Source organism: Heterodontus francisci, chromosome 23 (assembly GCF_036365525.1).
Source record: "Heterodontus francisci isolate sHetFra1 chromosome 23, sHetFra1.hap1, whole genome shotgun sequence".
Classification (NCBI taxonomy): domain Eukaryota; kingdom Metazoa; phylum Chordata; class Chondrichthyes; order Heterodontiformes; family Heterodontidae; genus Heterodontus; species Heterodontus francisci.
In genome coordinates, this window is record NC_090393.1 from 15,799,711 (window position 1) to 16,376,426 (window position 576,716).

The window sequence follows — 576,716 nt, forward strand, 5'->3', positions numbered from 1 at the left end:
TTTGGGATTAGATGAGCTAATTTTAACAATTCTGTACCCAGCCCTGAATTACGCTCCCCCATATTGGCCATGCTTTCACTGGGGTTACTCTGTCACCCCCTAGTTAACTCAAGCCACTTCAACTCTCTCTCTTTGCATTCCTTCCAGAATATTCTTCCTCTCTCCCTCTCCTCAAATTTAAGATTTCCCTGTTCCAATTGTATCTTTGCTAACAATACCCTGTCGAAGTCTGCTTCTAACCCTGTTTCTGCTTCTTCAGATTCAAGGGAAAAATGGTTGGCCACTAGTCTTAGGAGTTCAGACATTCTAGCCTTGCCATACAGTGATCCCACACTCCTCAGCCATTTTTCTCAGCTCCTCCATAGACAGTGCTTTTAACTTATCCCAAGTTACTTCACCCTGGCTTGGGGAGCTACTCGCTTCAGTTGCAGACATGTTAGTATTCAAGCACACACAACCTCAAGAAAACCTATATTGAAATCTTGCTCTTTTGATTGGGAACAATTTGGCTTCCCACTTCCAATTTCTCTCGTTTGTCTGTGGGTAAAAATCCAGATGCTAGCACCCAGATTTCTGTTATGACCAGGTGAGAAAGAGGTCTAGGATTCCCTTTCAGCCTTCATCTGGTCTTACTGTAACAGGGTTTAATTTTAAACACATCGGTTTTTTTAGCTCCCCCTTGGTGAATCTTTGTTCACCGATTTCCAATTATAAGGCAAAGAAAGCAACACAAACAGGTTTTCTCAGGTTTAAAGAAGAAAAGTTGAAATTTATTAAACTTAAACTTAAACTCTAATTCAGTTAACGCCTACGGCTACATGACACACTCACGCTAGCATGCATACGCGATACATGTAAATAGAGACAGAAAAGAGCAGAAGAAAAATAAAGTGGAAAAGTTTGAGGCAATATCTGAAGAGTTTTTGTTACGGTTCTTTGAGCTCACTGAAGAGTCCTTGATTGTAGGTAGATCTTGCTTTTCGTTGGGGCCCAGTATTCTTCTTAAACCTTGTTTGCTGTAGGAGACTTTTCTCTCTTGGGGTTCATGTGTCTTCAGTGGATTCAGAGGCTTGTGAGAAAGAGATGGGAGCAGGCAGACAGGAGAGGCTGTGGCGAGCCAGCCAGGAGGGATCATCTCAGTCCAGGAACTTTCTGCTTTCTGCCCAAACTGTTTGTACAAATTCAAAAATTCAGGTTGCCCAGCAGGTTAGTCATGTGACTAGCTGGTTTGATCATGTCCGTTTGTGTAATTGGCCATCTTAGCAGTCAACCTGGAATGCGAGCTCCCCCACCTTCAATGTCTGGTGATCAAAAGTCCATTGTGGGTTGAATGTCAGGGAACGGCTGCTTTGTCCTTCCAAAGACTGTCTGTTAATATGCAAATGTATTTTTCCAGCCACGGCTGATCTGTTTAACAAGTCCTCCCCTCACTCCAGTAACAGTTTAAAATCAATGTTCATGACAAAATTAATGTGCCTCATTCTTGGCCTTTGGGGGCCTAGCATGACACTTTGAAAAGAGGCGCAAGCTGTGTTATATGGAAGAACAGAGGAATTTGGGAGTTCAGGTTCACAAGGCATTAAAAGCAGCATTGCAGATGGATTTGACCACAAGAATATAGAACATATAGAACATAGAAAATACAGCACAGAACAGGCCCTTCGGCCCACGATGTTGTGCCGATCCTTTGTCCTCTGTCAAGGACAATTTAATCTATACCCCATCATTCTCCTTTATCCATATACCTATCGAAAAGCCGTTTGAAAGTCCCTAAAGTTTCTGACTCAACAACTTCCCCAGGCAAGGCATTCCATGCCCCGACCACTCTCTGGGTAAAGAACCTTCCCCTGACATCTCCCCTATATCTCCCACCCTTCACCTTAAATTTATGACCCCTTGTAACGCTTTGCTCCACCCGGGGAAAAAGTTTCTGACTGTCTACCCTATCTATTCCCCTGATCATCTTATAAACCTCTATCATGTCACCCCTCATCCTTCTCCGTTCTAACGAGAAGAGGCCTAGAATGTTCAGCCTTTCCTCGTAAGACTTATTCTCCATTCCAGGCAACATCCTGGTAAATCTCCTCTGCACCCTCTCCAAGGCTTCCACATCCTTCCTAAAATGAGGCGACCAGAACTGCACACAGTACTCCAAATGAGGCCTTACCAAGGTCCTGTACAGCTGCATCATCACCTCACGGCTCTTAAATTCAATCCCTCTGCCAATGAACGCTAACACCCCATATGCCTTCTTCACAGCCCTATCCACTTGAGTTGCAACTTTCAACGATCTATGCACATAAACCCCAAGGTCTCTCTGCTCCTCCACATGCCCAAGAACCCTACCGTTAACCCAGTATTTTGCATTCGTGTTTGTCCTTCCAAAATGGACGACCTCACACTTTTCAGGGTTAAACTCCATCTGCCACTTTTCAGCCCAGCGCTGCAACCTATCCAAGTCCCTTTGCAGACGACAATAGCCCTCCTCGGTATCCACAACTCCACCAACCTTTGTATCATCTGCAAATTTACTGACCCACCCTTCGACTTCCTCATCCAAGTCGTTAATAAAAATCACAAACAGGAGAGGACCCAGAACTGATCCCTGTGGCACGCCACTGGTAACTGGGCTCCAGGCTGAGTATTTACCATCTAAGACCACTCTCTGCCTTCTATCAGTTAGCCAATTCTTAATCCAACTGGCCACATTCCCCACTATCCCATGCTGGGTCTTCTGCCAAAAAATATAGAATATAAGTCAATATTTCATGGTGAATCCATATAAGACCTTAATAAAAGCACAGTTGGAGGACTGTGTACAGTTTTGGGCTCTACAATAACACAAGGATGTTGAGACAATAGAGAGGGTACAGTGTATATTCATTATGGCAGGTGGAAATACATGTACAAAGAAAAACTTTAAAAATTAGGGGTGTTTTCAATAGCACATGGGGGATTAAGGGGTGATTTGATGGAAGTGTTTTAAATTATGAAGGGATGGGACAGAGGAGAGTGAAAAATATTGTTTCCAATAGTTGAGAGGTCTAGAACAAGGAGACATAAATTATAGGATTAAATGTAAAAGATTTTGGACAGAGAGGAGGAGAAGTATTTTTACACAGAGGGCTGTAAGGTTATAGAATGGGTTTTGGGAGTTAGTGATTGAAACAGAGAACATGTCAACATTGCATCGAATTACATTGATTATAAAGCACGGAAACAGGTCATTTGGCCCAACTAGTCTGTGCAGGTGTTTATACTCCACAGGATCTCCTTCCACTCCATTGGCCTCATCTTAGCCTTTCAGCATATCTTTCTATTCCTTTTTCTCTCATATACTTGCCTAGTTTCCCTTTGAAGGCATTTAAGGAATTTGCCTGAACCACTGAAGGAGAGCGGAACAAAGGGATATGGAAACAGAGCAGGCACATGGATTACCCATGTGTGGATGATAAATACCAAAATGAGCTGGTTGGACCATACAGCCTGGATCAATATAATAATTTCTATGTAATTCTATAGAACCAACAAATAAAAACTTGCATTTATATAGTGCCTTACACAACCACACAACATCCCAAAGCACTTTATAGCCAATGAAGTAGTTTTGAAGTGTACTCACTGTTGCAATGTAGGAAATGCAGCAACCAATTTGCATTCAACTTTTCAAAACCAACAGTGCTCATAAAGAAAAGGGGTGTTAGTACTGGGGGCAACAAGGGTTGCCCCACTTGGCACTGTAGAGCATTTATTTCAGAGAACAGCAGTCCTCCTCTCAACAGTCTTTCAATGCATGGCTGTCATCTGCTATGCCATGTACTCTTGCACACCCTAGCAGCCAGGAACTGTTCTCTAATCTGTTAAGAGAGAAGAGGCACTCTTCTGCTACCTTGCCAGCAATCAGATCGATGTCCTGGAGTTTAAAGGGACAGCCTTGCCTCATTTGGCAATGTTCAGACAGGTACAGTTCCAACAATATCCTGTTCACTGCCATTCCACCATATTTATCTTCAGTGACCGTTTGTGTTGTGGCAGACACCACATCTATCAATGCTAATGTTTACAAAACATTCCTAGAGGGTGGGGTTTTTGTCTTATTTGTTCATGGGGTGTGGGCATCGCTGGCTAGGCCAGCATTTGTTGCCCAACTCTAATTGCCCTTGAGAAGGTGGTGGTGCGCTGCCTTCTTGAACCGCTGCAGTCCTTGGGGTGTAGGTACACCAACAGTGCTGTTAGGAAGCGAGTTCCAGGATTTTGACCCAGCGACAGTGAAGGAACAGTGATATAGTTCCAAGTCAGGATGGTGTGTGACTTGGAGGGGAACTTGCAGGTGGTGGTGTTCCCATGCATTTCCTTCTAGTTGGTAGAGGTCATGGATTTGGAAGGTGCTGTCTAAGGAGCCTTGATGCATTGCTGCAGTGCATCTTGTAGATGGTACACACTGCTGCCACTGTGCGTCGGTGGTGGAGGGAGTGAATGTTTGTAGATGGGGTGCCAATCAAGCGGGCTGCTTTGTCCTGGATGTTGTCGAGCTTCTTGAGTGCTATTGGAACTGCACCCATCCAGGCAAGTGGAGAGTATTCCATCACTGACTTGTGCCTTGCAGATGGTGGACAGGCATTGGGGAGACAGGAGGTGAGTTCTGAATTCCCAGCCTCTGACCTGCTCTTGTAGCCACAGTATTTATATGTCTGGTCTAGTTAAGTTTCTGGTCAATGGTAACCTCCCAGGATATTGATGGTGGGGGATTCAGCGATCGTAATGCCATTTAATGCCAAGGGAAGATGGCTAGATTCGCTCTTGTTGGAGATTGTCATTGCCTGGCACTTGAGTGGCACCAATGTAACTTGCCACATATCTGTGCCACTTGCATATTCCAGGGCCCAACAGCAACAGGATAAATAAACTCATCCATGGTACTCAAAGGGTTAATACTATGTTGTCAGCTGTGATTCACCACCCATCACTGGTCACACCATTGTGAGCACTATGTTTCCATATCTAGTGAAATATCTTGTCAGGCAAGTTCCCACATTTGTTCAGATGCTTGTATCTATATTATTCTGGGTTATTTGCTGATTTGTTAATTCCCATTATAACTACAACAACCTGCATTTTTATAGCACCTTTAACATAGGAAAACATCCCAAGAAGCTTCACAGGAATGTTATCAAGCAAAAATTGACCCTGATCCAAAGCAGACAATAAGATGGGTGACTAAACGCTTGGTTAAAGAGGTAGATTTTAAGGAGTACCTTAAAGGAGGAAAGAGAGGTGGAGAGGCGGAGACATTTAGGGAGACAATTTCAGAGTTTAGGGCCTCAATATCAGAAGGCATGGCCATCAATGGTGGGATGAAGGAAGTGAGGGATGCATAAGAGGCCAGAGCTGGAAGGAACTCAAAGTTCTCAAAGGGTTCTAGGGATGGAGGAGGTCACAGAGATAGGGTAGGGCAAGGGAGTGGAGGGACTTGAACACAAGGATGAGAATTTTAACATCAAGGCGTTGGTGGACCAGAAGCTGATGTAGGTAAGTGAGCACAGTGGTGACTCGAGGGAAAGGAGTTTTGGGTAAAATTGAGTTTCTGAAGGGTGTGAGATGGAAAATCAACGAGGATAGCAATGGAATAGTCACATTACCTCATGATGGAACTATCCCATCAGAGAGGCCGGATGGGTATGGCCCAATGGCTCAGTTAGCAAAGGCACTGCCCCATGGTGGAGATGATCCATCAGGGCCAGAAAAGCTCAAGACCGATCCCTGCGCTGTGCTTAGTTAACTAATCTCAGCCTGCAGGGTGATGGGTATACTGCAACTGTCTGCTGGGCTAGGATGGGGAAAAGAAATCAACTTCCAATCCAGTAGCACCTATTTAAAAGTTTGTGTGTGGCTGTTGATCAAGGACAGGAACAGACTCAAGTGTCGATTCTCCAGAGTTAGTTTCCATACCCCTTAATAGGAGTCGGAGAAAAGGATCCGCCTTGGTTCACACTTCTGATTACTTTCCACTAACCTGTGCTGGAAATTGTGTGCATACAATTTGGATAAGGATATGATCGCATTCAACTGTAGGGCCCCCTACAGTGGAATAGCTGGTGTTACTCATTGGCTAGACCCAAATTAAAAGGACAGTAACTTGACTGAGATATTAGCATCTTTTGAACCTTACCACACCGAGGCGTGGAGGGAGGGCATAGAAAGGACTGAATTCCATTAGTGATTGTACTCACCGGACTGTTACAGGGTATTTTGAGAACTAGAAACCAACCCCCCCACTAACCCCGTGATGGCTTCTGGCCAAGGACCTAAGGAGAATTTCCTGGATTCAGTTTCCCTTACTGATAATCTGCGGCCAAATTAAACAAAGAGCCACTACAACATGATAACGAAAACCCAAATTCCATCCCGAGAGGAGGAAGGTCGGAAGCTAAACCCAAAGCCAAGAAGATTGAATTGTAGTTTATTTCTGAGCAAGATGCTGTCCTTTCCTGAGTAGCTTTGAAAGGACAACACTGTCACAAAAATAAACCTCTGACTGATTTGGAATGCCAGTTAGATCTGGTCCACTTGTGGCTCAACACCAAGGAAAGGATGCTGCCATCTCAGTCACTGGCTAAATATCATTGAATAAGTGGTGGTCACAGGGCAATGCAATGGAGAATCAGTGTGCTGCACCCCAGCATGATGAGACCCTGAGTTAATTTATCGAAAGAAAGACAAACTTGCACTTATATAGTGCCTTTCACAACCTCACCCAAAGCACCTTACACCCAATACAATAGTTTTGAAGTCACTGTTGTAATGTAGGAAATGTGGCAGCCAATTTGCACACAGCAAGCTCCCACAAACCGCAATGATATAATGGACAGATAATGGTCAGGATTTTACAGTGCACCCAACGTTGGGCTCTCTGGCGAAGGGGGGAGGGGGGGTTGGTGAGGAGGGTCAGACGATCGTTCCGGCCAATGCCCACTGGCGTCAGGCTGGGCCCGATCCTCCTGGCGGCAGCGAGGCTCCCGGCCGACCCCCCCCACTGGGTGACAGGACCCTTTTTACCATATGTAAATTAATTAAATGAATAAATTTAAATAAACGTAGCTGCAATCTTACAGCAGGGCCACGATCTCCTGTGCGGCAGCTGGCACTCACATGCCTTCACTTTCCCGTCTGGGGAAAGCAGGTGCCGCAGTGGGTGGGAAGGGGGAACTTAAGATTTTAGTGTGGTGGGCGGGGAGGGGGGGGGGGGTGGCGTGGTGATGGGGTCAAATGGTATAGGGATGGTGGGAAGGGGTGGCCTGTGCACTTTGTTCAGTTGTGGGGTGGAAAGGTCATGTTTGAAAGGTAAGTGTTTTGGGGCGGGGGAGGTGGGGGAAGGGCAAATACTTCATTTTATTGTTATTGAGGGTTGGGAAAGGGGCAGCAGATTTATCATCAGTACAATGCAGGGGGGGGGGCTATGACTTTAAAACTCTAAATTAGCCAGCTGCCCTTTAAAAATGGCACCAGCCCCTCCGCACAGGCAGCTGACACCATTGGCGGCGTCGGAGAGCCCGCCCCCTCCACGTGATTGGGAGAAGGGCAGGCTGATTGGGTTATTAAAATGGGCCGCCACAAGGAAGGTCGTGGTGGCTTGCGCGGGCTGCCATTTTTTTTCCGCCCGCTGCCAAAATCCAGCCCAGTGTTTTTTAGTGATGTTAGTTGAGGGCTAAATATTGGCCAGGACACCAGGGAAGGACACCAGGGAGAACTCCCCAGCTTTTCTTCAACTAGTGCCATGGAATCTTTTATCTGAGAGAGCAGATAGCTCTTCAGAAAGTCGGCACCTCTGAAAGTGCTGCACTGCCTGCACTAGAGTGGCAGCCCGGAATTGAGCTGAAGTCCCTGCAGTGAGCCCTAAACCCACAACCTTCTGACTCAGAGGCAAGAATGCTGCCCAGTGAGCCACGGTTGACATTGGAGATGAAGAATTAGAGGACTGCTCTCCTCAGACCAATCTCACACTGCCCAGTGACAGCTACAACACGGACTTGGCAGACTCTTGTGGGAGGATCAGCCATTGTTCTCCATAATTGCTAATGTGAGGATTGGGGGCAGGTGACTCAATGCAAGGAAACGAAGAGCATTATCAAATAAAATTTGACACCAAGCCATCTCAGGAGAAATTACGGCCAATGACCAAAAGCTTGGTCCAAGAGGTAGGCTTTAGGTAGCATATACGTCTATTATTTATAAAATTATTGCAGGTAGGGATAAAAGGCTGTTTGACTGACAGTCAAGATTCCAATTGGATAATGATGAGTCCGTTTGCATTCAAATGGCATAGCAAGACAGGGTGAAGCAAGGACGGACGTGTCAGACAACCAATAGCAGGAATGGTTGGCGGCGGGAGGTCATGTGATGAAACCTTCAGGAATACGTCCAGCATTAGTTGGTGACCCTAGGTGGATGTGAAAGTACAAAGGGTGTCCAGGTGTTCTGAACCATAGAGGCGGGGCAAGTCAAAACAACTGTGGCGGGGAAATGTGAGGAGCTCCAGAAACCACGCCCAAAGACTTCATCCTGTGGCTCATTGGAAACTGGTCTTCAAGCCTCACTGGCATAAAACTGGTGAACTGTGGACACCAGTTGGGCATCCTGATGCATCTCGCCAGTCTGGTCCTCAGGAAATTCGAGTGGCTTGGATACCAAGCCAGCCAGCAGGTAGGCCCTGGGTGGAGGCAGTGAAGGGAGGCAAACCAGAGAGGGGTGATAAAGCCAGGTCAGCAGCAACCTACAGTATTTTGGTGCAGCCAGGAGCAGTACACCTGTTTCTCCTGGTTGCACAGTAAAGAAAGCATTAAATATTGACTTACCTTTTCATGGGTGGCCTGCCATGGTCCCTTTAAGAACCACTGGTTAGTGGTCCCTTTAAGAATCACTGGCTCTGGGATTTTTAAATGTAAGCCCCATTCGTTTCTGTTCTCTTTTGTTCTTTTAGCTTTGGAGATTGTAGGAAAAGCAAATACACAAGTTAAGGATACTTTTTAGGCCAATGAGAGTTTTATTTTTGTGGATCCCTGGTCAGAATGTCAGCATGTGTATTGTACGCGGCGCTACCTAACTACGACTGCACTTCAAAGCCGTTCATTGTGCGTGACGCACTTTGGGGGCTTTCTGAGAGGTGTGATAAGGTGCTATATAAATGCAAGCTCCTTCCTTGCCCTGGCACCTCGACTAGTCACATACTTGACTTTCAGTTTGGAAGGTCAGGAGTTTCATGAATCTAAGCTTTCACTGCTCAGACTCTCTGGTTTTATTCCAGATTTCCAGCATTTTTTTCCCTCTCCATTTTACTTGTCTTTTCCTAGTACTTCATTTGTCCAACTGCGCAGGATGGGGACAGTGCAGTTAGTTGTGCGGAAATTTAAGACATGTAGATAGGGCTGTGAAGATTCTTCTAAAATAGAACTTTATTTCAGTTGCACAGTGCTATTTCTACCACTAGAGGAAGCTGCTTCAAACATACATACAAAGCACACACTCAAACATAGGCATACACACACACACAAACACACAAACACACAAACATGCATGCGTACATATATGACTCTATTCACATGAAGTTACTGTTTTTCCAAAGTTGGGAATAAAATTGACATTCCAGCCTTTACATAGAGGTAACTTTTTGGTGATTAGTTTGATGTTTTCGAAAGATTCCTTGACAATGTCAAAAGATGTTAGGATTTTCTAATTTTTCTGAGGACAGAGACCTATTGCTTGATCTCAGCTGCGAGCACAATATGCAGATAGCAGAGTGATTTCTACAACTTGATGTCACATAAATGCTAGCAGCACAATTTGTTTGAGGAGTATTTGCATGAGTACTTTGAAAAATTGCTTGTCTAAAAATATAAGGGCACAATTCAGCAAGGCCATTCAGCCCATTATGGCCAGCTCCATCCACATACCCATCTGATCCATTTAACCTCCTGGGGAAAGGTTCTGCTAGGTTTCCCCTTATTGTCAAATGCAAATCAAGTAAAAGTCCAGACTGCTGATTGGGTGAGATGATGTAAAGTGGGAATGTGAACACCAGCACATAGACCATTGGACCCAATGGCCTGCTTCTGTACTCTAAATTCTACGTAAAGAATGCCTACTTAATCTTACATCCTATATTATACATCATTGATCAGCTCTCTGGCTTGGTGTTACATTTCCACACTCCCAGCAACTTAAGAACCATCATATTTCATACATCCTTCGATCATTTCTAACTGTACTTATCTTTACATAGAGTTACACACACCCAATTTTACAGCCCCACAAGAGGTCATTTGGCCCAATTGGTCTATGCCAGTGGTCATGCTCCCCAGAAGCCTTCTCCCACCTTACGTCATCTCACCTTATTAACTTATCCTTATTGCCCTTTTCCTACCCAGATACTTATGCACTTTTTAAAAATGATTATCTGCTTTAGCCAGGATTCTATTCCAGATATATCTGGAGGGGAAGCAGGGAGGAATCCTCCTAATGCCAAATTTTGCTTGAAATTTATCAATGCTGTGATCACAATCCAAAATAAATGGCCTGCTTTTATCTGCTACTCTCAGCATTGTAAAGACATGCATCATGACTTCACTCAATCCCCTTTTTTATGCTACAAACAGGATCAGCTCTGTCGCTCTCTCTTTGTAATTTAAAACACTATTTTTATGATCAAAGTGCTGGGTTTCTTCTGCTGTTCTTCTCTGAACCCCCTCCAAAGTATGAATAACATTTATATATTGCATAAATTTGTGCCCCTTCCAATGATTTATAGCAGACTAGATTTTACCGTCTAATGCCTTGGAGATGCTTCCCTGTGCACGGTTAATTGTGTTTAGAACAGCTTCACATCGACTGAATACTTTCCGTTATTGACCTTGAAAGCATTCCAGTTTTCTTCTGTTGTTTGACTGAACAGTTAGAAAACCACCCATTGCCACTGCATTGTGTCCTAGAGTAAACAGGTCATTAAGACAGCAAAACTAGTCAACAGCAAACTTGTCTGCACAATGACTTCCTATAAAGATCAGTGTCAGTCTTGGCTCAGTAGTAATGCTCTTCCATACCTGAGTTAGAAGATTGTGAATTCAAACCCCACTCCAGAGAGTTGTGACAATAATCTAGACTGGCACTTGAGGGAGTGCTGCACTGTTGGAGGGTTGGCCTTTTGGATGAGATGTTTAAACTGAGGCTGTCTGCCCTCTTGGGTGGATGTAAAAGATCCCACAGTGCTATTTCAAAGAGCAGGGGAGTTCTCCCTGGTGTCCTGGCCAATATTCACCTCTGTTTCGCTCTCCATAGATGCTGCTGGATATTCCTATGTTTTTACCTCAAAAGTATTTTATTGGCTGTACAATCTCAGGTTGTGAACGACATCAAGGAAATGTAAATTCTTTCTTAAAGACGCTGATAAAACGAGACAGGAGGGAAGCCTCTTTGAGTTGAGAATTCTGCTGAACATTTTCAAATGTGTCTGGTCTCACTTTGCTAGTATTGGGAGATACTCAACCATGTTGGTTTACAAATGTACCCCATTTTGGTCTATCTCAATCCTAAAAATAAGCAGAGTTTTCATATTTTACCTGGTGTTTTATTTAATTTTCTTTAAACCTTCTCCTTTCCTGCCAATATCCTTTCCTCTCTGCAGGCACTGCCACATGAAGGAACAGCCCCGTCTTCACGTGTGGGCCTAGACAATGAGGATTCCACCCATTGAGAACTGAGTCTGATCTGGGCTGCTATAACATACGGTGATTCCCAGCAGGGATCACTGGATAGTGATCAGGAGCAGGAACACGGTCTGATTTTCATCTCCATAGCCGCCTCTGTTGACATCCAGCAATGCTTGATGCATACATGATGGAGAAAGTAAGGGAGGGATATGGGGAAGGGGAACAAGGTGGGAAGAGGTAATTAGAGTGGAAGGAGGCACCTATCGAGCACAAACACCAGTATAGACCTGTTGGGGCGAAAGGCTTGTATGCATGCTGTGAGATTCTATGTCACACCCTGCTTTTTTTTATTTCACTAATTATAAATTTCTAATAAAGGTGAAGAAAAGCAAAGTTTAAAAAAAAAAATCACACTAGAAATAACAATCAGAGCAATTGTTCTGTTTTGGTTCACTGAATCTCTACGCTAGGAAACAGCAGCAAAGGGGTTAATTTAAAGCTCAGAACGTCTGAGGAAATTTAAGCCGAACTATCAGTTTTGCCCTTAAAAGCTTTGAATATAAAAGCAGAATAATGATTATAAATCCTTTTCGCCTTTGTGAGAAAACTTTCAGACTGTCAATGGGCCTTTTTCACAGGCCTTCCTTTAGAGTAATGCTGGTTTTGTCAACAGTTGCTCTGATTCTGTATTTTATATTTAAAGCCTTGTGTTCAAAATCCTTTGAACCAAACAGCCTCAAAAGGCCTTCAGCTGTCAAAGTAAAACTTGTATGGATAATTGAGAAAAGCTCAGCATTTTTCGCATAAAATAAAAGTTCCACAGTGCAACAATCCACTACAAATATATTTCAAAATTTGCTTTGAATATATATTCATTAGAAAGCATTTAATGTCAGACTGCATTTCACACTGGCTAGTTTCAACACCCCTCCTCACAATGGAAGGGCTCTTTTCCTTTTTATAAGCCACTGAAGACCCACTTCTAATCTGAGAGGCTCAGAATGAGGCGGGGTCTGCTCCAGACAACAGACAGGCTGGACGTGCAGTTAACGGTCAGAGCCCCCCTACCCACTTAGACCCTCATTTAAAAGCTGAGAGGAACAATGGGGGCTTGTTCTCAGGGCCTCCCTGCCTCGTCATGAGGTTGACGTTGATCGGGCCAGTCGCCACAATGGGAAAGGAGGGAACTGCTCTCTCCACCTGCCAGGCATGTAACTGCGCACCCCCCCCCCCCTCAATCCCCGCCCTTCTTGCCTCCCCTCCCCTTCCCCCACCCAACCCTTCCACAAGTCAGTCTGCCCTCACTTTAACCAAATGAGACAGGTAAACAATATTATTAAAGCAGCACCATTACAAATGTCAGGTCTAATATCACAATTGTCTATCACAGCCCAGCGCTGACTAAGGCTGAGTTTCCACAGCATTACAAGGAACCTCTGTTCCAGGACTGGGATTTCCTGCACCTCAAGAAGCCCTTAAGAAAGAATTGAAGTTATTAGAAGATGGGAGAACAGGGAGGGGGGCTGTCCAGCCAATCCTCACCTCCCCCCTCCTTTTCCCCACATTTTTGCAAAACAGCAAACTAAAGTGACTGAAGGTGTTGCAAATGGCTTCATGAATCTATTCACTAATTATACACCGCGTTTCATTTGCAGTTTTTCACTCTTACTCACACTGCTGAGCCCAATACATTTGTAAACATTAATTAAAGAACAAGGATCCTCTATTGAATTCTAAAAAGCAGAGAAATGCATCACAGACTCATTCATTTAGAGTTACAGCTAACAATCTGCTATTGAGACACTATGGCAAGGTTTGCATGGTCCTATTTAGCAGGCTATCCCGATCAAGCAAGTCAGGAAATATTGATTTAAATATATTTTAGTTCACATTAATAAACTCCAATATTCCAGAACTCTTTTCCATTCATTGTTGTACAGAATTCCTTGTCTGGTCCTTCAATCCATATTTCCTCCTCCACAGCCACAATAGTTTGCTTTACTCTGCCAAAGGATTCAGGCCAGAGTCAAACTCTATCGGGTAGAAATTGCCATGTGTCTCGCATGTTTTCAGGGTCCAAAATGGGCGACATTAAATTAAATTCAGCAGCACGACATTTTGCGCAGGAAGTGCGCACGATGCCATATTGGTGCCCCAACTGCTGCCCTCAGTAAATGCAGTGATTACTTAAATAAGTGAATAGGGGTCCTGCATCAGATTTAGGGGGCTTTTGTGAAGTTGGTGTCCGTCCATGCCTGAAATGTCACTGAACCTGCCCAGGAAGTCATGACAGGAGCAATGAGCAAAGCATCTTTCACAAGCAGCTGCATTGGTGTGTGACAGTGGGACAGTGGGACTGCATTGGTGTGTGACAGTGAGACAGTGGGACTGCATTGGTGTGTGACAGTGAGACAGTGGGAAACCCAGTGGGGGGGGAAAATAACTTGAAAAAGGGGGGTGGAATTTTTGCCTTTAAGTTGTCTCCATTAGGAGAGGTGGTGGCCTAGTGGTAGTGTCACTGGACTAGTAATACAACATGGGTTCAAATCCCAGCACATCAGATGGTGAAATTTGAATTCAATTAATAAAATCTGGAATTTAAATTAAAAAAAGCTAGTCTAATGGTGAGCATGAAACTGTTGTTAAAAATCTCTCTGGTTCACCAATGTCCTTTAGGGAAGGAAATCCACTGTCCTTATCTGGTCTGGCCTACACATGACTCCAGACCCACAGCAATGTGGTTAACTCTTAACTGCCCTCTGAAATGGTCTGGCAAGTAAAGGCTGGCAACCCAACAACATGGGTTGAGTCAGGTTGCACTTCCAGGCTCGGCTTGGGCCAGGTGAGACACACTCTATCACAGGTAAGCGACTCCAATGTTAATTTAATTTTTGGACTAGAAAGTTGGTTTTGTTACAGTTATTTTAAGCTTGTGCAGATCAGCAACAAAGTGTAAAACGGAAGGTAAGTTAACTGATGGTCGGGTCGGGTCGGGAAAAAATGGAATGACTCAAGCCGGGTCGGGCTCGGCTTGGATGTGGTTCTCTTGGGCTCGGGTTGGGTTTTGTTTTGCAGACCCGAGCAGGCCTTTACTAGCAATTGTAAAGGGCAATTAGGGCTGGCTTTGCCAGCGACACCTGCATCCAATGAAAGAATTTAAAAAAAGGTAAGTCCCTGGTTAGTTGTTTCAGGCAGTCAGGGTGTTTCTGGCTGTTTCGCAAGTGTTCGTCTGTTTAATATTTCTGCAGCATGAGTTTGTGGAACACAAGACCTGTTTCACAGTATTTGCTCGTACTGAATTAGTGAACATGGGAATGCTACTGAGCTCCCCATTGAGGCTCCCAAATCAGCAGCAAAGAGCAGCACAGGCTGCAAGAAGAGGGTGAAGGAATGATGTGGACTTCTGGAATAAGCTGCTTCACTGTCAAATAACTGGACAACACTCAATGTTAAGGCCACACGTGAGGTACTGGAGAGTTGCTGGAACTCTCAGAACTAAACACCAGGCAAAATGGAGAGAGGAGAGGAGAAAAAAATTGGAAAAAAAGAATGAGTAACTGCTGGAAGACTGTTATAGAAGAGCATTGGCAGGGTATTTGCCCAGAATGTCTATCTGGCATTTAATATAATAATGTAATAAAACATCCAAAGGCACATCACAGGAGCATTATAAAACAAAATTTGGCACAGAAGGAGATATTAGGGCAGATGAATAAAAGTTTGATTAAAGAAGTAGGCTTTAAAGAGTGTCTTAGAGGAGGAAAGTGAGGTAGAGAGGTTCTAGGGGAATTCCAGAGCTTAGGACCTAGGCAGCTGAAGGCAAATCTGCCTCTATTCTATCTAGTGTCACCATTTGAGCTGGTGGCTGCGAGTGTGAAATCAAGATCTGTGCCTTCATCATCACTCTCTTCTTGGTGTCTTCCACTGCCTGGCCAGATTGATCCTCTTGGGTATCTGAAAGGAAAAAGCCTCAAGGATGAAGTTGTGGTGAGGGGAGGCAGGAAATATAAGACATGCATGCTTGCATTATCTGAAGCTTGTAAATCAGAAGAGACTGTTGGATGAGGGGGAAGAGGGATGTGGAAAGGAGGATTCGATATGAGGATCCCGTCATCTTCAATGGTTTCAGCCTCACCGCTGACCAAGGCCTCAGTAGTGGATGTTTAGATATTGGTGAGCACCATCTCCTCCATACGGGTAGGGAGATGCAGGTGCACCTGACTCTCTGGATAGCTCCTGCTGCCTCCTGTTGTGTGCCACCTTCTTCTGCAGGAGAGAAGGAAGTGTGTCGGTGGGTATGCTACAATCTGTTTGGGTGATGTGGCTGTCATGGTTGAATAGCTGGCAGTGTGTGCAGCCGGTGAGATGTGGATGTGAGGCTTGCAGCAGTGCTGTGTGTGTGAGATGAGGTGAAGATATGACTATTAAGCAGGAGTTCTGATTGATAGAGATTGTTCGTAGGTGAGTGATGAGGGTGTGACGATTTGAGCAGTGTCTGAGGCTAGCGGTGCAATTGGTGGGATATGGCATTTGAAGATTCATTCACTGACCTTGACCCTTGTGAGATCATTGAACTTCTTACAGCACTGCATCCAAGACCTTGGGGCTTGACTCCTGTCATTGACTTCCATGGCTCTCTGCTCCTACTGCCTTTTGATCATGTGTCTGGAGTATCTCCTGGCCCCCCCCCGTGAATACAAGACTGTATTCTTTTCACTTCCAGCACCAAGACCTCCAGTGCAGCGTCTGAAAACCTTGGAGCCAGTCTCTTCCCCGTTGTGCCTTTCCTCACTCTTTCCCAGGTCAGATTCTCGTCAACCACAACTCCCAGCATCTTCTCCAGCCATGATGCAGCTCTCCTTTAAGAGGTGCAGGCTAGCTTTAAGTAGCGCTAGCCACTCACGGCATTGACTCCCTGCTGCTATGTCCAGCCAACGAGCAGTGGGGTTAGCACTGGCTGGACGCAGGGATCATTCAAATGAGCAGGGAGCACAAAATTGGCGAGCTGTCTGCATAGTACTCAATGGGTTAATCATGCATTAATCAAGAGCAGTCCAATTTAGCCTCAAACTCTCTACTGTAGACAAAGTCTAACTCAGGCCATCCAAAATCACGACATTCCACGTCCAAATTTGAAACTTCCTGAGACTACCTATTTACCATTGTAAATACAATACTGTGGGCCTTCAGGGGTGTGATTATACATTCACTGCACAGCTAAACATTAATCTTTGATGTTTTCACAACTGGATAAATGCCTAAACAATAAATTTCAATAAATCGCTGATGAAAATTTCCATATAAGAAATATTTTAAGTGACCTACCTTGAGGAATCATGCCCTGTCACTGTTACCAGTCATTTATTGAAAACCCCAAAATTTTTGGCAGAGCAGGAAAAAAAGTTTCAATTTTTTTTAAAAAAGGGTCTGGTCCTCAAATGCAGACCCCCAGATCCAAACCCGACTGAACTGGACCAGATCCAGATTGATGAAAAAAAAACATTCAGATCCAGTTGGAAAGCTTCTGCCAACCCTAATGCATGTCTCTTCATCATAAAACTTTTCAGGGATGCGATTAAAAATTAGCAGCCCAATCTACTATCCTGCATCCAAATTTATAGAGAACAGCTCAGTCCGATGCATCCATCCGCATAGGATCATCCTGAGATACAACTTTTTTTGTAAGGGGGTGGAGAAATAACATTTGTGATGCCAAGGTGCTTACCCCCGAAAAAATGTTAAAACTTTCTGTCGACTCTCGATTTCCACCGCTCCTAGATTATTTCCCCTCTGACACACTGTGGCTTCTTACTGTGTGAGGAGTTAACTTCCCTCAGAGCCAGTGTCTCATTAGGGTTAGTGGACTGCACCAGATACAGCTACTGAGAACCCATTTAAACATTCATGACGTCAGGTACATTTCGTGTCTCTTCATTTTAGCTGGCACGAGGAAATGTACAAACTGTTACCTTACACTTTCCAAATCCAACAGATGTACTTTATAACAAAATATATGGATGGCTGCCCCTACTTTGATTCTACCGGATATTACCTTCAATAAAATTCATCTGTACCACTCCCCCAACATCCACCCACCCCAAAGTCAATAACTTAAATACAGACACACGAACTGCAAATAACCCTCTTTGCCCAAATTTACAATGTAATACAACACCTCTCTTAAAGGGACTGTATTTTTGCTAATATTTTCAACCACAAATATTCCTTTACAGTGAAAGAACTCATCGCACTTTAAATGATTAATTTGTCTCACTTCAGCAATTTATATCTTTTAAAATATATCGAAAAGAGTACCTGCATTGTGAATATATAAGGTCTTCTGTTCAATTATTCGCATGTAAATGAGTAAAAGATCCTAGTTCCCAAATCTAGCATTGCATACCACTGCTAGACAAGACACATCAGTGAGTTACCTGGCATGACAGGGAGTGATTAAAAATTCAGGAGCTGAAGTAATGTGTCCGAGAGGTACCTACACGGCAGGAACACATTCATCCTCTATCTCAAAATCTCTCTGTAACGTAACCATCGGAAATGATCTCTCTGCGCATTCTGCTTCCAATAACGTTTGCCCTGCTTTTCTTTGGCTTAATTTTCTTTATTTACTTTGCTCCCCAATATTCTTCTCTCCTCTCTAAGATGATGACTCCCTCTGGCATTTGGTTCCACAGGTGCAGACAGGCCAGTCGTAGTGGCCATTCTTCACGTGCCCAAATGCCACTTGACATCCATACACATGCACCATCCAATTGCGATCAGCGGCTAACAATTCGGAACAGATTTTCCCACTTTAGCCTTTGGGTACTGATGCTAATTGTTGCGTCCCTTCTGATGCCTGGGCCATGGTCAGTGAGCAAATGGATTTTCCTGTGTAATTCATTGCAGTGCAGTTGGGAGCAGCATTATCACCAATCAATGTATTGCTGAGGACTGCAGGTTTAGAATGTTAACAATTAGAAAATTCTATTTGCCTCATGTTGTGGATTTAGGATGCTTATGCTATGATCTTTGAATGAATTTTGAAAAGAAAAATCATTCCAATATTTCAAATGTGGTAAGTTATGTAATCACCATAAGACATGATAATATTTAATGGAACTGGTACCACCATGTGGAGTGAGACAGGTCTCTACATTTCATCCAGTTTCAGGCATTCTTTCCTCAATATTTCCGGCACTCCCTATCTCTTGTGGGGATCCATGTGGCGGACCTGGGGTGGGGAAGGGATGGGAAGGTCCTGAGATAGGGAAAGGATTTCCTGCAAGGTTTCCTAATGGCCATAACATAACTTACATTCAAATGTTTCCTGTAAATGAGAACACAACAAAGCTTTAGATACCAAAAAAAATGTGTTGCACAAGAAAATTCTGATCATGATGTTAACACAGTTCCTTCTGGCTAAACAGCACTTGCTGGGAAACGGAGCGGACTACTGTCCTTTATATGATAGTAATTGATAATATATTAGTTACAGCTTATAGTTGTAGAAAAGTAAGGGAAATAATAGTGTCATTCTCATCTTACATTGGTTATAAATTAATGATGAGTGGATTGGAATAATCCAACCTTCAATGAATCTTAGATGGTAGGCTGGGGCTTCAGAGTGAATTAAAGCCACAATAAGCCTCTGTATAAAAAAAATTCTTATACAAGATATAACATAAGGCTAATTTCTCCAGACATTATTATTCCTTATTTAGTGTCTTTCTAACCCAACGAGTTCATCCTCCTTCTCGGAGAAGTGAAGTAATGAATGTTCTAGTAAATCCATCATGTCTTGTACGCTGCCTGGGGAATGGAGCTCGGATGAGTGAGAACATGCATTAACATTCTGCTTGACTAGTGCCCAAACAGAAAAAGTAACAACTTTGACAGGAAAGCAAGAAAAGTGTTTCAACTGCTCTTCCCCATGCTGCCCTCCGGCTGATGTCAAGTCCTTCTGTAGTTTCCCTCCAATCTCCCGACATGCCCTCTCCAAGTACATCTTGTCCGTGAGACCCACATCCTGCTACCCTTCAGCCCATTTTCAAGATACTGCAGTGCTGTCAGTGCCTACAGAATCATTAGCCAGCACTTTTGGGCAGAATGAGAGGCAAAAATAAATTTAGGAAACGGTTTTTAAGATACTGAGACAGGAATGTGTGGAAGTATGCAAGGATCGCCCTGAAAAGAAAACACAAAACAATTGATTGACCTTAGATTTAAAGTGACTTTTCTAAAGGAGCAATGAATGTTTTGAGACTTCATTAGGCCCTGCATGTATCCATCTTTAAGAAATACTACCAAGAACTCGGATCTGAAACCTTAATGATACAACACATGGGGCAATCTAAGTTCATCTAATTTGAGGCGACTTCTTGGAACTGCCTACCATTTGTACTGGAAATCACTGAAGCAGGAAAATGAGCTGGGAAGAATCCAATATGAAGCCTGATACACACACACACAAAAGAAAATAAACCAGATGCTTTTCAGAATTTTCTCTGAGCCAGCCTGATTTCCCATGTCCTCTTTAAACAGGCCAAACTCCCCCTCCCCCGCTCCACACCTAACCTCAGCTAAAAATAAGTTTGACTATTTTAGTCTTAGCTGAGGGAGAGATATGTCACCACAGTGACCCAGATACAGAGTAAAGCTCGGAGCTGCTTAGAATTTCAAAGGCATTGGTTCTGATTGCAGTATCAGAAAAATTGTTAACTCCTTTACTCCAAACCAACAGGCTATCACTTTTAGTGGTGCATTGTAAGAGCTTGAATGCACTGATGGCAAATTAAAGAAGCCATTTGCCCAGAATCTTTCATCTAGTTTATAGTATTTTTTTTTTTAAATGTTCGATAGAGCTCACTTTTTCAAACAAGGGCAACCTTTTAGAAAAACCTTGATGCACGTCTGATAGCTGAGGTAAGTACTGCAGGCAACAGTTGAGCCACACAGACAAGGAAGGCACTAGATTTGACCCCCTGACATACTGTGTTAGCTGTCTCGGCTGGACCTGCAGTCTGGGCACTACAATTGGACTCAGCATCCCAGGGTTTGGAAGGCAGAAAAATCAGCAAGGCTTCTGTCTCCCAACACTATCCAGTAACGACTGATGGAAAGTGTTCACATGTAGATATAGGTTTGCCAACTCTTGTTGCACATGTTCCTGGAGGATTCAGCACACGACCTCCTACAGCCAAGTGCCCCATTGCCATGCTTCTTCCAGTGACTGCCCATCCTTGTGATGCACCACCTTCCCATGCCAATCGGAAAGTGAGCAGACTCTTTGGGCTGAACTTTTACCCCAATATGGGGGGCGAGAATGATGGAGGGTGGGCATGCAATTTCACACCATCGGCCAGCATGGCAGTTTGCTGGCACTATCCTCCCCTGAGCTGCTTCTTGGAAGTGGGGTCGACGGTGGAAGGGTTACCCGCCCACAAGCAGCAGGTAACCAAATAAGGTAAGTTTAAAGCCAATTATCAGAGGCCGACCGGAATTTTCCAGTCAGCCTGTAGGACCCTCGCTCTGTCAGAAACAGGCCAGCTGCCTGGAGGTAGCCTCCCTGTGGACCAGGGAGCCTGCACTCCAGACAGGCTTTGAGGCCCTCCCCGCCTACCAGGTCACAACTGTGGCCACAGGCCGCCCTGTGGAGGGGCTCCCCCTCCATAATGGTAGGCCAGCAGCAGTGCCCATTTTTTATTTTCATTTCTTTACAGTTGCTGAGCGGGTGCCACCATCTCTCTCCCTTACCTGCAACAGAAGGCTGTAGCTCCTTCCGTGCTGTAGGGCCTCCTATTGGCCTACCAGCTTAGAGACCCCACCTTCAATTGGACAGTGAGCATACCCTTTGGCCACTAATTGGCCAATTCAAGGAAAATCACTGCCGGATGACCAGTCCCGACACATTGCGGGGTCAGGACCCCCGATTGACCCCAACATCGGGGTCCCAACCCAAAACCCCAAAATCCTGGCCTTTCTCACCTGATTGGATGGTTTTTGACTGTCACTCAAGGAGCTTTTCGTTTTCACCATCTCCAATATTTTTATAAACAAAAACTAAAGTGTTCAAAGAAAATTAAAAACAAGCACTTTTTATAATGTTTATAAAATGTTTCTCTAAGGTTGCTTGCAGCATTGTCCTGGAGATAACTCTTTAATCCCTGGAGACTCCGCAACAATTCTGGAGGGTCGGAAACGCTATGTAGTTGTTGGGGGAGGATAGACTCAGGTTTTGATCCATCAGGTATAATAGAGACAATGACAACTGAAGACATCCCATATTCATAGTAATACTGCTCATAGATGGTGAGAAAGAAATAAGAAATGTGTGAGTAAAAGATTAGCCCAGAAGGACAGGTTAGGGTATGTGGCCCAAATAAGCATTCTTTATACAAATGCACCAAGTATAAGGAACAAGTTGAATGAATTGCATGGTTCCAGGGATGGGGAACTTCAGTTACGAAGACAGATTGGAGAAGTTGGGACTGTTTTCCTTGGAGAAGAGAAGGCTGAGAGGTGATTTGATAGAGATATTCTAAACCATGAGGGGTCTGGACAGAGTAGATGGAGAGAAACTGTTCCCACTTGTGAAAGGATCAAGAACGAGAGGACACAGATTTAAAGTATTTGGTAAGAGAAGCAAAAGTCACACGAGGAAAAACTTTTTCAAGCAGCGAGTGGTTAAGGTCTGGAATGCACTGCCTGAGAGTGTGGTGGAGGCAGGTTCAAATGATGCATTCAAAAGGAAATTAGACAGTTATATGAAAAGGAAGAATGTGCAGGGTTATGGGGAGAAGGTGAGGGATTGGCACTAGGTGAATTGCTCTTCTGGAGAGCCGGTGCAGACACGATGGGCTGAATGGCCTCCTTCTGCACTGTAACAATTCTGTGATTCTGTGCAGGCACAAATTCAAGTTGGAGCGTACGACAAGGCAGCCATTTCTGAGACATGGCTGCAATACGGTCAGGACTGAGAACTAAACATACCAGATTGTAAGGTGCACAGGAAAGATAGGGAAACCGGTAGAGATTAAAGATGAAATCACTTCAAAGGTAAGAGAGTATATAACAAGACATGGAGGGCAACAGAGAATTCATGGATAGAATTAATGAATAGAAAAGAATGAAGACTGTAGTGGGAGTTGTGTACAGGCACCCTAGTAGCAGCTGCAAAGTGGTAGAATGTATGAATGTAGAGATTAGACAAGCCTGTAGTAAAGGTGGAGCGGTTTTGAACAAGAACAAAGAACAAAGAAAATTACAGCACAGGAACAGGCCCTTCGGCCCTCCAAGCCTACGCCGATCCAGATCCTCTATCTAAACATGTCGCCTATTTTCTAAGGGTCTGTATCTCTTTGCTTCCTGTATCTGTCTAGATACATCTTAAAAGACGCTATCATGCCCGCGTCTACCACCTCCGCTGGCAACGCGTTCCAGGCACCCACCACCCTCTGCGTAAAGAACTTTCCACGCATATCCCCCCTAAACTTTTCCCCTCTCACTTTGAACTCGTGACCCCTAGTAATTGAATCCCCCACTCTGGGAAAAAGCTTCTTGCTATCCACCCTGTCTATACCTCTCATGATTTTGTACACCTAAAGGAGGGATTTTAACTTTCATATAGATTGGGATACGCATGTCAGAAAGGTCATGAATTTCTTGAGTGTGTCCGGGTTAGTTTTCTGCAACAGTATTCCTGGACCCAGCAAGTGGGATGGCGGGGGGGGGGGGCGGGGGGGTGATGGTGGTGGTGGTGTGGTGTGGGGGGACCATATTTGATTTAGTAATGAGTAAATGAGCCAGATTTAGTTAGCAAGCTAATGGGTGTAAACATTTAGCTAATATCAATGGTAATATGACCGAGTTTAACTATGTTTGAAAGGGAGAAATGCAAAGCAGCTATTCAGGTTCTAGATTTAGGTAAGGCTAACTTCAATGCAATGAAACAGAACCTGTCCACAGTAAACTGGGCAATGATTAAAAAGGCAGAAACTCAGAGAGAGGTGTTCAAAAAAAATTTAACGTGATACTAAACCACTTTATACCCCTAAAGGGCAAGAGTTTGACTTTCCAAAAAACAGGCATTGACAACTAAAGAGGTAAGGGGCAAAATAAAACTGAAAGAGTAAGCATATAAAAATACAAAAACTAGCACGGATTCTGACAAGTAGGAGAGATAGAAAGAACAGCAAAGCGCGACAAAACAGATTGGAAAACTACAGAAAAAGAGTTTGAAAAGAAACTTGCAAGGGATACCAAAAGCACAGAATTTTTTTACTATTATATTAGGAAGAAAAGGATGGTCAGGAGCAGTTTGGACCCTTTGAAAACTGATAACAGTAATATTGTCAATGAAAATAAGGAAATGGCAGATATGTTGAATAATTACTTTGCATCAGTGTTTACAGTTGAGGAAAAGGTCAATATGCCTGACATCACAAGGAAACTAATATTGAATCAGCGACAGGGACTCGCCAAAATTAATGTAAGCAAAACAACAGTAATGAAGAAAATAATGGTACTAAAGAGAGAAAAAATCCCCAGGAGCAGATGCTTTCCAACCCAGGGTTTTCTAGTAAGTAGGTGAGAACACTGAAGTTGCTCCAACACTGAGGTTTCAAAGTTTTCTCGATTCAGGAACAATCCTTTTAGATTGGAAAAGTGCATGTCATTCGGGTATTTAAGAAAGATGAGAGAGGGAAACCAAGGAATTATAGACCAGTTAACCTAACATATGTTGTTGAGAAATTACTAGAGTCTATAATTAAGGATAGGGTGACTGAACACCTTGAAAATTTCCAGCTGATCAGAGAGAGACAGCATGGATTTGTAAAGGGTAGATCATGCCTGATTAATCTGATTTAATTTTTGACGAGGTGACTAAAGCAGTGGACAGAGGAATGTCTATGGATCTTATTTATATGGACTTACAGAAGGCATTTGATAAAGTCCCTCATAACAGATTGCTGGCTAAACTTGAAGCTCGGGGAATTGAGGGCAAATTATTGACCTGGTTTGGGAATTGGCTGAGAGGCAGGAGAGAGAGAGAGTAGAGATAATGGGCAGGTACTCTAATTGGCAGGATGTGACTAGTGTTGTCCCACAAGGATCTGTGTTGGGACCTCAGCTAATCACCGTATTTAATAACAACTTAGATGATGAGATAGAAAGCCACATATTCAAATCTGCCAATGTCAAAAAGATGGGCAGCATTGTAAAGAATGTAGATGGAAGCATAAAATTACAAAGAGATGTCAATAGATTAAGTGAATGGGCAAAACCGTAGAAAATGGATTTTAACAAAGGCAAACGTGAGGTCATTCACTTTGGACCTAAGGAGGATAGAATAGGATATTTTCTAAATGGTGAAAATATAGAAACAGTCCAAAGCAACTTGAAGGTCCAGGTTCACAGATCATTAAAAAATCATGGACTGGTACAGAAAATATTCAAAGAGGCTAATGGAATGCTGCCCTTTATATCTAGAGGATTTTCTTCTTTCAGGCACCCAAGAACTGCCCAGCCACAGCAGGCTCAGGGTAAGGGCAAAAGCAATACCACACCACTGATGAAGAAAGACCATAACTTGATCTGACAATCATAGCCACCAGCTCAAATACTGGCGCTACACAAACTTTAGAGACTAGTATAGAGTCAGGCTCTCCACGTGGTGAGTCACTGGGCATGAGTGGGCTGCAGCCAGGCTGGATGGAAAGGACAGTTTGTGTGCCAGCTCACCAGAGGGTGAGGTCACAGATGAGTTCTGCTACAGGGAACTGAGATGAGGACTTTGATGGGGCAGCATACTGGAGAATGCTGATGAGCATACACAACGAGGTTTGGTGCATTGGCAGTGCTGCCAGACAGCCTGTTGTCACTGTCAAGGAGCATGGAGGTGTCCAGCTCCAACTTAGCACAGATCTTCGAGCAGAGCTTGGAGTCCATTCTTTCCAGTGTGGAAGTGGTGGCCAGTTCCATGACAGTACTCATGGACCCAGCTGTGCTGGAGAGTCTGGTGGCCGCTATCTCAGCTTCCACTGCAGCACAGACAGAAACCACCCAATGACTCAGTGCTGCAGTGGATGCACAGGCAGCGGTCATGAGATCCATGATTACTGCCATGCAGACTCTGTCTGCTGCTGTTGCGGCTGCGGATCTCAGTGCTCAGAGGAGTTTGCAGGCTCTCACAGCAGTCCAGAAATCTGTCCTCCAACAGATTACTAGGATCACTGATGCACCGACTGGGGGGAGAGGCTGTGGCTCTGTGGGGGTGCACAAACCTGCTGTCTTCTCTCAGACTCAGGATGACAGCATTTGTGCTCCCACACTGCCACTTCACCAGTGCCCTTACTGGTGCCTTTCAGCTAGTCCAGACTGCTGCTGCCTATGTCGAGGTGGTACAGTCCAAAGCCGGCCTCTCAAGGTCCAGAGCTGCTCGAGGGTGTCCGACAAAACCATATGCATCTCCCCCAGTGAAAGTCAGTAGCCTGTCACCACCATGCTGCAGCCACTGGGGTAGCACTGTATAGGAGCACCAGGACAGGCAAAGACACCTGCAAGACAGGCATGGAATGTATAAGGATGAGTAGTTCAGTTCTGTTTGTATAATTGGATGTGTTGTTGGAAAAAGACATTAAGGGTTTCTGTTGGTGGCTTTTATTGCTGGATCTTGGCTAAGAGGAAGGGTGATGGGGCATCCCAGATGAACGGGAAGGTGGGGTATAGTGAAGCTATGGTGGTAAAGGGATGATCTCCTGAGGGAAGCAGAGTCTGTGTAGATGCTCACGGACAGTGCATGCAGAGTGAAGGTGTCCTGGATACCTCCTCCCTGCCTCCTCCTCCTCCTGAGGTAGCCTCCGGATGCCTGGTGGCAATGGCTGCACCCTCATAATAGTGATGTTGTGGAGGACACAACAAACCACCTCAAACTTTGATACACACTCCAGAGAATATTGTAGGGCTCCCCTGCCCTGAGCTGTTCAGGCAGTTAAGCCATTGCACCAGCACGCTGATGGTCTGTTCCACTATGTTTCTGATGGCAGCATAGATTTCATCATACACCCAATATCCAAGACGCATGTCATCATTGTGATGGAACACTCTCCACTTGACTGTGGAGGAGTGTGGCTGCAACAACATTCAGGAAGCTTGGCACCATCCAGGACAAAACAGCCTGCTTGATTGGCACCCCATTCACCACCTTAAGCACTCCCTCTACCACCAGTGCACAGTGGCAGCAAAGTGTACGATCTAAAGATGCACTGCAGCAACTCACCAAACCTCCTTTGACAGCATCTTCCAAACCAGCAAACTCTGGAAGGATGAGGGCAGAAGATACAATGGAACAGCAACAACTGCTACTTTCCCTCCAAACCACACACCATCCTGACTTGGAAATATATCGCCGTTCCTTCACTGTCACTGGATCAAAATCCTGGAACTCCCTTCCTAATAGCACTGTCAATGTACCTGCACCAGATGAACTGCAGCAGTTCAAGAAGACAGTTCACCACAACCTTCCCAAGGGCATTGGGATGGGCAACAAATGCTGGCCTTGCCAGCAATGCACACACCCCATGAAACAAATAGAAAAAAACCAACTGCACATTAATAGAGTGGAACACTTTGCAGTTTCTGTACCTCTCCCTGTTGATGTATGGGGCCTACAGAGCCACTTGTATGCAATTGATAGCTTCCTGCACCCCTCGGGATCCTCCTAGCCTGGCCAAGTCACATGTCCATTCATCCTGCTTCTCTATCCTTAGAGAGAAAGCAATGAAATCGCCTCAGCTTGCATACAGGGCTTCTGTCACCTCTTGGACACAGTGATGGACGATGTACTGGGATATGTTTGCTATGTTACCTGCTCCCATCTGAAAGGATCCAATTGCATAGAATTTTAAAGTGACAGTGACCTTGACAGCCACTGGCAGTGCCATCCTTGCTCTGCTGTGAGATGCAGGTCCTGTTGACAAAGGTGGCACAATTCTGTGATCACCTCCTTGGTGAATCTCAGGTAACTCAGGCATTGTTCATTCATTGAGATGGAGGTAGGAGAACTGCTCCCTGAAAACCCGTGGTGAGCAAAGTCTTCTGGGTAGAGCCCCACCTCCTGCTCCCTCTGTGCAAAGCTTGCCCTCTCCGCTCCATTTGTCTGTCATGTTGCAGACCCAGAGGCACTGCAACTAAAGCCCTCATTCCTGTTGCAGACTTGGAGTGGACAGGTCACCAAATCCTCTGCCCTCCTTGTACAGAAGCACCAACTCACCACAACACCTTCAAAAACAATCCACAGTAATTCCACAAACTTTGCAATAGTGGAAGTCAAAAACACTTCACCTGAAAATTGGAAGCTGGCCCTTTAAATGCACTTGTTTGTGGGGTTGGGGGCTTCCTTTATGCACTGAATAAATGTTCAGATGTGAGTGATTAGCACAGGCGTTCACTGGCCCTGCACGTTCCACGGTTCAAAAATGTGCGTCAAATCAGCAGGAACGCCCTTCTCTGCGTGGGGTACTGCGCGAGCCACGCCGGATGTGACCAGACACGCTGTGGGTGGCATTTTCTGCCTTTCGGTCTTCTGTATCATCTCCATCAGCGTTGCTACGGAGCCCAATTCCACAGCCATGTGTGCTTGTAATCTTGGCTGTGTTGATAGGGAAAGATGTTTGGGTAAATTTCCACGCAGCCAATCAGTCGAGCGCGCCTAAGCCAAGAATGAAGGGGCCGGAGCCATTTCACTGTTAAACTGAGGCCCCACCTGCCCTCTGAGGTGGATATAAAGGAACCCATGGCCCTACTTAAAAGGAGAGCAGGGGAGTTCTCCCCAGTGTCCTGGCTAATATTTATTTCCCTGTCAGCATCACATAAACAGATGATCTGGTCATTATCACTTTGCTGTTTGTGGGAGCTTGCTGTGTGCACATTGGCTGCCACGTTGCCTACATTACAACACTTCAAAGGTACATCATTAACGGTAAAACGCTTTGCGGCATCCTGAGGCTATGAAAGGGCGCTATAGAAATGCAAGTTCTTTCTTTCTGTCTTTCTTTCCCCCTCCCAAAATGGCAATTTTGCTGCTATTTACATCCTAAGACCCTGAATTGCATATTACAAGTATCTACTGCCTGAACAAGGAGGTTGTTTCAGCTCCCCAACAGTAGACCGCTTTAAAAATGGCTGCGACTGGAGCATTGCCTTTAATGGGACGGTAAGTTGACTGACCCCATCTTGACACCATTACTGCCTTGTTAAGATCAATTTGGCCAAGTAAAAATCGACCTCGTTGAATGGGAAAAATCTTCCAAAGCGAGAGGGCGGCACAGTAGCACAGTGGTTAGCACCACAGCCTCACAGCTCCAGTGACCAGCATTCGGTTCAGGGTACTACCTGTGCGGAGTTTGCAAGTTCTCCCTGTGACTGCGTGGATTTCCGCCGGGTGCTCAGGTTTCCTCCCACAGCCAAAGACTTGCAGGTTGATAGGTAAATTGGCCATTGTAAATTGCCCCTAGTGTAGGTAGGTGGTAGGAGAATGGTGGGGATGTGGTAGGGAATATGGGGTTAATGTAGGATTAGTATAAATGGGTGGTTGTTGGTCAGCACAGACTCGGTGAGCCAAAGGGCCTGTTTCAGTGCTGTATCTCTCTATGACTCTATGAGAGAGGTGTTACAGATAGAATTGCGAGAGAACTGAAACCCCAGTTCTTTTCCCTTTACTGTCCGTAATTGGTGTGTTTTTAACAAGGAAGATGTGTGTGTTTCTTAACCCCTGAGGGTCTGGCCAATGTGAATGACCAGCAGCACACTTTTCATGGGCTTAAATAAAGAGGGTTATTTTAATCACACATTCACCCCGAAAGTCGAACGCTACGTCACTCACTCACCACTCACACACACACGCTTGAGAAAGAAAGCCGTTAAAAAGTATAGTGCACTTTTACAAATTACAAGCAAAAGAATAGTTTGTAAGTGGGTTGTCTTGGGGAAAAGGCATGCGTTGTGGGCCTGGTGAAGAAGGAGTGTTCACTCCTGAAGTGTAACTAGGTGCAGTCGTATATCGAAGTCAGTGCAGGATTCTCTCAAAGAGAGTGAATTCTCAGCAGGTCATGAGTTAGTTGCTTGTAGTCTTATCACTAGGAGGTTGATTTTCTGTACTGGTGGACTTGAAAAGGAACAGGCTTGGAGACCATAAGATGTTACAGCCTCCAGTTCTTTCAAGGCTTGATGGTACTGGCTTGTCTGCTTGCTGTTTTTTCTGCAGTCTGTATTTTAAAGATTTTTAAAAGGAGACAAATGTGGTTGCCCTACCATGTGACTTCTCACAGTTCCTTTTCCAAATATGTTGGGGATCTGGGTTGATTAGCCCCATCCTGGTTTATTGTTATAAGTCATTCATCTTGAGGAGGGTTAAGGCAACCACCTTCTTTGTTTCAGGAGAAACCCATTCAATTCAGGAATGTCTCCTGATGGTTTCAGGATGGGCGTTGATGACACCTCTTAGTCTGGAAGGTATCTTTTGTCCTTTCAGAGAGTGAGTCAGTTTTTGAATACACAGGTCAGGTCAGCTGACCTTTTGGTGGCCATCTTTGTAGCCCATGTCCACTTTCAATGTCCATTGTGGTTCATTTAAAACAAAAGGAAAATTCAGTTTCATAAGATTCTATGCTGCACACAGTCCATGTTTAAAGTTTTGAATGGGACTTACTGTTACTGGGCACGACAGAGGGAAAATCAGAAGGCAAGTGAACCTGGGTTGTTCTTGAACACCTCTAGTGGCTGGTTTCAATGAGACACAGGCAGGGTTATCAGAGCACTAACAACCGTGCATGTAGCCTGGAGGGGGAGTGGTGGAACTTAAAAGACAGGGAAAAAAATGTCAAATATCATAATGTGTGTGGCAAGGGAGTGGAGGGGAATGGTACTTGAATGGGGTGAACAGTTTTGTGCAACATGACATCCTACAATACATTCCGCAAACTTTTCAGTGCTTACTGCGGTCACAGAGGGATTTTCTGGCCAAGTAGAACAATTTTGTGTTGCAAGCCCCGGAGGCAGTGATAATGCCAATTTCTGAGCAATAACAAATCACTTTGCCCTTTCCTTGACCTACTTAGATCGCTCGTCATGCTTGCTGCTTATGTCACCGCAAGAGACGGTGGCGGATGAACTACACCAATGAAGTACCTGATTTCAGAGCTGGGGAAGGGAGTGGCTGATACCTGACACCAAACCCACAGTGAGGTGAGCCGCAGGTTATAAAGTTCCGAGGCTATTAATTAGGCACCAATGAATGAAAGGCTATGCACTGAACTTGATGATTCAGCTCACCAGAGGAGTTTGTGGCAGGAGGCAGATAAACTGGATCTCAGGACTGGCAAAACTCAGAAATTCATGAGTCTGAATCACTAGGGCAGCTGGGTCTTATTTTGTTAAGCGTTTTTCTCTATGTTCTGTTACCCATCTGTGATTCACTTCAGCAGTGGAGGGAATCCATTAAGTTAGCAATGAGATGTGCAGTTCAGGAGGAGTAGGACGTAACCACGTCAGTGGTTATGCTAACACTCAGCGCACTTTATAGGAAAGGTCCACTGTAGGGTTTATTGGTGGTTTAACACACTAAGCCATGCAATGCCAAAACTCTGCTCTTTTTACCGAACAGTGGAATTTTCACATGAAAAACAATAAATCAAATGAATTAGCAGTGAAGTAACTCACTTGACTCTGAGCTTCAGAATCACCCTGATTGTTCTTTAGGCTGCTATAGACAGTGTAGGTATATTAGGGAGGGTGCATTAATGGGCAACCCTATTTTTCAGCATTTTCAAATAATGACGATTTTGATTTGGGTTGCTTAATGATGCCATTCTTCTCACCCACTACTGTCTTCAGCAGATGAAAGCAGTACAGGTGATCTGATATTTGATCTGATGCTCAAATTGATCTTAATTAGATACACCAAAAGTGGGTTCTATCTTGGCTACAATAATTAATCTGGTACAATAATGGCTCCCACCTCATACCCAGCTCTATCTCTCATTTATTAATTTTGTGAAAGTTCTTCTTTAAAGATGGTGTAATTGCACAATGGCTCAATGGTGCTCTGGCATGATGTAACAGGTGGCATAATTGGCAAAGTGCTGTATCATTACACTGGGTGACAATGGGGCGTAATGCAGGGTTCCTCACTCCTTCATCTGGTTATTCGCCCACACAGGACTGAATTTAACAGCCCCCCCTCCTGACGTCGGGGTACGTGGCGTGGGGAGCTGGAAAATGCCTCCGAGAGAGGGCTGCCACTCACCCTGACGCTGGGAGGGCCTGGCCCGATATTGCTGGCAGCGGCGAGGCCTCGTGGCGGCCCCCCCCCCGCCGCTCGGTGACAGGACCGCCATTTGCATAGTTAAATAAATGTAAATGAGTGCATTCATTAGACTTACATTCCCACCATTTGTCCCGGTGTGATCTTTCCGCTGCTAGCCTGCATTCCCGGGCCTTCAGATCCCCGTCCAGGGAAACGAGAGGGAACACTGTGAGGCAGGGGGAGGAGGTAAGTTTCTCAGTGCGGGATGGGGGAAGGTGGTAGCAGGTTCCAAGAAACATCATTGGTGTAGGGGATGGTGGGAAGGGTCTTAGGTTAAAGTTTCTGCACTTCGTGGGGGTCGGTGGGGGGGGCAGGGGGGGAAGTCAGGTGGACAAGGTAAGTGTTTTGTAGGGGAGAGGGCAAGTAATTCATTTTATGATTATTGGGGGAGGTGGGAGAGGGGGAAAATAAATATATTAATTTTTTTTCACTCATTGATTCTTTAAATATTTAAATATAACGGTAGGACTCAAAGCCCTTTAATAATGGCACCATTGCCGGGGATGGTCAGCCCGCCCCCTCCACATGATCGGGGGGGAGGGTGGGGCAGGCCACCCCGGCTATTTAAATGAGCTGCCACGCTTAGGATCATGGTGTCTCCGCGACATGTGGCCTGCACAGGCAGGCCACCATTGTTTTCGCCCATTGCCAATTTCAGCGGCGCGGGTATAAATTTCAGCCCAGAATCCAAAATATTAGCCATTTTCAATGGAAGTGCCAAGTGAAAATGGGAGCCTTTGGCAGCAGCAACTCTTAACAACCACCTCAAGAGTCACAGAGAGCAATGTATCAGACTGATTTTTACTTTCTTGATAAACATCCTGTTAAAATTAATTCATTGTTACTTTGTAATCCAAATTATGATGACTTTGGGATTGATGTTCCTTTTGGTGGTTGGGGCAGGAATTTCGATGCTTGGGTCTTCTGCTCTTTCTGTGATTTTGTTTGTTTATTTATTTTTATTTATTTAGAGTTACAGCACTGAAACAGGCCCTTCGGCCCACGAGTCTGTACCGACCATCGACCACCCATTTATACTAATCCCATATTCCTACCACATTCCCACCTTTCCTATATTCCCCTACCACCTACCTATATTAGGGGCAATTTATAATGGCCAATTTACCTATCAACCTGCAAGTCTTTGGCTGTGGGAGGAAACTGGAGCACCCGGAGAAAACCCACGCGGTCACACTTGCAAACTCCGCACAGGCAGTACCCAGAATTGAACCCGGGTCGCTGGAGCTGTGAGGCTGCGGTGCTAACCACTGCGCCACTGCGCCGCCCCTTTCTTTGCTGTTTTTGTGTGTTTCTTATTGCTTTGCTTTCCCTAGATTTTTTTTTCGCTTTTCCCCATCCCCCCTTTTGTCCCTGAGATAATGAAGGTGCATTGTTGCAACAAAAATAGGGACTGAGATTCTGAATGATTATAAACAAGACGGTGTAATATCCCAGAGAATCGCTGGATTTCTGCAGAGCAAAGGAATACAGTTGGTTTTCTAGAAGAATATCTCTGTAAAAGATGCACTAATGGGGGTTAATATTCCTGCAAATAGGCTGGAACAGTGAGTACTGATCTCTCCTTGCTATAATAGTGGCATTGTCGCATGTTCAACCTACTCACACTGGGAAACATTCCACTGCTCTTCAAACTAGAGCCATAGGATCTTTTGCATCCACCTGAGAGGGAAGACAGGGCCTTGATTTAATGTCTCATTTGAAAGACAGCACCTCTGACAGTGCAGCTCTCCCTCAGCACTGCACTGGAGCATCATCCTAGATTTTGTACTCCAGTCTCTGGAGTGGGACTGGAACCCACAACCCTGTGCCTCACAAAGGCTAATAAAAACCATGAACAAGCAGCAAATAGAACAAAATAAAGGAAAAACAATGGTACAGAAATAGCCTTAAATTAATCTTCTCACTTTAAATCTATTGTCGCATACAGCTCATCACTCAGCAACTCCGGTTGTTCATTATATATGCACAAAATTTGCACCTGACTCTAACCCAGAGCAATGGTTGGAAAATTAAATAGAAGGTAAAGTTGCATCATTTCTGTATCATTATATGAGGAAGCATCTGCTTGCTCAGGTGGAAACTTCCTGAATTCATTCCTCCAGCCTCCTGGAAATGCTTCAAAGGAGGCTTCAACTCACCTCTACCGGTCTCTGCCTCTTCCCTGTGTTGTTACACCCCATGCATGAACTGTAGCATAACACAAGTTGCCAAGACTGAGAAAGACAAATAGGCAGAAGGAAATAGGGAAATGCAGAGAGGCAAAAAAAGGGAGGATGAGAAAGAGAGAAATAAACAGAGTGAGAAAGGAAGAGAGACAGGGAGAAGGTTGAAGAGAGTACAATAAATGCTATGTAGAGGCAAGTTGCTTTCAATTTGGGAGGGATGTACTTCTTAGGAAGAAGCAGCTGCAGTCATACACACATTCTGCCAACTACTCAGGAGCAACATTGACAGGGGACTTCAGGCAAGTGTGACGTCATCCATTATGGACCCAAGAAAGATAAATTGGATCATTTCCTAAATGGTGAGAAACTAGGGACTGTTCAGCAGCAAAGAGGTTTAGGAATCCAAGTACGCAAATCATTAAAGGCTAGGGGATGGGTAAAAAAGAATCGAAAAGGCAAGTAGAATGCTAGCCTTTAACTCAAGGGGAAGGGGCTGGAATACAAATGAGAGGATGTTATGCTTTAGTTGTATAGAGTCTTGGTCAGACCCCATTTACAATACTGCATTCAGCACCACACCTCAGGAAGGAGATATTGTCCTTGGAGTGGGTGCAGCATAGATCCACCAGAATGATACCAGGGCTTAGAGGTTATGAATACAGGTTGTATAAACTTGGCTAGTATTCCCTTCAGTACAGGAGATGGAGGGGGTGATCTGATCGAGGTGTTTGAATTGTTAAAAGCATGAGGGTAGATAATGGAGAAATTATTTCCTCTGATGGGGAAATCGAGTGCAAGTGGACATAATCTTAAAGGAAGCACTTTTTCACACAAACAGTAGAAATTTGGAATTCTCTCCCCCAAAAGGCTCTGGATGCTGGGACAATTGGAGTTTTCAAGACTGGGATGGATAGATTTTTGTGAGGTATGGGTATCAAAGGATATGGAGCAAAGGTGGGGGTAAATGGAATTGAGATGCAGAGCAGCCATGACCTGGCTGAATGACTGAGCAGGGGATGAATGTTCTACTCCTGTTACTGTGTTCCTACAACTGGCTTCAGTTAGGTGGGTGCAGGCAGAACCTGAGGGAAGGGAGAATTCACTAAAAATAAAACCAACATTTATTGAAATGTATGTACAAACAACGGTGTTGTTTTTACATCAATGAGAAACTATAAAATGATATTTATAACTGTAGTTCCTGGTTATAATAACACACTTTAGAGATATCCTATATAATGAAAAAGCAGCTCAGAAAGTCAGAGCGATCCTACCCAAGAGGCTATGGGCCATTGTTATGCCTCCCCATCCCATCTGCAACCCAGGACCAAGACCATAATCAAAAGAATTGTCTCAACACTCCAAAATGTATAGTTCCCAGTGCAGGCGCAGTCACACCAAGAAACCGCAGGTATCAAAGTACATCTCCTGAAAATTACCATGCAACAAAGTGTACAATGGCTTCACAAAATGTGAACCCTTGTGTTCACACCATAAAATCAATTAAGAACAGGAGGAAAAACAGAGTTGTTCCACATTTCGCAAAGCTTGGCACTCAAACCTGTGATGATTGAAAATGTCTTGGTTGAACATTTAGCCAACTATTATGCACCAGGTCATTGTTGCCCTTAATCCACCTAGTTGTGGGAATCCTCTCCAGCTTTCGAACAGAAGTGGAATAAATGGGGTCGTTGCATCACATTTATATCTGGACAGTTTCTGAGACAGCAAAAGATTCCCATTGTATCTAAATCAATGTTAATGGATTCTCCTAATTCAGGTCAGTCTTAATAAAAAAGGAACCAGATCCTTTCATTATATGTGTCCTGATTAACAAGTCTCTTGACTCATTTTGGTTTCCATCTCAAAATATTTACAAATTCGGCTGTAGATTTTTAACATTAAATATTGAAATGTAACATCAAAGAAATTAATGACGTTACAGTATTTCTCTTTACCCACATTCTCCTGTCAATAAACTAAGAGCAAATATTATTCTCTCTTTGAATATTTAAATTAGAGGGTTAATAGAGTTCTTTGCTTTGTAACTCTGCAACTCATATCCCAAAATGTTCTCATTTAATGATTTATTGATTAATTACTGGTAGAAAGCAACATTTATATCATCAAAGACATAAAAGGTTTCTTTTTAAATGAAAGTCAAACTGTATTTTTACCTTGATCTCCATATTTAACTTCTCCCATTGAAATGTGTTTTATTCTGTCTGTTCCTGGAGTCCTGGAGACTTGTCTGTTCCCAATTCCTTTGGCTTTAGGTATGGGATTGGTCCTAATTGATGGTTTTGGAGCCTTTAGCTATCAGCATTAACAACTGCAGAAATGAAAGAGGTGGGAAACCAAGTTGCCCTACATATCAAATCCCTCCTCTCTTTACTTCATATCGGAGCACAGACGAGAATGAAGCAAAAGAAAAGCAAGTCAATGTGCTTTTCGTCTCAGAAATAGTACAACCTCAAATCTGTCGGGTCATTATTCAATAGGACTGAGACTGGCTGTCCTGCTTAAGCAGTGTAAACTACTTCTGAAATAAAAACTGCATTGTTTAATATGTTTAAATCATTTGCATTCTAATTGCTTTTTTTTTGCGGCTGATAATTCTTGCTCACAAGCTGCAACTTACCCCCTCAACATCTGATTGGTAACATGGATGATAAATGAAAGGTGGGGTTTGCTATATTTTTCAACATTTTTGTACTTTTAATTATTACAGAACGGTTCTATTTGGAGGATTGGGTGCGACGGTGGGTTCACACAGTGGGGTAGGTTTTGCACTTTGTTTTGCCTGGGGATCACTCAATTCTTAGGCACAGAAAAGAGGAAATAATGGCAAAGACACACTGCGCCAAGTGTGCACCTTTACTGCCATAGGGTTCCTCAGCTTACATCAGTGGGCCTGCACCATGAGTAGGCACAGGCCTAGTAGAAGAAATACAACAAGGCCTTCCACCTCAGTTGCCTCTACAATGGACCATTAAATGACCAGGCAGAGAGGAGCTTGAAGAAACCTGCTACTGAATCTTGTGACAGGACCCTGAGGCTGGAGGGTCTGCAGGTATCCCAGGGCAAGTCAAAATATTTAAAAAGGCAGGGAGTTATTGCAAGATTTTCAATTAGCTCCCCTGCCAGCAGTCTTTGGGTCTTGGTGCTAACTATCTGTTGTTCTCCAGCAACAACTAAAGGCCCTGATGTCAGTTGTCAGGAACTAAGGATCCTGTTGCCAACCAAAATCCTGTGTAAGGCTCACCCTGGAGTAAGTTGCTGCTGGGAGTGAGCCTCCACTGGGAGTGAGTCTCTGCGTGGAGTGAGTTTCCACCAGGAGTGAGCCTCCACTGGGAGTGAGCCTCCACTGGGAGTGAGCCTCCACAGGGAGTGAGCCTCCACTGGGAGTGAGCCTTCACTGGGAGTGAGTCTCTGCGTGGAGTGAGTTTCCACCAGGAGTGAGCCTCCACTGGGAGTGAGCCTTCACTGGGAGTGAGTCTCCACTGGGAGTGAGCCTTCACTGGGAGTGAGTTTCCACCGGGAGTGAGCCTCCACTGGGAGTGAGTCTCTGCGTGGAGTGAGCCTCCACTGGGAGTGAGTCTCTGAGTGGAGTGAGCCTCCACTAGGAGTGAGTCCCTGCTGAGAGTGCACCCGGGCCAATCATATAACTTGGGATAAGAAAATGTTGTGCTCCTCTCCACTCAGGATAAAATGTGGACGGTGAGTTAAAGTAGGTTTGGAGCCGCGAGAAGATGCTTGTGAGGACTATCTGCCCATGTAACCTTTCACCTCTGTGGCTGGGGTTGAATCCAGCCCAGACTGATTGGCTTAATGTCTCTTTTTTTTCCAAAAATATACTTTATTCATAAAAATCTGTAAAAAATACATTACGAAACAGTTCAAAACAGTTCCAAGTTGACATTCCAGAAAATGCAAAAGAAATCAGTTTTCTTCAAAAAGAGTGTGAGTTGCCTCACAACCCTTCCATTCCATTTTACATGCAATGTACATTTACATTACACAGCAAAACCATATTTTGGTGTATATAGCCAGAGCGGTTTTACACAGGTTCCAACCTTTCGGTTCACGATGGCGGGAGGACCTTACACAGTGGCCTTCCCCCATTGAGCCTTTGTGGCGTCTGCCCCTTTAGTGCGTCCCTCAGCACATAGTCCTGGACCATGGAATGTGCCAGTCTGCAACACTCGGTCGTGGACAACTCTTTGCACTGGAAGACCAGCAGGTTTCGGGCAGACCAAAGAGCGTCTTTCACCAAGTTGATAGTCCTCCAGCAGCAGTTGATGTTTGTCTCGGTGTGCGTCCCTGGGAACAGCCCGTAGAGCACAGACTCTTGTGTTTCAGAGCTGCTCGGGATGAACCTTGACAAAAACCACTGCATCTCTTTCCACACTTGCTTTGCATAGACACATTCCAGAAGGAGGTGGGCAACCATCTCTTCCCCACCACAGCCACCACGAGGGCAGCATGCGGAGGCAGTGAGATTCCAAGCGTGTAGGAAGGATCTGACGGGGAGGGCTCTTCTCACCACCAGCCAAGCTATGTCTTGGTGCTTGTTTGAAAGTTCTGGTGATGAGGCATTCCGCCAAATGACTTTGGCAGTCTGCTTGGGGAACTATCGAACAGGATCCACCATCTCCTTTTCCCGTAGGGCCTTGAGGACATTCCATGCAGACCACTGCCTGATGGATCGGTGGTCAAAGGTGTTCCTCTGCACAAACTTTTCCACAAAGGATAGGTGGTACAGCACAGTCCAACTGAATGGAGCGTTCCGTGGCAAAGTGACCAGACCCATCCTTCACAACACCGGGGACAGATAGAACCTCAGCACGTAGTGACACTTGGTGTTTGCATACTGGGGCTCTACACACAGCTTGATGCAGCTGCACACGAAGGTGGTCATCAGATGAGGGTGACGTTGGGTACGTTTTTTCCCCCTTATCCAGAGGTTTGAACATTGTGTCCCTTTGGACACGGTCCATTTTAGATCTCCAGATAAAGCAGAAAATGGCTCGGGTGACCTCCATGGCGCAGGAGTGGGGTATGGGCCAAACCTGCGCCACATACAGCAACAACATGAGCGCCTCACACCTGATGACCCGGTTCCTACCCACAATGGAGAGAGATCGCTGCTCCCACATGTTCAGTTTACTGTGTACCCTGGCTACTCGCTCCCTCCAGGTTTTGGTGCACGCCCCGGCCCTTCCGAACCCTATCCCCAGCACCTTCAGGTAGTCTGACCTGACGGTGAAGGGGACAAAGGATCGGTCAGCCCAGTTCCCAAAGAACATGGCCTCGCTCTTGTCGCGATTTACTTTGGTTCCTGAGGCCAGTTCAAACTGTTGCAGATGCTCATCAGCCTGCAAACGGACAACAGATCCGAGCAGAAGATGGTGACGTCGTCTATGTATAGGGAGGCTGTGACCTGAGAGAGGACAGCCCTGTCTGACTCCAGATTGGATCGGGAAACTTTCTGATTCCCACCCATTGATTGAGATGACACTACTGATGTTTGTGTAGAGCAATTTGATCCAATTGCAGATTCCCTCCCCAAACCCCATTTTGGAAAGCACGTCCATCATGTACATGTGTGATATCCTGTCAAAAGCCTTCTCCTGGTCCAAGCTGACTGTATGGGTCCAGTGTGTAATACATTTGGGCAAACTCATCTCAGTCTCCCTAGTGGACACAGACCTACAATAAACTGCCTCTACTTCAGTGCAAATTAGCATTTAATTAGCCACAGATCTAACAGAGACCACGGTGTTCATTGGTGATGGTAGTTCATTAAAGGTGCCGCAATCTCGTAATGCGTGGAGCATCATGACTAGGCACTTCACAGGTCCCCAGCTGACCAGTGCTGTGATTGGTGAAATCAGGCACTAGAATTACCATATGTATTCCATTGGCATATTGAAGCAGTGTTTCAGGTGCCTGGATCAGACTAGTGGCAGAATGTTGTACAATCCAGCAAAGTTCTCAAGGACTGAGGTGATCTGTTGCCTCCTCATGAAGGACCCATGGAAGGCATCAGCCATAGGAGAAAGCAGCAGTAACCTGAAGAAGCTGCAAGAGGACAACACATTGCAAGATATCTTCGTGCCAAACTGACCTGAGAGACCTTCTCGTGCAAAGGGGGGGGGGGTTAAGTTTTAGAATTGAGAGACCCAGTGTAAAAGAGAGATTATAACGGAGAGCTTCACCTCCCAGTGTAAGTGAGAGGGTTTTGTGGAGAACTTATAATGACAGACAAACATGACAGGGAGTGTCGCAACTCAGAGATTTACAATCAGGGTAGGACCTGTAAAAGCGATAGTATGTGTATGATAGATTGTATCACTTAGAGCCTTATAGTGAAGGTTGAATATATTAAATAAAACTTTGATTTGTCTGGGAATACAGCATTCAGTTCTTAAAGCAAACATTCAAAGCACAAGAAAAATATTTACCCAAAGGAACAAGACTTGTTTGCTAAGTGTCAGAGTGCCTGTGTTAAAAAGTAATAAGAGTCAGTCATTGTTTTCCAGCACTTTCATTGAGGTGAATATAACGTGGCTGTACCCCTGGCCTCTGCCTCTCCCAGCTCTGATATTCCTCCACATTCTTGTGGTCACTGGAGAAGAAAGAGTCATGGCAATGCTGAGTGTCTTGCTGCGAGTGACGGTTGAACTAATTTGTTCACTCTAGGTTAAGCTGCTGGAGTTACTGCAAACTGTGTTCTTGAGTGTCCCATTCTATTGAAGCCCACTGTTCCTCCACACTGGAATGTGTGCTAATGATTGTTCTGCATGACAGCCTCTAAGAGATTACCTGAGTTCCCAGGCCTTGTTGAATATATTGCTGAGGCTGCCGTAAATTCAGACCTTCGCTGACGGAAGCTGCAGACAAGGTTTTCCACTGCATGGAGCTGATACAATGGCTCAGCCTCTCACTGTCTTAACCAGCTGAGGCATCAGAGAAGCATCAAGTCCTTTTCTAACAGTTTGCCCATTGTGAAAGTACAAGAGCTTTTGCCACTCAGACTTTTAAAAAAATTATGCAAATTAAACAAAAAGTCTTAACGCTAAAAGGCAGCATCAGGACCAAAAGGTCGTAGAACCTTTGCACAAACTCAGTAAGCCAAGGCTGAAGACGGAGTGGGGAAAAGAAGTAAAATACAAAGAGGAAAGCAATGTGAAGGCACAAAACCGAGGGAAGTGATCAAGAGAAACTCAAAATCCAACCTCCTGTGATACCCGATGATGGGAAGGTGCTACTGCATGAGGTAGTTACAAGAAGGATGTCATCGACTTGCCATTCAAGGGCACTAACATCATAGTTCATCATTGAAGCAAGATTGGGAGGCAATGGAGCTTTTGAAGGTCCAGTGTGAAGCAGACCGGGATTGGAGCAGTGTGAAGCAGGCCGGGATTGGAGCAGTGTGAAGCAGGCCGGGATCGGAGCAGTGTGAAACAGGCCGGGATCGGAGCAGTGTGAAACAGGCCGGGATCGGAGCAGTGTGAAGCAGGCCGGGATTGGAGCAGTGTGGAACAGGCCGGGAACGGAGCAGTGTGAAGCAGGCCAGGATCGGAGCAGTGTGAAGCAGGCCGGGATCGGAGCAGTGTGAAACAGGCCGGGATCGGAGCAGTGTGAAACAGGCCGGGATCGGAGCAGTGTGAAGCAGGCCGGGATCGGAGCAGTGTGAAACAGGCCGGGATCGGAGCAGTGTGAAGCAGGCCGGGATTGGAGCAGTGTGGAACAGGCCGGGAACGGAGCAGTGTGAAGCAGGCCAGGATCGGAGCAGTGTGAAGCAGGCCGGGATCGGAGCAGTGTGAAACAGGCTGGGATTGGAGCAGTGTGAAGCAGGCCGGGATTGGAGCAGTGTGAAGCAGGCCGGGATTGGAGCAGTGTGAAGCAGGCCGGGATCAGAGCACTGTGAAGCAGGCCGGGATTGGAGCAGTGTGAAGCAGGCCGGGATTGGAGCAGTGTGAAGCAGGCCGGGATCAGAGCACTGTGAAGCAGGCCGGGATTGGAGCAGTGTGAAGCAGGCCAGGAGCAGAGCAGTGTGAAGCAGGCCAGGATTGGAGCAGTGTGAAGCAGGCCGGGATTGGAGCAGTGTGAAGCAGGCCGGGATTGGAGCAGCGTGAAGCAGGCCGGGATTGGAGCAGTGTGAAACAGGCCGGGATCGGAGCAATGTGAAACAGGCCGGGATTGGAGCAATGTGAAGCAGACAGGATCGGAGCAGTGTGAAACAGGCCGGGATCGGAGCAGTGTGAAGCAGACAGGATCGGAGCAATGTGAAGCAGACAGGATTGGAGCAGTGTGAAGCAGGCCAGGATCGGAGCAGTGTGAAGCAGGCTGGGATTGGAGCAGTGTGAAGCAGGCTGGGATTGGAGCAGTGTGAAGTAGGCCGGGATTGGAGCAGTGTGAAGCAGGCCGGGATTGGAGCAGTGTGAAGCAGGCCGGGATTGAAGCAGTGTGAAGCAGGCCGGGATTGGAGCAGTGTGAAGCAGGCCGGGATTGGAGCAGTGTGAAGCAGGCCGGGATTGAAGCAGTGTGAAGCAGGCCGGGATTGGAGCAGTGTGAAGCAGGCTGGGATTGGAGCAGTGAGAAGCAGGCCGGGATTGGAGCAATGTGAAGCAGGCCGGGATTGGAGCAGTGTGAAGCAGACCGGGATTGGAGCAGTGTGAAACAGACAGGATTGGAGCAGTGTGAAACAGGCCGGGATCGGAGCAATGTGAAGCAGACAGGATCGGAGCAGTGTGAAACAGGCCGGGATCGGAGCAATGTGAAGCAGACAGGATCGGAGCAGTGTGAAACAGGCCGGGATTGGAGCAGTGTGAAGCAGACAGGATTGGAGCAATGTGAAGCAGACAGGATTGGAGCAATGTGAAGCAGGCCAGGATCGGAGCAATGTGAAGCAGGCCGGGATTGGAGCAGTGTGAAGCAGGCCGGGATTGGAGCAGTGTGAAGCAGGCCGGGATTGGAGCAGTGTGAAGCAGGCTGGGATTGGAGCAGTGTGAAGCAGGCCGGGATTGGAGCAGTGTGAAGCAGGCCGGGATTGGAACAGTGTGAAGCAGACCGGGATTGGAGCAGTGTGAAACAGGCCAGGAGCATAGCAGTGTGAAGCAGGCCAGGATTGGAGCAGTGTGAAGCAGGCCGTGATTGGAGCAGTGTGAAGCAGGCCGGGATTGGAGCAGTGTGAAGCAGGCCAGGATTGGAGCAGTGTGAAGCAGGCCGGGATTGGAGCAGTGTGAAGCAGGCCAGGAGCAGAGCAGTGTGAAGCAGCTGGGAGCGAAGCAGTGTGAAGCAGGTCAGGAGCAGAGCGGAGCAGCGTGAAGTAGGCCGGGATTGGTTAAGTGTGAAGCAGGCCGGGATTGGAGCAGCGTGAAGCAGGCCGGCATTGGAGCAGTGTGAAGCAGGCCGGGATTGGATCAGTGTGAAGCAGGCCGGGATTGGAGCAGTGTGACGCAGGCCTGGAGCAGAGCGGAGCAGCGTGAAGTAGGCCAGGATTGGTTAAGTGTGAAGCAGGCTGGGAATGGAGCAGTGTGAAGCAGACCGGGATTGGAGCAGTGTGACGCAGGCCTGGAGCAGAGCGGAGCAGCGTGAAGTAGGCCAGGATTGGTTAAGTGTGAAGCAGGCCGGGATTGGAGCAGTATGAAGCAGGCCGGGAACGGAGCAGTGTGAAGCAGGCCGGGAGGAGTGTGAAGCAGACCGGGTTTGGAGCAGTGTGAAGCAGGCCGGGAGGAGTGTGAAGCAGGCCGTGATCCGATTGGATTGGGATGTGAAGTGTGTATGAACCGAAGAGGAGGAAGAAGAATCACAGAGTGACATCACAGGACAATGAGTCATGTGGGGTTAGTTTTCTAATTTATAATTTAATCTAAACTAATCAAATAGAAAGTAAGACATGAGAAATTAATTAGTACATAAAATAAAAATTAGAGCCAGTTTGATAAATTATCTTATAATTATAATCAGTGCTTAATTGGTCGATCAGATCGAGGGGATAATATTAAAATTAAATAACAAGTGATAATAACAGCAAAGCAGTCTGATTTTTTTCAATAATTTAAAATCTAAGTTTTTTAGATAATGAGTTAAATAAAAGCTTTGAAGTTAAACTCCATATAAAATAAAGTGACATCAGCCTAGGAGAAGCAGTTGATTTGTGAGTTGCCAGTGAGTCTTTATTTTAGTAGGAAGTTTAATAGTCGAATAAATAGAGGCATGGCAGGGCAGCTCGGTCCTGTGGAGTCCGCATTCTGTTCCATGTGGGAACACCGAACACTGCTCCGATCCCGGCCTGTTTCACACTGCTCTGATCCCGGCCTGTTTCACATTGCTCTGATCCCAGCCTGTTTCACATTGCTCCGATCCCGGCCTGTTTCACATTGCTCCGATCCCGGCCTGCTTCACACTGCTCCGATCCCGGCCTGCTTCACACTGCTCCGATCCCGGCCTGCTTCACACTGCTCCGATCCCGGCCTGCTTCACACTGCTCCGATCCCGGCCTGCTTCACACTGCTCTGATCCCGGCCTGTTTCACACTGCTCTGATCCCGGCCTGTTTCACATTGCTCCGATCCCGGCCTGTTTCACATTGCTCCGATCCCGGCCTGTTTCACATTGCTCCGATCCCGGCCTGTTTCACACTGCTCCGATCCCGGCCTACTTCACACTGCTCCGATCCCGGCCTGCTTCACACTGCTCCGATCCTGGCCTACTTCACACTGCTCCGATCCCGGCCTGATTCACACTGCTCCGATCCCGGCCTGTTTCACACTGCTCCGATCCCGGCCTGCTTCACACTGCTCCGATCCCGGCCTGCTTCACACTGCTCCGCTCCCGGCCTGTTTCACACTGCTCCGATCCCGGCCTGCTTCACACTGCTCCGATCCCAGCCTGTTTCACACTGCTCCGATCCCGGCCTGTTTCACACTGCTCCGATCCCGGCCTGCTTCACACTGCTCCGATCCCGGCCTGCTTCACACTGCTCCGATTCCGGCCTGTTTCACACTGCTCCGATCCCGGCCTGTTTCACACTGCTCCGATCCCGGCCAGCTTCACACTGCTCCGAAACCGGCCTGCTTCACACTGCTCCGATCCCGGCCTGCTTCACACTGCTCCGATCCCGGCCTGCTTCTCACTGCTCCGATCCCGGCCTGTTTCACACTGCTCCGATCCCAGCCTATTTGACACTGCTCCGATCCCGGCCTGCTTCTCACTGCTCCGATCCCGGCCTGTTTCACACTGCTCCGATCCCGGCCTGTTTGACACTGCTCTGATCCCGGCCTGTTTGACACTGCTCCGATCCCGGCCTGCTTCTCACTGCTCCGATCCCGGCCTTTTTCACACTGCTCCGATCCCGGCCTGTTTCACACTGCTCCGATCCCGGCCTGTTTCACATTGCTCCAATCCCGGCCTGCTTCTCACTGCTCCGATCCCGGCCTGTTTCACACTGCTCCGATCCCGGCCTGTTTCACATTGCTCCGATCCAGGCCTGCTTCTCACTGCTCCGATCCCGGCCTGCTTCTCACTGCTCCGATCCCGGCCTGTTTCACACTGCTCCGATCCCGGCCTGTTTCACATTGCTCCGATCCCGGCCCGCTTCACACTGCTCCGATCCCAGCCTGCTTCACACTGCTCTGATCCCGGCCTGCTTCACACTGCTCCGATCCCGGCCTGTTTCACACTGCTCCGATCCAGGCCTGTTTCACATTGCTCCGATCCAGGCCTGCTTCACACTGCTCCGATCCCGGCCTGCTTCTCACTGCTCCGATCCCGGCCTGTTTCACATTGCTCCGATCCAGGCCTGCTTCACACTGCTCTGATCCCAGCCTGCTTCACACTGCTCCGATCCCGGCCTGTTTCACATTGCTCCGATCCAGGCCTGCTTCACATTGCTCCGATCCAGGCCTGCTTCACACTGCTCCGATCCCGGCCTGTTTCACACTGCTCCGATCCCAGCCTGCTTCACACTGCTCTGATCCAGGCCTGCTTCACATTGCTCCGATCCCGGCCCGCTTCACACTGCTCCGATCCCAGCCTGCTTCACACTGCTCTGATCCCGGCCTGCTTCACACTGCTCCGATCCCGGCCTGTTTCACACTGCTCCGATCCAGGCCTGTTTCACATTGCTCCGATCCAGGCCTGCTTCACACTGCTCCGATCCCGGCCTGCTTCTCACTGCTCCGATCCCGGCCTGTTTCACATTGCTCCGATCCAGGCCTGCTTCACACTGCTCTGATCCCAGCCTGCTTCACACTGCTCCGATCCCGGCCTGTTTCACATTGCTCCGATCCAGGCCTGCTTCACACTGCTCCGATCCCGGCCTGTTTCACACTGCTCCGATCCCAGCCTGCTTCACACTGCTCTGATCCAGGCCTGCTTCACATTGCTCTGATCCAGGCCTGCTTCACATTGCTCCGATCCCGGCCTGCTTCACACTGCTCCGATCCCAGCCTGCTTCACAATGCTCCGATCCCAGCCTGCTTCACAATGCTCCGATCCCGGCCTGTTTCACATTGCTCCGATCCCGGCCTGTTTCACACTGCTCCAATCCAGGCCTGTTTCACACTGCTCCGATCCTGGCCTGCTTCACACTGCTCCGATCCCGGCCTGTTTCACACTGCTCCGATCCCAGCCTGTTTCACACTGCTCCGATCCTGGCCTGCTTCACACTGCTCCGATCCAGGCCTGCTTCACACTGCTCCGATCCCAGCCTGCTTCACACTGCTCCGATCCCAGCCTGTTTCTCACTGCTCCGATCCCAGCCTGCTTCACACTGCTCCGATCCCAGCCTGTTTCACACTGCTCCGATCCCGGCCTGCTTCACACTGCTCCGATCCAGGCCTGCTTCACACTGCTCCGATCCAGGCCTGCTTCACACTGCTCTGATCCCAGCCTGCTTCACACTGCTCCGATCCTGGCTGCTTCACACTGCTCCGATCCCGGCCTGCTTCACACTGCTCCGATCCAGGCCTGCTTCACACTACTCCGATCCCAGCCTGCTTCACACTGCTCCGATCCAGGCCTGCTTCACACTGCTCCGATCTCAGCCTGCTTCACACTGCTCCGATCCAGGCCTGCTTCACACTGCTCCGATCCCGGCCTGCTTCACACTGCTCCGATCCCGGCCTGCTTCACACTGCTCCGATCCCAGCCTGCTTCACACTGCTCCGATCCAGGCCTGCTTCACACTGCTCCGATCTCAGCCTGCTTCACACTGCTCCGATCCAGGCCTGCTTCACACTGCTCCGATCCCGGCCTGCTTCACACTGCTCCGATCCCGGCCTGCTTCACACTGCTCCGATCCCGGCCTGCTTCACACTGCTCCGATCCCTCTGGGGAGTGTAGCCAGAGCCAAGTCCCTGGCACCACGGCTGGTTCAGTTGTAAAGGGGCAGGGAAGGAAGAAGATTGTGAAATCAATAGTGATGGGTGATCAATAGTTAGGAGAACAGACAGGCATCTCTGCAGTCGCCGACATGAATCCAGAATTGTGTGTACTTTCCCTGGTGCCAGGATCAAGGATGTCACTGAGCAGCTGCAGGAAATGCTGAGGGGGGAGGGTGAATAGTTAGCGGTCGTGGTCTATATCAGTAGCAGCAACATAGGTAGAAAGAGGGACGAGGTCATAGAGTCATACAGCACTGAAACAGGCCCTTCAGCCCACTCAGTCTGTGCTAACCAACAATCACCCAGTTGTACTTATCCTACATTAATCCCATATTCCCTACCACATCCCCACCAGTCTCCTACCACCAACCTACACTTGGGGCAATTTACAATGGCCAACTTACCTATCAACCAGCAAGTCTTTGGCTGTGGGAGGAAACCAGAGCACCCAGTGGAAACCCATGCAGTCACAGGGAGAACTTGCAAACTCCGCACAGGCAGTGCCCAGAACTGAACCCGGGTCACTGGAGCTATGAGGCTGCGGTGCTAGCCACTGCGCCACTCTGCCAGAGTTTAGGGAGCTAGGAAAGAAACTAGCAAGCAGGATCTCAAAGGTAGTAATCTCTGGATTACTCCCAGTGCCACAAATTAGTGAGTATAGAAATAGGAAGATGAATGCGTGGCTGGAGAGATGATGCAGGAGGGAGGTTTTTAGATTCCTGCGACATTGGGACATGTTCTGGAGGGCATGGAATCTGTACAGGCTGGACGAGTTACACTTTAACAAAGCAGGGACCAATGTCCTTGTGGGGCGATTTGCTAGTGCTAATGGGGAGGATTTATACCAACTTGGCAGGGTTGTGGGAACCAGAAGGTAACATTAGATTGGACAAACAAGGTGCACGATGAATTGGAAGAGACATATAGCAAGGTATTAGGTGGTGTCAGAGTAAGAGGGAATTAGGTTTACTGAGCATGTATGTGAATGCACAGTGTGTGGTAAATACGGTTGGTGAGCTGAAGCACAGAGAGCCATGTGAGATTATGATGTCATGGTGATAACGGAGACCTGGATCAAAAAAGGGCAGGAATGGGTACTAAGCTTCAAAGTGTTCAGGAAAGATAGGGAAGGAAAGAAAGGAGGAGGAGTAGCGGTATTGATTAAGGAAAACATTACAGTGCTGGAGAGAGAGGATGCTCTAGAGGGTCAAGGACAGAATCTATTTGGTTAGAGCTATGAAACAATAGAGGTACCATTACACTATTGGGTGTATTCTAAAGGCCACCAACGAGTGGGGAAGATATAGAGGAACAAATTTGCAAGGAAATTACAGAGAGGTGCAAGAATTATAGAGTAGTTATAATAGGGGACTTTAATTATCCTAATATAGACTGGGGATAGCAATAGTGTAAAGGGCAGAGAGGGGCAAGAGGTTGTGAAGAGTGTTCTGGAGAATTTTCTAGATCAGTATGTTTCTGGCCCAAGGAGGAAGGAGATGCTGCTGGATCTGGTTCTTGGGAATAAGGTGGGTCAAGAATGGATCAAGTATCAGTAGGGGAACATTTAGGGGACACTGATCATAGTATCATAAGACTTAGATTAACAATGGAAAAGTACAAAGAGCAATCCAGAGTAAAAATAATTAAGGGGAGAGGGGTGCAGCTTCAGTAGAGAGATTGGGTAGACAAAGCAAAGCCAGAGCTCCCTGGATGATGAAAGAGATAGAGAGGAAGATAAAGCAGAAAAAGGCTGCATATGGCAGATGTCAGGTTGACAAGTGAGAAGCAGGCAGAATATAGAAAGCTAAGAGGGGAAATGAACAAAGAAATAAGAGAAGCAAAGAGAATACACAGGGCCCTGTTCTTTGCAAACAGAAAGAACATGTACACATATCGCGCCTGTTTCAGCTAAATAAATTAAGTGACAGCCATCTGCTGGTTCATTCATCAGGGCAATGCCTTGATCAATCAGAGTCAAGTTGCCCCGTTTAAATTTCAAACAAAGATTGGCAGTTAACTGTCAGTCACCATAAATTTGTGCATTCTCCGTGGCAATGCCTCTACCAATCAGAGTCCACTTGTCAACCAATCAGCACTCTCTTCTCATACAGTATAAATTTGTTGCTTCCCCTTACATTGGTATTCTTGCAAATAGTCCTAATGAGTGCAAGTTGAAAAGCTTTGACAAAATGTTTCTATTTTCAGAAATACTCAAAGAGAAGTATGAGAAGAGACTGTCAGCTAACATAAAAGGGAATCCAAAAGTCTTCTATAGGCATATAAATAGTAAAAGGGTGGTAAAGGGAACAGAGAGGCCAATTAGGGACCAAAGAGGGGATTTATGCCTGGAGGCGGGGGGCATGGTTGAGGTACTAAATGAATACTTTGCATCTATCTTTACTAGGGAAGAAGATGCTGCTCAGGTGCCCAAGTCATAATGAAAGAGGAGGTAGATGAGATACTGGATGGGTTAAAAATTGATAAAGAGGAGGTATTAGAAAGGCTGTACTTAAAGTTGATAAGTCACCAGGACCAGATGAGATGCATCTGATGATCCTGAGGGAAGTAAGGGTGGAAATTGAGGAAGCTTTGACCATAATCTTCCAATCCTCCTTAAATTCAGGGGTGGTGCCAGAGGACTAGAGAATTGCAAATGTCATTCAAAAAAGGGTGTAAGGATCGGCCTGCAGTTGCTGGGCTTGTTAGTTTAACCTCGGTGGTGGGAAAGCTTTTAGAAATGATAATCCAGGACAAAATTAACAGTCACTTGGACAAATGCAGGTTAATTAAGGAAAGCCAGTATGGGTTTGCTAAGGGCAAATTGTGTTTAACTAACCTGATGAAGATTTTTGATGAGGTAATAGAGGGGGTTGATGAGGGTAATGTGGTTGATGTAGTGTACATGGACTTCCAAAAGGCGTTTATAAAGTGTGGCATAACAGACTTGTCAGCAAAGTTAAAGTCCATGGAATAAAAGGGACAGTAGCAGCATGGATACCAAGTTGTTTGAGTGACAAGAAACAGGGTAATGGTGAACTGTTGTTTTTCAGACTGGAGGAAGGTATACAGTGAGGTTCTCCAGGGGTCAGTGTTAGGACCACTGCTTTTCCTGATCTGTATTAATGACCTGGACTTGGGTGTACAGGGCACAATTTCAAAATTTGCAGATGACACAAAACCTGGAAGTATTGTGAACTGTGAGAAGGATAGTGATAGACTTCAAGAGGACATAGACAGGCCGGTGGAATGGGCAGACACATGGTAAATGAAATTTAATGTGGGGAGGTATGAAATGATTCATTTTGGTAAGAAGAATGAGAAGAGGCAATATAAAATAAAGGACACAATTCTAAAGGGGGTGCAGAAGCAGAGGGCCCTGGGGCTATATGTGTACAAATCATTGCAGGTAGCAGAGCATGTTGAGAAAGAGTCTAATAAATCATACGGGATCCTGTTTTTTTTAAAAATAGGAACATAGAGTACAAAAGTAAGGAAGTTATGATAAACCTGTATAAAACACTGGTTCGGCCTCAATTGGAGTGTTGTATCCAGTTCTGGGTGCCACACATTAGGATGGATGAGAAAGCATCAGAGAGGGTGCAGAAAAGATTCATAAGAATGCTTCCAGGGATGTGGAAGTTCAGTTTTGTGGATAGGTTGAAGAAGCTGGGGCTGTTCTCCTTGGAGAAGAGAAGATTAAGAGGAGATTTGATAGAGCTGTCCAAAATGGTGAGGGATCTGGACAGAGTAGATAAGGAGAAACAGTTCCCGTTTGTGGAAGGATCGAGAACCAGAGGAAACAGATTTAAGGTGATTGGCAAAAGAAGCAGCAGCGACATTAGGAAACACTCCTTTCCACAACCAGTGGTTAGGATCTGGAATGCACTGCCTAAGAGTGTGGTGGAGACAGATTCAATTGAGGCTTTCAAAAGAGAATTGGATAATTATCTGAGGAGAAACAATTTGCAAGGCTATGGGGAAAAGGCATGGGAGTGGGACTATTTGAGATGTTCTTGCAGAGAGCCATCACAGACACGACAGGCTGAATGGCCTCCTTCTGTGCTGTAACCATTCTATGATTCTACAGTTCAACCAGTCAAAGCTGCGACTGCCTTTTTTATGCATGTTAACTGCAGCAGCTGGCACAGTTTTACATCTGGCTCCAGACTGACCCAGACCCTCGAAAGCCATTTCCCCATGGTTATTATGAGGTGTGGTTAGTCATTGCCAGGAGTCAGGTTGGTTCTGTGGAAGCACGGTCACCACAGGGTCAGATTCCCAAACCCAACTCCACCTCCCCAACCACAGAAAATAACCCTTGAATTTTCCACGCTCACAAATTTTAGATCCGCTGCAAAATTGCATTTTTATGTACTTGCGTTTCTTCTTCCAGTATGAGTGATGTTGAATAAACCTCCAGGTGGTTACAAGCTGTTGTCCTGTGCTACATTCTCAGCATAACCCAATGGTCGGGCCTTTAGGTTTAGTTTCTCATAAGGCAAAAAAAAGGGGGGACAAGTCATGAAATATGATCCCAAAACACTTGTGAAAATAAAACAGAATTTAGCTTATTCTGTCACCGTAAAGCACTGGCTATGATCCAAGGCCTATATTCAGGGCTGTTTTTGATATGTTGGTTGGTTTAGGGGTTCTCAATATATTTGGGGGCTGTGTTAGTTTATTTGGAGAGTTCACGAGCTTTCGCACACCCTTGATATTCCGTCATCATAAAATTCCTTTTGTACCATCACTGAACATAGATGTTTTAATTTGGAGCTACTGTTGTTTCAGGAGCTCCCTGTAAGCCTCCAATTTAGGAACTCCATATGAAGTAGATGAGGAGGTATGAGTGAGGCTATCCACTTTAGTACATCAGTTCCCACATTGGGTATGTTCTTGTGCCAGTCCCCACTATACCACCCTGGATTTCCCCATTATTTTCAAGTTTCTGCCTCGTAATAGCAATAAAACGGTGGGTGAACCGAAAATCTAAAGCTGGAAGTGATGTGGCCTCAGATTTTCCTTTCTCATCTCTGCTCCCCTCATCTCCAATGAATTGGCCAGGTGAGGATCTGGCTGTAAACATATGTCCTATTGCTATGTGTGATACACAGAGTGCTGGAGCAAGTAATGTCTGCATGGTTTCATATTAATGGAAACAGTGGAGATGCAGTTCACAGAAACGTCCCAGGATCAGAAATATCTAGCAACCTTGAAGGTTGACTGCCATCTAAAATGTTTCAGCTCTCCCACCCACTAACTGCCCGCACACCACTGAGCTGTTTGGCATAAAGATTTGTTTGTATTCAACTGTCTGACAAAATGAGAACATTGAGTAACATTTCATTTGATCCATGCTGCACAATTTGTCCCTGATTGGACTACACTCATTTAGAATGAACTTTGAACAGCTTCAAACTATCGGCAAGTGTTTTCCTGAGGCAATGGATAGTAAGGCTTGAGGTGAGGAAATCAGAGGTTTCTCATTCTCTCACTCTGTGACAGTCTCTCTCTCCCTCTCTTTTTTGACCGTTATATCTCTGTGTGTAATCACTTCTTGTGCCTATTGTAAATACCCTGACCCACCATCTGTCTGGTATCTGCACAGTCCCAGAGGAAACCAGTACGTTGTAAAATCCTGATCCCTAAAGGATTAACCCACACTTCCACAATTTAACGACATATTTAACACAAAGAAATATATTAAAAGCTACAGTGTCTGAAGCATCCCAGGAAAAAACAAATTTCCATTAAACCGCAGTGAAAAAAAATCAGTTGATGGTCACAGAAGCAGAAAGCAACACCTAGCCCCTGAGAACCTGCATTAAACTGTTTTCAAACATAACCTGCAGGAAATTCATTAAAGCAGACTGTGCCCGTGCTATTTTCCATCTAGATTTGTTTTAAATGTCAGACTCCAAGATGCAAAACGTTCCAAAGTATTTATGGAAAAAAAAAATTCAACAGTAATATCAAGTTAACACTTGTAATAAAAGGAGCACCTGGTGTTACAAACATACGACATACAAATTAGGAGCAGGAGTAGGCCACTCGGCCCCTCAAAGTCCAGAATACTGCAGATAAACACTGGTTGATTTATGGACAGTTGATATGGAAAAATTGAATGGGAAATGTTGACAGAACAATTTACGACAATGAATGCACAAATGTACAAATGACCATATGAATTAGGAGCAAGAGTTGGCCACTCGGCCCCTCGAGCCTCCTCCGCCATTCAACAAGATCATGGCTGATCTGATTGTAACCTTAGCTCCATATTCCCGCCTACCCCCGATAACCTTTCACCCCCTTGCTTGTCAAGAATCTATCTAGCTCTGCCTGAAAAATATTCAAAGACACTGCTTCCACTGCCTTTTAAGGAAGAGAATTCCAAAGACTCACGACCCTCTGAGAGAAAAATATCTCCTCATCTCTGTCTAAATGGGCAACTCCTTATTTTTAAACAGCGACTCCTAGTTCTAGATTCTGCACAGGAGAAAACATCCTTTCCACATCCACCCTGTCAAGATCCCTCAGGATCTTATATGTTTCAATAAAGTCACCCCTTACTCTTCTAAACTCCAGCGGATACAGGTCTAGCCTGTCCAACCTTTCCTCATAAGACAACCCACCCATTCCAGGTATTAGTCTAGTAAACCTTCTCTGAACTGCTTCCAATGCATTTGCATCCTTCCTTAAATAAGGAGACCAATACTGTACACAGTACTCCAGATGTGATCTCACCAATGCCCTGTATAACTGAAGCATAACCTCCCTACTGTTCTATTTAATTCCCCTCGCAATCAATGATAACATTCTATTAGCTTTCCTAATTACTTGCTGCACCTGCATACTAATCTTTTGCAATTCTTGCACCAGAACACCCAGATCCCTCTGCATCTCAGAGCTCTGCAATCTCTCACCTTTTATATAATATTTTATTCTTCCTGCCAAAATGGACAATTTCACATTTTCCCACATTATATTCCATATCATGAAGACCCCCACCTGCCAAGAATAAGGCATATTAATTTCATCACATGAACATTAATTTTAAACTGTTGCTGGAGTAGACAGATGACTTGTTTACAGAGATCAGCAGTGACTGTAAAAAAAATTACATTCTAACAGACAGTTGCCTAGGAAGTGACAATGGAAAGTGCTCACTGATTCAATTAACAGAGATTGGTCTGGGCAATGGTGATCCACACCTTGTCGGTGTAAGAGACAGCACTACACCTCCCCCCCACCGAGAGTTTTGGAATCCACAAATGCAGCAGTTTGTTAAAAAAGCAAGTCACATGACTAACCTATTGGTCCAGGTCTGGTTTTGAACTGCTCACAGGACAGCTTGGGTCAGACTGCAGATTGCAACTGAACTTGGAAGAAGAGAGCCTCCCTCTCTCTCTCTCTCTCTCTGTCTCACTAATCTCCAGATCCACTGAAGTCACTTAAACCTCAAGAGACAAAAGAGTCCTACATCGAAACAAGTTTTAAAGCGTGCACTGGGCCCCAACTAAACGGCAAGACTTAGCGGCAACCAAAGACTCTACATTGAACTCAAAGGACTGTAAATAGATCCCAGCTATTGCCTCAAACATTTCCCCTTTATTCTTCCGAAGAAGGGTCACTGACCCGAAACGTTAACTCTGCTTCTCTTTCCACAGATGCTGCCAGACCTGCTGAGTGATTCCAGCATTTCTTGTTTTTGTTTCAGATTTCCAGCATCCGCAGTATTTTGCTTTTATTATCCCCTTTATTCTTTCTACTTCTGTCTCTATCTGCGTGTGTGTTTATTGCGTATGCATGCTAGCGTGGTTGCGTCGTGTATTCATAGTCATTACCCGAATTAGAGTTTAAGATGAATAAATTTCCACCTTTCTTGTTTAAATCTAAGAAAACCTGTCTGATTGATTTCTTTGCCTTGCAATTCGAGAGCAGTGAACAAGGATTCGCTGAAGGGGAGCTAAAAACAGTGTTTTAAAAATTAAACCCTGTTACAGTTAAACCAGGCAAAAGTTGAGAGGGAACCCCCAGACCCCTTTCTCACCTGGTCGTAACACTCCATTTGCCTGATCATTGTCCACTCACTTAACCTATCTATATCTATTTGTAGCCTCCTTATGTCCTCTTCACAACTTACTTTCCAATCTATCTTTGTGTCCTCAGCAAATTTAGCAACCATACCTTCGGTCCCTTCATCCAACTCATTGAAATAAATTATAAAGATTTGAGGCCCCAGCATTGATCCCTGTGGTACACCACTTGTTACATCTTGCCAACCAGAAAATTACCCATTTATGCCTACTTTTTGTTTCCTGTCAGCTGGCCAATCTTCTATCCATGCCAAAATGTTACCCCCCACATCATGAACTTTTATTTTCCACAATAATCTTTGATGTGGCACCTTATCAAATGCCTTCTGGAAATTTAAGTACAGTACATCCACTGGTTCCCCTTTATCCACAGCAAATGTTACTTCTTCAAAGAACTCCAATAAATTGGTTAGACATGATTTCCCTTTCACAAAACCATGTTAACTCTGCCTGATTACCTTGAATTTTTCGTAGTGCCCTGCTATAACATCTTTAATAATAGCTTCTAACATTTTCCCTATGACAGATGTGAAGCTAACTGGTCTGTGTTTTCCAACTTTCTGCCTCCCTCCCTTTTTGAATAAAGGAGTTACATTCACTATATTCCAATCGAATGGAACCTTCCCCGAATCTAGGAAAATTAAAACCAATGCATCAACTATTGCACTAGCCACTTCTTTTAAAACCTAGGATGAAACCCATCAGGACCTGGGGATTTGTCTGCCCACAGCTCTAACAATTTGCTCAGTATCACTTCCCTGGTGATTGTAATTGGCTTGAGTTCTTCCCTCTCTTCCATTTCCTGATTTACAGGTATTTATTTTATATTTATTTAGAGATACAGCATTGAAACAGGCCCTTCGGCCCACTGAGTCTGTGCTGACCAACAACCACCCATTTATACTCTTCTTCTTCTTTGGCCTCCTTGTCTCGGGAGACAATGGGAGGTGGTCAGTGGTTTGTGGAGCAGCGCCTGGAGTGTCTATAAAGGCCAATACTAGAGTGACAGACTCTTCCACAGGTGCTGCAGAAAAAATTGGTTGTCGGGGCTGTTACACAGTTGGCTCTCCCCTTGCGCTTCTGTCTTTTTTCCTGTCAACTGCGAAGTCTCTTCGACTCGCCACACATTAGCTCCGTCTTTATGGCTGCCCGCTAGCTCTGGCGATCGCTGGCAACTGACTCCCATCACTTGTGATCAATGTTACAGGACTTCATGTTGCGTTTGCAGACGTCTTTAAAGCGGAGACATGGACGGCCGGTAGGTCTGATACCAATGGCGAGCTCGCTGTACAATGTGTCCTTGGGGATCCTGCCATCTTCCATGCGGCTCACATGGCCAAGCCATCTCAAGCGCCGCTGATTCAGTAGTGTGTATAAGCTGGGGATGTTGGCCGCCTCGAGGACTTCTGTATTGGAGATGCGGTCCTGCCACCTGATGCCAAAGATTCTCCGGAGGCAACAAAGATGGAATGAATTGAGACGTCGCTCTTGGCTGACATATGTTGTCCAGGCCTCGCTGCCGTAGAGCAAGACCCATTTATACTAACCCTACATTAATCCCATATTCCCTACCACATCCCCACCATTCTCCGACCTACACGAGGGGCAATTTACAATGGTCAATTTACCTATCAACCTGCAAGTCTTTGGCTGTGGGAGGAAACTGGAGCACCCAGTGGAAACCCACGCAGTCACAGGGAGAACTTGCAAACTCCACGCAGACAGTACCCAGAACTGAACCCAGGTCACTGGAGCTGTGGTGCTAACCACTGCGCCCCTGTGGGATGTTACTTGTATCCTGTATGGAGAAGACTGATGCAAAATACCTTTTCCATTCATTTCTTTATTTTCCCTTATTAATTCCCCAGACTCACTTTCTATAGACCAGTGCTCACTTTGTTAACTCTTTTTAAAATATCTATAGAAACTCTCATTACCTGTTTTTATATTTCCAGCCCTTTTTATTAACCTTTTAGTCATTCTTTGCTTTTTCTTTTTAATATTCTGTCCAATCTTCTGACCTACCACCCATCTTTGTGCAATTATATGCTTTTTCTATGATTTTGGTACTATCTTTAACTTTTTTAGTTAACCACAGATGGTGGGTCCTCTCTTTGGAATTTTTCTTCCTCATTGGAATGTATCTATTCTATGTATTCTGAAATATCCCCTTAAATGTCTGCTACTGCATTTCTGTTGACCTATCCTTTAACCTAATTTGCCAGTTCACTCTGCTTTCATGCCCTCATAATTGCTCTTATTTAAGTTTAAAAAACTAGTCTTAGAACCACTCTTCTGTCCCTCAAACTGAATGTAAAATTCAATCATATTATGATCGCTGCTGCCTAAGGGTGCCTTCACTATGATAATTATAAATGTTCACAGCAAAATGTGACCAAAAATTCTGCCAACAGAAAGGGAAATTAGCAGACTGGAAGTTGTGGGCCCTATGCAAAATTTTTAATAATTATATTTGTAAAATATTAGTTGATATGCTGTGGCAATACACATGGGGAGTGAAAACCAAATGTAGTTTCAAGGTGAAAAGGAGTTAAGAGGATAGAGGGGGAATTTGGACCAGAATGGCAGATGTAGTTCAGTCCCTATTTTAAAGTCATACACATTCAAGTTCACTGATGACACAAAACTAGGTGGGAATGTGTGTTGTGAAGAAGATGCAAGGTGCCTTCAAGCGGATTTGGACAGGCTAAGGACAGGGCAAGAACATGGCAGATGGAATATAATGTGGAAAAATGTGAGGTTATCCACTTTGATAGGAGGAATAGATGTGCAGAGTATTACTTAAATGGTGAGAGATTAGAAAGTGTAGATGTACATAGGGACCTGGGTGTCCTCGTCAATAAGTCACTAAAAGCTAACATGCAGGTGCAGCAAGCAGTTAGGAAGACTAATGGTATGTTAACCTTTATCGCAAGAGGATTTGAGTACAGGAGGAATGAAGTCTTGCTTCAATTGTATAGAACCTTGGTTAGACTGCACCTGGAGTACTGTGTGCGGTTTTGGTCCCCTTACCTTAGGAAGGATATTATTGCCATAGAGGGAGTGCAATGAAGGTTCACCAGACTTGTTCCCGGGATAGTGGGACTGTCCCATGAAGAGAGGGGAGGTGGTGGCATAGTGGTATTATCACTGGATTAGTGACCCAGGGTATTGCTGTGGGGATATAGGTTCAATACCCACCACAGCAGAAGGTGGAATTTAAATTCAATTAATGAATCTGGAATTAAAAGCTTGTCCAATGATAACAATGAAACCATTGTCATAAAAGCCCATCTGGTTCACTAATGTCCTTTAGAGAAGGAAACCTGCTGTCCTTACATGGCTGGGGAGATGTAACAAGGAAGATGATAGAACATATAAGAGAATGGGGAGGGGTGACCAGAAAGCTTTATTTTAGATTTAATGTAATGAAAGAAGTTTAATTAGTCACATCTTTGAAATGCAAGTGCACATTCCATTTCCCCAGGAATAAATTTGTGTGAACACAGGAAACATTTTGAACCATATCTACGATAATCCTTAAATACTCCCTTTTTTAACTAAAAAAAATCTTTAGTGTGAATTTCATCTTTACACAGCTTCTTATGGCATACAAGCCTACAGATGTAATTTATGCCATCTAGCACTTAAATAATTGCTTTTTATTGAAATCTTTTATATACTTCATGCCAGCACCTTACCTGGGTGTCCTGATTTATGAGACAGTACATAACATATACTACCCAAAAATGTGAAATAATCAACTACCAGTTAATGCTGGATAAGCTTGCAATTGTAAGATCACAATTTATACCATATGATGCTCATGAAATGTTGCTTCTGATTGTGCTGGCAGTCATCAACTTAGAGAACATGCACCTAAATGCTGTAACCGGTAAGGCTCTGGACCAGGTGCTGGAAGGTGGGATTAGATTGGGCGGCTCGTCTAGTCTGCCCCCACGGACATGACGGGCTGAATGGCCTCTTTCTGTGCCGTAATTTTCCTATGGTTCTATTTCTATGGTCTACATGTGACTCCAGATCCACAGCAATGTGGTTGACTCTTAAATGCCTTCAGTGGGCAATTAGGGATGGGCAGCAAATGTTGGCCTAGCCAGCGATGCCCACATCCCAGGAACGAATTTTAAAAAAAAAAGACTGGGAAAACTGGGCCTGTATTCTCTCGAGTTTCGAAGAATGAGAGGTGATCTCATTGATACCTACAAAATACTTAAAGGGATAGACAGGGTAGATGCAGCTAAGATGTTTCCCCTGGTTGGGGAGTCTGGAACCCGTGGACACAATTTCAAAATAAGGGGGAAGCCACTTAGGACCGAGATGAGGAAAATTTTCTTTACTCAGAGGGTTGTGCATCTTTGGAATTCTCTACCCCAGAGGGCTGTGGAAGCTCAGTCATTGAGTATGTTTCAACCAGAGATTGACAGATTTCTAAATACCAGTGACATAAAGGGATATGGGGATAGTGTGGGAAAAAGGCATTGAAGTGGATGATCAACCATGATCATATTAAATGGTGGAGCAGGCTCGAGGGGCTGAATGGCCTACTCCTGTTCCTATGTTCCTACATTCTGTCTTTATTTTTAAATAATAATTTGTCAAGACTTATGTTAGATTGAGAAGCAGATCTGGTTGTAACATTGGTGATTTTCTGCAGTAGTGACTGAGGAGTTGAGAGAGGCAAGAGTGCGAGAGCATCACCATGGGGGCGGGGGGGGGGGGGCAGGCTTATAATTACAGCATGACAAATTTACATAAAGACTTGTATTTATATTCAAGTATATAAATATTTATATATGCACTGATGACGTCCGCGATCGCTCTGCGCATGCTCTGCGTTGTCAGGAGTCACTTTGTATTTATATAGTGCCTTTTACAACCTCATGACATTCTTTATAGCCAGTTAAATACTTTTGAAGTTTAGTCAATAGTGAAATGTTGAAAAGTTTCCACCATAAATGTGAACAGAGGAATTTATAATGCCATTCCTAATATATTATTTACATATATTTCTCTCCTTACTGTTCTGTAATACTACTACATCATTTTTTTAAATTCCTAGAGAAAACTTCCCCTTTGTTAATGGGCTGTGAGGCAGTTTGTAGAGTACAAAGGTTGACCCAATCATTATTCCCTCTTTCAGTTGGATACCACTTAATCCAAAGTCTCCTTTTCAGTCAACCAAATGCCTGAAAACTGACATTGCTACATCATGGATACAACCAGGCCCTTCTTCAATGCAGTCAATTGCACCAAACCTAAGTAGGCAGCAGCCAAATGAGAAAACTCATTGGGTTTCCTTAACTAAGTCCAACTGTGTTTGGATGTGTCAACATGTTTGTGGTGCCACAATAGTTAGTACATTGTTTTACAGACCTATCAACTTTCACTCATTTGGGTTTGAGAATGTAATCAGTTAGGATGTACCTCCTTCCAAATAAAGAAAGCTCCCTTTATTTAAATAGTTGCATTCTCAATAACTCTTTGTGATCATATAAATCTCACTCCTAACATTTCCTCAATATCAGCCAATCTGGTAAAAGATCTCATGATTTAAAGTTGTCTATAGTCTGTCTTATTTTACCATTAAGCTGATTGGGAAAAAATATCATTAAAGTTATAAACAAAAATGAAATCTTCATTCTTTGCAGAGTTGCTAACTCTCCAAGCAATGGACCACCACTATATTTTACTTTATAATTTATACTTCCGAATTAACCTGTAGATAAGTGACAGAGGCAGCAGTGAAATGTCAAGTTAATAGATCGGTGCGTGCAATGAGTTTTCGAACCTGACATCATGGCGAGAAGCCAAATGGAAGTAAATGTCCTCTGTCCTGGGAGACAGAGGAAGGTGTTCCAACCCAAGCCATCATGGTTAGTTGATATATCACAGTGACCAGCAGCGAAGCAGCAATGGCAGAGTTCGGTGACCTGCTCCATTGATAGGGAATCCTCTGGTTTAAATTGGGAAAGAACAATTTGCGAATTGGCCGTTCATTTTACACTTTGCCCGATTTTTTCCCCCATCAAAATCACCAGGTTTATACTTTCACTCCAGTACAGAACACATATACAACAACAAGGGGCATCCCTCTCTCTTTCTACCATCCTAAACAGATCCAAACAAATATAGATTCTGGTCCATCCAGAAGTTTGTACAGTCTATTTCCTTCATGGGCTGTGTCTGTGCTTCTGTACCAGATGTCAGTTTTTAATCGTAAAGGAAGGAGAGTGGCTTAGGGTTTTGTTGTATAATATTTCCCTATAATAGGAGTCTCATTCCATTCAACTTACAGTATGAAACTGGAACCAATGGTTCACTGTTTCCAAGGTACTGTAAGTATATTCTGCTTGATTGATTTAATTTATAAGAACCTTGTTAATCTAACAGTTTTTGACCATTCAAAAGGGTGAATTAAATTGAACATTTTTACCATGATCGACTTTCAAACTTTCTTGTTCTTTGCCAGATAAAGCACTGGATTGGTTAATTATACTCGGCGACAAAAAGACCTGTTGGTTGTTCACAGAATGGCATTGATGTTACTTGTGGAAGAGGCTGTGAGGGTGATAGATATCAATGCTGGTCCTAAGGAAGAAAAGTGGGAAGAATTAATTTAACAATATCAATATCAATGGGAAAATATAATGTGGGAATTTATTAACTTCTTTTTCTGACTTTTGAATAATTAAGGTCTGGTCACTAGCATATGTTCTGTGCAAGGCAGTGATTAAAATCCATTGTCTTTCTGAGAACACACAGTCCAGCCTGTGTGTAATGCTGCATGTAACATGTTTGCAGCCCTATATTCAACACTATATCATGTGTATTATCATGTATGTAACATTCCACTGTGTTCCCCTGTATGTAACATGCTACCATGTGTTATCGTGTAACAGGGCACAGTGGTGCAGTGGTTAGCACTGCAGCCTCACAGCTCCAGGGACCCGGGTTCAATTCTGGGTGCTGCCTGTGTGGAGTTTGCAAGTTCTCCCTGTGTCTGCGTGGGTTTTCTCCGGGTGCTCCGGTTTCCTCCCACATGCCAAAGACTTGCAGGTTGATAGGTTAATTGGCCATTATAAATTGCCCCTAGTATAGGTAGGTGGTAGGGAAATATAGGGACAGGTGGGGATGTGGTAGGAATATGGGATTAGTGTAGGATTAGTATAAATGGGTGGTTGATGGTCGGCACAGACTCGGTGGGCCGAAGGGCCTGTTTCAGTGCAGTGCTGTATCTCTAAACACCACCATATGTGTTCTCATGAATGTAACATGCCATGTGTGCTTTCATATATGTAACACACCACCATCTTTGTATTTTCCTACATGCCAGTCTCCACCCTATGTGCTATCAAAAGAACAAAGAACAGTACAGCACAGGAACAGACCATTCGGCCATCCAAACCTGCGCCGATCTTGATGCCTGCCGAAACTAACACCTTCTGCACTTCCGGGGCCCATATCCCTCTATTCCCTTCCTATTCATATATTTGTCAAGATGTCTCTTAAACGTCGCTATCGTATCTGCTTCCACCACCTCCCCTGGCAGCAAGTTCCAGGCACTCACCAGCCTCTGTGTAAAAAACTTGCCTCGCACATCCCCTCTAAACTTTGCCCCTCGCACCTTAAACCTATGTCCCCTAGTAACTGACTCTTCCACCCTGGGAAAAAGCTTCCGACTATCCACTCTGTCCATGCCGCTCATAACTTTATAAACCTCTATCATGTTGCCCCTCCACCTCCGTCGTTCCAGTGAAAACAATCCGAGTTTTTCCAACCTCTCCTCATAGCTAATGCCCTCCAGACCAGGCAACATCCTGGTAAACCTCTTCTGTACCTGCTCCAAAGCCTCCACGTCCTTCTGGTAGTGTGGCGACCAGAATTGCACGCAATATTCTAACTGTGGCCTAAGGTTCTGTACAGCTGCAACATGACTTGCCAATTTTTATACTCTATGCAAACCTCTATCCTGTGTGTAACACACTGAAGTCTGTGTGTTTTGCTAAATGCAGCCTCTCTGGGCCTTCACATTAGCCTATATATATAACACAAGGCTGATGTACTAATTTCAACACGTTGCAGCAGTCTGCATTCCCATCACTGGGTTCAGATGCTCTACAAACCTCCAATTTTTATTTTGGTTGTTGAATCCACTCTAAATTCAGCCTGCATGCGCATAATTGTCTTAAAGTCACAGCCTGTCGTTACTTAGCTGGTGGCTGTACCTTCCCCAATGGCTGGTGAAAGCTCTGTGAAAACCAATCTATGATTGTGAAACCACTGCACTGATGACGCAGCAGTTCAGATGCTGCGGCCACCAAAAAGCCAAGAGTGATTCCCAGTTCCAGCCAGGAAGCTCACATCATTGCTGCTGGAGGCTGCAGGGTTCCCAATCCCGATTGACCTCCAGTAATCCCCATGCTGTAAGCATGCCTCATATCGACATAGGTGTGCACAGAAATGTGGTCGGTTGTAATGCCATTCCTGGTCCAATGGCCTACCAACAAGTATTGTCAGAAATCACACAAAGCCACGTAGGTGGAGTCCACCTATACCCAAAGTTTAGAGGCGGATTTGGCCATGGTCGTGGACAACCTCAATAAATGTGTGCAATTTGTTATCTAAAATAAAGTCAATTGAAATACATTAAAAAAAGGAGAGATTTAATTCATTCAGAGCAGGAAGGGAGAGAACACAGAAGAGGGGGAATAAGAAACCCTTTGCATTTGTGTACAAAGCAATAACTTCAGGAAGGCATTTACTGAACCAACTCACATCTCAAAACACAACACAGAAACTTCAATTGGAGACGAAAGCTACGAATTCTGGAGCGAAAAAAGTCAAGAAATGTAATTTGTATTATCACTGAGACGCAATGATAACACGAGGTCCATATGCAAGCGCAAAATAATTTGGGAATCAAAGCGAAGTATGTTTAATTGATATAAATTGGCTTGATTTTGGGATTTTTTTGTTCACAGCTTGTTTCTGACCTGCTGTATCTGGTCATCATTTAAGAAACAGGTGCTGGAGTTACCGAGATGCATTGTTTCGGTTTAAAAGTTCCTTGTCGATGTTTTATTCCTGATTTAGTTCCCCCCCCCCCCCCGCCCTCTCCCTCTCCTTGCCCCTGTTATTGCACAAGAGACTGATGTTATTTCAGCCGCGCCACTCGGGCCGCCTTTCCCGCGAAGACACTGAGAGCCGGGAGGAGGCGCGGGTAGAGCGGCGGGGAAGAGAGTGGGAGAGGAGATGCAGCAAGAGGCGGACTCTGTGTGTGTGTGTCTGTTAAAAGTACAATCCCCACAGCAGCAGCCAACGGATTCATTCAATCAGCAGCACCAACTGTCATAAGAGAGAGAGAGAGAGAGTTCCAGGACCAGGGAGAGAGCAAACTCAAAGCAGCCTGAAAAAATTCCCAACAAAAACAGATCCCAGGAAAGGGGGGGGGGGGGGGGGGGATTTTGGAAGTATCTAGATTTACATTTTGATTGTAAACCAGCTTTTATTTTCAGGTGCAAGGCAGGCCGGGCCGTCCAGAGCCTCTGGCAGCCAGTCCGGTGAAGTTTGCAACTTGCAAAAGAAACTTTGAAAACTTTTTTTTTGTCGTGGTTTGGATTCGTTTAAGGCAAAAAAAGGATTCATCTGCATCTAAGTTTCTGTCTATAAAGAATCTAACCCTGCCGCAGGATCGACTCGGGATGGAATAGGAGGTGGAGAAAGCCATGGAATTGATCGTAAATCTCTGACCCCGATCCGACTAATCGATTTCTCTTCCTTACCCCTCCCCCCCACCAGCAGGCTGCGCGCATGCGCCAGGGAAGCTGCCTGCCAGCGCCGGGAAATTTAAAAACCGTTTGTGTGGATTCAAAAATTCAAAGAGGAGTTCGGAGCAATAGGAAAATCTCAGCAGGTACAGACATCTATTCAGTAACTTTCTGCCCCTCCAAAAAAAAAAGACAAATCTCTCGAGCTGCATTGCATTAAATAAGGAGGGGGTTTCAATTCTGATTTGCAGTTTTTCTAAATGCAATTTAAAACTTTTTTTTGGAGATATGTTTATGTGCAGTTTCGAACGAATAGTTAGAAAAACCCAGCAATGCCCAGCTAATGATTAAATGATTGCTGCTGTAAAAATTATTGCAATGATTCCCCACCCTTTTTTTTAATCGCTTTTAGTGCATTTTATGGACAGTTTAGACATTCCCACCTGTGCAATCGCTGTCTTTACAATATCTGGAAAATTAAGTATTTGCTAATCCAGACGAGTTTAATGATAGCCCCCATGTATTACTATCGCTGTTGCAACGACTGTGTTTGCTCCGTGGGGTTTGTTTCCCCTGTCTATGTGGTTTTTGGAGTGACATTGCTTTTCCTGAAATGCTGGATAGCTACAACTTAAAACTGATAGATGGTAACAAAAAAAATTGACATTTTTGCCCCCTGCCTGTGTGCACCGTTTAGTTTGTGGAAGGAGATGATAGAAACCGAGATCAGATCGGAAATGTCAGGGATATTAAAGACATCGGGACATAACAATTACTCAACCCAGGAATACAGGTAAGAAAGTTTGGGGTACGGGGGGTGGAGGCGCGGGGCGGGGGGGCAAATTAACGAAAATATTGACTAGGGGGAGGAACGAGTAGTTTTTCCTCCCTATGGTTTCACATTTAACACTGAATAACATATTTAACAATCTAAAAGCAAAATATTAAAAACAAACTTGTAAATTTAATTTAAATTTTTTTTAAAAATGGCATTGCCTGAAAAGATGGTGGAAGCAGATTCAATAGGAACTTTCAAAAGGAAATTGAATTTATACTTAATAATAGCAAAAAAAAAATTGCAGGGCTGTGGGAGAGTGGGATTGATTGGACAGCTCTTTCAGAGATAGCACAGGCACGATGGGCCGACTGGTCGCCTCTTGTGTTGTAACATTCTCAGGTTTTTTTTTTTCGAATTATGAACTTTGGAACCGAATGTTGTGACTTATTTTGATGATACCATCGTTCGAGAACTGAATGCAAAGTATATTTTTAAAGTCTGATGCAAACTTCCACTCTTTCCCCCCTCACCCCAAGCCCTCTTCCTGTTGTTGAGGTGGGGAAGTTATAAGTTATACCCACTGGGTTGACCTGTGCCTTCCAGGGGAGTGGACTCTTCAGAAAGTTTTTCTCTCTCTGTCTGGCCAAGATAAAGTAGGCGGAACATGCCGGAGCTCGTCTGTAATGTAATGGATTCGCGTGGGAAAGCATTGGCCGCGACTTTTGTTTGTTGGATGTTTTCGTTCTTATTTATCCGCCCCCCCCTGTGCGCAACCGGAGCCTTTGCGCCGATTAGAGACGATGCGGCTGTCAGACTGTATGAGTGTCAGTTTACCCGGCTCTCTGACCCTGTGCTCAATTTCGTTTGCAATGTGAAAACACCCCCCCCCCCCCCCCCGTGTGTCATTCGCCGTTCACGCTGCTTTTATGTGGTTAAAAATGTCTTTGGCTCCTTCCAGTGAAGGGGGGAATCTGGCAGGTGACAAGTCGGAGTGACACTGGAGGGGCAGGCTGTTCTCACTTTTACACTCCCTGCCCCTGGAGTTGGAATCAAGTTTGAGAAACTTCCCAAAACTGAAAACAAAACGTGTCCCACACAGTGGTCGCATATCCCTGTCTCCTCAAATTCATATATGGATGTTATCAGTGTGAATTCAAACATCAGAATGGTATTTCAGTATGGTTCAATCCTTGCTTTGGCTGGTGAGAAGGTTACAGGATTGATTCAGGTTTGAGCTGATATTCTAGCATGGTGTTCCAGTGGAGTACTGAAGGTCTGTCCTTTGGGTGAGACATTAAACCAAAGTTGTCAGTTATGCCATTCTTCAAAGAGCAAGGAGTTTTCCTGGTGCCCTAGCTGACATTACTCTCAACCAATATCGCCAAAAAGACAGGTTAGAATCAGACAGCACAGGAGGAGGCCATTTGGCCCGTCACACAGATGCTGGCTCTTGGAGCTATCCAATTAGTCCTTCTCCCCTGTTCTGTTCCCATAGCCCTGCAAATTGTTCACGAAGATTAATTGGTCATTAATCTCGCTGCTGTTTGTGAGTTGTTGCTGGTACAGAATGATTGTCCGATTTGCCGACTTCATTAATTGCACAAAGGGCTTTGAGTTGTCTTACAACGATAAGCCGATTTACAAATGAAGGTATTATATTTCATCTTATCGTTTCAAAATCTGCAATTATTTTATCTTAACCATTTCCTTTTACAGAGGTTCTGATTGTGGTGCAGTAATTCAGTGACAATGCACTTGGAGAGATAGCAGGCTGGGTGGGCTCCAGTGAAATTTAGCAGGTTTGGAAAGGCAGTTGTTCTGCACTAAATTACTTTCACAATGAGACTGGATTTTTGTTTCTGGTCTTAACACAGTTTTTACCCAGCCCTCAAAACTTACCTTATTTGATTGGATGACAGTTGGAAATATCTGTTGGATGCGTTCAAAATGGCGTAAAGCTGGTGTTGTTGAACTGCATAATCCATTTGCTAAACCGTGTACTGGTTCAGGGTAAATGAAGGAGCCTGTTGGCCAGGCTGCTGCAATATGGAGAACTCCGGTTATAACAATGCCACTGGGAAGCTTCGGTTTTGCAATATTGTCTCAAAGGGGCATCACAGGGAGTGTTAGTGAACATAAGCAACCACCTTTTCAGGATTATAAAGGAGTTACCTTAAATGAGCTTTTTGCCTTTATATAAATAAATGTTTGCTGAACCTTTTCTGTTGTGGCAGGCGAGGTGAAGAGCTGTGTGCCAAATTTGTGTGGCAATGATGTGTTTAAAAGTGATTTAATACCATTGTGTGTTTGTAAACAAAAGAAGAGAAAGGTTGATGAAGTGTCTTTCATACTAAACTCAGGTATCATTTAGTGCCTAAAGGCAGCTTTCCATTGGAGCACACCTTATCATGTATTTCCAAATACTGGAAGGTCTATTATGACAGAGGTTGTGATCGAATTCATAATGGCAGATGTGTTTTGGCTCTACAGTTCTATCTAATGACATGTATCATCCAGTTAAATCTAGCCACGGTCAAACATGTGACCTAGCTATCTCCTACAACATCAAGCTAGTACAAAGAATTATCATTAAGTTTAAGTCGCTTGTTGGCGGATAGTTCTATTGAAATGGTGATTGCTGTAGACAGTTTCAAAGGAATCAGATCAAAGAAGTGGTCATGTCCACAGTTTGTCAGGAAGCTGGATTAATGTGCTGATTGAAACACCTCGAGATATGATTGTAGCTCTACAAATGTCAGTTCAGGTCCTGCGTGCTGTCAGATTTGGCTACTCCTCTGGCCAGTCTTACTTTCCTGATGGGTTAATGGCACTCACCGCTCAAATAAAAATATTTTTTTCAAAAAACAGAAAAATCTTCTTAAAAACACTTTTGTTATATTCAATCATAATTCTTTGTGATTGCTGTCTTTAAATCTACCTAGATTTGACATCACCCATTTAAGTACTGAACTCTAAACTACTGGAGTCACAGAATTGGCCAAAGTTTGAACAAGATCTGGAAAATCCCTTAAATCTTTTTTTAATCACAAATTAAATAAATACAATAACATCTTTCTAGGTGTTCTTAAGTATAAGGAATCATAAGTTATTTCACATTTTGCTTTATTTGTGAATCCCACTGGATATGAATGTGGCCCCTGGAGAATATTTTAACAAGCTGTTACAGTCCTAAATCAAACTGGACCCTCAACATCACCCGCTGTCTTCCATTGGACCCTACTTTCTGCGCCCTCCCAAAAAAAAGGAAACCTGTGCCTTTTCATTGAAAATAATAAACATTTATTAAAGGAGCAATATAAAAAAATGTTTTTGGGTGTTTTTTCAAACTTCACTATCTCTACCCCCAGTTGGCCCCTCTTCCCTGCAGATCAGCTTGAGCGACAGGCATGATAGAGAGCCTATTGTACATATCACTGACACAGGCTGAAATAAGGTAAGATGGTGCAGTACATTGAGGGCTCAGTGTTATGGAGTGCTGGACTGCCAACCTGGATTGTGTTAATATATGAAGGTGCTGGGCAAAGTTTAGGTGATTTCCCGAAAGAACAAAAATCAATTAGGTTTTACTTATTGTTATGTTGGGCAAGTTGTTTTTTGCTCTGACAGCCACCAGTTATGTTGGCTGGTGATTGGAAAAGGGCAGAGAGGAGATTGGGTATGGCTGAAAATGAGCAGCTCCAAAGGGCTGAACCATCTGAGAACTGGGCACAACACATCGCAACACAACACAACACAAAAACAGTTCCCTGTTTTAAAGAAAGGGGCATTTTAGTTTTTCTGAAAATGGTGACTCTGCAGGATGCAACTGGGATGCTTGGAAACTGGTGGCTCATTGAACCACCAGCTCATGGCACCAAAGAGGGTTATGCAGCCATAATCCCATGTTTGCCAAGCTTTCAATCTCAGCCATGTTGCTTCAGGTGATGGTTGGGAAATTGTGGGGCAAAAGTGACCCAGGTCACTCCAATGGATGTCACAATGACTAATTTTGGAGCTCAGTGAACACAAGCTTCGCCATGGTGGAAGAACATGAAGGAAATTACTTTAAAAAGATTTGCATTTACATAGCACCAGTCCATTGCTTCTGGACAAACTCTGTTGCTTGTGTCAGGTAAACACCCCACCTGCCAAGATTGAGGCACACATGATTTCACCACATGAACATTAAAACTTAAAATTGCAAGCCCCTGACCGGAAAGACATTTTCATGGTAACCGACAGTGTTGGAACAAGGGACAAAGGGCCATGCCCTGACTCATTCAACCAACAATGAACTTTTGAGTACCAGGCCTCGAAGGTGGGGGCAGCTGGCAATCCAGAGATTGCTAGGGTACAATCCACAAACCTCAGGAAAGACTGTTCCATATAAGGAGCGAGTCACATGACTAAACTGCTGGGCAACCTGGGAGGTTTTTTTTGAATTTGAACGCCCAACAAAGGATTTGGAACAGAGAGAACGCCGCGTGCTCATGGACTGAGAACCTCTCCTCTCCTGTCTGCCTGTCTCCATCTCTTTCTCATGGAACTGAATCTTGTGAAGACACATAAACTCAAAGAGAGAACAGTCTCCTACGTGAACAAGGTTTAAGACGAATACTGGGCCCCAATGAAACGCAAGACCATATCTTCAATCAAGGACTACAGCCAGTTTGAGAAACAGTAACAAGATATTGCCTCAAACTGTTTGACTTATCTTTTCTTCTGCTCTTTTCTGTCCGTATTTGCATGTGTGTATCACGTGCATGTTTGGGTGGGCACATCATATATCCGTAGGCGTGAACCATATTAGAGATTAAGTTTTAAGTTTTAATAAAATTTCATCTTTAAACCACAGAAAGCCTGTTGGTTCTCATTTCTTTGGCTTATAATTGGAAAGTTGTGAACAAGGATTCACAAAGGGAGAGCTCAAAACACAGTGTGTTTAAAATTAAACCCTGTTCCGATAGACCAGGTGAAGATAAATAACAGACCCGTAGACACCTTTCGCACAGAATTGGGTGCTAACGTCTGGATTGTTACCCACAGACGAACGAGTGAAATTGGAAGTGGGGAGCCAAATTGTTTCCAATCAAAAAGAGCAAAATATCAATACAAGTTTTTCTTGTGGTTGTGTGTGATTGAATACTAACATGTCTGCAACTGAAGCGAATAGCTCCCCAAGCCAGGGTGAAGTATCTTGGGATAAGTTAAAATCATTGTCAATGGAGGAGTTGAGAAAAATGGCTGAGTAGTGTGAGATCACTGTATGTGGCATGGCTAGGATTTCTGAACTCCTAAGGCTAGTGGCCAACCATTTTCCCCGTGAATCTGAAGAAGTAGAAACAGGGTTAGAAGCAGACTCCGACAGGGTATTGCTAGCAAAGATACAATTGGAATAGAGGAAACTTGAATTTGAGGAAAGAGAGAGGGAGAAAGAGAGGGCCTTCCAAAAGGAACGTGAAGAAAATGAAAGGCAAGAGAGAGAGAGAGAGAAAGACTATTCCGGAAAGAATGCGAAGAACGAGAGTTGAAGCGGCTTGAGTTAACTAGGGGGCGACAGAGTAACCCTAGTGAATGCATGGCAAATATGGAGGAGCACAATTCAGGACTGGGTACAAGATTGTTAAGACATGCCCAACGAATTCCAAAATTCAATGAGGAAGATGTGGAAGTGTTTTTCTTGTCCTTCAAGAAACTGGCAAGGCAGCTAAAATGGCCAGCTGAGACCTGGTCTATTTTACTGCAAAGCAAACTAACTGGAAAGGCCCATGAGGTTTATTCCTTGCTGCCAGATGAGAGTTCATCAAATTATGAACTGACCAAAAGTGCTATCCTTGGGGCATATGAATTAGTACCCGAAACCTATCACCAAAAGTTTAGAACCCTCAAAAAGCAAGCTAATCAAACTTATCTGGAGTTCGGAAGAAGTAAGCAGCTGGCTTTTGACCAGTGGCTGAGGGCTTTAAAAATACAGCTCAGTTATGAGACTCTCAGAGAAGTAGTCCTGTTAGAGGAATTTAAAAATTCTCTCCCATTCTCAATAAAAACCCATGTAGAGGAGCAGTGGGTCCAGGGAGCCCGGCAAGCGGTCGTTCTGGCCGCTGAATTTGCTTTAATTTATAAGTCAGTTTCCCAGGGGAGAACCTTTCCTAATCACCCCCACAAATCTGAAAAGGACAAAGGGTGGGAAGGTGATCTCTGCCCAGTCAGTCCTGGGAGAGAAAGGAAAGCAGGAGACACAGGGGGACCTCCTCCAGCCAAAAAGGAAGGTGCTGTGAGCAAGAGTGAGACCCGGAGAGCTGTGTGCTTCCATTGTAATAACACAGGGCATTTAAAAGCTGACTGCTGGAAACTAAAAGGGGAAACCGGTAGGGGTAATCAGGGCACACCCACTCAGTGAAGACAAGGGCCTGATGGAAAACACGGAATGGGCTGTGGCTTTGACTGCAGTAAGAGTGCAACCCAGGAAGCTTACTACGCCAGTGCAGGAAAAGTTAATAGGATTCCTGAAGGTCACCAGGGTTTTGTATCTGAAGGGAAAGCAACCCCATACCCCTTGAATGGGGCAAGCAAGGCCCTAGTGATTCTCAGGGACACAGGGGCCACCAGATCCCTTTTACTGGGAAAAGGCCTGACCTTTCCCCCAGAGAGTGCAGTGAAGACCAGAATGATGGTGAATGGTAATCGAGGGCAATGTATGTCTGTACCTGTACTTCGGGTGCACCTGGAGTGCGACCTAGTTTCGGGACCGGTGACTGTAGGGATTGTCCTTAGTTTGCCTGTGGACGGGGTTGACCAGCTCCTAGGTAATGATCTGGCAGGGGTGTAGGTGGTAGCCACGCCCCCCCCACCGCCCCCAGTAGTGAAAGAAAGACCGCAGGAGGTCTGAGAGACAGGGCGGTGGCAGGACATGGTCCCCTGCAGTTTCCCTGAATGTGTAGTGGATCAAACCAGCTCCCCCGAGGAGATTGAATTGGCACTGCAGGCAAATGACCATGAGGTCTGCCTGTCCGAGAATTTCTTTGGAAAGTTAGGAGACCCAGGGAATGAATTAAATAGATTTTCCCTAGCTGAGGCTCAGAGAGCTGACCCAGTATTGCGAGAGTTAGCACAGGCTGCCCAGTCTGAAAGTGAAGCAGAGGGAGTCTCTGATTGCTACTATTTAAAGAATGAGATACTGATGAGGAAATGGAGTTCTCCTCACAGACCTGAGAGCAAGGAGTGAGCAGTAGTTCACCACTTAGTGGTGCCACAGAAGTACCGGAGAGAAATTTTAAGAAGGACCCACGAGACTACAGTAGTGTATCTGCTGGTATATGAAAGACCAAAGCCCGCATAGGACAGCAGTTTGACTGGCCAAAACTCCACAAAGATGTGGTGGAGTACTGCAGGAGTTGCCACATGTGCCAGGCTGAGGGGAAAACCCAACCTACAGTGAAACCTGCACCCCTAAGTCCTGTACCGGTGTTAGGAGGACCCTCCAGCAGAGGGCTGGTGAACTGTAAGGAACCCCCGCCAAGAACAAAAGGGGACAGGTAGGCACACGGCTGGCAAAAGTTTAGAAAGAGAAGGGGAATAAGTGACTAAGAGAGCAGGTTAAAGGAAGTCCGGGAAGAATCCTGGATGAAAACCCCTACTGTCTGGTCAGCCAACCCTGAAAAATGTGAAACGTTAGACCCCACGTCCTCCTCCTGCCAAGATTGAGGCACACCTGATTTAGCCACATGAACATTAAAACTTAAATTTACAAGCCCTGACCGGAAAGACATTTCCATGGTAACCGACAATGTTGGAACAAGGGACAAAGGGCCATGCCCTGACGCATTCAACCAATTTTGAGTACCAGGTCTTGAAGGTGGGGGCAGCTGGCATTCCAGAGACTGCTAAGGTACAATCCACAAACCTCACAGGAGAGACCATTCCATATATGGAGCTAGTCACATGACTAACCTGCTGAGGTTTTTTTTTGAATTTGATCGCCCAACAAAGGATTTGGAACAGAGAGAACGGCGTGTGCTCATGGACTGAGAACCTCTCCTCTCCTGTCTGCCTGTCTCCATCTCTTTCTCACGGAACTAAATCTTGTGAAGACATGTAAACTCAAAGAGAGAACAGTCTCCTACGTGAACAAGGTTTAAGACGAATACTGGGCCCCAACGAAATGAAAGACCATATCTTCAATCAAGGACTACAGCCAGTTTGAGAAACAGTAACAAGATATTGCCTCAAACTGTTTGACTTATCTTTTCTTCTGCTCTTTTCTGTCCGTATTTGCATGTGTGTATCATATGTGCATGTTTGGGTGGGCACGTCATATATCCGTAGGCGTGAACCGTATTAGAGTTTAAGTTTTAATAAAATTTCATCTTTCTTCTTTAAACCACAGAAAGCCTGTTTGTGCTCATTTCTTTGGCTTATAATTGGAAAGTTGTGAACAAGGATTCACAAAGGGAGAGCTCAAAACACAGTATGTTTAAAATTAAACCCTGTTCCGATAGACCAGGTGAAGATAAATAACAGACCCCTAGACACCTTTTGCACCTGGTCGTAACACTTGCATGAGAATTTTCAGTGTTCACCTTAATGACAGCAGTTGGATTGCAGCTTGAGACTGGGGATGAAACTTGCCACCCTTAGAATAGAGGATTTGTCCCTTAGTATCAAGAGCATCTGAAGAAAACGATTGAAAATCTCGTGCAAAGTGTGCTATTGTATGCTGAAGTAAAATTTAAATTAGCTTTTTTTGCCTATTACCTGAAAAGGCCATTGATACGAAGAATCTCCTCGGGGTGGGAGGGAGAGGGGTGGAGGAAGGTCTCCTAATCGGCTGGTGTAACTTTGGTAGAAGTCTCATTTACATGGTGTAAACAGGGTTTCCGGTAAACCTTCTGCCAAAGTGATAACAGCCAACGGTAACTGCCCACAGGGCTCATGCACAGGGTCCCAGACAAATATGGGCCCTCAGCCAAGGGTCCTGTGCAAATATATATTGTACCAAAGAGACCAAATCCATATCTACAAGTGTGATATATTCTGATATGATTTTCTTTATTATTAATGCAGTGTGTAAACATTGGGTCTATTTCCTTATGCATTTTACTCCACATTTTGTGTGGCGGGGCCCCAAACGTTCTTGGAGCTTAGAGCCCCAAGAATTCTGGTGAGTGGGAGATTCCTGGCAAACTAGTTTAAGAGGCAATAAAAGGGATTGGTGAGAAGACAAATAGGTGGGTTAATGTCCGTCAGAAACACACACAAACTGGTTGGGTCTACTGTTTTTCCCTTTTCTATAGAATCATAGAATGGTTACAGCACAGGAGGCCATTTGGCCCATCATGTCCGTGCCAGCGCTCTGCAAGAGCAACTCACCTAGTCCTGCTCCCCCGCTTTTTCTCATAGCCCTGCAAATTTTTTCTCTTCTGATAATTATGCAATTCGCTTTTGAAAGCCGTGATTTAATCTGCTTTCACCACACTCTCAGGCAGTTCATTCCAGATTCTCACAACTCACTGCATAGAAACGTGTTTCCTCATGTCGCTATTACTTCTTTTGTCAATCACCTTAAATCGGTGTCCACCGGTTCTGGATCCTTCCACCAACGGGAACAGTATCTCTCTATCTACTCTGTCCAGACCCCTCATGATTTTGAATACCTCTTTCAAATCTTAACCTTCTCTTTGCCAAGGAGAACAAACCCAGCTTCTCAAATTTATCCATGCAACTGAAGTTCCTCATCTCTGGAACCATTCTTGTGAATCTTTTCTGCACCCTCTCTAAAGTCTTCACATCCTTCCTAAAGTGTGGTGCCCAGAACTGGACACAATACTCCAGGTGAGGCTGAACCAGTGTTTTATACAGGGTAATCATAACTTCCTTGCTTTTGTACTTTGTGCCCCCATTTATAAATCACAGTTTTCCGTGTGCTTTATTAACCTCTTTCTCAACCTGCTCTGCCATCTTCAATGATTTGTGTACATATATCCCCAGGTCTTTCTGCTCCTGCACTCCCTTTAGAATTGTACCATTTATTTTATATTGCCTAGCCTTGTTCATTTTTTTTTCATTCATGGGATGTGGACATCGCTGGCCAGGCCAGCATTTATTGCCCATCCCTAATTGCCCTTGAGAAGTTGGTGGTGAGCTGCCTTCTTGAACCGCTGCAGTCCATGTGAGGTAGGTACACCCACAGTGCTGTTAGGAAGGGAGTTCCAGGATTTTGACCCAGCGGCAGTGAAGGAACGGCGATATAGTTCCAAGTCAGGATGATATGTGGCTTGGAGGGGAACTTGCAGGTGGCGGTGTTCTCATGTATTTCCTGCCCTTGTCCTTCTCGGTGGTAGAGTTCGCGGGTTTGGAAGGTGCTGCCAAATGAACCTTGGTGCGTTGCTGCAGCTCACCACCACCTTCTCAAGGGAAATTAGGGTTGAGCAATAAATGCTGGCCTGGCCAGCGACGCCCACATCCCATGAATGAATAAAAAAAGAAAAAAAAAAGAGCATCTTGTAGATGGTACAAACTGCTGCCACTGTGCACCAATGGTGGAGGGAGTGAATGTTTGTAGATGGGGTGCCAATCAAGCGGGCTGCTTTGTCCTGGATGGTGTCGAGCTTCTTGAGTGTTGTTGGAGCTGCACCCATCCAGGCAAGTGGAAAGTATTCCATCACACTCCTGACTTGTAGATGGTGGATAGGCTTTGGGGAGTAAGGAAGTGAGTTACTCACTGCAGGATTCCTAGCCTCTGACCTGCTCCTGTAGCCATGGTATTTATATTAGTACTCCAGTTTCTGGTCAATGGTAATCCCCAGGATGTTGATAGCGGGGGAATTCAGCGATGGTAATGCTGTTGAATGCCAAGGGGTGATGGTTAGATTTTCTCTTGTTTGAGATGGTCATTGCCTGGCACTTGTGTGGTGTGAATGTTACTTGCCACTTATCAGCCCAAGCCTGAATGTTGTCCAGGTCTTGCTGCATATGGACATGGACTGCTTCAGTATCTGAGGAGTTGTGATTGGTGCTGAACATAGTGAAATCATCAGTGAACATCCCCACTTCTGACCTTATGATAGAGGGATGGTCATTGATGAAGCAGCTGAAGATGGTTGGGCTTAGGACACTACCCTGAAGAACTCCTGCAGTGATGTCCTGGAGCTCAGATGATTGACCTCCAACAACCACAACCATCTTCCTTTGCGCTAGATATGACTCCAACCAGCAGAGAGTTTTCCCTCTGATTCCAGTTTTGCTAGGGCTCCTTGATGCCATGCTCAATCAATTGCTGCCTTGATGTCAAGGGCAGTCACTCTCACCTCACCTCTTGAGTTCAGCTCTTTTGTCTATGTTTGAACCAAGAATGTAATGATGTCAGGAGCTGAGTGGCCCTGGTGGAACCCAAACGGAGTGTCACTGAGCAAGTGCCACTTGATAGCACTGTCGATAACACCTTCCATCACTTTACTGATGATCGAGCGTAGACTGATGGGGCGGTAATTGGCTGGGTTGGACTTGTCCTGCTTTTTGTGTACAGGACATAACCCGGGCAATTTTCCACATTGCCGGGTAGATGCCCGTGCTTTAGCTGTACTGGAACAGTTTGGCTAGGGGCACGGCAAGTTCTGGTGCACAGGTCTTCAGTACCATTGCCGGAATGTTGTCAGGGCCCATAGGTTTTGCAGTATCCAGTGCCTTCAGTCGTTTCTTGATATCACGCGGAGTGAATCGAATTGGCTGAAGACTGGCATCTGTGATGCTGGGGACTTCAGGAGGAAGCCGAGATGGATCATCCACTTTTGACCGAAGATTGTTGCAAATGCTTCAGCCTTATCTTTTGCATTGATGTGCTGGGCTCCCCCATCATTGAGGATGGGGATATTTGTGGAGTCTCCTTCTCCTGTTAGTTGTTTAATTATCCACCACCATTCACGACTGGATGTGGCAGGACTGCAGAGCTTAGTTCTGATGCGTTAGTTGTGGGATCGCTTAGCTCTGTCTATTGCATGCTGCTTCTGCTGTTTGGCAAGCAAGTAGTCCTGTGTTGTAGCTTCACCAGGTTAACACCTCATTTTGAGGTACGCTGGCTACTGCTCCTGGCATGCCCTCCTGCACTCTTCATTGAAGCAGGGTTGATCCTGCAGCTTGATGATAATGGTAAAGTGGGGTCTGTGCCAGGCTGTGAGGTTGCAGATTGTGATTGAATACAATTCTTCTGCTGATGGGCCACAGCGCCTCATGGATGCCCAGTTTTGTGTTGCTTGATCTGTTCGAAATCTATCCCAGTGGTAGTGCCACACAACACGGTGGAGTATATCCTCAATGTGAGGATGGGACTTTATCTCCACAAGGATTGTGCAGTGGCGTCTCCTACCACTAGAGGCTTCCTACCTGACCCGAACCCGACGGGACCCGACAACATGTGTCGGGTTCAGGTCGGGTCGGGCCCATCATCCGGGGCCGGCTTAACGTGGTAAGTGCTCTGCCGGTAAGTACTGAAATTTAAAAAAACTTACCTGAGCTGGGAGTCCGGGACTACACTGAGTCTGCGCAGTGCGCAATGGTGTCACTGCACATGTGCTGCAGCTCGGTGGAGCTGCCCACTCGGAAGGTAAGTAAACGGATCATCAGGTCAGGTTCTTTTTCCCGACCTAAAGCAGCCCTCTACCTACCAATACTGTCATGGACAGATGCATCTGTGGCAGGCAGATTGGTGAGGACAAGGTCAAGTATATTTTTCCCTCACCCCACCACCTGTCACAGACCTTGTCTAGCAGCTTTATCCTTCAGACTTGGCCAGCAGTGGTGCGACCAAGCCAGTCTTGCCTCTGCTGGGTCAGGACATACCCAGGGATGGTGATGTCTGGGACATTGTGTCTAAGGTATGATTTCATGAGTATCACAATATCAAGCTGTGGGACAGCTCTCCCAACTTCGGCACAAGCCCCCAGATGTTAGTAAGGAGGACTTTGCAGGGTTGACAGGGCTGGGCTTGCTGTTGTCATTTCCAGTGCCTAGGTCAATACTAAGTGGTCCATCTGGTTTCATTCCTAATTGACTTTGTAGAGTTTTACACAACTGAGGGGCTTGCTAGACCATTTTAGAGTTAACTCTAGAGTTACATTTAGGCCAGACCAGGTAATTTCCTTCCCTAAAGGACATTAGTGAACCAGACTTTTACAACAATCAATTCATAGCCATCTTAGACTAGCTTTTAATTCCAGATTTATTAATTGAATTCAAATTCTACTGTGGTGTGATTCAAACCCATGTCCACAGAGCAATACCCTGGGTTATTCGTCCAGTGGCAATACTACTACACCAGTGCCTCCTCTACCAAAATGAATCACTTCACACTTCTCTGCATTAAATTTTATCTGCCAGTTGTCCGCACATTCCACCAGCCTATCTCTGTCCTTTTGAAGTTTATCACCAACCTCCTCACAGTTCACAATTCTTCTGAGTATATAAAATCATATTTTACGTTTGACTTATATCATACTTATTCTGAGACCTGAGCGAATACTGGAAGTGGTTACTGTACACAGGGAGTTGGGTTATTGCATATTCAGACTGTATGTGAAAAGGTTGTTACTGTATACTCACAATGTATACATGGGGAGGCATTTATTGTATACTTGCAGGATATACATGGTAAAGTTTGTGTTGTACACTTGTAGCATGTACACAGGTTGTATACTTACAGATTGTGCATGATCACAGAATAATACAGTGCAGAAGAGGCCCTTCGGCCCATTGAGTCTGCACCAATGCATTAAAGACACCTGACCTGTCTATCTAATCCCATTTGCCAGCACTTGGCCCATAGCCTTGAATGTTATGATGTGCCAAGTGCTCATCCAGGTACCTTTTAAAGGATGTGAGGCAACCCGCCTCTACCATCCTCCCAGGCAGGGCATTCCAGACTGTCACCACCCTCTGGGTAAAAAAGTGCTTCCTCAAATCCCCCTTAAACCTCCTGTCCCTCACCTTAAACTTGTGTCCCCTCAGAACTGACCCTTCAACTAAGGGGAACAGCTGCTCCCTATCCACCCTGTCCATGCCGCTCATAATCCTGAACACCACCTATGGGCGGCACAGTGACGCAGTGGTTAGCACCGCAGCCTCACAGCTCCAGCAACCTGGGTTCAATTCTGGGTACTGCCTGTGTGGAGTTTGCAAGTTCTCCCTGTGTCTGCGTGGGTTTTCTCCGGGTGCTCCGGTTTCCTCCCACAGCAAAAGATTTGCAGGTTGATAGGTAAATTGGCCATTATAAATTGCCCCTAGTATAGGTAGGTGGTAGGGAAATACAGGGACACGGTAGGAATATGGGATTAGTGTAGGATTAGTATAAATGGGTGGTTGATGGTCGGCACAGACTCGGTGGGCCGAAGGGCCTGTTTCAGTGCTGTATCTCTAAACTAAACTAAACTAAACCTCGATCAGATCACCCCTCAGTCTTCTCTGCTCCAGCGAAAACAACCCAAGCCTATCCAACCTCTCTTCATAGCTTAAATGTTCCATCCCAGGCAACGTGCTGGTGAATCACCTCTGCACCCCCTCCAGTGCAATCACATCCTTCCTATAATGTGGCAACCATAACTGCACACAGTACTCCAGCTGTGGCCTTACCAAAGTTCTATACAACTCCAACATGACCTCCATGCTTTTGTAATCTATGCCTCGATTGATAAAGGCAAGTGTCCCATATGCCTTTTTCACCACCCTATTAACCTGCCCTTCTGCCTTCAGAGATCTATGGACAAACATACCAAGGTCCCTTTGTTCCTCGGAACTTCCCAGTGTCAGGCCATTCATTGAATACTTCTGTGTCACATTACTCCTTCCAAAGTGTATCATCTCACACCTTTCAGGGTTAAATTCCATCTGCCACTTTTCTGCCCATTTGACCATCCCGTCTATATCTTCCTGTAACCCAAGACACTCAACCTCACTGTTAACCACTCGGCCAATCTTTGTGTCATCCGCGAACTTACTGATCCTACCCCCCACATAGTCATCTATGTCGTTTATATAAATGACAAACAATAGGGGACCCAGCACAGATCCCTGTGGTACACCACTGGACATTGGCTTCCAGTCACTAAAACAGCCGTCTGACATCACTCTCTGTCTCCTACAGCTAAACCAATTTTGAATCCACCTTATCAAGTTACCCTGTATCCCATGTGCATTTGCTTTCTTGATAAGTCTCCCATGTGGGACCTTGTTGAAGGCTTTGCTGAAATCCATGTAAACTACATCAACTGCACTACCCTCATCTACACACCTGGTCACATGCTCAAAAAATTCAATCAAATTTGTTAGGCATGACCTCCCTCTGACAAAGCCATGCTGACTATTCCTAATCAAATTTTGCCTCTCCAAGTGGAGATAGATTCTCTCCTTCAGAATTTTCTCCAATAGTTTCCCAACCACTGACGTGAGACTCACTGGTCTGTAGTTCCCTGGCTTATCTCTACAACCTTTCTTAAATAGTGGGACCACATTAGCTGTTCTCCAGTCCTCTGGCACCTCCTCTGTGGCCAGAGAGGAATTAAAATTTGGGTCAGAGCCCCTGCTCATGATGTTGGTTCCTCTGCCTTCATCTTTGATATGTTTAGTTATCCTGATGCTTTCTTATTCTGTAACTGATTCATTAAATGATGTTTTAATTTAGAGCATAAGAAAAGTCAAGAATGTGAAACAGCCATCCAGCTCATCAAAGGTTGTCCCTCTAACGTCCTCGTTCTCCAGCCTTATGTTGAATATTCCTCATGTTTTTGCCTGACAGATTGTTACAAATATTATTGAAACAGTAATATTGCCCATATATTAAATATTTTCAAGGGGCAGCTTCCTAGTGTCCAAACCACCAGGGTAGGAGAGACATGTTGTCAGATGCTGAACAATACACAGTAAGACTGTATGTTACTTTTGCTGTGTAGCCCAGGAGATTGAACATTCACTCAGAGTTGGTCAGCTATTGACTAACTACAATATCAATAGCATCTACACTCAGCACTGCTCACTCTCAAACTAATACTTGCATCAGAAAATGCTTCAAACCAGCACATGCTCATTTTGGTTGTGCTGCCTGCTGCTTTATGTATTTAAGTACTATTTTTCATCATGCAGTTTTTGAGTGCTAGGGAAGGAATCCAGTGTCAGTATCAAAAACTACTTTTTCTCCCCCTACCAATATATCTTAACCCAAACCTCCTACTTCACGAATGTGAAATTGTTCATCTCCCACATAGCCATGCTTGTGATCTTACTGAGACTATTAATTTAGTGCTGAACCCCCTCCCCCAGACTTCTTATCATTCAGGGTTGAAACAGCCCCAGATTCATTTCACTAGGACAGCAGAGACAGAAAACGATCACTCATGCAGGCTGGATTCAAAGCCAGGTCCAGGAGTGAAGGGACAGTCACTGCACTATCCAATCCCACTTCAGTTTCCTTTTGAGTTGTCAGTGTTTGTGGCTGAGTACCTGGGTCTATCAGTCTGGAAATCCAGCATCAGCAAAACTATGCCGTGCGGTCACTTCTGCTCTCTAGTAAATCAAGCCACTAGCAGCTTAATTATTGTTAGCGAAGGTTTTTTTGTGTGTTTTGAGTTTACTATACTGCGTATACATAACCTTCTGTTTAAATGGAGAATGCGGACATAATTCGATAAGCTGTTTTAAAGAAGCTGAAAGGCCTGAGAGAGCTGGCCAGGTACAAGCAGCTGGAGTGGCATAAATTGGTGATACACGCCTAGGTCATTCTACAGTTATTAATTCATCTCTGTCACATGGTCACACACGGCAAGTCCACCTGGGCAGAAATATCAAAGTAATAGAATGGAATGTATACCAAGTTGTTTTCACAAGTGTAATATTTAAAAGGAATCCTAGAGCTCCACTGTCTCATTTAGTAAGTGCACTATCCAGTGTGGAATTGAACCAAACAGGAGGCTTCCAGGCTCAGCCAATTGCCTCAATAACACTTTTCCCAATCCACTGCACGGACTGCAGCAGTTCAAGAAGGCGGCATTTAGGACTGGGCAGTAAATGCTGGCCTTGCCAGTGATTCCCACATCTTGTGAATGAATGAAACAAAAGATTAATAGTGTTGAGGTAACCAATTCTCAACTGGGGCAACAGTCAGCAATGCCTCGGTGTCCCGGACCTATCAAGGAGGAAAATCAGCTTGGCTATCATCACTCAGTGACCCCTGTTGGAAGGTGCCTGTGAGTGACACTGGGTGAGGTCAGCATCAAGCTCGGCAGTGATGCCCCTGTAGTCGAATAGTTTGCCAAAACCACAGTCCAAGCTGAGAAGGCAGATGGGACCAGTTCAGCATCTCATCCGAAGGACAATACCTCTAACTGGAGGGTCAGCCTAGGTTATGTGCTGAAGACTGTGGAGTGAGACTTGAACCCGTGGCCTTCTGGCTCAAAGGTAAGGGTACGACCTACCACTGAACCAAGGCCGGCAGGATGACAGAGCCAAGACTTAGGGATTCCTAAATGTGCTCAGGGTATTGCTGATGTTTAACTGACGGGGCCAAATACAAAACACTGATTAAACCTTCCTTGTTCAGCCAGGACCACCCTTACAGTGCGAAGAATCCCAGTCCCCAGTGATGGGTTGTCCTGTCAAGTTCCATTCATGAGCCAGACTGGCTGGTTAATGGTGGTATCCTGGAGAACTATGGGCCAATCTGGCTCCGATGCATTGATACCAAGTTTGCCAAAGAGGGTAGATACATTCTGAATTTAGAGAGTCACAGCACAGAAACAGGCCGTTTGGCCCAACGAGTCCACACCAACCATCAACTACCCATTTATGCTAATCCTACATTAATCCCATTTTCCCTCTCATATCCCCACCTTCCCTCAATTCTCCTACCTACACTAGGGGCAATTTTTTTTATTACAATGGCCAATTTACCTATCAACCCACAAGTCTTTGGCATGTGGGAGGAAACCCACGCGGTCACAGGGAGAACTTGCAAACTCTACACAGGCAGTACCCAGAACCGAACCCAGGTCACTGGAACTGTGAGGCTGCGGCGCTAGCCACTGCGCCACTCTAAACTTCTGAACTTGATACCAATGAGAAACTATTCGCCTCTTCAATCTCTTTCTTTTCTCTCCCTCCCACCACACAAGACACTTTTTTTTCATCAGACTACGGTCAAGTTTGGGTTTAAGCCTTCACTGGGTGGATAACAGGTACCAGGAGGTCCTCATGAGTGGCAACGTGAGCAGTATAACTCTGGCCACAGAATGGACACACATCATACTGTATCGGACACTGTTTCTACCAATTCAGTTTGAGTCACACCTGGGTTGTAGAAAGGCAACCATTTTGGCATCGAACAAATCTGCAAGTTTCAAAAGAGATTCAGAACCCAAAAGGTTTCAAGCAGCACTTACTCAGCAACGACCTGCTCACCGATGCTCAGTTTGGGTTCCGCCAAGGCCACTCAGCTGTCGACCTTTTTACACCCAAACATGGATAAAAGAGCTGAATTCCAGAGGTGAGGTGAGAGTGACTGCCCTTGACATCAAGGCAATATTTGACTGAGTATGGCATCAAGGAGCTCCAGCAAAACTGGAGTCAATGGGAATCAGCGGGAAACCCTCCATTAGTTGGAGTCATACCTAGCACAAAGGAAGATGGTTGTGGTTGTTGGAGATCAATCATATCAGCCCAAGGACATTGCTGCAGGAGTTACTCAGGGTAGTGTCAGCTGCTTCATCAATGACCTTCCTTCCATCACAAGGTCAGAAGTGGGGATGTTCACTGATGACTGCACAATGTTCAGCACCGTTCGCGACTCCTCAGATACTGAAGCAGTCTGTGTCCATATGCCGTAAGGCATGAACAACATTCAGGCTTGGGCTAATAAGTGGCAAGAAATATTTGCGCCACACAAGTACCAGGCAATGGACTATCTTCAACAAGAGAGAATCTAACCATCTCCCCTCAACATTCAACGGAATTACCATCGCTGAATCCCCCACTATCAACATCCAGGGGGTTACCATTGACCAGGAACTGAACTGGAGTAGCCATATAAATACCGTGGCTATTAGAGCAGATCAGAGGCTAGGAATTCTACGGCGAGTAACTCACCTCCTGACTCTGCAAAGCTTGTCCACATCTACAAGGCACAAGTCAGGAGCGTAATGGAATACTCTGCACTTGCCTGGAGGAGTTCAGCTCCAACAACACTCAAGAAGCTTGCCACCATCCAAGACCAAGCAGCCCGCTTGATCGGCACGTCATCTACCACCTTCAACATTCACTCCCTGCACCACTGGTGCACAGTAGCAGCAGTGTGTACCATCTACAAGATGCACTGCAGCAACACACCAAGGCTCCTTCAACAGCACCTGCCAAACCCACGACCTCTACCAGCTAGAAGGGCAAGGGTAACAGACGCATGGGAACACCATGGGGGATGGTGGCATAATGGTAATGTTACTAGACTAGTAATCCAAAGGTCCCAACTAATGCTCTGGGGGTCAAGGGTTCAAATCCCACCCGGCAACTGGTGGAACTTAAATTAAGGGGCGGCACAGTGGCGCACTGGTTAGCACCGCAGCCTCACAGCTCCAGCGACCTGGGTTCGGTTCTGGGTACTGCCTGTGCGGAGTTTGCAAGTTCTCCCTATGACAGCGTCGGCTTCCACCAGGTGCTCTGCTTTCCTCCCACAGCCAAAGACTTGCAGATTGATAGGTAAATTGGCTATTGTAAATTGCCCCTAGTGTAGGTAGGTGGTAGGAGAATGGTGGGGATGTGGTAGGGAATATGGGATTAAATGTAGGATTAGTATAAATGGGTGGTTGTTGGTCGGCACAGACTCGGTGGGCCAAAGGGCCTGTTTCAGTGCTGTATCTCTCTATGACTGTATGACCACCACCTGCAAGTTCCCCTTCAAGCCACACACCATCCTGACTTGGAAATATTTTGCTGTCGCTTCACTGTCACTGGGTCAAAATCCTGGAACTCACTTACTAACAGTATCCCTATCCCCCAAGGACTGCAGCAGTTCAGGAAGACAGCTCACCACAACCTCCTCAAGGGCAGTTAGGGATGGGAAGCAAATGCTGCCTTTACAGCAATGCCCACATTCCATGAAAGAATAACAAAGGGTTAATCTGTGGTGTTTCATTTCAGTGATGTATGCCAGGGCAAAGCATTTGCTTTGTGTTTTTTTATATTGCAGTTCACTGGTTCACTTAATCAGGTTAGGCATGTGACCCTGGATATACGAATGGATGATCTCACACCTGCACCTCCACATCCTCCAATAACACTTTCTAACATTTGTGTGTTAGCTATGGTTCAGTCGGTAGCTCTCTCCTCTCTGAGGCAGATAGTTGTGGGTTCAGGTCTGACTCTAGGACTTGAGTACAAAAAAAGGCTCATGCTCATTATTGCACTGTCGGAGGTAGAAGCCTGCTCAGGGCGGGAAAAAGGAACCCGACCGAACCACAGCAGACCCCGGCCCGAGTCCCTCCGATTTAGCCCTGGGCCTGACCCGAACCCGACCCCTGACCATCCCTTTACTTACCTTCCGACTCGGTACCTCCACGAAGCTGCAGCACATGCGTGATGATGTCACAGTGACATCTCTCACTCACTGCGCAGACTCAGTTTCGTCCCGGACTCCCAGCTCAGGTAATTTCAATATTTACCAGCAGAGCACTTACCGTGTGTGTCCGACCCGACCAGACCCGACCCGAGCCCGAAAGCCAGACCCTGCAGATGGACCCGACCCGACCTGAACCCGACACATGTTGTCGGAGGTGCTGCCTTTCAGGTGAGATGCCTAACTGAGGCTCCATCTGCCCTCTCAGGTGGATGTAAAAGATCCCATGGCACTGTTTTGAAGAAGTGCAGGAGAGTTCTCCCTGGTGTCCTGATCAATAGTTATCCCTCAACACAAAAACAGAATGGTTGGTCATTATCACATTGCTGTTTGTACAAATTCTTTGGCCTCCTTATCTCGAGAGACAATAGATTAGCGCCTGGAGGTGGTCAGTGGTTTGTGAAGCAGCACCTGGAGTGGCTATAAAGGCCAATTCTAGAGTGACAGGCTCTTCCACAGGTGCTGCAGAGAAGTTTGTTTGTCGGCGCTGTTGCACAGTTGGCTCTCCCCTTGCGCCTCTGTCTTTTTTCCTGCCAACTACTAAGTCTCTTCGACTCGCCACACTTTAGCCCCGCCTTTATGGCTGCCCGCCAGCTCTGGCGGACGCTGGCAACTGACTCCCACGACTTGTGATCAATGTCACGGGATTTCATGTCGCGTTTGCAGACGTCTTTAAAGCGGAGACATGGACGGCCGGTGGGTCTGATACCAGTGGCGAGCTCGCTGGACAATGTGTCTTTGGGGATCCTGCCATCTTCCATGCGGCTCACATGGCCAAGCCATCTCAAGCGCCGCTGACTCAGTAGTGTGTATAAGCTGGGGATGTTGGCCGCCTCAAGGACTTCTGTGTTGGAGATACGGTCCTGCCACCTGATGCCAAGTATTCTCCGGAGGCAGCTAAGATGGAATGAATTGAGACGTCGCTCTTGGCTGACATACGTTGTCCAGGCCTCGCTGCCATAGAGCAAGGTACTGAGGACACAGGCCTGATACTCTTGGACTTTTGTGTTCCGTGTCAGTGCGCCATTTTCCCACACTCTCTTGGCCAGTCTGGACATAGCAGTGGAAGCCTTTCCCCATGCGCTTATTGATTTCTGCATCTAGAGACAGGTTACTGGTGATAGTTGAGCATAGGTAGTGAACTCTTGAACCACTTCCAGAGCGTGGTCGCCAATATTGAAGGATGGAGCATTTCTGACGTCCTGCCCCATGATGTTCGTTTTCTTGAGGCTGATGGTTAGGCCAAATTCATTGCAGGCAGCCGCAAACCTGTCGATGAGGCTCTGCAGGCACTCTTTAGTGTGAGATGTTAAAGCAGCATCGTCAGCAAAGAGGAGTTCTCTGATGAGGACTTTCCGTACTTTGGACTTCGCTCTAAGACGGGCAAGGTTGAACAACCTGCCCCCTGATCTTGTGTGGAGGAAAATTCCTTCTTCTGAAGACTTGAATGCATGTGAAAGCAGCAGGGAGAAGAAAATCCCAAAAAGTGTGGGTGCGAGAACACAGCCCTGTTTCACACCACTCAGGATAGGAAAGGGCTCTGATGAGGAGCCACCATGTTGAATTGTGCCTTTCATATTGTACAAATTAGCTGCTGCATTTCCTACACTACAGCAATGACTACACTTCAGGAGTACTTCATTAACCGTAAAGTACTTTGGAATGTCCAGTGGTGATGCAAGGCGCTATATAACTGCAAACCTTTTTTTCAGCTGTCAACTCAGGGCTCAGAGTTTCTTCATGAACAATGGGCAGCTTTCTTCAGCTTGGTAGATGGTCCTAAACGGGGCAGTTTGCAACATTCCAGAAACATTGATGTTCTAGACATCCAAGTATGGTGCTGTGTGCCAGAGTACTTGAGACAAACTGTTTAATTCAGGTCTTTGTGTCACCCTAGCAGCATGGTACAAAGTCCAGCACGAATCAGCACCTTCGGAATGAGGGGGCGGGGGGCTGGTAAAGATCAGAGTGAGAAAGGGATTCTGATTGGGGAGACTTTCCCTTTATAAAAGTAAAAGCAGATGCATATGATTTCTAGGCAACTAAGACTTGGATATTTAGGGGCTTTATGGATACCTGAGGATCGCACTCAGCTCCTTAATCACTCCTTGTCTCTCTTCACTATCGTACTCTGGAATTTTGTTATTGCTTCTTGAACATATCACCTTATGTTTTGAAGACAGAATATCAAGCACCAGTTCATTTACTACACCAATTGCAGAGAGTTTGAGAGATGCTAGATGTTCACTGTCCTTATTATACATCTCTGACCAAGGGAATGCTTTCAAACAGCAGAGTGTTTTGTTAAAGGAGACCTATAGCGTCAGAACAAAGTACAACCCAGATGAGTTTTAGTTAATGAGGTTATTCAGGGAGGACGAAAAGTGAAGATTTGGTGTTGAAGTTATGAATTCACTCTACTGCCCTCTGTCACATTTCTTCCTAAGTAACGCAAGGCAAGTTTCTTGAAGTTGACAGTGTGGGCAAATTATTGCAAATCCAATGCTTCCCATCTGCTAGCAGCCAGGAGGTGCCTGACAGGGGCCTGATGATGGTGATTTCACTCTTAATGCTTGTGGAACCCTATCTGATGCCCATTCTAACAGGTTATCTGTAGAGTGGATGCACTAGAATGAAATAAGTAAATGGTAGTCCATGGGAGTGGGTCAAATATTCAGAGACTGGCAAAAGCTATAGTGGAGACTGGGCAGAATAAGCCTATGGTGGACTCGAAGATGTAAATAGGTGAACATGCTGAAAGGGGGGGGGTTTCATTCACCTGTATATTTCAAGAGTGTATGGAAGCAGTAAAATCTGTAAAGACCATAGGAGGACATTTTGCAGTGAGGATGGAATAGGATGAGTAAGTTGTCAGCTTTCAAAATATAAGTGATTCCCCATATTCTGCATGTTTGACTCAAGAACCAATCTATTTTTTCAGTAGTCGTTTCTTCAGTAACACATTTCTTGATATGGACAAGCTGTTCTAATATGATTTCCCAGCCACAGCCACTGATTTACAGTGACCTTCTTGGCTTTTACCTTGTCCCTTTTAATCTGTCATTAATAACCCACAGCCATCAAAAGATGACGGAAAATTTCAGACGTGAGAGTGGTACTAAGCTAATGTGAAATGTGGCCAAAGTTGTCAACATTGGGCAAATATTGCTGTGAGGTTTTAAATCGCTAACCTCATACCTGATTATTCCACTTGCACCAAAAATATGAATGTCTGAAATGTGTTTGTCACATGGGCTGCATGGATTGGCTGGGTATCATTAAAATATTATCTTCTATCTATCTAAGCGCTGGCGGTTCTCTTTTTAAAAAGGAGCTTGCTATGGAAGCAAGGTTATCCCAGCACTCATAGCCGTATCCATACGGAGAGCTCTCTCATAAACTGTCTAGCTCATAGTTTTAACAGGAACTTTCATGACCTTAATGAACGCTTCCATAGCTGCACCTGTCTCTTGCATCCTCCCCAGGAACAGAAGGTGCCAGGAATTAACAGCTCAGCCCATAACTCATTGGAGATTGGGTGGGAGATGCCGATTTTTCACATGATGCGCCAGCAAAATGTGCAACAGAACCTCCATGAATTTCCTGAGAGGGTTTCTGCTTTCCCATTCCAGTTTAGATTGTGCTCCTCTGGCCACAATCCCTATTTATTTTATTAGGGAGCAAAGCCCCGAATGGAGGATCTCACTACGGTTGAAAAGTGGGAGAGAAGGTGACATTAACCTGGAAGTAGTGGCACCAACTTTGTATTTAAAAATCCTCATGATTTTTAGGAGGGAGGGAAAATTGACAAAGTGGAAGAGTTTTGAGTTCCTGGTAAAGAATGAGCTGTTAGGAGATGGTGTGATGAGCCCTGATTTCGATAGATTGAGGATGGAAAGAGGAAGAAGAGTATTGGAAGAGTAGGAGGAATAAGTGAAGAATGTTTTAGAGCAGCAGTGACCGTGGTGGTGTTGATGAATGGAGGTAAATGAGAAATTTTATTTGTATCTGGCTGAAAGGTTTAATTCCAAGAATGCTTTTCCCCACTTTACCCTCCCAGAATTCAGTTTATCCCGGAATCTCGATGATAAACACATTTGAACACATTTACAATGTAATGCATATGTCGTCTATGGTCTGCATATATCTACATATATATATTCTCAATTCATGTGGTGACAGCATTAGGAAGCCAGGTCAACTTTGGAAAATTGATGTCTCCACATTTCTGTGTCATCATTGCAGTTAAAATGTGGGTTTCATCAGCATTACTGAGGTCACTCAGACTCTAAAGACCCTGTAACTGGCAGAACGGCTTAGGGACAGCCCTGCATTTTAATCCTATTTGATCCATGTCCCCATTTTATCCTGTTGTGTCCTGATTTTCATCATGCTCATTTTAAACTGCCTCAAGTACTGTAAGAAATGACTCTCCAATGCACAGATTTCTCCCTGTAATGATGAGTCCCTGTATTCTTAACCTCACCACTCCACACCAGCAACTACAGCCACAATGTCGGGCAGGCGAAAGCACATTTTTAGCTACCTCAGGAGCCCTGTGCCAATAGCCCAGGATGATCCATCCTAGTGATGTTCCCTACGCATCTAACCTCTTCTCGGTAGCACTGCGATCAACATCAGTAACTCAGTGAAATGGGGGAGGAGGGAGGAGATCAAACCATTGTCCCAATATTAGTTGCACAATGCACCGATTCTCCAACTCATTTACTTGCTCCCTCTCCTCCTGCTGAAAGTCTCCCTGTCCGCACAGTCCTGCCTCCTCGATCCTAGAATGATTATTTCAGTTCCCTAATAATTGTCAAACTCAGCAACTCCTGGGTCACTTGAAGCTGTTGGCATAAGTTCACAGTGTTTTGCTCTATTACAAAGTAGAGGGTTTATTCACCATGTGATTGGCAAGTTCAAAAGAGCTTGTCGGTGTCAAGTATAGAAAACATTAAAAAAAAAATTCTGGCCAACCTTTTTGTTCACAATATTGATAGGGCAGAAATTAAAGTGCTAAAAAAGTTGGAATGACAATTCGAAGGAATGACTTTTAAAAAGGCACTGTCTGATGGAGGCAGTCATATCTTAAATAACATGTGGATGTAAGGTATTTAAATTGATTTCTCATTAAAGAGTTAACATTGGAGGTGTGACAGGGCACAGAATGAACCTGCTGCTGAACGGATTTCTCCCCCCTTCCTTTAAATAACCAGGCACTCTTCCAGCAGGTTAAGAATTCCGTTTGGAATTGTGAGTGAACCGTGCTGTTTGAAGGAATGATGTCTGTGGATGATGAGCACATGAGGTTTATTTTATAGCAGGAGATGTGTGCGATCAGCTCTGACCTCAGTACCCGTACAACCTAACATTTCTGTTGGTGGTGGGATGGGGAGGGAGGGAGGGAGGGAGGGTGGGAGGCGGAGGGAGAGTTGAATTGTATGGGTGGATTGGCAGAGCCTCAAGCGGCAGATGGCATTCTGTGTCTGTTAAGTGCCTGCTGTCATTTCCCCCCTTCAGATTAATGTAAAGTTTAAAAAACACAATTAAGGGGATAGTGAGAGACACAATAGACCCACGTGCCTCTGGTGAGACAGCCGTTTCCAGAGACAATGAGGCCATCAGCTTATCATACAAGAGCCAACTGTTACCCACGATACAGACCTGCCTGGCTTTCAAATCATTTCTCATTCTCTCTTGTTTTCTTATGATTTTAGCCAATCACAAAACGGAACAATGGTCACTTGACAGCTTCCCACCCACACGCTTTTTTTGGAACTGCATGGTTTAAAACTAACTGCCTGGTTTCTGTCACTATGGCAACCCTAATTTTATTGTTCTTTAAGTAGTAGGTGCGTTATTAATCACCGGGTGGCTGTAATTGGCTTTCTTTTGAATATTCAAACCGCTTCTTTTTCTGGACTTTAAAGGGGCAGTTTGTGCATTTTTTTTTCCTTTGCCACCTTCCTTCGCATCCCCTCCCCCTGCTCAACATGACAAGCTTTAAGGGGAGGTTTGATAGAGGTGTTTAAAATCACGATGATTAAATAATGAGAAACTGTTTCCAGTGGCTGAAGGGCCCATAAACAGAGGACATAGATTTAAGGTGATTGGCAAAAGAACCAGGCATGACATGAGGAAGCATTTTTTTTCTTAAAAGAGACTGAATTATTGTAGAAACATAGAAACATAGAAAATAGGAACAGGAGTAGGCCATTCAGCCCTTCGAGCCTGCTCTGCCATTCATTATGATCATGGCTGATCATCCAACTCAGTAACTTGTTCCTACTTTCGCTCCATACCCTTTGATCCCTTTCACCCCAAGAGCTATATCTAATTCCTTCTTGAAAACATACAACGTTTTGGCCTCAACTGCTTTCTGTGGTAGCGAATTCCACAGGCTCACCACTCTCTGGGGGAAGAAATTTCTCCTCATCTCAGTCTTGAAAGGTTTACCCTGTATCCTTAGACTATGGCCCCTGGTTCTGGACTCCCCCCACCATCGGGAACACCCTTCCTGCATCTACCCTGTCAAGTCCTGTTAGAATTTTATAGGTAATCTAGATCTAGAATGTACTGCCTGAAAGGACGGTGAAAGCAGATTCAATGCTAACCTTCAATGAGAGAATTGGATAAGTAACATGTAAGGGAAAAAAATACAGGGCCATGGGGAAAGAACAGGGGAGTGGGATTATTTGGATATTTCCACCAAAGAGACATGCACAATGGGCTGAATGGCCCCCTTCAATGTTGTACCATTTTAATAATCCAGTGTCCTCGAGACTTACCAGAGTAACTTGCTATTAGGTTTTGGGTGATTTCCCCCCCCCCCCTGTTGTCAGTGGAACCCACTTCCTCTAGTCACAGTGTCCAGTGAATCAACATCAGAAACAAGAACAGGAAGGTTTCCACTGGCTGCTATGTCTATAGTGGAGTCATAAATATATTGAAATATACTCTTGGGATGTAACTGTGCATACTTGCCGGGGTTTTCCATACTGACTACACAAGACTTTTGTATTGTGGGGATCCCAATAAACAAGAACATGGTTTATAAAGTGCCTTTAATGCAGTACAAAAGTCCCAAGGTGCTTCACAGGAGCGATTATCAAATAATTGACACGTAGCCGTGTGAGGAGATATTAAAACAGGTGACCAAAAGCTTAGTCGAAGTACGCTTTGAGGAACATCATAAACAGGAAAGAGAGGTAGAGGGACACAGAGGTTTAAGGAGGGAATTTCACGGTTTAGGGCCTAGGCAGCTTTAAGGCATGGTTGCCAATGATGGTGCGATGAAAACTGGGAGCTAAGCAGAAATTAAGACTGTGTGCCAAATACAGCCATGAAAAGCATAACAACCTTGTAATTGTTGCAGTCTGTTTCCCGCGAGCCTCTCCCAGGTATGGCAAAGGGCCAGGAATCATTTAAATAAAAGAATGTACATTGTTGCTTTACACAAAAATTGTACTTTGAAAACCAAACGTGGGAATCATACATCTCCGAGATTCTGTTTTTGACTCAATGTCCAGTGTTGACTGGGTGGCACTGTACAGGAGACCAATAGAACATCCTCCACTTTCTGTGTGGCAACTTGATGATTTTGGGCTTGCAATCAAATTTTGGGCATTGGGTAACAGAATGGGCGGGGGCTGAGCAGAACCAGCGACATCCCCCACAGAGAAGGGGAATGAGGGAATATCATTTCAGGATTAAGAATCATTCTCTTGAGCAAAACTGGTGCAAGACACAGCTCAGAGCCACATCGTACACGTCCTCTCGAATGGTCCGTGATATAGTACAGGAGCTTAAAAATAATTAGTTTAGTTTAGAGATACAGCACTGAAACAGGCCCTTCGGCCCACCGAGTCTGTGCCGACCATCAACCACCCATTTATACTAATCCTACACTAATCCCATATTCCTACCACATCCCCACCTGTCCCTATATTTCCCTACCACCTACCTATACTAGGGGCAATTTATAATGGCCAATTTACCTACCAACCTGCAAGTCTTTTGGCTTGTGGGAGGAAACCGGAGCACCCGGAGAAAACCCACGCAGACACAGGGAGAACTTGCAAGCTCCACACAGGCAGTACCCAGAACTGAACCCGGGTCGCTGGAGCTGTGAGGCTGCGGTGCTAACCACTGCGCCACTGTGCCGCCCCCATTATGTTATCTTTCTAAAAATTGATCCAAAATTGTGATGTAGATAAATTAAGCCTTTTAATTTGGTGTGGTGGCACATTAAAGAGTCATAAAAAATATTCAATGAGTTTTTATGCCATTTGATCGTAAAACAGTGAAAAATCAAATTGCATGAAAATGTGGCTTTACTTCACTTGACATCAGTGGCAGCTTGTCTTCTCGCCAATCTTCCCCTTCCCTCCTTCCACAAATCTATAAGCTTAGGATGGGAATTGGGGTTGAAGGGGCTGAAGTAGGTGGTGACCTGTTCACAAGCACCATCTCAGATTCTGAAGTTGCATTATGCCTTGGCAGTACTGTACTCCCTGTCACTGGAATGTGAATTGACGTATCAACAGATGATGTCTTTTCTGATTACTTTTGTTCTGTTTCCTTCACCTTGATAAACCTGCAGCCTCCACTCCGTGCCTCCTGATAGTGACGCTACTGGAATGGGCAATTTGCCAGGTGGAGGGAATCGGCCAGTGTTCTGCTGCTGCCCAATGCAGCATCACTGAGCTTTTACATAATGCATCATGCTGCTGCTGCATTATCCCCGCGACTTACATTTTGCGTGGTGCTCCTGGTGTGAGGGACCAGCCTCGAAGCTTGACAGCTGGTGGACCAGGATCAGAAGAGAAAAGGAAGATGTGTTTGGGTGGGGCCAGAAGGCACGGTCAAAGAGGAGGGTTTTTAAAAGGGTTTTTCAAAAGAAGGGAGGAAAGCGACAAGTCAGTGGGAGCTCCACTGTGTTCCAAGGAACAGCTACTAATGGTGGCGTGGTTTCCACAGAAAATAACGAGTATCCAAGCAGTGGAGCGTGCTCGTAGGACCCTTATATTCGACCATTTGGTAGTAGACCAGTCTCTAAGGATGAGTGAGTGTGACCAGTATTTTAATATATCAAACTATGTTGATGTAAAGTGATAACTGATAGTCCCATGGGAGCACTGGCAGAATAAATAGGCCTTTGTGTGGTTTGATGCAACACACTGGCACACAGCAGTCAAAGGCAGCTTGTATCCTCACTAAAAGTCACATCTCTCTGCCTCCAGACCCAGCCTCTTGACCCCTGACCCTTCCCAGCTGAGCGAGGATGACCTCCCAAGTGACCTGCAGTCCTTGTCTTGGCTGACATCTGTTGATGTCCCCCGTTTACAACAGATGGCAACAGGTCGAATGGACTTTAACCTGAGCGCCCAGAATCCAACATTGACAACGCAAACAGGTAACGCTGAAGCAGCAACAACAACTTGTATTTATGTAGCATCTTTAACATAATAAAACATCCCAAGGTGCTGAGAAGCAGTTCTGGTTAGATGTATAACAAAGAGTCTGTTTCAGGTGGGGACAGAATCCAATGCTTTCGCTATATGTTTAATACAGTTAGAGATTGGAGAGAGACTTTACTTAACTGTTTTGTCAGCAGGTAAGTGAACTACCTCATGCAACACTGAGCCAGCTGGAGCAGAACGGTTCATGGCTTGATCGCTGGCCTGTGTGGGGTTTCCCCTCTCAGCCAGGGACTTGTGATTAGCCTGAGAACCCCTAGTTTCGCTTACAGAGGGAGAAATTAGTCAGAGTTCCCACTCTCATTTGCTATCCAGTGGCTGAATTTGGGTGGATATTGGACAAGGAGAGGATAGGGCTCAATCTTGATACCTCTTACAATAGTTTGCATTTAGGATGTGCCTTCAAAATGATAAGAGATTTGCAACCAGTCAACCATCTCTACTGAAACTATAATTCCCCCTCCTCCATCAGTTTCTGCTCCTCCAGAAGGTGTTCTCTGGCCGATAGGTTGACAACTAGATCTGTTTCCAGGTCTCTGTTGAGCCATGCCTTGTTCTGGCCACTTGGAGGGTATACAAAAGCAGTTTCAGATTTTTGTGCAAGCTATCTGGTGAAGAAGTGAGTAAAAGCTGGATATCTTTCCTCACTGCCAAAGCCAAGATTAGGAGGAGTGGCCTGTTCAATCCTTTAGCTTCACATGAGGTAATATAAAATTCACATACTCCTCTTGTTGTCAACTGCACTTGTACCAGTGTGCTGCTTGTCCCCTCTATCTGGTGCACATGAACTCTATGGTATGATTCCAGGTGCAGGAAGGTTCCTGGTATTGGGTGGGCTGTCATGGAAAATCACACCAAGACTGTCTGAGAAGCAGAGGGAAATGTTGCAATCCTCACCCACTGCACAGTGAGTTACTAGAGACAGTTATACAGAATTGGCAATAGGTTTCCTACCAGTTGTCTAAGGTGCAAGACAGTAGGGGTGTGAGTTGATGTGCAAGAGGACGACTAAAAGTCATGAGAAAAATGTTAGTAAAGTTTTAAATCTGGTGAAAATTCAGGTCTAATGGAAGCTGATATTATTGTGGATTGTTCTTGTGTTTCACCAATTTGAATTTCAGTCTCTGAGTAGATGGTTAGTTGTTTAACACCTCTCTTTGGTTCCCTAAGGCCTAGTTCTCCATGATATGTCTAACAATATGACTCCAACTTCAGTACAAGGGGCCATGATCCAGGTTCAAGCAACCATGCAGCATGGAATTATGGGAATGAACACCATGACAACCCATGGACAAAATGTAAGCTTATTCAATTTGTTCTTGTTCATGTTAAAATAACCACGCACAGCAATGATCAAATGGGTCGGTGAATTGTATTGACTTTTTTTTATATAAAAGGTGCGGCCAGACAAATATTATTCTCGGTGTAACAGTTTGACTTCAATTTCTTACTGAGGTGGAGGTCTAGACTTAGATGATGGTGCATGCTACAAATATAGTCTAACGATTCTTAAAAACATAAGAATTTTTAGCAACAGGAAAAGTATTTGGACCCAAAAAGGCAATTTTTTTGATAGATGTACAGCACTTGCCCATCTCCTCACTGAACACCTGATCCTTTCTTAAGAAAGACGTCTAATTGCCTATTTGAAATCAATTATACTGTCCACTGGTATTCCCAGATAACATACTTCACAGTCCTACTACTTTTAGAATGAAACTATTCCACCTGACTTCTCACTCCTAACCACAAACTTTAACTTGTATCTAATTATAAACTTATGGGAACACTGGGATATTTTCACTCAGGATTTCCCACAGGCAGAATCCATTGGCAACTTTACAAGTTGTGATTTTTTTAAACCTATAGGTTAGTGAGGTGCTACTATATGGGGACTGATTGGAGATTTCATCACATGACCTCTCAACTCCAACCTCCCTATTGAGGGAAACAGTTTTATTTCCCATCTCCAATATTTTTATAACTAATAAACATACATGTTTGAAGAAAATGCAAAAGCTACATAATTGGTTGTTAAATGTGGTTTTCTTTCCAACTGAAAGTTAGAAAGGAAAAGTTAACTATTTAGGAAGGGTCAAGGCCTCAAATCTGGTTTTCAGTCCCATTCTTGTGTTTTGAGGTAAATGGGTGTAGTTTTATGTACAATATTAACAAATTGCAATGCAACAAAATTGTTTCATCTGACAAAAAAATTCCCAGGAGTTTCAATAATTGGAAATGAACTTCATTAATGAGAACTTTTTCCCCATCTCTGCTTAGATTCCCCAGTACTCTGTGGCAGGACAGCATTCCTCTGGGTTTCAGACGCAACAGTCCCTGTACCAAGCTCACTCTCAGCAGCTGTACAGCCTATCACAACCTGGCCAGCAGGTACAATATTGTTTCTTGTTGCCCCTCACAATACAGTGAACCTTTATGAACTCTCAGAAATCGGTTATCTTACTTTGGGCCTAGTTATTACCCTAGCCCAGGGGTCTGCAACCTTTTTTACCTGAAGAGTCTTTAAAAAAAAATTGCCCCAAATAAAAACTATTGGGAACCGCAAGAAAAAAAAATTGGCATCGAAACTAAATACTTTGGCAAGTTGCCAAGTGTCTCTCGTAAAATGCATAATTTGCATATATAATAAAATACATGTTGAATTTATGTATCAATAGGAAAAAAATTAAAATTGACCGAACTGAATTATTGCGTTTTTTTCCCCTTTTTTTCCCTATATCGTCAGTAAAGTCATCTTTAAAACAAACTTTAACGTAAGATGTGTAGAATTAAGACAATTTTTTTGGCTATTGATTCTCCTGTTATAAATAAAGCTTCTAATAGCACATTCAGAATAATTTATCTTCTAAGCTATATTACAAACAATAATGGACACAATCAGAAAAGCTGTTTCTTGAAGCGCAAACATTATCTATAATCGGTGTAGCTATACCATGGTGTGTCCTCAGTACCTTGCTCTACGGCAGCGAGGCCTGAACAATGTATGTCAGCCAAGAGCGACATCTCAACGCTTTCTATCTTCGCTGTCTCTGGAGAATCCTTGGCATCAGGTGGCATGACCGTATCTCCAACGCAGAAGTCCTCAAGGCAGCCAACATCCCCAGCATATACACCCGACTGAGCCAGCGGTACTTGAGATGTGAGCCGCATGGAAGATGGCAGGATCCCCAAAGACACATTGTACAGCGAGCTTGTCACTGGTATCAGGCCCACCGGCCGTCCATGTCTCCGCTTTAAAGACATCTGCAAACATGACATGAGGTCCTGTGACATTGACCACAAGTCGTGGGAGTCATTTGCCACTGATCGCCAGAGCTGGTGGACAGCTATAAAGGCGGGGCTAAAGAGTGGTGAGTCGAAGAGACTTAGCAGTTGGCAGGAAAAGAGACAGAAGTGTAAGGAGAGAGCCAACTGTGTAACAGCCCCGACAACCAATTTTATCTGCAGCACCTGTGGAAGAGTCTGTCACTCCAGAATTGGCCTTTATAGCCACTCCAGGCGCTGCTTCACAATCCACTGACCACCTCTAGGCGCTTAACCATTGTCTCTCGAGACAAGGAGGCCAAAGAAGAAGAAGAAGCTCTACCACCCAAACAGGTTTATTTAGAGAATCATGATGTCTTTGGCTACAATAATCATTTGAAACCATAAAATGTAGCTTAATGATAATAAAATAACAATAAAAATACTGCTCTTACTTTTCCTGAATTAACTATTTTTAGGCTTTTTTCATGTTAGAGCGATCCAATTGGATAAAGATTGGGAGCCGCAAATGAAATGTTAAAGAGTTGCATGCGGCTTCGGAGCCGCAGGTTGCAGACCCCTGTCCTAACCTGTTGGATGTTGCCTCGAGGAGAAGTCAAGTAGATAAATTAAACGTGTGATGGGGAATATGATTGTACAGTTCAGCTCCTTTCCAATATTTTTTGCTCATGCTGAACGCATTAAGCTCGCTACCAAAGCTCGCAGACCCTATGAACTGAAATGTACTTGAAGTGTGTCAGATAACAGCCCAGAATGTCCTTGTTGCACCCTCCAGTGGCCTCTAGAGGGAGTTACACGTGTGTTTCCTGGGTCTGCTTATTTGCATTGTGTTGGTGCAGGCATTGATGTAAACCACTGAAATAAGCCTGGACCCAACTAACAACATGTGCAATTTACAACTAGTAAAGTACCAACTGATTGAAAGCAGGCTTGCAGCCAAGTTGATGTCACACACAGTATGCAGTGGTTTCACGCGGAGTCAGTGAGGATGTTATTTTTCTGCATTGTGCAATCTCCCATCGCACACAGACTTTTCAGGAACAGCTGTTTGTGTTGAAATCAGCTGCATGTTTCTGCTGCTGTCCATGCACAGGGAAAATCCAGTGAGAATTGTGCTGTGCTAAGCAGTATTTTTCAGGCTGAGCAGAGTAAACTGGAATTAAAAACTGCATTTGCTTAAAAAAGGACTTTTACAGTGAAGCCTGCTTGTCTTGTCTGTTTTCTGCAGTACAGTTCCCAAAATTCTATTCTTCCCCCCCCCCTTTTTAAAACAGTCTATATTATTTTAAATCATTAGCATGTAACACATCACTTCAAGCAGCACCTGGGCATGTGGCCAATGTGCAGGCTCTTGACTAATGCTGCCTGACCACTAAAAAGTGAGCAGAAAAGTAAGCCTGGCATTAGTTTGCCCTATTTCAAATCCACCCCCACCCCGCCTTTCTATACAGGCGGGAGAAGAAACTAATAAGCTGAAGTGTTACTGCCATATTTGATAGCTATTTTTCGTTTTTTCTGTAGTTTGACTTTGTCTATGTGCTCCCTTTCTCCAGTGTTCTCCTGGCAATATATACAGCCCATCTTACCACGCACAGTCTCAGTATGCACAGCCCCGACTTGCTCCCCACAATGACCAGGACCTCCAACCCAAGACCTACCCCAAACCCATCTATTCTTACAGGTATGTAATGTTGCCACATCGAACCCCACTTATGGTATAAGGATGAAAGCAAAATACTGCAGATGCTGGAAATCTGAAATAAAAACAAGAAATGTTCTGAAGAAGGGTCACTGACCTGAAACATTAACTCTGCTTCTCTCTCCACAGATGCTGCCAGACTTGCTGATTATTTCCAGCATTTCTTGTTTTTATATGGTATAAGGATGTTGCTTTTAATAAAATCAACAGATTTGTAATCGAAGATGATGAAAAAGCTCCTTTTAATTCATAGTAGTCACAGACCTGAGATAATCAAAAGTGATGTTTGCAACTACTAAATCTTCACCCCATTTGATAACTGAATACAGAAATGATAAGACTAATAGAATTAGAGTAACTGAACACCCTGATTTTCAGCTGATCAGAGAGAGCCAGTATGGATTTGTAAAGGGTAGGTCACGCTTGACAAACTTGATAAAATTTTTGGAAGAGATGACTGAAGTAATTGACAGAGGAATGTCTATGCAAGTTATTTTAATGGACTCCCAGAAAGCATTTGATAGAATCCCTTTTAAGAGACTGCTAGCTAAAGTTGAAGCCCATGGAATTGAAAGCAAATTATTGGCCTGGTTAAGGAGTTGGCTGAGTGGCAGGAGACAGTGGGTGAGATTTTTATTTAATTGAGAGGGTGGGATCGGAGTGGATGGTCACTTAAACCCACCCCTCAGGTCAGTGTGCTGTTTTCCCGATGCAAAATTGGCAGGCTCCAAGTTTAAATGGCTCCACTGAGAGCCGGAAGAGGCAACCTGAATGGCCAGTTAAGCCATTTAACGAGCTTGTTGTCAGCTTGTTAAGGGCCAGTTTTACATTTTTATTCAGAGGCACAGGATCCTTGCAGGGTATGAACCATGACAGGGAGGAGGAAGCACAAACAAAGTGGGAGGCCACTCAAAATCCTGGGACAACAACAAGAGGCACCATCAAAGAGGGAAGGTTCAGAAGAGGCCCTCAAGCACAGGCAACTAGCTCCACAGAGTCAGAATTATCTGCCTCATTTCCTCACTCTTGACAAGGGCATCTTGGGAGGGGGTGGCTTTAGCGAAGTTGGACAGGTCATTCTGATTAAGGGCCTCACGGGTTCATGCGACGGGGGGTTCAGTAAGACTGCACATTTCAATAGTAAGGAAGGAAGGTCATAAAAGAAATGAGATTAAGCTACTCCAAGATAGGGTCAACTAGCAATGAGAAGCAGCATCTCCAGGAGTAGAGACAGATTCATGGCATGGTATAGCATACAAGTTTACGGGCCAAATGCTGGAAAATGGGATTAGAATAGATAGGTGCTTCATGGCCGGCACAGACACAATGGGCCGAAGGGCCCTTTTCTGAGCTGTATAACTCTATACTCTAGATGGCACTAGGACCTAGGGGAGAACAATGCCTGGTGATACTCTCAATGGCTTTATGAAGGAGAACTGTATCGTTTTTTTTCTGTCCTTCTCCCCTTTCCATAAGTTGGGATGGGAAAGAAATAATAGGAAAGTGACAGTTTGAATGGCTCACAAAGATGACCAGCCTGAATTTCTTGCTATAAAAAGATACAAATGAGTATCATAGGGGTTAAATTTGCTGTCTTTTTATTTTCACCCCACCCAAATCACCAATCATCAGTGAGCCATTGGACCAGCAGGTCTAAACCATTGTTTCAACAGGGAAACATTCTGAGATGGCCACACAAAAGTAGACATGCTTCCTCTGGCATGACTTACATACAAAGAGATGACAATGGGGAAAATGAGAAACACAAAGATTGGAAGTCTGAGGTATAACGAGAAAATGATGCAGCATGTTAATGAGTGTCTGAATGCGAAGAGAGTGGTTAGCATTTCATATATAGACCTTCACTGGCAAGTCCAGAGTAATGTATCCAGTTTCAGATTGAGCAGAGCCAGTTGTGACTAAACAAGTTGTGATGAGATATACATATGGCTTCTTGGAAAGTAACAAAATCCACCCTGCTAGTCCCACCCCCAGAGACAGTGTGTCACCAGATAGCCAGGTCTGGAGTAGTACTGAGAGATCAGCTTACGTCATCTCTGCTGAAAGGAAGCAGAATGGAAGGTGGAGGAAACAGCTTGGTCCAAGCTGTTACCTAACCCGTCAAATCAAAAAGCAAGTTTAACCAATCTGCTCAGTAGGGTGACATATAAAGTGTTGGGTGAAACGGTGATGTAGCACACGGCTCCTTCACTTTCTGGACTTGAGTTTGGATTGGTTCAGATCAATTGGATGAAACATACCTCATTTTTTTCTAGTTGGAAGAGTCCTGTACAAAATGAATTTGGAGCTGTCTCAAATCAGTTTCCAGTGGCCCACTGCCCACATCACACAACTGGTCATAGTTTGACATGAGTTGGCAGTCTTTACTTAGAGAACTGACAAGGAGGACAGCTTTGGGAATTGAAAATGTGATACTGGTACAGCAGAGGATGCTCGAATGAGGTTAATGTGTTGGGGCAGAGTAGAGGGTGCCTTCCTCTGCATATAGCTGTGCTTTAGCTAACCTGGGAAAGATTGCTACTGATTTTGGGTGACCAGAATGATAAAGGGTCCTTGCAACAGCATCTGCAATAGGACAAAAATTCCGGGGAAAACCCACAAAGAACAAGACTTTAAAGTATTCCAAACTCAAATCCATTCTTGCATTTCTTTAACTGACAGCTGTCTGATTGCCATGGCACTGAAGAACAGCAAGACAGGCAGCCTCCCAGTGAGTGAGATCTACAGCTTCATGAAGGAACACTTCCCCTACTTCAAGGTAGGAGACTGGTGAAAGATACAGAATTGTCTCATATAGTTCAATAGGCCAGGAAAGTATTTGTCACAATTGTTAGCAGGCAATTTGGTATCTTTGGTCACAGAAGGTACACAAGATTATTCTGGGGTGACTGTTTTTTCCAGATTTTCTCTCCCTCACAGGAATCCATCTGACCTCTGCCTGAAATACCTGGCCAGGGAATTGCAACCAAGAACCTTGGTTCTGGCATTCCATGGCTCTATTCATTGGAATACCATCATGCACCAACCTGCTGCCTTTACAAAACGTGACCTTTAATCTGATGGCACCTGGCTTGAAATAGCACGGTTTCCCCTCCATCATAATCTTGCAGCTTTTGAGATTTCATGGTGGTCTGAGGCTGCTAGCAAAAGCGGCTTGAGTTAAACCAGAATACTGTATTACAAAGTATTGCTTTAACAGATCACGGAAGGGTATATCCTATCCAACAACAATAACTTGTATTTATATAGTGTCTTTAACATAATAAAATACCCCAAGGCATTTCACAGGAGCATCAAAAAACAAAATCTGACACTGAACCATATAAGGAGATACTGGGGCAGATGCTTGGTCAAAGGGTGACACAGTGACACAGTGGTTAGCACCACAGCCTCACAGCTCCAGCAACCCAGGTTCGGTTCTGGGTACTGCCTGTGCGGAGTTTGCAAGTTCTCCCTGTGACCTGCGTGGGTTTCCTCCCGCATGCCCAAGACTTGCGGGTTGATAGGTAAATTGGCAATTGTAAATTGCCCCTAGTGTAGGTAGGTTGTAGGAGAATTGAAGGAAGGTAGGGATGTGAGAGGGAAATGGGATGAATGTAGGATTAGTATAAATGGGTGGTTGATGGTCAGCACTGACTCAGTGGGCCGAAGGGCCTGTTTCAGTGCTGTATCTCTCTGTGACTATGTAGGTTTTAAGGAGTCCCTTAAAGGAGGAAAGAGAGGTTAAGGAGGAAATTTGAGAGTTTAGGGCTGAAGCAGTTGAAAGCATGGCCATCAATGGTAGAGAGATTAAAAACTGGGGATGTTCAAGAAGCCAGAACTGGAGGAGCACAGATATCTCAGAGGGTTGTGGGCTGGAGCAGGTTATAGCGATAGGGAGGGGCAAGGCCATGGAGGGATTTGAAAACCAGGATGAGAATTTTAAAATTGAGGCATTGCTTAACAGGGAGCCAATGTAGGTTGACGAGCACAGGAATGATGGGCCAACAGTGATGGATTGAGAGATGTGGCATTGAGGTAGAGCTGAGTGTCGTCAGTGTACATGTGGAAACTGACGTGTTTGCGAGTGGTGTCGCCGAGGGGCAGCATGTAGATGAGAAATAGGAGAGGACCAAGGATAGATTCTTGGGGGAATCCAGAGGTAATTGTTTAGGAGTGAAAAAAGAAACTATTGCAGATGATTCTTTGGCTAGGATTAGCTAGATAAGAATTGAACTAGATGAGTGCAGTCCCACCCAGCTGGACAACTGTGGCGAGGCATTGGAGGAGGCTGGTGCAGTCAACTGTGTCAAAGACTGCAAACAGGTTGAAATGGATGAGGAGGGATAGTTTAACTTTGTCATGGTCACTTAGGATGCAGTTTGTGACTTTGATAAGAGCTGTTTCAGTACTGTAGCAGGGATGGAAACCTAATTGGGCAGATTCAAACATGGAGTTCTGGGAAATACTGCATGGATTTGGGAAGCGACATGTTCAAGGGGACAGAAGAGAGATCTGTTAACAGTATCAGGTAACATGAGAGCCAGGAACGAAAGTTGGATGGTTCGCAGTTTAGTGGGAATAGGGTGGATAGATCATGAATGGGTCTCATGACAAGATGGAAAGGGCATGAGGGGAGATAGGAGAGAAACTAGTTTAGGGCTAGGGCTGGGGGGAGCCTTAGAGGAAGTTTGGCCCAGTGGGCTAGAGGAAGGGCGGGATCTGGAGGTGACAGCTGATCAGATGGTCTGAATCTGAGTGACAAAGAAGTCTGTGAGCTCCTTGCACTTGTTCGAGGTGAGGGTGGAGGAGACAAGGGAGAGGGGTTTGAGAAGATGGTTTGCAATGCTTCTTTGTCCTATCTCAAATGTTTTCACTTGGGAAGTCTGATTATTAATGAGTCACAAATACTGCAGGTGGAAGGAAAACCAACACCTTCAACTGCTGCTGTTACAAAGCTGAATTTCACCAGAAGAAAACAGAAGTCTATAGTGAGGAAAACAGGGCAGAGAATTCTGTTGATAAGTAGCCAACATCTATGGTCAATAGATTGGATAGAAAGTTCCCCTTTAAAGGAAGTAAGTATATTTCATTATTGATGTGGCACAGTAGTTTGGTAGAAGACAAATTTGCACCAATGCTTTCTCATATAGTGAGTTCTCAATCGCAGCAGTGCCATCAGGAACAGATGCAAAAGCAGAGCCTTCACAGAGGAGAAAGAGACTGGCAACAGAGTCATCTAAACTTGTTCTTCTGCACCTTCTGTTAAATGGAATATTGGCCTTACAGGCAGTCGCTTACTCATTCTCAAGGTCAAGGAATAGTGTGCACAATGGGAGGAGATTTACAGTGTTAGGGAAAATAAAAGTCAGTTTACAATGGTGGGAGAGAGACCTCTGGTATCTGGGTTGAATCCAGGCTAGACAGTTGGGATGAATGTTTTCTGCTTCTCTGCTGGTGGCAACAGTGGTCGAAACTCTACTCCTCATGAACATGGGTCTATACTCCCAACAATACCTTTAATGTGCCACCAAATTGGCAATTCACTCAGCAAGAAGACTTTTCATGGTTGGTGTTGAGGTGCGGAGTGAAGGGAGCTTTACAATGCATCTCACTGTGCCACATTGACCATGTGCTGACTGTGGTGGCTGAAACAGGAAGGATCTCATTCATTAGCCAACATTCTTCGCTTAATCAGCATGACCATTTATTAAAATTTAAAGATTTTGAGAAAGACTAAGAAAACTGGAAACACATTGATAACATAAACCCGGCACCATCCATGCCAACATAATTTGAGGTTTGGCTTTTGGTATGGAAAGGGGCCTTTAAGTTCTGAATTTCTTTTTTTTGAAAGGGCTTTGTATCTCTGTTTCAGACTGCTCCGGATGGCTGGAAGAACTCTGTTAGGCACAACCTCTCCCTGAACAAGTGCTTTGAGAAGGTGGAGAACAAACTGAGTGGTTCATCTCGGAAAGGGTGCCTTTGGGCTCTTAACCCAGCCAAGATCGAAAAGATGGAGGAGGAGATGCAGAAATGGAAGCGCAAGGATCTTGGCGCGATTCGAAGGAGCATGGCAAACCCAGGTAATGGTCAGTAGTATCGAATATAGAGGGAGATAACATTTCCTTAGCAAACCACTGCACCTCAAGCAGATATTGATGGTGCTGTGGCACCATATCCCAGCATATGTCAATACCTTCAGAAGATGTGAGGGATGATTATTAATAGCTGTCCATTTACTCAAGGTTCCCAGAAATTTAGACCTCACCATTACCTCTTTCTCATTACAGATGAACTGGACAAATTGATATCTGATCGGCCAGAAAACTGCAGGAGGCCGTCAAAATATTCTGAGAGAACAATCCACATGGCAACGCAGGTGACAACCACACAAGGAAGCATCTCGATGCCACATCTCCCCCATCAGTCTGTTGCCACCCTCTCCTTGCACCCCCTGCCTTTGCATCACCAGATCCAGCAGCAACAGCAGCAGGCGCGGATTACCCCCGACTCGCCAGCACCAGCTCAGACCCCGCCTCTCCACGCAATGCCGGATATTAGCCACAGTCCTTTGTCACACCACGGAGCCAGCAGGGCTGCTTCCGATCTATTCTGCGTGACAACAGATATGAGCACAGACGTCGATGCCCTGGACCCGACCATCATGGACTTTGCATTGCATGGTGAGTGACCACTGCAGAGAAAACAATGTGGTGAAGGATTGTGTAAATGCAAGTATGATATTTCCCCGTCACTGTCTCTCACCGGTAAAAATAAAGTTTGTAATTACACAAATGTCAAAGTACCACTTGCAGCACAGTGCTTCAATTAAATCATGAAGACAGTTAACAAATGGGAACAAACACCCTCTGTTCCATCTCCCGTTAAATCCTTTGGTGTTGATCACTGTACACTGGAAAATTGACTTTGCTGGGGAAGGGAATTTGCTTATCAAAGCAATGACTGTTGGTGCTAGGGGATAGATACTTCCTCATTTCAGGGAATCTACTTACATATCAGGAACAGGAGTCACCTTGCTCCAACATAATAGGGGCTCCCCTACTGTGCCATTTTCCACAACAGACATCCTGTGGGCCTGAGTGAGATTGCAAATCTAGTGCCCAATCAGAAATAGTTTTGTGCAGCGGCCTCACGCAGCAGAGGCTGACCAGACTCATTTTCAAAGCCTTTCATCCTCTCAGACAAGACTGCGTGAGGCCAAAGGTTGGCATGCACCATCCCCTCTTAATTTAGAAAAACATTTTGTATATGCATAGAGTAATAGTTTATTTGGGTATTGTCTTTCATATTTCTGAAATAAACTCTTATGCACTGTTGCTGGTATGACAATTGGCATTTTTTCCCACCACTTCACCGTGCAGGTGTGTGATTATAAAAACAGAACTACATACTTGAAATAGCACACATCTAGAATGAGGGATTTTTATTGTTGGGGAATTCCCACTCCAGGGGGGGTGGAATTATATGCTCTCCCCGCATCAGATTTGGAGGTGGGGAGAGCATATAATCAGGCGGGATGGTGGCGGGGGAAACCCCGCCTTCACCCAAATTAAGTCCAAGGCGGGAAGGCTTGTGAACGGCGTTCCAGCCCTCCCACCAATTGAGGTCCTTAAGTGGGCAATTAATGCCTATTTAAGAGCCTCATCCCACCACTACCTGAATTAGCCCAGTGGAGGGCGGGCCTGTCGCTGCATGGGGAGCACGTCAAGCAAACCCGTGTGGGCTACTTCCCAGCTCTGGTGGCAGAGGGGATCCCTTGTTAAAAGGCACAGTGCCTGAACGAGGGTCCCGGCATCAGGAACAGGGTTGGGGTTGGCAGGGCCCGCTGACAGCCACCACCCTGCCCTTGCTGCCGATGCCGACCTCCCTACACCCCCTCCACTGCGACCCCCAACCCTGCCTCTGATTGGCCGGCAGCTGTCAGCAGGCAGGCCATCCGCTGCTGGGGTCCTTGATCACAGGAAGGCCCGCTGCTGTCTACTTAAGTGCCTAATTGGCACGATCCAGTAGGCCTTCCCCAGAGGAGGTGTCGTGGGGCTCTGGCTGCCACTTTTGCTGATTTTCAAGACGAACACCCGGCCCAAGTCACACGCCACCCTGACCTGGAACCCACTGTTACTGGGTTAAAATCCTGGAACTCGCTCCCTAACAGCACCTGTGGATGTACCTACACCACATGGGCAATTAGGGATAGACAATAAATGCTGGCCTTGCCAGCGTCACTCAGATCCCACGAATGAATTAAAAAAAGTGCTGATGCCCGGCTATCAATATTACTCGAAATAGAAAATGGAGACCTTCTTAATCCCATTGGAGGCCTAGGCTTTCGTAGGTTTTGCCTGCTGACATTGAGGCTCCACTTAAACTAAGCTGAGCTGATTCTCTGTCTTTTAATCGCCAGTGGTGGATCTCAAGCCTCCATTGGGTGTTTGTTTAAAATGCTAAAAGGGGTAAATAGGGGAAAACAGCAGATAGTTTGAAGGTCTGTGTCACACTACACTCCCATTCGTGGGCAGAAGTCACATTTGCACCTCAATCAGTCCAATTTCAAATTCCTAAAACAGCAATTCTGTGAAGTGAGAAACGCCTATCAAAGAAAAACAGAAACTGAATTCATCAGATCGCTCATAATGATTAATCAAAAAATTACGTTTGCCATTTTTACTTTCGCGACTTAAACCAACATTCAAAACAAGGTTTCCTGATTATTAATCAAAACATGATTAAAGTTATGATAAAAATTTAACCTTTCCCTCTTTGAGTACTGTTCTCATTACAAGTACCTCCAGTCAGAAGCCTGGACTTGCAGTTGATATATTTCCCAGAGCTGTCACTCTCGAGAACTGAAAGGAGTTTATGCTCCAATTCCCAGGAAGCTGCAGTCTGAGCACCTGCTTTGTCATTTCTCAGCAAGCATTAGTGTGATCCTGTCAGTGTCCTCTGCAACAGAATTTGAGTTTGCTTTCATAATTGATTTTGTAAATGAACTGAAGGATGAATTTTGAAAAGATTGAACATTTGTTTATTTGCTCTTTCCTTCTGAAAAATGGGAACTTCATTCAAAAACAATAAGTATAATAATTGAAGTGTTAAGTCAAAGCTAAAACCTTTCACTTTCAACAAATCTTCTCTCCTTTAACAGGAAATCTGTGGGAAGAAATGAAAGATGAGAGTTTCAACCTGGACACACTTGGTGCGTTTAGCACATCCCCACTCCGTCTCTCGGACTCTCCTCTTGGAACAGTGGGCCTCACTCCTGTGTCCAGTGGAAGCGAGAATTCATTCTCTGACCTGCAGGTTACTGGTTTGTACACTACCTATGCCAGCCTGGAGAACGTTCCAGCACAATACCTGAACACGCAAGGGAATAAACCAATAGCACTGCAATAAGGAAAAGTTGCTCTGATCTGCCAGGAACTATTGATAAGGCACTGTTATGAACGTAAATGATATGTTAATGCACTGAGGACTAAATACATAACATCATAAGACTGAGTTCCCATGCTAATTCTTAAGACACGGGCATGTGTAACTCTCTCACAAGGCTGTATTTTTCAACGGACTCGGTTATCTTAACTCTTTCAGCCTTTGAAAAAGATCTTCCACTCCATGCTGTCTGGAAGATCCAGGAAACTAAATGCAGCCTATATGTGGAACAGGACTAAAAGTTGAATATGAAAACTGCATTACTTTTAATTGACACAACTTAAAAAGATCCAGACTCTTCTCATTATATAAAAAAAGTAGACTTTTGTAAATAAAAGAAAAGAATTGATTGACTGGAATGTAAAAGCACTGAGGTGAGACGGAAGAACAAAAAAAAATGTTTTTAAAAGAAACCTCCTATCAAGTTAAAATTGTAAATTGTTTGGATTTAGCATTGTTTCCCTCTCAATGACAGCATATTACTATTCAGCCTATAACAAAGCAATACTGTACTTGTCGGTGATGTCCAGTTTGGTTGAAGAATAATGCCCATACTGATAAACAGTCAATGTGCATATAAATCCACTTTAGCCTTTTGACCAAATTTAAAATCCAGAGGGTCCAAGCAGACTTAGGAAAGCGTCGAAACAGAAAAGATCCATCAAGCTGCTTATTCCATAGTCCATTTCAAAACTGAAGACATGGAGTACTGCCCAGCCTGTTAACATTCTGGATGATAATTTGCAACAGACCACAACACAAAACCTATTTTTTGATGAATTTTCATGGTCAAGTTTTGAATTACTTGGGCTAATAAAGATCTTGAAAAGATTCACAGCAAGATTTTGTCTCCTTGTGGAAGAACAAGCCCAGGGGAAGAGCAAAAGAAAGAACCCAAATGACAATTAGCATCCTTCCGTCAACTAGCGACCCAGTGAAATCTTGACCAATCAAATCTTTAGAATCATTAATGCGGATACTGGTTGTAGTAACATCACCTTTAATTTGCATACGTTGGACAACCATCCAGTCGATGTCCAAGCGTTGTGTTTTACCATTCCGAATTGGATATTCTACTGCAACAAAGTCCTACAAGGAACACGGGCACAAATTTTAAGAGACATGATTGCTTCTATAGTTGATTAACATATGTACTTTGGAGGAAGAGAACTGCTTACCCAGGACTCTGAATGGATGCAAAACAGAAACAAATTTGACTGCACATAATTGCAATTCATTAATGGCCTGAAACTCAACTTAAACAATTCTTAGTAGATCCTAGAAATGTGAATTTTTTTTGCTTTGTAAGTGTTCTGTGCATTGTGATAGCTCGGTACAGTGGAATGTGTTGGTGCTGTTGTGATAGGCAGTATTACTGTTTGTATATTTGTTTTATTTATATTTATTGTCTTAAGGATAAGTGAGAACCTGTTTCATTTGAACCAAGCACTGTTTACAAGAATATTTCTGAAAGATACAGTGTTTCCACTTGTTGGCTGGTTATTTTAAAAAGCTGTTTTTCTAAGGTTTAGATTGATCAATGTTATTTACTCAACCCTTGAAGCATCACTGGTGAGTCATTTACAACTCTGGCTGTATTGATAGAAACTTAAGTCTTTCTGTCTTTACATCAGATTGTTGCGATCAGGCTCAGTCCATTATTACATGGGCCACTGATCGAGGGAATTGACAATATTGAGAATCAGTGGGATGCTCAGTATGCGAGTTCCTTAAGGGGAAGGCACAGTTTAATGTCTTTTCACTAGGGCTCTGATAGACTATTGATTAGGGCTGCTATGGGAAACTTCAATCAGCATCAATACTTTGCATATGTGAAATATCTCTCTGAAGTAGCTTCATGAGGTACTCACAAGGAATGAATGCTACAATTCATCATCAAAATAATTGGCGGATAAATCGGAATGACTTAACGCTTCCAATGTAGGCAGATTTTAACTTGGCATGGGTATTTAATGAGGATATTCATGTTCTCTTTTTTTATTAAAAAAAAAGCTTCCCAGAAATAGACCACTCTAGTTAACTAAAATAATTTCCAAATTCAATCATGTTTATCAAACAAAATCAGATTTGCAAGCATGTGAAATACAAACTTCAGCAACTTGAATATCAGATTTGAATCATGTTTGTAGAAAGTATGAAGTGCACTGACGGGGAATCTCCACAATGCAGGAAGCACATAAAGAGGAGAGAGTATCTGCTTCATTTGTTAAAAAAAGGAAGTGAGTTACCAATGCTCTCCATACATACACCCATAATATTAGTCATCCCGAATTGTGTAATGTGGCTGGGAAGAGATGGAGCTAAATGTCACCTTTGAAGGATTCATTATAAATCTGACTTGTATGGTTTCAAAGTTCTTTTGAGAGCAGGAAAAGGGAAAGTTCTTGAAATAAAATATACTTACCACTGTTCTAAACCAGCATTTACAAATAATCTTGCCAGATACTTTGTAAGATATTTTGATACTGGCCAACAAGTGGGAGACTACAATTACAAGGTATGTTTAAAAATAAAATGTCATAACTTGATTAACCAGGCAGATAAATCATGAGATTTATCTCTGAGGGGAAGGAAATATTTGTTCAGACTTTTTCCCCTCATTTAGCTTCAAATCTTTTGGCATATCTTAACTAGGAAGTAATGAAATGTTTTACGTAAAATGTATTAGGTATATGAATAAATATTTAAATTAGAAATGGTCCTGTTGGATTTTTAAAAATTAAAACAAGACAATGCTTTACAAACCTCGTAAATCTGCAATGAAAACATCAAATCTCATCTGCTTTATCAGAATTTATGTATACCTCAGAGTAGATTGACATACCATAGTCTGAATATGAATTTTGAAATTTCTATTACTTCTCAAGCCTTTCTCTTCCCTCATGGCCTCTGAACATCATCCACCCAATGGGTGGTGCAATTTCAAGTTTGGTTGATCATCCTGCCACAAGATGGTATTTGAGAGTAGCAGGAAAGGATTTATCTTTTCCTTTAGAGGAACTGGTCAAGAACAGCAAATGTGGAGTGTTGGGAACCACCAAGTCTGAACATCCAATATAATTGGATTTTAATTGAGTTCAATATTTGCACTTTGGTGTGGGAAACCTGACTAAATTTAACTGGTGCACCCTCTTCATCTAGGATTGCTGACCCTCCAAGATTGTCCTGGAGACTCCTGGAGATTAATCCTCAATTCCTGGATATTGCTGCAAGCAATTCAGGAGAAAAATCATAGGGGCATTAAATAACATTGTGTTTATTTCTTTCATTTTCTTTGAATTCTTTGCTTTACTGGTTATAAAAATACTGGAGATAGGTAAAAAAGCTGTTTGTCTGGTAGTCAAGAAACATCCAATTAGGTAGAAAAGTGTTTCGCTATCCAATTGGCATCGGAAGACTGTGAGATTGGGCATGTTGGGTGACCAGTGGCAGGAGCATGGGGTGGGGTAGTTGGAAGCAGAGGGCCATTGGATGAAACCTCCAGGAGTACGTTTTACCAGTGTTGGTGACCCTTGATGGACTGTCCCACAAATTAAATCATCCTCCGTGGATCTCCTTCACATACCAAAGCCTATATTCATCACACATGTGGCCATGACCCTCAAGAATGCCCATCAACATTTGTGCAAGTTTTCTTTTGCGAGGGAAGAGAAATGGAGTGGCTAGCATGTTAGGCTTTTTCATGTTTGTGTTTTTTTTTTCTTAACGTGAAACAATCAAGGTATATACATGCAAATAAAACTGAAAATCTGAACACAATTAAAAATAATTAAGCCAACCACTTCACCCAGCTAATATGAAAAAGGCCCAATATACATTACAGTCACATTGACAAATTAAATTGAATATAAATTCGCAACTCCACAGATACTGAAGCAGTCCATGTCCAAATACAGCAAGACCTGGACAACATTCAGGCTTGGGCTGCTAAGTGGCAAGTAACATTCACACCACACAGGTGCCAGGCAATGATGATTCACTGAATCATAGAAACATAGAAAATAGGAGCAGGAGTAGGCCATTCGGCCCTTCGAGCCTGCACCACCATTCAATATGATCACGGCTGATCGTCCAAACTCAGTACCCTATTCCCGCTTTCTCCCCGTATCCCTTGATTCCTTTAGCCCTAAGAACTATATCTAACTCCTTGAATATATTTAATGATTTGGTCTCAACTGCTCTCAGTGGTAGAGTTTTCCACAGGTTCACCACTCTCTGGGTGAAGTAATTCCTCCTCATCTCAGTCCTAAATGGCTTACGCCTTATCTTTAGATTGTGACCTCTGGTCCTGGACTCCCCTGCCATCGGGAACATCCTTCCTGCATCTAGTCTGTCCAGTCCTGTTAGAAATTTGAAGGTTTCTATGAGATCCCCTCTCATTCTTCTGAACTCCAGCGAATACAAGCCTAATCGACCCAATCTCTCTTCATACGTCAGTCCTGCTATCCCAGGAATCAGTCTGGTGAATCTTCGCTGCACTCCCTCCATAGCAAGAACATTCTTCCTCAGATAAGGAGACCAAAACTGCACACAATACTCCAGATGTGGTCCAACCAAGGCCTTGTTTAATTGCAGCAAGACATCCTTGCTCCTGTACTCGAATCCTCTTGCTATGAAGGCCAACATACCATTTGCCTTCTTAACTGCCTGCTGCACCTGCATGCTTACTTTTAGCGACTGGTGCACAAGGACATCCAGGACTCGCTGGACCACCCCCTTTCCCAATCTACTGCCGTTCAGATAATAATCTACCTTTCTGTTTTTGCCACCAAAGTGGATAACCTCACATTTATCCACATTATACTGCATCTGCCATGTATTTGCCCACTCACTCAACCAATCCAAATCACACTGGAGCTTCTCTGCATCATCCTCACAGCTCCCACTCCCACCCAGCTTTGTGTTGTCTGCATGAATCACAGAATTATTACAGTGAAGAAGGAGGCCATTCCACCCATCGTGTCCGCACCGGCTCTCTGAAAGAGCAATCCATGCGGTCCCATTTCCCCGCCTTCTCCTCATAACCCTACATATTCTTCCTTTTCATATAACAGTCTCATTCCCTTTTGAATGCCTCAATTGAACCTGCCTCCACCACAACTAGTGAAGAATGAATGCAAAAACAAAGCATCTTCCACAATAAAGGCCATGTCTGGTTCACCTCAGTAAGCATCAAAGTATGCCTACCAAGAAGCACGCTATTACATTTAGCTCTCTCACTAGGCAAGTCTCAAGGAATGATGAAAATGTACAAATTTATAAAGCAGAAAAAAAAATTCCAATAAGAGAGATTCTAACCATCTCCCCTTGACATTCAACCGCATTACCATCACTGAATCCCCCACTATCAACATCCTGGAGGTTACCATGGATCAGAAAATGAACTGGAGCAGCCACATAAACACTGTGGCTACAAGAGCAGATCAGAGACTGGGAATTCTGCGGCGAGTAACCCAGCTCCTGACTCTCCAAAGCCTGTCCACCATCTACAAGGCAAAGGTCAGGAGTGTGATGGAATACTCTCCACTTGCCTGGATGAAGGCGGCTCAGACAACACTCAAGAAGCAAGACACCAGCCAGGACAAAGCAGCTTGCTTGATTGGCACCCCATCCACCACCTTCAACATTCACTCCCTCCACCACTGACGCACAGTGGCAACAGTGTGTACCATATAAAGATGCAGCTCACCATGCCTCCTTCAACAGCACCTACCAAACCTGCCACATCTTCCACCTAGCAGGACAAGGACAGCAGACGCATGGGAACACCACCACCTGCACATTCCTCTCCAAGCCACACACCATCCTGACTTGGAACTATATCGCCGTTCCTTCACTGTTGTTTGGTCAAAATCCAGGAATTCCCTCCCTTATAGCACTATGGTTGTACCCGTACCAGATGGACTGCAGCGGTTCAAGAAGGCAGCTCACTATCACCTTCTCAAGGGCAATTAGGGATGGGCAATAAATGCTGGTTTTGCCAGCAATGCCCACATCCCATGAAAGAATAAAACAAAATAGATTAATTCAGGTATAGGTTACCTCCATGAAGCTCACACCACTTTAGATTCACACTTGATGCAATATAACTGTAGCCCTCTCTTGGTCTGTGGAGCCAGCTGACCTCCAGTATCTCACTGAAGCATGAACATACTTAGTCACCTTCAAGAACACCAGAGACAAGCCAATCTTATCCTTAAATGTACTTTCCTGCAGGAGTCACTGAATAGCTAATGGGAATCCTCAAATTTGAATCTTGAATCTTCTGGATTATATGGTTCAATACAACTGTGCCTGATGCCCAAAATCTCTAAATGTATAGTATTTTATTAGAGAACCCCATTCATCAGAATGGAGCTGGTCAACTTTTATATACAAAACAAACAGAAAAACACAAGAATTACAGCTTATACTACCCAAACTTCTGAAATATGAATATTCATCCACTGAGCAGTTTTTTCTTCAAAATAAAGCAAAAGTTATAGAGTCATAGAATTATACAGCACGGAAACAGGCCCTTCGGCCCATCGTGTCTGTGCCGGCCATCCAGCACCCAACTATTCTAATCCCATATTCCTGCACTTGGCCCGTAGCCTTGTAGGCTATGGCGTTTCAAGTGCTCGTCTAAATACTTCTTAAATGTTGTGAGGGTTCCTGCCTCCACCACCTCGTCGGGCAGTGCATTCCAGATTCTAACCACCCTCTGGGTGAAAAATGTTTTCCTCAAATCCCCCCTAAACCTCCTGCTCCTTACCTTAAATCTAAGTCTAATTTTTTTAACAAACTTTAAATCTGCACCATATCAAGTCCAGGGCCGAAATTTTACTTTCGTTGGACGGGAGCCGTCCACCGACTGAAAAGTTGGTGGCAATCCCGCCTCCCCCTGGCTTGGGGATCCGGACCGCATTTTACAGTCCTCAGGCTCTTAATTGGTCTAAGGTGGGACTTTCACTTCATTGAGGCAGCAAGTCCTGCCTAATGGTGCTGCCGGCCAATCAGTGGGCCAGCAGCTCTTAGTACCAGCAGTGCCATCGGAAGCGTTGGCCACTGCTGGGACTGCAACCCAGCTGAAAACTGAAGAGGAAGGACAGCCCCGGGAGAAGGTAAGTTTTGGGGCCTCGGCGGAGGTGATAGGTCGAGCTCTGGTGAAGCAAGGCTGGCCAATTGGGTGGATGGGGGGGGGGGGCGGGGGGGTGCGTGTTGCGTGTTGGGGATGGTTGGGGCATCGGGGGCGGCCCTCCGTCAGGCACAGAGTGCCTGCCTGATCATGAGGTCCCCCCCACCCCGGGGTATCAGAAAGCTACCTGCTTTTGTCAGGTGGCTTTTCTCAAGCCTGGGCCGCCTGACCCGCCAAGGATAAAATCCCCATGGTGGCGGGCAGAGGCCCTTAAAGTAGCCATTAACTGGCCACATAAGGATTTTGATTGGCCTAGTGTGGGCGGGCTGGTTTTCGCTCCGCAGCCCCATTTAGAATGGCCCCCTGAGCCTCCCACTCCATTTTACACCCTCCTCCACCCCCTACTACAAGCCCGCTCTTTGGAGGGGGCGTAAAATTCCGGCCTAGGTTTGGCTCCCACTACTTTAATCCATGACAGACTTTATACATTGTTAGAAGCAATAAAGAGAAGTTTTATGTGCAACTTAACTGGAAATGTTAACTTATTTACAAAGAGTAGCTGTCCATTCTGATTTTTAAAAATTCATTCATGGGATGTGGGCATCGCTGGCTAGGCCAATATTTATTGCTCATCCCTAATTGCCCTTGAGAAGGTGGTGGTGAGCTGCATTCTTAAACTGCTGCAGTCTTTGGGGTGTAGGTACACTCACAGTGCTGTTAGTAAGGGAGTTCCAGGCTTTTGACCTAGCAACTGTGAAGGAATGGTGATATAGTTCCAAGTCAGGATGGTGTGAGACTTGGAGGGGAACTTGCAGGTGGTGGTGTGCCTATGCATCTGCTACCCTTGTCCTTCTGGGTGATAGAGGTCGCAGGTTTGGAAGGTGCTATTGAAGGAGGCTTGGTGAGTTGTTGCAGTGCATCTTGTAGATGGTACACACTGCTGCCACTGTGCAGAGGTGGTGAACGGAATGAATGTTGATGGGATGCCAATCAAGCGGGCTGCTTTGTCCTGGATGGTGTCAAGCTTCTTGAGTGTTGTTGGAGCTGCACCCATCCAGGCAAGTGGAGAGTATTCCATAACACTCCTGACTCGTGACTTGTAGATGGCGGACAGGCACTGGGGAGACAGGAGGTAAGTTACTCGCCACAGAATTCCCAGCCTCTTTCCTGCTCTTGATTTTAGCTTACTACCTCAGTGAGTCTTTGCTCACTGCTCTCTAATTGTAATTGCAAATGAACCAGACAGGTTTTCTTAGGTTTAAACAAGAAAGATGTACGTTTATTAGCCTTATCAATCTAACCCAGTTAAAATTACTAAAATATGCGATGCACCCATGCTCACATGCACACGTATAAACAGACACAAATAGATACAGTGGGGAAGAAAGAATTGGGGTGGGGTTTGAAGTAGAGTTGGCAATAAATGGAATTCAGTTACTGTCTTTTGTCTTTGATGTACTGCCCTTGATTGAAGTTAAGGTCTTGAAGTTCTCACTGGGGCCCAGTGCACAATTTTTAAGCTTGCTTCTCTGGTACCAGCAGGCCAAAGAGAGGTTTCAATTATCTTCTTGGTGGTTGCCTGCGAAATTCTGTAGTCTTGAGGCTGCTACCACAGTTTCTCTGGGACTTTGCTGGAGAGGGAGACAGGGAGAGAGGTGCTTTCTTCTTGGAGTTCAGTTTCAGTCTCTTATCTTTCTGTGAGGCACAATTCAAACAATCCCCAGTCTGGCCAGCAGGTATGTCATGTGACCATCTATTTGTGTGAAACAGCCACTTCTGGGAGGGTTGTTGATTTCTAAACCTTCCAGACACACTCGGTGGGGTGTGGAGTTCTGGCTCTTACACAAAGAATGTTGATTATCATGATTGCCCAGACCAATCTGTCTCTCAGAATGCAAATGTGCAACCATGTCTTCAGCTGGTCAGCTCTGTTGGTTTTTTTAAACAAGTTATGTGCAATGACCAGTAAAAAAAAGTTTCAGTAGTGTCCCATATGATGAAATTAATATGTTTCAATTGGCAGGTGTGATTTCCATCACACCTGCTTTTTGTGTACCGGATATACTTGGGCAATTGCCCACATTGACGGGTAGATGCCATTGTTGTAGCTATACTGAACAGCTTGGCCAGGGGCGCAGCTAATTCTGGAGCACAAGTCTTCAGTACTATTGACAGAATGTTGACAGGGCCTATAGCCTTTACAGTATCCAGTTTCTTCAGCCGTTTCTTGATATCACATGGAGTGAGTTGGGTTGAAGACTGGCATTTGTGATGCTGGGGACCTCAGGAGGAAGCTGAGATGCATCATCCATTCGGCACTTCTGGCTGAAGATGGATGCAAATGCTTCAGCCTTGTCTTCTGCACTGATGTTCTGGGCTCCCCCATCATTGAGGATGGGAATATTTGTGGAGCCTCCTCCTGTTAGTTATTTAATTGTCCACCACCATTCATGACTGGATCTGACAGACTGCAGAACTTAGATCTGATCCATTGGTTGTGGGATCACTTAGCCCTGTCTATTGCACGTTGCTTCCGCTGTTTGGCATGCAAGTAGTTGTGTGTTGTATCATCACCAGGCTGACACCTCATTTTTAGGTATGCCTGGTGCTGCTCCTGGCATGCCCTCCTGCAATCTTCATTGAAGCAGGGTTGATCCCCCGGCTGGATGGTAATGGTAGAGTGGGGTATATGCTGGGCCATGAGGTTACAGATTGTGGTTGAATACAATTCTGCTGCTGATGCTGCTGATGGCCCACAGTGCCTCATGCATGCCATTTTTGAGTTGCTAGATCTGTTCAAAATCTATCCCATTTAGCACAGTGGTAATGCCACACAACACGATGGTGGGTACCCTCAATGTGAAGACTGGAATTTGTCTCCACAAGGATTGTGCGATGGTCACTTCTACCAATACTGTCATGGATAAATGCATCTGCGACAGGCAGATTGGTGAGGACAAGGTCAAGTGGGTTTTCCCTCACCACCTGCCACAGAACCAGTCTAACAGCTATGTCCTTCAGGACTCTGCCAGCTTGGTCAGCAGTGGTGCTACCAAGCCACGCTTGGTGATTGTCATTGAAGTCCCCCACCCAGAGTATATTATGTGCCCTTGCTACCCTTAGTGATTCTTCCAATTGGTGCTCAATATGGAGAAGCACCGATTCATCAGCCGAGGGGAGAGGGGCGGTAGGTGATAATCAGCAGGTGGTTTCCTTGCCCATGTTTGACCTGATGCCATGAGATGTCAATTTCAAGGACTCCCTGGGCAAATACCTCCTGACTATTTACCACTGTGCTGCCACAGCTGGTGGGTCTGTTCTGATGGTGGTGTCAGGCAGATTGTCTGTAGGATACGATTTCATGAATATGACTATGTCAGGCTGTTACTGTCTGTAGGCCAGGTCGCCCAATTGTGGCCCAGATGTTAGTAAGGAGGACGTTGAAGGGTCGACAGGGCTGGGTTTGGCGTTGTCATTTCCAGTGCCTAGGTTGATGCCAGGTGGTCTGTCCGTTTTCACTCCTTTTCTTACACTTTGCAGCAGTTTTGGTACAACTGAGTGGTCTGCTAGGCCATTTTAGAGGCATTTTTAGAGTCAACCACATTGGTGTGGGTCTGGAGTCACAATCGATTCATGATCACCACTAGACCAGCTTTTAATTCCAGATTTATTAATTGAATTCAAATGTCACCATCTGCAGTGGTGGGATTCGAACCCATGTCCCCAGAGCATTAACCTAGGTCTCTGGATTACTAGTCTAGTGATATTACCACTACGCCACCACCTCTCCTGCATGATTCATGCATAACGGCATACATAGGGACAATGATTTGATCAAATTTTTGTTTATCAGGATAAAGGATATTCCTGATGGGGAATGGAACATTTCCCCACTTCAGACATCCAGTTTCAGCATCAAGCTTTCCCAGGCCAGATCTAACACAGTTAGATGCAGATACGACTACCTCAATTTTGCCAAACAGCTATGTTCCTTGGTCCTAACTTAAAGAGTGCACTTCCACTGCATCAATGGCACTTCTACTTTCCACACATCTTCCTTGCAATCTCTCTAATGATATTGCAGTTTTTAGAGGTAGTTTGTGCCCATGATTATGTTATGACCCAGTGAGAAAGGTGTCTCGGAGTCCCTCTCAGCCTTCACCTGGTCTTACTGTAACAGGGTTTAATTTTCAACACACCGTGTTTTTAGCATCACTCTTGGTGAATCCTTCTTCACTGCTTTCCAATTACAAGGCAAAGAAATCAGCACAAACAGGCATTCTTAGGTTTAAAGAAGAAAAGTTGAAATTTATTAAACTGGAACTTAAACTCTAATTCGGTTGACGTCTACGGATACACGGCCCACCCATGCTAGCACGCATTCGCGATACACACATGCAAATAGAGACAGAAAAGAACAGAAGAAAAATAAAGCAGACAAGTTTGAAGCAATATCTGAAGAGCTTTTGTAACAGTTCTTCGAGCTCACTGTAGAGTCCTTGATTGTAGGTAGATCTTGCTTTTCGTTGGGGCCCAGTATTCTTCTTAAACCTTGTTCACTGTAGGAGACTTTTCTCTCTTGGAATTCATGCGTCTTCAGTAGATCCAGAGGCTTATGAGAAAGAGATGGGAGCAGACAGGAGAGATCTTCCCAGTTCAGGAGCAAACAGACTTTCTGCCCAAACTGTTCGTACAAATTCAGAAACCTCAGGTTGCCCAGGTTAGTTATGTGACTAGCTGGTTTGACCATGTCTGTTTGTGTATTCAGCTATCTTAGCAATCAACCTGAAATCAGGGCTCTCCCATCTTCAATGTCTGGTGATCAAAAGTCCATTGTGTGTTGAATGTGTCAGGGAATGGCTGCTTTGTCCTTCCAGCACTGTCTGTTAATATGCAAATGTTTTTCCAGCCAAGGGTCCATTGTGGGTTGAATGTATCAGGGAATGACTGCTTTGTCCTTCCAAACGCTGTCTGTTAATATGCAAATGTCTTTCCAGCCAAAATCTGGCAATTTTTTAAAACAAGTCATTTCTTCACTTCAACAACAATTTGAAATTTAATATCCAGGTGGTGAAATTAATATGCCTCATACCTGGCAGGTGGGGGCCTGCATGACACTTCCACACTCAAAGGAATGAAATGCGATTTGAGAAAAGCGCATTTCATTAAAAAGGTCAAGAGAAAAATGTAAGATACAGAAAAAAACATGCATTTCTCTCATTCATTCCCATTCATTCATAAATCCTGAAACTTATTACAGCCTGTCTTCTCTTGGTGCCAGTTCTGCTTTAATTATCCCTTTTTGGCATCCCAATAAACGTGTTTTTTTCGGCAGTTTCTCTTCCATTTGCCCATTTCCATGGCTGCCTAGGATCTTTGTTCTTGTTGAGGTCTAAAAAGGAGGATCTGTGGTTCGCTTTTTTCTGATTCTGGGGGCCGATTCTTTGCTAATCTCCCTTTTGTCCCAGATAACACTCCTGCCTGCAGATATTTGCGCAGACTCTACTGCACTCCCCTGTGGCACTTCGACTCGGTGAGGCATCACCCTAACGGTTTCTCTGCCCCCTAGAGGTCTTTCTTTGTCTCTGCAGGTTCCTGTAAATGTTGTCAGCAACTCTGGTGGGGTGCTTCCAGTGACTGCATTTACGTAGGAGAATGTGGTGTCTAACTTTTCACATTTTTCGGGGTTGGCTGACCGGATAGTAGGGGTTTTCATCCGGAATTCCTCCCGGACTTCCTTTAACCTGCCCTCTTAGTTACTTTTTCCTCTTCCCTGTCTAACCTTTTGGCAGCCTTGTGCCTGCCTGTCCCTTTTTGTTCTCAGTGGGTGTCCCTTACAGTTCACCAGCCCTCTGCTGGAGGGTCCTCCTAACACCGGTACAGGATGTAGGGGTGCAAGTTTCATTGTAAGTTGTTGTTTCCCTTCAACCCGGCCCATGTGGCAACTCTTGCTGTACTCCACCACATCTTTGGGAGTTTTGGCCAGTCAAACTGCTGTCTTACGCGGCTTTGGTCTTTCGTATACCAGCAATTCGAGTCGAATTGTGGCGAGTCGAAGAGACTTAGTAGTTGGCAGGAAAAAAGACAGAGGCGCAAGGGGAGAGCCAACTGTGCAACAGCCCCAACAAACAAATTTCTCTGCAGCACCTGTGGAAGAGCCTGTCACTCCAGAATTGGCCTTTATAGCCACTCCAGGCGCTGCTTCACAAACCACTGACCACCTCCAGGCGCGTATCCATTGTCTCTCGAGATAAGGAGGCCCAAAAGAAAAAAGAATACCAGCATATACAGCTACTGTAGTCTCGTGGGCCCTTCTTAATATTTCTCTCTGGTACCTCTGTGGCACCACCAACTGGTGAACCACCGTCCACTCCTTGCTCTCAGGTCTGTGAGGAAAACTCCATTTCCCCGTCAGTACTTCATTCTTTAAATAGTAGTAATCAGGGACTCCCTCTACTTCAATTTCAGACTGGGCAGCCTGTGCTAACTCTCACAATACTGGGTCGGCTCGCTGAGCCTCAGCTAGGGAAAATCCATTTAATTCATTCACTGGGTCTCCTAACTTTCCAAAGAAAGTCTTGGACAGGCATACCTCATGGTCATTTGCCTGCAGTATATTAAACTTGAACTTAAAAGCTAATTCGGTTGATGCCTACGAATACACGACGTGCCCACGCTAGCATGCATACGCGATACACACATGCAAATGGAGACAGAAAAAAACAGAAGAAAAATAAAGTGGAAAAGTTTGAGGCAATATCTGAAGAGTTTTTGTTACGGTTCTTCGAACTCACTGTAGAGTCCTTGATTGTAGGTAGATCTTGCTTTTCGTTGGGGCCCAGTATTCTTCTTAAACTTTGTTCGCTGTAGGAGTCTTTTCTCTCTTGGGATTCATGTGTCTTCAGTGGATTCAGAGGCTTGTGAGAAAGAGATGGGAGCAGACAGAAAAGATCTCAGTTCAGGAGCAAAGAGACTTTCTGCCCAAACTGTTTGTACAAATTCAAAAAGCTCAGGATGCTCAGCAGGTTAGTCATGTGACTAGCTGGTTTGACTAAGTCTGTTTGTGTATTCGACCATCTTAGCAGTCGAATGCGAGCTCCCCCACCTTCAGGAATGGCTGCTTTGTCCTTCCAAACACTGTCTGTTAATATGCAAATGTCTTTCCAGCCAAGATCTGGCAATTTTTTAAAGTCCTTTCTTCATTTCAACAACAGTTTGAAATTTAATGTCCATGTGGCAAAATTAATATGCCTCATGCTTGGCAGGTGGGGGCCTGCATGACACCTAACAGGATCAAGCTGGAGTCTGCCTAAACTCATTTCACTAGGATCTTACATCCAGGATCCAATTGGTCTGGGCTTTGTAGGTTGAAAGTTTTGTAACATACTGTACCACCCTCCAATATATAAAAAAAATTAAACCAGTTGTTTCCTTAAAGTGAAGACTACTGATTAATTCTAGTAATTTATAATGTTTGATATTATGCAGATCGAGATCTCTGCAGAAAAAGTAAACACAAAGCAACTATGTCCAGGCTTCCCCTGCCACAATCTTATGAAATAAATATAAGACACTTATAAATGAACAGAAATTTTATTACAGAAATGTAATAAAAACCACCAATAATTAACACCCTCAGGACTTACTAGGTAGGCATTATTGATAGATGGTCTTTTTATTCAACAGCTTTTTAACCAATATCTTCCTTGATGGTCACTCTCAGCAACACAATGTACCAGAATGATGAAATGTGCGTTTCATCCGTGACTCTCAATACAATTACCATTCTTGATTACATGTTAGCAAGTGCAGAAAAAGAGCAGTGTAGGACCTGTAGTTGTACTTTACCTGCCGTGTGGAAGGTAAAGTAGCATTCCCTTGTAGAAAAGCAAAAGAAGACTAGAACAGTCTCCAGTTTGATCAACATTTCACTGGTGAATGGAAGCCCAGAGCTGGATTGGATAACTGAAGGCATCAAGTGAAGGAGAGGTGAGTCACAAATAACCCCAGGCTATGTATGGCTACTCAAATAGTACTCCAGTAGTAGTCACAATGGCTGGTTCATCTGTAAGACTGATTTTATTTGCAGCAGTTCAGAAGAGTAGAAGTTGTTAAACACATCAGTAGTTTTAAAACCAACTGATAGTGACAAAGATCATATTTATTGTGATGGGATTCATCAGTTACTGTGAATATGGATTTTATTAGCCTATTGGGAAATATGAGTATTAAACAGGATGTGGTCTCCACCATGTCTTACTTTGTAGTGCTTTGTTGTATAAGGTCAAAGATTATCAGCCAAGACTGCCTGAGCTTTATTACAGCCACAATTACTATTTATTGGCTTTTCAAAAGTGGTTTTTGTTTTGCTTCGCTTCTGTGAGATACATGATCTGTGAATTGCACTTCCCAGGCAATTCGAAGAAAAATCCAACAGATGTCGGCATGCTCCTGCAGAGTTCAGTGCCGAAATTAATGCCCCAGATGGCATTTAGGAGAGTATATTTCTGCAGATAGTTCAGCTGGCACAAATATTGCCAGTAATAAATGTACAATGCTGAGACTTGAAGGATCACACCCAAAAGTTTATACTTGGCTGGAGTTCATATTCACCCAGTGGAAATATCCTGGTGCACTAAATGTCAAAATCCCATGCCCAAAGTTAACGATGCTCCAAAGCAGTAGTTTATCAGCAGGGCCAGGAAGAAAAACAGCTTAGGCACTGGTATTGAAGACAGGTAACTGCAATTTCCACCATTATTTGTTCCAAGGGTCTTTTGGACAGCTTGCCAGCACACGACTGGGGAATGGCACAGGATTAATGTTCCTGAAGGCGTTCCTCCCCCCAACCCAGTTTATTATTTTTAATATCATGGTGAGGTGTGCATGTTGTTCAGATCTCCCTGAAGTAAAACATCCAGTGATCGATAGTGTTAGGTTTCATTCACTCATGGTTGTTAAAAGATGAGCGATCTGTGTACGCTGGGCTGGGGTGATTTGTTGCGTCATATGGATAATGCAGTCCATTGCAACCTCTGGGTTTGCCTGAACCAAGCTGAAAATAGTAACAAAAAATGTATGAACACATTAAGCTTCAGTTGGATTATCTCAGTTTCTTTTTCATCTGATCTGGTCATTAAGGGAAAAAATGGAGAAATAGAACTCAGTAAGCACATTGGCACTTGGGATAGGTACAGTGCAGGTCGAAATTTACCTTTTAATAGTTTGAACCTGTCTATTCTTACAATTTAAAGTAATGTTACAGATTTGCCTTTCCCATTCCCTTAAATACTTCCACATGATCACTTCTCAGAAGTCACCTTTACAAAAAGTGCAAGTCTCTCCAGTCTTTCCTCATAATCCAGACCCTGAAACTAGGGTTCAGCCTTGTGGCTCTTCTTTTCAACACCTGAATGGCCCCCTGGTGTGTTAATGACAAGTGAGGTTTGATCACTACTTCCTCTGAGTTACAATCCATTGGTTTGGGTATGTAGTTCTACCTTCCATTGTCATTGTCGATTGCTGCTCCCTCCACATTGGTTGGACATGTTGAGTGAGTCTACAAGGACTCCTCAAGTTTATTTCAGTTTCATCCTTAGCTATTTCAACACCATTCATGCAGCACACAGGCAGCCTATTTTTATGCCCTACACACAAAGCTTTACACTTGTCTGCATTAAATTTCTGCCCCAAGTACTCTGCCAAACACATTCTGTAATTTCTGAGCTGCCTCCTGCTCCTCCTAGTTTGGTGCCATCAGCAAATTTGAGAATAAGGCATTTATCTAAATTAGAAATAGTAACACTGAGCCCTGGAACACTCATTCAGTACTTCTCCCCACTCCTCGAACAAGTATTCATTTTCTACCCTTCAGCCAAATTTATAATCTCTGCCATAGATTATCCTGAATACTCACAGTTCTGAGTTTAACTAATAGCCTTTCTTGGATAACTCTGTCAAATGTATTTTGGAATCAAGTAGGATCTTACCCTTCTGAACCTATGCTGACTGCTGTTTATGAGGTAATAATTGTATAGATAATTCTCAAATCTATTCCTAACACTATAATTCCATGTAAAATAACAGAACTGATTAAGACTAATGGGTCTATAGGCACCCGTGGTTTTTTTTGCCAGTGGGCTGGATTTTGTGTAGGAGGCGGGGCTCCTTTTCCTGCCCCCCACAGACGATCCTCTGGTCTTTTTACAATTAAGTTCCATGAGCCGGGATCCCCATCTCTTTAAAGATTCGGAACCCGCCTCCAAGAGCTGCCAGCCAATCAGAGGGCCAGCCGCTCAGCAGTATCGGCAACTAGGAGCTGTGACCACTGTGGTATTGCAGAGGCCTTGGACGCAGGCCCAGCGCTGGAACCCTGGAACTCAGGTAAGTGAGGAGGGGTTGGCGCGGCCAGTCTGGAAGTCCCCAGCGAAGGGTGAGGGGGGGCGGGGGTAGCCATGCAATCTAGGGGGAGGGGGGGGTCCTGGGAGGGTGAAGAAGTGGTTCCCAGCAGGGTTCCTCTGTGGGCCACAGATTGCCCACAGAGGACTGACACCCCACCCCACCACCAAGCCCGCTTTACAAGGTGCAATCCCTGTGTGGTGGAGGCACCCCCACCCCCCCACCCCCCCACTCTCCCCCACTCACCAACAACTCCACCCCGCCGCTGGTAAGATCCCAGCAGCAGTGGGAAGAGGCCCTTAATTGGTCGTTAATGGGCCTTTTAAGGTCCTCAATTGGCCTCTGAGTGGGAAGGCTGTCATCAGCCTATCCCGCCCGCAGTAAGATCACTTGGTAATGCGGAGGCAACGTGTCCTCCGCCCTCGCCACCCGTCGCAATTCTCCGTGCCCCCCGCCTCCAGCCCCAACTCGGGGGGGCCCCATAAAATCCAGCCCAGTATTTCACCAGTATTGATGCAGGTTAATAAGGCTATATAAAACAAATAAGGCACAGGGGTTAATTACTAGAGGGATAGAATTGAGAATTAATGTTGAACTTGTATAGAACCTTGGTTAGACCACATCTGGACGACTGTAAACATTTCTGGTCTCCATATTATAAAAAGAATACAAAGACAAATTTGATTGCATCTTTCAAGGAGGTGACTAGGTGTGTAGATGAGGGTAAAGCAGTTGATGTAGTCTACATGGACTTCAGTAAGGCTTTTGATAAGGTCCCACATGGGAGATTGGTCAAGAAGGTAAGAGCCCATGGGATCCAGGGCAATTTGGCAAATTGGACCCAAAATTGGCTTAGTGGCAGGAGGCAGAGGGTGATGGTCGAGGGTTGTTTTTGCGATTGGAAGTCTGTGACCAGTGGTGTACCACAGGGATCCGTGCTGGGACCCTTGCTGTTTGTTGTATACATTAATGATTTAGACGTGAATATAGGAGGTATGATCAGTAAGTTCGCAGATGACACGAAAATTGGTGGTGTCGTAAATAGTGAGGAGGAAAGCCTTAGATTCCAGGACGATATAAACGGACTGGTAAGATGGGCAGAGCAGTGGAAAATGGAATTTAATCCTGAGAAGTGTGAGGTGGTACATTTTGGGAGGACTAACAAGGCAAGGGAATATACAATGGATGGTAGGACCATAGGAAGTACAGAGGATCAGAGGGACCTTGGTGTACTTGTCCAGAGATCATTGAAGGCAGCAGCACAGGTAGATAAGGTAGTTAGGAAGGCATATGGGATACCTGCCTTTATTAGCTGAGGCATAGAACATAAGAGGTTATGATGGAGCTGTACAAAATGCTAGTTAGGCCACAGCTGGAGTACTGTGTACAGTTCTGGTCGCCACACTATAGGAAGGATGTGATTGCACTGGAGAGGGTGCAGAGGAGATTCACCAGGATGTTGCCTGGGCTGGAGTATTTCAGCTATGAAGAGAGACTGGATAGGCTCGGGTTGTTTTCCTTAGAGCAGAGAAGGCTGAGGGGAGACCTGATTGAGGTATACAAAATTATGAGGGGAATAGATAAGGTTGATAGGAAGAAACTTTTTCCCTCAGCGGAGGTGTCAATAACCAGGGGGCATAGATTTAAGGTAAGGGGCAGGAGGCTTAGAAAGGATTTGAGGAAAAATGTTTTCACCCAGAGGGTGGTTGGAATCTAGAACACACTGCCTGAAGGGGTGGTAGAGGCAGGAATCCTCACGACATTTAGGAAGCGTTTAGATGAGCACTTGAAACGCCATAGCATACGAGGCTACGGGCCAAGTGCTGGAAAATAGGATTAGGATAGGTGCTTGACGGCCGGCATCGACACGGTGGGCCGAAGGGCCTGTTTCTATGCTGTATAACTCTATGACTCTATGACACTGGAGAAGCTGAAAAGAGTGTTACAGGTATGATGCCAAAACTGAGCTGTTATGCCTATTAGGTACGATTGAAAAGGATGGGACTCTATTCCCTGGAAAAGAGGCTGAGAGGTGACCTGATGGAGGTCTTTAGATTATGAAAGGGTTTGATAGGGTAGACATTGAGGAGATTTTTTCACTTGTGGGGGAGATCAAAACTAGGGACCATAAATATAAGACGAGCACTAATAAATCCAATAGGGAATTCAGAGCAACTTCTTTACTAGAGAGTGGCTAGAAAGTGGAACTCACTATCATACTGGAGTTTTTGAGACAAATAGCATAGATGCATTTAAGGAGGAGCTAAATAAACATGAGGGAGAAAGGAATAGGAAGTTATGCTCATAGTGTTAGATAATGAGGGGTGGGAAGATGCCTGTGTGAGCAGTTGGGCCAAATAGCCTCTTTCTGTGCTGTACATTCCATGCAATTCTATATATCCAGTGACTGCCTCTTAATGATCATGAAAACCTCACAAATCTCCTCCTTAATCTGTCTCAGTTCTCTGGGATACATGGAAGTTGGGTCACAAATGGGAGCTGATATTCATAGACATACACCACCAGACTTGAGATGGGAAACAAACTATACTGTTTTTACACAGCTCCCATGTGGCTGATGTACTAGGATCAGGATCGATGCAGTCACTTTTACACACACAAGTACAAAATCACTTTAAATTATACTGCCTGGCCTTCAACAGAAAGACAGTCCCCACAATCAACCACTTTCTCTGCTGTCCTAGCACACATAAATACACCTACCTGCGAATGTGTTTTAGTGCATAATCACGCTTCAGGTACTTAATGTTCGCTCGTATTACTGAGCGAGTGTCGCCCTCATCATTGAGGTGTTTCTCCAACCACTCCACTACTTTCTGGTTGTTGTCCCACAGGTATGCCTGCACAATATGAGCAAGGAGATCCAACAAAAATGGGATAAATAATGGCACTTGAAAGATCATAATACTGACATTGTTATTTTACTTCTGTATGAGCTGCTACTTAAGCCTGGGGACAGAGAATGGGATAATGGACTATCCAGTTGTGTAAATTGCCAGACTAAATTCAGACAAAACTAAGGGAACAGTTTCCTTTTGCATTATTAATCAGATAACACAGTGTGGTTCTCCTAAACCAGAGAATATAAAAAAGTCAAAGAACTACAATGTTTCTGCCCCTGCCCCCCTTTCCCAAATTAGGACTGCGATATATAATCTTTACACACAATGCCAAGGATTGCAAAGCCTGTATGATGTCTGGAATGCCCGAAAAAAATCTGCTTTGCCAACAGTTTATGAGGGAATTTGCTGTACTGATGGAACAAACATCAAAGAATCAGTTGAGTATTGAGATGAGTTTTCATAGGTTGGAAAGGAGAAGAGCAATTATGTTCTGCTGAAAGCACATTGACCAGAAATGTTAACTCTGTTTCTCTCTCCACAGACGCTGGCTGACCCGCTGAGTATCTCCAGCATTTCCTGTTTATTTCAGAGTTATTATGTGTAGCATTTGCAGAACGTGAGGGACATGAGGAAAAAGCTTCTTCATCCAGAGGGTGGTGGGTGTTTGGAATTCACTGCCAGGAGCAGTGGTGGAGGCAGAAACCTTCAACTCATTTAAAAGGTACCTGGACATGCATCTGAAGTGCTGTAACCTGCAAGGCTATGGACCAGGTGCTGGAAGGTGGGATTAGATTAGAGTTTAGATTAGATTAGGCAAGTTTGTTTGGTTGGCACAGACACGATGGGCTGAATGGCCTCCTTCTGTGCTGTATTTTTTCTATGTTTCTATGATCTTTGTACTTGAATCTGTTCCATGCGCATTAGCTATTTTCTAATACCTTATCAAAGTGGCAATTCTTTACACGGAATCAAGAGGGCATCACAACCAAACTTGATTAGGCCCTCAGTCAGGCCCATATACACATACACTTCCTAGCAGCACGGCTGCGCAGAAACCTGAAGCTGGGAGCCCAGCTTCATCTATAGCCACCTCCTTAACCCAGAAGTGTCAAAAGAAATTGTGGAATACCTACTAGTGCCCTGGCTGAGATGACCTGACTCAACTCCCTCTTACTGAGGGAGTCATTTTTCCCAAATCATTCCACAATGAGGTACTGTAATTAGCATATGCAAGAAAAATGAAGATGTTAAATTTACAACATTTATTGATCTGACTCTTATAGAACTAAATTTTCAAAACCTACCTTTTGCTCATTTCTGTGAGTGTACTTGACCTTTACAGCACAGAATGAGGCCATTTGGCCCATTGTGTATGTGTCAGCTATACACTAGAGCAATCACTCTCTCACCATAACCCATCATCTTTTGTTTCAATTATTGATCAAATTTTACCTTAAAACAAGCAGCCATTCCTCGTGGCAAAGCATTCCATACCCCAACAACCTGCTGTGCAAGAAAATTCTCCTAACCTCTTTCCTCACTCTCAGTGACTGTTTTAAATTGATGAGCCCTTGATACTGACTCCCTATCCAGAGGGGATGGCTTTTCCATATTCAATCCATCAAAACATTATAGAGGTGCTTAAATTACAAAGGGCTAAGGCTAGATAGAAAGAGACAGAGTACGTGGAGGGTGAAATTTTGTGCTGGTGGCAGGGGTTTCGACGTTGGGTGAAACCGACGCTGAGATCCCCGTGCTGGCTCTTGTACAGAAGGCCCGCTGAAATTAGTGCCGACCAGGCACTTAATTGGGCAGCGGCGGGCCCTCCGTATGATTTAGGATCTCGCTGCCAGATGTCCCGGCCTTGCAGAGCTGCTGTCACTGTGATGTCATCATGCAGGCGCTGCAGCTTCTGGCAGGTTCGGTGTCAAGAAGGTAAGTGAAGGGATGGTCGGGTCAGGTCAGGTCGGGCTTGGGGCAAAATTGGAGGGAGTCGGGCCGGATCGGGCTCAGGTAAACTGTGGTTCGGTTGGGTTCGGGTCGGGTTCTTTTTCCCAGCCTAAAGCAGGCCTCTACCCCCTGCCACCGTCCTACCCGATTTTATGCTCTCCCTGCCTCCAAACCCACCGCGGGGGAGAACATAAAATTCCACCCAGAGAGACTGTTTCCAGTGATTGATAAGTCTAGAACAACGAAACATAGATACAAGATTAAGCGTACAAGATTTAGGATAGACAGCAGGAGAAAATTTCAAAAATAAATTCTTTACACAGTGGGTTTTAAATCAGAAAGTTATGGGTTGCATTGATTGAAGCAGAGATTAGGTTATAAAAGCAAAATACTGCGGATGCTGGAAATCTGAAATAAAAACAAGAAATGCTGGAACCACTCAGCAGGTCTGGCAGCATCTGTGAAAAGAGAAGCAGAGTTAACGTTTCGGGTCAGTGACCCTTCTTCGGAACTGACAAATATTAGAAAAGTCAAAGGTTATAAGTAGGTGAGGTGGGGGTGGGGCAAGAGATAACAAAGGAGGTCGAGATTGGACCAGGCCACATAGCTGACCAAAAGGTCACGGAGCAAAGGCAAACAATATGTTAATGGTGTGTTGAAAGACAAAGCATTAGTACAGATTAGGTGTTAATACACTGAATATTGAACAGCAGCAAGTGCAAACCTGAAAAAAAAACAGTGGGTAAGCAAACTGAACAAACTAAGATGAAATGAAATAAATGCAAAAAAAAAGATTGTAAAAAATGTAAAAAAGAATGTAAAAAAAAGGAAGAAAAAATAACTAAAAATGAAAGTAAAATGGGGGGCTGTCATGCTCTGAAATTATTGAACTCAATGTTCAGTCCGGCAGGCTGTAGTGTGCCTAATCGGTAGATGAGATGCTGTTCCTCGAGCTTGCGTTGATGTTCACTGGAATACTGCAGCAATCCCAGGACAGAGATGTGAGCCTGAGAGCAGGGGGGAGTGTTGAAATGGCAAGCAACCGGAAGCTCAGGGTCCTGCTTGCGGACTGAGCGGAGATGTTCCGCAAAGCGGTCACTCAGTCTGCGCTTGGTCTCCCCAATGTAGAGGAGACCGCACTGTGAGCAGCGAATACAGTATACTACATTGAAAGAAGTACAAGTAAATCGCTGCTTCACCTGAAAGGAGTATTTGGGGCCTGGGATAGTGAGGAGAGAGGAGGTAAATGGGCAGGTATTACACCTCCTGTGATTGCAGGGGAAGGTGCCATGGGACGGGGACGAGGTGGTGGGGGTAATGGAGGAGTGGACCAGGGTGTCGCGGAGGAAACGATCCCTTCGGAATGCTGACAGGGGAAGGGAGGGGAAGATGCGACTGGTAGTGGCATCACGCTGGAGGTGGCGGAAATGGCGGAGGATGATCCTTTGGATATGGAGGCTGATGGGGTGAAAAGTGAGGACAAGGGGAACCCTGTCACGGTTCTGGGAGGGAGGGGAAGGGGTGAGGGTAGAGGTGCGGGGAATGAGCCGGACACGGTTGAGGGCCCTGTCAACCACAGTGGGGGGAAATCCTCGGTTGAGGAAAAAGGTCATATCAGAAGCACCGTCATGGAAGGTAGCATCATCAGAGCAGATGCGTCGGAGACGGAGAAACTGGGAGAATGGAATGGAGTCCTTGCAGGAGGTAGGGTGTGAAGAAGTGTAGTCGAGGTAGCTGTGGGAGTCGGTGGGCTTATAATGGATATTAGTAGACAACCTATCCCCAGAGATGGAGACAGAGAAGTCGAGGAAGGGAAGGGAAGTGTCAGAGATGGACCATGTAAAGGTGAGAGAAGGGTGGAAATTGGAAGCAAAGTTGATAAAGTTTTCCAGTTTGGGGCGGGAGCAGGAAACGGCACCGATACAGTCATCAATGTACCAGAAAAAGAGTTGGGGGAGGGGGCCTGAGTAGGACTGGAACAAAGAATGCTCGACATATCCCACAAAAAGACAGGCATAACTAGGACCCATGCGGGTACCCATAGCGACACCTTTTACTTGAAGGAAGTGCGTGGAGTTGAAGGAGAAGTTGTTCAATGTGAGAACAAGTTCAGCCAGGCGGAGGAGGGTGGTGGTGGATGGGGACTGGTCGGGCCTCTGTTCCAGGAAGAAGCGGAGAGCCCTCAAACCATCCTGGTGGGGGATGGAGGTGTAGAGTGTGACCGCTTTGCGGAACATCTCCGCTCAGTCCGCAAGCAGGACCCTGAGCTTCCGGTTGCTTGCCATTTCAACACTCCCCCCTGCTCTCATGCTCACATCTCTGTCCTGGGATTGCTGCAGTGTTCCAGTGAACATCAACGCAAGCTCGAGGAACAGCATCTCATCTACCGATTAGGCACACTACAGCCTGCCGGACTGAACATTGAGTTCAATAATTTCAGAGCATGACAGCCCCCCTTTTTACTTTCATTTTTAGTTATTTTTTCTTCCTTTTTTTTACATTCTTTTTTTACATTTTTTACAATCTTTTTTTTTGCATTTATTTCATTTCATCTTAGTTTGTTCAGTTTGCTTACCCACTATTTTTTTTCAGGTTTGCACTTGCTGCTGTTCAATATTCAGTGTATTAACACCTAATCTGTACTAATGCTTTGTCTTTCAACACACCATTAACATATTGTTTGCCTTTGCTCCGTGACCTTTTGGTCAGCTTTGTGGCCTGGTCCAATCTCGACCTCCTTTGTTATCTCTTGCCCCACCCCCACCTCACCTACTTATAACCTATGACTTTTCTAATATTTGTCAGTTCCGAAGAAGGGTCACTGACCCGAAACGTTAACTCTGCTTCTCTTTTCACAGATGCTGCCAGACCTGCTGAGTGGTTCCAGCATTTCTTGTTTTTATTATTAGAGATTAGGTTAGTTGGGTGGTTGAAGGAAAAGGGAAATAAAAGGATATGGCATCAGAGCAGGCATGTGGGATTAGGACTATTGCTTGTGTGGAGGATAAACACTTTCAATGTTGTAATTTCTATGCAATTCCACTGGCAGAAAACTATTCAATTTGCCAGTGCTGAAATCCCATCACCTTAGCACATTCAAAAATTTAACTAACAAATTTAGAAAGGCTGCACTGATTGATAACGCTTCTACATTATCAGTTCCATCTCTTCTCTACAGACCTTAACAGTTCCCTCGGTCTCCACAAACCACCTCCGCAACATGGACTGAATGTGGCCATCACTCAGCTCCTGGTTTGCTTTTATAATTTCTTGTTTCACCATTTCCTCCAGCAGCAGACGGCGGAGACGCCAGTAGAAAAATGAGCGCACATTCTTCCACTCGAGGATATCCTGAAACAGAAAGAATGGCCACATCGGGATTCAAGACAGCTTGATAGAAACATTGGGAAACAGCGCTACAAGAGGACATTCAGTGGCCACAACTCATTCCACAAGTGAAGGCGTAATAGTGAATGATAAAAATAAGGAGTAAGTTGTAGAGGTTACAGGGCACATCCTATTACTCCTTCTTTCTACCACCGCCACTACTCCAAGCTTCCTTTGAGCACCTCTTCCCCTGTCGCCAACCAGCATGGCAGAGACCTGAAATGCCTTTGGAACGATCAAGAACAATAATTGATCTTAGCTTAAAGTTTCCCATGGAAAAATGCAAAATGCATGACGTGCAGTGACAGATACTAACCTTCTTTAACATGAAATGAAAAAGCTTTGATTACATCAGTTGCATTATTAAGACATTGTAAATAACTCTTACCCAGCCAAGGCAATGTCACATTACAAAAGGCACAGAGTATCAAAACCACATGGATGGTGAAACTTCAGTATAATGGATCCCTGCATCAGGAAGACATTACTGCCTGCAACCTAGTGAAGGTTTTTAATGAGATCATTGAGGTTGTTTTCTTTCTTTCTGCTATAGTCTCTCTACAGTGTCTACCTTTCCTGGAAGAGTGAACGTGATGAAGATCCAAAGTTGTGGGCAGTCAGCTAAAGACCTGTATTTTTCACCACGGCCTCCACTTTTGCACAGTTAAGATCAGGATGTCACCCTACGGAGAACATCAGGTGCTAAATGCACCCCTCACCCCCTCCACCACCCTAAACCCCAACTTCCCTTTCCTGCAAGACAGTGTCCTGCAGTCATAAAATGCCTTACCAACAGGACAGCTGGGATCAGGACCACATAAGAGGAATCATGGCTATTAAACCACATTCTACACCACAGTACTGCTGACCCACTTTTCATCTAATGGCCCCATAAAAACTGAGAAGATGCAGGTGAATTCTCCTTAACTGTAATAACTCCTTTCTCCTGCATTCGGCCAGGTGTGTCATGTAAGTCAGCAAACTGGGCTGCCACTTGGTGGTAAATTGGAAACAGGAACTCTTCTCGCGCTTTCAATTTGGCTTCTAGTTCCTTACGGACTTTCTCAGACAGCTCTGGAGAACCTACAAGAATTACAAAAGCATAGGTCAGAGGATCCATTAATGGCACAAATGGGGAGGGGTTCCCATGTTTATAATTAAGATACTTTGACAACAGGGTAGCATTCTCCTTACCCAACTGATCAGCAAGGCCTGAATAAATGGTGTCTATTCTCCTCATTGTCTTCACCAAGTCTTTCCGCCTGAACTTGATCTCCACAGTGCCTTCAGGCTCAAGCACACCACCCCTGAGGCGTGAGGAAAGGAGGGAATTCTCTAGAATGTGTTTCATGTTTAATCACAGTTAAGAATCAATAAATTGCTAAGGTCAATTTGTAAAGCTGTTAGCAAGAACATCAAATATGTGTTTGTAGCAAAAAAAGTTAAAATGCCCTCTCTCCCTTTCGGGAAGAGTTTGAATTTTCTATCCCTCCTCCTCACCTTTTTAGGCTCTTGAGTACAAAATACTACCCCCTGGATAGCATCTGCTCCCAAACATCTGGCTTTATTTATTCATTTGTTCGCTCTGGTCAATTTCCTGCTCTCTTCTGCAAACACTAACTCTTCATTGGGATGTAGTTCCATAGTTAATGGAAATAAAAATGAGGAGCGATGCCAAATGGGTGCCAAATTGCCAACACCTGTTTTGCACTTTCCCACAATGTCAACATCTACCTCATTGTTGGGAAAATATTAGCCGCCAACTTGTATTACAATTCCATGGAATGGAGTGCCTGGGGAAACCAGCATACTTCACTGTTGTACCAGCTGAACTTTTCTCCCTGTTCTACATTGTGCAACAGTTAGCTTAGGAGAAGATGGCAATAATTTCAGTTGATATGGGCCCTGATGGGGGAGGAGTAAAATATCTAAAGTAGACTGAGCATCAGATTTTTTTGGGGGGGCCTTGTTACATTCACCTGACAATGGAATTTGAACATCCTTTTACCAGTACCTGCTTTCTCGGTCCGCGTAGAGCTCTATATAAAGTGGATTGATTGTTGGATCAATAACTGCCCATGAGCCACCTCGAAGTTCAGCCTGAGGCGGGATGTAAACTAGTACAGGCTGCTGGAACTCCCTCAAACTATCTACGATACTGGCACCAAACTTCAGAACTTGGTCGTACATATCTAACAGGAAAAGGCAAGAAAATGGATTCAGACAGTCCAAATTGGATTAATCATCAACTCAGAAGAAAGGCAGCCATACGAAGACTTTATCCTCAGCCTCTGTCAAGTTTCTGTTGCATTTTTGGAAGATGTAAAAATATTTAGAAGCATTTCAGATCATATCAAAGTAGGTCATGACAACCTCAAAGAACAGCTGTGCCCCTGTGAATAGATAACAGTGGAGCATCCACAATTTGATTATTTACTTTTCCAATTGCCCATCATAATCTTCACAGACAAAGCCATGTATAAAATTTCACCACATTGCATAGCTTCCAGTTTCCTTTCTTTTTTGTCTTTTATTTCCTTTTGTTGCTGATTAACCTACACGTTCCTTTTTGTTATTTGCATTGTACTTCTCAGAATTCACGCTCCTCGAGCATGATGTACCCATAGAACCATAGAAAAGTTATGGCACAGAAAGAGGCCATTCAGCCCAGCGTGTCTGCACCGGCTGAAAAAAATAGCTGCCCAATCTAATCCCACCTTCCAGCACCTGGTCCGTAGCCTTGCAGGTTACAGCATTTCAGGTGCAAGTCCAGGTCCCTTTTAAATGAGTTGAGGGTTTCTGCCTCCACCACCAATCCAGGCAGTGAATTCCAGACACTCACCACCCTCAGGGTGAAAAAGTTTTTCCTCATGCCCCCTCTAGGCCTTCTACCAATCACCTTATATCTGTGCCCTGTGGTAATTGACTTCTCCGCAAGGGGAAACAGATCCTTCCTGTCTACTCTATCTAGGCCCCTCATAATTTTGTACACCTCAATTAAGTCACCCCTCAGCCTCCTTTGTTCTATCCAACATGAAAGACCAAATTTTGGCAACTATCAATAATCCAGCAGGTAGATTCTTTCTGCAATGGAGGTTGAACTATATGTGTAAAACACATTTGGAACAGAATAAAAAGATTAACAAGGCCATCTGATTTTGGATTCTCGCTAAATATTTAATGGACTACAATTGAATAGCTGGATAAAGGAAAAAAGATTGAAGGTTTAGACGGGAACAGGGTGGATAAATTGACTAGAACTATTTGTTCACATGGTAGGTAAATGCCGACACAGACTCGTTAGGCCGAAAGGCCTGTTTCTGTGTTGTAACCTCTATGTATTTCTATGTATAAGTTCACTGTCTGGTGGGAGGAAAGGTATTAACAGCAAGTAATGCAGTTGAATTGAAAATTATGGTAACAATAAAGTAATTAAGAATGCTATTATCTTTTTAAAACAAGGATGCTTGCTGGCCACACAATGGCCAGTAGGGAATATGTCATTGAGTACATTACTGATAATCATGCAACAATCTCCATACAGCACACTAACATTAAAGAATCTTGTTATGCAGTTCAGGAGATAGCAATTTGTTTCTGTAAAACCACAAGCCTTACCTTTCATTCCACCAGAAAACCCTCGCCAGTTAGCAAACACAATAAGGGGAAGCCGCTCTCGTTTGAAGTCCTTAATGACCTGTGCAGTTTTAAAAGCAGAGTCTGGAAACCACACCTGTCCAGCTTGTTGAACAATCTGTTAAATAAAACAGAAACAGCCCATCAGCTGCATCAATTAAGAAAATTATGTAATTATTTGAGGGCTGCTGTAGCATACTACTCCTGCCAAAACAGGTCCCAAAATTTGCTGTCAAAATAACATTGAAGCTACCGCCACCCTCCGTTATTTATGCACAAAATTGCACAGCAGATTCAGGTAAGGAGAGATGCTCAATTAAATGTGAAAATCTGAAATCTCTGAGAGGTGCCTGTCTGTCATTAGCTTCATGAAAACCATATCTTGCTGTCAGACTCACTATTCAAATGGCGCAAAGTTCCTGTACTTGCACAGTAGATATGAACTAAACTTGCCACAGAAAGTTAGTACTGTCCATTTCAGTCCAAGTAACCTTTTAATGGCATGAATAGTGTTAATTACTAACAGTTAATCTCTCAGACACTGAAAATGAACTATTTTAAGTGTGGAGTCTCATTCTTTCAAGTTTTAATTTTTGTTGTGATTTTTTAAAAAAATGTAATTTTTAAAAACTTTTTCCTTCCCTCTCTTTATTTCTCTTTCTGTACCTGATTTGACATTGAATTCACCATTCAATGTTCAGATCTTGCACTGCTCACTCCACAATCGTTTAATCTGATTGTTTAAGAAGATACAGTTGCTTGCCCTAATATAAAATAAAAACAAGAAATGCTGGAACCACTCAGCAGGTCTGGCAGCATCTGTGAAAAGAGAAGCAGAGTTAACGTCTCGGGTCAGTGACCCTTCTTCGGAACTTGCCCTGTTCATTTAGATCCTAGATTCCCTGTAGAGGGTGTCACACCATTTCTATCTCGCACTTCCAGCAACGTGTGGTGCAAAATATCATAGAGATTAAATGGGCAAGGGCAAGTCTAACCAACAACAGGTGCTGATCATTAACCAGTTACAGAAAATTCTGGGCCATTAGTTTGTTTTCTGCTCCCTGATGTGCTGTGTGTTTGCGAATTTCATGGCAATTTGGAGAATTTGGATTTTAATTGTTTTCTCTCCTCTCCTGAAAAGGTGATAACTTGGGCTGAATTATCATTCCAGCAATCGTGACAGCCTTCTGGCTTCTTGCCAAATTGTCAGTTTTCATGTATGAGCCTAGGTAGAAAATGTCAACAGGCCATTTTACTAGCTCAAATGATCATTCTTCACATGTGAAGCTAGAAAGTTGGCAAGCTATTTGACCACAGAAGACACCACAGCCAAGGATGATCTTAACCACATCCAATGACTATATTACCATGCAGAATTTACCAGATTGTGAACAAGAGCAGACACACTTGGTGATTTTTCCCCCTCCTTAGCTCAGGTGTGCCAAATGCAGTACACCAATTATTGCCCAGCTAAGATCAACTATCTAAAGAGTTTTAGACAGAAACGCAAATCATTTCAGCCAAAGCAGTCTGCTTAAACTGATCTAATTAATAGGCAGCTTGCCCATCTCTATCAGAAAGGGCTGTCTTTCTTCTCATCTATTCTAAAACACTGCTTCTCCAAAGTGATTACCTACTCACTTTTGATTCTGATTCCAGATCAGCTGGATCCGCTGGGTTCGTCAATTCAACGGTCCGAGTCTCCACTGCAATAACTCCCACAGGGATCCCACCTAACCTGTGCAAGGTAATCAGACATTCAATTCACAATCAATCGAACTATATCTTATTTTCTTTTAAAGTAGCTGGTGGATCTTGCATAGCACTGCTCATAGTGTTTTAAGAGGTTATGCTGTCGCAAGTACACACACTGCTGAAAGGATTCAGAAAGAAATTGAAGAAAGATATTGTTACGACCAGGTGAGAAAGGGGTCTAGGGTTCCCTCTCAGCCTTCACCTGGTCTTACCGCAACAGGGTTTTATTTTTAATACACTTTTTTTTTTAGCTCCCAGTTAGTGAATCCTTGTTCACTAACTTCCAATTATAATGCAAAGAAACTAGCCAAACCGGTTTTCTTAGGTTTAAAGAAAAAAGGTTGAACTTTGTTAAACTTAAACTCTAATTCAATTAATGCCTATGGATATGCGACGCGCCCACGCTAGCATGCATATGCGATACACACATGCAGATGGAGCCAGAAAAGAACAGAAGAAATAAAGTGGAAAGGTTTGAGGCAATATCTGAAGATGTTTTTAGTTACTGTTCTTCGAGCTCGCTGTAAAGTCCTTGATTGTAGGTAGGTCTTGCTTTTCGTTGGCCCAGTATTCTTCTTAAACCTTGTTCAATGCAGGAGACTTTTCTCTCTTGAAGTTCATGTGTCCTCAGTGGGTCCAGAGGCTTGTGAGACAGAGAATGAAGCAGACAGGAGAGGTCGTCTCACTCCAGGAGCAAACAGTCTTTTTTCATTCAAACTCTTTGTACAATTCAGAAAAACCCAGGTTGCCAAGCAGGTTAGTCATGTGACTAGCTGGTCTGTCCATGTCGATTTGTGGATTCTCTTGTCTTAGCTGACCCTGGAATGTCTCTTCTTACACACAATACCTGGTGCTCAAAGTCCATTGTGAGTTAAATTGGAGCAGGGAATAGCCCCTTTGTCCCTCCAAGCACTGTCTGTTAGTATGCAAATGTTTTTTCCAGCCACAGCTGATCTGTTTAACAAGTCATTTCCTTGCTCCAGCAACAGTTTAAAATCAATGTTCATATGACAAAATTAATACGCTTCATTCTTGGCAGGTGGGGGGTCTGCATGACAGACGCGCCCAGTAAACTTTATTGCTTCAAATTTTTCAATAACCAATCAGGACACTTTTATGATGGATGTTTAGTATATACTCACTACATGCCAGATACATATATATTTTAAATACAGATTTTCCATCGTGTTGCTCATGGATGAAATTTTTATTCTAAAAAGAACATAAATAATGTTTTCCTTACCAAATACCAGGAGATAAAATATACACTTTAACCAAATAAATCACGTACCTTGCTGTAGCTTCAAATGTAAACAATTTTTACAACTTTCCTGTTGAAGTTATCTCTGATAAAGTTCAAAGTTGATACCTACTTGGGTTTGATTGTTTAATTTAAAAAAAATCAGTTACCTCAACAGCCCTAAAAGTGGCTTTTAGAGCCATCAGCTCTCAGACTGCCAATTATAAAAAAAATTCTGATGTGTTATGTAACCCCGTTCTTTCTCCTTCCCACTCCCCCAACAGGCTAAAATGCAGTGGTGTTATTAGACTCAAGGCTACAGGCAGTCCCAACATTGCAAAGTTACAGTAATTTATTTAGTGCCTTCAATATATGCTCTGATGATATATTTGTCTACATAAATCTTACTGTACTTCAAAGTATTTCATCGCGTGAAGACCTATGAGACATTATGATGTGATAAGCTGCTCTGTATGAGCAAGTAATGCAATGGACACTGTGGGCTGGATTCTATGTTGTCGCCGCTGAGTACAGCGGCGGCTGTAAAAGATGGCAGCCCGCAAGCACGGGTTTCACTCCGTGGAGCCGCCGTGATCTTAAAAGCAGCAGCTCATTAACATGGCTGGGGTGGACCGCCAACCCCGATGACGTGGAGGGGGCGGGCAAGCCATCCCCAGCAATGACATCTGGCGCCACTGCACAGGCACCATCTTTAAAGGGCTTCCAGCCCTTAAATTTACTTAAAATTTTTAAAGAGACATTACTTTAAAAGTTATTACAGATAATGAAATAAATGTTCACAGCCCCTCGCCCATCTCCCCAATAGATTTACATTTCATCCTTTGTCCTCTCCCCCCACAAAATACTCACCTTCTGTACCTGACCTTCCTCCCTCTTTGTCCTCTCCCCCTGCAAAATACTCACCTTCTGTACCTGACCTTCCTGTCCTCCCCTCATAGGTCAGAAACTTTTAATTTTATCCCTTCTCATCATCCCCTAGACCAATCAAGTAAGTTTGACCCCACTCCCCCCTGCCCTCCGCACTGATCCGGGGCAATCTTCATGCCACTCCCACCACAGATTCCGACATTGAGGTCCCTATAAAATTCAGCCCTATAAATGTGTCCCCCTTTTCAGCACTTCATATTCATCAACTGCACAATGAATTGGGTTCCATTAAAAGCATTTTGTGAGGAAACTGCATTTCCTAGCAAACAAGCCACAATGTTGAGTATTTTGAGAGTTCCAGTTCCCCTTGAGAAATACTTTGTTTATTCAATTTAATTTATTGAAGAAACTAGGTGAAGGTCCAAAGCCCAAAGTGCAGAAAGATTAAGTTAAAACTATATATTGAACAGATCAGTGTTGAGCTTGGTATATTGTAGGAAGAAGGAAAGGTTGAGGGATAGTATGAGTTAGAGTAGGAAATGGTGTAACAAAATGGTCTTGATTTCAACAGAGTGAAGATTCAAGGAGGAGGAAGGGCATGAAGTGCAGCACATTTGGAGTTTCTGAGCAGCACAAGGGAATGGGCTAAAAGCTGTAGTTTAAAAATTTTTTTATTTAAAGATACAGCACTGAAACAGGCCCTTCGGCCCACCAAATCTGTGCCGACCAACAACCACCCATTTATACTAATCCTACATTAATCCCATATTCCCTACTACATCCCCACCATTTTCCTACCACCTATCTACACTAGGGGCAATTTACAATGGTCAATTTACCTATCAACCTGCAAGTCTTTGGCTGTGGGAGGAAACCGGAGCACCCGACGGAAACCCACGCAGTCACAGGGAGAACTTGCAATCTCCGCACAGGCAGTACCCAGAACTGAACCCGGGTCGCTGGAGCTGTGAGGCTCCGGTGCTAACCACTGCGCCACTCCCTCTCCTAACCTTAGCCTCAAAACATTAAGCTGGATGGTAATTTACTGGTTCTTACCTTGCTCTTCCCACAACTACAGTCTGTGCCCAGGGTTTCATGATTTCACTGAAGGATCCATGGTCAAAGAAACCACTTTGCCAGGCACCTTTGATAGCTGCAGATTAAGAATAATCATATAAGAAACAAATTATTCTCCCAAACCAGTCACTAGGTAAACAGTCTTTTTAGTGCTTATTCTTTCCCCAACACCTTTCGCTAGACATTCCCCTTTGCATTACAATTATTCCACAAGTAGAGTGATGTAACCTTTGGCAGACTTACTCATGGGATAAATGTAAATAAATGGAGGAATTTCTAGACCCAATCCATATGCGCTAAATTGTAGCCATTCATTAAATCATCACTTATTCTCCAGAATAATGAAGTTCTTCTTACTTGGATGAGGTCTGCCAGCCAGCATCCAACGAGGATCATATGGGGCCTTGGTGGGAACAAAATCAATTTCCCTCTCAGGACAATCCTTTGGGGAGATCACAGGCACTGGACTTGTGTTGTTCTATAGCAACAGAATAAAACAAACATTCATGCCACATGTTAAAAGACATCGCAAAAGATAGTGTTATGAATGCTGGACTTTGCAGTATGGTTATGTTTTTAAAACTGTGATCTTTAATGCAGTGTAAAATGGATTTAGAGGAGACATGTGACCTCACACTAATTCTGCCCAGAGACAACCCAGGGGTCTTGGTTACCACGGAAAACAAGGAACCCAGATCAAAGGCCCTTTTGAAAGCAAGGTGCAAGGTTGTAACATGTGAAGTCAATGGCTTTTGCTCTCCAAGCCACTCAGATTGTAAACAGGGAGCCAGGAGCTCTAAAAATGCAAATTCAAGTTGCAATCTTCAACACTTGGAATCAAAGCAAGGCCCAGGTAGTTTTGCCATGGTTGGACTTATGGACTCTGAGAAATTGTAAAAGGCAAACATCTATTGACTTTTGTTCTGGATAAATTCAACAGGCTTTCCTAGGTTTGGCTGTACGGCTGAAAGGAAAACATGAAGACCAGCAACGGCAGCCTCAAAAGACAGAGAGAGAGAAAAAAAACAACTGCTCTCAGATCAGCAATACAGCAAAAGGCTGCTGAGACGTGAACCCAATTCAAAAGCTGAGATTTGCGGAGGAAAAAAGAGCAACAGGTTCACCAGAGATTGCTTTATTAATGGAAGTCCAGGTCGAATGTGCTCGGAAGAAGTGAGCGAAGAGGACATTGGCTTTTGAGAAGAATACTGGGAGATTTAACCCATTGCCAACTAGGAGGAGTCTGGGCCCTTTAACTGCAAAGATACCATATTGATGTGAACACTGTGTAATGTATAAATGTGGTGTGGGGTTTTCAAATGTTTTAATAAGTTCATGGGAAATACCTTTCTCTGTAATTTAGTGTATTAGCTACCTACTAAGTATTGCCTAATTAATGTTGATTTTTAGTTTAGTTACAGTAAAAGTCTTAAAACATGAAATGTTGTTGTGTAATCCTCTAATTGGTCTGGAGCGTTCATATCTCTTGGTCTCTACTGACGTCGTAAGAATAGCCTGATAGAAATTAATATTTAATCTGATCAGAGTTACTTCCTTTATAGAGGGGCAGGGAAAGCATGTGGGATATATATTTGGAACAATATATGAATATTGATATTAGTAAATGTATGAATCCTGTGCCATACTGTTGGATTATTGCACTCTGCCTTGTGTTGGTCATCCCAAGAATGTGTAGTTTTCTCAGGTAGTAAATGGGGTTTATGTTAGTTTTATTTAACAGGGTTTAATCCCTGTACCGGAGTCCTCCGATTTAAACTATTCTCCGATAGGGAGGTGCTGATCGGAGGCCACACTTTCCCCTGGGATAGAAAAAGAATAGAATGAAAAGTTACTTTAACATGCTTTACAACAGGAGGCTTGAAAGGACATTAGTTGAGGCCTGCGAGATCATCTCGCATCACACTTTTGACCACAGGTAATACATGGCCCAGAAAGACTACAGGACTGAGGAAGACGAGGAAAGGGAAGAAATTCATCCCCTTTCATCATAAGGAGAATAGCATTCAAGAACCTTTATTCCTTTTCTTTTTTCTACTTTGTTTCAACTAACCCTATAAACTGCTTCATTTACACTAGACAGACAACAATCGTGCTAGAAAAATTTGGTATAAGTAGAATAATCCACAATTGAGACTTTGACGGCTTAAACTAATGAAGCAACGTCCACTTTTTACTACAAGCTGTATTCATACTGAGCTATGCTGTAACCCTACACAGGCATACCTTAGGCATGTAGGAGAGCCACTGTAAGATGGTATAAACTCCTTCAAAATCATCAGGGACAGTGGTGTGTGATACTCCATTGCTGTGCATGATATGCACTCCACCCAGCTGGTTGTTGGATGTGTACACTTCACGGCCAAGAACCTGTTAGGAATGAACGACATAACATACTCAACAGGATGGGGTGAAAGAAAAGAAAAGCTATTTTCTTTGACTGTGACTATGGAAAACAGTGACTTGGATCAGAGATAATTCTACCTGTGCAGTTAGTTCACACTGTCAGAAACAAAATAATGTGAGTAAGTTAAATATCAGTCTGGCGAGGACAGAAAGCCAACTTCCATGTCAGTAAACATCAGGGTGAGCAACCTCATTTCTGGGGAACAGAACAGGTTTTGCTGTCAGTGACGATCAGCACTTACAGGTTAGATAATAACATTGTTCTATGTGGAGTAAAGCCCCCTCTATTCTTCTTCAAAACAAGCTGTAGCCTGTTACTGCATTTATCAGCCTTCTTTATGCCCTTGGAGGGAGTCTACCATTCAAATATTCAAATCAGTGGCAGCTTTGTTCTTTGGATCTTTTCTGCTCACTTACAAGTTGGCACAAGTTCCTGATTAATTTCCATTTGGATCCTTACAGCAGCAGATCCCAATGCTTCATCACATCATTCTTAACAGGATCTGGACACAGGTCCGAGAGATCAAAGCACAACACCCCAACTTAGTCTTTGGAAGCTTCATTTCTACGATTGATTCTCAATGTATGCACCATCTCTACTTTGGAAAACAGTGACCAGTGCATCCCCTACTTCCTGTTCTCTGCACAAGTGGATTGTATCCACCCTTGATGTTACACCTGCCCATTCCATCACGTCATCCTGTCATGGCAGTAGGAATGGGAATTTCAGTGATTCAAATCTAGCTCAAAAGGATCAATGGGCTTTTGGGTCTAATTTGGCAACATTTTGTCAGCTGTAATGGAAACCAAACACTTTATTCTGACCTTGTTCAGTGCACTGGCTCCAGTGAGAATGATATGAGAATTTTCCACTTGGATCACACGCCGTCCCAACCTCACCAAGTATGCTCCGATTCCAATTGCACGGCACGTCACCTGCAAAACACAAATGGAATATCTAAGTTTTTCTGGCCAGACATTTTCGCTAGCAGTTAACAGTTGAAGATGGTATTGATAGATACCTAAAAAGCCCTTGGGGGAGAAGTTCCTTTATACAGTATTTGTCACAAACTGGTTATCATGTTCAGGTGAAATTCTACGGTTTGCTATTTTAATGAAGTTTTTAACCCATTAAGAACAGGAACTGAGGAATTTCACCAAACATATCAACTAATCTATTACAACAGTGTGCAGGATAATTTTTACTCCATCATGTCTTACAAAGTTTTTTTTAGCTTTTGTTTATCATAGTGGAGTCCTCTCCAGCAACTCTCAAATGTGCAAGCCTATCTCTACTTTTTGTTTAATGCTTGGGATTATTTACTGTTTCAGACACACATCTGTTAACTACAATTTTCTCTCAAATTTCTCTCCTGAAGACAGTCAAATTGCAAAGGTTTTGAAAGCATTTTTAACTCACCATTCTTTAGGTGTAAGCTAGATCATTTATTTCTAAACTAGGCTCCAAGAAGAGATCTCCTCCTCCACAGACAGCTGTCTCTAATGTGATCATTTTCTTAGGGAGTGATCTAATGCGGCATTTTTAGCACTAATTCTATTGTAAAATTTCTGCTCCATTTTCTTTCCTTTTGCTTGTGACCTATTGAGCACTTTAGGTTCCAAATCAACTCCATTACAAAGGGATGAGTACAAAAGTTCCTTTTGACTGGAAACACTGATATTTATTTTACTGTTTCAATGCTCATTTAGATAATAGAAAAAAGGTCTTGACGCTAATTTACTCAATTTCATGATAACTTTCTTTCTCTAAACATCTACTACTTATTCCACCCATTCCCATGATTGTAATCAAGCTTCCCACTCTGTAAGACTGTTGCAGTTTAAAAGAAAACAAGAGCTCGTGTCCCACTTAAAACAATGATTAATGACTACTTTCTCTCCATTGACCAGTGATGTCAGCCACACACCCACGTTAGCCCTGTGTTCCTCAAAAACATTACAGAACTGAAAAACATGTCACAGTACTCATCTCTCTCCCATACAGCACCAATATTGAACGCATGAACAGCCAGACCACATCATTTCATTCCCAGCAAAACCTCAACAGCTATAAGCCTCCAGACCACATAAATACTTTGCCATTTACAATTTTACTTTAAATTTACTTTTAACTAAACCTCCCTTTATTATTAAACAGAAAATTATATGAAGACCACCGTATACAGAATTCCATCCAATTCTCTGTTCATTAATTTGTCATTTCTATGTGTATGCAACTAAATTTATCTTACATTTTTAACCATTTATTTTATTCCCAAATGCAAAATTATCATAACTGTATCATCTTCCTATTTTTATAAAACATCAGATCCTCCAACTTCCTGTGAGTAATGTCATGGATGATCCAGTTTTAGTTTTTGATTAAGAAGAATGATCTGACCTCCACCCTAAAACTTACAATTATTTTTCAATCTTCAGTGTTTATTAATTAAGCAGTTGACTTGAGCCTGTGTTTACTTTGTGACATTAAAGTGACACAGCTCCACCTAAGCAGCAGAACACCACATTGTGTATTACATGGTATAACTCTGATCCTTATAAAACATTCCATCATCTGACTTACTGTGAGCAATGCCATAGAAGATCCACTGGTAAATGTATAATTGTGGAGGCACACAAGTCTGTCACACTTACCAGACTGATTGTGATGATCTCATTGTAAGCGAGGGAGGATTCTCCAGCAATGGTTCCAGCTCCACGCAGGTTCTCCACCCCCAAGCCTTCCTCCTTGCCAATAATGTCAGTTATAACATATCTAGAAAACCAAACCATAGTTAGAAAGGTCAAAGAGCCTTTCCTACACAACTAATTTTGTTGAATAGGCCACGAATGATGCTGCAAATGATGTTTGGAACAAGAACTGTAAAAGTTTATAACATTTTCACTACTAACTGTAGCTTCCATAAAAAAGATATTATTTAACTAAAGTATAGAGGTACAGTCTTTTCTGAAGGCCCAGCATAGCAAACTGCCTCTGCTTCCACATTGCATATAGAAGAGGATTGATGATTACCATCACAGTCCACTCATTAGTCTTAGAACATTTTTTGGGCCCACACTATGGGATGAATTTTGTTCTGCTCCTGACATCCGGCTCCATGCGGGGGGAGCCGGAAGATCGGAACGGCAGCGGCCCACCACGGAAATCAACACCGGGACTGCCAGATCCGATGCTCCCGGCGGTGGGGAAGCTCCGTGGTGGGCCCTCCGCTGCTCTGCGACGGAACTACAATTTAAATATTGAAATTAACGCTCTGCATTCATTTAAATTGAACTACTCACGATCTTACCTTCAGTTCTGAATCTTCAGTGCGACAGGCGGCACACCCGCACCATCACTTTCCAGTCCAGGGAAAGCTGGCGCCGCCGAGATGGGGAAGGGTGGGGTTGGGGGGGGTACCCAGCATCTGTAGAGTAGTAGGTGGGGGGACAGTGTGATCTCTGCAATTTTAGTGTAGTGGGGGGGCTGGGCAAACAATTATTCCCAGTGTAGTGGAGGGGGACGGGGGCAACTCTGCATTCCCTACGCACGTCAGGGAGCCCTTTAAAAATGGCACCAGCGCATGCGCAGAGACAGTTGACACCATTCACGTGTCGCTGAGGCTGCCTCCGCCACATGATTGGGGGAGGGCAGCCGCCCTGCATATTCTAATGAGTCACCGGGCTCAAGATTGTGGCGCATGGCAGCATGCAGCCCGCACATCCCGGCCATTATTTTTTACACCCGCCGGGAAAACAAAATGAAGCCCTATTAGATGAAGCACCACCACTCCTGCACTGATAAACTTACCTCCTCCCCCCCTCCCCACCAGTGTCGCGCCTCGTTTCCCCAGACCGGGATCTGAAGACATGGGAGTGCCATCTGCCACATGGAAGATCACAGCGGGGCCTCAAGATTGCAGGTGAGTATATTTAAAGCAGCGGTGAGGGGGCCACCACGGAGCCTTGCCTCCGCTGGGTGGATCGGGCTGGGCCCTGCTGGCGTCGAGGTCCGTGGCGGGCCTCATCCGGAGCCATCTTCAGGATCCCACCCCCACCACCACAGATCACGACGTCCAGGGCTGCTTAAAATCCAGCTCCCTGTGTCCATCAATATGCCTTTAGGCAAGTGTTGGTTCTTACTTGGATTCGATTCTTTTTTTATCTGAGAAAGTGACTTGCCTCCACTCATCATCTCTTCCAGATTGCTTGGCTGAGTTTGCAGTATTTTGTTTTGACAGGGTGGGGTAAATAACAGCTAGAACCCACATCCTACTCCACTGCACTCCATTTTAGTGCAACAAAGTGCCACATCACTGGCATGGAGCGGAAGGGCCTTCCAGGGCTTTCACTATAAAAATGTTTAAATAGAGTTACAGAAATTAAGTGATATTAAGCTCATCATATGCAGCATTAATTTCTCAAATGCAAAAACAGAAAATATTGGAATTACGCTTTTATAATGCTTCATGGTTCCCATAGGAAAGCATCCTTGCTCCTTATGATTTAAAGTGTGATCTATTGAACAAAGTAATTTCGGACAGTGAGCCCCGGGTCAACGATAGATAGAACAAAGAACAGTACAGCACAGGAACAGGCCATTCGGCCCTCCAAGCCTGCGCCGATCTTGATGCCTGCTGAAACTAAAACCTTCTGCACTTCCGGGGACCATATCCCTCTATTCCCATCCTATTCATGTATTTGTCTAGATGCCTCTTAAACGTCGCTATCGTACCTGCTTCCACCACCTCTCCCGGCAGCAAGTTCCAGGCACTTGCCACCCTCTGTGTAAAGAACTTGCCTCGCACATCCCCGCTAAACTTTGCCCCTCTCACCTTAAACCTATGTCCCCTAGTAACCAACTCCTCCGCCCTGGGAAAAAGCTTCTGACTATCCACTCTGTCCATGCCGCTCATATCTTTGTAAACCTTTATGATGTCGCCCCTCCACCTCCATCGTTCCAGTGAAAACAATGCAAGTGGGCGGCACAGTGGCGCAGTGGTTAGCACCGCAGCCTCACAGCTCCAGGGACCCGGGTTCGATTCCGGGTACTGCCTGTGTGGAGTTTGCAAGTTCTCCCTGTGTCTGCGTGGGTTTTCTCCAGGTGCTCTGGTTTCCTCCCACAAGCCAAAAGACTTGCAGGTTGATAGGTAAATTTGCCATTATAAATTGTCACTAGTATAGGTAGGTGGTAGGGAAATATAGGGATAGGTGGGGATGTTTGGTAGGAATATGGGATTAGTGCAGGATAAGTATAAATGGGTGGTTGATGTTCGGCACAGACTCGGTGGGCCGAAGGGCCTGTTTCAGTGCTGTATCTCTAATCTAATCTAAAGTTTATCCAACCTCTCCTCATAGCCTATGCCTTCCAGACCAGGCAACATCCTGGTAAACCTCTTCTGTACCCTCTCCAAAGCCTCCACGTCCTTCTTGTAGTGTGGCGACCAGAATTGCACACAATATTCTAAGTGTGGCCTAACTAAAGTTCTGTACAGCTGCAGCATGACTTGCCAATTTTTATACTCTATGCCCAACCGATGAAGGCAAGCATGCCGTATGCCTTCCTGACTACCTTATCCACCTGAGTTGCCACTTTCAGTGACCTGTGGACCTGTACGCTCAGATCTCACTGCCTGTCAATACTCCTAAGGGTTCTGCCATTTACTGTATACTTCCCACCTGCATTCGACCTTCCAAAATGCATTACCTCACATTTGTCCAGATTAAACTCCATCTGCCATTTCTCCGCCCAAGTCTCCAACCGATCTATATCCTGCTGTATCCTCTGACAATCCTCATCACTATCCGCAACTCCATCAACCTTTGTGTCGTCCGCAAACTTACTAATCAGACCAGCTACACTTTCCTCCAAATCATTTATATATACTACAAACAGCAAAGGTCCCAGCACTGATCCCTGCGGAACACCACCAGTCACATCCCTCCATTCAGCAAAGCACCCTTCCACTGCTACCCTCTGTCTCCTATGACAGAGCCAGTTCTGTATCCAGCTTGCCAGCTCACCTCTGATCCCATGTGACTTCACTTTTCTATTTATTGTTTCAGGATTTATGCATAGGATTTTAAACTATGCATCCAAAATCTGAGGACAAGTATTAGTCATGCCAGACACTTTTGTATCAGATGGTATTAGCAAAATAGGTTTATTCATGGATTCAGTCATTCACAGCACAGCAACAGCAAAATGTAGCCATTGCAAAAAAAACAGCTCAAATAATAATAATGTTGAACCAGTTCATTAAGGAATTATATAGGCAAGCATCTGGTTGAATTTCTTTGGATCGCTTTTCTTTGCAGTTTGCAAGATGTTAGTCTCTCAATAGCTTAGTAGCACCCTAGTCTTATTCAAAATCTTACAGCTATTTTTATCTATGGCATTTGCATCTGGCCTCTGTATCCCTTGTGCTTCAATCAAAATTGTAATTAGCTAGAATATGACACGTGTCAGAAACTTTATACTTCTCACACTTCTTCTACAGTATCTTCCTTTCCATTGAGGTCTGCAGTGTGCATCAGAACTGGCAAAGGTTAGAAATGTAATAGGTTTTAAGCAAATAAAGCAGGGGGTGGGGCAAGAGATGGCAAAAGGGAAGGTGTTGATAGGACAGGATTACAGAGAATAACTGACCAGAAGGTCATGGAGCAAAGGCAAACGGTATGTTAATGGTGTGTTGAAAGACAAAGCATTAGTGCAAAGAGAGTGTTAATGGACAGAAAAATGAACAGCCCTGGTCTAAAGCACAAACATGAAAATAACAGTGGGCAGGCACATGGTAAGAAAAATGAATGATGAAACAAACCAAAATAAAAAGAAAAAAAAACTGAAAATAAAAAGTGGGGGTCTGTCATGGTCTGAAATTATTGAACTCAATGTTCAGTCCGGCAGGCTGTAGCGTGCCTAATCGGTAAATGAGATGCTGTTCCTCGAGCTTGCGTTGATATTCACTGGAACACTGCAGCAAGTCCAGGACAGAGATGTGGGCATGAGAGCAGGGATGGGTGTTGAAATGGCCAGCAACCGGAAGCTCGGAGTCTTCCACTCCCTTTGGAATGCTGACGGGAAGGGAGTGGAAGATGCGTTTGGTCATGGCATCACGCTGGACATGGCGGAAATGGCAGGGGATGATCCTTTGGATGTGGAGGCTGGTCGGGTGGAAAGTGAGGACAAGGGGAACCCTGTCCCAGTTCTGGGAAGGAGGGGAAGGGGTGAGAGTAGGGGTGCGGGAAATGGGCCGGACACAGTCGAGGGCCTGTCAACCACAGTTGGGGGGAGTCCTCAGTTGAGGAAAAGGGAAGACATATCAGAAGCGCTGTCGTGGAAGGTAGCATCATCAAAGCAGATGTGTTGGAAACAGAGAAACTGGGAGAATAGAATGGAGTCCTTACTGGAGGCAGGGTGTGAAGAAGTGTAGTCGAGGTAGCTGTGTGAGTCGTTGGGCTTATAATGAATATTAGCAGACAGCCTATCCCCAGAGATGGAGACAGAGAAGTCGAGGAAGGGGCGGGAAGTGTCGGAGATGGACTATGTAAAGGTAAGAGAATGTTGGAAATTGGAAGCAAAGTTGATAAAGTTTCCTCGTTCGGGGCAGGAGCAGGAAACGGAACCGATACAGTCATCAATGTACTGGAAAAAGAGTTGGGGGAGGGAGCCTGTTTAGGACTGGAACAAGGAATGTTCGACATATCCCACAAAAAGACAGGCATAACTAGGACCCATGCGGGTACCCATAGCGACCCATTTTACTTGAAGGAAGGGTGTGGAGTTGAAGGAGAAGTTGTTCAATGTGAGAACAAGTTCAGCCAAGCGGAGGAGGGTGGTGGTGGATGGGGACTGGTTGGGCAGTCCCCATCCACTGATGCAAGGAAGAAGCGACATGTCCTCAAACCATTCTGGTAGTGAATGGAGGTGTAGAGAGATTGGACGTCCATAGTGAAGAGGAGGCGGTTGGGGCCAGGAAACAGGAAACGGCATCAGAAGAGTCACGGATGTAGGTGGGAAGAGACTGGACCGGACAGAAAAGATAGAGTAAACATAGAGAAGATATTCTCTATCAAATCCTTTTGTAATTTTCAAGGCCTCTATGATGCCCAAACAAACATTTGTCCTAAGTAGATAATAAGGTTTATTAATTGGCTGATGATGCACATTGTGTGTTTCCAGCATGTGAGTCAATATTTTGCTCCAAGTCAGTTAGCAATCAGTAGCTTGACTGGCTTGTTTCTGATGTGCTTCAGGCAGGAATAGAGACACACAGCTAATTTCCTCGCATGCAGTTGTTTTGAGAATGGTGCCACTAGTGAAAGAAACTTTTAAAAGCTACATAACCAAGAACACTATCAAACCTATGCTCCACTTTTATCGCACTCTTCATCAGACATTTCAGATGCTGACTATAGTAATTTTAGATTTCCAAATTTGGCTGCTTGTGATACCCACCTGTACTCTCCATTCTCCTCCACGTGTTCACAGTGCACAGAATTAAAGGGGCTAATTCTGGTGTAGTCCTGAGGTGTCAAATACAGGTACCTGAAGCCCTGACAAATAAAATGGATATTAGGAAAAAAAAATTAACAAGTATCAATCCAGATTGGTCTATTTATATTTCAAAACTATAGAGTTAAAAGCCACAGATGAACCTATAATGAAATTATATTCTTGATCAGTTGAAGAATGGTCCTAATTGACAAAGCATATGCACCAAGTGATGCGATTTGCATTCTGAGGATAAAATGAGATTTATTTCAATTGTTCTGGCAGAAATACTGTACTGGAATATTACAAGCGTCACTTCCAAAATGGTAAAAGCTTCCTTCTATTACACTGTGTGCCCTGTCAGTGCCTATGGAGGTGTTGCACACCTCTTTAGTAAAACCACTTTCACTTACATGGCACTAATAGAATTAGTTGGACCTGTTTCTGGTTGTGCCAGACATCCTCTCTTACAAAAGGTAAGCACTCATGGAATTCAGAGCCAGAATGATCTGGACTAGTTTTGATGGCCCAGTGGGTCAGAGAGGAACCTTCCAGAATGTCCCTCCCCACAAATTGGCGTGGGTTTTTTCCCCATTTTTTCGCCTCTCCCAGGAGATCACATGGTTTTGAGCGGAGTGGGGAGTGCATACATGGTGATACATTAGGTATCAAAATTGCGTGGGACAGGCAGGATGTCTGTGAAGACAGACACAAAGTATTTGTTCAACGTCTCTGCCATTTTTTCATTCTCCAGAATAATTTCTCCTGTCTCTGCATCTCTAAGGGACCAACATTTACTTTAGCCACTCCATTTTACATACTTGTAATGCTCTTACAATCTGTTTTTATATTCCTGGCTAGTTTCCTCATATATTCTGTTTTTCCCTTTTTGTCATAGTTTTGGTCGCCCTTTGCTGGTTTCTAGATCACTCCCAATCCTCAGACTTACTATTATTCTTTGCAACATAATAAGTCTTTTTTTAATCTGATGCTATCCTTAACTTCCCTAGTAAGCCATGGATGGATCTTTCTTGCTGAGTTATTGCTTTTTAATGGAATGTATATTTGTTGAACATTTTGAATTGTTTCTTTAAATGTTTTACACTCTTTATTTACTGCCATACATTTAGGCTATTTACTCAATCAAACTTGGCCAGCTCTCCTCTCATACCTATGTAATTAGCTTTGTTTAAGTTTAAGATTCTAGTTTGGGACTGGAGTCTGTCGCTTTCAAACCTAATATGGAATTCAATTGTATTATGATCCCAGATTTTCCCAGAGGATCGTTTACTATGAGATTACTAATTAATCCTGCCTCATTTCACTAGATCTAAGATAGCTTTATCCATGGCTGGAAATTTACTCCCCCCCCCCCCACCCCCACTTGGGAACAGGCTGGAGGCAGGGGTGGAGTGCGTAAAATTGAGTGGGAGGCGGGGGGTGCCGTTCCCGACACCTTCCCACCCCCGGCCGTATATTTTGAGCAGCGGGGATGGTGACAAACGGCCTGCCCGTCTCAGGCCAATTAAGGCTCTTAAGTGGCCAATTATGTTCCACTTAAGGGCTTCCTCCCATCACTGCTGGTATTTTACCAGTGGCAGCCAGGAACTCCAGCACCTGAGGAGGCCGCCTGGCAACACCAGGCGAGCCTGGCAAGGCGGGGGGAATTGGTCAAGAGGGCGGCAGGAGGTGCTCCAGCGGGGATGGCTTGTGCTGCTGGGGGTGCCCTCCGTGGGGAACAGGCTGCGCTATCAGGAGGGACCACCACCCCCAGGCCCACAAAGAGACCGCCTGCACCTCTTCTGACCAAGATCTTTTCACACTGCTGTCCTTGTGTCACCCTTTACTATTAGGGCTACTCCTCCTTTTCCATTCTGTCTCTTTTTTTCAAAATATTGTGTACCCTGGAATATTTAATTCCCAACCATGGTCACCTTGTAACCATGTCTCTGAAATGGCAATTAGATCTAAATCGGTTATCTCTATTTGTGCCACTAGATCATCTATCTAATGATGGATGCTTCCTGCATTCAGATAAAGAGCCTTTTTTTTACTACTATTATTTGCTGAGGCATTATTACCATTAAACTCTCTGTCGCTTCCGGTTCCACTCTGCTTGCCTTTACACAAATCACCACACTACTCTATTGCCTCGCCTTCTCTTTAAATTTCTAGATCTCTTTGCACTTGACCACTCGACCCTACATCTCCTTATAGTTTAAAGTCCTATTCACAGCCCAGTTTATACTATTCGCCAGTACGCTGAACCAAGACCATCTCAATGGAACAGCTCCTTCCTTCCCCAGAACTGCTGCCAGTGCCCCAGGTGTCAGAACCTCTTCTTCCGACACCACTCTTTGAGCCACACATTTAATTCTCTAATCTGCTGGACCCTATTCCAATTGCAGCACGGTTCAGGTAACAATGCAGAGATTATCATCTTTGAGGTTCTGTATTTTAATTTGGAGCCTAATTCCTCAGACTCTTTCAGCAGAACATCATTCCCAATTCTACCTGTCATTGCTTCCTACATGGACCACGGCAACTGCATCCTCCCTCTCTCACTCTAAGTTCGTTTCCAGACATGAAGGGATGTCTTTAATCCTGGCACTGGGCAAACAACGCAACCACTGGAACTCCTGGTCGGGGTTGCAGAGAACAATATCTATCTCCCTGACTATACTGTTCACAATCACTACCACATTCCTTTTCATTCCCCCCATTTGAATGTCTTCCTGGTACCATGGTAAAGTTGCTCATGCACCCAGCAGTCCTTGTTTTCATCCACACAGGTAGCAATTACCTTGTATCTGCTGGTCAAAGTCAAGAGTCGAGGGTCCTCCATCAATGCATCACTAATGGAAGAATTAGGGACCCACATCCACAGTGAACTGGAATTGAGCAAGTATTAAGGCCAAGGGAGAAGCAGAAAAAGATTTACCTTGTATAGATCATCTGGATCTTCCCAGGCCACCTGGAACATGTGCCTTATCTCTTCAGCAAGCCCAATCCTGGCACCACTGTTAGCTGCTAGATAGATTCTCGGAATGCCTTCTGCTCTGGCTAGTTGAGAGGCCCGCAGGAACAGCAAATCCTCCTCAGGGCCAAATGAGCCAATTTTATAAGTGAGGTCATTACAAATGACAACAATATCACGTCCTTCAGGATATTCTGGAGTTTTTAAGTTCATTTTCCAGGCCACCATTCCTACCTGAGGGCAAGTCCAACACAACCATATTTAGTATGTGGAGGTATGCAACTGTGACTGATTGAAGATATATGATATATAGACATCACACTATCCTTACCAAAAGGCTTAGATATCAGGAAATAGGACAACAAACAGCTAAAAGTTGCCCCGGACATTATCAATAGTCATAACTGTACACAACATGAAAGTGACCTGCGAGAATAGAGTAATGAATCTAACAATAATATTTTTGAAGAGAACTAGAACTGTTCAAAAATATTAAAAGTGTAGTAATCTCAGCCAGAAATTCTTCAAGGAAATTGGTATCAGATTCTAAGCCCATTTTTATGAGCGAAAGGCATCTGTTATTCATCTCAACTCCTCCATGTGGTAGGGAGTTCCACATTTGAAACACTCTGAGTATGGAAGTTTCTCCTGAATTTCCTTTTGGATTTATTAGTGAATATCTTAATTTATGGTCCCTACTTTCATAGCAAAAAAATCTGGTCCACAGATGCGCACATGCCTTACCAGTGAAGTCAGCATACATGTTGCATGTTGCAGGCCCTTCACCCAGGTTGCTCAATAAAACAGAAAAAAAAAGTGAACTGTACATACCTCATTACCTCCAGGAATCCTGTTCATATGCACGAGGTGACCCTGAGAGTCCAGCACAAGTTCTGTGCACAGGAATGGTTCCTCAGGATACTTCACATCAGGTCCCCACAGCTTAAAGAGAGCCTGGAACACAAAAGGAAAAGAAAGGTAGAAACCGTTCAGATTAATTCTTTTATCAGAATTGTTGATACACAGAAGAACAAAGCTACATATCATGTTAAATAACCTCTGATCAAGGTTTAGTAAGTGTGTCAGTGTTGCTTATCAGATGTAGTGCATACATGTAAAAGTGGCCAATGAAAGTTCTTCAAACAGCTTAATGGGTAAACACAACATGTGCTATGGTATTGAGTTATATAGACCAAGAAGATCTCTCATCTGTGCTGAACTAGCTGACCTCAACTGAGAGAACACAATTGTCTTCAGTAGCTTGGAAAAGATGGGATTATCTAGCTTTCTCATTCCCCATCCTCATTCAGAAAGTGCTGCTGAAAAGTGGATATTGAGTGAGGACATGCTGTATTTGCCTGTGGTGACGATCAATGTGCCAGGAGGCAGCCAGTGGCCATGTAATTGTGCTCCATCTAAAGAGAGGGAGCAAATATTAGGAAGAAAGTGGAGACTGATGCAAATACTATCCAGAAAATGCTTGCTATTTACGTAACTGGTTTATCTCTATGGGATGTTTGAGGGAGCAACATCAGTTCATGGTTGAGGCAGGTGGAGGGTGGGGACAATCATTTCTCTAGTTTGTAATATACACAGATAGGAGTTAAGACATGCTGTACAAAGCCATACTGTGCCAGATGCAAGGGAACAACATTTTTTAAAAATCTTGTATGTGTTGCGGAATTATGAGGGTTTAAGTTATTTAGACACACGTTCTACATTTGGAAGGCAGCACCGCGGAGCAGGATCCAATGATGTGAAGAATGTATTACTTCAAATCATCTGGTGACTTTCTACATGTGATTAAAAAGGATTCTATTTACAGGTAAGTTAACAAGCAAATGTGCACCTCATTACCCTACACTATGACTGAATAGCCTCCTGTAACATAACTCAAACATGAATATGGGCTGGATTTTACCGGGCCCCTGACGCGGGCTCCATGGCAGAGCGGGGTGGGTGGGGGGAGGGAGCGCGCAAGGTGGTTCTGGATGAGGCCCACCATGGAGCTCGACGCCGGGAAGGCCTGGCCTGATCCTCCCGGGGGCAGCGAGACTCCAATGCGGCCTCCCCCCGCTGCTGGGGGACGGGACCTGCATCTACATAATTAAATCAATAAAATTAATACACTAACATAAACCTATCTTCAATCTTCCGAGCCTGCCACGATTTTCAGTGTGGCGGCCAGCACTCCCGCACCTTCACTTCCCCATCTGGGGAAAGCAGGCGTGACGCTGGTTGGGCGGGGGGGTGTGGAGAAGAGTAAAGATTTTTAGTATGTGGAGGGGGGTGGGGGAGAAACGGGGTCAAAAAGGATTCAACAAATTTGAGAAGGGGAAATTGCTAACGGAAGATGAAAAAAACAATCTTACCTGTTGAAACATTGCAGGAAAGTCATATACATAGGTCGTTCCTAAGGACTGTGCCTGGAATCGCTTTGCCTGGAGTAGGTCTTTGGTGACATAAGGTGTGTTCAATAGCATTCCATGGAGAGGCCCCTGCTTATCTCCATATGAAATGAACATGATCTAAATAGAAGTACAGAAAGCAAATTTCAAGTGTTACTATTTCTCAAAGGGAAATTCATCAGAATTAGCGTGCAATCCAGTGATCAAAGCACCCCAGGAATCTAGGTGGAGTTTATGTAGCTATACATGGGGCTTGAAGGAGCGAGTCACTGTAAAACTAATAGGGGAAAAAAAACTGGTTACAAACAATTGACATAAATAGACAACAAAGTTATTATAATTTTAACTTGGCCATAACTCTAAAGGAATTCTGCACGAAAGCAACATTCCTGGGCTTCACTATCTCTGGGGCTTTCCATTGACAACTATGATGACTCATACATCTACCTTGATTATGTTTCTTCCCACCCAGCTTCCTGTTAAAGGGCTTCATTCACTTATCTCAATCTGTCTATTGCCGTTTCATTTATTTTGATGATGCCACCTTCCACACAAGGGCTTCCAAAATATCTTCCATTTACTAAGCAAAGGATTCCCCTCCACCATGTTAGACAATACATTAAATTAGGTCCATCCCATTTCCCATGCTTCTACCCTCACCCCTTCCCTCTCTCTCAAGCATGGTAGGATTCCCACCTTCCAGCCACCAGACTCTGCATTCAACAGATCATCTTCCATCATTTCCACCACCTCCAACATTGGCATGAGACAAAAGAAAGCATAATGAAAGAAATTAAAGCCATTAGGAAACATAGGGAATGTTTGAATAGCTGAAGGAGCTTAGAGACGGAAATATTAAAATCAACATTAAAGTGAAGGAGCTGCAAAGGTGCAAAAGATGAAAGGTATACATCTGAAATATTTACTCCTCTGTTCCTTCTGCAGAGATAGCCTGATCTACAGAGGGCTTCAGCAAGCATATACCTGTCCAGTTCTGGCATTTGCCACCTCCTTGTACAGGCTCATATCCAAGTAATATCCAGATTCATTGGTGAGGAGCAAACGGATTGGGATTGCCTTTCCTGTGGGAGTTAAACGGATATTTATTTTGAGCTCTGCCTGCAGGACCCTAAGTTTCCACAGTCTGCTCCCGTATCTCATCACCATGTCATGGACGGACTTCTCAATCTGAAAATAAACATTGATAAAAAATATATAAATGTCAAATCTACGCAGTAAAAAGGCACAGATTTTGTAGTGGGGAGACGAGTCACACATCCTTTTAATTGCAACAATGGCACTTACAAGGGAAGCAATGATTTGCTTTAATGGTTTGGTAAATACTTTTGAATAATGACCTACATATTCAAGAAAGAAAAACAGAACAGTATTGTGCTGACAACAACGCTTAACTCACAGAAATTATGACCCCAATAAGTTTATGTTGTGATGTGCATTGCCTCAGGGAAACAAATATGAATTGTGTTCCTCAACCAACAAGTAAACACTCCAATAACTTATACAATATAGGTTGATGATGGGTGTGAGTCCTTTACACAAGCTCAGAATATTGACGAATGCAGAGATCATCTAACAAGATAGGGGCAGTGATCACAATACTTAGTCCCATGAGCAGGAGTGCAGTGGACAACTGACATTCCAACTGCAAACCATAGCAAAAGAAAGCTAATTTGGACAGCCCTTCATTATAATAAAATTAACCCTGATGTTCTGTCACTAGAGGCCACCAATACTTTATGCAAATGAATATAGCATAATTTTTGCATTAACCTTGGATTAAAAGTGAAAGCAAATTCTAGGAGGTAGGTACTGTGAATTTGAAGTAGCTACTTCTTTGACTAGTTTTAAACCATTCCTCTGCAGCTCCTGTAGGAGTTTGCCATTTTATACACAGGTCATGCATTAGTGATGTATACAATGGGAATTCCCCACTGTAAGTAAAAAGTAAGCTACTTGCATGCTAAAAACATTTTTCTTTGGTTTTAATGACAGTAAGTGAAAGGATGAGCAATTAAGAGATTAACATTCTTCAGCTAATAATTCAGACAATCACAAGAAATCTGCACTGTTCAAACCTTGGACGGGTCCATTATCACAGTTGGCACAAAGTTGAGGAAGATATGATTGCAGTCAGTGCGTACAGTCTGTTTGTTAAAAGCCACCTCCAGTTCATCCATGGCCTCAAGCAGCAGTCGTTCCCCCTCATTTTGCAGATATTCAAAAGAGGCTTCCTACAAAATGTAGAGCACACAAGATTGAAATCGAATAAATGGAGATTTGGAATAGTTTCTTTAATTTTGTTGTATTTTTTGAGGATCAGAATCTCCTTATTTTTACTCCTAATTCACCACTTGACAACTGCTCTGAGGCCTCTAAAAGTAGTAATCTAAGCTCATCTCAAAGAAGTGGGGTCTTGTCATGACTTTCTCTTCCCTGGCCAAAATGCTCCCTTGAGAGGGAGTTTTAAAAGTTTCTGATATTTCACCTAAGGAAAGTTCTTCCCAATTCATATACCTAAAGAATACTTTCTATTGGGTCCCCTAATGAATAATAATAATGAAGGAGAGGTCAGTGTTATCACTTCCATCCAGTTTTCACTTTGAAGAGTGACGCCTTGAATGCAAATTAGATAAACTAGGGATAGTATGCAAGGGAAAGAATACCTCTAGCCTAAAATTTACTGTAAGGATTCACTCTCATTCCAATGTTAATTTTGCTTCACAATATTAAGCCCAGTGTAACCTAATATTGCATGATTCCATTTCCCCTTCCACCTTTCTCACAGAAGACTTTCCACACTATCTCCATATCCCTTAGTATCCAAAAATCCAACAATTTCGGTCTTGAATGTTTTCAACAGCTGAGTATCCACAGCTCTCTGGGGTAGAGAATTCCAAAGATCCAGAATCCTTTGAGTGAAGAAATTTCTCTTCATCTCAGTCATAAATGGCCGACCCCTTATTCTGAGCTTGTGACTCCCAGTTCTAGACTCTCCAGCCAAGGGAACAACCTCCCAGTATCTATTAGCTTAAATATATGTTTTTAGAAATTCCACACATAAAGCAATGAAGCTTTGCTACCTGGGAATGGCTATAAAGGGAAATGATAAAATACTCCGGAGGACACCATTGTTCATGCGATGGGAAGTGTTGGCAACAATCCAAGGCTATAAGAACATAGGAAATAGGAGCAGGAGTAGGCCATTCGCCCCTCAAGTCAGCCCCACCATTCAATAAGATCATGGCTGATTTGTCCCAGGCCTCAAACTCCTCTTTCAGGCTTGTTCCGCCTAACCCTCGACTCCCCGAGATTTCAAAAATCTATCTACCTCCTCCTTAAATACATTTAGTGACCTAGCCTCCACAACTCTCTGAGGCAGAGAATTCCAGAGATTCACCACCCTCTGAGAGAAGAAATTCCTTCATATCTCAGTTTTAAATGTGTGCCCCCTTATTCTGTAATTATGCCCCCTAGTTCGAGATTCCCCCCACTAGTGGAAACATCTTCTCAACATCTATCCTGTCAAGCCCTCTTAAAATCTTATATGTTTCTACAAGATCACCTCTCATTCTTCTAAACTCCAAAGAATAAAAGCCTAACCTGTTTAGCCGTTCTTGATAAGACAACCTCTTCATCCCAGAAATCAGCCTAGTGAACCTTTTCTGAACTGCCTCCAATGCTAGTATATCCTTCTTTAAATACGGGGACCAAAACTGTATGCAGTACTCAAGGTGTGGCCTCACCAACACCCTGTACAGTTGTAACAAGACTTCCCTATTTTTAAACTCTAGCCCCCTAGCAATAAAGGCCAAAATTCCATTTGCCTTCCTAATTACTTGCTGTATCTGCATGCTAACCTTTTGGGTTTCATGCACAAGAACACCCAGATCCCTCTGTACTGCAGTATTTTGCAGTCTTTCTCCATTTAAATAATAATCTGCCTTTTAATTCTTCCTACCAAAGTGGATTACCTCACACTTTCCCACATTGAACACCATCTGCCAAGTTTTTGCCCACTCACTTAACTTATCTATATCCCTCTGCAGATTCTTTGTGTCCTCATCACAACATGCCTTCCCACCTATTTTTGTATCATCAGCAAATTTGGATATACTACACTCTGTCCCTTCCTCTAAGTCGTTAATATAGATAGTAAATAGTTGAGGCCCTAGGACCGACCCTTGTGGCACCCCACTAGTTACGGCTTTCCAACCTGAAAAAGATCCACTGATCCCGACTCTCTGCCTTCTGTGTGTTAGGCAATCTTCAATCCATGCCAACACATTACCCCCAATACCCTGAGCTCTTATTTTGTGCAATAACCTTTTATATGGCACCTTATCAAACGCCTTCTGAAAATCCCAAAACACTATATCTACTGGCTCCCCTCTATCCACTCTGCTTGTTATATCCTCTAAGAACTCTTAATAAATTTGTCAAACATGATTTCCCTTTCATAAAACCATCTTGACACTGTTTGATTGCATTATGTTTTTCTAAATGTCCTGCTATTTCTTCCTTAATTGGACTCTAACATTTTCCCAATGACTGATGTTAAGCTAACTAGAACAACAAAGAACAGTACAGCACAGGAACAGGCCATTCGGCCCTCCAAGCCTGCGCCGATCTTGATGCCTGCCGAAACTAACAGCTTCTGCACTTCCGGGGCCCATATCCCTCTATTCCCTTCCTATTCGTATATTTGTCAAGATGTCTCTTAAACGTCGCTATCGTATCTGCTTCCACCACCTCCCCTGGCAGCAAGTTCCAGGCACTCACCACCCTCTGTGTAAAAAAACTTGCCTCGCACATCCCCTCTAGACTTTGCCCCTCGCACCTTAAACCTATGTCCCCTAGTAACTGACTCTTCCACCCTGGGAAAAAGCTTCTGACTATCCACTCCGTCCATGCCGCTCATAACTTTATAAACCTCTATCATGTCACCCCTCCACCTCCGTCGTTCCAGTGAAAACAATCTAAGTTTATCCAATCTCTCCTCATAGCTAATGCCCTCCAGACCAGGCAACATCCTGGTAAACCTCCTCTGTACCCTCTCCAAAGCCTCCACGTCCTTCTGGTAGTGTGGCGACCAGAACTGCACGCAATATTCTAAGTGTGGCCTAACTAAGGTTCTGTACAGCTGCAATACGACTTGCCAATTTTTATACTCTATGCCCCGACCGATGAAGGCAAGCATGCCGTATGCCTTCTTGACTACCTTATCCACCTGCGTTGCCACTTTCAGTGACCTGTGGACCTGTACGCCCAGATCTCTCTGCCTGTCAATACTCCTAAGGGTTCTGCCATTTACTGTATACTTCCCACCTGCATTAGACCTTCCAAAATGCATTACCTCACATTTGTCCAGATTAAACTCCATCTGCCATTTCTCCGCCCAAGTCTCCAACCGATCTATATCCTGCTGTATCCTCTGACAATCCTCATCATTATCCGCAACTCCACCAACCTTTGTGTCGTCCGCAAACTTACTAATCAGACCAGCTACATTTTCCTCCAACTCATTTATATATACTACAAACAGCAAAGGTCCCAGCACTGATCCCTGCGGAACACCACTAGTCACATCCCTCCATTCAGAAAAACACCCATCCACTGTTACCCTCTGTCTTCTATGACGGAGCCAGTTCTGTATCCATCTTGCCAGCTCACCTCTGATCCCGTGTGACTTCACCTTTTGCACCAGTCTGCCATGCGGGACCTTGTCAAAGGCTTTACTAAAATCCATATAGACACCATCCACCACCCTTCCCTCATCAATCATCTTCGTCACTTCCTCAAAAAACTCAATCAAATTAGTAAGACACGACCTCCCCTTCACAAAACCATGCTGTCTCTCGCTAATAAGTCTGTTTGTTTCCAAATGGGAGTAAATCCTGTCCCGAAGAATCCTCTCTAATAGTTTCCCTACCACTGACGTAAGGTCCACCGGCCTATAATTTCCTGGATTATCCTTACCACCCTTCTTAAACAAAGGAACAACACTGGCTATTCTCCAGTCCTCTGGGACCTCACCTGTAGCCAATGAGGATGCAAAGATTTCTGTCAAGGCCCCAGCAATTTCTTCCCTTGCCTCCCTCAGTATTCTAGGGTAGATCCCATCAGGCCCTGGGGACTTATCTACCTTAATGCTTTGCAAGACACCCAACACCTCCTCCTTTTTGATAATGAGATGACTGAGACTATCTGCACTCCCTTCCCTAGGCTCATCATCCACCAAGTCCTTCTCCTTGGTGAATACTGATGCAAAGTACTCATTTAGCACCTCACCCATTTCCTCTGGCTCCACGCACAGATTCCCATCTCTGTCCTTGAGTGGGCCAACCCTTTCCCTGGTTACCCTCTTGCTCTTTATATATGTATAAAAGCCTTGGGATTTTCCTTAATCCTGTTTGCCAATGACTTTTCATGACCCCTTTTAGCCCTCCTAACTCCTTGCTTAAGTTCCTTCCTACTGTCTTTATATTCCTCAAGTGCTTCATTTGTTCCTAGCCTTCCAGCCCTTACAAATGCTTCCTTTTTCTGGTCAATAGTTTCCTGCTGTCTCCCTCCTTTCTTGAATAGGGGTGTCACATTAGCGGTTTTCCAATCCTACTGGAATCCAGTGAGATTTGGTATATTATGACCAATGCCTCCACTACCTCTGCAGCCACTTCTTTTAAAACCCTTGGATGCAGGCCATCAGGTCCTGGTGACATGTCTGCCTTTAGTCCCATCAGTTTGTCCAGCACCTTTTTCCTCGTAATAGAGATTGTTACAAGTTCCTCCCTCCCATTTACACCTTGCTCATCTATTACTGTTGGGATGTTTATAGTGTCCTCCACCGTTAAGACCGATGCAAAATATTGGTTTAAATTATCTGCCATTTCCCTGTTCCCTGTTATTAATTCCCCAGTCTCATCCTCGAAGGGTCTCGCACTTACTTTAGCTACTCTCTTCCTTTTAATATACCCGTAGAAGCTCTTACTGTTTGTTTTTATATTTCTTGCCAATTTACTCTCAATCAATTTTCTCCCTCTATTAGTTTTTTAGTCATCCGCTGCTGGTTTCTAAAAAATTCCCAATCCTCTGGCCTACCACTTGTTTTCGCCGCATTGTATGCCTTTGTTTTTGATTTGATACTCTCCTTAACTTCCTTTGTTATCCACGGGTGGTTCATCGTTCTCTTCGAGTCCTTCCTTCTGACTGGAATAAATGTGTTATGAAATATCTGCTTAAAAGTCTGCCACTGCTCATCTATTGACTTCCCCTGTAGTCTATCTTCCCAGCCCGCTTTAGACAACTCTTTCTTCATACCTCTGTAATTGCCCTTGTTTAAGCTGAAGACACTGGTTTGAGACCCGAGTTGCTCACCCTCAAACTGAATTTGAAATTCTACCATATTATGATCGCTTCCCCCCAAAGGATCCTTAACTACAAGATCCCTTATTAATCCTACCTCATTACACAACACCAAATCTAAAATAGCCTGTTCCCAGGTAGGTTCTGCAATGTATTGCTCTAAGCAACAATCCCTGAGGCACTCTACAAATTCGTCTTCCATGCTACCCTTGCCAATTTGATTTGTCCAGTCTATGTGCAGATTAGAATCACCCACGATAATTGCAGTGCCCTTCTTACACGCCTCCATTATTTACTGATTACTATCTTGTCCTACAGAGAGGCTGCTCTTCGGGGGCCTATAGACCACTCCCACCCGTGATTTCTTTCCCTTGCTATTCCTTATTTCCACCCAAACTGATTCTACATCACGATCTATTGCACCTATATCATTACTCACAACTGCACTTTATTAACAAAGCTACCCCACCTCCATTTCCTTTCTGCCTATTCTTCCGGAACATCAAATATCATTGAACATTAAGATTCCAGTCCTGGTCATCCTGCAACCATGTCTCAGTGATAGCTATCAAATCATATTCATTTATTTCTATCTGTGCCGTCATCTCATCTATCTTGTTAGAAATGCTACGTACATTCAGATAAAGAGCCTTAAGCTTTGACTTTTTACCATTTTTACTTACTCTGGTTCTAATTTCTGCTGTACTCATGCTTATATTCTCTGTCCCTTCCTGTCACTCTCTGATTAATGTAAGTTCCTGCACTACCCTGCACCTCTGCTCTCTCGTTACTTTTCGACTTTTTAAACTTCCTTTCAATTGAACCCTCCCCCCTACTATTTAGTTTAAAGCCTTATCTACAACCCTAGTTATACGATTCGACAGGACACTGGTCCCAGCATGGTTCAAGTGAAGCCCATCCCAACGGAACAGCTCTCTCTTTCCCCAGTACTGGTGCCAGTGTCCCATGAATCGGAACCCATTTCTCCTACACCAATCTTTGAGCCACACATTTACCTCTCTAATCTTATTTACCCTCTGCCAATTTGCACGTGGCTCAGGTAGTAATCCGGAGATTACCACCTTTGTGGTTCTGCTTTTTAATTTGGCCCCGAGCTGGGCATAGTCCCTCAGCAGAACCTCTTTCCTAGTCCTACCTATGTCGTTGGTACCTACGTGGACCATGACAACTGGATCTTTTCCCTCCCACTCCAAGTTCCTCTGCAGCCCAGAAGAGATGTCCTTAACCTTGGCACCAGGTAGGCAACAGAGCCTTCAACAATGAAGATGAGAGAATGGTTTAATATTTTTAGTTTTTCTGATGGTTTTTGGAAATCAGAGAGTGCATATACAAAACTTTCTCGCAGGGGATTAAATAGCTGAGGTAGAGTTCATGATAGGGTAGATTCTCCACATGGTCTTTGGAGGCAGCAAGTCAGATGGATCAAACAGCCTATTCTTATTTATGTTGCAATCACCTTCTTCCTCTTACCCCAAAATATGGCTGGGTTGGATTCAATTTGTGGTGCGAACAGTCCATCATGCTAGGTGTCAAAACAGTACTAGGGCTGAACCAAACTATGTGCTTAGTTGCAATCAAAAAGTTGGACGTAAATGTTCCATACTGCTCAGGACCCTCACCTTAGTGATGAGGTCAGGATGTCGTACTATTGCTCGGACAAAGAATCTATAGTCAGTGACCTCTGCTCCCTTCTTCACCTTGGCAGCACCTAGGTACAGGTGCATCTTGTGATTACCGCAGGGAACAGCAGTGAGGTCAAAGTTTCGCATTCGGTTGAATTCTAGCTGGAAGGCCAGTGCCGGGTCCAAATGTCGATAAATACGATCCTCTGCAAACTAGATAATGAGATTTTAAAGCAAAAACACATCATACACTTATAAATGTAAATGGAATAACTTCTCCCCATCGGCCCCGCACCTTTCTCTCCTAAAAATATAAATTTCTGCAGGGGTATAGTTCGACCAAGATAAATGTCCTTCCACTACATTACAAAAGTGTCAGTTCCTCAGGTCAATAATAATATGGACGGCACAGTGGCGCAGTGGTTAGCACTGCAGCCTCACAGCTCCAGCGACCCGGGTTCAATTCTGGGTACTGCCTGTGTGGAGTTTGCAAGTTGTGTCTGCGTGGGTTTCCTCCGGGTGCTCCGGTTTCCTCCCACATGCCAAAAGACTTGCAGGTTGATAGGTAAATTGGCCATTATAAATTGCCCCTAGTATAGGTAGATGGTAGGGAAATATAGGGACAGGTGGGGATGTGGTAGGAATATGGAATTAGTGTAGGATTAGTATAAATGGGTGGTTGATGGTCGGCACAGACTCGGTGGGCCGAAGGGCCTGTTTCAGTGCTGTATCTCTAAAACACAACAAAACAAAAAACAATATGCATCTTGGGTTGTTTAACCTTGTGGAGTGGGTATAAATCACAGAGAGCTTGATCGTCATATGACATCTGCAAATGCAGATTTTGCTGGAGAGAGATCAGGAGTGGGAACTCTGGCTAACTTTTCCCCTCACTATGCCAGGGGTGTTCAGGCCAGGGATAGCAATTCCAACATCATAGCTGAGATCAGCTAACACAGCATAAACTAGAGATGGAACTTGGTCTGTACAGCTCAGATCCACATTGTGCACTGTATTTGTCCACTGAGACAATTTTAGCACACATGTTTGTAGAGAGACTTGTTAAGGAAAAATAAATCCTTATTTAGAGACCTTTGATTAATGTTACACATCGTTGGTTTTTTAAAAAAGATATTTGGGCAGGATTTTACCACAAACTTCCGGACCCCGACATCAGGACCAAATGGTGATACTGAGCCTTTGTGAGAAGCCAGACCGAGGGAGCTATCTTCCCAGGGGTGGCCTCTTAATTGGCCACTTCCTGGCTCACTGTCCAATTAAGGATGGCTGACAGGATATAGATGCTGCTGGCTCAATCAGAGGGCTGACAGCTCTGTAGCTTCAGCAACCCCACCGAGTAAGGTGGGCACTGTTGAGGCAGGAAGGATCGAGAGGGTGCCTCAAAATGGAGGCATCCTCAAATAAGTAAGTGAAAAATTTAATCAGAGGAACCAGGCAGGCAGCCCCTCTGGATGGCCCATTGGAAGCAGTTTTCCCTGCTTGCGGCCTCCTCTTTGGGCACAGAGCCTTCAGCTCCAGCAGCTCCACAGATGGCTGCAGGAAGGCCAACTTCATGAAGCTGCTGGCCTCCCCATGCGGCAGTGGAGAGGGGGGAGGGGGGGTGGTGGTGGGAGCGGGATCTGTGAGCAAAATGCTGGCGGAACAGGAAAATTGCCTTTAATAGCACCTTTAATTATTTAAATTGCCTGCCTACCTGCCTCCATTCAGAGGGCAGCTAATCCGCGCCCACTCCTGCCACTGGGAAACATCCCAACAGCGGGACTGCCTCGGGAGCTTTCCCGATGTGGATCCGCCCCCATTTTCCCAGCCCCCCCACCTCACAGCCCACCAACCCGGGTCTGGGAAAACTCTACTCATTGTCTTTATGAAAATATGAAGAGGAAAATTTCTATTCATTTATTAAATACATAAAGTAAATCATGTCAAAATGCACTGTAAACAAAACATGCAAATTTTCTGAATCCCCTCCCAAAACAAAAGCCTATCTATAGAGACAAAGGCTGGGATTTTAAATGGCCTGGCGCTGGGGGGGGGGAGGCGGGACTGGAAGTGAGTGGCGCTGGCATTCTCGGAGAAAACGTTTGTCGGCCAGCCAATTAAGGGCTGGCAGGCGAGGCGGCAGACTATTCATCAGCTGGAGGCGGGAACTGAGGTGACGGCTGCATCGTCAACTGATGTAGTCGGGTGTGCTGGTGCCATCTTTAAAGGGCCACCAGCACCGGAATACTGTCTCAGACCTTCCTGTTCAGTAGCCTGTGACCACCTTTGTAACAGACTCAGAAGACATCTAGCCAGCAGTGTAGACCTGCCATTGGGAGAGGGCGAAGAGGTTACCGATGCAGCCTTCTGCCACTTCCCCATCCCAAGGTGTCCCTGCAGGTGGCCCTGAGGTTGCTGCTGACCAGATCCATGTGTCTGCACCTCCCTCCCTCTCAGGTTCTCCTCCTTGCTGGAGGACATACTTCCTGAATGGACGATACCCATGGCATTTGGGCACTGCCAGTCACAGGGGCCACTTGCCAGCCGCTTCCTCAACACTGCCCACCCCACCCCCCTCAAGTCCCCCTCTCGATTGACCCCCACGCCATGAGCTTGATGGCACAACTGAGGCTCCTGATTCCTGGCTCCTCAACTCCCCATCCTCCATGCTAAACACTCTGGCCACACTGCACCAGCCTGTGAAGGCAAACTCCCTGACCCCACAGCTGTTGAATGCAGAATGCAGCTGCCACTCCATTGCTGTCCTTAAATACCTATTGGGCTTTGAAGCCCCCTGGCTTCCGAGCGCACTTCGTAAAATCTGAATGGACACATAAAATTGATTCACCAGTGAAGAATATGCCCATGCTTGATATGGCACAGAGAAGTTCATCTGGACAACCTCTTCGAATGACAAGTTCAAATGCAATTAAATACAAAGATTTTGAAATCTTTGTTGTTCAACTCAGTGAAAGGAAATTGCCATTAGAAGACATTTTGAGTTGATCAAATTTTGCAGAGAGACGGAAGGAAAATCCTTCAGTCAAAAGTCTAAACTTTAAAAAATATGAAGAACCATCTTAAAACAGATACAAGTTATATTTATTACAACTGTTTTAAGTTTTTACTTTAGGGATAATACAGTAATGAAGCAAATTCTTATGTTTTATTAACTTCATTACTGTAATTTATTAACAGTCAACATTGCATTCCAGCAAGTTACAATGCAAAAACTTACAAGACCAGCATGAGAGGAAATTCCCTGAAGTTGTGTTAATTAAAATTTCAAATAAAAGACAGAGGACAATATCGAAGGAAACAAACTCTGAAAGTTTTAAATATTATTCAAGATTTTGAAAACATTAACAGACTCAACAATTACCACACAGATGTACCAGCTCTCAAATACTCTTCTTCCTGAACTCAAATGCTCATCTAAATTCAGAATATAAGCATTTGAGAACAGTACACTTTCAGCTATCAGTAACAGCATTAAGCAGTCTCTGGTACCAAATAGCAGACAGGTTTGTGTTTTTTTTTTATTCATTCATGGGATGTGGGCATCGCTGGCCAGGCCAGCATTCATTGCCCATCCCTAATTGCACTTGAGAAAGTGGTGGTGAGCTGCCTTCTTGAACCGCTGCAGTCCATGTGGGGTAGGTACACCCACAGTGCTGTTTTTATTGACTTCTTAGCAGTTAGATACAACTGAGTGGCTTGCTAGGCCATTTCAGAGGGCATGCAAGAGTCAACCACATCGCTGTGGGTCTGGAGTCACATGTAGGCCAGACCAGGTAAGGACAGCAGATTTCCTTCCCTAAAGGACATTAGTGACCCAGATGGGTTTTTACAACAATCGACAATGGTTTCATGGCCATCATTAGACTATCTTTTTAATTCCAGATTTATTAATTGAATTCAAATTCTACCTTCTGCTGTGGTGGGATTTGAAACCATGTCCCCAGAGAAATACCCTGGGTCTCTGGGTTATTAGGCCAGTGATAATACCACTATGCCACCGCCTCCCTAAAAGATTATGGGCTGAATTTAAAAAGTGCATCATAGTGCATGACGGTGCACTCTATTGGCGCCGTCCCTGAGCCCCTGCGATATTACGTGTGGGGGCTCATTAGAGGGGACAGAGCAGCTGCCCTGATGACGTAGAGGGGGCGGCTGCCGTGTCCCCAGCAACATGTCCGACGCCACTGCGCAGATGCCATTTTTAAAGAATTTAAAGCCCTTCAGTAAAATTTGAATATTTAAAGTTGTAGCATTGTGAAATTTTATTAAATAAAAAAAGTTTGTGATGGAGGCCCTTCCCCAAACCCCCAATGGTAATTTCAATGCCCGAAATGACCAACACATACCTTTTTCCCTATCCAAACTTTACCCCCCAAACTTCGAACATCAGGCCTATATCCCCTTTCCACCATCTTCACATCCAATAAAAATGTTATTTCCCCACTCCTCCACCCCTCCCAACCTGAAAATGTTATTCCTCCCCCCCTCCCCACCAGGGTCTCGCCTCGCAACTCCGTACGAGCTGCGGTTGGAGTCGGTAAAATTGGCGTGGGACGTCCGCTGCCTGCAGCTGAGTTTATTTGCATCTCATTTAGGTTCATTTCAACAGGCAGATGAAGGGCCTGCCGCCATGTGGCGGCAGGGTGGGGTCGCACCGATGTCCCCCCGCCGCCGGTAATACGTGGCGGGCCCTTCTTGATGTTGCAGGTCAAGGCGACCCTCTTCCCACAAAATTTTACCGTCCCCCGTGCCACGACCCATGGCATTGAGGGGCCGGTAAAGTTCAGCCCCATGTTAGCAGCAAGAGAATAGAGACTTTCTGGGATGGATTTACAAACTCAGATCCCAGAAATAATAGGACAGCCTGAAATGCAGTGGTAGACTTGGACTCCTCCTCTGTTCCAAAATCCATACAACCAAAACTCAAAGAGGTAATACTTATCGGTCTTGTATGAGTGGTAAATGGCTTCATGTACCTCAGTACCTGCTCTGAAGGTGAAGTACTTGGGGAATTCTCGCTGTAAAGAAAAGAGAGTTTGGGAAGAAAGTCTAAAATTCAGTGATCACATTGTGGATACCTATAATTGTAGCAAATAATCTTTGATGTAACAGTCTTCAAGTCTAATTAACCAATTTAGAAAAGCTTACCTTCTGTCCAACTAGAAAGGTAATTCGTCTGATTCCATAGTCGAAGAGAAGTGCTTTCTGTAAACACAAAGAAAAGGGAACAGCTGAAGCTTTTGATCAAATTACAAAACTAATATTTTCAAGAGTAGCCTGCTCTGGAATCTACCATGTTGGTTATTTGCATTAGTTACTATGTAAAATTTTCAATGAGCTTGGCTTTAATTCTTAAATGTATGCAAAAATTAGTAGCGATATTTTTATGCCATTGTTTTTTCTCCGAAAATACATTTTACTATTTTATAACTTTAATTAGTAAACAGTAAATTTGACCAGGTATTCAGAGAAACTGCTTGGAATAATCCTCCCAACCAGACAGTAAAAACAAAAACATTAGGCTAATTCAAAATGTAACCGGGAGTCAAGGTGGAAAAATTAGGGTACTTGAAGGTGAGTTTGAATTGCTTTTTATCATCCTTGACTTTTCGAATGTAATATGACCCTATTTTGATGACACTGTGCCTTAAAGGCATTTGTGGTGAATAGCAACAAAACTGTAATTGTCATGGGAAAAACTAGGACATTATCCACAGCACTCCTAGCTATAGTGAGAAAAGAGAAAGGGACTTGCATTTATGAGGGACCTTTCACCACCACTGGATGTCTCAAAGCACTTTACAGCCAATGAAGCACTTTTTTTAAAGTGTAGTCGCTGTTGTAATGTAGGAAACATGGCAGCCAATTTGCGCACAGCAAACTCCCACAAACAGCATTGTGATAATGGTCAGATAATCTCCTTCTGTGATGTTGATTGAGGGTTAAATTTTGGCCAGGACACCGGGGTATCTCCCGTGTTCTTCAAAATAGCGCTGTGGGATCTTTTACATACACCTTTGAGGGTGGACATGGTCTTGGTTTAATATCTCATCCAAAAGACAGCATCTCTTACAGTGCAGCACTTCCTTAGTATCAGTCTAGATTTTGTGCTCAAGTCCTAGAGTAGGTCTTGAACCCACAACCTTCTGACTCAGAAGCAACAGTGCTACCAACTGAGCCACAGCTGACATAAGGTGGTAATTGCTCACAGATCAAGTCTAAAAAGGCAGGTTGTATAGATACCTTTGATTGGCAGAATCTGCTGAAGATAGGCACCAGTTCATCATCCTGTTCGCAATCAACTTCTTTGAGGGCAACATTCAGAATATGAATAGGTTCCTCCTTCAAGCTCTATTTAAACAAATAACATTTTGAAAAGGCTTTTTATTTATAATTATTAATTGAATTACAGTTCATACAGGATAAGCAATAACCGTGTCTCGGATGTGTGTTCATTATAAATTCATATTTCCTGGGGCAGATGAACACTCCCCTCACTTCTAGCTGGTAAGCTACTTCATCCCCATTTTATTGATTCTGCTCTGGTTATTTTTTACTTAAATTTATGTCCAATAGTTACCAATTTATCAACTAATGATTGTTGCCCCCAAAACACCTCTTAAATCTCCTTCTTGGTTCCAGTGAAAAAAATCCCAGTTTTTAATTGGGCTGGAATTTATGGGCCCCCTGAGGTGGGGTCAGAGGCGGGTTTCGGGGCGAGGGTCCATATAATCGTGAAGGTGGGGACAGAAGGCGGAGGACCTTTTGCAGCCCCGTTGTTAAGCCCCCAACAATGGCCTTCCCGCCCAGAGGCCAATCGAGGTCCTTAATTGGCCTGTTAACGGATTTAACCAGGGGTGGGTTGGAGAGACTTCCACCACGCAGGAAGATGTCAACCACACGGGGATGGCGCCTTGTAAAACGAGGTGCTCTCCCTGCGGGCTTGCCAGGGTGTGGGGGGGGGGGGGTGGGGGTGGTCCCTTCTCCGTGGCTTATGGAGGACCTTGGCTGGGAAACAATGCACCTGCCAGCTACCCACCCCCTCCCCCTGGATTTTATGACCACTGTTTGGGATAGAAATGCAATACTGCACTAATGTGCCTCCTGGCTTGCCATAGTCATGTGACATCTACCATGAGGCACTCACTGCAGGCAGCAATCACAGAGTCAGTTCAATAAAGATGCAGTACAAGCAAGTTGTCCTGTGAGCTTGTAACATGGTGTCAGAGTGGAGTTGAGATTGAGCGTTGAAGAGCTGTATAGAAGCATAGCTACAGAAAGAAGAACACAGAAACGTTCAGACCTGCTTGAAGCCACAGAAAAGAAACAAAGAAACAGGACACAGCTGAAAGCACTGGGGTATGACACTATGGCTGCAAATTTTCCTCTGCCTGTGCCAGTCGAAATGAAAGGTGATGTGAAGCAGAACTGGCAGTTCTTCCCCTCGTAATGGCAAAATTACAAAATTGCAACAGATTTAATTAACAAACCAGAGCAGCTACGAGTAGCTACATTGTTATCACTGTTGGGGAGAGACTGTTACAAAATGTATACCACCCTAAATCTCTCCGAAGAACAAAAACAAAATCAGACAGCAGAAATTTTGAAAGCCTTGAAGGCGCGCTTTGAACCCCAACTGAACGTAACTTATGAACGGTATGTGTTCAATATTAGGGTCCAAGGTGAAGAAGAGTCCACTGATCAATATTTAACTGCATTAACACAGTTTGCAGAATCCTGTGAATTTGCGCAACTAAAAGATGATCTAATTGAAGACAGGATTGTATTAGGCGTAAGAGATCCTGAGTGAGAGCACGTCTACTGACAGAAAACAAACTTACTCTCAGAAAAGTGACTGACATGTGCAGAAGCACTGAGGTTGTAAATCAGCAGCTAGAGCCTATTAATGGCAGAACAGACCAGGCCTTGCAATATGCTGATAGACATTCCAGCCCAAAGGGCAGAAAAATCATGAACAAAGAGCAAGAAACAAATACTGCAGAGGACATCATGCGCAGGAAAAGAAGGCATGTCCAGCATGGGGAAAACAGGCAAGAAGCTGAATCATCCTGTACACAAGTGTTTGGCTAGAAGGAAGCACAACAAGCAGGTACAGATGGCCACTGGAAAGAGATCGGCTGAAGATTCTGACGAATCACTATACACCATACAACAGGTTCAGGCAGGTCGATAGGTGACAAATGGTTTGTCACTGTTGGAATGATGACTGCAGAAGGAGAATATCAAGGCAACTTAAAGTATCAGATAGGCACTGGTGCGTCATGCAACATTATGACCTTCACAGACCTGCGCGAATTGGCTCAACATGGCGACTCAAAAATGAAGCCCTCAAAAGTAAGATTGAGGCTATATGATGGCACCAAACAAGTGCTGAGAGAACAAATTTCTCTGAGAGCCCAATGTAACGACAAGAATGAAGATCTGGAGTTCCAGATCATGGACAGCAAATGAAAGCCACTCATCTCAGCCGAAGCAAGTTTGAAGCTTGGACTGGTAACCTCAACGTGCAAAAAGAGATTTGCAACATGTCACAGCACACTAAACCATTGACTGCGGAACAGATGCTAGAGGAGTACAATGTTTACAGGTTTAGGATGTCTTCCTGGAGAATATCATCCTGAAGTAGATGAGAAGGTAAGACCATTTTAGCATCTGCCGAGGAAAGTTCCAGCTGTCCTCAAGGCCAGCCTGAACGACAAGAGAGAAGAGCTGGAAAAGAAGGGAGTAATCAAGAAAGTGACAGCTCCCACAGAATGGATTAGCAGCATGGTAACAATGAAACACCCTGGAAAGCTGAGAGTATGCATCGACCCAAAGGATTTAAATAAAGCTCTGAAGAGATCTCAATACCCCATGCCAACCATCGAAGGAATATGGCCACAATTTGCAAAGGCAAAAATCTTCACTACCCTAGATGCGAAGGATGGTTACTGGCAAGTGAAGCTGGATGAAAGCAGCAGCTTTCTAACTACGATCTGGACACTGTTCGGGAGATACAGATGGTTACACAAGCCATTTGGCATTTCCATGGCTCCAGAGGAGTATCAGCGCAGACAGCATGAGATGGTTAGTGATCTTCCTGGAGTGGAAGCTATAGTGGATGATCTGCTAGTTTATGGATGTGGAGACACAATGGAAGAAGCTATTTCTGACCACAATCAAAATCTAGTGGGACTGCTAGACAGAGCTCGCCAGATGTACTTGAAGCTGAACAAGAAAAAATTGCAATTAAAGATGTCTGAATGCAAGTACACAGGTCACGTAGTGACAGCAAAAGTTCTTTGTCCAGATCCTGAAAAGGTGAGAGCGGTAGCAGCGATGCGGTGACTGACAAATGTAAAAGTAGTGCAGCGATTTGTGGATTTATCAACTACTTAGCAAAATTCTTGTCCAATTTGTCGTTGAAATGTGAACCATTACGCAACTCACCGCCAAGGACGTGCAGTGGTATTGGGGCAGAGAACAAAAAGCAGCATTCACTAATATCAAGTAACTAGTGACGCCAACGCCAGTGCTGAAATACTATGACATAAATGACGAAGTCACCCTGCAGCGTGACGCCAGCGAGACAGGACTTGGAGCAACTCTATTGCAGCAAGAACAACCAGTTGCATTTGCATCCAGGGAGTAAATGCAAACAGAATGACGCTATGCTGAGATCGAAAAAGAGTGCCTGGTCATTGTCTTCGCTTGTTAACATTTTTATCAATACCTACTTGGAAGAGACAAAATGACAGTCGAGTCTGATCACAAGCCACTTCAAAGCATTTTCCTCAAGCCACTACTATCTGCTCCACAGCATCTATGAAGAATATTACTCCGGTTACAGAGATACCATCTGGACATGACATACAAGCAAGGGAAACAGATGTACATTGCTGACATGCTATTGAGAGCAACACTCCTTATGAAGAAAGTAGAGGATGCTACGACAGAGTGTGAGATCTTCCAGATCCAACGTGAAGCTGCAGCTCGACGTGCTCTGGAAGTCATCAACCCAGCAGAGACTTGAATCTGATATACAAGCTCCTTGCTCAAATCACGCACACTACCCATCAAGATGCAACTCTCCAAGTGTTGCAAGAAGTAGTGATGAAAGGATGGCCTGAAAGCATCAAGGACACTCCTGTGGTCACAACAGCGTATTGGGCATATAGAGATGAATGGACAGCCCAAGTCATCATCCCTATTGGATTGAGAGGAGAGATGTTAAAGTACATCCATGCAAGCCACCAACGAATTGAGTCAAGTCTGAGGAAGGTAAGAGAAGTGCTCTACTGGCCAAACATGAGCAATGAAATTAAGGACAACATCAGCCAGTGCAGTGCCTATAATGATTACCAAGCTAAGCAAGTTAAAGAGCCGCTAATGACACATGACATCGCAAACAGACCATGGATGAAGCGGGAGTAGACCTCTTCACTATAACAGGAACTGAATATCTTGTCACCGTAGACTTCTATTCTGACTATTGGGAGATAGACCAGCTGACCTCAACAACTACCGGTGAGATTGCAGAATACCTGAAAGCACATTTCGGTCATTACAGCATTCCAGACATTGTGATGAGCGACAATGGCTCTCAGTTCACGAGTGAATAATTCAGCCACTTCATATGGGACTGGGAAATTCAACACTATACATCATCTCCGTACTATCCCCAGTGAGGCAGCAGTGAAAATCGCCAAAGGAATCATAAAGAAATTGAGCAAATCCGGCACAGATGTATACTAGGCATCCTCGGGTGGAGAAACAGACCTACTGAAAGCATGGAAAATAGTCCGGTACAAAGACTAATGGCACGCCACACCACACCCAAACTACTCTTCCAATAGCAAAAAAGCTACTGAAGCCAGAAGTAGTAACAGGTGTGAGTGACAAAAATCAAGGTGAAATGGCAGAAAGCCAAATTTCATTTTGACAAAACTGCCAAACCATTGCCAGAATGAGCATTGGAGAGCCAGTCAGGGTACAAACCTTCAGTGCTCACAAGAGTCAGCCCAAGTCACAACATGGGACCTGCGTAGAGCAGTTGTCACCTTGATCATATGTGGTGGAAGCGAACGACCAGATATACCATCGCAACCGCAGGCACATACGCACAACTGGAGAAACTGTTCAGTCATGGAAGGCGGACAATCAGGAAGATGTGAACTCACCATCTGCACAGACCACATTGCTGACATGCTAGAGGTCCACAGCACCTCAACAACGGAAATGGAACACAAAGGTTACCACGGCAACAAGTGACACGGGAACGACACCACACTGGAGAAGGAAAATCACCCAGATGAACAGCCAATGACAATGTGCATCTGCACCATTAAGAGACAAGCATGATTTAAAGACTGTATGTGCAATGCATGTGCAGAGACTGATAAGAACAATGAACTGTTAATGCATGAGAACAGTTGTGTGCATAGTGGGTAACTTGGGCAACTCAGTGTAAATGATAATGCATGCAAGTTTTATCTTACATGAAAGGGAGATGTTTGGGATAGAAATGCAATACTGTACTAATGTGCCTCCTGGCTTGCCATAGACACGTGACCTCTACCATGAGGCACTCACTGCAAGCAGCCAGCACAGAGTCAGTTCAATTAAGAAATAGTACAAGCAAGACTGTTAACCTCACAGCTCATAACAACCAGCCCCTCACCCCGGGACCTTCCGGCCTGGCCCCAGCGACCCAGCCTCATTTACCTGAGGTCCAGGGTTCCAGCACTGGGCCTAGGTCCAAGGCCGCTGCAGTACCGGCAGTGGCCACTGCTCCCGATGCCACTGCTGAGCTGCCATCCCTGGGATTGGCCAGCAGCTCTTGGAGGCAGGTCCCTGTCTTTAAAGGGATGGAGATCCCCACGCCGGAAACATTGCCTCAAAACAATGGAGGATCACGCCAGGGGCGCATAAAGACCGAGATGGGGTTCCCCCCACCTTTTTAGCCCAGTGCTGGGAGCACTGCCTCCTCCACAAAATCCAGCCATAGTCTGCCCTAAAGCCACACATCCTTGGTGTCATCTTATTGAATCTCTTATGCACCTTCTCCAGTATGTGGATATCCATCCTAAAGGTCACTTTACTAGGGACAATATACTATCTACATTGCCTTGCTCCTTTCTGCATCATCATCAAAGTCTCCTAATCCAATTCATTCTTTTCCAGGACCTCAAAATTCCTCATCTTGCCTGCCTCCTAAAATATGCAAGTTTTAAAATCCCAACCTTGGTATCCTCTAACCTTTCTCAATTAATCCACCCTCTTTCCCTCTGTTTTCAAGTTTTTCCTCCTGGATACCTTAATTTAAAAATGGAAAGTAAACCAAGTGCTACATTGAAAGTCTCCAACATCAGCTTGAGGAGGATGTAAGATATGTATTTACAGATCCGAAATTTCATATGTAAAACTAGGAGAACACAGCCCACCTTATTGTCCTCCTGATCAAAGAAGGTGGATCTAGTCTCAGAAAATAGTGGACTATCCAGAGATGGGTCAGCAAAGCAGGCAATCACTTCTTCAAAGTTTCTTTAAAAAGTACAAATATTCAAATTATTAACAGACTAATAACAGAAAGTATTAAATAGTTTATATTGTCAGTGTGAGCCCACAGGTTAGGCATACGCAGAATTTATTCTGTGTTTCATTGGTATTATTTATTTATTGCAGGAGCTATTTTTGTAGAACACAGAACCAAAAAGTGAAAAAGGTCCTGATATTCTCACTCAATTTTAATGGATTACCTTTAAAATGTATTCATGAAATATTTTCAGTGCTAATGGTGCCAATATAGATATATAAATTAGATATTCTAATAATTTAGTACACTAACTATATTAATTTAAAATATCAATGCATACATCCATTTAAAAAAATCTTCTTTGCATTCCTCCTCTTCTGAAACCAATGATGCATGCTGCCATATATTCCACAGATATCTTCAACACCTCAAACAAGCAGCTATTATTTACTTTTGAGCCTATATGACAAGTGTCGGCAGGCTCTGACTATTGATGGGCATCACCTGACATCCAAAACATACACTTTCAAACAGAAGTGCAAGGGAGGGAAGAGAGGATTTAAAAGGAACCCAAAGTTGGAAAAGCAAAAGATACAGGATAGAATACAGCATTGAAGCAAGTCACAGAGGTAGGTGGGGCAAGGACATGGAGGCAAAGGGGGTCAGTGAGGATAAGGGTGATGGGTGAGCAAGATGTAATATGAGGACAGGATACAAGTGGTGGAGTTTGGATGAGTTGGAATTTGTATAGAGAAGATCTCATTAAAGAGGTACTTGAGACATCAAATCATAAAGCAACAAAAAGAGAGTGTGGTTTCGTCAGCAATGGGGCTGAACTAACAGTGGAGCCAGGCAATCTTGTGGAGATGCAAGTAACGAGTCTAAGTGGTGAAACTTGAAGCTCAACTCAAACTCAGAGTCAAACAAAACACTAAGGCTGTACATCATCTGGTTCAGCCTTCGTGAGCAGCTGAAGTTGAGGACGCTCAGTTTGTTGCAGAAGGCTGCCATTGCTCCTCCTGATGGTCAGTTGTTGCAAATTCTAGTTCATCCACAAAGATATCAGGCAAGTAATCTGTTACACACAGATGGTTGTAGATTTAAGGGGGATGGTGATGAGGTAAAGTTTTGTGCCAGTGACAAACGTGTGAATGTTGACACAATAACCACAGATAATATCACAAAGGACAAATATGAACATGAGAAAAGGAAGTGGGCCAAGGCGTGGGACCTTGAGGTACACCCAGGGTGACCATGGAGGGGTGGAAGACAGGCTATTGCTGGAGGGGTGGAAGACAGGCTATTGCTGGAGGGGTGGAAGACAGGCTATTGCTGGAGAGGTGTTAGCTGTGCTGAAACAAGAATAAATGGAACCTGCAAAGGTGAAGCACAGAAGAGAGGCAGTGGAACAGTGGAACCATATAGAAAGGTCAAGGAGAGATCACATGCTAAGGTCACGGACACAAAGGAGTTCCTTAGTCACTTTAAACAGAACAGAAGCCAGACTATAAGGATTTAGGAGTTTCAAAGTTGTGCCAATTTTTTTGAAGCTGTTGGCCAGCATTTGCTCATGTCCAAAGTTGGCATATGTGCTAATGAAACTCACCAAGACAAAAGATAAATTACTGCTGGTATCCTGGCAAACATGATGTTCCTTCTAGTTTCGAAAGAAATTGAGCAAAAACTATAGCAATAACTCTTGCGCAGTCTTGGTTTAGGCAGTACTCACTTAACTAAATCTTCAAATGCCTCAAATGCAACCATGACTCCCATTCTCTGACACAAAGATGACTGCATGCTAGTTATGAAGAGGTCACTGCTCTGCCGATTCAGCTCATAGTGAACTGTGCTGGTTGGAATACACATCCTACAGATTAGAAAAGAAAGGACCAGTCAGGTACACAAAAATATATCCAAACAAGAAACTTCATCCCTGGCTTTAATGAACTGATCTGCATTGGAATCAGACTAGTGCAGATTCATTTGCAAAATGTTCTCAATTCCAGACTAACTAATGCCTTTCGCTGCTCATACTTTCCTTCCTGATCCTGTTTAATTATACTAGCATGTTGACAATAGCGGATATGAGCTATTGTGTTTGGGAAGAGGAAATAAGTGAACCAAATCAAAAAGTTTAGAACGTGGAACAGTGGCACTTATCTATAATTCTTAATAGAAAGGGGAGAAAACAGCAACCGTCAGTGGGGGAAAAGTGAGCATAGAGTGCTCTGAAAAGGAAAGCTATCTCAAGACAACCCCAGTAATTAAATGTGACAAAAAGTCAACAATGCAAAAGAATTGGTATAACAGAATATTTCGTACCCTGTGAACCACAGCCTAGCATACGATTGTAGTAGTAGTGTTTTTTTCCTATAAACTTCAACTGGAAAATATTTAAAGCATGTTACTCATTGCATTTTAATTTATTACTTTTCAGAAACCTCATACCCTTTAATACATATTATTATTTTCCTCTCTTCAATTTTATAATGGATATCAACCATACAAAATTAAGGATCATGGAGTATCACAGTGACTATATTTCACTTGATTATTGAAATGGTAGTTCAGAATCTAGAAATAGCATAAAAATGTAAGGTAGTGATCAGCCAGTTAAAAGCAAATCATTTTGTAGGATACGGAGTGTACTTGCAAATCTCCTGAATGCACAGTACTTGAGACATTCCAAAGTGCTAGAGCTAAATCCAGATGAATGTGAGTTGAGAACCCCCTTTACAGAAAAGTTTTGAGATGATTCTCTGATAGGGAAAGCCAGACACACATTTCTAGGCCAATGAAAAGAGGGGCCTTTATGCGAGATGGTTGTGATGATTTCTTGTATTTAACCAGTTTTCACCAGGTGGCTTCTGCACTAATACTATGATAGTCTGCAATGGTCAATCTACACTGAAGAAATCTAATAAAAATTAAAGAGGGTTACATTAATTATAAGTGCTCAGTTGACCAAACCAAAATACCTGGTGCTTGCGAACGACCCAGTTGTGGTTATTATACTCAAACATACCGGATCCAACAGTTGCCTTTGGCATTGCAACCCTTGTTTTAAAGGCGCTGGTTGAATTTCAGCTTTTCCATTTTATTCAGTAAATTTTAACAGGAGACTATTACTCCAATAGATTTTTGATGAGAGGGCAAATTGGAATTTTTTGATCTTATGTAAAAGAAAAAAAATCCATTCTGCCTTTCCTATCTTATTGTTGTATTTGGAGGTTATGAGGAACAAGAGCTTGCATTTATATAGCACCTTTAATGTAGTAAAATGGCCCACAGCACTTCACAGCAGCATTATCAAAAAAAATTGACAGCCAGCCACATAAGGAGATAATAGGACAGGTGACCAAAAGCTTGATTAAAGAGGTAGTTTTAAAGAACATCTTAAAGGAGGAGACAGAGGTAGAGAGGTAGAGAGCCGGAGAGGTTTAGGGCAGCAATTTCAGAGCTTACAGCACCCTAGATGTTCTTCTTCTTTCATCACTACTTAAATCAAACCTTAATGCACAGTCTCCAACTTTAATTTTCCCAGGATTTCAAAACTCCAGAATTTCTTACCTCCTACAGACTTTTAAAAATGAAAGCTTCTGTCACCTAACCACTACTTCTGGAATGATCTCCTTTTTCAACTTACTGTTTTCAGTGCTGGCTGCGTCATGTTCCAGTTAGTTTGATTTCTCAAAAAACCTAAAAGACATTAATCTCTGGCACAACCAAGTTGAAAACGAAAACTGCAATTCAAAAATTGTTGCAGCTGAGATCAATTTCAGGAAAGTTACTGTAAATGTCAGATGGCATGCACGTTTGAAATTTTGGCATGCATTATATGAAAGTTTCCAGATCAAACTTGTAATCTTTTGAGAGGTGAGGGGGGTTTGATCCAAACTGGGTTAAAATTTACCAAATTCTCATGTCACTTTGTGCCAGAAAACATATAATGTGAAGGACCTTTAACACTGGCAATATATAAAGCAGCAATAATCCATTTACTACCATGGATTAATAAGAGGTAATGGAGATGGAACAACAAATCTCAATGGAGGACTGAATACGGGTTGGATGCCAAGTGAAATTTCCCTGTCTACTGTCAAAAATGCGCCTCAGTATGAAAGAACTGGCAAATTATGGGCAGCTTTACTTTTCTTATCAGCACAAACAAAAACATAATTCATTTATTTTATTTACTTATTTTCATATTTGTTAAGAGAAAGTAATCCCATCACATTCCCTATAATTCAGATGTGGTCTGTTTGAATCTGCCCAATTCAACTTTGTTCGGGACTGGTAATAGTTATGCTTAGCAATGGCACAGTCAGTTCAGGCCTCAGTTTGCACACTCCCCTAATTTTTCACCAATTGGGTTAGTTATTCACTATTTGCAAGATAGCATTCTTTTCTTTTGATCCATGCAACAAATATATGAACTGTACTCTACCTGTACAGGGTAGGATTGCTTCCTCTGAAATTGAACATTTAACAAAAAAAGTTAAGCGGCTTGGTAACTATAGTTACATTCACTTCGCCCAATAATACACAATAAATATACCATATTGTAAATAAACATGCCATTCAGAGCATGAGCCAGTAAAACACTGAAGAATTTCTTTGTAAAATTTAGAACTGATTTGTGGCACTCCTGTACCTTCAAGGTTACCGTGCATTGTGTAGCGTTGAATGGCACCACAAAAGCCTCGAAGGTCAGTTCAATCATCAGTCTGTGTGGGGTTAGTTGATCTGGGACAGGGTAGTACTGGGGAAATGCTATAATTAACTTCAAATCCTGTGTGCTTTGGAGTGGGGGTGGAAATCAGTTACCATCCAATGCCTCCTGCTGGAAAGGTCATTTGTGTGGATATGAGACAAGGCCACAATCAGGCACGGTTGGAATGCCAACCACCAATGTCACAACCATTTCAGTTGAATGTCCTGTCTAGTCTCATACAAAAAAATAGTAGCTGATAGGACATATGAGAAAACACCTCATCATGACACAGTGCCAGGGGAGAAAAATTAAAGCATTCTGAAAATAAACTGATCTACAATAGGACAGGTACTGACATATCAGGTTTATAACTTTGAAATAATAAGTAATAATCAGCACAATATTGAACAGTGTAATTGCACATTGCTGTTCTCAAACACTGTGGGTGAGAAATTGAGTTTGTTAGCATTTGTTTTCTGAGCACTAGGAGTGTGCTTAGAGCTCCAGGATGGCATCGGTGATACATACACACACTTTTGGGTGAATCATGCCAGATGCCATATTGGTGAGGCCATTAGTGCACAAGCAGTGAATGGCTGCCAGAAGTATGCAGAACAGCACGATCATGACATCAATCAGCATGCAATGCTGATTTGACGCCAGTGGTGCCATTTTGGAGCTCTATGCATCTTGTGGCAGGCGCTGAAAGATTTTTTTACTGCACAAGGCTCCTGCACAAATCAGTTGCTCACAGACATGGGTGCACTAATAGGCATTCTCCTTGGAATACACCATGACCTGGAGAATGAACAGAGGCAGCACAGAGGACAAGATGATGCTGGAAGGTGGGGTGGTGGTGGTGGGAAGGGCTCTCGGCAGAGGCCATATTCACCCAGGGTGCTTAGGGAACAATTCGACTACCTGAACATCAGTGAGGAACAATGTAACAGAAGTCTGTGCTTCAGTATAAGGACATCCTCAGGTGAAATCTGCCAATTGCTGCAGCCACAATTGCAAGCTCAGAACAGGGCAAAGACTACATTGCCAACTGTGAAAGTGACAATAAATTTTTATGCTTCTGATTTCTTGAAAACATTTTCAGTCCACTGTTGCATAAAGTAGGCCACTCAGGCTCTCTATTCAATGACAGCCAACTACATTTTATTCTCTCTTGCTAAAGAGAAGCAAGCGAAGTGAACATATGGCTTCACTATGTTTGCAGGCTTCCCTATGGTGCAGGGGGCCATTGACATTGGCTAAGCATGTGAGTGTGAGGTGAGGAATAGGAATGTTAGGTATAAGTCCTGATTGATAAAGATTGTTGGTAGGTGAATGATGGGGGTATGGTGAATTGAGCAGTGTCTGAGGTTAGTGATGCAGTTGGTAGGATATGGCATCTGAAGTTGCATTCAGTGCTCTTAACCACTCATGTGAGGTTATTGAACTTATGAACATACAAATTAGGAGCAGAAGGCGGCCATTCCGCCTCTTGAGCCTGCTCTGCCATTCAATAAGATCATGGCTGATCTGTTTGTGTCTCGAATTCCACACTCCCATCTACTCCCCATAAGTTTTGATTTCCTTGCCTAACTAGAATCTATCTATCTCTGCCTTAAAAATATTCAATGACCCCGCCTCTACCACCTTTTTATAGCACTACGGAAAGGTTCTTAGCACTTGATGCCTGGCATTGACCTCCTTGGCTATCTGCCGCACTGCCTTCTGAACCTTGTCCCCTGTGGATATAGGATATCATTCCTACTTTCCACCTCCTGCCAAGTCCTCCAGTGCAGTATCTGACAACCTTGGAGCCCGTTCTCTCCCATGTTGTGCCATTATTCACTGTTTCCCATGTCAGACTCACTTCCTGCTAGTCTTCCAGCACCTGCTCCAGCCACAATGCACCTCTCCTTTAAGAGGTGCAAGCTAGCTTTAACCTCTGCAAAATTCTTCAACTTAAAAAGATTATACATTCTGATCAAGATCAGCAGAGAACTTGTCCACAATCTCCCATTTCTGAGCACTGCACTTGCAGCACACATTCAGGAAGATTACCAGTTGATTGTAGGCTGATCTATGGCGGCAGCAAGTTACAATTTTGGGGCCCCCTGCTGATGCATACAGTCAATGAACAGCGCAGTTAGCACTGGCTACAAGCAGCAATCATAGAAATGAGCAGGCAGCACTAAGTTGCCGTACTGCCTGCATTACATTGAATGTGCACGGTTTAATCAGGCAACGCAATCTCCGTGTCCATTTTCAGGGGCTCTCCAATTTAGCTCCCAAAGAAATCAATGCTCAAGAACAGGACATGGATAAAACACATATTCCCCAGTAACAGTTTGAGTGCAGTCAAAGTAGAGAAAACATTTTTGGTTCAAGTAAAGCTAAAGAATTCCAGAAAAAAACATTTGAAAAGGATTAGCAATGCACACACATGCACACCTTTTTATTATGCGGAGTTTAGTTTAAACCTGGCAGTACCTGTTTGGATGAGACGAGGGAAGCATGAACTGGAAATCCACCACACAAATGCCATTTTGCAGCTGATGGTGTTGTACACTGTTGAGTTCGTAGGCAATGTATGCTCTTCGCACATAGACCTTTAAAGAAAAGTATTTCTGTCATCTGGTAAGATGAAGGTTCAGCATCAAACCAAAGATCTCTGCAAGAGATACGACTGAAACAGAGTGTGAAGTCTCAAGAACAAAAAACCTTATGAATGACCAATTTGGAGGAAGCCATCAGCTCATCAGAGGGGTGAAATGAACTTAACATTGTCAACATAACGGAGAAAAAACAGATACTTTTGTAGTTTTCTCAAAACTGAGTTATCTTATTAAAGAGTGTTACTAGGGCTTTCCCATTGGATCAATGACCAGTCCTATATCAGGTCAGTTCTGAGTTATCTGATCACAGTCAGAATGACAGTGGTGCTGCTACAGTTGGTCTTAGCAACCAGAGACGAAGGAAAGTGAGATTGGTTTAGGGAGAGGGGCTGAGAAAAATATGAAGCTGTCCTTTCTAAACACTATCCAATATGTGGGTGAGGGCAGGATTAGACAGAGATGTAATACCCCCATGGTTGAATAGCCTACTTACAACCGTCATTTAGGAACTATAAGATATAGCCTAGAACGCCTATACATGCGTCAGGATATTGCGGCACTTGAATGACAAATACAAAAGTTAGGGGATCACAAGTGTTGGAATTTAGCCTATAATGTGGGAGCAACCCATGGTTGTTGAATGATCTCCATGTGCTTTGTAACAGAGCAAGTGATTGTATTCATTGTTTTAATTATCGTAGTATGTTGGCTTAAGTGTGTGATATGGTGAAAGTCATGGCAAATGCATAATTATGAATTAGCACCATTAAGTAATGAGGAATCAGAAATTGTTCTTCACCTGCAAGGTGAGAGACTGTAAGGATTTAGAAATTGGCATCTTTTGCTTGGAATCTATTACAGCACACAATGAAAACATTCACTTAAGTGAGATTCTAGACGTCCTGGAATCACACAACGGCAATAGTCACTGATCACAAGTGAAAAAAAGTGAAAGAAATAAAAACTCTTAGATTGCGTAAAAAGGGGATGAAAAGCAAAAGGAAATAAAATCCATAATTAATTCAATATCGCATCTGAACCATTAGCACATGTTCAATAAATAACGAATTTACCTCAAGAGCTGCCATCCGTACAACCTGGTTGACGTGATAGAAGAAACTGGGCAGGACATCAAAGATGGAGGTCTCTGAGAGGATCAATTTCTAAAGCCGAACAACAATAAAATCAGATTCTAGTCCACTAATCCCTGCTTGGCCCATCACAAAAACATACAAAACTTCAAATATTCAGAATTTTAAAAATAAATTGCATTCTTCATGCTCTAGGGGTCCCCCGTTTGTTTTAATTACATAATTAGTCATTCAGAACAGCATATATGCCCTAGTCACAAAAGAGATGGATAAGAAATTACAGAAATAATGCATCACAAAATGAAAGAATCCCCAACAGCAGGGTGCTAGGTAATAAGGTACAAAAACACTAGCTTCAGCCAATTGTCTGTCATGCCATCCCTTAAACAATATTGCAAGACTATAACCAATGCAGAAGGCCATTCAGGTCATCTTAAATTATCTATTCAGAGAGATCCTAACATCCCTTATTTGCAACATCTAATTGCATCTTAAATGATTCCAGGGTTTTTGGTCCACTCCTTTATTTGGAAGTTTAATCCCCACATGGATCACTCACTGTGACAACTGTGGCTCAGCTGGTAGCACTCTTGCCCCTGAGTCAGAAACATGAGCATAAAAGTCCAGAATGATCCTCCGATACTGAGGGAGTGCTGCATTGCTGAGGGTGCTCTCCCTTGGATGAGGTGTTAAACTGAGGCGGACATAAAAGGTCCCATAGCACTATTTCGAAGAACAGCAGGGAAGTTATCCCCATTCTCCTGCCCTACATTTATCCCTCAATCATTACAGAAAAAAAGCAGATTATCTGGTCATTATCACATTCCTATTTGTGGGAATTTGCTGTGCACAAATTGGCTACCGTATTTCAATTCAAAAGCACTTCATTGGCTGCGAAAAAGACTTGTATTTATATAGCACTTTTCATGACCACCGGACGTCCCAAAGTGCTTTATAGCCAATGAAGTACTTTTGAAGTGTAGCCACTGTTGTAACATAGGAAACATGGCTCCAATTTGCACACAGCAAGCTCCCACAAACAGCAATGTGATAATGGCCAAATAATTTGTTTTTGTGATGTTGATTGCTGGACAAATAGTGGCTCCAGGACACCAGGGATAACTCCCCTGCTCTTCTTTGAAATAGTGCCATGGGATCTTTTACGTTCACCTGAGAAGGCAGATGGGGACTTGGTTTAACATTTCATTCGAAAGACAGCATCTCTGACAGTACAGCACTCCCTCAGTACTGGACTAGAATGTCAACCTTGATTTTTGTGCTCAAGTCCTGGAGTGGGACGTCCTGAGGTTCTGAAAGGCATTATATAAATGTAAGTCTTTCTTTCTTTGTGTCCTTCTTCATATCAATAACTTCTTAATCTCTTTACATTAAAAACAGATTGTAAGAGCTTCTACATGTATATAAAAAGGAGAGTAGCTAAAGTAAAGGTTGGTCTTTTAGAGGCAGAGACAGGAGAAATTATCATGGGGAATGAGGAAATAGCAGAGACATTGAACAAATATTTTGTGTCTATCTTCACATTAGAAGACACAAATTACGTACCAGAAATAGAGGGGATCCAAGGGGCTAATAAGAGTGAGAAACATTAGGTAATTAATATCAGCTGAAAAAAAGTATTGAGAAACTTAAGGGACTAAAGGCTGACAAATCACCAGGACCTGATGTCCTACATCCTAATGTTCTAAAAGAGGTAGCTGCAGAGATAGTGGATGCAGTGGTCATGACTTTCCAAAATTTCCCAGATTCAAGAATGGTCCCTGCAGATTGGAAGTTAGCAAATGTAACATGTTATTCAAAAAAGGAGGGAGACAGGAAAAAGGGAACTATAGGCCAGTTAGCCTGACATCAGTTGTTGGGAAAATGCTGGAATCTATTATTAAGGAAGTCTTAAAAATGCACTTCGAAAATCATAGTATGATCATACAAAGTCAACATGGCTTTATGAGAGGGAAATCATGTTTGACAAAGTTATTAGAGTTTTTTGAGGATGTAACTAGTAGGGTAGATAAAGGAGAACCAGTCGATGTAGTAAACTTGGATTTCCAAAAGGCATTCGATAAGGTGCCACACAAAAGGTTAATAGGCAAGATAAGGGCTCATGGAGTTGGGGGTAGTATATTAGCATGGACAAAGGATTGGCTAACGGACAGGAAACAAAAAGTAGGGATAAATAAGGCATTTTCAAGTTGGTAGGCTGCAACTAGTGGAGTGCCACAAGGATCGGTGCTGGGGCCTCAGCTATTTACAATCTATATTAATGACTTAGATGAAGAGACCGAGTAACGTATCTAAGTTTGCTGATGATACTAAGCTATATGAGAATGTAAGCTGTGAGGAGGATACAAAGAGGCTGCAAAGAGATACAGACAGGTTAAGTGAGTGGGCAACAAGGTGGCAGTTGGAGTATAATGTGAGGAAGTGTGAAATTTGGTTGCAAGAAAAGAAAAGCAGAATTTTTTTTGAAAGATGTGTAACTTCTCAATGTTAATGTTCGTAGGAACTTGGGTGTATTCATACAAGGAATATAGAAAGTTAACATACAGGTATAGCAAGCAATTAGGAAGGCAAATGGCATGTTGGCCTTCATTGTAAAGGGATTTGAGTAGAAGAAAAGGAAGTCTTACTGCAATTGTACAAAACTGTGTGCAGTTTTGGTCTCCATAACTGAGGAAGGATACAGCTGCATTGGAGGCTGTATGGCAAAGGTTCACTAGATTGGTTCATAGGATGAGAGAGTTGTCCTATGATGAAAGGCTGAGTAAATTGGGCCTGTACTCTCTGGAGTTTAGAATAATCAGAGGTGATCTCATTGAAACATACCAGATTCTGAAGGGGCTTGACAGGGTAGACACAGAGGTTGTTTCCCCTGGCTGGGGGATCTAAAATACTTGGGCACAGTCTCAGGATAAGGAGCTGATCATAGAGGACTCAGATGAGGATAAATTTCTTCACTCAGTGTTGTGAATCTTTGGAATTCTCTACCCCATAGGGCTGTGGATGCTCCATCATTTAATATATTTAAGGCTGAAATAGACAGATTTTTGGTCTCTCAGGGAATCAAGGGACATGGTGAATGGCAAGAAAGTGGAGTTGAGGCAGAGGATCAGCCATGATCATACTGAATGGCGGAGCAGGCTTGAGGGGCCTTATGGTCCACTCCTGCTCCTATTTCTTATGTTCTTATAATCAATCCTAAAATTACCTTTTACTAATTTGAACACATTAATTTAGAGTAATATTTCAGGTTAATGATTACTCTATCCTTTGTTTATAGTAGTTTCCCCCCTCACCTTTTGGCTACTTTAGGCTACACATCATTCCTGACCAAGAGACCAGATGTAAAAGCACAGTACTCCCAGTCCTCTACGAATGCTGCTCTAACCATTAAGGCATGTAAAAGAGCAACCTTAGAATAACTATACAGCCTCTTGAGCTTGCTCTGCTATTCAATAAAATCATGGCTGAACTTCTACATCAAGTCATCTTATGTGATCTACACATTACTGAAAACGTCTTTTGGTTGCCTGAAAAAATGAATTATGCTGCGAAAGCAGCTTATTGACCAAATCGCAATAGAAACACAATACTAGAGTCATGAACACACCTTTAGATTGTCAGGACAGAACTGGTGCCCATACATATCGACAGCAGACAGGAAGAGGGACTCCACCTGATTATGCCGTAGTTCATAGGAGGGCAAGTGCGATGCAATCAAAACCTAAAAACATTAATGAGAAGTTATATCAGAAAGAAGCTGTGTAGATGGTTTCAGCCAAAGTCACAGTGAATACTACAATTCATCTAAGTACAGATGGCTGGGAAACTAGAATTCATCAAGTTTGGATGAGCTGGTGACAGAGATACAAAATGGCAAGGTTCACATGCTGAGGGCTATCCAGTAATCTCTGCTGAATGCTCATATGCGTGGATGTCAGACAAGAAGTTGTTCAGGTTTAAGTGTGATGGCCCAGATGACTGAATAATCTGCCTATGTTCACTGTCTGGGATCAACAATGCAAAATAGTTGCTTGGGTAGGATACACTTTGAACTTTACCGCTGCTGAGTCTTTGGCATCAGGAGAGGAATGTGAGTGAAGCACAAAAACAGTAACGGTTGAATTCTTCTATCCATGATCCAGAGAAAAATTACATTGAAACAAACCTTTTCCCCAACCATCTCTCTGCCACCAATAAAAAGCAATTAAAACAAAGCAAATTAGAACAGACTAAAAAAATCCTGCCATGACAACATATATTGCTTCCACATGGTGAACAGGGATATATCAAGGCTTGATGTTTGCCCTTCTCACATCATGATCCATGGTGTATCAATCAAAAAAGCAGGTGGATAGGAAGAGGAAATCAGAGCTAAGAAACACACCTGGGTAGTTTTTAGTATATTCTTTTTGCTTGTTACAGATAACACTGACATTAACCAGGGAAGGAACTGTGTACCCACCATCTTGGCAATGGAGGTTAAGATGGACAGACAAAAGAAAGGAATACAAATATAAAAGTGGAAACTTACTCAAGTCCACCCATTAAAAATAAGTAACTGAAAAACATAATTTTCTGTTTTGTCACAATGTTATTATTTTTAGAAGAGGATTTCAAAAACTTCTATTTTCTCTTCAAAACTTGCAGTTCTCCCACACCAGGCACTTCTTGCAGATGACCTGACCAGAGTCCTCTGACTGTGCGACAATGAACTGATCACTGAGAATCACATCACAATGTTCCAAAAATTAACTCCGATAGTCCCTCTCCACTTCCATGGGGAATTGTGTGGCCTTGGGCAGCCCTCTCTGAAAGTGTAGCTTAGATCAGTAAAATGGGAAATTGAACTGTCACCATGATATCAACACACTGATGTCTAACATCTGGTCTCATTTAATTCACATCTCTGGCATATATACAATGAACATGTGTGTGCATTAATATATATCATACATTAGAGACTCTTTGGCTGTTATTTTTAAAATTGATAACAAATGTCCCTCTTCTATTTCACTGGTTTTCTAAACTTTGAAGAATGACTCCTATATGCTACCAATTTCCATTTTTTGGGGGTACACTAATGGAGCCACGCTATCTGTTTTCCAGTTGTGCAAACTCTCACCTGCCTGGATCGTAGTGCCACCTTGGAGTTCTCTATTCTGCTGAGTTGTGTTAGTTCAGTTAAAATTACCATCAGCTCATCTGTCAGTGTGGGATCTCGCGAACAAAGCTGATCCTAAATCAACAAGTGAAATAAAATGGATCACATGCAATTGTTCTCCAACACAAAATAGGTACAAATCATGTTACTTTATGAACCAAGATATCATATAAACTCCCCCTCCACTATCAAAACATCAATATACCACAATTACAAATGTTCCACAAATTGTATGTAGTACCCTTGTTATTAACTGCTCAAACAACCAAGCTTAACAGCTTCAATGAGTCCTGCACTTTAAAGAGGACCCAAGTCGAACCCTGGTCTGTCCTGATCTAGCAGGTCTTAACTGGGACAGCAAATTGTCAATAATTCCCATGAGCTAAGGGGTTGGTGGAGGGAGCTAGATTTCCCCTTCCTGACTGCTTTTCAATAGCTTCTGCCAGGAAGTGTGCATGTCTGCACATCAGGTGAGGGCAGGACGGGCTTCAAAGGAGGTACCATAATGTGACGAGCACCAATGGGAGCATATCCCAATTAGAGTCACTTTCTTCAAAACAGCGAAAAAAATTGGAAACAACAAAAAAAAACATCTCTCTTAGGCAGGACATTCCATTACCAGTCCATTGACATATTACAATGATCCACTGAGATATTACAGAGAGTACATGATTCAGTACAAGTTGGACATCAGCATCCTCGAGGGGATGCAGCTTGGCATCACCAAACCAGAAATTTCCAATGTCCGGCATCATTGTGGAAGTGGTACTTAATTTCTTTATTCTGTAGCAAATGAAGTACGGCTTCATTTTTCCTGTTGATTTGACTTATATATGCACACACGGGAAGTACTGAATATAAGAAGGAAAAATACGTAATCTTCAAGGAAAGTCTAAATATCTGATCACTGGCAATACTAGCAAAGATGTCCAAAATTTCCATGGATTTTCAAGAATTGGTAAAAAAAAATTACTGGCTGTTAAATTGAAAACATTGGTCTGCAATATTTAGATAGATTTCACACCAGGATCCATCAAAATCTCTTGGTCAGGGAACTTGCACACAGAACAAAGGATATGGATAAAACAGTACTCAAGTTCTGCTCATTTTACAGTACTCACAATTAACATGATAACCAGGAGGTTCTTCTTGGCCACCTGTGCATGAGAGAAGATGCAGTCAAGTACCGGTGTCATGTCGGGTTTGTACTGTTCCCGCAAGTTGATCACACACTTGTCATAATGAGCTGGAAAATGGAGTATTTCAAAACTCTACATTACTGTTTAGTTAAATAAAATCAAGTTATATTGTTGAGAACAACATTTGGGGAAGGGAATGGGGAAAAGCTTTAACCCTAAAAGTGTTTCTCCAGCTCCCTTTTTTTTTGAGTTATGATTTCTCCTGCTAAAATAGTCCTAAATGTTTGGAGTGAGACAGCAGATGTTGGAGAACTGCCATGTTCAGACAGCATAAAAGTATTCCCCTACCCTTCCTGCCATTCTTCCCATAATGTCTGATGCATAGTTTTACTTACTGCCTTAAAACATCATCCTATTCATACTTTTATGAATACTTAATGATATAGTGTATTGCTGTACCAATGGGTTCATCCATGGATTAGTACAATTCAGGTTAGCATCTGATTCTTCACACATGTAGGAAAAGGAAGGAGAAACATGTGGGTAAAGCACCTATGGGACATTTGCCAATTATAATAAGTGATGTACAGATTCAGTCTGGAGTTAGGAAAGCTTTAGGAGGCAGAAGAACACCACCTGTTTATCAGGCATCCAGCTAAGACCCTGAAGCCAAAAGGAGTGTAAGGCCAGCCTTGGTTTTATTTTAGTTTTAAAAACCAACATTGTTTTACCTTGCTGGAACTGTGTTTCCACATTCAGATACCTCCTCAACAGGTCCAGGACTACTGATTTCATGTGTCCACGAATCCCACTTCGATAGCTGACAGAGAAAAGGAAACAAACTAATTTCATGTTTTTCATAGAGTTGGGAACCCAATGGAACTGCTGTGGGTCAGAGTCCTAGGCTACCCATTATAGAGCAGAAGATTTCTGGCCAGGAATCAGCCAAAGTTAGGTGCAAAATAAACACAGCTGGCCATTGAGTTACAAGCTGGAATCTAATAGCTGTGCACACTTGGCTAATTTAAGTGTCAATGTTCATGGTAATCTCATATCTCACAGACCAAAGAGCCAGCAATAAGTAATGACTGGATTTCATTTATTTACCTAGGGAAAATTTTCAGTGTGTTACTTTCTAAAGTTGCAATCATAAAATGAATTAAACCACCACAATATCATTTCAGACGTGTGATCTTTCAACAGATCAGTTCTGATGAAAGGTCATAGACCTGAAACATTAACTCTGTTACTCTCGACAGATGCTGCCAGACTTGCTAAGTATTTTCAGCAGTTTGTTTTTATTGCTTAAAGACAGATCAGGCTAGCAACTAAATGTTACACTGTGCACTTGACCTCAGACTACCTTATGAACAGAGATCACCTACCATAGAGTAATTAGAGAGATGTGGAAATAAGTTGCAGACTGGAATCTAATCAAAGGGTTCAGATGATATCTATGCAGAATACTACAAAACTGAAAGTAATTAATCTAAAAAAGTTCAGGCAGTGTCAAAATGTGATGTCAAATTCAAGCAGTTTATTAAGTTACTAAACCTTCACAAAATTATATTGAGCAGTGTTGTTATATAGAATTCGTTACTCACCGTTGCACCAACTGGACAATGCTTTGTGTGTTCATAAAGAAGACTTCTCTGTCTGCTTTCCGCTGAAGGGTGGCTGCATAGCTATCCAGGGTGTTTGCAATCTTAAATTAAGAAAAAGCATTGGTGAAGCCAGGAAGAAAAGTCACATACAATATCAAGGTGGTTGTGATATTGAACTAGTCACCCAACAATTGTAAGTTAAAATCGCACCACAGCAAGTTGTGTAACTGAAATCAATAAATCTAATAATAAGTGGGGTTAGCATGAGAAAATAAGCATGAAAGCTTCTAGGGTAAAAACCCAACTGGTTCAACTAAGATCCTTCAAAGAAGGGACCCTAGCACACATACCCAATCTGATCTATAAATGACTCCTGTCCCACAATATATGATTGATTTTTAATGCCCTCTATAGTGGCCTAGCAACATTCTTGGTCTGTAAACAACATTATAAAGTCCAATAATAAGAAAAACGTCATACAGACCTATCGGCAATGACCCAGGCACATAATTGGATAAGACAAAGCCAATCGCAGCCCAGTTGACCCTGCACAGATCTCCTCACTAACATTTGGGGGCTGGTGTCCAGGTTGGGAGAGATGTCCCACCCCATTACAGAAAGGATGTAATTGCACTAGAGAGGGTACAGAGGAGATTTACGAGGATATTGCCAGGACTGGAAAAATGCAGCTATGAGGAAAAATTGGATAGGCTGGGGATGTTCTCCTTGGAACAGAGAAGACTGAGGGGAGATCTGATTGAAATGTACAACGTTTTGAGGGGCCTGGATAGAGTGGATGTGAAGAGCCTATTTACCTTAACACTGAGGTCAGTGATGAGGGGGCATAGATTTAAAACGATTGGTAGAAAAATTAGAGGGGAGTTGAGGAAAAATATTTTCACCCAGAGGGTGGAACTCACTGCCTGAAAGGGTAGTTGAAGCAGAAATCCTCAACTCATTCAAAAGGAGTCTGGATATGCTCAAGTGCCGTAATCTGCAGGACTATGGACCAAATACTGGAAGGTGGGATTAGAATGGGTGGATTGTTTTTCAGCTGGCACAGACACAATGGGCCAAGTGGCCTCCTTCTGTGCCTTAAACTTTCTATGATTCTATGATTAGTTAAGCAACAGCCTAACAGTCCGACGCATAGAATTGAATCTAGCATTCCAAACTCCTATATTATCAGCCCTCAGTAGTCCTGTCCCACCAGCAGGATACCACCACCAGAACTGGGGGAATAAACATACAGTCACTCTGAGTGGGACTCCTCAACATTAACTCCAGACTCCATCAAGTCTCATGGCCTCAGGTCAAACAAGGTAAAGGATAATTCCTGGCGATTATCACCTACAACCCCTCTCCTCAAGTGACAAATCGGTACTCCTTTATATTGAGCATCACTTAGAGAAAGCTCTGACAGAAGCAGCATACAGAATGTACTCTGGGAGGGAGATTTCAATGTCCGCCACTGTGTACTCGGTCACCACCGGTAATGAGCCGGTATTGAGCCTGGATATGCCTGTGTTAAAATGGTGAAGGATCTAACTTATGGAAGTAACCTACTTGACCTTGTCCTCACCACTCACCATTCTATCTGTAACATGTACATCTGTCCAGGAGAGTACTGGTAGAGGTGACCACCACACAGTCCTTGCAAAGACAAGATATATCCATAGCGACAAAATCTTCCAATGTATGGTGAGGCACTACCGCCCTGCTAACTAGGGTTTAAAAGACTAAAGACTAGCAGCCTAAAACTAGGTGTCCATGAAGCACTGTGGGCCATTACCAGCAGCAGAATTTGATACCACCATAATCTGTAATCTCAGTCTGGCACGTCACTCATTCTTTGATCATCATCAACCCAGGAAACCAATCCTGGCTCAACTTGAAGTGCAGAAGGGTGTGCCAGCAGCAGGACCAGGCATACCTTGGAATGAGGTACGAACCTACTGAAGATATCTAGGAACTGGATTCCAGCTCATCCCCTTGGGGGAGGAAAGGTGCTCTCTCAGGGGCAAATGGGCCAATCCCTTCTTCTTTCAAAGTTCTTTTTGTTCCCAAAAATGACTTTGAGCATTAAAACAAATTGTAGTATGATATCTGCTCCCTTTAGCCTCTGTTCCTCTGACAACCTCACTGCACCTCGCAGTTTTCTCGTGGCCACACAAATCGCTCAGAATCTTGCACCTGGCTTACCTGCTGGCTGGGGAACTGACTGAGCACAGAAGTGATGTTACTCGCATACTGGGCTATCACTTTCCGAATGGCCCTCTCCACACTTGCAGGAATTCTGCCTGAGACGCTGGTCATAATATCTTGCAACTCAAGAAGGGGCAGCGAAGGGTCTCTGAGAGTTGTCATCAGCTTGGTGATCCACTTTTTAACCTATGATAGGCAAGGGAGAGGGAAATTGAAAGAGCCAAGTTAGCACAAGCATTCCTTGCAGTTGAAATAAGACAATAGGGTCAAACAACCATACATTTAAACTATATTGGCAATACCTTAGTACAAGGTAGTTTGGATGAGGGATGAGCTTATTTGCAAATGGTTAACAACTCTTGTCTTTAATATAAAGAAACATCCCAAGGCACTGCACAAATGGGGATGGAGGAATGAATGCCCATCCATGAAATGAGAGATAGGAAGGGTAACATGTTTCACAATCTTTTAAAAGGTGTACATAGAAGTGCAGAGGCAATGCAGTTTAGGAAGAAATTTCGTGGGGCCTTATCAAGAATTGGATCTCAGTAATACAATACTAAAAGGATAAAAAGTCCTGCAGGATTCTTTTTTATTGAAGGGTGCCAGGTGCAGTCATTCTATATTGCTCTTGAAACAGCATTAGTTGATACTCAAGAGTAGGTAAGTGCCCTGCTGTTTGATTGTTTTCCCTCCCTAATTAGAACTTGGAATTCCATGACAGATTACTGTGTGATTTGAATGCCCATACCATACATGATTATGCAAAAAATCAGCAGCGCAAAAAATGATGCACGTGCTTTCTGGGGAGGCACTTCGACAAAAAAGATAAATTCAAACAGGCTAGCTAAGTACCAGTTTGGCACAGTTCAACACAATATAAGGATGAAGGCAATCTAACATTTCAGGCTTTATTTGACGCTTATATCTACCTGCAAAACACAACAGGAAAAAAAAGTCTAATCCTTCCAATTAGTTAACAAGTGTGTGGATATTAAAAACTGACCACAAAAAGGTGAGAGGAACTGTTTCAACTCTACCACTTACCTTACTGCTGAAGTAGGGTTCAGGTAAGCAGAAACCATTCATGACATTGACCAAGTTCTCCAGCACACTGTGAAAGACCTGATGGAGTTTCTCACCAGCAATGGCTAGCGACTGCTGTGGCACAAAGACTCCAGTGTGCAAGTGGGCCTAGAGAATGAGATCCAGAAGAACAATGATGCGCTTGTCAATATTTTCTAAACCAATTTTTACAGTTAGCAATATGGGAGCTCCATATAGTTTGCCATTAGTGTGTTTTTCTGGGGTTCAGGTGGCTTCATCGACACCAGGCATGTCCAATCTTGTCGTGCAAAAGCACTGCAACATTGCTGGGCCCTTCCCATCAGTGATGTCACAAGAGCAGGGGTAAGGAAAGAAGGCAGGGAAAGAAGAATCAGAATGATAAGGGAAGAGAAAAAGAAAATGATGGACAAACTGCCACAGTCATTTTAGGTGGGAAAATTTTATTTGACTACAAGTCAAATTAACTTTTTCTTAATTCAACACTGTAAAAGCATTTTGACAAGAAACCTCTCTTCCCCAACCCCAGCCCATCCCTCCCTGACCTTCCTTCCTGTTTAGGAGACAATACAGTTAGGTGATCCAACCACACTTTCCAAAAACTAGCAGAAGGCCAATTTGAAAGAACGGTTGCATATCCCAGCATACTGTTTTCTCTAGCTTTACATTTCTGCGTTTAAAAAACTTTATCAAGTAAATCTTTAGCAATGAATTAAAGGAATAAACAATACAAAGCATAAATCAGCAGCGCACCAATTTGTGCAGATGGAAAAGAACTTACTGTATGAAGTTTCTTGGGATCATCTAATTTCATTTTAGCTACTGTACAGCCTTGCTCCAGACAGGCACCTGGTCTCTTTACATAATGTACACATCCTGAGTCCTCAACAGCCAAAGCCATCACCATCTTCATCACCTATGTGGAGGCAAGTCAAGCCAGACTTTACACGACTATGTGACTTTGTCATCAAATGCTGAAAAATTTACTATCATCCCTTTTTTAAATGAAGAGGTTCCCTGCTTTCTTTGTCTCACACAAAGGCCTCTTGCCAATGTGAAGTTACAAAACCTCAAAAGTGTTTTAAAACTGTTATTAAATTACTTCAAAAACCATTAACTGGTAGTCACATCAGGACCACCTCAATCAAAAATTTGAAAGTAAGGATCGTACAAAAAAACTGGAATATTTACATAATGTTGTAAATGGTGTTGGATTTACCAGAGGTTAAAAGGTGGGGCGTGAGAGTGGGCTTCAGTCTGTATTAAATGCACCCAATGTATGACTCCCTTGGTATTTGCACTACTGAACTATCATGTTCAATACCTGATCTGTACTGAATTAGCTCATCTCAACTAGGGCAGTGGTAGAGGCAGTTAGCTCACTTGAATCAGGAAAAGATAAAATTTTCTGGGGTTAATGTTCATCACTGTGCAGCACTCTTGTCTCAAACCGTGCAATTGTGGGCATCAGGTGAGGATAGGACTGCAATACTCCCTGATGACATTCAAGCTCCCATATGAACAGCTGGTGAGTGAGGGACTGAAGGGTCGGCATTCAATAGTCCTTCAATATGGATTTAAAATATTTTGAGAGAAAGAATAAATTGTAATGAAGCCTACATACCTCAATCTCCGCGTAGCAATGTCTTGCAAAGACATGGCCTCCATCTTCAACAAGGTACTGCAGAAGTTTGCCAGCAGAGGGAGACCTTAGCACAGTGGGGTCCTTCTCTTTCTCAAACACACATGTCTTGTTACCAATAGTGATCAGGTACCTGCCAGTGCAAATTATTTAAGTTAACAGGAACAGGAAACTTCAAACAGTTTGACAATTCTTGTTTAATGGCAGGGGATTTCTTACTTGTCTATCTCCTCTTTCATGTATGTAGTGTAACTGTTGCCGTCATAGGACAATAAGAGGCCTCCATCACTTAGCCGGTGAACGTCGACCTCAATGTGAGAATTGTTCATAATAACAACACAGAGGGTCAGTGACTGACGGGCCACCTGCACATTGGATGTGAAAATAAGAAAAACAAATTCTTACTGCAACAAATTGTTTCAAACTTATTGACTGACTATCAACACTAAAGCCAACAGAGAGGGTAAATATGATGGGTTAAATACAGGAAAGGGAATAGTCATCCTGGTAGGGCGTCCACCATTTATCAAGTCCAAAAATGAACAGTGACAAGGTATGGTAAAATAGTGAAATGACTAAGCTATATTGGCAAAGTTTGCAAACTGCTCACTTCAGGGAGCTGCATTCAAAACAGATCCTCAGACTGAAGGGTGAAGTCTCCTTTCTGAACCTGACAAAGGTCATGTATAATTTTTGTTTTTAGCACCTATAGCTTAGTTCCCACTGAACACCAGGCCACACTAAAAAGCTGGCTATAATTCAGAACTAAGTGAATGATTTTGAGAGATGAAAGTGACACATTTAACAACAACTAATTCAGCTCCCTTGTGTAGTTGGGTTCAGCAATTAATCCAATTACAATTATTCTTTAAACAAGAAATCAAAAGCAACTACATACATAAGCTCAGTAAAAGGATATAGTGAAAGGAAATCCAACAGAAAATTCTTTCACTAACTCACCTACCTGTAAGGAATATTTAGTTTCTTCATAAATAAGCTCCACATCCACTGTGTTTAACAGGCTGTTTGCTGGGAGAACCTGACCTCTATAGATGAGGGAAGGAACAAAAAGCTTTTTAAAGGAAACCTGTTCCTCAAATTAAAGTAACATACCTTTATAATAGTTTCCTAATGCCCGATTTCTTCCTTCCCAGCAAGGTCAAAAACAACAACAGAGAAAGACAAGGAGGCAGGATTCTCAGGAATACAGAAATCTTGACTTTTCAAAGGGGAAGAGTTTCAAAGAATCTGATCATCAGCAAGCACAGATGCAAATATAGATCCACTCTCAAAGTAGCTGAAGCATCTTGATGCCGATAAGACCAGCAGAAGGACTCAAGACAGATTTATTTCTCTCTTCAAGTCCAAAAATGTTAATACCAGTTAACCAGAATGTACCAGCGATCATAGAACAGTACAGTACAGGCCCTTCGGCCCACGATGTTGTGCCGAAACTTTAACCTACTCTAAGATCTAAGTAACTACCTACCCTTCATTCTACTATCATCCACGTACCTATCCAAGAGTCGCTTAAATGTCCCTAATGTATCTGCTTCTACTACCACCGCTGGCAGTGCATTCCATGCACCCACCACTCTCTGTGTAATGAACCTACCTCTGACATCTCCCCGAAACCTTCCTCCAATCACCCTAAAATTATGCCCCCTGGTGATTGCCCTTTCCACCCTGGGAAAAAAATCTCTGACTATCCACTCTATGCCTCTCACCATCTTGTACCCCTCCATCAAGTCACCTCTCATCCTTCTTCGCTCCAATGAGAAAATCCCTAGTTCCATCAATCTTTCTTTGTAGGACATGCCCTCCAGTCCAGGCAGCATCCCGGTAAACCTCCTCTGCACCCTCCCTCCCATAATGAGGCGACCAGAACTGAACACAATATTCCAAGTGTGTCCCGTGTACTTGAGATGACATCTAATTTAACAATTAACCGGAATATTATACACTGTGTATTAGTGATAACATCTAATTTAAGATTTAACCAGAATACTATCGCCTGTGTATTAGTGATGACATGTAATTTAACAATTAACCAGAATACTATCGCCTGTGTATTATTGATGACATCTAATTTAACAATTAACTGGAATATTATACCTTGTGTAAGAGTGATGACATCTAATTTAACAATTGTTGTAGGGTATTCCCAAGCGCAGAGGCACCTGCAGTAAATATCATACTGTTTAAATGTTATTTGAGTAAGTAGATTAATATAATCCTAGTGAACATATATACACTCATATACAAGTTGAAAGTATAGCCACATATTGTTACAAAATGGAGTATTTACTCAAGGCATTGTGGGACAAGTTAGTTAGCTCGCAGCTTTGAGCCTGGTACTGCTTAGCACAAACACCAAGCAGGGCCCCTCTTATCAGTGTAACTGCAGACAGCCCGAAGCAATCAGGAATGCAAGCTTGAATATGGTAAAAGGATTCATTGTGAAGACTCAGGGATAGTTGATAAGGGGGTCTGGGAACATCACAAGATGATCAGAGGGCTTGCACGAGCTGATCACGTAGCCACATGATGCCTAATGAGTAATCTAATTGGTAATATGTGTAATGTATGTAATCAATAACCGTTATGATTGGATCATGTCCAGCCAGGATGGGCTGAGTAACTGTTAAGTTGTTTGGAATTGAATGAGTGTGAAAAGTGATTGTTGAGTGTGTTCATTTCGATTTAAGATTGTGCACCCAGGAATGGGATATAAAATTGAATTATATTTTAAGTTAAAATTTTATTTTGAGTTTAAAAGTTGGTTTTGCAACTGTGAAAAGGCAATGAACAATTTTCTAAGAGATAAGCTTCAGCCTTGAAGGTCTGAAGATGTTTGGCAGAAATCCAATTTGAAGTTTACAACTCCTGCTTTAATTGGAGTTCCAGTTTAAAATCTGTTCTAGTTTTTTGGAGTTTAAATTAAAGACATGTTTTACTGACTGTTTTAAGTAGCAAATGTCAGGATTTGGATATTGGTTTTAAGGGAGAGAAGGATAAGCAAAGGAGATAATGGGAAAGATTAAAGTTTGTGTAAGGAGCTGGTGTTAAGTCTTTTGTTGTAAGAATGTTAAATAACTTTTTCTTTAGTTTTTGGTTTTATTACAGACATTTGAAAAAGCGCCTGAAGAACAAGGAAAATGACGTAATTTACCTATCTTTTAAAAAAGCACGTGCTATTCTGTTCTGTGTGTAGTTAATAAGTATTATAAGTTAATAAGTCAGAATTAAATTAATACTGTTAAGGTTAATTGACCTGTTAAATTGAAAAAAAAACTGGAAATGTCATTTGCAACCACAATGAACTTTCAAGTTTAGCATGTCGAGTTTTGGGGAGTCTTAAGTTCCGGACATAAGACTTACTCATATAATATCGGCAGTTCTGATTTTTAAATATTTATTGCAGTGAATTGGAATTTGGAACCATCTTTGTTTTATAAAAAAATCCTTGGACTAGAAATCTCTTACAAAAGATGCTAAAAGTTTGGAAACAATTGGAGTTTAATCTAAAATGCTGTATTTCCTGATGGAGATGGTTTCCTTTGAAGTTGATAATGTTACTAAAGATTTTGTTGTTTGAAAATCCTAAGACAAACTCTTCTTTAAAAAAAATAATTATCCCTTTGCTGCTCATTCAGCATCATACACCATTTCTGATGGAGAGGATAGACAGACAGCTCACTCCCACTGCCAGTCCAAGAACAAGTAGTAAGTGAGGGGGTCGAGATCAGGAGCTGGATTAGCCTCCTGTTGGCAAGTTTGTGGCAATGCTGCACTTCCACCCATCCATGTGACTGCCACTAACCAACGCAACACCAACCAGGAGCACATCTGAATTGGTGTTTTGCACCAGTTGAGTGGCAACAGATATCATTATCTCTCATAAGTGAATAGATGGGGCAGTGGGGAGGGCTATTTTACTCAATTTGTTAACTTTTATTTACTAAAAGCACATAACTACAGTTCCGGTTCCTTTCTCTGGGTGCAAGCTATTGGGTGTCTGGCTCCACCTCCTTTCCTTACTGTACATGTTCCTCTTGATGTAGAGGTGGAGAGACCTTCTCCATCTGCATCACCATTCCCTCGGCTTCAGGAAGAAGCAACCCATGTTCTATGGTGATATCAGGTAGGACACAGCAATTTACAGTAATTCTGGATAATGCAAAGCTTCACTAGATTACTCCAGGTATCTAAAACAAGATTTCAAAATGTCTATGATCTATGCTATTAAAATTCTTGTAACCCCAAGGACCTGTTTTCCCTTAACTGTGTGTGGATGCCTTACTAACCTTATTAGCCATGGTTGCAGGGGTATCTCTGATCACAAGACAACCCTCATGCTTCTATGTATCAAAATAAAAGCAAAATACTGTGGATGCTGGAAATCCGACCTGAAACGTTAACTCTGTTTCTCTCTCCACGGATGCTGCCATACCTGCTGAGTATTTCCAGCACTTTCTGTTTTTATTTCTGAGTCATCAAAGTTGGTACAGTGAATTGTTGCATGATAAAATGTCATGAGAGATTTCTGGATAGTGGCCATGTGCTTGATGTTATTTGCAATACACATCAGCTGGACATTAATTGAACAAAAGACTTTCCTACTAATTTAATTGAGGGGGCAGTTATATGGGGCTTTCAATGCTACATGCACTCAATCAATTGCTCCTCATATTTTCAGAATCATGCCAATCCATAGGATTGGAATACTTGCTATCTGAGTTTCATAGCTTCAGGGAGCAGGCCTGTCTAAATAGAATATCAGTGGCTTTGTCTATATAATGGTGCAATCCTACAAAGGAATCCCAAGGTTGCTTGGAAGGAACCAATGTCAAACATCCAAGGCAGTGGTCACTTTCACTGATACATACAATGATATGGTGACTAAGGCACTATATATGCACCTACCCATGACATTTACTTGAGGTGGGGCAGGATCGAGCTAGGCAGTTATGCAGATGTGGACTGACAATTTTTCATGAGTTCTGGTGAGCATTTTTTGGGATAAAATTGTGACAGTAAACCTCACAGCTCCATTCTATTACTTTTATCTCCAGAAAATGGTGCAGGTGTTTAGAAATATACCAACAAGTCACCATTCCCCACAGAATGGCACAGGACTGCAACAAGTGATAACTGTGGCTGGTGCCTAACCCTAACCTTTATGCATTCTGTGTGTGTGAGTGGTTTGGCTTTATTACTCAAAAAGGAACTTGCTATTGGTCTCAAATGATGTATTGTCTTTGGTTTCAGCTGGTTATTACAACACCTCTAGGAGAGGCTTCTAGAATCTGAAGAAAAAGACTTGTGCTTGTACAGCACCTTTCACGATCATAGGACACCTCAAAGTGCTTTACAGCCAATGAAATACTTTTAAAGTTTAGTCACTGCTGTATTGTAGGATATATACCAGCCAATTTGCGTACAGCAAGCTTCCACAATCAGCAATGTGATAGGATGTCGACTGAGGGATAAATATTGGCCAGGATACCAGGGATAACTTCCCTACTCTTCTTCAAAATACTGCCACAGGATATTTTGCGTGCACCTGCGAGAGCAGATGGGGTCTTGGTTTAACGATTCATCCAAAAGACGGCACATCTGACAGTGTTGCACTCCCTCAGTACTGCACAGGAGTGTCAACCTTAATTTTTGTGGTCCAGTCCTAGAGTGAGACCTGAACCCACAACCTTCTGATTTATGGGCACGAGTGATACTCACTGAGTCACAGTTGACAATAAAAATAAATAATGTCCCATTAATGGCGTAGTAGTATGATCACTGGACTAGTAACCCAGAGACCCAGGGTATTGATCTGGAGACATGGGTTCAAATCCCACCACAGCAGAAGGTGGAATTTGAATTTAATTAATAAAAATCTGGAATTAAAAGCTAGTCTAATGATGGCCATGAAACCATTGTCAATTGTTGTAAAAACCCATCTGGGTCACTAATGTCCTTTAGGGAAGGAAATCTGCTGTCCTTACCTGGTCTGGCCTACATGTGACTCCAGGCCCTCAGCAATGTGGTTAACTCTTACATGCCCTCTGAAGTGGCCGAGCAAGCCACTAAGTTGTACCTAACCGCTACAAAGTCAATAAAAAGGAATGAAACCGGACGGACCACCCGGCATCGACCTAGGCACCGGAAACGACAACGGCAAACCCAGCCCTGTCGATCCTGCAAAGTCCTCCTGACTAACAACTGGGGGCTTGTGCCAAAGTTGGGAGAGCTGTCCCGCAGATGAGTCAAGCAACAGCCTGACATAGTCATACTCACGGAATCATACCTTAACAACAATGTCCCAGACACTGCAATCACTATCCCTGGGTATGTTCAGTCCCACCGGCAGGACAGACCCAGCAGAGGTGGCGGGACAGTGGTCTACAGTAGGGAGGGAGTTGCCCTGGGAGTCATCAACATCAACTCCGGACCCCATGAAGTCTCATGGCATCAGGTCAAACATCGGCAAGGTAACCTCCTACTGATTACCACCTACCGCCCTCCCTCAGCTGATGAACACCACTTGGAGGAAGCACTGAGGGTGGCAAGGGCACAAAATGTACTCTGGGTGGGGGACTTCAATGTCCATCACCAAGAGTAGCTCAGTAGCACCACTACTGACCGAGCTGGCCGAGTACTAAAGGACATAGCTGCTAGACTGGGTCTGCGGCAGGTGGTGGGGGAACCAACACGAGGGAAAAACATACTTGACCTTGTCCTCACTAATCTGTCTGCCGCAGATGCTTCTGTCCATGACTGTATTGGTAGGAGTGACCACCACACAGTCCTTGTGGAGACTAAGTCCCGCCTTCACATTGAGGATACCGTCCATCGTGTTGTGTGGCACTATCACCGTGCTAAATGGGATAGATTTCGAACAGATCTAGCAATGCAAAACTGGGCATCCATGAGGCGCTGTGGGCCATCAGCAGCAGCAGAATTGTACTCAACCACAATCTGTAACCTCATGGCCCGGCATATCCCCCACTCTACCATTACCATCAAGCCAGGAGACCAACCCTGGTTCATTGAAGAGTGCAGGAGGGCATGCCAGGAGCAGCACCAGGCATACCTCAAAATGAGGTGTCAACCTGGTGAAGCTATAACACAGGACTACTTGCTTTCCAAACTGCATAAACAGCATGCAATAGACAGAGCTAAGCGATCCCATAACCAACAGATCAGATCTAAGCTCTGCAGTCTTGCCACATCCAGTCGTGAATGGTGGTGGACAATTTAACAACTAACTGGAGGAGGTGGCTCCACAAATATCCGCATTCCTCAATGAGGGGGGAGCCCAGCATATCAGTGCGAAAGATAAAGCCAGAAGTGCCGAGTTGATGATCCATCTCGGCCCCCTCCTGAAGCCCCCAGCATTACAGATGCCAGACTTCAGCCAATTCACCGCGTGATATCAAGAAATGACTGAAGGCACTGGATACCGCAAAGGCTATGGGCCCTGACAATATTCCGGCAATAGTACTGAAGACCTGTGCTCTAGAACTTGCTGCATCCCAAGCCAAGCTGTTCCAGTATAGCTACAACACTGGCATCTACCCGGCAATGTGGAAAATTGCCCAGGTATGTCCTATACACATAAAGCAGGAAAAGTCCAACCCAGCCAATTACAGCCCCATCAATCTACACTCAATCATCAGTAAAAAGTGATGGAAGGTGTCATCAACAGTGCCATCAAGCAGCACTTACTTAGCAATAACCTGCTCAGTGATGCTCAGTTTGGGTTCCGCCAGGGCCACTCAGCTCCTGACCTCATTACAGCCTTGGTTCAAACATGGACAAAAGAGCTTAACTCGAGGTGAGGTGAGAGTGACTGCCCTTGACATCAAGGCAGCATTTGACCAAGCATGGCATCAAGGAGCCCAATAAAACTGGAGTCAATGGGAATCAGGGGGAAAACTCTCTGCTCGTTGGAGTCATACCTAGCGCAAAGGAAGATGGCTGTGGTTGTTGAAGGTCAATCATCTGAGCTCCAGGACATCACTGCAGGAGTTCCTCAGGGTAGTGTCCTAGGCCCAACCATCTTCAGCTGCTTCATCAATGACCTTCCTTCTAGCATAAGGTCAGAAGTGGGGATGTTCGCTGATGATTGCACAATGTTCATCACCATTCGCGACTCCTCACATACTGAAGCAGTCCGTGCAGAAATGCAGCAAGACCTAGACAATATCCAGGCTTGGGCTGATAAGCGGCAAGTAACATTCACGCCACACAAGTGCCAGGCAATGACCATCTCCAACAAGAGAGAATTTAACCATCTCCCCTTGACATTCAATGGCATTACCATCGCTGAAGCCCCCACTATCAACATCTTAGGGGCTACCATTGACCAGAAACTGAACTGGAGTAGCCATATAAATACCGTGGCTATTAGAGCAGATCAGAGGCTAGGAATCCTGCGGCGAGTAACACACCTCCTGACTTCCCAAAGCCTGTCCACCATTTACAAGGCACAAGTCAGGGTGTGATAGAATACTCTCCACTTGCCTGGATGGGTGCAGCTCCAACAACACTCAAGAAGCTCAACACCATCCAGGACAAAGCAGCCGCTTGATTGGCACCCCATCCACAAACATTTACTCCCTCCATCACCGACGCACAGTGGCAGCAGTGTGCATCATCTACAAGACTGCAGCAACGCACCAAGGCTCCTTAGACAGCACCTTCCAAACCCGCGACCTCTACCACCTCGAAGGAGTCCAAGTCACACACCATCCTGACTTGCAACTATATCGCCGTTCCTTCACTGTCGCTGGGTCAGAATCCTGGAACTCCCTTCCTAACGGCAGTGTGGGTGTACCTACCTCACATGGACTGTAGCGGTTCAAGAAGGCAGCTCACCACCACCTTCTCAAGGGCATTTAGGGATGGGCAATAAATGCTGGCATAGCCAGTGACGCCCACATCCCATAAATGAATTTTTAAAAAATTCTTGAGCTATTATTTTGAAAAGCACTTTCTCTGTCATTCATTAAAAATTAGACAGTCTAGTCCTCAGAACATACATGGCATGTTGCGCCACATCAAGCAATACAGTTGCGAAAAATCCACAAATTGCTTGGGTCACCAGCACAAGTGTCGCAAAACAGCTTTCTGCAAGAACAAAGTAACATGCACAGATTGCCTGTCAATAGAAAAATAAAAACAAGAAATGCTGGAATCACTCAGCAGGTCTGGCATCTGTGGAAAGAGAAGCAGAGTTAACGTTTCGAGTCAGTGACCCTTCATCGGAACTCAATAGAAAGATAGTCAACTGAAAATAAAACCAATATTGAACTTCAACTGAGGTTATTGGATTTTCTTTTATTCCAATGCAACCTTTTGAATTATCATCAATGTTCACGGAATACCCTTAATTGAGGAATTTCTCCCCCTGGGCTGGCAATAACCCGTGTTAAAGTGTAAGATATTTCCACATTACTGTTCAAGCAACTTCCAATGACATATCCAATCACCTCCCCTGCATACACAACCTCTCACCTCACCAACACCCCATTAACAACTTGCCTTTCAAGAGAATGTAGGAAGTTAGTCATGCTTGTTTGAAAGGCTGAATCTCCCACATGTGAAGCACCGCACACCACTCCAAGCATTGTATCTGGCCTCTCTACCTAGAGGGAGAAAAACAGTAATTAACATAAATTATTTCCTTGGCAAAGTATTTTCAATAACATGCAGCTTTTGTTTTGTAACGGTGAATTGATATTTTTACTTGACAGGCATCATTATTGGGCACATTTTCACTTCTAGCACCTAGTGACAGCATCAAGCATATCACACAATATCATTACAGAGTGAACCTTCCCGGCTCTATTCAAAACATATTTTATTCCCAAGCTCAGAAGAGCAGTCCCTACTGCTCCATTCCCCTCACAAGGTACCTGAATTAGATGGCACTAAACCATCAGATTTGTATTGTGGACTGATGCTGTGAAATTTTATTTCAGAAAGACAGAAGGACATTTTGATCTCCCTCAATCTGGGTGGATTCTGAATCAATTCTGGAAGCAATTTTCTCTCAATCTGTAGACTGGGGTGGGTTGATGTGCTCTCAGATTTCTCCCACCTTTGTACCAGGATGGCTCTCATCCTTTGCTTAGCACCTCTTCTTGATGAGCAACCAAGATCAGGAACTCTGCATGCTGGGACTAGTGGAGATGAAATTAAATTCCACCACTCCATTATACAATGCAATTGTATACCAGCTAGGTCCATCTGTTTCACAGCTCATAGCACTGACCACCTACCTATAAATTATACAGCATACGAACACACAAGTTTGTTTGAAGCCTAGTAGCACTCTCATCTCTGAGTCAGAGGTTGTGTATTCTAGTCCCACTCCAGGACTTGAACACCAATATAAAAGTTGACACTCCTGGGCAGTACTGAGGGAGTCCTGCACTGGTCAGAGGTGCCATCTTTCAGATGAGACCCTAAACCAAGGCCCCAAGTGTTCTCTCAGGTGGATGTAAAGAGACACCACAGCACTATTTCGAAGAAGTGCAGGGGAGTTATCCTTGATGTCCTGGCCGATATTTATCCAGAAATAAACATCACAAAAACAAATCATCAGTCATTATCACATGGCTGTTTGTGGGGGCTGGCTGTGTGCAAATTGGCTGCCATCCTACCTACATTACAACAATGACTGCACTGCAAAACTACTTCATTGGCTGTAAAGTGCTTTGAGACATCCTGTTGTCGTGAAAGATGCAATATAAATGCAAGGTTTTCTTTACTAATTAGCCTGAACTGGCTTTAGAGTACAATATTTATAAAAACCCAATGGAAGCGGAGCCTTATTTAACTTTCACAGATTTCACTCTCACACTCACACCTACAATCAATACTATATCATTACCTGTACTTTGTCTGCAATGAGGTGGTCAAGCCAGCTAGTATCAATGGTGTTATCCTGAAAACTCTCTGTTTCCAGCAGCTTGATCAAGTACTCAACAGTTGTTCTAAAGTCACCTCGGATTGAGAGCTCCTTAAGTGCTAGAACCATATTCCTAAAAGAAATATTACAGTCAAATCTCATAATATCATAGCTTTCTATTGGTTTCTTTATAGCACATTATTGAAAATTTTTCTGAATCCTCAAAACAAAACCAATGATTTGTTAAGATTATGTATTATTTTTGGTCACAATTTTCCTTGTCCTAGTGACATGATCTCATTATATTTCCATGATATTGATCAAATTAGGATTCTAATAAGTGACTCAGTGCTATAGTAAATTGGCATAATGTTTTATCATCCCTGGGGACAAATCCAGCCTCCATTAATGGAGTGAAGTTCATTTTTCTGCCAATTGTAGGGTCCTACACCAAATGCTTGGAATAGTCTGAACCCAGTGCTTAACTTTCACTTATCTCTTTCATCCTATTCACATTATTATTCTTTTCCTTCCTTGTTCCTCACTGTGTATTTGTGAAGACACACTTTTACAACCATAGCTGTTTTCACAGCGCCTGAAATTTTGTTTCTTGGATCCACTGTGTTGTCGACACTCTTGTGATATTCAGTGCCCCCCTCACTGCTCTCAGTATTTCACGCAATCCATCCGCTCTATCATGCTCTGCAGAATGCATGATCTCAATCTCTCTGCAGTAGCATTGACTTCACCTACGTCATTGCTGCTCTGCCCAAGTCCTTTCCCTTAATACCTTTAACCTTGCAGTTTCCCAACCTCACATGGCCTGTTTCTACTTCCTCCCCAAGATACACAAATAAGACTGAATTGATAATTATTTCAGTCTTCTCTTCTCCCACCTGTTCTTTTCCCTAAATTTCCCTTCCCCCTATATTGTCCACTCTCTACACATCTATATCCATGACTCTTTTGATTATAGAAAATTTACGACATAGAAGGAGGCCATCGTGTTCGTGACAGTCGACTAAGAACTACCCAGCCTAATCCCACCTTCCTGCACTAGTTCCGTAGCTCTGCAGGTCACGGATCTTCAAGTCGACATCCAAGTACTTTTTAAATGTGGTGAGAGTTTCTGCCTTTATCATTCTTTCAGGCAGTGAGTTCCCTATCACCCTCTGGGTGAAAAAATGTTTCCTCATCTCCCCTCTAATCCTTCTACTAATTATTCTAAATCTATGCCCCGTGGTTTTTGAACCCTCTGCTAAGGTAAATAGGTCATCAGTATTTACTCTATCTAGGCCCTCATAATTTTCACACCTCAATTAATTTATCCCTTAGCCTCCTCTGTTCTAAGGAAAACAACCCCAGCCTATCCAATCTTTCCTCATAGCTAAAATATTCCAGTCCTGGCAACATCCTCATAAATCCCTGCACCCTCACATCTTTCCTATAATGTGGTGAACAGAACTGTATGCAGTACTCAAGCTGTGGTCTAACTAGTGTTGTATACAGTTCTAGCATATTCTATGCCTTGGCTAAAAAGGAGAACATGCCATATGCCTTCTTAACCAATGGATCCGACCTGTTTTGTTACCTTTAAGGATCTGTGGACATACACTCCAAGGTCCCTCTGTTCCTCCACACAACTCAGTATCATCCCCTTAACTGTGTATTTCCTTGCCTTGTTGCACCCTCAAAAATGTATTACCTCACACTTCTTTGGGTTGAATTCAATTTTTCACTTTTCTGCCCAACTGACTATATCTTCCTGCAGTCTAAAGCTGTCCACCTCACTGTCAACCACACAGCCAATTTTTGTATCATCTACAAACTTTTTTATCATACCCCCTACATTTGAGTCTAAATCATTAAGAGGGTAGCAGGGTCATTTGAGACCTCAGGGAGTGGTCGTCCCTGTTCTTTTACGAGTCACCCCAGGCCCAGGTAGGGGTCCCATGCTCAGGGTTGTGAGCCATGACCAACAGTGGAACCAGTGAATTTTTGGTGGTGATGGTGGAAGAGTTAGAACCTTGAGGGACAACAGCTGCTTACAGATGGAGGATTGTTCAGGAGGAGGACTTGTGTTTCTTTTAAAGCACATGAGGAAGGCAATGGGAAATCACCTCATGTACCTTTTTCTCTAGTACATTGCTCATTTCTCATGGAAGTTAAAAAAATGGGAGGTTCTTACAAGAAATGAAAGAGGAAAACACAGGACTGTGAGGTGTGGAGAAATGAGCAGAGGATCTGCCCTTGGGCAGATCACCGCTACTACATTAACATAAACTACAAAAATCAAGGGACCGATAACTGAGCCCTGTAGAACTTCCACCAGTAACAGCCTTCCAGACGCAAAAACAACTGTCAACCATTACCCTTTGCTTCCTGCTACTAAACCAATTTTGGATCCAATCTGTCACTCACCCAAAGGCTTTTACTTTTTTGAAGAGCCTGCGTGGGAACTTGTAAAAAGCCTTGCTAAAATCCATGTAGACCACATCTACTGCACTGCCCTCATCGACCCTACTTATCACCTCCTCAAAAAATTTAATCAAGTTAGTCAGACATGACCCTTCCTTAACAAATCCATGCTGACTTTCCTTGATTAGACCATGCCTTTCTAAATGAAGGTTTATACTGTCCCTCAGATTTGATTCCAATAATATTTGCCCACAACCGAGATTAAGCTAACCAGCCTATAATTACTCAGATTATCCCTTCCTCCCTTTTCAAACAACGCTACAATGTTGGCAGTCCTTCAATCCTCTGGCATCAGTCCTGTAGCCAGGAAAGATTGAAACATGAAGGTCAGAGCCTCTGCAATTCCTCCCTTTCTTACAACCTGGGATATTTTTCATCTGGGCCTGGCGATTTATAGGAGCAGGAGTAGGCCATTCAGCCCATCAAGCCTGCTCCGCCATTCAATACGATCAAGGCTGGTCATCCACTTCAATGCCTTTCTCCCCACACTATTCCCATATTCCTTTATGTCATTGGTATTTAGAAATCTGTCAATCTCTACTTTAAATATACTCAATGACTGAGCTTCCACTGCCCTCTGGGGTAGAGAATTCCAAAGATTCACAACCCTCTGAGCAAAGAAATTTCTCCTCAACTCTGTCCTAAGTGGCTTCCCCCTTATTTTGAAATTGTGTCCCCTTGTTCTAGACTCCCCAACCAGTTGAATGCCAATGATGCTCGCAGCCTCATTATTATACTTAAAGTTCCAACCCATCTCCTTGAAGCAGGTCAGTTGCCTGCCCACCTTCTGGCCTCAGTTAAAGCAGAAATGGGCAGGTTGGAAGCGAGTTTGGGTTGGAAAACAGGTTTTTCAGACTTTAACCCCATACCCGATCAAAACCAGCCAATTTTTTAGATTAAAATTCAACCCTAGGTGACTGCTTTTCAAAAGTCCATCAGTGTGATCCTCAGCTTCTTGGGTCTCACCATTAACTTGCTTTCCCACTCCCTCTCTGACCCCTCAACACAAGGAAACAAAAATAGGAGCAGGAATAGACCATACGGCCCATTTATCCTGCTCTGCCATTCAATACAATCATGGCTGATCTTAGGCTTCAACTCCACTTTCCCACCCACTCTCCATATCCCTTAATTACCTGACAGACCAAAAATCTGTCTATCCCAGCCTTAAATGTATTCAGTGATGGAGATCCACATCCCTCTGGGGTAGAGAATTCCAACTATTCACAACCCTTTGAGTGAAGTAACTTCTTCTCATCTCAGTCCTAAATGATCAGCTCTTTATCCTGAGATTGTGCCCATGTGTTTTAGATTTACTGACTAGCAGAAACAATCTCTCAGTGTCTACCCTACCCAGCTCCTTCTGAATCTTGTATGCTTCAATGAGATTGCCTCCCATTCTTCTAACCTCTAAAGAATATAGTTCCAATTTATGTAGTCTGTCATCAGAGCACAATCCCCTCACTCTAGGGACCAATTTAGTGAACCTTTGCTGTTCCGCCTCTACTGCAAATATATCCTTTCTTAAATGTGGAGAGCAAAACTGCACACGGTACTCCAGGTGTGATCTTACCAAAACCCTGCACAATTGTAGCAAGACTTCTTTATTCCTGTGCTCCAATCCCCTTGCAATAAAGACCAACATGCCATTTGGCTTCCTAATTGCTTGCTGTACCTGCATGCTAACTTTCTGTGAACCCACCCAAGTCTCTTTTAACATCAACACTTAAAAGTTTCACAGCTTTTTAAAAAATTCTGTTTTTATTTTCTTACAACCAAAGTGAATAATTTCACACTTCCCTACATTACACTCCAACTGCCATCTTGTTGCCCACTCACCTAACCTGCCTATATCTCCTTGCAGCCTCTCTGTGCCCACCCCACAGCTTACCTTTCCACCTACCTTTGTATCATCAGCAAATTTAGATACATTACTCTCTGTCGCTTCATCTAAGTCATTAATATAGATTGTAAATAACTGAGGCTCCAGCACTGATCCTTGCGGCACTCCACTATTCACTGCCTGCCAACTTGAAAATGCTCTGTTTATGCCCACTCTTTACTTCCAGGCCATTAACCAATCCTCGATCCATCTATATTAGCCCCAAATCCATGAGCCCTTATCTTGCCTATTAACCTTTTGTGTAGTACCTTATTGAACGCTTTTGGAAATCCAAGTTTACTACATTTAATGGTTCCCCTTTATCTAGTTATATTCTAAAAAAGCTCTAATATACTTGACAAACAGGATTTCCCTTTAGTAAATACTGTGCTGTTCTAAGTGCATCGTTAAGACTTCCTTAATAACAGATTCCAGCATTTTCTCAATGACTGATGTTAGGCCAACTGGCCTGTAGTTCACTGTTTTCTCTGTCCCTCCTTTCTTGAAAAGCAGCGTTACCATTTGCCAACTTCTAATCTAATGAGATCATTCCCTAATCCAAGGAATATTGGAAAATCATAGCCAATGCATCCACTATCCCTGCAGCTATCTCTTTTAGAACCTTAGGGTGTAGGCCATCAGGTCCTGGGGATGTCAGATTTTAGTCCCTTAAGTTTCTCCAATACTTTTTTAAAAATTTATTTAGAGATACAGCACTGAAACAGACCCTTCGGCCCACCGAGTCTGTGCCGACCATCAACCACCCATTTATACTAATCCTACACTAATCCCATATTCCTACCACATCCCCACCTATCCCTATATTCTCCTACCACCTACCTATACTAGGGGCAATTTATAATGGCCAATTTACCTATCAACCTGCAAGTCTTTTGGTGGTGGGAGGAAACCGGAGCACCCGGCGAAAACCCATGCAGACACAGGGAGTACTTGCAAACTCCACACAGGCAGTATCCAGAATTGAACCCGGGTCACTGGAGCTGTGAGACTGCAGTGCCAAGCACTGCGCCACTGTGCCGCCCTGATATTAATTTCCTCACTCTTTCAAGCCCCTAGGGTAATGTCTATTTCTGGTATGAAACTTGTGTCTTCTGCTGTGAAGACAGACGCAAAATATTTGTTCAATGCCTCTGCCATTTCCTCATTCCCTACGATAATTTCTCCTGCCTCTGGTTCTAAGGGATCAACGCTTACTTTAGCTACTCTCTTCCTTTTTATATACCTACCAAAGCTCTTACAAACTGTTTTTATATTACTGGCTAGTTTACTCTCATTCTATTTTTTCCTTTTAATCAACTTTTTAGTGGCCCTTTGCTGGTTTCTAAAACACTCCCGATCCTCAGACGTGCTACTCATCTTTTGTAACATTGTAAGCCTCTTCTTTTAATCTAATATTATCCTTAACTTCCTGAGTGAGCCACGGATGGGTCTTTCTTGCTGAGTTTTTGTTTTTCAATGGAATGCATTTTTGTTGAAGATTTTGAATTGTTTTTTCCCACTGTTCATTTACTGCCATAATTTTTAGTCTATTTACCCAATTTACCTTTGTCAATTCTCCCCTCATATCTATGTAAATGGCTTTAAGTTTAAGATTCTTGTTTGTGATTGGAGTATGTCACTTTAAAATTTAACATGGAATTCAATGGTATTATGATCACTATGTCCCAGTGGATCTTTTACTATGACATTACTAATTAACCTTGCTTCATGACACAATACTAGATCTAAGATAGCTTTATCCCTGGTTAATTCCACAATGTATTGCTCCAGGAAACTGTCTCGAAAACATTCTACAAAATCATCCTTTAGACCACTCTAGCCAATTTCATTGTCCCAGTCTATATGAATATGAAAGTCCCCCACAATTATTACATTGCCTTTGTTACAAGCTCCAACAATTTCTTGTTTAATGCTCTGTCCAATGGTATAACTACTGTTAGGGGGTCTATAAACTATTCCCACCAGTGTTTTCAGATTTTTGCTATTCCTTATGGGCGGCACAGTGGTTAGCACCACAGCTTCACAGCTCCAGCGACCCAGGTTCAATTCTGGGTACTGCCTGTGTGGAGTTTGCAAGTTCTCCCTGTGTCTGCGTGGGTTTCCTCCGGGTGCTCCGGTTTCCTCCCACATGCCAAAGACTTGCAGGTTGGTAGGTAAATTGGCCGTTATAAATTGCCCCTAGTATAGGTAGGTGGTAGGGAAATATAGGGACAGGTGGGGATGTGGTAGGAATATGGGATTAGTATAAATGGGTGGTTGATGGTCGGCACAGACTCGGTGGGCCGAAGGGCCTGTTTCAGTGCTGTATCTCTAAACTAAACTAAACTAAACTAATTTCCACCGATACTGATTCTACTTCATGATCTTCTAAGGCCAGATCCTTTCTCACTAATCTCCTTAAGTCATCCTTTACTATCAGGGTGACCCCTCCTCTTTTGTTATTCTGTCTGTCTTTCCGCAATATTGTGTACCCTGGAATATTTATTTCCCAACCTTGATCACCTTCTAACCATGTCTCTGTAATGACGATTAGATCTAAATCATTTACCTCTACTTGTGCCACTAGTTCATCTATCTTATTGCAGTTGCTTGGCACATTCAGATAAAGAACCTTTAATTTAATTTTTTTTTTACTTCTGTTCTCTGCAATGACCTTATTCACTGATGTACGATTTTTGTTAAACTCTCTGTCCCTTTCTGTCCAATTCTGCTCGTCTTTACCCACAATGCTACACTGTTCTGATGCCTCGACCTCTCTCTTTGGATTTCTAAATCACCGTTACCCAAACCCTACCCCCCACCCACTTTACTTCACAACCTCTAGCCTTATCTACTGGCATACTCTTAAGTTTGTACGCTTTGTCACTTCCTGCCAAACTGATTATCATTACCCTTATTGCTATCTTGACTTCCCCTCTTTAAATTATCACATCTTCCCTCACTTGATCCCTTGCCCCCACTATTTAGTTTAAAGCCCTCTCTATTGCCCTAGTTATACGACTCACCAGAAAACTGGGCCCAGCACAGTTCAGGTGAAGACTGTCCCAACGATACAGCTCCCACTTCCCCAAAACTGATGCCAGTGCCCCATAAATCAAAACCCATTTCTCCCACACCAATCTTTGAGCCATGCATTTAACTCTAATCTTTTTAACCCTACACCAATTTGCTCATGGCTAAGGTAATAACCCAGAGATTATTATCTTTGAGGTTCTGCTTTTTAATTTAGCCCCTAGCTGCTCATACTCCCTGCACAGAACCTCTTTCCCAGTCCTATCTATGTTGTTGGTACACACATGGACCACGACAACTGGATCCTCCCCCTCCCACTGCAAGTTCCTCTCCAGCCCTGAGCAGATGTCCTGATCCCTGGCACCGGGTAGGTAACACAGTCTTCTGGACTTTTGTTCTTGGCCGCAGAGAACTGTGTTGATCCCCCTGACTATACTGTCCCCTACTACCACTATATTCCTATTAACTCCCCCTGCTTGAATGGCTTCCTGTACCACGGTGCCATGGCCAGTCTGCCCAGCCACCCCATAAGCCCTCACTTTCATCTGTACAAACTCAAAAGACCTCAAACTTGTTGCAGAATTGCAAGGCCTAACACTCCTCCAATTCTGCCTTCTTGATCCGCTTACCTGCCTCACTCACAGTCACACCCACCTGTCCCTGACCACTGACCAAATCAGAAAATCCTAACCTAAGGGGTGTGACTGCCTTCTGGAACAAAATGTCCAGGTAAATTTCCTCCTCCCTGTTGGATCGCAGCATCTGTAGCTCGGCCTCCAGCTCATCAACTCTGAGCTGATGCTGTTCTCCTAGAAAAACCCAAGACAAGGTCCAGGAACAGTATCTTTTTTCTCATGAACAGACTACAACCCTTTGGCCTGAACACTGACTTTGCTAACTTGGGATTTTAGCTATGTATCCATTTTCTTTACAGCAAGGGCGACTGGTGATGGCATGGTGGGAGGATGGGGGTGGGTGATGAGTTAGTTTGTTGCTTCAATTCTTTGAACACCTCTCTGGCACGGGTGGGGGTGGGGGTGGGGGTGGAGGTGGAGGGGGGGGGGGGGAGGGCGTGGTTGTGGGGATGGTGGTCTGTGCCCAGATTTCATTTTAAACTTCCTTCCTTCCAATCCCATATCAAGCATGGCTCATTTTCTCACCTCTTTCATTGGTTAAGCTTTTCAGCAATTGCCTTAGTTTTTTTTTTGAAATCGAGTAACAATTTCCTCATTTCTGTTAAGCAAGTTTTAGTTATTCAACCCATTTATCACCAATGTGTGACTGGCACATCTTTTGCTAGCCCAATTTCAGAAAATGCTTGTTTACTCTTCAGTTTTCTGTTCTTAAGGGTTTTACCCAAAACATTAACAGGTCTTTTCTCTCTACTGATAATGACCAAACTGCTCTGTAGTTACTGCAGTTCTCTATACATCTACCTGTAGCATCACTAACACATGGAAGGAAATTCACTTTGTCCTGACATTCTGTGGACATTGCCACTGGTTGACACTAAATTGGTAGTCTCATTCTGATAGTCTATAAGATAGCTGGTGCAGGAAATGGAAAGATTACACTGGTGTATCAAGCAGTGATCTTCTGAGTTAGGACCTAGGACACATTGTTAGAAGAAGCTTTACTCTGCATCTAGCTATGATGAATGTGATCAGAGAGTGCTTAATGGTAAAACTGCAGCAAAGATTGGGGCAGGTTCCATTCACAGAACAGACACTCATCACCTTGATAAGCACAAAGAGTGACCACTAAAGGTGATAATGCAGGGTTGGGAAGAGTAGTCTTTTCTAGAAATACTATCATTGTGATCGGAAAAATAAGACAAGACACTCTTACTGAGCTGCAGTGTGTGGAAGAGGCATTGGAAAGGGATGGTGTGATCAAACTGTGTTGAAAGCTAGAGAGGCTAAGGAAGATGCATGTTACAACCTTCATTATTTGCAGTAATGGAGCCCCCACTCCCCAATCACATGGATAATGGAAATAGGTGAATAGTTGAATCCCCAAATTGTGGTCAATTGCTCATAACAGACATAGAAAATAATCACAAACAGCCAAGTTGCATTAACTTTTCTTGACCTCCAAGGTGACCAAGTCAGATAGCAGAAGGCTGGTTTTAGTGGACTGTTGTCATAAGTCCTGTACTGTAAAAGATAATTGAGAAGGTAGATTCCATGACAGCATAAGAAGGCTAACATGCACTTTAGTGTAGAATACACAATTTGCTCCCAGTCTTGAATGTTTCGCTAATAATTGCAGCATGTGAAAGTTATCTCAAACAACAATGGAATAGTTTGTATATTCAACACTAATTTATGCGCTGTCCTTACAGCAAAAATATCCTCGTGCAAGCTCTCAATGTGGCTAGATAACAAACAGTAAGACAGTGGACAATTTAATTGGTACTAACGAGATAGCCTCCTCCCGATTTTCTCCCCAGGAGAAACAGTGGCCAAACTGGGAATCAGCAAACTCATGCAGGCCGCCAGCAGCTGCCACACTGAAGTACCCCCAGACATTTTTGTTACTGCGGAAGTTCAACTCCTGGACCGTTCCTGAACTGGGCTTAAATCCCTGGGTGAGAAAAAAGAGGTAAAGAAATTAAGTCAACATTCTGGAGCACTACTTCAAGTTAAGCCAAGCCACTGGAACAAGGGGATACAGGCTAAAATTGGTACATGGGCAATTTGGGATTGACGTCAAGAAGAATTTCTTTTATGCACAGTAATCAATACTCGGAATGCTCTTCCAGGTATGGTAGCGGACATGAAACCCTAAGATTCACTTACGATACAGTTAGATAACACAATGTGTTGGGGAACTGGGAAAAATACAAGTTTTTTTAAATTCTGGATGGAGGAGCCAAGGTGGATCAAATGGCCTTCCTCGGTCTGCATTTAGTGAGCCTGTCATGGATCCCGGCGGCGGACCCAGAAATGGGCAGCGTTCCTGCTAGTCACGTGGGTGGCTGGCCTACCGCAATCACACGGCAGGTGGCTAATTGTAATAATGGAGGCACCGGCCAATCAGAGTCAGTCCAGTAGCACATATAGTCGCCAGCCGCCTTGAACAGGGCATCAGTCACCCCCTTGATGCAGCTGTGGCCTGCTGCCTGAGAGACCCCACACATGTTCCGGGTGAATCCTTGGAATGATCCAGACACGTAAAAGATAAGTGCCACGGTGATCTTCAAGGCCAAGGGCATAGGGTGATCCTCAAATCCCACAGGTCGCAACTTGTCTTGCAGCAGGGTGCATAAGTCGGTGACGGACTGCCTGGAGAGCTGTAGACTTTGCGGACAATGCTGCTCGGACATTTGGGGGTAGCTGATTCAAATCCAGTACACTCTCTGGCACTGGTGGGCCCTTCTTGGCATGGCAGGCTGCTGCTGTGGCACTTTTCATGGAGCTTCATGGGAAGGTGCAGCTGCCTTCTGGCCCTCCCTCCGTTGGAGGTGCTGCATCACACCACAGGGGCCCAAAAAGACAGGGTGTATTAGACCTATGCCAGCTGATCAGCAGGCCTCCAGAGCGGTCTCATTGCAGGGACAACCCCGCCTTTGCAGCTGTCCCTCTGCTATTTCTCCCGGAAGACTACCTGATGGCCCTCAGTGCCCACCCTTGCAGATAGCCAACCCTCTCAGCAAGCAGTATGGGCACACAACTCTCTTACCTCACAGTTTAGCCATCTGATACAGCCACCCAAAACCCAGCCCCCTGCAGACCACCCAAAACCAAGCCCTCCCCCTTGCAGACCACCCATGACCCAGCCCAACCATGCGGAGTGCACAGCACTGTAGGCAGGTAATGGCCTCTGTTTCCCCCTCTTCGCCCCTGCAGTGTTGGTCATGGCTGCCTACCTGTCGCAGCACCAAGGCCTTGCCTCGGTGCCGCCAGCTTTCAATGGCCAGTAATCCGGAGGCACATGAGGGCTGCCCGTCGTTCACATCATTCCAAGCCCTCCGTTGAATTGCTTATAATTAAATGCTAATGCACTATAACGCTATATTCTGCAATTGAAATTGCACTCCCCTCACGTTGGGGTGGCAAGGCTGCCTTGGTGCTTTCTTGCCACTGACTAATTCCTGAACAGACGTCACAATGCGTATTTCCGGGCAGACGCATCCAACGCTATTCTCTGGCCCATCATGCCTCATTCCCACTCCAAACAGCCACACTAAATTCAGTCCCTCATGTGCATTTTATTGTGGGTTCTCTCTCATTTTCTTTTTGCTTCTTTTCTTTTACCATCAGGCCTAAGACTTTTTTTTTTTAAAGAGACAGACTATAAAGGGCTCAGGAAAAAAAAACAGACCATAACGTGGGGAAAAAAAATTACATTTATGGATAAGAACCCACACTTAAGGTTAGATCTGAGTCATACCTCATCAGGGTTTTCACTCGTGATCCTGGCAGCAATAACATGACCTCTGGGCCTTGGAACATTTATTGGTTCCTCAAAGTTAATTGGTGAATCAGCCCAAGGACACTCGCCATACAGAACTCTGATATCTTTAATCCGGTGCAAGGGGATTCCCATGGCAATCTGCAGAGGTAACAAAAGAAGTCTCAGCAATCTATAACTGCACCTAATTCCAGACCAATACAGCATTCCAATTACTTCTGTATTATCTTTCAAACATGAATATTTAAACAGCAATAATTTAGTTTTAGGAAAGGATAAAATAGTGGAACTTCACCACCTTTTCCAAGATATAGCTTCAAATCCGGTTTGTGTCACCTGCCTGTTGCAAGTGAAACAAATTTAGGCCAGTCTCAACTTAGTTTCTATCAGACCACAATGTAAAACTGACCTCAATTCACCAAATAGGTAAATTGCAGTCAGACAGATCACATGAATATAGGAAAACAGGAAACAGCCATGGTTCAGTTGGGAGTACTGTCTGAGACTGAACCAGACTGTCCACAACCTCTGTGTCATATTTGACCACAAGATGAGCTTTTAATCACCTATCTGTGCTGTCACTAAGATCGCCTATTTCCACCTCCGTAACATCGCATGACTGCGCCTCTGTCTCTGCCTCAGCTCATCTGCTACTGAAACTCTCATCCATGCACCTGCAGACTTGACTATTCCAACTCACTCCTGGCTAGTCTCCCACATTCTACCCTCTGTAAACTTGAGGCCATCCAAAACTTTGCTGCCCGTGTTCTAACTTGCATCAAATCCCATTCACCTATTACTGCTTTGCTCGCTGACCTACACTGGCACCTGGTTAAGTAACAGCTCAATTTTAAAATTCTCATCCTTGTTTTCAAATCCCTCCATGGTCTTAACCCTCCCTGGCTCTGTAATTTCCTCTAGCCCCACAAACTTCCGAGATATCTGCGCTCTAACTCTGGCCTCTTGTGCAGCCTCAATTTTAACATTGGTGGCCATGTCTTCAGCTGCCTAGGTCCTAAACTCTAATTCCCTCCATAAACCTCTTCACCTATCTACCTTGCTTTTCTCCTATAAGTCAATCCTTGAAACCTACCTCTTTGACCAAGCTTTTAGTCATTTGCCTTAATATCTCAGTGTCCTATTTCATTTTATAATGTTCCTGTGAAGTGCCTTGGGACATTTTATTTCATTAAAGGTGCTATATAAATACAAGTTGTTGTTGTTGAAATCTTTCTTCAGAGTTGGGATGAAGGCACATTAGTGATGGGAAATCAGAATGCACTTTGCTTTTCATCTTGCCCACATTATACTTGATCTGGAAGTATTAGCACCGACACCAAATACAAAACTAATTGTGTACAATGCAAGTGTTATATTGCCTGGCACAGATATCTTCTCTAATATATAAAATAAATAAGGTTTTAAAAAAAAACTTAGGACTATATATTAGCAATTTGTAAAGCTATGGTTTTCAGATATTTTAGAGTCACTTGTTTTTTATTCATTTGTGGGATTTGGACATCACTGACTATGCCAGCATTTATTGCCCATCCCTATTTGCCCTTGAGAAGGTGGTGGTGAGCTGCCTTCTTGAACCGCTGCAGTCCATGTGGGGTAGGTACACCTAGGAAGGGAGTTCCAGGATTTTGACCCAGCAACAGTGAAGGAACGGCGATATAGTTCCAAGTCAGGATGGTGTATAGCTTGGCCGGGAACTTGCAGGTGGTGGTGTTCCCATGCAACTGCTGCCCTTGTCCTTCTAGGTGGTAGAGGCGTGAGTTTGGAAGGTGCTGTCTAAGGAGCCTTGGTGCATTGCTGCAGTACATCGTGTATATGGTACACACTGCTGCCATTGTGCATTGGTGGTGAAGGGAGTGAATGTTTGTGGATGGGGTGACAATCAAGCAGGCTGCTTTGTCCTGGATGGTGTCGAGCTTCTTGAGTGTTGTTGGAGCTGCACCCATCCAGGCAAGTGGAGAGTATTCTATCACACTCCTGACTTGTGCCTTGTAGATGGTGGACAGGGTTTGGGGAGGCAGGAGGTGAGTTACTCGCCGCAGGATTCCTAGCCTCACACCTGCACAATCATCAGCGAACATCCCCACTTCTGACCTTATGATTGAAGGAATGTCATTGATGAAGCAGCTGAAGATGGTTAGGCCTAGGACACTACCCTGAGAAACTCCTGCAGTGATGTCCTGGAGCTGAGATGATTGACCTCCAACAACCACAACCATCCTCCTTTGTGCTAGGTATGACTCCAACCAGCGGAGTGTTTTCCCCGATTCCCATTGACTCAAGTTTTGCTAGGGCTCCTTGATGGCATACTCAGTCAAATGCTGCCTTGATGTCAAGGGCAGTCACTCTCACATCAATTACAAGAAGTTTAAATTTTGCAGAAAATTTTTTAATTAAACTTATACAGAACAAACACAAGCACAGAGTCAAACTTCACCATATAACTTGGTCTACATTTTACCTGTAACTGGGCAGCAGGCAAGTTGACATCTGCGACCATTTCAGTGCAGGGATGCTCAACCTGCAGGCGTGGATTGAGTTCCAGGAAGTAGAAGCTGCCATCTGGGCTGTAGAGGTATTCTACAGTTCCTGCGCTAACATAAGCAACCATTTTGGCAATTCGCACTGCACACTGCAAAATAGCAAGATTATATATAAAATTAGCTGGTCTGCTCTTGTAGCCTCTAAACATTTCATAGAATCATAGAATAATACAGTGCAGAAGGATGCCTTCCCTCAAAACCTAGGATGTATCCCATCAAGACCAGGTGGCTTTTCTACTTTGAACACCGCCAACCTTTTAAGTACTTCCTCTTTATTTTTATCCTATCCAATTTCTTTACGGCTCCCCATTTACAGTCCCCTTGTGTGGCTCTATATCAAATTTGTTTGATAATGTTAGAGGTGCTTTATAAATGCAAGTTATTGTTGTTTAGTGAAGACAGATACAAAGTACTCATTTAGTCCCTCAGCATTGTCCTCTGCCTCCATAAGATCTCCTTTTTGGTCCCTAATTGGTCACCTTCCTTCGACTATCGTTTTACTATTTATATGTTTATAAAAGACTCTTGGGCTCCCTTTTATGTAATCTAACCCACCAATCTATTCTCATATATTCCCTTCGCCCCTCTTATTTCCTTTCTCAGTTCTGTATACAGTTTTAGATACTGTTGGGGGGGACGGCCTATCGGGGGCAGGCTGCAGTGACCGGGCCTCTGGCACGGGGTCCTGCACTGTGGCTCAGAAGGGAAGGAGGGAGAATGGGAGAGCACTAGTCATCGGGGACTCGATGGTGAGGAGTACGGACAGGCGGTTCTGTGGGCGCAGGCGAGACGCACGGATGGTTTGTTGCCTCCCTGGTGCCAGGGTCCGTGATGTTTGTGATCGCGTCTTCAGGATCCTTAAAGGGGAGGGGGAGCAGCCAGAGGTCGTGGTGCACATTGGCACCAACGACGTAGGAAGGAAGGGTGGCACAGATGTTAGAAGTGAGTTTAAGGAGTTAGGCTGGAAGCTGAAAGCTCGGACGGACAGAGTTGTTATCTCTGGTTTGTTGCCGGCGCCACGTGATAGTGAGGCTAGGAATAGGGAGAGAGCACAGCTGAACACGTGGCTGCAGGAATGGTGTAGGAGGGAGGGCTTCCAGTTCTTGGATAATTGGACTGCATTCTGGGGAAGATGGGACCTGTTCAAACAGGACGGGCTGCATCTGAACCAGAGGGGCACCAATATCCTGGGAGGGAGGTTTGCTAGTACTGTTCGGGAGGGTTTAAACTAGTTTGGGAGGGGGATGGGAACCGGACTTGTAATCCAGGGACCAGTGGGTCCACTCAGAAAGACAAAGAGTGTAGTGAGGTATTGGGGAAGGTAGCACTGTCACAGAGGACAGATGGGCACGGAGAAGGGTTAAAGTGCGTATACTTCAACGCAAGAAGCATCAGGAATAAGGTGAGTGAATTGAAGGCGTGGATGGGCACTTGGGACTACGATGTTGTGGCCATCACTGAAACGTGGATAGGTGAGGGGGAGGAATGGTTTTTGGAGGTACCTGGTTATAGATGTTTTCATAAGATTAGGAATGGTGGTAAAAGAGGTGGGGGGGTGGCATTGTTAGTTAGAAATAGTGTAACAACTGCTGAAAGAATTTTCGAGGAGGATCTGCCGACTGAGGCACTGTGGGTTGAGGTCAGGAACAGGAAAGGAGCAGTCACCTTGATGGGAGTTTTCTATAGGCCCCCCAATAGCAGCAGGGAGGTGGAAGAGCAGATTGGGAAACAGATTTTGGAAAGGAGCAGAAGTCACAGGGTAGTAATTATGGGGGATTTCAACTTCCCAAATATTGATTGGCAACTCTTTAGATCGAATAGTTTGGATGGGGTAGTGTTTGTGCAGTATGTCCAGGAAGCTTTTCTGACTCAGTATGTAGACTGCCCGACCAGAGGGGAGGCAATATTGGATTTGGTACTAGGTAATGAACCAGGGCAAGTGATAGAGCTGTTGGTGGGCGAGCACTTTGGAGATAGTGATCACAATTCTGTAGCATTCACTGTGGTAATGGAGAGGGATAGGTATGTGCAACAGGGCAAGGTTTACAATTGGGGGAAGGGTAGATATGATGCTGTCAGGCAGGAACTGAGGAGCATAAGTTGGGAGCATATGCTGGCAGGGAAGGGCACGGTCGAAATGTGGAACTTTTTCAAGGAGCAGATAGTAGGGGCCATTGATAAGCATGTCCCTGTCAGACAGGGAAGGGATGGTCATGTGAGGGAACCGTGGTTGACAAGAGAGGTTGAGAGTCTTGTTAGGAAGAAGAAGGATGCGTATATAAAGTTGAGGAAAAAGGGCACAGGCATAGCTCTGGAGGGATACAAGATGGCCAGGAAGGATCTGAAGAAAGGGATTAGGAGAGCTAAGAGAGGGCATGAAAAATGCTTGGCGGGTAGGATAAAAGAAAACCCCAAGGCCTTTTACGCGTATGTCAGAAATATGAGGATGACTAGGGGGACCGTAGGTCCGGTCAAGGACAATAGCGGGAGACTGTGTGTTGAGCCGGAAGAGATAAGTGAGGTTTTGAATGAGTACTTCTCTTCGGTATTTACGAATGAGAAGGGGTGTATTACTGAAGAGGACGGTGGGAAGCAGACTGGTAAGCTCGAGGAAGTGCTCGTTAGGAGGGAAGATGTGTTGGGGTTTTTGAATAACTTGAAGATAGACAAGTCTCCCGGGCCTGACGGGGTATATCCAAGGATGTTATGGGAAGCAAGGGATGAAATTGCAGAGCCGCTGGCAATGATCTTTTCATCTTCTCTGCTGACGGGGGTGGTACCAGGTGATTGGAGGGTGGCAAATGTTGTGCCCCTGTTCAAGAAAGGGAATAGGAACAACCCTGGGAATTACAGGCCAGTTAGTCTTACTTCAGTGGTAGGCAAGTTGATGGAAAAGGTGCTGAGGGATAGGATTTCTGAGCATCTGGAAAGACACTGCTTGATTCGGGACAGTCAGCACGGTTTTGTGAGGGGTAGGTCTTGCCTCACAAGCCTGATTGAATTCTTTGAGCAGGTGACCAAGCAAGTGGATGAGGGTAAACCAGTGGATGTGGTGTACATGGATTTTAGTAAGGCATTTGATAAGGTCCCCCATGGTAGACTTATGGAGAAAGTCAGGAGGCATGGGATAGTGGGGAATGTGGCCAATTGGATTAAGAATTGGCTAACTGATAGAAGGCAGAGAGTGGTCTTAGATGGTAAATACTCAGCCTGGAGCCCAGTTACCAGTGGCGTGCCGCAGGGATCAGTTCTGGGTCCTCTCCTGTTTGTGATTTTTATTAACGACTTGGATGAGGAAGTCGAAGGGTGGGTCAGTAAATTTGCAGATGATACAAAGGTTGGTGGAGTTGTGGATACCGAGGAGGGCTATTGTCGTCTGCAAAGGGACTTGGATAGGTTGCAGTGCTGGGCTGAAAAGTGGCAGATGGAGTTTAACCCTGAAAAGTGTGAGGTCGTCCATTTTGGAAGGACAAACATGAATGCAAAATACTGGGTTAACGGTAGGGTTCTTGGGCATGTGGAGGAGCAGAGAGACCTTGGGGTCTATGTGCATAGATCATTGAAAGTTGCAACTCAAGTGGATAGGGCTGTGAAGAAGGCATATGGGGTGTTAGCGTTCATTAGCAGAGGGATTGAATTTAAGAGCCGTGAGGTGATGATGCAGCTGTACAGGACCTTGGTAAGGCCTCATTTGGAGTACTGTGTGCAGTTCTGGTCGCCTCATTTTAGGAAGGATGTGGAAGCCTTGGAGAGGGTGCAGAGGAGATTTACCAGGATGTTGCCTGGAATGGAGAATAAGTCTTACGAGGAAAGGCTGAACATTCTAGGCCTCTTCTCATTAGAAAGGAGAAGGATGAGGGGTGACATGATAGAGGTTTATAAGATGATCAGGGGAATAGATAGGGTAGACAGTCAGAAACTTTTTCCCCGGGTGGAGCAAAGCGTTACAAGGGGTCATAAATTTAAGGTGAAGGGTGGGAGATATAAGGGGGATGTCAGGGGAAGGTTCTTTACCCAGAGAGTGGTCGAGGCATGGAATGCCTTGCCCGGGGAAGTTGTTGAGTCAGAAACTTTAGGGACTTTCAAAAGGCTTTTGGATAGGTATATGGATAAAGGAGAATGATGGGGTATAGATTAAATTGTCCTTGACAGAGGACAAAGGATCGGCACAACATCGTGGGCCGAAGGGCCTGTTCTGTGCTGTATTTTTCTATGTTCTATGTTCTATGTTCTCTCCTATAGTTTCTGTATTCGGCTTGGTTCTCTACTGAATTACGAACCAAAGTTTATCATAAACTTCCTTTTTCTGATTCATTTTAATCTCTATCTTCAGTCATCTAAAGAGCTCACACTTTGGATTTCCTTCCTTTCCCAGTCGCGGGAAATGTTTATTCTGTACCCGAACTCTCCTCTTTGAAGGCCTCCCATTGCTCATTTACTGTTTACCTGGCAATCTTTGATTCCAAATCCACTCAATGATTCCACTCAATGAAACTAGCCCTCCTCCCGTAGAACCATAGAAAAATTACGGCACAGAAGGAGGCCATTCAGCCCTTCATGTTTGTGCCGGCCGAACAAACTAGCTGCCCCATCTAATCCCACCTTCTAGCACCTGATCCATAGCCTTGCAGGTTATAGCACTTCAGGTGCATGTCCAGGTACCTTTTAAAAGAATTGAGGGTTTCTGCCTCCACCATCGTTCCTGGCAGTGAATTCCAGACATCCACCACCCTCTGGGTGAAAACGTTTTTCCTCATGTCCCCTCTAATATTATAATATATACTAATATATTCCCATTGAATAATTTTACATTTGATTTTACCTTGTCCTTTTCCATAACTCCCTAAATCGATATATTGTGATCATCGGTTCCCAAACACTCCCTCACTGAAACACGCTCCACCTGTCCCATTTAATTCCCCAGAACTAGATCCAGCACATACCGATCAAGAAAGTTCATCTATACACATTTTAAGACTTCTTCCCCATCTTTGGCTTTTACACTATTATGTTCCCAGTCTCTATGGCAGTAATTAAACACCCAACCACTCCCCCCCGCCCCCCCCATTATTACTAATCCAAAGTTCTTGCATCTTTCTGTAATTTGCTTCTCTAACTCATTGCCACTATTTCATGGCCTATAGTACACACCCAGCAGCATTATAGCTCCTCTATTGTTTCTTAATTCTAACCAAACAGATTATGTCTTTGAACCCTCAAGATCATTCTTTTTCAGAGCTGTAACAGTATCTTTGAATCCTGGCTTTACCCAACCATTGAAAAAGTCATGTTCCATGAGAAATTACAGCTATTGCTTAGAAATAGGGTCAACCTGAATCTCTGAATTCAAAGTATTATTAAGAAATCAAGGTGCTGGTGAACTCATCACTTCGTGAAATACCAGGTCATACAGACCGGGAAGGACAACGGAGTCAGGGCAGAAGGTAAGGCATGCAACAAAAACAAGAAATGCTGGATTCACTCAGCAGGTCTGGCAGCATCTGTGGAAAGAGAAGCAGAGTTAACGTTTCGGGTCAGTGACCCTTCTTCGGAATCGGTAAGGCATGCAGTTGGGCCAAGGATCCCTTGATTAGCCATGGGGGGGGGGGGGAGAAAGAGAAAAAAAAACAGGCACTTTTGATTACCACAAAATAACCTGCTAAAAAGCATCCATCTGTGAGGAAGCATCAGGTAAATAGCTTGCTAACACTCATTGTATAGGTTCACAAAAGAACGACCACCACTTAGAAAAAGTACCAACAGATGGTCAGCATCTGATGAACTGTACCACAAGATAAAACAGTGCCTTCTGGACAAGAGAGGAGAAAAATAAAATTCTGGCACATTAGGTGTGAGGAAAATTTGGAAATGCAGTTTCCTACACTGGTTTTACAGCTTAATTTTTAATGGTCCGGATTTAGTGGTAAAAAGGATATCAGGGCTCACCGTTCCTCAAGAGTAACTTTTTCTATCTCTCTTTCTTCTGTTTCTATCTTAAGCCCATCTTTCTTCCCCTCTCTTTATTTTGTTTTCTGTAAATGATTTGTCATCAAATTAACTATTCCAACTTACACTTTCTGCTTCAGACTCTGTGTGCCTTATTAAGAATTCTTCAATCTGACTGGCTAAGGAGAAACAGAGTTGCGTGCCCTGTTTACACAGATCCCACAACCCTTGTAGACAGATTAAATGGATTTCTAAGCACTACAAGTTCCAGTGCGAAAGTCTGTGGCCAAGTCTAAGCGTATTGAATAGCTGGAGCTGTTCCTAAGCCAGTGACTGCAAAATCCAGGCCACTGTTGAACTACATAAAATTACCAGAATACTCAGTGGTTCCATGACATTGAGAGTCTTACCCTGCTCTCATCAGTACACTGACCTGATAAGCTGTGTTGCAAGAATGTTTATCCAATGACAATGTCCCTGATAGACATAATTGTAAAACTTTGCCCATTGTAAAGTAACTGGTGCTTGGGCACAAAGTCCAACTCTCTCACCCAAAATAATACTCACTTGTTCCATATACTCAAGCACTGATTGAGTTGCTACTGTAGCAGGTGCTTCTTCAATAATCTTCTGGTGCCTGCGTTGAATGGAACAGTCACGCCCAAACAGTGAGATAGCATTTCCGTACTGATCTGCCAGGATTTGTACCTCAAGGTGTCGGGCATGTTGGGCCATTTGCATGATGAAAATTGGAGATCCAGGAACCTCAGTCTGAACCTGAAGAAGAAAACTATGGATATATTCCACCACAGGAATGTAAAAGTAACATTTTACTCATAGACTCAATCTCTGCTACAGTTTATGATATGCACACTAGCATGAATATTAATGCAAGCTGGTTATTTTTCGCTATTATACAACACTACTGCTACAAGGATTAGATCTGTTGGGTGGGTGTGAATATTCATTTTCTAAGTTCAGTCATTTAGGCCAGGCACCAAACGACTGCTACTTCCATAGAATAGAACCTCAAAAGATTTTGCACCTTATGGAGAGGAGGACAGAGCATCTGAAAAAGAAAATCACTATTGCGACAATTTGTACTGCAATGCAATTGGTTGTCATCTAACCACACTTGTGTGAGCAGCATTCGTGGGAGTTTTCCAATTTACGGTTTTTTTGGTATTTATGCTGGTATGATGGAAAATGATACCCTGCGGATGTTCCGATATGCAATGCTATAAATATACAGCATTAAAATACAGTGGTACACCAGTCATCCTGAAGGCTCCGTGGGGAAAAGTTGGCTGGACTGGTGGTAGACGAAATACATGTTTCCTTACCAACTGTAGGCTGGTAGGTGAAAAAAAAAGGTAGGGTTCTCATTTTTGATAGCTGCCCAATTACTCCTCCTGGAAAGGGACGAATCCAGCTGCAACAGCTGATTGACTTGCCAACACCCATAGTCTCGGTCGGTGGTTTCCAAACTGGAGTTCACGGACCCTTGGTGGTTAGCCAGTGGGTCTGCAAGATCACTGTGGTGCCAAGTCGCTGATTAACAATTTCATTCAAAGACAGGCCTTGGGAAAATTCTTCTGCACAGGCATGCAAATTTCCCACAAGCTGGGAGCACATATATATAAATATCTTTCTGGATGCCACAAGGCTGGCACTAGATCTAATGCAACGTCAAGCTGGTTGTGTGAACTTTGCCAACTTCTTTCTGTGCCCTCAGCATTTTGCCTGTGGGAGGACAGTTTGCCATGTTTGCAGAGGCTTCCCAGACATGTAGTAAATAATAAACAATAGAAACATTCATTTATATAGTATCTTTAACATAGAAAAACATCCAAAGAGCACTTGAGAGGCATAATCCTCCCCCAAAAATTGGATGAGCTGAAGACAGGGAAAAGGGAATATTAGGAGGATGACCAAAAGTTAAGTCTGAGATGGAATTTTAAAAGGGTTTCAAAAACAAGAGAGTGGTCAAAATTTCAGAGTGTGGGGCAAAGGCACCTGAAGATACTGCTGTCATAGGTAGGGTAAAGGGAGGTAGGATGCACAAGAGACCAGAGTAAGAAGAACAGGGAGGTCAGGGGAGGTGGGTGGTGGGGGGAGAGGGGTGAGGGAGTGGGGGTAGCAGAGGGCATGGAATAATTTAAATGCAAGGATGAAAATTTTACACTTGAGGTACTAAGGGACCAGGAGCCATTGTAGGTCATTAAGGACAAGGGTGATCGGTGGGCAGATGCGGCGGCACAGTTTTGGATGAGCTGAAGTTTATGAAGAAATGGAAAGAATTGGAGTCGTTGCATCTGGAGGTGATAAAGGCAATGACAGCTTCAACAGAAGATAAGCTGAGGTGGGATGGAGGAGGTTGACGTTACAGATATAGAAGTAGGTGGTCTTTGTGATGGAGAGGATGTTGTATCAGAAGCTCAGCTTAGGGTCAAAAAGGATACTGAGGTTGCAAAATGTCTGGTACACCCCAAGACGCTGGACTCATTAGCAAATGTACAGCTTGTAGCGAAGATCAAAGACAACAGCTTCGGTTTTTCAAAATGTTTAGATGGAAGAAATTACAGCTCATCTAAGACGGGACTTTGGACAAGCAGTCTGACAGCACAAAGGCAGTGGAGGGGTTGGAGCTGGGTATCATCAACACACATGTAGAAGTTGGCCCCTTATCTGTGGATGATGCAACTTTGAAAGCCAATGGTTCAGGCGTACACAAGAAGAATGGTTCATTTACAGGACAGTTTTAGGTATCCAAGGAACTACATCCCTGCCTGAGTCACTACCTTCAAAGAGGAGAACAAGGGAAGATAATTTGAAAATTAAAGAATGTGTTAGAAAGGTTCTTTTAGTTTTACCCTGTCAAAGCATTATGGATAGGATGGTAACATCATGTGTAGTGTTTGCTCTGTGGCTGTGGTAGTGAACCTTTAATAAAATTCAAAAATTAAAAAAAAATTAAAATTAGAAATCATTTAAAAGGTCTTTATGAAAAAGGTATTTAACAGGCCTATTTCCTGCTTTATCAAACAGCTGCAATGCAATGGTATAAAATCTTAATTGGATGACAAAACCATCTGTGATTTGGATTGCGGTGATGCCATGATAAAAGCCACATTCAGCTGTTCAAGTTCATCTTCCCCATTAAGATCAAAGAAACACCTCTGTCAGAGTATGAAGTCCCAGAATGATGTGCCTTTTAAATTCCCATTTCTGTTCATTTCAATTGTTGCAGGAAGCATGTTTTGCGGTTACATTTTCAAAACAGGAAAGCATGGTGTGGTGCAACTGTTGCATACAATTTACTTAGTGGCAATACATCCTACGATTAACTTACGTGTCTGAAGAGGTTAGGAAAATCATCTGAACTATCAACTTTACGAATCCCTTTTCCTCCACTACCTTCAGATGCTTTAATCATCACTGGATAACCAATCTTTTCTGCAGCCTAAATACAGATGAGAAAAAGATAGTCTTAACTCTGAGGAGGCTATCATTTTTCCAGTGCACAAAACTGCCTTTGTTCAGAAATAGTCCCAAAGCAAAGTGAGATCCACAGGCAGTCTATGGACCAACAATTTACCCAAGGATTTGGGTTGCTTCAAGCTGACACCAAAATACAAGCAAACAGAAATGTCTCACTCCGATCAAACATATTTGGGTACATTTTCTGATTATGGCACTATTGAGTCAGCACTGGAGTTAATGTTCACCAACTTCCCAACAGGCCTTTTCCAGGTTAGTCCTAACTTGAGCTCTTGGCCTAAAATGGGCCTGCCATTGGAAGTTTGCCATGAGAAGAAAGGGGGCAGAAAATACCATGGGTCACCAACCCTAAAAGAGCTGCTTAAATAAAGAGAGATGCACATACCTACACTAAAGGGGCCAAATAATTGGGGGCGGGAGTCATACAGGCAGATGGAAAACCATCCAGACCTCCACAGTGAGAGGCCCTTGAAATTTTAACTCACACGTCTCATCTGCATAAGCCTCATCAGTCACCCACCTGAAGTTGGCAGAAAACAGCAGCTGTCTGGCAGCAACAGAAACGGTCCCCTGAACTCAGGTAAGCAGTTGGGAAGTCCAGGGCAACGAATGTCTGAGGTTTCGACGTGGGGGAGCATTCCTGTTCCTCCTGGTCCACATGGAAACAACAAAAAAAACTTTCTCTTCTGGCTCCAGCTCCTCTTGCACCAGGTTGGTTAAAATGACAAACCAACTCTGATGACGTTATCTGCAATCTCCTACAAAGGACCTGTTGGACCAGGGGCATCATTTGCCAGTGGCTTTTTAAGTCACCAGCGTCCTTAACTTATTCACCATTGGTTCCTTTCAGTCTGCCACAGCCATCAGCTGCATCATCCAGTCTGCAGTAAACAGCTGCATTAAGTAGGTGTCAGACACATTGCGCTCGATTTTTCCGGCCTTTAGGGGACAGGCTGGGAGGCAGGAGGGGTTGGAATATCACGACAGAAGGAGTTGGGTGGGAAGTCCGACATCTTTACATCACAACCAAATATTCCAAAGGGCAGTCGGCATGAGGGGAGGACATGTGGCTCCAACACAGGAAGGCAATTGACCAGAAACTGAACTGAAGTAGTCATATAAATACCATGGCTACAAGAGCAGGTCAGAGACTAGGAATCCTGCGGCGAGAAACTCACCTCCTGACTCCCCAAAGCCTGTCCACCATCTACAAGGCACAAGTCAGGATTGTGATGGAATACTCTCCACTTGCCTGGATGGATGCAGCTCCAACAACACTCAAGAAGCTCGACACCATCCAGGACAAAGCAGCCCACTTGATTGTCACCCATCCACCACCTTCAACCTTCACCCCCTCCACCACCGGCACACAGTGTGTACCATCTCCAAGATGCACTGCAGCAACGCACCAAGACTCCTTAGACAGCACCTTCCAAACCCGCTACCTCTACCACCCAGAAAGACAAGGGCAGAAAATGCATGGGAACACCACCACCTGCAAGTTCCCCTCCAAGTCACACACCATCCTGACTTAGAACTATATCGCCGTTCCTTCACTGGCGCTGGGTCAAAATCCTGGAATTCCCTTCCTAACAGCACTGTGGGTGTACCTACCCCACATTGACAGCAGCGGTTGAAGAAGGCAGCTCACCACCACTTTCTCAAGGGCAATTAGGGATGGGCAATAAATGCTGGCCTAGTCAGCGATGCCCACATCCCATGAATGAATTAAAAAAGCCTATTAAACAGGCAACTAACTGCAATTTTACCAAGATTTTCAGATTTTCAAAAAGTGCATGGAACCACGGGCTTCAGAGCCTTGCCAAGTATAAACGAGGCGGTGAGCTAGAGGGAGGTCAGTGCAGGATCTAGATAGGAATCATCGTGAAAGCCAACATGGCTCGACAGGCAGGGTGGTGCAGTGCGGGCATTGGCAGTGTCAGTCGGGAGCAGGGAAAAAGCTGCCAGCAATGTGGGGGCATAATGACAGAGTGCCATATTGGAACTGGCACATGTGGCATGTGGATAACGCCGGGTTGGGGGGGTGGGGTTAAGTGGCCCTCGAAACGGAGTGCAGCTACCTGCCTTAGGTCTCATTCACTCAGGCTGCAGGAACCCAGTGAGATGCAGCATCAGAGAGGGAGAGAGCTGCAACCACAGGCAGCGGAACAGGAGCAGCCTCAGGGCCAACAAGAGCACCAGCCTCGGGGTGAGGACATAGGAGGAGGGCACAAGGTGCATGAAACAGCTTCCTTAGGTTACCCTCCAGAGAGAGGGTCTACTGTCTGAGGCTCAGCTACCTTCAAATGTTGCAGCAGCAGTGTTGCCGAGGACTGCACCTCTCCAGGGAGGCCATCACAGAGCTGTGTGCCAGAACAGAGGACGAGTTGATCCCCATGGGAAGTGTTGGCCACCCAATTGCAGTGGTGCTGTAGGTCATTTGGTGCTGAATTTCTATGCCTCTGGATCATTCCTGGGATCCACTGGAGATATGTGTAGGATCTCCCAGTCTGCAACTCATCGCTGCATCAAGATGGTCACCAATATCATAGAAACATAGAAAATAGGAGCAGGAGTAGACCATTTGGTCCTTCGAGCCTGCACCACCATTCAATACGATCATGGCTGATCATCCAAACTCAGTACCCTGTTCCCGCTTTCTCCCCGTATCCCTTGATCCCTTTAGCCCTAAGAACTATATCTAACTCTTCCTTGAATATATTTAATGATTTGGCCTCAACTGCTTTCTGTAGTAGAGAATTCCACAGGTTCACCACTCGCTGGGTGAAGAAATCTCTCCTCATCTCAGTCCTGAATGGCTTACCCCTTATCCTTAGACTGTGACCCCTGGTCCTGGACTCCCCCCTCCATCGGGAACATCCTTCCTGCATCTAGTCTGTCCAGTCCTGTTAGAATTTTGTAGGTTTCTACGAGATCCCCTCTCATTCCTCTAAACTCGAGCGAATACAAGCCTAATCGACCCAATCTCTCTTCATACGTCAGTCCTGCCATCCCAGGAATCAGTCTGGTGAACCTTCGCTGCACTCCCTCCATAGCAATAACATTCTTCCTCAGATAAGGAGACCAAAACTGCACACAATATTCCAGCTGTGGTCTCACCAAGGCCTTGTATAATTGCAGCAAGACATCCTTGCTCCTGTACTCGAATCCTCTTGCTATGAAGGCCAACATACCATTTGCCTTCTTAACTGCCTGCTGCACCTGCATGCTTACTTTCAGTGACTGGTGCACAAGGACACCCAGGTCTCGCTGCACCCCCCCTTTCCCAATCTATCGCCATTCAGCTAACAATCTGCCTTTCTGTTTTTTCCATCAAAGTGGATAACCTAACATTTATCCACATTATACTACATCTGCCATGTATTTGCCCACTCACTCAACCTGTCCAAATTACACTGGAGCTTCTCTGCATCCTCCTCACACCTCACACTCCCACCCAGCTTTGTGTCGTCTACAAACTTGGACATATTACATTTAATTCCGTCATCTATGTCATTAATATATATTGTGAATAGCTGGGGTCCTAGCACTGATCCCTGCGGTACCCCACTAGTCACTGCCTGCCACTCGGAAAAAGACCAGTTTATTCCTGCTCTTTGTTTCCCGTCCACCAACCAGTTCTCTATCCATGGCAGTACCTTACCCAGAATCCCATGTGCTTTAATTTTGCACACTAATCTCTTATGTGGGACCTTATCAAAAGCCTTTTGAAAGTCCAAATACACCACATCCACTGGTTCTCCCTTATCTATTCTACTAGTTACATCCTCAAAACAATTCCAGTAGATTTGTCAAGCATGATTTCCCTTTTGCAAATCCATGTTGACTTTGTCCGATCCTGTCATTGTTTTCCAAATGTTCTGTGATTACATCTTTTATAATGGACTCTAGCATTTTCCCCACTACTGATGTCAGGCTAACCGGTCTATAATTCCCTGCTTTCTCTCTACCTCCTTTTTTAAATAGTGGGGTTACATTAGCTACCCTCCAATCCGTTTGAACTGTTCCAAAGTCTAAAGAATTTTGAAAAATGACCAGCAATGCATCTGCTATTTCAAGGGCCACGTCCTTAAGCACTCTGGGATGTAGATTATCAGGCCCTGGGGATTTATCAGCCTTCAAGTCCATCAATTTCCCTAACACCATTTCCTTACTAATACTGATTTCATACAGTTCCTCCCTCTCACTGAACCCTATGTTCCCCAACATTTCTGGGAGGTAATTAGTGTCCTCCTTTGTGAAGACAGAACCAAAGTATGTATTTAATTGGTCTGTCATTTCTTTGTTCCCCATTATAAATTCCCCCATTTCTGACTGTAAGCGACCCACATTTATCTTCACTAATCTTTTTCTCTTCATATATCTATAGAAGCTTTTAGTCAGTTTTTGTGTTCTCTGCACGCTTACTCATATACTCCATTTTCTCCTTCTTAATCAATCCCTTTGTCATCTTCAAGAGGGCCAGCCAATACATGCACTTTCAAACTGATCCCAAAGGTCAAGGTGAGAGGGTCATAGGGTTGGGGCCATCACTGGGATCCCCCAGGGGCAGGGTGTGATCAACAGCATGCATGTGGCCATCAAGGTTCCCACAGACCAGGCAGCAGGCTTCATCAACAGGAAGGACTTCCAATCACTCAATGTCCAACTGGTCTGCGACCATCGCAAACGGATCCTTCAGGTGTGTGAACGGTTCCCAGGAAGCAGCCACGACGCCTACATACTAAAGCAGTCCCAAGTTCCAGAGCCGTCGCAGCTCTCCATGCGCCTTCAAGGACATATACTCGGTGAAAAGGTTTATCCACTGAAGACGTGGATACTGACACCTGTGAGGAACCCAAGCATTGATGCAGAGGAGAGGTATAAATCCTGCCAAAGGGCAAGTTCAGCAACCATTGAACAAGCTGTAGGCCGTCTGAAGTTGTGATTCAGGTTCAACCCAGTGGTGCCCTTCAGTATGTCCCAGCTGGATTCTCGGGTACTGTGGTGATGTGCTGTGCTCTGCACAACCTGGTACTACAAAGAGGAGAGGCATCGAACAATGAGAATATGGTGAAGCGCAATGCCTCCTCTGACAATGAGGACGTGGAGGAAGATGTTTACCAAGCACTGCATGAAGAACTACCCCAGGGACCATACAGCAAGGCACAATGAGATACGCACAAGGGAGGCTCGGGAAGCGCCAATACAGGCACGTTTCACATGACCCTTAATAACAGATCCATTCAATCCATTAAAGCGTCAATTTTCTGCAGCCCTGTTGCCACTTCCTTCATTGACCTGTACCCAGTAAGACATTAGACTGTGGAATGGAGAAGACGACGACTTCACGCAGTGCGGTCCCTCAAATCACACCCTTTGATGGAGCCAGGGTACTCCTGAAGTCCCAGCAGTTGGCAGGAAATGGAAGGATAACTGTTGCCTTGCCACATCATAGTTTTATTGGACAGCAAAATAAAATGCATGGCATCATGTTTTAACAAACAATTAACCCAGGAACCTTGAATGCAGCTTTGTGCTCTTCTTAAATCTCTTACTGTACTTCTACATTGTGCACCCCCTGCGTTGTCAGCTGAAGTGGAGGCAGTCTGCTGACCTTGGTTTGGATGACCTTGACTTAAACTTGATGCAGAGCTCGATATATACATAGGGAAAGCAGCTACCACCTTTGGCTGACTCACGAAATGCGCATGGGATAACACAAAGCTGACCCTTAGGACCAAGCTGATGGTTAATGAGGACTCTGTTTTCAGCACCTTGTTGTATGGCTGTGAAACATGGGCGACTTACAGCAACCAGGAAAAGAAGCTCAATAGTTTCCATCTTTGCTGTCTGCGGCGCTTTATGGGTATATCTGGGCAGGACAAAATCACAAATATGGCAGTCCCCTCACAGGGTAGAGCTCCCAAGTGTGTTGGCACTAATCAAACAGAGGCGATTTTGATGGATCAGACACATCTGTAGAATGACCTTGGCGGTTGTCCTCTGGCTGCCTGAAGCCTGGAGGGCCTCGTCCTATTGAGGGCCTCCTACCCTCCTCTGTCATCACGGCTAGGTGAGACATTGGTGTCACTGACAGAGGGGCTGAGGAGCCAGGAGCTCCCTGAGAGGAGGCCCAGATGCAGCAGGCAGGCGCATCTCCTCCCTTTCAAGGCACACTTGATGGGTCTGAGGACCTGGCAGTGAGTGCAGGCACCTCACCCTCTTCTCGCCCAGCCGCTGCTGCACAAAGCTCATGGGCGGGACAATGGCATACAGGTCTGCACGCATCTCCGGCATCCACTCAGTGGTCTGCTGGATATGGCTCTCCATTAGGATTGCTAATCTCTTGATGGAGGAAGCCAAGCATACACATAACAGGGACATGGTGGCATTCATGGCCTGGATGGACTCCTCCAATGCCCGCGCATAGTCTCTGGAAACTCTGCCAGACGTTCCCGCACTTCACGCTGTAGCTCCAGCATCTGCCACTTTGTTGATGGCTGCAGAGGCACGGCATCAGCCTGGTCACCCAAAGTCCTCAGAGTGTCAGCGGCCTCTCGTGTCACAGCTTCCGTCAATTGCTCGGGTGCATCTGTGCTGCAGGTGATCCTAAATCTACTTGCGAACAGATACCAGCAAGCATGAGAAAATCTGCGTTGGTGGAGGGTGTGGGGGAAATTATGTGACCGTGCACTGTCTGAGGTCTCCTCCTCCTCCTCAGAGGTGGCTGACTGTCCCCCAGTCACTGGGGCTGTCCAGTATTGTCCCTGACCTGCGTGAGAGAGATTAATTAGAGGGTACTGCACATTTCATCACATACTTTAAATTACTCCTAGGTTGGAGCTCCATGTGACCAGTAGTGGTCTCATGAGCACTCAGCCACGTTTTTGCCACAGGCTCTCTTATGCCCATCCATTGGACCACTCACTCTCTCATGTCTCCACTCCTGTCTCACCATCTGCAATGGAAAAGCCCTCCATGGCCTCAGAGTTCGAGAGCTTCCTCCTCTGCTCAGGCCAGGATGGCGAGGAAAGGGAACCCACTGCCAGTCTTGGCCCTTTCTTTGGCATTATGCGCAGTCTTCTCGTGCAAGCACAAAAATTACCATTGCCAGCTACCCAACAAAGACACACGTGCAACACCTATGCTGGTGGCAGCCTGACTGTCCATGATGGAGCCACAGGAATGCCTCCTGTATGCGGCCACTCAGAAGAGGCAGTGTTGGAGGCAACTCTTACAGACTGGGACCATTCACTGAGATGCTGCCATGCCTAAGGCAGGCAATGCTGCTGCCTGGCCCCATTGCCACTGACTGGGTTGGCATTCCCTTTCTACCAAACTCACCTCAGAGGTAGCCACATGTAAGTCCCGAAGGAGAGCAATGTGTGGTGCACTCACCTTGGCGGATTCCATGAGGTCATTAACCCACTTGCAGCACTGCAGCCATGTTCGAGGGACAACCCTATGGCTACTGACCTGCTCTGCAATTTCCATCCAAACTTGCTTGGTCAGGCGGGCTGGTCTCTTCCTCCCATCCTGAGGCAAGAGGACTTCCCGCCTTGCCCAAGCAGCCTGGAGAAGAACCTGCAGGGAAGCATCACTGAACCATGGGGCAACTCAGGATATTCCTCTGCCACTCCTTCACAAACCTTCTTCCTCACACCTTTAAAAGGTGCAGTATTATTGGGAGGATCGATGTCAGGGAGTGCTGGCAGCTCTTTAAATATGGTGCCAGCACTGCCAATGCGATCTCACGATGCCTACTTCACCTGCCAGCAGTTAATTGGCCAGTCGCCACAGAATTCCTTTCTCCTTGATGCCCCCGCACAAGCGGCAGCAGCTCCTGCTTCCGGTTCCGACTGCAGGACCTTGGGCCATGCTGCAAAATTCAGCTCCTTTTCCACCAGCGCTGATTAGTACATCAACTTCCCCGTTGACCTCAACAGACAACACAAGGGGACCAGCTCATTGCTCAGTGATCTCAATGACCTGCTCATTCTCTTGCTCTGAAAAAATTCAGAGTCCTTTGACTTTACAATCCTTCACTCTGCAGTAAAGAACATCCAGATCATTTCCATATCATGACATCCTGATAATGGAGACACAGAAGCTATTAAAAAAAAACACTGCAGGCCAAAGCTCCATACATGATAAAGATGATGAATTTAACGGCAAACATAATAATTGCCTTCCAATAATTTCTCACACACGGTCAACCTATCCTGCTTTTATTTGAAGAAAATTTACCAATAGTCATTTGCTGGTACAGAACTTGAGTGTTGCTGAAAATAGAGACATGTAGTTGAAGCTTTTTGTCTTGCATTCATCAGGACAATCCACAAGAATACCTATGTAAGGGAAAGCAACAACTTTATACTGTATGAGAAGAGACTGCTTTGTTCAGTCCTCAGGGCAATGCCTTGACCAATTAGAGTCATGCTGCCTGGTTTAAATTTCAAACAAAGCTTGGCAGTTAACTGCCAGTCACCATTAACTGGTCATTCTCCAATACAACGCCTCTACCAATCAGAGTTCACTTGCCAACCAATCAGCACTCTCCTCTCAGACAGTATAAAGTTGTTGCTTTCCCTTACATTGGTATTCCTGTAGATTGTCCTGCTGAATGCAAGATTAAAAGCTTCGACAACATGTCTCTATTTTCAGCAGAGCTGGTGGATGACTGCTGTTCCCCTGCAGGGACCCTCGAGATGATTGTGGCAAGTGACTTTTGGCATGAGCCCGTGGCTGCCCAGCTGTAGGCAACTGCACCTCTGCCAGAACAGCCTGACACAGTTAATGCTGGCACCGTGATAGATACTGATTGAGAGGGTGTGGAAAGAGCATCCAGATTGAGACTAACATGTATTGCTCCTTTTGTGCCAATGCCATTCATGTGAGGCTGGGCTCATCACCTTCACTGATCTGCAGGAGAGCAAACTGCAAAAGATCAGTGACTCCATCAAAGCCTGTCGATTTGGTCCACCAATCTAACCATGGCAAACAACTGCTTCTCCAAGGAGGAAAAGTTTGGAATGAGGACCAACACTGCAGTGCACCCTTATATTGGAGGTTGAAGGATTTAATGGAGGGACAGAATTGTTGAGAATGATGGGGAAAGGGAGTGAAAAGAATATTTTGAGATGCTGCTAAGAGAGGTGGAAAGGCAAAGAGCTGTTGTCACCCTGCTGCACTTTTGAGGTAATTGAATCTTTTCCTACATTGAACTCATGTTCTGGGGGTAATGCTCCAGGCACTGACACGATCAGTCACCTCTGTCCAGGCCTGTTTGACAATGGCCTTGGGGATGCTCCTGAGGCTGCAGGGGAAGTGTATCTCTCTCCTTTCGCTCACTTTGTTTACTAGGACCTCCAGCAAAGCATCAGAAAAATGAGAGGAAAATTTCTGTTCATTTCAGTGTTCAAGATGAAAGCAATGAAAAGTCCAAGCAGGAGATGTAACTTCTGTTTAAAAGATGCATTCTCCTTTAGATAGGCCTCAGGAGTCATGCCAGAAATTGCCTGTGACAGGTTGGCAGGCTGTCTGATTCCAGATGCTGTTAGGAGGGCAGCCCATCACTCAAATGGTAACGGAAACCAGGCATTAAAATTGCCCAGGGCTTTCCCTGATGACTCCATGGGGGTTTCTTCCCACTTCCCACCCCCGCACCCCACCCAGCCCCATCCAATGCATTCTACCAAGAGTTAAAATCGAGGCTCCAGAGTGCACACTATGGGATGAAATTAGTAAATAGTTAGCAAGACTTGGGTTAATCAGGGACAGGAAAGTATAGATTTATAAAGGGCAGATTGTGCTCCATTAATTTAATTTTTCAGGATATTCCAGTGTACAGATAAAGGGAATATGGTGGATGACTTTTTTTTCCAAATAAGCATTGAAAAAGGTATCACACAAGAGATTTATTCTGAAAATTAAAGGGCACCTAGCTGCATTGGGGTTCGCAACGCTGCAGGAATGCCCTGGAGTCTCTATTTTGAAGATTAATCTTCTGGACACTGCTGTGAGCAATCCAGGAGAACATTGTTGGTGTATGAAAAAGTTGTGTCTTTTTTTTAATTAGTTATAAAGAATTGGAGATGGGGAAAAAATTATGTTTTGACTGAGTGGGGCTGTTGGAAGCAGGAAGTCATGTGATGAAATCTCCAAGAATATGTCCAAGCACAGTTTTTTTTTTAGATTAGAGATACAGCACTGAAACAGGCCCTTTGGCCCACCGAGTCTGTGCCGAACATCAACCACCCATTTATACTAATCCTATATTCCTACCACATCCCCACCTGTCCCTATATTTCCCTACCACCTACTTATACTAGTGACAATTTATAATGGCCAATTTACCTGTCAACCTGCAAGTCTTTTGGCTTGTGGGAGGAAACCGGAGCACCCGGAGAAAACCCACGCAGACACAGGGAGAACTTGCAAACTCCACACAGGCAGTACCCGGAATCGAACCCGGGTCCCTGGAGCTGTGAGGCTGCGGTGCTAACCACTGCGCCACTGTGCCGCCATAATCTGCATAGATGGGTAGGTGTCAAAAGGAAAGTCTAGGGGTGAAGTGGGCACGTTGGTTGGGGGGGAGGGGAAGGGGTTCCCGGCTTTTTCCGCAAATTTCATCCATTACTTTGTTTTAATGGCCCAAGAGAGCACTTGCCAACTGACAGCTGGCATAAGTTCTGTTCAGAACCTAATAAAGGCCCCAATTGTTAGCAAGGTAGGGTATGCTTTACAATTATGCCCCTTAGCTCCCTTAAGTGCTGTAGAATAAATTGCTTAGTTTAACTTCAGCTTTACCTGAGCCTCTGTTTCACCATCAGAATGCCACGCAGTCACACTAACTTCCCCCCACAGCTTTCAGGGCAACCATCTCTGAAGCACCAGGTGCAGCCCATCTGCTCTGGGTATTTAAACAACGTTTGTTGCCATGATTTCAGACAGGTTTCATATCAATGGATGTAAGGAGAGTTGGGTTTTGGTGCCATTACATTTAAATGAAGACATGACTCCTTTTTTTTAAGCTGCTCTTAAAGTTATTCTCATCACTAAAGCAACAATGATTTTTCAATATATATCTGAGACAGGTTACCGGGTCCCCAAGCACTTACTCCACTCCTCTGCTACTGTCCGTCTTCTTTTTCTTTTGGGCCTCCTTATCTCGAGAGACAATGGATACGCGCCTGGAGGTGGTCAGTGGTTTGTGAAGCAGCGCCTGGAGTGGCTATAAAGGCCAATTCTGGAGTAACAGGCTCTTCCACAGGTGCTGCAGAGAAATTTGTTTGTTGGGGCTGTTGCACAGTTGGCTCTCCCCTTGCGCCTACTGTCCGTAAGTCACCAGAAAGTCTCCATATGTAGTATGCTTTTAGTTGCGTGAATGTGCAAGAAACAGACGTTTTGTACGTTTTATTTCATGTGCAATGATTTACTCTGAACTCAATTTAAAATAAACATTGTTCTTGCTCTCGTCCCCACAAACATATTTCAAGATTAAAAGTAGAGAAAAATCTTATCTGTAAAAATTGAAAAAGGACATACAATATCCACTAATATGCAAAGCCTAAAGCAGGTTGGCAGAATAGGAGCTTTATTCTGCATCTAATGTGTTCCACCCTTGAGCTTGGACAAGAGCACTTGATGTTGCACCTAGGTAACAAATAGTAGAAAACAAAAATACAAATAGTTTAGATCCTGCTGCACTGCCCTCCATCAAACAGGGTAGTTCTTTGAACCCGATACTCTAATGGAAATTTAGCATTGCACCACATGAAATACCAGCTAATACATCACTATTCAAAGATTATCACTGACTCCCATGCCAGACACCATTGTCCCCAAAAGAGTGGGTAGACTTGATTCCAAAACCACTTTCACCAGTTGCTCACAGGTGCTACTCTTCAATTCCTTCCTTCCCCCGTCCTTTACAGCAAAGTACTTTCCCAGAACTCAAGCCATTGGAGATTAGGAATTCACATGAAGAAACACAAGCAATGACTTATATTTCATAACCAACCTAGCAACAAATCTTATCTTTGTTTTGTCACAGGTACACTAGTTCTTACCTCCAAACCTTCAGTGGCATCTCGTACACAGCCGCTCAAGTACACTTCCTGAGGGACACTGACAATCCTCTTCAGTTTCTGATCTTCCTCTGTCCATTCAAGAATTAGACCTAAGTTATGGCAGGAAACAACATATTTAACCTCTATGCAAGTAAGCAATAGAGAGATCCTGTTGGTCAAGTCTGGAGCTGTTGGCCCACTTAAAATCCAGAGAAAAACTAACTATAAAAATAGGAGCTTCATCCTCCCATCAAGGTAGGTCACTTAACAAACTTGCAATAACTTAATTGTAATTGTTTTTCTCAACGTTTCCCCCTCCTCGATGGTTCCATGGGCACCAGCAAACCTCCTGGCCTGGAAATTTGTCCAGAAAGAGCCAACTTTTCGGGCGCTGAACAGCCGCCTTAGTTTCCGATAAGAGGGTGGGCAAGAACCGCACGCTGATCATGTAATGGCAGTGCACCACGCACCATATGGGTAAAGGCCAGAAAATTGGCTTGCAGTGCCCATGCCTGAAACAGGCAATAGGCCTCTTGCACATGAAAATAACAGGCCTAACATAAGATAAGAAATAGGTGCAGGAGTAGACCCTATGGCCCCTCGAGCTAGCTCTACTATTTGATACGATCGTGGCTGATCTTCTGCCTCAACTCCACTTTCCTGCCCGTTCACTTAATTCCCTGAGAGATCGAAAAATCTGTCTATCTCAGTCTTAAATATACTCAATGATGAAGCATCTACAAACCTCCGATTGAAGAAATTTCTTCTTATCTAGTCCTAAATGATCAACCCCTTATCCTGAGATTGTGCCCCCCGTGTCCTAGACTCCCAAGCCAGGGGAAACAATGCCTGTTTGAAGCCTCCTATGCAAGATTAGCGTGCCCTGAAGCAGGCGTCACTAGCTGCACTTGGGAAAATTGGGTCTGTATGTAGCCTAGGCTCAGTCCCTGGAGCAGGAATTGTTCCCTTGAATCACCCTTGCCCCACTGAATACCAAAAATGGGTGTGCTCAAACCTCTAGGCCCTAAAGACCATTGAACTTAGACAATGAAATAAGGCAAGTTATTATTATTGTGAGCAGGACAAATGAAGCTCAACTCTGTCTTCATCAAGCATTGAGAATGTGTGCTATCCAGTGGAATTCACGGAATAGCGGTCATAAATGGGAAAGCCTGGCTAATGTCTTCCCTTCCCCAAGCAGGCTGTTGAGTCAATTACAATGCTATAATTTTTTCCCAAAACAAGATTAGTTAACTCAACAGACTTGGGAGTCTTATGGTATATATATTTTTTTTAAATTCATTCAAGGGGATGTGGGTTTCGCAGGCTAGGCCAACATTTATTGGCCATCCCTAATTGCCCTTGAGAAGGTGGTGGTAAGCTGTCTTCTTGAACCACTGCAGTCCATGTGGGATAGGTACACCAACGGTACAGTTCACTGATGTGATACATTGGCCATTGATGGAACCAAGTTACAACTCCTGACCTTTCATAATAGTGGTCACCATGCAGCAAGCACACTGACCAAAAGAAACAGATGATTAAACTCTACCTTCAATGTACAAATTATATAAAAAAGATAATTAGTTGCTCTGGAGAGTAATTTTCCTAGTGACGCATGCATACATATTGCGGCATAGTAGGTTCTCAAGAGTCAGAGAAGTGAATTAATGAATAGGGAATTTTAAAAAGATAATTCACTTCTCATGCTTGCCTGCTCTCAACTCCCTGCTTTCTGGAGAAGGCGTCACTAGCTTTCTATTCACTTATGATGCCTGAACTAGCACAAGTATTACCTTAGTCCTGAAACTTACATCGTCCTACGTATATGCGTCAAGCGGAAATAGGTTCAACCTTGGCTGTGTGCACCCTGCTGACACTCCCTGCCTAAGCTCATTAACACTTGGGCAAGGTATTGGAGGGAAGATGGTGCCATGGAAACATACTGAATCACCACTTTCGGGAGAGGACAGGGCAAAAGCCACAAACAAAAATATGTTGTGGCACAGTGAGTCAGAAAACTACTGCCACAAAGTGTCAGGGTTCAGCTCAAATCTCTGATCTTTTTACTGAACCACCAGTTTCAGTTGGTTTGCTTTCAGATGGCACAGAGCAAACATTGGTACTTCCCTACTTGAAGGCATATAAGAAACAAAATCAGAGAGGAAGAATCATATCAGGCACATCAACTGAGGGGGGACAATTTATGTTTCTCTTTTTTATTTGATTGACCCACTCCAATTCTTTTTCCCCTTTTTCCTCTCCTAGCAGGAACAATTCATCTGAAGTATGGAAGCTGGCCTTCCACCAGTACTCAAACAGCTACGCACTCAGTTGGCAGCCCATTTTCCTGAGGGTCAGCAGCTCTGAATGTCCTCTCAAGCTGAAATTTAGGTCCCACTAAAAAGACTTCACTAGAAACTTGGATTCGTAGATCTGTAATGGATTTGAGTATAAAGTAATACTGCCCAACCTAACTTTCTCCTTTAATAACATTTTTTTTTTTTAAATGGCCATGACTGTCACTGATTCAACCTATTCAGATAACTTCGTTAAATTATCCTGGTAATTTTGATTCTCTCTACAATAACATTAAAATATTTATTAATGTGAAGAACTGTTAGAAATCTTCCTTTCATTTACTCCTGCTTCAACTGGTGTACAGAGGTCACCCATGACATCATTTACTGCACTCAGTCCCCTTACCATTTCCACTCCAAGGCAATGTTGGGATCCCTGCAGTCTGTGCTACAATGGAGGAGGCTACTTTATCTCCTAACGCCCACATAGCCTGGCTTGAAGGACCTACAAGAAGAAAAATACACAAAAAAAAGGTCAAACTGAAAAACAGAATGGAGTGCCTATTGAATAAACTGACTTTATGTTCAGTTTATACTTAAACTTATCTGTTAAAGTTTATGCAATATGAAAAGACTAAATGGTCTATCAACTCCAATCCTTCCAACATCTGAGCACATGACTGATTTACTTGAATACATTTAATCTTCAGCAGGTAGTGATCACAGGTCAGATTTTGAAGATAAATAAAAACACAAATTTCTCTCAGCTTTGAGCCCTTTCATAGAAAAAGATAGTTGAGAAAAGCTGGTCATCTAGCCTCACCTAGAATCATAATGGGACCAGAAATTCCTGAATACTTGCACAATTGGAATTCTGCATCTGTGGCTTTGGATTTGTTTTACAGCCTTTAGGCAGGTTGGTGGGGGGGCAGTGCAAGTGTGGGTTGGTATTAACCTGCAGCCATTTTGTGGAGCCAGATAAAGTACTCCTGTTCCTCCTGCTGCACATTAAGTTAAGTTAAAAAGAGAGAGAAAAATACTTACCTTTATGTTGACGGCCTTCAGCAGTCCCTTTAAAAAACACTGGTTAGGCTGCAGAGGGAACCGGAGAAACTGAATGGTGCATGCTCAGTTTCTGACCAGTTTTGGAAAGGGGCCTAAAATAAGCATTAGGCCCCTCATTAGGATTTGGAAGGGGCCTAACACCTGTTTAAGGTGGATGCTAGAAATTTGCAAATAGCAGGGCGGTAATGTTACTGGACTAGTAATTCAAATCCCACCACGGCAGCTGGGGGAATTTAAATTCAATTAATTAATAAATCTGGAATAAAAAGCTAGTCTCAACAATGATTATGAAACTACTGGCTCTGTAAATCTGTTCGAAAATCTATCCAATTTAGCACGGTGGTAGTGCCGTACAACACAATGGAGGGTATCCTCAATGTGAAGGCGGGACTTCGTCTCCACAAGGACTGTGCGGTGGTCACTCCTACCAAAACGGTCATGGACAGATGCATCCGCGGCAGGCAGTTTGGTGAGGACGAGGTCAAATATGTTTTTCCCTCTTATTGGTTCCCTCACCACCTGCCGCACACCCAGTCTAGCAGATATGTCCTTTAGGACGCGGCCAGCTCGGTCAGTAGTGGTGCTACCGAGCCACTCTTGGTGATGGACATTGAAGTCCCTCACCCAGAGTATATTCTGCGCTCTTGCCACCGTCAGTGCTTCCTCCAAGTGGTGATCAACATGGAGGAGAACTGATTCGTCAGCTGAGGGAGGGCAGTAGGTGGTATTCAGCAGGAGGTTTCCTTGCCCATGCTTGACCTGATGCCATGAGACGTCATGGGGTCCAAAGTCAATGCTGAGGACTCCCAGTGCAACTCCCTCCCAACTGTATACTACTGTGCCGCCATCTCTGCTGGGTCTGTCCTGCCAGTGGGATAGGACATACCCGGGGATGGTGATGGCAGTGTCTGGGACATTGTCTGTAAGGTATGATTCTGTGAGTATGACAATGTCAGGCTGTTGCTTGACTTGTCTGTGGGACAGCTCCCCCAACTTTGGCACAAGCCCCAGATGTTAGTAAGGACGTTGTTGCAGGCTCGACAGGGCTGGGTTTGTCATTGTCGTTTCCGGTGCCTAGGTCGATGCTGGGTAATTTGTCCGGTTTCATTCTGTTTTATTGACTTCATAGCAATTAGATACAACTGAGCGCCTTGCTAGGCCATTTCAGAGGGCATTTAAGAGTCAACCACATTGCCCACATTGCTGTGGGTCTGGAGTCACATGTAGGCCTGACCAGGTAAGGACAGCAGATTTCCTTCCCTAAAGGACATGAGTGAACCAGATGGGGTTTTTACAACAACCGACAATGGTTTCATGGCCATCATTAGACTAGCTTTTAATTCCCGATTTATTAATTGAATTCAAATTCCACCTTCTGCTGTTGTGGGATTCGAACCCTTGTCCCTAGAGAAATACACTGGGTCTCTGGGTTACTAGTCCAGTGACAATACCGCTACGCCACCACCTCCCCTGGGTGTAAATCACAGTTTTCACCATTTCAGGAAATGCACGGTCAACAGATTACGAAGGGAACTTTGGATTCTTGGAGGGTTGACACCAGCATGGGATCAGATGATTTTTCTCAATTCAGTGGTTCCTTATCAAAAATAATCTTACCTAGAAATGCAATATTGTATTTCTGAAGGAGCTCTGGAAGTTTGGGGTTCTCAGAGGCATGTCCCCAGCCAGCCCACACTGCCTAGTAGAACACAAGAACACTGATTTCATACATATGTTGAGATATAGCACTTAAATGATGATTTTTTTTGAGGTAATACATTTAAAGAAACTATATGTTAGGATATCGCAAATGTAAGTGGGAATTTCCAATAAAACCCCAATTATGCTCTTGAGGATTCAGGCTTCACATTAGTGACTGCAACACTTGCACCAGAAATTTCCTTCTTTTGCTCTGTCCCTGATCCCCATTTTTTTACTTCGTTTAGTTGGTCTCCACCTCTGGTCTTAGCTGCTTTGAGAACAGCATAGTTCATCATAATTTCTAAAATGCAATCTTCTCACCCATCAAATTATGCCATACTTCTATGTCTAACTAAAGTTTAATTTCTGATAAGTTATTTTTGAGCTATTTTGCAATTTTCTTTGTAATGGCTTTTATTGTGAACATGATTATTCCTTTTAAGATAGCAAAGCACTAGAAGGTGTCAGTGAAATCCAAGCCATATCTGGCAATCCATCTATCTTTATTGGTCTAGTTTCAGCAAAAGCTAGACAAGCTTTAAGGACAAGATAGGTAGCAGATCCCAATGGCAACACATTCTTTTGCCCAATAGATGATAGCTATGGTGAAGTCAACTGAACCTGCACTCTCAAGCTGAATAATGTGTCAGGAAAAGCTGAACACACAAAAAAAAAGGAGGAAAGGGAGATCCAGTTGCATATTGTGATTGGAGGTGTGGTCAATTGTGCAAATATTATTTAAGTTCATAAGTTTTCTTTGTTTTTGCTTATGTTCTTTATTAGTTGTGTCCCTCAAAAAAAGGGGGCACTTTTGTTTGGTAATGGGCGGCACAGTGGCGCAGTGGTTACCACCACAGCCTCACAGCTCCAGCGACCCAGGTTCAATTCTGGGTACTGCCTGTGTGGAGTTTGCAAGTTCTCCCTGTGTCTGCGTGGGTTTCCTCCGGGTGCTCCGGTTTCCTCCCACATGCCAAAGACTTGCAGGTTGATAGGCTAATTGGCCTTTATAAATTGCCCCTAGTATAGGTAGGTGGTAGGGAAATATAGGGACAGGTGGGGATGTGGTAGGAATATGGGATTAGTGTAGGATTGGTATAAATGGGTGGTTGATGGTCGGCACAGACTCGGTGGGCCGAAGGGCCTGTTTCAGTGCTGTATCTCTAAACTAAACTAACGCATTGCAACATGAAGTGGTAAGAAGGAAGGCTTACTTTTGTATGGTTTACATGTGTGTGAGCTGAGTTGGGAACTTTTATTATCCATAGATTTGGCTGGGAAAGAGGGATTATGAGCACATGAAAGGATAGATAAAACTCTAACAAAAATAAAAATATCAAAAAATCATTAATATCTCAAAAATTCCAAGTCTGATTTCATGGTAATTTCCCACTCCATTCTAAATCTTTGCAACAGTAAAATGAATTATACTGCAATTTACCTGCACTGGGATTCTCTTTGCAATGTCAACAATCAGCTCTACATTAGCGTAATTATTGTTGTTGGGTCCTCCGGATACTGGTACGTAGTGATCTGCCATTTTGATGTACTCTATAAGGAACAGCATTCAACAGAAATGAGGTTGTGTCAATTGTAGAACTTGTCTTAATATTGTAAATTTTGCAATAACAGGTTTAATTTAACAAGAGCAAAATACAATTTTTGTGGACACAATTCCTAGAGTATACCAGCATTGGCCTTCAGATCTTCAGGAGTAACCATGACTACAAACCGAACAGCCCTTTCATTCCGAAACATTTCGTAGGACCATCTGCGGATGGACCGCATACATTTAACAGCTGCAATGCCATTGTTGGCAATAAGAACCTGGTAAAGAATAATGGCACAAGTCAATGGGGCAAGAATTGTGTATACTCTTAACCCTTCAAAATGTGTAATGCATCAAGAGAATTATTAAGCTTAGAACTCCAGTTGTATTCATTTTTTCTGGACACAAGGAAACTCATTTTTATTTTCTCCTGTGACTTGGCAGGTGTATGGTGCAACACTGAACCATATGGACCAGGAAGGGCCAAAGTTGAAACTCTAGTCTGTGCTAAGCTAGCTTAACGTGGTTTAAGAGTTATAATGATTGTGGGTATTTTTTAGGTTCTGAAGAAAGGCAAAGGAAATTGAGCAATTTTGTTTAGAAAAAAAAAGTTTCAAAAAGCGATCCAATTGTGGTTTTCAAGATTATAATGTGAACCGGCAAAACTGATATACCAAATTTATCAAAGAGATAAGTGCTCACTTTAGCAAAACATTCAAATATTAGGGTATGCGAATTAAAAATTAGAAATTTAAGGAGAAGGAGGGATGTGGGGAGGAATATTTGCATCTAAATAGGGTATTGGACAAGTTACCAAGGAAGGCTATTAAATAGGATAGTATAAATGGGTTCAAGGGACAACTAGTTATGTTTCCAGAGAGAAAAGGAATCGAAGGATCTGTTGAAAGAAGGAAAAAGGGGAGTTAATTTATCAAACTGGGGCAGGTTTTTGGGGCCTAATAACTTGCTTCTGCTCCCAAGAATTTTTATGCTCTCATTTTCTCTTGTGTTTTCTCATTCTTACGTTTTCATGTTCTCTCTTGCATGTATGCATGCTTTTTTTGTGGATGTGCGTTCAACTAAAGTTTTCTCCTATATATGTGTGTGTGTTTTATATATATGAAAGTGACTCTGTTTTGTTTAAATTCCTTTTAAAAAAAATTATTTTTAGTTAAGCTAAATTAATGTTTTAATACCAAGGGGACAGTGAGGACTGGATGGGCAACAGTGTTACTGTTTGTCACCTGGCTCAGGCTAGGCTTAGGGCAGAAGCCATGGCAACAGGGACAGAAAATTGACAACTCTTCTTTGATTGGACAAGCCCAGTAGCAGGCACAGAACATCTGGGTGGGCAAAAACTGCCAAGCTGTTTGGTTGTCAGTCAGTGCATGCGTCAGGCCTGGAGAAGAAGTCAAGAAAGAACAGAAGTCCATAATTCAGCTTTGTTTTCCAATATCTCTGAAGGATCCTGTGAAGTCCACTGTGAATTCGTCTTGTTTCTTGTATTTCAAGAAGGCCTGCTAAGTTACTTACAATGCTGCCTGAAGAGAACTAATTTATGCAAGATTCTAAAGATTCATATGCTCAGAAATTAGACTGTATGCTGGTTTGGAACAATATGTCTCATCTGCTATTTACTTCAAAAAATAAGCAAGTAATCTACCCAAGCTCTTTTTGTCTGTAACGGAACTCTAAGCTAAAAATCCATTTTTGTACTATTTCGGTTGACCAGAATATACGTGTGTGTGTGAGTGTGAATGTGAAGGGACTAAGGTAAAAAGGGACTTCTAAAAATTGGTTAAAGTAAGAAAGAGGATTTATCAAAACTTAATGTTGGATTTTTTTTTTAAATTTGATTTATGTGATATTGTTTTACTTCAACTAGTTAATTAGTATTACGACCAAGTGAGAAATGCGTCTAGGGGTCTTTTGCTGTCTTTACCTGGTCTTATTGTGTCAGGGTTTTATTTTAAACACACAGTGTTTTGAGCTTTCCCTTTGTGAATCCTTGTTCACAGCTTTCCAATTATAAAGCAAAGAAATGAGCACACCAGGTTTTCCCAGGTATAAAGAAGAAAAAATGAAATTTATTAAAGCTTAAACATAAACTCTAATATGGTTAATGCCTACGGATATATGATGTGCCCATGCTAGCATGCACACACGATACACACGTGCAAATTGGGACAGAAAAGGGGAAAGTATAATAGAGAGGGGTTTGAGGCAATTTCAGAAGAGTTCTTCTTTACTGTGCTTTGAGCTCACTTGATTGTAGGTAGTCTTGCTTTTGATTGGGGCCCAGTATTCTTAAACCTTGTTCACGTAGGAGCCGTTTCTCTCTTTGAGGTTCACGTGTTTTCAAGAGATTCAGTTCCCCGAGAGATGAGCAGGTAGCAGAGAGGTCTTCTCAAACCAGGAGCTTTCTGAGTTCAAATCCCTTGTTGGAAGTTCAAATCTCAACTGATGTGACTAAAACTGGTCTGACCACTTCTTCTGTGTTTGTGGATTCTGCTATCGTAGCAGTCAACCTGGAATGCTAGCTCTCCCCACCTTCAATGTCTGGCAATCAAAAGTCCATTGTTGGTTGAATGGGTCAGGGCATGGTCCTTTGTCCCTTGTTCCAACTCTGCTAGTTACTTTGCAAATGTCTTTCTAGTCAGGGGCTTACAATTTTAAGTTTTAATGTTCATGTGGCGAAATCATGTGTGCCTCAGTCTTGGCAGGTGGGGGGTTTGCCTGACACTTGTTTTACAATACTGTTAATGTTGTTGTTCAGTAAAGAAACCTGGTTAGTGTGTTATATTCTGGGGGGAAAATAGCATATCCAATTGACTATTTCAACAAGTGGGAAAATTTTAAAGAATATATTGTGACTTGTGGAGAAGTGGGACTGAATTAACAGTGCACTCCTCCCGTTTCAGTTGTAATAAGATAAATATATTCCTCTTCACTAATTACTCAGATATTTGGGACAGAAATTAACCTGTGCCTACTTTGTGTGGCTTCCTAAGCAACCCACTTTTAAACACATTTTACACAAGACCAAACAATTCTATTTCATGAACCACACAGCACACGCCGAAGTAGTGCATACCTTTTCAATAACCCGATTCCCTGCAAACCGAATGACAAACTCGGCAGGGGAGGCAACAGTGAAGTCCCGGTGCAGATCCAGCCTTTGATCTTCCCTGCCCTTCTTCGTTAGGTGCAAACCTGACATGTTAGGTCTGAAACAAAAAAACGTATACACTTAAGATGTAGTAATTAAAAGGGTCCCTCCTTCTCCTTTCTTCCTCCCACCAAAATTTATGAATTGCATTCAAAAACTCTGATTCATCAAGAGATGGTTGTTCTTTGAGACAGCCGCAACTTCAAAAACACAAAAAAAACTGATAGGCAGCTGCAAAACGAAAAGCTGACATGGCTCCAGAAAAAGTTAACAATTTAAAATGCAGCATGTAACTGAGAAATATCCCTGAATGAAAACCTAATGACTAAGACCACTGTTACAATAGATTTCAGGATTTTTTAGTGCTTTGTGATCACTTCCCACAATTTAGTTTGTTTTTCTGTAAAAAAAATATGAAATTCACTGGTCTCATATGTGACATGCAGAAAGAGGTAGTGACAGATAAAGTACAATGAGACATGAACTGGTCATGACTTGAGCTGCAGCTAAACCCAATATTTCAACAGTTGTTTTATAAGGAGAGCAGGGAGCTTGATTCCACTGGACACCTCACCACAGTACAACAGCAGAATTGGGAGTTCTCAATGCTGATGCCTGGGTAAAAAGTGGACAGTTGATACTTATGCAACTTAAAGCACTTTGCTAAACTTTGCACACTGAACCTAAACTAGATTAAATGGACCTCTTTAAAAGGTTGATTGATGCAAATATTATCACACAGAATTTCATTTTCAGTAACATTTGTTTTTTTCCCTCCAGGTGCAAGTTCAAATGCTGAAGTTAAAAATAATCATCTTTCAGGCACATTCCCTCCATTAAGAGCACACATCCTTATTTTTCTTCTGTTTCCTGTTTTCCAGGTTGCTAAAGCCAGACACTTTCTGTATCTGGAAAGTATTGGAGGGTGGGCTACTTCCAATGCTTATGTTTGCTGGTATCAGGAGATGTGCAAGAGCAGCCCAATGAAGGCTCTGCACTCAGCTTTCCTTCCATTTTGTGGAGGAAACACCTAGCCTTTGACTGGTATTTCAACATGGTAGCACAGCTGAAGCTAGGCGGCACGAAATTGGAATCATTTACACCTGATCTTCGGGTGCTATGATTTTGTTGAGACTTTGAAAATGGTGTCTGCGGCACTTGTGCACATGTTTTAGGCAAGTCGCACTGGACGCCGTATTGGTGAGGGCAATAGCATGCAGGCAGTGAACGTCCATCAAAAGTATGCAGAGCAGGCAGATCAAGACCTTCAATCAGCATGCCATGCTGATTTGATGTCAGCTGTGCCATTTTGAAGCTCAATGTTCAAGCTAATATCCTCCCTTAATCACACACATCTGAACACATGTTCAACAGCAGGAAGGACCCCCCACCCCCACCCCAGCTACCCAGTGCTATTTAAAGGGATAATCAACTGCTTACAGGTTAGTTACTGGTTGATGTCTTCTGGTTGTTCCTTCAATTCTATAAGTGTTCAGTATTTTCTATAGTTGTTTAAAATTGCAAACGTTTTCAGCTAAAAGTATGGCAGACGCTTGAGGAGTTTTTGCTGACTTCAAGGCTTCTGTATAACCAAGTTGCTCCCAGACATGGGGGCACTAGTAGGCATTCCCCTTGGAATACAGTATGACTTGGAGAATGAGCCAAGGCCACGCAAAGCAGGACAAGCTTCTGGAGGAGAGAGGAGCAGGAGGGAGAGAAAGGCTCTCAATAGAAGGCTATATCCACCCAGGGTGTTCAAGGAGCAATTATGCTACCTGAAACTCAGCAGGGAACAATGTGTGCGACGTCTACTTTTCATCAAGGATCCTCACCGAAATCTGCCACTTACTGCTGCCACAACTGCAACCTCAGAGTAGAGAAAGGACTGTATTGCCAGTGGCTGTGATGATAACTATGAAGATAACTGTATGCATCTGACTTCTTTCAGGCAGGAGCTGGATATATTTGCAACAGCTCACTGTTTGTCATCCACTATAAGGAAGATCACTGAGGTTCTCTATTCACTGAGAGCTAACTATATTTCATTTTCTCTTGCTAGAGAGAAGCAGGCGGAACAGGCAAGCAGCTTCACTAGGATTGCAGGCTTTCCCATGGTGCAGAGTGCCACTGACTGTACGCATGTCTCTTTGCAGGCATTGCATGACAACTCTGTCCTATATTGGAACTGAAAGGAATTCCACTCCCTTAACAACCATCTGGTGTGTGACCATAAGCAGAGAATCATGCAGGTCAATGCCTGGATTGCAGCAGTTGTGTTGCCTTCATTTTGTGGCAGTCTGATGTCCCAGCTGCATTTAAGCCACCATGACAAACCAAAAGGTGGCTACTTGGCAAGGGCTATCTGCTGATGATGCTGGTGTGCAGCATGCAAAATTTGTAGGTGGAGGAGGCTCAAGTGAATGCCCACCATCTGCAAACAATGAATATACAACTAACAAGGAGGAGGAGGAAGCCCTGCCTGCACGTGTTGTCCATAAGAACTTTTCCGAATGTGATACCAGTAACTGCAACCCCAATTGCCTATTCACCAACAGTCCCACACGTCTGACCTTCACTGACCATCACAGCATCCACTTGACCACAAATACAAAAATGAAAGCCAACACAAAATGGATGTTTCAAAAGCAAATTTATAAATGAAATTGTGGCACTGCATACAGAAGTCAATTAATAACCCTTGTGCATTCCCTTAGTATGCGTCTTCATAGTACCTTTTTGCCTGTCCTAGTGTTCCCAAGCAATGTCATCCCAGTGGCTGCAGCATGACTGCTGACATTCAATGGGAGAGACTACAGATGGCCTTGGGGGACAATCTCGAGCAGCTCTGGGTCTAGAAGGCCCAGCTGCAGATTGCACCATCTTGGCATGGGCAACAACATTCTCAGCTAGCTGCCTGACAGGCAACAGCAAGGGCACTGGCAGGGTGGAAGGGGTGGGAGAACAAATGCTGTCTTCTTGCAAGAGGACAGCTGGTTCATGCTACATGGAGCCACTGCAACTCCCTGGGGCAGCACCTCAGCAATCCTAGTAATCTGGTGGAGGACAGATTGCTAAACTGCTGTGATACCTCTTTGCACACTGTAACCTGCAGCCATGATGGCAGCAGTTTGACCTTGCTTGACAGAAGTCTAAGCTTCCACTGCAGACCTCAGACCTCTGGTGGAAGCTCATTGTGCTGAAATGGAAGCTGTGACATTGGCCATCAGACGCCAATCATAGTTGGGTCCATAAGTATGCTGATGTAGTTGGCCACCACATCTATGCTGGAAAGGATGGGCTCCAAGTTCTATGTAAAGCCCTGTGCCAAGTTTATGCTAGACTCCTCCATGCTCCTTGACAGCTCCATACGCTTTCTGGCAGACTTCCCAATGCACAAACATTTTGCTGTGCGTACCCATCAGTGTTTTCTGTAGGCTGTCCTCTCAAAATGGTCACCTGAGTCCTCTGGAGCAAAACTCTTCTGTGACCTCATTCTCCGGTGAGTTGGTACTTGTGCTATTCTTTCCTCCTGACCTGTCTGCAGCACAGTCATGCCCAGTCTCTCATCACATGGAGATCCTGTCTGTATGCTATCCTCTAAATTACGGACAGTGTCAATTTCTGAGCTGGCGATTGCAAGTATGAAATCAAGTGATACTGCTGTGTCTTCATCATCACTCACTTCTTGGTGTTCACTGGCTGGTCAGGATTCACTTCTTGGGTATCTGAAAACAGTAAGGCACAAGGATAAAGTGGCAGTGCGGGGTGGAAGGGGAATGTAAGAGGTGCTTATCTGCAGCTTATAAATCAGAAGAGAGAATGTGGGATGAGGAGAGATGTGATATGAAAAGAAGAATTAGCTGTAAGGATACTGTCATCTTCAATGGTTTCAGCTCTGCTGCTGGCCATGGCCTCAGCAATGGATGTCCCAATATTGGCCAGTACAGTCTCTTGCATGGGGGGTTGGGACATGCAGGTGTGCCTCCGGTTAGTTCCTGCTGCCTCTGGCTGTGTGCTACCTTGTCCTGCAAGAGAGGGGAAGCATGTCAGTGAGTGTGCGCAATGTGTTTGGGTGATGTGTTGTCATGGTTGACTAACAGGCAGTGCATGCTAGCTGTGAAATGTGGGTGTTAGGCTTGCAGCAGTGCTAAGTGTGTGAGGATGCGGTGGAGCATATAAATGACAGGTAGGAGTCCTGATTGATGGGAGTTCGTGAATTGAGCAGTGTCTGAGGCTAGTAGTGTTTTAGTTTTAGTTTTAGAGATACAGCACTGAAACAGGCCCTTCGGCCCACCGAGTCTGTGCCGACCATCAACCACCCATTTATACTAATCCTACACTAATCCCATATTCCTACCACATCCCCACCTGTCCCTATATTTCCCTACCACCTACCTATACTAGGGGCAATTTATAATGGCCAATTTACCTACCAACCTGCAAGTCTTTTGGCTTGTGGGAGGAAACCGGAGCACCCGGAGGAAACCCACGCAGACACAGGGAGAACTTGCAAACTCCACACAGGCAGTGCCCAGAATTGAACCCGGGTCGCTGGAGCTGTGAGGCGGCGGTGCTAATCACTGCGCCACATTTGGTAGGTTATGGCACTTGAAGTAGCATTCACTTTTTTGTTTAAATTTGTTTATGAGATGTGAGCATCGCTGGCAAAGCCAGCAGTTATTACCCATCCCTCATTGCCCTTAAGGTGGTTGTGGTGAACTGCCTTCTTGAAACTCAGCAGTCCATGTGTTGTAGGTACACCCACAGTGCTGTTAGCGAGGGAGTTCCAGGATTTTGACCCAGTGACACTGAAGGAACAGTGATATAGTTCCAAGTTAGTTTGGTGTGTGACTTAGAGGGGAACTTGCAGGTGGTGGTGTTCCCATGCGTCTGCTGCTCATGTTCTTCTCGGTGGTGGCGTCGCAGGTTTCAAAGCTGTTGTCAAAGGAACCCTCCGGGAGTCAATGTTTAAGGAGGTGCATGGGTACCTATTGAGGGCTGCTTTCTCCTGGATGGTGTGTCGAGCATCTTGAGTGATGTTGAAGCTGCTCTGATTCAGGCAAGTGCAGAGTATTCTATCACACTCCTGACTTGTGATTTGGGGAGGTGGGAGGTGAGTTACTCGCCGCAGAATTCCCAGCCTCTGACCAGCTCTTATAGCCGCAGTATTTATATTGCTGGTCCAGTTAATTTTCCAGTCAACAGTAAACCCCTCAATGATAATACTGTTGAACATCAAGGGGAGATGGTTAGATTCTCTGTTGTTCAAAATGGCCATTGCCTGGCACTTAAGTGACAAGTAACATTCGCACAACACAAGTTTAAGCCTGAATATTGTCTAGGTGTTGCGGCACGCAGGCACGGACTGCTATAGTATCCGAGGTGTTGCAAATGGTACTGAACGCTGTTGGGCCTAGGACACTACCCTGAAGAACTCCTGCAGTGATGTCCTGGGGCTGAGATGATTGGCCTCCAACATCCACAACAATCTTCCTTTGTACTAGGTATGACTTCAACCAGTGGAGAGTTTTACCCCGAATTTCTACTGACTTCAATTTTGCTAGGGTTCCTTGATGCTGCACTCAGTCAAATGCTGCCTTGATGCCGAGGGCAGTCACCTCACCTCTGGAATTCAGCTCTCTTGTCCATGTTTGGACCAACGCTGTAATGGAGTCTGGAGCCAAGTGGCCCTGGTGGAACCCAAACCGAGCATCAGTGAGCAAGTATTGCTGAATAAGTGCTGGTTGATAGCACTGTCGACGATTCAATCATCAGCAAAGTGATGGATGGCGAGTAGACTGACGGGTAGTAATTGACCAGGTTGGATTTGTCCTGCTTTTTGTGGACAGGACATACCTGGGCAATTTTCCACATTGTTGGGTAGATGCCAGTGTTGTAGCTGCACTGAAACAGCTTGGCTAGGGACGCAACTAATTCTGGAGCATAACTCTTCAATACTTTATCAGGATGTTGTCAGGGCCTATAGCTTTTTCGGTATTCAGTGCATTCATCCATTTCTTGACATCACGTGGAGTTGAATTGGCTGAAGACTGGCACCTGTGATGTTGACCACTCAAGTGAGGTAATTGAACTTCTTGCAGGGCTGCATCCAAGACCTTGGTGCTTGACACCTGCATTGACCTCCACAGCTATCTGCACCCACTACCTTCTGAATGAGAGTCTGAAGCACCTCCTTTCCCCTGCAGATACATATCTCTCGCCTCTTTCCAACCTCCGCCACCAAGCCTCTCGTGCAGCATCCAAAAGCCTTAGAGCCTGCACTCTGAAAGTTGTGCCATTATTCAATGTTTCACAGGTCAGATTCACTTCCTGCATGAGTGCCAGTACCAGCTTCAGGCAGAATGCACCTCCCCTTTAAGAGGTGCAGGCTAGCTTTAAGTGGTGTTAACCACTCACAATATTGCCCCCTTGCTGAAGCAACCAGCCAAACAACAGCTGGTCACTGAATTAATTTCAAACAGCAGCAGCAGAAAGTCAGCGTACTGTCTGCATTACATTGTACGGGCGTGGGTTAATCATGCATCACAATCCCTGTGCCCATTTTCAGCGGGCTATCAAATTTAGCCTCCAGGAACTCAAAGCAGTGGAGAAGGAATTTCATCCTGCTACTCGATAGTACAGTGCAATGGTTCTCCAATACACAGTGCTGCCATTTGAAAGAAAAACACTGTTAGAACACCAATTCTCTAGTTTCACAGGTTCAGTCCTCACAAACTAAAGCAGCCAGACCAAAAGAGATGCTAGAAAATGATGAAATACTTATATAATGTTCTTTCCCTATAGTAGTTGACTTATAATTATGCAGATTGCATACTTTATTGACTACATCACCTCAGTTATAAGCTGATCCGTGATCACTAGCAATAAGTGTAGACTAGACCTTGAGGACACATTATTATTGACATTGATTTTGCAATACACAATAATTCGGTAACTGCGTGGACCTCTGTAATCATGCAGCTGAAAGGATTTTGGTTTTGTATTTATCTGAAATATCAGCCTAAGGCTGGTAGAAACATTGAGCACAGGGCTGGTACCATATTTTTGATCTGAACATCCTACCAGTTAATAAGATGAAACAAAGTATTAAAGGTGAGAAATAAATTGCAGTCCATGAACTAAACATGTTAGGAAAACCATTAAAAAAGCACACAGGACCCTTGGCTTCATATGGGCGGCACAGTGGCGCAGTGGTTAGCACCGCAGCCTCACAGCTCCAGCAACCCAGGTTCAATTCTGGGTACTGCCTGCATGGAGTTTGCAAGTTCTCCCTGTGTCTGCGTAGGTTTCCTCCGGGTGCTCCGGTTTCCTCCCACATGCCAAAGACTTGCAGGTTGATACGTAAATTGGCCATTATAAATTGCCCCTAGTATAGGTAGGTGGTAGGGAAATATAGGGACAGGTGGGGATATGATAGGAATATGGAATTAGTGTAGGATTAGTATAAATGGGTGGTTGATGATCGGCACAGACTCGGTGGGCCGAAGGGCCTGTTTCAGTGCTGTATCTCAAAATTAAAATAAATAAACAAACAGAGGCACGGAGTACAAAAGCAAGGAGGTTATGCTAAACCATTAGAAATCACTGGCTAGGCCCCAGCTGGAGTATTGTATCCAAGTTTGGACACCAGGCTTTAGGAAGGTTGTTAAGGCCTTAGAGAGGAGATTTTCAAGAATGACATCAGGGACAAGCAGTTATATGGGGACACTTCAGAAGCTGGGGTTGTTCTCCTTACAGCAGAGAAGATTAAGGAGAGATTTAATAAAGGTATTCAAAATCATGAATGGTTTTGATACAGTAGATAAGGAGAGACTGTTTACAGGGGGAGGGTCAATAACCAGTGGACTCGGATATCAAATAATTGGCAAAGAAAACGAGGTGAGAGGAGGAATTTTTTTTAATGCAGCGAGTTATGATGATCTGGAATGCACTGCTTGAAATGGTGGTGGAAGCAGATTCAACAGTAACGTCCAAATGGGAATTGCATAAATATTTGAAGGGAAAACATCGCAGAGCAATTGGGAAAGGTTGAGTGGGACTAATTGGTTAGCTCTTTCAAAGAACCAGCATAAGCACAATGGGTCAAATTATCTCCTTCTGTGCTGTATCGTTCTATGATTCCATAAACAACAACCTATGATTTAAATAATCTGATTAATTATTTCTGATGGTCCATTACTTTTTAAAGCCACGCAATGTATTACTCAGCTTAGTAACAGTTGTTGTTTTTGTTGGCAGTTACTGGAAGATTGTGTGAACAGAAGATTCTAGATCCACAAAACAACACAGGGGCCCAACGCTGTGTGAAGCTAAATACTATCTACTATTCTGGCAGCCACCATTATACTGAAAAAGAGACATGGTTGTGGTATCATTGCCATGTGAATGAGACAAGTTTGACAGCTCTTGTAGGCAAGCCTTCATTTACTTAGAAGTCGACAGTCCAGCTGGTACTAACATACATGCAAAGCATTTCAGGCCCATTAACACGGTTATTGTGGGGCACAAGATAAATGCCAATTGCTGAGGTCACCCATAAACTGTTTTGTTATCTTCGGCACGAACAGGTACTGGAAATGCTACAGACTGCAAGGAAAGCAAATAGTTGGAAACTATGATTTCATTTAAAACAGTTATGCGTCGGCAGTTATCTGGCGCATTCCTGAAAAGTCAGGTATTCAGTCTCTCACTCTTTTAGGGCATTTTACTTGAATTGGACTTAGTAAGTAGCTCCAGCCAATGTATCTTTGATTTTTGTTTTTTCTATTCACAACACCCTACCTTACCCCCACTGCCCCAATCCTTCAAGAGATTCTACTAGAAGTTATAAAAGAAGCTCATGCTCTAGTAAAAAGAAAGGAAAGACTTGCATTTATGTATGACCTTTCATGACCACCGGACCGCTCAAAGCGCTTTACAGCCAATGAAGTACTTTTGAAGTGTAGTCACTGTCGTAATATAGGAAATGTTGCAGCCAGTATGTGCATAGCAAACTCCCACAAACAACGTAATAATAACCAGATAATCTGTTTTTGTGTTGTTAATTGAGAGATAACTATTGGTCAGGACACCGGTGATAACTCCCCTGCACTTCTTCAAAATAGTGCCAGGGGTTCTTCTACATCCACCTGAGCAGACAGTTGGGCCTCAGTTTAACCCCTCATCAGAATGACGGCACCTCCGACAATGCAGCATTCCCTCAGTACTGCACTGGAGTGTCAGCCTTGACATTTCTGTTCAAGCCCTGGAGTGGGACTTCAACCTCCTGACTCAGACGCGAGAGTGCTGAGCCATGGCTGACACACAACGAGCAATTGGAGGTCAACCAGTGTTGCATGCAGGAATTCAAGCCCAAGTGCAGTACTCAGATCAAGCAAAGATAAGAGGAGTCAAGCTTGGGAGGAGGTTAGTGGTAGAGAGAAATAAATAAGTGATTGGAGAGGGGAGAAGAGAATAGGAGAACAGGGTAGGCGGGATGGCACATCCTTGGCCGAAGTACTTCTCATTGGGATGGGAGGATTGCAATGAGCCATGGTCCAATTTCTTCACAGTTGGTGAGGAGGTATTTACATTTATGTGGGTGGGTGAAGGTGGGAGAAAAAGGTAGGTCTTTGTCTCATTATGCAGGGGTTAGTGGGGGAGTGAGGTCAGTAGCCTAGGGCAGGTTTTTATCTTAATGAGGTTTGCAGAGGCCTATGCAGGCGAACAGGGTGGAGAAGATAACAGAGTTCTTTTTCAGAAGGTGAGGGTGAAGGTGTAGAGTTTCTTCTCAATTGGGAAGGGGAAAAGAGAGAAGGGGTTGAAAGAGTCCAAGTTGAATGTCAGCTGGGGTGAGGGGAGTTACTGGGTAGTTTCTCAGCTGGTCGAGGCTGCAAGGGGAAGAGACCAGAGTGAGCTCCTCTGGGGTGGGGGAAAATTTGGAAGGGACCAGAGTTGGGGGAGGTAGAGATGTTATAGGCCAGTTACTCAACAGGGGGCTCAAGGTTTAGTGCTCTGTGGGTTTATGGAGTTTTATCTTCTTACAATTTTGCAGTTGTATCAGAGCCTACTTTAGATCAACACTTGCATGAATGTTTTAGCAGCTGGTATCACATTCCTTCTAATGTTGTCTATGGTTGCCAGTCAGTTTTTCTATTCCCCTTTTACACTGATTGCAGGAGGACAGGCAAACAATTGATTTGGCACTGGCTGGAATCGCCACATAATCCACTGCAGTTCAACTCTTCTGGACTTGAGGTAAAAGACCACGGAGGTGTATGAATGATTTCAGTCGGTCCCAAAATCAGCTGCTTTTCCAGCCCCCATGAAAACAGTGCAAATAGGGGATAGAAAAGTTGATGTCTTTTCTATGGGGTGGGGGAGAAACTTAAGAAATAAGAGCATGTCATTTTAAAAATAATGCATAACTCAAAACTGAGAATGTTCCAGTTATAAAAATCACAATAAGCCTTAAAAGCAACAACACCAACAACTTGCACTTATAAAACACCTTTAAATGTCGAAAAATGTCGCAAGGCACTTCAGGCTTAATAGATACCAAGCCAAAGGAGATATTAGGTGGGCTGACCAAAAATCTGTTCAATGAGGTGGGTTTTAAAGCGGATCTTGAAGGGGGAGAGGGTGGGGATATAGGAAGAGAATACGAGAGCATGAGGCCTAGATGACTGAAGGGACAGCTGACAATAGTGGAACAAAGGGAGTGGGAATGTTTGAGAGGGTGGAGTCAGAGAAACAGTATTTTGGGAAATTATAGGGTTGGAGGTCACAAAGATAGGAAGAGATATAAAAATGAGTATAAACACAGTAATAAGAAATTTTAATTGGAAACATTGGAGGACCTACCAACGCAAATCAGCATGGACAAGGGTGACTGGTAAACAGGATTTTGTGCAAAAAATATGAGCAGCAAAGTTTTGGATGTGCTGTAATTTACAGAGTGTGGAGGATGGGAGGCTAGCCAGTAGAGCATTGGAATAGTCGAGAGGGAGGTGAAAATGAGAGGCACAAATGAGATGGGCTGAGGCAGGGGCCCAGACAGGAAATGTTGTGGAGGACTCAAGAGCAATGCGGACCTGCAACTTTATATCTAATGGCACCTGAAAATTCCATAACTGCCCTGTTTTTTTTTTTCACTTGCAGCAGCAGGTCACATCTATAGAGCTTCTCACCAGACAATACTCACCCAAGCAAGGCACCTGCAGCAATCCTGATTGGCAAAGTTCATTTAGTTTGCTGAGCACAAAAACTTCTCCACTCCCAGGTAAATGAAAAAGGCACTTTAATATAAGAGCTTCACAGAATCATAGGATGGTTACAGCACAGAAGGAGGCTGGCTCTCTGCAAGAGCAACTCACCGAGTCCCACTCCCCCACCTTTTCCCCGCAGCCCTGGAAATATTTTCTCTTCATATTATTATCCAATTCTCTTTTGAAAGCCACAATTGAATCTGCCTCCACTACACTCTCAGGCAGTGCATTCCAGAGCCTAACCACTCGCTGCATTAAAAGGTTTTTCCTCATGAATCCGTTGCTTCTTTTGCCAGTTACCTTAAATCGGTGTCCTCTGGTTCTCGATCCTTCCGTCAAAGGGAACGGTTCCTCTCCATCTACTCTGTCCAGACCCCTCATAATTTTGAACACCTCTATCAAATCTCCTCTTCGCTTGAGGAGAACAACCCCAGCTTCTCCAATCTATCGACATAACTGAAGTTCCTCATCCCTGGAACCATTCTCGGGAATCTTTTCTGCACCCTCTCTACTGCCTTCACATACTTTACATTCATGTAAAGCCTTTTAAACAAAACCAATAAGGAGGGATAAAAGCCAGTTACAGTTCATCATCCTGATCACAAATTGCAGGTTCAAAGTCTCCATTATCAGAGGATATACAATATTAAATACTGAAAGGCTAGTCCATTGACCAAGATCAATCATGCACTGTGTATAATGTATATACTGATCTTAGTGTAAAACAGTGAGGGGTGATATAATTTTAAAGTAATTGTTTTATAGCACATTTGCATAATCAAAAAGTAAATTAATCTAAGTATTGCAAACACTTTAGTAAATTGCACCAATTCAACTTTAACTAGCTTGGAACAGAGACCAGAAAACCTCTTAACCAGATTCTTCAAACAACCAGATCTTTAACTTAGAATACATTCCCAAATTTATCTGCTTCCTTCTCAGAAGCACATGTAATATGCCAACCAATCTCAAGGTTAGTTAACTAAAATTACAATAATTTCCAATAAGTTGGCAGTGATTAATTATTTAGTCTGACTCATTCCAAAATAAAATCTATGTAGTTAATGCTGCAGGCTTGCCAGATGTGTTGTTTTTCAGTTACCCAACTTTTGCTCAGTTATATCTTTTGTCACCTTAACTTAGTTTTCTGTCTAATGTATGGATCCTCCCCCACACCTTTAGGACAATGTGTAGGGGAGATACTCTGGGGCAGAATTTTTGATTTCTATCAGAGGCAGGAGGGTTGCAAAATTGATGTTGTACAGTGACGTGCCAGTTTGCTGGCATGTTCCCGCCTCCTGCCCATTTTGGAACATGCTGGTTCAGGGGGGTAACAACTGCACTCTCAAAAGTGGCAGGTAACCTATTAAGTGAATTCAAGGGCCAATTAAGGCCAGTGTTCTGAGGCCGAATGGAATTTTTTTAGTCAGCTGGCAGGCCCTACCCCCCACCCCCCCCCCCCCCCCCCACACCTGCAGCCGACATACCGAGATAGTTACAGCTGCAGCCGCAGGCCACCCTGTGGAGGGGATCTGCCTCCACAGTAACTGTGTGGCAGCTGTGGCCGGTTTTAATCTAACCTTTTCCAAATGTCTTCAGAGGGTGCTTCCATCTTGAGGCGCCCTCTCTCTCCTACATACAATTGGCAGCTCCCACCTGTGATGGCCAATCTCAGGGCTAGTGGGCCTCCTATTGGAACTCCAGCCTCAGGATCCACCCATAATCCTTAACTGGGCGACAAGCAAGCTTTCTGGCCACTAATTGTCCAGCTCATAAGAAATCATGTCGAGCGTCAGGTGTTGACGCGATGCAGGGTCAGGACTGGAAATGCGCCCAACTTCAAGGTTCCAACTCCAGAACTAAAATCCAGCCCAAGGTGAGAGAGGGAGAGATAGTGTCAATCTTGGTGACAAAGAAATCCATTAGCTCCCCACAGTTATTGCAGGCGAGGGTGGAAGGGATGAAAATTGGCAAGGCAGTAGGTACAAGATTTGGCACACTACATTCTCTTCCTGCTGGTAGACTTGTTGGAATTTGAAACTTGGATTTTTCCAGAAACTTAACATTCAGAAGAAGGATGAAATGTACAGATATCCCCTTTTGCAAGAGGACAAAATGATACCTATGGAATTGATACCTGAAAAAAAAAATATTCCTTTAATGGAAACCAATGTTTTTGCACCAGAGAAAAGGAACAAATTATGTTCCTACCAACAATGATCAACTGTTCCAGTGCTATATCAACATTAGAAAGCTACAAATGTTGATTTTGCTTCACTGATTAGCACAAGGGCACTGCTAAAAACTAAAGGACAACAAAAGGGTTGTGAAATCAGCAGCAGAACTGTAATTCTTTCTATATACACAAGAGGTATTGCAGTTCAGTCAGTCTACAGGAAAAATACAGCAAGTTTATTCAGGACTAATTGGGCTTCCATTTTATTATGGAAATTGGTAGAAACTTCTTGCCAGACAGTTATCCTCTTCATTTTGTGTTGTTGGTGCTCTGTTGGACTTCAATATTCAGAGACCTGAAGAATTTTCCCACCCTTCGGGTCAGGACTAAAACAAAGATTTAAATGAAGGCTATGCTCAGCAATGAGACAAGGTGTCTGAAGAATTTCCAAACAGTACTGAAGATTGGAATAAAAACAAACAAAATTCTTTTTTTTGTTGTTCTCAGATGTGGGTGATGCTGGCAAGGCTGCATTTATTGCCCATCCCTCACTGGCATGAGAGGTGGTGGTGGGCCTTCTCCTTGAACTGCTGCAGTTCTTGCAGTGATGGTGGTCCCACAATGTTTGTTAGAGAGAGAATTTCAGAATTTTGATCCAACGGTTACGAAGGAACAGCAGCGTGTGCTCAAGGCAGGATAGTGTCACTTGGAGGGGAAACTGCAGGCAATGTCATTCTTATGATTCTGCTGCTCTTGCTGGTTAAGTTAAAGAGGGAAGGAGGTGCTGTCCAAGTGAACTTGGTGAGTTGCCACTCTGTATCCTAGCGATAGTGCATACTGCAGCCCAGTATGCTGGGCAGCAGAGAGGGTGGCAATTCAGTCCAGTGGCAAGGGTGCCAATTAAGCAGACTGCTGTATCTTGGATGGTGTTGAGCTTCCTAAATGTTACTGCAGCTACATCCATGCAAGCAAATGACGAGTATCCCATTACGCTCCTGACTTGAGCATTCTAGCTGGTGGAAAGTCATTGAACAGTCAAGATGTGAGTCATTCATCACATATCATCCAGCATCTGCCCCACACTTGTAGCTACAATGTTGATATAGCTGGTCTAGTTAAGTTTCTGGTCAGTAATGACCTCCAGGAAGTTAATGGTGAGAGACATAATGATGGTGGTGCTGTTGAAAATCAGGAGGTGATGCTTTGGTCTTTTTTTTTGGAAATAATTATCACCTGATACTTATGTGGCACAAATGTTATCTGCAACAAGTCTAGATGTTGTTCAAGTCCTGCTGTAGGATAGCATGGGCTACTCTTGTTATCAAAGGAATTATAAATGGAGCTGAACTTAGTTGAATTAGCAGCAGCAGCCCTACTTGACCTTCTGACAGATAGATGGTCATTGATGTTGCAGCTAAAGATGTTTGAACCAAGGATGCTGCCTTAAGAAACTCCAGCAAGTCCTGGGCCTGTAATGATTAGACTCTGACAACCACAATCATCTTGTCCTATACCTATACGACTCTAGGTACTGGAGGGTTTTCCCATTAGCCTCAGTAATAATAGGGCTCCTTGGTGGCCTAATGCCTTAATGCCAAGGGCAACTACTTTCACCTCTCCTGTATAATTTATCATTGCGCTAAAGACTTTCAGTACTGTACGCAGACAGGACTGTAGTTATAAACAAATATTGCAATCTACCAATTCTGATGCAATGTTAACTGCAAGATTGAAATTAAATCTTGCTCATAAACTTAACAGAGTCACCACTTTTATCAATTGTCTTCTCAGGCATAATAAAGCCTTGACAAAACTGAGTATGCCCAAGGCACAAAAAGAACAGTCTAAAGCACAAACATCTGGCAGGAAGTTTAGTGCAATAATTCACTTCCTTCCATTGATTTTAAGCATAATGAACAATCCTTAAATCGGGCAACAATTCGGTAACAAGAACAGACTACCGATGGAAATACAAATTCTCAGTGTGCATTGTTCAGATTATTTGAGAACTTTTACTATTAGAAGAGCCTTGACCATGAAAAAAAGTGTTCAGTAAGCCAGTTTACACAATGTAATAACACAAGTCACGCAAAATCCATTACGATGTAACTTGGGACAACACGCAACTGCATTGCTTCTTCCTCCCCAAGTACAGCTGCCAAACTGTTTCTTTCATGAAGAACTTACATTTATATAGTGCATTTATCGTAGGAAAACATCCCAAGGCACTTCACAGAAGCATAATCTGACACAAATTAACACCAAGCTAAAGAAGGAGATATAAGGAGGGGTAAAAGCTTGATCAAAGTCGTAGGTTTTAAGGAGCATCTTAAAAGAGAAAGAGATGAGGAAACGTTGGGGTATAAGGAGGGAATTACAGAGCTTGCACAGATGGCTGAAGGTATCACTGACAACGGTGGGAGGGAGTGTGGGGTGTTTAATATGGCAGATTTGGAGGTATGCAGAGACGTTGGAGGGTTATGGCGCTGGAGGAGATTCAAGAGACAGGGAGGTGAGACAATATAGGAATTTGAACATGAGTGAGAATTTTAAATTGGAGGCATTTGGGGGCTGGGAAACAATTTGGGTCAGCGAGCACTGGGCTAAGTGGGTCCTGCTATGGATTAGTATGAACAGTTGAAATCAGAGATAGTGGGCAGGCATGTGGCTGAAATCGGTAGCAGCTTGTGGAGGAGGGCTGAAGGCAATAGATTCAGGCTTTCAATGTTTAATGAGAAAAAATTGCAGCTCTTCCAGGACTGGGTACCAGACAAGCAGGATGACAACACAAAGACAATGGACAATTTGAAAGAGGTGGTGAAGAGGCAGAGCTTGGTGTTGCCATGCAGAAATTATGTCATGCCTTTGGATTATGCCACCAGGGTGGGGAGGGGGGTGCGAGGTTGGTGGTGGTATCTAGAGGAGGAAGGGGAGGGGGTGTGCAAGAATAGATCCTAGAGGGACTTCAAAGGTAACAGAGCAGGGACAGGAAGAGTGGTCATTGCAGGAGATTCTCTGGCTATGATGGAATAGGCAAGAGTGAAACCAACTTTGGGCAGTCCAACTCAGTTGGATAATGGAGGAGGATGGTATGTTTGACCGTATCAAATGCTGCAGAGAGGTCAAGGAGGACAAGGAAGGATTGGGCACCATGGATACAGTCACATGTGTGACTTTGATTAGTGCCATTTTAGTGCTGTGGTAGGAGCAGAAACCTGACTTGGGTTGCAAGAAAAATGGATTTGGGAGGCAACGACACATTCAAGGACCAAAGCCACTCTCCCTTTAAGATGCTGAGCTTTTTAAAAAAAAAAGGCATCAACATATGCAAAGCAAATAGTATGTGGCTACACATTGTATCTGTAGTTCTGCATTACTGACTCTATTTCAACAACTCCAATTGTTACATAAAGCCACGAATGGATGGACTACCAATGCATTACCACCATCTGTCAGCCGGCCCACCATCTACACGACACAAATCAGGAGTGTAATGGAATGCTCTCCACTTGGCTGGATGAGTGCCGCTCCAACAACATGCAAGAAGCTTGACACTATCCAGGACAAAGCAACCAGCTTGATCAGCACTCCACTTATCACCTTAAATATTCACTCCCTGCACCACTAGCACACAGTGACAACAGTGTGTACCATATACAAGATGAACAGCAGCAACTCACCAAGGCTCTTTCAACAGCATCTTCCAAAACCGCGACCTCTACCATCTAGAAGGACAAGGCAATAGCCGCATGGGACACCAGCACCTGCATGCTCCCCTCCACCATCAAGTCACATATCAACCCGACTTGGAACTATATCGCTGTTCCTTCACTGTTGCTTGGTCAAAATTCTTGAACTTCCTCCCAAATAGTGGGTATACCTATACTACATTGACTGTAACAGTTCAAGAAAGCAACTCACCACCACCTTCTCAAGAGCAAGTAGGGATAGGCAATAAATGTTGGCCTTGCCAGCGATGCTTACATCCCATTAACAAATTTTAAAAAAATCAGGGCCACAGAATGGACAGCCTGTCAACAGGAGTATCCAGTTCAAGGTATAGTTTGCTTAGTTGTGGATTTGTTCCGAGGCTTGAGCATATAAACAAACCTAATGTGATGCAATGTTAATCCAAAGTCCTATCCTGTTCTAATCAAAAAAAGGCTGGAAATACTCAGCAGGTCTGGCAGCATCTGTGGAGAGAGAAGCAAAGTTAACCTTTCAGGTCAGTGACCTTTCATCAGAACTGGCAAAGGTTAGAAATGTAATAGATTTTAAGCAAATAAAGTGGGGGTGGGGCAAAAGAGAACAAATGGCAAGGTGTTGATAGAACAGAGGGTCACAGAGAATAACTGACAAGGAGGTCATGGGGCAAAGGCAAAGAGTGTGTTAATAGTGTGGTTAAATACAAAGTGTTAATGCAGAGAGGGTGTTAAATGACAATAATGAAAGCCCTAGTCACAAGCAAAAACATGAAAAAAATGAGGAAAAAAAAGTGGACAGGCACATGGTAAAAAATAAAGTGTAACGATGAAACAAATTAAAATAAAATGAAATATAAATAAAAAAATACAAAGGAAAACTATAAAAAGGAGGGGGGGGGGCAGTCATGCTCTGAAATTATTGAGCTCAGTGTTCAGTCCGGCAGGCTGTAGTGTGCCTAATCGGTAAATAAGATGCTGGTCCTTGAGCTTGCATTGATGTTCACTGGAACACTGCAGGAATCCCAGGACAGAGATGTAGGCATGAGAGCAGAGTTGGGGGTGATGTGTTGAAATGGAAAGCGACAGGAAGCTCGGGGTCATGTTTTCGGACTGAGTGGAGGTGTTCTGCAAAGTGGTCACGCAATCTGCGTTTGGTCTCCTCATTGTAGAGGAGACCGCATTGTGAGCAGCGAATACAGTATATTGTATTGAAAGAAGTACAAGTAAATTGCTGCTTCACCTGAAAGGAGTGTTTGGGGCCTTGGATAGTGAGGATAGAGGAGGTACAAGGGCAGGTATTACACCTCTTGCGATTGCAAGGGAAGGTGCCATGGGAAGGGGACAAGGTGTCGTGGAGGGAACGATCCCTTCGGAATGCTGACAGAGGAGGGGAGGGGAAGATGCATTTGATAGTGGCATCACGCTGGATGTGGCAGAAATGGCAAAGAATGATCATTTGAATGTGGAGGCTGGTGGGGTGGAAAGTGAGGACAAGGGGAACCCTGACGCAGTTTTGGGAGGGAGGGGTAGGGGTGAGAGCAGAGGTGTGGAAAATGGACCAGACATGGTTGAGGGCTCTGTGAACCACAGTGGGAGGGAAATCCTCGGTTAGGGAAAAAGGAAGACATATCAGAAGCGCTATTGTGGAAGGTCGCATCATCAGAGCAGATGCGTCGGAGACGGAGAAACTGGGAGAATGGAATGGAGTCCTTACAGGAGGCAGGGTGTGAGGAAGTGTAGTCAAGGTAGCTGTGGGAATTGGTGGCCTTATAATAAATATTAGTAGACAGCCTATCCCCAGAGGTGGTGACAGAGAAGTTGAGGAAGGGAAGTGTCGGAGATGGACCATGTAAAGGCGAGAGAAGGGTGGAAATTGGAAGCAAAGTTTATAGAGTTTTCCAGTTCGGGGCGGGAGCAGGATTCGGCACGGATAGAGTCATCAATGTACCGGAAAAAGAGTTGGGGGAGGGGGCCTGAGTAGGACTGGAACAAGGAATGTTCAACATATCCCACAAAAAGACAGGCATAACTAGGACCCATGTGGGTACCCATAGCAACACCTTTTACTTGAAGGAAGTGAATGGAGTTGATGGAGAAATTGTTCAATGTGAGAACAAGTTCAGCCAGGTGGAGGACAGTGGTGGTGGATGGGGACTGGTTGGGCCTCTGTTCAAGGAAGAAGCGGAGAGCCCTCAAACCATCCTGGTGGGGGATGGAGGTGCAGAGAGATTGGATGTCCATAGTGAAGAGGAGGCGGTTAGGGCCAGGAAACTGGAAATTGTCAAAATGATGTAGGGCGTCAGAAGAGTCACGGATGTAGGTGGGAAGAGACTGGACCAGAGGAGAAAAGATAGAGTCAAGATAGGAAGAAATAAGTTCAGTGGGGCAGGAACAGGCTGAAACTATGGGTCTGCCAGGGAAGTCCTGTTTGTGGATTTTAGGAAGGAGGTAGAAGCGGGCTGTCCAGGGTTGCAGGACTATGAGGTTGGAAGCTGTAGAGGGAAGATCTCCGGAGGAGAGGAGGTCAGTGACAGTCCTGGGGACAGTAGTTTGATGTTCGGTGGTGAGGTCATGGTCCAAGGGGAGGTAGGAAGGAATGTCTGAGAGTTGGCGCTGAGCCTCTGCAAGGTAGAGGTCGGTACACCAGACAACAGCAGCACCACCCTTGTCGGCAGGTTTGATCACAATATCGGGGTTAGACCTGACAGAATGGAGTGCAGCAAGTTCAGAGGGAGACAGGTTAGAGTGAGTGAGGGGAGCGGAGCAATTGAGACGGCCGATGTCACGCCAACAGTTCTCAATGAAAAGATCAAGTGGGTAACAGGCCAAAAGGAGGGGTCCATGGATGGAGAATGCTGGAGGTGGTGAATGGGTCTGCTGGTCAGGGGGAGGACTCCTGGTCAAAGAAGCGAGCACGGAGGCAAAGGCGATAGAAGAGCTCAACGTCATGCCGAGTGCAAAATTTATTTGGGGGGGGGGGGGTGCGTAAAGGGATAAAATGGAGTCATTTGCTGAGTACAGATCATTCAGCGTCAGAGAGTGGGAGGTCAGAGGATACAGTAAATACACGGCAAGGGATCAGATCAGAAGGGATGGGGTCAAAGGAAAGTGAAGGGGAAGAAGGCTCTAGAGGGGCATTAGTTCCCATCAGTTGTTGGAGCTTGCGTTCCTTAACACCTGAAAGGACGAAAAAAAAGTATTTTGTTAATGCGTCGGATAAGACGAAGGGTGACATGAAACTATGGAGCATTACAGCTTTGCGATAAGGTGAGGTAGTGCTTCTGGAGAGAGAGAAGTCCCAGTGTGTACATGTAGAGGCGCATGGATCTCAAGATGCGGTGAGAACAGCAGTCCGAGGAACGTTGTATTTCTCGGAGACACCTGTAATCCTGCGTGGATTCAAAATACGAAGGATGAAACTTCAGTTGGAATCCACGTGGAATAAGTTGGAACCAGAGACAGTCACTGAGGAAGGAAATGTGGCTGTGAAAACGAGTTTTGGCAGACACTTTATCAAATACCAGGAGGGAAACAGAAAGCAATGAAGGTGAACAAGGCAAAAGAGACAAATGAAAATCCCGTTGGAGAGAAGAGCAGAACTTCTTCAAGGTAGGCATTCCTGGAAGAGAAGTGGCAGTGAATTAAACACTAAAATAAAAGCAAAATACTGCAGGTGCTAGAAATCTGAAATAAAATTTAAAAACTTAGCAGGTTTGGCAGCATCTGTGGCGAGAGAAGCAAAGTTAACGCTTCAGGTCAGTGACCTTTCATCAGAACTGGCAAAGGTTAAAAATGTAATAGATTTTAAGCAAATAAAGTGGGGGTGGGGCAAAAGAGAACAAATGGGAAGGTGCTGATAGGACAGAGGATCACAGAGAATAACTGACAAGGAGGTCATGGGGCAAAGGCAAAGAGTGTGTTAATAGTGTGGTGAAATACAAAGCCTTAGTGCAGAGAACAAAGAACAGTACAGCACAGGAACAGGCCATTCGGCCCTCCAAGCCCCGACCGATGAAGGCAAACATGCTGTATTGCCTTCTTGACTACCTTATCCACCTGAGTTGCCACTTTCAGCGACCTGTGGACCTGTACGCCCAGATCTCTCTGCCTGTCAATACTCCTAAGGGTTCTGCCATTTACTGTATACTTCCCACCTGCATTAGACCTTCCAAAATGCATTACCTCACATTTAGATTAGATTAGAGATACAGCACTGTACAGTCCGGATTAAACTCCATCTGCCATTTCTCCGCCCAAGTCTCCAACCGATCTATATCCATCCTCATCATTATCCGCAACTCCACCAACCTTTGTGTCATCCGCAAACTTACTAATCAGACCAGCTACATTTTCCTCCAAATCATTCATATATACTACAAACAGCAAAGGTCCCAGCACTGATCCCTGCGGAACACCACCAGTCACATCCCTCCATTCAGAAAAACACCCATCCACTGTTACCCTCTGTCTTCTGTGACTGAGCCAGTTCTGTATCCATCTTGCCAGCTCACCTCTGATCCCGTGTGACTTCACCTTTTGCACCAGTCTGCCATGTGGGACCTTGTCAAAGGCTTTACTGAAGTCCATATAGACAACATCCACCGCCCTTCCCTCATCAATCATCTTCGTCACTTCCTCAAAAAACTCAATCAAATTAGTAAGACACGACCTCCCCTTCACAAAACCATGCTGTCTCTCGCTAATAAGTTTGTTTGTTTCCAAATGGGAGTAAATCGTGTCCCGAATAATCCTGTCTAATAGTTTCCCTACCACTGACGTAAGGCTCGCCGGCCTATAATTTCCTGGATTATCCTTACCACCCTTCTTAAACAAAGGAACAACATTGGCTATTCTCCAGTCCTCTGGGGCCTCACCTGTAGCCAATGAGGATGCAAAGATTTCTGTCAAGGCCCCAGCAATTTCTTCCCTTGCCTCCCTCAGTATTCTGGGGTAGATCCCATCAGGCCCTGGGGACTTAGCTACCTTAATGCTTTGCAAGACACCCAACACCTCCTCCTTTTTGATAATGAGATGACTGAGACTATCTGCACTCCCTTCCCTAGGCTCATCATCCACCAAGTCCTTCTCCTTGGTGAATATTGATGCAAAGTACTCATTCAGCACCTCACCCATTTCCTCTGGCTCCACACATAGATTCCCATCTCTGTCCTTGAGTGGGCCAACCCTTACCCTGGTGACCCTCTTGCTCTTTATATATGTATAAAAAGCCTCGGGATTTTCCTTAATCCTGTTTGCCAATGACTTTTCATGACCCCTTTTAGCCCTCCTAACTCCTTGCTTAAGTTCCTTCCTACTGTCTTTATATTCCTCAAGTGCTTCATCTGTTCCTAGCCTTCCAGCCCTTACAAATGCTTCCTTTTTCTTTTTGACTAGGCTCACAATATCCCGTGTTATCCAAGCTTCCCGAAACTTGCCAAACTTGTCTTTCTTCCTCACAGGAACATGCTGGTCCTGGATTCTAATCAGCTGACGTTTGAAAGACTCCCACATGTCAGATGTTGATTTACCCTCAAACAGCCGCCCCCAATCTAAATTCTTCAGTTCCTGCCTAATATTGTTATAATTAGCCTTCCCCCAATTTAGCACCTTCACCCGAGGACTACTCTTATCCTTATCCACAAGTACTTTAAAACTTATGGAATTATGGTCACTGATCCCGAAATGCTCCCCTACTGAAACTTCGACCACCTGGCTGGGCTCATTCCCCAATACCAGGTCCAGAATGGCCCCATCCCTAGTTGGACTATCTACATACTGTTTCAAGAAGCCCTCCTGGATGCTCCTCACAAATTCTGCCCCATCCAAAACCCTAGCACTAAGTGAGTCCCAGTCAATATTGGGGAAGTTAAAATCACCCACCACTACAACCCTGTTACTTTTACATCTTTCCAAAGTCTGTCTACATATCTGCTCCTCTACCTCCCACTGGCTGTTGGGAGGCCTGTAGTAAACCCCCAACATCGTGACTGTACCCTTCCTATTCCTGAGCTCCACCCATATTGCCTCGCTGCATGACCTCTCTGAGGTGTCCTCCCGCAGTACAGCTGTGATATTCTCCTTAACAAGTAATGCAACTCCCCCACCCCTTTTACATCCTCCTCTATCCCGCCTGTAGCTTCTAAAGCCTGGAACATTTAGCTGCCAATCCTGCCCTTCCCTCAACCAAGTCTCTGTAATAGCAACAACATCATATTTCCAAGTACTAATCCAAGCTCTAAGTTCATCTGCCTTACCTGTTATACTTCTCGCATTGAAACAAATGCACTTCAGACCACCAGTCCCACTGTGCTCAGCAACATCTCCCTGCCTACTCTTCCTCTTAGTCCTACTGGCCTTATTTACTATGTCCTCCTCATTTACTTCACTAGCTGTCCTACTGCTCTGGTTCCCACCCCCCCTGCCACACTAGTTTAAACCCTCCCGAGTGACGCTAGCAAACCTTACAGCCAGGATATTCGTGCCCTTCCAGTTTAGATGCAACCCGTCCTTCTTGTACAGGTCCCATCTGTCCCTGAAGAGAGCCCAATGGTCCAGATATCTGAAATCCTCCCTTCTACACCAGCTGCTCAGCCACGTGTTTAGCTGCACTATCTTCCTATTTCTAGCCTCACTGGCACGTGGCACAGGGAGTAATCCAGAGATTACAACCCTAGAGGTCCTGTTTTTTTAACTTACTACCTAACTCCCTAAACTCCCCCTGCAGGACCTGATCACTCTTCCTGCCTATGTCATTGGTACCGATGTGTACCACAACCTCTGGCTGTTCACCCTCCCCCTAGAAGGTGTTAAATGACAGAATAATGAAAGCCCTAGTCACAAGCAAAAAACATGAAAAAAAATGAAAAAAAGTGGGCAGGCACATGGTTAAAAAAAGTGTAATGATGAAATTCTGGTCGCCACACTACCAGAAGGACGTGGAGGCTTTGGAGAGGGTACAGAAGAGGTTTACAAGGATATTGCCTGGTCTGGAGGGCATTAGCTATGAGGAGAGGTTGGATAAACTCGGATTGTTTTCACTAGAACGACGGAGGTGGAGGGGCGACATGATAGAGGTTTACAAAAAGTTATATGCGGCATGGACAGAGTGGATAGTCAGAAGCTTTTTCCCAGGGTGGAAGAGTCAGTTACTAGGGGACATAGGTTTAAGGTGAGAGGGGCAAAGTTTAGAGGGGATGTGCGAGGCAAGTTCTTTACACAGAGGGTGGTGAGTGCCTGGAACTTGTTGCCGGGGGAGGTGGTGGAAGCAGGTACCATAGAGACGTTTAAGAGGCATCTTGACAAATACATGAATAGGATGGGAATAGAGGGATACGGACCCTGGAAGTGCAGAAGGTGTTAGTTTAGGCAGGCATCAAGATCGGCGGAGGCTTGGAGGGCCGAATGGCCTGTTCCTGTGCTGTTCTTTGTTCTTTGAAACAAATTAAAATAAAATGAAATAGAAATAAAAAATACAAAGTAAAACTTAAAAAGTCCCATTGTGGTTGACAGGGCCCTCAACCGTGTCCGGCCCATTTCCCGCACTTCTGCTCTCACCCCTTCCCCTCCTTCCCAGAACCGCGACAGGGTTCCCCTTGTCTTCACTTTACATCCCACCAGCCTCCACATCCAAAGGATCATCCCCTGCCATTTCCGCCATGTCCAGCGTGATGCCATTACCAAACGCATCTTCCACTCCCTTCCCGTCAGCATTCCAAAGGGATTGCTCATCTGCGACACCCTGGTGCACTCCTCCATTACCCCCACCACCTCGTCCCCTTCCCACGGCACCTTCCCTCGCAATCGCGGGAGGTGTAATACCTGCCCTTTTACCTCCTCTCGCCTCACAATCCATGGCCCCAAACTCTCCTTTCAGGTGAAGCAGCGATTTACTTGTACTTCTTTCAATTTAGTATACTGTATTCGTTGAACACCTCCGCTTAGTCCAAAAACTTGGCCTCGATCTTCCTGTTGCTTGCCATTTCAACAAACCACCCCCCCAGCTCTCATGCCCACTTCTCTGTCCTGGGATTGCTGTAGTGTTCCAGTGAACATCAACACACGCTCGAGGAACGGCTTCTCATTTACCGATTAGGCACGCTACAGCCTGCCGGACTGAACATAGAGTTCAATAATTTCAGAGCGTGACTAGCCCCTTTTTTTTAGTTTTACTTTGTATTTTTTATTTGTATTTCATTTTATTTTAGTTTTGTTTCATCATTTGAACTTTTTCTTAAACCATGTGCCTGCCCACTTTTGCTTGTGGTTAGGGCTTTCATTATTCTGTCATTTAACACCATCTCTGCACTAACACTTTGTATTTCACCACACTATTAACACACTCTTTGCCTTTGCTCCATGACTGCCTTGTCAGTTATTCTCTGTGACCCTCTGTTCTATCAACACCTTCACATTCGTTCTCTTTTGCCCCACCCCTACTTTATTTGCTTAAAACCTATTACATTTCTAACCTTTGCCAGTTCTGATGAAAGGTCACTGACCTGAAAGGTTAACTTTGCTTCTCTCTCCACAGATGCTGCCAGAGCTGCTGATTAGAGTCATAGAGAGACATAGCACCGAAACAGGCCCTTCGGCCCACCGAGTCCTCTCATTTATACTAATCCTACATTAATCCCATTTTCCCTCTCACATCCCCACCTTCCCTCAATTCTCCTACCACCTACCTACACTAGGGACAATTTTTTTTTTACAATGGCCAATTTACCTATCAACCTGCAAGTCTTTGGCATGTCGGAGGAAACCGGAGCACCCGGAGGAAACCCACACAGTCACAGGGAGAACTTGCAAACTCCACACAGGCAGTACCCAGAACCGAACCCGGGTCGCTGGAGCTGTGGTGCTAGCCACTGCGCCGCCTGTAATTCCAACACTTCTTTGGTTTTATTTCAGATTTCCAGCATCTGCAGTATTTTGCTTTTATGCAATAGAACAGGATAAGTTCTGGTTATTTCTTTGATAAAGTAACGGAGAAGGATGAAAAAGGTAATGCAGTTGATGTTGTGGATATGGGCTTTTAAAAGACATCTGACAAAGTAACACATGATAGATTTGTTGGCAAAACTGAAACCCTTGACTTAAAAGGGCAGTGGCTGCACAGATACAAAATTATCTAAGGGACAGAAGTAAAGAGTAGGGCTGAACTGTGTTTGTAAGACTGGAAAGAAGCGTGCAGTGGTGTCCCCCCAGGGATTGCTGTTGGGACCACTGTGCTTTTTAATATATTAATGACCTGAACTTGTGTATACAGGGCATAATTTCAAAGTTTGCAGATGACACGAAACTCAGACATGTTATAAACAGTAAGGAAGGCAGCAGACCAGGTGGACACAGACAGACTGGTAAAATGGGCAAACACATGGCAGATGTAATTTAACAGAGAATTGTGAAATGATTCATTTTGGTAGGAAGAATGAGGAGTGGAAATATAAACTAAATTATACAATTTTTAAAAGGTGCAGGAACAGAGAGAGACCCAGGGATGTACATTCATAAGTCTTTGAAGGTGGCAGGAGAAGTTGAGAAGGCTGTTAAAAAGGCATAGGTGGTTCTTGAGGAGTACAAAAGCAAGATAGTTATGCTAAACCATTATAAAATAGTGGTTAGGGCTCACCTGGAGCATTGCGTCTAATTCTGGGCACCACATTTTAGAAAGGATGCCAAGGCCTTAGAGAAGGTGCAGAGGAGATTTAGTGGATGGTACCATGGACGAAAGACTTCAGTCAAGTGGAGACGCGAGAGAAACTAGCATTGTTCTCCTTAGTGCAGAGAAGGTTATGGGGAGGTGTGACAGAGGTGTTCAAAATCATGAAAGATTTTGATTGAGTAAATGAGGAGAAACTGTCTCCAGTGGTAGGAGAGTTGGTAACCAGAGGACACAAACTTAAGGTAATTAGCAAAAGAAACAGAGGTGACATGTGGAGAAGAAAATTTACACAGTGAGTTATGATTGGGAATGTACTGTCTGAAGGAGTGATGGAAGCAGATTCAATAATAACTTTCAAAAGGGAATTGGATAAATACTTGAAAGAGAAAAAATTGCAGAGCTATGAGGAACAAAAATTAGGGAAGTGGGACTGTTGGGTAGCTCTTTCATGGACCGTGCACAGGCACATCGAGTCAAATTACCTTCTTCTGTGCTGTATCATTCTATGATTCTATAAAGACCCCATGGCATTATTCAAAGCACAAGGATCCCCCCCAGTGCCCTGGCCAACATTCCTCTTTCAATCAACACCATCAAAAAGCAGAATATCTGTAGATCAATCTAATTGCTTTATGTGGGGTCTTGATGTGTGCAAAATGGCTGTTACATTTGCCCAGCCAACAGTCACTGCAATTTAAAGCAATTCATTGTATCTAAAGTGCTTCATGACATTTTGTAACAAGTAACAAGGCACTCTACAAATAAAAACAACTTTTGATACAAATCTTTCTTTTAAAAAGTTGCACTCCAGTTTACAGAGGTAACTGCAATCTCAGCTTGAGCTGCAGTGGTAGGGGATATAGCATCACTAAATTGGTGGAGATTACAGTAATGAAATAAAAGTCATCCAATGTTCCCATTCATGATTACTGTCCAGTGACTCCTGCTGAAAATTATGTGCAGAAAGATCTGGGCTCAGCTGTGAAGTTTCTCTCAGTCACTTAATCTGCCAACACTCACTTTCTAAGCTGATGCGTGATAAGCATGCATGAGAGAAAGGTACCAGCATTTGTGAGACTATACCTGAGCATAATGCACAACCTTCAAGAGAAAAAGGACAAAAAGACTTTCATTCACCCCCTAACCAATGGCACCTTTTGAGCAAAATTTAGCACAATGTGAAGCTTGACCCTAAAATACATTTAAAAATTGTATATTAGTTTCCAAGAGAAATTAAGACCCATACAAATAGACTCTTTACTGGAAGAGAAGTTCACACAAAAGGATTGTTTTAATCAAAGTTGGCAAGTAAGAAACAGTTTTTTAAATAGGCAGCTGGATCTCACTGTAATCACAACTATTTTGCTTAACTCCTAAACCAAAACCATTTTGCATATTTTCAAATGGCAACTGCATATTATCCATTAGCATATTGCACCTCTATCTTCACCTAGTCCCACCTTCCCCCAGATAAGTAAGCTTGTCCTGTCAATCACTCTGTCACATAGTAATGGTTTACAAACTTTCATGAATTGGTGAACCTTTGCTGTACTGACATACTCCCAGGGAACACCTTCCCTACTTTTCAAAAGGGGTCATCAACTACGCAAAAGAAATACAGTAAATTATTCCAGAAAACATTTTAATTCATATAAACCAATAGAAATAAACATCCTAGTAGGCCAACAACTGCATAAAAGTATAGAAATTTATTGACAGTTATCAGATGATTTTACGGTTTCCCTCAATTCTGGGAATATCATTTTGGTTACCCATGTGATCAAGCTGCAGAAATGTGTTTTGAATCTAGGGAGATGGCTGGGAAAAGTGGGAAAGATAGAAAAAGAGTCGCTCCTTAGAGCCACGAGCATCTCCCTCCCCTATGAATTCGTTCTCAAGGAGAACAGAAATGTGCATATTCCCTTCCAAGTCACATACCATCCTGACTTGGTCATTTCACTTGTTTAAAAAAAAAATCAGTGGACCAATATCCTGGAATTCCCTACCCAGCGCTGGTGGCAGCACCACTGTCACAAGGAGTGCAATGGTTCAATGACAAGACCCAGCCATCACCTTCTGAGGACAACTAGGGCTGGGCAATAAATGCAACTTTACCATTGTCACCCATATCCCAAGAACAAAAGAACCTCCTCCAGCCAATGTTATTAGTGACCTTGGCCTGGGTGTATATCTCCAGCCTGCTTTCTTGTGGAGGACTTTGCGGAGTGCCGGGAAACTCTAAGGGGATCTGGGATTTTAAAAAAAAATTTAACCAGATTTCTACCCCTTCCCAGCTTTCTCCCCTGATCTCCTGAGGGCATTGACTCTTACTGAGGTGAGCATTCACAGGCAATGGCAACTTGCTGTACAGTCTTTATGCATGATCCACAGTGAGTGATAAGCTATTCAGTCACAGAGGGCATCCTCGTCTAAATGGTGCAGTTCCACAAAGTGGTGCCTTTATTCACATTGAAGACAAGGAAAGGAGAAAACAGCATGTATTTATATAGATCCTTTCATGACCTCAGGATGTCCCAAAGCAGTTCACAGCTAATGAGTCATTATTTTTTGAAATGTACTCATTGTTGTAACATAAGGAAACATATCAGTTAATTTGTGCACAACAAAGTGTCACAAACAGTAATGGGATAAAGGTATTGCCAGATTTTCTAACTATATTACCAAACAGATCAATTAACTGTATGCCTTTCATTCCACTTTTTAAAATCCTTAACTACATTAACATCCAATAGACATTATTCAAAGACATTAACAAGAGCATATTTAGCCAAGAGGCTTACACGTGAAAGAATCAGTTCAAAACAAAGACTAAGTAGAGTCACATGAAGCAGTGTTTACAACATTTTAAACTGGCAACTGACCAGCTTTGGCCATAAGAATCATTTATGTCAGAAAATGCATGCTTTGCACAGAAAGTAGGGTAGAGATTTCTTTTATGTTTGTTAAATAAAACTCACTCACCTCCTCAGATATTGCAACCATGTAGAAGATGGATTGTTTTTCCCCGCCATGGAAGAATTCAAGCTTACATTTTAGTTTTCAGTGAAGTCCTTGGACTAAGCTTCATTAGTTCCCACCCCCCCAACACCAAGTCCAAAGGGCACTTATGATAGTAAAACAACATACTGACTTTACCTTCGCTTTTTATACAAATTCTTTCATAAACTCAGCAGAGACGATTGCTGCAACTAGCCTTGCAAGTTATATATATTCTACAGTATCCAAACTCACTCAGGAAGAGGCGGGTTTAAAAACATATGCAAAGACTTTGTAAGCTCTTGCTGATTAAAGCAACTTCCTTAAACTTCCCTCTAGTTACTAAGTTATAAGATAACAAGTTATCTTGAATCCCCAACAATTAAAAGGGCCCTTTACTACTTCTGGAAAGGAATCTTTACAAAGATTCGTGCTGAACCGTGTTGAAGAGAAAAACATAAGTTTAAGCCAGCTGCAGTAACTTGATCCCTTCCCACTGTTGCCAAATTTAACTTCTTATGACGTAGAGCAGTTATCAGCTAAACACAGACAAGATTGTGATAAAACAAGGACACAACTACACTTCAAGGTAGGCCCAGTGCTCGAGAAATTTTCTATACTAACAAGCATGTATTTCCAGACAGAGAAAAGTGACCAGATAAGTAGAAAAAGACTTGTATTTATATAGCGCCTTTCATGACCACAGGATGACACAAAGCGCTTTACAGCACATACCAATGAAGTATTTTTTTAAGTTTGGTCACTGTTGTAATATAGGAAACATCATAGGTTGCAATGAAAATATGCATCACTCTGACCCCTTATTTTTTTTAAAAAAGTAGAGTTCAACCAATTTATAACAAGGAACAGATTTTCAACTCAAGATTGAGAAATATTCAGAGATCTAATGCCATTCTCCAGTTAATTTTCACAATTTTTCTTTCGACTCTACCTCACTTGTGACTATTCTTTGTACATGGTTCAGTGAAAAAATGCATCACCTGTTGCGTACTAAGTCATTGAAACAGCCTCATTACAGCGTTGGTCCAAACATGGACAAAACAGCTGAACTCAAGAGGTGAGTGATTGCCCTTGACTTCAAGGCAGCATTTGACCTAGTGTGGCATCGAGGAGCCCTAGCAAAACTGGAGTCAATGGGAATCGGGGGGAAACTCTCCACTGGTTGGAGTCATACCTAGCACAAAGAAAGATGGTTGTGGTTGTTGAAGGTCATTCATCTCAGTCCCAGGACATCACAGCAGGAGTTCCTCAGGATAGTGTCCTAGGCCCAACCATCTTCAGCTGCTTCATCAATGACTTTTCCTCCATCATTAGGTCAGAAATGGGGATGTTCGCTGATGATTGCACAATGTTCAGCACCATTCGTGACTCCTCAGATACTGAAGCAGTCTGTGTCCATATAAGGCCTGGACAACATTCAGGCTTGGGCTGACATGTGGAAAGTTACATTCAGACCACACAAGTGTCAGGCAATGACCATATTCAACAGGAGAGAACTTAACCACCTCTCCTTGACATTCAATGGCATTACCATCACTGAATCTCCCTACTATCAACATCCTGGGGGTTACCATTGACCAGAATCTGAACTGGGCCAGCCATATAAGTACTGTGGCTACAAGATATTTTTTATAATTAAAAATATAAATATAAGAGCAGGTCAGAGGCTGGGAACTCTGGGGCGAGTAACTCACCTCCAGACTCCCCAAAGCCTGTCCACCATCTACAAGGCACAAGTCAGGAGTGTGATGGAATACTCTCCACTTGCCTGGATGAGTGCAGCTCCAACACTCAAGAAGCTCGACACCATCCAGGACAAAGCAGCCTGCTTGATTAGCACCCCTTCCACCACCTTCAACATTCAGTCCCTCTACCACTGACACACAGAGGCAGCAGTGTGTACCATCTGAAAGATGCAACGCAGCAACTCACCAAGGTTCCTTCAACAGCACCTTCCAAACCTGTGACCTCTATAACCTAGAAAGACAAGGACAGCAGATGCATTGGAACACCACGACTGCAAGTTCCCCTCCAGACCACACACCATCCTGACTTGGATCTAGATCGCCGTTCCTTTACTGTCGCTGGGCCAAAATCCTGGAACTCCCTTCCTAACAGCACTGTGGATGTACCTACACCACATGGACTGCAGCGGTTCAAAAAGGCAGCTCATCACCACCTTCTTTAGGGCAATTTGGCCTTGCCAGTAACACTCACATCCCGTGAAAGAATTTAAAAAAAAACAGTAGGATCCCAGTTTGATTCCTATTCTGTGGCAACTTAGCTGATCTCAGCCAGGCTTGTAGTGGAGATGCAAAATTGGCCTCAGTGTCCCTGGGTTAAAAAAATACAATCAAGCATGATGGTGTGATTGCTGTTTAGTGACCCCTACTGGAAAGTACTGGTATATTTGTGCATGTATCAGGTAAAGACAGGACAGGGTTTGAAAATAAGGTCCCTTCCAATTAAAAAGTCTAACAACACAGTATTGAGATTCACACACAAAGAATAGAAACTTCTATGAGGTACTAGAAGGCTGCATCACCCATGGAACTACATTCCAGCGTAAGTTATAGTTTTCAGGTAAGCAAAAAGGAAGATGACAATGCTGCCTTGAGTGACTCTCCCAGAAAGCGACAAACACATTTCCCCATTCTGTGCTTTGTAATAAATGTAGTTCATTTAAATCTGTATAAAAGAAAATACGCAGCACTGTTAGCCATGTTCTTATATTGATATCACTTGCATCTAGCCAAGAAGACTGGTAGAAACATTTAAAGAGAGAGGATATTTTAGCAAATTGCCTCAAAATCCTAAGCGTCAGATAAGTAAATACATATTTGTTTACTGAATCCAAAATCACTCCTTGTTATCTTGTTTCCTGCTTTAGAACTACTGGTAGGAAACAGCTGGAGTAGCAGACATTTTATATAAAGCTTTCCTTCCCCAACTTAGGAACACTAAGTGCCCAATTTTCTTCCTTTCTACTACATTGTTAACTTAGTTAATAGTACAACAATTAAATTGTACTGCAAATAATTTTGCCTTTAACAATCCTGTGGTGCTTGTTACCAGCAGCTGGCACAAATTAACATAGTTCTCTAGTTCATTAACCCTTTGTATACTCAATTATTCAATGCAGCAAATAAGGACATTAATAAGTGAAATGTTACACTGATATTTCTGTGAAGAAATTCTCTTCCAGCAAACCTTCAAGAAATAGTTAATGCATTTTATTAACTGACCAGTGATTAGACAGTGAATGAACTGTCCTTCCTGAATAATAGAGCCATCAAAACGTTACTCTGAAATTGCAAAACTTCAATTTTGGAAAAGCTGACTCTTTTAAGTTCAATATCGCTTTCTAGAGAGGTTCTATACTCATCCTTAAAATGTTATTCCACATCACTTAAATGATCAAAGGCTAAAATATTGGATCAACAATCTAAAAGGTAACCAGAAAGTCAATGCTATTGCTCACTTACACACAGTAATGTAATAACGAATATAAGGAATTTCAATGAACAAATGATTTTCCTACTGGGCTTCTATTACCATTTACAGTTGTAAGATTTAGTTAAAAAAGTGTGTCCTTTAGCTCCCCTGACAACTTAGCAAATGAATGTATACCAAATTGTTTAAAGTATTTAGACTCATAGATCAGAGATTCCATCCTTCATCTGGACTGAGGCAAGAGTGGAAGTATTACACTTTTTCTTTGTGCCCCTGTAAAAATTTAGATAGGGTTCCTGCTCATTATCCCCATACAGTAATTCCTGCTGGAAAGTACAGTTATGTGGATATTGTTTGTCAATACGAATGGACCCAACTATGATGCTCCCCTCATAGTTGAATAGTCTGGTCAATGCCCACTGTCTAGATTGACATATGAAGACAGGCTAATTAGACAAGATACCAGAAGGCTATTGGTCAGAGAGGAGAGGTGAGAAAAAAAGGAAATGGAGGTAGGTATTTTTTAAAAGTCTTCATTCATCTGATCAGAGCAGAATATATTCACTTAGGTAGGTCATTGCATTTGTTGAGATCTTTGTGTTAACAACAAACATTTTCTCAAAGTGCTCAGCACATGAAAGGATATCATGGCAATTCTGCTGGTCTACAAAATGACACAGAAAACTATGTAGAAGAAACAGAAATAATCAATGCAACTGAAATGACTTCAACACAGGGAATTAGCTGTCCACTAAGTGCTTTATCTAGAAAACAAACAGGAAAAAGTAACCTGATTAATCTGGCAGTGAACACTTGCTATGATGTTGGAATAAAAACAAGAAATGCTGGAAATACTCAGCAGGTCTGGCAGCATCTGTGGAGAGAGAAGCAGAGTTAACATTTCAGGTCTGTGACCTTTCATCAGAACTGGCAAAGGTTAAAAATGTAATAGGTTTTAAACAAACAAAGCGGGGTGGTGAATCCTCCACATTGAACAACTTCTCCTTCAACTCCACTCACATCCTTCAAGTAAAAGGTACCCGCATGGGTCAGAGTTATGCCTGTTTTCTTGTAGGATATGTTGAACATTCCTAGTTCCAGTCCTACTCAGGCCCCCTCCTCCAAATCTTTTTCCAGTACATTGATGACTGTATCGGTGCCGTTTCCTGCTCCTGTCCCGAACTGGAAAACTTTATTAACTTTGCTTCCAATTTCCACCCTTCTCTCACCTTTACATGGTCCATCTCTGACACTTCCCTTCCCTTCCTCGACTTCTCTGTCTCCATTTCTGGGGATAGTCTGTCCACTAATATTCATTATAAGCCCACCGACTCCCACAGCTACCTCGACTACACTTCTTCAGATCCTGCCTCCTGTAAGGACTCCATTCCATTCTCCCAGTTTCGCTGTCTCCAACGCATCTGCTCTGATGATGCAACCTTCCACGTCAGCACTTCTGATATGTCTTCCTTTTTCCTCAACCGAGGATTCCCCCCACTGTGGTTGACAGGGCCCTCAACCGTGTCCGGCCCATTTCCCGCACCTCTACCCTCACTCCTTCCCCTCCCTCCTGAATTGCGACAGTGTTCCCCTTATCCTCACTTTCCACCCCACCAGCCTCCACATCCAAAGGATCATCCTCCACCATTTCCACCACAGCCAGCGTGATGCCACTACCAAATGCATCTTCCCTTCCCCTCCCCTGTCAGCATTCCGAAGGGATCGTTCCCTCTGCGACACCCTGATCCACTCCTCCATTACCCCCAACATCTCATCCCCTTCCCACGGCACCTTCTTACGCAATCGCAGGAGGTGTAATGCCTGCACTTTTACCTCCTCTCTCTTCACTATCCAAGGCCCCAAACACTCCTTTCAGATGAAGCAGAAATGTACTTGTACTTGTTTCAATGTAGTATACTGTATTCACTGTTCACAATATGGTCGTCTCTACATTGGGGAGACCAACGCAGATTGGGTGACCGCTTTGCGGAACACCTCCGCTCAGTCTGAAAGCATGACTCCAGGCTTTCGGTTGCTTGCCATTTCAACACACCCCGCTGCTTTCATGCCCACATATCTGTCCTGGGCTTGCTGCAGTATTCCAGTGAACATCAAAGCAAGCTCAAGGAACAGCATCTCATTTACCGATTTGGCATGCTACAGCCTGCAGGACTGTACATTGAGTTCAGTAATTTCAGAGCATGACGGGCTCCCCTTTTTATTTGTAGTTAATTTTTCTTTTGTGTTTATTTTATTTTAGTTTGTTTCATCATTCTTTTTTTTTACCATGTGCCTGCCCACTGTTCTATTTTTCATGTTTGTGCTTTGGGCCAGGGCGGTTCATTTTTCTGTCCATTAACACCCTCTCTGCACTAATGCTTTGTCTTTCAGCACACCACTAACATACCGTTTGCCTTTGCTCCATGGCCTTCTGGTCAGTTATTCTCTGTGACCCTCTGTCCTATCAACACCTTCCCTTTTGTTATCTCTTGCCCCACTCCTGCTTTATTTGCTTAAAACCTATTACATTTCTAACCTTTGCCAATTCTGATGAAGGGTCACAGACCTGAAACCCTAACTCTGCTTCTCTCTCCACAGATACTGCCAGACCTGCTGAGTATTTCCAGCATTTCTTGTTTTTATTTCAGATTTAAGGTAATTGGCAAAAGAACCAAAGGCAAAATAAGGAGAAACTTTTTTACGCAATGAGTGGTTAGGATCTGGAATGCACTGCCTGAATGAATCTGCCTCCAGCACTCTATTATGGCTTAAAAAAAGGAATTGGACAAGCACCTGAAGGAAAAGGATTTGCAGGGCTACGGGGAAAGGGCGAAGGAGTAGAACTAGCTAAATTGTTCTTGCAGAGAACTAGCACTGTCTTGATAGGTCAAATGTCCTCCTTCTGTGCTCTAACCATTCTATGATTAAATCTACAACAACTTGTATTTAACATAGTAAAACGTCCCAAGACACTTCATAGGAGTGTTATCAAACAAAATTTGACTCCTAGCCACATAAGCAGAAATTGGAGCAGATGAGCAAAGGCTAGGTCAAAGAGGCAGGTTTTAAGGAGCATCTTAAAGGAGGAACGAGAGGGAGGGAGACAGAGTTGTTTATGGAGGGTGATTCCAGGGCTTAGGGCTCATCAGCTGAAGGTAAAGCAGCCAATGGTGACGCAATAAAAATCAGGAATGCACAAGAGGCCAAAAGTGAAGGAGAGCAGACATGTTGTAGGGTTGATGGATTTTACAGAGATGGGGGAGTCGAGGCAATGGAGGTATTTGAAAACAAGGATTAGAATTTTAAAATCGAGGCATTGTTCAACCAGGAGCCAATGTAAGTCAGCAAGTAAAGGGGTAATAAGGGAAGGGGACTTTTCTGTGACTTTTCTAATATTTGTCAGTTCCGAAGAAGGGTCACTGACCCGAAACGTTAACTCTGCTTCTCTTTCCACAGATGCTGCCAGACCTGCTGAGTGAATCCAGCATTTCTTGTTTTTGTTTCAGATTTCCAGCATCCGCAGTATTTTGCTTTTATAATAAGGGAAGGGGACTTGGTGCAAGTTAGGATATGGGAAGCAGAGTTTTGGATGAGTTTAAGTTTACAGATGAGAGGCTGGCCAGGAGTGCACTGGAATAGTCAAGTCTGGAGGTAACAAAAGTATGGATGAGGGTTTCAGCAGCAGATAAGCAGGGGCGGGGCAGAGTCAGGCAACATTACAGAGGTGGAAGTAGGCGGTCTGCCTTTGGATGACCAACACAGCATAGGTTGTCTAGGGAACAAACTTCCTTTCAGGCAAGCTTCTGCCCAAAACACAGTTTATAACTGCTATGCTCAAGTCTTCATTGAAAAAATGACCACAGAAGCCTGAACTGTGTAACCTTGGTCAGATGTTATGAAGAATCTCTTTAGCTACTCAAAGTGATTCACCCTAAACATCCTCGTCTTACTTCCTTTTTCTGAGACTTATCACTGCTAAGTTTGCAACTGTTCCTGAAGCTTCAGGATCATGTTGAATTTCGTGAATTATCCTTTATTTAGAAGTACATCAGTACATATTTAAGAACACATCCCCAATTTAGACCAATCTTGATAGGTAATTCTCGGCATGTGTACACAACCATCCCTTAGCATGCACTTGTGTGGAGCATTTTGCACTGCATTAGGGAGAACTGGCAGTGGGTTAATGAAATAAGATTCTAAATGTCCAGTACATCCACATTTTTCTTCTACATTCAAGTAACTATGGAATAAATGCTCTCCCTCATGTGGTATTAAGCCCAGCAAGTCTCAGCTTTGATTTCCCAGTCTATGCTGAGTTAATATGAAAAGGTAGAAAGACTGCATTTATAAACTGCATTTCCTGACCTCAGGATATCCCAAAGCACTTTGCAGCCAAATAAGTACTTTTGAAGTGTAGTCACTGTTGTAAAATGAGGCAACCAATTTGTGCACATCAAAGTGATAATGACCATATATTCTGTATTTTTGCTTTAAAGAGGGATTATATCAACAAAAGTTTAAATATGTCTTATTTCACATAACTTCCAGAAAACTTTAAAGTTGGACTTTAAAGTTTCCTGCGCAAAGTAAAAGCTATATCCATCCTGGATAAAACTTTGAGGTGGATAAGGAACTAGCCAAAGCAGCATGAACTGGTTTCGATAATTAATTCTGGGATGGGAGACGTACTGAGTGGAGTCCTTGGGTGTCTATGATTTCTGATGTACATAAATTGTCTGTATTCAGAATACAGTATAAGTTGGTCAAATTTGCAGATGGTGCTGAGCTAGGCAGGAGTAGAGTCTGATGAGCAGCTAAGCAATTGAGAAAAACCAAGTAAAATTTGAAAAGGGGCATAACTATGGTAAATGAAATTCAACATAAGTGCAAGGTCTTCCATATTGAAAGATTAAAAAGAGGGGCATACATACTTAATGACTGGTATCAAACTAGCTGGGGGAAGGACAGGAGCAGATCTGACAGTAATAGTAAACTCAAAATATATCCGGTCTTGGGAGAGCAGCATTTAAAAAAGCAAACAGAATGTGGAGCCTTATTGATGAAGCTCTTTAGTTTTTTGGTCAGACCACACATTGAATACTACATCAGGTTATGGTCACCAATGCACTAGGGAAACAATCAAGTCAAGTAACAGAAAAAGAAAAGAAAGACTTGCAATTATATCGCATTTTTCATGACCACTGGATATCTCAGTGTTTTATAGCCAATGAAGTACTTTTGAAGTGTAATCACTCTTGTAATGTAGAAAACACGGCAGCCAAATCTCATGCTCTATGCAGAGAAAAGGCACACGGTTGATCTTTAGAAGTATAACGTGCTGAGGAAACAGTAGAAAAACTTCCTTAGCCTTAAAAGCTGAATAAAAAATTGCTTACATTAAATTTAAAATAAATTAATTTAACATCTTTCACGGCCTCAGAACATCCCAAAACACATCGCAGTCAATAAAGTGCTTCTGCTATTCAGTCATCAATGTAGGAAACATTTCCTGAGGGGACCTTATAAGGGAAAGATACCAAAGTAGGACAGAAATGGTTAATATTAAACACGGGGAGGGAAGGTGCAAATTGGTAAAGGAAAGTTCTTCACACAAAGAGTAATTAATGTCTGGAATAGTCTTCCATATGGGGCAATGAAGATCCTTCAAGAAGCAGATTATATGCTGGGGGGAAATCATACAGGACTAAGAGCTAGATCATGAGATGAACCAACTGCCTGCATCTTTGTGGGGTGTTATCGTGTCGGAAAAGGGGTAAAATGAGATAATATCCAAGTTATAGTTCTGTGTGTTTAAACAAGTTTGCAATATGTATCATTCTTGCCTGTGAGTCGCAACATCTGCCCATTGTTGACTTACTGTTAGATTCAGACCCTAACAACAACGTTGGGCCTAGTGTCCTTTACCAAAATGGCGGAGCGCTTCCTCCGCCAATGAGACGATCGACCAATCGCAGCGCGCCAGCCCAGTGAGCACGCGCAGTCAGCGTCTTGTCGCCTCGGAGGAAGATTTGACCGTGGCGCTTTACTGACCCGGAAGCGGAAGCGGTTGAGTTTTTTTTTGAGGGTTGTGTGTATATGATGAGAGGGGCAAAAATATAAAAGAAGAGGAGCTCGGAGTAAAGAGCCGGTACTAACCTCTGCAGCTAATACTAGAGTCATCATCATCGTCATTGTTATTATTAATAATAATATGTTAGGTTATACACATGCTAGAAAGAAGAGAAGTCCAGGAACACAAAAGGAGGTTTTGGCCTAATTTTTTATTGTTTGCTTGTTTCATGTTGTTCGTCAAATTTTGTCATGATTTATAATGTGTTATTCATTCGTTATGTAATTATTCTACGTGTTGTGAAGCGAATATAATTGTGTTATATATATTTCTAGTACTGTTGTGTCATTGCACAATACATTATTACAAAGAATAATCTTACCTGCCATAATGCAGTTGTGACAGTTTGTAATATTCACTTCAAAAGGTGAAAGCAACAATGCATACAGTAATAGACGTGGATTGTTTTAAAGAAACAAATTATTTGTTCTTAATCGGGCCTTTTGTTGTGAGTTTTCTATTATACTGGTGTCTTTTGTACTGTAATGTTATGTGTAAAAGTTGTACAAGTTTCATGAAAGATATGTACAGCATATACAAATCTAAATAAAGGTTGTCATTGAAATGTGCAAGATGATTTGAACAATAATAGAACTTTGAAATGCCCTGCCTTGTAGATGAAATGGTATTGCAGTATTTCTGTTTTTTTTTAATTATTCAGTATAGTTTGCATGAAGTTACAAATTAATGAATATATTCAAATGATCTGAACAAAATGAAGTCTTGCAACTAAATTACCAAACTTTTAAAATATTTTAGATTTCTTCATGCACAAATCTGGATTATATTTTTAAATAATTCCTGTAATTTTATAGTGTCACTAGAATTTCAGAAAAGCATAATGCTGTTTGGCTTGAATCTGTCATCAATATCCACTTGTATTGTGAGAAACAACCAAGAGTCCTGTGATTGAGTTAGTCTTTCCAAATGTGTCTGGAAAGTATAGTTTAGGATGTACAACACTAAGGCTTTAAAAAAAAAGTGATGGTGCAGGTCTATTACTGGTGTTTGAGTTGAGTATCAGATCTTATTTCCCCCGCCCCCTATATATAATAAGCCTAGTGACAACACTGGTCATGGATGTCTGGGAATGATTGCAAGTTTGCAGAGATTTAAATAATTATAAACTGTAGTCCATGAATATAAAGTTTAAATACTTAATTCTCTTCATCAAAAATTGCAGCCTTATCACTATCAAGTACATGTTCATCCTTAATTTGCACCATTTGAGCCCTTCAGAACAACAGTGATATTTTTCTGAATGTATGTGTGTGTGTATGCATATATAAAAATATATTTTTATATATGTGATGTCTTTTTAAAAATTAAATCAGCACCTTCTAGATCTGTGTTACCTATGTCCTGGCTATGAACTTTTATGAAAAAGAACAGCATGGTAGTATACCCTGCATGGTCAATTTGTTAAAGCAGTGGGAGAGCACAGATATATAGGGGTGCAGATGTTAACTGTAAAACATTGAATATAAGAGTGAGGAAGTAGTGATGAATTTGCACAATTTCTGTTAGGAATATGAAATATTTTGCCATAAGTGGCACTTGACACTAATTAATCCATGGTGCTTAAGTGGGAGTTGGATAAGCACTTAAATATTAGCTTGCAATGATGCTGCACAATAGACAAAATAGCACACCGCATAAATGTACGTGATTCCTCAAGCTCATGTTGGATGTATCAGCAGCTCGCAGCAGGTAGCTTACTGAGCTTTGAATGTTTGAATTTAGTAGCCAAATGGACACTTCGGTAACCAGAAGCCACTGTACATTTTAACCTCTTGCCATCATGACTTGCATGGTGTCGGTCATCATGGTTGTGTTCTAACGTCTCTGGCATGTTTTGTTCTTTCTTAGGGGTTTCAATGTGCCCAGTCAAGTAGATAGCAATTTTACTCTGAGAAGATGGATTTGAAATGATGCAGATCTTCCTTTTATTGGTATACAGTACCAGTTCAGTCCAGGTCTGTTAGTGTCTGAATGAGTGCCTCATGTCCATGCATTGGCACTGATAAACTGATTTACAGTCTTGGACAGCACTATACAGTTCAGGTAAACTCGTGCTTTACTTCATTCACTTTCTGTCTCCATTATTCTCTTTCTGCATGATTGCCAAAGAAGGGCCCCATTTTTGCAAATGCTGCTGTTTAGCTAGTCATGGGATGTGAGGGTAGTGCCAGAATGAGGGTCCCTTCCACCTTTTGCTTGAAGTCAGAACCGTACGAACTGAGAGCATATGCAGGAACATGGGGCATAAAGAGAAACTGAAGACTATCAGGAACAGTAGAGTGGAAAGGGAAGCAGGACTTAGTGCAGGATATGATGTGATGGAGTCTCGGACAAGTTGCATCCCATGAAGGGTGGAACTCGAGTGAGCACTGAAGGAAAAACAAAGGCATGGATAGGTGTTTCAACAGCAATGGAGATGAGGCAGTGGAGGAAGAAGGGCATTTTGCAGAGGTGGAAATAGACCGTCTTGGTGAGAGTCAAGATGTAGAGGTCAGGATCAAACTAGACAGCAAGATTCTGCACCACTGGGCACAGCCTAAATGAACTGTTAAGGAGACGAATAGCATCAGGGGCTAAGATGCGGTATTTTCTGGAAGTCAGTGTTGAATTGAGGAATGTTCTTGCTCATCCAGTTGTCATGTCAGTTAAGCAGTCAGACACAGTGGTGGCAGAGAGGCAGAGGTGGTGGTTGTATGAAAACAAGCTCCATGCTAACCTAGTAGCAAGCTGTTATATTGGAGCTTTGCTTCAAACTGTGCTGGTACTTTTATGTGAGTGTCCATAAAGCTCTGTTAAGTTAACCTCTGTAAAGGCAGATACAATTAACAGGGATGTAACTGAGTATGTCAGGTACTGTTTTTCCACTGAGAGAAAATTCTTTCACAGGACTATCCTCACTAGGCCTTTCAGTATAGCATATGGTCAGTGTGTGAAATGTTCCTGTTAAGTTCATTTGAACTAAGAAAAATCATCTAGCAGTATAATCAGATCATAGATTTCAGCAGTTTCAAATTTGTGCTGTGTCTACTGAGAGGATTTTGACTTGTATGATATTGAGTACTTCTAGTTCCAGGTCTATTGTTAGTTTGAACTAATTTGAGAGCATTAGTTGAGAGGTATATGGGCTTATGTTTCCTATTGTGCATTGACACCAATGTGCTAAACACAGTGAAGAGGCTGGTGAGGCTTTAAATTGAAAATAGTTCATGCATTCAAGACACTATTAACACTTGACTCCAATTAACCATAATGTTAAGTTAGAATCTCGTTATACTGTTGAGCACTAGCATTTAGCCATGGATGAGAAAGAAAATTAAATTAAAAACTTCTGTTATCTTGTCTACAGAAGCAAGAATGTTTGGCGCTACACAAACTTCCAAAACACAGTTCCTGGACAAAGCCCGGGCAGCTCGGGAGGAGAGGAAAGGGCAGAAGGAACGCGAGCGTGCAACTATTCAGATTCAAGCAGTGGTCAGGAGGTACCTCTGCAGGTGCCGGCTGCTTAAAGAAATCAGGTTAATTATTTATTTGCAGGAAGTTTCATAATGACGTGATGGTCAAAAGAATAATAGAGTGCAGAGAACTATCTAGAAGTAATAATATAACATTTATGCTTTAGAAACAAAATAAACTCCCAATAAAAGACAAAGCTGTCAAGTCTTAGCAACAACTGCTAACTCTCCATAAAGCCAAACAACATTCAAGACTTGGAACATTGCTCCCATATCCGGAGATTCTTCCAAAGCCTTAGTCTTGCATTCCTCATGGAGTTTTCAGGCTTTTAAAATCCTAGCTTGGTATCACCCCTTCTTCTCTGTTCACCATGCACTGTGGGGCTGAGGTCTTCCCCACAGTAAAATGACACTGTCCCAAGTGTCCTGGGAAAGCTTATACATTTCAGTTGAAATGGTATGGAAGGAAACAATGGATAACAAAGTCTACAGATAAATGTTAGCCTAAAAAATAGAGTGAGCAATAAACCTCTCTCATCCCTAGTTTCCCCCCTCCAAAGAATATAGTTAACTCTTGCCATAAACCAGGAACTGAAACACAAAACAACCAACTCAAAAAGTATGCAAGACAAAAGAGGTGAAATAAATTTGTTAGAAAAAAAACAGTTGTTGAGTAGCTATCACGAAGGCCTTGGATTCATGGTTTTGTCTGCTTCAAATAAAATCACGTCCCTCGCAATTGGAAATAATCAGTTACTCGTGTGAGAATTTTTTTTTTATTCAGACCTTTTTTTTTTCAAACAGATGCAATACACATTCAAATTACAATTATAATCTATATAAATATCCTATTCATGACTACTGCCTTGATAATTTTATAAGTAAAAGCATTTGCACAATCTGTACAAACCACAAGATCTCATGTTTGATCCTTAAATTAACTGACCTCAACTGTGATGGTTGTAATTGGCTCCACTGGGACCGAGGACTGAGAGAATTAGGCAGTGTTCCCACTCTTCTATCCAGTAATCCTTGCTCGCAAATGTATGTGTGGGTGTCTGGTAAAAACAGGATCAGGGTTGGCCATAGTGTTGTCCACGTGCTGCTTAGACTAAAAAGATAATTTTTATATTTTCAATGGAAATGGGCAGGAAAACAGTATGAACTTTTAAAGGGGGTCCTGCAGGCATGACTGCCTCTTTATCCGGATATCCTGAGTGATAGGTCTTCAAGAATCATGTGGAGTAGACCACTGCCCCTTTTCATAGATGCTGCTTAGTCCAGCGAGGATGTTTCAGTGTCTTGAACTTATTGCCATTCTCTTAATCGCTTTCCTCTTTTATAGTTCTTTTAATCACTATCATATATTTAGATACTTCTTGACTTATCTCATTTCTCCTCTTTTTAAACCTTAAACCTGTCAGGGATTCAGCACTGTAGGCCTTGGCCCTTCACCTAGGCTTCTTAAAACAAAAATCCTGTGTCACCTTTTTGAGGACCACTTTGATTTACTTTATGGAAATGTCAGCAACATTGGTTAATTAGGTGATGTTGCCTTTACAGGATGGAGGTTGATGATTTTTTTGACATCACTGAAGCAAATTCATCAAAACGAAGTGCACTCGCTATATTTAAAATCACAAGGAAATTGCTCTTTGCATTTTACATGAAAGAAGACAAAGAGGTAAGTGTGCAGGCTGTCGTTAATTCTACGGCCATGAGTGGGGAGGGAAAATTCACTAGTTTGTGATTCTTTGAGCACTTGCTCGTCTTAGAAAAGGCTGCATTTGCTGATAACACAACCACTAAGTGGCGCAGGACTAGGAAATGCAGCCTCTTCCACTGAAACGTCACTGTCTGCAATCTTGGGCAGCTGCCAGGATTAAAGATGGCGCTGCTCAATTTATCACAAAAAAACAAATTCAACCCAAAAATCCCCTTACTGGCTACCATAGCCGCCTCCATCCCACCCCCAACAGTCCCCTGCTCCCTCCTACCATTGTGCTTCTCTTTGCCCTCTCTCCTGTGCCCGTCACCTCGCTGCTCACTCCTCGCTGCCTTCCCTTAGTCACTAGCTCTGGCTTCTCGCCGTCCCCCACCCCACTCTCTAGCCACTCGCTCTGGCCTGGCCGCTCCCACCCTCCCCTTGGCTGGTTGTTTTCCCCCCTCCACCCCGCTCTCCGGCTGCTCGCTTCCCACTTCCTCCCCACCTGATTTCCCCCCCCTCCCACCGCAGCCGCTAATTCCAGGCCGCATCACTTCCCTCCTGTCGGCACTTGCTCCCACGTTCGATAGTTCCCCACCGTGCTGCCCGAAGAAGCAAGGTGGGCTGCGAGCGGTGATACGGCAATGTAAGAGCGAGTGTCCAAGAGTAGGGAAGTGGTGTGGCTTGGAGCCAGCTGCTGGAGGGAGCGGGCAGTGAGCGGCTGGAGAGTGGGATGTGGGTGGGGGATAGGGGGGGAAGCGAGGCATGGGGAACGATAGGCCGAGGGGAGGAGGGGGGAGCAGTGGCTGAGTGGGGAGGAGGGGTGGATGGGGGGAGAAAGCTTCGAGGACGGGAGCGAATGGCTGTGGGGGGAGAGTGGCCTGTGGGGGGAGGGAAACAAATGGCTGAGGGAAGGCAGCAGCTTGGCGGGGATCGAGCCGGGGGGAAGCCCCGATTGAAGCAGGGATGGTGGGAGGGAGCAGGGTATTGTTCGGGTGAATGGAGACGGCTGTTGAGGGGTGAAGACGTCATTGCATGGTGACGTCGTGCGCGCCCATATGCTGGCAAATGGTTGTCTACATGGATGATGTCCGCGATCGCTCTGCATTGTCAGGACTCACTTTGTTTAGAAAATTATAGTTGACTGGTATTAAGTAGTAAGGCTGTAATTTATTCTGGTGTATCTTTTTAAAAAAATATTTCATTTAAAATGATCCTAAAGACAGTTTAAAAGTGAAACAAAGGATTCTGGGACTATATTTAAATGCAACTCGGTTGTATTGGCAATTTCAGTGCAAGGTCAAAGTGGTGTGGGAAAAAAGAAAAACATCTTACTGGTGCTGTAGGGAATGCAGTTTTGTGATTGAAGGTGGGGCGGGAAGAGAGATGTTTGCCCTTCATCTAATTATGTTACAACTGATCAGACAATCCTACTGACACCAAGTATCTAGAGTCCATCCTTCTAGTGTCTGCACAGGGGGAATTAATCATTTATCAGTTTGTGGAAATTAGGAAGGCAATTTGTTCATTAAGGCTTAATATTATGTGCATATCCTATCCCTTTTCTCTAGATCTGCATAGGTTGTCTGAGTAATGAGTTGTTGTATCTTTCCAGAGATTTCAGAAGCTGTGCCGGTGTATCCTTAATAGCATGGAAGTAGAGAATGAGTCCAAGGTTTGTGTGCAATGGTATTGGATTTCAAATGTATTGCATGGTTTCCCATTTCTGTGTATCTCTGATGGGTTAGTTGCCAAATGTTCTGCCCAGTGTGGAATACAGCCATACAGACCAGCAAGGTCACGTTTAATTCTTCATCACATGGCGTTCCAGGGTGTTTTGGTGATTTCATTCTGTAATACCATCAACTTGTCCATGAAATCTGAGAACCAACGGCCTTTGTCATCAGTCTTGTCTCAATTTATTTACCATACCGTATTAGTGAACTCCAGGGAAAAATAAACTTGAATTAATGCACTCGAATGCTGTTAAAATATTTATTGTGATGTTTTAGTTGATTTTTAGGCCAGTGCCAATGACAGGTTTGTGACCCACCCCTACTTCACATCTAATGCTACACAGTGTAAACACTCTGTCCAGGCATATTGCAAATTGGGAAGGGCAAAATCTCTCGTGGTGTTTCACAATCCAAGTCGACATGACAAATGAAAGTTTCATCTGGTCACCTTTGCATTTTACTGAAATCCCAGGACAGGAATGTTGAGCAGGACCTGAACACTAGATAATTTATGCATGTTTCTATTTTTTTAATATGCTGGTGCATAGTTACCAGTGTGTCTGTCCCTGCACGCGTGCTCCTTTTTTATTTTGGAACTGGATTATTGACCGATCTTGTTGCTATTTAAAATATATTTTTTTAATTTTGCGGCTCTTTATTCACAGGTTTGGTATGTGTCATTAGCACTCTCCAAAGACCTCACCCTGCTATGGATCAAACAAGTTAAAGACCTACTCTGGCTCTGCTGTGAGTTTCTGAAGCAATTGAAGGTAAACTAAAACTTTTCTCGTTCAAAGTTCCATCTCTGTGGAGAGGAGGGGGCTGCAGTTGAAACTGCTAAATTACTCATTCAAAAAAGAAATTACTGCCTAAGTCTAACCTGTTGGATTTCAGTTGGCAGTAGACAACAGAGTATTTAGTAAGGATAATTTTCCAACTTTTTTTTCTTTTTCATGGAGATCTCTCTGGGCCTCTATCACTGAGCCAGATGCTCCTGTCATTTTTAAATGCCACTCGTGTTGTCACTGAACTTATTTAGTGTATTTGTAACAATCTACCCTCAGGAAAAGAAAAATTGCAGTTAAGTCACTGATGTGTGGTGTGTTACTTCTGTAATGCAGTGTTATACAATTAAAATAAACAAATTAAAATATCTGCTAATTAAAATTAGCATTAATTTTTATGAAGGCAGTAGAGGAGCTGCCTCCTAGAATTTGTTAGAATATGGGGTAACTCGAAATCATCTTGCTTATTTAAGGTAAGGATTTCTTTAACAGATGGAATTTTTTTGCAGCCTGATATTCTGCAGGACTGTAAATTCATCACATTGTATCTCACCATGCTGGTCACATTCACAGACACCTCAACATGGAAAATACTGAGAGGGAAAGGTCAGTGGCAAAGCAACCTCTTGTGCTTATTCCTGCATTAATTCACTAATAACTAGACATTTTTCATTTGTTGTAGTCTTTGCTCTGGACTTTTGAGGTGCAGGCAATTAGTACCCACCTAAACCTTCCTTTCTGTTGGTTCTGAAGTTCTCCCCTTCCTCTTTCTCTTGGATCTTGCTGTTTTGTGCATCTGCACATATATCTGACTTTCAGGCTTGTGTCTGTGCCCCTGTGTAATTCAGCAGTCCAAGAGATCTGTTCATTTTTATCCCCCCTTCCTCTGTCCTCTCTGAGGAATTGCTTGTTCCGCAGTAGATGCTCTCCCCTGTCAGCACAACTAACGTCAAGAATTTATTGTGTGGAGATTGCAAATTAAGTTTCCGCCTCTTATAAAAACCGAGTAAAGAGTAGGTCAGTATCACATCTTCTATTTCAGTTTAACGTAATAGGAATCAACATAACTATTGAATGCACAATATAACCATGTTCGCACCTAAACATTTTTTTAATGTAATTTATTTTTCTTCTTCCCTCCAATTTTCTTCCCTTGCTCTCTTGAAGCTACTGACTCGTGCTGGAGTATAGTTTATCCTAATCCCAAGTGACTAATTCTTAGTGCGTGTCAGCAGGCTTTTCAATTGCAAGGGCATCAAAGCTGAGTTTGAAATTATCCTCACCTGAGACCCGCACATGAATTTCCAGCAGGGACCCCTTGAGAATGATTAGAAGTATGAACCTCCCTCCCTTTATTCCAAGGGCACTGGAAGACATTTTAGAGTTCCGACCACCACTTCAGCTAATTCAACACAGAGTTGAGACTGAACCTTCCACAGAGTGCAGTACATTTACTGACTGAAAAATTGAGGAGTTCGATTATATATAATTTTTAATCATTTATATGGGCAGCACATCTATGAAAAGAAAGTAATTTTTAATGTCTGCAAATGTTAACCATCTTAAAATGTCACCCTGTTAGAGCAGTATAGAGGTTTAGTATATTCAGTGAACTTATTGGCAATATGAGATTAATACCATTGATTTTCTTGATGGCAGGAGAAGTCCTGAGGCCTGCCATGAACCACATCTGTGCCAATATCATGGGACATCTCAATCAAAAGGGATATTACACTGTGCTACAGGTTTGTTCAAAATATGCTGTTTAAATTCAGTTAGTCTAGTGTTTGAAAAGCTACTGTGCTGTCTATTGCTGTAGTTACTTTCACTGAACACTTGGGTTGGGACTGAGCTTTTTATTATCAGTGATTCTTGACAATGCAGTTGGCTGCTGATGTCATCAGACTGCGTCAAACTGCACACATGCACAAACAGGCTCCTGCTGTCTGCGTGTGCGCTACATTCCAAATTGCCAGGACTGGTTGGCGCATGCGCAGATGATGTCATCGCGTTACGTGGGGAGAGAGTGGGCAGGAGAGCGGGCAAAGACCTTGGTGGCGGCGGGTGCGCTCTCCTACTCCCGCCCCACCCGCCCGCTCTCACTCCTGCTCGCTCGCTCTCTCTCTTTCCCCCCCCCCCCCCCCGCCCGCTTGCTAGCTCTCTCCGGCCATTGTGTGCTGCCATATGTTTACTTTGCCTTTGTGTTATTTTTTAAGCAGCGCCATCTTTAGTCCTGGCAGCTGCCTGAACGTCGCAGACTGTGGCGTTTTAGTGGCACAGGCTGCACTTGCGCATGTGCCCGTGCAGCACCACCTAGTGGTTGTGTTGTCAGCAAACACAGCCTTTTATTATTAGCTGGATGTCTGAGAGGAGCAAAAACCCCATCATCAGATTGGAGGGTCTCCAAAGAAAACTATTGAGAAATCCTCATGGGTGGAGTTTCCATCTGCTTTTTTTTTGCTCATTCATGGGATGTGGGTGCCACTGGCAAGGCCAGCATTTGTTGGTGGTGGTGAGCTGCCTTCTTGAACTTCTGCAGCCTGGGTGGTTTAGGTGCGCCCACGGTGCTGTTAGGTAGGGATTTCCAGGATTTTGACCCAGTGATGATGAAGGAACGGCAATATATTTCCAAGTCAGACTGGTGTGTGAAGAACTTGCAGGTGATGGTGTTCCCATGCACCTCCTGCCCTTTTTCTTATGGGTGTTGGAGATTGTGGGTGTCAAAGGAGCCTTGGTGAGCTGCTGCAAGGCATGCAGGCAATCCCCAATAAGAGCACAGGCCACTTCCCTAATGTGAGACAAAATTAGGTTCTGATTGTTCGAGACAATACTTAAGGAGTAACAAGTACCCCGAAACATGCTGTTTGAATGTTTATTGGGCTGTTTATCATAATACAGCAGCTTGGACTGAAGTTAGCGACTGTCTCTACAGGTATGTGTAGTACTTCAGGCTGATTTCACTGTGTGTGTGACCATAAGCTGTAGTATATAGAATTCTTACTTGCATCCTTTTTTGTTCATTGGTAATGGAAAATAAGTTTCTTTATCTCTAGATATTGTTAACAAATGGACTGGCAAGATCCAAACCATCTCTGTCCAAAGGCACTTTAACAGCTATTTTCACCCTTGCATTACGGTAAGAGAATTCTCTGGTCAAACTACATATCTTCTGGTTTATCTTGCCATAAACTGTCCTTAAAGATGCCAGTTAAGCTTTCTATAGTAACAGAGAAATAAACTTCTTAGATCAAGAATCACAGTCCAACTTGAGGGGCTACATGAACAATGCAAAAATAAATCCTTCAACTACTTTACCTGTCTCTCTCATAGCCATATTCTTCTTTTGTCATTGGTACTCATAATGCAGCTCTTGGTCACTTGCAGCCCACCTCCTCATTACCTGTGACCCTAGGCAGACCTGTGGTTTGATGTACCTCTGGATCTCCATTTATAGCCTGCCCAGCTTTAGAATATGGACCGAATCATCATTCATTGTTTTCTCACCTTTTCCTATTCTCCAGCAAAAGAAGGCAAGGGAATGCTTTTAGGAAGCAGGGCTAACCCGTCGTCCATATAGGAAATAAGAGTTATATTAAAATTAAATTGGTACTTTTCTTTACCTTCCCATGGGGAAATGCTTCTCCTGCATTTGTCAACTGCTCCCAGTAACAACCATTGAGAGTTCACTGTTCAAGGAATCACAGGTCATAATCATAGATGCAGCACCAAAACAGGCCCACCGAGTCCGTGCCGACCATCAACCACCCATTTATACTAATCCTATATTAGGCCTATTTTTCCCTCTCACATCCCCACCTTCCCTCAATTCTCCTACCACCTACCTACACTAGGGGCAATCTTTTTACAATGGCCAATTTACCTATCAACCCGCAAGCCTTTGGCATGTGGGAGGAAACTGGAGCACCCAGAGGAAACCCACGCGGTCACAGGGAGAACTTGCAAACTCCGCACAGGCAGTACCCAGAACTGAACCCGGGTCGCTAGAGCTGTGAGGCTGCGGTGCTAGCCACTGTGCCGCCCCATCTACAGGTGTAGACCCACATCCCATCACTCTGATGCAAAGCATTGTACCATTTCCAATTTGAGCAAGACATTTGAAAAGGGAAAGTCTCATTTCATACACCTTATTACGTCTCTCTGGAGCATCTGAAAGTGCTTCTAATAAAGTGAATCACTTTTAAAATTGAATGGCTAGGCAAACATAGTGGCTATCTTGCACACAGTACAATCCCAAAAATACTAATGATCATTAATCTGTTTTTGGTGGCGGTTGAGGAAGTAATGTTGACCAGGACACAGAACTCCCTGCACTTCTCTGAATCCAGACCGGACTTAGGTTTAATATGTGAAGGACAGCACTCCCTGAGTCCTGGAGATTATGTGCTAGAGTGTGGCTTGATCTCACAACCCTTTGACTTCTAGTTACGAGTCCTATCACCTAACGACAAGTTTTTACAATCCATTGATCTAGATTATGGTAGTTAACAAAAGGTTTGAGTAACATTGTTTTAGGTCAAATCCAAATGCAGTGTCTTGGAGTTCAAGTGGGATTGCGTGTTGGAGCCTTAGGTTCTAGTGTCCTAGCCACTGGTCTCAAAGCAACTATTAAAATTTGGGTACACTCGAGCTATTTTCTCTCATGCCTAACAGATACCTTCTAGATGCAAGGCCGTGCTTTCTGTGAACTGAATGTAACCTTGTAGGTTAAATATTCTGGAATAGTGGGTCACATGAAAAACTGAACCTTTTTTAGGGATGAGGTATACTCTGGGAATAACACTGCTGATCTATCTGCTTGATGGGTAAATGACTCCGACAAACATGTATCACAAGCTACAAACACAAAATCACGATGAAGTAATTTCTTTTTGCTCATTCATGGGATGTGGGCGTCGCTGGCTAGGCCAGCATTTATTGCCCATCCCTAATTGCCCTTGAGAAGGTGGTGGTGAGCTGCCTTCTTGAACCGCTGCAGTCCATGTGAGCTAGGTACACCCACATTGCTGTTAGGAAGGGAGTTCCAGAATTTTGACCCAGCAACAATGAAGGAGCGACGATATAGTTCCAAGTCAGGATGGTGTGTGACTCGGAGGGGAACTTGCAGGTGGTGGTGTTCCCATGCATCTGCGGCCCTTGTCCTTCTAGTTGGTAGAGGTCGTGGGTTTGGAAGGTGCTGTCGAAGGAGTCTTGGTGCATTGCTGCAGTGCATCTTGTAGATGGTGCCACTGTGCGTCAGTGGTGGAGGGAGTGAATGTATGTGGATGGGGTGCCAATCAAGCGGGCTGTTTTGTCCTGGATGGTGTCATGCTTCTTGAGTGTTGTTGGAGCTGCACCCATCCAGGCAATTGGAGAGTATTCCATCACACTCCTGACTTGTGCCTTGTAGATGGTAGTCAGGAGGTGAGTTACTCGCCGCAGGATTTCTAGCCTCTGACCTGCTGTTGTAGCCAGGGTATTTAGATGGCTACTCCAGTTTGCTTTCTGGTCAGTGGTAACCACCAGGATGTTGATAGTGGGGGATTCAGCGATGGTAATGCCATTGAACGTCAAGGGGAGATGGTTAGATTCTCTCTTGTTGGAGATGGTCATTGCCTGGCACTTGCGTGGTGCGAATGTTACTTGCCACTTCTTAGCTCAAGCCTGGATATTGTCGAGGTCTTGCTGCATTTCTACACGGAAAGCATTCCGGCAATAGTACATCAGTATCTGAGGAGTCACGAATGGTGCTGAACATTGTGCAATCATCAACAAACATCCCCACTTCTGACCTTATGATTGAAGGAAGGTTATTGATGAAGTAGCTGAAGATGGTTGGGCCTAGGACACTACCCTGAGGAACTCCTGCAGTGATGTCCTGGAGCTGAGATGATTGACCTCCAACAACCACAACCATCTTACTTTGTGCTAGGTATGACTCCACCCAGCGCAGAGTTTCCCCCAGATTCCCATTGACTCCAGTTTTGCTAGGGCTCCTTGATGCCACGCTTGGTCAAATGCTGCTTTGATGTCAAGGGCAGTCACTCTCGTCTCACCTCTGCAGTTCAGCTCTTTTGTCCATATTAGGAGCTGAGCAGGTTATTGCTAAGCAAGTGCTGCTTGATAGCACTATTGACAGCACCTTCCATCACTTTATTGGTGATTGAGAGTAGACTGATGGGGTGGTAATAGGCCGGGTTGGACTTGTCCTGCTTTTTGTGTACAGGACATACCTGGGCAATTTTCCATGTTGCCAGGTAGATGCCAGTGTTGTAGCTGTACTGGAACAACTTGGTTCAGGGCACGGCAAGTTCTGGAGCACAGCTCTTCAGTACTATTGCCAGAATGTTGTCAGGGCCCATATCATTTGCAGTATCCAGTGCCTTAAGTCGTTTCTTGATATCATGCGGAGTGAATCGAATTGGCTGACGACTGGCATCTGTGATGCTGGGGACTTCAGGAGGGGGCTGAGATGGATCATCAACTTGGCACTTGTGGCTGAAAATTGTTGCAAATGCTTCAGTGTTGTCTTTCACACTGATGTACTGTGCTCCCCCATCATTGAGGATAGGGATATTTGTGGAGCCACCTCCGCCAGTTAGTCGTTTAATTGTCCACCATTCACGACTGGATGTGCAGGACTGCTGAGCTTAGATCTGATCCATTGGTTGTGGGATCGCTTAGCGCTGTCTGTTGCATGCTGCTTATGCTGTTTGGCAAGCAAGGAGTCCTGTGTTGTAGCTTCACCAGGTTGACGCCTCATTTTGAGGTATGCCTGGTGCTGCTCCTGGCATGCCCTTCTGCACTTCATTGAACCAGGGTTGGTCCCCGGCTTGATGGTAATGGTAGAGTGGGGGTTATGCTGGGCCATGAAGTTACTGATTGTGGTTGAATACAATTCTGCTGCTGATGGCCCACAACGCCTCATAGATGCCCAGTTTTGCATTGCTAAATCTCTTCGAAATCTATCCCCTTTAGCACGGTGGTCGTGCCGTACAACGGGATGGAGGGTATCCTCAATGTGAACGTGAGCCTTTGTCTCCATAAGGAGTGTGCGATGATCACTCCTATCCTGTCACGGACAAATGCATCTCTGGCGGGTAGATCAGTGAGGACAAGGTCAAGTATATTTTTCCCTCTTGGTTTCCTCACCATCTGCCGCAGACCCAGTCTAGCAGCTATGTCCTTTAGGACTGAGCTAGCTCAGTCAGTAGTGGTGCTACCGAGCCACCTTTTGGTGATGGACATTGAAGTCTCCCACCCAGAGTACATTCTGTGCCCTTGCCACCTTCAGTGCTTCCTCCAAGTGCTGTTCAACATGGAGGAGTACTAATTCATCAGCTGGGGGTTGAGGGGTGGAGGCGGGGGTGTTGGGTGGTAGGTGATAGTTAGCAGGGGGTTTCCCTTACCCATGTTTGACCTGATGCCATGAGACTTAATGGGGTCCGGAGCCGATGTTGAGGACTCCCAGGGCAACTCCCTCCTGACTGTATATCACTGTGCCGCCACCTTTGCTGGGTCTGTGCTGCCGGTGGGACAGAATATACCCGGGGATGTTGTTAGTGTCTGGGACATTGTAAGGTATGGTTTAGTGAGTATGACTGTGTCAGGCTGTTGCTTGACTAGTCTGTTGGCCAGCTCTCCCAACTTTGGCACAAGCCCCCAAATGTTAATGAGGCAGACTTTGCAGGGTCGAAAGGGCTGGATTTGTCGTTTCCAGTGCCTAGGTTGATGCTGGGTGGTATGTCTGGTTTCATTCCTTATTGAACTCGTAGCGGTTAGATACATCTGAGTGGCTTACGAGGGCATTTAAGAGTCAATCACATTGTGGTCACTGACCTACACTGGCACCCAGTTAAGAAATTCCTCGATTTTTAAAATTCACATCCTTGTTTTCAAATCCATGGCCTGGCCCCTCGCTATCTCTAACCCCGTCTAGCACTACAAGATACCTTTGCTCCTCTAATACTAGCCACTTGAGTGTCACTGATTTTTAATCGCTGCGCCATTGGTGGCTTTGCCTTGAGCTGCCTAGGTCCTTTGCTCTGGAATTCCCTCCCTAAACCTCTGCACCTCCCTCTCTTGTTTTCCTCCTTTTAAGATGCTCTTTAAAATCTAGCTTTTGGTCATCTGCCCAAATTTCTCCTTAGTGGCTTGGTGCCATATTTTGTTTTATAATAACTCTGTGTAGCACCGTGGAACTTTTCTTTATTAAAAGAGCTATATAAATACAAGTTGTTGTAAAAGCATAGTTTTTTTTTTATAATTTGAAATGAGACAAATTTTCAATTAGTTGCTACCTACATGAGGGAGAAAGGAATATAAGGATATGCCAATAGGGTTAGGTGACGAGTAGTGGGAGGAGACTTATATGGAGCATAAGCACTGAAGTAGACTAGTTGAGCCAAATGGTCTGCTTCTGTGCTGTAAATTCTATCTAATACAATTGGTTTAGTCCATTCATACTCACGTTTTTTTTTAAAAAGGCACCAAGTGTTGGTTGTTTTGCCGCACTAATAGTTTACATTCTTTTCTCCAGGCCAGTGATTGCTGCCCATTTCTCAGACAACCTACTTCGTTCTTTTCTGCTGCACATCATGTCAGTCCCAGCGCTGGTGACACATCTCTCTACAATAGTACCTGAGGTAAGGAAGTGTTGCAAGGAAAACTCTGCGTGCATCATATTATCTATTTTTGAATAGATGCTTTCCCCCTCTTTTATATTAAAACCATACTTTTTGTTTCCAACTCTCCCTCCTCTCCAAATTGCCAAGCTTTCTTCAACTTTCATTTTCTTCCAGTGTATTCCATATGAGAACAGGACAGCATACTGTCACCAAACCTCAATCAATTTCATTGTTGTACTGGACACTAAGGGGTACAAAGAATGACTATGGTTAACAAATGGTTCCTCTTCTCCACATTTTCCCTTCCTCGCAGAAACGGCTTTAAAATAGTTTCTTGTCTTTGCCTTCCCTATCCCTTTCAGACTGTCTGGCTAATTAAAAAAAACAAACAAACACTGAAACAATGCTAGAACTGCAATGTAGATTGATCAGCATCTGAAGGTGAGTGGTTTCTCTTTCCAGGTACTACTTTGTGTTTCTAGCATTTTCTGTTTTTATCTCGGATTATTAGTTTTCAATGAAGTGCTGTATTATTCCACATTGCAATGCGGTGCATTATTGGCCCAAGACCCTGCATCTTCCAATCCACCTATTGGTGTGTATTTGTTAATGGGTAGATATACTTTGGCGTCTGTGAAGGCTGAAATCTTCTCTCTAGAGGCACATTGTATCTCCACAAAGCAAGCACACACATTATTGTTATCACCTAGGTTCAAGGAACAGATTATTCATTTCATTTAAGAAGGGAAGGAATAGTGGAAAATATTTTCAGTACATAAGCTTCTACAAAATATTTTAGCATTTTGAATTGTTTTGGATATTAATAGGCTGAAGTTTGATTGGAACATATTTTGTAAACCTTTTGCTCCCGATAACATTTTTCCGTCTCCCTTTAGAATGAGTGGAAGTTTGGCTTCAAAAACTGTGCCATTTGTTTTGTCTGCAAGAAGAAATATCATTGTAGGTTTTGTTTTCCATTTTGATATCAATTACCTCTGGCATATGTTTTCCTTACTGCTGATCTACCCCAGTACTTTTACATTTCACCCTATGATAGATAAGTAGTCATTTGCATTACATCTTACAATAGCTGGGAAGTTCAGTGGGATCGCTATTTTTTTTGCTTTAATCACTGCGGTTTCTGGGGGAGACTCTGAGCTGGATGTGGTGCAGCGTGACTGTCTCACACTAAAATGCTGTTGCGCCACAACAACCCTTCCATTAGATATTGTTTCATCTTCTCACCAGATTTGAATGAATTGTCCCTTTCTATTCAGTGCATGGCTATGGTCCATTCCCATGAGCTGCTACGGAAATTCATCCTGTTTTTAAGTCGAGGCGAGCAATGTGGTGATATCTGTGTGTGCTTGGAGGGAAGCCATACACTTTGTCTGCAGGGTGAGTGTTCCAGGGATATCTACTTATTCAAGGTTATGCTTACAATGTTTTTTATTTTGCCAAGTTCCCAATTATCCTCTGTGCCAGTTATTGAGTGGGCCCCAGTTCTCTTGTTCTGAAGTAAGATAATGCCAAGACACTCTGAGTGATGTAATCACTCCCAATTATCCTTTACAAGGCAGGAATCTAATTGAAGGTTGCAGATAAAATGACCCAAGTTTGATTTTCCTGTCTGTTCTATTAGTTTATCTCAGTCTTGGTAATGATAGGATGGCACAATTGATCTTGGCACTTCTGGGCTATTGAGGGAGAAAATAAATGCCCAGTATTCACCACCATCAGTGACTTTTGCTGGTAAACTGCACTTGAATGTTAGTTTAACCTTGCATATGATGTCTTCCATTCTTGAAGAGCCTACTGATGCTCACTGTTTAGCCTCGCCCATTAAGGGACATTTGGTAAAGTATTACAAAGCTGCAGGTGCTTATCAAACCATAGCCTAGTGTGAGTTAGTGCAATCAGGGAAAGTGGGAAAAAATTGGGAGGGGAGGTGAATTAAGTTCAGCTTATTTGGACTACAGAACAGAATAGTCTCTGAATATTGATATAAGTGCCTGTTAGTTTTTAACTTTGCTTCTTTTCAAAATTAAATCTGCCCAACTGACAGGAAATCTAATTTATCTGGCTTACCTGTCTGAGAAAGTGTTGGAGGAAGAGACAAATCACTTTGTCAGTGTGCTGACTGCCATGCTGTCGTATTGCCAGAAATATGTATCTCAGAAGAAGTCCAACCTGACACACTGGCACCCAGTACTTGGCTGGTTCTCGCAGACTGTTGATTATGGGTATGTGCTAGCAGTGGATATCTGTACTGTTAAGTTAATCTCATTGTCTGTCAAGCTAACGTGTTGTGTTCGTTTACTTCAGTTTTTCTGTCTCTGTTCATTGGCATTGATCTCTGTCAACCTTAGCCTCTCTAGATGGGAGCAGTGGTTTAGTGATATCATTTATGCTGTATCTAATCTGTGCTTTGTGTGACCTTTTTGCTGACACTGGGTACAAAATAATGGCAAAAATGTTGCAGTCCCCAGCACTATGCTTATTTCATTGAGTATTCTGACCACCTTGAAATTTTAAATCCTTTTCCATTTTGATAATTTAGTGGTTCAGTGAGTTGGGACATTGTCCTTTTACCCTAGGGCTTGGGTGTAAATCCAGCCTACAGTTGATGGATGCAACTTCCCTTTCTTGCTGGTTATAAGAATCCTAAGTGGAATCTATTTGGGGAAACCTCAACGTTTATCATTGTGGGCGTGAGTCCAAAGTATACCTCATAACTTAATCGAGCACTAAATTCCACCATCTGAAACAGTGATGCCATAAGAATAGTTGGTGTCGGAAACGCTGGTGCACAAAATTGTCTTCAAATCAACACTTTCACATAAGAGAACCAGGAGAACAGTTAGTGTGCAATCCAGCAAATTGGAAGGTCACAAATGTCACCCCACTATTTAAGAAGGGAGGGAGAGAGAAACAGGGAATTTACAGACCTATATAATAAAAGCAAAATACTGCAGATGCTGGAAATCTGAAATAAAAGCAAGAAATGCTGGAAATACTCAGCAGGTCTGGCAGCATCTGTGGAGAGAGAAACAAGAGTTAACGTTTCAGGTCAGTGACCCTTCAACAGAACTGTTCTGTTGGAGGGTCACTGACCTGAAACGTTAACTCTACTTCTTTCTTCACAGATGCTGCTAGACCTGCTGAGTATTTCCAGCATTTCTTGAATTTACAGACCTGTTAGCCTTACATCAGTCATTGGGAAAATGATAGAATCTGTTCTAAAGGATGTGATAAGTGGACACTTGGGTAATGATTTGATTGGGCATAGTCAGCATGGACTTATGAATGGAAAATCATATTTGACAAACCTGTTGGGGTTTTTTTGAGGATGTTGCTAGCAGAATTGATAAAGGGGAGTCAGTGGACGTGGTGTACTTGGATTTTCAGAAGGCTTTTGATAAAGTCCCCCACAGGAGGTTGGTTAGTAAAGTTAAAGCACATGGGATAGGAGGTAATATACTGGTGTGGATTAAGGATTGGTTAACAGGCAGAAAGCAGAGCATAGTAATAAATGAAATAAAAACAAGAAATGCTGGAAATACTCAGCAGGTCTGGCAGCATCTGTGGAGAGAGAAGTAGAGTTAACATTTCAGGTCAGTGACCCTTCAACAGAACAGTTCTGATGAAGGGTCACTGACCTGAAACGTTAACTCTGTTTCTCTCTACAGATGCTGCCAGACCTGCTGAGTATTTCCAGCATTTCTTGTTTTTATTTCAGATTTCCAGTATCTGCAGTATTTTGCTTTTATTTAGTGGTATTAATTGGTCATTCTCGCGTTGGCAGGCTGTGACTAGTGGGTTACCGCAGGGATCAGTGCTTGGGCCCCAGCTGTTCACAATATATAGAGTCATAGAGTCGTACAGCAGAGAAACAAGCTCTTCGGCCCACTGCGTCCAGGCCGACCATAATGCCTATCTATACTAATCCCACCTGCCTGCATTAATTCCATATCCCTCTATGCCTTGCTCATTCAAGTACCTGTCCAGATGCCTCTTAAATGTCGCCACTGTTCCTGCCTCCACCACCTCCTCAGGCAGCTCATTCCAGATACCCACTATTCTTTGTGTGAAAAATTTACCCCTTTGATCCCCTTTAAACCTCCTCCCTCTCACCTTAAATCTATGCCCTCTAGTTTTAGTCACCCCTACCATGGGAAACAGACTCTGGCTATCTACCCTATCTATGCCTCTCATAATTTTATATACCTCTATCATGTCCCCTCTCAGCCTCCTTCACTCCAGGGAAAACAGACCCAGCCTATCCAATTTCTCTTTATAACTCAAGCCCTCCAAACCAGGCAACGTCCTTGTAAATCTTTTCTGCACGCTCTCTAGCTTAATCACATCTTTCCTGTAGTGCGGCGACCAGAACTGCACACAGTACTCCAAATGCAGCCTAACCAACGTTATGTACAACTGTAACATGACGTCCCAACTCTTGTACTCAGTACCTCGGCCGATGAAGGCAAGCATGCCATACGCCTTCTTCACCACCCTGTCTACCTGTGTTGCCACTTTCAGGGAACTATGTACTTGCACCCCAAGGTCTCTCTGCTCAACAACACTCCCCAGGGCCCTGCCATTCACTGTATATGTCCTGCCCTGGTTTAACTTCCCAAAATGCATTACTTCACACTTGTCTGCATTACATTCCATTTGCCAATCCCTTGCTCACTTTCCCAGTTATCTATATCCTCTTGTAATCTTAGACAGCCTTCTTCACTGTCCACTATACCACCAATTTTGGTGTCATCTGCAAACTTACTAATCATGCCCCTTACATTCACATCCAAGTAGTTAATATATATGACAAACAACAGAGGGCCCAGCAGCACACCACTGGTCACCGGCCTCCAATCTGAAAAACAACCCTCCACTACCACCCTCTGCCTCCTACCACCAAGCCAATTTTGTATCCAATTTGCTAGCTCACCCTGGATCCCATGTGTTCGAACCTTCTGGACCAGCCTACCATGCGGGACCTTGTCAAAGGCCTTGCTAAAGTCCATGTAGACAATGTCCATCGCCCTACCCTCATCAATCCTCTTGGTCACCTCCTCGAAAAACTCAATCAAATTCGTGAGACATGATTTCCCACGCACAAAGCCATGCTGACTATCCCTAATCAGACCATGTCTTTCCAAATGCATATAAATCAATCCCTTCCAATAACCTTCCCACCACTGATGTAAGGCTCACCGGCCTGTAGTTCCCTGGCTTATCCCTGCTGCCCTTCTTAAATAAAGGCACAACATTAGCTATCCTCCACTCTTCCGGTACCTCACCCGTGGCTAACGATGATACAAAAATCTCTGCCAGGGCTCCAGCAATCTCCTCCCTTGCTTCCCATAGCGTTCTAGGATACACCTGGTCAGGCTCTGGGGATTTATCCACCTTAATGCGCTTCAAAACCTCCAACACCACCTCCTTTGTGATGTTGGTATGCTCCAGGATATCAGTGTTCCCTCCCTTGAACTCGCTAGTTTCCATGACCTTCTCCACGGTAAATACGGACGAGAAATATGCATTTAAGACCTCGCCCATTTCATGTGGCTCCTCACATAGATTGCTACACTGATCCTTAAGGGTACCTACTCTCTCCCTAGCTACCCTTTTACTCTTAATATACTTATAGAATCTTTTAGGATTCTCCTTTATTTTATCTGCCAGGGAAATCTCATGGCCCTTTTTTTGCCCTCCTAATTTCCTTCTTAACTGTAGTCCTAAATCCCTTACACTCCTCGAGGGACTCGCTTGATCCCAGCTGCCTATACCTGACATATGCCTCCTTCTTTGTCCTGACCAGACCCTCAATATCCCTCGTCAACCAAGGTTCCCTAAACTTGCCAGCCTTGCCCTTCCATCTAACAAGAGCATTCCGGCCCTGAACTCTTCCTATTTCACTTTTAAAAGCCTCCCACTTGCCAGACGTCCCTTTACCTGTAAACATCCTTTCCCATTCAACTTTTGTGAGTTCCTGTCTGATGCCATCGAAATTAGCCTTCCCCCAATTTAGGACTTCAACCTGAGGACCAGTCCTATCCTTTTCCATAACTATCTTGAAGCTAATAGAGTTATGGTCACTGGTCCCAAAGTGATCAACCACCTGCCCATCCTCATTTCCTAAGAGGAGGTCGAGTGTAGCCCCTTCTCTAGTAGGGCTATCCACATACTACTTCAGAAAACTATCCTGGACACACTTAACAAATTCTTCCCCATCTGATCCCTTAGCACTAAGACAGTCCCAGTCAATATTAGGGAAGTTAAAATCACCTCCTATTACAACCCTGTAATTTGTACACCTATCTGAGATTTCCCTGCATATATGCTCCTCCACTTCCCTCTGACTATTGGGGGGCCTACAGCATAATCCCATCAAAGTGACCACCCCTTTCTTATTTCTAAGTTCTACCCATATGGCCTCGCTGGACATTAATGATTTGGATGTGGGGACCAAATGTAGTATTTCCAAGTTCGCGGATGACACAAAACTAGGTTGTAATGTGTGTTGTGAGGAAGATTCAAAGCGGCTTCAAGGGGATTTGGACAGACTTAGTGAGTGGTCAAGAAGTGGCAGATGGAACATAATGTGGAAAAATGTGAGGCTATCCACTTTGGTAGGAGGAATAGATGTGCAAAGTATTTCTTAACTGGTAAGAGATTAAAAAGTGTAGATGTACAAAGGGTGTCCTTGTCAATAAGTCACTGAAAGCTAACATGCAAGTGCAACAAGCAATTAAGAAGTCTAATGGTATGTTAGCCTTTATCGCAAGAGGATTTGAGTACAGGAGTTGTGAAGTCTTGCTTCAATTGTATAGAACCTTGGTTAGACCGCACCTGGAGTACTGTGTGCAGTTTTGGTCCCCTTAGGAAGGATATTATTGCCATAGAGGGAGTGCAGCGAAGGTTCACCAGACCTGTTCCTGGGATGGCGGGACTGTCCTATGAAGAGAGATTGGGGAAACAGGGTGTGTATTCTCTAAAGTTTCTAAGAATGAGAGGTGATCTCATTGAAACCTACAAAATACTTAAAGGGATAAACAGGGTCGATGCAGTAAAATGTTTCCCTTGGTTGGGGAGTCTAGAACTAGGGGACACAATTTCAAAATAAGGGGCAAACCACTTAGAACCGAGATGAGGAGAAATTTCTTTACTCGGAGGGTTGTGAATCTTTGAACTTCCACAGCCCTCTTGGGTAGAGAATTCCAGTCATTGAGTATGTTTAAAGCAGAGATTGACAGATTTCTAAATGCAAATGACATAAGGGGATATGAGGATAGTGTGGGGGAGAAAGGCATTGAAATGCATGATCGTATTGAATGGTGGGGCAGGCTCGATGGGCTGAATGGCCTACTCCTGTTCCTCTGTTCCTCATGGAAAATCTCTTGCTGGCGTAGTAAGAAATGCTCTTCTGCAGTTGGGCTAAAGGCATATTGTATAGATACAGTAAAATCAATTTTACACTGAACCTTTTCCCTAGACAAGACTTGTTAACAGGGAGTCTTTTCCCCATTGGTACTATTTGTGATGTAACAGTGCATGGCACTGGCTTTGAATGCAATGCTCCAGAAAATGTTCTATCCTTCAATGTTGACATTTTTCAAATTGATGAGCTGAGCTTTTTAAGCTGCAGTTGTCACCAAATAATAAAAATCAAAGCACAAAAACGTAAGGCACATTTTGAAATTCAAGGCAGTGAAATGAAACCAGATAATAATTGGCTCTATGCATCATTTAAATAAGTTCCAATCTAGAGAAATGCTCCAGTGATTCCTTCATTGTCCCTCTTCTCAGGCTGAACGAAGCAATGCCTCTCGTCACCAGGCAGTTGCAGTACTTGTGGAGTGTCCAAGTTATTCGCATGCTGTTCCATGATGTATTGAGCAAGAAACTGGCTGAGAATCAAGACATGGCACATACACAGTACTCCACTCCTTCAAACAACATTCATGTCAAAAGTAAGCATCAGTTTTAGTATGCGTCCTCAATAAAAAGCATTAATACCTCCCCGGCTTCATTCCCCTGATGACTGTGTTTATCTGCATTGCCCAATTGTGACATCAAGCCATGCAAACCATTTTGGTCTTTTGAACTGATTTTAGTTGGGGCACAACAGCTGGCCTCCCCACCCTTGAGCTATAAGGGGAGGGGGCAAATTATCCAGGGTTCCCGCTGCTGATTGCTGTCCAATGACCTTTGCTGTGAAGTGCATCTGTGTGGACATTGAATAAAGACTGGACTTTTTTCTTATGCCTTCACCACCTAGACTCACACTTAATGAATCGTTGTGTAGTTGAGGTTCTATAGAGCCGCAGGCACGTGAGGCACGGTACCTTGTAAGTCAGTGCTGTAAGGAAAGAAGAAAACTGGGTAGAAACAGGACTTGGATTTTAAATTAGACAGCTGTACGGTGTATCAAGTTACAACAGGGGTGGGCAAACTTTTCAACCTGAGGGCCATATCTGGATATGGAAATTGTATGGTGGGACATAAATGCTCAAGAAATGAACAATTCATGTTCAAACAGGAACAACACAATTTTATTTTAAAATCCTCATTGTGTTGAAGTAAAAGTAAAAGCAAAATACTGCGTATGCTGGAAATCTGAAATAAAAACAGAAAGTGCTGGAAGTACTCAGCAGATCTAGTGGCATCTGTGGAGAGAGAAGCAGAGTTAAGGTTTCAGGTCAGTGACCTTTCATCAGCACTAATGCTCCTTTCTTCTTTGGGATTTGGTTTGGAAACTAGCCCAGACCATTGAAATAAAGTCTCCCCTTTCCTGTAGCAGTGAAGTTCCCAACTGAAGTGAGATTGGAGCAGTATGTCCCTTGCAGATGCAAGTCTATATCACCCCTGAACATTGCTTTATCTGGAAATGCTTGCTGCTGACAGTGGATGTCTAAATTGGCAAAGTGCTGTATTTCCCACATCCAGCATCCGTCACCTAGATGAGCATAAAAGGAACGTTTTATAAAATAGTTTGATTTTTCTTGTAGATCTCTTCAGGCGAGCATTTCAGAAGTCTGCGTCCATGCGAAATATTCTGAAGCCAGTTGGCGGGAAGCGTGTGGACTCTCCTGAGGTGCAGAAGGTCTGCAGTATCTGTGTGCTATATCAGACAGCACTGACTACACTTACCCAGATTCGACTCCAGATTCTCACCGGTCAGTCATCTTGTGTTTTTAGATTATCTCTGTAAAATAGACGTTTTTTTTGAGGGGGTGCGGGTAAGCTGTTTTCCAAATGAATAAAGTCGAAGTGAAGTATACAGTGGGAAAGGATTTCACCTAGCCAGCTATCTGCAATTGAGTGTTGAACTGTTGAAGGCGAGTAGGTTTACCCCTGTAATTTTCTCCACGCCCTTTTTAAATTTATTTTCTTTTTCAAATATCTATCCACTTCCCTTTTAAAGCTATAATAGATTCTGCTTCCACTGTTGTTCAGGTAGGTTACTCCTTTAAAACCCTCTGTGTAAAAGATTTTTTCCTGATCTTTCCCGTCATTCTTTTGGTGATCATCTTCAATTTATGCCCTCCAATTGCCAACACACTGGAAATAGTTTTTAACTATTCACTTTATCAAAACCCCTCAAAGTTTAGGCCAAATGTACCATGGGCTGAATTTTATTAGTGCATCGCACATCGATATTTTGTTCAGGGGTTCATTGAAATGGAGGGGGCTGCCACTCCATCCACGGCAATGGTGTCTGGCGCCACCCCTCAGGCGCCGACGCCATTTTTAAAGGTTTCAGGCCCTTCGGACACATTAAATTCTTTAAAGGGAAAGAATGTAGAAAAATAAAGATCTACATTTACTCACATTTTCAATTCCCTCTCCCACACCCCCAATGAGTAACAAATCTGTAAATTGCCCTCTCCAGAAAAAACTTATTTTTTCAGGTCTCTAACTTTATTACCTATGACCCTCAACCCCTTCCCACCATCCACACAGCCAATAACAAGTGTTTTTCCTGCTTCCGCCCCCCCCCCCACTCCGCCCTGATAATTTTAGTCCTCCTCCCCCCTCCCCACCAGGTTCTTGCCTCAGAATTCCAACTGGATTTCCAAAGGCACGTGAGGTGTGGCTGGTGCCGTAAAATCATTGTGGGATGACCGCCGGAACCAGGTAAGTTTATTTGCATTTTGTTTTAATTAATTTTAATATGTAAATTAAGGCCCCGCCACTATGTGGGGTGGGGGGTGCAGGGCGGTGGTGTGGGGAGGTCACACCGAGGCCTTCGCTGCAGCCGGTAAAATGTGGCTTGGCCTTCTTGGCGTTGGGTCATGGCAGGCCACTCCCACAAGTATTATATGGCCCCTGGCCCCCCCCCCCCCCCCCACCCCGCCACGACCCCTGACATCGAGGGGCTGGTAAAATTCAGCCCCATTATCTCTTAACCTTTCCTTGTTCCAGGTAAAAACACGCCCGTTTTTCTCTAATTTCATTGTTACTAAAGCCTCTAATCCCTGCTATCATTTCAGAAAGTTTCTTCTATACTCCCTCCATGACCTCGGCTTCAGTCCTAAAGGAGAGTCCCAAAGACTCTACACAATACAACTGCGGCCTCACCAATGATCCGTCTAGGTTTAGAATTACCTCTGCTTTTTTACTATCTATAAAATCTAGGATCTGATAACAGCTTTATCAATTTAGCCTTCCATTTTTAAGGATCACACCAGCCACCGTATCTACTCATTGAGCCATTAGGAAAGCCTGGAAAATGAATGTTCAAAAAAAATTTATTTTTAGTTTTAAAATAATCAAATAGTGTTGGTTAATGGCACAGATAAATAGAACATTTCAGAGTCATAAATAGGGCAGTAGAAAAGATATTGAAGTTAATGCATAATGCATTGTAAGTGATTTTTAATGGGAGCCTGATAGTTGAATGAACGTTCTCAGCCCATCTTGTATCCAGGGATTTTTTTGTGTGTTTTGAGTGATTTTGTATTTCTGTGTTTCAGGGTTAACCTATTTAGATGACCTATTGCCCAAGCTGTGGGCATTCATTTGTGAACTAGGACCCCAAGGGGGTCTGAAGCTATTCCTTGAGTGCCTGAACAATGACACTGAGGAATCCAAGCGGCTTCTCGCAATGCTGATGTTGTTTTGTGACTGCTCACGGCACCTTATCACGTAAGTTTGTGTGACATTTGATACAGACCTGTAGGCTTAAGCAAAGTGCCCTGGGGAGTGGAGAGGGAGTGAAATAGCTTCATTTAAAGAGGAATAGAAGTTAAAGGTGAGGACTTTCTGCTCCAAATACTGCCAAATTTTATAGAAGGAAATACTGAAGAAGATTTTCATTAATTTTTTAAAAATTGTCAGTTTTCTTGCCAGCGTGAAGTCAGACAGGGAAGCATTCTCTGCTAGGTCACTCTGATGACATAACATGGTGGGAAGCATTCTCATGCATTCTCTATTGGAGAGAGCTGGTGTCACAACTTAAAACCAAACTTGTAACCACACCAGAGCCATCCACTCTCAACAAACCATATTGGAGACTGGCGAATTTATGTCCTCAGCTTGTAAAACATGTTTTTGCAAACTCTTAAACCAGTTATTGCCGCCACCTCTTGCAATTAAGTACCTGCATCACCTAGTCCCATTTCCTTGTAGCATGCCTATGAAATGAGAGCAAGATTGGCAGATTTGTGGGAATGCATAGTGGCGACCTTCTCAACCTATTTATATTTAAAATGATGGTCATGGCACAGTGCTGCTTCAAAGGGTGAACGCATTTAATTTTGTTGAACCAACATCTTGAAATGCTGGAGCTGAACTATATTTTTGAAGCAGAGTTTTTCTCGTGGCCGATTCCTCTAGCATATCCAACTTTGACAATAAATATGACCCGTGTCCTGCTGGATATTCAGTAATTTTTTGGAAAAAAAACTTTTTCAATTGGCATATCACTGACAAAGTCACAATATTAGAGATCACCATTTTGCCCCTAATGCCTGTACCAACTCCTTGTCACAGCTATCTACTCTGATCACATTTCTCTACTCCTTTTGCATTATTTTAATAATTCTCTGATTTGTTTTTTCACTACATTACATTGGGTTATCTTGCAGCAATGCATTTTGCTTCCATGGCATTTACAGGTGTACACATGACTCTAATGAGTCTGCTGCCATAATTGTGTGCGGTTGTATGGTCGTACAGTTCTATTGAGTGGAGTGTGATTTTTATTGGAAGGATTTTTGACCTGGAAACCGAGAAAGAAAGAAGAGACTTGCATCTATATAGTGCCTTTCACAACCTTAGGACATTGCAAAGTGCTTCACAACCAATGAAATACTTCTGAAGTGTAGTCGCTGTTGTAATTGTAGGGAAACATGACAGCACAGCAAGGTCCCATAAGCAGCAATGAGATATTAACCAGATAATCTTTTTTGGTGGCTTTTTAAAGAGATAAATATTGGCCAGAACACCAGGAGAACTCCCCTGGTCTTCTTCAAATAGTGCCATGAGATTTGTTGCATCCACCTGAGAGGGCAGATAGGGCCTCACTTTAACATTTCATCCAAAAGATGGCACCACCAACGATGAAGCACTCCCTCAGTACTGTTGAGGACTCAATACCTGACTAGGTAGCCACTAACAATATACACAATCTTGTTTTTTGTTGCACTTCATCGGGAATGATCATTGATGGAGCCCTACTTTGTTGACCGGTGAACTTTTATAGGAATAATTCAATTCAAATTCTGTGCACACTTGTAGAATGTCACACCACTGCTCTTTAATGGGAAGTTAAATGTAATTTATTTCATTTAGTGGTTCTCCTTAACGCACCCCAGCTCTTGTTGGTTGAGTTTCATGGTTCATTAGTTGGTAGTTTAGTATAGCTCTGGGTAATTCTTTAACTCTTTTTGCAACTTTTTTGTAACGCCTACCTCACCCCCAGTTCTCCATCTCCTATGCTATGAAAATTAATTCCTAACAATTATTATTACAGGATCTTGGATGACATTGAGGTGTATGAGGAACAAGTCTCATTTAAACTGGAAGAGCTGGTCACCATCTCCTCCTTCCTGAATAGTTTTGTATTTAAAATGATCTGGGACGGCATTCAGGGTGAGTTTACTTGCGTAATATCAGAAATTGTAATTGGTCTATCATGGCAGCTATCTGGCTAGGTTTGTGGAAACACAGAGGCCTGGATTCAAATTTAACCATTGATTCCTGGCCTGAAAGGCCTGTCCTATGAGGAGAGATTGAGCAGAATGGGCCTATGCTCTCTGCAGTTCAGAAGAATGTGAGGTCCTCTCATTGAAATATAAAATTCTGAGAGGTTTGACAGGATAGATGCCGAGAGGTTGTTCCCTAGGCAGGTGAGCCTGGAGCTAGGTGTCGTCGTCTCTGAATAAGGACTTGACATTTATAACTGAGAGGAGAAATTCCTTCATTCAGGTTTCTGAATCTTTGGAACTCTCAATCCCTGAGGTCATTGAGCATATTCAAGACTGAGAGCAATCGATTCTTGGGGACTAAGGAAATCGAGGGATGTGAGGATAGAGTGGAAAAGGGAGTTGATTTAGAAGACCAGCCATGATCTTATTGAATGGTTATACAGCTCAAGGGGCTGTATGGCATAGTCCTGCTCCTATTTCTTATGTTTCTTCTATTGTGATGAGGATATCCTTTATTACTTGCTGCTGAAATAAATAAGAAAGCAGTCCTTTCACTTCTGAAATCTGGCATTGAATCTGATTCAGACTAAGATCATGTTGTCGATCTGAGTATCTTTTGGCTGCTGTCTTGGTCTTATGTTGTGTGTTCTCTATGAACTTAATTTGGATGAATCCCTAATTCAGTTCAGTGAACACAAATACATAATACAGACTGCTTTCACAGTTTGCATTACTTGATGCTTAAAAATAATCATGTCCAAGCACCTTCAGCTGCACCTAGTACCACAAGAAATCCATTTCAACATATCTGAAGAACCAGATACACATGCATTCTCGTCCTTGGAAACCTTACGGATTTTTCTGTAGTGCCAGGCATTGTTGAGGCTTTAATATTTAAAGATTATTGCTTTTAAAGGTATTTTTACCATAAGCAAATGTTTAAAAAAGAACATAATTAGTTACTAGTAGACAACCCGCCTATTTTCTGAATCAAATGGCAGAAAGTGGACAGAGCTACTATCTGGAAAGTTTGGACTCCATATCTTCAGTTACCCATCCAACTACTGTGAAAATTGGACAGATCTGATGCACAGAAGAGTTTTCTTTTCCTTTTTTAAAAAAGTCCCATAATTCCATTCAGGTCAATCCCAAAGGGCAAAAGATAAACTACTTTTGGGCCTAACCTCCAAAGTAATGTGAGCAAAATGTAGAATGAGCCTAATTTGTCATATTCTTGGAGGCAAGCTGATTTGTGTTTGAATTTGTTCAACGAGTAGATGTTTTTGTTAATGAGAGTGGGTAAATTTGAACCTTTTTTTTTTATACAGTGAATTTGATCTCTTTATTCTCCACTGACTAAATCAGGCTCGCGTTAGTAAAGGAGAAAAAGTGGCAAATTAATTGGGAGAAATCTAGATTTAATTTTTTTTTTTGCTGTCTCTCTAGAAAATGCAAAAGGAGAGCAACTGGAGCTGTTCCATTCTGTTCACGGGTGGCTGATGACTCTGTATGAGCGAGACTGCCGACGACGCTTTGCTCCTGAGGATCACTGGCTGCGCAAGTAAGTGAAGAATGAGCTCACAGCACTGTAGGTAGGAGGGCAATGCCCTTGCCTGCAACTTTCTTCCCCAAAAAATGATGCAAGCATCAGTCGGGCTGTTGTTGGCCTTTCCTGTCCTGTACACAGTTTGCCCTGCAATATCTTACGAGTGACCAGTTGTTCTGTCTCTATTTTATCAATGAGTTTTCAGTACCTGTTCATAATATTTTCCAAAAGATATTTACTGTCAAATCTAGCTATCATCTTTTAACCATAGAGACTGAACAACTGCTCACTGGTGTGATATTGTAAAAGAAAGGATTAGCATAGTATCGATATACTCATATGGGGACACAACCCAAAATAGACATTAGGCAATGATCAGTGAGAAATGAAAAATTGGAAAAAATAAAATTTGTTCTTGGGGAAGACTAGAGTATTTGAACAGTACTGAGATTAGAATCCATTTGGGAGAGACAGGAGAGTGGTCTATATTATTGGCTAATCTATGTGTCCAAGAGCTTAGTTATGGTAACCCATGATTTCTGAGAATACGTTACCCAATAAGTGCCTTCGTTATGTGTAGGAATTAAAATTAAAAATCTATAGATCTTATGACTTTGGAGTCCAAATGTTTTGATTCCCACTATTTCACAAGAATTCATTTATTAATAGTTTTCCCTCTAGGTTTAGAAACTGGTTTCACAGCATTTTGATTTACTGGCGGGGCCAGTGGTTTGCAGTGAAATTAATACTATATCTGCAATTTCATGCTGCTAAAACAAGTCTTAGAATTGTAGAAATTAAAGCAGAAAGTGCTGGAAATACTGAGCAGGTCTGGCAGCATCCGTGGAGAGAGAAACAGAGTAAACGGGCTGAATTTTGTTGAGCTCCTGACTTCGGGCTCCGTGGCAGTGGTTGGGAGGGGATACTGGAAGATTGCAGCAGCCCACCTTGGAGGCCGATGCCAGAATTGCCAGGCCCGATCTTCCCGGCGGCAGCAAGGCGCAGTGGCAGCCCCTCCGCCGCTTGGCGACGAGACCTGACTTTAAATATTTAAATAAGCTCTATGAATGCATTTAAATTGAATTACCCTTGATCTTGCCTTTGGAACTAGATCTTCCGTGTGACGGATGGCACTCGTGCCTTCACTTTCCCGTCTAGGGGAAGAGGGGGACTCAGGATTTTTAGTATAATTATTTGGGGGGAGGGGGTGGAAAACGACATCAACATTTATTTTCGGTGTAATGGATACAATGTGATGTCTCATATTGAATCATCTTTCAAGGCTTTATTAAACTTTCTAGCAGGAGATGATGATGTATGATTAAAGAAGCGTTGGAAAGCTTTGCTGTAGGGATTGGTTGAGGGAAAATGGACAAATATTTGGAGCTGAAGATGCAGGGAAATGGGATTAGATTAGTGCACCAACAGCCGCTTCTCATGCCATGAATTTCTGTGGTTCCCTGTTGTAACACATACCCCTTCTAATTTGACAAAGAGACACTTGTATCTGAGTCTACCTGGCAGTTTATATTTTTATTGTAAAAATATTTTCTATTCCTCTTCTTCAGGTCCTACAATGCCATACATCATTTGATGACTCAGACAGTGGACAGGTGTAATTCTCCTAAATTTCTGCTACCTCTTGCACAAGACTGTCTCCACTTCTGATGTCTGTCATTTCTTAAGTGAATTGTCTCATCCTAAAATCAGGAACGTACTCTGCAGTCTCTGAGCAGGGCTGGCAGCCCTTAAAAATGGCACCAGAGCCTGTGCAGAGACAGCTGACGCTGTTCACGGCGTCTCTCAGGCCACCTCCGCCACGTATTTGGGGTGGACAGCCACCCTGCATATTTTAATGAGCTGCCATGCATGGCGGTGCGCGGCCTGTGCATGCGGGCTGCCATTTTTTTTCACCCGCTGCCGGGAGCGGCGGCGGGGAAACAAAATTTAGCCCAACATTTCAGGTCTGTAACTTTTCATCAGATATTGTAGAATTTCCTTCTCTGCTTTTGCACATTTTATTTGTATTGTGAAAAAAACTTTATAAATTGCAACTAGTTTGTGTTTATAATTTATGATGTGGTGAAAAGGTGTCCTTCATATTCCTGAGTGGAAGTTTTGTAAGTAATTAGTAAACACTTGCTTTCATGGTAAAGGAGCTGTTGCAGAGCAACTCCAGAGCTGTTTGGCAAAATAGTCAGAAGGTCGTATGGTTTCATGTCTTTCCTAATGTAAACAGTATTCCAGCCAAGTGCCACCAAAAAATATATCAGAGTAAATAATCATTCATCACTGCCGATGCAGAATAGCTGTTGCGTTTCCTTTCTTGGGTAACTTCACTGCTAAAGAAATGAATAGTTTGAAGCGCTTTGAGATATTTTGACATGATGGTCGAAATTTTAAACCTCCACCCCCTACATCGCCCTGCTGGGTATTTTACTAGCGGGCAGAGTAGGTGATAGGAGGCCTGCCTGCCCTTGAGCCAATTGAGGCCCTTAACTGACCAATTAATGGCCACTTTCTGCCACCGACCAGTGGCAGGTGGGCACTTCGCTACCTGGGGAGGCTGCCCATTAATACCTGGTGGCTTCCTTGCGGCTGTGGGAGGGCCCCTCTTGATAGAGCACCCTACGCCTCATAGAGGGGCCTCCGGTGGCATGTACTGCCCCCACTGGAACAGTCCTACCCTCACGATTGGCCCTGACCCCACTTATCATTTTCTCCAGCTCCATCATTGGCTAGGTCTGGGACCTGCTGCAGTCCTGGCAGTGGCCATCACTCCCAGTAGCACTGCTGGGACTGAAGAGCTGCTCGCCCTCTGATTGGCCAGCAGCTCTTGGAGGTGGGACAACCTGTCTCAGAGGGGCGGAAGCCATGACTGCAGGCAGTTAATTGCCCGAGCTATGCAAAATGCCACTGCTTCCTCCTAAAAATTCTGGCTGATATGCAATAAAACGCCTTTTTTAAGATTATTTTTTAACACTTTTTTATTAAAATTGAGAATATTGGTTGAATTTTTTTTTAAGTCCCTGAATATTGAAACTTCGATTTTCTTTTTAATAAAATTATGTTAATTTTTTCACCTCTTGCCCTCCCATGATCTTTAATTTATACAAATGATGAGAATGCTGTTGCTTTGTCATGAACCATATTACTGATTTGAATTGCTGATCTGAAGAACATTCCCTTCCTGGCTGGCAATGTTGGAACTGATTTTGTATATTGAGAATCAAAGTTCCAGTGTTTCCGCATTTCAGAGGTTTTGGCCACTTCATAATGAGCTGTTCATCTTATTCGTAAAGGGACCTGAAACCCAGCTTGATATTCCAGGATTTGGATAAAGGGAAAAAGAGAGCCCAGTTACTATTGCAGTACATCCCACACACCATTCCACACAAAAACGTAAGTCACATTGTGATTGATGATATGGTGTGTATGTACAGAGAGTCCCATTTAATTGAATAGCTCATCTAATAACAAAGCTTATTAAGTACCCTGGTTATTGCTATGAGCAATTTTTCCACTAACTTAGTGATATTTTATTGACTGACCTGACCTGTTGCCTCGCCTGTGATACCCTTTGAGTTGTTAAAACATTCCTAAAAGCTGACTACACTGGCACATTGAGGTATACTGTTAATTTTCTTTCTGGACTTACTGAGTCACGGTGCTATTTCAAATGGGCTGCCAGTGATGTTATGACTTAATTGCTGCAGCATTATGATTCACTTAAATAAGCTAAATAGTTCACCCAAAGCCAAAAATGTTTGCATTGCAATATCATTCACTCAAGCGAGCTATAACTCATCACGTACCGACTGAAGTACACCGTACTCAGTCTCCATTATCTGTGCTGATGGAGGGGGACCTTCCTGATGGATAATGGAAGTTGTCACATAATCAGGAGTTTCCCAGTTTTCATCCTCCACACAGCCATATCTTCAACATGAGAAAGAAAAGTAGAATATAATGACAAAATAAACAATACTGGGCTCTAATACTGGGGTGGGGTGTGGGTGGGGAAACATGGTCACTGCCTTTCTGTCCTTTTTTAATTATATGTATTTTGACAATTTGAAATTTGATGGATTCAAAATTGAATACATACTAGTGGATCTATTCAAATTCCTTCCATCCTGTGACTTGCTCTCAGTTATCCACTCTGTAATAATGGCAAAAATGTTTAAAATTGCAGAAGGGGGAAAAATTATTTGAAGATGATAGATTTCTTGTAAATTTCATTAAAATTTATTCCAATTTATCAAACATTTAACCACAGTGATTTTTAAAAAAAATCATTAATCTGTCTCTTAATTTGTTATGCTCATTAAACAAAACTTGCATTGTCCTTTCTGTTGTTAGAGGGTGCTGCTTTTCCGGAACATGGTAACAAAGGAGAAGGAGTCACTGGGATTGGTGGAGACAACTTCTGCATCCCCTCATGTTATCCACATTACAATACGCAGATCCCGTATGCTTGAGGTAACATACCCAGCTTTTGGTGGAGATAGCCCTGTGCTTTGCTTTAATGCACTCCAATTTTAATATTCCTATTGTTGGGCTTTTCTCTATTTTGCTGATACAATACAAAGATCAAGGCTGCCCTAAATTTTCTTGGATAGTTCCTGAATTTCTCTAATTGTCCTGCATCCCAAATTGGTCTGGTTTAGTTCTTCAATGGAAACTGGCTCTGGTGCATAGCTTGTATTTTAGGAAGATGGGAGTGGTGGGGGAGCCCTAATCTTTGAATTTCTGGCCAATCTTTATGGAAAACATTTCAGCCATTTGCAGATAAAGCTCACATATGGACATATTTTCCCAGGTTTCTACCCACAGTGCTCTGAAGAAAGCTTCTGTCAGTGGAACAACTGGGTTAAACATTTGTCCTTTGAAAAGGGATTTGAATGATTGTGTAATCCACCAATCCAAAGGCTTTTCTAGCCTCCAACATTACCTTTTTTAGATTTTTTTTGTTTTGCCCTTTATTCTCCCATTAAATAATTCCACTGCCTGCTCAGGTGAATACAGAAGATCCTACGGCAATATTCAAAGAACAGGGTGGTTCTCCCAGTTCTGATGAAAGGTCACAGACCTGAAATGTTAACTCTGCTTCTCTCACAGATGCTGCCAGACCTGCTGAGTATTTTCAGTTTTTTCTGTTTTTATTGCCTTTTATAGTGGCTCTCTTAATTGTAGATTGTCACACAAAAATGTTTTGCTGACCTTTTAAGTCAGTATCGATTTTTCTCAGCTTTTCTTATCCTTTCCTCAGTTAAGTTACTGCCATGATTAGGATGTTTCATTGAAAAATGGTGATTCAAACTGTACTCCTTGAATACCACAATGCCGTCCTGACAAATCAGGCATATAGACTTTGAGTCCACGTATGTGTGAAAATATTTAGCATTCCGTTCTTTGTTGAAAACCTGACGCTGTCTACTTTTTGGTTTTTTTTGGCCGTGCTCATTTTTGAAAGGGTAAAGAAAAACCTAACTGCCGACCTTTTATTCAAATTGCTGTTTTTCAAGATTGCTTGTGCTTCACGCATAGACACAGTAACGTCATACAAGCAGCGTCCCATGTGGGGCATTGCAAAGTGCTTTGTTTTTGTAATGCGTGCTATGCCTAGTATATTGGCAGGCTACAAAAAATTTTAGGTCTATTGGATGTTATTTCAAACTGAAATCAACCACTAACAGATCAGTTCAATGTGTTTTTATATTTTACTATTTTTAGTAATCAGGTACTTAAGTAATTGTTATAACGTAATGCAGCTTGAGGGCCAGATGTTGCCTGTGGGCCATAGTTTTCCCACCCCCTGCTTTAGACCATGTTGAGTGCTTTAATCCCAATTGCTGGGTTGCTTAACAGCCGTTCTCAGGAATACTCATTATAGCAGCCAGGAAGCTTATGTACAGTCCCAGGTGCCAGAGCTTTTCAGGACCCGCACTCACCTTCAGGGAAGGATTCTTGGAGACAAGGGCGACCCATTGAAGACTTGGTAACCTGTGGAGTTCTCTACCATAGAAAGCAGTTGAGGCCAAATCATCAAATATATTTAAGAAAGAGTTAGAAACAGTTCTTGGGGCTAAAGGGATCAAGGGATATAGGGAGAAAGCAGGAACAGGGTACTGAATTTGGATGATCAGCCATGATCATATTGAATGGCGGTGCAGGCTCGAAGGGCCGAATGGCCTACTCCTATTTTTCTATGTTTCTATGCTGCATCAACATGTAATGAGACTCTGGTCTTCTACCTAGTGTTCTAGTCTGGAGGGAAGGGAGAGAGAAACACCATAGGGCCAGTGGGGCTTTATTAAAGCATGATTTCAGTAGAACTTACTCATTAGCTCTGTGGATGCTGGGGTGTCCTGCCTCCAAATAACAATGTGTTGTTTTCTCTTACTGGACGGAAGAGAAGAGAGTTCAGTGCTGAAATCCAGGTCTGGCAATGCCCCAGAGATAGGCAAAGGTTAAATGGAAGTGCAGAAAGCAGCAAAGCTACAAGTGAAGCAGAAGTGAGCCACAGATTGTCCCCAGATAATACCTGTTTTTACAGCACAGAGTTTAGGAGGCCAACGTCAAGAATTTTGTTCTGTTTGTCGTTTGCTCCTGGACTAAATTTTTTTTTTTTTAATTTGTGTCTGCTTTGCTACAAAATGAATGAAACCAGTCCTGATTCTGTTCCGAAGAAGGGTCACTGACCCGAAACGTTAACTCTGCTTCTCTTTCCACAGATGCTGCCAGACCTGCTGAGTGATTCCAGCATTTCTTCTTTTTGCTGCCTTAATCATTGTTTATCTCATACCTCATGACTTAGTAAGCCCATGCCCAAATGCTCAAGTCACTCAATTCCTCAAGTAATATGTAGGCCTGGACAACGTATGTCAGCCAAGAGTGACGTCTCAATTTATTCCATCTTCACTGCCTCCGGAGAGTCCTTGGCATCAGGTGGCAGGATCGTATCTCCAACGCAGAAGTCCTCGAGGCGGCCAACATCCCCAGCAGATACACCCTACTGAGCCAGCGGCGCTTGAGATGTCTTGGCCATGTGAGCCGCATGGAAGATGGCAGGATCCCCAAGGACACATTGTACAGCGAGCTCGTCACGGGTATCAGACCCACCGGCCGCCCATGTCTCCGCTTTAAAGACATCTGCAAACGCGACATGAAGTCATGTGACATTGACTACAAGTCGTGGGAGTCAGTTGCCAGTGATTGCCAGAGCTGGCAGACAGCCATAAAGGCGGGGCTAAAGTGTGGCGAGTCGAAGAGACTTAGCAGTTGGCAGGAAAAAAGACAGAAGCGCAAGGAGAGAGCCAACTGTGTAACAGCCCCAACAAACAATTTTATCTGCAGCACCTGTGGAAGAGTCTGTCACTCTAGAATTGGCCTTTATAGCCACTCCAGGCGTTGCTTCACAAACCACTGACCACGTCTAGGCGCTTACCCATTGTGTCTTGAGACAAGGAGGCCAAAGAAGATGTTTTGATGTCCGCTTGGCTCAATAGTGGCGTTTGCACTTCTGAGTCAGAGGTGATGTGTTCAAGTGCCACACCTTGGACTTTACCAAGCCCTCGATGTCTGACTCCATGGTGGGGAGAGGCCAAAAAAAGATGGGGCCGGCAGCGGTCAGCCACGGAGGCTGATGCTGGGAGGGCCCGGCCCGATCCTCCTGGCGGCGGCGAGGCTCTGTGGCAGCCCCACTGCCACTGGGCGAGAGGACCTGGATTTCAATATTTAAATTAATTACATTGTTAGGACCAGGTGAGAAAGAGGTCTAGGGTTCTCTTTCAGCCTTCACCTGGTCTTAGCGTAACAGGGTTTTCTTTTTTACACACTGTTTTTAGCTCCCCCTTGGTGAATCCTTGTTCACTGCTTTCCAATGATAAGGCAAAGAAACCAGCACAAACAGGCTTTCTTAAGTTGAAAGAAGAAAAGTTGAAATTTATTAAACTTAAACTGTAATTCTGTTAACGCCTACGGATACACTACGCGCCCACACTAGCATGCATACGCGATACACATGTAAATAGAGACAGAAAAGAACAGAAGAAAAATAAAGTGGAAAAGTTTGAGGCAATATCTGAAGAGTTTTTGTTACGGTTCTTCGAACTCACTGTGGAGTCCTTGATTATAGGTAGATCTTGCTTTTCGTCGGGGCCCAGTATTATTCTTAAACCTTGTTCGCTGCAGGAGACTTTTCTTTCTTGGGGTTCCTGTGTCTTCAGTGGATTCAGAGGCTTGTGAGAAAGAGATGGGAGCAGACAGGAGAGAGCTCTTCTCAGTCCAGGAGCAAACAGACACTGTCAGTTCAAACTGTTTGTACAAAGGGGAGGCGGTGGCGTAGTGGTATTGTCACTGGACTAGTAACCCAGAGACCCAGGGTATTGCTCTGGGGACAAATCCCACCACAGCAGAAGGTGGAATTTGAATTGAATTAATAAATCTGGAATGAAAAAGCTAGTCTAATGATGGCCATGAAACCATTGTCGATTGTTGTAAAAACCCATCTGGTTCACTAATGTCCTTTAGGGAAGGAAATTTGCTGTCCTTACCTGGTCTGGCCTACATGTGACTCCAGACCCACAGCAATGTGGTTGACCCTTGCATGCCCTCTGAAATGGCCAAGCAAGCCACTCAGTTGTATCTAACCGCTACCAAGTCAATAAAAAGGAATGAAACTGGACGGACCACCTGGCATCGACCTAGGCACCGGAAACGACAACAGCAAACCCAGCCCTGTCGACCCTGCAACAACAACGTCCTTACTAACATCTGGGGGCTTGTGCCAAAGTTGGGAGAGCTGTCCCACAGACTAGTTAAGCAACAGCCTGACATAGTCATACTCACGGAATCATACCTGACAGACAATGTCCCAGACACTGCCATCACCATCCCCAGGTATGTCCTGTCCCACCGGCAGGACAGACCCACCAGAGGTGGTGACACAGTAGGGAGGGAGTTGCCCTGGGAGTCCTCAACATCGGCTCCGGACCCCATGAAGTCTCATGGCATCAGATCAAACTTGGACAAGGAAACCTCCTGCTGATTACCACCTACTGCTCTCCCTCAGCTGAGGAGTCAGTACTCCTCCATGTTGAACACTTGGAGGAAGCACTGAGGGTGGCGAGGGCACAGAATGTACTCTGGGTGGGGGACTTCAATGTCCATCACCAAGAGTGGCTCGGTAGCACCACTACTGACTGAGCTGGCCGAGTCCTAAAGGACATATCTGCTGGACTGGGTATGCGGCAGGTAGTGAGGGAACCAACAAGAGGGGAAAACCTACTTGACCTCCTCCTCACCAATCTGCCTGCTGCAGATGCATCTGTCCATGACAGTATTGGTCGGAGTGACCACCGCACAGTCCTTGTGGAGATGAAGTCCCGCCTTCACATTGAGAATACCCTCCATCGTGCTGTGTGGCACTACCACTGTGCTAAATGGGATAGATTTCGAACAGATTTAGCAATGCAAACCTGGGCATCCATGAGGCGCTGTGGGCCATCAGCAGCAGCAGAATTGTACTCAACCACAATCTGTAACCTCATGGCGCGGCATATCCCCCACTCTACCATTACCATCAAGTCAGGAGACCAACTCTGGTTCACTGAGAGTGCAGGAGGGCATGCCAGGAGCAGCACCAGGCATATCTCAATGAGGTGTCAACCTGGTGAAGCTACAACACAGGACTATCTGCGTGCCAGACTGCGTAAGCAGCATGCGATAGACAGAGCTAAACGATCCCATAACCAACGGATCAGATCTAAGCTCTGCAGTCCTGCCACATCCAGTCGTGAATGGTGGTGGACAATTAAAACAACTAACTGGAAGAGGTGGCTCCACAGATATCCCCAGTGTGAAAGATAAGGCTGAAGCATTTGCAACAATCTTCAGCCAGAAGTGCTGAGTTGATGATCCATCTCGGCCTCCTCCTGAAGTCCCCAGCATCACAGATGCCAGACTTCAGTCAATTCGATTCACTCCGCGTGATATCAAGAAACGACTGAAGGCACTGGATACTGCAAAGGCTATGAGCCCTGACAATATTCCGGCAATAGCCCTGAAGACCTGTGCTCCAGAACTTGCCGCACCCCTAGTCAAGCTGTTCCAGTCCTGTGACAACACTGGCATCTACCCTGCAATGTGGAAAATTGCCTAAGTATGTCCTGTACACAAAAAGCAGGACAAGTCCAACCCTGCCAACTACCGCCCCATTAGCCGACTCTCAATCATCAGTAAAGTGATGGAAGGTGTCATCAACAGTGCCATTAAGCGGCACTTGCTCAGCAATAACCTGCTCAGTGACGCTCAGTTTGAGTTCCGCCAGGGCCACTCAGTTCCTGACCTCATTACAGCCTTGGTTCAAACATGGACAAAAGAGCTGAACTCGAGGTAAGGTGAGAGTGACTGCCCTTGACATCAAGGCAGCATTTGACCGAGTATGGCATCAAGGAGCCCTAGCAAAACTGAGGTCAATGGGAATCTGGGGGGGAACCCTCCGCTGGCTGGAGTCATACCTAGCGCAAAGGAAGATGGTTGTGGTTGTTGGAGCTCCAGGACATCACTGCAGGAGTTCCTCAGGGTAGTGTCCTAGGCCCAACCATCTTCAGATGCTTCATCAATGACCTTCCTTCAATCATAAAGTCAGAAGTGGGGATGTTCGCTGATGATTGCACAATATTCACCATTTGTGACTCCTCAGATACTGAAGCAGTCCGTGTAGAAATGCAGCAAGACCTGGACAATATCCAGGCTTGGGCTGATAAGTGGCAAGTAACATTCGCACCACACAAGTGCCAGGCAATGACCATCTCCAACAAGAGAGAATCTAACCATCTCCCCTTGACATTCAATGGCAATACCATCGCTGAATCCCCCACTATCAACATCCTAGGGGCTACCATTGTCCAGAAACTGAACTGGAGTAGCCATATAAATACTGTGGCTACAAGAGTAGGTCAGAGGCTAGGAATCCTGAGGCAAGTAACTCACCTCCTACTCCCCAAAGCCTGTCCACCATCTACAAGGCACAAGTCAGGAGTGTGATGGAATACTCTCCACTTGCCTGGATGGTTGCAGCTCCAACAACACTCAAGAAGCTCGACACCATCCAGGACAAAGCAGCCTGCTTGATTGACACCCCAACTACAAACATTGACTCCCTCCACCACCGATGCACAGTGGCAGCAGTGTGTAGTGCATCTTGTAGATGGTACATCAATGCATCAAGGCTCCTTCGACAGCACCTTCCAAAGCCACGCCCTCTACCAACTAGAAGGACAAGGGCAGCAAATGCATGGGAACACCACCACCTGCAAGTTCCCCTCCAAGTCACACACCATCCTGACTTGGAACTATATCGCCGTTCCTTCACTGTCGCTGGGTCAAAATCTTGGAACTCCCTTCCTAGCAGCACTGTGGGTGTACCTACCCCACATGGACTGCAGCGGTTCAAGAAGGCAGCTCACCACCACCTTCTCAAGGGTAATTAGGGATGAGCAATAAATGCTGGCCTGGCCAGCGATGCCCAAAACCCATGAATGAATTTTTTTAATAATTCAGAAAACCCCAGGTTGCCAAGCAGGTTAGTCATGTGATTAACTTGTCTGATCATGTCTTGGCTCTTTGGATTGTACCATCTTAGCAGGGTCTGGAATGCTCCTCTTACACACAATACCTGGTGATGAAGGTCCTTTTGTGGGTTGAATGTGTCAGGGAATGGTACTTTGTCCTGCCAATCACTGTCTGTTAATATGCAAATATCTTTTCCAGCCACGGCTGATCTGGTTAACAAGTCCTTTCTTCACTCCAGTAACAGCTTTAATTTTGTCATGAACATTGATTTTATGCGCCTCATTCTTGGCAGGTGGGGGCCTAGCATGACAACATGCATAAATTTAAATTAACTTGCCTTCAATCTTCCAGGCCAGCCGCAATTTTCAGCGCAGCAGCCGGCACTTGCGCGCCTTCAATTCCCCATCCGGGGAAAGCCGGAGTGACACTGGTGGGGAGGGGACAGGATTTAAGATTTTCAGTGCAGGGGTGGGGACGGGGTCAAATAAAGTTAATGGGTGTGGGGATGGTGGAAAGAGGTGAACTTTAAAATTTGTGCGGTCTCATAGAAACATAGAAAAATAGGAGCAGGAGTAGGCCATTCGGCCCTTCGAGCCTGCTCAGCCATTCATTATGATCATGGCTGATCATCCAACTCAGTAGCCTGTTCCTGCTTTCGCCCCATATCCTTTGATCCCTTTAGACCCAAGAGCTATATCTAACTCCTTCTTGAAAACATACAATGTTTTGGCCTCAACTGCTTTCTGTGGTAGCGAATTCCATAGGCTCACCACTCTCTGGGTGAAGTGATTTCTCCTCATCTCAGTCCTGAAAGGTTTACCCCGTATCCTTAGACTATGACCCCTGGTTCTGCACTCCCCCAACATCGGGAACATCCTTCCTGCATCTACCCTGTCAAGTTCTGTTAGAATTGTATAGGTTTCTTTGAGATCCCCTCTCACTCTTCTGAACTCCAGCGAATATAATCCTAACCGACTCGATCTCTCCTCATACGTCAGTCCCGCCATCCCAGGATTCAGTCTGGTAAACCTTCGCTGCACTCCCTCTATAGCAAGAACATTCTACCTCCGATAAGGAGACCAAAACTGCAAACAATATTCCAGGTGTGGCCTCACCAAGGCCCTGTATAATTGCAGCAAGACATCCCTGCTGCTGTACTCGAATCCTCTCACTATGAAGGCCAACATACCATTTGCCTTTTTTACTGCCTGTTGGACCTGCATGCTTACCTTCAGCGACTGGTGTACGAGAACACCCAGGTCTCGCTGCATATTCCCCTCTCTCAGTTTATAGCCGTTCAGATAATAATCTGCCTTCCTGTTTTTGCTACCAAAGTGGATAACCTTACATTTATCCACATTATACTGCATCTACAATGCATTAGCCCACTCAGTCAACTTGTCCAAATCACCCTGAAGCCTCTCTGCATCCTACTCACAACTCACCCTCCCACCCAGTTTTGTCATCTGCAAATTTGGAGATATTGCATTTAGTTCCCTCATCTAAATCATTAATATATATTGTGAATAGCTGGGGTCCTAGCACCGATCCCTGCGGTACCCCACTCATCACTGCCTGCCATTTGGAAAAAGACCCATTTATTCCTACTCTTTGTTTCCTGTCCGCAAACCAGTTTTCTATCCATTGCAATACACTACCCCCAATCCCATGCGCTTTAATTTTACGTGCTAATCTCTTATGTGGGACTTTGTCGAAAGCCTTCTGAAAGTCCAAATAAACCACATCCACTGGCTCCCCCTCATCAAATCTACTAGTTACATACTCGAAGAATTCTAGTAGATTTGTTAAGCATGATTTCCCTCTCGTAAATCCATGCTGACTCTGTCCGATTCTACCACTGTTCTCCAAGTGCTCTGCTATAATATCTTTGATAATGGACTCTAGAATTTTCCCCACTACCAACATCAGGCTGACTGGTCTATAATTCCCTGCTTTCTCTCTACCTCCCTTTTTAAATAGTGGGGTTACATTAGCTACCCTCCAATCTGTAGGAACTGTTCCAGAGTCTTAGAATCTTGGAAGATGACCACCAATGCATCCACTATTTCTAGGGCCACTTCCTTAAGTACTCTGGGATGCATACCATCAGGCCCTGGGGATTTATCTGCCTTCAATCCCATCAATTTCCCCAACACCATTTCTCTACTAATACTGATTTCTTTCAGTTCCTCTCTCTCACTAAGCCCTGTGTTCCCCAACATTTCTGGTATGATATTTGTGTCCTCCTTTGTGAAGACAGAACCAAAGTATACATTTAGTTGGTCAGCCATTTCTTTATTCCCCATAATAAATTCCCCTGTTTCTGACTGTAAGGGACGCACATTTGTCTTGACCAATTTTTTTCTCTTCACGTACCTATAGAAACTTTTACAGTCAATTTTTATGTTCCCTGCGAGCTTGCTCTCGTACTCTATTTTCCCCTTCTTAATCAATATCTTGGTCCTCCTTTGCTGAATTCTAAACTGCTCCCAATCCTCAGGTCTGTTGTTTTTCCTGGCAAATTTATATGCCTCTTCCTTGGATCTAATGCTATTTCTAATTTCCCTTGTAAGCCATGGTTTGGCTACCTTTCCCGTTTTACTTTTGCGCAAGACAGGAATAAACAATTGTTGCAGTTCATCCATGCGCTCTTTAAATGTTTGCCATTGCCTATCCACCGTCATCCCTTTAAGTAACGTTTCCCAATCCGTCATGGCCAACTTGTCCCTCATACCTTTGTAGTTTCCTTTACTAAGATTCAGGACCCTTGTCTCAGAATTAACTACGTCACTGTCCATCTTGATGAAGAATTCTATCATATTATGGTCTCTCGTCCCCAAGGGGTCTCACACCACTAGATTGTCAATTATTATTATTAATAATTTAATTAAATTAAATAATGTAATCTCTCATTACACAATACCCAGTCTAGGATGGCCTGTTCTCTAGTTGGTTCCTCAACGTATTAGTCCAGAAAACCATCCCGTATACACTCCAAGAATTCTTCCTCTACGGTATTGTGACTAATTTGATTTGCCCAATCTATATGCAGATTAAATTCACCCATAATTACAGATGTTCCTTTATCGCATGCATCTCTAATTTCCTGTCTAATGCCGTTCCCAACATCACCACTACAGTTTGGGGGTCTGTATACAACCTCCCACTAACGTTTTTTGCCCCTTAGTGTTTCTCAGCTCTACCCGTACAGATTCCACATCGTCAGAGCTAATATCTTTCCTCACTTTTGCGTAAATTTCTCTTTAACCAGCAATGCAACTCCACCACCTTTTTGTTTTTTGTCTGTCCTTCCTAAATACTGAATATCCCTGGATGTTCATTTCCCATCCCTGGTCACCTTGCAGCCATGTCTTCGTAATCCTGACTATATTTTACCTGTTTACATCTATTTGCGCGATTAATTCCTCCACTTTATTGCGAATGCTCCGTGCGTTAAGGCACAAAGCCTTGAGGCTTGTCCTTTTAACATTTCTTGTCCCCTTCCCGCTATTTTTCACTGTGGCCCTGTTGATTCTGGCCCTTGATTTCTCTTATCACTTTTCTTATTCCCCTTACTGTCTTTTGTTCTTGTCTTTGATTCCCCCCTCCTCTGACTCCTTGCAAAGGTTCCTATCCCCCTGCCATTTTAGTTTAAACTCTCCCCAACCACTCTAGCAAATACTACCCCTAGGACATCAGTCCCGGTCCTGCCCAGGTGTCACCCGTCCAGTTTGTACTGGTCCCAATGCCCCAGGAATCTAAAACCCTCCCCCTCACACCATCTCTTCAGCCATGTATTCATCCGATATATCCTGTTATTTCTACTCTGACTAGCACGTGGCACTGGTAGTAATCCTGAGATCACTTCCTTTGAGGTCCTACTATTCAACTTACTTCCTAGCTCCCGAGATTCTGCCTTTAGGACCTCATCCTTTTTTTTTAACCTATGTCGTTTGTACCTATGTGTACCACGACCACTGGCTGTTCACCGTCCCCCTTCAGAATGTCCTGTAACCGCTTTGAGACATCCTTGACCCTAGCACCAGGGAGGCAACATACCGTCCTGGAGTCTCTTTTGCGGCCACAGAAACACCTATCTATTCCCCTTACAATTGAATCCCCTATAACTGTTGCATTCCCACACTTTTTACTGCTCCCTATGCAGCAGAGCCAACTGTGGTGCAACGAATTGGGCTGTTGCTGCTTTCCCCTGAGAGGCCATTCCCCCCCAACAGTATCCAAAGCAGTATACCTGTTTTGCAGGGGAATAGCCACAGGAGATTCCTGAACTGCCTGCCTAGTTCTCTTGCTCTGACTGGTGGTCACACATTCCCCTCCTGCCTGTGGGATCTGAGCCTGTAGTGTGACCACCTCTCTATACGTGCTATCCATGATACTCTCTGCCTCGTAGATGCTCCACAGTGTCCCCAGCTGCTGCTCCAGCTCCGAAATCCAGGCTTCCAGGAGCTGCAGCTGGATACATTTCCTGTACACATGCTGGTCCCGGACACTGGAAATGTTCCTGGCTTCCGACATGGAGCACAAGGAGCACACCATGGCATTGCAGGGGATGGACAGCCCACCCCATCCACGAGATTGGGAGGTGTGGGTTGCCCCGGCTATTTAAATGAGCCACGTGTGAGATCGTGGCGGCTGTTTGTTGTGTGGGTCACCATTTTTTGAGCTTGGGGCTCTTAAAATCCAGTCCCTTGACTTGAGTACAGAATTGAGGATAACTCTTCAATGAGGTACTGTCTGAGTGCTGCATTGTCAGATCTTTTGCATGCAACATTAAATCAAGGCTTCATCTGTTCAGATGGCTGTAAAAGATCCCAAGACACTTATTCAAAGAAGAGCAGTGGAGTTCTCCCAGTGTCCTGCCTAACATTTATTCTCAGCAACACCACTTAACAGAATAACTGGCCATTTGTCTCATTGCTGTTTAAGGGATCTTGCTGAGAGCAAATTGGCTGCTGCAGTTGTATACAAAACAGTAACTACTACAGAAGTTATTCATAGACCTCTGAGCTCATTGGGATGTGAAGGGCTCCAAATAAAAGCAGGTTCTTTCAATGTTTTCACCATTTCTTTAATAATGAGATGATAGCATCCTATATCTTATGTGTTTCTAGGATGGGTATGAGCAGTTACGGCGACTACCTATAAACACTATGAAAGGAGTCATCAGAGTGAAATTTGTGAATGATCTAGGAGTAGATGAGGCTGGGATTGACCAGGATGGTGTCTTCAAGGAATTTTTAGAAGAAATCATCAAGAAGGTTTTTGACCCTGCTCTGAATCTCTTCAAGGTAAACCACTGTTTGGATTTTAAAAAAAGGGCCAAGTTGTAATTCAAAAAAAAATTTGCTCTCTCTCTCGCGCTCTGTCGCTCTCTTTCTCTCATATGTATGGAATTTGATGGCCTGTTCAGTCTATATTTATGTCTCTGTGTGCTGCTGCTCAACTGTATCTCCTTGTTTGAGAGCATTCCAGCTCCAGTTAAATTCTTCTGTGCTTAGTTTTTAGTTTAATTTTTTTTCTCTTGCAGACAACCAGCGGTGATGAGCGACTGTACCCATCCCCCACCTCTTACATCCATGAGAACCACTTGCAGCTGTTTGAGTTTGTTGGAAAGATGCTGGGAAAAGCTGTCTATGAGGTATAAACAGGCCTATCAAACCTTATATTAAGCAGAATACTGTGGATGCTGGAAATCTGAAATAAAAACAAGAAATGCTGGAATCACTCAGCAGGTCTGGCAGCATCTGTGGAAAGAGAAGCAGAGTTAACGTTTCGGGTCAGTTCCGATGAAGGGTCACTGACCCGAAACGTTAACTCTGCTTCTCTTTCCACAGATGCTGCCAGACCTGCTGAGTGATTCCAGCATTTCTTGTTTTTATTTCTTATATTAAGCAGTGTTGTTTAGTAATTTAGCTCACAGAAGGATTCAGGGATCTGGTGAAAGGCTCGGATTGATTTGTTAAAGAATTGGACCTAATGGCCTTTTCCTCTCCCTAAAAGTTCCTATGAATTTGCATTCTCCCGTTTGCTTTTAGATTTCTTTGAACTGCTATAATAGCCACCATCGAAACCATAGGAGTGTGAACTGCATTGTTCAGATAATGACACCAAACCCACTCACATTGCACATTCACACCAAGTGAATGTTGGAACTGCATCTCCTTTAAATCCACCCCCCTGCCAGGCCAACTCAACGTAAGCAAAACTAAAAAAAATACACAGCAGCCGTCCAGGTTGATTTCAGTGATGTTTTCTAAGACGCTGAACCCTGAACCCAAGGAAAGGTGAGGATTGGAGCTTCATGAAATGCAAGAATTAAACCGAGAAGTGAACAAATAGACTTCCAAAAACCTCCATAAGAAAAGATTGCGGTTACTAATTCACAGCAGAATCTTTCAAATACCAAAGGGAACAGCAACAGCTTGCTTTTATAGTAAAATTTTAATGTAGTAAACATTCCAAAGCATTTTACAGAGGAGAATTGGATACTGAGCAACAAGAGTTGGAGAGAGGCGATTGGAGAAATAGGTTTTCAGGATGTTTTTATAGGAGGACAGAGAAGTCGCATAGCAGAATGAGTATAGGAAGAAAGGGTAAAGTTTTGAAAGCTCTTCTGCCACCAATGGTAGGGTAGAGGAGGATGGATGAACAGGAGATCAGATTCAGAGGACTGGAGGGCCTAGGCTGAGACATGGACCTGAAGGAGTTTGCAGAGTTAGGATGAGGCAATGCTGTGTGGAGCAATTTGTAATCAAGAATGAGAATTTTGAATTCAAGTCAATTGTATCCTTTTATCTTTTCCCCCTTACAGGGAATAGTAGTGGATGTCCCGTTTGCTTCCTTCTTCCTCAGTCAGGTGCTTGGACATCATCATAGTGCATTGTACAGCTCAATCGATGAACTTCCATCCCTGGACTCTGAGTTCTACAAAAATCTCACCTCCATAAAGGTAATTATGGGAGCTGATATTGGTAGAAAGAATGTTGCACCTCAAAAGACAAAGCGATGTCAGAGAAATTAGTTGTAATTTAAGTTTCCGTCATTTGTCATCGAATCATCCGCCATAAATCCACTCAACTAGGATGGTCAATTAAATGGCAGAATACCATTTAACTGTTAACAAATATCAAGTACTGCACAAGATGCAATCTGATGTACTACTAGTGCCATTATTTCTCCACTGCACGTGAAAAGGTAATGCAATTTCCGATTATATCACAGCATCACCATAATTTAGTTTCAGAAATCCAGCACAAGGATAATTTAAGTTAAGCTTGATGTAATACTTCAGCATTACAGTATGTGCTTGGCATGTTAGTCATTGCATTTTCTATAGCAGTCTAAAAGCTTTTTCGGGAGCAGAGTGTGAGCGAGTGAGCAGCTGGGAAGCTTTTTCGGGAGCAGAGTGTGAGCGAGTGAGCAGCTGGGAAGGTCAGTTTGAAAGTAAATTTAATTTCCTTTTGTTTTTCGGCGGAGGCCAGGGGGCTTCTGGGTAAGTAAAACACTATATATTTGGGCGGTTTCTGAACCCGAGACACCACACTTGTAGTGTCTCCCACCCGCCCTCCTCCTCTAACCAAAAAAAAAGGACTCGGTGGGGTGTTTATAAGGTAAGGCTTTTTCGATTTCTCTGGTTTTATTGTGATTGGTAAAAACTTTTCGTTCCTTTTTCATTTAACTAAGTTTAAACTTAAGATTAAAAATGGCAGGAGATCTCAGACCCGTATCATGCTCCTCTTGCTCAATGTGGGAGCTCAGGGACATGGCTGATGACCCTGACTCCTTCACGTGCAGGAAGTGTGTCCAACTGCAGCTCTTGTTAGACCGCATGACGGCTCTCGAGCTGCGGATGGACTCACTTTGGAGCATGCGCGATGCTGAGGAGGTCGTGGATAGCACGTTTAGTGAATTGGTCACACCGCAGATTAGGATTGCTGAGGGAGAAAGGGAATGGGTGACCAAAAGGCAGAGAAAGAGCAGGAAGGCAGCGCAGGAGTCCCCTGCGGTCATCTCCCTCCAAAACAAGTATACCGTTTTGGATACTGTTGAGGGAGATGGCTCACCAGGGGAAGGCAGCAGTAGCCAGGTCCATGGCACCGTGGCTGGCTCTGCTGTTCAGAAGGGCGGAAAAAAGAGTGGAAGGGCTATAGTCGTAGGGGATTCGATTGTAAGGGGAGTAGATAGGCGGTTCTGTGGTCGAAAACGAGGCTCCCGAATGGTATGTTGCCTCCCAGGTGCACGGGTCAGGGACGTCTCAGATCGGCTGCAGAACATTCTAAAGGGGGAGGGTGAACAGCCAGTTGTCATTGTGCACATAGGCACCAATGATATAGGTAAAAAACGGGATGAGGTCCTACAAGCAGAGTTTAGGGAGTTAGGAGCCAAGTTAAAAAGTAGGACCTCAGAGGTAGTAATCTCAGGATTACTACCAGTGCCACGTGATAGTCAGAGTAAAAATGAAAGAATAGTCAGGATGAATGCGTGGCTTGAGAGATGGTGCAGGAAGGAGGGGTTCAGATTTTTGGGACATTGGGACCGGTTCTGGGGAGGTGGGACTATTACAAATTGGACGGTCTACACCTGGGCCGGACTGGAACCAATGTCCTTGGAGGTGCTTTTGCTAACGCTGTTGGGGAGGGTTTAAACTAATGTGGCAGGGGGATGGGAACCAATTGAGGTCAGTTGACAGTAAGGAGGTAGTAACAAAAGCCTGTAAGGAACTAGATAATGAAGTCAGTGTGACTAAGGGAAAGAGCAGATGATGAATATAAAGGGACTGGTGGTCTGAGGTGCATTTGTTTTAATGCAAGAAGTGTAGTAGGTAAGGCAGATGAACTTAGGGCTTGGATTAGTACCTGGGAGTATGAAGTTATTGCTATTACTGAGACTTGGTTGAGGGAAGGGCATGATTGGCAACTAAATATCCCAGGATATTGATGCTTCAGGCGGGATAGAGAGGGAGGTAAAAGGGGTGGAGGAGTTGCATTACTGGTCAAAGAGGATATCACAGCTGTGCTGAAGGAGGGCACTATGGAGGACTCGAGCAGTGAGGCAATATGGACAGAACTCAGAAATAGGAAGGGTGCGGTAACAATGTTGGGGCTGTACTACAGGCCTCCCAACAGCGAGCGTGAGATAGAGGTACAAATATGTAAACAGATTATGGAAAGATGTAGGAGCAACAGGGTGGTGGTGATAGGAGATTTTAATTTTCCCAACATTGACTGGGATTCGCTTAGTGTTAGAGGTCCAGATGGAGCAGAATTTGTAAGGAGCATCCAGGAGGGTTTTCTAGAGCAGTATGTAAATAGTCCAACTCGGGAAGGGGCCATACTGGACCTGGTGTTGGGGAATGAGCCCGGCCAGGTTGTTGAAGTTTCAGTAGGGGACTACTTTGGGAATAGTGATCACAATTCCGTAAGCTTTAAAATACTCATGGACAAAGACGAGAGTGGTCCTAAAGGAAGAGTGCTAAATTGGGGGAAGGCCAACTATACCAAAATTCGGCAGGAGCTGGGAAATGTAGATTGGGAGCAGCTGTTTGAAGGTAAATCCACATGTGATATGTGGGAGGCTTTTAAAGAGAGGTTGATTAGCGTGCAGGAGAGACATGTTCCTGTGAAAATGAGGGATAGAAATGGCAAGATTAGGGAACCATGGATGACAGGTGAAATTGTGAAACTAGCTAAGAGGAAAAAGGAAGCATACATAAGGTCTAGGCGGCTGATGAAAGACGAAGCTGTGAAAGAATATCGGGAATGTAGGACCAATCTGAAACGAGGAATTAAGAGGGCTAAAAGGGGTCATGAAATATCTTTAGCAAACAGGGTTAAGGAAAATCCCAAAGCCTTTTATTCATATATAAGGAGAAAGAGGGTAACTAGAGAAAGGATTGGCCCACTAAAGGACAAAGGAGGAATGTTATGCTTGGACTCAGAGAAAATGGGTGAGATTCTAAACGAGTACTTTGCATCGGTATTCACCGAGGAGAGGGACATGACGGATGTTGAGGTTAGGAACAGATGTTTGATTACTCTAGGTCAAGTCGGCATAAGGAGGGAGGAAGTGTTGGGTATTCTAAAGGGCATTAAGGTGGACAAGTCCCCAGGTCCGGATGGGATCTATCCCAGGTTACTGAGGGAAGCGAGAGAGGAAATAGCTGGGGCCTTAACAGATATCTTTGCAGCATCCTTAAACACGGGTGAGCTCCCGGAGGACTGGAGAATTGCTAATGTTGTCCCCTTGTTTAAGAAGGGTAGCAGGGATAATCCAGGTAATTATAGACCGGTGAGCCTGACGTCAGTGGTAGGGAAGCTGCTGGAGAAGATACTGAGGGATAGGATCTATTCCCATTTGGAAGAAAATGGGCTCATCAGTGATAGGCAACATGGTTTTGTGCAGGGAAGGTCATGTCTTACCAACTTAATAGAATTCTTTGAGGAAGTGACAAAGTTGATTGATGAGGGAAGGGCTGTCGATGTCATATACATGGACTTCAGTAAGGCGTTTGATAAGGTTCCCCATGGCAGGCTGATGGAGAAAGTGAAGGCGCTTGGGTTCCAAGGTGTACTAGCTAGATGGATAAAGAACTGGCTGGGCAACAGGAGACAGAGAGTAGCAGTAGAAGGGAGTTTCTCAAAATGGAGAGGTGTGACCAGTGGTGTTCCACAGGGATCCGTGCTGGGACCACTGTTGTTTGTGATATACATTAATGATTTGGAGGAAAGTATAGGTGGACTGATTAGCAAGTTTGCAGACGACACTAAGATTGGTGGAGTAGCAGATAGTGAAGGGGACTGTCAGAGAATACAGCAGAATATAGATAGATTGGAGAGTTGGGCAGAGAAATGGCAGATGGAGTTCAATCAGGGCAAATGCGAGGTGATGCATTTTGGAAGATCCAATTCAAGAGTGAACTATACAGTAAATGGAAAAGTCCTGGGGAAAATTGATGTCCAGAGAGATTTGGGTGTTCAGGTCCACTGTTCCCTGAAGGTGGCAACGCAGGTAAATAGAGTGGTCAAGAAGGCATACGGCATGCTTTCCTTCATCGGACGGGGCATTGAGTACAAGAGTTGGCAGGTCATGTTACAGTTGTATAGGACTTTGGTTCGGCCACATTTGGAATACTGCGTACAGTTCTGGTCGCCACATTATCAAAAGGATGTGGATGCTTTGGAGAGGGTGCAGAGGAGGTTCACCAGGATGTTGCCTGGTATGGAGGGCGCTAGCTATGAAGAGAGGTTGAGCAGATTAGGATTATTTTCATTAGAAAGACGGAGGTTGAGGGGGGACCTGATTGAGGTGTACAAAATCATGAGAGGTATAGACAGGGTGGATAGCAAGAGGCTTTTTCCCAGAGTGGGGGTTTCAATTACTAGAGGACACGAGTTCAAAGTGAAAGGGGAAAAGTTTAGGGGGGATATGCGTGGAAAGTTCTTTACGCAGAGGGTGGTGGGCACCTGGAACGCATTGCCAGCGGAGGTGGTAGATGCGGGCACGATGGAGTCTTTTAAGATGTATCTAGACAGATACATGAATGGGCAGGAAGAAAAGAGATACAGAACCTTAGAAAATAGGCGACATGTTTAGAGAGAGGATCAGGATCGGCGCAGGCTTGGAGGGCCGAAGGGCCTGTTCCTGTGCTGTAATTATCTTTGTTCTTTGTTCTTTGAGCAAGCATGCACATCCCCCAAAACTAAGATAGCACATTAACTGAATCATCTGCAGCACATTGATTCAGGCCCTTTTTCTATCTCTTCTGCAAGTCATCTGCATCTTTCTTTGCTTCTTTATTTTCATCTTCATGTTTTCTTTCACCACTTCTCTCTCAGTCATATATTTTAAAGAATGATGCAGATTATTATATACATAATTAAAACAATTTAACTGCCTTGTGATGTTTTACTATGTTAAAGATGCTGTATAAATGCAAGTTGTTATAATTAAAGCATTAGCCCATCAACCATTCCTCTTTTTGTTTGATATCATTTAAAACTGCACAATCTTATTTATATATGTTAGTTTCCAGCCAACATTACCCCTATAGGTTCTTCACATCTGCACTAAATTAGAAGTTAATAGTACATTTTAATGGAACTATCCCAAATCCCATGACCAGGAAAGATGATAACTTGTCTTTGCCTGATTTGTACCACTTCACTTATCACCAGCGATCCCTCTAAGCTGCGCTGGTGCGAGGCCACACAGCAATCGGGAATGTGCCACACAGGGAACAAATAGGCCATGCAGAAGCAGCAGTCCCTTTAAGATATGTGCATGCACAGCACTCTTAAAGGGACCACACAGTGTAACAGGCCACACACAGCAAAAGAAAATTAGAGGGCATATTGCTCATCTCTAACTTAAAAGTTCCTGTACCAGCTTGCTGTTGGCATGGTACTAAAATCACACAAAGAAGTTAACTATAATGTTGGATTTGTTACAACTTTGCCCAAAGAACAATCCTGAGTAAAACCTGACCACGGAGAAAAGAGTAAGGCAAAAGGAGAAAAGAGCAAATCATTTTACGGATTTCTACCAGAGATTTTAGCCTTTGAACATTGTACCGTGAAATTGCTTTAACTTGGAGGAATTAGATGATGATCTTTCAGTGATTTGACATTTCCTGGTGTCAGTTTCTCTCTGGAAACTCATTCAAGATCTATTATACATGTGTGAACTTTGACTGTGAGTATCAGTAGAATTCCAACCTCATCGCAACAAACCTGATTCTAATTTGAACGTGCATCCAGAAAGATGTGCTTTAACAGGGGTTGCGGAAATCCTGGTTAATTTTTCTTTTTCTCCCTCGCAAGCCAGGGTTTCTGATGCTGATTCTGCTATCACCTTGGCTGAGACCAGAGAACTCAGCATAGGTAATAGTTCAAACTTGGGACTTTTCCTGCTTTGTACAGTTCAGTGCACTGCACAAATGTATTGAGCAATTCGTGGAGTAAACTGAATTCTTAAGTGTTTTCTTGAGCATTCTTTGGTAACCATTATTTTCTATATAATTTAATGGCAATCTTCAGAGAAGAGTTGATGCTGAAGAGTGAAACTGGTTGTACTTGTTTTATATTCAAAAATGCCGGTAAAGGGTGACTATTCATAATACAAGACAAGGTTGAAAGACTGAGAAATTAAAACAAGTTGCAATGATTAAACGACGCAAAGCTTGGATTTTAAAAGTTATATAATGTAGCATTAAGGGAGGTAATTAGTTCCAAATATTTGAAGAATCTGGGATAGAATGAGTTGGAGTAGGAAGAGGTACAATGAGTGGATTTCAGTTCAGTGAGGATGCAAGATGGAGAAAGTTATTACATATGTTTTATATGTAGCTTGGGGTGGGAAGAAACTTTAGAGGCACAATATCTGTGATTGTATTTGTATTTTTGTTTTACAGCGTTATGATGGTGACATTGGTGACCTTGGTTTGACATTATCCTATGATGAGGATGTTATGGGTCAGGTAATGTCCTCACAGCTTGTAGATTAGTAACAATGACAAAACCCAGCGTTTATACCTACACTATACAATGTCCCTTTCCTATCCTGAGTGGTGTGAAACAGGGCTGTGTTCTCGCACCCACACTTTTTGGGATTTTCTTCTCCCTGCTGCTTTCACATGCGTTCAAATCCTCTGAAGAAGGAATTTTCCTCCACACAAGATCAGGGGGCAGGTTGTTCAACCTTGCCCGTCTAAGAGCGAAGTCCAAAGTACGGAAAGTCCTCATCAGAGAACTCCTCTTTGCTGACGATGCTGCTTTAACATCTCACACTGAAGAATGCCTGCAGAGTCTCATCGACAGGTTTGCGTCTGCCTGCAATGAATTTGGCCTAACCATCAGCCTCAAGAAAACGAACATCATGGGGCAGGATGTCAGAAATGCTCCATCCATCAATATTGGCGACCACGCTCTGGAAGTGGTTCAAGAGTTCACCTACCTAGGCTCAACTATCACCAGTAACCTGTCTCTAGATGCAGAAATCAACAAGCGCATGGGTAAGGCTTCCACTGCTATGTCCAGACTGGCCAAGAGAGTGTGGGAAAATGGCGCACTGACACGGAACACAAAAGTCCGAGTGTATCAGGCCTGTGTCCTCAGTACCTTGCTCTACGGCAGCGAGGCCTGGACAACGTATGCCAGCCAAGAGCGACGTCTCAATTCATTCCATCTTCGCTGCCTTCGGAGAATACTTGGCATCAGGTGGCAGGACTATATCTCCAACACAGAAGTCCTTGAAGCGGCCAACATCCCCAGCTTATACACACTACTGAGTCAGCGGCGCTTGAGATGGCTTGGCCATGTGAGCCGCATGGAAGATGGCAGGATCCCCAAAGACACATTGTACAGCGAGCTCGCCACTGGTATCAGACCCACCGGCCGTCCATGTCTCCGTTATAAAGACGTCTGCAAACGCGACATGAAATCCTGTGACATTGATCACAAGTCGTGGGAGTCAGTTGCCAGCATTCGCCAGAGCTGGCGGGCAGCCATAAAGACAGGGCTAAATTGTGGCGAGTCGAAGAGACTTAGTAGTTGGCAGGAAAAAAGGCAGAGGCGCAAGGGGAGAGCCAACTGTGCAACAGCCCCAACAAACAAATTTCTCTGCAGCACCTGTGGAAGAGCCTGTCACTCCAGAATTGGCCTTTATAGCCACTCCAGGCGCTGCTTCACAAACCACTGACCACCTCCAGGCGCGTATCCATTGTCTCTCGAGATAAGGAGGCCCAAAAAGATACAATGTCAGTTGCACTTAACTGGGCTGTAAGACCAGTGGGGTCCTATTTTAAGAGTCAGATCCCCATGCGGTCAGCAGCACGCATGGACTTTGACGGTAGCTCTGCTGTGATCTGTAGCAGTATGGTGTGAACCAAGACTTAAATCAGATGCAACATAAAATTTGTGAATAATTCAGACCTTGTGTTTATTATTACCCAGCAAATTTCCATCTTTTCTAATTTCCTAAGTAAAACTGGTAGGTTGGAAATGTAAATGAGTTTATACGTTGATTTGTTAAAAGTCAAGATTAATGTAATAACCAGTGTCGGCTGCCTTGTTTCAGCCCCTGGTATTGGTGCATCCAAGATGGATAAATATCTGGTATGGAACCAACCCACACAGGCCAAGAATGTTCTGGGTTTACTCTCCAGTCTATGCTGAGATAGCTCAGCTCATCTTTCTTGGGCAGCATTTGAGGTACTATTATTGGCCTCACTGCCTCTGGACTGGGGAAAGAGTAGGAATTAGCAAAGGTACCTGCTCCTAATCACTAGTTGGTGACACTTTTGCTGGAAAATATGTATATATTCAGTTTGATTGGTCAGGATTGGGAATTGGACAGGTAGCCTAGGTAGGGTACTGCAAGACTTCAGATGTCTGTGGAACTATAGCCCAGCGCGAGTCAGCAAATTCAGGAGACTATTTACTCAGCTATCTTGTTTGTCACTAGCTCAGTAAAATTCTGAATTTGGATTGTAATCAATTTGTTTTTCTTTGATTCAACAGCTTGTTTGTCATGAGCTAGTGCCTGGAGGAAAGACCATTGGGGTCACCAATGAAAATAAGTAAGTATGTCATTGGCCTACTGCTGTGTGGAGAGCATTTCTTCATGTTGGTGTGTTATTAGCCTTGATTTATAATTTAAAATTTTTTTCCATTTTCAAAGATATTTTCCCCTAACTTGTGGATTTCCCCCTTCCTTGCCCTGCCCCATTCTCACAGGAATTGCCAGGTACCCTGTTGATGCTGCCAACAGCAAAATTATGTGCTGTGTGAATGGGCCAGGGTTACTCATCCACTTTTAAGTCTTGCACTTTTTAAAAAATCATATCTCCCTTTCAAGAACCACTTTATTTGTCTCAGGAAATTCAGTGCAAGTATGAATTAGAATGCAAAGGAAGTGGCCCTAGGATAACTCCCTCCACACAGTCCCACTGGTATAGTTAGACCAAGTCACTGTGTTGATACTCAGTATGGATTATATTGCCCATTTGAAATCCATGATTCCTGCTGATGGGGCTTATTGAGACGCATAAACCCCCTCATTTCCCAGAGCATAATCCCAACCCAGCCATATGTCATTGAGAATACCAACAGTGAGCAGAGGCAAAGCTGAATTATGTTAATTTTCAACTAAAGTTTGTACATAGCTAGCCCAAAACTGCAGCTCATCTCACAGAAATTTTTTTTTACCTCCAGTAAAGTCTGTTCAATCCACAGCCAATTGTTCTACCATAGAATGTTCTATGAGCGCAATAGTTTCAAGCAGGGTAAAGTATGAATCTGACTTCAACTTTCTTGACTGTTTTCCCGCTAACAATGGCTTATGTAAAATTCAAAATGTCACCACTTTTGAATGTGTCTGTAATTCCTGTAGCATGGTTTTACTACAACTGCCCTTCTGATTTTTAAAAAATATTTTTTTGCTGTATTTTTTTGTATTGTCTGTCCATTGTTTCCATATGAAACAGCCAGCCATCGCCCATTAGACTGCTGAACCCTTAACTTCAGTCTGATGGCCAGGATTCCCCAATCTGTGGACCCCTCCTCAGTGACCATGTAGACTGCACTTTTTGAAACATGAAAGAGTCTGATGAGGAAAAGATTTTGGAGTAATAAATGATGACTGTACCTGAAAGCATTGACTCCATGTGAAGGAGTTACGAATTAAGGTCATTCAAAAACTGGATACAAGTCACAAATTATATTGACATTGTATGGACCTATGATGAGGCCATTCTGGAATATGGCCTTGTAGTTGTGGTCATGCTCCTGAAAAATATAAATGCATTTGAGAAGGTTCAGAGAAAATTGCCTTTGGGAATTAAGTTATGAAAGAATGCTGAAGTGGCTAACCTTCATGCTGAAGATTGAGGGGAGTCCAGATTACAAGCCTTTAAGGAAAGGCATAGATAGATGAGGTTGAGGTTAGCAAGCTATTTAACTTGGACAATCTGCACAGTACTATACGATAAATATGTGTAAAACACTGGTTCGGCCATTGTGTCCAGTTCTGGGCACCACACTTTAGGAAAGATGTGAAGGCATTGGAGAAGGTGCAGAAAAGATTCATGAGAATGGTTCCAGGGATAAAGAACTTCAATTACTTGGATAGAGGAGCTAGGATTGTTCTCCATGAAGAAGAGGAGATTTGATAGAGGTGTTCAAAATCATGATGGATCTGGACAGAGTAGAAAGGGAAAAACTGTTGCCATTGACAGAAGGATCCAGAACCAGAGGACATCCACTTAAGATGAATGGCAAAAGAAGCAATGGCAACATGAGGAAAAACTTTTTTTTACAGTGAGTGGTTAGGATCTAGAATGCATTGCCTGAGAGTGTGGTAGAGGCGCATTCAATAGAGACCTTCAAAAGAGGATTGGATAGTTATCTGAAGAGAAAGCATTTGCAGAGCTACAGGGAAAAGGTGGGGTAGTGGGAGTAGGTGAGTTGCTTTTGCAAAGAGCTGACATGGACACGAGAGGCTGAATGGCCTCCTCCTGTGCTGTAACTATTCTATGACTCTTCTATAATTCACAAGCTTCAAGAAGGGTTACAGATTAGCCAAAAACAAGTTTTTTTTTTTAAAAGGACAGTGGACACCAGGAACAGACTTCCGGAGATAGCGTTTGATTTGGAGTATTCAATGAGTGGTGAGAAGGGGTGGAAGAGAACTCTTTGACAGAATGATCGTACTTTGGCTCTGGATTGATCAGTTTGATGGGCCAAATGCCCTTCCTTGTTTCAGACTTCATTGGAGGTTAATTTTCTTTTGAGGGTGAGAAGCTGCAGTTTTGGATGTGTCCTGTATGGTCGGACAGCCTGTTTGCTTATCTGTATTATCCTGACAATGCCCCTGCATCATCAGCTGACTGAGCAGGGCTTGTCTGGGTGCTACCATGTTTTTCTTCTCTGTCCAGCTCAGGGTAATTACAACATGTTTTAAGCTGTAGGAAATCTGTGCCTTGCCTTTCCAGGTGATTCTGTCCTTCAAGCAGACATCAGGATCAAATTGAGAGATCCCGTGCCCTTGCTATAGTTAAGTTTACCCTGTTATGCACCAAACATTTCCTTTTAAATCATAGCTGAAAGCTGGTACAATTTGGCACTTGAATGGTTAGAGAGGACTAGAATTTGATCCCTACAGCAAGCCAACAGCTTCACTACTAGAATAAAAGCTAAGTATAGGAGATACACAGTAGAGTATCTGTACTGTTAGACCCAAGACATCAGCTTGTCTTTGTTGTTGACTGTCATGCTGTGCATTCCTAACATTATCCAATTTATTTCAGATTTCCAGTAATTGCAGTTTCTCTTACATCTTCTGCCATTCCCACCACTTTATTTTGTGCTAACTCAGCAGTTCAATTATCCTGCTTTTGTATTTTTAAGTGTTTTCAGTACAGGAAACAAATTGTGTTTGGAAAGTTGGGGAGGTTGCTCAATACTTAAAATGGGCTAAAGTTCCTGCCATCCACCAACAGAATCAGTTATATCCACCTCATGGCTCACTTCCGAATGCACACTCAGGTTAAAGATCAGACGATCGCCTTCATCCGAGGATTCCGGTCCATTATTAACCCAGAGTGGCTCCGCATGTTCTCAACTCCCGAAGTACAGCGCTTAATTGCTGGAGACAATGCAGAGATCGACCTGGAGGATCTCAAGTAAGACACTAAAGAGACTTTTAAGTAAATTGCAGACAGTTTTTTTGTTTTTAATGCCACTGTTGGAAAGGGGAGTGCACTGCTTATTTGGTCTTCATTATTCTGGTACACCCAGTTATGTCTGCACACTTCTACCTGTAGATGAACACTGATGCATTCTTGGGGAAAATTAATGCCCCTGAATTTCTGTGGGAAAAGTCACCGGAGAGCCACGAGTATAACTGAGATTTATCATATATTTTTGTGGACAGAAGAATTGTGTTTATTTCAGGATTATTTCTGGTCCATGTGGAATGATCACTCTTTTCCCCCCCTGTACAGGAAGCATACTGTGTATTATGGTGGTTTCCATGGCAGTCACCGCGTCATTACCTGGCTCTGGGATATCTTGGCCCGTGACTTCACGGCAGAAGAACGAGCCATGTTTCTTAAGGTTAGTGGACCTTTGGCAATTCTCTTTGTCGCTTTTAACAGCGAATTCTTTTCTGTATCTCCCTTTAACTCCCTCTTCTGGTATCCTATTTTCCTTTATTTAGACTAGTTTCTTTTACAGGTTATTCTGTTCCACTAAAAGGGCCAATATTCTAGGAGTCAAACTTTCCCACAATTGTACTGACCACAGTCTAGGACCACTTCGAACCAGTATGTCAGTGTTCTGTCTAGACCAATGTCATGGGAAAGGACCTGAATTCAGTTCTGCTGTTGATCAGCATCAATAGAAATATATTCATACAATGCTTTTATACTCCATGATAGCCAGATTTGTGCAAGTGTTATCTCATACTGGTTTGCATGTGAAGGGTGGCTCTGTTTTTTTTGCTTCATTTTCCTTTTACGTGAGCTCAAGTCTACACTTTAAGGCTGACCAGGACTGCTATTCTACAGCATATAAAGACAAGTTACTGTAGTAAGAGAAAAAAATCATTATTAGCAAAACTTTGCAGGTGATTGGCTCCAAACTAGCTTTCAGATACTATTCATGGCACAGGAAATAATATCCTGCTGGCCTAACCACTGGTATGCCAAGTATTGATGAGAATATTTATTCATTTTCTCTCCCAGTACATTTACAGCTGACATTTATTTGTTTGTTGGTTGGTTTCTGTGCAGGGTTTGCAAGTGATGGTCATGACTTTATCCATGTTGAAGCAGGTCTAATTCTGCATGCACCATTCTCATTATCTACTCCTTCTCCCTCCAACCCCTCATTGGAGCTATACAGTTTAAGTAATAGCAATGACTAGAAAAGTACATTGAGCCCTTTGCTAATATCCTTGTGACTGGGGAGCTTCTAAGGACAGTTACAGCTTGGGATATATTTTCCCTTTAGATAATGCAGCACAATTAACTAAGACATTATATCTTACTGGTCTCCTTTCTTCAGTTTGTCACTAGCTGTTCTCGGCCACCACTCCTGGGCTTTGCCTATCTCAAACCTCCCTTCTCCATTCGTTGTGTGGAGGTGTCAGATGATCAGGTAAGTTTTATATTTTTATTTCCTTCTCGCCCCCGCCCCCCAACAACCCCAGTTATCTGATTGCCTGAAGATGCTGATTTATTCTGGGGTACAGTTCCCTAAGCAACTTCAGGCCCTCCTGTACCTTGCCTAAATGATCTGTCTTCATCTGTGAGCTCAGACGGTGAGTGTCGACAGACTTGCTCACCCATGCAAGGCACTACAGTCTAGCCCAATAATGCATGTGTGCCAGAGGTCATTGGATAGTGATCAGTAATGAGAGTCCTGGCTGATGTTTTCTTCCCTCGCCCAGGTGCACAAAGGTCAAAATTGTAGCAACACCCTGCTGCCACGTCAACTGAGATAACTTATTCAACAGAGCAGGCATTAAACATGGGACAGTAGGGCACAGTTTACATCAGGAGATGCATTTGCAGCCAATTTTCAAAAATGTCCTATTTCTGTATTGGAAGTCATGATTTAGGATTTAAGATATGTTTGTATTTCAGGACACTGGAGATACACTGGGCAGTGTGCTAAGGGGTTTCTTCACCATCCGCAAAAAGGAACCGGGTGGTCGGCTGCCAACCTCTTCCACCTGCTTCAACCTCCTGAAACTTCCCAACTACAGCAAGAAGAGCATCCTACGAGAGAAGCTCCACTATGCAATCAGTATGAACACTGGATTCGAGCTCTCCTAATCACCATGAAGAGGACATGGGTTTGCCTACACCTTTGTGCACATATGCAACTACACAGGACTGCTGTGGTCGAAGCATCCTTGTTGCTCTAAGAAATCAAATGATTCTCATCAACAGCTTGAATCATTTGGATATTAAGACCATGATGTGTTTCAGGGTACAGCTGAGTGGCCAAGGCTCTCGTCACCTGTTAGATTCATTTCCCTAAAGGGGCATAAGTATAAATCCACTGCCAATATAGACCTCTGAATGAATCAAATACAGTTGAACTGACCACCTCCTGTGTGAGGTATGGGCTGCTTGATTCAGGGTGTCCAAAGTCCAGCTTTATCTTGATTTACATTGCCCAATAACTAAGAGGATTCATTAACACTTCTCTCTCAAAAATGTATCCAGGATTACAAGGTTATAGATTCTTTTAAGGATACTGTGATGAAATGTTAGAGTTTCTACATTTTGCTAATTATACACCATCTTTCTTTCTTTCTTTTGGGCCTCCTTATCTCGAGAGACAATGGATACACCATCACAATGTAGAATATGTTGAAAATTACTTTAGCAGACATTCCTCAAAGGACAGGAGGTGAACATGTTATGAAAGCTGCAGTACCAGAGTTCATGTGTTGTTTGGTATGGTAGCTTTGGCAAAGTTGTTTCCATCTGGTTCCCTCCTTCCTCCACTATCAATTCACACAGTCATAGTATTGAGCCTGGTTCAGCTGATGTAATATGCCATTTATAATTGTAGAATGGGCAGAGAATCAATGCAAGTGATTACTGAACAAGCACCTGTTATTTCTGTCCCCCATTCCCTGGCTTGTTGATTCGTGGAGCTGCGACCTAATCTAAAAGAAAACTCAGAATTTTCCTCCTGCTCTTTCACTAACACTTGACCTCTAGTGTTAGCATTGAACTTTGGAACAAACACTACTATATTATGTCAGTTTTATTTTCCCTCAGTTTTTGCTAAATGAAGTCTGGATGAAGTGGGACTTTACAGAGAATGTTGGCAGGCCACTAAATCACAAGTAATTTCAATGGAGAGAGTTAGATTAACTCCAGGTTTATCATCTTCAACTAAACCCCAAGGTTGGATTTTGTTTTAAATTACCAGGCAGCATCCATTGTTTATGATTTGTAGTAAGTAGTGAATATTTAATGTAAAATAACCTTTTTTTAAAAGGAGCTTTGATGACGCAGGGAGTTTGACAACTGCGTGGTCCAGCATATCTCGGGAGATGAGACTTTGTGTAACAGCACATTATTTTGGATAGTAAGTTAGAAAAGTTTCCTATACAGTGCACTTCAGTAACTTATGACTAACCTATGTGAATTTCTTGGGCATTGATTGTATATTATATTTTAAGCAGGTTTATCCATTGATGCTATTAAAAAAAAAAGTTCCCCAACTTATTTTTTAATTCAGAATATCTGTCCCTGAGCCTCTGGATTTTAACAATGTGATGTACAGAGCATAAGTGGCAGCACCACGGGAATTAAAACCTGATTGGTCACAACACATGATCCACAATTCCAAAATCGTAGGTGAGGATTGGTTATTGTGGGAGGAAATGGTAATACAGTCTAGTTCCTAGATTTGGATTAACATTTCAAAATCTTTGTGCTTGCGTCCGAGGGTGAATTAGATTAGTAAACATAAGTCCATCGGATCCACTGGCTGGACTTTTCCTAGCCCCATCAAGGTGTCTTTGGAGGTGCTGGGCTTGGAAATTTAGAATGCAGCGTGTCGGATCAACTCGACGTGTTTCTGACTCGGCGAATTTCCCAGGGGCGGACTGAGAGTGGAATTGGCCGCCAGTTATCCAATTACGACAATTAAGGTCTCAATTAACGGCCATTTTCATGGAGACAAGTTTCCCAGTGTTCCCATAGGCTGCCCCTCTGTCAGGAACCTAGCAATGCATCGGAGGCAACTTCACAGTGGGAGGTCCGAGCTGCATAACAATTGAGGCCTTTTAATCATTGCTGGCAATGCTCAGGTCTCCGCATAAACAGAAGGCATGCCATTTCAGCCACAGGAGATTGATGTCTCTGCTACTGCTGTACCTGATGTAGTAGCAGCCGCTCCCCTCCTACTGAACGTATCTCCGTTCTGCCGCTGCTGACCTCTCAGCTGTGCCCACACTGTAAATGAGGGCGGCGACCATATTTACAGGCTGCACTGAATGCCACCTTCCAATCCTGGAACACAGCTGCCATTTCTATTAGGATGGGGCTCCCAGAGGCAGCTTCTTAATTAGCCGCCTCTGGGAAGATCATGTCTGGTGTACTGTCGCGGTCATTTCTGGGTTCCTGACCCTTAATTGACCCATTTTTGCAATCATGACCCACCCGGGAAAATTCTGGATGATGTTTCTTGCAATAGTAATTCACTGATCTGTTAGGGGTGAGTGAAATGAAACATGAATACACAGTATTAGTTTCTTTGAGTGGGAAGTTAGGAAACCTGCTAAACGTTTCTGTATGAAGCAAGTGCTGTGAAAACTTTGCATACCATGCTGATGTACTACTCCACTATAGCAAGAGTTGATGAAAATCTGCCAGCAGTGACATAAAATACAAATAGTGTTCCATCTTCTTGGCCTTGGACTTGGGAAGTGAATACTCATACTCAAAATTTAAACTTTAAATTTAAAGTTAGCCAATGTTTGTTTGGATTACAACTCTGGGATAAACCAAGTTGCTGTCTTCATCAAAAGGAGTAAGACCATACTGATAGTTAGTGACTGGTTTGGTTGCTGCCTAAAGTTTTGTAATGGTATGCAACAAATAACTAATGGGTGCAGTTAATTGGAGGAAGGATAGGATGAATTGAAACAGTACTGGGAGATTGACAGACTGTTGAGGTTAGGTAGCATTCCCTAAGTTTCACACTTACTGGACCATGGAATGATACAGTGCAGAAAGTGACCATTTGCCGCATCACTGGCATTTATTGCCCTTGAAGGTGATGGTGAGCCACCTTATTGAACTGCTGCAGTCCATGTGGTGAAGGTACTCCCATAGTGCTGTTAGGGACAGAGTTTCCTGCCACTTTATTTCCAAGCCAGGATGGTGTGACTTGAACAGGAATTTGGAGATGGTGTTCCCTTGCACCTGCCCTTGTCCATCAAGGTGGTAGAGTCACACCTTGGCAAGTTGTTGCAGTATATCATGTCGATAGTACAGATTGTAGCCACAATGTGCAGGTGGAAGAGGAAGTGAATGTTTAAGGTGGTGAATGGGATGTCAAGGGGGCTGCTTTGTCCTGGATGGTGCCAAACTACTTGAACGTTGTTGGAGCTGCACTTAATCAGGCAAGTGCAGAGTATTCCATCACACTCCTGACTTGTGGATGGTAGAAAGGTTCTGGGGATTCAGAAGGTTAGTCATTCGCTGCAGAATATCCAGCTTCTGCTCTGATCTTTGAGTTATCCAATTAGTCCCATTCCCCTGCTCTTTTATCGCCCCAGTCCTGTAAATTTCTCCCATCAAGTACTCATCTAATTCCCTTTTAAAAATTATTAGCCCAGATTTTGCAGGAGTAATGGCAAAACAGTCAGCATTCACCTTCATTACTCCTCTAAATGACTGACAACTTCTGGATTTCTGTGTTTAACTGCACGTGTACAGACTCCTGAAGTTGCTGTGATCCTGCACTCGTGTGCTGAGGTCACCCCAGAATCCAATTAATCACTGAACTACTGGGAACTTCCACTCTAACTGTTGCTGTAAAAGCCCTTGAAAAAGTTACATCTTGCTGCATGAAATGTTCAGAATTACTGCAGTGATTCATATGCTGGACATATGCTCCTTTTTGCGAGGAGCAGCTTTGACAGAACGAGGTGCGGAGCGAACTTACAGCTGAGCGGTCAATTTCAGTCTTTGACAGAACGAGGTGCGGAGCGAACTTACAGCTGAGCGGTCAATTTCAGTGCAAGTTACAAGTTAATCCCCTTTTGTTTCGGAGGACCAGGGGACTGCTGGGTAAGGGAAAACTATTTATTTGGGCAGTTTTAAAATCATTTTCTTTTTGCGAGGAGCAGCTTTGACAGAACGAGGTGCGGAGCGAATTTACAGCTGAGCGGTCAATTTCAGTGTAAGTTACAAGTTAATCCCCATTTGTTTCGGAGGACCAGGGGACTGCTGGGTAAGGGAAAACTATTTATTTGGGCAGTGGCAGTACCCGAGACACTACACGTGTAGTGTCTCCCACCCACCCTCCTCCTCACCAAAAAAAAGGACTCTGGTGTGTTGATAAGGTAAGCTTTTTATTTAAAAAGTTCAGTCCGTCGGATTGCTAAGCGAACAAGTTTTGACTTTTTTTGTTTGGTTTTTCAGTAGACTTGTTGGGAATCTAGAATAGTGGGAATGGAGGTAAAGGCAGTTGTATGTTCCTCCTGCAGAATGTGGGAAGTAAGGGTCGCCAAGAGTGTCCCTGCTGACTGCATCTGCGGGAAGTGCACCCAACTCCAGCTCCTCGCAGACCGCGTTAGGGAACTGGAGCTGGATGAACTTCGGATCATTCAGGAGGCGGAGGGGATTATTGACAGGAGTTATAGGGAGGCAGTCACACCTCAGGTAAAAGAAGTAGGTAGATGGGTTACCGTCAGGGGAAGGAGAGGGAACCGGCAGGCAGTGCAGGGATCCCCTGTGGCCGTTTCCCTCAACAACAGGTATACCGTTTTGGATACTGTTGCGGGGGACGACTTACCAGGGGTAAGCAATGGGGTGCAGGTCTCTGGCACAGAGTCTGTCCCTGTTGCTCAGAAGGGAAAGGGGAAGAGGAGCAGAGCATTAGTCATTGGGGACTCCATAGTTAGGGGAACAGATAGGAGGTTCTGTGGGAACGAGAGAGACTCACGGTTGGTGTGTTGCCTCCCAGGTGCCAGGGTACGTGATGTCTCGGATCCTTAAGGGGGAGGGGGAGCACCCCCAAGTCATGGTCCACATAGGCACCAACGACATAGGTAGGAAGAGAGATGGGGATTTAAGGCAGAAATTCAGGAAGCTAGGGTGGAAGCTTAGAGCGAGAACAACCAGAGTTGTTATCTCTGGGTTGTTGCCCGTGCCACGTGCTAGCGAAGAGGGGAATAGGGAAAGAGAGGAGTTGAACACGTGGCTGCAGGGATGGTGTAGGAGGGAGGGTTTTGGTTTCCTGGATAATTGGGGCTCTTTCTGGGGTAGGTGGGACCTCTACAAACAGGATGGTCTTCACCTGAACCAGAGGGGTACCAATATCCTGGGGGGGAGATTTGTTAGTGCTCTTCGGGGGGGTTTAAACTAAATCAGCAAGGGAATGGGAACCTAAATTGTAGTTCCAGTGTACAGGCTGTTGAGAGTAGTGAGGTAGGGGATAAGGTTACAGGGACTCAAGAGGGCACTGGCAAGCAAGAACTTGGTTTAAGGTGTGTCTACTTCAACGCCAGGAGCATCTGGAATAAGGTGGGTGAGCTTGCAGCATGGGTTGGTACCTGGGATCCTGATGTTGTGGCCATTTCGGAGACATGGGTAGAGCAGGGGCAGGAATGGATGTTGCAGGTTCCGGGATTTAGATGTTTCAGTAAGAACAGAGAAGAGGGTAAAAGAGGGGGGGGTGGCATTGTTAATCAAGGAAAGTATTACAGCGGCAGAAAGGACGTTTGAGGACTCGTCTACTGAGGTAGTATGGGCCGAGGTTAGAAACAGGAGAGGAGAGGTCACCCTGTTGGGAGTTTTCTATAGACCTCCGAATAGTTCCAGAGATGTAGAGGAAAGGATAGCGAAGATGATTCTCGACAGGAGCGAGAGTAACAGGGTAGTTGTTATGGGGGACTTTAACTTTCCAAATATTGACTGGAAATACTATAGTTCGAGTACTTTAGATGGGTCTGTTTTTGTCCAGTGTGTGCAGGAGGGTTTTCTGACACAGTATGTGGACAGGCCAACCAGGGGCGATGCCACATTGGATTTGGTACTGGGTAATGAACCCGGCCAGGTGTTCGATTTAGATGTAGGTGAGCACTTTGGCGATAGTGATCACAATTCGGTTAGGTTTACCTTAGCGATGGGCAGGGACAGGTATATACCGCAGGGCAAGAATTATAGCTGGGGGAAAGGAAATTATGACGCGATTAGGCAAGATTTAGGATGTGTAGGATGGGGAAGGAAACTGCAGGGGATGGGCACAAACAAAATGTAGAGCTTATTCAAGGAGCAGCTAATGCGTGTCCTTGATAAGTATGTACCTGTCAGGCAGGGAGGAAGTTGTCGAGCGAGGGAGCCGTGGTTTACTAAAGAAGTTGAAGCGCTTGTCAAGAGGAAGAAGGCGGCTTATGTTAGGATGAGACGTGAAGGCTCAGTTAGGGCGCTTGAGAGTTACAAGCTAGCCAGGAAGGATCTAAAGGGAGGGCTAAGAAGAGCAAGGAGAGGACACGAGAAGTCATTGGCGGATAGGATCAAAGAAAACCCTAAGGCTTTCTATAGGTATATCAGGAATAAAAGAATGACACAAGTTAGAACAGGGCCAATCAAGGATAGTAGTGGGAAGTTGTGTGTGGAATCAGAGGAGATAGGGGAAGCGTTAAATGAATATTTTTCGTCAGTATTTACAGTAGAGAAAGAAAATGTTGTCGAGGAGATTACTGAGATACAGCCTACTAGGCTAGATGGGATTGAGATTCACAAGGAGGAGGTGTTAGCAATTTTGGAAAGTGTGAAAATAGATAAGTCCCCTGGGCCGGATGGGATTTATCCTAGGATTCTCTGGGAAGCCAGGGAGGAGATTGCAGAGCCGTTGTTGTTGATCTTTATGTCGTCATTGTCGACAGGAGTAGTGCCGGAAGACTGGAGGATAGCAAATGTTGTCCCCTTGTTCAAGAAGGGGAGTAGAGACAGCCCTGGTAATTATAGACCTGTGAGCCTTACTTCAGTTGTGGGTAAAATGTTGGAAAAGGTTATAAGAGATAGGATTTATAATCATCTTGAAAAGAATAAGTTCATTTGCGGTTTTGTGAAAGGTAGATCGTGCCTCACAAACCTTATTGAGTTTTTCGAGAAGGTGACCAAACAGGTGGATGAGGTGTATATGGATTTCAGTAAGGCGTTTGATAAGGTTCCCCACGGTAGGCTATTGCAGAAAATACGGAAGTATGGGGTTGAAGGTGATTTAGAGCTTTGGATCAGAAATTGGCTAGCTGAAAGAAGACAGAGGGTGGTGGTTGATGGCAAATGTTCATCTTGGAGTTTAGTTACTAGTGGTGCACCGCAAGGTTCTGTTTTGGGGCCACTGCTGTTTGTCATTTTTATAAATGACCTGGGTGTAGAAGGGTGGGTTAGTAAATTTGCGGATGACACGAAGGTCGGTGGAGTTGTGGATAGTGTCGAAGGGTGTTGTAGGGTACAGAGGGACATAGATAGGCTGCAGAGCTGGGCTGAGAGATGGCAAATGGAGTTTAATGCGGAGAAGTGTGAGGTGATTCACTTTGGAAGGAGTAACAGCAATGCAGAGTACTGGGCTAATGGGAAGATTCTTGGTAGTGTAGATGAGCAGAGAGATCTTGGTATCCAGGTACATAAATCCCTGAAAGTTGCTACCCAGGTTAATAGGGCTGTTAAGAAGGTATATGGTGTGTTAGCTTTTATTAGTAGGGGGATCGAGTTTCGGAGCCACGAGGTCATGATGCAGCTGTACAAAACTCTGGTGAGGCCGCACCTTGAGTATTGCGTGCAGTTCTGGTCACCGCATTATAGGAAGGATGTGGAAGCTTTGGAAAGGGTGCAGAGGAGATCTACTAGGATGTTGCCTGGTATGGAGGGAAGGTCTTAGGAGGAAAGGCTGAGGGACTTGGGGTTGTTTTCGTTGGAGAGAAGGAGGAGAGGTGACTTAATAGAGACATACAAGATAATCAGAGGGTTAGATAGGGTGGATAGTGAGAGTCTTTTTCCTCGGATGATGATGGCAAACACGAGGGGACATAGCTTTAAGTTGAGGGGTGATAGATATAGGACAGATGTCAGAGGTAGTTTCTTTACTCAGAGAGTAGTAGGGGCGTGGAACGCCCTGCCTGCAACAGTAGTAGACTTGCCAACTTTAAGGGCATTTAAGTGGTCATTGGATAGACATATGGATGAAAATGGAATAGTGTAGGTCAGATGGTTTCACAGGTCGGCGCAACATCGAGGGCCGAAGGGCCTGTACTGCGCTGTAAAGTTCTAAAAAAATATATAATAGATTAATTTTAAGAAATGCCACATTTTTTAAAGTTAATTTACTTTAGCTTCTACGTATGTCCCAATCATTTTTCCACTAACTATAAAATTAAAAGCGAGGGGATTCAGTGGTTATTGCTGGTGCGATAACTTCAGTGTGAGTGGCCGTTTGCCCCACTTGCTAACACTGTTATTGAATGTCATGAGGTTCTTTGTGTTACCTTAAGCAACACAATGAGGTACGTGGATTCCAGTTTCTTGAAGATCTCTAGAAGGTTTATTAACAGCTAAAACTAATACAGAAAACTTATATACAGAATTTTTGTCCAAAGTGTTGCTGTGCAGTGACTATGGCTTCTAGTCACATGACTACATCCTGGTACTTAGCTCATTAGCATACTGAGTTCTTAAAGGGACATCATTCTTAGTGATCATACAACACTGAATACCTGAAGATCCCCCTGACTTGCTGCCAGTCAAACTGATGTCAGACATGGGGAACTTGTTACCAGAGATCATCACATTCCTGTGAGCAGCTTTCTTTGAGGTCAGCAAAATCCAGCCCATGACTGACTCTGCATCACAAAAACTTACCACATGAAAAAATTCTTATCTCCGCTCTGGTTCTTGACCCTTCTACCACTGGAAAAGTTCCTCATTTACTCTATCAAAACGAGAAATTAAACTACAAGATCTATTATACCCATAATATACATAACTATTGTATTAATCTAGGTACCTATATCTAGGAGGCGATGTGGTAATGGGTTAGGACATACAAATGCCCTGCTCAGCATTCATTTAACTTTGACTCCTGCAGATTGCTCACCAATAATGTAAATCAAGTATTCTGGTAAGGTCTTAAGTTTGTAGTTAATGTACCTTCTGTACTCTGACTTGCATACAATTAGAATCCTGCTCATCTGGGGCAATTTAAAGCTATTGCACAGAGATCTTTGTCCAATCCAATTTTATGAAATGAAAGAAATTCAAGCAATGGTCTTTGTTTTTCTCTTACATGGGAATAGGAGTAGGCCATTTAGATTATGATACAAACATGAGATGCAGCTAAAAATCAGTAAGACCTTTTGAGCACCACTTAAGACACAAAGGGTGGTAGAAGTCTGTAACACTCCTCCACCAATGAGGATTCAATTGTTAATTTTAAATCAAATTGATATGATCTTTGATTAACAAAAATCTTAAGATCATAAGAACTAGGAGCTGGAGTAGGCCGTCCGGCCCCTCGAGCCTGCTCCGCCATTCAATAAGATCATGGCTGATCTTTTCGTGGACTCAGATCCACTTACCCGCGCTCCCACCGTATCCCTTAATTCCTTTATTGTTCAAAAAGATATTTACCTTAGTTTTAAAGATGTTTACTGAAGAAGCGTCAACTACTTCACTGGGCAAGGAATTCCATAGATTAACAAGAAGTTCCTTCTTAATTCAGTCCTAAATCTGCTCCCTCTAATCTTGAGGCTATGCCCTCTTGTCCTAGCTTCACCTGCCAGTGGGAACATCCTCTCCACTTGTATCTTATCTATTCCCTTCATGATTTTATATGTTTCTATAAGATCCCCCCTCATTCTTCTGAACTCCAATGAATATAATCCCAATCTACTCAGTTTCTCCTCATAAGCCAACCCCCTCAACTCCGGAATCAATCTAGTGAACCTCCTCTGCACCCTCTCCAGTGCCAGTATATCCTTTCTCAAGTAAGGAGACCAAAACTGCACACCAGGTGCGGCCTCACCAGTACCTTATACAGCTGCAACATAACCTCTCTGCTTTTAAACTCAATTCCTTTAGCAATGAAGGACAAAATTCTATTTGCCTTCCTAATTACTTGCTGTACCTGCAGACCAACCTTCTGCGATTCATGCACAAGGACACCCAGGTCCCTCTGCATCGCAGCATGCTGCAACTTTTTACCATTCAAGTAATAATCCTTTTTACTGTTACTCCTACCGAAATGAATGACTTCACATTTATTAACATTGTATTCCATCTGCCAGTCCTTTGCCCACTCACTCAATGTATCTATGTTCCTCTGCAAGGTTTCACAGTCATCTGCACACTTTGCTCTGCCACTCATCTTAGTGTCATCTGCAAACTTTGACACCCTACACGTGGTCCCCAACTCCAAATCATCTATATAAATTGTAAATAATTGCGGACCCAACACCGATCCCTGAGGCACACCACTAGTGACTGATTGCCAACCAGAATAGCACTCATTTATCCCCACTCTCTGCTTCCTGTTAGTCAACCAATCCTCTATCCATGCTAATACTTTACCCCTAACGCCATGCATCCTTATCTTGTGCGGCACCTTGTCGAAGGCGTTTTGGAAATCTAGGTACACCACATCCACTGGGTCCCCATTGTCCACCTTGCTCGTAATGTCATCATAGAATTCCAAAAGATTTGTCAAGCATGACCTGCCCCTCATGAATCCATGCTGCGTCTGCCCAACGGGACAATTTCTATCGCGATGCCCTGCTATTTCTTCCTTGATAATAGACTCAAGCATCTTCCCCACTACAGAGGTTAAGCTAACTGGTCTATAATTCCCCATCCTTTGTCTACCTCCCTTTTTAAACAGTGGCATCACATCTGCTGGGACTACCCCAGAGTCCAGTGAATTTTGGAAAATTATCGCCAGTGCACCTGCTATCTCTCCCGCCATCTCTTTTAGTACCCTAGGATGCATTCCATCAGGGCCAGGAGACTTATCAATCCTTAGCTCCATTAGCTTGCCCAACACTACCTCTTCCGTAATAATGATTGTTTCCAGGTCCTCACCTACGTTCGTCTGTCAATTACTGGCATGTTATTAATGTCCTCCACTGTGAAGACCGATACAAAATACTTGTTCAATGCCTCGGCCATTTCATCATATCCCATAACTAAATTCCCCTTCTCATCCTCTAAAGGACCAACGTTTACTTTAGCCACTCTTTTTCGATCTGTCTTGATATTCTGTGCTAGTTTTTTCTCATGTTCTATCTTACTCTTTATAGCTCTTTTTGTAGCTTTCTGTTGACCTTTAAAGGGTTGGGGGCAAAGGCATTAGGTTACAGATCAGCCACTCTCAGTGAATGGCAAAACAGGTTGGAAGGGGTTAAACTGCCTATTCCTGTTATGTTCAACAAGATCACAGCTATAATAGAGAACTATAGCAAAAAAGGTAAAGAAAGCAATGGGAAAATTTGACAAATTCTAACAGTACAGCCAATTGATTTTTAAAACAAATGGCAGTCATTTTAACTAGTTCCACTGTACAACAGTGTCCATTCTGAGCAAATTAAAAATCAAGGGTAAATTTGTCTGATTTCTTCAAAACCATTTTTATTTAGAGCACAGGATTTTTTTAAAAATTCACTTCCAGCACAAGTCATTGGAAATTAAAGTCTTACACGATGAACTCAGTAACAAATGGAAACTAAAAGACGTCTCATGAAATACAATGGTTACTTAGCAACACTGATTACAACATTGTGGGAAATATCAGCAAAAATAAAAGCTAAACAGCATCTGAATGAAGAGCTTTCACTGAAATGTTAACTGGTTTCTTTCTTTCAGATGCAAATGGATCCAATGTATTTCCTAGCATTTTTGATTTTTAAACCAGATTGGGATTTGCAGACATCTGAGCCATCTTGTTGGAGCAAAAGTCTGATGTGCCCCAGATTGTCTTGAACAAAGAGCGATTCTTGCTGTTCTTGTCCTCTGGATGGTTATTCGTTGTGCAAAACAGGAAGGCAAAGAGAAATAACAGATTTTTGGGGAAAAGACTAAATTACAATATGTTTAATCTTTCTTTGCAGAAGACAGGAGTTATAATCTATTTTGTTAATGGATTGAAAGTTTCCTCAGTGCAGAGGTTTGGTGGTGTCATCCCAGTTCCTACTGGGCAAGAGCCTCAACTGAAAGCTAATTTGGGAAAAATTAGCACTGAACTGGCAATGCCCAAGAGGTCTCAAACACAACTAATGAGAGGACTAGAAATCTTTCACTGGTGAAGTAAGGAGCATTCTTCAGATGCTGGGGTTGGGGTCCCAACCTCAACATGCGGAAGTAGACAGTGACGAAAATGGAGAAATATTCTCCTCTTCAACCTTTTTACATCCCTTACTTAGTGCAAAAATCATTCATCCTTCCCCCCCACACCCCCTCCCCAATGCAAAAACTTGCCCAACCCCACCTCAAGTCCAGCGGTTACTTTTTAACCAATGATAAAAATGTTGATGTACTTTTCTTAGGAAATGCCTCAGAATAGGAATATAAACAAAGAAAATTGCTTGAACATGACCTGGTAGCAACAAGTGAGAGTTTCACTCAGAACAGATCCACATTATACAGCATGGTGTGCACACTCACGCACCCAATGATTAACTGTGCCCAGCTTGCCATTAAAAGTATCCTTTCCATCCAAAAAGATAGGATCAAAGATAGCTTGAAGTGTTAAGTTACGTAAATGTGCAATCAACAGCACAATCACTTTTTTGCCATCAACTGCACTGGGAAATAAAAAGGGCAGACCAACTTTGTTCCAGTGATAGAGATTCATTTTTCCACAAATGAGAAACAGTGCCAAGTGGCTAGCATAGCACCAATCTTCTGCGATCTGAGATACAAAGCAAGCCACCCATTTAAAAGCTCTAAATACCTTTCCACTGAAAGAAAAGATTTACAATCGTAAAATAAAACAGCTCTGCTGAGGTCAGCTGACAAGGTTTCACCATCTTCATTTTAAGTGGAACAAGAGGACATCTGTGCTAGTCTTCATTTGTCTTCTTGTAAATCTGCTCCTTTTTGCCTTCCTTCATGGCAGCATACCTTGCCAATGTGAACAGGTAATCACTCAGCCTGTGAGGAAACAGGAAAACGGAAAACCCTGGGGATCATGATCACTGCACAGTAAAACATTATAGATTGACAAGATATAGTTCTGTGAGAGGACAGATCATTTATGGGCATGTGATGATCGATCCACTTTTCAAACTTCACCTCAGTAGGTAATATTTCCATAAAAAGCTGGGTTATTTAACAAGTGCTTTGGTGAACTTCAGTTAATTTTATTTGTTTTAAATCTAATTGCCCTATCCCACACATTTACTCTCACAAAGGTTCCACTTGTGGCAAAAGCTCTCTGGCAATTGCCATTCTACCAGTGACTGGGCGAGCAACTATTGCATGTTAGGCATCTTCACTGTTGTGTTGATGCTATTCTCAGCCAATGTCCACGCACATTTCCAGCAAGAGACACTGAACAGCAATTACTAGTTGAGGACAAAAGCCAAATAAAATGCCCCTATTGCTGCCTAGCTGAGAACAGCTAGATGCAAGACCCATAAGTGAAAGGACGAGACATTCTCAAGCCTACTGCCTAGTGACCACATAAAAACTCCTCAAATTACAGGCACCTTTGATCATCAGAAGTAGGAGTAGGCCGTCCAGCCCCTTGAGCCTGCTCCGCCATTCAATAAGATCATGGCTGATCTTTTCGTGGACTCAGATCCACTTACCCGCGTTCTCACCGTATCCCTTAATTCCTTTATTATTCAAAAAGATATCTACCTTAGCTTTAAAAACGTTTACTGAAGAAGCGTCAACTACTTCACTGGGCAAGGAATTCCATAGATTAACAACCCTCTGGGTGAAGAAGTTCCTTCTTAATTCAGTCCTAAATCTGCTCCCTCTAATCTTGAGGCTATGCCCTCTTGTCCTAGCTTCACCTGCCAGTGGAAACATCCTCTCTACTTGTATCTTATCTATTCCCTTCATGATTTTATATGTTTCTATAAGATCCCCCCTCATTCTTCTGAATTCCAATGAATATAATCCCAATCTACTCAGTCTCTCCTCATAAGCCAACCCCCTCAACTCCGGAATCAACCTAGTGAACCACCTCTGCACCCTCTCCAGTGCCAGTACATCCTTTCTCAAGTAAGGAGACCAAAACTGCACACAGTACTCCAGGTGCAGCCTCACCAGTACCTTATACAGCTGCAACATAACCTCTCTGCTTTTAAACTCAATCCCTTTAGCAATGAAGGACAAAATTCTATTTGCCTTCCTAATTACTTGCTGTACCTGCAGACCAACTTTTTGCGATTCATGCACAAGGACACCTAGGTCCCTCTGCATAGCAGCATGCTGCAACTTTTTACCATTCAAGTAATCCTTTTTACTGTTACTCCTACCGAAATGAATGACTTCACATTTATTAACATTGTATTCCATCTGCCAGTCCTTTGCCCACTCACTCAATGTATCACGCAATGTTTCACAGTCATCTGCACACTTTGCTCTGCCACTCATCTTAGTGTCATCTGCAAACTTTGACACCCTACAAGTGGTCCCCAACTCCAAATCATCTATATAAATTGTAAATAATTGCGGACCCAACACCGATCCCTGAGGCACACCACTAGTGACTGATTGCCAACCAGAATAGCACTCATTTATCCCCACTCTCTGCTTCCTGTTAGTCAACCAATCCTCTATCCATGCTAATACTTTACCCCTAACGCCATGCATCCTTATCTTATGCAGCAGCCTCTTGGAAATCTAGGTACACCACATCCACTGGGTCCCCATTGTCCACCTTGCTCGTAATGTCATCATAGAATTCCAAAAGATTTGTCAAGCATGACCTGCCCCTCATGAACCCATGCTGCGTCTGCCCAACGGGACAATTTCTATCGAGATGCCCTGCTATTTCTTCCTTGATAATAGACTCAAGCATCTTCCCCACTACAGAGGTTAAGCTAACCGGTCTATAATTCCCCATCCTTTGTCTACCTCCCTTTTTAAACAGTGGCATCACATCTGCTGTTTTCCAATCTGCTGGGACTACCCCAGAGTCCAGTGAATTTTGGAAAACTATCGGCAGTGCACCTGCTATCTCTCCCGCCATCTCTTTTAGTACCCTAGGATGCATTCCATCAGGGCCAGGAGACTTATCAATCCTTAGCTCCATTAGCTTGCCCAACACTACCTCTTCCGTATTAATGATTGTTTCCAGGTCCTCACCTACGTTCGTCTCTGTCAATTACTGGCATGTTATTAATGTCCTCCACTGTGAAGACCGATACAAAATACCTGTTCAATGCCTCGGCCATTTCATCATATCCCATAACTAAATTCCCCTTCTCATCCTCTAAAGGACCAACGTTTACTTTAGCCACTCTTTTTCGTTTTATATATTTATAGAAACTTTTGCTATCTGTCTTTATATTCTGTGCTAGTTTTTTCTCTTTTCTATCTTACTTTTCTTTATAGCCCTTTTTGTGGCTCTCTGTTGACCTTTAAAGTTTTCCCAATCTTCTAGTTTCATGCTGTTTTTGGCCACTTTGTATGCCTTCTCTTTCAATTTGATAGCCTCCCTTATTTCCTTAGACACCCATGGCAGATTACCCCTTTTCTTCCAGTCGTTCCTTTTCACTGGAATATACTTTTACTGAGCACTTTGAAAAATTGCTTTGAAAGTCCTCCACTGCTCGTCAACTGTCCCACCATAAAATCTATGTTTCCAGTCTACTCCAGCCAAGTCCTCCCTCATTCTATTGTAGTCCCTCTTGTTCAAGCGCAGGATCCTGCTATTGGATTTTATCTTCACACTCTCCATCTGTATTCTAAATTCAACCATACTGTGATCACTCCTTCCCAGAGGATCCCCAACTATGAGGTCATTAATTATTCCTGTCTCATTACACAGGACTAGATCTAGGATAGCTCGCTCCCTCGTCGGTTCCCTTACATACTGTTCAAGAAAATTATCACGGATACACTCAACGAACTCCTCCTCAAGGCTACCCTGACTGAGCTGGTTCGACCAATCTATATGTAGATTAAAATCCCCCATGATAATTGCCGTACCATTTTTACAGGCATTAATTATTTCTTTGTTTATTGCCCGCCCCAATGTGATGTTATTATTTAGTGGCCTATAGACTACGCCTATCAATGACTTTTTCTTCTTAGAGTTTCTAATTTCCACCCAAATGGATTCAACCTCATTCTCCTTTGCTCAGAGAGCCACTAAATCGGGAAGAAAAATTCACACTGGTCAATAGAGATGCTTTTGTGATTAAATGATAGGTTGGGCAGTATAGATTGAGCTTTACTCTGCAATTGTTGCTGTATCCCTCATACTGGCAACTTGGTCAAACAGAATACAAAAAAAAAGTCCCACTGTTATTCAGTCCCCTCTCCACTGGGGGAGCCACTCACCATCTGGACTACTGCTCCCCACCCTTTAATGTGAATATCTACGTATCCTAATGTTTATTTACATTTCAGGACTTGAAAACACTTAGCTCTCTGGTCTAGCTATACATCAATAATTTCTACTGCGCAAAACTGGTTTACCTGTTGAGGTATCTTGCAGCATTACGGTCAGCTTCCCCAGCTTGTACAATGCTGATCATGCTGGTAAAGGAAATGTATAGTTAAAAAGTAGATTGTGAACTCCAAAGATACTCAGATTTTAAAATGTATTTAAGATTAGAATTTCTGGCAAATGTCCCTTTTATTTTTGTTCCTCTAATCATCTGACTGGCCTGAGGATAAGAGCCACTACCCATGCCTCATGACCACTGCCAGAAAGCATGATAAAAGGAGAGATTAGTGAGGTAGGATCAGGGCAAGGAGGACAGAGCATAGGACAGGATCAATAAAGGGACAAGGAAGGGATCTGGAATGCACTGCCAGAGAGTGAGATGCAGGCAGGTTCAATCGAGGCATTCTAAAGGGAAGTAGATAGTTATCGGAAAAGGAAGAATGTGCAGGGTTACAGGGAGAAGGCAGGGGAATGGCACTGTAAATTGCTCAGAGAGCTGGTGCAGACGTGATGTACCGAATGGTCGTCTCTGATTCTGTGAAAGGAGGGAGTTCAGGAGAGGTCAGCAGGTGTAAACAGTTTCCTTTTGATTTGTCTTCCCCAACACCTGGTAGGAGACAGCACAGCCTTCACTTGGCATCTCCCTGCTCAACATGACCCAGGAAATAAGGCTCTCACCTGTGCTCACTCCTCCTCAAAAATCAGAGAGCATTAATAAACTACCCCAGAAATAAAATTGCTGAACCAGTAGGATCTAGCAAATTTTTCTGCCTGAAACATACTTTGGTAGAGACTGTTGCATGCAGTATTTAGCTGGTTTAGTTTTAGCACTGATCGCATTTACATGATTTAACTGTACCACACTACACTGAGCTTTGCAGCAGCTAGTTTACATATGTTAAATTGGTCCTAAGAGCATGTTGCCAGCTGAATTAGAGTTTAGTAATCCTGCTTTAAAAAGTATTCGCTCCCAAATTTCTGCCACTCCCTTCCGAAGGCATTGATTCATGCCAGGGTTTCCATATCCTCTCCTTTTTCTTCAAGAAAAAAAAACAACTATTTGGCCAAAGTTTTTTTTGTCTTTTTTATTTTTATGAAGAAATCTCTACAGAGAAAACTTTATTTTTTTCTTTAACTGGTGTGTGTGTTGGGCTAAGTTCGAAGGGAATTTTCATATTTCAATCTGTGTTAATGCTAAGTCTGGAAGGCAGAGCAAATATAGACCTGTTAAGACACAAGCAAATAATGCAAGGCTGGATTGCATCTATTTTAATGCAAGGAGTCTTACAAGTAAGGCAGATGAATTGAGTGTGTTGATTAACACATGGGAATATGATATTATTGCTATCACAGAGACACGATTGAGGGAAAGGCAGGACTGGCAGCTTAATATTCCAGGGTATAGAATCTTCAGGCGTGTGGGGGCGGGGGTAGGGGGGTGGGATGTAAGAGAGGGGGTAGCATTGCACAATTGATCAAGGAGTCAGTTACTGCAGTAAGGAGGGATGATATCTTAGAAGGTTCCTCAAATGAGGCCATATGGGTAGAACTTAAAAACAAAAAGGGGGCAATCACTTTGCTGGGAGTGAACTACAGGCTGCCAAACAGTCAGGGAGAGATAGAGGAGCAGATATGTAGGCAAATCTCAGAGGTGTATAAATAATAGGGTAATAGGGAATTTCAACTTCCCCAGTATTAACTGGGATAGTCTTAGTGCAAAAGGCTTAAAGGGGGCGGAATTCTTAAAGTGCATCCAGGAGAGCTTTTTGAGCCAGCACATAGAAAGTCCAACAAGGTGGTACTGGTCCTAATCTTTGGGAATGAAGCCAGACAAGTCGTAGAAGTGTCAGTGGGGTAGCATTTCGGGGATAGTGACCATAACTAAGATTGAAGGTAGTTACGGAAAAGGACAAATATGGACCGGAAATAAAGGTACTGAATTGGGGGGGAAGGCCGATTTCAATATGATAAAACAGGATCTGGCCAAAGTGAACTGGAAGCAGCTACTTGTAGGAAAGCCTGCATCAGACCAGTGGGAGTCATTCAAAAAGAAATGAGTGAGAGTTCAGGGCCACCATGTTCCCATAAAAGGTGAAGGGTAGAACCAATAAGTCCAGGAAACACTGCATGTCAAGGGATATAGAGGATTGGATAAGCAAAAAAAAAAAGAGGCTTATGGCAGATTCAGAGGGCTGAAAACAGCAAAGGCCCTAAAGGAGTTTAGAAAGTATAGGAGGGTACTTAAAGTAATTAGGAGAGGGAAGAGGGGGCATGAATAAACACTGGTGGGCAAGATAAAGGAAAATCTCAAGGCGTTTTATAAGTATATTAAGGGCAAGAGGATAACAAGGGAAAGAGTAGGGCCCATTAAAGGACCAAAGTGGCAATCTGTGTCCGGAGCCGGAGGATGTAGGTAAGGTTTTAAATGACTACTTTTCATCTGTGTTCACTATGGAGAAGGACGATGTAGGTATAGCGATCAGGGAGGGAGATTGTGATATACTTGAACAAATCAGCATTGAAAGGGAGGAAGTATTAGCAGTTTTAGTGGGCTTAAAAGTGGATAAATCCCCAGGCCCAGATGAGATGTATCCCAGGCTGTTAGGTGAGGCAAGGGAGGAGATTGCAGGGGCTCTGACACAAATTTTCAAATCCTCTCTGGCCACAGGAGAAGTGCCAGAGGACTGGAGGATAGCGAATGTGGTACCATTATTCAAGAAGGGTAGTAGGGATAAACCAGGTAATTACAGGCCAGTGAGTCTAACATCAGTGGTAGGAAAACTATTGGAAAAAATTAGGGACAGGATTAATCAAGGATAGCACAGCTTTGTCGGGGAGATTACGTCTAACAAATTTGATTGAATTTTTCGAGGAGGTGAACAGGTATGTAGATGAGGGTAAAGCAGTTGATGTAGTCTACATGGACTTCAGCAAGACTTTTGATAAGGTGGTAAGAGCCCATGGGATCCAGGGAACTTTGGCAAACTGGATCCAAAATTGGCTTGGTGGCAGGAGGCAGAGGGTGATGGTCGAGGCTTGTTTTTGCAATTGCAAGTCTGTGACCAGTAGTGCACCGCACAGATTGGTGCTGCGACCCTTGCTGTTTGTGGTGTCCATCAATGATTTAGAACAGTACAGCACAGTACAGGCCCTTCGGCCCACGATGTTGTGCCGAACCTTTAACCTACTCTAGGATCAAACTACCTACATACCCTTCATACTCTATCATCCATGTACCTATCCAAGGGTCGCTTAAATGTCCCTAATGTATCTGCTTCTACTACCACCGCTGGCAGTGCATTCCACGCACCCACCACTCTGTGTAAAGAACCTACCTCTGACATCTCCCCGAAACCTTCCCCCTATCACCTTAAAATTATGCCCCCTGGTGATAGCCCTTTCCGCCCTGGGAAAAAGTCTCTGGCTATCCACTCTATCTATGCCTCTCATCATCTTGTACCCCTCTATCAAGTCACCTCTCATCCTTCTACGCTCCAATGAGAAAAGCCCTAGCTCCCTCAACCTTTCTTCGTAAGACATGCCCTCCAGTCCAGGCAGCATCCTGGTAAATCTCCTCTGCACCCTCTCTAAAGCTTCCACATCCTTCCTATAATGAGGCGACCAGAACTGAACACAATATTCCAAGTGTGGTCTAACCAGGGCTTTATAGAGCTGCAGCATAACCTCGCGGCTCTTAAACTCAATCCCCCTGTTAATGAAAGCCAACACATCAAACGCTTTCTTAACAACCCTATCAACTTGGGTGGCAACTTTGAGCGATCTATGGACTTGGACCCCAAGATCCCTCTGTTCCTCCACACTACCAAGAATCCTGTCTTTAAGCCTGTATTCTGTATTCAAATTCGACCTTCCAAAATGAATCACTTCACACTTTTCCAGTTTGAACTCCATCTGCCACTTCTCAGCCCAGCTCTGCATCCTGTCAATGTCCCGTTGCAACCTACAACAGCCTTCCACACTATCCACAACTCCAGCAACCTTCGTGTCATCGACAACTTAGATGTGAATATAAGAGGCATGATCAGTAAGTTTGCAGATGACACGAAAATTGGTGGTGTCGTAAATAGTGAGGAGGAAAGCCTTAGAATACAGGACGATATAGATGGGCTGGTAAGATGGGCAGAGCAGTGGCAAATGGAATTTAATCCTGAGAAGTGTGAGGTGATGCATTTTGGGAGGACTAACAAGAATATACAATGGATGGTAGGACCATAGGAAGTATAGAGTGTCAGAGGGACCTTGGTGTACTTGTCCATAGATCACTGAAGGCAGCAGCACAGGTAGATAAGGTGGTTAGGAAGGCATATGGGATACTTGCCTTTATTAGCCCAGGCATAGAATACAAGAGCAAGGAGGTTATGATGGAGCTGTATAAAACGCTAGTTAGGCCACAGCTGGAGTACTGTGTACAGTTCTGGTCGCCACACTATAGGAAGGATGTGATTGCACTGGAGAGGGTGCAGAGGAGATCCACCAGGATGTTGCCTGGGCTGGAGCATTTCAGCTATGAAGAGAGACTGGATAGGCTAGGGTTGTTTTCCTTAGAGCAGAGAAGGCTGAGGGGGGACCTGATTGAGGTATACAAAATTGAGGGGCTGATAGGAAGAAACTTTTTCCCTTAGCAGAGATGTCAATAACCAGGGGGCACAGATTTAAGGTAAGAGGAAGGAGGTTTAGAGAGGAATCGGGGAAAATTTCTTGCACCCAGAGGGTGGTTGGAATCTGGAACACACTGCCTGAAGGGGTGGTAGAGGCAAGAACCCTCACAACATTTAAGTATTTAGATGAGCACTTGAAACACCATAGCATACAAGGCTATGGGCCAAGTGCTGGAAAATGGGATTAGAATAGATAGGCTTGATGGCCAGCACGGACACGGTGGGCCAAAGGGCCTGTTTCTGTGCTGTATAACTCTATGACTCTTTGCATCATTACTGAATATGCCTTGTTTTATAATAAATTGATAATTTTGTCGTTTATTAAAGAAACCTGGTTGGTGTATTTTATTCTGAAATAAAAATAGAGTATATAATTGACCATATTGGTAACTGGATAAACATTTAATTATGTTGTGACCCATGGAGAAGTGGAACTAGAGAAAGACAGTGCACTCCGCACACCTCGGTCATAACAAAACAGAGTAACTGAAAGCTACTGAAGGCTAAGGGAAGGAGGGGAGGGACACCCCCCACCCAAGTAAGGCTTGTTGGATAATGATCAGGAGTGGGAAATGAGGCTCCACAGATAGTTGTAAATTGTCTATAGTCATGCCAGTTGCAATTATTAAACTTGGACGCTTTCTACTCAATCTCAGTATCACATTAGACTATAGATTCACTTACTTAGCCAGAGTGAGGCTACATGGATGGAATTATGGGAGGCTGTCCATGGAAGGAGGTTTTATATAATGCTTAAGATTATGCAGCACTTCCTTATGATACACTCCGCCTTTCAATTTCATTCAGTTTATCAGCACTATTTAACTAAATGCAAAACAATAGTGTGTACCGGTTAGACACCGAGGCAATACTGTTGGAATGGCAGTAAAATAATAATGATCCTGTTCATTAACTTACCTCCTCTCTGCCCTGCGACAGATTGCTCGCGCTAGGTGCAGGGTTGCACTGCATTTTCCTCCTGACTGCAAAAGGAAGAGAAAAGAATTATGGCAGCCTTCTTTGTTCAGTGGAACACAAGATATCAACAGTAAGCACAGAATTTGAGTCAGTGGGTGCAACAGCACATGCATTGTCTGGTAAGTATGGCAAGTTTCACTTCAATGGCTGCTCTTGGTCAAGTCACCAACAAGGGCATTAGAGGGGTTAAGCTAGAGTTTGGGTCTCTGTGTGCCCTGCTTATGAATTATTGACAAAAGCTCCCTTAGTTGATGAAAGAAAAATAGAAATTGGGCTTAAGAAATATATTTCGGCTGGAAATAAAGATCAAGCGATGCTCTGGGCCTTTGAAGAGCTAACAGATGGCATGATTTTTATTTCACTGAATCACTGGAAGTTGACAATCAACATGGCAGTCTGAATTGAAACACACTTGAAACTACAAAATGCCTTTCATTTTCAGTGTATTTAAGAAAGAGAATCCATAAATTTGGATTTCCCCATGCTTCTTGTTATCTGGTATTTGATGGTGGATGGAGCCAAAAGGAAGGGGACGATTTTCTGCCAGTGCTGAGAACAGTTACTGAAAGGTTCAGAATACATCCCAAGGGATAATTCTCCCTCTGTGGGGTGTATCAGGTCCCCGCTTGAGGTGAGTGACTGCCCCAACATCAAGGAACCCTAGCAAAATTGAAGTGAACGGAAATCAGGGGGAATATTCTTCACTGGTTAGAGTCATACCTAGCATACAGAAAGATGGTTGTTGGAAGCCAAATATCTAAGCCCCAGGACATCACTGCAGGAATTCCTCAGAGTAGCATCCTAGACACAACTATCTTCAGCTGCTTCATCAATGAACTTCCCTCCATCAGAAGGTCAGAAGTGGGGATGTTCGCTGATGATTGCAGAGTGTTCGGTATCATTCGCGCCTCCTCATATATTGAAGCAGTCCGTGCCCACATGCAGCATGTCCTGGACAACATTCAGACTTGGGCTGGTAAGTGGCAAGTAACATCTCCAACAAAAGAGAATCTAACCATCTCCTCTTGACATTCAAAGGCATTACCATCACTGAATCCCCCACCATCGACATCCTGGGGGTTACCATTGACCAGAAACTTAACTAGACCAGACATATAAATACTGTGGCTAGAAGAACAGGGGAGAGGCTAGGAATTCTGTAAGTAACTCACCTCCTGACTCCCTAAAGCCTGTCTACCATCTACAAGGCACAAGTCAAGAGTGTGATGGAATACTCTCCACTTTCCAGGATCAGTGCAGCTCCAACAACATTCAAGATGCTCGACACCATCCAGAACACGATGGGCCTGTTTCTGTGCTGAATAACTATGACAAAGCAGCCCACTTGATTGGCACCCCAGCCGTCACCTTAAACATTCATCGCTCCACTACTACTGCTGTGGGAGTATTGTATACCATCTACAAGATGCACTGCAGCAACTCCCCAAGGCTCTGACAGCCCCCTCCTAACCAATGACTTCTACCACCTAGAAGGACAAGGGCAGCAGACACATGGGAACACCACCACCTATAAATTCCCCTCCAAGCCTCACATCATCCTAACTTGGATCTGTATCGCTGTTCCTTCACTGTCGCTGGATCAAAAACTTGGCTCACTACCACCTCAAGGACAATTAGAGATGGGCAACAAATGCTGGCCATGTCAGCGACACACACAACGCATGAAAGAATAAAAAAAACTTCCCGATGAAAATCAGAGTGCGTGCAATTGCGATCGTGAATGATTATGGCCAGATACATCGTCCACCACTCTGCTTGTTGTTCTGAAACAGACCCACGCCTTTGAAAACTATTCACTGCCATTCCCAAGATTTCAGGCTCAGCTCTTGGAATTGCCCTGCTGTGGATCCCAGCTACACTGACCATCAGAAAAATATGTTTCTTTTACTCAAACTATTTTTGTGGCAGATACAACTGACGTTGTGCTTGTTAAATCTGCAGCACAGTAAAGTACAAGAACTCAGTGGGTTTGCAAAATACCTTGAAGTGACAGCACCCTGTTACAAACATGAATTTGTAGCTTAATGTGTCATGGATAGTATGATTTGAGTATAGTATGCTGCGGGAGAGAATCGTATGAGATACATACTGGTAGGATGAAGTTAGTTAGAGGTGGGAGATGCTCCGTATATCGATCAATCCAGCATTCCAACTCAATCACTGGCTTTTCACTAAATGTTGTTCTCTCTAATAAAATCACACAAAGGATAAATCAACGTTTTCACTGATGTTGAAGAATTCTGAGCAAAATAATATGTAATTACTAATTACTCTCAGTCCCATGTCGTGTGTTACAAATATATAATAATCCTAGTTACCAAGCAGTACACTGACGTAGCACATTGAGACATCAATACATGATGCCACAGCACAAGCAGGATTGATCACTGTTGCTGTGTTGCAAATCTCAGCTCACTACAATGGGGAGCTACTGAGCACAGGCTAGTTTCACTCAGCTCCAGCACCATCTTGTGGCATGGGCAGATTTAGCCCATCTCTTGGCACAGCACATTACCACATGGCAGGATTGAAGTTCTCTCACGATTCTCACAGGGACCACACCCACAACAGTAAGGACTTTAAAAAAAAATGAGAAAGGAAATATCAGAGTGAACGACCATGTGTTGTCCTTGATCACTGCCCAACTGCCAACTCAGAACAACACCAGATGATGTTTGGGAAGGATAGCCTGATCACTACTGATCAGATAGTTTGTGTCTGAAATGGGGTTGTGGGGACGGAAGGAGAAACAAGAGTTTTGCACAACCAGGAGAATTAAAATTAAATTAGCCTTAATTGATTTCCTTTAAAATCCCTTACTAAGATGGCTCTCTCGTGCCGAGGAGATGGGAGTAGCTACGTTGGATCCAACATCCTGTAACACACACTGGATCTGTGAAACAAGCCAAACAAGATAGTTAATATAGCCATAGTACACAGCCAAGTATCTGAAATAATTGATTACATCAAAAATGCTGCAATTGTCTCAAGTGGCTATTCTTCACAGTAACTATACAAACTACAGATATGCCTTAGTTATTAGAGTTCACTGGTGCAGGTTACCTTGTAAACAGTCCCACATCTTATATTCAGGGGTTCACTCGTATTGCCCAATATTTAATATGATAGCGTAACTTGAAAGGCCTAACAATAGATCGGAACTTGATTTAGTGTCTTTATAACGTGTTCTCAATCTTTCAGTAGGTGGACTGTTACCCCTTAAGAAATGAGACCAGATACAAATTTTAAGCTGTCTTATTTAACAAAGTGAACATAGAGTTTCTGTTATAATTAAGGCTCATTTAATCCACTCAATTTCACTTTTACAGCCTTATCCAGTCCTCATTCCCAAACAAGCACTTTTCTGGAGGTGGGTGGTGGGGGAGCCACTGAATAGCAATAAAGTACAAGTATTTACATAGCACCTTAAACATAATAAAGCATCCCAAGATGCTTCACAGGAGCATTAAAGCAAATTTTGACAGTCACATAACAGACATTAGGGTATTTGGTCAAAAGCTTAGTCAAAGGGGTGGGTTTTAAGGAGTATCTTAAAGGAGGAGAGAGAGATGGAGAGGTTTAGGAAGGGAATTCCAGATCTTAGGGCCTAGGTAGCTGAAGGCATGGCCACCAATGGTGGAGCAATTAAAATCAGGGATGCTTAAGTGACCAGAATGAGTGCAGATATCTGAGGGCTGTGGGGCTGAAGATGATTACTGAGATAGAGAGGGTAAAGGCCATGGAGGAATTTGAAAGCAAGGATGAGAATTTTAAAAATCGACAAGTTGCTTGACCAGGAACCACATAGGTCAGTGAGCACAGGGATGATGGGTGGAATGGGACTTGGTGCGAGTAAGGACACAGGCAATTGAGTCTTGGATATATGGAGGGTAGAATGTGGGAGGCTGGCCTGAAGTGCATTGGAGTAATCAAGGCTAGAGATAACAGAGACACATATAAGGGTTTCAGCAGCAGATCAAATGAGGCAGGTGCAGAATCAAGCAATGTTACAAGGTGGAAATAGGCTATCTTAGTGATGGTGCAGATGTGTCGTCAGAAGCTCATCTTGGCGTCAAACATGACACCAAGGTTGCAAACAGTCTGGTAGTGGGAATCATGGCTAGCTTTTTTTACTTTCCTATCCTAGGAACAGCGAGGTTAATTGTGTTCCAGCCATCATACAGGCTTTTATATGCTAGTTCAGCTGTAACCTCTAACCTTCTGATCTATACAGCTGAGCATCACATCAGATAGTATACTTTGACATTAAGCCATCAGGAGAGTTGAAAGTTTAATACTTTAAAATCACTTTCAAGTTTTCCAGCTCAAAATTGTGAAAAGTAATTTTTTTTTAATTTTTCAGTCTGACCCAAAGTTGACCATTAAGTGACCTAAATGTGAACATAATAAAACAGTAAAATAAAAGAAAAATATTGCAGATGCTGGAAATCTGAAATAAAAACAAGAAATGCTGGAAATACTTAGCAAGTCTGGCAGCATCTGTGGAGAGAGAAGCAGAGTTAACGTTTCTGTGACCTTGTCCTATCAACACCTCTTTTGTTATCTCCTGCCCCACCCCCCACTTTACTTGCTTAAAATCTTTTACATTTCTAATATTTGTCAGTTCTGAAAGGTCACTGACCTGAAACGTTAACTCTGCTTCTCTCTCCACAGATGCTGCCAGACCTGCTGAGTATTTCCAGCATTTCTTATTATATATAAAACAGTACATTAGTATTAGTTTTACTTAACACAAAAAACATGTTCCTGAATTCTGAGTCTTACACATTTTTGAAGATAAACTCCAGCAACTGCCACAATTGATGAACAACTTAAAGCATCCCTAAGCACATCAGTAATCTCAACATATACTGCGCCAGAGAGACTAGAGAAGCTGAGGTTGTTCTCCTTACAGCAGAGAAAGTTAAGGGGAGAGTTAATAGAGTTGTTCAAAATTATGAGGGGTTCTAATGGAGTAAATACCAAGAAACTGTTTCTACTGGCAGGAGGGTCAGTAACTAGAGGGAACTTAGGAACAGGAATAGGCCATTCAGCCCCTCGAGCCTGTCCACGATTCAATTAGATCATGGTTGATCTGCATCTGAACTCCATCCACTTCCCTTAAATTTTTGCTAGCCAAGGGTGTTATCAAACTCGGATTTAAAATTATTAAGCTAGCATTTACTGCTTTTTGTGGGGAAGTTCCCACACATCTCCCATGCCTTTGCTTGAAGAAGTGTTTCCTAACTTCTCTCCTGAATGGCCTGGCTGTGACTTGAAGTTATTTCCCCTTGTCCTTGACTCCCTCCACCAGTGGAAAAAGTTTCACTTGCTGCCCTATCAATTCCTTTCAAAGTCCTAAAAATCTCAAATCACTCCTTAAGCTATATTACAGGGAATGCAAGCCTATTTTATGTAATCTCTCCTCATAACCTAGCCCTTGGAGTTGTGTTAACATGCTGGTGAATCTACCCTGCACTCCTTCCAAGGTTGATATATCCTAAATGTGGTACTCAGAGTTGTACACAGTATTCCAGACCTGGTCTAGCCAGAGGAAAGGGACCAATTCTTTAAAGAGCTTAATGTTGATTACAAGATTCTGTCCAAAGTCATAGCCAGTCGAGTCAAGTCTGCTCTGGAGTTGGTGATTCACCCCGATCAGACCTGTACTGTACCCGGCAGGAAGATCTCTGATAGTCTCGCGCTACTCAGGGATACGATCGCCTACGTACGGGACAGGAGGGTGGACACCTGCCTCATCAGCCTGGACCAGGAGAAGGCTTTTGACAGGATATCGCACACCTACATGATGGACGTGCTTTCCAAAATGGGGTTTGGGGAGGGAATCTGCAATTGGATCCAACTGCTCTACACAAACATCAGTAGCGCAGTGTCAATCAACGGGTGGGAATCTGAAAGTTTCCCGATCAAATCTGGAGTCAGACAGGGCTGTCCTCTGTCCCCGGTCTTGTTTGTTTGCTGTATTGAACCCTTTGCTGAGTCTATTAGGAAGGATGCGAGCATAAGAGGGGTGACAATCCCAGGCAGCGGAGGCACTCAGGTCAAAACTTCCCTGTACATGGATGACGTCGCCGTCTTCTGCTCGGATCCGCTGTCGGTGCGCAGACTGATGCGCATCTGCGACCAGTTCGAACTGGCCTCGGGAGCCAAAGTTAACCACGGCAAGAGCGAGGCCATGTTCTTTGGGAACTGGGCTGACCGATCCTGTGTCCCCTTCACCGTCAGGTCAGATTACCTGAAGGTGCTGGGGATATGGTTCGGAAGTGCCGGGGCGTGCACCAAAACATGGGAGGAGCGAGTAGCCAAGGTACGACAAAAGTTGGGCATGTGGGGGCAGCGATCTCTGTCCATTGTGGGTAAGAACCTGGTCATCAGGTGCGAGGCGCTCACGTTGTTGCTCTACGTGGCGCAGGTCTGGCCCTTACCCCACTCCTGCGCCGTGGCAGTCACCCGAGCCATTTTCCGCTTCGTCTGGGGATCTAAAATGGACCGGGTCCGGAGGGACACGATGTTCAAATCTCTGGACAAGGGCGGGAAAAATGTACCCAACGTGGCCCTCATCCTGATGACCACCTTCGTGTGCGGCTGCATCAAGCTATGTGTAGATCCCCAGTACGCAAACTCCAAGTGTCACTACGTGCTGAGGTTCTATCTGTCCCCGGTGTTGCGAAGGATGGGCCTGGTCACATTGCCGCGGAACGCACCGTGCAGTTGGGCGGCGCCGTACCACCTATCCTTCGTGGAGCAGTTTCTGCGGAAAAACACCTTTGACCACCGGTCCATCAGGCAGTGGTCTGCACGGAATGTCCTCAAGGCCCTACGGGAAAAGGAAACGGTGGATCCTGTCGGATGGTTCCCCGAGCAGACCGTCAAAGTCATTTGGCGGAATGCCTCATCACCAGAACTTTCAAACAAGCACCAAGACGTAGCTTGGCTGGTGGTGAGAAGGGCCCTCCCCGTCAGATCCTTCATGCACACCCGAAGTCTCGCCCCCTCCGCACAGTGCCCCCGCGTTGGCTGTGGTGGGGAAGAGACGGTCGCCCACCTCCTCATGGAATGTGCCTTTGCAAAGCAGGTGTGGAAAGAGATGCAGTGGTTTTTGTCAAGGTTCATCCCAAGCAGCTCTGTAACACAGGAGTCTGTGCTCTACGGGCTGTTCCCAGGGACGCACACCGAGACAAACATCAACTGCTGCTGGAGGACTATCAATTCGGTGAAAGACGCCCTTTGGTCTGCCCGAAACTTGCTGGTCTTCCAGCGCAAAGAGTTGTCCACCACCGAATGTTGCAGACTGGCACATTCCAAGGTCCAGGACTACGTGCTGAGGGACGCACTAAAGCTTGGGGCAGCCGCAGCAAAGGCTCAATGGGGAAAGACCACAGTGTAAGGTTCCCCCACCAAGCTGGACTGAGGGGCTGGAACCATGGGAAGCCCCTCGAACTGTATCGTTAATATTCTCAATTGCTGCAAATGTAAAACTGTAATTGACATGACAATTGTGAAACGGAAGGGTTGGGAAGAAACTCATGACATTATTGAAAGAAACTGATCTCTTTTGCAATGTTTGTATTTTTTCGTGCTGTTTGGAAACTGTTTGGCAATGTAATTTTTACAGATTTTTATGAATAAAGTATATTTTGGAAAAAAAAAACAATGGGACAAATGGCCTCATCTGTGCTATTTGATTTATGATTCACCGTACCTTGTAAAGCTCCTCCTCAAACTCATGACCTTGCTCCAAACAGAACTCAACTGCCAGCCTGAAAGAAACAAAAGGCAGCTCATGGTCATTGATGCTTCACAGACACCATAAAATGTGAGAAAACCACAACAGTGTAGCACAAGATTCTCCCTCCCCTGGGAATACAAATTATACGTGTTTGTACGTCTTTACCCAGTTGCTAATCAGCATTAACACACAGCCCACAATTCTACATTAATACTAAATTGGTAATCTTACTCAGACAACAAGGACATCTGGTATTGGAAAAGGAAAATGCTACACTGATACAGGTTGAGGTATCCTTCAGATTAGGATTAAGGCACATGATTAGGGTGGGGGAAGGGAGGGGATTAAAGCCCCATTAGCTGTACTTGACCTGGGACAGTTTGATGTTCATTTTGGCTGTGAAAAGTGGAAAAATGTTCACATCCATGTGAAGTAGGAATGTTGTCCCAAATACCAGTCAGGATTGAATGCAAATCCAAGATTCCAGAACAATGTGCTAACACACTGCAACCCAGTCCACTGGTTTATTGCAGAGAGGCAACAGCATAAGGCGGTTCCTGGTGATTTGGAACTGCACATTATGGTTTTTTTTCCATTTCTATTTCGCCTCTCCCACCTTCTTTCCTCCCTTCCCTCCCAAGGTTGATAGCTGCTGCTCGGATTTGTTTCCGTGGATGTCTGCTGCCCTCTAGTCTCTTATCCAAGTGTCTAATATTCATGTTGAAACAGTGAGTGCCATTTAACTGTGGGAGGCATCACAAGCAATGTTCTTATCCAATATCCCCACAATGGCAGTTTAAACCCGGGGAAGGAGTGAAAATCCTGGCATAATTTTTCCTCTCCAGAGCATTGCAGCCATTTACAGTGCCATCCTCTCCCCGACTGAGCTACTTTAACAGCACGAGAGACTGAACATTCCAGGTCTGGATAACTCACTGTGTAGTGCCTGCAGCCCAAAACCCAGCAGGAAAGGTGCATCAATTGTGGCTAACAAAAGAAGTTAAAGATTACATTAGGTCAAAAGAAATGCCCTATAAGGTCGCCAGAAAAAGTGGTAAGCTCGAGGATTGGGAGCAATTTAGAATCCAACAAAGGAGGACCAAGAAACTGATAAAGAGAAATGGGATAATTAATTCCAGCTATCTAGAAACAAAGGCAAACTGTAAGAGCTTCTTTAGGTAAGTGAAAAGGAAAAGATTAGCAAGGACGAATGTGGGTCCATTACAGGCAGAGACAGGAGAGTTTGTGGTGGAGAATGAGGAAATGCCTCATTCAATTCTTTCAATTAAACAGTTACTTTGTCTGCCTTCATGGAGGAAGACACAGAAAATCTCCCAGAAATACTAGGAAACCAAGGGACTTGTAAAGAAGAGCTGAAAGAAATTAGTAGCACTAGAAAAGTTAATTCGACAAAGTTGAAAAATCCCCTGGACCAGATGAGCTACATACCAGAGTATTGAAGGAGGTGGCTATAGATAGTGGATGAATTGGTGGTTATCTTTCAAAATTCTATAGATTCTGGAAGGGTTCCTGCAAACTGAAAAGTAGCAAATATAACCGCACTATTTCAGATGGGAGCGAGAGAGAAAACAGAGAACTACAGACCTGTTAGTTTGACGTCAGTGGTAGGGAAAATGTTAGAATCTATTATAAAGGATGAGATAACTGGACACTTGGAAAATAATGTCATGATTGGGCAGAGTCAACATGGATTTGTGAAAGGGAAATCATTTTTGACAAATCTGTTGGGAGTTTTTTTTGAGGATGTTACTAGTAGCAAAGATAAAGGAAAACCAGTGGATATGGTGTACTGGATTTTCAGATAAGGTCCCACACAGGAGGCTGGTAAACAAAATTAGAGCACACGAGATACTGCTATGGATTGAGAATTGGTTAACAGACAGAAAGCAGACAGTAGGAATAAATGGGTCTTTCTCAGGATGGCAGGCTGTTTCTAGTGGGGTACCGCAAGGATCAGTGCTTGGGCCACAGCTGTTCACAATCTATAGAAATTATTTGGTTACGGGGACGAAATGTAATATTTCCAAATTTTCTGATGACAAAACTAGTTGGGAATGCTAGTTGTGAGAAGGATGCAAGGAGGCTTCAAGGGAATTTGGACAGGCTATGTGAATGGACAAGAACATGGCACATGGAATATAATGTGAATAAGTGTGAAGTGATCCACTTTGGTAGAAAAAACATAAAGGCAAGAGTACAATGGAACATTTAAGCTATGAAGAGAGGTTGGATAAGCTTGGGTTGTTTTCATTGGAGCAGAGAAGACTGAGGGGTGACCTGATCGAGGTATACAAGATTATGAGGGGCATGGACAGGGTGGATAGGGAGCAGCTGTTCCCCTTCGTTGAAGGGTCAGTTACGAGGGGTCACAAGTTTAAGGTGAGAGGTGGGAGGTTTAAGGGGGATTTGAGGAAGAACTTCTTTACCGTGATGGTCTGAAATGCCCTGCCTGAGAGGGTGGCAGAGGCAGGTTGCCTCACATCCTTTAAAAAGTACCTGGATGAGCACTTGGCACGTCATAACATTCAAGGCTATGGGCCAAGTGCTGGCAAATGGGATTAGGTAGACAGGTCAGGTGTTTTAATGCATCGGTGCAGACTCGATGGGCCGAAGGGCCTCTTCTGCGCTGTATTATTCTGTGATTCTGTGATTTCTTAAATGGCGAGAGTTTGGGAAATGTTGATGTCCAAAGGGCCCTGGGTGTCCTAGTTCATGAGTCACTAAAAGCTAGTATGCAGGTACAGCTAGCAATTAGGAGGGCAAATGGTATGTTGACCTTCATACCAAGGGAATTTGAGCATAGGAGTAAAGATGTCTTGCTGCAATTGTATAAAGCCTTGGTGAGACTGCACCTGGTGTATTTGTGTAATTTTTTGGTCTCCTTATCTAAGGAAGGATATATTTGCCATAGAGGGATGTAACGGAGGTTCACCAGAATAATCCCTGAGGTGGCGGGATTGTTTTATGAGAGATTGCAGAAACTGGGCCAGTATTCTCTAGAGTTTCAAAGAATGAGAGGTGACCTCATTGAAACTTACAAAATTTTTACAGGGTGTGACAGGATAGATGTGGGTAGATGTTTCCTTTGGCTGGTGAGTCTAGAACCAGGGGGCACAGTCTCAATCTTAAATGGCCTGTCCCTTATTCTGAGATGAGGAGGAATCTGTGGAATTCTCTACCCCAGAGGGCTGTGGAAGCGCAATCATTGAGCATGTTCAAGACAGAAATCAATAGATTTCTGGTTACTAATGACACCAAGGGATATGGGGATAGTGGGGAAAATAGCATTGAGGTAGATGATCAGCCATGATCTGTTTGAATGGCAGAGCAGGCTCGATGGGCCAAATGGCCTACTCCTGCTCCAATTTCCTATGATCCTTAAGTAATACAAGAAATACAGGTGTGCCACAAGCACAAGTTGCTCAATATCTCCAAATGTTAAGGGTTACATACCCAATTGCAGATGTCAATTCATCCGTACTGCCCAAAGCTTCAAACACATCATCATCCTTGCGCCTGCGCTCCCCGGTGAATATGCTGGAAAACCCTTTCAAAACATGGAAATTATAAAAAAACCTAAGGAACAAACTATAAATGTGTCTGTGCCAGTTGCATTGAAGTTAAATGAAAAAGCAAATAAGGCAGGTGCAATACAAGACTATTTGCTATTGCTCATTTTGTACTGCAGTATTCTCTAGAGTTTTGTATATCAGAAAAATTAGAGTACAAAGAAATATATGAATCCACCAGTAATCCTATCAAACTTATTTGATCCAATAGAGTCACAGTACTTTAGGACATGAAGGTGCAGTTCTAGGGCACTTCATGACACTATTATTTCAAGTAATGTAGATCCCAGGAGAACTGCCATCAAGAGACTACAAACTACTCACATGCCCCCTGCTGCTCTGCTCACAGTAGCACGAGCAGAGGACTGGGAGCAAACATTTGTGGCCCAGGTGTAACTCAAGTTTTGAAGATCAATTCAAAGTTGTTAAAAATTACAACAAATACTGTTGAACAATTGTTTTCACCATGTTTCATGCAAGGTGTTGGCCATTATCTCAAGTTTAAACGATCCTCAAAGAAGAACAATTTCATTGTTGTCCTTCCCCAAACTCTCAGAACTTAAAAAAATTACTTTCTATAACATCAAGAGAACATTGCTTTATTTTATACATCAGCTTGAAAATCTCGGAGCAGCTCTACCCTAAGTAACTGAGCAAACATGTCCCTTAGTATCACTGCAAACCTTTATCTCCCGTCTTTGTGTAAATCTTTGGAGTCTTGGGCTTCTCTGTTTTGGCGTCAGAACTGCAAAACATATTTTAAAAATTACAACTCAGTAACTGTACGATCATAGGCTAGCTCCAAAGCACAGCAAAAATTATCTGTAAACTCCTCTGAAGGTTTAATTGGTAGTGCATCAATGTGTTACAAAGGCATGCAAACCAAAAGACCCCACATTCAATGTCTATCTTTCAGTTAGCTGGTGGAGCAGCAACAGGAGTGCTACAACTGGCCTCAGTGTCACTGGGTTGGGGAATAATAGCTCTTTTTTTATTCTTCCCCAGTCCAGGAGCACAGAAGCCCAGTTTGTCATGGAAAAGGTAGTTTATGTTACAGAAAATGAAGTTAAGATGCATTACTGGGGTAGGAGAACCCTGCAACTAGCCATTGCTGGGAACCAATTTCCAGTACTGATTTTTTTAAAAAAGATTCTTTTTTCAGTTCTTGGAAGGCAGATTGCCAAGTGCTTTTTTTTATTTTTAAACAACAGGTTTCCCCACTCATCACTTTAGAAATCCTGTCCACTCGGCACAACTGCCCCCACCCACCTTGACTGAACCAACATTCAGTCTTAAGGCTGGTCTTGGATCTGGCTGCGACAGAGCAAAGGGCCAATCATGATCAAGTTGGGGGCTGACCTGGGAAAATGGAAAACCTGTTTAGTTTTAAAATACATTCTCAACTTTTTTTTTGACTATATCAGAATGTGCAGGATTCCCCAACTCGCTTCAGAAAATCCTAAGAAATCCCTTCCACTGCTGCTGCCAACTTCCCTGAGCATCCATACCTTTGACCCCTCCAGCAATCACTAAATAACTAATCCATCAACACACAAGTCCCGTCAATGCACATTCTGTCAGTTGCACCCAGAACCCCCACCACCCCAACATGCTCCCACACCAGATTAGTCATCCCAGCGATGCCACACCCCAAGTCTTACCCCCCACCACTACCATACCTATCACTCCTCTCCCTATTTAGGATTCTTACCAATTCTGCCATAGTCTCTTTCTAAATCTGATACTCCGATCACAACAGTCTCAAATACCATGACCACTTCTCCCTCTCCTAACTGTTCTCCCAGATTCTCTCACTTCCCCACATTCCATGATCACCACTCCTCCCCACCCCATTCCACACCAATAATGCGACACAACCCCTACCACCTATCTCCCTGGAATCTCTTCCTCTATATCCTAGATATTTTAAAAAATGCAAGATAAAATTAACAAAAAAGAGAGTTAAGCTACTGGTAACTTTAAATAGTAACCAAGGTCATTGATGTAGTTTTCACATAAATATACAGCATTAGTATAGAGCCATCCTACTGCAAAGTCAACTGCATTGGGCAGGTCATAATGTTGCCCAGATGGATGACAGTTGCCTGCCCAAGATTGTATTGCAGAGAGCTGACCACAGAGGGGCCCCCCACGCAAACATTTCAAGGACTCCCTAAAGTCCCTCTCTGTGTGCCACATTGACCATCGCCAGTGGGAAGCACAGGTCATAGATCAAATGCCTGGAGATGCTACTTTGGGGGTACTACAAACACCTTTGGGACTGATTGAAGAATCAGCGGCAAGAGAAAAGGAGGACAGATCCAATTGCCCCCAGCAGCAACTACACCTTCACTTGCACCCACTGTGGGAGAATCTGCCAGTCACAGATAGGCCTGACTGGTCACCAGTGGGCCTGCAATCAATGAGTACAACCTTCCTAAAATCCTTGTCCCCGAGAATATACAGAATTATTAAATTAAAACCTATCATCTTCGTTAAAAACACAATATGATTAATTCAATCATGTTAGGGACCCTAATATGTAAGCAAAACACCAACATGAGAGTTTTTTTTAAAGTTTTCATATGGCATTGCTCACAAGACATTCATTCTGTACAATGTGTGAAGGCAATAAAGTGCAACTGAAGTGAGCACAAGCTCAGTGTTCGTTGTTTGGTCAAAGAGCTTTCAAACTGTAACGCCATCAGTTTCAACTCCAGGTTAGAAGCATAAAGTAAACGTTGAGATCTTTTGAAGATTGTGTGTTGCATTTATAATAGAATCTTACATCCATATACACTATCAAATATATTAAACTTAAACTTAGTAAGAGACGCTGGAACTTGGTCACTCATTTACTCCATATTTTTCCTCTACTAAAGGAGGCCCCATCTTCATGAAAATGTCTGTGTTTTATGATTAAAGAGAAACTACGAGCTTCATATCAAATTAACACTAGCAGATTTATATGGTCCCCTCAGCTCTTTTCTAATCTAATGGAGGGGGAAGGGTTTGTAATGAATGTACTACAGCAGCCTGAACTGACACCCAGTACCAGCTTTGAGCTGTTGGAGGGATGGATGTCCAATTTAAACATTCTCCCCCTCCTCAGACGGTGCTCACCTATCACCGTCTACACTGCAATAGCTTCGCCTGCTCCATAACCAGGCTGCCGCCCCCCGGGGCCGACACACACAGCCAAACACCCTCACACAACTCGAGGACATCCGGCCTCTTCCGCTCCGGCGCGCGCAGTCAGGCCACCTCGCGACCCGGCGCGCGCAACTCCATTGGCCAATTCCCGATCATCCCTGCTCAGCTCATCCGTCCCATTGGTTCCTCAGTTCCGACCGTTGACCGGCCTTACGAGCTCATTGGTCCACAGCGCTCTCGACCGATTGGGTAAAAGTGACCGTCGTTTGATTTGCCGTCACTTCACTGGCTCTCAGTGATTGGTTTGAAAGGTGGCCTATATTTGGCATGGTTGGCACGGATTTGATTGAAGGGGCGTTTTATGTTTCGATTGGTGCTGGTGACGGGAATGCTTCCATTTCACTGGCTGACTGGGATGGGTCCCTCCCCATTAGGGCCGCCTCGACTGGGACGTACCTGCGCAATCTTCAGAGCTGCTGTGGGTTGAGTGTTGTGATGTTAGTGAGTAGCTGGATAATTTCTACTACTTCTTCCTTTCCCTCTGTCGAAAGTAGTATGAAATATACTAAACAGAAAATTCTGGAAATGCGCAGCAGCATCTGAATGTTTCAGGTAACGGATTCTTTATCAGAGCTGAACAGATGGCATCAGGAATATGACTGGGGTAAGGGGGTAAAAGGACGGGTTAGGGAATAAATAACTTTACAAATGTTCTGTTAAAGGTGGTGCAGTGGGTAACATTCCGGCCTTTTTGAGTTAGGGTTTCTGGGCTCAATTCCCATTGAGCGCCAATTAAGACTTCCCACTGAGGGAGTGCTACACTGCCAGAGGTGCCGTCTTTCAGATACAAGGTTAAACCTGACTTTGTGGATAGAAAAGATCCCATAGCACTACTTCAAAGAAGAGTAGAGGAATTATCCCTGTTGTCCTAGCCAGTATTTATCTCTCAATCAACATCACTTAAAGAGAGACCATCTCGTCATTATCACATTTATTTGTTTAGAGATACAGCACTGAAACAGGCCCTTCGGCCCACCGAGTCTGTGCCAACCAACAGCCACCCATTTATACTAATCCTATATTAACCCCATATTCCCTACCACATCCCCACCATTGTCCTACCACCTACCTACACTAGGGGCAATTTACAATGGCCAATTTACCTATCAACCTGCAAGTCTTTGGCTGTGGGAGGAAACCGAAGCACCCGGAGGAAACCCACATGGTCACAGGGAGAACTTGCAAACTCCACACAGGCAGTATCCAGAACTGAACCCAGGTTGCTGGAGCTGTGAGGCTGCGGTGCTAACCACTGCGCGAATGCTGCCCAAAATTATGTGGGAGCTTGCTGTGTGCAGTTTGGGTGCTGTGCTTCCTACATTACAGCAGTGACTACGCTTCAAAAGCACTCAGTGGCAGTAAACTGCTTTGGGATATCCTGAAATAGTAGTGGTGATCTCCCCAAAGGCAGGTCCTCTACTAATTTTTCCATGCCTCATGGCCCTGCACTTTCCTGTTCAGTTGCTTGTAAGAGCATCCCTTTAACTTCCATGTGAAGTGAGCAATATGACTAGGGAAAAAGTGCATGAGGTGGTTTCCCATTGCCATCCTCATGTATGCTTTAAAGGATCTTCCGCCTATAAGCAGCTGTTGTCCCTTGAGGCTCTAGCTCTTGAGCTATAACCACTGAAAATTTGCTGGTTCTGCAGTTGGCTATGGCTCGTAACCCTGAACGTGGGACTCTTGCCTGATTCTGCAAAAGGGCAGGGACGACCATCCTCTGAGGTAACAGGGTGATCCTGAAAGATGCTATATAAATGTAAGTCTGTTTTTTATGGCCTACCTAACACCCCAATGGGAGTAGCATCACGAGAAGATGTGCCCAAGTTCATGAGGGATGGGTAATAAATTTGGCCTTGTGAGCTTTGCTGGCAATTTTTTTTTTAAAGTTTGTTCTGTATATGCATTACTCTTGGAACATTGGATTGAAGTATCTTTTAATCGATGTTTAGTCTTGCTCAAGACTTGTGGAGTAATTTTATTGCCTGATTTTAATTTTGACTTTCTGATTTTAACAAGTCAGCTTAATTAAGAAGTTAATGAGTTGAATTTTTTTTTATTAGAGTTAAAATTTATCTCTTAGGACACACTTTTCACAATGGCAAACAAGACGTTTATTATATCTGCTCCCGGGAAGGTGATTTTGCATGGAGAGCATGCTGTGGTCCATGGAAAGGTAAATCATCATTTAAAAGAAATGAAGACTTGCAGTTATATGAAGATTTATATTTATATATGAAAGAGAAAGTCTCAGGAAAAGGAAACCCATATGATTAGGTTTTATTTCAAGGCATTGAGCTCATCAAAGAGGTCAGGTGATGCCAAAGAAATGAAACATTTTTGCTGTTTGTAATTGAATTAGTTGATGAAATTGCTGCCTTATAATAAGGGTGAACAATTTGCACTTATCAGTATGCGCCTATAAGTGCCTTGAATTTTCACATTTATGCTGTATAGATCAAATTTGAATAAAGAAGGCCCTTCAGATGAAATACTATCTTACCACAACAGAACCTAGTTGTTTTTAAACAAATGCAGTGTTCTGGCTTCACCTGCTCTTGCTGGCAACCCTATCCAGCTGTTAATCACTGTATGTGTACTTTCTGATATCTGGTCGGACATTGCTCATCAGAACTTTGAACTCGTGCCCTTTGGCCTCCTCTGTAGCTTATCTCAAACTGTTGTTTTTGGGTAGTAATCTGGGGATTAACTTGGACCGCGTAGCTGTCTTAAGTACAGTACAAACTTGCAGGATCTACCTCCTCCCCCAGAGCCATCTTCATGACGATGAGGCCCAAGGTGTAATATGCGGGTCTCCTCTAACCTCGACTGTTGTGTGTAGGGGACTAATGTGCTAGGGCTGAAGTTAATGCCCTCTCTATAAAGTCTCCTCTGAGATGCTTCTTTTCAAGACTTATCAAGTTGTTCCTCACAGCTTGCTCCTCTGACATCTGCACTGTCCTTATGTCCTGAATGGCCTCCCCGATGAACGGTGAATACTGTGTGCAGTACTCCAGTCGAGAGTTCCGGAGATTTTATTTTGACAGATTTGGCAATATAACCCTATTTGTGTTATTGTTTACCATGTTTAAAGATGCCAATAAATGTCAACTAACACTTTGAGGTTACATAGGATATATGGCACAGAAAGAGGCAATTCGGCTCAACCAGTCCGTGCCGCTATTTATGCTCCACTTGAGCCTCCTGCCATCCTTTCTTACCTAAATCCAGCATCGTAACCCTCTATTCCCTTTTCCCTCATATGCTTGTCTAGCCTCTCCTTAAATGGATCTATACTATTAGCTTCAATCACTCCCTGTGGTAGCAAGTTCCACATTCTCACCACTTTTTGGATGAAGAAGTTTTTTCTGAATTCCCTATTGGAGTTCTTGGTGACTATCCTATATTGATGGCCTCTGGTTATGCTCTTACCCACTCTATCAAAACCTTTCATAATTTTTTAGACTTCTATTCGGTCACCCTTCAGCTGTCTTTTTTCAAGAGAAAAGAGACCCACCCTGTTCATCCTTTCCTGATGAGAGATAGATTTAAAATCTATATATTCTCTAGTGTATGGTGACCAGAACTACATGCAGTAGTCTAAGTATAGTCTAACCCAGGTTCAATACAGTTTTAGTATAACTTCCCTATTTCTCAATTCTATCCTTCTAGAAATAAATCCTAGTTCTTGGTTTGCTTTTTTATTATGGCCATGCTAACCTGTGGCACAACGTTTAGTGATTGGTGTATTTGCACTCAGATCCCTTTGTTCCTCTACCCCACCCAGACTCGCACCTTCCAGGTAATAAATTACCTCCCATTCTTCCTACTAAAATGTACTACCTCACATTTATCTGTGTTGAACTTCATTTGCCAATTATTTGCCCATTCTGCAAGTTTATTAATGTCCTCCTCAATATTGACTATCCACTGCCCCCTGCCCAATTTGGTGTCATCTGCAAATTTAGAAATTGTGTTCTTGATTCCAAAGTCCAAATCATTAAGGTAAATTGTGAACAACAGTGGTTTCCAGTGCTGATCTTTCTGGAACACCACTTCCTAGCTTCTGCCACTGACCTTTACTCTGACTCTCTGCGTTGTCTTGAAACCAGTTAGCAATCCATTCTGCCACTTGTTCCCTGACTTCACATTCTCTCTGACCTTTTTCATTAGTCTATTATGGGGCAACTTATTGAAGGCCTTTTGAAAATCCAGACACATTACATTACTGCATTACCATTGTCTAATCTCCCTACCCCCTCAAAAAAATCAATAATGTTAATCAAGCAAGACTTTCCCTTTTGAAATACATGCTGACGATTTCATTACTATTTTTCTTCTCTAGATGTTAATCTATTCTCTCCTTTGGTAGGGATTCCATTATTTTTCCTACTGCTGATAAGCCCTTTCAACCCTCCCTTTGCCAAATTCTATCCCACCACAGACTGTGCCATCTGTTCTTGGACACCTCCTCAGTCCAGTTTACTATTTTGGTGCCGTCTGCAAATGTAACTACTTTGCAGTGAGATTGTAAGTCATTGTCAATTTGCGTGGAAGGAATTGGGGGACTCACAACTCGGACTCTTGGGCATGCTATATCATGCTTTCTTCCTCATACCATCGGAACCTAAGTCCTCTTATGCCTAACCTCCTGTTCCTTCCCTTTAACTAATTACCAATCAGCTTATGATAGCTGATCTCAGTTTGTAAAGGAGTATCATTCAGTATTTTATGAAAGTCGAGGGCTACAAAGATGTACAGCTTCCCCTATAGCTTGATTAAAAATAAAGGAAGAAAATGCTGGAAATATTCAGCAGGTCAGGCAGCATCTATGGAGAGAGAAACTGAATTAGCATTGTAGGTCAATGACCTTTCATTTGATTTAATGTAGTTTTGCATAAAAAGCCAAGAGGCAGTGTAAATGATAATTTCTGAGCAATAACAAATAACTTGTTCTACTTGTAATCGCTCCCCTGTATTCGTTTTTTTAATGACCTACACAATGCAGTTGGAAGGGCAATTTTTTTTTGTCATTTTTCATTTCTTGTTTCTTTAACAAAATGAATATTGTGGCAGATGTCAATCAGCACCTACAACTAACTGTTTTTGCTTGGTATCATTATCGTAGCAGTGAAGGACTTGGAAAGAGATAATTTTTTGAAATTCCAAGGCACTCATGCGAACTATTTTTGTGATTATAGGTGGCTCTGGCAGTCAGCTTAAACTTAAAAACATATCTGCGGTTACAACCATGTCCTGATCAAAAAGTACAATTAAACTTACCAAATATTGACGTCCATCTTAGTTGGAAAGCTGCTGCCCTGCAGTTCCTGCAATCAGCAATTGATGGTAAGATGCAGCTAAATGAAGAGAATTATAATGAATAAAGGACATTGCCCGTGCAAGTTCTTTGAGGGGAGAGAAATTAGTGCATAAGGACATGAGTTTGCAAGGTGGTACAGCCCATAGGAACACCAGTGCTGGGACTGAGATTCTGTACTTTGCACCTCAGCCATTGGATCTCAGCCAAGCTGCTGTGTGGAGGTATATAATTAGAGGCCTGATGATTCTCTGAAGGAAACATCTCAGAAGAAATCTCTGCTTATTTCCTTGTAGTTAGTTCAGAGCAAGATTGGCTGAGAGTTGGAATTGGGAGTCAAAAGTGAAGAAAAATTGAGAGGAAAATAAGAGCAGGATGGTTTAAACATAATTTATTTTGTAATGTGGAAATGCGTTAACCTAGATGATTAGTAAGTTATTTCTACAACACATGCTGAATTATAGAGTCATTCCTAATATAGTTACTAGCTATGCCAGTTTTTATTAATCAACTAAAATCTTTTTGGCAGTAGGAATATCAGTCATTGATTTATGAGCCTGTAAACCTACAGCGGGATTGTCATCATATCAATGCACATGCAGCTGACACTCCAATGCAGTATTGAGGGAGTGCTACACTGGTGGAGGTGCTGTCTTTTGGATGAGACTTTAAACCGAGGCCCCATCTGCTTGGGTGGATGTAAAAGATCCCATGACACTATTTCAAAGAAGAGCAGGGGAGTTCTCCCTGGTGTTCTGGCCAATATTTATCCCTCAATCAACATCACTAAAACAGTTTATCTGGTAATTATCATGTTGCTGTTTGTGGGCATTTGCTGTGTGCAAATTGGCTGCCACATTTCCTACAATACAACAGTGACTACACTTCAAAAGTACTATGTTGCTGTCAATCACTTTGAGATATCAGGTGGTCGAGAAAGGCACTATATAAATTCAAGTCTGTCTGTCTTCTACCCTTGAGAAAAGGAATCCTAGTGAGTCCAAAAGCTAGCAAGGAATTTCACTGATAGCACTGGCTGTTAATGTGATTCCTTAATTGCCAGGTTTGTAAATAAGATGCTCTGGAAGCACAGATGAAGTAATCAGAAAACAGGGCTGATTTCACTCAGGAGGGATATGAACTACAGGTTGTGGCTTTATATAATTGAGTGTTAAAAGATTCAAGGTAACATCCCCTTTCATCAATTTCCTTTTCTTTAAAAGACTTTCCACTTGGTACTTCATTCAGACAACACAACAACTTGAGGTCATCCTCTGCTGCCTGTGTCTTAACTCACACAAGGTTCTGTTCACCTATCACCCCTGTGCTCGCTGATTTACATTGACTCCCAATGTAATTGATTTTAAAATTCTCATCCTTGTTTTCAAATCCTTCCATGGCCTTGCCCCTCCCTATCTCTATAATCCCTCCAGCCTTACAACCCTCTGAGATATCTGCATTCCTGGCCTCTTGAGCTTCCCTGATTTTAATTGCTGTGCCATTGGTTGCCTCACCTTCAGTTGTCTGGGTCCCAAGCTCTGGAATACCTTCCATACACCTCTCTACCTTGTTTTACTCCTTAAAACCTACCTCTTTGACCAGGCTTTTGGTCATCTGACCTAATATCTCCTTTTGTGGCTCAGTGTCATACTTCATTTTATAATGCTCCTGTAAAGCGCCTTGGGACATTTTATTATGTTAAAGGTGCTATATAAATATAAGTTGTTCATATAGTCATCATGAGGAAACTAGAAAACATGGGAGTAAATGGGTAAATTTTGGATTTTATCTCACTTTTTTGTACCTTAGCACCATGGTCCATGTACAGGTAGATGAAGGACACATTTAACCCCTCTTTGTTAAAAGAGGGTTAGAGTATGATTCTTCTATTCAGTGTCTCCTTCAGTGATGTATTCAAGGGTATGATGAAGGATAGATCTGGAGCGTCCAGTTCAGGCATTTTTGCAAGTATGTTGGTGTTCCTTTCCACAAAGTTGTTGGCTAGCTAACCTAGACATCCAATGTATCCCACTCACCAACTTTAACAATGGGTTTACCAGTGGATATGGCGCTGTGTGGCCCCAAATATGGTATTGTAGTTTTGCGTGGCTCATGAAGGAATCTCAGATGTACTCATTGGGGCATAGACGGAGAAATTGTTGATTCATAGCAGTACCCAGAAGATGCCTACTTCAGCCTAGAAATGGTTAATCAGGTAAAAGGGCATTTCGATCTGTTTTTTTTGTTGAAAGCTTGAGTTCCAATGCGATTTAAGCTTGTAGCATATAGGACATATATCCATATGGTTCTGCTTTTCGGTTCAGAGTCCATTGACATGCATCAGAAAGGCTTTCTCTGGCTCATTTGTGCAATCCAGGATCAAGCTGTGAGGTGGATTAATGGCAAAAAGGGGAAGCGGCTACAAGAGAAAGGGTTGCAGCCTATGCAAGTCTGATTACGCTGAGTACCCTGAAGGAGGAGTTAGCTGTACGGTGGGTGTGCCTTTATCTTGAAGTCCCTCACATAATGACTTAAACACTGATGTTTCAGCCTGCACTAGAATAGATGTCCGGTTAATTCAAGTTACACTACTCCGGTTCAGTGGGTGTATCATGGTTAGAAAGATGTTGGCAGCATATTCTCTAAGCTGTTTGTGCCATTCTTCCTACTCTGTTCCAGATAACCCTGCTTGATGGATAGGCATTCAGCTTGGCAGTATCCTGTGCTCTTTAGCTGGTTAAACAGCAACAATACCCATGCACACTCAGGGGCCCCAACATCCTGGATCTGCTAACCTGTGCACAAGGTTTTTTGACTTATGTATTTAGGGTCTCCTAGTGGGAGGGAGAGGAAAATCAGAAATTTTACATGAATAGATTTATTGGTAGTTAAATTTGGAGACTCGTGCTTGGTGATGCTTCTGCATATGTTAGACATCAACTGTCTTTTTTTTTTTAAAAACTCCTCCGGGAGCAACTATTGGCTGAAAAAAGGACTTGTAGGATATTTTCCTTTGGGGAAAATGTTGCTGCAAATTTATTTATAAAATGTAATGTAATACTGACTTTTTCACGCATATTCGTAACTGGAGAGGTATATACCTGCTGGAACTAGTTTAGACAACAATTGCCAACCTGTCCTACAAACCGTTTGATCAGATTGCTGTCTAGATTAAGTGCCTTGGGACATTTTTCTACATTAATTGTGCTATATAAATGAAAGTTGTTACCACATTGTCAATATATTGAATTTTTTTTGTACCTATAGATATTGTGGGCTGAATTTTACGCTGCCCCAGCGGGTAGGATGGGGGTGGCGTATAACTGAGCAGGTGGCCTTCCTGCCCCGCTCCCGCTCCCGCCTCCAACCAACTTTATGACGGTTGGGGCTGGGGAGGAGAAACTGCCCGCCGGAGGCCAATCAAGGCCTGTAAGTGGCCACTTAAGGGCTCTCGCCTACCTCTGCGGGTATTTTACCCGTGGCAAGCGGGCATGCTGGGAACATGAAAGGCCGCCCAGCGATAGTTGCTGGCCTTTTCGCGCCCTTGAGGGTGCCATGGCAGTCGGGCACAGGGTGCCCAATTGAGGGCCACTCCCAATGCACCCCCGCACCCAAGACACACCCTTTTCCCCCCACCAAACGACCATCCTTGCTCGCCAGGGCACGCCCAATTCCCTCAGCGAGGCATCAAAAACCTATCTTGGATCCCGACTCCATGGCATCTTCCTCAGTCGGCTGGACTGCAGTCCCAACAATGGCCACTGCTCCCAGTGGTGCTGCTGGGACTAAGAGCCCACTGATTGGCCGGCAGCTCACTGAGGCGGGACCTCCTCCCTCAGGCGGGTGGCAGTCCCACCTCGGGACAGTAAAAGCCCGGGGACCTGTCAAATGCAGGTTGGATCCCCGGGCTGGGCAGAAGCGGGCTCGCCACCGACTTTTACATCAGTGGCCAAGTCCCGTCCGCCTATGCTAAAATATAGCCCTGTATCTTACATTGGCAGCATGTATGCTGTTAGTTAACAGAAGTCAATTGTGGAAAATATAATTATTTGGGTCATTGAAGCTTATGCTTCTGGTATTAACTTTCCCATTGTTAGCCCTCAGCTATACTTCTCTTAATAATTGATCTGTACAATTTTTGATAAGCAAAGAGACAGGAGCAGCATAAAGTCTGTTGCTTCTGGTCTTTTTTTTTAAAAGGCAGCGGTGGAACAGAACAGTTTTAGTGCTAACAGACTGACTTCCCATTGGTCCTATTAACGATGCCTGTTCATTTTCTTTTTATAGTTGATGTCCTGAATCCAAAGGCTGCAAGCCAGGAACAGGTGGAACAACTGAGACAGTTTGCAGGAATTCCAAAGGGTGCCACAGACGCTGTGAGCCTCAGTATCCTCTGCTTCCTTTATCTATACGGTGCTATCTCCACCAGCTATGGGTATTGAGTTCTTTCTCTCCCATTAACTCACCATATGAAAGATACAGTTCAACTTGGCACCAATTTTGATGGTTGCATCAGGACAGGCAACAGGTTTATGTCAATATTGCAGCTGCTAAGGTTGCAGAAGTACAGCTCCCGGTAGAGATGTATAATAAATATATTTGCACTGGGAGGGAGTTCGGGTGGGTGTAATTGTAACCTAAAGATAATGAAAAGAAGGGTGGGAACATTGGTCAATGTCAGAGATTAGAATAATAGAAACACTCTAATAGAAAAGGTTATAGGAAGTAATAAAATATCTTACAAAAATAAACAGGAGTACTGAGTAAGAATAGGGATAACTGAAACATGAGTTCAGAGATGATGAGACTGGCAGTTAAATACTGCAGGTTGTAATGTATTTAGAAATGTTAGGGAAGGTGTTGAGGGCAGTTGTGTTAATCAAACAACAAAGGCAATAGCAAGAAAGGATATAATCAGACTTTGTACACTTTATTTTGGAGTATGATTCAAGAATGCATGACAGCCATTTATAGTGGTTGTGTGGAAAGAAATGAGCAACAATAGAAATCTGATGTTGAGAAAATATGCAACTTCTAAGACTCTAATCTAAGTTAGTGTAGCAATCAAAACTCCTGGAATAATAATGTGCTGATTATGGATTTTTTTTTTTGAATTGCAGGCAAATGCCAAGTGTGGACATTCTGGTTTGGTCTGAACTTCCAATAGGAGCTGGGCTTGGATCTAGTGCTGCATATTGTGTATGTCTGGCAGCAGCCCTTTTATCAGCCAATGGGGCTATTACCTCTCCTGTTCCACAGGAGAAAGATACCACCAGGCAAGCAAAGATACCTCTGAGGTTTTATAGCCTGTCTTATGAAAATATTATTCGAATGATTAGATTTACAAATTTATCCAGTCAAAAGAAAAAAAAACTGTAGGCCAGTGTGGATATTTTGATTCCAGACAAAGTCTCTACTGCTGGTTAAGCTGTTATAGGGTCTTCAGTTGGATAATTGGGTACATTTACCTGGTGGGATCCTCTAAGGTGCAGTGTTAGTAAAATATCTGTAATTGTATCTGTGACGTATTGACCTGATTTTGGAGGCTTGAAATATCAAATGAAATAACTAGACTTTTGATTCTGACTCTTTTAATTGGCTATTTTAGGACAAACTATCCAGTCAAATGTCTGAATTTCACCTGCTCAGTGCCAGATAGCAAAGTGTAGCTATCCAGATAATGGGTGCATTTTTTTGCCACGGATGTGAAAAGATTTATTTACAACTGTAAAATAAACCTGTTAGCTGACAAAGGGCTCCCCATAGAACAAAGAACAAAGAAAATTACAGCACAGGAACAGGCCCTTCGGCCCTCCAAGCCTGCGCCGATCCAGATCCTCTATCTAAACATGACGCCTATTTCCTAAGGGTCTGTATCTCTTTACTTCCTGCCCATTCATGTATCTGTCTAGATACATCTTAAAAGATGCTTTCGTGCCCGCGTCTACTACCTCCACTGGCAACGCGTTCCAGGCACCCACCACCCTCTGCGTAAAGAACTTTCCACGCATATCCCCCCTAAACTTTTCCCCTTTCACTTTGAACTCGTGACCCCTAGTAATTGAATCCCCCACTCTGGGGGAAAAAGCCTCTTGCTATCCAACCTGTCTATACCTCTCATGATTTTGTACACCTCAATCAGGTCCCCCCTCAACCTCCGTCTTTCTAATGAAAATAATCCTAATCTACTCAACCTCTCTTCATAGCTAGCGCCCTCCATACCAGGCAACATCCTGGTGAACCTCCTCTGCACCCTCTCCAAAGCATCCACATCCTTTTGGTAATGTGGCGACCAGAACTGCACGCAGTATTCCAAATGTGGCCGAACCAAAGTCCTATGCAACTGTAACATGACCGGCCAACTCTTGTACTCAATACCCCGTCCGATGAAGGAAAGCATGCCGTATGCCTTCTTGACCACTCTATTGACCTGCGTTGCCACCTTCAGGGAACAATGGACCTGAACACCCAAATCTCTCTGTACATCAATTTTCCCCAGGACTTTTCCATTTACTGTATAGTTCACTCTTGAATTGGATCTTCCAAAATGCATCACCTCGCATTTGCCCTGATTGAACTCCATCTGCCATTTTTCTGCCCAACTCTCCAGTCTATCTATATTCTGCTGTATTCTCTGACAGTCCCCTTCACTATCTGCTACTCCACCAATCTTAGTGTCGCCTGCAAACTTGCTAATCAGACCACCTATACTTTCCTCCAAATCATTTATGTATATCACAAACAACAGTGGTCCCAGCACGGATCCCTGTGGAACACCACTGGTCACACGTCTCCATTTTGAGAAACTTCCTTCCACTGCTACTCTCTGTCTCCTGTTGCCCAGCCAGTTCTTTATCCATCTAGCTAGTACACCTTGGAACCCATGCGCCTTCACTTTCTCCATCAGCCTACCATGGGGAACCTTATCAAACGCCTTACTGAAGTCCATGTATATGACATCTACAGCCCTTCCCTCATCAATCAACTTTGTCACTTCCTCAAAGAATTCTATTAAGTTGGTAAGACATGACCTTCCCTGCACAAAACCATGTTGCCTATCACTGATAAGCCCATTTTCTTTCAGATGGGAATAGATCCTATCCCTCAGTAACTTCTCCAGCAGCTTCCCTACCACTGACGTCAGGCTCACCGGTCTATAATTACCTGGATTATCCCTGCTACCCTTCTTAAACAAGGGGACAACATTAGCAATTCTCCAGTCCTCCGGGACCTCATCCGTGTTTAAGGATGCTGCAAAGATATCTGTTAAGGCCCCAGCTATTTCCTCTCTCGCTTCCCACAGTAACCTGGGAGAGATCCCATCCGGACCTGGGGACTTGTCCACCTTAATGCCTTTTAGAATACCCAACACTTCCTCTCTCCTTATGCCGACTTGACCTAGAGTAATCAAACATCTGTTCCTAACCTCAACATCCTTCATGTCCCTCTCCTCGGTGAATACCGATGCGAAGTACTCGTTTAGAATCTCACCCATTTTCTCTGACTCCACGCATAACTTTCCTCCTTTGTCCTTGAGTGGGCCAATTCTTTCTCTAGTTACCCTCTTGTTCCTTATATATGAATAAAAGGCTTTGGGATTTTCCTTAACCCCATCTTCATTTTAAGTGGAACATGCATGCTGGATCTGTGCTAGTCTGCATTTGTTTTCTTGTAAATCTGCTCCATTGCGCCTTCCTTCATGGCAGCGTACCTTCCAATGTGAACAAGTAATTGCTCAGCCTGTTGAGGTATCTTGCAGCATTACAGTCAGCTTTCCCAGCTTGTACGATGCAGATCCTGCTTCCGCAACCCCTACCCCCCTGCCCTGAAGTGGTCTATAACCAGCTGCAAGAAGACTTACCCTATTTTGACATCACTGCCATTTCGTCACTAAACATCTAGCCCTGCTGCTTGACAGATATAAGCTTATTTTTAAACTTGCCTGTGCTAATTTTTCACTTGTCAAATGCTGCAACTTTAATCAGAGAAAATTAATCTTTTGGGGGAAAATACACCTTTAGTACAAATGAGGAGCTAGTTAATAGAATGGGTATGAAACAGATGACAAAAGATGAGATTTCAGTAGGGATAAGTGAAAAAAGTTGGAATCTGATGAATTATTTTGCAGATGCTGAACATAAGATACAATTGCAGCATATAGATTTAACATGAAAATGCATGGGGAGGGGAAGGGAGCAGAAAAAGAAAAAAATCCATTAAACACAGTCCAGTAAAGACATGCCCTGGTAGTGTTTCATTAGATAGAAATTTTGTTACTCTTAATGACCAGAGTTTCTATGCTTTTATTTTTCTGTCTTTACCCACAATCAGATGGAATGAGGATGAATTGGAACTAATTAACAAATGGGCCTTTCAAGGGGAGAAGCTGATTCATGGAAACCCATCTGGTGTGGATAATGCTGTGGGAACATGGGGTAATGTTTGTTTATATGTTGAAAACAGAATATTTTACCAGAGCCTAAAAGTTAATAGCAATTATTTCACAAATGTTGTGGCAATGTGCCTTGATAAAGTGCCATCAGCAGCAGCCAACAATATGAAAGATGTGAATCCCACCATTCCAAATGCCTGTGATGTAAATTTGCACAGGTCTTAAAGATGTAGACAGCTGCAGTGCAAAACCAGTGTTTGTATCTCTGTTGAGTCAGGCACCAGACAGCGCACTGAGGAAAATACATGTAGAGCAGCAGCAATACACAATCTTACAAACACTGCTCCTTTATGCTTTTTTTGCCCCCAGCAACATATCTAGTTACTTGTACATTATGTAATCACTTCTTTGCAGATGTCGAACTCAAAAGCTTTGCTAGCCTTTAATAGGAGGGAAGAAAGAATAAATTAAAATGTATGTTGAATAACTTTGTTATCTGTCAAGAAAATAGCATGATAATGTGTCTGTACCTACCTGAAAATCAACACGGTGGCTGGGAGAGTGGGTGGGTGTTTTGAGGGAAGGTGGACAGGGCTCGAGAACTACATATGGCCTAAAGCCACAGGTGGGTTACCTATGCTTAATGCATCAAGGAAATGCACCTGCTGGTGTCTTTAGAATCGAGAAACCAAGGAAAAGGAATATCGTGCTGAAGACCACCAAAGCTGAAAAGGAGAAGGGAGCTAAATTAGGAAATGATGATTCAATGATGTCAAACCGCCTGAACATTGGGGAGGGAAGGAAACAGAGTTTTGAGGCCCTAGTAAAGACTGAGTTCTAATAGGAGCACCCTGTTGATTTAAACATGGTAAGGAGAACAGAAAGGAAGAACGTGTAGAATAATGTGTTTGTTATTTAGAAGGAAAAAGAAAGAAATGGATAGATGACACTGTCTATATTAGTATTGGTAAACTGGAGATGAGATGGGATGTGACAGAGAAAGATTGCACAGCACAGTTTAATTAATCCAGGTAACAGGTGTTACTTTGATATGGGTTAAAGAACTGATCTGCAGTCTTTCTCAGCTGGTAAACAGCACAAGTGAATCAGAGAGATAATACTGACTGCTTAAAATCACTTAACATCTGAAAATAGTCAATATAAATCACATACTGTCTTATAATTTAACAAAGTCTTTGCTTAGAAAACAATTTTATTATTTATTTGTACAAAGTAGGGTGTATACCTGCTACATTCAAACAGTACATCAACTAGTTTATGCATGTATTAATCTGCTAAATTTCTGCTGAGTAATTACTGAATTATCTAACAGAGTATTAGGTCTCTAATAACCACCCAGCCACCACTGCGACAGTCATGTTTGTGTGTGTGTTTGGTGGGGGAAGGTGGTGAGAAATTTTTTTAAAATTTACAGTGGCAGTATGTGAAGTGTCCCATCTTCCTTATTCAAAGCAGGCTCCCAAAACGCAGTTGGGAGCCTGATTTAAATTTAGCAGCTTCCAGTGGGTTTCCCGGAGCTTGGGAACCTGATAAAGAAACGGAGGAGAAAGCTGCAGGCTCCAACAGCTTAGTGGTTTTTGGAGCACTCCTTGTGGGTCAGGAGGAGCAGGAGTACTTCCCCACCGGCCCATCAGTGAAACCTGCGGCCTCCCTCTGTCAATCATGCCCCCACCCCCTCACCACCTCCCCATAACTATCAGTTTCTGGAAATTTGCAATATCTTGTTAAGTGTGTGGGAGCCATTCTCTTACTTGCATTCACTCAATAGAATTAGAGAGAAATGTGACATCAAGGCTCCGCCTTCTAAGATTTATTGCTGGAATATTGGGGTTTGTGTCAGCTTTGCAGCACATGAGCTGAAAATATTTATGGCTGGCAAGGGAGCCTGAGAGTTTCCAGACCTGTTGGTGCTGTAAGGGTTACTTATCAACATAGTCACGCAGTCACCCATGTGACAAGAATACAGAGGGCCATAGCATTTCGTAACTATCACTAGTTGCATTTAATTATTTTTATTCAGCATTTGTTAAATTGAATCGTTGGTGAATGGATAATTTAAATGGGATTTTTAAACATTTTGCTCACCCAAACAAGAGAATTTTTGGGGGGAATGATTCCACATTCCCTTCCAGTATTTTTGTAGTTGGCCTTTATTTCTGCATCAGCCTTGCTTGCAGGTGATTCAACCACACCCAATTCTGTACTTGCTGATGCCCACAAAGGCACATTTCCAGTAGGGGTTACCAGGTAGTGATCGAGCAAAGATCCCAATCCAATTTTTTTTTTAAAATCCCTTTTTGTAACCCATGGTCACTAAGTAGTTGCACGTCTCTATTGTCAACACAAGTAAAATTGGTTATTGAGTAAAAACTGTGGTTCAAACCTAGGGCTCTTCCTTGTCTGTATGGCTCAGCCGTTTGCTGGATGAACTTGCTGATCAATTGAGATTATCTGTGGTTTAATGAAATCCTGGTGCAAGTAGACCTATCTTACCTCAGGGATGTGAGAAGCTCACCCAAGATCCAGGTTGTAATATGTTTTTTTATTTCTGTCAAATGTTTCCATCTTTAATTTTTTTTTTCTTTTTTCTGCTTTAGGGGGAATGTTGAAATACCATGCAGGTAAAATTGACCCTTTGTCCAGGTATCTATCTTCACTCATTGACTGAGTCTAGAGCTATTTCTAAAATATTGTATGACTTTTAATAACTTGTAGTGCTTTCAAGTGTACTCCAATATGGGAAACTAACAATTCAATAATTTGATATTGACAAGCAATTAAATATTTTAATATGATGGATGTTTATTTGCTAATTAATCAAATTTACAATCCAATTTTTTTCTTTTATATTTAAAATGAGTGACATTGATGCTGGAGACGTCCCAGTTTTGGCATGAATTATTTCTGTTTGCTTTAATAATTTAATCCCATTTACTCCAAATACTTGGTTTTTTTTAAAGTGTTATGAGGTCATGTTCTTTATTGTTTTGTTGAAAAAATTAAACTGTAACATTCTGATTTGTATTTTTACTAAGTTTTCATACTTGTGATCCCATATGCTTGCTTTTACCCCCTGCCTGCCCTTTTCTCAAATTTGGACTCTCTGCACCACATGCAGTTTTTCAGCCAAGAGGTTACATGCTCCCAGGTCTTGATGTTTTTGAGTCAACCACAAGGAAATTGATAGAGGCTGGACCAGAGTGACTATTTAAATTCACCCTTACGCCTTTGATTTGTGGCCAAAGTTGCAGTTGTAAAGAGACGTTCTAAAGTCTATGACACAATACTTGAGATATCGTGCAGTCAGTTCGAATGTAGCAAACACCACCTTGCCATTTATTGTATGGAAATGCTTGTTGCATACCAGGTTAGCTGTAATTCCAGCTGTCACATTGTAAATAATCTGCTCCTGGTTATTTGTTTAAGTAAACAGAAGAACCAGCCTACCCTATTGAAAAATTGTAAGCACCCGTACTTCATGTGCAAATATAGTTCTGTATCAAGTGGTCTGAACCATTTTACACTAGATGAAGATTTTTTTTCTCCAATTCTTTGCCGTGGAGTAGAGGAAACACTGTGAATGAGAAACCAGTGGGGAGATGCAGGATCCAAGTTGAGCTTGGTCCCTCCTCTTTATTTTTTTTAAAACAAAAAAAATCTGATTAAGATTTATTTAAAAGTTATGTTTAAACGTCTGGCTAACCTCAGTCAGTTTATTCATCCTCCACGACCAATGTCTGGTCTGTCGGCATGTTCCTCCATGAGGAAGAATGCTGATTCATTCGGGGGAATAAGCATCATGGCATGAAGATGTTTGTGGTGGTTCTTGTTTTATAATTGTTCCAGGATTCTAATTGTCATTAAGGGGTAATCTGTTTGTTATATGCAGGTGGCATTGCCATAGAACAGTGGTTTTTGACTTTCGTGTGGAGGAAACCTCCTGCCAATAGTGACAGACCCCTGTCCCAACTTCTGAAACTCAGTGACCCAGAGTGTGAAAGTACTATCATTTCAGAAAATACCCTCCTAATTCAAAAATACAGTATAAAGTAATACTATACAGAAATATTGATACAGATGATCTTCAGCTCTTCCTGCTGTCCTCTAAAAGATCCTTTGGGACCCTTGGACCCCAGTTTGAAAAGCTATGCCATAGAGTTTGATTACTTTCAATTAATGACATTTTAATCTGATTGTTATAGATGGGGATTTTTTTTTAAACAGGCATATAGTAAGCAGGGTAATTTTTTACCTAATTAAATTTTAAAATCTAGTTTCCAGTCTTTCCATTAAAAGAAACATAGGTTTAAGAAAAAAACAATGTTCTGACAATGTTAAACATTACAGCATACTGATATAAGCATATCAGAGTACCACATGAGTGCAATGTCATTGTGAGCCATAGTTTTTCTCTCTTAAACCAAAATAAAAAGTCTCTACTGTTTCTACTATCCAGCATCTTGGTAAATTCAGCTCACTGAGTGGTACAGATACAGTTCATTCTTTGTATGCTACTGGCTTCTTAAAGGGAATGTCTCATGTTTAACAAAGTGTTTCCTTTGTTCAGCAGTATAGAAAGTATAATGAATGACTTGGGGCCTGAACAAGTTTTCCATTTTAAATGGACAAGGTGTTGAATACACGTGCATATGATATTATAAAGTGAGTACAATAATGGATTCAAAGATTTTATTTCTGTTTACTAATTTTTTCTTGTTCTCTTTATTTCAGAGTCCCCACCCTCCGGATACTTCTTACTAACACAAAGGTGTCAAGAAGTACAAAAGTGCTAGTAGCGGGAGTGAAGGATAAACTTAATAAGGTTCGTCTTTTTTAAATAATCCCTGTCAGCAGAAATGAATTGTCTCTTGCTTTCAGATACTGGAGCTTGAATTATTTCTTTACTTACCTGGTACTCTTTATTACTCTCTTTCAATCTTGGTGACCTTGGTACTTCATCTAGATTTCTGCTGGCCTGAGTGAAAGGCATTTTGTCAGTCTCAACCCAATTCATATTGAGCGTGGATCCACAATGCAAAACTGCTCCTACTATTGCAGCAGTAGGCACCAAATTATCAGTCTCCCTCAGACAAATCACAAAATGGTAGGTATAGAAAATAGTAAAATGTCATGAGCGCAGTAAAGACACCCTTGAAGTTGAGGCTGAAGCACATTGTTGGGGGCAGAATAGAGGGAACTCTACTCTGTACTATACCTGAACTTAGAATACTTGATCCTGAACACCAGGTGCTTAGAATGGAACATGTTCCATTCTTTTCTGCTAATGTGGGGTGTTGAAGGGCAAGCTAAAAACATCACCAGGCATGCCTTTGATTGAGGAATCAACTTAGTGAAGCTACAACCCAGAGCTAACTGCATGTTAAATATCAAAAGCAGCATGCCCTAGACAGAGCTAAGTGGATCAGATCAGGCCCTACCACATCTAGTCAAGAATGGTAGTAGTGAACATCCTGATCCACAACTATGCAGAGGCCAGCCAGTGAGTGTAGGGAAACGAGGCTGAAGTTGAAGTGTTGGCAAGTCTCTTCACCACCACCTCGTCCAGATCTTCAACAACTCTACCATCATTGAATCTCGCATAGTCAACTTCCTGAAGGTCACCATTGTCCAAAAGCTTAACGGGACCGTCTGTATTGATTTTTGTTGGGTAAAACTATCAAGGAATATGGAACAAAGGCAGGTAAATGAAGTAAGTGGTACAAATGAACCTTGATTTAATTGAATGGTGGATTAGGCTCGAGGTGAATGGTTCATTCTTGTTTCTATCTAAACAATGTGGCAACAACAGGAGGGCAGAGACTAGGTATTCTGATCAGGTGCTCACCTCACCCCTTAGAGCCTCTCTGCCATCTGCAAGGGTCAACTCAGAGTGTGATTAAATACTCACCACTCGGCTAGATGGGTGCAGCTGCAACAACACTGGAAATTTGACACCATCCAGGACAAAGCCATCTACTTGAGCCACAAGCAGTACTGTCCAGCCTCTCCACCACTAGAGCACTGTCTGCAATATGTACTTGTACTGCAGAAACTTACCAGGTTTAATTCAACAGCCAGTCCCTGTCCTATGACCTCTATCTTCTAAAAGGACAAGAGCCACAGGACCCTGGAAACACCATCACTTCCAAGCTCCCTTCCAAATTTCAGACCACCCCAATTTGCATATATCGCTGTTGCCTCGTGGTGGCTGGGTTAAGATCGTAATTTCGTAACAAACACTATTCGAGAAGCACCATGAACACAAATGTTGCATAAGGTTAAGGAGAGGACACACCACCTTCTCCAAGCAGGGACGGGCAATTTAAATTGCTTTTCCAGCATCATCTACATTTCAAGAACAGATTTTTAAAAACATTAATGTGCCTCACCTTTGTGCTCATCAGGTACATTTTTGAAGTAGGAAAAATTTGGTAACTAGCCTGAGGAAAATTTATCTTGTGCTTTGACAATTTATGGGCAATCTGTGGTTTGCTTGCCTACTATTCAGCTGTTTGTTATATTTGAATAACAGATGTTACAGACAGGTGGGAAATGGTGTGGGTGGCTTCCGCTTTACACCTCTCAACTGACCGCAGGTAGTATTTTAAAAAATTGTGTCTTAATCCTTGAGTGTTTAAGGGTCAAATAAACAGACAAATGTCAGGTTTTCTTGTAGGGTTAAAAAGAAAAATAACTATTTATTTATTCAAACAGTACACTCATGTGTTTTCAACCTCACCCACTCACTCATTCAAATGCATACAAGAAGAGATAGAGAGTAGAGGGTAGCATGCAATTAGAGTCTGATTACTGTAGAAGTGGTCATTGTTTAATAACTTCTAAAATTTCCTCCCGGAAAAACTCTGAACAGTGCTGCAGGCTTGGTGTTCCTTATCTTGGAATTGATGAAGTGTCACAGACTCCTTTAGTTAAAACTCAGTCTGGAGTTGTTGCTGGTAGTCCTGGTCCTGTTTCTCAGATGGTGGGGGGGGGGCTGCGGGGATGGTTTTCAGGTCACGTGTACAGTCTTTTGCCTCTTGATTAAAGATGGTGCTGTCAGGGCTTATTGCTTAGCTTCTCTGAGTGGTATGGCTTTGTGACTCTCTGAGAAGTTACTTCTTTTAAGATTAAACACCTCTCCGGTTTTGATTTGAGTCTGGTGATTAAAGAGGCTTTCCACTAGAGTGTTCATTCAGTGTCCCAGGATGTGTGGACTGTTGTTACATAATGGCATCTGAATGTGATGCATTTTGATAAATAGGTATTATTTCAAACCTGTTATTTATGCCTTGGCTTCGGAGTCAGTCTGTTTGCAAAAGCCTTTGCTAGCCCTTTGATGATGTTAGTCATTAGCATGAAATGGGCTGTTTTACATATCGATATGTCTCCTCGAGGCAATTCCAAACGTTATTAATGATCCCGTCTTCAACAGACAAACATGTTTGGCAGTACAGGAGGGGTTCACCTGACCTCTGCCTCCCTGTTGCCAGGTGGCAAAGTGTCCATTTTCTTTGAAGCTTAGTTCAGCAGTTTACTTTTATTTCATAATTTCTCCAGTTCATTTCATATTTCATCATTGTTCCCCCTGTGAGTGTGGCATTGAGTGTGACAAAGAGAAAAGTGAATAAATTGAATTAATTTTCTATCCTTCTTTAGCTGCCAAGCATAATAAAACCTGTCCTGGATTCAATAGATGCTATTTCATGTGAATGTGAGCATGTTCTGGCTGCATTAGCATCTGGCAATGCAATAGACGAAAACTACACAATCCTGGAGGTAAACTTTACACATTGCTCCTGTTCTACTTTACTGCATTTGTGCAGAGTCGGGTCAAATTCTAATTAAAACAATGCAGTTGATTTTTGGAATTTACTGAAAGAAACACATATGTCAATTGTTTGATAACTTGCATCTACTTGAATCAAAATGATTGCTCAACAGTATTGGGGTAGCCCTGAGTTTTGACACTATTTTATGACAGCACCTGAGCCTCTGTGCTGAGATTGATTATCTCAAAGCTCATTCCTGTACTCGAGAGCTGTGAGGGTGAGAACTGAGAACAACTCCGTGCTGAAGGAGTGGATTTGTGTAATGTACCATTGGATGAAAGTCCTGCCAGTGGCTCAGAACTCCTGGTCATAATGTTACTGGAGTGGATTAGATGAAGGGTATTAATAAAGAGTGAATATCTTTATATTGAGGGGTTTAGATATCAAAAACTACAAATTGAAATAAAGTTAGGCATATAAAGGAGAAAAGTGAGGCAAAACTTAAATACAATAAGGGTAAGAGGGTTATGGCATAAGTTATCAAGGGTGGACGAAATTTGCTTGAGACAATTGAATGCATATCTGCAAGGAGAATGAAGTGCACAGCAAAGTGGAGAGGTGAAATTGAGAATGATAGAAATATGTTTGGTAGGTCAAGATGCCTCTTCCTCATGACTTTTTTTTATTTTGCTCTGCCTCTTCTGTAGATATTGACACATACTGACATGCAAGTCCACAGAATCCAGGGTTTTCACTGACCTGATCCAATTCAGCATTCTTCATGTGAACCTGGACAGTGACTGTTGGCTCTTCCTATCCTCGTTCAACATTCACATGTGTTACTGGATAGCAATGGGGGAAAAGATCCTGGATGATTTCTATCACTCCTCAGACCAGAGTGCTGAGGTTGATTGTAGCATCTGTGCTGCTACCCACAGCTAAGACCTGTTAATTCAACACAGAGCTGTAATTGAACTTGTACTGGCATGTCTATATGGCTCAGTGGCATATTGCTTTTATCAACTGAGTGATGAGCAGAGCTCAGTGTTGTGCAATTTAGAATTGCATAACAGGTCACCAGAACAAACATCATCTTACCTATTCAGTGGTGATTTTTTTTGCCTTACCAATCTTACTTTCTCTGCTGATTGCAGGAACTTATTGACATCAACCAGCATCACCTGAATGTCATTGGAGTGGGTCATTCCTCATTGGACAGGTTGTGTCAGATAACTGCAGCATATGGTCTACATAGCAAACTGACTGGAGCAGGAGGCGGTGGATGTGGCTTAACACTGCTTAGACCAGGTACGAGTTTTGTTGGGTAATCTTCAATGATTTATTCCAGCAGACTGAAGCAATTGTTTATACTAATAAAATAATTACAAGTATTACAACCAAATAAGTGAAAAAGCTTCACCTTAAAAAATCTACTAAAGGGGCAAAAAAAACAGAGACTATGAGAATAGGATCACTTCTATTTACCTTCAGGATCTACTTGATTTATCTCCTCTTTTGCACTGTGCTGAGGTTTTACACAGTGGCTCCTTGGCCCACCATTTAGGTTTTTGTACTTTTAGAGTTGGTATCTGAAGAAAATATAGAATTGATAAAAAATTATAATCGCACCTTTCACGTCAGCATGGCCCATAGCAGTTTATAGCCAGTTAATTACTTTTGAACTGCAGCCACTGTTGTAATGTAGAAAATGCAGCAGCCAGTTTGTACACAGCAATCTCTCACAAACAGCAATGTGATCCATGGCTAGGACACGGTTGAAAACTCATGATCATCTTCTAAATAGTGTCATGGGATATTCTACATGTACCTGAGGTGGCAGACAGGTCCTTAGTTTAATATCTCATCTGAAAGATGGCACTTCTACAGTGCAGCACTCCCTCAGTACTGGCACTGGGAGTGATGACCTAGATTTTGTACTCCAATTCCTGGAGTGGGCCTTGAACCTTCTGACTCAGAAGGTGAGAGTGTTACCATGGCTACCACTACATTGTAGTGAGGTCTTGTTCCAGAAATACCCTTGTATTTTAGTTGATACTTGACATTTCACAGAATAGTTCAGTAATTAATGCTTCAGCATGTATTCTTCTATAGCTGCAAACATTCCATGTTGGCTGACAGTCCCCATTCCTGGAAGGTGGTTCCTAACTACAAATATTTAAATACTTTAGATGTGGAGTGTCTAATTAGAGATTCATTGTTTTCTCTTTAATGACTTGAGTGATAAATGTGGAGCATAATCCATTCAGCAATAATGCATTTGTATAGCACATTGGCATGTCTGCAAGTGCTTTCTGCAGTAAATTTTCTTTGGTGTTGCATATTTGGCCAGGAGATTTGCTGTGGCCAAGAATTCAGACGTGTTGCAGGTGAAGCACCTCCAGTTTATTTTTGTGTTGTGAATTGATTGCCTGGAAACTTGCTATCCACCAGCAAGGAAATGTATATCAAGAAATGCTGGATTCACTCAGCAGGTCTGGCAGCATCTGTGGAAAGAGAAGCAGAGTTAACGTTTCGGGTCAGTGACCCTTCTTCGGAACTGGAACATGCAGTTCCGAAGAAGGGTCACTGACCCGAAACGTTAACTCTGCTTCTCTTTCCACAGATGCTGCCAGACCTGCTGAGTGAATCCAGCATTTCTTGTTTTTGTTTCAGATTTCCAGCATCCGCAGTATTTTGCTTTTATTTTAAGGAAATGTATATGCAGTATTGGAGTTTGGCCACCAGATGTCAGTGTAATGCAATTAATTGCTAGACTGGCCTGACTATTACTGGGGCTACTTGACATGTGAAGCTGCTAGCAGGGTAAACTGGGTTCCTTTTGTTTCGGAGCAGACTGCACCAGTCCCAGTGCTGCTGTCTTATGTTCTTCTGCATAAATGAAAGACCCATAAAAATAGTGCAGTTTCCACAGGGAAGAGAAAATCTTAATTACCATCAATTAAGATAATCACAGACCCAGGAAGCTTTAACTCGTTATTCAGTTCTCATACTTTCGGGCTTCGTTACTTCTCTCAAAGATATTATCCTGACACTATACCAGCATTTATATGCTTTAAGAAACTTTTTTAACTGCAGGTATTTGAAAAGCTTACACAATCAGTTAACACGACTGAAATCACAAAAATAGCAAAAATTCTCAGGGTTTCTTTTGAAATGAGGGCCAGGTGAGTGTCTGAACCCAACAGAATACTGTCTGTTGACATGATCTCACAACCCCAGGATTAATTTATACCTACCTTACCCACTCCCTCCATAACCATTTATACTGGAGAATGTTTTTTTTTAAGAGATACAGCACTGAAACAGGCCCTTCGGCCCACCGAGTCTGTGCCAACCAACAACCACCCATTTATACTAATCCTACATTAATCCCATATTCTCTACCACATCCACACCATTCTCCTACCACTTACCTACACTAGGGGCAATTTACAATGGCCAATTTACCTATCAACCTGCAAGTTTTTTGGAGGTGGGAGGAAACCGGAGCACCCGGTGGAAACCGACGCCGACACAGGGAGAACTTGCAAACTCCACACAGGCAGTACCCAGAACTGAACCCGGGTCGCTGGAGCTGTGAGGCTGCAGTGCTAACCACTGCGCCACTGTGCCGCCCGTTCAGGCGCAGTGGTTAGCACCGCAGCCTCACAGCTCCAGGGACCCGGGTTCGATTCTGGGTACTGCCTGTGTGGAGTTTGCAAGTTCTCCCTGTGACCGCGTGTGTTTTCGCTGGGTGCTCCGGTTTCCTCCCACAGCCAAAGACTTGCAGGTGATGGGTAAATTGGCCATTGTAAATTGCCCCTAGTGTAGGTAGGTGGTAGGAGAATATGGGATTACTGTAGGGTTAGTATAAATGGGTGGTTGTTGGTCGGCACAGACTCGGTGGGCCGAAGGCCCTGTTTCAGTGCTGTATCTCTAAATAAATAAATGTTGATTCGCTATTCTTGGTTTCTGCAATTTCTGCTACTATTTAAACCACTTGCCTTGGAATTTTTTTTGTGCTTTTATACTTCTACATAATTGCTATCACTATAGTCGCATTAGCCAAGAATTCTCTGTTGTGACTGACACAGTAAGGGAATGGTTAACTGAACCCTTTTGAAAGTGTATGAGAGCATCTCAGTCAGGTTTGGTTATAGTGTTCTGTCAGTCAGAATTCTGTAATTTCATAGACTGCCGTCATTCATTTCCAGTTTGACTGCAATCAGCAATCTAAGTGCAAATAGGGCTAGTTTTCCCAAGTGAAGTTATGCTTCAAGTTGCTACTCACTCATTTGCATATTGGCAAATGCAAATTTTTTCATGAACTAGCACATTCGGGCAGTGTTTTAGAATGTATTTTTGCATTTTAAAAAATCCTTGAAATTTTGAGTGGTAACTTGGTGTAACTTTATTAATACAGCTGAAAATGGGTTTATCATAATTTTAAATATTAGTCATATTTACCTGTGGGTAAACCAATTTTAAGGAACTGAAAATTACTTTGAAACTTGTAAATTGTTCTGAATAGCTTTTATTGATGTACAATAGTCAATTTTAGAAAATGAAATTTTTTTAAAGGTGCTGATTAGTGCTCTTGAGCCTTTTTTTTTAAAAAAAGGTTAATTTTAAGAGCCTCCTCAAAGACCCACAAACGGGCATAAATAACAGAAACTCAGTATGGTTATTAATTTGATCTGCAGGCATGGCCAGTTTAGTGAGTGGGGCCAGCTTTCAAAACACTAATTTTGAAACCAGCACAAAAGATCACAGATCCTCAAATTTCCACTGGATGTAACTTGCACTTGAAATAACTTGCCCTTTTGTGCTGGTTTCACCAATTTTGGGTGAATTGTACTGAAAAACAAATGCAACTGAGCACCTCTACCTCCAAGTGTTTACACGGTACTTTCATGAATCTCATTATAGAATGGACTCTATTCTATTGCAGTACTGCTTCAGTTTGGTATGTTCTGTTAATTTTGTATTTCAGATACAAGTCCGTCTGTGGTTGAAGCGTCTAAACGGGCTTTAAAAGACTTCGGGTACGATTGCTGGGAAACAATTATTGGTGGATCTGGTGTGTCTCTGCATTCGCCATCTTCCTTGCACAAAGACATATTTCAGCTTTTGTGCGATGTGAGGAATTGCCAGTGAAGAATTTTGGAAACTTATTTCTGTTATGCTAATCAATTTGTACACACTCGTGTACTTGCCAGATTGTGTCAGTGTTCCTGGGATCTGATCACTCGTTCTACACCTCTTCACCTCGCCATCCCCCTGCGCCCAAGGAGAATTCAGCACAGTAGAAACTGTTCTTTTGCCATTTACCTCTTGTACATGCAACATTGCAGAATCTTTCTCATTGCAAAAGACTGCTTTCCAATATAGTGCCTGGTTGAAGCACAATACTGTTAAATAAATGCCCTAAACAGAAAGCATTCAGCAATCCAGATGGTAAGGATTATTCAAAGTGTTGTACTTGGTTGGAAAATGCTGCATTGGAATGGGATGGTATCCCAAATTTGTTCTGTATTGGCCACTTTTTTTAATTTGAACAATAAACTGGTTTTTAAAGTTTTTGTTTGTGACCTCTCAACAATGCACATTGTGTTGAAGATGATTGTATTCTGGAGTGTTGTCGTGAGAGTTTACTGGAAAAAGTCTGGTGGTTTACTGTTTGATACGTTGTTTACTCATTTTATTGATCACTTTTTATCTCTGAAAGAGGAGAGTGTAATTGGTTTATTGTGTTACAACTGAGGTTAGAGGAGTGCACTGTCTTTTCTAGTCCCACTTCTCTGCAAGTCACAACGTATATTTTTTTTAAATGTTTACCCAGTTACCAATTCGGTCAATCAGATACTCTATCCCAGAATAAAGCCAACCAGGTTTCTTTAGTAACAAAATTGTCAGTTTATCAAACAAGACTTATCCAGTAATGAAGCAAAGCATTAATACACAGATTGAAATATGTAAGTTCTGTTTTTAAATTCCCCACACGCACACTCACACACACACACACTGAAAAAAATACAGAAATTCTCTCTGCGGAAGTCAGTTACAAAAAGAATACTTTGGCCAAATACTTAATAATTCTTGAAGAAAAAAAAGAAGTTATGGAAGAAAGTCAGTTGTCCTTTTTGGTCTGGCATCTGGGTATATGGAGACGTGTCACTGGGATCGTTTCTGTGTGTGGGAAATTTTAAAACGGAACTTTAATATTTCAAGCTGTGTGTTAATGCTTTGCTTCATTACTGGATAAGTTTTTTCAGGTGGCACTGAGAATTAATCTGGCAGGTTTTCCCAGCTTTTCAGGAGAGGTGAAGCACTAGGGATTTTAGCTCTCCCATACTGGATCTTTTCACAGTTTCTTCAAAGAAGTAGAGAAAGAGGTGAGCTGAGTGGTTTATTTTTCCTTGGCAGACAAAGCACCAACTGTCTTCAAAACAGTTCACATCCCAACTCAACTGAAAAAACAATATTCAAACCCCAAATAGAAAGTCCTGACCTCCATAGACCTTGACATGTGGCTTCTCTGTAAACGTCTTCCCTGGCTTATCAAGGTTTCTAACCTTATTCTTTTCTAACCTATGCCAGTTCTGATGAAAGGTCACAGACCTGGAACATTAACTCTGCTTCTCTCTCCACAAATGCTACCTGACCTTCTGAGTATTTCTAGCACTTTGTTTTTATTTCACCAAGGTTTCTGTTGTTAAGCTTAAAGCACATGATTTCCAGCGCAGGTTGTGTTCAAACAACATCTCAAGTGTCCTTTCAGTGAACTTGGTTTAAAAAAAAATCCATGGAATCTTTTCAGCTTTAACACAAATCCACAAACAAAATATAAAAAATGGAAGCACTTTCGTAACAATTGTAATAGCTTCCCCTCCCCCACGGCATCTCACACACTTCTGGAGTGACCACATCTCTGCAGGTTAACTTTCACACATGCTTTCATTGGGTTTGGGTGAAGAGTATTGGTGAGAATTTTACAGCGGATAACATAAAATGCAGAAAGATCTTCCTTTTGAACTTGCAATCCACTTCCCTCTCTCGGGAATCTTGGCTGTTTTAACTTTTGGGGGAGGAAGGGACTGGGGGTGAGAGATTTGAGACAGTCTGGAGCAGTGTGTTATCTGATTTATCACCAGCAAACCAAAGAAGTGCCTCTGTCTTTCTCCCCCGCCCTACCTTTTTTGCCCCCTTCTCGTCTGAAGGTGTTTCTTCATGCTGCTGTTCCACAGTCACTGCCCAAGTGGCCATTCATGAACTTAGTCAGATCGTGAGTCCTGACGGGTAGTTTCAGTGGAGAAGGGGGAAATTGAAACCAAGGCTGACACTAGTTCCTCCCCCACCCACCACCCCCCCCCCCCCACACCTTAAAAGTACTGAAGCCAGGTTCAGTGTTTTAACTGCAATGTCATTCAAATTGTTTTTTCTAACAAATTAATAAAGTCACATGAAATCTAGATTTCTGTCTGTGCCCTTAATAATTTTGGCTGATCAAAATCCCAAGCACAGTGTTCTTGCTCTCCATACTATTAAAAAGGTGATTTCTGCACAGTGCTGTCTTTCACTAGGTTTCTAACAGTGTCTTCAAGAAACTTTAAGCCAATGGGGCCTACAGGACTGTGTTGGTAGCAGGGGATTTTGAAAATCGCTGCTGCCCAAGCTGGGATTAGCTAACTCTGTGCAAATCAAGATTTAAAACTGGAAGCTTAGTTGCATGCTGGATGTGCATTTACCAAGTGACAGCCTGCTCTCTTTGACCTTGATGTTAGTGACATGACACAAAATCCTTACCATAACTGGCTGACTAAATATTTGCAACTTAGCTGTTTGGAAACATCGTCTCATTCGGGTAATAGGAAGTATTCTACATCCAAGAGTTTTGATGTCTCCTTTTTTTTTTTAAGGATAATTTTTATTTAAATCACAGAGACCAATCCAGCTATGTAGATGAGCTTTGGCTTTATCCTAGTTTCACTATCCGTATTACATGTAAAAGTCCTGTGTCTGGCACACATTTATCACACTAAAGCAATTTTAAAACAAAATGGTGACAACTAATCATTTGATGGATCCTTCAACCTGGAGCCAGAAATTTGCAAGTAGTTACAATTGCCCTCAGGGCTTCACAGGCAACTGCAATTACATGGATTTGCCTATCAAGTTACTTTTCTATAGGGAGCAGTTGAGCAATAATTTTAAAGTTATAGGCTAGCATAGCAACTGAACATCACAATTGTGTTCCAGACCATACACTACCCAGGAATAATGCCACAAGAGATTCATGTGAAACAAACTTGCTTACAGTACATATAGTAATTCTTTGTTTGGGGTCAATGATGCAGTATAATTGTTATGGACACTAAAGCCCTAATGGACTGACCTATCCAATGCTACATTTAAAAATAAAATGAAATCAGTTATAACAGTTCTGATGAAAGATCACAGAGCTGAAATGTTAACTCTGCTTCTCTCTTCACAGATGCTGCCAGACCTGCTGAGTGTTTCCAGCACTTTTTGTTTTTATAACAGTTTTGGGATTGTGTGAAAGGGAGATAGGATTAGAGTAAATAGCTCTAATGTTTGAAGAGGAACAGCATTTTTCATCAAGCAATTTTCCCAAAAAAAAAATGTTTTTAATTTCAACTTGCTGGTGCAATTGGAGAGCATGTATCCCTAGAAAAGTATTGGGATGCCTTGGGAACATTCTAAGCATTTGCCAAAACATGTACAACTGTTTAATTCCGATGATGGACTTGTGCCAAATTACTTGATACTTGCAACTTGAAATGTTTGTTTTAAAATGAATTACTATTCACCCGTTTAACGTCCTGAAGAAAGTTTCTGTAGCCTTTCTTTGTTTCTCCCCAAAGGTTGATCAAGCTCTAGAATGCCTAATCCAACAATGTAGCTGACAAGCTACATTGTGATTTAATATTGCGATGATCACCCTACCTGTGAGATCACCATGTTCCACACAGCATTCAATCACCCCTGCCCATACTTATCATGATAACCCTCAATTTTGATTTTTACAAGCTATTTAACCAACTTATTCAAAGATGTAGCTGCGCGTCTATTCCATTTTCCCAGTATTCAGTTGGTATTTCTAAAAATGACATTTCTTTGGAATTGAACAATATATCACATTTTCTTGAAGTTTAATACATTTTTAGCTTCACTGTTCTGTGATTGTACATGTCAACTGCCACCTGACATTACAATCACCTATATTTTATAAAATGCAGAAGCCTGCTAACACACATCCCCAAAGAGTAAAGCCATTACGTTGCCTCAATCATGGTGTCTTTTGAAAAGACTTAACTTCAGATATGTCAAAAGTATTTCTTTTCTCTCTCGCCTATTTTCTCCCTTCTTGAAAGCGTTGACTGCTTGCTGGGGTAGAGTTCCCACGAATGCTGGTTGCCTACCACTATTTCATCATGTATCCATTCTTCCTATGTCAGCCCAGGCCATGAATGTGGGCTGAGTGGAATGACCATAGAGCTGGATTCTGTTCTCTCTTCCTGTCCATAAACGTGCACTTTCCAGTAGGGTGGCATTGGACAGTGATCAGGAGAAGAAGTCTTCATGTCTTCCTCTCTCAACCATAGACACTGAGGTCATCAAACCGCTACCATAACTGATAGCAAGAGACATTGCACAGATCAGTAATTGAAAGTGGGATCTTCCCAGTCTGAACATTTTTCTCTAACTCTCGATTATGTTAAAGATATGGGTAGAGTGAAAATAATTAAGCAAAACAATTATGGGTGGCCACTAGGGGGTAGTGAAGACTTTCTTTTCTACAGAATGCTTGTCTTATAAAGCAAATATGGAACTTTCCTGGAATACGGTTGAGATAGGAGGAGGGAGCAGCTGATTCATTTCAGAGAACCTAATACAGCATTTTATATATACAGAGAGTAATGTAAAACTATTATTTTCATAAGAATTTTAATTTCATGGTTTACAATCCCCTGAAAATTACAGTACAATGAAAATGAATGCAGGCCATTAATGCACTTTATAACATTCAAAGAAGTTAAAATACAACCAATAGGTCAGAATTCTTCAAATGCAAGGAACCTCAAGGGTTTTACAATGTACCTAATATCTGATGAGAAAAAGGAGTGTATGTTGCATGTGATTTGTTTCTTCAAATGTGTACATAACCACAGTCCAATTTATAATCTACCTCTCTAGAGTTTTAAGTTTGCACCAGTAAAGCATTCACAAATGATTCCTATTCAAGGCTATCTGATCCAAGCCTGCATTACTCTGATGGATCACAAGTTCTCAACCCACTCATTCACTCTCTTATCATATGCCTGACCTTTCTTACTGTGGCCTAAAAAAAACCCTACCAAATTCAAAACCAAGAAGGGAAATCTGGTAGAAAGTTTTAAAGAAAAAAATTGGCAGAGAAGGCAGTCAAAGCAGACAATGTACATGAATTTGAACCAATTGATCTGTGTCTGGCGAAACCTATGATTGAGGGATGTGGTGACACAGGATTTGAGTGGAGGAAGGTTACAGCTATCGAAAAGGCCCAAGGTTGTGCAACCTGATGATGTCAGGAAGCACTTCTTAACGATAGTGGGAACCTGATTCACTCTTTCCCCAAAAAAAGCTGTTGACATTAGATTACCTGAAAGTTTCAAAGCTGAGATTGATAGCACCCTTGCCTAACAAAAATCTAAGAGTTACGGAACCAAGGTAGGCAATGGAGTTAAAGTATAGATCAATCGTGATCTAATTGAATGTTAAAACAGGCTTGTAAGGCCTACTGTGGTTCCTATGTTCCAATAATGATCTTTGAATCTGTATGAGCTAGGGAGAATTATGGGCAGAGAAAAAACGTGAATAGGGTGTAAAAGAGAATGTGAGAGACAGACTAGGAGAAAAAGTACAGGACAGAGAGAGACAGATTGAAAGTCTGGCTCTTGTCCAGTTTATTCAACTGTGCTCTATTTCCTGACATTTTATTATACATGAAGGAGCAGCTTTACATTGATTAGACTTTGTGATGCCAAGGCTCTCATCAAAATAAAATACCATCCCTCATCAAATATTTTTTTGTCAAAATTATCAGAAAGTGATGATTTTCTACTGGCCTCAATTCGACCTTTTACAGCGAATCTTTCAATTTATTGTGGTAAAAGAAATAATTATTAGATACTACAGCATTCATGACAACATGTAATTAAATCCAATCAAATGCACTTTTTGCATCATTACACAGCTGGGTGCATATAATGTAGCTCAGTCTGCTTGTTACTTTGACATTTATTGGAGTCAATTACAGAAGTGCTATATCTGCTGCAAATGCAGTACATGGCGGTTAACTTTTCTGCATTTTAAATTTACCTTGGCACATAAATGAGTGAAAGTATATATTTTTTCCACTTCTAATCTCTGCTGAAGGCATCAATGGTCACCTTAACAAGATGGGTTCAAATTAAGTGTCCTTCAGTTGTTTCTTAAATGTTCCAGTTGTTCTTCAGTAATGTGTTCACTCTACACGTGTGCCTCATGATAGGCTATTCAATAATTTGAGAGCGGGGAAGGAATGCCACAGCCATTGTGTCCTCATCTGACAGCTATACCCGTTCCCTTCCAGTGGGTGCCCCAGGAAAGTGATTGTGAACAGTTACCACAGCTGATTTTTTTTTTCACCTCCCTAGCTTAAGGGCACTAAATCCAATTGTAACACCCTTACTGCAATAAAAAGTGGAACCTGGAATCTTCCTACTTTGTGGGGAAAAAGAAGGTTCCACCCTCCCTACTAAAAATTATAATGTAGGAATAACAAAAGGAGCACGTGTTACATGTGGAATACAACTTGCACTGGAGTGTAATATAAATCGCTGCTGCTGCAGTTATTTTATAAGGATGCATCCAGAGGTGGCATTAGTAGTAGACCCACCTAAGAAGATGTCTTTCGTGAGCATTGCAGCCAACAACCATATTTGGTTGATAGCACTGGAAGGTGGAATGGGTGAACATTGGGTAAAGGTCGGATTCGGCTTGAATGCAATGTTCCTTGTTCCAGCCTGCGAGCACTTACTGTTCACTCTCACAGCTGAAGATTGAATACTTGGGTGAGGTACTAGAGGATGGCTGGTGCCTGTGGAACTGTGCCATTCAGAATGCAAGAAGGAAAATGAGTGTGCTGAATAAACTGTCGCAAGTTTAGCCAAAAGAAGAGGAAAGTTGAGTAGTAATGACCCCATTAATGTTGATGAGAGAGAGAGAAGAATGATTGTGATTGGATGAAAGAAGGATTATGTTGACTATTTAGGCAGGCATTCTGTTCAAGAAAGCAGTAAAAGCAAAGGATAAATATCTGCTGCCATTGCAAAGTTCAACAGATGACACCCTGACACTTTCATGTCAGGATGTCAATGTGAGCATTTGAAAGCAGGCAGGTTTGCTCTGCCATCTCCAGGAATATTGAGCAAGTTACTTTGTCAGTAGCAATGACAGCAGCTGTTTTGGGGAAATATTAATAACATTGCTCGCAAGCAGGGCATTGCTAATGGTATATGTTTTAAAGGGTCAAATTATTGTTAAAGTGCTCATAAAGTCAACAAATAATTTCAAATTCTGGCTTAAAAACAGAAACGTCCTTGCCCAGTTTCCGTGTGGCTGTCCTTGGGACATCTGTATATGCAATGATGACTCCAATATGCTATGAATTGTCTATGTTTCTGTTCTCTCTTATAACCTGGCTGTGGATGATCTTAGCAGAAAAGTGATAACCCACACCCTTCCTGAATCTCTGCTTTTCAGCAGACCCATCAAAGTTATGAAAGGCTGACAATGTCTAATTTATTTTTCCTTATTTTGCAAGATGCCTAGCCTCTGCATTATTTGATATTTTTGTGGTGGCCTGTGAAGTGCAATTGGGACAAGGACAAAAATTGATCCTGATAATTGTTTGGAGCACGGAAAGACTTAGGAAATTGTACTAGAGACAACCCCATAGCAAGTTCCATCAACTCCAGTTCAACAAATGGTAGTTAACTCTGTTGAAACGTTTGTATGGAAGGGAAAGCGTTCTGGGTGATGAGAATGTTCGGTAGAGAGTTTACAGAGAGAATGAAGTGCAGTATTTCAAATAGTTTGGATTATATACAAAATACTAAGGTGCTGCTGAAGCAGCATTTCTGTTTCTGGTACAAGCATAGAGGTTTGGCTTAAGTGTTTGCAACTTTATAGTACTGCTTCGATTGTGATCCTGTGGAGATTTGACTGCATCTCTTTGCTATTGAGCGGGATAGACGCTGGCTGGGAGCAGGCCAACGTCAGGTTCACTTGACTGATCTCTGATGGAATGATTGGAACTGAATGGAAACTCATTGGCAGCAACCTGCAGCATTTTAATCTGAATTACCACATACTGAAACACTTATCCCCTACATCCGCAACAACACCCTTCTGAATTGCTTTTGTCTTGCAAAGAAATGATTTTGGTCCTTAATCTCCAGTCCACGTGCATTGGGAAGGTGATGGCATAATCACCACTTTCACCACCAGTCTGGGCATTTACAAACTGTTGCATCTCTATCCTTCCTCCTCAATGTTCAATCTTTCATGGTGAAATCACAGGATCTGCCGTCTCTGCCCGTCCTAGGTTGCATAGCTTGTATTTATACCGTCTTATGGCTAAGCTTTGCATCAGCAGTTTTTTTTTGGCAGACGGACAGAATTGTCTGTGATTCGTTGTAACTCTCCCCCATTTACTGGTGGAATGGTCCTGTCAGCATAGAGTATGGGTAAAATAAACAAGTGAGTGAGTGGAATATGGCTTCTGGAGAGTTCCATCACCATTTGCACTGTTCAAATGCTCAATGTTCAAGGGGCTGAATGGCCTACCCCTGTTGCTATGATGTAAGAGTTGCTTGTTTGACACATTGTCCAGCATTAAATGGTCAGTAGAAATAGGATGAAACACTTTTCTGGCATCCAGGACCTGTTTATTTGCTCGTGTAACATTTCCTAGCACAGGGCTAAAGAAGGGAGGCAATTCTTTATTTAAGAACCCAGTTCTATGGGCGGCATAACGACTGCTTACAGTACCAATGCCACACAGGACCCCAAGGCTTGTAACATTAGAACACCACCCTCTTTTCAACAGGCTGCAATGTTGGCTGAGGTCAGGTAGCATCTCTTTGGCAGGTGGAAGTCTCACATCCGCGCTTTGAGAATGTGCGCGAATCAATGTGGGGAGGTGGGGGAAGATGGAAAGCCTCAGCCATGGACTGATCGATGGGCTTATTCGATTTATGCTAACAAGATTGATTTTATTAGTGTGTAGAGAGCTGTAAAAGCAATAAAACAATGCTGCATTAAGTTATAAACCAATGCATGTCTCCTCCATATTCGGAGCTTTCTATCCAAGGTTACTAAAATCTGTGTATTGCACAAGCTGGTTATGCAGTTGAGTGGTACATTCACACGGAGATAAACACAAAGTGAAAGAGTTGAAATGTCACTTATAGTCACAACTCCAGCTTATCTGTTCCGGTTAGTGGAATTGCTGTACTAGAAAGTAGAAACAGGAGAAAGATCCAAAGTACAGTACTGTCTTAAATCTAATTTCTCAAAAAGACTAAAATACTGCACTTAGAGAGTTCAGACACGTAGAATTTTAATCTTCAGAATGTGACCTTCATTTTAACAGTAAATTTGAAATGTTCACTTAATATTCAACCCTTGGGATTTTTAAGTAAAGATTGATTTTTTTTTTAGTGCTATGCTCAATGGAATTTTTCCTTTTGAAAATGTGTAACTGGATTGTCTGCAGCAGTGAGTTTCAAAGGAGAGTAATCTTACAAAAGAATGTCTATTTGAGTGATTTCAAAAGGTGTTGGAATACATGTGATGTGACAAATAGAAAAAGAAAAGAATTCAGGCATTCCATAAGGTCATCTTTGAGAGTCGTATAAAAGGAATACATGGAGACTTGGAGGGAGTTCAATAGGAGGCATAGTGATGCATTTGTATCGGACTTTGGTGAGAAGGGTGATTGGTCGGAAATTATATCCAAGGTCCATCAGAGAGTTATGTTGAAAGTCATGGTATATTAGGCAAACTCTGAGTGTTGTAATCAGGAGTGTGGTATATCAGACATCCTAACAGATATTGGATATATTAGATATCATGGTCAGATGCACAATATGTTAGACCAAGGGTCTCTAAACCTTGAGATACATGCAAACTTTGAAGATAGGCAACTCTTCTCATTCACTGGTTTGCCTTAAAAATATTTGGAAAGGATTGTTCTTGGTTCTCTTGTCTCAGTGGATAAATCATAAATCAGAACACCAAGATCTGCTGGTACCCACGACTTGAGATAATTATTGTCACATAGATTTAAACTTAACGGAGGCCATTATCAGTTTGGGCACAGGTGGAAAGCTGGCAATTGCAGGTCAACCGCCAGTTATACTATCCAAGGAAATCTGGCCAGGGTGTATAACGGGCAGCCAATCCATACTGCTAGTTTTCCGCCCACGCCTAAACTTAAAGTTACCTCCAATGTGTCACCCCTGGGGTTTTATGTGACATAGAGAGACAAAAGCTTAGAAACTACTGTTATGATCTGGAATGTACTGCCTTGACGGGAGGTGGAAGCAAATTCAATAATAACTTTCAAAAGGGAATTGGGCACATACTTGAAATGGAAAAGTTTGCAGCATTATGCAAAAGAGTAGGGGAGTGGGACAGGTTGGATAGCTCTTTGAAAGAGCTGGTACAGGCAGTATGTGCTGCAAGGCCTCCTGTGTTATGTCATAATTCAATGATTAAGCAATATCACAGTGGGCATCATGGTATTTCTGGAGTGCTGCATATTTGACACAAAGTGAGCATCACAATGAGGAATGTAGTATGTGAAAGGACATTATAGCTGGAGCTTTAGGTGTATTGGAGACTGTCATAGGAATAAGAACTATCAATATATCACGGCACAGTGGCGCAGTGGTTAGCACCGCAGCCTCACAGCTCCAGGGACCCGGGTTCGATTCTGGGTACTGCCTGTGTGGAGTTTGCAAGTTCTCCCTGTGTCTGCGTGGGTTTCCTCCGGGTGCTCCGGTTTCCTCCCACAAGCCAAAAGACTTGCAGGTTGATAGGTAAATTGGCCATTATAAATTGTCACTAGCATAGGTAGGTGGTAGGGAAATATAGGGACAGGTGGGGATGTTTGGTAGGAATATGGGATTAGTGTAGGATTAGTATAAATGGGTGGTTGATGTTCGGCACAGACTCGGTGGGCCGAAGGGCCTGTTTCAGTGCTGTATTTCTAATCTAATCTAATCTAAAATATCACAGTGAGATAATTGGTTTCTGAGAGTTTTATATGTGTTTTAGGTCTACAAGCCTGTTCTATGATATAATCTGATCACCATATCAACAGATTGTAGAGGATCCTTCTTTATCATCCACGGTGCCCCCACCATCCCCTCACCAATTTTCTCCCATTCTCTGTAGTACATTTTCATGAATATTGGTTTGGAATCTCACTCCAGTGCCCATTCCTCACTTTAAGTCGAGATGGTGAATATCAGTAGGCTGTTGGACCATGGGGTACATCAATGTTAAGCTGTATTCTTTCCTCACCCAACACTCATCTGTGCATGTCCAACAACTGGGACCCTGGATGCTTTTCTCCTTGCTTCAGGTGCACCAATGCCACTGCAGCATTCCAGCTTTGAGCAGCTCACCAAGAATTGAACCTGATGTCTTTGGATAGTAAAGTTTCCTGCTACGATATAGTGGCACCTTCACTCACTAGGTTATTAGAGGACATGTATATTTAGAATATCTAAGTTGAGAATCCTACCTTTATGAGTGAGTAGTTCCTTTGTCCAGTTTCTCCTTTAGATACCACTGGAGTTGTGGTTACAGTTGATCTCCCAAAATGAATATTTTCAATTTGTTTTCAAGCTCCCGATTAAGAGGCTCAAAAAAGGTTTTGGGGATTTGCAAAAGTGCAATCATTAACCTGTAAACCTTCCTGTGTAAAACGCATAGGATTTAATTCCCATTCACATCAAACAGAACTTTGCAACGTATAATAGGGAATTTGATGCAAAGTATCTCAGGCTATCTCTAATTAACACTAGACCACATAGCAAAATAACAAGGGGCGGCGGAGACAAACCAGTAAGTTTACAGAATTCATCTTCCTATGATACTATTTAAAAACTCAACAGAACACAGTCTCTCTTTAAGCCTTTCACTTGAAAAAGGTTGGCTGGGTGAGGAGCCATTGATGCATTCTAGGTTCCTTTGCACTAACGTTTTCACATGTGAATTGCCACATTGCTTTCAAATGGGAAAATGTATATCAGCAGCTTTTATTGATACTATTGTCATTGCTCTGAGATTTCCTCTTTTGGTCAATCCTAAACACCAAAATATGTCATCCTACATACTCTCCATCAATGGTTGAAATATAGATTAAGCTCACTACTCCAGCTGTTTCAAATCGATGCCACTCCTTAAATTCCCCCAGTTTTCTTCTCCTTTCAGGCTTGTAAAATTCAAGTTTGATATTACATAACCTTTATTTTTTGATTATCTCCTACTGTTTTTAACACAACACAATTGGATTTGGTTCTTCAGCTAGATACCTCAACTTTTTTTTAAAAAAACAATTAACTTTTTAATGCCCAAGACCCTACCGTAAACTAATGAAATTTAATGGCTCAGTGAGATTATTCTGAGTAGTTAGGAAACATAGACCAGGAAAGTCTCGAGTTCAATGTATGGCCTGTGCTTGACTACCTGATCTCTGACTAAGTTCTGTTATGGTTACCTTAATTGGCCTTAATACCCTGGCTGGGGAGGGGACAATTGGCCAGGATTCCCTCATCTGACCACTAGCCCTTGGTTATGAATATCATGTGAAGACATGTATTGGGCTTTGGCTGTGAACCCCTATTGTGATCAAAAGGCCCGCTGCCACTTACTGTTGAGGCTTTCATGATGACGGGTGACTTGGATGAGGTTTCATGAAGGCCCTTGGAGCTACTCCCCGGCAACAATCAGACAGCGAAGAGGCTTTGAAAATGAAAGGGAACACGCTTTTAAAAAAATCTCTACCCTCAATCCAAAACAATACTGTTTACACTTGTCAAAAAAAATGGCAATTATGGGTGACTTTTCACACAGAGTTTAAAACCTGAGTGTTAATTATGTTAGAAAAATGTGAGAACAAAGCTGCAATCTTTGTTTGAAGAGGAGGGTTGGGTGAATAATTAAGGTCACGCTTTGTCTTTTCTGATGTTTGTGTAGTCATTGCTCTGTGAAGTCAGGAATTATGGGTCCTTCTGATAATACAATTCTAGGCAGTAAAGTCATTTGATTTCTGAGTTGTAGCCTCTGGGTGAGAAGGGGCCATTTGCTCTACAAACACCTTTGATACAATAAATGAGGTTACAAATTGCAACTGTATAAAGTTTACGGGGAAAAAAGGTTATTAGCAAGTAAATATTGTGATGAATATGTTTAAGATGCATTTTTCCCCCTTTGTTTAAGTTGACCTGCAAGGGTTGGATTTTAAACCTATCAACCTGCAAATATGCAACTCGCTCTCTCTTAACTTATTCCCAGTTTTGTCAGCCTGCTTATGTTATCTCAAATAAATTTTCTCAAAGGAAATGACAGCAGCGACACTTAAATCAACCGTTATCTTTATTCATGAGCTTTTGAGAAAAGATTACATTGTAGCAATCAAACTGAATTTGTTCAGTAACTGCTTTCTTAAAAGAAATTCTGTGAGGCTGGTTTGTTAACCCACTGGGAGCACAGACTACTTTGCATTTCTTTTATCCCCTGCAATTTTCTCTCCTCAAGGTAGGGTACAGTTTAATAGCTACTTCCCCTTTCATCTCTGTACCTTTCATATTTGTACCCAGATTTTGAGTATCAACCATGTGTTTGATTATGACAGGCATTACAAGCGGTCAGATTATGACCTCACCTGATGCTGACACACCGAGGCTTTCCAGGATGAGTCACTGAGTCTGGAACAGGAATCTTTGGTTAACTTTTTTTTCTCTCCTCTCCCTACCCCAAGAGTTCAACTTCCGCACCCCTACTGCAATCCAACTTTCACCTAACTCAGCGTAGATCACGCATCAACCCTTTGATGAGCTGAGCTGTATGGCACAATAACATGTTGTTCCCAACAAGTGAACCATCATGTAGTACATCTCTTGTGTGCTTCAGTGGTTGCATTTTTATATTCACACAGTAACTACAGAGCGTTTATTTCCAGATATCCTTCAAATACACAGTGTAACAGATTGCTGCTGGTGACTTGAGTACAAGATAGGTTATAGTCGGTTGCATGCAAGTTGATGGACTAGTGACTGTGCATTCTACCCAGGTTGGCGTTCAGTGGAGTTGTATATAGTAGATGGCTGTCAGTAAGTTGTATACAGTGATAGATGAATGTGGGAGATAACGTATGGAATAGTAAACATGTATACAGACTAGGAGAGATCTGCAATTGAGTTGGGTTCAGGGTTGTAGACAGCTGACTGTCGGTTGCCTACAAGTGATTGGTATCATTTATATAGTACTTCCTGACTTATTTTGCCTACTTCTCCAAGAAGTCGTAGTTCATGTTTTTAACTTTGGTGTTTTGCATTTTGCACCATTTGTTTCACCTAAATTTCTCAATATTATTGGGAAAAAAGTAGCTTGCTTTGCATTTCCTACATTCCCCAAATAAACGAAAGCATCTTTCAGTATGAGGGTTGATTTCAGGTCTTGGTAAGTGTCGAGTGAAAGTTGAAAATAAACATTTTCACAGCAGGTTACAAAGGAGCCATCAACAGAAAAGTAAGGGGTTGGCACATTTGTTTTGCTACAAATAAACACCAGTGTTTCTGTTACATCTCAATAGGTGTTAAACTCGCTCCAACTGAAAAACAGTCGAGATTTGACTTGCTGACCTAATGTTTCTTTGGTATGTTAACACCTACACAACATTGCATAAAAAAATTAAATGCCAAATTTCAGGGAGTGCGGTGCTCATGATTTTCTCCACAAGATGCATTCCTGATCATACATCTGCAATCAGAACAGCAAAGTGCTTTCACTCAGCGATGAAGATGATGTAGGGAAGTGATCAAACCCCTCCTTAGTTAGTCTTGTGCCTTGCGAGCCTGTCACTCGTCTGGACTTCTAATACATAGCATGGAGAAGCTGGAAGAGAGGAGGGGGAAAATGATAAAATAACTTAGCCCGTCCAACAAAATTCCAAATTGACATGGTGATTATGATGTGGGATGGGTGTGTTGGTGAGAGATTGAGATTTATACACACATCTTCTAAATGAAAATATTTATGCAAAGCATCTCAAAGTTCTTCACACGGTGAGATGTATTTGAAGTACAAGACAAAAATGGTAATTTCCACATGTTGAATTTTGATATTGTCTGTATTACCATGGGGGAAGCAGAGTGGAAACTGATAATTTCTTTCTGTACTAAAGGAGAGAGAGGGAGAGGTGACAAGGCAGAGAGGTTCAGGGAGGGAATTCCAGAGCTTAAACAGCCGAAAGCAATGGTGCAGCAAAGGAAGTGGGGTATGGACAAGAGACCAGAATTGGAGGAATGTAGAGTTCTTGAAGAATTGTAGGGTTGGAGGAGGTTACAGAGATAGGGAGGGTTGTAGGGGTTGGAGGAAGTTACAGAAATAGGGAGGGTTGGAGGAGGTTACAGAGATAGGGAGGGTTGTAGGAGGTTACAGAGATAGGGAGGGTTGGAGGAGGTTACAGAGATAGGGAGGGTTGGAGGAAGTTACAGCGATAGGGAGGGTTGGAGGAGGTTACAGAGATAGGGAGGGTTGGAGGAGGTTACAGAGATAGGGAGGGTTGGAGGAGGTTACAGAGATAGGGAGGGTTGGAGGAAGTTACAGAGATAGGGAGGGTTGGAGGAGGTTACAGAGATAGGGAGGGTTGGAGGAGGTTACAGAGATAGGGAGGGTTGGAGGAGGTTACAGAGATAGGGAGGGTTGTAGAGGCTGGAGGAGGTTACAGAGATAGGGAGGGTTGGAGGAAGTTACAGCGATAGGGAGGGTTGGAGGAGGTTACAGAGATAGGGAGGGTTGGAGGAGGTTACAGAGATAGGGAGGGTTGTAGGGGTTGGAGGAAGTTACAGAGATAGGGAGGGTTGTAGGGGCTGGAGGAAGTTACAGAGATAGGGAGGGTTGTAGGGGTTGGAGGAGATTACAGAGATAGGGAGAGTTGGAGGAGATTACAGAGATAGGGAGGGTTGGAGGAGGTTACAGAGATAGGGAGGGTTGGAGGAGGTTACAGGGATAGGGAGGGTTGTAGGGGTTGGAGGAAGTTACAGAGATAGGGAGGGTTGTAGGGGCTGGAGGAGGTTACAGAGATAGGGAGGGTTGTAAGGGCTGGAGGAGGTTACAGAGATAGGGAGGGTTGTAGGGGCTGGAGGAGGTTACAGAGATAGGAAGGGTTGTAGGGGCTGGAGGAGGTTACAGAGATAGGGAGGGTTGTAGGGGCTGGAGGAGGTTACAGAGATAGGGAGGGTTGTAGGGGCTGGAGGAGGTTACAGAGATAGGGAGGGGTAAGGCCTGGAGAATTTTAAAATCAAGGGGCTGGATTTTACCAGCCTTCTAAGGACGGGGGGCATAAAATGGTGAGGGAAGGTGGGGGTGGAGTGCCTATCACCTTCCCGATGCCATGGAACTTTACCAGAGACAGGGAAAGTTGAGGACGGCCTCCCCAGCCGGAGGCCAATTGAGGCCCTTAAGTGGCCAATTAAGGGCCACTTATAGGTCTCTTCCTGCCACTGCTGGCATATTACCAGCGGCAGGTGGGCCCCCTGCCTAGTAAAACATGATGGCCTCTCGTGGGGTTGGTTGGGGGCCCTCCTGATTGGGCACTCTGTGGCCCATGGGGGGGGCCCCCATTGGTGATGGCTGCCCCGTGGAAACAACGCCTCACCAGGGCCTGCCTGATTGACCCTGGCAACCCCCGACCCCACTTACCTCGTGAGGAGGTCAGCATCCAGCGCTGAGTCTCCAGGCTGGGTGCAGTCCCACCATTGGCCACCACTCATGGTGCCAGGCAGTTACTCGCCTGAGAGCCATAAAATGCAGCCAGGGCTCCTCCAAACGGCTGAGGTGGGGTTGCCCCAGCTCTCCGGCCTGGCATCGGGCCCCCTCCCCCCTCACGGTGGGGAGAAAATCCAGCTCGAGGTGTTGTTGGACCAGGAACTAATGTAGGATAACAAGCACAGGGGTGTTGGATGAGTGGGACTTGATGTGAGTTCGGATATGAGCAACAGAATTTTGAATGAGCTCAAGTTATTGGAGGATGGAATGTGGGAGGCTGCCCATGAGGGCACTGAAATAGTCGAATCTGGTGGTAACAAAAGCATGGCTGAGGTTTTCCATAGTGGATGGCCTGAGGCAGGGGTGGAAGGGTGAAACAGGATTTTTAAAAAATGTTTTATTTTAAGGGACATATTCTGTACATTTTAACTGAACCATGTTCGATTGAAAAAAGTTTTCTTTTTGCTGCCAGAGAAGAGCGGTTACAAAGTCATTTCTTCAACTTTCGTCATGTAATATTTTTTTTTGCCTTAATTCCAAACATTGAAATTTCAAACTCCTTCAGAAAGTGTTTGTCTCTCAAGGACTGGGCAACTGTTGAATTGTATCATGCAGACAATTGGCGGCGATTTCTTTTTTTTTATCTGCACAGGCCTGACATTTTCTCTCTCTCCTTGACCCCTTTTCATGCCCCCTCTGTTATCTGGAATAATGTCACTGTCTCTTCAGGCTCTATTCATCAGAGCAGAAAGAGCCTTGCACTGACATTGACAGAAAATACCATCTGTCCCTCTTATGGGAAAGAAAGCTTCAGCTGAACCCATCACAAGTGCTTTTTCCCCTTGCTTGCTATTTAAATACGAAAGTGTGTGGTTGTAATGAAATTCCAATACAAAGCTGAATTACTGAGACAGAACGGAACAGGAGCAGCACTGACAAGATGCCTCACACTGTGGAGTTAAGGGTTTATCCTCCTTACAGAGGTGGTGTAATGGGAAGGTTTTTTCAACGGGTCCCTCTTTCAGAATCCTTTTTAAAGAGGCACAGCCTTGCCATGAAACATCTTTGTGCTTATACCCCTCAATTTTGTCTCGTTTTTTTCCCTCCTTGTTGAAGACGCCGTCTCGCGCTGGGCTACTACTCTATGGCACTGTTCCCATCCAGCGCCTTGTCTTATACAGCGCACCGACAGGCCATGGTCTATGCTGATGCTTATACTCCACACAAGTCTCCTGCCACCCCACTTCATCTAACTTTATCTGCATATTCTTTTATTCCTTTCTCCCTTATGTACTTACCTAGCTTCCCCTTAAAAGCAGCAAGTTCCACATTCTAATATTCATTCATATTTTGGGCACACAGGGAATTGAGGGATATGAGGATAGGATGGAAAAGTGGAGTTGTAGAAAATCAGCCATGATCTTATTGAACTCGAGGCTGTATGACCTGCTCCTGCTCCTATGTCTTATGTTCTAACCACTCTCTGGGTAAACAGGTTTCTCCTGAATTCTTTTATCGATTTACTCATGACTCTTACATTTATTGCCTATCTGGTCATTCTTTGGCTTGAGTTTAGACTGTGAATGTTTGGCAGGCTATTTAGCTGTGGCTGATCGTCATAGCTGAGCCTGGCTGTGTCCTCAATTGATATCCACATGTGCACCTGCTAAAAAGAGGCCACTGGATAACAATCAGGCAGAATAGTTTTCCCCTCTCTAGCCCGGGGGGGGCGGGTGGGGCCACTGAAGACAATTATAGTGTCAGCTAACTCCTGTGTGTCGCACCATCATGGCAAAGATGACACACAACTTCTACCCACTCCCCAATTAAAAATGTTCTCCTAATAGATCTTTCCATGAAAGTGAAGTCCAGTACTGATGACTCTCTTCATAGGCATTTACAGCATAGAAGGAGGCCATTCAACCCATTGAATCCGTGCTGGCTCTCCACGGAGCAATCCAGTCAGTCCCACTGTCCTGCTCGATCCTCATAGCCCTGCAAGTTTATTTCCTTCAAGTGCCTATCCAATTTCTTCTGAAATCATTCACGGAAGAGGGAAAATCTACTTGGTAGAGGTAGGAGAAAAATCAATTGACTCTTACAATGCTGACAAGTCTGGGGAATTCCTGTCTTTCTGGCTTAGCTGATTTTATTGCTGCCTCTCATACACTGCCATTGAAATAAACAGTAATAAAGTTACTCAACATTAGCACTGTAACTGCATGTTAGCCTTAAACTACTGAAATAAATAATAAAAACACGTTCAACTAAAGTATAAAGCAATTCTGCTTAGTTATCCCTAATTTCCCCTAATCTCAATTAATTATTTTTAATAAAACTATTTCTACCTAATTGAATCAATCCTAACTTTCGTTCTCTCTTTAGTTTAGATTTTAGAAGCTTCCATTTACCTGTTTACTCTTTCTCCCACCTCCCTGTGTCCATGTTGGAAATGGTTGTCTGTTTTGTAAATAATGTGAAAGTTGTATTGCCTGAAGCCAAGGTTTAAAGATGTTTCTTCGGTCAATCGAAAGCCCTGATGTCACAGGTCAATAATGTGTATGCTTTTATACATCCGGAAGAGCTACTGAACTTATTGCTACTCCGGGCTTTGTTAAGTGAGTTTATTCAACTTTACTGAATGTTCTTTCGTAGATTTGAAGCATCCTGCTTTAATGTTATTGTTAATATTCATTCAGTTCCTTCGCAGCATTGGAATTAACGTCCGCAAGCCAGTACTTCAATGATATCATTCCAAACTCTCTAAACATTGGGAGGTGCTTTTAGACTCTCTAATGTGTCCGTGGAGTGAGGCATCTTAGCGTCCCATTTACTGTATTTAACCAAATTGATTTGTATTGCACTATGTGAACTGCCACATTTGAATTGCACTGTAATGTACCTTTACAAATTTTATGAATAAAATGTATTTTTGGTAATAAAAGGGTCCTCTGGGATATTCCAAGGTCCAGGGCTAGGTGCTGAGGAACGCATTGAAGCTTGGTTCTGCTGCAGCAAAGGCTTAGTGGGGAAAGGCTACCGTTTAGGGCCCTCCCATCAGAGGGGCTAGAACCAGTGTAAAACTGAATGTTTGAGGGAAATAATTTAGTGTCATGTATTTGGAATGTACCCTTACACATTTTGTGAATGAAGCATATTTTTGAAATTAAAAAGGGTCCTTGGGGAGTAACGCTCAAACAGAGACAGACCCTTCCAGTCTTTGTTGCAATTTGCAGTTGCCCTTTGTTTATTTTGCTAAGGAAAATCCATTGCCACCAGCTATAACTGGGCACCTGCAACAACTCACAAGATCCATGAATGACAGAACAATAAAGATCAGGTCATTCCTATTTACAATTGTAGCCAAGAGGAGGAGAGCTGCATGCTTGCTGTGGGCCGCATTCTTCTAAGAAAGAGAACATTATCAAGAACATGGGTCCTGAAAGTTGACGGTGTGAAGATGGATGGGTTGTATTAAATATCTTTGTCTGTTTACCTGAACAATTAAGCTTTTTATTTTGAATACAATGTCCTTGTTAAAAGAGCAGACTAAGAAGTTAAGTACAAACACTTTATGCTATACATAGCGTAAACTTAAAACCATGAAAACCAATTGGGATCAGAAAAAGGTCGAGAGCCAATATTTGATCCTTTTTTATCATGGATTATCAAAACCTCACAAAGGAATAGATGTTTGAATGAAACTGCTCCCAGTGATGACATTCATAATTTAATGAACGCAATATTGCTTTAATAAGTGAATCTCACTGTCTGAATCTTATTTTAAAATGTATAATCTTTCAAAGAGCTGTGGCCAGCTTTAAAAATCATCTCCATTCCTGCTGATTTTTTTGTAGATGGAGGTAAAATGCGATCTGCTTAAAAAAACAGCAGAAGAGACAGCTGATTGTCAGTGATTGCAGCTCATTAGGTAGGAAGGCTTCACACTCACCTCCCCATTATAAACGTCATTGTCATGAATTCTCTAAGTAAATGGCAGCAGCACTCTTTACATTAAAAATATAATTTTTACAAGGTAAATATTTGCAATTGTATTAAAAATCCCAAGGGCATATTTATGCGGGAAAGTGACTGCTTCTACATTTATAACTTAAGATTTTTTTTTCTCATAACCTACTCTCTCACTTCTTCTCACAATATTTTCCAATCTCTCTTCTCTCTTGCCTCCCAATGTTTCCAAGCATTGTTTCTTTTTTATTTATTTTTTATTATTAGAGATACAGCGCTGAAACAGGCCCTTCGGCCCACCGAATCTGTGCCGACCATCAACCACCCATTTATACTAATCCTACACTAATCCCATATTCCTACAACATCCCCACCTGTCCCTATATTCCCCTACCACCTACCTCTACTAGGGGCAATTTATAACAGCCAATTTACCTAATATTCTTCTCACTAACTTTGCTCTTTTCCTTCCACTGATTCCTGCCCCCACACTCTTTCCTCCTTGCACTGCCTCCTCAATACATCACCTGGGTGATTTGGATATATTCGCAAAATTTGCTTACTCTGAAAAGAACAGTTCTCTGTTGCAATTTCTACTCATTTCCCAGTATGCTTTAAAGATTATTTTTATTGCAAACAGGCTGTTATATTAACGCAGACACTTGCTGCCGGCTCCCCAATGTCGGAGCTCAATCAGACAATGGGCTGATGTTTAGTTGGGGACCTAAAGGCAAACCAGCTGCTACTAATACTGAGCTGAGGTAAGAGGAGATTAGTGTTCACCCAGAATTGCCACCTTCTCTTCCATTCCTACTTTAGACACAAACAGCTGAGGTGAACACGATACAAAGCCACGCTCAACTCAGACTTCTGCCAGTGCTGCCTAAGGTTCAGATTCGGTGCAAAGTGACCAATTTAGCAAGCAAAATGAATAATTTAAGTTGGAAATGGTATCGAGTTCCCACCGAGCTGGAAATGCCAGATTTGAATGCTCCTCTCAGCTGTGTTAGCTAATTTTGGTGTGAATGACAGTTGGGGTACTACTCTTAGCTTCAGCATTCCTGGCTTAGGCAATTAAAAAAATCAACCAGAGTTCATATTCCTAATAACTGTCCAGTGATGCATGCTGGAAAGTGCAAGGGTGGGTGTTAACAAGATAGGATCAGTGGAACTGTGAAAACCTTCCCCAGGGACTGATAGAATACATACAAAGGAATAGCCACTTGGACAGGGTGCTGAAAATTGCCAAAGTCCACAAAACTGGACTCTAGCTTTAGAAGAGAATGGAAGAAAATTGAAAAAAACCCTGAAATAACTGCAACCTTGAAATTACTAGACTGAAACATTGTTGAAATTGCTGTTTAGTCAACCTTTTCATATCAACTGACACAAGGCAGAGCCTGAGAGAGGCAGAACCAAGAGATATAAGTGTGAGTCCAGCGAAAATGTGTGAATTGTCCTGTCACAGTTGATTACTAAAAGCCTCGTCCTTTGCAGGGACATATGGTGTGACTGGCTAAGAGGAAGGCTAAGTGAGAATGAATGAGAAAATGACTGATCCCCGGTGGCAAGGACGTACTCTTTGAGAAGGACTGCACTACTGAGAGCAGCATTACAAACTGTTGAAGAAATAGAGTATATATAAAAAATCATTAACACTTCTTGATTTTTTTTGTTTCTTTGTTCCGTGTTACAATGGTTTAATCACACAGATATTCTGTGTTATTTTGGACAGCTGCTGGTGTGTATTGGATTCTGTGGGCGAGTTCCCTGTTTATTGGATTCTGTGGGCGAGTTCCCTTTGCGTATTGGACACTGTGGGATAGTTCCCTGTTTATTGGATTCTGTGGGACAGCTCTTTGAATGTGCTAAACTCTGTGGGGGAACTCCCTGTGTATTAGACTCTATGAGACAGTGTTCCCACGCAGCACACCATTTTGAAGAGGAGGTACAAGTGGAGCTATTTGAAACAGGATACGAAATTTGTCAACCCAAAGGGGTCATCCTATGTAACACGGTCCATTCCATACAGCTCCCCTATGTAACATGCTGTTCAACAACAGTAACTGCATTTATGTCGAGCCTTTAACATACGAAGACATCCCGAGGCATTTTGTCGGAGCAATTGTCAAACAAAATTTGACTCTAAGCTACATAAGGAGATATTAGGACAGATGAACAAAAGTGTGGGCAAAGAGGTAGGTTTTAAGGAGTATGTTAAAGGAGGACAGAGTAATAGAGAGTTCAGTCCATACATATAGTTCTTCCTATGTAACACACCATTCAATCCATGCAATTTTTATATTTAATCTGCTATCTAATTTAATGTATAAAACGTTTTAAATTTCCTCTCCTTTTAAAACTCAATCCAATTCCTAAACATTGTGATCTTGCAGCAAATTGCCTTAATCTTTAAAAAAGTGAATTTGTATAGCACCTTTCACAACCACCAGACATCTCAAAGCACTTTATAGCCAATGAAGTACTTTTTGAAGTGTAGTCACTGTTGTAATATAGGAAATGTAGCAGCCACATTTCCACAAATCAGGTTCCCACATCAGCAATGTGATAATGACCAGGTAGTCTGTTTTTGTGATGTTAATTAATGGCCAAGAGGGTGTGGGAAAATGGCGCACTGACACGGAACACAAAAGACCGAGTGTGTCAAGCCTGTGTCCTCAGTACCTTGCTCTACAGCAGCAAGGCCTGGACAACGTATGTCAGCCAAGAGCGACATCTCAATTCATTCCATCTTCGCTGCCTCTGGAGAATCCTTGGCATCAGGTGGCAGGACCGTATCTCCAACTCAGAAGTCCTCGAGGCGGCCAGCATATACACCCTACTGAGCCAGCGGTGCTTGAGATGTCTTGGCCATATGAGCCACATGGAAGATGGCAGGATCCCCAAGGACACATTGTACAGCGAGCTCGTCACTGGTATCAGACCCACCGGCCGTCCATGTCTCCGCTTTAAGGACGTCTGCAAACGCGACATGAAGTCCTGTGACATTGATCACAAGTCGTGGGAGTCAGCTGCCAGTGATCGCCAGAGCTGGCGGACAGCCATAAAGGCGGGGCTAAAGTGTGGCGAGTCGAAGAGACTTAGCAGTTGGCAGGAGAAAAGACAGAAGTGCAAGGAGAGAGCCAACTGTGTAACAGCCCCGACAACCAATTTTATCTGCAGCACCTGTGGAAGAGTCTGTCACTCTAGAATTGGCCACTCCAGGCACTGCTTCACAAACCACTGACCACCTCTAGGCGCTTCCCCATTGTCTTTCAAGACAAGGAGGCCAAAGAAGAAGAAGAAGAATTAGTGGATAAATATTGGCCAGGACACTGGGGAGAGCACCGCTGCTTTTCTTTTACCTTGACTAAAACAGGCAGGTGTCATCTTAGCTTAAGGTCTGTCTCCAGCATTGTAGCAGCTCCCACAGTACTGCACTGGAATGTCAGCTTTGATTTTCATATGCAGGTTCTAGAGTGGGATTTGAAGCTAGAGCCTTTTGACTTCAAGGCAAGAGTACTACCCACTCAGCCACAACTGGTACACAAGCATTGAGTGCCCAACGTGGGGCTTAAACCCATGACCTTGCGATTAAGAGTCTTGTGCTCTGCCAACTGAACTAACCAGGTACTAATCTTAGGACTATGTTGCCAATCTTGCTCAGTGGACATAGGATGGCTGATATACGGAATGGAAAAATGTTGCCCTGGGATAATAGGTGATCTGAGTGGTTGGGAATATACTAATATTGAGGGCACAGTATGGGAGAGAACTTTATTTGGTATCTAATTGTGCTTTTCCTGGGTTGCCAAAATGGGAAAACATTCTATCCCCTGGGACTAACATTCTTCACCCTGTGCACAAATTATTTTTGTTCAAAACGTAAGAAGGAAACTCAAATGAATACATCTACTATTTTGTGCAAAAGCTCAGGCCTATTAACTGATGGTGGGTCCAAGCACGGCTGGTGGGAAATAATACTCATGGTGGCACTTCAAACACTCTAGAGCAAAAACCAGCATGATGAATTTAATTTAAATAAACACGAGCAAATCTACAATGTGGCAATAACAGCTGAGGACTCTGGGAGATTACAAATGAATTCTGCTTAAGACTGATCATAAAAAATAAATGAACAATTTTGAGGGGAAATGAATTTTCATTTGTCTCAGGCTTTTACTTGGTGTGGTGAAGAGGATTTTAGATTATTCAGACCAGACAGCTGTGACTGCCTTATGCTCAACCTTTCTGTGTCGTCTGTAGTAGATTTTGTTTTGCTAATGCAGTGTGTACACCTGACCCTGCAGTGTGCCTCCCTCCCAGAAAACCGAGCAGTGGAATTGCTTGTGGTGAGATCCACCCAATCTACCATCAACTTTCTTTGAGGAGAGGCTCTGGGCGTTGTGCTCTGGGCTATTTGTAGAGGTAGTCGTTAGCAATGCCCATTGGAGGAAAGAACAGTTCTTTGTCATCTTTTAGAAGCTTGCAGGAGAAGACCATTTGGCCCATCATTTCCATGCTGGCTCAATCCAAAATTAGTTTTACTAACCTGCTCTCTCCTCATAAGACTTGGCCAGATGGACTTTCTTGCTGGGATCTTTTATGCTCACCTAACAAGGCAGAAAGTACCACAATTTAATATCTCATCTGACAGTACAGCACAAAGCCATCAGTCTAGTTTATGTGTTAACTCCTATAAATGTGCTTAAAGTCATAGCCATTTGACTCAGAGGTGAGAGTACTGGAACTAAGCCAAGTTTGACTCCTACTTTGCTATAGCGCCAATCCAGTGATAATGAGTTCAATCCTACCATGGCAAGTTGTTAATTCAATTCAATAAATGTGAGCATTTACAGGCTAGCACTAGAAAAATGAAAGCTGCTGGATACCCAACTGTTTCATTAATGTCCTTCAGGGCCAGGGATCCTGCAACCCCTTCCCACTCTGGCCTATACGCAACTCAAGTCCCAGACTATGTGGTTGCTCCTTCAGTACCCTCATGGCAACCAGGGATAAACAATAAATATGCTCTGCCATTGTCATCTATAATCCAAGAGCAAATATATATGAAAAATGTTTTTCATTGTTGGGATCATCCTGGTAAATCTACATTGCGGTCTCTCTATGTCTTTAGTGTCCTTTCTATAATGACGACCTAAAACAATACACAGTAGTCTAGCCATTGTCCCTATCCAAATTTGTCATGACCTCTTTCCTTTTGAATGCTATGTCCGATGTATAAACCCAAATTTCCACTAGCAATTTTTGTGGCTTCAAGTACCTGCACTTTCACTATCAGTAAATTAGGTATTGATCCCCTAGGTCTCTTTGTTCCTACATAGTCTCCAGAAGCTTTCCATTATGTTCCCATTCCTTGTCTTTCCAAAATGCATCACTTTACATATTTCTGTATCAAATTGAATCTACCTCCTGTCTGCACATTTTCTTATCCTATTTATGTTGTCTACAGTATGATCACTCTTTACGAAGCTCCTGTTTTTACATCATTAGCAAGTGTGGATTGTATGCTTTCTGTACCCAAGTCCAAATCATTTACAGCGCTGAAGTGTATACCACTTCCAATTCTTCTCCAAACCAAGTAAAACCCAGCAATCTTAACCCTTTGTTGCCTGTCTGTTAACCAATTTCCTATCCCTGCTATTACATTTTCCTCATTTCATACCCCTGAATTATTAACAATAACAACTTAAATATATATAGCACCTTTAACATAACAAAAAGTCCCAAGGTGCTTCATTATAAAACAAATTATGACATGAAGCCACATAAGGAGATATTAGATCAGATAACCAAAAGCTTGGTCAAAAAGGTAGGTTTTAAGGAGTGTCTTAAAGGAGGAAATTGAGGCGGAAAGGTGTAGGGAGAATATTCCAGAGCTTGGGGCCGAGGCAACTGAAAGTGTATCCACCAATGGTGGAGTGATTAAAATCAGGATGCACAAGAGGCCAGAATTAGAGGAGCGCAGGTATCGCGAATCGTTGTGGGATTTGAAAACAAGGATGAGAATTTTAAAATCAAGAAGTTGCTTGACTGGGAGCCAATGTAGGTCATTAAGCACAGGAGTGATAGGTGACTAGGATTTGATGCAAGCTAAGACACGGGCAGTAGAGTTTTGAATGACCTCAAGTTTACGGAGGGTAGAATGTAGGAGACCAGACAGGGGTGTGTTGGAATAGTCAAGTCTAGCAGTAACAAAGGCATGAATGAGGGTTTCAGCAGCAGATGAGCTGAGACGGGGTGAAGTCGGGTAAAGTAGCAGAGGTGAATAGGCAGTCTTAGTGATGGCGTGATTATGTGATTGGAAGCTCATCACGAGGTCAAATATGACACCAACGTTGCAAACAGACTGGTTTAATCTCAGCCTGTTGCCGGGGACAAGGATGGAGTCAGTAGCTAGGGAATGGAGTTTGGAGTGGGGACTGAAAACAATGGCTTCAATCTTCCCAATATTTAATTTGAGGACATTTCTGCTCATTCAGTACTGGATGTTGGATAAGCAGTCTGATAGTTTAGCAACAGTGGAGGAGTTGAAAGAGGTGTTGGTGAGGTGGAGCTGGATGTCGTCAGTGTACGTGTGAAAACTAATGCCGTGCTTTTAGATGATGTCGCCAAGGAGCAGCATGTAGATAAGAAAGAGGAAGGGGCCAAGGATATATCCTTGGGGGACATCAGAGGTAACAGGGCAGGAGCAGGAAAAGAAGCCAATGCAAGTGATTCTGACTGTGATTAGATAGATAAGAATGGAACCAGGTGAGAGCAGTCCCACCCAGCTGGAGAACTGTGGAGAGACTTTGGAGGAGGATAGTGAGGTCAACTGTGCCAAAGGCTGCAGAGAAGTCAAGAAAGACTAGGAGGGAAAGTTCACCTTTGTCACATTCCTATAGGATGTCATTGTGACTTTGATAAGAGCTTTTTCAGTACTGTGGCAGGAGCAGAAACCTGATTGGAGGGATTAAAATATGAAGTTCTGGGAAAGACAGGGACAGATTTGGAAGACGACAACATGTTCAAGGACTTTGGAGAGGAAAGGGTGGTTGGAGATGGGATGATAGTTTGCAAGGACGTTGGGGTCAAGGGTTGGATTTTTGAGGAGAGGGGTGATGACGGCAGATTTAAAGGAGAGAGGGACAACACCTGAAGAAAGAGAACCATTAACAATATCGACTAGCATGCAGACCTGAAGGAGAAGTTGGGTGGCTAGTAGTTTAGTGGGAATAGGATTGAGGGAAAAGGAGGTGGGTCTCATGGACAAGATGAGCTGAGCGAGGTTATGAGGGGAGATAGGAGATAAACTAGAGAAAGATGTGAGTTCAGGGCTAGGGCAGGGGGAAGCATTACAGGAAATTTAGCCAGGTGGGCTAGTGGAAGGGTGGGACATGGCAGAGGCAGTTGATCAGGTGGTCTCCATCTTAGTGACAAAGAGGTCCATGAGCTCCACCCACATTGTGGAGGAGAAGGTGGAGAGGACAGGGGTTTCAGAAGATGGCTTGAAGTAGAGAAAAGAAAGTGGGGGTTAGCTTTGCATTCCAGATGATCCTGGAATAGTGAGCAGTTTTAACAGATGAGAGCAGGATGATGTTGATGATGACGATGTTGTTTGACCCCTCAGTATATTCGGGAAGGGCAAGTGGAAGTGGCATAATATTCATCCTTTCATTCCTAGAGGTGTAAGAGGAAAGGGGAATCAGTCAATATTTGCTGCCCCCAAAAGGCCGTGTGAGAAGGAAATGAGAATTAGAGTATTGTGTTCTTAGGATATCCTCCAAATAATACTAAGCTCAGCATCTCATTGTTCGCTATTGTGTATTCTCTTTGTAATAGTAAACTGGGTATTTCACTGTTTGCAGTATATATTAAAATTGGTATCTTTCTGCTTCTCAGTATATACACTCTATATAAATTCAACTCTGTACCTATTGCTTCTCCACTGAATAGCCTCTAAATAATGCTAAGGGGGACCTCTGTGTATCCTCTATATAACATTATATCACTGTCCCCATGTTGTATCCACTATATAATACTAACTTACTTGCCACCCGCTTTGCAATACTAAGCTAGGTAACATTAAAATCGTGTGTATCCTCTATTTTATACAAAACTCACTCTACCTCCATATGAATCCTCGACATAACATGGGGTGTTTTATTTTCTGCTTGTTTATATCCTCTATATGATACCAAGCTGGGTGGTTCTCTACTCCCAAATGTGTTTCATCAGACGTTTCAAAATTAATGTTCCACTCCCCTAATGGCTGTCTGGGTGAATCCACCACCCAGTACATTTTCCACCGTCCAATAAACACATGGGGCTAGATTTTACAAGCCCACTGCCGAGATCGGCAGCGAGCTCAAAAAATGGCAGCCCGCCTGTGCGGCTCCACGACAAAGAGCCACCGCAATCTCCCGCGCAGCTGCTCATTTAATAGCCAGGGCAGCCCGCACCTCCCCAACCCAGCGCCCCCCCCCCGCCCCCCGTGGAGGGGTGGGCTGTCCGTCCCCAGCAATGGTGTCAGCTGCCTGTGTACAGGTATGGCACCATTTTTAAAGGGCAGCCAGCCCCGATGGTCAATTTGAATTTTTAAAGCAGTATCTCCCCCCCAAAATTTATCCAATAAATTTCTAACACCCCTTCCCCACCCCTCCAAGCCCCCAAGATACTTACCTTTTAAATCTGACCTTCCCCCCGCAGAAACTGCACACGTTTAAAGTTCACCCCTTCCCACCATCCCCTAAGACTCATTACATTTATTTGAGTCAGTTCCCCCCACCCCTGTACTGAAAATTTTAATACCTCCCCCCTCCCCACCAATGTCACGTCGGCTTTCCGAATGTGCGGGAGTGCCGGCTGCCGTGCCGAAGATAGCGGAGGACCTAGAGGATTTCAGGTGAGTTTATTTAAATGTATTCATGTTATTCAGTTAAATATTGAAATGATGTTCCCGTCACCCGGTGACGGGGGGTGAGGGGGTGGGGGGCGGGCGCCACGGAACCTCGCCACCTCCGGGGAGGATCAGGCCGGGCCCTCCCAGCATCAGCCTCCATGGTAGGCCGCTGCCGGATCCGTATTCCAAACCCCCTCACCGCCCCCGCCAGAGAGCCTGACGTCATGGGCTTTGTAAAATCCAGCCCATGGAAATGGAAGGGAAAGGAGATCGGAAGTCAGCCAATACTTGTCTAATTTTTAAAGGGTTGGAAGTATGATCCTGGGAATTCCGCACCTATCAGCTTAATTAGGAACAATATGAAGTACATTGCAAAGGAAACAATTCAAAATGCACTTCACAAGAACTGAGGAAGTAATTCTGAGGCACCATAGATGTCTGAAAATCAAGTTGTGTGTCACAAATGTATTGACATTTTTCAAGTTGTGATATTCAACTGGTGAGTGTCTGATATAGTGATCTAGATTTTCCATTTGTACACTTGCCAGCCCCTGATTTTCTTAGTTATTAAAATGAATGTGAGGGAAATCTGGGCTTAATAGGCAGAAAACCCCAGTCAATATGTTAGCTTCTATGAGCCATTTGATAAGGTGCCTAATGAGATATATGAATAAACTGAAAGAATTTGAGTTATACTAGGGCAGTGCTCTGACTGCAATTGGAGTATTGTGATTTTGGTTTCTATAATGGGAGTTGGAGTCCCAGTGGGATGGACTGAATGGTCTTTTTTCATTCGTGCCCATATAAAATATAAAGAATAAAATACTGAACTGGACTGATATTAGGGTACAACCTACAGTAATCAATTGTAGTAGAACAGGAGTTGCAGTGTAGTCACTGTTGTAATGTAGCAAAACCCATGAAAAGTCCCACAAAAAGCAATGAGATAAATAATCAGTCTGGTTTTGGTGCTGTTAGTTTAGAAATGAATACTGTTTAGGACACTGGGAGAAACCCTCCGCTGTTTTTGGAATAGTGCTGAGGCTATTGGTTTAACAGCTCCTCCAAACAATACACCTCCAACATTTAGGCTTAGATTAAACACTCAAGTTTCTGGAGTTGGGGCTTGAATTTATAACCTTCCCATTCAAAGACTAGGGTGCTACCCACTGAGCCAAGTGATAGACTTAACACAATGGAAGAAGCTGAGGAAGTATGGCATTATAAACTAGAAGTGTGCACTGAATATTTGTAATAAGATATAATGGCTTACAATCTTGAGTCTAATACCTTACCCATCAAACTCCAGAAATAACCCTTGACCTACAGCCTGAAATGTACAAGCAATTATAACTGCCATTTGATTGTCAGTAGTACATAAACCATTGCAAAGACCTGAATTTGCATTAGATCAGGGGCTTGAAAAACACTGGTCCAGTGAGCAGCTAAACATCACAACTGTACTCCAGACCACAGACTACCTGTGAGCACTGATCACAGGATACTCCCAGTTTTATAAATGACCCTGTGAAGATGTTCAGAGTAGGATGTCTAAGTTTTCAGATAATGTCAAATTGTGCTGTACAGGAGCATGGTTAGAGGAAAGGGATAAAATCTAAAAAGATTGGCACAAACTTAGCTACTTAGCAAATTATATCTAATATTAAGAAATGTAAGATAATACACTGTGGGTACAAAAAGCAGTAATTGTGATTAGATCATTAAATAAAGTAAATCAGGAAGAAGGTGCTGGTTTAACAGTTAACACATTTGAAATTATCACCACAGTGTAGGAACAGAAGTTGCAAAGGGAAATGAAACATAGCATGCATAAGTAGATCTCCAAAGAATATAAATCGTAAGAAATTATACTGACACTATAAAGTATTAGTCAGCCCACACGCAGAGTACTGCATCCAGTTTTAACCACTACTTGCAAAGAGATACAGTGGAGCTATTAAGATAAAATCAACAAAAATAATTTAAGACTTAGATCAGTGAGCTGTGAAGAGAAGTTGAGAAAGCTAAATCTATTCTTATTGGAAGAAGTAACTGCGGGTTAATTGAGGAAAGTCAGCACAGATACGTTAGGGAAAATTGTGTATAGAACAAAGAACAAAGAACAGTACAGCACAGGAACGGGCCATTTGGCCCTCCAAGCCTGCGCCGATCTTGATGCCTCCCTAAACTAAAACCTTCTGCACTTCCGGGGTCCGTATCCCTCTATTCCCATCCTATTCATGTATTTGTCAAAATGCCTCTTAAACATGTCTATGGTACCTGCTTCCACCACCTCCCCCGGCAACAGGTTCCAGGCACTCACCACCCTCTGTGTAAAGAACTTGCCTTGCACATCCCCGCTAAACCTTGCCCCTCTCACCTTAAACCTATGTCCCCTAGTAACTGACTTTTCCACCCTGGGAAAAAGCTTCTGACTATCCACTCTGTCCATGCCGCTTATAACTTTGTAAACCTCTATCATGTCGCCCCTCCACCTCCATCGTGCCAGTGAAAACAATCCGAGTTTATCCAACCTCTCCTCATAGCTAATGCCCTCCAGACCAGGCAACATCCTGGTAAACCTCTTCTGTACCCTCTCCAAAGCCTCCACGTCCTTCTGGTAGTGTGGCGACCAGAATTGCACGCAATATTCTAAGTGTGGCCTAACTAAAGTTCTGTACAGCTGCAGCATGACTTGCCTATTTTTATACTCTATGCCCCGACTGATGAAGGCAAGCATGCCGTATGCCTTCTTGACTACCTTATCCACCTGCGTTGCCACTTTCAGTGACCTGTGGACCTGTACGCCCAGATCTCTCTGCCTGTCAATACTCCTAAGGGTTCTGCCATTTACTGTATACTTGCCACCTGCATTAGACCTTCCAAAATGCATTACCTCACATTTGTCCGAATTAAATTCCATCTGCCATTTCTCCGCCCAAGTCTCCAACCGATCTATATCCTGCTGTATCCTCTGACAATCCTCATCACTGTCCGCAACTCCACCAACCGTTGTGTCGTCCGCAAACTTACTAATCAGACCAGCTACATTTTCTTCCAAATCATTTATATATACTGCAAACAGCAAAGGTCCCAGCACTGATCCCTGCGGAACACCACTTGTCACATCCCTCCATTCAGAAAAGCACCCGTCCACTGCTACCCTCTGTCTTCTATGACCGAGCCAGTTCTGTATCCATCTTGCCAGCTCCCCTCTGATCCCATGTGACTTCACCTTTTGTACCAGTCTGCCATGAGGGACCTTGTCAAAGGCTTTACTGAAGTCCATATAGATAACATCCACTGCCCTTCCTTCATCAATCATCTTTGTCACTTCCTCAAAAAACTCAATCAAATTAGTGAGACACAACCTCCCCTTCACAAAACCATGCTGCCTCTCGCTAATAAGTCCATTTGTTTCCAAGTGGGAGTAAATCCTGTCCCGAAGAATCCTCTCTAATAATTTCCCTACCACTGACGTAAGGCTCACCGGCCTATAATTTCCTGGATTATCCTTGCTACCCTTCTTAAACAAAGGAACAACATTGGCTATTCTCCAGTCCTCTGGGACCTCGCCTGCAGCCAATGAGGATGCAAAGATTTCTGTCAAGGCCCCAGCAATTTCTTCCCTTGCCTCCCTCAGTATTCTGGGGTAGATCCCATCAGGCCCTGGGGACTTATCTACCTTAATGCTTTGCAAGACACCCAACACCTCCTCCTTTTTGAAAGTGAGATGACTGAGACTATCTACACGCCCTTCCCGAGGCTCATCATCCACCAAGTCCTTCTCATTGGTGAATACTGATGCAAAGTACTCATTTAGTACCTCACCCATTTCCTCTGGCTGCACACATGGATTCCCTTCTCTGTCCTTGAGTGGGCTAACCCTTTCCCTGGTTACCCTCTTGCTCTTTATATACGCCCACTCAAGGACAGAGATGGGAATCTATGTGTGGAGCCAGAGGAAATGGGCGAGGTGCTAAATAAGTACTTTGCATCAGTATTCACCAAAGAGAAGGACTTGGTGGATGGTGAGCCTAGGGAAGGGAGTGCAGATAGTCTCAGTCATCTCATTATCAAAAAGGAGGAGGTGTTGGGTGTCTTGCAAAGCATTAAGGTAGATAAGTCCCCAGGGCCTGATGGGATCTACCCTAGAATACTGAGGGAGGCAAGGGAAGAAATTGCTGGGGCCTTGACAGAAATCTTTGCATCCTCATTGATTACAGGTGAGGTCCCAGAGGACTGGAGAATAGCCAATGTTGTGCCTTTGTTTAAGAAGGGTGGCAAGGATAATCCAGGAAATTATAGGACGGTGAGCCTTACGTAAGTGGTCGGGAAACTATTAGAGAGGATTCTTCGGGACAGGATTTACTCCCATTTGGAAACAAACGAACTTATTAGCGAGAGACAGCATGGTTTTGTGAAGGGGAGGTCGTGTCTTACTAATTTGATTGAGTTTTTTGAGGAAGTGATGAAGATGATTGATGAAGGAAGGGCAGTGGATGTTATCTATATGGACTTTAGTAAAGCCTTTGACAAGGTCCCTCGTGGCAGACTGGTACAAAAGGTGAAGTCACACGGGATCAGAGGTGAGCTGGGAAGATGGATACGGAACTGGCTCGGTCATAGAAGACAGAGGGTAGCAGTGGATGGGTGTTTTTCTGAATGGAGGGATGTGACTGGTGGTGTTCCGCAGGGATCAGTGCTGGGACCTTTGCTGTTTGTAGTATATATAAATGATTTGGAGGAAAATGTAGCTGGTCTGATTAGTAAGTTTGCGGACGACACAAAGGTTGGTGGAGTTGCAGATAATGATGAGGATTGTCAGAGGATACAGCAGGATATAGATCGGTTGGAGACTTGGGTGGAGAAATGGCAGATGGAATTTAATTCGGACAAATGTGAGGTAATGCATTTTGGAAGGTCTAATGCAGGTGGCAAGTATACAGTAAATGGCAGAACCCTTAGGAGTATTGACGGGCAGAGAGATCTGGGCGTATAGGTCCACAGGTCACTGAAAGTGGCAACGCAGGTGGATAAGGTAGTCAAGAAGGCATACGGCATGCTTGCCTTCATCGGTCGGGGCATAGAGTATAAAAATTGGCAAGTCATGTTGCAGCTGTACAGAACCTTAGTTAGGCCACACTTAGAATATTGCGTGCAATTCTGGTCGCCACACTACCAGAAGGACGTGGAGGCTTTGGAGAGGGTACAGAGGAGGTTTACCAGGATGTTGCCTGGTCTGGAGGGCATTAGCTATGAGGAGAGGTTGGATAAACTCGGATTGTTTTCACTGGAACGACGGAGGTGGAGGGGGCGACATGATAGTGGTTTACAAAGTTATGACCGGCATGGACAGAGTGGATAGTCAGAAGCTTTTTCCAAGGGTGGAAGAATCAGTTACTAGGGGACATAGGTTTAAGGTGCGAGGGGCAAAGTTTAGAGGGGATGTGCGAGACAAGTTTTTACACAGAGGGTGGTGAGTGCCTGGAACTTGCTGCCAGGGGAGGTGGTGGAAGCAGATACGATAGCGACGTTTAAGAGACATCTTGACAAATATATGAATAGGAAGGGAATAGAGGGATACGGGCCCCGGAAGTGCAGAAGGTGTTAGTTTAGGCAGGCATCAAAATCGGCGCAGGCTTGGAGGGCCGAATGGCCTGTTCCTGTGCTGTACTGTTCTTTGTTCTTTGTTCTTTGTATAAAAAGCCTTGGGATTTTCCCTAATCCTGTTTGCCGATGACTTTTCATAACCCCTTTTAGCCCTCCTGACTCCTTGCTTAAGTTCCTTCCTACTGTCTTTATATTCCTCAAGGGATTCGTCTGTTCTTAGCCTTCCAGCCCTTACGAATGCTTCCTTTTTCTTTTTGACAAGGCTCACAATATCCCACGTTATCCAAGGTTCCCGAAACTTGCAAAACTTATCCTTCTTCCTCACAGGAACATGCTGGTCCTGGATTCTAATCAACTAACGTTTGAAAGACTCCCACATGTCAGATGTTGATTTACCCTCAAACAGCCGCCCCCAATCTAAATTCTTCAGTTCATGTCTAATATTGTTATAACTAGCCTTCCCCCAATTTAGCACCTTCACCCGAGGACTACTCTTATCCTTATCCACAAGTACCTTAAAACGTATGGAATTATGGTCACTGTTCCCGAAATGCTCCCCTACTGAAATTTGCTGGAGTTTTTTGAAGAGGGGATAAAAGGGGTTGATGAGGGTATTGCTGTTGATGTGGTCTACATGGACTTCCAAAAGGCATTTGATACAGTGCCACACAACAGACTTGTGAGCAAAGTTATAGCTCATGGAATAAAAGGGACAGTAGTGTAGTATAGGGGTCTGAAAGGGTTAATGTTGAGAGTGTAAAGAATGCCTCCTACCATGTTGTAAGAGAGCACATGTGAGAGAGACTTGAATAAAGATATGGCATGGCTTCAGAATAAAGGCCTGCTACCCGACCCGAACCCGACGGGACCCGATGATGTGTCGGGTTCGGTCTGGTTCGCACTTCCGGATCCGGCGCTCGGGTCTGGTCGGTTCGGATCAGACACGCTCTATCACCACCTCTGATAAATGACTTTAATGTTAATTTACTTTTTGGACTTTAAAGGTGGTTTTGCTACAGTTATTTTAAGCTTGTGCAGGTAAGGGACAAAGTGAAAAACGGAAGGTAAGTTAACTGATGGTTGGGTCGGGTTGGGTCGGGCACGGGAGAAAATGGACGGGCTCGGGCCGGGTCAGGCTTGGGGTCGGATGTGGTTCTGTCAGGCTCAGGTCGGGTCTCATTTGCAGACATAGTTACAAAGTAATAAAGGTTAATATTCTAAGTACTTAAGATTAAGAAATCTCTCTAAACTAGACTAAACATATTAAGGTGGCAGCATACCAACTAAACATACATGAAGCAACTAAACATACATGAAGTAGCAACATGGATACAAAATCGGCTGTGTGACAGGAAACAGAGAGTAGTGATTAATGGATGTTTTTCGGGCTGGCGGAATGTTTGTAGTGGAGTTCTCCAGCGGTCAGTGTTGGGACCCTTGCTCTTCCTGATATATTAATGACCTAGACCTTGGTGTACAGAGCACAATTTCAAAATTTGCGGATTATACAAAACTTGGAAGCATTGTGGACTGTGAGAAGGGTAGTGGAGAACTTCAAAGGACATAGACAAGTTGGAACGGGCAGACAGAATGGGCGGCACAGTGGCGCAGTGGTTAGCACCGCAGCCTCACAGCTCCAGTGACCCGAGTTCAATTCTGGGTACTGCCTGTGTGGAGTTTGCAAGTTCTCCCTGTGTCTGCGTGGGTTTCCTCCGGGTGCTCCGGTTTCCTCCCACATGCCAAAGACTTGCAGGTTGATAGGTAAATTGGCCATTATAAATTGTCCCTAGTATAGGTAGGTGGTAGGGAAATATAGGGACAGGTGGGGATGTGGTAGGAATATGGAATTAGTGTAGGATTAGTATAAATGGGTGGTTAATGGTCGGCACAGACTCGGTGGGCCGAAGGGCCTGTTTCAGTGCTGTATCTCTAAATTAAACTAAACAAGTGGCAGATGAAGTTCAATGGGAGAAATGTGAAGTGATTAATTGTTAGGAAGAACTTGGAGAGATAATATAAAATAAAGGGTACAATTCTTAACCGGGTGTAGGAGCAGTGGAACCTGGGTGTAAATGTGCATAAGTCATTGAAGGTGGCGGGACAGGTTGAGAGTGCAGTTAATAAAGCATACTGCATCCTGGGCTTTATAAATAGGGGTATAGAGTACAAGAGCAAGGATATTATGTTGAACTTGTATAAGACTAGTTTGGCCCCAGCTGGAGTATTGTGTCCAGTTCTGGGCACCGCACTTTAGGAAGGATGTGAAGATATTGGAGAGAGTACAGAAAAGATTCAGAAGAATGGTTCCAGGGATGAGGAATTTCTGTTATAAAGATAGATTGGAGAAGTTAGGACTGTTTCGCTTGGAGAGAAGGCTGAGAGGTGACTTGATAGAGATATTCAAAATCATGAGGGGTCTGGACAGAGTAGATCGAGAGAAACTGTTCCCACTCGTGAAAGGATCGAGAATGAGAGGGCACAGATTTAAGGACGTTGGTAAGAGAAGCAATGGTGACATGAGGAAAAACCTTTTCATGCAGCGAGTGGTTAAGGTCTGGAACGCACTGCCTGGGAGCATGGGGCAGGCACGGTTCAATCGAGGCATTTAAAAGGGAATTAGACTGTTATCTGAAAAGGAAGAATGTGCAGGGTTACAGGGAGGAGACGGGATAGTGGCACTAGGGCATTTGGAGAGCTGGTGCAGACACAATGGGCTGAATGGCCTCCTTCTGTGCTGTAACAATTCTGTGATTCTGTGAAGTAAACTGAAAGTGAGGAAAACATGAAAATAATGAAAGGAATCAAAAGGATAAATGTAGACAGGTTTCCTGCAGTAAAGTAGGATGCAGATCCCAAGGACATAAATAAATGTAAACTTAAAGAAAAACTTTATTTTTGTTAAAGTTGTTTAAAGCATGGAACAGACTGCTACTGAAAGTGACCAGAATACATTTGGGTGAGTTCAGGGTCGAAAAGAGATCAACATTGATCAAATTGAATCCTGAAATAGAACCTTGATAAGGAATGAACCTAATAGGCTGCTTGGCCTTGCCTTGGCCCTGTACTCTTGTGCTCTTACCTATTCTAAATCATTCTTTCCTAGGACTTTAAACTTCTTTCTTCCTGTAGTTTTCCCTTCCTCCCACCGTTCAAAGGTTTTGCATTAATTAACCAGAATTGGCGATTGCCTCTGTTATTTGTACTGAAATCATTAATGAGTTCTTTATATTCACGTTTGCAATTTTGGTATGCATAATGAACAAAGAAAATCTTCCTCCTTTTCTCAGCTTCGCTCTTACTCTTTTCTTGGTGGTACCTTGCACTATAGGCTTTGAAGCATCTATTAAAAGTGAATCAAGGTTTTAGATTGTATTTACAGATTGCACTCTAAAATGTCCCTCTCTAAACTTTCTCTACAGTTCTTCATACTGGCTAGGAGTAACATGCCCAAAGCTCTTAGTTGATGTTGTAATGGCTTTCCTTCAATGTACTTGAAAGACAAGTAAGAAGAACATAAATAGGAGATACCTGCTTCACAATCCACAACTCACGATATACACTGCTACTGTTGCCTAGTAAAGGCAGGATCAAAATATTAATCAGAGAATGGAGATGTAATGACATAAAACCCAAGCCCAAAATCACTGTGTGCATTAGAGGCATTTGAATTAGAAGGGAATGAGGGTATGATGATTCATAGGATCTCTCGAAAAGTCAGTCCAATTTCAGACTTTGAGGCGCAAAGCTGCCCGTCAATTTTTAACGAACATTTTGTAAGGCTTTCTTCAGGAGACTCTGCTCCCAGAAACTGAGTGCCAAGCAAAGACCATTTGAAGGTCAGTATGAAAACAGCATTAAACGATCTCATAGTACCTGATAGATAATGATTTGCTACAGTCCCAAAGGTATCAAGAGACCTGTTATCTCTGATACTGTGACAAATGGAATCCTGATTAAAAATTCTCCATTTCATTACCACTGGCTAATGCACTAACATCAAGGCTGTACCTCACCAGGGTGCTTAGATGATCAGAATATTCAATTAATAATTAACTACAGAATTAGGTGAGTTTCATACAGGTCTTTACTATTAAATTGAATCACAATTGCTGTTGTTTGATATTTTCTAAAATTCCATCAAAAACCACAGAAAGAAAGGCTCATTTTGACTCATACAAAAATAGTTTTCAAACTAATCGGAATGCCTATTGAACAAAAATTGTTGTCGTATACAGGTGCATATGGGGAATGAATATCATTATAAATTGAAGCTGCTCCCTAATTCCAGAGTTATTTCTGTCTTCAGTTTCAATCCATTATCAAGGATTCTCCTGAGCTATATCAATGATGACAAGATGAGGAAGGCCATTCAGTCCATTTTAGCTTAAGCATCCAAAAAGAATCTACAATCCTTCCTTCACGGCATCCAATTGTTTCCTAAATGATGCCAGCTTTTTACCTCCACTGCTGTACAAGGAAATCCATTTCATAAGTTGATCACTTTTTCTGAGAAGAAAAGTTCCTGATCATTCCTAAATGTGGATTTTGCTAGTTTGAAACTCTGTCCCCTTGTTCTACTCTCACATTTATTATTTTATATACGTCTTTTAGATCAGCTCTTGATCACCTCTAAGTTTTCTCTATACAAGCAGAAAAGCCCCACATTTCCCAGTCTATCATCATGCGACATCATAAGAACTATTACGAGGGCTCAGTCTTGTGGCCCTTCCCTGCACTACTCCAGGATTTGAATGTCTCCCTTGTGTTTTGGTGATCATAACCAGATAAAACAGGAAATGTAATCAAAGGGCTCTCTGTCCCGTATCTAATTAAAAATATATCATAGAAGTATGAATTACTGGCAGAGTAGGCCTTGTACTATCCAGCCTGCAGTTTAATGTCCTGCAGTGCAGCAGCTCCCAGGCTAGTCCGAAGTTGAGGACTCTTTTAAAATGAGTGGAGTTTCTGCCTTTCTCTGGTATCAACAGGAATGGCCTCACTGGGCGAGGTGGTCTTTGGGACAGAAAATGTCACTTTCTTTAAATAACGGTGATAAGATTTAAAAAAAAGAATTATATATTTTTACATCACATGGGTTAAGGTAAGTGCTATGAACAGAAACTCCTCTTTCCCTATTAACAACAACAACTTAATATAGTGCTTTTAATCTAGTAAACCATCCCAAGGCGCTTCACAGAAGCATTATCAAATAAAATTTGACACCAAGCCACGTAAGAAGATTTGCGACAGATGACCAACAGCTTAATCAAAGAAGTAGGTTTTAAGAAGTGACTTAAAGGAGGAAAGAGAGGCAGAGAGGTTTAGGGAAGGAATTCCAGAGCTTGGGGCCTAGGTAGCTGAAGGCACAGAAATAAAAACAGAAAGTTCTGGAAATACTCAGCAGGTCTGGCAGCATCTGTAGAGAGAGAAACAGAGTTAATGTTTCAGGTCTGTGCCCTTTCATCAGAACATCTGAAGGCATGTCAATGGTGGAGTGATTAAAATTGGCGATGCTTAAGAGGCCAGAATTAGAGGAGCGGAGACATCTCAGAGAGCTGTAGGGGTGGAGACGATTACAGAGATAGGGAGGGGCGAGGCCATAGAGGGATTTGAAACAAGAATAAGAATTTAAAAATTGAGGCGTTGATTAACCAGGAACCAATGCAGATCAGTGAGGACAGAGGTGATGGGTGAATGGGATCTGGTGGGAGTAAGAAACGAGCAGCAGTTTTGGATGACATCAAATTTACAGAGAGTAGAACGTGGAGGGCAACCAGAAGTCCGTTGGAGTCACGCCAGATGTAACAAAGAACCTTCCTTCTTTGTTGTCTGTCCAGATCAGAATATTTACAATGCTGCTTGTTTGCGTATGAAACAGATTTCCAAATCACTGGAAGAGGAAATGTTTCAAAGTTGCTCCCCAAGGTATTTTTCTGATGCATTTCCACCTCACTATAGCAACCACACATATCTTGCGCCACAGGGTTGTGTTTTTCAATTCATAAACGTTTTTAAAAATTATATGAAGTATTGTACTTTCAGTGCTTGCTGCAGTATCTTGTTCCTTTCAAAAGACCTGGACATTTATTGAATTTGAATTCTGTTACTTTGCAGAAGTGATTTTTCTTTTGCTACTCCTTTGTTTTCATATACTGAAGATTTAGTTAGGACTGTTCTCGTTTAGTCCCAAGGAACTGACAGTCTGTTGTATATTCTATCCATATTTGGTGCTGGATCCACTCGACATTTGATTCTAGGTACACTTCATGGATTGTACTAGGTGTGGTCAACTGAGGTATTGATACAGGAAAGGTTCAGACAGAGTACGTGAGCTGGGAACGGATGGCTGATGTGCACTGTCTGGCGACACCTCGATTTTAAAATTCACATTCTTGTTTTCAGGTCCTTCCGTGCCTCACTTCTCCCTTCAAGGAGTCAGGGGTGGTGTCTTTTGAATGAGATATTAACTCGACATCCCATCTGCCTGTTAAGGTGCACATAAAATTCCACAGTACTATTCAAAAAAGAGAAGGCGGTTTCTCTGTGACCTCTTAAAATTTGCATCCTTATTTTCAAATCCCTCCATGGTCTCGCCCCTCCCTATCTCTCTAATCTCCTCCAGCCCCTCAACTCTCTGAGATCTCTGTGCTGCTCCAATTCTGACCTCTTGTGCATCCCCGATTTTTATCGCTCAAACATTGGCGACTGTGCTTTCCGCTGCCAAGGCCCGAAGCTCTGGAATTCCCTCTGTAAATTTCTCTGCCTCTCTTGCCTCCTTAAGACACTCTTTAAAACCTAACTCTTTGACCGAGCTTTTGGTCATCTGTCTTAGTATGTGGCTTGTGTCAGGTTTTGTTTGTGAAGTAGCTTGGGATGTTTTACTACACTAACGGTGCTACATAAATGCAAGTTGTTGTTGAAGGAAATGGGGTATTGAAGAGTGTGTGCAATATGTTGTTTTAAAATGAAGTGTGCCCTTGTTAAGTACGTATGCGCCACATGGTTTGGTACATTGGAGTTCCTGGATTACGATTGTCCTTATAGTGATTCTTTCAGTCTTTTTTTCAGAAGTAGAAAAGGTATTCAACAGCTACAAGCCCTTTTCCCAAAGGATAACAGGGAAAATTAGAAGTCTAGTCAATGGCTGTAGCTGCTTATGCAGATCTCATTTCTCTTTTGAGAATCCAAGATGAATAGCCAATGCCCATAGAACACCAATCAAGTTTGAACAAAGTAAGGGAGAAGACAAGAGAAGCATTGATTGAATGATGCAAAGCCTGGTTTAAAAGCTTGTGGATGGGAGGAGGAAGGGGAGGGTGAGAGGAATAAAGAATTCCATTGTTTTGAGGTTCTATACCATTGTAGGATCATTACTTTCATAGAGTCATAGAGTTATACAGCACAGAAACAGGCCCTTTGGCCCATCATGTCTGTGCCGGCCATACAGCACCCAACTTTTCTAATCCCATATTCCTGCACTTGGCCTGTAGCCTTGTATGCTATGGCATTTCAAGTGCTCATCTAAATACTTCTTAAATGTTGTGAAGGTTCCTGCCTCCACCACCTCTTCAGGCAGTGTGTTCCAGATTCCAACCACCCTCTGGGTGAAAAAATGTTTCCTCAAATCTCCCCTAAACCTCCTGCCCCTTACCCTAAATCTATGCCCCCTGGTTATTGACCCCTCGACTAAGGGAAAAAGTTTTCTCCAATCTAACCTATCAATGCCCCTCATAATCTTGTACACCTCAATCATGTCCCCCCTCAGCCTTCTCTGCTCCAAGGAAAACAGCCCTAGCCTTTTCAGTCTCTCTTCATAGCTGAAATGCTCCAGCCCAGGCAACATCCTGGTGAATCTCCTCCGCACCCTCTCCAGTGCAATCACATCCTTCCTATAGTGTGGTGACCAGAACTGTACACAGTACTCCAGCTGTGGCCTAACTAGCGTTTTATACAGCTCCATCATAACCTCCCTGCTCTTATATTCTGTGCCTCGGCTAATAAAGGCAAGTATCCCATATGCCTTCCTAACCACCTTATCTACCTGTGCTGCTGCCTACAGTGATCTATGGACAAGTACACCAAGGTCCCTCTGACTTTCTGTACTTCCTAGGGTCCTACCATTCATTGTGTATTCCCTTGCCTTGTTAGTCCTCCCAAAATGCATTACCTCACACTTCTCAGGATTAAATTCCATTTGCCACTGCTCCGCCCATCTATATCTCCCTGTAATCTAAGGATTTCCTCCTCACTATTTACAACACTATTTTTTGTGTCGTCTGCGAACTTACTGATCATACCTCCTATATTCACATCTAAATCATTAATGTACACTACAAACAGCAAGGGTCCCAGCACCGATCCCTACGGTACACCACTGGTCACAGGCTTCCAATCGCAAAAACAGCCCACGACCATCACCCTCTGCTTCCTGCCACTAAGCCAATTTCGGATCCAATTTGCGAAATTGCCCTGTATCCATGGGCTCTTACCTTCTTAACCAATCACCCATAAGGGACCTTATCAAAAGCATTACTGAAATCCATGTATACTACATCTATTGCTTTACCCTCATCGACACATCTAGTCACCTCCTTGAAAAATTCAATCAAGTTTGTTAGACATGATCTCCCCCTGACAAAGCCATGCTGACTATTCCTGATTAATCCCTGCCTCTCCAAGTGGAGATTAATCCTGTCCCTCAGAAATTTTTCTAGTATTTTCCCAACCACTGATGTTAGACTCACCGGCCTGTAATTACCTGGTTTATCCCTGCTATCCTTCTGGAATAATGGTACCACATTCGCTGTCCTCCAGTCCTCTGGTACCTCTCCTGTGGCCAGAGCGGATTTGAAAATGTGTGTCAAAGCCCTTGCTATCTCCTCTCTTGCCTCACATAACAGCCTGGGATACATCTCATCTGGGCCTGAGGATTTATCCACTTTTAAGCAAGGTTGGATTAGGAATTACTTGCAGGATATGCAAAACAAAAGAAAGAAAGTCTTGCATTTATATAGCACCTTTCACAGCCACCAGACATTCCAAGGCAGTTTACAGTTAATGAAGCACAGTCATTGCTTAAAATAGGAAATGCAACAGCTAATTTGCACACAGCAAGCTCCCACAAACAGTAATGTGATAATGACCAAATAATTTGTTTGTGTGATGTTAATTGAGGGATAAAAAGCAGCCAATTCAACTCCCCTGCTCTTCTTCAAACAAGTGCCATGGGAGCTTTTACATTCATCTGAGAGAGCAGATAGGGCCTTAGTTTAACCTTCCCATCTGAAAGACACCACCTCCAACAGTGCAGCATTCCCTCAGTACCGCACTAGACTCAGCCTTGATTTTGGCACTTAAGTCATGGAGTGAGGCTTGAAACCAAGACTATTGGACTTAGAGGTGAGTAAGTGGCCCCCAAACCACAGCTGACACTGACAATGTATAAATGAGGCCGGTGAGTAGGCAACTTTGAAATAACTAGCAGCAAAATACAACCTTGAAATTGGTTGATATTGATTCTGTGCAGATTCATTTAAGCAGTGATTCCAAAGCAGCTTAAAGTAGTTATCATATTTTTCTCCTCAATAGAAAGCAACTCAATCCGTTGGTATAAAGATAACTTCGAGGTAACGGGCCAGCATTCATTCACGATTGGAAGTTTGGAATAAACTAGGTTCCTCTGACAAAATGCTGCATTAGTTTTCCCAGATTCACAAATTCATGTTCTTAATCTGATTTGCTTTGGAAATGGGCAATAATTGTAGTCTTTACACATCGGAGTTGGCTTTTTCTGTTGGTTAGGCCCAAAAGACCTGACAATTACAATATATTTGTTCACCTGTGTGTTCTGTATCTGCCATTAAATGAACATTGACACTTTTCTCCTGCCCTCTGAAAAAAAATATTCCTTGTGTTTGTTCTGGCGAGTGGCATCTTGCCACATGTAGTACCATCCTTCTGGTTTTGAATTGGACGTTGATGTTTTTGGAGTTGCTACCTAGTAACCTGTCAGCTGTGGCTCAGTGGGTGACACGCTTCCCCCTATGTTGGGAGTTTGTGGATTCAAGCCCCATACTGTGAGACTTAGAGTCATCGAGTTATACAGCACAGAAACAGGCCCTTCGGCCCATTGTGGCTGTGCTGGCCATCAAGCACCTATCTATTCTAATCCCATTTTCCAGCACTTGGCCTGTAGCCTTGTACACTATGGAATTTCAAGTGCTCATCTAAATACTTCTTAAATGTTGTGAGGGTTCCTGCCTCTATCATTCCTTCAGGCGGGTGTGTTCCAGATTCCAACCACCCTCTGGGTGAAATTTTTTTTCCTCAAATCCCCTGTAAATCTCCTGCCCCTTACCTTAAATCTATGCCCTCTGGCTATTGACCCCTCTGCTAAGGGAAAAAAGTTTCTTCCTATCTAACCTATCAATGCCCCTCATAATTTTGTACACCTCAATCAGGTCCCCCCTCAGCCTTCTCTGCTCTAAGGAAAACAACCCTACCTATCCAGCCTTTATTCATAGCTGAAATGCTCCAGCCCAGGCAACATCTTGGTGAATCTCCTCTGCACCCTCTCCAGTGCAATCACATACTTCCTATAGTGTGGTGCCCAGAACTGTACACAGTACTCCAGCTGTGGCCTAACTAGCGTTTTATACAGCTCCATCATAACCTCCCTGCTCTTTTATTCTATGCCTCGGCTAATAAAGGCTAGTAACCCATATGCCCTCCTAACCACCTTATCTACCTGTGATCTATGGACAAGTGCACCAAGGTCCCTCTGACCTTCTGTACTTCCTGGGGTCCTACCATCCATTGTATATTCCCTTGCCTTGTTAGTCCCCCCAAAATGCATCACCTCACACTTCTCAGGATTAAATTCCATTTGCCACTGCTCCGCCCATCTTACCTGCCCATCTATATCATCCTGTAATCTAAGGCTTTCCTGCTCACTATTTACGATACCACCAATTTTTGTGTCATGAATTTATTTGAATGTATTTGCTAAAGTAGCCACTTAAGTGCAGTAGTGAGGGAGTCCTGCACTGTCAGAGGTGATGTTTTTCAGATGGGATGTTAAAGCGAGGTCCTACCTTTCCTCTCAGGTGGATGTAAGAGATCCCAAGATATTTGGAGAAGATTTGGGGACTTTTCCTGGTACCCTGACTCATATCTATCACTCTACAAATACAGTCAATAATTAACTGTTTATTTCATTGCTGGTTTGTGGGACCTTGCGATATGCATTTCCCTACATTACAACAGTGATTACATTTCAAAAACACTTCATTTATTATGGAACACTTTAGGATGTCCGAATGCAGTAATTGGTGCTATTGAAATGCAATTCTTTCTTTTGGTCTTTTACAGTCCACCATTCCTTTTTATCTCCACTGCGCTCTCGGGCCTCCCACTATTCTCATAGTGCTCTCTCTCTCTCTGCTGCTCCCACTATCTTCGCTGTGCTCTCGGGCCTCCTACTATTCTTGTAGTGCTCTCTCTCTCCGCTGCTCCTTTTATCTTCGCTGTGCTCTTGGGCCTCCCACTATTCTCGTAGTGCTCTCTCCCTCCGCTGCTCCCATTATCTTCACTGTGCTCTCGGGCCTCCCACTATTCTCGTAGTGCTCTCTCTCTCCGCTGCTCCCATTATCTTCACTGTGCTCTCGGGCCTCCCACTATTCTCGTAGTGCTCTCTCTCTCCGCTGCTCCCATTATCTTCACTGTGCTCTCGGGCCTCCCACTATTCTCGTAGTGCTCTCTCCCTCCGCTGCTCCCATTATCTTCACTGTGCTCTCGGGCCTCCTACTATTCTTGTAGTGCTCTCTCTCTCCGCTGCTCCTTTTATCTTCGCTGTGCTCTTGGGCCTCCCACTATTCTCGTAGTGCTCTCTCCCTCCGCTGCTCCCATTATCTTCACTGTGCTCTCGGGCCTCCCACTATTCTCGTAGTGCTCTCTCTCTCCGCTGCTCCCATTATCCTCACTGCGCTCTTGGGCCTCCCACTACTCTCGTAGTGCTCTCTCTCTCTCCACTGCTCCCATTATCTTCACTGTGCTCTTGCGCCTCCCACTATTCTCGTAGTGCTCTCTCCCTCCGCTGCTCCCATTATCCTTGCTGCGCTCTCGGGCCTCCCACTATTCTCGTAGTGCTCTCTCTCTCTGCTGCTCCCATTATCTTCACTGTGCTCTCGGGCCTCCCACTATTCTCGTAGTGCTCTCTCTCTCCGCTGCTCCCATGATCTTCACTGTGCTCTCGGGCCTCCCACTATTCTCGTAGTGCTCTCTCTCTCCGCTGCTCCCATTATCTTCGCTGTGCTCTCGGGCCTCCCACTATTCTCATAGTGCTCTCTCTCTCCGCTGCTCCCATGATCTTCACTGTGCTCTCGGGCCTCCCACTATTCTCGTAGTGCTCTCTCTCTCCGCTGCTCCCATGATCTTCACTGTGCTCTCGGGCCTCCCACTATTCTCGTAGTGCTCTCTCTCTCCGCTGCTCCCATTATCTTCGCTGTGCTCTCGGGCCTCCCACTATTCTCATAGTGCTCTCTCTCTCCGCTGCTCCCATGATCTTCACTGTGCTCTCGGGCCTCCCACTGTTCTCGTAGTGCTCTCTCTCTCCGCTGCTCCCATTATCTTCGCTGTGCTCTCGGGCCTCCCACTATTCTCGTAGTGCTCTGTCTCTCTGCTGCTCCCATTATCTTCACTGTGCTCTCGGGCCTCCCACTATTCTCATAGTGCTCTCTCTCTCTCCGCTGCTCCCATTACCTTCGCTGTGCTCTCGGGCCTCCCACTATTCTCGTAGTGCTCTCTCTCTCTCTCCGCTGTTCCCATTATCTTCGCTGTGCTCTCGGGCCTCCCACTATTCTTGTAGTGCTCTCTCTCTCAGCTGCTCCCATTATCTTCGCTGTGCTCTCGGGCCTCCCACTATTCTCGTGGTGCTCTCTCTCTCTCTCCGCTGTTCCCATTATCTTCGTTGTGCTCTCGGGCCTCCCACTATTCTCGTAGTGCTCTCTCTCTCTCTGCTGCTCCCATTATCTTTGCTGTGCTCTCGGGCCTCCACTATTCTCGTGGTGTTCTCTCTCTCCGCTGCTCCCATTATCTTCACTGTGCTCTCGGGCCTCCCACTATTCTCGTCGTGCTCTCTCTCTCCGCTGCTCCCATTATCTTCACTGTGCTCTCGGGCCTCCCACTATTCTCGTCGTGCTCTCTCTCTCTGCTGCTCCCATTATCTTCACTGTGCTCTCGGGCCTCCCACTATTGTCGTAGTGCTCTCTCTCTCTCTGCTGCTTCCATTATCTTCACTGTGCTCTCGGGCCTCCCACTATTCTCGTAGTGCTCTCTCTCTCTCTGCTGCTTCCATTATCTTCACTGTGCTCTCGGGCCTCCCACTATTCTCGTAGTGCTCTCTCTCTCTGCTGCTCCAATTTTCTTCACTGTGCTCTCGGGCCTCCCACTATTCTCGTTGTGCTCTCTCTCTCTCCACTGTTTCCATTATCTTCGCTGTGCTCTTGGGCCTCCCACTATTCTTGTAGTGCTCTCTCTCTCTGCTGCTCCCATTATCTTCACTGTGCTCTTGGGCCTCCCAATATTCTGGCAGTGTTCTCTTTTAGAGAAATGGCATTGACTTGATGGGATGAATGCCCTCCTCCTATGATGTATGATACTATGAAGATGAGATAAAACAGTTAGCAGTGATTAGGTAATGTCAAGCTTGAATTCTAAAAGCTGTAAATTGTAGAGGCAAGGAAGCAGTTTCAGTTAAAGCCTAACTTTTAATTAATACTGTGTTTCAGGACAATTTGGACTATCTAGATTTGACTATTCCAACACAATCTTAGTTGGCCTCCCACATTCTACCCTCCATCGATTTGAAGTCATCCAAAACATGTTGACTGTATCCTTAGTTGCACCAAGTCCTGTTCACCCATCACCCCTGTGCTCGCTGACTTACCTCTCCTTCCGGTTAAGCAATGCCTAGGTTTTAAAATTCTCTGGGCTCTTGAGCATCCCAAATTTTAATTGCTCCTCCATTGGTGGTCATGCTTTCAGCTGCCTAGGCCCTAAGCTCTGGAATTCCCTCCCCTAAATCTCTCCGCCTTTCCACCTCTCTTTCCTCCTTTAAGCTGCTCCTTAAAACCTACTACTTTGAACAAACCTTTGGACATCTGCCCTCATCTCACTTTATGTGGCTTGGTGTTATATTTTGCTTTATAATGCTGCTCTGAAATGCCTTGGAACACTTTATTACGTTAAAGGTGCTATATAAATGAAAGTTGTTGTTCATTAGCGAATAAGAAAGCAATAGATCTGTGAGTGTACAGGTGACTTAAAGTAAAATTGCTAAGACTTATATTTTGTGATAACTGAGGTGAATTTTCTCTACTCACTTCCAGTTAGAACAACAAAAGCTTGCATGCAGGTAGTGCCTTTAAGCTCCCAAAATGTTTCACAGACAGTAGGAGTAAAATGGACACCAAGACAGGAAGGGGAGATTAGGAGGGGGTGACTGAAAGTTAAGTCCAAGAGATGGATTTTGAGAAGATATTTAAAGAGTCTTGTGCTATATAGTACCTTTCACAAGATTAGCTTACTCAGTTTGAGGGAATTCCACTTTGGATCTTGAGATATGTACATTAACAACAACTTGCATTTATGTAGCACCTCTGACATACTAAAATGTTAATTTAGGCACTTCACTGTAGTGTTATCCAACAAAGTTTAACACTGAGCCACATATTAGGAAGGTGGCCAAAAGCTTGGTCAAAGAGGTCGGTTTAAAGGAGTGTCTTAAAGGAGGAGAGGGAGGTAGAAATGCAGTAAGGTTCAGGGAGGGCCTTTCAGAGCTTAGAGCCTAGCAGCTGAAGGCACGGCTGCCAATGCTGGAGCGATGAAAATCAGGGATGCACAAGAGGTCAGAATTGGAGGAGCGCAGGGTTCTCGGAGGGTGGTAAGGCTGGAGGAGGTTACAGAGATCGGGCGAGGTGAAACCATGGAAGGATTTGAAAATAAGGATGTGAATTCTAAAATCGAATTTTAAAAGGACACAGAGAAACTCCCCTCTCTTTTTTAATTCGTACCATGGCATCGTTTGCATGTACCTGAGCCTCAAGCTAACGTCTCATCCAAAAGACACCACCTTTGACAATGCAGTATTTCCTCAATACTACACTGAATTGTCAACGTAGGTTATATGCTAAATTTCTGGATTGGAGCTTGAACCCACAAACCTCTAACTTAATGCAAGAGTGATACCACTGAACTAAGCTATTTCGGGAGGGAGTTCCAGAAACTGGGATGGATTGTCAGTCCTGAGAATGGCAAATACGTCAAGCTAATTCCTTGGGAGATAGTTTGATTATGTCGCTTTAATTTTCAGTTTTCTTCCTCCTTCTCTTGAAAGTGATGTCTTGCTGGTGCATGTTTTAATGGACAGTGAAGCCCTTAAGCGCCTGACTCGAATGCTTATTCTTCATGTTTGAGTCTAGACAGTGAATTTTGGAGGCCATTCAACCATAGGGTGCAATACGCCAAACCCACTGCTGATCTCCACCAACATACACTTTGCAGCGATCAGAAATGGGTACCTTGACTGATTTTTCTTCCCCTTTCCCTTTCCAGAACAGGTGTAGTACCTCTACGACTAACTCAACTTGAGTTCGAAGTTGAGATTCGCATGGTCTGTAACGCTTTGTTCATGGCACAGGACTTCTGATTGCTGGAGCCATTTGAACATCAGGTGAGGACAGAATGGGAATGAAATTTGATGACCTCCACAAATGGTAGGCTGATCCTCACAGCTTTGCCCAAAAGATCAAGAATGGCCATTTATGTCCATGACATTGGTGCTTTCAGGAACTTTGGGTGGGGCCGGATGGGGAGAGGAGAGGAACGGAAATTGGGCACCCTATCCTGGTCTGTTCCACACAAAAGTCTTCACAGCCAAAGTGCAACATTTTTCAGGGCAAAAGAACGGCAGCACACCCAAATGCCATGCATTTTGTTTAATGAGAAGAAAAAAATTGCACTCTCAAGCTTCTGAGACACACTCCTGCTAAACAGAGGAAGAACTTTTTCCTCCTTGACTGCAATGTGCAGTGCAATTAAGGAGGATGTTTCAGATGATGAATAGGAAACACTTTGCCACAAAAATATATGCAAATAGCAGAGATATGCAATTACCAGGCATTAAGTGCAATCTACAGAGATGTAACATAAATTGTTTAACATTAGCAATCCACCACTATTGCTGCATTTCAGACCTTAATAAACCTTCCAGACTTTAATGAACTCTGTAACAAATTAGTTTTTCCATTCCCTGCACCCCAATTGCTCATCATATTCATAATTCACATTCATAATTCAAATGTTATTTCCTACATCTGCTGCTGATTGCATTAGGTTTCGCTAAAATTAGATGATGTTCTGGTTGCAATTAGTCTCAACCCAGCACCTGACCTGAAATACCAGCAGAACTCAGCGGGTGCAATTTTCAGATTCTGATATGGTATGTAATTATCAGCCATTTTCTTGGCATTTTTGTTGAAAGTCTGAAATGATCTGCCTTTATTAATCATACACAGACAAACACGCAGAGCTGTCTCAAGCTGATAGTTGTGAAGAATGTTAATTCTTAATTACAGTTCGAGTGCAGACACAGGCTGCATTCTGATGCAAAGGGGGAAAAAGAAACATCTCATTATGATAACGGCTAGGCAGTCTAAAAACTTTCTGTAGAATTTGGAGCTTGATGTCCCACCCTCAAATTTGAGGCAAATCTGGGGCAATTCCCCACCCACCTGTTTGTTGGACCTTTCCCTTCCAGTTACCTAAGCCCAGATAGTTTAAGCATAGGTTGCCAGAACCCCAGCTTAGGGACCTAAACAGTTTTCACATTGTTTATCTAGCCATGACCATCCTACTGGTTATCTGGAGTGGAATGAGTAGAATAATGGTCACCAGTGGCCTTCTGGATCCTAATGAGATAGTATTATGACTGAGGTGGGAGGAGTGCGCTATCTTTCTCTCGTTCCACTTCTCCACAGGTCACAACATATATTTAAATGTTTACCCAGTTATCGATATGGCCAGTTATATATTCAGTTTTTATTTCAGAATCAAACCCACCAGTCAGGTTTCTTTAATAAACAACAAAATTATCAATTTGTTATAAAACACGACGTATATAAAAATTCCCTTCTACTTAGCCCAACACACACACTTAAAGAAAAAAAATGTTTTCTCTGCAGAGATATTTTTACAAATAAAGACAAAAAAGAATACTTTGGCTAAATACTTGTTAATCCTCGAAGGAAAAGGAGAAGATATGGAATGATATCAGTTGTCCCTTTGTTCTGGTACCCCACATACGTGTAGACGGCTGTCACTGGGGTCTTTTTGGAGCAGTTCTCTTCAGGCGACATCAAGGATTAGTCTGACAGGCTTTCCAGGAGAAATGTGGCATCAGGGGTTTCAGCTATCACACACTGGATTCTCAAGGTTTCTCAGAGAGGTGGAGAAAGGATGAATTGGCCATTTCTCTTAGCAGGCTGACCACCAACTGACTCAAAATGAAACCAACTCTTGACCACCATAAATCTTGACATGTCACTTTGCTGTAAATAGCTCCCATTGTCATTAGGCAGCTGCTGTTTACTTAGCTGAAGACATATGACTTCCAGTAAGTGCTTTTTTTTAACAGAAAGTTCAAGTCCCAAAGTCCTTCCGGTGACCTTTAAAAAAAAACAAAATTCAGCATCAATGGAATTACTTCAGTCCTCCAAAAGAATCCATTTCTACAATCTTCAGCCACGAGTCCTCAAAAATTATTTAAAAATTGAAGCACTTTCATAACAATAGGCTATCTGGTAAACCATCAACAGGACCCTTGAGTACTGTGGATCTGATTGATTCAAATATCAGATTATCAAGCCTACCACAGGCAGTTGATGTGATTTCAACTGTCTGTCACTAGGTATGTCAACTTGTAAGCATTTCAATGCCAAAGAGACACCACTTATACATTCCCGCACAAAAAAGGACCCTTATCTCATCAACTGGGCTGGGTTCTTAATCTAGAAATTTAGAATCCGTTGATGATTCTGCAACTTTATAAGCCAAGTAACATGCAGCCCCAGTGGCCTAATGGAGAAGGCACTAGCCTCCTAAGCTAGGGATTGTGGGTTCAAGTCCCATCTGGGGTGCTGCAAATTGCCATTATTATGTTTGATGAACATATAAATTAGGAGTAGGTCACTCAAGTCTGCTCTGTGCCTATGGCAGACAATTCCTCTTTATAGGGAAGATGGTAGCATTGTGGTAATGTCACTGTACTAGTAATCCAGAGGCCCAGGCTAATGGCATGGCTTCCAATCCCACCATAGCAACTGTTGGAATTTAAACTTAATTAATTAAAAAAATGTGGAATTGAAAGCCAGGCTCAGTGATGGTGCCATAAAACTATCATCGATTGTTATAAAAACCCATCTGATTCACAAATGTCTGAATGATTGTTAACTGCGCTCTGAAATGGCATAGCCAACCACTCAGTTTCAAAGGCAATTAGGGATGGGTAACAAATGCTGGCCTTGCCAGTGATGCAGACATCTCACAATAAAAAAAAACTGACAATGCAAATTGGGAAGCTCTGGGTTTGATCTCTGGTCAGTACTGGTTTACCTAATCTCTGACTGACCAGCACTTGGAGTGCTACAGTCAGCCTCAGCACCCCTTGACTAGTAAGGGAAAATTAGACATTAACACCCTGCATTTATATGGTGCCTTTAATGTAGTAAAACATCACAGGATTGTGCTCAAGCAAAAATTGACACCAAGTCATATAAGGAGATATTAGGACAGGTTGGTCACAGAGTTTTATGGAGTACCTTAAAAGAGGTGAGGTGGTGGTGGAGGTGGGGGAGAGGTTTAGGGAGGAAACCCCAGAGCTTCGGACCCAGACAGCTGAACGCATGGCTGCCAATGGTAAAGTGATTAAAATCAGGGATGCACAACAGAAGTAGAGGTGCACAGAGATCTAGGAGGGTTGTAGAGCTGGAGGAGGTTACAGAGATAAGGAGGCGAGAAGCCATGGAGCAACTTGAAAACAAGAATAAAAATTTTAAAACTGAGGCATTGTCAGACTGGGAGCCAATGTAGGCTAGCAAACAAAGAGGCGATGGTAAACGGAACTTGGTGCAAGTTAGAATATGAGCAGAAAAATTTTGTGTCACTTCAGGTTTATGCAGGTTGGAAGATGGGAGACCAGCCAGGAGAGCAGTGAAATAGTCAAGTCTAGACGTAACAAAAGTATGGATGAGGGATTCAGCAGCAGATGAGCTGAGGCAGGGGCGGAGTAGGATGATGTTACAAAGGTGGAAGTTGGCGGTCTTGATGATGGAGTGTAATGTGGTTAGAACCTCATCTCAGGGTCAAATAGGATGCCAAGGTTGCGAGCAGTCTGGTTCAGCCTCAGACAATGAACAGGGAGAGGGATGGAATTGGTGGCTTTGGAATGGCGTTTGTGACAGGAACTGAAGACAAATGTTTTGGTCTTCCCAATATCTAGCTGAACAAGCAGTCTGACAATTTAAAGACAGTGGAGGGGTCGAGAGAGGTGCTGGTGAGATAGAGCTGGGTGTCATCAGTGCAAATGTGGAACCTGACATGTTTTGGGATGATGTCAATGAGGGGCAGCAGGTTGATGAGTAGGAGGGGACAAAGGATAGATCCTCAGGAAACTCCAAAGGCAAAAGTATGGGAGTGGGGAGAGAAACCATTGCAGGTGATCTTATTTGCCAGTAATGCCTGCTGGAAGTATTTGTAATTAGATGTCTATTGAGAACTGGATCAGGCACGTAGCCAGTCAACACTCAAAATCTAGGCTCCCACATAAAGAATGGACACTTGAGCGAGGTTGCAGATAGCTGCGGGATGAAACCAGGTATCTATTTATGCTACGCTAGGACTGGGTCTCAAACAGATACATGTCCCAAGATCATTTCATGTAGGAAGCACAGAACTGTCAGAGAGGAGACATTCATTCCTCAATTGAAACTGGTTTTAAATTATGGTTCTTGAAGGAAAAGAAATATTGCAACCCACTACCTCCTTAACCCATTGTGGTACTTAGTGATTACTCATTGAGCCACCAGGACCACTGAAAGGGCAGTCCTCAACCACCATAATACAATGTACTACTTATTCCTCCTATTATGTATTCTGTTGAATCACAGAATCATTACAGTGCAGAAGGAGGCCATTTGGCCCATCGTGTCTGCACTGGCTCTCCAAAAGAGCAATTCCCTCAGTTCCATTCCCCTGCCTTCTCCCCATAGCCCTGCACATTCTTCCTTTTCATATAACTGTCTAATTCTGGACAATGGACTGATACACCGCACCAAACAACACGAAAAAAGGAAAGAAGGTACCAGCCCTTCGCTTTGCAAGCTGGAACGTCAGAACTATGTGTCCTGGCCTGTCGGAAGACCTTACACAAATCAACGATTCTCGGAAGACCGCCATCATTAACAACGAGCTCAGTAGATTCAATGTGGACATTGCAGCACTTCAGGAGACTCGCCTCCCCGCGAGTGGCTCTCTAGCAGAGCAAGACTACACCTTCTTCTGGCAGGGTAGGGATCCTGAAGAACCAAGACAGCATGGAGTGGGCTTCGCCATCAGAAACTCCTTGCTCAGCATGATAGAGCCTCCCTCAAATGGCTCGGAACGCATACTGTCCATCCGACTGCTGACCACCTCTGGTCCAGTACACCTACTCAGCATCTATGCTCCAACACTCTGCTCCTCACCTGAAGCTAAAGACCAGTTCTATTAACAACTCCATAACATCATTAGCAGCATCCCCAACACCGAACACCTATTCCTGCTGGGGGACTTTAATGCCAGGGTTGGGGCCGACCATGACTCATGGCCCTCCTGCCTTGGGCGCTATGGCATTGGAAGGATGAATGAGAATGGACAGAGACTGCTTGAGTTGTGTACCTATCATAACCTCTGCATCACCAACTCGTTCTTTCACACTAAACCCTGTCACCAGGTTTCATGGAGGCACCCAAGATCACGTCGTTGGCACCAGCTAGACCTCATTGTCACAAGGCGAGCCTCTTTAAACAGTGTTCAAATCACACGCAGCTTCCACAGTGCGGACTGCGACACCGACCACTCCCTGGTGTGCAGCAAGGTTAGACTCAGACCAAAGAAGTTGCATCATTCCAAGCAGAAGGGCCACCCGCGCATCAACACGAGCAGAATTTCTCACCCACAGCTGTTACAAAAATTTCTAAATTCACTTGTAACAGCCCTTCAAAACACTCCCACAGGGGATGCTGAGACCAAGTGGGCCCACATCAGAGACGCCATCTATGAGTCAGCTTTGACCACCTACGGCAAAAGTGCGAAGAGAAATGCAGACTGGTTTCAATTTCATAATGAAGAGCTGGAACCTGTCATAGCCGCTAAGCGCATTGCACTTTTGAACTACAAGAAAGCCCCCAGCGATTTAACATCCGCAGCACTTAAAGCAGCCAGAAGTACTGCACAAAGAACAGCTAGGCGTTGCGCAAACGACTACTGGCAACACCTATGCAGTCATATTCAGCTGGCCTCAGACACCGGAAACATCAGAGGAATGTATGATGGCATGAAGAGAGCTCTTGGGCCAACCATCAAGAAGATCACCCCCCTCAAATCTAAATCGGGGGACATAATCACTGACCAACGCAAACAGATGGACCGCTGGGTTGAGCACTACCTAGAACTGTACTCCAGGGAGAATGCTGTCACTGAGACTGCCCTCAATGCAGCCCAGCCTCTACCAGTCATGGATGAGCTGGACATACAGCCAACCAAATCGGAACTCAGTGATGCCATTGATTCCCTAGCCAGCGGAAAAGCCCCTGGGAAGGACAGCATTACCCCTGAAATAATCAAGAGTGCCAAGCCTGCTATACTCTCAGCACTACATGAACTGCTATGCCTGTGCTGGGACGAGGGAGCAGTACCCCAGGACATGCGCGATGCCAACATCATCACCCTCTATAAAAACAAAGGTGACCGCGGTGACTGCAACAACTACCGTGGAATCTCCCTGCTCAGCATAGTGGGGAAAGTCTTTGCTCGAGTCGCTCTGAACAGGCTCCAGAAGCTGGCCGAGCGCGTCTACCCTGAGGCACAGTGTGGCTTTCGTGCAGAGAGATCGACTATTGACATGCTGTTCTCCCTTCGTCAGATACAGGAGAAATGCCGTGAACAACAGATGCCCCTCTACATTGCTTTCATTGATCTCACCAAAGCCTTTGACCTCGTCAGCAGACGTGGTCTCTTCAGACTACTAGAAAAGATCGGATGTCCACCAAAGCTACTAAGTATCATCACCTCATTCCATGACAATATGAAAGGCACAATTCAACATGGTGGCTCCTCATCAGAGCCCTTTCCTATCCTGAGTGGTGTGAAACAGGGCTGTGTTCTCGCACCCACACTTTTTGGGATTTTCTTCTCCCTGCTGCTTTCACATGCGTTCAAATCCTCTGAAGAAGGAATTTTCCTCCACACAAGATCAGGGGGCAGGTTGTTCAACCTTGCCCGTCTAAGAGCGAAGTCCAAAGTACGGAAAGTCCTCATCAGAGAACTCCTCTTTGCTGACGATGCTGCTTTAACATCTCACACTGAAGAATGCCTGCAGAGTCTCATCGACAGGTTTGCGTCTGCCTGCAATGAATTTGGCCTAACCATCAGCCTCAAGAAAACGAACATCATGGGGCAGGATGTCAGAAATGCTCCATCCATCAATATTGGCGACCACGCTCTGGAAGTGGTTCAAGAGTTCACCTACCTAGGCTCAACTATCACCAGTAACCTGTCTCTAGATGCAGAAATCAACAAGCGCATGGGTAAGGCTTCCACTGCTAGGTCCAGACTGGCCAAGAGAGTGTGGGAAAATGGCGCACTGACACGGAACACAAAAGTCCGAGTGTATCAGGCCTGTGTCCTCAGTACCTTGCTCTACGGCAGCGAGGCCTGGACAACGTATGCCAGCCAAGAGCGACGTCTCAATTCATTCCATCTTCGCTGCCTTCGGAGAATACTTGGCATCAGGTGGCAGGACTATATCTCCAACACAGAAGTCCTTGAAGCAGCCAACACCCCCAGCTTATACACACTACTGAGTCAGCGGCGCTTGAGATGGCTTGGCCATGTGAGCCGCATGGAAGATGGCAGGATCCCCAAAGACACATTGTACAGCGAGCTCGCCACTGGTATCAGACCCACCGGCCGTCCATGTCTCCGTTATAAAGACGTCTGCAAACGCGACATGAAATCGTGTGACATTGATCACAAGTCGTGGGAGTCAGTTGCCAGCGTTCGCCAGAGCTGGCGGGCAGCCATAAAGACAGGGCTAAATTGTGGCGAGTCGAAGAGACTTAGTAGTTGGCAGGAAAAAAGACAGAGGCGCAAGGGGAGAGCCAACTGTGCAACAGCCCCAACAAACAAATTTCTCTGCAGCACCTGTGGAAGAGCCTGTCACTCCAGAATTGGCCTTTATAGCCACTCCAGGCGCTGCTTCACAAACCACTGACCACCTCCAGGCGCGTATCCATTGTCTCTCGAGATAAGGAGGCCCAAAAGAAAAAAGGAAGAAAGATATGTATTCTGTTGAATCACAGAATCATTACAGTGCAGAAGGAGGCCATTTGGCCCATCGTGTCTGCACTGGCTCTCCAAAAGAGCAATTCCCTCAGTTCCATTCCCCTGCCTTCTCCCCATAGCCCTGCACATTCTTCCTTTTCATATAACTGTCTAATTCCCTTTTGAATGCTTCAGTTGAACCTGCCTCCACCACGTTCTCAGGCAGCACATTCCAGACCTTAACCATTCGCTGTGTGAAAAAGTTTTTCCTCACGTCACTTTTCGTTCTCTTATCAAATAGGGCAGCACAGTGGTGTGGTGGTTAGCACTGCAGCCTCACAGCTCCAGGGACCTGGGTTCAATTCTGGGTACTGCCTGTGTGGAGTTTGCAAGTTCTCCCTGTGACCGTGTGGGTTTTTGCTGGGTGCTCTGGTCTCCTCCCACAGCCAAAGACTTGCAGGTTGATAGGTAAATTGGCCATTGTAAATTGCCCCTAGTGTAGGTAGGTGGTAGGGATTACTGCAGGGTTAGTATAAATGGGTGGTTGTTGGTCGGCACAGATTCAGTGGGCCGATGGGCCTGTTTCAGTGCTGTATCTCTAAATAAATAGAATACTGAAATCTGTGCCCTCTCATTTTCGATCCTTTCATGAGTGGGAAATGTTTCTCTCTATCTACTCTGTCCTGACCCCTCATGATTTTGAATACCTCTATCAAATTATGTCTCAGCCTTCTCTTCTCCAAGGAAAACAGTCCTAACTTCTCCAATCTATCTTAATAACTGAAATTCCTCATCCCTGGAACCATTCTCGTGAATCTTTTCTGTACTCTCTCCAATGCCCTCACATCTTTCCTAACGTGTGACACCCAGAACTGGACGCAGTACTCCAGTTGGGGCCGAACTAGTGTCTTATACAAGTTCAACATAACTTCCTTGCTCTCGTACTCTATGCCCCTATTAATAAATCCCAGGACACAGTATGCTTTATTGATCGCTCTCTCAACCTGTTCTGCCACCTTCAATGACTTATGCACACATACATCCGGGTCCCTCTGCTCCTGCACCCCCTTTAGAATTGTACCCTTTATTCTATAATGTCTCTCCAAGTTCTTCCTACCCAAATGAATCACTTCAAATTTCTCTGCATTGAATTTCATCTGCCACCTGTCTGCCCATTCCATCAACTTGTCTATGTCCTTTTGAAGTTCTACACTATAGCCCTCACAGTTCACAATGCCTCCAAGTTTTATATCATCTGCAAACTTTGAAATTGTGCCCTGTACACCAAAGTTTAGGTCATTACAATATATCAGGAAAAGCAAGGGTCCCAACACTGATCCCTGGGGAACTCCATTACAAACCTACCTCCAGGCCGAAAAACATCCATTAACCACTACTCTTTGTTTCCTGTCACTCAGCCAATTTCGTATCCATGTTGCTACCGTCCCTTTTATTCCATGAGATACAAGTTTGCTCACAGGTCTGTTGTCTGACACCGTGTCAAATGCCTTTTGAAAGTCCATGTATGCCAGCAAGTTAATCAAACATGATTTTCCGTTAAGAAATCCATGCTAGCTTTCCTTAATTAACTTGCATTTGCCCATGTGACTATTGATTTTGTCCCGAATTACTTTTTTCTAGACATTTTCTCACCACCGAAGTTAAACTGACTGGCCTGTAGTTGCTGGGCTTATCTTTACACCCTTTTTTGAAGTCTCCAGTCCTCCGGCACCACTCCCAAGTCTAAGGAAGACTGAAAAATTATGGCCAGTGCCTCTGCGATTTCCACACTCACTTCCCTCAGTATCCTTGGATGCATCTCATCTGGTCCTGGTGCTTTATCCACTTTAAGTACAGACAGCCTAACTTATACTTCCTCTTTATCAATTTTAAACCCCTCGAGTGTCTGACTTACCTCCTCGTTCAACGTTGCCTGGTAAAGACAGATGCAAAGTATCCATTTAATACCTCAGCTATGCCCTCTGCTAAATCCCCTTTCTGGTCCCTAATTGGTCCCAGTCCTCCTTTTACCACCCTTTTACTAGTTATATGCCTATAGAAAACTTTGGGATTTCCTTTAATGTTAGCTGCCAGTCTCTTTTCATGCTCTCTCTTTGCTTCTCTTATTTGCTTTTTCACTTCCCCGCTGGACCTTCTATATTCAGCCTGGTTCTCAATAGTATTTTCTACCTGGCATCTGTGGTAAGCACACCTTTTCTTCTTTATCTTAATCTTTTCCTCTTTTGTCATCCAGGAAGCTCTGGATTTATTTGCTCTACTTTTCCCCTTCGAGGGAAAATACCTCGACTGTGCCCGAACTATCTCTTCTTTGAAGGTAGTCCATTGTTCATCTACTGGTTTTCCTGCCAGCTTTTGACTCCAATTTATTCGTCCCAGCTCCATTCTTACCCGATTAAAGTTGGCCTTCCCCAGTTAATTATTCTTACCCTGGATTGCTCTTTGTCCTTTTCCATAGTCAGCCTAAACCTTATGATACAATGATATCTATCCCCTAAACTATCTCCTATTGATACTTGATCCACTTGGTTCACCTCGTTCCCAAGAACCAGGTCTAGCAGTGCCTCCTTTCTCGTTGGAGTAGCAAAATACTGTTGTAGAAAATTTTCCTGAACACACTCTAGGAACTCTTGCCACTCACTGCCCTTTACACTACTATTATCCCAGTCTATGTTTGAATAATTACATTCCCCCATTATAACTACCCTATAATTTTTGCACCTCTCTAATTTCCTTGCAAAATTGTTCCTCCACATCCTTCCTGGTGGCCTATAGACAACACCGAGCAATGTAACTGCACCTTTTTTGTTCCTTAGCTCAGACAAATTGATTCTGACCTCGACCCCTCTGGGACATCCTTTTTCTCCAGCACTGCAATGCTCTCCTTTATCAATACCGCCACCCCTCCCCCTTTTTTCCCTTTGCTATCTTGCCTGAACACCTTGTATCTTGGAATTTTTAACACCCAGTCCTGCCCTTCTTTGAGCCAGGTCTCTGTTATAGCCACAACATCATATTTCCGCATGGCAATCTGCGACTGTACCTCACCAGTCTTGTTAACCACACTCCGTGCATTCACATACATGCACATTAACCCTGATTCAGACTTTATTACTTTCTCCCTTACTCTGACCTCACCTAATAACGTACTGTTCCCTACTCTAGTGCTATCTATCTCCCCCAGTATTCTGTGCACCTTGGTATTCCTCTCTAATACTTGCTCCTGGTTCCCACACCCCAGACAAATTACCAGTTTTGCTTCCCTCCAATCTGAGCTCCCTCTCAGGCTCCCATCCCCCTGACAATTTAGTTTAAACCCTTCCCAACAGCACTAGCAAATCTCCCTGCGAGGATATTCTTCCCAGTCCTGCTAAGATGCAACCCGTCCATCTTGTACAGGTCGCACCTGCCCCACAACTGGTCCCAATGTCTCAGAAATCTGATGCCCTCCCTCCTACACCAGTTTTCCAGCCATGTGTTCAATCGTTCAAATTCTCCTATTCCTTTGCTCACTTGCACCAGGGACTCGGAGTACTCATGAGTTTACTGCTTTTGAGGCCCTGCTTTTTAATCTCCTTCCTACTAGCTCCCTAAAATCTGCTTTCAGGACCTCACCCCCCTTCTTACCTATGTCATTGGTACCAATGTGGACCACGACCTCTGGCTGTTCACCCTCCCGCAGAAGAATGTCCTGCAGCTGCTCCATGCCATCCTTGACACTGGCACCAGGGAGGCAACACACCATCCTGGAGTCACATTTACTGCCGCAGAAACGCCTAACTGTTCCAAATAAATATCAATTTGTTTCTCTAAGTGTGTCTTCTATGGAACTTTCTAGGAAATAGATACAAAGTAAAAAATATTACAAATCCATTCAAATTATTCAATTAACTTCCAATGTTTCCAGACTTAATTTAACAGCGTGTTCTAGTGATCTGGGCATTTGAATACAATTTAGATTAATTCAATAATAATGTTAAAATTTGCACAGAACCATGTTAGAACAGTGAATTATTATTTGCCAATTAACAATAGCCTATTACTTCAAACTGCCCATTGCTGTCTTTTATACTGTATTTTGTTTAACCTATTGTCCTATAATGGCAGTGACTCCTGACTTAACTGATGCAACAGCCATTGTTATATTCACTTTGCCAAGAGGTTACCTTTCTGGTCAGTTTCATAAAATTACTGTGCTAATCATGACCTTTGGAGATGAAAAAAAATTCATTTAGTCTACACAGAGTTGAGCAGATCAACAGTCGAGGTGGTAAAATTGGCCTAAGCACTCCTGGGTCAGAGAGGAAGGGCTAGCAGATGTCATTCAGAGATCCCACTTCTGCTTAATGTGCAGTGATGCCTGCTGGAAAATGCATGTGAGCGAATGTCGGCTGAGGACACAGTCAGACATGGCTATGGTCCTGTCTCCGATCAAATATCCTGCTGACTTCATCTTTTATTCTCAACTGGTTGGGGTGGTGGAAGGCTGCAATTGTCAACCACCACTATGATCCACACAAACTGTCAGAAGGAGTTATTGAGTAAGAATTAAGATCTTTTCAACACCTAACCAAGGGTACTGTCACAACAAGTTGAGGTGAATAGCAAAGATGCATTTAAGGGAAGATAGATAAGTACATGAAGGAGAATGGAATAGAAGGATATGCTTTTAGGATTGTAGTGAAGTAGGGTGGGAGGAAGCTCCTGTGGAGCATAAACACTGGCGAAGACTATTTAGGCTGAATGGACTATTATTGTTCTGTAAAGTCTATGTAACCGCTGCTCCAGTTAAGTTCTGTCACTGGTGGAACAGGCTCAAATGTTGAATGGCTTACATCTATGTTTCTATATTCACTTTCTGTGAATAATATCCAAGCATGATTCAGAGCCATTGGAAGTCCAGGAGGTGCTAGGTTTGATCCCCACTCTGTGCTGTTAATTTATCTCCACTGGCACTGGGCTGTTACAGTACCCTGGATTAGAGGTTGAAAACATCTGCTAGGGTTTTCTAATTCAAATTCAATGATAGTATGGGGGGGATTTTATGTAGGCCTCGGAGGTCTTGGCTACATTGCCTCCTTTGGCAAAGGTCTGCCATATTATGTGCCAATTAGGCACATAAGTGGACAATGGCGGGCCTTCCCCAGGATTGACGACCCTGTCGACAGAAGTCTTGCCTGCTGAGAGCTGTCAGCCAATCAGAGGCCGGCAGCTCTTTAACTTTTTTTATTTCCAAAATATACTTTATTCATAAAAAACTGTAAAAAATACATTACAAAACAGTTCAAAACAGCACCAAGTCAACATTACAAAGAGTGCAAAGGAGATCAGTTTCCTTCAATACAGGAGTGAGTTGCCTCACAACCCTTCCATTTCATTTTACCTGCCATGTACTTTTTGCAGCAAGCAAATATTTTCTGGATACAGCCCGAGGGGTTTTCCATGGATCCAGCCCCTCAGTTCAGCTTGGTGGGGGGACCTTACACAGTGGTCTTTCCCCATTGAGCCTTTGCTGCGGCTGCTCCAAGCTTTAGTGCGTCCCTCAGCACGTAGTACTGGACCTTGGAATGTGCCAGTCTGCAACACTCGGTCGTGGACAACTCTTTGTGCTGGAAGACCAACAGGTTTCGGGCAGACCAAACGCGTCTTTCACCAAATTGATAGTCCTCCAGCAGCAGTTGATGTTTATCTCGGTGTGCATCCCTGGGAACAGCCCGTAGAGCACAGACTCCTGAGTTACAGAGTTGCTTGGGATGAACCTTGACAAAAACCACTGCATCTCTTTCCACACCTGCTTTGCAAAGACGCATTCCAGAAGGATGTGGGCAACTGTCTCTTCCCCACCACAGCCACCTCGAGGGCATTGTGCGGAGAGTGTGATACTCCGGGCATGCAGGAAGGATCTGATGGGGAGGGCTCTTCTCACCACCAGCCAAGCTACATCTTGATGCTTGTTTGAAAGTTCTGGTGATGAGTTCTCGGGGAACCATCCGACCAGATCCACCATTTCCTTTTCCCGTAGGGCCTTGAGGACATTCCGTGCAGACCACTGCCTGATGGATTGGTGGTCAAAGGTGTTTTTCCGCAGAAACTTTTCCACGAAGGATAGGTGGTACGGCACAGTCCAACTGGATGCAGCGTTCCATGGCAATGTGACCAGGCCCATCCTTCGCAGCACTGGGGACAGATAGAACCTCAGCATGTGGTGACACTTGCAATTTGCGTACTGGGGATCTACGCACAGCTTGATGCAGCTGCACACGAAGGTGGTCATCAGGATGAGGGCGGCTTGGGTACATTTTTCCCGCCCTTATCAAGAGGTTTGAACATCATGTCCCTCCGGACCTGGTCCATTTTGGATCCCCATATGAAGCGGAAAATGGCTCGGGTGACTGCCATGAAGTCACAGGAGTGGGGTATGGGCCAGACCTGTGCCACGTACAGCAACAACGTGAGCACCTCGCATCTGATGACCATGTTCTTACTCACAATGGAGAGAGATTGCTGCTCCCACATGCTCAACTTATGGTGTACCCTGGCTGCTCGCTCCTTCCAGGTTTTGGTGCACGCCCCCGCCCTTCCGAACCATAACCCCAACACCTTCAGTAGTCCGACCTGACGCTGAAGGGACAAAGGATCGGTCAGCCCAGTTCCCAAAGAGCAGACCAGCGACACCGTGAAGGCAGTGGCTGCTGCCGGTAATGCAACCATCGGAGGCCTGGGACTGTCGAGGGACCTAAGCCACAGATAAGTCATGGCAGGTGTGGTTTTGCGGGGTGGGGGTTGTGGAGGAGGGAGTTATGGGGGGGGGGGTCAGCAGCAAGGGCAGGGGAGTGGCTCTCAGTGAGCCCCCCTACCTTCCCCAATGCTGGGATCCTTGACTAGGTGCCTTTTAAAGAGGGATGCCTCCCCCAACCCCCCGGAGCTGGCAAACGACCCACACGGGTTTGCTTGGCATGCTCCCTGCGTGGCAACACACCTGCCCGCCGCAGGGCTAATACTGGCTGAGGTGGGATGAGACTCTTAATTGTGCATTAATTGCTCACTTAAGGGCCTCTATTGGTGGTGGGGCTGGAAGGCTGTCCATGGGCCTTCCTGCCACGGACTTAACTGGGGTGGAGGCGGGATGGTGGCGAAGTCTCCCCCTTCCACCATCCTACCTGATTAAATGCTCTCCTTGCCTCCAAACGCACCATGGGGGAGAGCATAAAATCACCCCCGTCCTCCCCACCAGTGTGTCTGGATCGTGGTGGTGGTACAGAGATTAATATTAGCCAGGATTACTCCCCATGCTCTTCTTCATTTGGCACCAGTTGACCTTTATCATATAACTGATCAGGCAGATGGAGCATCAATTCCATACTTTAACATCTCATCCAAATGATGACACCACTAACAATGTAGCACTTTCTCACTACTGCACGTAAGTATCAGCCTATATTATGTGCTCAAGTCCTGGAGTGGGGCTTGAACTGACAACTTACTGACTCAGATGTTGTTACCATTGAGCTATTGAGTTTGACAGTGTTAAACCCCACACTTGAATACCCTGCTAACATTAGTTGCGCAGGTTTATATATGAAGAATACCTACTTGGTCAAGGTACCAGTGGGCAGTCAGTACCCATGAAGTCAGAGCCCAGCAAGAGCTGGCACCTTCAGGAGCAGAGGAGGCAAAATATAGAAACAAGCCAGTACATGTCATTTGAACATCTTTGTACTTTATTAAATGTTTGATCATATGTTTCAATATGTACAGTCATCAGTAACATCCCCCTCTCTTATATTGTACCACTACTTAAACCAGCCACCAATAATATTCCTGATCTACTCCAAGCATTGTAAGAAAATGATTTTCTTCCCCCTAGCGTGACCATTGTGACGGAAGGGTATGTTACTTTTCTTTCTTTCAAGGTTCTTAAGCAATGAGGCAGTGCAGACAGCGAGGTTAGCAATCCCCCTTTTCCATTCATCAAGGACCTGACAGCTAAAATTCATTTTAAGATGAAGAAAGTGCAATATAATCCTTTCTCTGAGACATTGATAGACTAGCAGCTGGGAAAGAATTGTGCAGTAGTAATGAAATTAGTCTAAAACTGCTAGAGGATTGCAGATAATTGCCCTTGTCTGTCATGGGCAATAACATCTCTCGAGTTCCTGCTTACTGATTATAATAAGCAGCCAAAGGCTTTAATAATAGATTATTGCCTTGCACTTGTTGGGGAACATGAGTGCACAGTTTCTGAATTTCCACAATCCACAATATGTCCTGAATAAAAACGTCTTACAGTTAAGATGTCATCCTGTTTTTTTTTTCTGTTTTGATGAATGTAACATTTTAACATGAAAACAATCTGTGTAACTTAATTTGGTTTATATGAAAAAAAATGTTTATTCAGTCGGCCAGTGATGGAAAGTGTTAGTTTGTTTTAGTGACCCTTTTATCCCCTCTCCAGTTTGTTTCCTGCCTCTTCTGACCCTGGCCTGAGTACGATTCATGTTTGCCAGCAACTCTGGGTCCTGACCCTAGTAGCTACCATTCGTTTGTCAGGCTAGACAGTGAATTTTATCTGTCTTTTTGACTATGATGGACATTGCAGAAGAGCTTAATCCTATCCTCAGCTGACATGCCCTTTCCTGCAGCAGTTATTGGATAGTGATCAGGAGTGGGAATCCTGGCTTATATATTTTTCTTGCCCAAACATACTGAGGCCAACTATAGCATTCCTACCACTGAAATCAGATAATTCAGACTAAACGGAGGAACTTTCACGACATCTGGGATTCCTGCTATTTGGTCATTTCTCTTGGAAGGAATAGGAGTGCACAAGATTGGGTTCGGCTTTGATTTCCCTTATATTTAATAATAAAGTCTGAACTCTCACATGAGGAATGGTCACTAGAATGAGATATTGAAGACCTATGACCACCTACAAAGTCACAGCCACATGAGTCAGTATTGTCAAGAAAAGTGGAGAGAAAATTGAAAACAAAAAATCATTCACAAAACATGGTCACTCGAATTTTAAAATGTTGATAGGGCTTAGAATTGAGTTACTAAGCTGATCAGTGGATTATGTTTGATTGTTTTTTCTGGCTTCATAAGTCTATTGGAAGTACGGAAATTTCAGAATGCAATGTTCAATATTAGGGTGAAACTTTAGGAATGTTCTTGCATTATTATATTTCATCTAGTTGTTGCATCTGTAATCCACCATGTTTTGCTTCAGTACAAAGCTAACACGTTCAAACCAGTGTACAGTGAGATTAGGAAGGGTGACAGTGAAAGACTCTGCCTCCATTACTTGTAGCCACACTATTAGTTCTTTATTACGTACACACAAACATTACAATCACTGTTCTGAAATTTCTTAAATAATTTTGTACCCAAAAACATCCATGATGTAAATGGCATGGATCAACAATTGTAACTTGTTGAACAGGTGCCCATCTAGTGCACTGAATGCAGACTCATCTGAAGCATTTGGAAATAGAAACAAAATAGGCAGTTTCCCTCTTCAGCAGAAAGCAAAGTGATTCAGGCTCATCACTGAGGCACAAGGAGATGGACGAAGTCTAAGTAAGTCCTATTTTTGGGTATTAACAGTGAGCTGAGCAAAGTGAATCGAGAAAAGACATTTTTGTCACTACCTTTTTAACACTGTATGCATGCTGACATTGTTATGCTCAATACTCCTCAGATATCTTTGGTGTTTTTTTATTTAAGTGTAAGGGTGGGAATGCGGGCGATGGGTTGACCTGTCAAAGTTTAAAGGATGTGCCGAGAGCCAGAGGAGCCAACTCGCCCAAGAATGCTAAATGGCCAGTTAGGCACTGGTTCCACCCAGGGTCTGAACCAAGACAGGGAGGACAAGGAACAAACAAAGTGAGAAGCCACTCAGAATGGCAAGACAGCAGTAAGAGGCTCCATCAAAGAGGGAGGGCTCATAAAAGTCCCTCATTCACAGGCAAGCAGTTGTAGAGAATCAGGAGAACTCTCGGTCATAACTCCTCACTCTTGAGAGGGCATTTTGGGGAGGGGGCAGGGATTTGGAGGGGGTAGTGGATGGGTCCCTCTGTGTACCCTTGATCACTGGAGGGAAACACCAGCTGGAGCATAGCTGGCTTCCACTCAATGCTCTGCTGTGCCACTGACTGGTCAATGCTACAGACTGCGACATGCATTCTGTGCATGTCAGTGCACTGTTCCTGCTGGCGCACATGGCTCTCCATGAGATTGGCCACTCTTTCAATGGGGGAGTTCATATGCTTAAAGACCAGACATTGTGGAGCAAATGAGATGAATGGACTCCTCCATTCTTGTCCCATGACCCTGCAGTGCCTCAGGTAACTCTGACATGTGGGTGTATATCTCCCACTGGTTCTCCAGGAAGTGCTGCCTTTTTTGTGAATTCCTAGGCTCTGCATCTCCACCTTGCTGAGCAGGGGTGTGCCTGTCCTCCATCCTCCGAGGGGGCTGGCCACAGCTGACTCTGCCTCCCCCTGTATCCTCCTGTTCTAATGTGATGTGCACTTCACCCTGTTTCACCTTCTCTAATAACGTGCGAGGACCCACTGAGATGCGAGTACCTGCACTGGTGGAGGGTGCGCAAGAAAGATGTGAGGTGCAGACTTTGAGGTGTCTTCCTCCTCTGACTCCTCCAGAACAGGTTGGCGGTGTTGTGACTCCTCCCCCTTTGCAGCTGGCCCTGTGCGAGACATAACAGAAAATGTTATGAGAAATTGGCACAATCAACAGATGCTTCAGCTGCATGAAACAGTGAGGTGACAGCTTATGCAATGGCAGCTCATTGGATGGGGGAGAGTGCCATGCATCCCTGAGCCTAGGCATGCTGAGACCTCTTCCCCCTGTCTATGATGGCTCCCGTTTTCCGTCTCTAACATTGTGGTGGCTTGTCAGTCTGGCCAGATCAAGGGCCAGCTCCTCAAAATGCATCAGTGACGAGAGCTGAGGGGCCCCGTTGTCCAAGTGTGTGTCCTCTTGCTCTTGCTAGCATGGTTCTCCCAATTGGCCTGCGAGGTGAAACTGGGGCAATGCCTCTCTCCCTCACCAGTTTTATATTCACATAGGATTTTGCAGACTTCCCTGTAGCCCACTGTCCAATGGCATTACGGTTATGAACTATGCCTATGGGTCATCAATGTTGTTGTGCACACATCTCTCCTATGGTTAGGAGAACTCTATTCGCCCTCAGGATTCCCCTCCCTTTTGCATTTTGGTGACTGCTGTCCAAGAGGCATGCCATCTGGGTCTATGTTTAGACTCACCTTGCCAGCCTAAACAGGTCTTTGAAAAGTCTCTTGCACTGGACCCAGTTCCTCCTCACCACTCCTCTGCTGCTGACCTCATGAGTCACCTCCAGCCAGGCCTTCTTGATCAGCTTTGCAGGTTTTCTATTGCTGCTGTGGGGAACAGGATGGCACTCCGTGCTGTCACCGTCTCCGGTAGCACCTCATGTGAGGCATCAGAAAAACAGGATGCTGCCCTGGTATGAGGCCCTCCCTGCCCACTGCCCTCTACTCAGCCTCAGCAACAGCTGCCACTCACTCTTTAAATCAGGCCCTCACCTCCCTGTGTCCCACCTCCTTCCTACATCCGCTATCATTAATTGGACAATGAACACAACTCTAGGCCAATTAACTGCTGTGCCAATTAAAATTGTGTGACCTTTGCCGACACGGTGCGGGACCAGGACCCGGAAGTGAATGCAACGTTGGGGTCTTGACCACGGAATGGAAGTCCCACCCCTTGAGTCCAATTTTCATTAAAATGAACTCTAAGATCCTTCCCATCCAACTGCTCTATGTTTGATAATGTTGAAATCCCATCTGCCCTTGCAATGAATAAATCTGAAAGTTCTCGACACAGCGTTTGTCACAGAGTTGCCATTATTTTCTTAGTTTTGTTTTAACTCAATAAAAGATCATTTTGTACCTTGTGACAAAGTGGTCCTGAACATTTGAACATGAATCCTCATGGCCACAGTACAAGTCATCAGCATTGGATTAATTTCCTGCTATGCCCAGTTCCTTAGCTGAGCCCTGACAAACAAGACAGGCACCTTTGAACATGTTCAAGAGTATTACGATATTAGGAAAGTTAATGTTAGAAGTCCATAACCACCATCAAATTGGACCTGCCACAGAACATCGAGCTTACAAGCTTCCTTTTTGCTAGTTAACATTAAACAAAAAGAAAAAAAGACACAAAACTGAATTCTGCACTCATTCTGGATGCTAACCATTTAACTCACCTGCAAGCATTGACGTTATCACACCACAAATATCTGTAAGCTTCTGCTTGCATGCCAAAAATTTATATATGCAGACATACAACAAAAGTTCCCTTAACAGCCTTAAGCTAGGTATTATCATTATTGCAAACAGCTGTGAACCCTCCATCTCAAACTAATACTGCATCAAGGAATGACCCTCTGGCAATTTATTATACCCAAAGTAATTTATGAGTGAGTGTGAACAGTGGTGAGTTACTACACTGGCCAGAGAATGCAATGTTTTATTCTGGAGGACTGATAATTTACTGCTGGAGCTCAGGACAGTAAAATATTGCACTGCCTGTCTCATAGATTAAGATTAGTTGTGCCTGAAAGAAAATGCATTGACCAGGATGGAGAAAGTATTGTGTCTGCCCCAATGCTACAGCTCAATAGGCAAGACAGGTCTTTCAATGTCCAACCCATGACATTTGAAGAGACAGGATGCTCTGATTCACTATTTTAATTGGTGCTATAGAGCCAGACAGAATAGGCTTGTCCAATCTTTGATCCTTAATTTACGCTGTAAACTGTTCTTATGCAGACAGTGCTGCTTTGGTGACAACAGTTGAAAATTTAATGTGGTTGTCAAGTCAGGTTCAGGTGCCACGGGTTGAATAGCCTGATAGCATTTATCATTTGGGCTTAAAAATTACTGTTTTGATGAGGTACTGAGTCGTGGCTAGAATCGTACCCCAGCAAGAATGTGAGGATAAAAATACAAAATTTTTGGTGTATATTTTTAAAAATTGTATTTGCATTGATATAGCATCTTTCATGTCCTAAAACAGTCAATGAATTACTTTCGAAGCGTAGGCGCTGTTGTTATATAGGCAAGTGTGGCAATCAGTACAGCATGATCCCAGAGGTTGTAATGAGATAAATGTCCAAGTAAGCTGTGTTGTGTGATCATTGCAACCTGTTTTTAGTGATTGTGATTAGGAGGGATAAGTGTTAGTCAGGACAATGGGAGAACAAAGAAAAAGAACAAAAAAGAACAAAGATAATTACAGCACAGGAACAGGCCCTTCGGCCCTCCAAGCCTGCGACGATCCAGATCCTCTCTCTAAACATGTCGCCTATTTTCTAAGGTTCTGTATCTCTTTCTTCCTGCCCATTCATGTATCTGTCTAGATACATCTTAAAAGACTCCATCGTGCCCGCATCTACCACCTCCGCTGGCAATGCGTTCCAGGTGCCCACCACCCTCTGCGTAAAGAACTTTCCACGCATATCCCCCCTAAACCTTTCCCCTTTCACTTTGAACTCGTGTCCTCTAGTAATTGAAACCCCCACTCTGGGAAAAAGCCTCTTGCTATCCACCCTGTCTATACCTCTCATGATTTTGTACACAAACTCGCCAGTTCCTTTTTGAATATTGCTATGGGATCATTTGTTTCTATGTAAGCAGGCTGAGGGGCCTCAGTTTACTGTCTAATTTGAAGGAATGTCATTTCTGATAGTACAGTATGCCCTCAGTACTGCACTGTCAGCCTAGATGATGTGCCCAAGTCCTGGAGTGGGAACTAAAGTCATGGCCTTCTAATTCAGAGGCCGACAACTGCTTAAAAAAAATGCAGACTTCACAATATGAATTTACAAAACATTGAGGTAACATCAATCTAAAAGGTAATACATTATAGAAAGTTCTGTAGGGGATAGATACCAATTATCTGGCAGTAAGAACAAAGAGGATAAAACTCTGTCACGTGACTATGAATATCTTTTAAGTCTGACGTCAACATAAATGATTATGCCTACTATCCTTCCTCAGGCTGCCAGTAAAACAAGTCATTGCTCTGTCCTGGACATTGTATAAATTAGCCAGCTCCACAGAGCTCTCCCTCTCCAGCGTTTGTGCGGTTTTATTGCCACTAATCACTGACAACAACCTTTTTTGTTGTTTTGCAAACTCTTCTCAGTTATCTCTTGCACATTCTTTCTCCTTTTAAATCCCTTCATCCTGCCGACCCCCACCCTCCCAATCCACCCTAATTTTCTCTCCCTCTACCCCGAAGGCAGTGACTTGTGCAGGTGGTAGCAGCCCCTAATACCTTTGCCAAGCTGTCATTGTACATGTGCGAACATAGAAAATGAGATACCCATTTTCCAGTAGAAAGTACTAGATAGTGATTAGGTGTGTGAAGCATATCTCCTTGTTTTTCCTCTCCATAGCCCAAAGACACTAACATACAATACTAAGACCACCACCCCAACTCCAATCTGCTATTTCAGCACTGGCCAGGAATTAAACCTAGGACCTTTCCAATCTGTGTGGCATTGTTCTATACTGAGTAGAACATTTATTAACTGAGCTTTGTCTTTTTAATTTTTTTTTTTACTGCACCACTCCCCCAGTCAAGAAACCTTCACATGCTGTTATGTAACAGTCTGCAACATTGGATAGGGAGCAGCCGAGCTAATCTCAAGTATATATGAAGAGGTTGAGCCATGAAAAAAGATTAGAAAAACTCAAATCATACAGTTTATTAAGGAAGGGTATAAGGGGGGTTATCACTGAACTACCTCTACTATACCCTAGATTCCAGTTAGCTCATTGCTAAATTCGATTTGTTCACTTTTAGTCAAAAATAATTTTTTTATGGATATCTTAACAAGTAAGTGGTTATTTAAGTAAATCATGACTTATTGACCTCACATGCTTGAGATACCTCTGAGGCCAGAGCACTAGATGCAAGACTTTTAATTATATACATATGCATCTGTGGCATTGCTTAGGGGCAGTCTGGAGTTTAGAACATCATTTGTGTTGGTAAGGTGCTAAGATGGAGCTGTGTTTACCTTGGCCTGTCTCTAACTGTCCAGAATTCCCCATGCAGAAGCGGTCTCAGTATGCATGTCCCGAGGTTAGCGGTTATGCTACAGGAAGTTCCTGTAGATTTCCAGCTGCTTGAAAAACCCCAGCTCTTGTTCCCAAGGAACGGCCAGATTTTCAAGGGGAAAGAAATGATTCGTTTTCTTTCTCTTTTCTTTGAGCAGTGTTCAGTTCAAGCATGGCAGCCATGACTGGCAAGATTATATTATGGGGTCTCCCGTGGCAGTTGAATTATGGTGTGTCAAATGATGCACTGTCTTATAATGACAGGGCAGTTATACCATTTAACACACATTGCATGTCTCTGCTGCTGTTGTGGAGTTTTGCTTAAGGTGACTCGTCTCTTTAAGATAATAGTCTCCTTGCTGTAAATTCTGAGGTCATTTAGAGGTCAATTGTCCATGATGAAGTAAATTTGCAAATTGGCAGGTGGTTATACATTTTCAGTTCTAAGTCAGAATAAACCAGCATGAATGATGGCAGCTGAAGTGTGATGAGCATCTGTTTGATGCAAAACTCCATTGTATTTGGCATTTGTTCACCATGCCTCAAAGTGCCAAAATATTAAAGGAAATGAGAGACAAGTCTTTTCTTGCTGACTTCTTCTGACCTGGAGATAAAAATTTTACAAACATTTGCCAATAGTATCACTCTCGCCTCAGAGTCAGAAGGTTGTAAGTTCAAATACCACTTCATAGACTTGAGCGTATAGTCGAGACTGACGTTTCTGCTCTTTTGGAGGTACCATTCTTTGGATGAGACATTAAACCGAGGCTCCATCTGTCCTCCCAGCTAGATATAACAGCTCCATAGCACAATTTTGAAGAGCAGGGGAGTTCTCCCCAGTGCCCTGACTAATATTCATCTCTCAACCAATGTCAGTAAAACAGATTATCTGGTCATTGATTCATTGCTGTTTTTGGGATCTTGCTGTGACCAAACTGGCTGCCACATTTCCTTACATTGCAACAGAGACTACACTTCAAAAGCACATCATTGGCTGTAAAGAACTATGTGCTGCCTTAGGTTCTGAAAGGATTTAAATAGGTGCAAGCTGTTACTTTCTAATCTGAAAACTTCCTTCACTAACAGTAGTTAAGCTCTGATTAAGTTCGGGATGCCCTGTTTACAGCAATTAAACTATATGTTCTTATCATTCCCAAACCATTTCCCAATGTGGGTTGCTGGATAATGTTTAGGATTGGGAACCATGTCTGCCTTTTTTTTGGTCTTTTGGCCAAAGGACACTGTTGAAGCAACAATTTGGGCTTCCCCTACACACTGTGAGGTTAAAACTCCACAGCCTCTTAGTGATGTCCAATGATCGGTTCCCCTCCCAGAGACTTTTCTTGATTGACAGCTGGGGCTACACTTGGGTGGGCAGCTGGTTCCTGATGGCTGCCGGGAACGGGATGTCGACTGGGGATGGTGAGCGAGAGAGGTGTGATTGGTGATGGTCGAACAGAGGGAGCTGCTGGGAAGGTCAGAAGCCGTATGCTAGATGGTAGTGGGGTTTGGGAGGCATTGACGGGGGGAGCCAGAGGCCTGGTGTGGGGGGTGGGGTGGGGAGATAGGGGTCTGGTTGGGGGGATGAGGGGGGAGATTGGGGCTTGGTAATGGTGGAGGGATCCTGGTGGGGGAGAACATGGAAGGGAGGCCTGATCACAGAGGCTCCTCAGGCAGGCATCTCAATCCAGGAGGTATGTCTGAAGGCACTTACATGCTGAAGCCACCAAGTCCTCACCTTGAAGAAGTTGCTGGATTACCCGACAACAGTTAAAGTTCAAAAGTAGAAATGCAATGAGGCTTGCTGGCTTATTATCATATGTAAAGTTCCAAACCTCCTCCTTGGAGCAGGTTGGCTGCCCGTCCATCTTCTGGCTTCAGTTAAAAATGGAAATGGGCGGGTTGAAGGTGGCTTTGGGATAGGAAACAGACGTCTGACAGTATAACCCCAAAGTCGACCCAAACCTGCCTGCACTTTTCTGTTAAAATTCAGCCGGTTGTCTTTATTTCTTTCACTGGGGCCTTGGAGAAAGCAAGAGGCAGTTATTGAGGTGCCCCTACCCCTGAATGCACTACATAATGGCCCAGATTTTGCGGTCACTGGCAAATCCACAAATATAAAATTAGCTTTTCAGGGCCAGTGAGGATGTTCAGCAGTAATTATGAAATTAGTGTGTTCTTAAAAACCCAGTTATACCTTATTCAACGAGGCGCAACTTTTTCAAGCGAGACTTTACAGTGAGAATAACATTGTAAAGGTGGAAGTTCTCGTTAATTCAATTGATATCCATTGATTGCAGCCTCTAATGCCTCAACAGTGCATCCTCTGGAGAAGCATAGAATCACTGATGGCAACTTCTGGATTTCCGCGTTATTCCGTACATGTGCAGACTCCAGAAGTTGCTGTCAGTTTCAGTGAAGTAATGATGGGGAATGCTGACAGTTTCGCCATCATTATCACAGCAAAATCCAGGCCATAGTTTGAATAGAAGGCTTTCACTGCTGCGGTGAATGCTGGGTTAGCCCCACCTCCATAGATTTCTCCAGTAAATGAAAACAAATGAAATTCTCAAATAACCAATCCAACAACCAATAGAATGGAATATTACAGCTGAGAAGGAAGCTATTCAGCTTGTGCTGGTTCTTCGGAGTTATCTCCCCTTGGTCCCATTCCTTTGCCTTTTCTCCAGGCCCTTTCATTTTCTTTCTTTTTCAAATATTTTTCATTTCCCTTTGAAAAGCTGTAATGAATTCTGTTTCCCCCTAGTTTCTGATGGGGCATTTCATGTCCTAACAACTTTTTGCACAAAAAAACTCCTAACTTCTCCCTGAAGACTTGCTAAACCTGATAATCTTGAACCTAATGCCTGCTGCGAAATTTGAAAATATTCAATTTTTCAGCACTAACATTGCATCTAAAGAGCAACAATTGAATGCCAAATAATTCTTCAGTCAGGCCCTGGATAAGAAAGAGAGAGACATAGAAGATGTCAGAAATACTTTATTGATGACAGATTTCCTCATTTTCATTCAAATGGAAATTCCCCTGAGGTGACCTGAATAGATTCAATGGAAAATACCATATTGCAACTGAAACCTGCATCTCTTCTGATTGGGGAATAATTCACTTAAAAGTACAGCTACTCCTTTTAATTGAAGTTGCTTAATTCAAATTATCTGTTAGTTCAACTGAAATCATGCAAAAATGCTTCTCTTGTGTTGTGTTACTTAAATTTATTAATTTGATCCAGTGGATAATTCAATTTTTTTCAGCTAATGAAATGAATAAACAGTTTATCTGGTGCTGAAATTCACTGCTCTCCACACACCCTGGAAAAATCCTACCCCCTGATGCATTAAAACACAAACGTGTCAAAAAAATGCATGAAGAATGCTGTAGAATGCTCACACACTGTTGTAAAAATAAAGCAAATCATATCGCAATATACTATACATAATGAAATTGTTTAATTTTGCTGGGAAACCCATATTTCTCCAAGGGCCTGAGCTAAGGACCTCACATACTTGTGTGTTAATCCATCCTATTTAATATTTCACCCAAAAGGCACCCACAACCCAACATACTTTGTTTAGTTTAGTTTAGTTTAGTTTAGAGATACAGCACTGAAACAGGCCCTTCGGCCCACCGAGTCTATGCCGACCATCAACCACCCGTTTATACTAATCCTACATTAATCCCATATTCCTACCACATCCCCACCTGTCCCTATATTTCCCTACCACCTACCTATACTAGGGGCAATTTATAATGGCCAATTTACCTACCAACCTGCAAGTCTTTTGGCTTGTGGGAGGAAACCGGAGCACCCGGAGAAAACCCACGCAGACACAGGGAGAACTTGCAAACTCCACACAGGCAGTACCCAGAATTGAACCCGGGTCGCTGGAGCTGTGAGGCTGCGGTGCTAAGCACTGCGCCACTGTGCCGCCCCCGGCACACTGAGCTACACTGAAATGTCAGTTTAGATCATGCACTATAGCCCACAACCTTCTAATTCAGAGGCAAGAGTACCACCATCTGAGCCAGTCTGACACAAATTCTAATTTAAACAGAAACATAACTACAATTTAAAAACAAATTACAGCACAGAGCCTTGTCCTGGAGTCCTGGAGATTAATCTTTAATTCCTGAAGACTCCAGGCCATTCCTGGAGTGTTGATAACCTGATTCTTATCATGCCAACTAATTGCATTTTGAACAACCCCAATATTTTAGCCTGGTAATCATTCCAATCATTGAGTATTGCATAAGAATGCAGTTGTCTCAGTCAGTCTTTTCCTCTTGGTAAGCAGGCTGCTTCCTTGTCAGATCCCCGCATACAGCAGTACTTTACTTGCTGTAAGTGGCAAAGTAGATGGCACGGGGCTGTAAATGCAGGCTCTTGTTAAACATTACCCCAAAGTGATTCAGTGCTCCCCTTGGGAATGTGAATGGGAGTGGGCTAATTGATTTGCAATGGTATTCTGGCTCCTGACACTGGGGACCTGAGCCTGGCCTTCTCCCACTGCTCTGACAATAGTGCAATTCTGTTTCAATGAAGTACGACAATAGTTTGTCGCAATTCTTTGGTTTGTTGCAGTATACACAGCAGTTGATCAAAGCAAACTTCTTTTTTGCATGTTAATCTCGGATGGTGTCCACCTTCTACAGCCTTCCTCCCCCTCCCCCCTTCCCACTGGATAGACGCCCTCTGTTTTCTTGAATTTATTCCTTGATGGTGCTTTCTGACCATCTGTGTTTGGGTGACAATGGTGTCGCCATTGTACTCCGAGGGCTGGGCCACACAATGCAGTGTTTGTACGAGGCTGATGGCTCAGTCCAGCATCATTTTCTTTTGAGATCCATTAACAACAATGGGAGTGTTGTAAGCGAGAATTAAATGGATGGCATTCTAAAAGCATCACTGCCATGGTCCACAGGATCAATATCTCACGCTTCAGAAAATACAAATTGATCATTTACATGGTCAGCTACGTATCAAAAGTGCAACAACAGAGTTCTGAAATCTGGGAGAAGCAGTCAGTTTTGAGCTAGTCCAAAAGGGTCTTTTAATAAAATTCCAAGTGATTTTCTCTCCTGAATGCATGATTCACGCTGGGGTCCAGTAGGTGAATGTTCCTTTCTGGTACCTCACCCAAGTGGCCATTCATTTTGTGAGAACCTAGATAGTGAGGGTCAGCAGGCTATTTGCGGTGTAAAGTGTCACAGACAGGTCCGTCCCTTTCTTCACCCAATATCTGCACACATGCAATCTTCAGCCACTTGATAATGATCAGGTGCACAGACAGTGGCTAATTTTTTTCTTCCTCATAGCAATGCACCAAGGCCAATTATGACAACCCTCACCTCTGCCTTGTTTAGATCTGCTAACTCAGCAAAGAATGAAGTTAGAACTTGCAGCCTTTGTAGTCTAAATGGCACAGTCCTATCAAACTGCTGAAAATTAACAATCTTTTGAGAAGTTTGCAGCCTCCTGTCTTTCACTCAAATGCATAGCCCCAGCCTCACACAGAAATTAGACATGCAAACCCTGAACTTTGTTGGACCTGCAGACAGTGTTTTACATAGAGGCTACAGCACAGAAACAGATCATTTGGCCCAATGGCCTATGCCAGTGTTTATGTTGCACAGGAGCCTCCTCCCGTGCTTCTTCATCTAATTCGAACAGCACGACCTCCTATTCCATTCTCCCTCATGTGTTTATCTAGCTTCCCCTTAAATATGCTTGTTGCTTCCATTACTCCTTGTGGTTATTGTAGCCATAGTCCCAAAGGACCATAGGCATCACTCCCCATGAGAGAGAGAGAGACAGTTGGTGATGTATAGCTTGAGGGTCACCACTTCTCAAGCATGAGGCAAGGCGAGGGGACAGGCCTCCATAAACTACCACAGCCGGTACAGGAATTGAACCCTTGCTGTTGGTGCTTTTTAAAATATTATGCGCTAGCCATCTAAGCTAACCGACCCTTGTGGTCACGATTACATATATGACTGGCAAAAGGTGGGACGTGCTGTTCCATAAGGATTGGTGCAGGACCATTGTAGTTAACAATTTACATCAACAATTTGGGGCATTCCATATTAGATTTAGTAATCAGTCAGATTTAGTTAACAGCCTAACAGTGTGTGAACATTTATGATCGAGTTCCACATAGTGTTTCAAAGGCAGAAACACAAAACAGCCACGAAGATTATAGATTTAGGTAACACTGACTTCAATGTAATGAGACAGAAACTGTCCACAGTAAACTGGGAAAATCTGTTAATGGGTAAAAAAACAGAAGATCAATGAGAGGTGTTCAAAAAAGAATTTAATATGATACAGAACCAGTTTGCATTCCTAATGAGCAAGACCTCTACTTGCCAAGAAGGTCAGCCGTGGATGACCAAAGACTAAGAAACAGCATAAAACTAAAAGAAAGAGTGTACAAAAATGCCAAATGTAGCAGTTCTGGCGAATGGGAGAAATACAGAACAGCAAAGAGTGATAAAACAGATAATTAGCTACAAAAAGGAGTATAAAAAGAAACTTGCAAGGGATATCAAAATCAACACAAAAAGTGTTTACAATTATATTAGGAAAAACAGGGTGGTCAGAAGCAAAACGGACGTTTTGAAAACTGATAACTGTTATTGTCATTGAAAGTAAGGAAATGGTGGACATGTAGAATACTTTGTGTCAGTATTTACAGTAGCACCAAAAAGAAAGGCACTAAGGAGTGAATTGTGCGATCTAAGTGTCTAAATGGGATTTGGGGTAAAAAGTAGTGAAGCAAGTTACTAGAGGGATAGAATTGAAAAGCAAGGAAATGATATTAGACTTGTACAGAAACTTGGTGAGCCCATGCTAGGAGCACTGTGCACATTTATGTTCTTCATAATATAAAAGGATATTGAAGCACTGGAGAAAGTGCAAATAAAAATTACTAGAATGATACCAGAACTGAGAGGTTATACCTATCAGGAAAGATTGAACACACTGGAGCTCTTTTCTCTAGAAAAGAGAAGGCCGAGGGGTGACCAGATAGAGGTCTTTAAGATTATGAAAGGGTTTGATAGGGTAGACACAGAGGCATAGTCACTTGCGGAGGAAAGCAGAACTATGGGCCATAAATATAAGATTAATATAATAAATCTAATAGGGAAGTTAAGAGAAAAGTCTTTACCCAGAGTGCAGTTAGAGTGTGGAACTCACTACCGCAAGGAGTAGTTGAGACGCCTAGCATAGATGCTTTTATGGGCAAGTTAGATAAACACATGAGGGAGAAGGAAATAGAAAGATATGTTGATTGGGTGAGATAAAGAAGGGTGGGATGAGGCTTGTGTGGAACATAAACACCAGTATGGACCAGTTGCACTGTATGGCCTGCTTCAGTGCTTCTATTTCATTCTCAGTAATATGCCACCAAAGTTGAAAATAATAGTTCAAAAGACAGTTTCCTAACCTACAATGCCACCTAGCTTATACTAAGCCAGGAACATGGGGGTAGTTATTGGGCCTCATTACACCCATTTTACGCCCATAAAATGGGCACAACAAGGGTTAATTTCAGGGACTAACACCCCATGCTCAAAGGTCGCCTGAAACACATCCAACCCAGTATTAGGTTGGTCAATTTTTCAGGGTCACTGGTGGCCATCTAAAACAGGCATTAGCCCACTTACATATGTAAATGAGGGGCCTACACCTGTTTTAGATCCCTGCTCCAATATTTGATGCCAGGCTTGTTCCACCTGGGATCCTTAAGCGGTCACCAAAAGGTAAGTATTTTTTAAAAAAATACCCCATGATGTTCCCTGCCTTTTGGTGGAAGGGACCTAATGATGAGGCTCAGAAAAAAAAGTAATGAGTTAAAAAAGTTGTTTGGCTGTGACACCCTACACAGTATTCACTACAGGTTCCTGCTCTCTATCACTTTGCTAATAGCAATGAAAATGAGGCTAATAGCTGCAAATATCCCTTTTGACAGGATGAAAAGGTTAGATGTTCAGCTTCAACAACAAAAACAAGAAATGCTGGAATCACTCAGCAGGTCTGGCAGCATCTGTGGAAAGAGAAGCAGAGTTAACATTTCGGGTCAGTGACCCTTCTTCGGAACTGACAAATATTAGAAAAGTCACAGATTATAAACAAGTGAGGTGGGGGTTGGGCAAGAGATAACAAAGGAGAAGGTGCAGATTGGACCAGGCCACATAGCTGACCAAAAGGTCACGGAGCAAAGGCAAACAATATGTTAATGGTGTTTTGAAAGACAAAGCATTAGTACAGATTAGGTGTGAATATACTGAATATAGAACATCAGCAAGTGCAAACCTGAAGAAAAACAACCTGAAAAAAACAGTGGGTAAGCAAACTGAACAAACTAAGATGAAATGAAATAAATGCAAAAAAAGATTGTAAAAAATGTAAAAAGGAATGCAAAAAAAAGGGAAGAAAAAATAACTAAAAATGACTAAAAATGAAAGTAAAGTGGGGGGCTGTCATGCTCTGAAATTATTGAACTCAATGTTCTGTCCGGCAGGCTGTAGTGTGCCTAATCGGTAGATGAGATGCTGTTCCTCGAGCTTGCGTTGATGTTCACTGGAACACTGCAGCAATCCCAGGACAGAGATGTGAGCATGAGAGCAGGGGGGGAGTGTTGAAATGGCAAGCAACCGGAAGCTCAGGGTCCTGCTGGCGGACTGTTCAGCTTCCGTGGTCTATACACTATTTATTACAGCCTGGGAATCTGCCATCTTATATGCAGGAAGATATTTATAGAGGATTTTTTCTTAAAAAGCTGAAGCTTCCCCAATGCCTTAATGGGTAAATTCACACTTTAGCAAGGAATTGAGCCAAATAGATATTAAGACTACAAGTCTGATCCCTGGTTTGTATTGAGCTAGTTGATCTCAGCCAGAGTGGCAGTGGGGATGCCACAATTAGCTTCAGCACTGTTGGGGTAGGGAGGAGAAAATTCAACCAGTGCTTCCATTCCTGTTCCAGCAACCCCTGTTGGAAAAGAATGTGTGTGTGCATTGGGTAAGGTCATGCTCAATCTTGGCGCTGATGCTACAACTGATCAAATGTTCATCGATACTCTGACTGGAATTCACGGGTGAAGAATGGCCAGCTGAATAAGGTACTGAAGGACTGCAGGTGCCAGGGTAACTTTACCATATGTATGAATCATTGCCTTTAAGAAATGATGGGAGAAAATTGGAGGAGAGAAGAAGCTGAAGAAAATGATGGACCAGGGCTCAGCATCTCATGATCTCACGTGTAAAAGACCAGTGGGATGATCTTTCCTCTGTGTGGGGAATGCCTTGCCACCAAACAGTAACACTCTAACCTCAAAGTCAGAAAGTTGTAGGTTCATCCTACTCCAGTTACTTGAGCACAAAATCTAGGTTAATACTTCAGTGCAGTACTGAGGGAATACTGCACTGTCAGAGGTGCCGTCCTTCAGATGAGACGTTAAATCAAAGCTCCACTTAGCTGTTCAAGTGGGGGTATAAGGCCGTGGCACTATTTGAAAGAAGCGCAGCAAAGTTCTCCTTGGTGTCCTGGCCAATGTCTTTCCAGAATTTTGTAACTAACCCATGATTGTCAGCAATTTGTGCATTAACTATAAGATTCCACAGTTGTTTCATTTACATTTTATTCATTAAGCCAGGTGGAAATGCCATAAAGACCAGACACTGGATGACCAAATGAATTCTGGGAAGGTGACCATTCTCCACTTGCTCTCCGCTTAATGCATATCCTCTTGTCTGAGCGCTAAGTATTATCTTTTATGCGAAAATTCCACTACGGTCTGCAGATGCTGCCCTCCAACAAATATGTGCAGAGACGAGTTAATCCTTAGGGTGAGTGTGGGCAAAGTGACACTCTTCAAGTCCTGTCAATCAGATTATCCTGTTGGAAATTTGAAATTTATTAGAAGCCCAAAAACACTCAACTAAATTAACTAGTAATTTGTTAGCAGCTGCAGGTGTCCCTTATACCTGGAAACACTGCGATCAGTAATGCCCCGATTAACCAGTGCCTGCTGTACCAAACAATGGAAGTTTTTTATTTGGCCCGTGTTTCTGATTAGAGGAGGGCATTGCTGCCAGTCTCCCACAGGAGCAGCAGGCCCTTGACAGCACATTTCCATAATGAATGTTGATTGGACAGGCTCTCTCTGTTTGTCTTCATTTGCTGGTAGTCAGTGCAGCAATGAGAACAATGCCAAGGGGCTGGGCCATCTCTCTCAATCACTGCTCTTCTTGCAGCCTCTGACAGTCAGTGCCAGTGTTGCCATTAGTCCTCCACTGCCAGGAGTGTCACAAACTGGTTCTGATCTGCCACGTCATTCACAGTTGATTTCTTTGAACATATTTCGTTCAGCCAAAGCCACGGTGAGGCTTTCTTGTTTTTCATCTCCCTACTCCTGCATAAATACAATGCAGTCAATCCTGCTACCTTGCGTTATCAGTTTTCTTGTAAAATCCTAAAACACTGGCAGTCAATTTTAAGTCTTTTCTGCACAAATCAGGCCCAATTCTTATTTTTATTTTGGGGTCATATAATTTCCGGTTTATAATGACTACATTTTGCTTAGTCACTCAGCCTTACCCTGTCTTTCCTCACTTCTTTATCTTGTAGATTGTTTTTCACGTCAGCTTTTTCTCCCTCCACTCCTGTAAAGGAAACTCAAGGTGGGTTACACTTCCTTGGTCAAACCTTCCCCCCGCCCACCTCACTGTATTTCATCCACATGGTCATTCCTCATGTGGGAGCTTAAATAGTGAGTGTCAGCAGGGCAATTCAATCATGGGGACATTATTAAGGAGCCCAATCCAACCCTCAACTAACAGTAATATGCACACTGGTGTCACTGCCTAACCCAGGCCCACTATGGCCTAATAGAACTACCACTGCCCAGGCGGAGATCAACTAATTCAGCACATCTGGAACTGCACCCCCGACTTTCTGGCCATCACTTTTTAAATATTACCCCACATTTTTCTAAATCCACACACATGCCAACCTAATCAACAGTGTTAGAAAAACTGACACAGCCCCCAAAAGAGCTGACAACTCAATGACAGCCCTGAATATAGGCCTATGACCAGGGTCACTGGTTTATGGTGACTGGCTGAATAGATTTTATTATAGGATGACTCCAGGATTTCAACTGGTGTTTTGGAGATTATATTCCAGAATTTCATCTGTAATTTCATGAAAATCGAAGTTGAGTAGCATTGCCTTTGACATGCAGATAAGTTATTACACCGAAAGTGCAGTGCGATATGGGCTTGCAACTTTTTAACCTGTAGGTATATCTAACACTGCATCACTTGCATTGCAGCAAAAACCTAACTACATCAAAATGCATTTTTGCACAATTTCTCTCTATGTTTCACCTCTCACCTCGTGCTCCCTCTCTCTGCCAGTGACTACTAATTTTTCCCACCAAGTGCAGGAAGTGTATAGCCCAGCAGTGCATTCACAGAATAACTGGGCTATAGTGGTATATGAAGCGACCTTGTAGGAGAAGGGGAAGTTTCAATCTGCACTGATTTTCAATAATAAATATAGACAAGTGGTTACTAGATCTGAATGTTGGTATATATGTGAAATTCACTACCATTTCTACTTGGAGCTGCTGTTTCTATCCTTGGAGATCTCTGTGTTCCTCCAATTCTGGTCTCATGCTCATCCCTGATTTTCTTTGCTCCATCATTGGTGGTCATGCCTTTAGCTGCACAGACCCGTAGCACCCGCGAAACCTCTCCTCCTCTCTCTTGACCTTTAAGACACTCCTTAAAACCTACATCTTTGACAAATCGTTTTGGTCATCTGTCCTAATGTCTTCATGTGTCTCAGTGTCAAATTTTGTTTGATAGTCACTCCTCCGAAGCATTTCAGAAGATTCTACTATGTTAAAAGCGCTGTATAAATGCGAGTTGTTGTAGATTGTCTCTCTCTCTTTCTAGCACGATTCAGTGCTGTCTCTGGGACCAGGAACCTTCCTACAGCTGCTTAACACAGAGCAGACAAAGTGGAAAAAAAAATCGTACAATTGCCAGAGGTTTCCTCGTTGAGCACCTGCAAACCCAAGACCACTGGGTAAAGACAGCTCCTCACTGAAGAAGCCAGTGATTATAAGTGTCTCCTCAATTTAATTGCGGTATCAGCTGCCATGCCAGGAAATTTCTGATTGGTGCCCCACTCTGCAGCTTTTACCAGTGCCTACTTGCTCGTTGGAGCTGGTTTCTTGGGCCTGGCTTCTCTTCGTCCCACATCCCATTTCTCGGTGCCGTTAGCCATTCATGTGGTGACACTGTGATTCCTGATTTTTTTTTCCTTTGGCCTCCTTGTCTCGAGAGACAATGGGTAAGCGCCTGGAGGTGGTCAGTGGATTGTGAAGCAGCACCTGGAGCGGCTATAAAGGCCAATTCTAGAGTGACAGACTCTTCCACAGGTGCTACAGATAAAATTGGTTGTCGGGGCTGTTACACAGTTGGCTCTCCCCTTGCACTTCTGTCTTTTTTCCTGCCAACTGCTAAGTCTCTTCGACTCGCCTGATTTTAAGGTTAGCATAAGCTGGACTTAACAATGAGCAGGAGTCAATATAAGAGGAGGGAGCTAACTCAAAAAACATTTTCCATTAGTTGGCAATGGATCTCCTTGATTGTGTTGTAACTTCATTTCTTTCAGAGTTTCATTCTATTTATTTGCTCCATTGTCAAGTAATTCATGTAATGGTATTTGGATTACAGAATTTCATTGATCACTAAGATCACAAAGTTTATATATTGTTTTTGCAGCTGTCAATGGGTCAAATATTCTTTAAATACTGTTTAAGCTGTTAGTAACTTGCTTTTATGCCTTATTTTCAGGATGTTTGTCCCAACAATCTTTCCCCTCTGTTCACACTCTTGGACTGCTGTTCATCTCTGTTTCATCTAATCTGTTCCACTAAACAATGCAAAACCTGAGAGACACTTCTTCAGAAAAATGGAGCCACAGTGGGTTGAAAAAGTGCAGGAGATTTAAATTGCACTGATTTTCAGCAACAAACACAGAAAAGAAGTATGGAAAACTGCAAAATGCAACAGTTGGCATCTAGAAGACTACAGGAAGTTTATGGAGAGTCATTTTAACCACCCAGAGTGGACGACCAACCAGCTGTTAGGAAGAGGAACAGTCACTAAAATATTTTGAGGAGGCTGCATGCCTCCAATTTAACATAACGTTTAGTTTTAGCACCTGCAGGCCTCGGGGAACACAACAGCTGAAAGAAGGCATGAAGTGCTGGATCCATCAAGTAAGTGCCTTTACAGCACAGCTTGTGGGCCATGAGGAGCAAGTGTGCTTCACACGATTGGACCCCTGCGATCGGCTAACACCCAATCCCTGCCCCCCAGTGATTGACCGACTCACTTTCACTCCCAAAAATGTCCAACTATTCACTGTGCTCCCCCCCCGCTCCCCCCACCCTAGTCAGACTGTCAACCTGGTTGGCTGAGGCCAGGAAACCTGTTGAAAATTAATTTCTGCAGGAACTGTGGTAAATACGTTACTTCTGGGTTTCTTTGCTGCAATTCCTGCAGCTGCCCCATCCTCACTGCTCCCTTCCTGCCTCGCAGTTATTATCGAGGTTATTGTTTTGTCAACTTTTGCACTCACCAAGTGGAGGGATAGCGAATGGAATACTTTACATTTTAGTGTCAGCATCAAGCACGCTAGCGCAGCCAAATGCAGAGTAAAACTTCCTCTGCTCTGTCCTAACAATATACTTCCACTCCAATAAAAATATCCCCAATACATCAGTATGCCATCTCTTTAATTTCTCACACTATCTGAGTCAGGTCAGGATGAATTAAAATATTCAAACAGGGGTCAACTGACATTGTCACGACCCCCGACAACTTGTCAATAAAAACTGTCAGTGCCACAAGTTATGGGTGGTACAGGTCAGGAGGTGGCATCGTAATGCTATTTAAAAGCTAAAATCTGGGGAAACTGGAAGCAGGTCTGGCACTCATTTTGTTTCTTCAGTCTCTTAAGCATCTGGAGCCTTATAGGCTTTCATAAGTTCACTGCCTTGCTGCTGAATGTGCTCAATGAAATTTGCCTGCTCCTAGAATCTGCTGCTCCTTTTAACCTCTAATGCGCCATCTCTGCTCTATGAGGTATTTCTGCAGGTCCGTGATGAGCTTCTACCCCTGGATTTCCCACCCTTCCATATAGTGGGGTGTCTACAAGCAGTGCGGTTAGTGATGGCAGCTCACTTGTTCTAAGTAAATAGGCCTGACCACCAAAATCCATCAGGTATATGCAGCACAAGCCTGCCACCTGCTCGGTCTCCACTCCACACCAAAATCCATCACATTGTATAATCATGAAGGGGAAAAAGAGAATAAATTCCATTTCATTTCCGCCATCCTTTTTTTCTACCCATTTTCTCCTCATCTCTTTTGAAGCTGTCAGGCACTCTCCTGTAGACCACCCAAATGGCCTTTGTCCATGTGTAAGCCTACATTACTAGTTACTACACTTCAGAAGTACTTAATTGGCTGTAAAGTACTTTGGGATATTTGAGGTCATGAAAAGTGTTTTTCTCTTTCTTTCCACTGTAAGCATCATCAAAAGGCAATTTAACCATATAGAAATTGTACCAATGTGACATTACCCACACTTTCTCAGTAAGATTGCTGACCAGCTCATCAATGTTCATACACATTTTTTTCCAGCATGGATCACGGGATACAGTCAGTAGCGAGAACCCCAATTGACTTTCTCACATCGGGTGTGCTGAGGCCATTTGTTGCCTTTGGGTGAGATCAGCAAAGACAGTAGATTGAAAGCAGAACCCTATGATCAGTATGGCTTATTATATTTGGCCAGCAAAACCATCTCACCATTTTTATGGACGAAATGTACAATGCTTTAATATATGGGATTGTCAAATGAAAATAAAAGATCCATTCCATTTTGAAGTTTATAGTGAGTTGGAATATTAATAAATACTGTCAACTCAAGGGGAGTGCTGTTATGTAGTGAGTCAGACACGTGTTATTTGCCTGCCAGACCTGAGTTGACACCTAGCCAAACTGATGGGACGAAAGTCTTGCTCTACCTGCTGACAGTAAGAGTCCTGTGTGAAAATAAGTTGGGCGATTCTCACGCCAGTTCTTCATAAGCATGGGCCCACAGCACAAAACTGTCCACACTTTTGCACTAATTGGCCTTAAACTGCCAAACTTACTTCGTAAGGCTGCAGGATAGATTGTGTGGGAAATGTCACAGTGGTGCAGCTTTTCTGAGGTTGGGTTTAAGCCAGTTAGGCAGCATGGAAGAGTTACCTTGTATCTCACCTAGAATCATAGAATGATACAACACAGAACAAGACCTGTGCTGTATCTTACTTGGGACAGCTTGCGCCAAGGAAAGTTCTATTGCCTAACATTGACACCCCTTACCTGAAATGTTCATGTTATTATTCTTTCTCTTTTAAATGCTCTGTTGAGCATCTTTGTGTTGAGCTTGCAATTTGTCAATGGTTTCAAAGCACCAGACAGATCAGTAATAACATTTTATAAACTGAATGCTTAGTTGTAAAATAATAAACAAGTAATTAAACCAAATTTTACTTCAGCCTTTAATTAACGTAATTGGCGGTCATCTGATTTATTCGCCATTTTTTGGCTTGCACTTCACAGTAACTATGATCTACCTTTAGGGACCCTGTCAGCATGCTGTGCAGGTTCTCTTTCACACCTGGAGCTTTCAATGCTTTGTAGATTTCATCACAACTTTGCCAGTTTTGACCACCAAGATGAACTTGTGCAGAAACAGCGGTATATCTGTTGCAGCCCAAACCTACACAATGTGTTGATGCCTACTTTGCTAGTTTTTAAAATTCAAACTATGGCTTTAAAAATGTAATTTGTCACATTAGAGAAACATTGATGGAATTACATTGCTCAACCCATCCACGCATACAAACATTACACAGAGTCTTGCAAGACCATCGTGTCGAGTTTACACTTTGGGTGCCTTGGGTACAGCGAAGAGGGCTGCTGAAGAGTATAATCAGTCAACAGCCATATTCCTAGTCTGAAGCCACATTATTAACAAAGATCAATGTAATGATGGCGCCCACCCCCCCCACCCCCACCCCCCGACTGGAGCAGGCAACCCTCCCATGCCCAAATTAAGGTAAATAATGATGGCAGGTGTTGAGTACACATTAAGAATGCAATGCGATTTCCCCCCCTCACCTCCATATCTTATCTCCCCCATTCCCCAGTTCATACTGTTCCCGCTGGGTGGGGTGGGGTTAAAATCTACCCTGTAAGGTGCCAAAAATAGTAAATTGTTCCAGTTCATGCAGTTGGTATTGTGTATATACAGGAGATGATATGGAGATTGTTACGACCGAGGCGGGAGGAGTGCTCTGTCTTTTCTAGTTCCACTTCTCCACAGGTCACAACATATATTTAAATGTTTATCCAGTTACTGATACGGTCAATCATAGACTCTATTCTTTACCCCAGAATAAAATACACCAACCAGGTTTTTTTAATAATCAACAAAATTATCAGTTTATTATAAAACAAGACTTATCCAGTAACAAGGCATTAACACACAGATTAAAATATGCAAGTTCCCTTTTAAATACCCCCCCCTCACACACACAGGTTAATGAGAAAAAAATGAAGAAATTTTCTCTGCAGCGCTCTTTTACAAAAAAAAAGACATAATAAGAATACTTTGGCTGAATACTTGTTAATTCTTGAAGCAAACGGGTGAGATAGGTTGTGTCCAAAAATGGCATACAGCCTGGCATCCGAGTACAAGTAGACAGGTCACTGGGATCTTTTCTGAAGCAGTTTTTCTCAGGCAGCATCCAGAATTAATCTGGCAACCTTTCAAGGAGCTCCTCAGGAGAAATGCGGCATCAGGGGTTTGAGCTCCCACATACTCGATACGCAGTGTTTCATAGAGACAAGAGGAAGGAGGCAAGCTGGGTGCTTCTCTCTTGGCAGGTTGATCGCCAACTGCTTTCAAACACAGTCCACACCCCAAATGAACCAAAACAATATCTCAGAAGCGAAACTGACTCCTGACCCTCATAAATCGCGACATGTTACTTCTCGGTAAACATCTCCCCCAAGTCACCAAGGTTTCTGTTGTTAATTGAGTTTAAGGCATGTGACTTCCAGTAAAGGTTGTTTTCAAGCAAGACCTCTCAGTGAACCTTGTTAGAAACACCCATGGAGTCATTTCAGTTTTTCCAAATAAACTAATATCCATAATTCTAAAATACGAATCCTCAAAAACAATAGAAGCACTTTCATAAAAGCAAAATACTGCGGATGCTGGAAATCTGAAACAAAAACAAGAAATGCTGGATTCACTCAGCAGGTCTGGCAGCATCTGTGGAAAGAGAAGCAGAGTTAACGTTTCGGGTCAGTGACCCTTCTTCGGAACTGACAAATATTAGAAAAGTCACAGATTATAAACAAGTGAGGTGGGGGTTGGGCAAGAGATAACAAAGGAGAAGGTGCAGATTGGACCAGGCCACATAGCTGACCAAAAGGGCACGGAGCAAAGGCAAACAATATGTTAATGGTGTGTTGAAAGACAAAGCATTAGTACAGAATAGGTGTGAATAGACTGAATATTGAACATCAGCAAGTGCAAACCTGAAGAAAAACAACCTGAAAAAAACAGTGGGTAAGCAAACTGAACAAACTAAGATGAAATGAAATAAATGCAAAAAAAGATTGTAAAAAATGTAAAAAGGAATGCAAAAAAAAGGGAAGAAAAAATAACTAAAAATGACTAAAAATGAAAGTAAAGTGGGGGGCTGTCATGCTCTGAAATTATTGAACTCAATGTTCAGTCCGGCAGGCTGTAGTGTGCCTAATCGGTAGATGAGATGCTGTTCCTCGAGCTTGCGTTGATGTTCACTGGAACACTGCAGCAATCCCAGGACAGAGATGTGAGCATGAGAGCAGGGGGGAGTGTTGAAATGGCAAGCAACCGGAAGCTCAGGATCCTGCTTGCGGACTGAGCGGAGATGTTCCGCAAAGCGGTCACCCAGTCTGCGCTTGGTCTCCCCAATGTAGAGGAGACCACACTGTGAGCAGCGAATACAGTATACTACATTGAAAGAAGTACAAGTAAATCGCTGCTTCACCTGAAAGGAGTGTTTGGGGCCTGGGATAGTGAGGAGAGAGGAGGTAAATGGGCAGGTATTACACCTCCTGCGATTGCAAGGGAAGGTGCCCTGGGACGGGGACGAGGTGGTGGGGGTAATGGAGGAGTGGACCAGGGTGTCGCGGAGGGAACGATCCCTTCGGAATGCTGACAGGGGAAGGGAGGGGAAGATGCGACTGGTAGTGGCATCACGCTGGAGGTGGCGAAAATGGCGGAGGATGATCCTTTGGATATGGAGGCTGGTGGGATGAAAAGTGAGGACAAGGGGAACCCTGTCACGGTTCTGGGAGGGAGGGGAAGGGGTGAGGGTAGAGGTGCGGAGAATGGGTCGGACACGGTTGAGGGCCCTGTCAACCACAGTGGGGGGAAATCCTCGGTTGAGGAAAAAGGAGGTCATATCAGAAGCACCGTCATGGAAGGTAGCATCATCAGAGCAGATGCGTCGGAGACGGAGAAACTGGGAGAATGGAATGGAGTCCTTACAGGAGGTAGGGTGTGAAGAAGTGTAGTCGAGGTAGCTGTGGGAGTCAGTGGGCTTATAATGGATATTGGTAGACAACCTATCCCCAGAGATGGAGACAGAGAAGTCGAGGAAGGGAAGGGAAGTGTCAGAGATGGACCATGTAAAGGTGAGAGAAGGGTGGAAATTGGAAGCAAAGTTGATAAAGTTTTCTAGTTCGGGGCGGGAGCAGGAAACGGCACCGATACAGTCATCAATGTACCGGAAAAAGAGTTGGGGGAGGGGGCCTGAGTAGGACTGGAACAAAGAATGCTCGACATATCCCACAAAAAGACAGGCATAACTAGGACCCATGCGGGTACCCATAGCGACACCTTTTACTTGAAGGAAATGCATGGAGTTGAAGGAGAAGTTGTTCAATGTGAGAACAAGTTCAGCCAGGCGGAGGAGGGTGTTGGTGGATGGGGACTGGTTGGGCCTCTGTTCCAGGAAGAAGCGGAGAGCCCTCAAACCATCCTGGTGGGGGATGGAGGTGTAGAGCGATTGGACGTCCATAGTGAAGAGGAGGCGGTTGGGACCAGGAAACTGGAAATTGTCAAAATGACGTAGGGCGTCAGAAGAGTCACGGATGTAGCTGGGAAGAGACTGGACCAGCGGAGAAAAGATAGAGTCTAGATAGGAAGAAATAAGTTCAGTTGGGCAGGAGCAGGCTGACACAATGGGTCGGCCAGGACAGTCCCGTTTGTGGATTTTGGGAAGGAGGTAGAAGCGGGCTGTCCGGGGTTGCGGGACTATGAGGTTGGAAGCTGTAGAGGGAAGATCTCCAGAGGAGATGAGGTCAGTGACAGTCCTTTGGACGGTGGCTTGATGTTCGGTGATGGGGTCATGGTCCAGAGGGAGGTAGGAAGAGGTGTCTGTGAGTTGGCGTTGAGCTTCTGCAAGGTAGAGGTCGGTACGCCATGCAACAACAGCACCACCCTTGTCTGCAGGTTTGATGACCATGTCGGGGTTAGACCTGAGAGAACGGAGTGCCTCAAGTTCAGAGGGGGACAGGTTAGAGTGAGTGAGGGGGGCAGAGAAATTGAGACGACCAATGTCTCGCCGACAGTTTTCAATGAAGAGATCAAGAGCGGGTAAGAGGCCAGGGTGAGGGGTCCAGGTAGAGGGAGAATGCTGGAGGCGGGTGAATGGGTCTGCTGGTCGGGGGGAGGTCTCCTGGTCGAAGAAGTGAGCCCGGAGGCGGAGGCGACGGAAGAAGAGCTCAACGTCATGCCGAGCGCGAAATTCATTGAGGTGGGGGCGTAAGGGGATAAAACTGAGACCTTTGCTGAGTACAGAATGCTCAGCATCAGAGAGGGGGAGGTCAGAGGGTATAGTGAATACACGGCAAGGGGTCAGATCAGAAGGGGTGGGGTCAGAGGGAAGTGAAGCGGGAGGAGGATCTGGAGGGGCATTAGTCCCCATCAGCTGCTGGAGCTTGCGTTCCTTAACACCTGAAAGGAAGAAAAAAAGTTTTTTGTTAATGCGTCGGATGAGACGTAAGATGAGATGAAACTGCGGAGTAGAACAGATTTGAGATAAGGTGAGACGGTGCTGCTGGAGAGAGAGGTCCAGTGTGTGCATATGGCGGCGCATAGCACTGAGTGTGGATCTCAGGATGCGGCGAGAGTAGCAGTCCGAGGAACGTTGTATTTCTCGGAGATACCTGTGATCCTGGGTGGTTTCAAAGCATGATGGGTGAAACTGCAGTTGGAATCCACGTGGAATCAGTCGGAGCCGGAGACAGTCACTGAGGAAGGAGATGTGGCTGTGAAAACGAGTTTTGGTAGATACCTTATCAAACACCAGGAGGGAAATAGAAAGCAATGAAGGTGAACAAGGTAAAAGAGACAAACGAAAATCCCGTCGGAGAGAAGAGCAGAACTTCTTCAAGGTAGGCATTCCTGGAAGAGAAGTGGCAGTGAATTAAACACTAAAATAAAAGCAAAATACTGCGGATGCTGGAAATCTGAAACAAAAACAAGAAATGCTGGATTCACTCAGCAGGTCTGGCAGCATCTGTGGAAAGAGAAGCAGAGTTAACGTTTCGGGTCAGTGACCCTTCTTCGGAACTGACAAATATTAGAAAAGTCACAGATTATAAACAAGTGAGGTGGGGGTTGGGCAAGAGATAACAAAGGAGAAGGTGCAGATTGGACCAGGCCACATAGCTGACCAAAAGGGCACGGAGCAAAGGCAAACAATATGTTAATGGTGTGTTGAAAGACAAAGCATTAGTACAGAATAGGTGTGAATAGACTGAATATTGAACATCAGCAAGTGCAAACCTGAAGAAAAACAACCTGAAAAAAACAGTGGGTAAGCAAACTGAACAAACTAAGATGAAATGAAATAAATGCAAAAAAAGATTGTAAAAAATGAAGCACTTTCATAACAAGATACAGAAAAGTGTACAGTATCATATGGGAACTGAATCTTCCCTTTTACCCCATATGCACTACACATGCACCAACCCCGACATACACACTGAAGTGAATTGTTTCCTTTTGCAAGGTTTATCCTGTACACACACACACATAAGCTGATAGTGTGATACATATGAGCCATACAATGCTGACTGGATTGGGACACTGAGACACTCATGGGCATAAAATACCAGACAAGAATGAATTATCATCTTTTCTCTGCTCTGTACAATAAATGTCCAGGAGTTGACATTGAGACACCTGCAAGCCATATAGTACCAGGTAGAGGTGAATTATTATCCTTTACCTGGTGTGTACTGTAGAAATCTGCTATTTATAATCTTTACCTCCTTCCTTTCTTGTTCTTATAGTTGTGATGAGTAATAGCTTTAACATTCTAGAAGATGTTGAATACTAAGAAGCATCTGTTTGTATAAGGTGATTTTCCTGTGGATTAATGTCCAGAGAATTAGTTTTTGTTTTCCACGCAGATTGGATTACATCAGCATTCCAAACAGAGAATTTTCTGAAATTCAGTCAGCTTCTAACCTAATGCTATTTATCATTCAGTCAATAAACATTAAATTGGATTTGAACCCTGGAATAGAAAAATAAAATTCCAGTAAATTGAACAGGCATAGGATTCTATGATCACCAAGTATCATCGGAACACCTTTTAACCTACTCTGTGCTGAATTTCCTCTTCAGATGAACAATAAAAAAACAACTGTAAATGCTGGAAATCTGAAATAAATACTGGAAGTGCATGTGAAAACAGAAAAGACCGGGTTTAATGTTTTGGGTGTCATACTTCATTGCAGTGGGTTTTGAGGAGAGTTATATGTCAAAAATGTTAACCTGACCATTTTTTTCTTTTCAGATGCTATGGAACGCCAGCATTTTTCTGCTTAAAAAAAAAATCTTTTACACTCCTGTGCATTTTTTTTCAATTGTTTATGATTGTTTTTGTACTCATCATGATGAGAGATGTGTGTGCTGGGATTTGAAACACTTGGGGCTGGGTTTTACCGACATCAGGATCAAGTAGGTGTCACAATGCCGCACTATGGAGGAAACAGTGACCTGGCAGTAATTCTCCTCGGATTAGTGGCCAATTGCTGGCCAGAGGACAGGCTCACCGTCCAATTAAGGATGGTGGGTGGACTGTCGAAGCTGGAGAGCCAATAGGAGGCCCTCCAGCTCAGAAGGAGTCAAAGCCTGCAGTTCAGGGTAAGAGAGAGAGGGTGCCTCTATTTTGAGGTGCACCTTCTGTGCATTTTAAAACTTTTAAATTAAAAAATGGCCTCAGCAGCCAGGCTACCATTGTGGAAGGGGAACAGCTGAGGCCAGGCAGGTGGGAAGGGCCTCATAGGGTCTGCCACCTCCAGGCATATGGCCTAGTCTCTGACGCCATGGGGGGTCTGCAGGCTGACTGGAAAATTCCAGTCGGCCTCTGTAAATGGCCAATTAAGGCCAGTTAATCCATAACAACAGCGTTATTTATATAGTGCCTTTCGTGTAAGAAAACATCCCAAGGTGCCTCACAGGAGCATTATAAAACCAAGTATGACACCCAGTCACAAAAGGAGATATTAGGTCAGATGACCAAAAGCTTGATCAAAGAGGTAGGTTTTAAGGAGTGTCTTAAAGGAGTAAAGAGAGGCAGAGAGGTGTAGGGAGGGTATTCCAGAGATTGGAACCCAGACAACTGAAGGCAGGACCACCAAGATTAAAATTGGGGATGCTGAAGAGGTCAGAATTAGAGGAACACAGATATCTTGGAGGGTTTTGGGGCTACAGGAGATTACTGAGAAAGGAGGGGAGAGACCTAGGAGGGATTTGAAAACAAGGATGAGAATTTTAAAATCAAGATGTTGCTTGACTGGGAGCCAATGTAGGTCTGCAAGTGCAGGGGTGACAGGGGAACGGGACTTGGTGCTAATTGAGGTACGGGCAGCAGAGTTTTGAATGATGTTATGACCAGGTGAGGAAGGGGTCTAGGGCTCCCTTCTTGGCTTTTTCCTGGTTTGGCTGTAACAGGGTTTAACTTTTAAAACACAGTGTTTTTTTTTAGCTTCCCCTCAGTGAGTCGTTGCTCACTGCTCTCTAATTGTAATTGTAAAGGAATCAACCAGACAGGTTTTCTCAGATTTAAACAAGAAAGGTATAGGTTTATTAACCTTAAAACTAAACTCAGCTAAAACTACTAAAAATATGTGACGCAACCACACTAGCATGCAAACACACACACACACACAAATCGATACAGAGGAGGAGAAAGAATTAAAGGGGGAAGGTTTGAAGTAGTAGATGGAATTCAGTTACTGGTTTTGGGTTGGATGTAAAGTCTTTGATTGAAGTTAAATCTTGCAGTTCCTGTTGGAGCCCAGTGCACACTTTCAAACTTGTTTCGCTGGTACCAGAGATTACAGGGTCTTCTGTCTTAAGGCTTAAGTTACTTCCGTGGGTCCCTGGAACTTTGCGTGAGAGAAAGAGACAGAGACAGAGAGAGAGAGATCTTGCTTCTCTTAGGTCTTCCAAAAGCAGTCTGTTCCTTTCTATGTCAGGCACAATTCAAAAAGCCTCAGTCTTACCAGCAGGTCAGTCATGTGACCATTTCTTTGTTTGCAACAGCATCTTCTTGAGGGTTGATGGATTTCATAGCTTTCCAGACACACTCAGTGGGGGGTGGGTGGGGGAGGGGCGGTGGAGTTCTGACTCTTACACAGTCAAAGGATGTTGATCACCACTATTGACAAAACCCATCGGAGGCACTTCCATTGTCTCTCTAGGCAACTGTCTCTCAGAATACAAATGTGCAGCCATGTTTTCAGCCACTGCTCTGTGGTCTTTTTTTCAAACACATTATGTTCAATGTCCAGTAACAATTCAAAATAGTGTTCCATGTGATGAAATTATTATGTTTCCATTTGGCAGGTGTGGTTTCCATCGCAATGTACTCAAGTGTATGGAGGGTAGAATGTGGGAGACCAGCCAGGAGTGTTTTGGAATAGGCATGTCTAGAGGCATGAATAGGAATGCATAAATGAGGGTTTCAGCAGATAAGCTGAGACAGGGACAAAGTTGTGTGACGTTATGGAGTTGGAAATAGGCAGTCTTAGTGATGGTATGAATATGAGGTTTGTTATGGACAACTGATCACAGGTAGTAGTGTTTTGTTTAAATTAATGTTTCAGCCCCTGTATTTTGTGGGTCAAATAAACAGACAGTGGCAGGGTTTCTCATGAATTTAAAACAGAAGATTAAATAATTATTGAACAATAATCACCCAAAATGTTGGCAACACCACCCATGAAGACAAAGGTAAAAGGCATTAAGAATTCGAGGTGTAAAAATCTGCTGTTTCAGGAAAAACCTGTGGGATCCTCTTGGAAGGTAAGTTTTGAAGTTGCAGGCCTGTTTGCTGGTTGCCTTGTCCTTGCTGGGTTGCTGAAGTCTCCTGGCAGTCAACACTTCAGTTCAAAGACTGTGCTAGTATTTCTTAGTTCAATTTTCACAGGTGGAGGATTGTTCAAAAGGCACTCTTTTATTTCTCTGCTGCAATTGTTTTCCAACATGTCTCAGCAGGATTCAAATGTCCTAGTTGAAATTGATCACCCTCCCTTTCAGCCTTGTGTTGGAATCAAAGATGGCTTTTGATGGTTTCTCTGTGGCTGGAGATCCCAGACTGATGTTCTTGATGTTCTGATGGCTTGATGACTGATGACTCCCTTTGTTCTCCAAAAAGGTTACCTTTAAAGGTAAATTCATAAAGTGTTAGTTTCACCCATGTGACTTTAGGCTTTTGGTTCCTGAGCAGCTATACAATGGCTTTTGATAGCAACCCATTTTGATAAGGTAGAGATGTTCACACCTTATTGTAGTGTTTGTAGTTAGAGATGAAACATTTGCTAAAGCCTTTGTTTCAGCTCACTTGTGGATAGCTCACATTTATGTGTGATGAGCTGTTTAATTTCAATGCAGATGGGGTTAAACTGTTTCAGTTCTAGCAGACATGGATGTGTATTTCAGTGCAGGAGGAGATATGTGCCATGCAACTGTACTCCATCTTGTTGAAGGCAATGTCATGCTAGGCCCCCACCTGCCAAGAATGAGGCACATTAATTTTGTCATGAACATTGATTTTAAACTGTTACTGGAGTGAAGAAAGGACTTGTTAAACAGACCAGCTATTGCTGGAAAAGATATTTGCATATTAACAGATGGTGATTGGAAGGACAAAGGACCATTCCCTGACATATTCAACCCACAAAGGACATTGATCACCAGGTATTGTGTTTAAGAGGAGCATTCCAGAAACTGCTAAGGTGATACAATCCAAGACATGGTCAGACCAGTTAGTCACATGACTAACCTGCTGGGCAACCTGGGTTTTTCTGAATTTTACAACCAGTTTGAACTCAGAGTGTCTGTTTGCTCGTGGACTGAGAAGATCTCTCCTGTCTGCTCCCATCTCTATCTCGCAAGCCTCTGAATCCACTGAAGACACATGAACCTCAAGAGAGAAAAGTCTCCTACAGCGAACAAGGTTTAAGAAGAATACTGGGCCCCAACAAAAAGCAAGATCTATTTACAATCAAGGACTCTACAGTAAGCTCAAAGACCTGCAACAAAAACTCTTCAGATATTGCCTCAAACTTTTCCACTTTATTTTTCTTCTGCTCTTTTCTGTCTCTATTTGCATGTGTGTATCGAGTATGCATGCTAGCGTGGGCACGTTGTGTATCCATAGGCATTAACCAAATTAGAGATTAAGTTTAATAAATTTCAACTTTTCTGCTTTAAATCTAAGAAAGCCTATTTGTGCTGGTTTCTTTGCCTTATAATTGGAAAGTGGTGAACAAGGATTCACCAAGCGGGAGCTAAATACACGGTGTGTTTAAAATAAAACCCTGTTACAGTAAGACAAGGTGAAGGCTGAAAGGGACCCCTGGACCTCTTTCTCACCTGGTCGTAACAGCAAGTATACCAGTCTTTTTAAATTGTTCAATTTTTTATAGCTCTTCGGTTTATTTTGTACTTCCATTGCTGCACTTCCTGTGAGTGTGACAGGTTGGTGTTCATCTTGGAGTTAACTGTGACACCAAGGTCACGAACAGTCTGGTGACCTCAATTGTCTACCTGCCACCTGCGGGCAGGTAGCCCTTCTGGCACCCATCCCACCCCCAGGAAAATGGCCCGGGGGCAAGATGGTACTGAATTTCTGCACCACCCAATCCTCCCCCCCCCACCCCCAACTCCATACTCGCCCCAAGTTGTCCAGTGTCAGCATCTAGTGCTCCAAGATCAGTTGTAGCATAGTTACATACTTTGTCTGAACAATGGAGTGTGATTTCTTCCACTTGCTTTGTGTCAGTGACATCATAAACAGAGCAGGATAATTTCCAATTTTGCTAATTGTAGCAAAAGCAAAAATCCTAAAGAGGTTTATGATTTTGTTAGAAATAGTAATCGGAGGAAATTCTCCCATAATAAGTTTAAAAGCAGTAAATTTCAGGCTGCTTCGTGCTGTTGGCACCAGAACACTGGGGCTAGATCAACTGATGATTTTCTGTAGGTCTTTGAAAACAGAAAAAGAAGACTTGGATTTATATAGCACCTTTCACGGTATAAAATTAAAACCCGACCCGGACCCGACCCGACCACAGCCAACCCGAACCCGACCTGAGCTGAGTCCTTTCATTTTTTTTTGTGCCCGACCCGACATGAATCTCCTTCATCTGTTCCGGCAGCTGGCTCCTCCTGCAGGTGGAGTTGTGGGGAATCATGGGTAAGCCTGATCCCGTGAATTCCCGGAAGCAGTGTCTAACCCGACCCGAGCCGAGCCCAAATGCTGGACTCGGAATATAGACCCGACCCAACCTGAACCCGACATGTAGTCGGATCTAGTCGGGTTCGGGTCGAGTACTCAGGCTTTATTTTACGACCACCAGATGTCTCAAAGAACTTTACAGCCAATGAAGGACTTCTGAAATGTTGCCACTGTCGTAATGTAGGAAACACAGCAGCCAATTTGTGCACAAGTTCCTACAAACAGCAATGTAATAGTGATCAATTTTTGTGACGTTGATTGAGGGATAAATATTGGCCAGGACGCCAGGGAGAACTCCCCTGCACTTCCTTGAAATAGTGCCACATGATCTTTTATGTCCACCTGAGATGACAGATGGGGCCTCAGTTTAATTCCTTATCCAAAAAGACAGCACCTCCAGTAGTGGAGCACTCCCTCAGTACTGCACTGGAGTATCAGCCTAGATTATTGCACTCAGAACCCAGAATCTTATGGCTTAAAGGTAAAAGTGTTATCATCTGAGCCACAGACAACAAATAGTAGAATTTTCCATTCCATCAGTCTGGGTTAGTCTTGAACGTAGGTCCCAAAGATGAAAGGTAGGCTAGATGCTGATCATTCACCTCTGGAACCTTGGTATAAATTCAGACCAGACTGACTTATGTATCTGTTGACTGTAGGATTCTATGTGTGATAGAGCAGTCGCAACCCATTTCCTAGCGGGCATGTGTATATAGCACCAAACTGTCCCAATATGGCACTAAAGGAGCAATTTCAACCTAACCCCCTGTCGAGAACCTGATGGGATTGGTCACAATGCTGCTTTTATGTCCTACCCGATTTTACTCTCCATTGAAATCATTGGAGAACAATAATAAACAGGATGTAAAACCAGCATTCCACCCAATCCTGTGGGTATCCCACCTGATAAGTTCGGTTAAAATGACACCTAATTGACAATCTCTTCAGAGAATGTGTGAAATGGAAAATAAATACACTTGTACAGCCTCTTCTGGGGATGGGTTTGGGACACATGATGGGCTGGATTTTATGGGCCCTCTTGAGATGGGGTCGGACGCAGGGGTGGCCCATAGAATCACGACAGGTGGTGGGGGTGGAGGGCCCGTTCATTGTCAAGCAATTTTCCCAGGGCGGAATAGGCCAACAACAGCCTTCCCACCCAGATACCAATTGAAGTCCTTAAGTGGCCTATTAAAAGCTACTTCCCGCCGCCGCTGGGATCTAACTAACGGTGGGGGGTGCCTCTGCCACGCAGGGAGGGCACCTTGAAAATGAGGTGCCCTCCCTGTGGGCTTGTAGGGGCCCCTACTTTGTGGGAAATCTGTGGCCCACGGAGGACCCCGCCAGCAAAACTAACAACTTCATGGATTCCCCCTCCCCTGGACTTCACGTCCACTCCCGCCCCCCACGCCTCCCCCCCCCCCTTTATCAGGGCCTTCCAGACTGGCCCCAGCGACCCTGCCTCACTTACCTGAGGTGTGGGGTTCCAGCGCTGGGCCTGGTCCAAGGCCCCTGCAGTACTGACAGTGGCCACCGTTCCTGGTGATACTGCCGATACTGCTGGACTGCAGGCCCTGTGATTGGCTGGCAGCTCTTGGAGGCGGGATCCCCGTCTTTAAAGGGATGGAAATCCTGGCGCCAGAAACTTCACTTCCAGAACAAAGGAGGGTCGTGCCGGGGTGGAGGCAGGGGGTCATGAAAAGGCCAAGGCGGGGTTCCCCCTGCCTTTTCAGCCCAGTGTCAGGAGCCCCGCCTCCACAAAATCCAGATGGGAGCAGAGTATAAAGTGCTTTAGTCTGCACCTGGTTACTGCAGCTGACTTGAGAGTACTGGATACTTGAAATGGAAGAACTCTATTCCCTAACAATCTTTCACAATGATCAGCATACAAAATGTTAGATTTTATTTTGGTTAAAAAAAGTGAAAGTCTAGTGTCAGAGCCACTGCACTATCTGGTCTCTTTTGTGCATTGGTAATGATCAGATATGGTGACTGTTTTGTCGAACTTCTAGACTACCATCTGGCCTAGGGAAATGATGGGAAATTATTGTCTCTGGGTGGTCTTGTACATTTTCAGCTTTTGCACTGTGACACTGAAACAAAGACCAATAATAAACATGCTTTGATGTCAGCAACGGCATCATCACTGCACGATGAAGATAAGCAACATATAATTTTAATTGGAAATAAAATATTTAAACACTTCAATTCTGCCCACCTTATTATCTTTCAGATTGAATAAGACAGGTTGGGCTAATTGGTCTCCTTCATTTGTGTTTATTATGTAATCTCAGATGGATTGCATCCCAGGTTGTTAAAGGAAGCCAGGGAGGAAATAACGGATGCTCTGAGGATCATCTTCAAATCTTCACTGGATACGGCCGAGGTGCCAGAGGATTGGCGGTCTGAGAACATTGTATCATGGTTTTAAAAGGGTGTGAGAGATAGGCCAAATCATTATAGGCCAGTCAGTCTGACCTCGGTGGTGGGTAAATTATTAGAATCAATTCTGAGAGATAGGATAAACTGTCATTTAGAAAGGCACGGATTAATCAGGGATAGTCAGCATGGATTTGTTAAGGGAAGGTCATGTCTTACTAACTTGATTGAGTTTTTTGAGGAAGTAATAAGGAGGATTGATGAGGGTAGTGCAGTGGATGTGGTCTACATGGATTTTAGTAATTTTAGTAAGGCATTTGACAAGGTCCCGCATGGCAGACTGGTCAGTAAAATGAAAGCCCATGGGATACAGGAATGTGGCAGGTTGGATCCAAAATTGGCTTAGGGACAGGAAACAAAGGGTAGTAGTCGACGGATGTTTTTGCGAATGGAAAGCAGTTTCCAGTGGCATTCCACAGAGCTCAGTGTTGGGTCTCTTGCTGTTTGTGGTATATATTAATAATTTGGACTTAAATGTGGGAAGTGTGATTGGGAAATTTACAGATGACACAAAAACTGGTCATGTAGTTGAGAGTGAAGAGGATAGCTGTAGACTCCAGAATGATATCAATGGTTTGGTTGAGTAGACGGAAAAGTGGCAAATGGAATTCAATCCAAAGAAGTGTGAGGTAATGCATTTGGGGAGGGCAAACAAAGCGAGGGAGTGCACAATAAATGGGAGGATTTTGAGAGGGGTAGAAGAAGTGAGAGAACTTGGAGTGCATGTCCACAGGCCCCTGAAGGTGGCAGGACAGGTAGATAGAGTGGTGAAGAAGGCATATGGAATGCTTTCCTTTATTGGCCGAGGTATAGAATACAAAAGCAGGGATGTAATGCTGGAACTGTATAAAATGCTGGTTAGGCCGCAGCTGGAGTATTGCGTACAGTTCTGGTCACATTTCTTTCTTTTGGGCCTCCTTATCTCGAGAGACAATGGATACGTGCCTGGAGGTGGTCAGTGGTTTGTGAAGCAGCGCCTGGAGTGGCTATAAAGGCCAATTCTAGAGTGACAGGCTTTTCCACAGGTGCTGCAGAGAAATTTGTTTGTCGGGGCTGTTGCACAGTTGGCTCTCCCCTTGAGTCGAAGAGACTCACCACATTACAGGAAGGACATAATTGCTCTGGAGAGGGTACAGAGGAGATTTACAAGAATGTTGCCAGGGCTTGAAGGTTACAGCTATGAGGAAAGATTGGAGCGGCTAGGGTTGTTTTCCTTAGAACAGAGGAGGCTGAGAGGTGACTTAATTGAGGTGTACAAAATTATAAGGGGCTTAGACAGAGTGGGCAGGAAGGACCTGTTTCCCCTAGCGGAGAGGTCAATTACTGGGGGCACAGATTTAAGGTGATTGGTAGAAGGATTAGAGAGGACATGAGGCAAAACTTTTTCACCCAGAGGGTGGTGGGTGTCTGGAATTCACTGCCAGGAATGGTGGTGGAGGCAGAAACCCTCAACTCATTTAAAAGCTACCTGGACAACCTGCAAGGCTACGGACCAGGTGCTGGAAGGTGGGATTAGATTGGGTGCCTAGTTTTTTCAGCCGGCGCAGACATGATGGGCTGAATGGCCTCCTTCTGTGCTGTAATTTTTCTATGGTTCTATTGTCCTAGATGCAAATGCACAGCAAAAAGCTGGTTGCTAGTTGGCACTAAATTTACATCATTCAGATAAATGACTTTCATAGCTGGAATGGGGAATAGGAACCATTTTGATGCAGTAGGAGGTCCTTTTCTAATGTTGAATCATGTAGCAGTATAGTTTGAGGAGCTTACATTGCAATAAAAGGTCTATGTGCACCAGTTACTGGGCAAATGTCTAGATCTATGAACATTAAAAATTTAGTTGTTTTGGATCACTTTTAAATTAATGTTAAAGGACCAGTAATACAATAACAACACTACATCTTGGATTTATGTAATACCTTCAAGTAATGAAAGATCTCCATGTACTTCATAAAGGCATAAGAGAATGGATGCTGAGTCAGGAAAGGAGAGATTAGGAGGGGTGACTGAAAACTTGGCCTGAGATGAGTTTTAAGGTTTTGAAAGGTGGAGGAAGAGGCAGAGGGGCAGGGGTATTTAGGGAGGCAGTATCAGAGAGGCAGACCAAGTCAGTGTTGGGGGGTTGTGGGGGTGAGTTGGGGTTGCGGAAAAAGAGGATGCACAAGAAGGTGAGAGCATTCAGATGGGAATACAGCACTCTGGAGACTGCAGACATAGGGTGGGATGCAACGATTGACAGAGAAGGATATTTTAAATTTGATGCATTTGTAAATGGGAAGCCATTGTAGATCAATAAGAATGGAGTTGAATGGGTGAGTGGGATCTAGTGCAGGACAGAGTACGAAAAATATCTGTTTCTTTTTATTTTAAAAAATTGTAACTTTTTAGCACAGTTTTAACTGCACTGACTCGTCAACCAATCCCACATCTCTCCACATCACCTGGAATGAGAGGTTTTGAGTAATTCGTTATCCCGGAGACCAGGCTGGGTGGAAACAAGTACTGTGGTGTGCTCAGTGCCATCTACATATTGACAGATCTTGTGCCAAAATAAGAGCGCTCAGCCAGCCAAAATTCAATATTATAAATTCACTCTGTGAGGCGGTAATCAACCATATAGCCCAGGAGTGTCCCAGAATCTTTGGTTTATGTTGTTAGCTAATTTCAACATGAGCAGCCATTGGGTTACAATAATTTACCTCACTCTTCTTGGATTACGGAGGGGAAAATATTCTATCAGGATCATCCAATAATTATCTATTGACATCTTATAAAAGTATACACGTATAGATGTCAGGTAAGGACAGGATTGTGTATGATGTCCCCCACAATTTAATAGACTGCCAAGACACACTGTCTAGAGTTACTCAGGAAGAATGGCCACTTGTGAGAGAACTGTCACCAGCATGAGTCAGGGGGGAAGACCTTGACTTTGTGCGATAGTTGGGAGCCTGTTTTCCATCACTCCCAATTTTTATTTTTATTGACTTCAATGGGCTGCCGACTCGTTATCATCCATTTTACTCTGTCTCACAAAGTGGGGGAGACTGAGGGGAAAATATGGGGTGATTGAGGGGAAGATAGGTGGAGATTGGGAGGAAATATGGGGAGACTGAGGGGCAGATATGGCAGAGCCAGCAGAAGATATGGGGACAACTGAGGGTAAGATATGGCGACGAGTGAGGGGGAGTTACATGGAGACTGAGGGGAAAATATGGCAGAAGCTGAGAGGAAGATAGGGGGAGACTGAGAGGTAGATATGGCAGAGACTGAGGGGAAGATATGGCGGGGACAGGAGAAAATATGGAGAGACTGGGAGGAGATATGACACAGACTGGGGGGAAGATACGTGGAGATTGGGAGGAGATGTGGCGGAGACGGAGGGGAAGATATGGTTGAGACTGAGGGGAAGATATGGGGAAACTGGGAGGAGATTTGGAAAGACTGAACAGAAGATATGAGGAGACGTAGGAGAAGATATGGGGAAACTGAGGGGAAATATGGGGAGACTGGGAGGAGATGTTGCAGAGACTGAGGAGCAGATATGGCAGTGACTGAGGGGTAGATATTGGGACATTGGGAGGAGATATGGGGAAACTGAGGGGAAGATATGGCAGCGACCAGGGAAGCTATGACGAAGAATCAGAGGAAAATATGGTGCAGTCTGCAGGGAAGATATGAGCTGGCTGGGAGGAAATATGGGGGACTGAAGGGAAGCAAAGGGGGAACTGAAGGGAAGATTTGGGGAGACTGGGACAGATACAGCAAAGACTAAGGGGAAGATATGGGGGAACTGCAGGAGATAGGGATGACTGAACGGATGATATGGGGGGACTGTTGGCAGCCCATTTTACATCTCTCCAATTTTTATTTCTATTGACTTCAAATAGCTGCTGACTCATTATCACCTGTTTTACTTCATTGCTCAAAGTAAAGATCTAACCCAATGCCTTAAGTAAAGGTGGGATGGAGGAAGGAAAAAATTAAAATACCATTAATATTAAATATTAATACCATTATTATTAAAATATCATTAATACAAGTTCTCCCTGTGTCTGCGTGGGTTTTCTCCGGGTGCTCCGGTTTCCTCCCACAGCCAAAAAGACTTGCAGGTTGGTAGGTAAATTGGCCATTATAAATTGCCCCTAGTATAGGTAGGTAGTAGAGAAATATAGGGACAGGTGGGGATGTGGTAGGAATATGGGATTAGTATAGGATTAGTATAAATGGGTGGTTGATGTTCGGCACAGACTCGGTGGGCCGAAGGACCTGTTTCAGTGCTGTATCTCTAAACTAAACTAAACTAAACTAAAACCATATGGTGCAGAAGAGGGGCCTTTTTCTAAGGCATTGGAAGGGATGGGTCAATGGGGGAAGTGCAATGAAATATGTGTGTTAAAGAGCACAGAATGGTGTGCTCAGTAATGGAGTCTCACAGTCATGATTTTTCAATAAAAGAAAAAGTCTGTGGCCTGGAAGATGTTTTTCCAAAAAAAGGTTTCAGTCACAGAGAAGAAAATGAGGCTTAATTGGCACAGCTTGCTAAAGTGTCAAAATAAATGGAGGCAATCAGCCTCGAAGAGTGAGAAGGCAGAGCACTTGACAGATCTAAAATCTCTTCAGTTTTGGTGCCTGTCTAGGATCATGGACCATGATAGAATTGATAGTGAATCTATTGCTTCTGTAGTGTCATGGAAATGGGACCAAGTTAGGAGGAGTGGGGGTTCCAAGGGGGTAGTGGTGAGGAGAGTCAGGATTAGCAATGTGCAGCTGCAGTTATAGAGTCATAGAGAGATACAGCACTGAAACAGGCCCTTCAGCCCACTGAGTCTGTGCTGACCATCAACCACCCATTTATACTAATCCTACATTAATCCCATATTCCCTACCACATCCCCACCTTCCCTCAATTCTCCTACCACCTACCTACAGTAGGGGCAATTTACCTATCAACCTGCAAGTCTTTGGCTGTGGGAGGAAACCGGAGCACCCGGCGAAAACCCACATGGTCACAGGGAGAACTTGCAAACTCCACACAGGCAGTACCCAGAATTGAACCCGGGTCGCTGGAGCTGTAAGGCTGTGATGCTAACCACTGCGCCACTGTGCGCACCCCACATCCCCCCCTCACCCCGCCCAGTTCATTAAATTGGTGTATTTCCTAAGTGTTGGGCCAGGTGTGACTTCTTCACTTTTTAGAAATTGTTTTCCACTTCATCTCCTGAAGTCAGTGACTGTTGATCAGGCACAGTTCCACAAGAATCCTGCTACCATGTCCAAACACTGGACCCACACAGTGATTGTTTTCAGGCCATTTGACTGTGGAGATTAACACAGTAGGACCTGTTCATGTCTTCACTTGACTATCACCCACATGTACTTCTTAGCAGGAGTTAATAGCTTGAAGGGAGACGGTGGGGTAGTGGTAATATTGCTGAGTTAGTAATCTAGAGGCCCAGGCTAACGTCCTGGAGATATGGGTTCAATTCCCACCACAGCAGCTGGTGGAATTTAAATTCAATTAATTAATAAAAAATCTGGAATTGAAAGCTAGTCAGTAATGGTGCCATGAAACTATCATTGATTGTTGTAAAAACCTGTCTGGTTCTCTAATGTCCTTTTGGGAAGGAAATCTGCTGTCCTTACCTGGTCTGGCCTACATGTGACTCCAGACCCACAGCAATGTGGTTGACTCTTACCTGCCCTCTGAAATGGGCTAGCAAGCCACTCAGTTGTCAAGGGCAATTAGGGATGGGCAACAAATGCTGGCCTTGCCAGTGATGCCCACATCCCATGAAAGAATAAAAAAAAGATAGCAGTCAAGATTGGGAATCTTGACCTAATTTTTCTCCTCCTTCACCGCTGGCTACTGAAGCCATTTTACTTCCCCTGTTGTTGCTCCAGCTGAGATCATGGATGGAACCTTTGGTACATGATAGATTTACCGTCCAAAACATTGGAAACACCATGTGTTTATTTTATTGACACAAACATCATATAATTTAACTTACATACACAATACAATAACAGGATGGAATACAGTGTTATTCATTCGGATGTTGTTTTTTACACATTCAAGTCTTTATTTTAGTAAAAGACACAAGTAACAATTAACTGAATTGTTGATATTCACTTGAAATATAAAAAAAAATTGAACATTCACTCACATTGAATAAACTGAACTATACCCATAAAGCTCAAATTAATACTACAATCTTAACTAGATTGGAATTGTCAGTTTTCATTTCAAAACGGGAGTATTTTTCCAAGAAAGCTACTGGTTCAGTAATGTGCTACCAGGCTTCACTGCTGCTACCTTTTCTAATATTGATTCATTGGGATATTGTGATTTTCAAAGTTGTGATTGCTATAATGTGCTTCATCTTGAGAAATTGTTTCAAGTCCATCCATATCTTGGTCTTGATGGGGCCAGTTAAGTACTCATAAAGATCAAAAATAAAATCAAAAAATAAAGGAAACCAACTGTTACGACCAGGTGAAGAAGGGGTCTCAGGCTCCCCCTTTCGCCCCTTCTCTGGTTTGACCACAACACGATTTATCCTTTTTAACCCAGTGATTGAACTTACCACCTCAGTGAACACTTGCTCCTGTTCCTCTAATATATTTACCAAAGAACCAATCAGACAGGTTTTCTTGATATGTTTATTATCCTTAACACTCTAAACTGGTTAAAATGACTAAAATACGCTACACGTCCACACACACTCACACAAGAGTCACACAGACATAAGTAGATTACAGAGGGAAAAACAGAGTTGGGTGGTTATAGTAGAGTTTATAATACATGGAATTTAAATACTGAACATCAGTCCCACAGTCCTTAGTTAAAATTGTAGTCCTGAAGTCCTCGCTGGGCCACGTGCACAGTTGCAGGCTTGCTTCTCAGGCTCCGGAAGGCAGAGGGGGTTTGATCCTTGTCCCCTTGTTGCTGATGTGCTGGTCTGTAGGATTGAGGCTTTAGCAGTTGCACCGAGGCTTCTCTGGATCTTTACAGGAGAAAGAGGGAGAGGGAGCGAGAGTGATGCTCCTTTGATGGCTTACAGTTACTGCTCTGCTTTCTGACTGACAAAGCTTAGCCTCTCCAGAGCTGCACAGCAGTCACATGATATTCCCAAACCTTTGTTGGGTTAATGAGACCCTTCTGGAATCTTCTCTGAGATTCAAGGCACCACACCTTAAACTGGTCAGTCACACTTGGAGGGGGTTGGCTCTTTCAAAGACAATGGGTGTCGATGGCTCTTGACCACTGTGTTCATAAAGCCATTTCAGGTAGATTAATCAGACAGCACCCTATTGTTCTGGCTAGGTTGAATCACTCATGTTGTCTCCCGTCTAGTCCTTTGGCGCTTCAAATGTAAATTCCCATGGCCGTCTTGGCTGTCAGGTTACTCTTTTTAAAAGACGTTATTTGTAAGAATTTCCAGCAAAAGTCTAAGGCAAGGTTCCAACCGATGAAATTAATATTTCCCATTTGGCATGCAGGGTTTTCATGATACAATTTTTAGAAAAAACTGTTAAGCATGATGTTGAATGCTTGGTGTTATATTAAGCCATACAGACCTAGTAGGTCTAGGAACTGTTTTGAATTAGGCTATTTCAGTCAGGGCAGCAGCAGATCGCCTTTGTGGACTAGGGAGAGGAAATCATCCAGGGTTCCCATTACTGATCACTATCAGATGCCCCCTGCTGGAATAAATGGATTTTAGGGGTGGTCAAGATCAGACTCAGCTACAGTGTTTCTCCCATTTTTGAAAAACATGTTGATATGTGCTGCCATCTGAAGAATATCTACTTCAGCAGGGTATTAGATGGTGTCCAGTGTCTTATGGACTAACGTCAGGAAGAAGTGGGCTCATTGGGTTCAATGGCCTTTCCTATACCTAAATATTCTCATATTTACATCTACAATTAATCAGTCTCAAGCCATCTTTGCTAGTCCCTAATAGTCTGTACTTCCCAATCACCAATTACACTGGGCCTAAAAGGAGGTTCGACAAGCAAGACACTCTCCATTAGGAGTCCTGATTGTCTGAACTTTTCTTTAAAAGCGGTCCCGATAATGAGACTCCCTCTTTTTAAAGGGATGGTGGTTGCAATGCTCCTTAAACTAACCCAACTGAACAGAATCTTTGCAAATAACTGCAATAACAGCAATAGGTGAAGAGCTAAAAATATATTCATTTCGCCAAAGTCCATTCCTATTATACGAGGAGCTCCATTTACCCATAAATTAGAAAGAAGAAAAAGAAAATGACAGCCAGGTAACACTGTAATTTGAGAGAAGGAAGAAGATGTTCTGTGCAGATTTAATTTGCTTAGCAACTCACCTTCTTTAAAAGCAAGCCAGGGCATTTAGCCTCTTCATGAAATCAGAAAGGATGCAAAAAGCAGAGACAGAAATAGTTCAAAAGATTAGAAAAGAAATCAAAGATTCCCTTCATAAAAAACTGAATCATTTGATGCCCAGAGGGGGTCTTACAGGGTAATCTTTATGCAAATTGTCTCCATCACACTGGAGCGGCTAAATGGAGTCGGTCAGCTGTGTTGGCAGTGTGTAATTCTGTCTCTTGTATCAGAAGTCAATCACTGCTCTTTAGTTCTCCTGATGAATGTTAATATTAAAACTGCCACCTCAAGTGGCAGAGTGTAATGAACCAGAATGCAGATAAAAAGAAGTCTTGTTCTCTTTTGATTAAAGGCGGGTGAATTTGCCAAATTAAACTCCCCTCTCCCTCCACCTTTCCCCCTGTAACTTCATGCTCCCCATTTTGACCACAGGGTTTCATCATTACTACCATGGTGGAGAGAAAAGCAAGAATGTTTATGTAAACAGCAATCTTCTAAAATATCTCCTATGCCCTCCATAATAATAGCCCTACTGGGTTGTACAATTTCTGAAGCCACACATGAAGAGTAGGGTTGCCAACCCTTCAGGATGGTCTGGAATCTCCAGGATGATCCTGGTGTCCAGGAATTAATTAGTCTCGTGGACACTGCTGCGAGCAATTTTCAACACAAATCACCACAACATTGTCTGTCAGCCATACAACAACAACTTATATTTATATAGCACCTTTAAACATAATAAAATATCCCAAAGTACTTCACAGAGGCATCGTAAAACAAAATATGACACCGAGCCACATAAAAGGAGATATTAGGTCAGATGACCAAAAGCTTGGACAAAGAGGTGCATTTTAAGGAGTGTCTTAAAGAAGGAAAGTGAGGTAGATTGGCAGAGAGGTGTATGGAGGATATTCCAGAGTTTTGGGCCAAGGCAACTGAAGGTGCGGCCATCAATAGTACAGCAATTAAAATTGAGGATGGTCAAGAGCCAGAATTAGAGGAGCACAGATATCCTGCAAGGTTGTGGGGCTGGAAGAGATCACAGAGATAAGGAGGGACGAAGCCATGGAGAAATTTGAAACAGGGGTCAGCAATGTGTCTGTACCTGGACACCAGTGTCTGTGATAAAAAATTTTGAGGTCCATAGTTTCCATCTAGCCTGCCAATCCTTTGTGACTGACAGCAGGCTGTCTGTGGCTCAGCTTTGATTGATGGCTCGCCTATTAAAGGGTACGTCAGGGCAAGGCAGGACTTGTGTCGACCAGGTGGTGGATGCCTGTCTGTGATTGATCACTGTCTGTGACTGACAGTGGGCTGCCCAGGCAGGATGAGCGCTGACTGGCGGTTTGTGGCCCAAGTGCGCTGGGATTGGCTGCCTCTGCTGTTTTCGCACAGTTCAGGGAATGAGTAGGAATGGCTGCTATGGGGTAGAGGGAGAGAGAGGCTGAGGGGAGAGCAGGAAGTGGGCCAGCACACAGCCAGAGGCGCAGAGGGAGCATGCTGAGAGTCAGGCAGCTCTTTAAACAAATGACGGCCCAGGGAGAAGAGGAACGGGGAAAGTGGATGGATGCACAGAGAAGGGAAACGGGAATGGACACAGAGATGGAGGGAGAGATAGATGGACACGGAGGGAGGGAGAGGGGGATGGACACAGAGCGGGGAGAGCGTAATGGACACACCGAGAGTGGAGAGAGGGATGGACACAGAGAGGAGGAGAGGGGGATGGACATAGAGAGGGGGAGGGAGTGAGATCATGATCATGAACATCTGACAGATGGACAGAATTCTCTGCATCGCTACATTAAGTGTGCGGGCAGACATTGACTACTTGTGCAAGCAAAAACAATGCCAGGTATTGCACTAAATAGGGAGAGATGTGTTTTAAATTGGACTGTGTTTTGATGGCATTAGGTTGGCTATACACTTAATATACAAATAAATTGCCTCCATGTCTGAGCCAATAATTTTGCTAAATGTCAGTGGTGCAACATGTTGGTGCTCATCCCTGATTTGAAAACAAAGATGAAAATTTTAAAATCAAGATGTTGCTTTACCGGGTGTAGATCAGTGAACACGGGGGTGATAGGTGAATGGAAAGACATGAGCAGCAGTGTTTTGGATGATCTCAAGTTTACAGAGGATAGAATGTGGGAGACCAGCCAGGAGTGCACTGGCCATGGTTCAGTTGGTAGCACTCTTGCCTCAGGGTTTTCAGTTCAATTTCCACTCCCACACTTGAGCACATCAATCTAGGCTGACATTCCAGTGTAGTACTGAGGGTGTGCTGCACTGCCGCAAGTGCCATCTTTCGGGTGAGATGTTAAACCTTGGTCCTGTCTGCCTTCTCACGTGGACGTAAAAGATCCCATTTCAAAGAATAGCAGGGATATGTGAACCTAGGAGCCTTCTCTCTTCCCTGGTGCTCTATTTGTGCAGTTCCAACATGCAGCCAGTGTCAGTATAGGTATCCTGCAGTCGCTCCCTTCCACCAAGTGCAGCTTCCCTTTGAGAAGAGCAGGCTGGATGCACCACTGCACACTACTCAGCCCCCTGCTGAGTGCTCAGGCAGCCAGCAACGCAGCCCCACTCGGACCAATGCTTTAATCAGGTGAACAAGGAGGCAGGTCACGCACTGTGATTCCTGTGTCAGAAAACGGGCCACAGCCAATTTTAGCCCAATACCTTTAGCTGGAGCTTTGTGCCATTGTCAGCAGCCATCCTCAAATACGATGCCTAATTGATGATTTCCAGTGTTATCAACAGTCAAAATAACTACAGAAAGCATCACATCCAAGTCCAATACTATCTTCATCCAAAATCCACACATGCACTTCCCAGGAGGAACACTGGATAGTGATCAGCAGCAGGAAACATGGCATATTATTTTTTTATTTCCCTATATTAAGGAGCTGAAGTGAATTGTAGCACTCTTGTGCTGGCTTGACTGACACTACTTATCTGAAATAGCACCTTTCTGGTTTTATATTGGTGGATTGCTGTCAGTGCCAGATGCACCTATTAACAGCACTCTAATATAAATAACCCAAACTCTGGAGAGTCACTGGCATCAGAGACTTATGTTTCCACTGTTATCCCATACTGAAGTCAGGTCTCCAGTTAAAACTAAAAGCACAAAGCCGATTTCTTTCCAATGGGAATCATGGAACTTTGACCTTCATTTGAAGTGGCAGCAGGAAGTCAAGTAAATAGGAGAGAGCAGCACACAGAAGGACTGCATAAACATATCATAAACTCTCTTGACAGTGACCCCAAAGCCCAACCTGGCCTTAACAGCTCCACAGTACCAATTAAACATTTCTGTTCCTCTTTCCAAGTGGGAGCGCCCTAACAAGTGCCAATTACTACAGATTTGAGGAGCCATATTGTGCTAATTATCCAAATACTGGATTGACAGTCTTTAAAAAAATCTACTTCACTTGGGAGCCATGACAGCTGCTGGTGTCAGGAGACCTTCATCCATCTGTCTTGACTAAATCCTAACTTAGGCCCCAGAGGTGAAAGGCCAGCATTCTTTTTTTCAGTTTAAAAGGAAAACGAGTAGCGCATTATGTTACAACAATGGCCTTTCACCTCTGAGACTCAGGTTCAAATTCAGCCCAGCCAGATGGTATGAGTATCTCCTTTCCCTGGCTGTTAAAGGCTGTAAATGGAATGGGATCATGAAGCCCAATTCCCAGAGGGTGAGCAAGCGCAGTTCAGAATTCCATTACTGATCAGTATTGGCTTTAATTAATTTCAAGCGATTTGGAAAACCAAGTAAGGGGTCAATTAATGATGGGTCAACTCTAAGCAAGCCTGAAATACTTAGAGAAAGCATTATGTACACTTTCAAGTTACCTTTTTTCCTCCCAATTTTCTTTTTTCATTTCCCAAAAGCCCTGAGCCATGCTGCTGCAAGATCCACAGGCTCAGGCTGACTCAACCAACTATTTATCCAGTGTGAGCCTAGGCAGTGAGTGTCAGCAAACTATTCAACCGTGAAAGGAAACAGAGGCAAGCCCAAACTGTTCTCACTTATGAAGACATTAACAAAAATGCCCAGGAATCAGGAATTGAACAGAATTGATCTGTGAGGGAAGGAAAGAGACAAAAAGAGGAAGAAAGAGAGAGAGAAAGACAGATTTGCATTTATATAAAAGCAAAATACTGCAGATGCTGGAAATCTGAAATAAAAACAAGAAATGCTGGAAATACTCAGCAGGTCTGGCAGCATCTGTGGAGCGAGAAGCAGAGTCAACGTTTCAGGTCAGTGACCCTTCATCAGAACTGGCAAAGGTTAGAGTTCTGATGAAGGATTTCTGGTCTGAAATGTTAACTCTGCTTCTCTCTCCACAGATGCTGCCAGACCTGCTGAGTATTTCCAGCATTTCTTGTTTTTATTTTGCATTTATATAGCTCCTTTCATGACCCAAGGGCATGTCGAATTGCTTTACAACCAAATGAAGTCCAATGATGTGGGTAGTATGCAGTAAACTTTGTGCTGAAATTTGGATTTTGATCTTTGGGTATCGAACAACACCTGGGGGAGGGCACAAAGGAAAATCTAGCAGGGAGGACCATAAGGCTCTTATAGAACCTGCTGGATGTTCTCCTATTCATTTAAATAGAAGGAAAATCTGAACAGTATTGTCACGAGGATGAGATCCTCCCACCATATTATCCTTTCTGCTCACTATACTTAATGTCCAAGTGCTAAAGATGAAAATCTGCCCCTTATGTTAGGCCCAGTTTACATTGCAGTTCAGTGCCACTCATGTGATTATTGTTTTCTATCTTTTGAGTTAAACTTGTATTTGCTTAACTCATGTATGTCATTGCTCCTGTTCACACACATTCACTGCTTTCTATTCACTATTTTCATTGACTGTCATCTTTACACTTCATCTATCACAACAAAGAAAAAAAAAGAGACTTGCATTTATATAACACCTTTCATAACCTCAGGATGTCCTAAAGCAATTTACAGTAACAAAGTACTTTTGAAGTGCAATCACTGTTGTAATGTAGAAAATGCAGCAGCCAGTGTGCACACCCACAAGGTCCCACAAACAGTAATGAGAATACCAAAACTAATAGCAATATAATTCAGCAGTTGTTATTATTCGGTGGCTCCCAGTTTTACTATTTTTCTGAAGGTGTAACTGAAGAAGAAAGTGGCATTGCAGCTGTGTGAAAAAATATATAATTGGGGGATTGATTCACACCCTCACTTATAATATTAGGAGGAAAACTGTTTTGGCAAGTAGTGGAACTGGACAATTCACCCTGCTGGAGCTTGACTACCCGGGTGTCATACACCAGCTGTGGGACATCAATAAGATAGGCAGTGAGGAGTACATTAGGCTAGGCCAGGAGAGGGCAGCTTCAAAACACAACCAGAAAAAGGAATGAAGCAGTACTGTACTTGGTTTCTGTGTCCATGCTGCCACATCATCACCAGACATTATTCTATGGGACACATTTTCCATGTATTTTTGGTCCAAATTACTTCTGAAATCATTTCATGATTCCATACATTTTCTGTGTTCCTATTTATATGTGTCCTATTATAAAAAGAAATCTAAGACTGCACATAACAGTACAATGTCTTTCCTGGCTGCCTTTCCTTGATTTCTGTGCATTTTTTCTTTTTCACTAGCTTTTTGCCCCATCATTCTTCCATTCCTCTGTCCCACCATTCATTGGCTGCATTAGTTTATCAGGCGCTAAATGGCCTCCTAAGCCTTCAATTTTGTGGGCAGGAAGAACATTTCCTTTCAGAAGTGCACCACCCACTATAATGAATAAGGGAGACATGGTTGAGCCAGGAGTGCACATCAGGAACATTCTAAACAATCTGCAATTTATTTAAATTTCCCATCTTTGAAAGCCTTTGCGTTCCACGTGCTGAAATCCCGCAGCACAACATGACCCTAACCAGCAGGTAGATCCTGTATCTACGTAAACGTGAAGACAGGAGGAGCAGAAGTAATCCTCCTGACCCCAAGTGAAAAGAACGGGGGCCACTGCTGCCTCTGCTACCCCTCTTCCTGGGCTCCTGAGAATCCCCCAGCCTCTGATCGTTTCCCACCTAAGGCCCAATCTTCAATGAAGCTTCAGGCCTGTCTACCAAGCCAGCCCGTTAGAAATGAGGCCTGATATAGGAGGAGCCATGCAGTTCATCATTCAGGTGTAGGAATTGTATCCTGTGTCCCCTGGGTGCACAAAAATGGGGGCGCCCAAATTGCTAGGCCAATAGCTTTTCCTTAATTTCCAGCTGACTAGTCGGGTTGCTAGCCTCTTCAGCATTCCTGCAAATCCTGCCTTTTGCTTATAGATACTTTAGATTAATGCCAATATTTTGCTCTTTAATGTCTACAAAGATTATTCGTCCAAAAATCCATTTCTTTAACCAGGACTTAACCCTTACACGCTAATATAAATAAAATGTCACCAAAATGGTTTCTACTATAATTAATTATTGATTTTGTTTTTTTCTTTTATATAATTTATTTTTAGCTCACAAACTATAATTCCATTAAAACTGCATGTGTTATGTTCATGATTGTATTATGCATAATAATATGGCCACCCAGGAGGATTGAAGATGGGAAGGCTGGGGGGGGGAATGAACAAATACACATCTATAAGTGTGTTTATGAGCTACAAATTGCAAGCTCTACTCTTGACTGTGACCTGAACAAGGCCAAAAGGCTGAGGTGCTGAATGATGCGTCCTTCCTGGGAAACCATAGCCCAGGGGGAGTTAGCACCTTTCAGAGAGGAAGGGAGTAAATAGTGGGATGATTGTAACATTTAAAATAGTTTTGATGATGTTCACGTAAACTCTTGCTGACTTAGTTCCCACTCATAAGTGTGTGCTTGTTCAGATATTGAAGCCTGTCAGTGCAAGTGCAAGTTTGTATGGAAAGCCAGATGCGCCTCCTGATGACGAGCAGTTTGAGTCCTGGAGCCAGACCTCTGCCTGTCAGTCTGCACAGGTTTACAGCCCTCAGCATCCCTTTTGCTCATGTAAGCATTTTTTTTTAACAGTGACTGCTGGCCTTTTATTCCATTTTGGTCACTACAGTTAAGACTACGGTGCCAACTCTACAGGATTGCCCTTGAGTCTCCAGGAATTAAAGATTAATCTCTAGGACAATGCTGTAATACAAGAGAAAAAATCATAGGGACAATAACAGTTAGGATTTCTCCACCAATTCAGCAAAAGCATAAGGGCAGCCCTTTTCAAACCTCCAGGCTCAAACTGGACAAGGCATCAACTGAGGATTATGGGGGGAATATTTTGGAGGCAACAGGGGTCACGGCCACTGGCTGAAGAGTCGGCGTTGCCTCCTTTGGGAAAGGCCCAGTGTATCACAAGCCAATCAGGCACGAGAGACCACCAGCGGGCCTTCCCCAGGATCAGGACCCTGGGGGAGTCCCACCCACCAGTCCCACCCACCCCCCGTGGCCAATCAGAGACTAGCAGCTCTTTTGCTCAGCAGCAACATCGGGAAGGTGGTGGCTGCTGCTGGAACGGCACCCACTGGAAGCCCAGGATTGTGGAGCAACCCAGGCTAGAGGTATGCAATGGCGGGAGGGGTTTCACAGGGCGGGGGGGGGGGGTGGGGGTTGGGGGGGTGTAGGGGGGGTTGGCAGCAAGGGTAGAGGGGTGGCTCTCAGTGGCCCCCCTCCTTCCTGATGCTGGGTCCCTCGATCAGGCACTAATTGCCATTGAATGAGGGAGCCCCCTGGGAGACCACAAGCAACCCCACACAGGTTTGCATGTCATGCTTCCCGCGTGGCAAAAGACCCGTCTGCTGCTGGGTTAATACCAGCAGTGGCAGGAAGAGGCCCTTAATTGGGAATTAATTGTCCCTTAAGGGCCTCAATTGGTGGTGGGGCAGGAAGGCCATCTATGGGCTTTCCCACCATGGATTTCATTGGGGTGTTGGTGGGAAGGTGGCGGGGTCCCCACACACTACTTTCTGCCCAATTAAGTGCCCTCCCCGCCTCCAAACTTGCCACGAGGGAGAGCATAAAATACCACCCTATAAGTGCAAATAGTTGCTTGGGCTTTGTGAGATTGTCAAGGCTCAGGACAGTATCTAACGTCTGGGCAGCATATACTAAGCCATCAAGTGCAGTTCTTGATAATTGTTTTTTTCAATGTAAGATTGGATGGTGGATCATCCCACACTGCCATACAGAAGGTGGGATATAGATACAATTCCCAATGTCAGCTGTATTAATATGAGAATAGCTCGATTAAAAATTAGTTGCTTATGTTGGGTATGGAACAGGACATTGGGAATAGGGACATGAAGAAACACTGCAACAGTTGCCTGTGGATGCGTTCACACATGTGCCAGTGACTGTCGTAGAGCAACATTGACATTATTATTGCCTCTTTATTTTTAAGAAGGTATAATCTCTCCTGAAGCTGGTGACTCTGGCTGAGGTACTGTTCCATGAGTACTAACAGCCTCTCTAAATGGTCCTTCTTTATGTATGAGCTAAAATAATGGCAACAGGAAATAGGACCATAGGAGGCATCACAGCTGAGCTTGTCCTGTCCTCCCTATATCCTAATGTACACTTTCCAGTATAACAATCAATCACATAAAGCTCTGTTTGTTTCTCCTCTGTTTGGTTTTCAAGGAACAGTAAGCTAATGACAGCACCCCTAATGCTTCTATCTTTCAGGTTCTTGATTCATCATGTAACATTCGCCAAACCAAGATGAGTAAGCCTCATCCCTAAAAAATGAGACTTGACTATTCTGCAATAAATCAGAGTTTGGTTCCAACTTGGACGAAAAGGTCTTGTAGCATCTGAAAGAACAACTGAGTGGTAAAAAGAGGAATGAAAAAGAGGGCTACTTTACCCAATTCTCCCCTCACACATATATATAAACACACATGTAAACAATCATGCACATGTACGACTAGCAGGCAATGGTTGTATTCTTTACACATTTAAAAAATCATCAGGCAGTATTTGCACCCAATGGCTCAGTTGGTAAATTTGTTACTCAGCATGGTACTCAGTGATATCGAGCAGAAGGTCCCTCAGAATCATAGAATCATACAGCATAGAAGAAAGCCATTTGGCCCATCGTGTCTGTGCCAGCTCTGTGTAAGAGCGATCGAATTAGTATCACTCCCATGCTCTTTCTCCATAGCCTTGTTTTTTTTACCCCCTGCAAGTATTTAGTCAATTTCGTTTTGAAAGTTACTACTGAATCTGCTTTCACCATCCTTTCAAGCAATGCATTTTAGATCTTAAGAACCTGCTGACGTGGTGGAATTTAAACTCATGTCCCCAGGACATTCACCTCCAGGCTTCTGAATTACTAGTCCAGTGACATTACCACTATGCCACCATCTCCCCTCACTACCCTGTGTGTCCTGTTGGAAAGGTTGTATATATGGGCAGATGTGGAGTTGGCTGTGATGCCCTCCATGGTTAATTAACCAGCCAATAATCAGTGCAGTCTCATGCATAATGGAGAAGGTACTGGAGGTGTGTCAGTGCCTATGAAACAGTACTCCGGGAAGAGTCATCACCTTCAGGAGATGGTGAGAGAAAACGTGAAAAACAATTGAGAAAAAGGATACACCTCCACATACACCCACAAGACCACCATTGAGGTCACAGCACAATACAGGAAAGCAGTGAGGATAGGTGATAACATTTTATTAATCTGCCTCTTCTTTTATTTATTATATATAATATAAACAAATCTTCCTGAAGATTGAGGGCTAGGTTGTTGGTTTCAAGGCATGTCAAGTTAATTTAAGGCTGAGGTGTCACAATCAATACGCTTTTCAGTACAATCTCCAGACATATCTTTATGTACCTTAAAACTTTCCCTGCAATCATTGTGTGCTAGAACAGAGGTAAGAAAAGCTTTATTTAGCATAATCCAGTCAAGGATATTGTTGGCAATAGCGTGACCATCCCAAACCTGAATGTACCAACTGACTGCTCAGTTGAGAACTAAAGCCAACTTACACCATTTGCCATCATCTTTGTTAACTATTGGACGCACAAATGGTAGACGTAATAAAACTGAGGGGCCATTTCTAATCCAGCTCTCCTTCCGAATGTCCCTTGTAGATGTGCTGCTTCAACTGCCTTTGGGCCACCAATCAGGACCTGCCAAGCCACGGAATGTTGATCAAGTTGAAAATCATGAATAATAAAATCATTGAGTCATTCAGCATAGAAGGTGTCCATTCAGTCCACCGTGCCTGTGCCAGCACTTTGAAAGAGCTATCCAATTAGTTTCACTCACCTGCTCCTTCCCCATTGCTTTACAATTGTTTTCCCTTCGAGTATTTAGCTGATTTCCTTTTGAAAGTTGCTACTGAATCTGCTTCCACTACCCTTTCAGGCAATGCATTCCAGATCATAACAAGTTGCTGTTTAAAAAGAATTCTCTCATCGCCCCTCAAGCTCTTTGGTGAATTACCTTAAATCTGTGTCTTCCAACCCTCCTGCTAGTGGAAAGATTTACTCTATCAAAACCCCTCAGAATTTTGAACACCTCTATTAAATCTCCCCTTAACTCCCTCGGTTCGAAGGAATAGAATCCTAGCTTCTCACATTCCTCACATAACTGAAGCCTCTCATCCCCGGTTCCATTTTAGTAAATCACCTTTGCACCCTTTCCCAGACCTTGACATTCTTCATAAAGTAGGGTGCCCAGAATTAGACACTCCAGCTGAGGCCTAATTAGTGATTTATAAATTTCTGCATAAATAAGTTTTCTTTCTCTCTTCTACTTCAGCTCTACAGTAAAAAAAATTCAGAGGCTATTGCAGCATCCATGCAGCTGATGCAACAGCCCAGTTACAATAGTTCTATAGTTTGATTTCTTCTTCTTGTGTGGAAAGCCTTCAATTGACAACTACTAACAATGGCAAGACTGAAATTAGGAGCTCAGTGTGCGCGGAAATGTAAGTACAGACCCACATCTCATCTCTCTGTTGCAGTGGGTTGCATTATATCTGAGTGGCCCTCAATCAAAATATTGGTTGGGATTATAGCCATCAATGTAAACTCACTGAATCATACTACTTTACACTGTAAAAATAAAATGCATTTCATATTCAGTATTACTCTCGATGTGAGATTCTGACACCTTTCCTCCCCCATCCTACCAGAAATAGAAAGATTAGGATTCGCACTTCTGTTAGTGGTTATAAAAGCATAGGAAAATAGGAACATAGGAACAGGAGCAAGCCATTCAGCCCGTCGAGCCTGCTCTGGCTGATCATCGACCTCAATGCCATTTTCCCGCACTATCCCCATATCCCGTGATGTCATTAGTATCCAGATACCTATCGATTTCTGTCTTGAACATGCTCAATGATTGAGCTTCCACAGTCCTCTGGGGTAGAAAATTCCTAAGATTCACCGCCCTCTGAGTGAAGAAATTCCTCCTCCTCTCAGTCTTAAATGGCCTGCCCCTTATTCTGAGACTATGTCCCCTGGTTCTAGATTTACCAGCCGGGAAAACATCCTATCTACATCCACCCTGTCACACCCTGTAAGAATTTTGTAAGTTTCAACGAGATCATCTCTCATTCTTCGTAACTCTAGAGAATACAGTGCCAGTTTCCTCAAACTCTTCTCATAAGACAATCCTGCCATTCCAGGAATTAGTCTGGTGAACCTCCGTTGCAGTCCCTCTATGGCAAGTATATCCTTCCTTAGATGAGGAGACCAAAACTGTAGACAATACTGTTGCTGTCTCACCAAGGCTCTATACAATTGCAGCAAGACTTCTTTACTCCTGTACTGAAAACCCCTTGCAATGAAGGCCAACAGACCATTTACCTTCCTAATTACTTGCTGTACCTGCATGCTAGCTTTTAGTGACTCATGAACAAGGACACCCAGGTCCCTTTGGACATCAACACTTTCCAATCTCTCACCATTTAAGAAATACTCTGTCTTTTTGTTTTTTCTACCAACGTCGCTTTTTATTCACATTTGATTCCATCTGCCATGTTCTTGCCCATAGACATAGCCTGTCCAAGTCCCCTTGAAGCTTCCTTGCATCCTCCTCACAACTTACATTCCCACATAATTTTGTGTCATCAGCAAATTTAGAAATATTACATTTGGTCCCCACATCCAAATCATTTATATAGATTGTGAACAGCTGTGGCCCTAGCATTGATCCTTGCGGTACCCCACTAGTAACAGCCTGCCATTCTGAGAATGACCTATTTATTCCTACTCTATGTTTTCTGTCTATTAACCAATTCTCGATCCACACCAGTATATTACACCCAATCCCATGTACTCTAATTTTGTTTACTAATCTCCTGTGTGGGCCCTTCGCAAAAGCCTTCTGAAAATCCAAATACACCACATCCACTGGTTCTCCTTTATCTATGCTACAAGTAACATCCTCAAAAAATTCCAACATGTTTGTCAAAAATGATTTCCCTTTCATAAATACATGTTGACTCTGTCCAATCATATCACTATTTTATAAGTGTCTAGTTATCACATCCTTTATAATAGATTCTAACATTTTCCCTACTACTGACGTCGAACTAACAGGTCTGTGGTTCCCTGTTTTCTCTCTCCCTCCTTTCTTAAATAGTGGGGTTACATTTGCTAATTTCCAGTCTGCAGGAACCCTTCCAGAATCTATAGAATTTTGAAAGATAACCAACAATGCATCCATTATCCCTAGATCCACCTCCTTCAACACTTTGTATGCAGCTCATCTGGTTCAGGGGATTTATCAGCCTTCAATCCATTAAGTTTTCGAGTACTGTCTCTTTATTATTACTAATTTCTTTCAGTTCCTCATACTAACATATCTATGGTGTCAGTATATGGTAGGGTGCAGAATTGCATAAGAAATTTCCAACAGTGGATGATTTCAGTTGGATGCAGGTAGTCTCAATTTGAGGTAGTGGACCTGAAGGTGCTATTTTCTTTTGCACTATCTTGGATCAGCTCATTGACAAAGGCAAATCATCACGCTGCCCTCTCACTGAGGTGGGACTAAAGATTGAAAAAAATTAACACTTGCTGGAATGATGGAAATAAATATGTAACTAGAGCGTGTATGATTTCCAAAGACACAATATGATATTTATACCTTTATAACCCACCATGTTGTCAACATCATGAAAAGTATCTCGGAGGTTCAGGGTGGTATAACAAATGAACTGACATTCTATTCAAGCACTTCAATGATCATTTTAAGGTATGGTTAAATTGTAATTTTTGGCAGTATCATTTCGATGGAAGGTGCCCATCTGATACTCAAGTGCACTAAAACCAAGTGGTGTGAGATCCTTCTCTAACAGCACACTTCATACCACTCAAACTTCACACCAGCTGAAGTATGGTTTCAACCTTACCTGAGTCTCATTTCAGACTTTGAATGGAATATTTCTAATGCAGATGCTCCCATCTGTATTCTCCAGGGAGTGGAGATCTGCGCAGGAACTGAAGCACATTTAGGGGGAATTTCATTGACCTTGTACCAGAGAAAAAGAAAGACTTGCATTTATATAGTGCCTTTCATGACCACCAGCCATTGAAGTACTCTTGAAGTGTTGTCACTGTTGTAATGTAAGAAATGGGCCAATAAGATTTAAATAATTATGTACCATGACAAAGGTTTGCCAACAGTTCCAATCACATCCAACAGTTTCAGGTCACCAGCTGCAGCATAACTGCAGCTTCTGTCAATTTTGAAGACCAGAACTTGCAACTGAACACGACAGCATTGCATCCATTTCATTTCTGGTCAATTTTGTGTTCATCAGCAAATGGTTGCACTGGTAAATGAAACATTTACCATTTCAAGCACCAGGTATCATCATTAAGCACTCTCAGGCTAAGTACAGTATGGTTAAAAGCAAAGTACATTTTCTCTATCTGTACACTTGTTTTTGAGATCTTCCTCATCCCTTATGAAGCTCTGTGAAAATCTAATTTGGAGTCCAACCTGCATTAATATAAATTTGTTGATTACAAATGCTTTATATGGATGGCAGTGGAGGAAAGGAGTAAGCTAGGTGGGAACTAAATAGAACTTAATCCCCTCCCAGTCTTCCATCTCCACATCCACTTCATGAAATTTGACCAAAGGAACACAAACAAAGAAATAAAAACAGAAAATGCTGGGAATACTCTTGCAGCATCTGTGGAAAGAGAAATAGAGTTAATGGGCTGAATTTTATGGGCCCCCCAGGATAGGGACGGAGACAAGTTGGGGGGGGTGCATAAAATTGTGTTGGATAGTGGGGGGGGGGGGGGGGGGGTGGAATGTCCATCACCTTCCCGATGCCTTCCAATTTAATCCAGGGTGGGGTAGGCTGAGGCTGGCCTTCCTGCCCCAATTAATGGCCACTTAAAGGCCTCTTCCTGCCTCCACCTCAATTTAGAAGAAGGCAGAGGGGCAGGTTTTACCTGGTGGCCTCCTCCTAAGGTTGGGAAGATCCTTCCTTTGGGGGCTATCGGAATGCCACCTCGGGTGGCAATTGTCACCCCCCCGCCCCCCGGGAACACACTTCCACACCCTCACCAACATCCCCCCACCCCCTAACTAGGGCCTGCCTGAATGGCCGCAGCGACCCTAATCCCCCCTTAACTCTCCCGGGGCCTCCGACATCTTCAGCACTGCAGGGCCTCCCGATTGGCCGTCGGCTCTGCAGGTGGCAGCTCGTCCCTTAAAGAGATGGCGTTCCCAACAGTGGACAGTTAATTGCCATGCATGATACATACATCAGTTGAATGTGTCACTGTACTCGCCTTTCCCGCCCTGTTTAGGTCACTAAACTGCTTTCAGCAGTGAATGCAGAAGCACGGTACCACACTCCTGCTGCTGACCTCCTCCGCTACCTCCAACCACCTCTTCTTGGTTTCACTGGCAGGCTTCTTCCTCCCATCAGTAGGAAATATTGTGTCCCTGCAGGCCCTTATAGCCCCCAGCATCACATCCAGGGAGGCATCACTAAAACTAGGTGCAGTCTTTGAGCATGTGCACTCCATTCCGTCACTTCCTTGTGTTCTGCTCCCAACTCCAGAGACTGTCAAACTTCATGTTTGCAGTGCCCCTTTAAATATTAGAGTTGAAATTGACTCATGTGAGTCACCATCTTAACTTAATTGGTTGGGAATCCCAGAAATAACATGGTAATGCAGTGACTGAGTTTAGAAGCCAAACCCAAAGTTCTGTTGGCCTTTAGTATGACTTTATATACCTACACTTGGATTTTCAGGAAATAATACATTTGAATCTCTAGATTTTTTTTCAACTACACCCACCTCAACATACTTCCATGACATCTACGCTCCCATTTTTTTCGTTGCTGCAAAAATATATTTCCTCACACCTTTCCACACTAAATTGCATCTACCATCTTTTTGCCCATTCCACTATGATTGGGGTTATACTCATAGATGTAGATTTAGAGGGGAATTAATCCAATTATTTAAGATTGTTAAAGTCATAGACATCATGCGAGTAGATAGTGTGACTGAGATGATTGGGTCAGATAGACCTAACTACCCAGATGAGTTGAGGAAGCAGGGGATGAAATTGCACAAGATTATCATTGTGTGGATCATGATTGTGGAGGAGAACTAGGAGCCTGATTCCTAACAGTCCTTCAAGAAGGCACTGATTAGATTTCTGGAAAAATAAGGTGATCGCGGCACATGGAAGGTAAGAGTATATAATAATTAGTAGATCTGGGACCTCCTGCGTCTCCATGTCTGGGTCAATGAGGAATTTCTAACAGAGTTCTCCTGAACTGGCTCCAAGTCTCTGCCATTTGTCTCTCCCAGAAAGTGGGGAGAAGGGCTGATTGTTTCTTGGGCATCGACTAAACCATAGGATAGGGGTGAGCATGCAAAGGACTGACTGATAGTATTTTCTCAACTTGGGCTATATTAACAAAGAAAACAAGGAACTTGCATTTATATAGCACCATTCATGACTTCAGGGCATCCTAAAGCACCTTTTAGCTAAATATATGTTTTTGAAGTGCCGTCACTGTTGTAATGTAGGGAAATGTTAACATGAATGCAACATCTTAGTGAGTCTGGGGAATTAATAATGGAAAATAAGGAGATGGCAGATGAATTTAACAGGTATTTTGCATCGGTCTTCACTATAGAGGATGCAAGTAACATCCCAGAAATGGCTGTAAATCAGGAAATGGAAGGGAGAGAGGAACTCAAGAAAATTACAATCACCAGGGAAGTGGTACTGAGCAAATTGTTAGAGCTACGGGCTGACAAGTCCCCGGGTCCTGATGGACTTCATCCTAGGGTCTTAAAGGAAGTGGCTAGTGAGATAGTTAATGCGTTGGTTTTAATTTTCCAAAATTTCCTTGATTTGGGGAAGGTTCCATTAGATTGGAAAATAGCGAATGTAACTCCCTTATTCAAAAAGTGGGGGAGACAGAAAGCAGGAAACTACAGGCCAGTTGGCTTAACATCTGTCATAGGGAAAATGTTAGAAGCTATTATTAAAGACGATATAACAGGGCACTTAGAAAAATTCAAGGTAATCAGTCAGAGTCAAAATGGTTTTGTGAAAGGGAAATCATGTTTAACCATTGGAGTCCTTTGAAGGGTAACATTTGCTGTGGATAAAGGGGAACCGGTGGATATAATGTACTTAGATTTCCAGAAGGTATTTTATAAGGTGCCACATCAAATGTTATTGCAGAAAATAAAAGCTCATGGTGTAGGGGGTAACATATTGGCATGAATAGGAGATTGGCTAGCTAACAGGAAACAGAGAGTAGGCATAAATGGGTCATTTGTTGGTTGGCAAGATGTAACTAGTGGTGTGCCACAGGGATCAGTGCTGGGGTCTCAACTATTTACAATTTATATAAATGACTTAGATGAAGGGACCGAAGGTATGGTTGCTAAATTTGCTGATGACACAAAGATAGGTAGGAAAATAGGTTGTGAAGAGGACATAAAGAGGCTACAAAGGGATATATAGGTTAAGTGAGTGGGCAAACATCTGGCAAATGGAGTGTAATGTGGTAAAATGTGAAATTGTCCATTTTGGCAGGAAGAATAAAAAAGAAGCATATTATCTAAATGGTGAGAGATTGCAGAGCTCTGAGATGCAGCAGGATCTGGGTGTCCTAGTGCATGAATCGCAAAAGGTTAGTGGGCAGGTAAGGCAAGTAATTAGGAAAGCTAATAGAATGTTATTGTTTATTGTGAGGGGAACTGAATACAAAAGTAGGGAGGTTATGCTTCAGTTATACTGGAGATTGGTGAGACACAGTACATCTGGAGTACTGTGTACAGTATTGGTCTTCTTATTTAAGGAAGCATGTAACTGCACTGGAAGCAGTTCAGAGAGGGTTTACTAGACTAATACCTGGGATGGGCGGGTTGTCTTATGAGGAAAGGTTGGACAAGCTAGGCTTGTATCCACTGGAGTTCAGAAGATTATGAGACAATTTGATTGAAACATATAAGATCCTGAGGGGTCGTGACAGGGTGGATGTGGAAAGGATGTTTCCTCTTGTGGGAGAATCTAGAACTAGGGGTCACTGTTTAAAAATAAGCGGTCGCCATTTAAGGCAGAGATGAGGAGAAATTTTTCTCTCAGAGGGGCGTGAGTCTCTGTAATTCTCTTCCTCAAACGGCGGTGGAAGCAGAATCTTTGAATATTTTTAAGGCAGAGGTAGATAGATTCTTGATAAGCAAAGGGGTGAAAGGTTATCGGGGGTAGGCGGGAATGTGAAGCTGAGGTTACAATCAGATCAGCCATGATCTTGCTGAATGGCGGAGCATGCTCAAGGGACCTACTTATGCTCCTAATACGTATGTTTGTCTGTAACTCCAATTGTAAACAAGCAATTTAAAAGGACAGAATGTCAATGAAGTATTTGTCAAATCAAACATGGCATGAACATATAAACCATGTTGCAGTGCACTGCCATGTTGTCGTGACAAAAATGATTGGCTCTCCTTTCTTGTCCAAATCATTTAATTTTAAAAAAGATTGCCCAATACCGTTTAAGGCAGTCAGTGTTCCTTTAAGATAAAGACACAAAACAATTCCATTTGCTAATGAAAAATTCATTAGTGCCCCAGTAGCATGAATCTATTGGTCACTAAATGTTGCTATGGTTGCAGGTCATTCAGGCAGTGCAATGACTAAAGTCTGCAAATTGTCCTATTTTTCATAAGGTAACGTGACAGCCTCAATAGATCTTCCCAGGTTGTAGGATTTCAGAAATGAGGTTCTGTAGTGCAAAACATTTGGTAAATTTCAAAGGAAGAACACCCCAGGTTGGAACACAATAGATCAGAGTATGTGCAACAGATAAGGGTGGCTTTAATGTTACCTTTACTTGTGAGGTGCAGTTTGATCTTTAAAAGCAGATGCCTCCAACTGGCAGTTTCATAGCCACCATAAACCTATCATCAGACTGGTTCTTTGATGCTGGTCTTGAATCTTGTCAACCCTAACACAGAACCTCAGATTTTTTATTATTATTGAACTGTACAAAAAGTACACTTTCTTGCATTGCAGTGCAACAGAGTATAATATATTTAATTTAGAAAAACAGTTGAAGGGCTAAAGTCTGCAAGACAGGACATATGCTGAGTCAAGAGCCAGTAGTTAACTGATGTCAAGTTTGGATTTTAAAAGCCTGTAGATTGAAAGAAGAAGAAAAGACTGGCAAAGCTGAGGAATTCCACAGTTTGGAGTTTGTTGGAAAAAATAAGTTTGAGTAGGAGGCAGTGCACTGAGTTTTGACTTTAACAGTGAGGATGCAGTGAAGAGGAAGCACATACAGATTTACCGTATTTCATGGAAGTGGTCCTGTATATTCAGTGGCTCTTTACTACTTTGGCAAAATGAAAATAATAAGCGGGCCAATGAGGAGATCAACGGTCAATCAATCTACAATTCTTGCATCTTGCAGGACTGTCCCTTATTGTCTCTCATTGCACATTTGAAATATCTTTTTCAACTTTTGCCCTCCGTGACTAAAGAGGTAAACAGTCCTCTGGTACCTTGCCTTAGTGAGTACTCTTCATCAATGAGTATTATCAGATTTCTAAGCTGCCTATAGTAGGTCAGATGATGTGCTAGTTTATAAGATCAGAAACATTATACAATATGTAAAACATGCTAAAGTGTATTATTCTTCTGCTAAAGTGTATTCTGTGTCCTTTTGAAGACAGAATATTAAATTGCTGTGAAATTATCATACAGAGCCCAATTAATAGGGTGCTGTTGCTTGAATAAATACAGGGCGAGTTCACATAATGTCACTAGGTAAGAGATTTGTGTTTTTGAAAATTTTTTCTATAAGTGTATGACACCGAGAGGGTTAAATTGGATAGGCTGTGAAATGATTAACCTGTTAATTGCAATGTAGACAGCACGACAAATTCGTGCCTCCTGCTCATTTGAATGATCTCTGCGTCCAGTCAGTGCTAACCATGTTGTTCATTGGCTGGACGCATCAGCAGGGGTTCAATATCATGAGTGGCTAGCACCACTTAAAGGTAGCCTGCACTGCTTAAAGCTAGCCTGCACCTCTTAAAAGGAAGGTGTATTGTGGCTGCAGCAGGTGCTGGGAGTCATGGTTGAAGAGAATCTGGTCTGGGAAAAAGTGAGGACTGGCACAACAGGGGAGAGAGCTGGCTCCAAGATTTTCAAATACTGCACTGTAAATCTTGGTGGAAGAAGTGGAAAGGAGGAGAGATGTCCTGTATCTGCAGGGGTAGGAGGCCTGTCAGACCTAAAGTCAAAAGGCAGTGGGAGCAGAAAGTCATGCAGGTCAATGCCAGGAGTCAAGCCCCAAGGATCTGGATGCAGTGCTGCAAGAAGTTCAATGACCTCACACAAATCTTCAAATGCCATTTCCTACCAACTGCTTAATTCACCAAACGCCCATCATTCACCTACCAACAATCGCTATCAATCAGGACTCCTACCTAACATTCATAGCTTCACCTCACCCTCACAGACACAGTACAGATGCAAGCCTCACACCCACATCTCACAGCTTGCACATGCTGCCAGCTATTCAACCATGACAGCCAATCACCCAAACAGATTACACGACACTCACTGACCTGCTTCTCCTTGGTAAGAGAATGAAATGTAATTAGCTCTCTTTGGCCTCCCTTGCGCAACAGCGGATAGCAAACTGCAAGATGTTTCAACTGTCTCCAGCACCAGCCTGGAAAGAGCCAGATGCATATGACTTTGTGGCCACAATCACCTTCATAGCTACCTGCAGTGCGGCTGTTGCTCTGCTCTCAGGTTGCAACTGTGGCTGCAACAGGTGGCAGGTTTCAGTGAGTCTACACTGAAGCACAGACATCTCACGCATGGTTCCTCACTGAGTTTTAGGTTGGAGTATTGCTCTCCGAGCACCCTGAGTAGATATGATCTCCTGCTGAGAGCCTTTCTCTCCCCCTCCTCCTTCTCCCTCTTCCAGCAGCTTTCCCATTCTGCATGGCTTCTGTTCATTCTCCAAATCATGCTGTATTCCAAGGAGAATGCCTATTAGTGATCCCATGTCTGGGAGCAACTGGTTTGTGCAGAAACTGTGAACTCAGCAAAATGACCTTCAGCACCTGCCACACAACTGCCTTGAACTATAGGAAGCAGCAATGACTTCTAGAATTGTAGCAATAGCCAGAAGAAACCAACCAATAATAGCATGTAAGTAGTTGATGATCCTTTTAAATAGCGCAAGTGGGGGTCTGTCCTGTTGTTGCATGCATGTGCAAGGTTAAGAGAGGGTGTTGGTTGTGGCGTTGAGCTCCAAAATGGCACTGCTGGTGTCAAATCAGCATTCCATGTTGACTGATGTCATGATTTGTCTGTTTTGCATACTACTGGCAGACATTCACTGCTCATACACTAATGCCTATACCAATATGGCATCCAGCATGGATTTTATGGGCCCCCTGAGGAAAGGTCGGAGGCGGGGGGGGTCACGAGGAATCGCGATGGGTGGCAAGCCCATTGCTTCTCCGTCACCAAGCAAACTTACTGGGGGTGGGATAGGCCGACGACAGCCTTCCTGCCCACAGGCCAATTGAGGCCCTTAAGTGGCTTATTAATGGCCAAATAATGGCCTATTCCTGCCGCTGCTGAGATCTTACCAGCAGCGAGGTATGTCTCCACTAGGCAGGAAGGGCACCTTCTAAAATGAGGTGCAATCCCTGAGAGCTTGGGGGCATGAGGAGGAGGTCCCTCTCTGTGGGCAATCTGTGACCCAAGGAAGACTCCTGCCAGGAACCGCTTTACCCCCGGAATCCCCTCCCCCTGAACTGCATGACCACCCTCCAACCCCCTCGCCTTGGCCAGTCTGGAAGGCCTCGGCTTCCCCACCTCACTTACCTGAAGTCCAGGGTTCCAGTGCTGGGCCTTAGTCCAAGGCCTCTGCAGTACCAGCAGTGGCTACCACTCCCATTGGTGTTGCTGATACTGCTGAGCTGCCGGCCCTCTGATTGGCCAGCAGCTCTTCAAGGCGCGATCCCCGTCTTTAAAGGGACGGGGATCCCGGCGCAGGACACTTAGGCAAAAAACCAATGGAGGATCGCTCCAGGGGATACACGAAAGGACTGACGGGGGGCTCTCCCCGCCTTTTTGGCCTGATGCCAGGAGTCCCGCCTCCTACACAAAATCCCCACTTGTGCAGACGCTGTGGACACTATTTTGGAGCTCTAAGGGCACTCATAGCCCCCAAAAAATGGGCACTAGTGAGCCTAAATTCTTGCCCAAGATGAACATAGGATTTAAGTGTCACAGAAAAATAATGAGCAGGAAATGTGCTATTTTTATACTAATAGATATTCTCTACCCGCCTACACAAGCAGCATTCCCTGACCTCCCATTTTCCTGTGAAAAAAATCAGGATTCTCCTCACTGACAAGTCCTGATCACCCAGCTGACATTGGGAACTTGCTGTGTGGGCAGCAATAGGTGCTGAGAGGTGTTTGATATTTCTTTGATTGGATGCTTGGTTGATCATGCATTATTGCTGTTCTCCACTTATAAAAGTGGTAACCATGCTCTGTTAAAAACAAAACTATAGAGAATGCACAATATTGTGTGGTACTGAGCCACACAGAACAGAAAGTTCCCAGATTTGATCCCTGGTTCAATCCCTGGCCTGTTCTATGTTAGCAGATGCAGTTTGCACGGCAATTGGAGGGGAGGAATGATATGATTGGCTTTGGTGTTTTAAGGTCACTGTTGATTACTGTTCAGTACCACCCTAAAGGAAAGTGCTTGCATATTAGCCATGGTACTGTAGAGCGTCAGTAACTGCAGAAATGTAAGAGTCACTATCTTCAGCAGTAGAGTGCGGTGAATTGTTATAAATTGTTATAAATAAAACTCAGAGTCGTCAACAAATCTTAGTCAGAACTTTTGAATTATGACCAGTTGGGAATTAATTTTAGAAGAGATTGGTGTTGATCTCTCTTCACTCTTACTATCTGCAGCTGCTTGGCAACATGTTTTTAAGCTGTGATTGTTCTGATTTTGTCCATGGCATTTGAAATAATTAGCAGCCTTTATTCTTTGTTCTTAATTACTTAAGACTTTTGCATTTCTGTGTGTTTAGTTATTAATTTTTGATGTTAATGAGATGCATCATTAAGATTCCAGTAGGATTTGGGCAAAACATAGAAAAAGTTTAGAGGGTATGTGAACTGATTTATGCAATGCAGCAACCCTAAATGTAATTACAGCAGGTTTGAATTGCAACTTGGATCATAAAGTTCATGTTAATTAGAGTGTTGAAAATATATAAATGTTGGTTAACATGATTGCAGCAAATAATAAACCATAAATAAAACTCAAAGTGCTTTTGGTACAAGGTGCTATCGAAGCTGGTGTTGCACAGATAAATTTGACCATTGCACTAGAGCTTTACAGCTTTTTTTATTCATTCATGGGATGTGGGATTTACTGGCAAAGCCAGCATTTATTGCCCATCCCTAATTTCCCTTGAGAAGGTGGTGTTGAGCCGCCACCTTGAATGCTTGCACTTCGTATTGTTTTGCAAAGTGATTGATGACAACGCTACGTCATCAAGATGCGGCGCGGTGCGCACATGTGCACACGGTCTCGGGCCCTCTGCGCATGCGCTGCGGTCCGGATTGCCAGGACCAGTTTGCGCATGCGCAGATGACATCATCGCGTAACGTCATCTTCCTCGGGGAACACGCCAGGTTGGCCTCTGCGCATGCGCAAACTGGTCCTGGCAATCCGGACCGCAGCGCATGCGCAGAGAGCCTGAGACCATTTGCGCATGTGCGTCAATCTTCCGAAAGCTTCGGCGCGAGTTTTTGAGAATGGAAGGAGGAGAGGTTTCGTCGGGCATTTTATCTCAATTATTTAGTCATTTTGGACATTTGCTTCATTTTTATTAGACAGAGGAGATTGTTCCAAGGTAAGTTGCTCTGAAAATATTTACATTGTCTGGGGCAACGCATGTGCTCCAGTCCCTGTTGTTAAGTTGGTCTGAAAACATTTCAAGAGAGGGAAGGAGGGGGGAAAGGAGGGAAGGGAGGGGGGGAAGGGAGGGGGTAAAGGATGGAAGGGAGGAGGGAAGGGAGGGGGGGAAGGGAGGGAAGGGAGGGGGGAAGGGGAGGGAGGGAGGGACGGGGGGAAGGGAGGGAGGTCGGGAGGGAGGGGGGCAGGGAGGGAGGGGGCGAGGGGGGAGGAGCGGAAGGGGAGTGCCTTTTTATGTGCATGCGCCATAAACACAAGGACTGGCTGATGAGATGGAGCCAATTAATTTGCCCAACAATTGCCCGGAAGCACCTTCGGATGGAGGTGGCCACGCGCTGGACATCAGTCGCGTGCCACAATCCATGGATCCTGAGCGTTTCACCCCCTGGCCTAATGATCTGATGGACCATACATACGCCTGCCTGTTCAAAGCTCCACTTCCCCCACCTGCGGTACCCTCTCCTTGCTGTTCAGTTACACAGTCACCTGTTCCTGCACCCATCCAAGCAGTGCACATGGACACACAGCTACCTGTTCCTGCACCCATCCGAGCAGTGCACGTGGACACACAGCCACATGTTTCCCCATCCGCCCTTGAAACAACCATGCAGAGCCTTGTGAGACTCCGCAATTGCCAGCTGCTGCCTGTCAAGCAGAGAAGGCGTCCAAAGGGGTCAAGCACTTGGGGAACATTCAGCAAGAAGAGACTGAGCACTAAAAGAAACAAGCATGCCGTGTCCAGTGGTATCACGAATGTGAATGCTCTTGCTGCGTACACAACTGGTGAGGTGGGAGTGCAGCCACACCATTCTCCATCCTCAGTGTTGCTTTAAGGCAAAGGTAGATAAGAGTGAAAGAAATGGAAGATGATGCTGATAGTAGTAGGCAGGATTAAATGGGAATGGATGGGAAGACGCACGAGTAGCATAAGCACTAGCAGGGAACAGCTGGGCTAAATGACCTGCTTTATGTTCATAGTCCAAAAGAAATGTGCTTCTTTTTCCAGCACCCTCACATCATTCATGTTTTCCCTGAGAGCAGCATTGAACCATCACGAGATAGGGGCAGTAAAATCATCCTGACTCCTACAGCTGAGGTGGGTACTAAGTGATTCATTGGCCTATACTGCAGAGCATAAAGCATGCGCAACAGTAATTTCATTGGAGGGAGGGAAGCTCTGACACCGATGTTCTTTCATTATTTCCTTTCATGTAAAATGTGCCCTTGAGAAAACAATCCTTGACACTTAAGGACGGCATTCCAGCAAAGGAGGCAGTGCAGGAGATGACGCAAGGATGTGATGATTCCTGCATCTGAGGTGGGTAATAAGTGCTTCAAAGGTGACGTTATCAATTGGTGCCTTCACTGCAGAACTTAAAAAGGTGTGCACAACAGTAATTTCAGTGGATGGAGGGAGGCAAGCTCTGACTCTGATTTGCTTTTCTTCTTTTCATGTAAAACATTCCGTCGAGAAAACAATCCACGAGACTTACGGTCAGCATTCAAGCAACGAAGGCAACTGGATCATGCTGCGGAGCTCATCACGATGTGGAAAGGAACATTGCATTTATGGATGAATTGGGAATGCACATTGGGATGCGCTTGGGGAACATTCACCAAGAATAGACTGAGCTCAGACTCTTGTGACTTTGCCTTCTTCACATGGACAATACAGTAGTGGAATAGAGAGCCAAGCGTTCATTCACCACAAGGCTCTCCAGGAACAATCTCTTTAGCTGTGCATAGCAGAGACTCGGCCTGTCTGTCTAACGGGAATGCTGGACACAACACTCATGTATCCATGCACAGCAGTTCCTCGGATACTTAATAAACCTTTTCAATAATTAAACCCAGAATTGTTGAGGTTTTGTTTTGCATGTTATTTCCCCGACTTTGCAACTGCACTTCAGATATTCAACTATGGTGGAGCGGTGGAGGTAGGGGGGTAGAGGGGGGGGGTGGGTGAAGAGGGGGAGGGAGGGGTGGGTGAAGAGGGGGAGGGGTGGGGAGAGCGGGGAGGAGTGGGGAGAGGGAGCATGCAAAATGCAGGGACCAGACAGTTGCAATGCCTGAAGTACTGTGGAGAAGTAGAGAAAGCAACTGGGTAGGGGAGAAAGCAACTGGATTGGGCATCCGCAGCTGGAGGGAACGGCTGAATGGAGAGGGCCGGAAGCGAGAGGCCGTAGAGAGCCGCGGGGTGTTTTCGTGCGAAGACCTTGGTGTCACCGGGTCCAGGGACTGGCCAGTAAGTCTTTTGCTGTTGTGTTTATGGCGCATGCACAGAAAAAGGCACTCCTCTTCCGTTCCGCTGCTCCCACCCCCACTCTCTCCCCTTCCTCCCTCTCCCCCTCCCCCCGCTCTCCCCCACTTCCCCCAGCTCTCCCCCCCTTGACCCCTCCCTCTTTCCCCCCACTCCCTCTTTCCCCCCTTAGCTCTTTCTCCCCCCTCCCTCTCCCTCTTTCTCCCCCCTCCCTCTCCCTCTTTCTCCCCCCTCCCTCTCCCTCTTTCTCCCTCTCCCTCTTTCTCCCCCCTCCCTCTTTCTCTCCCTCTCCCTCTCCCTCTTTCTCTCCCTCTCCCTCTTTCTCCCCCCCCTCCCCCTCCCTCTTTCTCCCCCCCTCCGTCTCACTCTTAGTCCCCCCCCTCTTTCTCCCCGCCTCCATCTCCCTCTTTCTCCCCCCCTCCCTTTCCCTCTTTCTCCCCCCCTCCCTTTGCCTCTTTCTCCCCCTCCCTCTTTCTCTCCCTCTCCCTCTTTCTCCCCCCTCCCCCTCCCTCTTTCTCCCCCCCTCCCTCTCCCCCCTCCCTCTCCCTCTTTCTCCCCCCCTCCCTCTTTCTCCCCCCTCCCTCTCCCTCTTTCTCCCCCCCTCCCTCTCCCTCGTTCTCCCCCTCCCCCTCCCTCTTTCTCCCCCCCTCACCCTCCCTCTTTCTACCCCCTCACCCTCCCTCTTTCTAACCCCCTCCCTCTCCCTCTTTCTCCCCCCCTCCCTTTCTCTCTCCCCCCCCGTTCTCTCTCCCCCCCCACGTTCTCTCTCCCCCCACTCCCCGTTCTCTCTCCCCCCACCCCCCGTTCTCTCCTCCCCCCCCCCGTTCTCTCTCCTCCCCCCCCGTTCTCTCTCCTCCCCCCCCCCGTTCTCTCTCCTCCCCCCCCGTTCTCTCTCCTCCACCCCCCCCCGTTCTCTCTCACCCTCTTTCTCCCCCCCTCCCTCTCCCTCTTTCTCCCCCCTCCCTTTCTCTCTCCCCCCCGTTCTCTCTCTCCCCCCATGTTCTCTCTCCCCCCACCCCCTGTTCTCTCTCCTCCCACCCCCCGTTCTCTCTCCCCCCCCACGTTCTCTCTCCCCCCACCCCCCATTCTCTCTCCCCCCAACCCCCGTTCTCTCTCCCCCCACCCCCCGTTCTCTCTCCTCCCCCCCCATTCTCTCTCCTCGCACCCCCGTTCTCTCTCCTCCACCCCCCGTTCTCTCTCCTCCCCCCCCCCGTTCTCTCTCCTCCCCCCCACCGTTCTCTCTCCTCCCCCACCCCCCGTTCTCTCTCCTCCCCCCCCCGGTTCTCTCTCCTCCCCCCCCCCCATTCTCTCTCCTCCCCCCCACCGTTCTCTCTCCTCCCCCCCCCCCCGTTCTCTCTCCTCCCCCCCAATGTTCTCTCTCCTCCCCCACCCCGCGTTCTCTCTCCTCCCACCTCCCTTTCTCTCTCCCCCCACCCCCCGTTCTCTCTCCTCTCCCCCCCATTCTCTCTCCTCGCCCCCCCGTTCTCTCTCCTCCCCCCCCCCGTTCTCTCTCCTCCCCCCCACCGTTCTCTCTCCTCCCCCACCCCCCGTTCTCTCTCCTCTCCCCCCGTTCTCTCTCCTCCCCCCCCATTCTCTCTCCTCCCCCCCCCCCGTTCTCTCTCCTCCCCCACCCCCCGTTCTCTCTCTCCCCCCCCCCACCCCCCGGCACCGCTACCGCTGCTCTCCCCGCCCCCCAGCGCTGCTCTCCCCGCCCTGCTCCACTCTCTCACTCCGGCCATTGTATTCTGCCACGTGTTTGTTAGGTTTCAACTCTGTAATTCTTTGAGCAGCGCCATCTTTAGTCTTGGCAGGTGCTACAGTCGCAAGCTGTGACGTTTTCGTGGCACATGCTGGATTTGCGCATGTGCCAAAACAGCGCCACCTACCGATCGCGTTGTCAACAATTGCGGTCATTGTTTTGAAGGTGTTTTCATGTTTTAATATTTTTTGAGGGCTTGTGTGTAAAGGTCTGTGGAAATCCGAGAAGCTGCTGGACTTTGTTTTTTTTTAAAAGGTCAATGGAAGGACTTTGGGATTTGGTTTAAAAACACACTTACTGGAAGTCACATGTCATCAGCTAAGTAAACATCAAGAGCCTTGGATGACTGGGGGGAGTTGTTCACAGAGAAGTGCCATGTCAAGATTTATGATGGTCAAGAGTTGGTTTCATTTTGGATTGTTTTGAGTCAGTTGGGGGTAAGCATGCCAAGAGAGAAGCAACTAGATCATCCTTTCTCCACCTCTCTGAGAAATACAGAGTATCCAGTGTGATAGCTGAAACCCCTGATGCCACATTTCTCCTGGATACCCTGCCAGACTAATCCTCGACATCGCCTGAAGAGAACTGTTCCAAAAAGATCCCAGTGACAGCCATCTACACGTGTTTGGGATGCCAGAAAAGGAACAACTGATATCATTCCAGATTTTATCCTTTTCCTTCAAGAATTAACAAGTATTTGGCCAAAGTATTTTTGTCTTTTTTGTAAAGAGATTTCTGCAGAGAAAATCTCTTTATTTTTTCTTTAACTGGTGTGTGTATGTTGGGCTTAGTTAAAAGGGAACTTTCATATTTCAATCTGTGTGTTAATGCCTTGTATCTTTACTGAATAAGTCTTGTTTTATAATAAATTAATAATTTTGTTGTTTATTAAAGAAACCTGGTTGGTGAATTTATTCTGAAATAAAAACAGGGCATATAATTGGCCGTATTGGTAATTGGGTAAACATTTAAATATATGTTGTGACCCGTGGAGAAGTGGAACTAGAGAATGACAGTGCATTCCTCCAGCTTCAATCGTGACAGTGTAATGAAGGTACTCCCACAGTGCTCTGGGTAAGGAGTTCCAAGATTTCGATCCAGGGATGAAGGAACAGTGATATATTTCCAAATCAGGTAGTGAGTGACTTGAAGGGGAACTTGCAAGTGATGCATTCCCATATACCAGCTGTCTTTGTCCTTCTAGGCAGTGAGGTTTAAGGTTTGGGAGGTACTTGCATAGTGCCTTTAATTTTGTGAAAATATCCAGATGCACTTCATGGGAGGGATGTCGGTCACCAAGCAGGATGTACAGGATTAAAGGAGGGAAATACAATGAGTAGATAACTATAATGGAACCACCAGCTCCAGCACTGGCACAGTGGGCCAACTTCTCTACTGAAGTTTTGATCAGTTTAGAAGTTAGTGGAGATAACTGAAAGGATGTTCAGAGTGATAGACTATGAGGAGCTACTGAAGATGGGAAGAGTAGACAGCAATAGGAAAGTGTGCCAGAGTACAGGCGTGAAGAAGGAAAAACCTTGATGTAGGACTTACTGAATGAAGAGGGGAGGGAAATCAATGGATTTTAAAAAATCAAGAGTGTTGATAGGCTATAGGTGCAGCTAAAGGTTTAATAGAACAAATTTTCTAATGCTGGGAAAAGGATGAAAATTCTGGAGTACATATGAAGCTTATCTCAGTTAGGCATTAGAAACTTGTGGGTTTAAATTCCACTCCAGGGACTTGAGCACAACATTTAAGCTGACACTTCAGTGCACTACTGAGGGAATAAGCAAGGAGAAACCAAATCCAGTGATGAAAAAGGCATGAATAAGGAGTTTTGCAGCATTGAAAGTAAGGTAGTGGTGGAGGCAGACAATGTTACAGAAATGGAACTTGGTGATAGGTAGGATATAGGGCTTGAAGCACAGTTTTTGGTCAAACAGAACACCAAGGTTGAGAGCAGTCTGGTTCAGCCTGAGTGAGCAGCCAAGGAGGGGAACAGGATTAATGATAAGGATGCAAAGTTTTTGGGTGGAGGCTGAAAATAACTTCCCAGATCTTTAGAGAGGCAAAGCCAGGCAAGGAAGGGTAAAGTGCAATGTGCTTGTTAAGCTGCACAGGTGGGCGGTCATGCAGGCCTTGTTCTGTGCTATATAATGCATGTGCAAGGCCACACAAAGAAATTTAAAGGAATGGTACACTGAAAAAAATTAGCCCCACACAGCAACGAAATTTTAAAGGAAACATTGGTAAAGTGCCATAGTTCCAACCATTGAGACTGCCATTGATGACTTTGATCAGGATGGTCTCGATATCATGGACTGAAGGGATTGAAAATGGGTATTGTGAGAGAGGTGAGCTGGTAGGCAACAAGACGTTTAAGACCATGGACAAGAAGAGGTTAGAGATTGGGTGGCAGCTGGAATCCATGGACAAGTCTAAGGTTTTTTGATGAGGGATGATGATGGTTTTTGAAAGGAAGAGAGAGACACTATTTGGAGGGATTAAAGGCAGTCAAGTGCAGGAGAAAGTGGAAGAGAACAAGGTCAATGATTCTGCAATTTATATGTTGGGGACAGAGAACCAGTGCGGTATTGATGAGATGTATTTGCAGCCCTTTATACAGGAGCCACAGAGCTCTGGATAAGTTGGAAGTCTGTGTTACTGTGGAGCTGGGAGGCTGGCAATGAGATCATCGAACAAATGAAGCTTTGAAGTGAACAAGACATGGATGAGATTACAGCAGCAATGGAGCAAGGCAGAGGCATAGGTGGGTGATGTAGCAGGTAGAAGTAAGGAATCTTGGAAATAGACTGGATGTGGGTTTTAAAGGTCAGCTGACTGTTGACTTAGATACTGTCAGACTCACTCAACAACAACAACTTGAATTTATATAGTGCCTTATATGTAATAAAATGCCCCAAGGCATTTCAAAGGAGTGTTATTAAGCAAAATTTGACACTGAGCCACATAAGATAGTATTAGGGCAGATGACCAAAGGTTTGGTCAAAGAGGCAGGTTTTAAGGAGCATCTTAAAGGAGGAAAGAGAGGTAAAGAGGCGAAGAGGTTTAGGAAGGGAATTCCAGAGCTTAGGGCCTAGGCACTGAAGGCACAGCCACCAATGGTGAAGCAATTAAAATTGGGGATGCTCAAGACAGATTTAAGATGAGCACACATATCTTGGAAGGTTGTAGGGCTAGAGAAGATTACAGTGATAAGGAGGAGTGAGGCCAAGGAGGGATCTGAAAACAAGGATGAGAATTTTAAAATTGAGATGTTGCTTGACCAGGAGCCAATGTATGTCAGCAAGCACAGGGGTGATGATTGAATGGGATTTGGTGCAAAGAAGGACACAGGCAGCATATCTTTAGTTGACCTCAAGTCGACTAATGGTAAAATGTGGGAGGCTGGCCAAAAGTGCATTCAAATAATCAAGTCCAGAGGTAATAAAGGCATGAATAGGGGTTTCAGCAGCAGTTGAGCTGAGGCAGGGCAGAGTCGGGTGATGATATTGAGGTGGAAATAGGTGGTCTTAGTGATGCCAAGTATATGTGGTCAGAGGTTCATCTTAGGGTCAAACATGACACCAAGGTTGCGAACAGGCTGGTTCAGCCTGAAACAGTTGCCAGAAGAGGGATGGTGTCAGTAGTTAGGGAATGGAGTTTGTGGCGGGGACCAAAAACAATAGCTGCAATCTTCCCAATATTTAACCTTTCTGCTCATCCAGTATTGAATGTTGGTTAAGCAGTCTGATAATTCAGCAACAGTGAAGCAGTTGAGCAAGGTGATGGTGAGGTAGAGCTGGGTGTCATCAGCGTACATGTGAAAACTAACACTATGGGTTGAATTTTACGCCGCCCCAGCGGGTCGGATGGTGGCGTGGGGGTGGATGGGGGATGCTGTAAAATTGAGCAGGAGGCTCCGGGAGGCCTTCCCACCCTGCTCCCTCCTCCGGCCAACTTTACGGTGGTTGGGTAGGGGGGGAAAATGGCCTTCCCGCCCGAGGCCAATCAAGGCCCTTAAGTGGCAGTTAAGTGGCCACTTAAGGGCCCTAACCTGCCTCCACAGGTATTTTACCCGTGGCAAGCGGGCGTGCTGGGGACGTGAAAGGCCGCCCAGCAAGAGCCGGCAGCTCACTGAGGCTGGTGGCGCTGCTGGGACTAAGAGCTGCTGGCCCGTTGATTGGCCGGCAGCGCACTGAAGCGGGACTTCCTCCCTCAAGTGGGTGGAAGTCCCACCATGGGACAAATAAAGCCCGGGGACCTGTAAAATATGGGACGGATCCCCGGGCTAGGCGGAAGCAGGTTTGCCACCGACTTTTATGTCGGTGGCGAATTCCCGTCCGCCTAAGTTAAAATCCAGCCCTATGTTTTCGGATGATGTCACCAAGGGGCAGCATGTAGATGAGAAATGGGGGGGGGGGGGCCAATGATAGATCCTTGGGGGATACCAGAGGTAATGGTGCGAGCAGGAAGAGAAGTCACTGCATGTGATACTCTGGCTATGATTAGATCGATAATGGAACTCGGTGAGTGCAGTCCCACTCAGCTAGATGATTGTAGAGAGACATTGGAGGTGGACATTATAGCCAACCGTGTCAAAGCTACAGATAAGTTGAGAAGGACAAGAAGGGATAGTTTACCTTTGTCACAGTTACATAGGATGTCATTTGTAACTTTGGCAAGAGCTGGTTTGGTATTGTGACAGAGGCGGAAACCAGATTGAAAGGATTCAAACATGGAATTACTGGAAAGATGCACATGGATTTGAGAGGCGACAATGCATTCAAGGACTTTGGAAAGGAAAGGGAGGTTAGGGATGGGCAGTAGTTTGCAAGGACAGTGGGGTCAAGGGTTGCTCTTTTTGAGAAGGGTGTTGGCGGCAGACTTAAAGGGGAGAGGGACAATGGCTGAAGAAAAAGACCATTAACAATGTCAGCCGACATGGGGGCCAGGAAGGAAATTGACTCCAAAAAAGAAACCAGAGGAGAAAATGAAAGTAATCTCTGAGGCAAAAGGTTTTTGACTGCAATGAACTGGATGGCTTCAGCCTTACTAATGTTGAGCTGAAGAAAATCCAGACTCATCCAGGACCTCACACTTGCACAGTACATTAATAGTCATGTAGGCAAGGATTTTGCTGGAGAAATACAGCTGGATGCCATTGGTGTACATATTGATGTTGATCCCATGTTTGTGTCTAATGGCACTAAAGCAATTAGATGAAAAAGATTACAAGGATGAAACACTTCGGGCACACTGAAGGTACAAGTCAAGCAAGAGAAACTCTTGGAGATGTGATTGGACAAGCATGAATGGAACTAGGGTGGACTATGGAAGAGAGATGGGGGAGTGGGATGGAGTGTTTGACTATCTCAAAAGTTGCATAGGGTTCAAGCAGAACTAGGATAGTGTACAGTCATAAGGAATATCATTGGTAAATTTGACAAGGGCAAAAGCTGTAAGACCTGAACAGGGAGTGATATGAAAGCAGGTTGCAGTTAGGTGGCAATAGCTCATTCAAGGACTTTGGAAAGGAAAGAGAGGTTAAAGATAGGGTAGTTAATGAAGACAGATGTTGTAAGGGTAGTTTTTTTTTAAAGAAGGGGATGATGGCAGCAGTTTTCAAGAAGGGGAAATGATACCTAAGGAAAAGAAAAGGTTGGGACAGAGATCGTAGAGAAACTATAGTTTGATGCGGTGGATTAAATGAGAAGGAAGAGGACTCTAGGCCTAGAAGAGACAGAAGCAGAGGCAGCTCAGCAGATAGCTTAAATGTTGGAGATTAAATCAATAAACTGCTCACATTTGGTGTCAGAAGTATAGATTCATGTGGCTGTAGAGGTGGCACGTAATGAAGAAGATAAGTTTGGCATTGTTCTTGTCTCCCAGAATGATCCTTTAGTAATAAGAGATTTTGGCCCCAGAAAGGGAAAAGCCATACTGCTTCAGATGAGCAAGACATCTATTAGTGAACAGTTAGGCCACCATAAGCCTGTAATCCTTGAGGTGAGTATGCAGAGGAGGCTGTTATATTAAGGTTGATAGACTGGATTTTGATGAAGACAGGGAGTTGAAATCATAGGCAAGAGTTGTTTAGCCCTAATGTCATGACAGCTGACAGACCAGAGGTGTTGGTAGTTAGAGAGGCCAATAAATTGTTGGGGGGGCGGGGGGGTGGTTCTCCCCAAAGGAACGGCTTAACAGTAGTAAAACTGTAAGTCCATTTTACCAGTTCATCCCATTGCTGAGAGCTAACTCAGGAAAGGCCATGATTAAACATGGGCTTTCCTGGTCCAAAAGTTCCACATTGGGCAATTAATTTACTATTAAAGTCACTGGGAAAATTTGTATAGCTGCTTGTAAAGTGATTGTCAAATCTAAATTTCTTTTTCCCCTTCGCCATTGTCAAGTGCAATTTGCTCTCCATCTGACATCCCTTTATAAAGTCCTTCTTGAGAAGATAACATAGAGCAACTGTTGAGCATATCTCTGCAATTCTGACAAGAAGTGCTTTGCTACTGTAATAACTCTAGTATTGAGTGATCTGTAGTCTGTTTCTCTGATGATTTTAATGTAATGTTTCTAGCTTGATGCAGTGGCTAATTAAAAACCAGAACAACTGAAAATGTCTGCAGCAATTACTGCCTCCTAGGATCCCTCGTCATGCCAAGTCTAATTTGTTCTATTCTCTGCAGGCCCTCTCCCCCGATGAAATTTGATGGACGCGTAAAACCTTTCATTATCCTAGATGAATTTATCCAAGTGTATTGTCCCCGTGCCTTCACCCGCCTCACTATACGAAGGCAAGCAGGTGGCTGGTACATCTGAAGTAATTTTCTTTCATTATTCTCTCAAGCGCAAAGAGGACTATATTTCTCCTCCCACACCAAGTCCTTCCACTACCACTCAGCTCCCCCCTCCCCCTCTCCCTCCCCCTCCATCACTACCACTCAGCTCCCCCCCTCCCCCTCTCCCTCCCCCTCCACCACTACCACCCAGCTCCCCACACCCCCCTCCCCCCAACAATCCCGGTAACTAGTATAATTGCTGCTGGATGATTTATTTATTTTTAAAATAGAGAGGGAATTGATTGTGTTCATTTGGCCCAATCCACTAGGATTGTTGCCACTGCTGGCTTTCAGTGTCCCTACAGCCAATGGTGATCGATAGGTTCAAAGTGCAACTATTAAGTACCAGTTGTTTTGTTAATTAGTTTAGTTTAGTTTAGTTTAGAGATACAGCACTGAAACAGGCCCTTCGGCCCACCGAGTTTGTGCCGACCATCAACCACCCATTTATACTAATCCTACACTAATTCCATATTCCTACCACATCCCCACCTGTCCCTATATTTCCCTACCACCTACCTATACTAGGGGCAATTTATAATGGCCAATTTACCTATCAACCTGCAAGTCTTTGGCATGTGGGAGGAAACCGGAGCACCCGGAGGAAACCCACACAGACACAGGGAGAATTTGCAAACTCCACACAGGCAGTACCCAGAATTGAACCCGGGTCGCTGGAGCTGTGAGGCTGCGGTGCTAACCACTGTGCAATGTTCATTCAACATAAGCAAGGCATTTTGGTTGAACAGTTTCCTTGATCTTTCAACTGAAAAAATGTTTTACATCATTATTGTGGTCCCTGCTAACTGTTGAATAAAATACTTTGAAAGAGTGCTAAAAGATCCTCGTCACGCATCATTATAGCATAACAATGTGCCCAAGACTTGAGGCTATCTAGGGCCCAGTGACACATCATACCAATCTTGTAACTGAGTAAAATAAGGCTGTTTGGAGGGTCAGTGACATAGCATAGTGCTGATGTGTGTGCATGAGTATGTGTGCAGTGATGCAATTAAAAATTGAATAGGGGTGTAGTTGAAGGCAAGGGCATGGCTTAGAATGATTAACAGAACAGCACATGTAGTAATTATTTTAGGGAAAATAAAATTGCTGTGCATGTGCATGGGCTTCTGCATACGTGCAGAATGAAAAAAGATGTCAATTTGTGATGATAGTTTCTAGCAGCAGGAACAAATACTACAAACTGACTTATGTTTTCCCCACAGCGCATGCATGGAGGGCCACACACATGCAGAGCACTTTCTTCTCCTCAAGCTCCGCTCTACACACTTCTCAGCCTTTTGGAATCGGAACTTTTACTGTTCTTGAACTGGGCTTGTTGCTGGAAATCTGCCCCAAAATTGGACTGTTCGGTTGAAAATTAGATGGAAGATTAGACCCTTGTCATAAGAAAAAGGAAAGAACGACTCATGTTTATATGTTACCTTAGCAAGTCAGTCAAAAATGTTTTAAAATACTTCACATGCAATGAATTACTTTGAAATGTAATAACTTTCAACATGTCAGAAAAACGTGGCAGCCAATCTGAATGAGATTGATTGGACAATTGATTTTTTTGGTGATACTGGTTAAGGGAGGAATATTGGCCAGAGCACCAAGAGAATTCACGAATGGTAAAGTGTGTATGATTTAGTACTACTCAAGTCTTGGTGACATGTGTCTGTGTCTTTCAGGCCCAGAGCAGAGCTTATGAAGCTAAGAATAAAACATTTTGGAGCTAGGAAATAACATGTTAACTTCCCGTTGTGAGGTAGAATTGTGCACACCCAAGATTTAAACAGATAGCAAAAGTGAATATTAGTAATGCAAATGGATAAGCTTGATGTTTGGGCATACAAAATACAATGCATACCTAAATAGCTGGTGATGTAGGCAAAAGCAGCATCTCTATGCTATGCTGAAAATAAACAGCAATAGAACTGCAGTTGCTGGAAATCTAAGACAGAAATTCTGATGAACTGAAATATTGTTTTGGCTGTCTTACCACGGATGCTGATTGGCCTGCAGAGTATTTCCAGGATTTTCTGTTTTGTTTTGTGCAAATAAAACTTAGAACTGGAGAAAGACAAATCGAGGTTTTGAAGACCTCAGGACACGACCCTGAGAACCAAAGAGACAGTTTTTAGGGAATGGTAAGGGAAGGCCTTGAACATTAACGATAATAACTTACACAAATACTTGTAACATACTGAAACATCCCAAAGCGTTTCACAGGGCAGGAAGTGGTGGGGGTGGGGCAATGAACAGGAGCAGAAAAGAAGAGTTAGGGAAGATGACCTTAAAATCAAAATTTAAGATATAGATTTCAAGGATGCTTTTGAATGTGGAGTAAGGTGTAAAAGGCAGATGGTTTTAAAGAATCCTACAGTGTGGGGTGAGATAGTTGAAGACTGTGCCACCATCGGTTGGAGTAGTGGGAGGGAAACACAGGGTCGTCCAGACATTAGGGATTGAATAAAGGCCTGCTTGGGTCTGCAAATGAAACCCGACCCGAGCCCGACAGAACCACATCCGACCCGAGCCCGACACGGCCCGAGTCCTTTCATTTTTTTCCCGCGCCCGACCCGACCCGACCATCGGAATAAAATTGATTATATTAAAAAGGTTGTGCTCTACTTTGGATGGAATCGCTCACAGCAGACTAGGACGGAATGTTTCCCGCCTTGACGTCCTGGCTGTCACTGTGTCCGATCTGGCCCGACCCGAACTGAGCCCAAATGCCGGACCCGGAAGAACGACCCGACCTGACCCGAACTCGACACATGTCATTGGGTCCCGTTGGGTTCGGGTCGGGTAGCCATGCTCTAAGCAGAGGCGCAGAAGTGTAGAAAGCTGTAGAGTTTGGGGTAACAAGATCATGGAAATTGTTGTAGTCTAGGCAAGAATTAATGTTTCTAGAGATGGCAAACCAGAAGAGTTCATCAAGGAGAACAGTGTCAGATGAATGGGATTAGTATGGGATAGGATACAGGTACTGGAGTTGTGGATGAGTGGAATTTGCATATAATGAGGCTGAGTAGTTCAGTGAGGAGAGAAGAAACTACTGCTAT

The 576,716-nt window shown here is 43.7% G+C and overlaps 5 protein-coding genes and 1 non-coding gene across 21 annotated transcripts; 4 read left to right on the top strand and 2 right to left on the bottom strand.

The window, feature by feature from the left end:
• The first annotated feature begins 65,274 nt into the window (after window positions 1–65,274).
• foxn4 (forkhead box N4) lies at window positions 65,275–111,238 on the top strand. Its single transcript, XM_068055552.1, has 10 exons — window positions 65,275–65,673; window positions 66,225–66,320; window positions 96,192–96,364; window positions 97,599–97,726; window positions 98,709–98,819; window positions 101,267–101,394; window positions 104,095–104,191; window positions 107,291–107,498; window positions 107,706–108,098; window positions 110,579–111,238. Exons 2-10 carry the CDS (start codon window positions 66,238–66,240, stop codon window positions 110,824–110,826), a joined length of 1,569 nt encoding a protein of 522 aa, XP_067911653.1. The 5' UTR covers window positions 65,275–65,673; window positions 66,225–66,237; the 3' UTR covers window positions 110,827–111,238.
• A 15,076-nt stretch (window positions 111,239–126,314) lies between these two features.
• Window positions 126,315–300,157, bottom strand: acacb (acetyl-CoA carboxylase beta). 10 transcript variants are annotated; one of them, XM_068054741.1, is made up of 53 exons: window positions 300,076–300,157; window positions 260,841–260,973; window positions 257,886–258,024; window positions 257,639–257,748; window positions 256,117–256,198; window positions 253,841–253,939; window positions 251,135–251,244; window positions 238,912–239,022; window positions 236,127–236,336; window positions 229,532–229,702; window positions 227,032–227,193; window positions 225,059–225,222; window positions 215,226–215,376; window positions 213,872–213,975; window positions 205,290–205,371; window positions 204,545–204,690; window positions 204,308–204,458; window positions 203,465–203,599; window positions 202,666–202,812; window positions 201,616–201,804; window positions 199,414–199,514; window positions 198,541–198,629; window positions 197,792–197,916; window positions 196,632–196,745; window positions 195,117–195,230; window positions 191,474–191,563; window positions 190,276–190,394; window positions 187,525–187,548; window positions 184,807–184,944; window positions 182,986–183,085; window positions 176,786–176,893; window positions 175,691–175,747; window positions 175,519–175,560; window positions 170,519–170,734; window positions 163,595–163,750; window positions 162,483–162,686; window positions 161,463–161,618; window positions 159,922–160,044; window positions 159,055–159,324; window positions 156,078–156,175; window positions 150,275–150,395; window positions 148,445–148,555; window positions 147,440–147,583; window positions 145,553–145,673; window positions 145,175–145,271; window positions 141,877–141,973; window positions 140,218–140,353; window positions 138,614–138,791; window positions 137,794–137,906; window positions 137,528–137,682; window positions 136,393–136,563; window positions 131,123–131,259; window positions 126,315–127,055 (listed from the first exon to the last, which is right to left on the bottom strand). In XM_068054741.1, exons 2-53 carry the CDS (start codon window positions 260,964–260,966, stop codon window positions 126,941–126,943), a joined length of 6,729 nt encoding a protein of 2,242 aa, XP_067910842.1. In that variant the 5' UTR covers window positions 260,967–260,973; window positions 300,076–300,157; the 3' UTR covers window positions 126,315–126,940. The 10 variants fall into 10 exon arrangements, with proteins under 10 accessions (XP_067910842.1, XP_067910841.1, XP_067910835.1 ...); XM_068054740.1 differs by lacking the exon at window positions 300,076–300,157 and adding an exon at window positions 290,880–291,205; XM_068054734.1 differs by lacking the exon at window positions 300,076–300,157 and adding an exon at window positions 290,706–291,205.
• Window positions 300,158–300,255: 98 nt separating this feature from the next.
• Window positions 300,256–365,192, top strand: ube3b (ubiquitin protein ligase E3B). 5 transcript variants are annotated; one of them, XM_068054745.1, is made up of 29 exons: window positions 300,256–300,462; window positions 302,197–302,391; window positions 303,695–303,863; window positions 305,364–305,484; window positions 307,121–307,180; window positions 307,907–308,011; window positions 308,536–308,632; window positions 309,686–309,771; window positions 311,080–311,162; window positions 316,563–316,668; window positions 317,928–318,048; window positions 318,716–318,893; window positions 324,466–324,629; window positions 325,668–325,835; window positions 327,636–327,807; window positions 329,636–329,754; window positions 331,257–331,371; window positions 332,925–332,969; window positions 334,659–334,758; window positions 335,719–335,838; window positions 348,069–348,245; window positions 348,485–348,595; window positions 349,769–349,906; window positions 356,366–356,431; window positions 358,473–358,531; window positions 361,451–361,633; window positions 361,955–362,066; window positions 363,018–363,110; window positions 363,599–365,192. In XM_068054745.1, exons 3-29 carry the CDS (start codon window positions 303,703–303,705, stop codon window positions 363,788–363,790), a joined length of 3,252 nt encoding a protein of 1,083 aa, XP_067910846.1. In that variant the 5' UTR covers window positions 300,256–300,462; window positions 302,197–302,391; window positions 303,695–303,702; the 3' UTR covers window positions 363,791–365,192. The 5 variants fall into 5 exon arrangements, with proteins under 5 accessions (XP_067910846.1, XP_067910847.1, XP_067910850.1 ...); XM_068054746.1 differs by having other exon boundaries at window positions 300,256–300,345; XM_068054749.1 differs by lacking the exon at window positions 332,925–332,969.
• Window positions 365,193–376,180: 10,988 nt separating this feature from the next.
• mmab (metabolism of cobalamin associated B) lies at window positions 376,181–400,619 on the bottom strand. Its single transcript, XM_068054750.1, has 9 exons — window positions 400,475–400,619; window positions 398,035–398,096; window positions 397,236–397,329; window positions 393,735–393,792; window positions 388,832–388,904; window positions 388,101–388,198; window positions 385,931–385,995; window positions 380,363–380,422; window positions 376,181–376,855 (listed from the first exon to the last, which is right to left on the bottom strand). The coding sequence occupies exons 1-9, from the start codon at window positions 400,576–400,578 to the stop codon at window positions 376,765–376,767; spliced, it is 705 nt and encodes a 234-aa protein (XP_067910851.1). The 5' UTR covers window positions 400,579–400,619; the 3' UTR covers window positions 376,181–376,764.
• A 326-nt stretch (window positions 400,620–400,945) lies between these two features.
• mvk (mevalonate kinase) lies at window positions 400,946–427,646 on the top strand. Of its 3 annotated transcripts, none has more exons than XM_068054751.1 (11): window positions 400,946–401,168; window positions 402,648–402,740; window positions 405,766–405,913; window positions 410,172–410,319; window positions 411,005–411,160; window positions 414,216–414,319; window positions 416,895–416,940; window positions 419,029–419,119; window positions 421,954–422,073; window positions 423,221–423,374; window positions 427,060–427,646. In XM_068054751.1, the coding sequence occupies exons 1-11, from the start codon at window positions 401,160–401,162 to the stop codon at window positions 427,221–427,223; spliced, it is 1,233 nt and encodes a 410-aa protein (XP_067910852.1). In that variant the 5' UTR covers window positions 400,946–401,159; the 3' UTR covers window positions 427,224–427,646. The 3 variants fall into 3 exon arrangements, with proteins under 3 accessions (XP_067910852.1, XP_067910853.1, XP_067910855.1); XM_068054752.1 differs by having other exon boundaries at window positions 400,946–401,116; XM_068054754.1 differs by lacking the exon at window positions 405,766–405,913.
• A 53,141-nt stretch (window positions 427,647–480,787) lies between these two features.
• Window positions 480,788–480,860, top strand: trnar-ccu (transfer RNA arginine (anticodon CCU)). Its single transcript has one exon. It is a non-coding gene; the product is annotated as a tRNA-Arg (tRNA).
• The last annotated feature ends 95,856 nt before the right edge of the window (window positions 480,861–576,716 follow it).

Coding starts and splice junctions, on each gene's coding strand:
- foxn4 (XM_068055552.1), top strand. CDS start 66,238: ATGATAGAAACCGAGATCAGATCGGAAATGTCAGGGATATTAAAGACA. Junction 98,820..101,266: donor TATCACAACCTGGCCAGCAG/GTACAATATTGT, acceptor CCCTTTCTCCAG/TGTTCTCCTGGCAATATATA. Junction 101,395..104,094: donor AAACCCATCTATTCTTACAG/GTATGTAATGTT, acceptor TTTAACTGACAG/CTGTCTGATTGCCATGGCAC.
- acacb (XM_068054734.1), bottom strand. CDS start 290,755: ATGGCGGGGAAAAACAATCCATCTTCTACATGGTTGCAATATCTGAGG. Junction 257,749..257,885: donor AGATCTGAAGGCCAATGCTG/GTATACTCTAGG, acceptor TGTTCCTTATAG/AGTACATCAAAATGGCAGAT. Junction 251,245..253,840: donor ATTGCCTTGGAGTGGAAATG/GTAAGGGGACTG, acceptor GCCATAACTTAG/GTCTAATTCTTGAATGGACA.
- ube3b (XM_068054745.1), top strand. CDS start 303,703: ATGTTTGGCGCTACACAAACTTCCAAAACACAGTTCCTGGACAAAGCC. Junction 316,669..317,927: donor TCTCTACAATAGTACCTGAG/GTAAGGAAGTGT, acceptor CTTTCTATTCAG/TGCATGGCTATGGTCCATTC. Junction 362,067..363,017: donor AACGAGCCATGTTTCTTAAG/GTTAGTGGACCT, acceptor TCCTTTCTTCAG/TTTGTCACTAGCTGTTCTCG.
- mmab (XM_068054750.1), bottom strand. CDS start 400,578: ATGTCCTCGAGTTGTGTGAGGGTGTTTGGCTGTGTGTGTCGGCCCCGG. Junction 397,330..398,034: donor CACAAAGACGGGAGATAAAG/GTTTGCAGTGAT, acceptor ATGTTTTGAAAG/GGTTTTCCAGCATATTCACC. Junction 380,423..385,930: donor TGTCGCAGGGCAGAGAGGAG/GTAAGTTAATGA, acceptor TTCCTTTACCAG/CATGATCAGCATTGTACAAG.
- mvk (XM_068054751.1), top strand. Junction 402,741..405,765: donor ATGCTGTGGTCCATGGAAAG/GTAAATCATCAT, acceptor TTGTGATTATAG/GTGGCTCTGGCAGTCAGCTT. Junction 416,941..419,028: donor AAAATTGACCCTTTGTCCAG/GTATCTATCTTC, acceptor TCTTTATTTCAG/AGTCCCCACCCTCCGGATAC.